The 576,716-nt window shown below is 43.4% G+C and overlaps 2 protein-coding genes and 1 long non-coding RNA gene across 6 annotated transcripts; 1 reads left to right on the top strand and 2 right to left on the bottom strand.

Moving 5' to 3' along the window:
* Nucleotides 1-230,565: 230,565 nt before the first annotated feature.
* On the top strand, nt 230,566-243,032 carry SESN1 (sestrin 1). The gene is made up of 10 exons (XM_073627049.1): nt 230,566-230,822; nt 233,259-233,324; nt 235,883-236,083; nt 236,430-236,612; nt 236,702-236,938; nt 237,571-237,718; nt 238,704-238,813; nt 239,696-239,886; nt 240,429-240,573; nt 241,928-243,032. Exons 1-10 carry the CDS (start codon nt 230,739-230,741, stop codon nt 242,012-242,014), a joined length of 1,452 nt encoding a protein of 483 aa, XP_073483150.1. The 5' UTR covers nt 230,566-230,738; the 3' UTR covers nt 242,015-243,032.
* A 25,853-nt stretch (nt 243,033-268,885) lies between these two features.
* ARMC2 (armadillo repeat containing 2) lies at nt 268,886-540,410 on the bottom strand. 4 transcript variants are annotated; one of them, XM_073627044.1, is made up of 19 exons: nt 540,151-540,399; nt 520,608-520,672; nt 476,369-476,603; nt 441,586-441,658; nt 429,322-429,490; nt 426,757-426,925; nt 383,783-383,859; nt 360,919-361,020; nt 347,287-347,462; nt 345,088-345,190; nt 323,881-324,101; nt 318,708-318,853; nt 316,620-316,719; nt 296,834-297,152; nt 294,324-294,446; nt 290,860-290,973; nt 273,038-273,170; nt 269,389-269,549; nt 268,886-269,126 (listed from the first exon to the last, which is right to left on the bottom strand). In XM_073627044.1, the coding sequence occupies exons 2-19, from the start codon at nt 520,624-520,626 to the stop codon at nt 268,972-268,974; spliced, it is 2,595 nt and encodes an 864-aa protein (XP_073483145.1). In that variant the 5' UTR covers nt 520,627-520,672; nt 540,151-540,399; the 3' UTR covers nt 268,886-268,971. The 4 variants fall into 4 exon arrangements, with proteins under 4 accessions (XP_073483145.1, XP_073483147.1, XP_073483148.1 ...); XM_073627046.1 differs by lacking the exons at nt 520,608-520,672; nt 540,151-540,399 and adding an exon at nt 481,771-481,890; XM_073627048.1 differs by lacking the exons at nt 268,886-269,126; nt 269,389-269,549; nt 273,038-273,170 and adding an exon at nt 288,089-288,252 and having other exon boundaries at nt 540,151-540,402.
* A 2,518-nt stretch (nt 540,411-542,928) lies between these two features.
* On the bottom strand, nt 542,929-567,155 carry LOC141141517 (uncharacterized). The gene is made up of 3 exons (XR_012244112.1): nt 566,891-567,155; nt 551,243-551,487; nt 542,929-543,791 (listed from the first exon to the last, which is right to left on the bottom strand). It is a non-coding gene; the product is annotated as an uncharacterized lncRNA (long non-coding RNA).
* Nucleotides 567,156-576,716: the final 9,561 nt, after the last annotated feature.

Below are 576,716 nucleotides of genomic sequence, written 5' to 3'. Positions count from 1 at the left end.
ATGTAAAAAATCTGCCGACCTGTACCTATATAAGCGTGGCTCCTGGCACTCAGCTGACTGTTGGCTCTCACGCTCCTCTCTCCCCCTCCTCCCCTGCTGACATCAACGTAAGGGCTCGGCCCCGCCCACTGGATCTGTGAGCCGGAAAGAGAAGAGAACTGACAAGTCAGCTGAGCGCTGGGAGCTGAGCTTATATAGATAGAGATCGGCAGTTTTTTTACATTACACAGACACAGGGACACTTATTATTATGGTACAGAGGGGATTACATGATTTTGTAGAAGTGGGTTAAGAACAAAAGGTTGGGGCTGGTTTACACTTGCTTCAAAATGTGGCATTGGACATGATTTTTTAAAGCGCTCTGAATGCCAATCAAAGCACCTGCCATTAAATAAAATGGTTAGCTTACACTCTTGTTTACACATTTCATTGCTTCAAAAATTATACCCCATGTCACTTTCTTGGTGCTTCAAAGCATCTTCAAAGCCTCCATAGAAGTCTGTGCTTGCTTACAGCACCTGCAGCTTTTGAGAGGCTTTTATTTAGCTTTAGCCTCGCTTTGTTTTGTATGTATTGCAGGTATGAGATATCCCAGGATGCACTGGTAAAACACCATGCGAACCAAAAAGATGTAATGAGCCAGTCACTTCCAGTTTATGTGCATATTCTGAGAGTGTCTGGTGCAGACGTCACATCTGGTGTGCAGCATGGAGCAGCAGGAAGCTGAGCGGGGTCTAGACTGGAGCGGAGCAACTAGCAGACAACACACGTGGTGTGCAACATGGGAACGCTATAGCGGAAGGTAAGCAGGGACCAAAGAGAGAGGACTGAGCGGCAGAGGATCAGCAAAGCTGGGCGACCGGAGCAGAAGAAACTAGCAATTTCACACATGGTGAACAGTGTGGGAGCAATATAGTGGCAGGTGAGCGGGGACCAGAGAGGAGGATCAGCAAACCAGAGGATCTGCAGAGCTGGGGGTTACTACTGAGTGGGAGATCAGCAGAGCTGAGGTATCAGCAGAGCAGGGGGTTACTACTGAGCAGGAGATCAGCAGAGTTGGGGGTTACTACTGAGTGGGGCTTCAGCAGTTACTCAGTAGGGTACTACTGAGCAGGGGATCTGCTGAACAGGGGTACTAATAAGCTGGAGATCTGCTGAACAAGGGTACCAGTGAGCTGGGGGTTTGCTGAACAGGGGTACTAATGAGCTGGGGATTTGCTGAGTGGGGGTATTACTGAGCAGGGGTTCTACTTCTCCCTTTAAAACAAATAGAAAATCAACACGCACAGGGCACTTGCCAAGCTTTAGTAAAGCTTCAAAAAAGTATCACCAAAGCATCACCAAGGCATCACAGAAGCAATAAAAACACATCAAAAAAGCATGTTGAGGCAGTAGGCGCTTTAATGTGTGTTAAAGTTGAAGCAAGTATAAATGCTCCCTTAGAGCTCTACATTTCTTACTGTATAGGTAGCCTGACTACGTTAGTTATCATCAAGGACGGTTCCTATGGCATTTAAGGTGCAAAACAATGTGATTTGAATTCGGCATGCGATAGCACAAGAAGGGATTATGTGTCTGGATCCTGGAAGCCTTTGGGAACCATAAGGGTCAGGATAGATATGGTATGACATTTTTCTATATAAAACCATTTCAATTTTAAATGTTTAATAATGACCCTGAGTTCTGTCTACAACTCTTTTGATTCTAGTTGGAATGTTAGTATAGGAAGCCAACAGCTTCAAAATCTTTCATTTGATTTCATCAGTTCCAGTTGTGCTACAGCCAAGCACAGTGGTCATTGAAAGTGAGCAAACAAAACGTTTTCACTGGAAGCTACAGATTCCAAAATCAAAATACAAGGAGAGAGGCGCCTCTAGGTGCAGATGTATAACACGTTTTAATAAACACTTGATACAGGCAACTCACATTTGTGAAGTAAATTCAGGCATGTAAAAATCCCAACAAGGGGAGATGGCATCAGTTGACAATCCAAATCCGGCAAGAGGAGAAGGCGCTGGGCTCGATGAGGTACCCCTGTTCATGATAGAGGCCGGCCGCGGTGAAGACACTTCAGATCAAGGCTTGGAGCACAGCTCCAAGCCTTGATCTGAAGTGTCTTCACCGTCAACTGATGCCATCAACTGATGTCATCTCCCCTTGTTGGGATTTTTACATGCCTGAATTTACTTCACAAATGTGACCTGCCTGTATCAAGTGTTTATTAAAACGTGTTATACATCTGCACCTAGGGGCGCCTCTCTCCTTGTCTTTCCAGTGTATCGGATCACGGTTCTTTGTTCTCATGTGACGGCAGCCCTGCGTGTTGTATTTTTCACCACCTCTCCTTATGGTCATTGGACTTTCTAACATTGTAAATGACCTTGGACTACTGTCATTTAATTTATCTCTTGGCCCTGATTGCTGTGCTGAACTAATGTTCATGCCATATTACACTATGGGATTGGTTGCTCTAATTTAGTTCTTTGCGCCTTCACCTGTATTGGGCCCCTTCCACACGAGGCAGATCCATTGCAGCGGAGTCCGACAGCTCAGCGGGAGATCTCTCCATTGATTTCCGCTGAGCCGGCGGATGACAGGTCCGTCTCTGCTCACTGAGCAGGTAGGGGCCTGTCGAGCGCCACTGATCCCTATGGAGAGATGGGATGAAAACGGACAGCATGTCCGTTTTCATCAGATCTCATCTGATCCAATCCGCCAGGACGGATGGCGAACGTATCGCCATACATCTGATTTTAGCGGAGCGGACATATCACCGCTGACATCCGTTGCTCCATAGACCTGCATGGAGCGTCCATTCAGGTCCGCCTAAACAACTGACAGGCAGACCAAAATCAACTCTTTGTTGGTGTGCTTTTCAGAATTCTTCAGCTTCATGACACCTGAAGTTAGTTGTGATACCAGACTTATGTTCAGAATTGTGTTGTTTGTGCCAGAAGCTTTAATATTTCTACCAAAGGATTCTGTAAGTTTCCAGAAAAAATACTCTGCAGACTGAAGCTGTTACAGCAGTGGTATTTAAGAGTAAATAATGATTTAGTGAGTTATGTTTGACCTTAGCTAGTGAATAACCCAGCATACAGTTTCCCATTTGAGACCTTAGATCTTGCTCTTGGTAGCAGCAGTGTATATATTTGTTGTATATAGTCTCTTGTATTTCAATCAAATAAGTAATTTTGTTGTAATATTTGCTTTCACTTTGGTAACATGGCATGATTTTTTTTGCAAAGAATACATATATAGATTGTGAATCCTTTCTACACCCAAACCACTTACACTATTTTACCAAAAGTATTGGGTACTTTACACATGAACTTTATTGGCATCCCAGTCTTAGTCCATAGGGTTCAATATTGAGTTGGCCAATCCTTTGCAGCTATAATAGCTTCTACTCTTCTGGGAAGGCTATCCACAAGGTTTAGGAGTGTGTCTATGGGAATGTTTGACCATTCTTTCAAAAGCGCATTTGTTAGGTCAGGTCTTCCTTGAAGAGTTGAAGCTGTTATAGCTGCAAAGTGTGGGCCAACTCAATATTGAACCTTACAGACTAAGACTGGGATGCCATTAAAGTTCAAGTGCGTGTAAAGGCAGGTGTTCCAATACTTTTGGTAATATAGGGTATATTAAAAAAAATACTCAATTACTCTTTTTCCCACCATAATTTTTCCCACCATGTTCCTCCCATGGCTTCCAATACCACCTCTACGCCGATGACACCCAGATCTATCTCTCCACTCCTCAACTCACCCCCTCGATCTCCTCACGGATCTCAAACTTACTGAATGACATATCGGTATGGATGTCACACAACTTTCTCAAACTCAATCTTTCTAAAACTGAGCTTGTTATATTTCCTCCTTCCCGGTCCCCCCCCCCATGACTTTACCATTAAGATCAACAGCACAACCATTGGTCCCTCCACACATGCCAGGGTGCTGGGTGTAATCCTTGACTCTGACCTCTCCTTCAGCCCCCATCCAATCACTGGCTAAATCTGCCGCCTTAACCCCCACAACATCTCCAGAATTCGACCCTTCCTGACTAATGACACCACAAAGCAACTTGTTCCCTCCTTGATTATTTCCCGCCTTGATTACTGCAACTCCTTAATGGCCAACCTTATGCAGGCTATCCCCCCTTCAGTCTATTATGAATGCTGCTGCTAGACTAATACACCTCACTAACCGATCTGTGACTGCTGCCCTTCTCTGCCAATCCCTTCACTGGCTTCCCCTAACCCACCGTATAAAATTCAAAATGCTAACCACAACATACAAGGCCATCCACAACATTGCCCCCAGCTACATCACCAACCTCATCTGCAGACATCGCCCAAATCGTCCCCTCTGCTTCTCCCAGGACCTCCTGCTCTCTAGCTCCCTTGTTACCTCCTCTAATGCTCGCCTTCAGGACTGCTCCAGAGCCTCTCCCATCCTATGGAACTCCCTGCCCCGGTATATCCAATCAGCCCCTAACCTGTCCACCTTTAGGAGATCTCTGAAAACTCATTTATTCAGGGAAGCCTATCCCATACCCACCTAACAACTGTCCCCGAGCCACCCCCATCAAACCATTTCTCGCATCTATTACCTTTTGTACCACCACCTCCTCCCTGTAGAATGTAAGCTCTACGAGCAGGGCCCTCCTGTACCTTTTGTATTGAAGTGTACTGTAATTGTGCTGTCCCCCCTATACATTGCAAAGCGCTTCGTAAACTGTTGGCGCTATATAAATCGTGTATAATAATAATAATAATAATGTTTATCCTTTTTTTGTGGCCACACAAATATATGAACTGCCGAGCTTGAAGGGAGGGTAGTAGCAATGTCTACTCATCTTCTTTGAGTAGCTGAAGAAATGTCTTTTCAAATTAACATGTCCACTGCTTAGGATCCCTATGTCTGTTTAAAGAAGACATGTACACATTAGTCCATGCTATCCATACTTTCTGGAGGGGCAAGTTTTATCTGGTCTTCATTGATAACGTCTCATCTCCCACCTGAGTGTGCAGCATGACATAGTATTGTAGTCCAATAGCAATTGTGTGGCTGGAGTTACCATGTTATAGTTTTGTCACCTACCCACATACAAATTTCTCTGTCAAGATCACCAGGTCTATTGGGGAAGTTAAAACAGATAACAGTAATTTACTGAGATTATTAAATGTGTATCATAATATAAAGTATTATATACACACCGGTAACTTTATTAGGTACACTTGTTCAATTGCTTGGTAACACAAATTGTTAATCGGCCAATCACATGGCGGCAACTCAATTTGATTTAGGCATCTAGATGTGGTGAAGACAACTTGCTGAAGTTCAAACCGTGCATCAGAATGGGGAAGAAATGGGAATTTAAGTGACTTTGAATGTGGCGTGGTTGTTGGTGCCAGATGGGCTGGTCTGAGTATTTTAAAAACTGCTCATCTACTGGGATTCTCATGCACAACCATCCCTAGGGTTTACAGAGAATGGTCTGAAAAAGAGAAAATATCCAGTAAACGGCAGTTGTGTGGATGAAAAAGCCTTGAAAATGTCAGAGGTCAGAGGAGAATAGGCAAACTGGTTTGAGATGATAGAAAGGCAACAGTAACTTAAATAACCACTTGTTACAACCAAGGTATGTAAAATAACATCTCCGAACACACAACACATCGAACCTTGAAGCAGATGGGCTACAGCAGCAGAAGACCACACCGGGTGCCACTCCCGTTTACTAAGAACAGGAAACTGAGGCTACAATTTGCACAGGCTCCCCAAAATTGGACAATAGAAGATTGGAAAAATGTTGCCTGAGCGTCATTTAAATGCCACGGCCTACCTGAGTATTGTTACTGACCAAGTCCATCCCTTTATGACTACAGTGTACCCTTCTTCTGATTGCTCCTTCCAGCAGGATAATGCACCATGTTACAAAGCTCAAATCATCTCATACTGATTTCTTGAACATGACAATGAGTTCACTGTATTTCAATGGCCTCCAGTCACCAGATCTCAATCCAATAGACCCACTTTGGGATTTGGTAAAACAGGAGATTCACATCATGGATGTGCAACTGACAAATCTGCAGCAACTGCGTGATGCTAATCATGTCAATATGGACCAAAATCTCTAAAGGAATCCTTGCCACAAAGAATTAAGGCAGTTCTGAAGGCAAAAGGGGGTCCAACCCGGGACTTGCAAGGTGTACCTAATAAAGTGGCTGGTGAGTGTATATTCCACTTAAACAGAACATGCCACTGGGGCCAGTTCTGAACATTCTGCCAGAATTTTTTATAACCAGATCTGCACAAATTCATAGGATTTGGCTGTCAGAATTTGTAAAATAAAGGTGTCTGAAAAAAAGAAAAAAAACCTTTTCCTGCAGCAAGCAGTCACATTCTCCCTTTCATTCTCTAATACTGTTTAAAGAGGAACTTTACCCAAAACAACTTGAAAAAAATGAATGTTCTTTAGCAAGGAACATACATTCCACATTAATAGTTATGTTACCAAAATTAGTGTGTGCTGTATATTGCCTCAAATGTTGCTCCTGTTTCTTCTTCTTGGAGGCTGCCATTTTGCTGAAGCCCAGAGCCCCTGAACAGCAGTAAATCATAAAGCGGAACTAAACCCTTGATTTAACGGTTTCAAAAGACCGTTACATTCCTGGAATGCTGGGATTGCCAACTGTCACATTTGCTTGTGTCCTCAACCAAACTGTCAAACCAACAAATGGCTGGTGTCATAACTGATCACATGAGCAGCACCATGGCAGTTGCAGATCAAGCAGAAGCAGCTTCCATGGCTGTAAAGAATAGGAGGCTTTAATTCCGCTTTAAGGCTGTCAGTAACTCAGCCTCTACAAACTTGGCAGTGCTTAAAAATAGAGAGAACTGAGCATGTACAGAGCAGGGAGAGACAGTGTATTGCTGGATTTTAAACTGTATAGGTACTTATTTTTAATGTTTTACATAGCTATACCTGCAAAAGGAGCCAACCTGAAGTCATTTAGCGGGACTTCATTTTCTGACTAAAGTTCCACTTTAAGAGAATTGAAACACAAAATCTAGTTATCAAGTACAGTTAATGATTTAAGTACTTTCAACCGTAAAATCACTTAGACTGGTTTTAAAAGTAGTGAAATGGAAACACGAGCTATTGCCTCAGGAACAGATTCCAGATGATATCATTCTAGTACAAGTTAGAGGAGAAAAGGAAACCTCTTTTAGGCTACTGAAGACTACACCAGAACATTCTGTTTCTTCTTGCATTTTCCAAAGTATTAAGTGAACAAGATACAGACATGAGCCTGTCAAGCATAGATGAAGGTTTTCATTATATAAAGCCCTTGAGGCCGGTCACAGATGGAGCGATTTTCCTTCCTGCAACCACAGGTTTTTTACTTTAAAGCGGAGTTCCACCCAAAAGTGGAACTTCCACTTATTTGTCTTCTCCCCCCTCCGGTGTCACATTTGGCACCTTTCAGTGGGGGGAGCAGATACCTGTCTTTGACCAGTGCCCTTCCCCACTTCCAAGAGTCTGGGCCATGGCGAATTACGTCAGCAGCTCAGGTCCCTCCTCCTTCCCCCACCGCTGAGCCAGTAGGAGAGCGCAGCGGTGCCTCGCGCATGCACAGTACTGCCGAGTTCCATTACCGGTAATGGCGGTGGCAGCACCTGACAACTGATGGAAACATCAGCTGCGGTGTCGATATCGCTGGACTCCAGTACAGGTAAGTGTCCTATTTGTAAAAGTCAGCAGGTGCAGTATGTGCAGCTGCTGCCTTTTAATTTTTGCAGCGGTGGGCGGACCTCGACTTTAATGCAGAAAATGTAATATGAAAGGTAAAAAAAAAAAAGTTTTACCTTTACAACCACTTTAAATGTGGCTGTGGTAGGCAATTCGCGTTGGAAGGTGTGCCTTAGTACTTGTGTTTATAAACTTACCATACATACCCGAGTATACGCCGAGTTTTTCAGCCCATTTTTTAGGCTGAAACCCCCCCTCGGCTTATACTCAAGTTAGCCATACAGCAGCTGTACCTTTGATTACTAAAACAGCGTCTCCCGCTGTGTTATGCAGTCTGTTCTGCCGTCCATTGTAACAAAGCTCCGCCTCCTCCTCGTTCGTGATAGAGGAACACTGATACAATGCTGGGAAACTGTATCAGTGTTCTGTCTATCATGGACTAGGAGGAGGCAGGGCTTTGTTACAATGGACGGCTAAACAGACTGCATAACACAGTGGGAGACACACGCTGTTTTAGTAATCAAAGGTATTGCTGCAGATGGGCACAGTGAGGCTGCAGATGGGCACAATGAGGCTGCAGATGGGCACAGTGAGGCTGCAGATGGGCACAGTGAGGCTGCAGATGGGCACAATGAAGCTGCAGATGGACACAGTGAGGCTGCAGATGGGCACAGTGAGGCTGCAGATGGGCACAGTGAGGCTGCAGATGGGCACAATGAAGCTGCAGATGGGCACAGTGAGGCTGCAGATGGGCACAATGAAGCTGCAGATGGGCACAGTGAGGCTGCAGATGGGCACAGTGAGGCTGCAGATGGACATTGGCTACCCAGTAGCTGCTGTATTTTCCCACCCTAGGCTTATACTCAAATCAATTTTCCCAGTTTTTTGTGGTAAAATTAGGTGCCTCAGCTTATATTCGGGTCTGCCTATACTCGAGTATCTACAGTATTATATGTTTGTAATTTGGTATATATAAAAAAAGAAAACTGAAAAATGCTAATAAAATAAAAATATATACTGTGTGTTTTACCATTTTTTCACTGGACGTCAGAATGACCTTTTAATAGTGAAATATGAGATTGAGTAGAGGATGGTCCATTTCTGAAACACTGATTGGCCGTGGATCGATGACCAGGACCCACTCTGCCCTCACATTTCACAAACACAAGGCAAACCCTTCTATTTCATAACCAGCAATTGACACAAGCAGATGGAGTTCATATTATAAAGGTCACCTCTGTTCAGTGTTTACAACAAGATCTGAACAATAGAGCTTGATAAAATTTTAACCAGCTTATCCAGAGCTTCTGCAAAGTAGGTTTTAGCCAAGCCCTCTGCAGGATCAGGGACCAGAAGGGTCAATGATTTTGGATATTTTTAACACACGTATACCACAGGTTGTAGAACCCTGCCCCAGTTTTGAGGAAAGTAGAATCATCTAAAAAAAAGAAATCTTCTGCTCAGTTCTTGTTGGAATGTGTAAAACTATTCGATAACAGAGGGCCCCCATTCAGACTAATAGTGGAATTCATAGCGTGTCTAAGACAATCTTTAGAATTCCGACATGCCTCCACACGACAAATATCGGTGTGGGTAACAGATTCATGTACCTGTTGTAGACAGGTACATTACATGAATCTGCGGCACGCACCAAGTGTGGAGGCACCCTGAGATCACTGCATCCATTGAGACATTCGGCCCTTAGTGCAACCGTGCTTATTCCTGTCGCTGCAATTGTCAAACTGCACATCAAGAGGAAGTTCTGTACCAGGGGGGTTACTTCTGGGTATAGCTGCTCCGGCGCTGTGATGACGTACGTGCCGCTTGCTTCAGTTTGCTTCAGTGCACATGTGCCGAAGACGTCGGCACATGCAAATACAGGGGATATCTCCTAAACCGTGCAAGTTTAGGAGATATCCTGGGTAGTTACAGGTAAGCCTTATTATAGGCTTACCTGTAGCAAAAAGTGGTCTGTAAGGGTTTACAACCACTTTAAGGCCCCATTCATTACTTGTCATTAGGGACAGACTACAAAAAATGACCTGATTCCCCCATCCACACATTTGAGAAAGGATGGGTGAATCACTCCTGTTAAGATAATGTATTTTGACAGTGGAGAGACTTCCCCCCTGTCAGAACAAACTGATCATGGCTGCCGGCAGCACCAATCAGATGGCATTTATCCAACAATCGGTAGATCTCCTTCTGTACAATCTGGTGTCCATGGACCAAAATTCAGCAGGTCCCTGCTGAGCCGAACAAATTTTGATCCATGAATAGCCGGCTTCACTCTATCCAAAACTAGACTACAAGTTTTTACCTTGACACAAGCTTTGTTTTTTTTAATTTGATCTTGTAGCACTACTTACCCTCTTCATACTGCAATGCTGCCCTCTGCGTTCTTCATCACTGCTTGTTACCCCTCATTTCTGTATTGAATGTATAGCCCTTTCTGTGAGCCCATGCTGTCATGTACAGGCCAATACAAAAACATTCCCCTGCATACTTATCTGATCTGAGAGGTGGCCCTTTTTACTTTGTTCTGGAGCCATGGGAGTCAATTACCATGCCGATCTGGGCTCGCAATATTCCTATTACTACAGTGCTGTAGTAAGGAGCGCCAACCAGTGGAGAAAAAGGGGAAGGACCCATGATTTTATCAAACTGGTCAGAGGACAACTGGAATCAATTAGGTATTCATCGAGTTTAAAAAATAGGTTTGGGAAGGCAGGGGGTGGGAGGACTGGGTTACCCAAGGCTGGAAATGGGCTTTGAGCTATTTAAATGCTATTTTTCATAATGTAAACAAAAAGATTTCCAGATGAAGATAAATGACATACCTTGAAATGCACTGAGCATTACATTTTAAGATGTGGAGTGACCTTGCTGAATTTTTCATTTATCATACATTACAGAAAAATGTAAGTAGGTGGAGAAACACGTCATGCTATAGTAGGAAAAACAACATGCTACAAGAGAAATAGGGGTTGGTATGCGTACAAGGAAGGCATGTTCTATGTTCACTATTATTGTGCTTATGTATCTCATACTAACAAGATACAGAACAAATTGTTCCTTAGAAGCAAGCCCTTTCTCTTTCATCTCTTAATTATTAGTGACTGCTTTTCCAGAGCTAAAACTGTGGAAGCCCTGATTTGGCTGAAACAAGTATACTGGCAGTGATCACAGAGACTTGTTTTGAAAAGAAGCATTTTAGAATAGCTAATGAAGAGATCATCTAAGGGTAATTGTTTATGCAAAATATTGCTCAAGGTTCCCAAGGAAGTGAAAAAATGTTTGATTCCTTAGCTTGGTAAACATTAACGAATATGTTACCCCAGCATTTCATATTCCTGATATGTCTGTTGTACCATGTATGTTAAAAGTATCCTTTTCTCTTTGCCAATGTTAGGCATGACAGCTAGGGTTGCCACCTCATCCCTTTAAACCCAAACACATATGCATTACACAGGTTCTGAGGCTAATTCAATGCAGATAAGGCACCACATAAGTTTAATTACTACCTTAATCAGCAACAGAACCTGTGTAATTAATATGTGTTTGGTTTTAAAGGGATGAGGTGGCAACCCTAATGACAGCCCATTCATCTCAGTGTGGTCAGTTTTCTGGCTGTACTGGGAGAACAGCCTGCCTGTTCTCCAATTGTCAGACTTGTGCTGACACCCCCCTCCCCTGCACAGCCATTTACTGGGAAAATCAGTGTCCTGCTGTTTCTCCAGCCCCACCTTTATAAGTCCCTTATGCGACTAAGTATAGAAGAAAGTAGTGTCTGTATCATCACAGAGTGGTATTATGGATACAAAATTAATAAGAAAGAGCCGCGTCCTAGTTATACGAGATGCTAAAAAAATGTTTGAATCACCATTCATAATGCTGAGTGGTCCAGGAGCTGTGTAGGTCTTACATGGATGTTCCCCCCATACGGTGACCCTACATGCCGATTTTACCACTAAAGGATATAAATGAAAGCCTCATTTCATCCTCTATATTCCCAACTACCATGAAGGTTTTAAGCTTGGCTATTTTGTCCTTATCCTGAGTTTACCACAATTTGCAATACCCATGAATCACTGACTGGGGCATCTCATGCCCATGCCTTAATTGGATTACCTCAATAATTGGTGATAATCCACTGTATCCTGGATATTTGTCTTTTTTTACATAATCTGTAAATAAAGAAATCCTATCTTGGTTAATACGATAATATATACCTAAGATCCTGAAGAAGCTTCCAGACGCGTAACATGTAGAGCTGAGCCACAGCACGCTACAACCTTTCTACACCAATCTTGTTGCAACTTTATCAATATGCCACACACAATGGTTTTTTGATCCATATACAGATTATTAACAATATTGGTGTATTTGGTGGTGTGCTATTTACCATCTAGGCATCATCGACTGGAAAATGTTTTTAGCAATGTCAACTCTTTTTAAAAAAATGTTTGTAATAAAGAAATCTAATCTTTATATATTTTGTAATTGTGGTGCCTATAAAGTCCAATTTCAATACTCCTCTTTAGCATCTCCTTATGCAGCTAAGAACAGAGGTCATGTGATCACTTGTAAAAAAATAAAAATAATAATAATTAAAAAAAGGTATTTATAATATTTTTTAATATATCTCCACAAATGTTTTCTTTTCATTTCTATTTTAGGCTGAATGAATTGTTTCACAAGATGAGGGTTCTAATATACTTTATCGCTTTCACGCCAACGTAACGCAAATATGCGGCCTTCGGCTTCAAGGGGGTTGAACCGGGGTGGTGCCTGCAGCTGCAGACATCTCCCCGGTACTGTATTTTAGAGCTGATGGTCGGCTTTCTTGTAATAACAACCGATGCGGCTAATCAGCTGCTCAGCTGTTATTACAAGCAAGAGGAGGGGACGTTCCCCCTCCTCTTCCCACCACCTTCAGAGGCTCGCCCAGGCTCTCCTGTTCCACTAGGAGGCCCAAGCGACAAGCTGACACGCCCACCCGCCGGTCGGAGACTCAAACAAAGCCGGAACTGGCTTTGATCGGGTCTTGGATCTAGTAACCCAGAAGCGATGTTATGAGATCACTTCTGGTTAACTGGAGCCTTGAAGGCCAAACTTGGTGTTTTGAATGCTTTTAAGTGCAAAGGAGGAATTTGGTGTCTTATAGACCTCAGATCTCTTTATAAAGAGTACCTGTCACTGCCTATTACTGTCGCAAGGGATGTTTACATTCCTTGTGACAACAATAAAAGTGATAAAAATAAAAACAGTGTAAAAATAAATAAAATAAAATAAATAAGAAAAAATAATAATTTAAAATGCCCCATCCCGCCATGCTTGCGCGGAGAAGCGAACACATACATAAATCACGGCCGGAAATGTAAACAGTGTTTAAACTACACATGTGAGGTATTGCTGCAATCATTAGAGTTAAAGCAATAATAAGCATTAGACCTCCTCTGTAACTCTACACCAGTAACCGTTAAAATCTTTTAAAGCAATGCCTATGGAGATTTTTAAGTACCGTAATTTGTCGCCATTCCACGAGTGTGCACAATTTTAAAGCATGACATGTTAGGTATCTATTTACTCGGCGTAACATCATCTTTCACATTTTACAAAAAAAATCGGGATAACTTTGCTGTTTTTTTTTCTCTTTAATCCATATTTTTCCAAAATAATTGCTGTTGAAAGACTGCTGCTCAATTACAGTGTGACATAAAATATTTCAACAACAGCCACTTTATTCTTTAGGGTCTCTGCTAAAAGATTCAGTGAGGAGGCAGCGGTGGACGGGGCTGAGCTGCACTGTGTGTGTCAATAGACACATACAGCCAGCTTAGGATCGAGCCTGCACATCTGCCCCCATAGCAAGTAGGTTGCTATGGTGGCAGACACAGAAGTGGAGGAGCCGAGAGCACCAGTGGGGATCCCCAGAAGAGGAGGTCAGGACCGCTCTGTGCAATACCAAAAGAAAGCCTTTAGAACCACTTTAACACCTTCCCGTCAGATGTACACGTATACTGTATGCGGCCTCACAGAAGCGGGTCCTCTGTGGGGCCTCATATTTGCAAACCTGTGTTTGTGCTGGGGATGTACTGCAAAGGGCATTTCCAGCACAGGGACCAAACTCTCACTGAGAGCCCCGGGTCCTGTACTAATGTTTCGAGAAACAGGAAGCCTGATTATCGATCACCTGGTCACTGTGATAGCCTCTGATTTGCTATCACAGGGTACAGTAACTGTGCAGCCTGCCCCTGTGTTTTTTTGCCCTCTGATGGAGAGAAAGATGCATTGTATCTTTTTCTCCTTGCTGGAGGAGAAAAATATAAACGAAATGTGTACGAACAAAGAAATTGGATGGCTGCACTCACACAGGATGCAATACGGCTTTATTGAAAATACAAATGTCCATAAAAACAACTCAGCACAGACAAGCAGGGAGATAACAAGGTTGACACAGAATCCGTTCTTTTTTAAAATGAAATGTGTGTGGTAAATATGTGTATTGATAAAAAATAATTAGATCAGGGTTTGTTCTAGGTCAGTGCCAGTGTTAGGGTCAAGGTCAAAGGTCAATGTCAGGGACAATGTATTTTAGGTAGGATTAGAAAAAGCATTTTAAATTGGTATCGGTGTCAGTTAGTGTCAGTATGTTTTAGGTAAGATATAAAAAAAAACAAAAACAAAAAAAAAAAACATGCACTATTGTTTCGGGGCCCTACTATGGGTACTAACAACAAATAACATACATATATATGTGGTATCATTGTGATCCTCAGGAACAGACAGATTTCAATTTATTTTGGGATGTTCTTTGATCTTGGGTTATATTAATAGCAAGAAATATACAGCTACATTTTAAAATGTTTTCCTTTGATAATAAACAAAAATCAGGAGATATCCATTACCATTTACTACCAATTGAAAGCCCAATTTGTCCTGAAAAAAATCAAGGTATAATTCACCTAGTAGTGGCAATGATATGTTCAGTTTTACTAATGCATTGCAAAGTTGTGTTCACGCATTAGGATTTGTTTTACCCTTGTCATGAAGGTGTTATGCCGTGTACACATGAGCGGACTTTTCGACCAGACCGGTCCAACGGACCGAGTCCAGCGGACAATCCGACCGTGTGTGGGCTTCATCGGACTTGCAGCGGACTTTTTCGGTCGAAAATCGGACGGATTTTAGATTTGGAACATGTTTCAAATCTTTACGTCGGAACTCCGCCGGACCCAGTTCCTATCGAAAAGTCCGCTCGTCTGTATGCTAGTCCGACAGACAAAAACCGACGCTAGGGCAGCTATTGGCTACTGGCTATCAACTTCCTTATTTTAGTCCGGTCGTACGTCATCACGTATGAATTCATCGGACTTTGTTGTGATCGTGTGTAGGCAAGTCCATTAATTCGGAAAGTCCGTTGGAAGTCCGTCGAAAGTCCATCGGATAGTCCGTTGGACCGGTCCGGTCGAAAAGTCCGCTCGTGTGTATGCGGCATTAGGTGTCCAAAAAATGTGCTAAAAATGAATGATTACTTTATCTAGAATTGTGAACACAGTGGGTGCCGACGGGCATCAATTAATCAGCAGAAGTGACCCATTGCCGGCAAGCACCTGTGTCTTCTAGGTAGATTTACTGCACAGGTAGGCCACCCTGCAGCAGTAAATCTGCTATGGGGCGGTCCTTAAGTGGTTAATTGACTAAATTGCAGAATTGTATAATCATGGTGATTGATCAAGTCACGTGAAAGCTATCCCATCCCTTGCATACCAGTTCTATTTCAGTTCATGATAAAACTACATGATTACAAAAAATTCTTGTTGAGCAATCGCATAAAAATAAAATGATCTATGTACCCGGAACTTTACTATCAGCTCATAGCTTGCTTTTTAAGTTCACTCTCCCTTTTCTACATTAGTCAGATGTAACTCTTCACCCGTTTAGGAAAATAGTGGCAAATAATGAATTTGTGGTATATGTACAATATTTTATTATTTACTGATTATTTACTGACATCTATATACAGCAAAAACAAGATACAATGAAGTAGGGTGGCCTGCCTCTAGTATGAAACATTAACAGCTTTTCAGACTCTCAGACTCAAAGGTTGCAAAACCAGGGGAAATAAAATGTAAAGTCCCCTTGATAACGAGGAAGTACACAGGGTAAAACACCTGATGTACTCTGTACCTTACATGATAAATTTGCCGCCTAGTGAGTATAAAGTCAGCATATTTTAGGAAATTGATTATTGATCACAATGCAGTATGGATCATCCATATATTACAGAAAGCTCTAGACCAGCCTTTCTCAACCTTTTTAACACAGAGGAACCCTTGAAATAACTTTCCAGTTGCAAGGGACCCCTGCTAAAAATTACTGTATCTACAACTCATGATACATTAGTGTGAAAGGAGTAGAAAGTATGCTCCTTACATGTGTGGTCATTGGGATGAATTCCCACCTTACAGATAGCTAAAAGGATCAATGGTGTCACTGGGAACTTATCTGAGAGAGAGACATTTCTCATTGCTCAAGGAAACCCTACCAACCTCTGGAGGAACCTTAGGGTTCCACAGAACCCTGGTTGAGAAACCCTGCTCTAGATGAAGCACAGGCATAGCTAAATATTTACTTGTATACCTATACATATTGTACTCCAGAATTAGCTTTCTGTTCAAACATTAAATGGGAACATTTATACATGGCCATTGCCCTAATAATGAGTATGTCATTGACAATACACTTACCTTTCATGCATTAAGGGCCCCACTCCATTATTGCTTTTGTCAATTGAGTGTGACAATCAGAAAGGGATTTCAAAAGCAGTCTGCAGCTAAGTGCCTGCTGCTTCCTTTGACAACTGCTGTTGTAAAAATGCCTATAGACTTTAGAGAGTGTTTGCCCTATTAGGCATTTTATGCCAAAGTTCATATGTGTGTAGACTCCTTTATACCCTTGGTCGATGCCTCGAGGTCTAACGCTTTTCTTGAGACAAACCAGTATATGAGCACTTATTCTGACTCCACCATGGGCACAAACATGCAATGTCACCCGCTAAAAACAAACAGATGGGGATCTGTTCCCCATCCATCTGGTGGATTGGATGACGGTCAGATTGAAACAGACAGGCAGTCCGATAGCCCATAGAGGACAGTGGGCTGTGTCTGTGTCCACTCTGCATCAGCGGAGCAGACACAGACCTGTCATCCCCTGGGCGGATCTGCTGACGTACCCTGCCAATGTGAAAGGGGCCTTACTCCTCTTGCAAGAGTTATTGTCTTGATGCTCCTGTAGCATTTTCCAATATAAAAAGAGCTTGCAGGTAGATTGACTCTGGTATCTTGATTATGCTTATACAGCATTTGCTACATACTGTGTATACGTGTATATATACAGTATCTCACAAAAGTGAGTACACCCCTCACAATTTTGTAAATATTTTATTATATCTTTTCACGTGACAACACTGAAGAAATGACACTTTGCTACAATGTAAAGTAGTGAGTGTACAGCCCCCTCAAAATAACTCAACACGCAGTCATTAATGTCTAAACTGCTGGCAACAAAAGTGAGTACACCCTTACGTGTAAATGTCCAAATTGGGCCGAAAGTGGCAATATTTTGTGTGCCCACCATTCTTTTCCAGCACTGCCTTAACCTTCTTGGGCATCAAGTTCAACAGAGCTTCACAGGTTGCCACTGGAGTCCTCTTCCAGTCCTCCATTACGACATCACAGAGCTGGTGGATGTTAGAGACTTTGCGTTTCTCCACTTCCCGTTTGAAGATGCCCCGCAGAGGCTTATTAGGGTTTCGTTCTGGAGACATGCTTGGCCAGTCCATCACCTTTACTCTCAGCTTCTTTACAGCTTCTTTAGCAAGGCAGTGGTCATCTTGGAGATGTGTTTGGGGTCGTTATTATGTTGGAATACTGCCCTGCGGCCCAGTCTCCGAAGGAAGGGGATCATCCTCTGCTTCAGTATGTCACAGTACATGTTGGCATTCATGGTTCCCTCAATGAACTGTAGCTCCCCAGTGGCGGCAGAACTCATGCAGCCCCAGACCATGACACTCCCACCACAATGCTTGACTGTGGACAAGACACACTTGTCTTTGTACTCCTCACCTGGTTGCCACCACACACGCTTGACACCGAACCAAATAAGTTTATTTTGGTCTCATCATATCACAGGACATGGTTCCAGTAATACATGTCCTTAGTCTGCTTGTCTTCAGCAAACTGTTTGCAGTTTGTGCATCATCTTTAGAAGAGGCCTCCTTCTGGTACAACAGCCACGCAGACCAATTTGATGCAGTGTGCGTCGCATGGTCTGAGAACTGCACGGCTGAACCCCCCTTCAACCTCTGCAGCAATGCTGGCAGCACTCATACGTCTAATTCCAAAAGACAACCTCTGGATATGACGCTGAGCACATGCACTCAACTTCTTTTGTTGACCATGGCGAGGCCTGTTCTGAGTGGAACCTGTCCTGTTAAACCGCTGTTGGTCTTGGTCACCGTGCTGCAGCTCAGTTTTAGGGTCTTGGCAATCTTCTATTAGCCTAGGCCATCTTTATGCAGAACAACAATTTTTTTTCAGATCCTCAGAGAGTTCTTTGCCATGAGGTGCCATGAACTTCCAGTGACCAGTATGAGAGAGTGAAAGCGATAACACCAAATTTAACACACCTGCTCCCCATTCACACATGAGACCTTGTAACACTAACGAGTCACATGACACCATGGTGGGAAAATGGTTAATTGGGCCCAATTTGGACATTTTCACTTAGGGGTGTACTCACTTTTGTTGCCAGCAGTTTAGACATTAATGGCTGTGTGCTGAGTTATTTTGAGGGGACAGCAAGTTTACACTGTTATACAAGCTGTACACTCACTACTTTACATTGTAGAAAAGTGTCATTTCTTCAGTGTTGTCACATGAAAAGATAGAATAAAATATTTACAAAAATGTAAGGGGTGTACTCACTTTTGTGAGATACTGGGGGATATTTACTAAAGGCAAATCCACTTTGTACTACAAGTGTACTTGAAAGTGCAGTCGCTGTAGATCTGAGGGGTAGGTTTGAAATGAGGGGAAGCTCTGCTGATTGTATCATCCAATCATGTGCAAGCTAAAATGCTGTTTTTTATTTTCCTTGCATGTCCTCCTCAGATCTACAGCGACTGCACTCCCAAGTGCACTTGTAGTGCAAAATGGATTTGCCTTTAGTAAATCAACCCCACTGTGTGTGTGTGTATATATATATATATATATATATATATATATATATATATATATATATAGTGTATATTAAACTACTTCAACCTGCTGGCATGTACCGTATAAACAACTGAATTTGATTGTTGGTTCAACTGACCAAAGAAGCTGAGAAAGCTGAGAAAACAGCTTGTCAGATCTGCAGCATAATTGATGGTTTGGTTCGTACTACAAGAAAAGTTGAGCGCCAGAAAAAGATTCTAAGAACTGAGGGGTCGACAACAAAAAAAATGGGCTTGGTTGTCTCATGAAGCAGTTCCTAGAAGATTACCATCCCAAGTTTACAAACATCACATGACTGCACAGCACAGGGAGGAGAACAAGGCAGACTTTGAGATGTGATTTACTGTTGGCATTCACAAGGAATCATTGGCAAATAAAGAAATGAAAAATCTCACTAAGGTCAACTAATGTCAGCAGTTTATGCTACATGTAAACAGTTCAACATTTTCTAAGACTTTATTATTCATAATTCACCAACCAGTTAGTTGTTTTGACGAAAAGTTTGTTCTAAGTTTCATTGGCAGAAAGTAAGTCACTATGAACGTCACTCTGACTGTTGTTCAGTGAGAAGTTCTACAAGGTACACAGTGTTACGAGCCTAAAGCTGATGTGATCTACAAATCCAGCGTTCTGTGTCTAGATCTGCAGGCCATAATATGTACAACTGAGTACAAGTCTTCACTGGTTGTTACTTGTTTAAATGCAGCTGCAATATTCAAACTTTATGTGGACGCACTAGTAAACCTTAAAATACAAGACAATTATGCTATACATTAACTTTTGTGATCAGATATTTTATTTGCGCTCAGTTCAGAAAAAAATTACATGTATCTATATATATTTTTTATATCTCTTTTATACGAGCCGGGTAATGTTAAAGTTTATGGGCCCATTACTTTGTTTGCAGGAGATTTTATCTACGTGCTTGTTTTTCTACAGTTTAGCAGGTGTTGAATGTTTGCTTGTTTTCAAATATGAAGAAATCTATGCAAACTAGCTTGCAAGTAGCTTGCATCTGAGTTATCCTGGAGAGTGAGGGTATTGTTCATACCATATTTCTGGTGTCTGCTGTCTCTGCAATTCCAGAATTTAGCTGGACTGCAGGCCATGGTGTTTACCCTACCAGAAACTGCTCACTGCTTAAAGGGTAACTCCACTTTTGTAGGGGAAAAAAATAGCAAAGAAAAAATAATATAGCGCAGCCGTCATTAAATGGCGGCCCACGGTCCGAACACGGACCGAGCAGCGCTCCTGTCTGGATCATCAGGCTGCAAGTGTACAGTGCCACATCCCCACTGCCCTGCTCAGCAGTCATCGGTTGCTGGGACCACGGGCACCCTGCAACCAATGACTTCGCGTGTGCCCCCCGCTGCCTACTATTTTGCGGCTCTCAGTAAGCCATGACGTCACGTGCATGCCCCTGCTGTTTGTTATCGCAGGGGTGATCGCCAAGTGAGAGCCGGGAGCCGCGAGGTATGATGTGCTATGCGCGCCCCTTCAGCAAGACTCGCGCAGCTCTCGTCCCCTGTGGTTTGTTACCTCCTGATACCCGCCTGCCACAAGGTATGTGGGGTGTTTACAGGGGGCACTCTAATGGGCACATTTTCTTATAAGGGGCACACTGATGGGCACATTTAATGTAAGGATCACTCTGATGGGCACAACAAAATGTGCCCATCAGAGTGTGCCCATCTCCTCGCCGATCATGGCGAGGAGAGGCAGAATGGGGAACTGCCTATGTAAACAAGGCAGTTCCCCGTTCTGCCTATTGACATAACAGGGATCTACTGCTCCCAGTGATCTCTGTCATGTTTCAGTAAGCCCATCCCCCCTACAGTTAGAACACGCTGAGGAAACACACTTAACCCCTTGATCGCTCCCTAGTGTTAACCCCTTCCCGGCCAGTGTAATTTTTACATTGATCAGTGCATTTTTATAGCACTGATCAATGTAATAATGTCACTGGTTCCCAAAAAGTGTAATTAGGGGTCAGATTTGTCCGCCGCAATGTCGCAGTCCCGCAAAAAAATCGCAGATCGCCACCATTACCAGTAAAAACTATAATAAAAAAAAAAGTCCCTAAATCTATCCTGTAGTTTGTAGACGTGATAACTTTTCCGCAAACCAATCAATATACGCCTATTGCGTTTTTTTTTTTTACCAAAAAATATGTAGAAGAATATATATTGTCCTAAATTGATGAATAAATTCATTTTTTTATCTTTTTTTTGGATGTGTATTATAGCAGAAAGTAAAAAAAATGTTTTTTTTTCAAAATTTTCTGTCTTTTTTGTTTATAGCGCAAAAAATAAAAACTGCAAAGGTGATCAAATACCACCAAAAGAAAGCTCTATTTGTGGGGAAAAAAACAACAGTTTTGTTTGGGTACAACATTGCATGACCACACAATTGTCAGTTAAAGCGACGCAGTGCCTTATCGCAAATAATGCTCCAGTCATTAAGGGGGCAAATCCTACTGGGGCTGAAGTGGTTAATGTTAAGGGGCACACTGATGGGCACATTTTATGTTAAGGGTTACACTGATGGGCATATTTAATGTTAAGGGGCATGCTGATGAGCATGTTTTGTTGTGCCCATCAGCGTGCCCCTTAACATAAAATATGCTCTTCAGAGTGCCCCTTAACATTAAATATGTCCATCAGATTTCCCCTTAACATAAAATGTGCCCATCAGCGTGCCCATTAACATTAAATATGCCCATCAGAGTGCCCCTTAACATAGAATGTGCCAATCAGCGTGCCCCTTAACATTAAATATGTCCGTCAGAGTTCCCCTTAACATAAAATATTCCCATGAGCATGCCCCTTATTTTATGTTAAGGGGCACACTGATAGGCACATTTTATGTTAAAGGGCACACTAATAGGCATATTTAATGTTAAGGGGCACTCTGATGGGCACATTTTATGTTAAGGGGCACTCTGATGGGCATATTTTATGTTAGGGGGCATGTTGATGGGCACATTTTATGTTAAGGGGCACTCTGATGGGCACAACAAAATGTGCCCATTAGCATGCCCCTTAACATAAATGTACCCATCAGATGCCCCTTAAAATATAATAAGGGGCATGCTGATAAGCACATTTTATGTTAAGGGGGCACTCTGATGGGGACACCTGATGTATAGGGGCACACTGATGGGAACACCTGATGTAAGGTGTCCGAGATTATATTTTTTGTTTTAGGTCCTTCTCCCACTTTTTCTCTCCCCATAAATTCTCGGGGGTCTACAATATAAGGGTGGAGATCTAGATATTGGATATCCCTGTTGAGTGATTATACTCTAGGGCTCTTCAATGCGATGGCGGGCTTATTCTGTTGATGGTGAAGTGCCCAGTTTGGAGTTGCTTTCTTCCCATTCCTAGGATCAACATCTGAATACTGCAATATGTAAGTGTTTCTTAACACAACGTCTCGGATACGTTTAATAATGTTTTGAAAACATGTATTTATACCATGTTTGTACTTTCAGAAAGTTGCTACATGTCCCTGATGAAGAATTTTATGTACTTTCTCGAAACGCGTCGGACTTTGCAACTATGTATCACCTAGAGCTATGTTATTCATCTCTCTGTTGAACTTAGCTGTACTCGCTACTTTCTGACATTTGTTTATGTTATTTTATACATTTTTCACACAATTAACCTGAAGCAACTATTTGGATCTATATGATCATTGTTTTTAGATATTTTTGTATCAATAAAATATATATTTTTTTAAAAAGATCTGTTTACATTACCTTAAAAATCCCAAATAGTTGAGGTATTCTTTTTGTCTGGTATATTAAGGGATGTTGGCAATCACATGCCAGCCCACATGAGTCTAATTTCTTTGTCACCTGATGTAAGGTGGCACTGTGATGGGGACACCTGATGTAAAGAGGCACTCCGATGGGGGCACCTGATGTAAAGGGGCACTCTGATGGGGACACCCAATGTAAAGAAGCACTCTGATGGGCACACCTGATGTGATGGAGACACCTCATGTAAAGGGGCACTCTGATGACGACACATAATGTAAGGGGGCACTCTGATGAGGACAAATAATGTAAGAGGGTAGTGAATAGAAGAAAAGAAACTGCTGCGCCAACTCAATTGTGTAAAGCGGTCAGCACTGACAATTAGACAAATTGTGTGTGGAAATGAAAAATAAAAAGCGCAGCGCTATATTTAAATAAAAAGCACATAAAAATGTGAAGGTGACATGAAGGAGTCTATGCGTGGATCACCTCTATGTAAAGATATGGTTTAGACCAGCACCATTAATCTGTAGGTATCAACAAAGGGTCTTGTGAAAACACCTGAAAATATTTAGGCAATATACTCAATGAAGAAGTGTTATCTCACACATACCATATAACTGCATTATGACAATCCTAAAAAGCATAAACTTATGTCTTACTCCAAAATATCATAAAACATTGTGGTGGAAAAATAACAAATGTGAATAAATAGACTCAAAAAACTCTCTGGGGGTTTAACAGTTCTTTCGAATGTGGGGGTGATCTCAGAACGTATATTCGGATCTCACTCTGCTACATGCATGTTCAAATCAAGGATAAATCTTCTTACATTCAACTGAAGGGGATGTAAGTAAAGTGCCCTTACCAGAAACAGTGGACTCACTGGCCGTGGGCGGTGAGTCATATAGGCTTTTACCGTCTGGACAGTAGAGTTAAAGATGTCTCCAATCCTGAGGTGGGAGCCGAGACAGGCCTCACGACTTTAAATACTCCTGGATGGACGCTGCTCCTCTTGGATGAGTGAACGTATTCCGTTATCAGCTGGGGTCTTCTACCAGGTCTCACTCACTTGTCATCCCCCGTGTATGATCTGTAGAAGTAGAAGGGTGGAGCAGATCATACACGGGGGATGACAAGTGAGTGAGACCTGGTAGAAGACCCCAGGCCTCTCTCACTTGCCTAGCAGCCAGTACGTAGCACGAACAAAAGTCTCTGCCACAGACTCGTTTGGAATAAACCGGTACGATCCTCTGCCATAGGATGTATTGGTTTTTCTGCGATGAACGTCAGTCACAGTGCTTGAACCTTTAAGCCAACCCGGCAACACTATGCTGTATAGTTACTTTCAGGATACGTCCTCCAATTGAGTCACCAGGCCCATCTCCAGACCAGCACACTGCATGATCCTTCAATGACGGTTCCTCCCCTGGGATCTCCTCAGTTGTCCATCTTCCTCCCTTTGGATAGACAGCTCAGGACCATTCCTCGGCTGCTGTGGTAGGCCCCAGACAAGCTTCTGGGCCCACCCCTGCGCTGCAGCGACCGGAACAGAGGACCACGAGATGGCTTCTCTAACGCATACCTGTCGGCCAGGAGGGCCAGCAGGTGGCTGTAAAACGAACCCCACAATATGGCGTCTGTCCCATAAATACCCAGAATGCATCTCGGAGGACCACCTCCACCGAGTTGTCTCCGGGACAGAAGAGCATACATACGCTTCGACACGTTGCATTTCCAGCACTGACCAGTGACAACAGCGACACCCACCGGTCAGCACGGAAACACACACAACGTCAGAACAGAGGCAAACCTAACTTATTTAACGAACAAGTTACTAAATTTACCTAACATATGGTAGATCGCAAATCTACCAGCGCTACATTTACATTCCTTGTGACAGCAATAAAAGTGATAGAAGTTTTTTTTTTTTTAAAGCAAACCTGTAAAAAAAAGTGCCCCCGTCCCCCCATGCTAGCGTGCAAAGGCAAATGCACACGTCGGTCCTGCTCTTAAGGCTTTTAAAATCTGATAGTATGATCATAGTAAAATGTACGTCGTTTGTTGCCGTTAGACAGGCGTGCGCAATTTTAAAGCATGACATGTTTGGTATCTATTTGCTCAGTGTAACGTCATCTTTTATATTTTACAAAAAAATGGATTATATATTGTGTTTTTTGTATTAAAATTCAAATAAGTGTATTTTTTCCCCCAATGATTGGTTTTGAAAAGCCACTGTGTAAAATACTGTGTGACATAAAAAGTTGCAAAACCCACCAATTTATTCTCTAGGACCTCTGCTTTAAAATATATATTATGTTTGGGGGTTCTAAGTCATTTTCTAGCAAAAAAAAACTTGTTACATGTAAACAAAAAGTGCCATAAAAAGCCTGGTCTTCAAGGGGTTACAGCTATACCTGCAAAAGGGGCCAGCATGAAGTGATCTAGCAGGACTTCATTTTCTGACTAAAGTTTCACTTTAAATTTGCAGAAACAGACTGATCACATGACTTGGCTCTCCAACTGGCTTTTTTTATTCCTTCATTGACTGTTGTGACTGGTGCTTAGCTTGCTTTAGATAGAGTAACGTAGAGTAGCGTAATGCACACTTGTAAAGCAGCAGCATGGCCACAGTAAGGCTGGACTACTGCTTTATAACTGGAACCTTGTGTGTTGTCCATAAATTAGGCTCTTCACAATCCTCATAATCTAGTTTTTATCCTTTTTAAAGCAGACCTGGTACCTCCCTATACAATCTATTCTTCATATGCTTGTTTGATTTTGTGTTTGAGTATAAACATACTCACAAGCCCACTGAACCCTGCCTTGTCCTCATCTCACCTGCCAATCTTCTGCTGCAGGTCAGGTCCTATGCCGCCATCTTTGACCATCTGTCTGGAATTTACCTTTACTGAACTGATATACTGTACATTCTGCTTTGTCTTCATATTTATGACAAGTATTTAAAACAGTAGACATGGCCATAGGTCTTGTGAAATTAAAGATTGGGATATGCAAAATGATGCTGCGTAACATAGATTTAGTAGAATAGTTTTGCTGCCATTTATACATTTTTCTTTCCACAACACATGTCATAGTGTGTGCATTGGCAGACACAGACCTATCTTGCAAGAGACACTAAAATTCTTATTACTGTTATAAGCATTTTTAGGTATGAGCTGAGCCTTAAGCAATATGTTTGTTAACAATAATGGGATCACCACTAGGCAGCCAAAGCACTAGAAAAATGTAACTGTGCATATTGGCACCAACAAATCTCTGTTGCATATGCATATATTTCTTGCTTAGCAGGTGACTCCTAATGTGTATTTCACATACATGTGCTTTAATATATTTATGCAAGTTGTACAGTCCCTTAATTTACATAAAGAAACCAGCATTAATAATGCCAGCAGAGAACAAAACAACCTACTTTGACACAGACCAGTATGGGAGCTCTTTCAGTAAGAGGGAATAAAGGTGAGGTCAAAGAATTCCTTTTTTTTTCTTTGGTGGTAGGTGTGGCAATCTATAATATGTGGATTTAACATTGTCAGCTGTGCTGTGTAGGGTCACCATTTCTGTAACCATCTTGGAAAACCTTGGTAACTGAATGAATTATTATACACCCCTCATTGTTATCAGATTTTCATCTAGCCATTGAGTCTCCTGGTCCAGCAGTGGGTGATTTTAGTTTCAACTGTGGGAAGAATCAGTGGTTTCTATGCATACCACTTCATAGTGCACAAGAAGGGCAAAGCGAAGCTTCTCTTGGATCTTAAGGCATTAAATGTTTTTCTGAGACGTTCAGGATGGAATCAGTCCCTTCAATGGTGGTGTCCCTGAATCAGGGGGATTTTCTGGCTCCATCAATATCAGAGGTGCATGCCTTCACATACTAATTTATCGGGGGGCACCAGCAGTTAATGTGCTCCACAGAAAGATAGGAGCATTAACAATTTGCAGCCTTGCCCTTCATCTCATTGCGTGTTAACCAAAACATTGACCCCAGTTATAGCAATCTTGAATTACATTCTATTGAGTGCAGTATTTTACTTGGAACTGAAGTCCAACCTGAGTTTGGTTATAAATCTTTGGTTTAAAATCTCAAAGTCCTCACTGCTTCTGTAACTTCACCTGGTAGAGAGTGACAGGTGTCCTGGGTGCCGCCAATCAAGTCAAAGCCTGCTGTGTGATAGTGAATGTGAAATAGAATAATACTGCGCTGATAAAAAGTGAAATAAAACTAAAGTGAACCAGCTGCTACACAGGAATGTGACAAATATTCAAATACAAAAGGGCAAAAAAATGTAGCGCTAAAACCAATCCTTACAATAGATAAGATTGAACACTCTTAGCAGAATGAATGGACCCGGATGTCAGTGATAGGGAAATCCCAGAACTTAGGGGTTTCCAATAACATTTTGACTGCTGAACCATATTCAAAAAGATGTATTTAATATTGAAGCCTATAGTTTTAGCTATAGGCAGGGAGAACAATACATTAGGTGGCACAGTGGTGTAGTGGGTAGCACTCTCGCCTAGCAGTAAAAAGGGTCGCTGGTTCGAATCCCAACCATGACACTACCTGCCTGAAGTTTGCATGTTCTCCCTGCGCCTGTGTGGGTTTCCTCCGGGTACTCTGGTTTCCTCCCACACTCCAAAGACATGCTGGTAGGTTAATTGGATCCTGTCTAAATTGGCCCTAGTATGTATGAATGTGAGTTAGGGACCTTAGATTGTAAGCTCCTTGAGGGTAGGGACTGATGTGAATGTATAATGTATATGTAAAGCGCTGCGTAAATTGACAGCGCTATATAAGTACCTTAAATAAATAAATAAAATAAAGTACATGGTGACATTCAATATGATTGTTCTGAAATGTCTGAGAGCCTCAGTACAATTTATACATTCTACAGGGGGTGGCACCTTGAATAGGACTCTTTCGAAGTACCATTCAACTCTTTGGTGATATTCATTGATATGCAAATGGTCATTTCACATATACACGTCTCTTCCCAAGTTCTGTGGGAAAGCCAGAGATAGAACTTTTCACAGCTGAAGGTGTGAATGGCATTTGATCCCCAAAACAGCTGTTAACTCATATGACTTCTAAACATTTGTAAAAAGTACCTCTGCTTAATCAGAATACATGTTTTGATAATCATAACTAAATGTTTGATAAATAAATAGTTATTCTATTTACCCTATCATCAGCAACACCGAGTCATGTAAACCTGGATTTCCAGATGAATGGATCCCACGAATGGATAGACAGACCCAAAGTCTCTGATGGTATCTCCACCTGGCTCCAACAACCTCGTAAGTATCAAGCTAGAGGGGCAGATATCCGATAGGGACACCACGACAACTAGCTCTTATTGAAGACTAAGGAGACCTCTGAATGACACTTCAGCTGATGTAGCTATAGGGTGGGGAGATCCATTCATCTGGAAATCCAGGCTTACATGACATGGTGTCGCTGACATCCGAGTCCATTCGTTCCGGTAAGAGTGTTCAATCTTATCTATTGTAAGGATTCACCATTTTCTGATTATATTCTCATGTCGGAAGATCATCACTTCATTGTTGTGGACTTCTGCATTTTTCTTTACAAGATTGGATTTGTGTTTTGGGGCTCACATCAACATTTTCTTTTCCATATATTTATTAATTTAACCATGTTTGACTTTTTTATTCATTTTTCATTTTATGAATATTATAGTGTTCACTATTTGTGTATACACTCATCACTGTATTATTGGTTTTAACGCTACATTTTTTTGCACTTTTGTGATAGTGAATGGCAGTCTCAGCCTGGACCCCCGCCAAGCTACGCCCCCAACACTTTGCACTTTTCGTCCACTGGAGCTTACTCATGGGGATATAACCTCACCTGGATTACATGGGACTGATGTAGGATACTAAGGCCCCCCACCCCCTACAAAAACTACAACTTTATGTTCGTCTACCGCGTTTTCACAGGTGTCCACCATTCCCTTCTCTGTCTCTGGACAGGGAGTTCAAAGTAAATCCTTGGACAAAGTAATCTCTTCCATTCCCCTCTGCTTCGCTAGAAAATAGTAACAATGGATGCCAGTCTGCATGGCTAGGGAAGGAGTACTTGGTTTCCAGTTCACTCAGGATTTTTGGACCCAGGAAAAATCCCTACTTACCATCAATGTGCTGAAACCTTGAATGATCAAATGGGCTCTTCTTCATGGGATCCACGTCATATAGGTGCAGTAAGACAGTACCATAGTAGTGTTGTTTATGTAGCACCCTGATGTTTAGGCAGGGTTGCTATTAAATGTATTTGCCAAGTGATAGTTGCCTTGGCCAATTGTTAGGAGGTCAATTGATTTTGCCCTAATTCTGGAATTGCTGCACTTCTCCCTTCTGTCACTAGAAGGCCAGGTAACTGGTTAGATAAGACAAGGGCATTGCAAGGACAGATTAGGAATGAATGGGGTGTCTCAGCCAATGGGTAAGGATTTTCTTGGGTCCTTCGGCCTGCTGGGAGAACCTATTTATTTGGGTGGAGTCAGGTAATCAGGGTTCTGTGCTATATGGACGGCTGTCTGGGTGGATGTGTGTTGTATTGCCCCAGGCTTCTAGGCCAGAAACCTAAGGCCTATCCTGGGGACATCTGGCTGCTAAGTTGTCTGAGGGCCTATCCAGAAGCAGGAAAGCAGCATAGGGCTGGGATTGCAGGCTTGTAGTCCAACCAGAAGTAATGGTTCCGCCAACTGTGGAACCATTTGTGGTCGGAGGTAGAAGGGAAGCTGTCGCCATTATGGCACCATCCACCTTGCTACCGGAGATCACTGTGAGTAAGCTGAGGCCAGTACCAGAGCAGACTCTCGCCAGCTGGGGGCGGTGAAGAAGTGGGAAAACTTCAGCAAGTGCCAAGTCAACAGGGACCCAGCGGGACAGCAGTGGTGATGCTTGTGCAGTGCCAAGCCAGGGACCTAACGTGTCAGCAGGAGTGAAGCTTGAAGAGTATCTGTGAGTGCCAAGCCAGGCACCCAGCAGTGAAGCAGGGGGTGACGCTTAAGGAAAATACTGAGTGTTACAGTGAAAGAGCTCAGGGGATCCAGTGGCTAGTGGATCTGAAGTCTAGTGAGAGAGACTGAGAGCTCATTGAATGAAGACCCACAGTGAGTGCATGTGGGGTAAAGAGAATTGTTCGTGTTGCAGATAGTTGAATACCTTTACCGTTAGTAACAACGGTAACAACAGCTACAAGATTTTTGTTATGTGTTACTCTTGCGCTACCACTCTGTGTGTGGGGTAAAAAATGTATAGCAAGCCTTCACTTAAATAGTTTATTCTCTACTATTCATAAATAAATTGTTAGAGAGTAGTGAGGCGCTAACAGTCAGGGCAACCATCAGAAATGTTTGGGGCCCTTACACAGCTTTAGGCCTGTCCCCCTCCCCCCCCCCCCGAGCCTGACCTCCAACATTTCCCAGGGCTTGCCCATGGGCCATCCTACCAAATCCACACACCGGCCACCCCACCTGTACACATTCAGCCCCCCTCAATCCTGTATATATGACAGCCCCCCACACACCTGTATATATGCCAGCCCCCCCACACACCTGTATATATGTCAGTCCCCCCGACACACACCTGTATATATGTCAGCCCCCTCACACCTGTATATATGTCAGCCCCCCTTACACCTGTATATATGTCAGTCCCCCCACACACCTGTATATTTGCTAGCCGCCCCCACACACACCTGTATATATGTCAGCCCCCTCACACCTGTATATATGTCAGCCCCCCTTACACCTGTATATATGTCAGTCCCCCCCACATACGTGTATATATGTCAGCCCCCCTCACCCCTGTATATATGTCAGCCCCCCCCACACACCTGTGTAAATACCAGCCCCCCACACACACACACTTAAACATGCAATATAAATAATGATCCAAAACATGTAATAAAAGTGATCCTAGTGCATAAATAATAACTTGTGTCTCAAGGCTGGACACACAAATCTAAACAACAATATAATGGTGCATGTCCAGCGATACAAGTCCTTATATAAAAAGTCCTTTTTGTGGGGTAGTGCACAATATCCCTATACCCTTAGTGGTGATTATTCATAATATAGGTGACAATCTTGCTCCCACATCATCTACGTGCTCGCTAGCCTCTCACCTCAGGTAAGTATTAAATCAGCATAGCCTATGGTTCCTTGGACGGTGTACTGGCGTATAGTCACCTCTTGGGGTCCTCTATAGTTGTTTCCGATGATCTGCTCTCACATATGTTGTGTCTCTGTTTTCTCCCAGGGGGTTCCCTCTCATTTCCTCTCAAAGGGTTATATATAAAGGAAGAAGAGTGCTCTCGTAGTGCAGTAACTTAGAAAGAATTTATTAAAATTATAACATCATACAGTGCACTCACATTAAAAAGCCGAGTAACGGCGTATATCCACGAGCTCCGAGCTCGTTCCACAATCGCGTCACTTCCAGTATGCCTCCACATACGCCCTATGCGTTACATCACAGTCACGTGACTTCATCAGGGGTTATGAATAATCACCACTAAGGGTGTAGGGATATTGTGCACTACCTCACAAAAAGGACTTTTTATATAAGGACTTGTATCGATGGACATGCACCATTATATTGTTGTTTAGATTTGTGTGTTAGGTGTCCAGCCTTGAGACACAAGTTATTATTTATGCACTAGGATCACTTTTATTACATGTTTTGGATCATTATCTATATTGCATGTATATACACCTATTTTCTATTGCTGCTGATTTAACATAGTGTGAGGAGTGTGGCGATTGCTGGATGACTAGGGGCATCACAGAGTGATTGCTTTTAGCGTTGAGGTTACAACCAGTAACGTTCAATTGGTTTATGCACTAAAGTCACTTTATATTTATATTTATTTTGATGGTTATCTATTAGGAGTGATTAACTAGGTTTACCTACCACAAGAGTTTGCGTCACATATTGGTTAGATTGAGTTAACTGTCCGTACCTCACTACTCTCTAACAGCTACAAGATTGTTGCCATAGGAGACAGCGGTCCTACCTATACCGAAGTGGTGTCCAGCTGGAGGCCTTCACCTGTATAGCTGTCTACCTGTAGAAGTCTCGGAGTCTGCTAATTATCTTTGTATCTACCTAAGGGTGTCCTGGCCCTAACCCTCTCTCCCACAGTTCTGCCTATTAGACAAAAAATCTCTTTTTTCATTCTAAAAGTGTCTGGCACCCACCTGTTCATCTGGCATTACACCCACCATGCCTTGTAACCCACTCTACACTGAAGAATGTCAGCTCTCTCTAATTCTGGAGGTAACTATTTGGCCTAAAGAGGACTTTGCTACATTTGGTGCCCAACATGGGGCGAAGACGTTATTCCTGCAGCAGTCACCCCTAGCGACCGGCTACAGCTACATCAGGATTTCGTCTGGCTCCGTGGGAAAGTGGCAAATAACATCATTGCTTTGTTTAGACTGTGTTATTGTGCATTCCAACAATGTGATGAAGAACCAGCATGTCTCATTGCTCATGGGAGAGTATCAGCCTGGTCTTTTGACACTTTATGCCAGTGCTGCAAGGGTTAAAATGGACTCCATTAAAGTTTTGGTGCGCTGCAAAGGAAAAGAAGTGGGCGCTGAAGTTTCCAGAAAGTATCTGCACCACTCCATTGACAGGGGAGGAGCCCCCGCTCTGCAGAGGAGGATAAGGAAGTGCTGCCACGTGTACCTGGTTGTGGGTTGAAGAAGATTGCGCAGTTTGGAAGTACGATGGTGGATTGGAAAATGTTCCGGGTACTGGCTTTGGACTGAGCAAGCCAAAAAGTGTTCTGACTGACACCGGAGTGTGGTGTACACCTAAGGGTAGTCTTGCCCTGTACACGGCTGGAGGCTATGAGTCCTTGGGACTGATCTGCAGGAAGTGTTCCAGTTTGGCCACGCATCTGAGGCCTTTGGATCGTCTGTGGACATTGCGGGAAAGCCCTACTTGGGGTAGTCTCACCAGCCCAACCTCTGCGGATACTGCAAGCAGATTGGAACAAGAATGTCGCCGTCCTGGCTTGGAGCGGCATTGAGAGTCCACCTGCCATCACCCAGCTCGTGAGATAAGCTGCCCCTCTTGCTTATTTGGCTGCTCCAGGACCCAGTGCTCAAGTTGCCCCTCTTGGTTGGTTTGGGTCCACCTACCTTCCTTGACGGCGGAATCTCAGAGGAAAAGGGTACCGGAGTCGGGTAAGCCTGCAAGGGGTGAAAATGATGTGCAGTGGGGGAGGTGATACCTGTGGCCTTTAAAGGAGATAATGTGGCTGTGCCAATTAAAGCCAGCTCTATCTCCCACAACTATCTCCCGGACAAAGAATGCGCCACAATATCCAATTTGGACATCCCCTCTAACGGGATATCTGAACTGTTTTCAGACAATTTGTCATGGACTGGAAAGTGGAGTGATAGTGAGAAGGAGCAGTTGTGTGACTTGGAAGAGGATGAGGTTCCTCCGGGGCCTAATGCAAGTGTCAAGATTGAACTGTCTACTAACACCTCTCCAACTGTGTATATTACTAAGTCCTTTGAGGAGGAACATTGGGAACATTGGATCTCTAAAGCTGTTCCCACTAAACCGATAGCGACAACTAAGTTTGATTGTAAACCCGATATTGTTGCGAGATACCCGGTTCAGCGTGCTGCAGACCCACGGGTCCTGCCCGGGTATGGAGACCCTAAGACACTGCCCAGGCTGTCCAAGGTACAGTGCATTATTATTAAGAAAGTGGCTGAAGAGTATGGATATCTGTATCCTTATATACCGGCCCATCTAGAGGAAGAAATCCAGGATAAAGAAACTCAATGGATAGATGAAGCTGTGCGAAGTTTCCTTCAGATCCCATTGCGGGTGTACTTTCCAAATTTGTCACCCAAGATAGCCTGAGAAGTATATTTCAGCACTGCACACCTGGGGCTATGGTCGCAAAATTAACTTAGACAGCGTGATCATCCGCAGGCCTAACAAGACAGACACTCGACACTACATTACCATGGTAAATGCTAAAGGAGAGGCTTTAAAATTACCAGATCCCAGATCAGATATTACTGGTGAGTGCTTTTAAAATTGTGGATTACAAATGTGTGCTTTGCGGAATTGGGACGATATGCTGGAAGCCACTCCACCTCTTGTAAAAAAATTGTTGCTAGTGGGGAACATTCCTGATGACTGTATTGCTGGGACTGTGCTGGACTGAATGCTGCCAGCAGATACAAGGAGTGGCCATTTGATTCACGCTGGCTAGTGCTTTTAAGTTGCAAGTGTGCCTCTCTCTCTGAAAAGTAACCTGTTGATGTGACTTTCAACATGTTTGTTCTTCAACCAATGAGGAAATCTTTCTCAGTTCCCTGCTGTTATGCAGACAGATTGAGATTACCATTGCAAGGGAACCTGTGTTCAGAAGTGTGGTCCCTTGCACCATGGCCTGGCTGCTTGTTGCCTGATTTCAGCTGTGCCTCCTGTCTCTGGAGTTATCCCTGAGAAGAGGGGAAACAGCTGAGAAATGTTGCTCAAACCCAAGTGAAAACTTGATGGACATTTGGGTGTTTAGCTAGTTAGGCAGAATAAGCTGTGGCAAAGGGGCAAGTTCTAACTTTACAAATTGAATGATGTACCAGGATTGGTCTTCATATGCTGGCCACCAGTCATACCAGCCTGAGTGAGCCCTTGTTCACATTATGTGTTTAACTGATAGAGAATGATTAGAGAGTTTGTAAGATAGCTGTGGAAAGGGGTGGCATCCTCAGATGAAGATGGGGCCCAATTTCACTCATATGTATGTTTAGATATGGAGATCATTGTAGTTAGGCATGTTATAGGGTGTATTTACACTGCTATGCTGCTCTCGGAGAGAGTGATCAACATTTACTCAAAATTCACTTATGTACATATTGCACTGTGTTATCATAGGGATAGGATGCATGGCTCTGCTGTCTGTGTTTTTCTCTTTCAGGTGTTCATGCACCCATTGCGTCTTTCTTGGATAAGAAGAGACAGCGATTTCGACTTGGATAGCACTACTAACCTTTTGTATATATATTTTGTTACTCTTTTTCAATAACTTGTGCTGTAGCGTCTATGCCTGGATAGACACTACAGCAAATAGTGGATGCCCCTTGGTGTCTGTCTCTACAAGACCAGTTCTCAAAAAAGCCCATTTATTACCCTACTTTACAACTCCCACCTTTAGGGCTGGTTTACACAAGTAATGCAGTGGCTGGTGTACGGTGGGATCCAGCTGAGATCAGCACGCAGTGATGATGAGCTGAGATCAGCGGATTGTACTGTTTTTTTTTTTCTCTAAATAAAATTTGTTGAGATATCACACAGACATCTTATAAAGTTCAATTGTCGGCTGTTCAGTGCGAGGCAGTGGATTGCCTTGCACTGTGCCATGCTGAAAAAAATACTGCATGCATCGTGCCTGCACACCACAACTGAACCAGGCACATGGGAGCCACGGTGGGACTGTGGTGGAATAGCTGCCCCCAACGCAGTCCCACCACATCTGGTGTGAACCAGCCTTTATTGGTTTGGCTCTTGAAAGCCAAGTGCTGAGAGAAGAAGGGCTATTGCATAGGGTCATCTGCTACATGCTTAGGGCTCATAAGTCCAGGTCTCCCAAGATTTATTATCATACTTGGAAAACTGAGCAGGTGGATGGCTGGTCTGTTTCCCCTCCGCTTATGCAGAGTGGACACAGACACAGCCCGCTCTCCTCTTTGGGAGGTCAGATATAAACAGACTGCCTGTCTGTTTACACCCAACTGCCATCCGATCCAATCCACCAGGCATGTGGGGAATGGATCCCCATACATCAGTTTTTAGCAGACAGGATTGAATTGGATGTTGGCAGGTGTCAACGGACACATGTCCGTTGACACCCAGCGCTCCATAGAGGAGACTATAGGGTCCAATCGAGTCCTCCTGAAAAACTGACAGGTGGTCCCGATCTGTACGCTAGTGTGAAAGGGGCCTTAAACTGTTTTTTATATTAGTTTTTTTTTTTCTTTACTGCATGTGTACAATATATGTTTTGTAAGAAAACATTTCATATGGGACCAAAGATTCCCAGAACACGATATGTTTTCTCAGGGAACAGTTGGATTGTAGCAGATTGCCTTGAGGGACTTGCCTGATTGAAATGTCTAAAGGATCACTACTATGAGTCATTCATCTGTATGTAAATTGAAGCTTGAGCATTTAAGGTATAAAAACAAGGCTGGAAAAAAAAGAAAAGAAAGCTTAACTTAGAATTCATGCTTTAGTATCACTTTAATTAGTTTGTTTGATTAAAGAACCCAAAAGAACTATTTCCATTAGGGAATGACGTGGCTGATGGATGCACTGTAATGGATTGTGGCAGCATTTGCTACATACAGTAAGCAGAACTGTGTTCTGGCAACAGTATTGGCGACTTTCCGTTTGCTGCCGGAATTAAGGAGAGTCAGGCTAAATGTTTCTCTGCCATTCAGGAGAAACCTTGTATTTTTATCTGTGAATACAAGGCTTCCTCTAATTGGCTGGAAATGGCTGAAAATCAAGATGTCATCATCTCGCCTCTCCTCGGCCAGTCAGAGGATGTTCACTCTTCCCTTTATACTCTTTATCCTTACACCCACCATGGAGGTTCCAGGCATCCAGAATGGACAAGGAAGCCTGGGACTTATGGTGGGGAGAATATTAGATGGGAACAATGACAAATTATCATAGATATGGAAGTGATCAGGTGGCTTTATAGCCACCTGAATCACTTCCACTAGAAAGCTAACAGCTGGCTCTGAAAATGTAAACCGCGGGCTCTTATAATAGCTGGGTCTATTTACAGGTCGGTGCTGCTGCCAATGTAAGCAAAATTAATGTATTATGGTTTTGTACATATTTTAATTTATTGTGGTCAAGACTAAAACAATAAAATGTTTTAATTTTTTTTCATCAAGTAAATATGAAATGGGGGCGTGTCCTGGACATGAAGGAGTGAGTACGTGTCTCACCTCAGCTCCACTGACAGTGCAGCTTACTTCACAGCACACCGGCAGATCCCGGCTCTGAAATGCTCGGATTATGTCCCAGAGGCGACAGAACACAGCCCAACCTTCCGGCACTGACAAATCCCAACAGGGGCAGCTAGATTCCTTCTTTCCGGGGACCCACGGCAGGGGACAGAAAAAATCCAAAATGGCGCCGCCCATCAAGGCAGCTAAACAGCATGAGGCACACCTAGCAAAGGCTGTAAAGGCTGCACAGCTCGTTGCATCTCCTCAACTCTCTCCTGGATCGGTGATTGACACCCAGCCTCCCCTGGCTCCACAGCCTCACGAGACAGAGGCTCAGATATAGCTGACCTCATGGAGAATGGTGATCTGAAGAGACATATTTGGTCTCTCCCCACCAGGGAAGACCTGGAGAAATTTACCATGCGGGTTGAGAAGGTCTTTAAAGAAGATATTGCCCAGCTTAAAGCGTGCACCACACATTTGGAAACTAGGGTGGAGGAATTAGAACAGAGTCTTGATGAAGCTATCCCCACCATATCTAGTCTGCAGATGAGATGTGCTGCACAAGATCAGAAAATGGAAACTTTACTATCCCAGCTGGACGACTTTGAAAACCGCAGCAGGCGTGCGAACATTCGCATTCGCGGCCTGCCAGAAGCCACTGCTTCCAAAGATATCATCCCCACACTGGTGGGTGTATTCAGAGAAATACTGGAACTGCCAGATACTGTTCCCATTGAGACTGACAGGGCCCATAGAGCTCTTAGACCTCCCTCGCAAGATGTGGACAATCCTAGAGATATTATCTGCAAGCTACACAAACACACCCTCAAAGATCATATCATGCAAAAAATGTGTAAACGACAGTTTTTTTGATTTTGACGGTGCTCATCTTTTCTTTTATCAAGACGTTTCTCGACGCACCCTAATGCAACACAGAGCCTTAAAGCCGTTGCTGATAGCCCTACAGGAAGCAGGTCTCCTCTGGGGTTTCCCATTCTACCTTCAGGTAGCCAAAGAAGGCAGACAAGTCATGCTGCGCACCGAAGATGACCTACCGCACTTCCTGTCATCTCTTGACCTGGACCCGGTGGATTTTCCTGATTGGTGGGGCCCTTCGGAGATGGCGAACTACTAGGCCCCCCAGCATTCTCAGCCCTGGCTGCCTGCAAAGTGCCGCAGTCACCGACAAAGTCAACAATGACCTACTTCTGGAGCATCACCCGGTCCCTCTACCACCAGAGACTGATGGGTCTGAACAGTTTACCCTTACCCTGTTTCAGTAATAGCCTGGATGCCTTGGAAGATCCTTGCCACTGCACAGCAGTGGCAGTCACACTTCAGAGACAAGTGATTACGGGGGTTGCGGGTAGGCCTATCCTACGTCCCTAGCCCCTGGGCACCACGTTTGTCATTACGGTCCTGTCGGGACCCATCTGTGTTACTAAAGTCTGCTACGCACCCCACCTGAGGACAACCGGTACATTACATACTTTCAGATGCGGTGTGTGCGGGGCGGACGCCCTACCCCGCTCTTTTATGTTGGCTCACGTTCCCCCAGTAGGCCACCCTTATATGGGTTTATATCCCTGTTGGGACAGCGGGCCTGGGTCTGGGGGTACCCTATGGAATGGGGGCTCCCTTGACACAGCCTGCAGTTATGTTTATCGACTGTTTGGCTGTACCTGATAGTCGGTCATGTTTGTGTTTTCCATGATGTTTATTTATCTATAACTTTTTCCTTTTTTCCCTTCTTTCTATCTCCTTTCCTCCACTTTCCAGGATCCATCGAGCACCTCGTTGCCCATGCCGCCCCCCCACCTACCATGAGCACGCTGGTCCTTCCACACAGACATGGCGACACTTAAGGTAATCTCTTACAATGTTTGAGGTCTCTGCTCCCCCTGTAAATGTAGCAAGCTGTGGTGGGAATTAAAGAAGCTGAGGGCACAGGTCGTCTTCCTACAAGATCCCCATTTAACTCACCTGTCTACCCCTAAATTGCCCACGCACTTGTACGTTTCATCAGTACATCCTCGGTTAGTAAATCTAAGGTACGGCCATTGCGATTCTTAAGATGGGATGGGAACGAGGGACACCTGTTAGCAAAAGTATGTAGGTATAGGACACACCCCCTGCCACACCCCCTTAAAGGAAAATTATACAAAAAAAATATTAGTTAAACCCACAAGTGCTTTTTTTCCCTCTACCATTTCTCTTTTTTTGGCTTCTGAAACTTACAAATGCAGCAATTTAAAAATTGGATGAAAAGGTTTAGCACTGGTAAACACATTTTGAAATAAATGTACATGTTATATACAACTGTATAGATCAGACCAAAATGAGGGACAAATGAGGATAAAAGAGGGACAGAGGGACTTTGTTCCAAATCAGGGGCAGTCCCTCGAAATCAGGGACAGTTGGCAGCTATGCTCTTGTGCTTGCAATCACTTTAATAAAAATAATGCTAAAGGTCCCATTCACTTCTAGTCCCTTCACATTGTTTTCAATCAAGCCACTGATGAAGCGGGCATTTTTGGACCCTCCAATGTGCTGAATACACTTTGGATTGACCCCCTGACTTCCACTGAAATAAAGTTGTATCTGGAGTTCTTAGCAGCGGTGTGGCACTTTCATTTCCCATTTTTGTTCCATATTTTAGCCTGTCATTTTGACAGGCTGCTGGCAGTGGGGCTGGGCACTGCACCTGTGCCTTTCAGCGCCCAAAAATGCCAGTATTTGACACTGCTGGGCTAATCTGCCTGTGCGCTTGAGGCCTGATGGCTTAATTCTGCAGATAAAGCTGAAGAAAATGGAATTGTGTAGTCCTAAATATGTAAAATCTCGCTCTTTTCCCTTAAAAAAGATGTGTGTGTGTCTATACAGTAAATGTTCAATGAAGCCAGGGAAAAATAATTGTTTGTAGGTTACTATATTTACTATTGGATATTTAAAATAATCTACACACTGCTACTGTGTTTCCTGTGAGTGGGGAGTATAGTTTATGCTATGTTTATGACACCAATCATGCTGTGAGAACATGCTGTTCTCACTGACTGGTAGTTATGTAAATATGTACATGTGATTTCAGTTACAGGCTATTATCAGCATGTGTGGTTAACACACTACTTGAGTATTACTTTGTGTGTTTTATGCATTTTTTTTTCTTTTAGTTCTTGAAGATAATTATATAAAAATACCTTTATAGTTATTCATATACATAAATTGGAATTGTAAGCCTGCATCACACTTATGCAGTTTGTTCACGAAATGTGCAAAAAGTGTGTGTCGTGCTTGTGGTGCATAAGTGGAACCCCAAAGGAGGAAAGCAAGGCACGCAACGCAGTTTTGTGTGGGGAAAAATGGTGCGTGAAACGCAGCAAGATGCTTGGTTAAAAGCACTTAAATCTCAATAAGATGCATGAGCAACAACGTGTCAAAAAATGTGCAAAAATGCACATATTGCATAATGCGCTACAGTAGTGTGAATGGGGGCTTTGTGATTGTATTACACCCAGATAAGGCTGTTGCTTAGGCGAATCTGGCAGTTTTCCTACTTCCATAATAGTTTCCATAAAAGCTTTAAAGAGCAAGCATGCATGTAAATGATTATGTATAAAAATAAAAAAAAAAAATTAAGTTGTTGTTCCCACATGTCCTACCACTATTTAGTGCCAATGGATAGTCAAGATATCCCCTGACTATATTCAATGAACCTAGCATTGATATAACAATAACAGAGTTTGAGTTATTAAATTATTGCATCACCTTCAGATTCAGTCACTGTTGACATTTTTTCTATTGTTTGTCTCTGGCTGTTTGCCCCTAGGGCTGATTTTAAACTTTTTTTTCATTCTTTTTATTGACATTTAAAAGGAGAAGTACAGCCAAAGCTTGTTTTCAGCAGACAGTGGGCTGAAGCCCACTGTCAGGTGACGTCACAGAGCTGGTCCAGGCTGGGGAAAGATCATGACAATATGGTCAGGATCCATCCAGAACCCTAAACTGGCACCTAGCTCAGCCTCTCAGTGAGCGCTAGAAGCCTGAGCCGGCCACTCCCGCCGTCTCCACAGCCCAGCGCTCTATTGAGAGAGGGGGGGAGCGGGCAGAGCAGAGAGTCAGCATCTGGCAGTCACCAGCTCTCTGCTCACGGAGTTCTGAGAACAGAGTGATCATCAGTGTTTGATTGCTTGGTTCTCAGTCTTAGTGCCAACAGGGGACAGATGCAGCATTGGACCGATGCTGCAGCCACCCAGGTAAATATGATTCTTGAAAAAAAAAAATGCTGAACTTCTGTTTTAAAGTGTTTAGAGTACAAAACAGAGCATCGGGCATACCCCGACTCAAAGCACTATACAATAAAAAAGAATAAAAAAACTGCTTATGTAAGTATCAAAACTAAGACATGCTCAGGTCAACCAAAGAAAGGTAAGGAGCAGAAGGAAATAGAACATGTTCCAACAGTTCCTTTTTGATTTAATTTGGTAAAAAAACAGAAGAAAAATGCATAAAAAATGTATCCCTTTAAATCCTATGAAAAAAAAAAATGCACAAAAAATACACTTCTTCTTTAAAAGAGGATTTTTTTTTTTAGAAATCATACTTACCAAGGGGGATGCAGCATCGGTCTGATGCTGCACCTGTCCCTCGTCGGCTCTAAGGCTGAGAACCGAGCGATCAAACATCGCTGATCACTCTGTTCTCAGAGCTCCCTGAGTAGAGAGCTGGTGACTGTCAGTCACCGGCTCTCTACTTTACTCCCCCCTCCTCTCCCATGCTCACTGGAGCACTGGGCTGTTTAGGGGGTGGGAGCGACTGGCTCAGGCTTTCAGCGGCTCACTCAGAGGCTGAGTTAGGTGCCATTACAGGGTTGTGGGCAAGATCCTGACCGTATTTTGTCGGGATCTTGCCTGAGCCTGGACTGGCACTGTGACGTCAGCCGACAGTGGGCTTCATCCCACTCTTTGCTGAAAAAGGGTCACAGGAGTGCAGAACGTACTGCACTCCTGTGATCCACAGGAGAAGTACAGCCAAACGAGCTTTGGCTGTACTTATCCTTTAAAGTTAATGTAAAATGCATCAAAAACACACCCGCAGTGTGTTTTTTGAGTCACATGTCCAAGTTTCACAGGTGCATGATTTGTGTCAGGAGTCCAGAAAATGCGGCAAAAATGTGGCAAAAATGCATATGCGTTTTTGCCATGTTTTTTTCAACGGAGCAGTGTGAAGGCCTCTAGTTATTAATGATTACAGTAGATCCCTTGTTATAATGTTTTTTTCTTTTTGCATATTCTAAACATGATAAATGCTCTACCCCTCAAACTGACTTTTTAAGCACAAGCTGGAGTGACTGATAATAAACTCTATTTATGAATTTAAAGCCTGAATATCCTGGCGGTTTCAATGAATGTTTTGAGAGATTACTGTTTTTGTGCTTGTCATGTGTTTGTCATGTGTACATGGACCAGCAGCAGCGTACATGAAGCCTAAAAGACCTGCAGTGGGTTGCGTACCCCAAGGATTTCCAACCATCCAGAAAGTTAAAGAATTTGTAAAAGAAAAAAAAAGTAGACTAAAGCTAATTATAAAAATAAACTAGACAACAGTATTACAAACATGAAGTTGTTGTCTCTAGAAAACAATTCAAATTCTGTGTTTTGTTTTCCTAGCAGATAAAAGATGAAAGATGACTGGCCACTCAACATTTGTGCCTTCCTTTAATTTTCTGTTTGCCGGTTTTTATGAATCACATCAAACCTGGATTGCAAAATCTTTGATTATAACCTCCAAAATAATGAGGATTTTTCTGTATATCATATTCAGCCCTACAGCATAATGCCAACTTGCTTAGCTGTTGCTCCTGCAGCAATTGTGTGACCTGTTTCACTGTATGATATTGCTAAAATATTCTGTGTTTTTCTTTTCTCCAAAAATAGGATCATAATATCATGATTTTGTGATGATTCCTCTAGGAAAAAACAATTTTTACTTTGGTTGGGAACCTTGCTACTGATGTAGAAAACTTGCTTTTCCAAGGACCAGAGAACCAATATTGTATTTCATATTTTTTGTGTAGAGTCCTTATATAAATGCAGTTTTAATACATACAAAACAGGGAAAATGATCCACAACGTAAATTAGATCGCAGTGCGGTGTTAGTTACCGAAGTGTACAGTATATGATATTGTATTGTAATGTGTTGAAAGTATGACAAAAAATGAATGTGAATCTCCTTAACAGGGTCACAGACAGCAATAAAAACTGACAGGGGTTCTAATCCATCCCCACTCCATCCAAAACTAAAAAAAAAAAAAAAAAATAGTTTTGCCCTTAATTACACTTTAAACCGATTGTAAAGGAAATACAAAATAAAATAAAAAATAACAAACATCTCTATACTTATCTGCTCTATGCAATGGGATTGCACAGAGCGTCCCCAAACCTCCTCTTCTTTAATCCCCCAACAGCACTCCTGGCTCCTCCTATCTGTCCAGTGCCCCCACAGGAAGCTGCTTCCCATGGGGGCACCTCTGCTGGCTCACTGCTTCGTCCATTTGTACAAACAGCGGGACTCAGCCTCGCCCCTCGCTACCTTGTCACTGGAGATGATTGACATCGGCTCCCATTCCTATCAATCTGCCCAAAGGGAGGGAGACAGCAGTGGGAGCTGATGCTCACGTGTATGACACTGGATGGGACTAAGGTAAGAATAAAGGGGGGGATCATGCAGCAGAGAAGGTTTTTTACCTTACAGTGGTTGTTAAGCCACTACTATAAAATCCTCCCATCCCCTCTGTAACATAAAACATGTGTCCCTGTGTCTGTTTTATATAAAAAATATGCCGATCTGTACCTATATTAGAGCGGCTCCCGGCGCTCACGTGACTCCTCTGCTCTTTCCTCTGCACTCCCAATGACATCAGGAGAGGAGGAGAGGAGTCATGTGAGCTGCTCTGATATAGGTACCGATCAGCATATTTTTTTATATAACACAGGCACAGGGACACATATTGTTATGTTACAGAGGGGATGGGAGGATTTTATTGTAGTTATGAGAGCAGCAGTAGGGGAGGGGGTGGGCACTGACACGAGCAGACAAGGGGGGGGGAGAAAAGGACAGAGCAGGGCTGCGGATGACAGTGGCACATAAACTGACCACGGTGTCAGGGCTCAGCAGCCATGATATACCATGGTCAGTTTACAGGGGATATCTCCCATGGGACTTTGTTGCAGCAATAGAAATCACACAATTACAAATTGGTGTATAAAAAGTAAAAAAACTTTTACTGAACAAGAGTTTTAAAATTGGCTGGTCTAGACACTTCACGTCCTGTTCTTAAACCAATCCTACAATACATATACTGCAGGGATAGATGAAATTATTAAAATAAATTGCATATCCACCAAGTCAACCCATCAATTTTCAACTTATATAAAGTCTTCATCAGGGGATAAGGAAGTGGAAGCAATCTGTCAGGGACCTGATGCGACAAGACGGAGGTGCGTTCATGCGCACACGGGTACCAGCACAAGCCGGACAACGGCGTGTGCGCGTTGGCGCGCGCGACGTGTCTGTGTTGTCGGAATGCATGTGCACGCGCATTAGATGCTGTTTGGCGCCAATGGGCCTTTAAAAGGACAGCAGTGCCATTTGATCTACAGCTAGTGATTCCTGTAAACCTGTACCTGCCTTCTGATCACCTGTACTGACCCGGCTCTGTTTGCCTTACCTGATTTCTCCAACGCTGACCTTGGCTTGCCTTGACCCTGCTATAAGGAATTCCTGCTGACACCCTGTTACCGACCTCTGCCTGTTCATCTGACTCTGCTTCAGTCTCAGCCCTACCTGCCTGATTTCCTGTGTTTGACCCGGCTTGTCTCACGCTGCTCCAGCCTACTGATCAGTTCTATTTGATTACCTGTGTTTGACCTGGCTTGTCTCACTCTGCTCCAGTCTGTACCTGCCAGCTTCCAGGTCGCTGACCTGCACCTGCCTCCACTGACATCAGCATCCAGACCTGTCTGGTGGCTCATCATCCATCCACCCGTGCCTACACCACAAACAGGCGCTTCTACCTCACTGCGCTCTCGAGTCTACTGTTCCCACTCCAGTGGATCCTGAGCCAGGGCTGTAAGAGAGGTCTCCTTCTACAAAGACAGACTACCACACGGCAGTGTTACAATCAAAAACATGAATGTAACTGGACGTCCAGACTGACAGGTAATGGTGCAGACCACATGGGTCTCAGCCCAACCAGACCTCAAGCTCCACAGAAGATCAATGGCTATCAAGCAGAAGGCAACAGAGGCAACTTGCTTCCATTCACTAATGGAAGGGTAAGAGGCCACAAAATATATGTATAGAGCTGGATGGTAGATAACCGCAGCAAAAGTAGAGAAATCTTCTATAAAACCATCCAGCATGGGTTGACAGCATGGACTCCACTGGTGTGGACTCCATAAGTGAAAGGGACACCAAACTTGGGGAGCACCGAGAGAGGACCCAGGACTACGACATATCTTATTTTGAGGTTGGCCAGCTTGCCTAGGTAATCTACCATGTTGTAGTTCTGGGTCCCCTCAACATGCTCCCAAAGTTTGGTGTCCCTGTCACCTATGGTTCGGGAGCAGTGCCATGTCAAGCTGACCAAGATTTCCCATAGATGCCAATGTTAACCACTTCCCTACCGGCCTATAGTCATATGATTTCCGCAGGAGCACTCTGCCATCCTGGGCGGGAGCATCATATGACCTCCTCTGCTTCTCACCACTCCTGCAGGCTCCCGGGAGCCCGCAGCACAGCAATCGGGGATGAGGCGTGTCCCTCAGGACACAGCCTATCCCAGATGAGTGTAAAGAGCCAATAAAAATTGGCTCTTTATCATGTGACTGGCTGTGTCCAATCACAGCTGGTCACTTGCACTGTCCTTGTGCACGGCGCGCAGATCGGCGATCAGGGACGAGGTTTGTCGCCCTGACACAGCCCATCCCCAATCGCGGTAAAGTGCCAATGAGATTGGCTCTTTACCATGTGACCGGCTGTGTCCATTTACAGCCGGTCACAGAATGTCAACAAACGAGCGGTAACGAGCTGTTAGTGGGTTCTCCTCCTCACACCGATCGTGTGTGAGGAGGAGATTGCGGTAACAGCTCGTTACTGCTTACAGTGCACACCAATCACACTGATTGCCCCCCCTAATAAAGAGGACCTGTCAGCACTCATCAAAGTACCTGTCACCAGCCCATCAGAATACCCAAGTACCTGTAACCAACCCTTCTGAGTACCCGAGTACCTGTCACCAGCCCATCAGATTACCTGCGTACCTGTCACCAGCCCATCAGATTACCCGAGTACCTGTCACCAGCCCATCAGATTACCTGAATACCTGTCACCAGCCCATAAGAGTAACCAAGAACCTGTCACCAGCCCATCAGAGTACCCAAGTACCTATCTGCAGCCCATCAGATTACCCGAGCACCTGTCTCCAGCCCATCAGATTACCTGAATACCTACTTGTCACCAGCCCACCAGAGTACCTGTCACCAGCCCATTAGAGTACCCGAGTACCTGTCACCAGCCCATCAGATACCCAAGTACCTGTCACCAGCACATCAGAGTACCTGAGTACCTGTCACCAGCCCATCAGAGTACCCGAGTACCTGTCACCAGCACATCAGAGTCCCCGAGTACCTGTCACCAGCCCATCAGAGTACCTCTATACCTGTCGCCAGCCCATAAGAGTAACCAAGAACCTGTCACAAGCCCATCAGAGTACCCAAGTACCTATCTGCAGCCCATCAGATTACCCGAGCACCTGTCTCCAGCCCATCAGATTCCCGAATACCTATATGCAGCCCATCAGAGTATTCTAATACCTATCTGCAGCCCATGCCTCATAGAATATATTTTGGGGTGTTTGCTTTCCAAAATGGGGTCATTTTGTGGGTAATTAGACTACCCTGGTGCTCCAGGACATTCAAAAGTGTGATAGGAAGGAATGAAATAGAGGGGATTATTCTCTAAAGGCAAATCCACTTTGCACTACAAGTGCACTTGCAAGTGCACTGAAAGTGCACTTGCAAGTGCAGTCGCTATAGATCTGAGGGGAAGATCTGAAATGAGAGGAAGCTCTGTTGATATTATCATTCAATCATGTGCAAGGTAAAATTCTGTTTTTTATTTTCCTTGCATGTCCCCCTTAGATCTACAGAGACTGCACTTCCAAGTGCACTTTCAGTGCACTTTCAAGTGCACTGGCAGTGCACTTGTAGTGCAAAGTGGATTTCCCTTTAGTAAATAACCCCCTATGTGTGTAATGTATGCTCCTAGAACGCCTGAAGGTACTACTTCAATGTTGGACCTCTCTATGTGGCCAGGCTGTGTAAAAGTCTCACACATGTGGTATCGCCATACAAGGAGTAGCAGAATGTATTTTGGAGAGTAATTTTTGCTATGTACATGCTATGTGTTAAAAATATCATATAAATTGACAACTTTGTGTAAAAAAAAAATACGTTTTTATTTTCTAACCACCTTTTCTGAAGACTTGTGAAAAAAAAATGAACCGTTCAAAAGACTCATAATACCTCATAGAATAAACTTTGGTGTGTTTGCTTTGCAAAATGGGGTCATTTTGAGGGTAATTTTATTGTCCTGGTGCTCCAGGCCCTTCAAAAATGTAATAGGTTATTAGGAAATTTTATGTGTAATTTATGCTCCTAAAATGTCTGATGGTGCTTCCCGCATGTTGGACCTCTCTATGTGGCCAGGCTGTGTAAAAGTCTCATACATGTGGTATCGCCATACTCAGGACGAATTGCAGAATGTATTTTGGGGTGTAAGTTTTGCTATGTACATGCTGTGTGTTAGAAACATCTTATAAATTAACCACTTTGTGTAAAAAAAAAAAAAAAAGCGTTTTCATTTTCTTTCCACGTTTTTCGAAGAAATGAACCGTTCAAAAGACTCATTATGCCTCATAGAATATACGTTGGGGTGTGATAGGTTGTTAGGAAATTGTATGTGCAATTTATGCTCCTAAAACGCCTGACAGTGCTCCCTGCATGTTGGACCTCTCTATGTGGCCAGGTTCTGAAAAAGTCTCACACATGTGGTATCGCCATACTTGGGAGGAGTAGCAGAATGTATTTTGGTGTGTAATTGGAAGTATGCATATGCTGTGTGTGAGAAATAACTTGTTATTATGACAATTTTGTGAAAAAAAAAAAAAAAATAATTTCTTCATTTTCCCAAGAATTGTGGGAAAAAATTACTTAAAAAAACTCACTATGCCTCTTACTAAATACTTTGGACTGTCTACTTTCCAAAAAGGGGTCATTTGGGGAATATTTGTACTCTCCTGACATTTCAGGGCCTCAAGAGATGAGATAGGACGTAATTTATGGCCCGAATTTATGAACAAAAAAATCTTATTTGCAAAATCTTATCATAGAAACAAAAAAAAAGTGTTTTTTTTTTTCAAAATATTCTTTTTTCACTTATTCTTATTCTTTTTACTTAAAAAATAAAAAACCCAGTGGAGATTAAATACCAGCAAAAGAAAGCTCTATTTGTGTGAAAAAATAAATAAAAAAATGATAAAAATTTTGTTCGGGTACATTGTTGCATGACTGAGTAATTGGCATTCAAAGTGCGAGAGCACTGAAAGCTGAAAATTGGTCTGGGCAGGAAGGGTGTATAAGTGCCCTGTATTGAAGTGGTTAAAGGTTAAAACCTGGGAGCAGTGCCGTGTCAAGCTGACCAAGATCTCCCATAGAGCTAGTGTATTTACATGCATTGAGAAGTGGAAAAAGGTATTGCTTCACCTTAAGTACATTTTCGTTTTACATACATGCTCTGGTCCTATTGTGTACTTAACAGTAGGGTATGCCTGTAAGGCCTCATGTACACTGCTGCTGGTAAACGGATGTTTAGGAGCAGTTACGATTTTTCCCCTGAACTGTCCTCTATGTTATCTTATCAGTACATGTACACAGGGTCTTTTATATTAGTTTCTAGGCAGTTGAGTTTAGAAGCATTTTTTGGATGCAAAAAAATGGGTTCAGGATGGATGTAGACTGTAAATGCTGCTAAACACTTAGAAGCCTGTAAATTCTGCTAAACGCGGTAACTCGCATTTAGCAGCGTTTCGTTTACAGACATTTTTCATTTTAACAAAATTTTTTTTTTTTTTTTACAAATGCTTCTAGACGCAAATGCGGCTAAATAAACGCGGCTAAACTGATGTTTTTAGATGCCAGTTTCTAGCTGTCAAGTTAAATCATTCAGGAGAGGTTAAACAACATCTCGTGTACATGAAGCCAAACATCTGTAGCAAGGTCCCAGGCCTCCTTTAGTCTAATGAGAACCTCCAGAGCCAAGGACAGCTGACATCCTTCTGTATAGAGTGGGTTGCAAGGCATAGTGGGTGTAATGTAAGGTAGATTCATGGGCGCCAGAAACTTCTTGAATGCAAAGAGATTTATTTTCTCTTGAACAGAACAGTGGGAGTGAGGGTTTAGGGCCAGGAAACCCTTAGGTAGTTGCAATGTCAATGAGCAGACTCCGAGACTTCTACAGGCAGACAGCCATGCAGGGAAAGGCATCCAGCAAGACACCACATGTGCATGTGTAGGAGCGCTGTCTCCTATGGCAACAGTCTTAGAACAGTTCCTAACACATATTGTAACAAACTCCTTTACTTTTATACAGTCACTTCTTGTAGACTCTCAGTCTCTCTCATTAAACTTGCTGATTCACTGCCATTGAATCCTGTGAGCTCTTCCAATCTTACTTTAGTATCTTCCTCAAGCATCACCCCCACTCCTTGCTGGGTCCCTGGCTTGGCACTCCAGATACTCCTCAAACGTCACCTCACTGGCTGGGTCCCTAGCTTGGCACCTGCTGAAGTTGGTGAGAATACTGCTCTGGTACTTGCTTCAGCTACTCACTGTGGTCCCCCATAACAAGGTGGTTGGTCCATTAGTGGCAACAGCTTCCCCTCTACCTCCGACCACAACAGGTTCTCCGGCTGGTAGAACCGTCACTTCCGGTTGGACTGCAAGCCACAATCCCAACCCGCTGCTCTCTTGCTTTTGGATAGGCCCTCAGACAGCCTAGCAGCCAGATGTGCCCGGGATAGGCCCAAACTCCAGCCTAGCAGCCCGGGCAACACAACACACGTCCACCCAGATAGCCGTCCAGGTGGCACAGAACACCGATCACCTGACCTCACCCAAATAAATAGGCTCTTCCCAGCAGGCCAAGGGACCCAAGAAAATCCCTGCCCATTGACTGAGATACCCTATCTAATCTAATATCTAATATTATTCTGTCCTTGCAATGCCCTTGTCTCATCCAATTTCACCAAATACTCGGCCATCTTGTGACAGAAGAGACAACTGCAGCAATTCCAGACTTAGGGTGAAATCAACTGATCCCTCACAATTGGCCAAGGCAAACTTACCTGGCAGGTAAATTTAGGAGCAACCCAGCCTAGACATCAGGGTGCTACACATGCTTTAAGGGAACAGGATCTGTTTTTTCTTTTTTAGGTTAACAAACACTTTAATGCATAGAATGCATTAAGGTAAAAAACCTTGAGGCTTTAGAACCACTTTAGGGAATTAGAAATGTAATAGTCTATTTACAACTCCCGCATGCTGTGTCTTTATTCTGTGTGGTTGCCCATTAACACCAGAATGGTTCATTGTAGCTCGAAAATATATTTCTAGTTTTCTGCCTGATTTTGCTATTCATTGTGGTTCTTTCTGGTGTACCCTCTCCCTCTTGTTGCAATATGCATTACTAAAGGAATCAGTGTACAGCCTTCAAAGGACATCAAGGTGATATTTGATACGTATCCTCATAGAGATGATAAACAGAGATTAAAGAAATCCTCCTACAAGTTGTACCTATTTATCTGCAATCCTCTTTTCTCTACAGTATCGTAAAACACAGAATTTACACAGAATCTGTCAGCATCTCTCAGCAGCACAAAGCAGGGTGCGGGGGATCAAAATTCATACACGGCACAGCTCACAGAGAAGCACTATCAGGCTCCAACTTACCAGACCGGCGAGTCCTGTCGGGCAGAGGGTAGGCTCCCTTACCCTCCGACTATTGGCCCCCTGGTAGAGTAAACAGGGGGTACAACAGTACGGAGTGGTATGAAGGCCGGTGTGGCTGTTCCTGGAGTTGCCGTCCGGGAGACTCAGGGTTAACTGTAGCAAAGGCTGAGTAGACTGGAACACCTTCACTGAGCAGAGCAGGCTGGTGTGGACACAGGCAGGAAGACTGCAGACAGGCTGACTGGATCCCAGGGAGCAGGCAGATGGATGGTCAGGAGACAGGCCGGGTTTGGCAGCAGGCGGACGGCAAAGGTACAGTGGAACAGGCAGGCGGATGGTCAGACAAGCAAAGGTCGGTGCAGGCAGAGTTCAGAGGATGGTCAGGGGACAAGGCCGGATCAATAGGAATAACAGGAACAACAAGGTACACGGACAGGCTCTGGAACTACGAGCTGTTGATTAGGCAGCACTGGTCACCAGAACTTACCGGCTTAAATAGGGCTTTTGGCGCCAACCGACGTGCACGCGCGCGCCCCGGCACGCCCAGGCACGCGCGCCCGCCAACGCCCGCGCGCGCGCCCCCGCACACCGGCGTGCACAGTGGAACGATCCCGGACACACACACCGGCGCCGCGAGGAGCCCGCACAGCGAGGTCCGCAGAAACGCGCGCGCCAACGCGCGCCGACGCACCCTGACGCACACCACCGCGGGCGCCCTGCCTGCCAAGGTAAGAACCCTGACAGTGCCCCCTCCTCAAGGGCAGCCTCCGGATGCCCAGCTGGGCCAGCCTGTGAGCATGGGAGTTCTTGAAGGTTTGTAGCAATTTGTTGGCATGCAGGTTATCTTCGGGTTCCCAGGAATTATCCTCGGGTCCATACCCCTTCCATTTGATGAGGTACTGGAGCCGGTTCTGCCTTTTCCTACAGTCCAGGATTGCCTCGACTTCGAACTCCTCCTCATTGTTGACCAAAATAGCCTCCGGTGGCTTGGCCTTACGGTCAGGAAAAGGATCGTGGGTAACTGGTTTTAGTAATGAAACGTGGAAGACCGGATGGATTCTAAGGGACTCTGGCAGACTAAGTTCAAAAGCAACATCATTCACCTTTCTCTTCACCCGAAACGGGCCCAGAAATTTAGGCCCCAACTTTTTGGAGGGACAAGCCAACTTTAGATTAGTTGAAGAGAGCCATACTTGGTTGCCAGGTTCAAGGACGAGTTCTCCTCGTCTTTTCTTATCGAACATCCTCTTAAAGGAAGCCTGGGATTGGGCCATGGTTTCCTGCAAGATCTTCCAGTTACTAGAAAAGAACTCCATTGTTTCCGTTACTGCGGGTAGAGAACATTCCGGGATAGAACTGGGAAGGAAGGAAGGATTGAATCCGTAATTTGCAAAGAACGGCGTCTGGTTGATAGCAGAGTGTAGGGAGTTGTTATATGAGAATTCGGCGACTGGTAACAAAGACACCCAGTCGTCTTGAGTAAACACAGAAAAACAACGGAGGTATTGCTCCAGCATCTGGTTAGTTCTCTCTGTCTGGCCGTTCGTCTGAGGGTGGTAGGCCGAGGAGAATGCCAATTCGATTTCCAAAGCGGCACACAGTGCTCTCCAGAACCGGGAGGTAAATTGAACACCTCGGTCAGATACAATATTCGCAGGCACCCCATGTAACCTTACTACTTCTTTGATGAATATCTTCGCCGTTTCTACGGCTGTGGGAGTACCCTTCATAGGGATGAAGTGTGCCATCTTGGATAGCCTGTCAATCACCACAAAGATGGTTGAGAAACCTTCAGAGGGGGGCAACTCCACAATAAAATCCATCGAAAGCATCTTCCAAGGCCTGTCAGGAATCGGTAAGGGTCTCAATAAACCCCAGGCCTTTGAGCGGTTGCATTTATTCCGAGCACAAGTGCAGCAAGAACCCACATACTTCTTACAGTCCTCCAGAAGACGTGGCCACCAAAAGGTGCGTAGCACCAATTCTGAGGTTTTCCGAGCTCCGAAGTGACCCGCCAGCTTGTGGTCATGACATAGTTCCAGTACCAGTACCCTACATCTTTCAGGTACGAAAATCTTGCCTCCATGCCAGAGCAACCCATCATTTAGACTGGTTCCCGTAGGAAGAGGAATTTCAGAGGAGGCTTGTTTAATCCTGGAAATTAAATCTTCCTGGAGAAGTAAGAAACTTCCTGCAGGCAGAATAGTATCAGGAGGAGTACTTTCCTTGGAGTCGTGGAACATCCGTGATAGAGCATCAGGTTTTCCATTCTTGGATCCGGGCCTGTACGTTATGTGAAAGGAGAAGCGGGAAAAAAAAAGTGCCCATCTAGCCTGTCGTGGTCTAAGTCGCTTGGCTGCTCTTAAATATTCCAAGTTCTTGTGGTCGGTAAAGATAAGAACCGGATGTACCGCACCCTCTAATAGATAGCGCCATTCTTCTAAGGCCGCTTTGATGGCCAACAGTTCCCGGTCTCCGACATCATAATTTCTCTCAGATGATGAAAGTTTACGGGAAAAGAATGCTACAGGGAACAAGAGGGCCTTGGGGCCCTGACGTTGGGACAGTACTGCCCCCGCTGCGATCTCCGAAGCATCCACCTCCAGCACAAACGGTAATGCAGGATCCGGGTGTTTGAGAATAGAGGCAGAAGTAAACAGTCCCTTTAATTTCTCGAACGCTGCCTGTGCTTGGGATGACCAACAGAATCGTGTCCCCTGTTTGGTAAGTTCCGTTATTGGCGCAATGATTTTAGAAAAGTCTTTAATGAACTTCCTATAAAAGTTGGAGAATCCTACGAAACGTTGGACTCCTTTCTTGTCTGTAGGAGCCGGCCAGTCCAGGATGGCCGATACTTTTTGTGGGTCCATCTTGATTCCTTCAACAGAAATAATGAGCCCCAAGAACTGAATACTCTGGCGTTCGAACTCACATTTATCTAGTTTAGCGTATAAGCCATGTTGCCTGAGCCGGACAAGAACATTCCTGACATGCCTGCGATGATCCGCCAAAGAAGAGGAGAAGATGAGTATATCATCCAGATAAACGATGACATAGAGATCCAGGATATCTCTAAAGATGTCGTTCACAAAGTGCTGGAACGTAGCCGGGGCATTACAAAGACCAAAGGGCATGACCTGGTACTCGAAGTGCCCGAAACGAGTGCGAAACGCAGTCTTCCACTCGTCACCCTCTCGGATGCGGATTAAGTTATAAGCACCCCGGAGATCCAGTTTAGTAAAGAGTCTGGCGGTGCCCAGCCTTTGGAATAACTCAGGGACCAGAGGGAGCGGGTAGCGATTCTTAATCGTGATTTTGTTCAGTTCGCGGTAATCAATACATGGCCGCAGGGAATGATCCTTCTTTTCCACAAAAAATAAACCCGCGCCTGCCGGAGAGGTGGACGGGCGGATACATTTTTTTTTCAGATTTTCATCTAAGTACTGCTTCAGGGTGCCCAGTTCCTGCTCCGTCAAGGGGAAGATCCGGCCAAAAGGTACCTCGGTTCCAGGAAGCAACTCAATTGGGCAATCGTAGGGCCTGTGTGGTGGAAGTAATTCTGCCCCCTTCTTGCTAAACACATCCGCAAAGTCTTGGTATGGCTCAGGGATAGCTTGCAGCGGATCAACATCTGGATGTAGGCAGAGGAGTTGAGCCATATCACGGCCTGTTCCTTGCAAGCAGTGTTGAAGACAGTATCCAGAGAGGAACTCGACATTTCCTGAAGCCCAGTTGATTTGGGGGTTGTGCGTTTGAAGCCAGGGTATTCCAAGAATAACTGGAAAGAGCGGGGACGAGATGGCGTCCAGACAGAGATATTCATGGTGTTGCGGCCCCATGATGGCTTCTAAAGGGACAGTCTCCTGAGTAATTGGGCCGGAGCGGAGAGCAGAGCCGTCAGCGAGATGAACAGCAAGGCTTTGAGTCTTGGTTTGGAGAGGAATGGCATGTTGAAAGGCAAAGGTCCGGTCAATAAAACAGCTGCAGGCTCCCGAATCAATGATAGCTGGGACTTGGATGGCCTTTCCGGGAAGCTGTAAAGTGACAGAAATGGTTAGGTGCGTGCCCAAGGAAGGTACAAAAGTAGCACAGGTACGAACATCAGAACGACACTTACGCATCTTGTTGGGACAACCGCTGGCGTAGTGCCCCGACTCCCCGCAGTAGAGGCAGAGGTTGTGTGCCCGCCTACGTGCCTTCTCTTCTGGGGTCAAAGAGGGACGGAACAGACCAAGCTGCATTGGTTCAGGTGCATCATAGGGTGAGGCAGGTGGTGGAGCAGGAGATCTACTAGGAGGACAGGGTACTTGTGGAATCATCCAGGTGGGACGAAAGGTACTGGTGGTCCTTTCGGTGCGTCGTTCTCGCAGTCTACGGTCTATTTGGATAGACAGATTGATAAGGTCTTCCAAGGTCTGTGGAACCCCTACTCGTGCCAATTCATCTTTGAGAGGTTCTGACAACCCCATCCTGAACTGATGGCGTAATGCAGCGTCGTTCCAAGCCGTGTCAGAACTCCAGCGTCTGAACTCGACGGCATAATCTTCAGCTGCTCGGCGGCCTTGACGTAGGGCCTGTAAGGAAGTTTCTGCGGTGGCGGTGAGCTGGGGGTCTTCGTATAGTTGGGACATGGCTCCAAAGAAGGCCTCCAGACTATCCAATACGACAGATTTTTGCTCCAGGAGCCGGTGGGCCCATGTTTGTGGTTCACCAGACAGCAAGGAGATAACAAAGCCTACCTTAGTGGCTTCCAGGGAGAACGTGCGTGGCTGAAGAGCGAAGTACAGGTTGCAAGCATTCCGGAAGGCACGGTACTTACTCCGATCTCCGAAAAATCTTTCGGGTACTGGTACTTTGGGCTCGGGAGGTAACATGACCACAGCAGGTGTTGAGGTGGCTGCAGCGGACCCTGGTGGACCGGCAGGTGCGGACAGAGCCTGCACCCGTTCTTCCAAGCTGGAATACCCTTCTTGTAGGCTTTTCACTGCCTGGGTTAGACCCGCCAAGTGTCGGCAAAGTTCATCCATGGGGGAGGCCCCCTGCCCGGACTCAGTCATGGCTGCCTAATACTATCAGGCTCCAACTTACCAGACCGGCGAGTCCTGTCGGGCAGAGGGTAGGCTCCCTTACCCTCCGACTATTGGCCCCCTGGTAGAGTAAACAGGGGGTACAACAGTACGGAGTGGTATGAAGGCCGGTGTGGCTGTTCCTGGAGTTGCCGTCCGGGAGACTCAGGGTTAACTGTAGCAAAGGCTGAGTAGACTGGAACACCTTCACTGAGCAGAGCAGGCTGGTGTGGACACAGGCAGGAAGACTGCAGACAGGCTGACTGGATCCCAGGGAGCAGGCAGATGGATGGTCAGGAGACAGGCCGGGTTTGGCAGCAGGCGGACGGCAAAGGTACAGTGGAACAGGCAGGCGGATGGTCAGACAAGCAAAGGTCGGTGCAGGCAGAGTTCAGAGGATGGTCAGGGGACAAGGCCGGATCAATAGGAATAACAGGAACAACAAGGTACACGGACAGGCTCTGGAACTACGAGCTGTTGATTAGGCAGCACTGGTCACCAGAACTTACCGGCTTAAATAGGGCTTTTGGCGCCAACCGACGTGCACGCGCGCGCCCCGGCACGCCCAGGCACGCGCGCCCGCCAACGCCCGCGCGCGCGCCCCCGCACACCGGCGTGCACAGTGGAACGATCCCGGACACACACACCGGCGCCGCGAGGAGCCCGCACAGCGAGGTCCGCAGAAACGCGCACGCCAACGCGCGCCGACGCACCCTGACGCACACCACCGCGGGCGCCCTGCCTGCCAAGGTAAGAACCCTGACAAGCACTCTGAGCCTGATGGGAGGGAAGGGACACATCCCCCTCTTCACGTTACAAGAAGAACAAGCACAGCTTTGGCTGTCAATCACAGGCTGTGTGCTGGAGATCTCTTTCCCTGTCACCAATTATCACTTGGAGTCGGGAAGTGATAACAGAAAAACAAGGCAGCAAAGAGTAATCACACTCAGAGCTTTGGATAGAGACAAGTACACCGTATAGCAGGATGTGTTTTGTTCAGATTTCATGTCTGAGGTTTACAACCACTTTATTTAATTTTTAATATTCAAAGCAAATCCCTCATGCATCTATGTCTCCATACTTTATTTTTCTGAGAAACCACTTTGAAAAACACCCCCTAGCATTTCTGGCCATGGCCATCTTGAGTTAAGGCAGATGATTTATGTAGTATTTACTTCCTAGAATCCATCTGCCCTTACCTCAGGTATGCAAGCAGGAGGGTGTCCTTAGCTGAGAAAACCCCTACTCCCCTCTTGAAGTCTCCTGGAATGTATGACATCATTTGTCTAGGCCTGGAAACCAGAAGATAATTTCTGAATTGTAAAAAAATAATAAAAGTAAAAGTTTAAAACTAGTAAATACGATATACTGTACTTTCCTATCTATTTACCAATGCTAGCAGAGGATTAAATCCAATGCTAAGGATTAAAAATATTCAACGTTGATTGGGAGAGTGAAATTCCACTTTAAAGGACATATGACAAGGAAAAAGCTTATACAATGATCATTTTTAGGCTGAAATCATACATTTATTGTATTTATTACATTGCAGTTTAAAATCTTATTGCCCGCATTTTCCAGCTACGTTGACATGTGCTGTCATTGACTTTATTATGCCCTTTAATGTCTGTTGATTCTTAAAAAGAAAAAAAACTAACTTTTATTTGTAAGTCTATAGGTACTTTCACACTGAGGCGCTTTTCAGGCATTTGAGCGATAACAATAGCGCCTAAAAAGCACCTCTCAAGCCTCCCCAGTGTGAAAGCCTGAGTCCTTTCACACTGGGGCAGTGTGCTTGCAGGACCAGAAAAAAAGTCCTACAAGCAGTGTCTTTGGGGTGGTGCGGGAGCGGTGTATACACCGCTCCTAAACCGCCCTTGCCATTGAAATGTTAAAATACAGTTTTTATGGTATTAATATCAATATTCTGTAAATTATATTGATGAGGAAAGTTCGAAGAAAATCCGTTCAGTTCTCGTGTAAAAACTGAAAAATATATTTAATAATAAAATAGCAAAATATTACAAGAACAATATCAAAATGTAAAATGTAAAAATAACATCAATACTGTAATTATATTCTTAAGATGAAAATTGAATCAGATGTGTGTCTGTGTGTGTGTGGTTTCCTCGTGGTGTGTCTGAAGCAAATCTGCTCAACTATTTGTTTTCTAGCTTTTAATCCTAAAATCTGCCCCCCCCCCCCACACTTTATCTTTAAAAGGACTGGTTTAAAGCGGAGCGCCGCCGAAATTTTTTTTTTTAAAAGTCAGCAGCTACAAATACTGCAGCTGCTGACTTTTAAAACATGGACACTTACCTGTCCAGGGCGCCCGCGATGTCGGCACCCGAGGCCGAATCGTCTCTCCGTCCTCGGGTGCTGCCGCCTCCATCTTCGGTAAGGGAATCAGGAAGTGAAGCCGTGCGGCTTCACTTCCCGGTTCCCTACTGCGCATTCGCGAGTCGCGCAGCGCAATACGGATGGTCCCTGCTGCCTCTGGGACCCGTGTGTTTCCCAGCAGGCAGCGGGGAGGGAGCAGGAAGTGGCGTAAATAACCGCAGATTCTGCGGCTATCTATGCCGGAAGTGGGTACAGATACCTGTAATATACAGGTATCTGTACCCCCCTCCCCCCTGAAAGGTGCCAACTGTGTCACCAGAGGGGGGGAGGAATCTGATGAGTGGAAGTTCCACTTTTGGGTGGAACTCCACTTTAAGGTTCTCATATGTCTTGCAGTTCTACAGAAAACCGCGGACTTTAACCCCCACTTTTAATGGTGGGAGTTGCTCAGTCTCTATGCATTGCCATTCCTGAGGAGTGGGCAAGAATAATGTGTGAAAACATTAAATCGTATACAATATAACATATGTATCAAATACACACATAAATCAGTATGTATATTATATTCATTGAAAACCCAATGTTCTTATTAATATCCTAATCAAGAAATATTGTAATATAAAGAACTTATATTCTCATATATACACAAACTTTTCATCTTAAGAAAGTGAAACCTTTCTTCTCCCCTATGAGGAAAAGTGAGGGAAACCAACTTAAGATTCCTAATTGTGAAATATATAAATTAAATATATGTGCTCGCGCTAATGGTGTATCCAGAAAATATATATATAACAAAATGCAGCTGCTATACACAAAGTGCTAATCACTTGGGAAACATGAATATAAATATAGTGCTCACAAACACAATAGGTGAAAATACAATAGATGATGAACAAAACAAAGTCCACATAAAGTGACTAAAGGTGCTCCAATCCAAAGTGAAGGAAATATAAGGTGCTTCAGAAATATTCAGGTGTGCAACACCCCCTTTATGTATCCCCACTCACCAGATCAGAACGCCCCCCAGCTTTTCAGTCTGGTGGGTCACTTAAAGCTTGGTAAAGATATTCTGGGATGGCGGATATGGTGTCAAGTCATCAGGTCCAGAATTCCTTTATGAAGTTTCTCAGCCAGAGAACAGGTACCCAGAAGTAAAAAAGAATGGAACTGATAGTGAAGTACCATTAAAAAAGGTTTTATTGTAAAAGGGAGTGGGTACTTACAAAAAGTAAGATCAAACAAGCCTCAAACATGGAGCTGTGAGTGTAAAAACGACATTCCTGGCGTGCGTTCCACGGGACCGGAAGTGACTTCAGTGATACCGGAAATAGCGTCAACGTTTCACTCTCCCACAGGGCATCATCAAGGACCTAATTTCTGGCTAGCTGAGCCATCTTAAATAGAGGACGGAGGAGAAACGCCCCTACAAGGAACCAGTGAAATTTGGCATAGTGGCCATTTTGTTGATGGGATAAAAACGTCGCTCCTAGGGATAGAACACAATCCATAGGAGAGACAAAAACGCCATTTTGTTGGTTTGGTTAAATCAAACAAATACTTCCAAGGAATCGTTAAACGTCAATTCAGGCTAAATAGTGGAACTAATGACAAAAAACCTTTATACAAACATCAAAACATTAAAAATTGCAAGACTAAAAATATGAAAAAAAATATATATTAATAAAAAGAAAAAAAGAGAAAAAAAAGAAAAAAGAAAAAGAGGAACAATAAAAATAAATATAAAAATAATAATAAAAATAAAAAATAAAAATGAGAAGAAAATAAAAATGAAAATAAATAAATGATAAAAAAATAAAAATAAGAATGAAAAAATGCAAAAAAATAAATAAAAATTGAAGACAATTGAATAAATGAAAAGTGAAAAATGTCGCAATAAAAAATGTAAAAATACATACAGACTCTTCTGGAAATTGGACAGGAAGCAATTTAGATCCAATTTGATATTTAACCCCAGGGGGCTCGTCGTTTTGAGACGATGGATCCACTGGGTCTCATTGTGAGAAATGGCTCGCTTGAGATTACCACCTCTCCAGTTACCCTCAATTCTATCTATACCACAGAAGGTAAGGCCACTAGGGTCCCTTCCGTGGAATAGTCTAAAATGGTTGGACAAACTGGTGTTTGTAACCCTTTTTGATCCTAATAACATATTCTCTTAGTCTGACTCCCAATGCTCTGGTGGTCCTCCCCACATATTATAGCTCACATGGGCAGGACAGAAGGTATGTGATGTGGGTGGTGCCACATGTAATGAACTTGTTGATTTTAAAGGATTAACCAGAGGACGGGGCCGTGTTTAGATGTTTTACACATTACACATCTCCCACATAAAAAATGGACCTGATTCAAAAAAGTACATGTCTTTTCGGAGGGTCAACAACATTAGGTGCCAGTTTCAACCATAAGGTAGGGGGTTTGGTATAAATGAACTGAGGTTTGCTGGGTAGAATTTTTGATAGATCATTGTCTTTTAACAAAAGATGCCAATGTTTACAAATGATTTTTTCCACTTGTCTATATTGGCAGGTATAGCCAATCATAAAACCGATACTGAAATCCCTCTCAATGACCACCTTTTTCTTAAACAGATCGTCTCGGTTCAAACTTCTTACTGCTAATAAGGTTTTATTTAACTCACGTGGGGTGTAACCCTTTTCCACAAATCTGTCAAACAATACTTTGGCCTGTATGTCAAAATCCTCGATTCTGGCGCAATTGCGCCTAACTCTCACGAATTGGCTCTTGGGAATAGAGCTGAGCCATCAAGGATGGTAACAACTCCCCAAAGGGATGTAACCATTTCTGTCAACCTCCTTGAAATAGGTTTTGGTAGACAGTTGATGGTTATTTTTAAAGACAACTAAGTCTAAGAAGTTGATACTGTGATAGTCAGAAACTCCTGAGAAGGATATTCCATAACTATTCTCACCAATTTTTGACAAAAACTGTAAAAACGACTCATTTGATCCTGCCCAAATAATAATGAAGTAATCGATATAACGCTTATAAAACTTAAGCTGAGGTATATTTCCACCAAAAATGGCATCTTTTTCCCAGTAACCCATATACAGATTAGCCACTGAAGGGGTGTATTTAGCCCCCATGGCTACCCCTTTTTTCTGCCTGAAGTACTGTTTAACATGCCAGAAATAATTGTAACTCATAGCCAAATCCAGAGCATGAACAAGAAAATCCTTTTGTTTGTTTTTCATTGTAGTATATGCCAATTGTCTCAGTATCTGCATATGAACGAGTGATGACGAGATCTGCATATGAATGAGATGGGACAACCCTGATGTATCTTACATAGCCATGATCCCTGTACTGCATTTACTATGATGTATATTATACTTCTGATCCATGCAGTATATAGACTATGTTGTTCCTTATAATCCTGACCCCTGAACTGTATACCCCATATTTGTACATTATACTCTTAACCCCTGCACTGTATAAGCTATGTTGTACATTATAGTCCTAACCCCTTCACTGTATAAGATATGTTGTACATTATAGTCCTAACCCCTGTACTGTATAAGATATGTTATACATTATAGTCGTAATCCCTTCACTGTATAAGCAATGTTGTACATTACAGTCCTAGCCCCTGCACTGTATAAGCTATGTTGCACATTATAGTCCTAACTCCTGCGCTGTATATGCTATGTTGTACAGTACTCTTTAGTCCTAACCCCTGCAGTGTATATTCTATGTTGTACACTATAGTCCTAACCTCTGCAGTGTATATTCTATATTGTAAACTACAGTCCTAACCCCTACAGTGTATATTCTATGTTGTACACAATAGTCCTAACCTCTGCAGTGTATATTCTATGTTGTACACTATAGTCCTAACCTCTGCAATGTATATTCTATGTTGTACACTATAGTCCTAACCCCTGCAGTGTATATTCTATGTTGTACACAATAGTCCTAACCTCTGCAGTGTATATTCTATGTTGTACACTATAGTCCTAACCCCTGCAGTGTATATTCTATGTTGTACACTATAGTCCTAACCTCTGCAGTGTATATTCTATGTTGTACACTATAGTCCTAACCCCTGCAGTGTATATTCTATGTTGTACACTATAGTCCTAACCCCTGCAGTGTATATTCTATGTTGTACACTATAGTCCTAACCTCTGCAGTGTATATTCTATGTTGTACACAATAGTCCTAACCTCTGCAGTGTATATTCTATGTTGTACACTATAGTCCTAACCCCTGCAGTGTATATTCTATGTTGTACACTATAGTCCTAACCTCTGCAGTGTATATTCTATGTTGTACACTATAGTCCTAACCCCTGCAGTGTATATTCTATGTTGTACACTATAGTCCTAACCCCTGCAGTGTATATTCTATGTTGTACACTATAGTCCTAACCTCTGCAGTGTATATTCTATGTTGTACACTATAGTCCTAACCCCTGCAGTGTATATTCTATGTTGTACACTATAGTCCTAACCCCTGCAGTGTATATTCTATGTTGTACACAATAGTCCTAACGTCTGCAGTGTATATTCTATGTTGTACACTATAGTCCTAACCTCTGCAGTGTATATTCTATGTTGTACACTATAGTCCTAACCCCTGCAGTGTATATTCTATGTTGTACACTATAGTCCTAACTCTGCAGTGTATATTCTGTAGCGCTGGTAGATTTGCAATCTACCGCATGTTAGGTAAATTTAGTAAATTGTTTGTTAGGAAGGTTAAGTTTGCCTCTGTTCCAGCTTGGCTGACGTTGTTTGTGTTTCCGTGCTGACCAGTGGGTGTCGCTGTTATCACTGGTTAGTGTTGGAAAGGCAATGTGTTGAAGCGTATGGATGCTCTTCTGTCCCGGAGACAATTCGGTGGAGGTGGTCCTCCGAGTTGCATTCTGGGCGAGGGTATTTATGGGACAGACACCATATTTTGGGGTTCGTTTTACAGCCACCTGCTGGCCCTCCTGGCCGACAGGTATGCATTAAGGAGCTACCTCGTGGTCCTCCGTCCCGGAGGCCAACAATACTACGGCGCAGGGGTGGGTCCAGAGGCTTGTCTGGGGCCTACCACCGCGGCCGAGGAATGGTCCTGAGCTGTCGGTCCTGTGTGATGAAGCTGGACAACCGAGGAGATCCCAGGGGAGAACCTGTCTTGGAGGGATCACGCAGTGTGCTGGTCTATAGAGGGGCCTGGTGACTCGGTTGGACGACATATCCGAAAGTAACTATACAGCATAGTGTTGCCGGGTTGGCTTAAAGGTTCAAGCACTGTGACTGACATTCATTACAGAAAAATCTGATACATCCTGTGGCAGAGGATCGTACAGGTTTTGTTCCCCAAGCAAGTCTGTGGCAGAGACTTTGATTCATGCTGCGTACTGGCTGCTAGGCTAGTGAGAGAGGCCTATCCAGACGAGCAAAGAGTGTGTCCCACGAGGGGAGCGCATTCCATACAATATCTGAATTCCACCAGGACATTTGTTAAAAGAACCCTACAAGAAGATGTTTGAGTTTCTTCTGCAGTTTCCTTTCCACCTCTTTCCTGCTATTTCCTAAGTCAAGTGTTTAATAAAGCATTGAAAACGTACTCCAGTGTTGGTGCGTGTGTCATCCAGAGGTAAACTCAACGGAACCCTAGACCCGGTGCCGGTGAAACAGAGGGAAGCAGAGTGAAGGTAACAGACCCACTTAAACCAGCAGTTCGGCCGAGAGTTATTGCTACATGTGGGGGCGTCGTCCGGGATTTGTTGACCGTCAACTCTCGCAACCCAGTGGAGTGTTTTACCGGGAGTTTATGAAGAGAGCTGGACTTTGAAAAGAATCTTTCAGGAAGAGAAAAGGTAAAACTGCAGGACTTTATTTATTATTATTATTATTATTATTATTATATGAGATTTATATAGCGCCAACACTTTACGCAGCGCTTTACAATGTATAAGGGGGACAACACAATTACAGTACAGTTCAATACAAAAGGTACAGGAGGGTCCTGCTCGTAGAGCTTACATTCTAAAGGGAGGGGGTGGTGGTACAAAAGGTAATAGCTGCAAAGAATGATTTGATGGGGGTGGCTCAGGGACAGTTATGTGGGTGTGGGATAGGCTTCCCTGACTAAATGAGTTTTCAGGGATCTCCTAAAGGTGGACAGGGTAGGGGCTGATTGGACATACTGGGGCAGGGAATTCCAGAGGATGGGAGAGGCTCTGGAGAAGTCCTGAAGGTGAGCATGGGAGGAGGTAACAAGGGAGCTAGAGAGCAGTAGGTCCTGGGAGGAGCGGAGGGGGCGATTTGGGCGATATCTGCAGATGAGGTTGGTGATGTAGATGGGGGCTATGTTGTGAATGGCCTTGTATGTTATGGTTAGCATTTTGAATTTTACACGGTGGGGTAGGGGAAGCCAGTGAAGGGATTGGCAGAGAGGTGCAGCAGTCACGGATCGATTAGTGAGGTGTATTAGTCTAGCAGCAGCATTCATAATAGACTGAAGGGGGGGGTAGCCTGCTTAAGGGTAGGCCATTAAGGAGAGAGTTGCAGTAGTCGAGGCGGGAAATAATCAAGGAGTGAATAAGTTGCTTTGTGGTGTCATTAGTCAGGAAGGGTCGAATTCTGGAGATGTTGCGGAGGTTAAGGCGTCAGGATTTAGCCAGTGATTGGATATGGGGGCTGAAGGAGAGGTCAGAGTCAAGGATTACACCCAGGACCCTGGCATGTGTGGAGGGACCAATGGTTGTGTTGTTGATATTAATGGTGAAGTCACAGGAGGGGGACCGTGAAGGAGGAAATATAACAAGCTCAGTTTTAGAAAGATTAAGTTTGAGGAAGTGGTGTGACATCCATACCGATATGTCATTCATGCGCTGAGATAGGTAGGAGGAGAACCAGGATAATGCAGAATCATGGAGGCCAAGGGAGTGTAATTTGCTGAGGAGCAGCAGGTGGTCAACTGTGTCAAAGGTAGCAGAGAGGTCTAAAAGTATGAGTATGGAGTAGTGGCCATTGGTTTTGGCAGTTATTAGGTCATTGGTGAGTTTTAGTAGGGCAGTTTCAGTAGAATGTTGTAGGCGGAAGCCAGACTGTAGGGGGTCGAGAAGGTTGCTGTCTGTGAGGTAGCGACTCATTTGGTCATGAACAAGGTGTTCGATGAGCTTGGAGGCAAAGGGGAGAAGGGAGATAGGTCTTAAGTTATACAAACAGGTGGGGTCTAGTGAGGGTTTTTTGAGTATGGGGGTAACCAGTGCATGTTTGAGTGGGGAAGGAAAGGTGCCGGAGGAGAGGGAGAGGTTGAAGATGTGGGTTAGGGAGTTGAGGATAGAGTGGGAAGGTGGTTGCAGTAATTGAGAGGGGACAGGGTCCAGGGGACATGTAGTGAGGTGGGCCATGGAGAGGAGTTTATCAACTTCTTCTGTGGTAACTGGGTAAAAGGAGGAGAGTATTGAGTGTGGTGTTGGACCTGATATGTTGGGTAGGGGAGGAATTTGAATGCTGGATATCTCCTTGCGAATTGTGTTGATTTTGCTATTGAAGTGGTTAGCAATATGTTGAGCGGTAAGCAAGCTTTATTTCTGAGTACGTAGACGGTGGGCGCCAGTAAAAGGCCCGAGAGCTACGTGACTAGAAGAATAAGTGGGAGGAGTTACCCTACTTGCTACCGCGTGGGACACGTGTGTGTGTTTGGCGCCAGAGGAAAAGAGGAGCCTCGTGATCGTGTTGAAAAGATCAGAGTGTGGCTATGTCTTTTCCGGCGATGCAACCGGTTGTGGGACCGAGAAAGTTCCCTACAAGCACCGTGATGAATGCTGTGCTATCCGGAACTCTGCTTACGGATACTGGAGTTCCTTTGAAGTCGCAGGGGAGGTTTGTCCTGTATACCTCAGGAGATGTTGAGGGACTGGGAATGATCTGCCATCAATGCGAAGGATTGGCCGTGCATCTTCATCCATTTGGCCAATGTCCGCAATGTGGAGAGTACTTGTTTGTGGTGGAGCAACCTACTATGTCGCCCTGTGCTTATCGGATGGATTGGGCAACAGGTATCGCCACAGTAGAAGCTGCTACTGCTACAGAGAGAGAGCGACAGGCCGCCACTTTGCCTGTTGTTACTGACAATGTTCCAGAAGGAGACACTGCTGCTGTTGTCTCATCAAGGGACATTACTTTGGTTTCTGCGTCCACTACGCCTACTCAAAGGAAGGTGGGCTATGTAAAGGCTTCCCGTGGCCGTGGTCGAGGCCTACCCCAGAGGTTACCTGAGCCGGAGCTACCAGAGTCCACGTCAGGAATGGGTAAGCCACTGTTGGGGAATGTGTCCGGGACTGTAAATAAATATCTACCAGCGGAAGAGTTGGGAGATTCGGAAATGGAATCCATGCCGGATCTTTCCGGTGATGATGACCTATTTGAGACTATGTCACAAGAGTTATTGTGGTCACAAGGTGAGGATGTTGCCTCCGGTGTGACTTTCCCTGGGTGGACAGCCCTGAGTTCTGGGAAGACGTCGCCCTGTGTGGAGCCACACAGTACTATTGCTGGGACTTTGCTAAAGGTTGCTAGTTCACTACAGACACCGGCTAGGTCTATGGTGAGCAAATCATTGGATTCCTGTGTACCACCTGGTATGGGGAGAGACAGATCTTTGCCCAAACTTGCTCGCTTACAGAGGAAGTTGAACAAGCGTGTAGCTGCCGAGTATGGTTTGGAGTTTTCCTATGTGCCCCAGGATATCGTGCAGGAGATTGAAACTAATCGGGAACTTTGGTGCAGTGAAGCTGTTTGGGACTATTTGTCTGTACCTAAGCCCTTCAGAAAGATTGGATGCTCTGTTAAGATGGATGAACGTTTTAACGGATGCTTTGAACATTGGAATTTCGGTGGGCACATCTATGCTGATAAAGTGGTAATTTTCAGGCCGGGAAAGGACAATGTTGTATATTTTATTACCACTGTGGATAAAGAGGGAAAATCACTGACATTGCCAGATCCCCGGTTCCACTGGTAACTACGGACAAAAGAACTTTGAAGTTATTTAGCTAGTTAGTGTCAGGGTAAAGAGATCTGCGTGGTCAAGATCTACCTATTCTGTTCAGTGTTTAAATCCAAGGACTTCCTTTTGCTTGCTGGATTTTTGTTTCTTGAAAAAAAAAAAGAGAAGAAGAATTTTATATAGGGATGGACTCCTAAAGAGTATTTTTGGTATAGTTTATAGGAAGAGAGTCTCATTTTTAAATGAGACTTTGCTCCTAATGTTGTACAGGATATACAAATGTGTGTTTAACTATGTTTCCTTTTCAGGGATCATCGGATCTTATATTAAGCTGGGAGGCTTTTCAGCTAGTTAGATAGTGAGGTTATGTACAATCATACTGTGGTTTTGTTTGCGGATGTAAACATAATGTTTTATAGATATAAGTCTTATAGTGACTTTATATACTTACTTACTCTCAGGCTTGGGAGTCATTGTCACTGTTTTTTTTTGGACAGACATTGGGGACAACGTCTACTGTAGTGGGGGGAGTATGTAGCGCTGGTAGATTTGCAATCTACCGCATGTTAGGTAAATTTAGTAAATTGTTCGTTAGGAAGGTTAAGTTTGCCTCTGTTCCTGCTTGGCTGACGTTGTGTGTGTTTCCGTGCTGACCAGCGGGTGTCGCTGTTATCACTGGTTAGTGTTGGAAAGGCAATGTGTTGAAGCGTATGGATGCTCTTCTGTCCCGGAGACAATTCGGTGGAGGTGGTCCTCCGAGTTGCATTCTGGGCGAGGATATTTATGGGACAGACGCCATATTTTGGGGTTCGTTTTAAAGCCACCTGCTGGCCCTCCTGGCCGACAGATATGCATTAAGGAGCTACCTCGTGGTCCTCTGTCCCGGAGGCCAACGATACTACGGCGCAGGGGTGGGTCCAGAGGCTTGTCTGGGGCCTACCGCCGTGGCCGAGGAATGGTCCTGAGCTGTCGGTCCTTTGTGACGAAGCTGGACAACCGAGGAGATCCCAGGGGAGGACCCGTCTTGGAGGGATCACGCAGTGTGCTGGTCTATAGAGGGGCCTGGTGACTCGGTTGGAGGACATATCCGAAAGTAACTATACAGCATAGTGTTGCCGGGTTGGCTTAAAGGTTTAAGGAAAGTGACTGACATTCATTACAGAAAAATCTGATACATCCTGTGGCAGAGGATCATACGGGTTTTGTTCACCAAGCAAGTCTGTGGCAGAGACTTTGATTTGTGCTGTGTACTGGCTGCTAGGCTAGTGAGAGAGGCCTATCCAGACGAGCAAAGAGTGTGTCCCACGAGGGGAGTGCATTCCATACAATATCTGAATTCCACCAGGACATTTGTCAAAAGAACCCTACAAGAAGATGTTTGAGTTTCTTCTGCAGTTTCCTTTCCACCTCTTTCCTGCTATTTCCTAAGTCAAGTGTTTAATAAAGCATTGAAAACGTACTCCAGTGTTGGTGCGTGTGTCGTCCAGAGGTAAACTCAACAGAACCCGAGACCCGGTGCCGGTGAAACAGAGGGAAGCAGAGTGAAGGTAACAGACCCGCTTAAACCAGCAGCTCCGCCGAGAGTTATTGCTACAATTCTATGTTGTACACTATAGTCCTAACCCCTGCAGTAAATATTCTATGTTGTACACTATAGTCCTAACCCCTGCAGTGTATATTCTATGTTGTATACTATAGTCCTAACCTCTGCAGTGTATATTCTATGTTGTACACTATAGTCCTAACCCCTGCAGTGTATATTCTATGTTGTACACTATAGTCCTAACCCCTGCAGTGTATATTCTATGTTGTGCACTATAGTCCTAACTCTGCAGTGTATATTCTATGTTGTACACTATAGTCCTAACCCCTGTAGTGTATATTCTATGTTGTACACTATAGTCCTGACCTCTGCAGTGTATATTCTATGTTGTACACTATAGTCCTAACCCATGCAGTGTATATTCTATGTTGTACACTATAGTCCTAACCTCTGCAGTGTATATTCTATGTTATACACTATAGTCCTAACCCCTGCAGTGTATATTCTATGTTGTACACTATAGTCCTAACCCCTGCAGTGTATATTCTATGTTGTACACTATAGTCCTAACCCCTGCAGTGTATATTCTATGTTATACACTATAGTCCTAACCCCTGCAGTGTATATTCTATGTTGTACACTATAGTCCTGACCTCTGCAGTGTATACTCTATGTTGTACACTATAGTCCTAACCCCTGCAGTGTATATTCTATGTTGTACACTATAGTCCTAACCCCTGCAGTGTATATTCTATGTTGTACATTATAATCCTAACCCCTGCACTGTATATGCTATGTTGAGTGTTATACTCCTGACCCCAGCAGTGTGTACACTGTTATACGTGATAGTCCTGACCCCTGCACTGTATGCATTATGTTGAAAGCTATAGTCTTGACCCATACCTAACAGTTGTGAATAGCCAAACAAATACATAAATATTGTTTATTAATGAACTTTGATTTCCTGGCTGTTTCTCTGTCCTTATTATGATAAATCTTCCAGTGCCAGGTGGGATTCTTATCAAGTCTGCTACAAGTATATAGTATCTTTAAACCACACTCATATGGTAATGCCCACTTTTTGCTTTCTACACAGACTTTTTGTCAAGGTCAATTGTTGGAAGGTATTCACTATTCTGTGCAGTGATTTTCCGTTTAGACAAATGATATTGGATACAAAATATTGGAGGATATTAACTCATTACTCTTTCTTCAGGTGTCCATGTCACTGTCTACATGAACAATTCCTATTGCCTGCCCAGTGATGAAGTCCTCTCAGGATCCCAAAGATGAGTGACACCCTCTCAGACGGACAGTAGTGGACTGGCCAGCGATGAACCATATGCAACAATGGATTAGCACCCCCATCTTTAAATGGTGCCAGGGACCTGGAGAGGTAACTTATATTATTATATTATTATAACTTTGCTTCACAAGGAAAAAAAATAAAAAATCTACAGGATGGGTTGTGAGGGGGTAGACATGGGAGGGGGTCATGTTTTGCACGGGGTGGGAAATATATTTGCAATTTCCAGGTCCAGTTTACTCAGGAACACGGTTAGTGTTGCTGTGCGATTCCTGTGTGACTCAATGCGGTGCAACCGTCAGCCCAATCATTTCAGAGGGCTGAAATCACGCAAAAAAAGTAGTGCATGTGCTACTTTTCAAAAACGCACTGCACCAAATCGCATGGTACTGCGGTACTATGCGATCTGGTACGGACAAACGCACTTCGCTTGCGACCTGCATTTGGGGTTTCATTGGAAATATATTGACACCCGCAGCAGATCACATCCAGTGCTTTTTGAACGCGATGTGGGAAGTGCACACAGAAAGTGGGTTTTCTAATGTGAATGAGCCCTCGGAGTGTTCTCAATAAAAAATAAAAAAAAAAACAAAACAAGAAGACAGCTTGCGAGAAGCTCTTATTTTCAAGCAATCATGCTAAATGAGGTAAAGGTGTACAAAAGTCACAATGCTGAGAAACAGGTTCTTTGTTTTTGTCTTTCATAGTCGGTGTTTATTTACCAAGCTTTTTACAATCTCCATGCTTGAGGGGAATAAGACAATACATAGATTTATTGTATGTTATAAATGCTGGTACATGGTAGCATATATTATGTCTGTAAAATGTTTTTTGTTTTCCTGCCTGCAAAAAAAAATATTGGTCTTATGTCTGCAAGACAGCATTACATTTTGGGGTTTATTTACTAAAGTTTGAGAGTGCAAAATCAGGCTCACTTCTGCATAGAAACCAATCAACTTCCAGGTTCTATTGCCAAAGCTTAATTGAAAGCTGAGGTTAGAAGCTGATTGGTTTCTACGCAGAAGTGAGAATGATTTTGCACGCTTTGGCTTTAGTAAATAAACCTCATAGCCTTACAAGAGAAACTGTTCAAAATGGCTTCTCAATTGTGCAGGTGCCCCTTGAGGTAAAAACCGGCCATTTTGGTCACAGTGAATCTCAATAGGCAAAGAATAAAGGTGGTAACATGATTACATTAATAATGGTATTAGCAAATGCGGCCATTATATGACCACATCGGCCATCCAGATTGTGTTGATATTTTCTAGCCCTGGATGTTACCTTTTGGTTGATACGTATTTAAAGTGATTGTAAAGTCTTGTTTTTTTTTTGTTGTTTTTTAAATAACAAATATCTTATGCTTACCTCCTCTGTGCAGCTGGTTTTGCATAGAGCAGCCCAGATCCCCCTCTTCTCGGGTCGCTCTTCTGTGCTCCTGGCCCCTCCCTCCTGTCAAGTGCTATGGGGGAACCCAAGCCGAGGTGCAGCTCCGTGCGCTGCCGTTCATCCCCACCCCCTCTTTCTCCTGATTGCCTAACTGACTTTGATTGACAGCAGCAGGAGCCAGTGGCGACGCTGCTGTGTCTCAGCCAATCAGGAGGGAGAGTCTTGGACAGCTGAGGGGCTCGTGGACATCGCTGGACAGAGATGGGGATCAGGTAAGTATTGGGGGGTGCTTGGGTGGCTGCTGTACACAGAAGGCTTTTAAAAAACCTTCTGCCTTTACAACTCCTTTAACTACTTCCAGCCCAAGGACGTCTAATGACGTCTTTGACTTTGAGTGGGGATATCTGAATGATGCCTGCAGCTACAGGCATCATTCAGATATCCTCCTTTTTTTGGCCGGTGATTCTGTGCACCATAAGAACAATCATAGTGGCAGTTCAGCCGCCTGATTGTTCTTACAGGCCGCCCTCCAGTGCTTCTCTGGGCTCGCCCGTATGATCAGCGAGCCAGAGAACGAATTGGTCGCTGCCGGAAGTAGATCATAGAGATTTGTGGCGACCAAATGATCCCCAGTCATCTCTATGACCCTCGGAGGCTCGGGCAAGACGTTATGAAGTCACATCCGGGCGGGCGGATGTAAACAAGGCCGGGGACTCGGCTGGAAAGGCTGAGACAGTTCTTTTTTTTTTTTCATCTCTGTCTTTCCAGCCCAGAGGAGCGATGTGGGGTCTTATAGACCCCACATCTCTCCATAAAGAGGACCTTTCTTACATTCCTTGTAATAGAAATAAAAGTGATCAAAAAAAAAAAAAATTAAGAGAAAGTGTAAAAAAAAAAAAAAATAAAAGGCAAAATAAACAATAATAAAAAAAAATGTAATCACCCCCATCCCCGCGTGCTTGCACACAAAAGTGAACGCATACGCGAGTTGCGCCCACATATGTAAACGGCGTTCAAAATCTCACATGTGAGGTATCGCCGTGTGCGTTAGAGCAAGAGAAACAATTCTAGCCCAAGACCTCCTCTGTAACTCTAAACTGGTAACCTGTAAAAAAATTTAAAGCGTCGCCTTTGGAGATTTTTAAGTACCAAATTTGCCGCCATTCCACGAGTGTGCGCAATTTTAAAGCGTGACATGCTAGGTATCTATTTACTCGGCATAACATCATGTTTCACATTATACAAAATAATTGGAATAACTTTACTGTTTGTTCTTTTTTTTGTCAGGACTGCGATATTGCGGACAGATTGGACAGTCTTGACACTATTTTGGGACCATTCACATTTATACAGCAAACAGTGCTATAAAAATGCACTGATTGCTATAAATGTCACTGGCAGGGAAGGGGTTAACACTAGGGGGCGATCAAGGGGTTAACTGTGTTACCTATGGAGGTAATATCCTCCCCTGACAGGACTTGGATCTGGGATGGGAAGAGGTTAAAGAGGATGTTGACCCTGTAAACAAAAATGTAAAAGTTAGAAAGCTACAAATACTGTAAAAAACAAACACTTACCTGTCCCAGGATCCAGGGAAGTCCTCACCTGACCCGGCTATTTGCCAGTCTGTGACTTCACAGTTGGCTGCCCACTGCCAATGCATGAGCTACGCAGCACCCTGTGATTGGACCTGTGATGTGTCCCAAGAGGCTGCCGGAAACGAGGGGGGCCCAGCTCCTCCCAACTCCCAACTTGTACAAGCGTTTGGGTATGTTTAGGTGCCCAATGCAATCCAGAAGAATTTTTTTCTGCCTCTAAGGCCTGGTTCACACCTATGCAGGTTGAAGTTGATGCATATTCCAGGTGAATTTTGCATTTTTCAATACACCTTTTTGATCCATTGATTTTTATGGAACCAAAAAATACAACCTGCTGATCCATGACCCTTTCCATAAAATGCACAGATGTGAACATGACCTATAGGGAACCATGTTAAATGGACTGTAGTGTGTTTCTGCAAAACTGAAAAACCACTAAAAAATGTATAGGTGTGAACCAGGCCTAAACACTGAGCTTAAAATATACCTCTAAGCCTAGGCTTACATTGCTGCGGGTTAGAAATTGTGCGAGTTCAGCTGAACTCTCACAATTTCAAACTGGCAATGCAGTCTGACTTCAATATAAAATATGTTGGTGCACTTATCAAACTCTCCCCATCTGTTGGAGTGGTGCTTGTATATAAAATCCTAAGCCATAAAAAATACCCTGATATCACAATCAGTAAAGTGAATAAGTGCAAATAAATATATAAATCAATAAAGTGAATGGATGCAAATAAATGCATCAAAAACCTATAAGGGAACACATATCCCTAGATATATATTGATGAAAGAAATAAAAATAAAAAAACATTAAATAGTGTCTGTTTGTGTTAATCCAGCTGAGGTCTAAATGTCCAATCAAATGCCTTTGATGAACTTGCTTGTATTTCAATTATCACAGATCACAGTTGCATGATGAATTACATTTGCAAGGTGATGATTTACATAAAGATAAAAGAAAAACCATCATTGCACAGTGTTTTTAAATGCTACAAAACTGGGCAATCAATGTAATCCACTCACAGATTAGCAGTAGCTGAATCACTTTTGTTACAATGGTCAGACAGCGTCACCGCTCATACAGCTATCGCTGTGTTTGCCGAACACTATGCGATGACGTCACTGACTCCTCTTCCCCACGCGTATCATTACATGTCACGTGACTTTCTCAAGTCAAGTCCGACTTCAGGGGCGATTTGACGAGTTCCTGCACAGATGTCTATACAAATCCCCCCCCCCCCCCCCGAAGTCGCCAAAAGTACTACAGGAGCAACTTTTGGGATTCAGTGCGGCGCCACAAAGTCGTCGCCTCACTGATTCGGATGGTGCCATTGCCAGCAATAGCCGCCGATTTGGCATGCGATTTGACATGTTAAATCACATGCCAAATCGGACCAAAGTGAATGTGGCTAAATGTCCTATGGTGCATGGACGGACACATTGGATAACATTGAGCTGCTTCTACAGGCAAACCACAAAGCTCTGGTAGAAGCAGCAGTCACCCTAAGGCTACATTTCCACGCCAAGATGTGAACAGAGCCTAATGAAGCCGTCACATCTAAGGAATGGTAAGCTGTAACATTGTACATGTTTTCTTTAAGGTTTAATACCCCTTTAACTTGGAAACAAACTGTCAAAATGGAATGAAAATCCCTGATTTTATTTGTTTACATGTCAATGAGATAATAACTTCAAACCCCATAGCTAATACCTTGCTTAATTATAGTGCATCTGTATTCCTTGAGAAATGCCTTGCTTAATTATAGTGCATCTGTATTCCCTGGGAAACTGTATTTCTTTGTCTACCTAAAACTGTGTGAATGAATAGCAGATTCTTACTGGCACATCTATAAGATAGGAAAGCAATGGCATTTCCTCAACACTTCCTATACACAATATACAATTACTTTTTCAGGCTTCTACAGCCTGCGGATGGTTATAAGGTTAACACACCCAGTGGTGCCTTGAGTGTCACATGTAACTGGCATAGACACCCAGGTTATAATTATATAAGTGTTTTGGAGAGCAGACTCTAAGTGCACATGGAGGTGTGCCAAATGAAATAACTCTAGCTGGAATCCCTTTCTAGTAGATGATACCAGACACCCTTGGCAAATCACTAAATACGCCGTTGAGGTTCCTTCTGTGTTGAACTGTTATGTAATTGTACTGTCTCCCCTTATATTGTAAGGCACTGTGCAAACTGTTGGTACGATATTATAATAATAATATATGTGGACAGTTTTATCTGTAAAATGATGTGTAATTCCATAGCTCCCAACTGTCCCTGATTTAGAGGGACTGTCCCTGATTTGGAGCAAGGTCCCTCTGTCCCTCAGTCCTCCTCATTTGTCCCTCATTTTGGTCTGTTCTATATAGGATGTATATAAAATGCACTTTTTATCTATAAAAAAGTGTTTTCCAGCACTAAACCTTTCATTTGATTTCTAAAATGCTGCATTTGTAAATTCTAAAAGCCAATATAAAGAAATAGTAGTGACAAAAAAAAGTTCTTGTGGGTTGAACCAATCTTTTATTTTTTGTACAATTCTCCTTTAACCACTTCCCGCCCGGCCCATAGCAGATGACGGCTGGGCGGTGGTTCAGTTATCCTGACTGGGCGTCATATGACGTCCAGCAGGATAACATGCCGCCGCGTGCCCGCGGGGGCGCGCATTGCGGCGATCGGTGTGTCAGTCTGACACACCGCTACACCGATCTTGGTAATGAGCCTCCGGCGGAGGCTCTTTACCGCGTGATCAGCCGTGTCCAATTACGGCTGATCACGATGTCAATAGCTCTTCCTCACTCGCGATCGGCAGCTCTCCTGGCAGGGGGGGTCTGTGCTGATTGTTTATCAGCGCAGCCCCCCCTCAGATCACTACACTGGACCACCAGGGATCACCACTAGAACCACCAGGGAAGGGGCAACATGTGGATGGCCAGGTATGTACCCCATGGCCATCCACATGTGCCCAGTGTGCCCAGTCAATGCCCAATCTGTGCCAATCAGTGCCCACAAATGGGCACTGATTGGCACCATTATATAGCACTGATGCCCAGCAATGCCACCCTTAAGGGCATAAGTGCCATCAGTCAGTGTCATCAGTGCCACCCATCAGTGTCCATCGGTGCCACCTGTCAGTGCCCATCCGTGCCCATCAGTGCCCACCTATCAGTGCCCATCAGTGCCGCTTATCAGTGCCCATCATCAGTGCCCGTCAGTGCCACCTCATTGGTGCCACCTCATCGGTGCCCATTAGTGCCGCCGTATCAATGCCCGTCAGTGCAGCCATATCAGTGCCCGTCATTGAAGAAGAAAACGTACTTATTTACAAACATTTTTAACAGAAACAAAGAAAAACTTGGGTTTTTTTTTAAAATTTTCGGTCTTTTTTTATTTGTTGCGCAAAAAAAAAAAAACTGCAGAGGTGATCAAATACCACCAAAAGAAAGCTCTATTTGTGGGAACAAAATGATAAAAAATTTGTTTGGGTACAGTGTTGCATGACCGCGCAATTGTCATTCAAATTTTGACAGCGCTGAAAGCTGAAAATTGGCCTGGGCGGGAAGGTGTCTAAGTGCCTGGTATTAAAGTGGTTAAAGGGGCGTGACAAGGGGTGTGTCCTATGCCTGCATACTTTTGCTTATAGGTATCCCTCATTCCCATCTCAGAAAGTTGGGAGGTATGTAATTCTGGTTCCCAGGCTGCCTTGACAGACAGCACAGCCAGGTTGGTAAACTCACTGTGCTTCAGTTCAGCAATACAGTTTGTTTTTTGACCTGGTTTCAGTTTGCTAATTGGACATTAATCACTTGACTCCTGGAAGATTTTACCCCTTCATGACCAGGCTATGTTTTGCTATTCAGCACTGCGCTACTTTAACTGACAATTAAACACTGTAACCAAATGAAATGTATATATTTTTTTAACACAAATAGAGCTTTCTTTTGGTGGTATTTGATCACCTCTGCGTTTTTTATTTTTTGCACTATAAATGAAAGAAACCCGAAAAGTTTGAACAAAATTAAATAAAATATATGTGTATATATACAGTATCTCACAAAAGTGAGTACACCCCTCACATTTTTGTAAATATTTTATTATATCTTTTCATGTGACAACACTGAAGAAATGACACTTTGCTACAATGTAATGTAGTGAGTGTACAGCTTGTATAACAGTGTAAATTTGCTATCCCCTCAAAATAACTCAACACACAGCCATTAATGTCTAAACCGCTGGCAACAAAAGTGAGTACACCCCTAAGTGAAAATGTCCAAATTGGGCCCAATTAGCCATTTTCCCTCCCCGGTGTCATGTGACTCGCTACAAGGTTACGTGTTACAAGGTCTCAGGTGTGTTAAATTTGGTGTTATTTCTCTCTCTTACTTGTCACTGGAAGTTCAACATGGCACCTCATGGCAAAGAACTCTGAGGATCTGAAAAAAAGAATTGTTGCTCTACATGAAGATGGCCTAGGTGATTGACTCTGCCATTGCAGAATATTCCACTTCTTTTCCTTCAAAAGCTCATGGGTTGCTTTTGCAGTGTGTTTTGGATCATTGCCCATCTGTACTGTGAAATGCCGTCCAATCAACTTTGCTGCATTTGGCTGAATCTGGGCTGACAGTATATCTCTAAACACTGCAGAATTAATCCGGCTGCTTCTGTCTTGTGTCACGTCATCAATAAACACCAATGACCCAGGGCCACTGGAAGCCATGCATGCCCATGCTATCACACTGTCTCCACAATGTTTTACAGATGACTTTGTGTGCTTTGGATCATAGTACAGGTTAAACTTAGTTTCATCCGTCCAAAGAATGCTTTTCCAGAACTGGTCTGGCTTTTTTAGATGTTTTTTGGCAAAGTCTAATCTGGCTTTTTTATTCTTCAGGCTTATGAATGGTTTGTACCTTGTGGTGAACCCTCTGTATTTGCTCTCGTGAAGTCTTCTCTTGATTGTAGACTTTGAAAATGATGCGTCCACCTCCTGGAGAGTGTCCTTCACTTGTCTGGATGTTGTGAATGGGTTTTTCTTTACCATAGAGAGGATCCTGCGATCATCCACCACTGTTATCTTCCGAGTACGTCCAGGCCTTTTTATGTTGCTGAGCTCACCAGTGCATTCTTCTTTCCTCAGAATGTACCAAACTGTTGATTTGGCCACTCCTAATGTTGCTGCTATCCTTCTGGTGACATCAATTTATGACGAAACGAAGTAGGGAAGAGTCGGTGATGTGGCGTTGGTGTATGCTGGGATGTGGCGGCCATCTTGCTGATGGGGATTGCTGGAAATTTTAGAAAAGTGTTTTTTACTCTTGGAGCATGTGAGTTGATCTCCTTTTTTTTTTTACAATAAATGTTACCTGACATACTGCACCATGAGGTTTATTTCTTATACCTGCATGGGATGGATTAATCTGCGGTGATGTATGTTGGAGCGATTTAATAAGAAGTTTTTAATTAAAAATCATTATATCTGTACCCTGGCTTGCTGTCCCTGTCCTGTATGTGTGGAGATTGAGGAGCTTTCCATATCATTCAACTGCTCATGTGGCCTTTGTAATGAGAGCCCACTAAAGAGGGTAAGCGACAGTGTGATCGGGTGCTGGTGGTGGTTTCCTCCTTTTTCACCTTTTGCGACCCACCTCGTGAATTGTGTGGAACACTATTCTTTGGATTTATTTTCTATGGACTTTTACAAGCGCTACACCTTACTTATAATACTTTTTTTATTGTCATTTCTGGAATATTGTGTTAGCTGCTGTTTTATATTAGCTTTTAAGTGCAGTTATAAGCGCAGCAGTTATTTATTTATTTTTATCCTTCTGATGGGTTTGTTTTGTTTTTGAAGCCTTAGGCCCCTTTCACACGAGGCGGACTCCGCTTCCACGGAGTCCGCCTCTGTCCGCCGGCTCAGCGGGAGATTAGTCCGTTGATCTCCGCTGAGCCGGCGGATGACAGGTCCCTCTCTGCTCACTGAGCGGGGAGGGGCTTGTCAGGCGCCGCTGCCGCCTATGGAGGGATCGGATGAAAACGGACAGCATGTCCGTTTTCATCAGATCTTACCCGATCTGCCAGCGACGGACCTGGACGTAGGGCCATCCATCTGCTTTTAGCGGATCGGACCGGGTCGGATGTCAGCGGACATGTCTCTGCTGACATCCGTCGTTCCATAGGCTAACATGGAGCGCCCGTTCAGGTCCGCCATCAAAACTGACAGGCGGACCTGAACGGTCCGATCGTGTGAAAGGGGCCTAACAATGTCCTGTTTCATTTGCATTGACAGCTTTTTTGAATGATGTAGGTTCACAGCAATAGATTTCAAATGCAAATACCACACTTAGGCCTCGTACACACGGTTTGTTTGTTGGATGACCGAACGTCTGATTTTTGTCAAAAGTGCGTATGCAGGATTTTGTCTAGCATACTAACACAAACACGAACGCAGTGACATACTATGAGAGTATAAAGAGGAAGTTAATTTCTCAAGCGCCACCCTTTGGGCCCTTCTGCTAATTTCATGTTAGTAGAAGTTTGGTGAGTGTTTATTCACGATTTTCAGATCATACAAAACAAATGCCTTCTAAAATGTTTAGCATAACTACATCAGTATCACCAGCAAAGCAGCTTCATTATTATCCCATTAAAGAAGATGAGAATGTGAGCTACATTTCATCAGCTGTCGCGTCATGAATGTTAATTCTAGATTACGAACGGTAGTTTACAAGACCGAATTCTTCTCGGTCGTTCCTTGATACCGATCATGCATGTTTGTACATTTCGACTTTTGTGTGACAATTTCTGTACTGACCATCCAAAAACCAGATGTTGAGTTCACGCCTGCCCATTTAAAACAATGGAGCAACACCGCCGGCGTTTTGCAGGCAGATTTGACCCCTTTTCGGCTGCTAGCGGGTGTTACAACCGCCCCACTAGCGGGCAAATAGCGCCGCTGAAACAACGTTAAAGCGGCGCTAAAAGTAGCGTCACTTTACCGCTGACGCCTGGGGTGGCTCAGTGTGAAAGGGGTCTAATTGATGAAGAAATAATGAAGGAGTAGCCCACACCTGGCCATGAAACAGCTTTTTATTCAATTGTCAAATTGCTTTTGGTCCCTTGAAAAAGAGGGATGGCTATTTTAAGAGCTGTAATTCCTAAACCTTTCCTCCGATTTGGATGTACATACTCTCAAATGAAACCTTAGAGTGTGCACTTTCAGCCCATATCCATTACATACCTATAGCTTTATGTTTTTGTAAATGTTGTGAAGGGTAAATCCGCGCAGTGGTTAGACCTTTCCTAGAAAATAGAGCTGCTGCCTACAAATACAATTCCACCTAAGTGGAGTGTATTAGAATTGATGTGGAAAGCAGAAGTAGGTATGGTGCTGCCCTTGAGGGAAAAAAAGAAAGAAAAAAATGTTTTTCTTTTGCTGGTAACACTTATATATTTCGTGAATCTTAAGTGATGTTTGTGCTGAAGAATAATAAAAATTCCTGTGTACCTGAAATGGATGAATGTTGGTCTATTTAATTATGTGCGTGATTTAGTTTCAGACTGTGATGTTATCCCTTTGTGGTGTGGGAGAACCAAGATAAAGTGCTCCAGTCTTCACTTAATAATATAAAAAAACAATATAAAATATATGAAGAATATTATAAACAAATGACAACATGCAATTTAGTGCAACAAAAGTGCTAATTAAAGTGACTTGTGCTAGATTATACAGTAAAGTGACTTGTGTGTATAAAACCAGTATTTGTTGGATAAGAAAATTTCCATTGGTTATGTAAAAAGTTCTTTTTGGAATGGCTCTGAGGGAATTCCCTCTTTGGGAAACGAATTAATATGGGAAGTTTCTTGTCCAGGTGTTGGCTGGTTAGTGGTGCCTCTGCGGCGTGCTCTTATTCTGCTTGCAATCACCGGATAAACTTCCCACTGCAGGGGTGCAGGCAGTCACAGTATTTGCCACTGTGTAGCATTCCTGGATGTCCCCGGTAAGTGCTTTATATGTTGTGCCGTTTACATGTAAAAGGAAGGAGGAATGCCCATAGTGTAAAACCGCATAAAGAGCTTTATTGTGTCTAGTAAATAATGGTACTCACATTTGCAAGGTAAAAATCAAACATAAGAGAGAGCGTATTGACAGCTTGTCTAGAGGTGCTACAAGACATCCAGTAGAAGTCTGATGACGAAACACGCATAGGGCGGGACTCACGGACTTCTTGTAAAGTATATGTAAAATATATAAGTGTTACCAGCAAAAGAAAAAAAAAATTTTCTTTCTTTTTTTCCCATAAGGGCAGCGCCATACCTACTTCTGCTTTCCACACCAATGTTTTGGTAAATACCTGAAAAAAACTAAAATTGTGCCTGTGTCCAAATATATATAGACCTAAATGTATGTATATATATATATATATATATAACATATCCAATAAAAAAAATGTCCTCATAAATTTTGGACAAAAATGTATTCTGCTACATGTCTTTGGGAGAAAAAAAATCACAATAAATGTATATTAATTGATTTGCGTGAGTCTACAAATGATGGTATATATATACTGGTATTTTTTTGTGTATTTATTTTTTTATGCTAGTAATGGCGGCGATCAGCGACTGCGATAGTGCGGTGGGAAATATGACACTAACTGAGACCGTGTGGGAACTGACTAACTGCCACTGACATCTCCAGTGCCACTAATACAGTGATCAGTGCTAATAATATGCACTGTCACTGTACTAATGACACTGGGTAGGAAGGGGTTAACATCTGGGGCAATCAAAGGGCTAACTGTGCCTAGTAATGTGTAAAGTGTTTACTATTTGGTGCTTTTACTAAGGGATGTGACGGTTTTTATTCCCTGCTTTGTAGGGAGACAAAAACCGTCACATCCCTGCTGACAATAGAGATATCTGTGTTGTTTGCCAATACGCATCTCTCTCCTCATTGGCCAGGACCCACTGCCTGAGCCAGTGACAGCACAGACGGATCAGCAGGCGCGCACGTGCTTGCCCCCTACCGGAAGTAAACAATCACGTGTATATATACGTGATTCTGTGCAGCTGGCCCGCACTGTACCACAGTGCGCGGTCAGCAAGTGGTTAAAGAAATATCCCCATGCCGGTGAGGTGTGCTTACTCTGCAATCTTTTCTGATCAGTCGTTCAATATATTCCTGTCATTCACTTTCAGAAAACCTGGAGTAGGGGCGCTGAAGCAGCAAGCAACTGGTTAACTGGTAGTTGCACCAAAGAGAACATATGTCACATATATGCATGTTTAACATATACGTAATCCAAATGCTTATTGAAACAATCACATCACACCACATCAGTGGTGCAATATTTCAAGGCCACGCAGGACTCTTTGGTCAGTTGTGTGATATTTATCCTATCAGCACGCTCCCATTGTTAGAATGACTGCCTCTGCAGTAGAGTACCGATTATATAAAGACAGACTCAGCTACTTGTATCGGCTGCATTTAAAATGACATGCGATGGTTTTTAAAGAATATTTAACTGGATTAAATGATGATCTGTTATACTACCTAGACTAGAGTTTCTTTATATAAGATGGTGCAAAGTACTGTGTACTATCATACCCACAAACTTTTGAACTTGACAAAAAGGGACAGCATGCAAAGAGGAGGAATATGGCACAAGTCGCACTGTGGTGAAAAAAGCACTTCAGAGAAAACAGTGAAAAACCGCACACTGAAAACCCATTTGGAAATTAAAAAAAAAAAAAAAAAAACATCATTTAACCCTGACCTTTCTGCTGAGTACTGTTACACCTGCAGAGCCTACTCGCTGTGTACATAGCAAGCATATGCCACAGTCCTTTTACCCACAATATATGCTTTAATGACTGTGCCACAAGCAAGAGTCTAAAAGACACAAAACTTCAGCGCACTTATTTTTAACCACTTCAGCCCCGGAATATTTTACCCCCTTAATGACCAGGCAATTTTTTTTTATTCGGCACTGCGTCGCTTTAACTGACAAATGCGCGGTCGTGTGACGCTGTACCCAAACACAATTGACGTCCTTTTTTTCCCACAAATAGAACTTTCTTTTGGTGGTATTTGATCACCTCTGCGGTTTTTATTTTTTGCGCTATAAACAAAAAAGACTGACAATTTTCAAAAAAAAAAAAACAATATTTTTTACTTTTTACTATAATAAATATCCCCCAAAAATATATAAAAAAACTAATTTCTTTCTCAGTTTACGCCAAAACCCAAAAAAGTTGCGCAAAAGTTATAGCGTCTACAAAATAGGGGATAGATTTATGGCGTTTTTATTATTCTTTTTTTTTTATATTAGTAATGGCAGTAATCTGTGATTTTTATTGGGACTGCAACATTGCGGCGGACAGATCGGACACTTTTGACACTATTTTGGGACCATTGACATGTATACAGCGATCAGAGCTAAAAATAGGCACTGATTACTGTGTAAATGTCATTGGCAGGGAAGGAGTTAAACACTAGGGGGCAATCAAGGGGTTAAAAGTGTTCCCTCAGAATGTTCTTACTGTAGGGGGGATGGGCTACCTAGGACATGACAGAGATCACTGCTCCTGAATGCTCTTCTATTTATGAACAAGTTAAAATCAAGCTGAATTTCAGTGAGCATTGCAAGTGTTCAGCCTCATTTTTATTTTGATGTTTTTGGTACGCTTGTCAAGACATTTGTTCTTTTTGAGATAATTTTAACAAGGAAATTCTCTTCTTGCATAGAGAAAAGTGCAAGTGTACATGTCTGTATGTTCTTCCTACAGTTTGTGGCTAAACTGCAGGAAACTGATGCAGAGAAAGAGAAGTTCAATACAGGCAGTTACCTAGCAAGTAACCAGTGCTCGGTGTTAACCCTTACCTGACATTCCATTCTGCATCCTTGATCTGGAAAGTACTAATGCTTGTCTAAATATTATGCTTCTTATGTTTGAAGCTTGGCTAATCACATTATATACTCCAATATGTAGCTATTCATTTTTCTAAGTGCTACAACACTTCTGTAACTTCCACCTTTGGAGAATCTTTTCTGAAGACATACAGTATTTTACAAAAATAAGTACACCCCTCACATTTTTGTGAATATTTTATTATATCTTTTCATGTGACAACACTGAAGAAATGACACTTTGCTACAATGTAAAGTAGTGAGTGTACAGCTTGTATAACAATGTAAATTTGCTGTCCCCTCAAAATAACTCAACACACAGCCATTAATGTCTAAACCACTGGCAACAAAAGTGAGTACACCCCAAGTGAAAATGTCCAAATTGGGCCTAAAGTGTCAATATTTTGTGTGGCCACCATTATTTTCCAGCACTGCCTTAACCCTCTTGGGCATGGAGTTCACCAGAGCATCACAGGTTGCCACTGGAGTCCTCTTCCACTCCTCCATGATGACATCATGGAGCTGGTGGATGTTAGAGACCTTGCACTCCCCCACCTTCCGTTTGAAGATGCCCACAGATGCTCAATAGAGTTTAGGTCTGGAGACATGCTTGGCCAGTCCATCACCTTTACCCTCAGCTTCTTTAGCAAGGCAGTGGTCGTCTTGGAGGTGTGTTTGGGGTCGTTACCATATTGGAATACTGCCCTGCGGCCCAATCTCCGAAGGGAGGGGATCATGCTCTGCTTCGGTATGTCACAGTACATGTTGGCATTCATGGTTCCCCCAATGAACCGTAGCTTCCCAGTGCCGGCAGCACTCATGCAGCCCCAGACAATGACACTTCCACCAGCCCCAGACAATGACTTCCACCACCATGCTTGACTGTAGGCAAGACACACTTGTCTTTGTACTCCTCACCTGGTTGCCGCCACACACGCTTGACACCATCCGAACCACATTTATCTTGGTCTCATCAGACCACAGGACATGGTTCCAGTAATCCATGTCCTTAGTCTGCTTGTCTTTAGCAAACTGTTTGCGGGCTTTCTTGTGCATCATCTTTAGAAAAGGCTTCCTTCTGGGGCGATAGCCATGCAGACCAGTTTGATGCAGTATAACGTATGGTCTGAGCACTGACCCCCCACCCCTTCAACCTCTGCAGCAATGCTGGAAGCACTCACACATCTATTTCCTAAAGACAACCTCTGGATATGACGCTGAGCACGTGCACTCAGCTTCTTTGGTCGACCATGACAAGGCCTGTTCTGTTATACCGATGTATGGTCTTGGCCACCGTGCTGCAGCTCAGTTTCAGGGTCTTGGCAATCTTCTTATAGCCTAGGCCATCTTTATGTAGAGCAACAATTCTTTTTTTCAGATCTTTAGAGAGTTCTTTGCCATGAGGTACCATGTTGAACTTCCAGTTACCAGTATGAGAGAGTGAGAGCGATAACACCAAATTTAACACACCTGCTTCCCATTCACACCTGAGACCTTGTAACACTAACGAGTCACATGACACCAGGGAGGGAAAATGGCTAATTTGGACCAATTTGGACATTTTCACTTAGGGGTGTACTCACTGTTGTTGCCAACGGTTTAGACATTAATGGCTGTGTGTTGAGTTATTTTGAGGGGACAGCAAATTTGCACTGTTATACAAGCTGTACGCTCACTACTTTACATTGTAGCAAAGTGTAAAAATTCTTCAGTGTTGTGAGGGTGTACTCACTTTTGTGAGATACTGTACATACAAGAGGTAAATAGCCACCATGACTTTGCTGTGGAATACAAATAGTATGCAATCTGAAATGTAATATAAATAGTATACTAGTGTATATGTTCAATGACCTAGTAAGGGATAGGGCCTTTTTAGCCAAGCTTCAGCATTCATACAAGTCAGTGGTGGCTGGTGTTTTTTTTTTTGGGGGGGGGTGTTGGCTGTGGGTGCATTGTTTGCCGCTGACATCCCTCCTGGTCGGTCGGACACCGCACTTACCCCATCAATGGAGCGGGCAGCACTTCCCTCCGAGCGAAGGCTTCTCCTGTGCCTCTTCCCTCCTCCTGTGAGGCCAATAGGATCGCTTCTCCTTTCGGCCAATTGAGAAACGGGTCTCAAGACCCGCTTCCTGGATGGCCAGGAGGAGAATTAGTGTGAAAATAGTAAGGCCACCCTTTTTTGAAGCCTATTAGAGCCCTTAGGCTCTAATCACGTGCTTCAAAAAAAAAACCCATTGGAATCCATGTGTCCGGCGCCCCACATGTAGATTAGGGGGTCGGACGCACGGATAGGGGCCCTGCATTATGGCCCACCACTGATACAAAACCTGGGCTCTGAGTAGTGAGATTTTGTAATTTTCAAAAGAAAGGCTCCTGGATGTTTAAGGGGTGAAGCCAGTGAACCCTACTTTCCTCTGAAAACTAAAAAAGATTTAGCAGTGTTTATAGTAATTGGACAATTATTGATGATTAAACCAGTTCTGAATTTCTTTAGCAGTTCTTATGGGCAGCAATATTATCATGGTATATAAAAGCATCATGAGGGAACAGTGTTTTAACTTTAGGGTGTATCCGGTCCATTAAAATAGCTTTAAATTCGGTCATACTTACTCCTACTGCAGATGGTCAGGCACTATAGCTAGCTTTTGTGTTCTTCACCTATAGCAGCCCCCTTTCCCATAAGACAAGCAGGCCTATTGGTACTCAGTTGCCCCCAGGATGTATACAAAATGCTATAGTGTCTGGCTACCAGGCACGAACTGAACACAGCAAACAGGTACTTGTGGATGGTAGACAGACAGAGTGGTTCAATGACAGTCCAGGTATAAGGCAGGCAAGGTTCAGAATAGTAAGAGTCAATCCGTAGTCAAAAAGGCAGGCATATTTTAGAGAATAGTCCCAGGACCAATCTGAGGTCATAAAAAAAAGGGTAATGCAAAGAGCAAACAGCAGACAGGGTAGACAAACAGGGAGCTTGGAGCAGGTGTTAAACACAATATGACGCACATGAGACTGCAGGCTTGGCTGGCTTAAATCAGGTTCGGTCTCTACCCAGAGACTGGCTACATCAATCACCTTGCAGGTGCACAGACAGACAGGGAGTATGCATCACAGCCAAACCAGGATGCTGAAATGAGACCAGCAGCTGTGATGGAGCATACGCGCTACACGCTCCTGACATATTCCTTGACCATTGTTTAATCTAGTAGGGCAGTGAACAGGCTTAGTGACATCAACATTAAGGTATTCAGGTAGGAGAGGTTAAATACATCAACCTACTCTATCTCCTTCCTTTAATACAGCACTCTTATGACTGATCCTATTCCCTCAAATGCCACTGCCCATAGTAAGTAGGCAAGTGGCTACCCTGCAGTCCCCTCCAAAAGCCTCTGTCCCATCTGGGTCTATCACAGCGACCATAAAGAAATGTAAACAGTGAAAATTGTAAGGCCCCCTTACATTGGTAGTTACCCTTAAAATGGTGGTCAGTGAAAACATACCACCTAACACTGGTGGTCAGTGTAAATGCACCCCTAACATTGTTGAACAGTGAAAACCTGTGCCCTCTTATTGGTGGTCTGTTGATACATGTCCTCTTATACTGGGAAACAATGGAAAAGTGTCTCCTTACACTGGTGGTTGGTGTAAATTGCCCCTAGTATTGATGGTCAGTGGAGACATGCCCCCTTACCAATGATGGACAGTGGAAATACACCCCCAAACAATGGCAGTGAGGACATGTCCCCTTGAATTTGATCAGTGGAGAAGCACACACTTTCATTTGCTAAACAGCGAAGAAGTCCCCCCCTTTGAATTTGCGAATGGTGGCAAAATGCCCCCTGACATTGGTGGTCAGTGTAGTGCTCCCTTACCTAGATGATCAGTGTAGATGTGCCCCATTACATTGGTGGTCAGTGTAGTGCTCCCTTACCTAGATGATCAGTGTAGATGTGCCCCATTACATTGGTGCCCATTGTAGTGCTCCCTTACCTAGATGATCAGTGATCAGTGTAGACATGCCCCCTTACATTGTTGGTCAGAGAGAAAAGTGTCCTCTTCAGATAGTGGTTAGAGGAAGTGCCCCCTTACATTGGTGGTCATGTTTAATCTTAGTCACCAAAAAAAATGTCTTGTGGAAAGCTACTGAACTTCTAGCTTCTTTACATATCCTCCATATCTTTATATATCCTCCATAAAGATATGTTTAGGAAAATATTTGACAGCACCTAAAGAGGGATTGGCAACGTTTAGGAAAACTGATATGAATTATAATCTTTCCCTTAAGCCTCTCCAAGACACAGATACACTGGATTGCTTTAATGCTTGGAAGACTGTGGAATGTTTAACAACAAGGGCTAAACAAAGAGCTAGATTTTAAAAAAAGAGGACTGAAAGAAAGGCACTGTCTGTTCTATATAATTTATGTGCTAGCATTGTTACAGCTAATGTTTGTTTCTACATGTCCGTGTTATAACTTGCATTAGACATTTTCTTTTCGGCAATCAGAATATATCGAGAATTAAAATTTCTGTGTCATGTTGTGGAACTTCTCTTTCAAAAAATACACTCATTTAACATAAAAATGTTGCAAGTTGTAGTGAATCTTCCATTAACGCCTCAGCGTTTTGTAGCTTGAAGCTCAAAGCTCCAAAAAAAAATTATGCTCTATGGAGATGGTTCACATCTCCAGTACAAGTTGCCTGAAGCTCAAAAAAGTTCTGGAGCTTTTTTTGTAGCTCAAATCGGGCAGATTAGTGCGTTTTTGAAGCAGTATTTGTTCCACAGAAATGCATGGAAATGCTTGGTTTGAGCGTTTTAGCGCGTTTTGTCATGCATTTTTCTGCTCAAATGCGATCATTTAAACAAAATAGTAATTAAGAAATAAATATTAATCTTAAATAAATAAATAATACATAAAAAAATTAATAAAAATAAATAATTAAAATAACCCTAACCACTTCTGGACCGCCCACCGCACATATACTGCAGCAGGGCAGCCCGGCTGTGCAAACCGACGTACCTGTATGTTGGTCCGTGCATGAGATACAGTGGGCACGTCCCCGCAGTCGGACACACGCGCCCGCCGCGCGATCGCAGTAAAGATAGGCAGGACGGGGATATGCCTAGGTAAACAAGGCAGATCCCCGTTCTGAGAGGGGACAACTCAGAGATCTGCTGTCCCTGGTGATCAGGAAGAGTGATCTCTATGTTGTCCCAGTAAGCCTATCCCCCACATAGTTAGAACATACCCAGGGAACACAGTTAACCCCTTGATCGCCCCTAGTGTTAACCCCTTACCTGCCAATGTCATTTATACATTGATAAGTGCATTTTTTTTAGCACAGATCACTCTAATAATGTCACTGGTCCCTGAAAAGTGTCACTTATGCCGTGTACACACAAGCGGACTTTACGGCAGACTTTGCCCGGCGGACTTTTCGACGGACTTTACGACGGACTTTCTGAATGAACGGACTTGCCTACACACAATCCACCAAAGTCCGTCGAATTCGTACGTGATGACGTACGACCGGAATAAAACAAAGAAGTTCATAGCCAGTAGCCAATGGCTGCCCTAGCGTAGCTTTTTGTCCGTCGAACTAGCATACAGACGAGCGGACTTTTCGACCGGACTCGAGTTCGAAGGAAAGATTTAAAACATGTTTCAAATCTAAGTCCGTTCAACTTTTGAGCAAACAAAGTTCGCTGGAGCCCACACACGATCGAATTGTCCGTCGAAATCCCGTCCGCCGGGCAAAGTCTGCCGTAAAGTCCGCTCGTGTGTATGCGGCATTAGGGTCAGATTTGTCCGCCACAATGTTGCAGTCCTGCTAAAAATTGCAGATCACCGCCATTACCAGTAAAAACAATTAAAAAAAAAAAATAAAAGTCCATAAATCTATCCCATAGTTTATAGACGCTAAAACTATTGCGCAAACCAATCAATATACACTTATTGCGAATTTGTTTATTTTACCAAAAATATGTAGAAGAATACATATTGGCTTAAACTAGGAGAATAAATTAGTTTTTTTTAATATTTTTTTTGGATATGTATTATAGCACAAAGTAAAAAATATAGTTTTTTCTTCAAAATTGTCAGTATTTTTTTGTTTATAGCGTAAAAAATAAAAACTGCAGGTTTGTCAAATACCACCAAAGGAAAGCTCTATTTGTGGAAAAAAAAAGACCACACAATTGTCAGTTAAAGCGACGCAGTGCTGTATCACAAAAAATGGCCTGGTCATTCTGGGGCTGAAGTGGTTAACCACTTGCCGACCGCTGCAAACACATATAGTTCGGCAGAATGGCACAGGCAAGCAAATGGGCGTACCTGTACATTCCTTTGAATTTGCCGCCTATCGGGCACGCGCCCGCCGCTGTGCCCCGCGGGAGCGTGCCCATGGGTCCCGCAAACTCGATGTATATCTGTGCCCCATCTCTATCCAGCGATGCCCATGAGTGCCTCATCAGTCCAGGACTCTCCCACCTGATTGGTTGAGGCACGGCAGCAGCACCATTGGCACCCGCTGCTGTCAATCAAATTAATTTAGCCAATCAGGAGAGAGAGGAGGTGGGGCCAGGCCACAGCTCCATGCCTGAATGGACACACAGCAAACTGCTTGCTGTAGAGGCACTCAACAGGAGGGAGGGGCCAGGAACACTGAAGAGGGACCTGAGAAAAGGAGGATCCAGGCTGCCCTGTGCAAATCCACTGCACAGAGGAGGTAAGTATAACATGTTTGTTATTTTAATAGAAAAAAAAACAAGAATTTACAATCACTTTATTCCCTAACCCTAATATTAGCCCCTAATATTAACCCCTAATCCTAACCTCTATTCTAACAAAATAAATACATAAAAAAAATAAGTAAATGCATAATATAAATAAATTAAGCCCCAACCATAACCTTCAACCCCTAACTATTTACAAAAAATGTTTTTTTTTTTTTTTTAATTTATCAGTGTCCTGATTATCAGTGCAGTCACAACAGTGCCCATTACTGTTGCCAATCAGTGCCCACCAGTGCCTCCTCCTCAGTGCCACCCATCAGTGCTGCCTACCAGTTCCCATCAGTGCCGCCTATCAGTGCCCATCAGTGCCACCTATCAGTGCCCATCAATGCAGCCTCATTATCAGTGCCGCCTTATCAGTGCCCATCAGTGCAGCCTTATCAGCCCACATCAGTGAAGGAGAAAAATTACCTGTTTGCAAAATTGTTTAAAAGGTTTGTTTGTTTTTCAAAATCGATTAAATACCACCAAAAGAAAGCTCTATTTGTGTGGAAAAAAAATGTCATGGGTATAGTGTTGCATGGCCGTGCAATTGTCATTCAAAGTGTGACAGTGCTGAAAGCTGAAAATTGGCCTGGGTAAGAAGGGGGTAAAATTGCCCAACACTGTACATAAAAGTGCATACGAATGGCCGAAAAACGCTCAAAAACACGACGCACTTGGCTTTTTTTTTTTATTGAAAAACCATGAGTGCAACCACATTGTGAAAGGCACACATTCAATATATAGAATGTGTGTACACTCTCACTTGATCTCATTGAATGTCAGTTGCTAAGAAAAAGCAAACATACGGGTCTATACATTGCTTTGCTATATACGCCATATAGAGAGTACACAGAAAAACACATATCTGTTTGCTGGGAACGCATATGGGAAAGTCCAACCACCTGTAGAATATGTAGAACACGTACAGCAAAGCTTTACTCTTTTTTCTTAGTACATTCTCCCAAAGATGGCACAGCACTCCTTACTTTTTATACGTTTTGGACCTCTGTCTTTTTTATGAAATAAAAGGTGATTTTTTTTTTGGAGTGCGGCTGTCCAGCATACTTTTTGTTTTCCCCTTACTTTTTGTACTTTATGTGGGAGATGCTAGTTAATACATATTGTGGGTAATTCTTCCACTGATCATGTAGAGCGCACCAGGAAAAACACTAAGTACCCAGATAAAATGCTTCTATGAGAGCTGTTTTACTTGCCAAAGGATTTGTCTTTTTGTCCCTTCATTCCTGAGCTTTCTTTGCACTCTTGTATTAAAGATTTGGCACTCTTTGCAACTTTTTATTTTGCTGACACAGCCACTTTCTTTGTAAGAGCTTTAAGTTGCTGAACGTCCCTTGGGGACGTAAGGAACAGGATGGGATGGAACTGTAGTTGGCACAGGCAGGAAGTTCAAAAGAATGTCACTATATTATCACAGTCATCCTCTAAATGTTGGCTAGCAATTAAACAGCTGTAAGGAAGAATCGGGTGGGGATATGTCCGATTTGGGTGGGATTTTCATCCTGCTTAAACTACGTCTCAAGATAAAACGCAAGACACTCTACTTTGCTGCTTGACAGATTAATCTTGTTATTATTATTCTTCTAATGAATGTCCCATTTTCTGGGTATACTGTATTGTATGCACGCCAATTTCTTTTGTACGTTATATCAGATTTGAAACTTTTGCAGTGGAATATTTTAATATCCGTGAATGTAGTACTTCTGTGTCACTTTTGTCTTAATCATAACATGAAAATACTTGAACATACAGATCACCTCAGCATGCATTGCGATGTCTGTGGAGATGGGAGCGTAACCAAGGCACCTATGGAAATGCAGAAAGCATTTATAATGCCAATTAGACATGTGCAAACCATTTCGTAACAAATCGAAATTCGGACGAATTTTGCACCTTTCGGACATTCGGATGCATCGGCTTCGGTTCGTTGTCCACACAGCATGATGCTGCCACCACCATGCTTCACTGTTGGGACTGCATTGGACAGGTGATGAGCAGTGCCTGGTTTTCTCCACACATACCGCTTAGAATTAAAGCAAAAAAGTTCTATCTTGGTCTCATCAGACCAGAGAATGTTATTTCTCACCATCTTGGAGTCCTTCAGGTGTTTTTTAGCAAACTCCATGCAGGCTTTCATGTGTCTTGCACTGAGAAGAGGCTTCTGTCGGGCCACTCTGCCATAAAGCCTGGACTGGTGGAGGGCTGCAGTGATGGTTGACTTTCTACAACTTTCTTCCATCTCCCGACTGCATCTCTGGATCTCAGCCACAGTGATCTTTGGGTTCTTCTTTACCTCTCTCACCAAGGCACTTTTCCCCCGATAGCTCAGTTTGGCCGGACGGCCAGCTCTAGGAAGGGTTCTGTCGTCCCAAACGTCTTCCATTTAAGGATTATGGAGGCCACTGTGCTCTTAGGAACCTTAAGTGCAGCAGAAATTTTTTAGTAACCTTGGCCAGATCTGTGCCTTGCCACAATTCTGTCTCTGAGCTCTTCAGGCAGTTCCTTTGACCTCATGATTCTCATTTGCTCTGACATGCACTGTGAGCTGTAAGGTCTTATATAGACAGGTGTGTGGCTTTCCTAATCAAGTCCAATCAGTATAATCAAACACAGCTGGACTCAAATGAAGGCATAGAACCATCACAAGGATGATCAGAAGAAATGGACAGCACCTGAGTTAAATATATGAGTGTCACAGCAAGTGGTCTGAATACTTAGGACCATGTGATATTTCAGTTTTTCTTTTTTAATAAATCTGCAAAAATGTCAACAATTCTGTGTTTTTCTGTCAATATGGGGTGCTGTGTGTACATTCATGAGGAAAAAAAAATGAACTTAAATGATTTTAGCAAATGGCTGCAATATAACAAAGAGTGAAAAATTTAAGGGGATCTGAATAGTTTCCGTCCCTACTGTACATGTACAACATATAATCAGATTATACATAATACTGTATATACAGTACTGTGCAAAAGTTGTAGGCAGGTGTGAAAATATACTGTAAATTAAGAATGGTTTCAGAAATAGAAGTGTTAATGATTCTTTTTTATCAATTAACAAAATTGAAAGTAAATCAACAGAATAAAAATCCAAATCAAATCAATATTTGGCGTGACCATGCTTTGCCTTCAAAACAGCATTAATTCTTCTAGCTACACTTGCACACAGTTTTTGAACGAACTCAGTAGGTAGGTTGTTCCACATCTTGGAGAACTAAGCACAGATCTTCTGTCGATGTAGGCTGCCTCAAATCCTTCTGTCTCTTCATGTAATCCCAGACAGTACTTGATGATGTTGAGATCAGTTCTTCCAACTGGCCACACGTGTATGGGAGATGCTATTTTTCCTATTTCTCCCCAATGAATTGGTTTTAGTAGATATTCATTGACATCTGGAAACTATTTTAAGGGTTCTATTACGGGGAAAAAGGTTGGGAAAGCCTAGTTTAACCACTTAAGGATCGAGCCTCTTTCTGAGATTTGTTGTTTACATGTTAAAAACAGTTTTTTTTAGTAGAAAATTACTTAGAACCCCCAAACATTATATATATATTTTTTCTTACACCCTCGAGAATAAAATAGCAGTCACTGCAATACTTTCTGTCACACCGTATTTGTGCAGCAGTCTTACAAGCACACTTTTTTTTGGAAAAAATACACTTTTTTGAATTAAAAAATAAGACAACAGTAAAGTTAGCCCAACCTTTTTTTTTTTCTGTGAAACATAATGTTACGCTGAGTAAATTGATACCCAACATGTGACGCTTCAAAATTGCGCCCGCTTGTGGAATGGCGACAGACTTTTACCCTTAAAAATCTTCAGAGGGGACGTTTAAAAAATTCTACATGTTGCATGATTTGAGTTACAGAGGAGGTCTAGGGCTAGAATTATTGCTCTTGCTCTACCGATTGCGGCGATACCTCACATGTGTGGTTTGAACACCGTTTTCATATGCGGGTGCTACTCACGTATGCGTTCGTTTCTGCACGCAAGCTCCATGAGATGGGGCGCGTTAAAAAAAAACAAAAAACTTTTTTTCTTATTTATTTTACCTTTTATTTTGTATTTTTATACTGTTCTTTAAAAGAAAAAATGTGTCACTTTTATTCCTATTGCAAGGAATGTAAAAAGCATGACAGGACCTCTTAAATATGAGATCTGGGGTAAAAAAACCTCAGATCTCATATTTACACTAAAATGCAATAAAAAAAAAATTTGTCATTTAAAAAAATGGTCCTTTAAGAGCTATGGGCGGAAGTGACGTTTTAACGTTGCTTCCGCCCTGCAATTATATGGAGATGGGTGGGGGCCATCTTCCCCTCACTCGTAAGCAGCGGAGGGGACCGGAGCGCGGCGGAGGTCCCGCCGCCGATAAAAGTGATCTTGCGGCGAATCTGCTGCAGAGACCACTGTTATCTAAAGGTGGACCGCCCGCTGAAGAAGAGCTAGCTGCTGCCATAACAACGATACTCCTCTTCAAAGTACCGACGTAAAACTGTGGTGGGCGGTCTGTTAATGGATGCAAGTCATGTGACTGCTATGATAAATGTCCCCCAATGTGTCTAAAGCATGTCAGCACATCTGGAATAGATGCTCATTAATGCATGCATTTTGGTCTGAATGGGAGCTAACCACAGTGCTTTGCAAATGTGCTGCTCGCTTTGCTTCATTTAAAACCCCAGGGCAAGCAAAGGTCCTGGGTGGGGAGGAACAACGTCACATGACTTTGAATGGTCATATGACAAGGTTTACCACCTATCCCAGGGTGTTCTCTGAAATATTAAATATATTGAAATATAGGTTCCACACCAAAATTTTGTGTGGAAATTGTATCCACTTACCATTAAAAATTGCCCTTAAAGTGGTTGTAAAGGCAGAAGGTTTTTTTTATCTTAATGCATTAAAATAAAAACCTTCTGTGTACAGCAGCCCCCTCAGTCCCCCTAAACTTACCTGAGCCCCATCTCGATCCAGTGATGTTCCACGGGAGACTCGGCTGCCTGGCACTCTCTCTCCTCATTGGCAATCAATGTCAGTGAGCCAATGAGAAGAGAGAGGGGGCGGGGCAGACCGTGGCACTGTGTCTGCATGGACATAGGGAGCTACGGCTCGGCTTGAGTGCCCCCATAGCAAGCTGCTTGCTGTGGGGGCATTCAACAGGGGAGGGGCCAGGAGCGCTGAACAGGAACCTGAGAAGAGGAAGATCTGGGCTGCTCTGTGCAAAACCATTACACAGAGCAGGTAGCTATGACATGTTTATTATTTAACCACTTAATAACCGGCCCATAGCCAAATGATGGCTACAGGGTGGTTTTTTAACTCTGTGAGGGCATACAGTAATGTCCTCCCAGAATTCCGCTCTCGCGCACCCCCTGGGGCGCACACCCGAGAGCATCCGTCACCTCTCGGGTCCTCTGGACCCGGCGCATCACGGATCCCGGTAAATGGTCGCTGATCGCCATTTACCATGTGATCGCTCCGTCAAATGACGGAGCGATCACATGTAAACAAACTGGCGTCATCTCATGACGCCGGTTCCTCTCCTCCCCTCTGTGTACCGATCGGTACACTGTGAGCGGAGAGGGGGAGGGATCGGATGGCACATGCAGCCCACAGCGCTGCCCACTACACATGCAGCCCACAGCGCTGCTCAGTGACATCCAGCCATCCATCCATGCTCAGCCATCCCTCAATGCTCTGCAATACCCTGCAATACTGTGCAATACTCTGCAATAACCCGCAATACTCTGCAATACCCCGAAATACTCTGCAATACCCCGCAATACTCTGCAATACCCCGAAATACTCTGCAATACCCCGCAATACTCTGCAATACCCCACAATACTCTGCAATACCCCGCAATACTCTGCAATACTCTGCAATACTCTGCAATACCCCGAAATACTCTGCAATACTCGGAGATACCCAGCCATACTCAGTCATACTCTGCGATACCCTGCCATACCCAGCCATACCCAGCCATACTTAGCAATGCTTGGCCATGTTCAGCCATACTCAGCTGTACTCAGCCTCTGTATGTGGCCAGGCTGTGGAAGCTTCACACATGTGGTATCGCCGTACTCAGGAGGAGTAGAATAATCTATTTTGGGGTGTCATTTTTGATATGTACATGCTATGTGTTAGAAATATTGTATAAATGGACAACTTTGTGTTAAAAAAAAAGCGTTTTAACCACTTTCTGCCTGCCGGCCGTCATACGACGTTCTTGACTTTGTGCGGGGATATCTGAAATGATCATAGCGGCTGTTCCACTGCTTGATCGTTCTTACGGGAGGCGAGAGGGGACGACCCCCCCTCCTGCCGCCCTCCGGTGCTTCTACCGACTCACCGCTACGATCAAAGCCAAGATTGTTTTTTTTTTTTATTTCAGGCTTCCCAGCCTAGAGGTGAGATGTGGGGTCTTATTGACCCCATATCTTACTGTAAAGAGGACCTGCCATGCCATATTCCTATTACAAGGGATGTTTTCATTCCTTGTAATAGGAATAAAAGTGATCAAAAAAATTTTTTTTGGAAAAAAGCATCAAACTAAAGTAAATAAAGTAAAATGAACAATAAAAAAAAAAAAAAAACAATTTTTAAAGCGCCCCTGTCCCCATGTGCTCGCATGCAGAAGCGAATGCATACGTAAGCCCCGCCCACATATGAAAATGGTGTTCAAACCACACATGTGAGGTATCGCTGCGATCGGTAGAGCGAGAGCAATAATTTTGGCCCTAGACCTCCTCTGTAACTCAAAACATGTAACCAGTACAAAATTTTTAAGTGTCGCCTATGGGGATTTTTAAGTAGCGAAGTTTGGCGCCATTCCACAAGCGTGTGCAATTTTGAAAGGTGACATGTTGGGTATCTATTTACTTGGCGTAACTTCATGTTTCACATTATGCAAAAACATTGGGCTAACTTTACTGTTTTGTTTTTTTTAAAGCATAAAACTGTTTTTTTTCCAAAAAAAATGCGTCCGAAATATTGCTGCGCAAATACCGTGCAAGATAAAAAGTTGCAATGACCGCCATTGTATTCTCTAGGGTCTTTGCTAAAAAAAAAACATATATAATGTTTTGGGGTTCTATGTAATTTTCTAGCAAATAAATGATGATTTTTACATGTAGGAGAGAAATGTCAGAATTGGCCTGGGTGCTCCAGAATGCCTGAAGGTGCTCCGTGCATGTTGGGCCTCTGTATGTGGCCACGCTGTGTAAAAGTCTCACACATGTGGTATTGCCATACTTGGGAGTAATAGCAGAATGTGTTTTGGGGGTGTAATGTGTGGTATGCATATGCTGTGTGTGAGAAATAACCTGCTAATATGACAATTTTGTGAAAAAAAAAAGAAAAAAAAAACTTGATTTTGCAAAGAATTGTGGGAAAAAATTACAACTTCAAAAAACTCACCATGCATCTTTCTAAATACCTTGGAATGTCTTCTTTCCAAAAAGGGGTCATTTGGGGGGTATTTGTACTTTTCTGGCATGTTAGGGTCTCAAGAAATTAGATAGGCCGTCAATACTTCAGGTGTGATCAATTTTCAGAGATTGGCACCATAGCTTGTGGACTCTAAAACTTTCACAAAGACCAAATAATATACACCGATTTGGGTTATTTTTACCAAAGATATGTAGTGGTATAAATTTTGGCCAAAATATATGAAGAAAAATTACTAATTTGCAAAATTTTATAACAGAAACAAAGAAAATGCATTTTTTACATATTTTTCGGGCTTTTTTCTTTTATAGCGCAAAATATAAAAAACCCAGCAGTGATTAAATACCACCAAAAGAAAGCTCTATTTGTGTGAAAAAAAGGACAAAAATTTCATATAGATACAATGTTGCATGACTGAGTAATTGTCATTCAAAATGTGAGAGCACCAAAAGCTGAAAATTGGTCTGGTTATTAAGGGGGTTTAAGTGCCCAGTGGTCAAGTGGTTAAAAAAAAAACAAAAAAAACCCAAAAAAAGTGACTTTAGAATTACTTTAAGGCCCTCATGTACACTGCTGCTGACGCAGTTGAATGCTTTTTTCCAGCTGCCCCTGAACTCATCCAGTGTTATCTTATCAGTACATGTACACAGGTTCGTTTAATGTCGTTTTTAGGCAGTTGAGTTTTGAGGCCTTTTTTGGAAAGCAAAAAAATGAGTCCAGATGCTGAGTTTGAAATGCGTCCGAAAAATTGCTGCGCAAATACCGTGCAAGATAAAAAGTTGCAATGACCGCCATTGTATTCTCTAGGGTCTTTGCTAAAAAAAAAACATATATAATGTTTTGGGGTTCTATGTAATTTTCTAGCAAATAAATGATGATTTTTACATGTAGGAGAAAAATGTCAGAATTGGCCTGGGTGCTCCAGAATGCCTGAAGGTGCTCCGTGCATGTTGGGCCTCTGTATGTGGCCACGCTGTGTAAAAGCAAAAAAATGAGTCCAGATGCTGAGTTCAGATGCTAAATGCAGCTAAATGCAGTAATGCGTTTTGTTTACATGCGTTTTTCATTTTTGGCTGTTTTGTAAAATGCTTCTAAAAACACAAACGCGGCTAAAAGCGGCAAAACGCGGCAAAACGGACGTTTTAAACATGGGTTATTATCTGTCAAGTTAAATCGTTCAGGAGAGGTTGTAAAAATGTCCTGTGTACGTTAAAGCTAAAGTGGTTGTAAACCATTACAAATACCCAGTGAAGTGACTGACCTTAGTTGATACACAGAGATGAAACAAATCCTCCTACATACGTTGTACCTGTTTATCTGCAGTCTCCTCTTCTCTACAGTCTTTCAAAATCCAGAATTTACAAAGCTTCCCTAAGCTGCCAGAAAAAAGGGGGCGGAAAGCTGAAGTTACACTCTGCAGAGCTCAGTGAGGAGAGTTCTGAGAGCTGATTGGAACACAACCGAGGCTGTCAATCAGCTGGAAATCCCTCCCCTTTTTTCTCTCGGTGTCAAGAAAACGTGTCAGGAGTGATTCATGCTGATAGTAGAGGAACAAAGCAGCAGGCAGAAATGACACTTAGTGCTCTTAATTGAGACAAGTACACACTATAGAGCAGTGGTCATCAACCCTGTCCTCAGGGCCCACTAACAGGCCAGGTTTGCAAGATAACTGAAATACATCACAGGTGATATCATTTGCTGCTCAGTGATTGCAGTATTCTAGTCTGCATCTCTCCAAGGTCATACATAAAACCTGGCCTGTTAGTGGGCCCTGAGGACAGGGTTGATGACTACTGCTATAGAGGGATATGCTTTGTTCATATTTCATGTCTGAGGTTTACAACCACTTTAAAAGCCAACACAAATTAAATGCATCTCAGATTCGAGCCATTTTACCCAAGATGAATGTTGTGCCTGAATTTGACATCCATATACACTAATCATTTTATTGACATTAGGGCTACACACTGACCAGAAAAAGGAGACCTTTCAACCAAACCTTAAAATAAAATGTAATTCGTTTATAATCTGTATGCAACGGAGATATGTGAACCAGCTTCATTGAGTGCCGGTCACAGTCTCCTGTCATGCGAATTGGATGCGGAGAAAACCCACATCCAATTCGCAGTGGTGTGAACCCAGCCTTCACTAGGACATACTGGGCCTGGCAGTAGAGCAATGCATGTCAGTCTGCTCAGAAGCTGGTCACGTTGTGATGTCGTTAAAAAGTACCAAGCAGTTGTACGTTTTGTGTAGTCCAAATCACTAGCAATATTTGGAGCATTTCTTCTACCCCTCTATACAGAATTGTCCTTCAGTAAGCAGTCTGCTTGGGCTTGGATAAGACTTTCAGGCTTACCCTCGGTAGCCAGTTCATGATTAAACACGCCATGAGACTCATAGCAGTGATGGCGTCATTACTCTTACTAGTCACGTTAGAAAAGGTGTGTATGAGGCACACATTATTAAAAGAGGAAGACATTTAATCTCTAAATAAGTGCATTCCTCTGTGTACAGCAATTAACACAAATCCGAGTTCAGCTAACCCAATATTAAGGCTGTTTTTCTCAGTTTATTAATAGCTCTTGTTACTAAGGTTGGAAGAGTTGAACTATATGAACTCCTCCTTGTTGGGTGCTACTACCTGTCTTGCTGTTCTTCTATTGGCTCCGTCTGTCTCTAGGCTGATTCTCCTGTCTTCCTCGGGCATTGTTACAAAATTAAGTGTAACCTGTTTCAACTGCCTTCTCAAAGTCATTTTCTTTCAGACAAAAACAACTTCCTTTGTGTGAACTTGTTGTGACTGATTAAAGGGAACGCACACAGTCACGTAGCGGCGTTTTGCTGACAATACAAACTGTGCAATGTGCTGCTACTTGTAAAATGGGGAGAATGATGTGTTTTGTTGTGTGTACATTTTCAACAAAGATATTGTTGTTGTCTTCACACAAAAAAAGGCTAAAATTCTTCCTTTAGGGTTACTTACCTTTAGCAAAGCCTGGCTTATTTAATAATGTGGCTCAGAGTTAGACCAAGCTGAACAACCCTGACAACCAGCCAGAACTTTACTTTACTGATCTGACTACTGTACACTGATCTCATTGGTCGCTGTGGCATAGGTTGCATTGCTGAGAAGTAAATGGATTGGTAGTCTGCACAGTGGATTAGTACTTAGCGCCGCTGCCATGCAGCATTTGGGTCCTGATTCATATTCAGGTCAGAATAGGGTTGCCACCTTATCCCTTTAAACCCGAACACGTATGAATAACCCTGGTTCCGCGGTTAATTTAACCACTTCCGGACCGCCGTTCGCCGATATACGTCCTAAGTTTGATAAGGAATATCGTTGTTATGTCAGCAGCTAGCTGCCATAACCACGGTATCCTCTTCTTCGGCCGGCGGTCCACTTTCCGATAAGAGTGGTCTCTGCGGCAGGTTGGCCACAAGATCATTTTTATCAGCGGCAGGAGAGGCGCACCCCCCCCCCCCCCACCGTGCTCTGGTGCCCTCCGCCGCTTACCAGAGCTGTTTGCAGCGGCGGAGGTGATCAGATGTTACCCCTTGCTGGGTATAGAGACGAGTGAGAGGAAGATGGCCCCCACCCGTCTCCATAAGATTGCAGGGCAGAAGAGATGTCAAAACGTCACTTCCGCCCATAGCTCCTAAAGGGCCATTTTTTTTTTTTTTTTTTTAATTTTAAATGCCAATTTTACATTTTTTTAATTGCATTTTAGTGTAAATATGAGATGTGACGTCTTTTTTGACCCGAGATCTCATATTTAAGAGGTCCTGTCATGCTTTTTTTCTGTTACAAGGGATGTTTCCATTCCTTGTAATAGGAAAGAAAGTGACACAATTTAAAAAAAAAAAAACAGTGTAAAAAAAAAAAAAAAATGTTTTAAACTCGCCCCGTCCTGCCGAGCTCGCATGCAGAAGCATACGTGAGTAGTGCCCGCATATGAAAACGGTGTTCAAACCATACATGTGAGGTATCGCCATGATCGGTAGAGCAAGAGCCATAATTATAGCCCTAGACCTCCTCTGTAACTCAAAACATGCAACCTATAGAATTTTTTAAATGTCACCTATGGAGATTTGTAAGGGTAATAGTTTGTCGCCATTCCACGAGCGGGCGCAATTTTGAAGCGTGACATGTTGGGTATCAATTTACTCAGCGTAACATTATGTTTCACAATATGAAAAAAAAAATTGGCTAACTTTACTGTTGTCTTACTTAAAGTGTTTTTTTTTTTTTTTTAAAGTGCGCTTGTAAGACCGCTGCGCAAATGCGGTGTGACAGAAAGTATTGCATCGACTGCTATTTTATTCTCGAGGGTATTAGAAAAAAAATGTATAATGTTTGGGGTTCTAAGTAATTTTCTAGCAAACGTGTTTTTAACTTTTAAACAAAACATCTCAAAAAGAGGCTCGGTTCTTAAGTGGTAAATGAAGATAACGCACCAAGTGAGTTTTGTTTTTTGTTTTTAACAGAAGGAATGTTTATTGAAGTAGTAAGACATTACACATGGAAATGCTACATTAGTTTGACATAAAGTAGGAAATCAACAGTGCTGTTATAGATCCGTTCTTCATCACCGCAACCAGTCAACATAAACATTTTTCCACATTAGCACTGTAACTAGTGGTGGATTATAAGTTAGGATATGTCATATGTCATATATGGTAATGCTGAATGCAGCATTCTAACTACACACCGTAAAAATGTTTGGGATCCACTAATTTATTCAGTCTTTGTACCTGCGCTTCACGGTCAGGGGGACATGAAGTGTGAGCATGTGCAGAGCAGGAGGTCACATGACTGATGATAATCACATGACTGATCATAGATAGTATATAAGGATTGATGAACCGTCCGTGTAGCCAATCCCATTTGAAGAAGTCTTTTCGACGAAACATGTCTTGGGCATGGATACACGGCATTCCATCGCACTGACATTAGATGCCGCTGTCTGAGGAGGACTACACCGATCGGATGGCTGGGCCTTAGAAGGTTGGGTGAGAGATACACCAGTTTACACTTCAGGTCCGCTGTGACCGCGGTGCACCGTTGGTTCACTGATCCTGTTGCTTGCTGTGGATTTTTTTAAAGGCTTTTATGTTTCAGTTTAAAAGTGAGTGTAACCATTGAAGTGTGTTTGAAATGATTTTAATAAATCTGTCAAAATGGTATCACGCTATGTGGAGCACTTTATTCATTTTTTCACATATGGAGCTGGCTTGATTGGATTCACGGTTCATCACATGCAACCCAGGTGTGGTTCAATTGCTGTTTTGCCGAACACGAGAGTGGGAGGCTATACAATCTGGTGAGTGCGCTTTTCAGAGGGATTGGTGTCACTATCACGGTGGTGCGGTGGAAGAGTAGAAGATTTTTCACACAAGCAGATTGAAAAACAACTGTTGAGCTTGATCATTCATTCCTTGTAATTTATTATTTATAGTGACACTTTTCACTGGGTGTTAAAGAAATTTCTTTTCATGATAAAAATAATATTTTTCATGACACTATTATTATTTTTATGTATAAGTGGAGGGTCATAGGCATTATGCTGCTCTGACCCATTATTTTACACAATTTATATTAGTGACGCTATCTCTATCTGTACACGTGTGAGAGGTATAATTTTGGGATTCTGATCAGTCAACATAAATTAGCTAACAATAATTGCAATACTCAGTGTCAAATTACAATATCTCATCACCAGGGAGAAGTTTTACTTTCAGAACAACATGACTAGTGGAAAGTGCAACACACCTTTGGTGACAATGCATCACTTCAGGGGTTCAGTATGCAAGAGTAGAATCAGGGGGGGAAATGGGGGGGGTAGAGGGGGGGGGGACGCGAAGAGCCACATCCATTTTAGGTCATGGGATATATTCTTGGCATCTAGTAGGTAAAAAGAGGATCTAGCTATACCTGCAGATCCCTCAGGCAGTTATTTAGTACCATTTCTCATTTTCCCCAGTTGTCTATTTCGTGAGGTGCCTAGCCTGTACCCAGGCTGCCCAGATTTTGTCAAACTATATAAGTAAGTTTGTGTAGGAGTAGAAGAGTGTTAATAAGTGCTCTCCCTGCTGAGAGCTGGGGGGATCCGCGAGCTTCCATTTAGACAGAATTGTCTTCCTAGCATAGTAAGCCGTGTAGAATGTCAAGAGTTTAGTGTGCTTGGTGGTTACCAGATTATCAGTGATGCCCAGTAGAAAAACAAGTGGGTCCCTGTCCAGAGAGAGACCTGTAACCCTATTTACATCAGCGACCACTGCCTGCAACAAGGTTTAAATATGGGGGCATTCCCACACCATATGAATGAATGTTCCCACCGACTGCCTGCATTTGGATCAGGTGTCATCCACAGCCAAGTAAATACTGGAAAGTCTGAAGGGAGTGTAGTACACTCGATGCAGAAATGTTAATTGCACAAATCAGCCCTTAGCTGAGATGATAATTGGGATACATTGTTGCAGACCCACAGTCCAATCCTCCTCCGTCAGAGCAGGAATGTCCCGCTGCCACACTCCAAACAACCAAAGCATGTTCGAGGTATCTTTGCAGGTAAGTCTCAGGTATATGGAGGATAGTGTGAGGCTGACGTCGGCAGCAGCAAGAAAGGATTCAACTGAGTGTACCGTAAGAACAACCCCATCAGGGAATTGGGCCCATATGGCATGTCTGAGTTGCATATATCTAAAGTACATCCACAAAGGTAGTTTAAGGTCCTCTAGGGGAAGGAGGTGTCCTCCTGACATGATATGACTAATTTTGGTAATTGTATATCTAGCCCAAACTTGGGGATCTGGTATGGATCTGAGATGAGGTAGAGAGGGATTGTCCCATAGTGGAGTGTGTGGAGATATGGTGCCCGCCTCGCTGAGATGTTGGGTACCCTGCTTTCAGGCCAGAAGTGTTGTCTTCATAGAAGTGGTTACTTGGGAGCTATATTTACAAGATTGTTGAGTTAAAAGTAGGACCCCAGAATGGCCGCTTCCAAATTGACCGCTGGTTTGGAAATGTCTTGAGCAAACCACCACCTCACAGTGACCATTTGTGCAGCCCAATAATACTTCCTGAAGTTTGGCAGGGACAGACTACCTTCAATCAGCGAAAGCTGTAATGTGGTTTTGGCCAAACGGGGGTGGTCGAGCTTGCCCAGATGAATGAGGTGATGGCTTGATCAAGTTTACTAAAGAAAGCAGATGTCCCCAGAAGATGTAGAGGAATTTAGGGAGGTAGGACATTTTTATCATATTTACTCTCCCCACCGGTGTGAGTGGGAGGTTCCTCCATATATTGCAATGGTGGATAATTTGTTGGAGCACAGGGTAAAGTTGTCATCTAAATATCGTAGAAGGTCCCTTTGGACGTGAATGCCTAAATATTTGAAATGGGATACCTGCTGTAGAGGGATCTGTGGGTCGACCAACTGATTCCCCTCTGACAGTGGGAACAGGAGAGATTTGTCCCAATTCACCTTAACTCCTGAAAAGAATCCAAACCGGTCAATAATAGCCAGGGCCGCCTGTAGTGACCGTCGGGCGTCATGCAGGTACAGCAGCGTATCATTTGCGTACAGAGACACCTTTTCAAACGGGGGGGGGGGGACGAGATGCCCTGTACCTCCTCGGAGGTACTCAAGAGCTCCGCCAATGGCTCAATTGCCAATGTGAACAGGGCCGGGGAGAGGGGACAGCCCTGCCTGGTGCCTCTGTGGAGAGGGAAGGAGGCCGAAAGCGTACCATTCATCCGAACTCTGGCCGAGGGGGCCGAATAAAGCATCCTCAGCCAGGAGATAAAGTTAGGCCCTAAACCAAACTTCTGAAGGAAAAGCCATAAATATTCCCACTCCACTGAGTCAAAGGTTTTCTCGGCATCAAGGGAGGCCACCACCCCAGACCCCCCCAGCTGAAACACCGGCCACGACTGTGTGGACCCTTCTTAAGTTGATGTCAGTACCCCGCCCCGGCATAAACCCAGTTTGGTCTCTGTGGACCAAGGATAGAATGACCTTGTTAAGGCAAGTCGCCAGCACCTTCGCAAGGATCTTCGCATCCATGTTAAGCAGCGAAATGGGCCTATATGAGGAGCATAACTCAGGGTCTTTGCCGGGTTTGGGTATCACAACAATAATAGCCGTAGACATCGTGGGGGGGAGGGAAGAGGCCTCAAGGGAGGCTGACAATACTTCCAAAAACCTACTAGCCAGTGCCTCCATATGTGCTTTGTAAAATTCCACCGGGAGACCATCATGTCCCGATGTTTTCCCTGCCTGCATGGAACCAATAGCCTGCTGAATTTCCTTTAGGGTGAGCGGAGCGGCAATTCTCCGGCGAGCCTCCTCAGTCAAAATTGGGAGCTGGATGTCCTCCAGAAAGGCTTGGAGCTCAGGTCCAGTGTATCTCGCCCTGGAGGAGTAGAGGTTTTTGTAGAAGGTGGCAAAGCAGTCATTAATATCTCCAGGGTCAGATACCAGCCATCCATCAGCATCCTTAATGTTTGCAATACCTGTCATAACCGACTGTTCCTTGGACAGCCACGCAAAGAGACGACCGGTTTGCTCACCCTGTTCGAAAACACGTTGCGACTGATGCAACAGTAATTTTTTGGCTGATGCAACCCTCAGCAACATCACCTCACGCAGAGCACACTGTAGGTCCCTGCACGTCACCTCATCTCTAGTAGTAATATATTGTTGTTCTAGTGTACTGGCTTTCTGCTCAGCCTGGGCCAGCTCCAATCCAGATTGGCGTCGGACCTGACTGATTTTCTTCTGGTAGTATCCCCGTACATGGGCTTTAAAGGCATCCCAGCTAGAGGCTGGGTCAGTGGCAGGTGGATTAGTGTCCCAATACCTCTGTACATCTGATTCAGCACCCGGGGCAACCCTGTCATCTGAGATCCAGAACCTTGACAGGCGCCACAGGCATTAGTGGCAGCAGGACAGACATTCAGGTGCAGCAGGATAGGCGTGTGGTCGGATATTCCTCTATGGAGAATAGATATCTCTGTACTTTAGCCAGGACAGGGCCGCTGACATATACAAGATTTTTTATGGACATGGCTGCATAAGTGGTAGACTGACAGGTAAAGCTTCTCTGGAGGGGATTTTTCATGCGCCAAACATCGGTGAGGCCAAAAGTGGAGGCCCAGCGCAAGATCAGGGAGTCCATGACCCCACCCGTTGTCAGCCTGTCCACTGCAGGACAGGGAGGCTTGTTGACATCCTCTGCCAGAACCACATTATCAGCCTAAATATTTGCTATTTACTGGGCAATCTTATTTAAAACTGTCAAAGTTGCCGGTGGGGGAATGTATAGTCCCACCACCGCCACAGGCACATTTGCAATTACCGCGTGTATAATAACAAACTTCCCCCCAGGGTCCAGATGTAAATCCACCAGGGTGAAAGAGAGGGACTTGTGGATAAGCACACTTCCCCCCCTGGCGTAGGAGGAGTAAGTGGCATGGCAGTAGTGACCCACCCAAGGACCTGCCCATCAGGTAGGTTTCCTGAAAAATACATATGTCAGGGCGGTATGTTTTGAGTAAATTAAACACCAAGGAGCGTTTAATCCGGGAGTTTAGGCCTCTGACATTCCATGAGATAATAGTTAAAGGAGCCATGGTTGAGGGTAGAGATAAAATGGGCGGTGCAGCAGGACCAAGTATACAAAAGCATCCGGACCCTGGGAAGAGGCCAGCTCCAGACCCCTCCCCAGCACCCAACCAGAACACCCAATGAGAAAAAACGTTTTGTCAGCAGCTATGCAATTACATAAAATACATTCCTTCGTTTGAACAAGTAACCATCTCAACCCTTTCCAACACCCCCCCAAACCAGGGCACGCCTTTATGCCAAAACTAACCATAGTCTAGAGCAGCCAAATATGTTCAACTGCGAAAACAAAAGAAAAAAAAGGGGGTGTAGGTACACCATGTCCAGAGGAGATGCCGCCAACCAGCGGGAACCAGTAGAGGTGTCTCCTGAATATAATCAGGGGTACGAACTTACATAATAGGACTGTTACGTCATGGAATAGCCAAAATTCAGGGGGGAACACAGTAGGTTCTTCATTCAGTTGTACCTCAAAAGGCAAAAATGGTGTACAGGCAAAGAAACCATGTGAGCAACCCCACCTTGTTGCAGACCGTGCGCTAAACACCCCCTACCGCCCGGGGGTGAAGGAGGTAAAAATGTGAGTCAAATGCAATCAAAAGTCCAACGGAACTCAGTCAACAGCAGCATGCCCCAGTTCTAGGCAGGGCTTTAGTCCCCAAAGCTGCCAGGGCTAATGTAAGCAAGAACAGCCTGCACAGCCGGCATTGCAGGAAAACACCTCCATTAAGAGGAACAGTGCAATTAGGGGGGAGAGGGGCAGGGTAGTACTCACTGATCTGGATAAGTAGGCTCACAGGGATGCGCTGTATCAGCGTGGAGGCAGCGTGTTCAGCCATTGCGATGCCTCACTAAATGAGGTAAAGAATCGGGTGGTTTCCCTGTCTTGCACCCGAAGGCGCGCTGGGAAAAGCATGCTATATTTGATAGCCTTTGCTCTCAGAGATTGCGTCACCATGTCAAATGATTTCCGGAGCTTTTGGGTGTCCACCGAAAAATCAGGGAAGAACATCAGCCGTGCAGCCTCATGGCAGATATCATGCAGCTTACGAGCCTCTCGCAGGATCAGGTCACGGTTTTGGAAGTTGAGCAGCCTGAAGATGAAGCCAGCCGGCCCGTGTTGTGGTGGCATCCTGTTCACTCTTCTCCACACCAAAGAAGGTCGAGAAGGCCGCCTGAGGGAAAAGTGTCTGAAGCAGGCGCTCTGTGTATGCAGGTGGATCCGAGTCTTCCGATCCCTCAGGGAGACCTATGATCCTAAGATTGTTCCGGCGGTTTTCCTTGTCCTCGGCTCTCTCACCTGCAGGGTGTGCATGGAGGCTGAGTGGTTGCGGACCGTATCTTTGATATCCCCCAGCCTGCTCGGTCTCTGTAACCCTGTGGCGGATCTTATTGAAGTCCTGCTGAATGAGGCCGATTTCCAGCTGAACAGTGTCAATCTTGGTGGCGAGAGTTGACAGCGTGGATTGGCAGTCTGTAATCGCCTGCATTAGGGTAGTGAAGTTACTCTGCTCCGTGAGTGCGGGCTCCGGAACTTCCATCTGGGACGTCATGTTGCTCTTACTGGCCACTGGTCTCTCCTCCAGGAGACTTGGGAGATTTAGGGGTCTTTCCCTGCTTTTGAATCTTGGTTCTGTTCTGGGTCCATGCCATTCCCTGCCGGGATGAAGTAGGAAGAGATTCAGCTAGTCTAAGAGATACCCAGGGTATTAGAACAGGATGAATTCCCTGCGGTGGTAGCAGAGCTCTTCAACTAAGCGTCCTACACCACCGCCATCTTGGTCACGCCCACCAAGTGAGTTTAATTACCAACTTAACCAGTCACAGAACCTGTGTAATTAATATGTGTTTGGCTTTTAAGGGATGAGGTGGCAACCCTAGGTCAGCACACTACCTGCATGGAGTTTGTTGTTCTCTTGGTGCTTGTATTTTTTTCCTCCCACACTCCTAAAACAAGTCAGTAGGATAGGTGGCTTATTTCTACGTTGGCTCTAATATGTGTTTATGCATGGGAGGTAGAGATGTAAGGCTGGTCAAAGAAGGATGATTCAGCTGGCTGAACAAAAAAAATAGATGGAATTCCCCATCCACACAATCATAGTCGATAGAGGAATCCCTCTACTGAGACATTGTATTCTGACTTCAGGGACTCTCCTGATCGATAAAAAATTCCAACAAGCCCATTCAACATAAGTCAACTAGATCAACTTTTCTCAAGTGGGAGCAGCCACACGCAGATCAGAATTCAGCCAATTCCTGCTGAACCAGCTGACTTTCGATCCATCTGTGGCCAGCTTTAGATTGAAAGCTCCTTGAGGGCAGGGACTGATGTGAATATACAGAATGTAAAGCACTGTGTAAGTTGTCTGTGCTATATAAATACATAATACAAATAAATAATATTCCAAAAATGGCTTTAGGGACTTTTGGGGGTGTGATCCCATGGGGTTTCCTGTGACATCATTGGTTACTATACCTTATAAGATATTTTACTAATAATATTATTCAGTTTCATGTGAGGTGAAATTAATGACTCATGTAATATTTATTTATTTCAGGTACAGTAAAACCTTGGATTGAGAGTAACTTGGTTTGAGAGTGTTTTGCAAGACAAGAAACATTTTTTCATACATTTTTTTTCATAAATTTTGACTTGATATACAAGTAGTGTCACATCACAACTGAGTATAACAGAGAAGAGAGGCGCCTCTAAGTGTAGCAATATGGTACAAACAAGCACATCTAAGTATGCAGGCAAACGGGTAAAGCTAGGGATAGACTGTCCCCCGCACCACCATCGACGTCATCCCTTCCACACATCGCTCCACAAGAGCTTCAAGTCTCATTTTCAGATCGCTCTACTGCAGGGTAGTCTTCCCGGTCATGATTGCAGACTGACAATGGTGAGAGCCAGTGGTGCAGAGGATGGTCTATGACTCAGGGATATGCAATTAGCGGACCTCCAGCTGTTGCAGAACTACAAGTCCCATGAGGCATAGCAAGACTCTGACAGCCACAAGCATGACACCCAGAGTCAGAGGCATGATGGGACTTGTAGTTTTGCAACAGCTGGAGGTCCGCTAATTGCATATCCCTAGTCTACGTGGGCAGCTTTACCCCAGATGCCTACATACTTAGGTGTGCCTCTTTTAATCATCAACCATGTCAGTTGCTAAATGTTGTACCTTCATTAAATGTAACCATATTGCTACACTTAGAGGAGCCTCTCTTCTCTTTTATACTCTGTAGCTCCTGCTGCATTTTGTTTCTAATCCCCTTGTGGAGGCTGCCATTCATGGATGGAAATGTTATGGTTACATTGCTATAATCTATTTATATGGACTATAACTTGAAGGCCTTATGAATAAATGGTTGTGGAACAAATCATCTGAGTTTCCATTATTTCTTATGGGAAATTTACTTTGATGTATAAGTCCTTTGGATTACAAGCATGGTTTCTGGAACGAATTATGCTTGCAATCCTAGGTATTGCTGTACTTGTATAGCACCATCAATTTACACAGCGCCTTACATTTACATTTACATCAGTCCCTTTCATACATATACATACTAGGGCCAATTTAGACAGGAGACAACCTACCAGCATGTCTTTTGAGTGTGGGAGGAAACCAGAGTACCTGAAGGAAACCACAGGCACAGGGAGAACATGCAAACTCCAGGCAGATAGTGTCCTGATTGGGATTTGAACCAGCAACCCTTTTGCTGCTAGGTGAAAGTGCTAACCACTACACCACTGTGCTGCCCAATATATTGAATTATAAAAAAAATATATAATATCATCCTCACTTATATCCACTTCAGTTAAAAAAAATGCTTGAAATTTAGTGTGACAAAATCATTTGCATGCTTAGATGAGGGGAAGAAAGAACAACTTAAAGTGGAGTTCCATCCACTTTTACAACTCTTCAGCATCCCTCACTAAACTGTGCACTGTAAGCAAATTGGATATTTTTTTTTTTTTTTCTCAGCACTTACTGTATATCTGCTGTATTCATTTTTCACTTCCTCCTCCCTGGCCGCGGCCCATCGCATCATTTCCTGTTTGCAATGCCTTCTGGGAAGGTGCGGCAACTTCCTCTGAAATTGCCGTTGCTATGGAAACCTGACCTGAAACCTATTACACTGCTTGTGCTGTGCTGAGCATGTGCAAGATCTGCAAGGATGAGATCCAGGAAGAAATACAGTCTGGCTTCAGATGCCCACACTTAAGATGTCCACGGCCTGCTGTAAGTTTATAAAATAACAAACTACTGCTATAAACTAACAAAACAGACCTTAGTTTACAAACTAACTTTACTAGAATACATTAAGCTTGTGTATTATAGGGGTATTTTTATTTAAAAAGTATAATTTCATCCGGAACACCACTTTAAAGCACACCGGTTATGAAAGTAATCTGGTATTATACAAGGTACCCAGGTTGCTTGTTATTCCTGGGTATATTTATAGAGAATAATGTTTTTAAAGTACAATCATTCCTTACTATTTATGGATACCTGTATTGTTAAGGGGAATGCTGAGAAACACCCCAACCAATCATATAATCATACTGCCTGTAGTTTTCATTCTCCAGGCTATCAGCATGAGTACTTTGAGACACATAGCAGTTAAATAGTGCTTTACTGGGAATAGCAGTCATATTAACAAACAGCAAATTTACTGAATTTCTTTATTCTCTTGTCTAAAACATTTTCATTTTGTCTCCTGAGACATATTGTGGCTGATGTGAAATAGGTGGGTTCGGCTCACTGGCTTGCCATACAAGCTGCTGTACATCGTCTCCTACTCTTTCCTGTGTGTATCTAAACACCGGCTGTATGTGACATTATTTTGGTAATGCCACTTCCCTTTAAGAATATATTTTTATTTTCAAGTGGAAAAAGTTGTTGCAAAAGCAATGCAGAATCCCCTACTTTTTCCACTTCCTTATAGGTTGTGCAGACAGTATATTAAAACAGATGTTTAACTGTATATTGAGAAATGTCAGCAAAAGATTCTTTCAGTTAAACTAGAGGTGCTACTTTTTTTTTTTTTGGTACTCTGCTGTTTTGGGGGACATTTGTTCATTTTGTCATTTACTTTGTAACACCCAAAATGTTTCTCAGTATCACCCTGTCAAATGATACGATTTCTAATAATCTAGGAAACCCAAAATGTATTGTGGTATTTTATCTGGAATTCTGACCCATACAGAACGGGAAAAAAGTATTTGATCCCCTGCTGATTTTGTACGTTTGCCCACTAACAAAGAAATGATCAGTCTATAATTTTAATGGTAGGTTTATTTTAACAGTGAGAGACAGAATAACAACAAAAATATCCAGAAAAACGCATTTCAAAAAAGTTATGAATTGATTTGCATTTTAATGAGTGAAATAAGTATTTGATCCCCTATCAATCAGCAAGATTTCTGGCTCCCAGGTGTCTAGACAGGTAACATATACAGGTAACAAGCTGAGATTAGGAGTGCTCCTAATCTCAGCTTGTTACCTGTATAAAAGACACCTGTCCACAGAAGCAATCAATCAGATTCCAATTTCTCCATCATGGCCAAGACCAAGGATGTCAGGGACAAGATTGTAGACACACACAAGGCTGGAATGGGCTACAAGACCATCGGCAAGCAACTTGGTGAGGGGGTGACAACAGTTGGTGCGATTATTCACAAATGGATGAAACACAAAATAACTGTCTCCCTGGATCTGGGGCTCCATGCACGATCTCACCTCGTGGAGTTTCAATGATCATGAGAATGGTGAGGAATCACCGGGCAGTGGGCAAATGAACAAAATCAGCAGGGTATCAAATACTTTTTTCCCTCACTGTATTTTGCACATCTAGGAGCTCACTGATAAATCAACGTGAGAGCTGTGCTTCAATCTCTCTATGAACATAACCCACCAAGCCATAAAACGTAAGTTTTATTCATACACAGCTAAAAATAACATATATTGGGAAAAATGTAAAAATTGTGAGCCTGCAGGTGGATGCAAGGGGTAAAAAAAACTAGTAGGGGTATTCAAAAAGAGTTTTTCATAAAGAAAAACTTTCCCTTACTTGTGTCTAGGAGCTGGTCATACTTAGTGCCTCCCATACCAGACCATTTTTCAGTTTTATCCTGCATCCCCGATAATATAAAGTACATCAAAAAGTGAGCACCCCAACCCCAAAGCTCCATATGCTTCAGTCATAAAAGAGCTTTGTCAGATTGAAAAAATTGTCATTAATGTGCTCAGGGGAATTTATTAGTTGAGACATCTAGCAGTTCAACCAAATTTTTAAAGAGGCAGTTAAAGTTTTTTAAACTAAAATAAAAAATGATGTTATACTTATCTGCTCTGTGCAAGGGTATTGCACAGAGCATCCTGGAACCTCCTTTTCTGGGGTCCTCCACTGACACTCTCTGCTTCGCCTCTTCTCCATGTGCCACCATAGGAAGCCACTTCCTATGGGGATACATGTGCAGGCATGCTCCCGAGCCAGGCTGTTGTGTGTCCAAAGACAAACACAGTGCAGCTCAGCCCCACCCCCGCTCCCTCCTCTATGGATTTGACTGACAGCAGGAGGAGCCAGTGGCTCCTGCTGCTATCAGCCAAGCTTGTTGGTGCTGGGAGAGAGGACAAAAGACCTGCAAACGGCACAGTGCTGGATCAATGTTGGACTCAGTTAAGTATTTAGGGAAGGGTGGGGGGGAACAGCAAATGGAAGTATTTCTACCTTAACCACATGCCGACCGGGCCATAGCCGAAAGGCTTATTCTGGGTGGGCATCCATGGACGTCCTCACAGAATCGCGCTCCCGCGCGCCCCCTGGAATATCCGTGACCGCCAGGTCTGGGGGACCCGGCGCATCACGGATCACGGTAAACTGCCGCTGATAGCGGCCGTTTACCACATGATCGCTCCGTCAAATGACGGAGCATCACTTGTAAACAAACCGGTGTCATGTCATGACGCCGGCTCCTCCCTCCCCTCTCTCTACCGATCGGTACAGTGTGAGAGGAGAGAGGGAGAGATAGTTTGCAGCACTGTGGGCACTACAGATCCAGCCCACAGTGCTGCTCAGTGCCCATACTATGGCAATACTCTGCAATACTATGGCAATACTCTGCAATACTCTGCAATACTATGGCAATACTCTGCAATGCTTTGCCAATACTCTGCCAATACTCGCCAATACTCTGCCAATACTCGCCAACACTCTGCAATAAATTTTAACAGAAACAAAGAATTTTTTTTTTCAATACTCTGCAATGCTCTGCCAATACTCGCCAATACTCTGCCAATACTCGCCAATACTCTCCAATAAATTTTAACAGAAACAAAGAATTTTTTTTTTTTACCGAATTTTCATTCTTTTTTGATTTATAGCGCAAAAAATTAAAAACCCAGCAGTGATTAAATACCACCAAAAGATAGCTCTATTTGTGTGAAAAAAAGGACAAACATTTCAAATGGGTGCAGTGTTGCATGACTGAGTAATTGTCATTCAAAGTGTGAGAGCACCGAAAAATTGGTCTGGTTAGGAAGGGGCTTTAAGTGCCCAGTGGTCAAGTGGTTAAAGGAAACATACAGCCAAAGCTTGTGACCCGTTTTCAGCAGACAGCGCGCTGACGTGACAGAGCTAGTTCAGGCTGGGGCAAGATATGGTTGGGATCTGCCCAAACCCTGGACCAGCACCTGGCTCAGCCTCTTAGCGAGCCGCTGGAGAGGGCAGAGCAGAGAATGACAGTCACCGCCTCCCCTGCTCATGGAGCTCTGAGAACCCAGCGATTGGTGGTGTTTGATCGCTCACTTCTCAGCCTTAGAGCCGGTGGGGACAGATGCAGCACCTAGGTAAGTATGATTGTTAAAAGAAAACGGGACTTCTCCTTTAATGCATGAAATGCATCCAAAAATGGAACTTCTGCTTTTAGTACTCGTGACCCCCTGACATGCCACATTTGGCATGTCATTTTTTTTGGGGGGGGGAGCGGGTACCTAGTTTTAAAGCGGGGGTCCACCTATCTATCGTTTTTTTTTTTTTTGGAGTTCATTCACAAACTTTTCTTCTCATGATTATCTACTCACATGTTCTGTGTAATAAGTCCGCCTGTGTCCGATTTCGTTGTAAAGAATAACTTATAAAATTCACTGAAGGCGGTTTCCATCTTCATTGTGGGCATTTGAAGCCCACAAGCATGTATTTCCTGGATGCGGTGAATGCTGTGCTCCCAGCATTCACCGAGATGTTGTGATGACGCTGTTGCACAATGCATGCTGGGAAGCCTGAGACTAGCTCATAGGGGACTGTGGGAGGTCTGGGAGAGGCTAGAAACACGCCTACTCCCATGGGAGGAAAACCAGGAAGTGCTAAGAAGATTAGAAAAAAAAAGGTAATTACGGCGATTTAAATTTTTTTACACAGCATGTCAGCATCTAGGCAAGGAAGAGAATGCATAGAGATAATGTTCAAAATTTGGGTGGAACCCCGCTTTAACAGGTACACAGCTCCCACTTCCTCTCCTGGCGCCTCGTCCCCTCCCTCCCTGCAATCTTCTGGGACAAGTCACAGGTCCCAGAAGATTGCCCGGCCACATTGTCCGGTAGTGCGCACCTGGCTGTGAAGCCACAGCCAGGCGCCCACACTTGACATGCCGACACTGCAGAAATGAGGGGAGAGCAATGAGGCTTCGGGCAGCTGCACCACTAGACCGTTGGACAGGTGAGTGTCTGTTTATTAAAAGGCAACTACACTTTTTGTTGCTGCTGACTTTTAAATGGGTGGAATTCCGCTTTAAGGTAAAATCTTTTTGATTTTAGAACCACAGAAAACCTGTAGTTTGCCGCTTCAGAGCAAAGTAAGAGATTCACTTGATTGCTCCACTACTGATACAGTTCCTTCTCTGTTCTTCCATGCCATCTGGTTCGCCTACAAGAGGCCTGCAAAATACTTAATACGTAATTATGGGGAGGGAATGTTGGTTATTTTCCCCCTCCCTCCATTAAGCACATGTGTGGCCAGTTGCCAGGTCTGAGTACTGTCACGTCCTAGGCCCTGTTAAAGCTCTGACCTGCAGTGAACTGGGTGACAGCGGAGCATGGAGAAGGTAAGTATTGGCAGTAAATGGGTTTAGCTAACCTGTTTCATTGCCATAAATAGGCAAAGTAGATGTTATCTTTAAATATATTTAGGTCTTCATATCAGTACTTGTTCTAGTTTAAGAGTTTAGTTTTGGTATAAATCACACAAATAGGAAACATAAGGGGAATACAAAGACACTGAATTTCAAAAGAGCCAACTTCCCTAAACTACGATCTTTGCTAGAAGATAATAATTGGGATAAAATCTTAGGAACAAAGAACACGGAGGAAAAATGGGCATGCTTTAAGAGCATATTAAATAAGGGCAACGTAAAAATACATATAAAAGCAAAGGAGAAGATCGTCAGAAATATAAGGCTGAGGGATCATCATCAGCATTCCAACTTTACAAAGAATGCAACAAGAAATGTAAGGGTGCAATCAGGGCGGCTAAGATAGAACACGAAAGGCACATAGCGGAGGAGAGTAAAAAAAATCCCAAGAAATTCTTTAGGTACATAAATAGTAAGAAAGGGAGGTCAGAACATATTGATCCCATAAGGAATGATGAAGGGAATCTGGTTACTAAAGATGACGAGATGGCAAAGGTATTGAATTTATTCTTCTCCTCAGTCTTCACGAGGGAATCGGGGGCTTCAGTAACCAAAACTGCAATGTTTATCCTCATGACATGTCACAGGAAGCTCCTCATGGCTAACAGAGGACAGAATTAGAAATAAACTTGAAAAACTTAACATTAATAAGTCACCGGGACTAGATGGCTTGCACCCGAGGGACCTTAAGGAGCTCAGTCAAGTAATTGCCAGACCAGTGTTCCTAATTTTTAGAAACAGTCTACTGACTGGAATGGTACCAATATTTAAAAAAGAGCCAAGATACATCCCTGTGAATTACAGACCAGTTAGCCTAACATCAATTGCATGCAAGCTCTTGAAGGGGATGATAAGGGACTATATACAAGATTTTAGTAATGACAACAGTATCATTAGCAGTAATCAGCATGGATTCATGAAGAATTGTTCTTGCCAAACCAATCTATTAACCTTCTATGAGGAGTTGAGCTGCCATCTAGATAAAGAAAGGCCCACTTCCGGCTGGATGTAGCTGAGGCAGCACACGTTCCACTGCAGCTCCGTCTCCCTGTCATCATCTGTTCTATTGGAGAAACTGCCATCTGACATCGAGTCTTCCATAGGGTAGGTGAACATGCCCTGTTCATAACGATGCCCTCTTCAGCTTCAAAAAAGGCTTATAAAGCCCATACGGACACTCGGAACACCCGATCCACCAGGGACGCTGCAGGAGGCCCCGCCCCCGCCATCTTGTCTTCCTCGCCGAAGGAACAGCGCGCCAAATCAATGGTGGTAAAGATGGCACAGGCGAGGGGGATGGCGGAGAGGGACCAGGAGGGGGATGCGATCCTGGCGGTGGAAGCGGATGCAATTACTGGGCCTATTTTGGAGGCCATTAATGCAAGTAAAGCAGAATTGATGGGACGCATTGATCACCTATCATCTGAGTGCACACTAATAAGACACGATCTGGACAAGATCCGGGGACGCTTGATTACAGTGGAAACAAGGGTCTCAGATGTGGAGGATACTTCACACACCCACGATACCCACCTATCTGAACTCCGGGAGCAGGTTCAGGCTTTGCAGCGCAGAGCAGACGACGCCGAAGACCGGCAAAGAAGGAACAACGTTCGGGTGGTAGGGCTGCCAGAGGGGGCTGAGGGTGACAAACCCACGCAGTTTGCAGAGCTCCTCTTCAAGCAATTACTGTCACTACAAGATCTGCCCCCCACATATGTGGTAGAGCGAGCGCACAGAGTACCCACTGGCAGAAGACCCCCGGGTGCATTTCCGCTGCCCTTTTTAGTTCGTTTTTTAAACTACCAAGACCGGGACATGATCCTAACACAAGCCAAGAAAGTCCAAGAACTGCGCCACGAGAATGCAAAAATAATGCTATTTCCGGATTTCTCGGCTGCAACGCAATACAAACGAAGATCCTTCAATGAAGTCCGTCGCCGCCTGAGGGAGAAAGAAATTACAGTATAGCATGCCGTATCCCAGTGAACTCAGGGTCCAATGCAAAGGTACCGTGAGATTCTTTGAGAACCCAGAGGAAGCAAGCGAATGGATAGACAAAGAATTTTAACAGCTATTCAAGCGTTCACACTTGCGGAAGTAACTAGGTGAGGTGGTGGTCGAGGAAGCCCAAGGGTTAGCTAACGGATGGAACCGAATATGTGTGGCCAGGTATACAGTGCTGTTGGCTTCCTGTGTTAGGCCTTGTTGGTATATGAAGGCTACCATATCCTCTGTTCTACAAATCGGTACATGGGCTCATGTACTGGAATAATTGCAGTTAACTTTTTGTTTCTTTATGCACCTCTATTGTGTTTTATTTTTTTGAGCTGATAACACCTACCCTATACGCTTCAATCGTAGATTGTTTACGGCATGGCGCCAGTTTTCCAATTTTGTTTTTTTTTGTGTTGGAGCAAGACAGTGTGGAACCACGTAGGGATATGCCAGACTTTCAATTGCTGCGGCGGGACTTCCCTGAAAGTATTTTGTTTTTTGGTTAAGGGATTAAGCTATATGCCGGACTGAAAAGTTTTGTTTCTGGTATACAAGCAGGGAAGGGTTTGTTTTTTTCTCGAGTCACAGCTCAATCTAAGGTATTAATTTTCAATAGTATGTACCTAGTGATTAGGCTACTTGGTGCTACTGATGGGGACATCCTCACTAAGAACACATTCTCATTGAATAGGAGGGGTAGGAAAGCTAAAGATGACGGAGGAGGTTAAAATGGTGTCTTGGAACGTTCAAGGCCTCAACCATAAGCTTAAAAGGGCCTCGATGTCTCAATACATTAAACAATTTAAGCCTCATATTGTGCTCCTGCAGGAGACACACCTGGATGGCAGCAGGATTCTCTCTCTCCGCAGACCATGGGTTCAAAGAGCTTTACACTCAACCTACTCCACATTTGCGAGAGGGGTAACTATATTAATCAATAAGACAATTCCCTGCTCAATCCACCAGGTGCTCTCAGACCCAGGGGGCAGATACCTGGCGGTGGTAATGGATGTATGCTTTAAAAAATAGTGGTGGTAAATGTATATGTACCCCCCCCCTTCCAGGTACAAATACTCTATGATTTATTATTGATGATAGCGCCGTACGCCCATCTTCCCGTGGTGGTGATGGGGGACTTCAATGCCGTACTAGATGCGGCGCTGGACTCCTCAAACCTATACAGGGGCGAATCTGCTGGGTTGAAGAGCTGGGTGTCCGTGAATGGCTTTGAGGAACTATGGCGCTGGAAACATCCAAATGTCAGATGTTATTCCCACGTGTCTCCGGCTCATGGTTCCTCAGCGAGGATCGACTTGGCCTTCGGGAATAACCTTATCCTACCATACGTGAAAGATATTACATACTTGGCTGGGGGATTAACGGATCATAACCCTCTTTCTCTCACCTTGTCATTCATGTTGGGGGCAAAGAGAGGGGGGTGGAAACTTCCCCTAGTTGGCTACAGAATGAACAGGTTGTGACCCAGCTAGAAGTCTCAATAAAATCGTATTGGTCGTATAATATAGATACAGCGGACCCCCCGGTAGTATGGGATGCCTTTAAGGCAGTTACTAGGGGGGAATGTATCTCCGCTATTAAGTTGGCGAGAGTACAAGACAATGAAGAGAGCGAGAACTTACAGCGGCGAGAAAGGGATTGCGCGGATGTGTATGCGGGATCCCCTACTAGAGCCTCATATACACCGTTATTAGAGGCGCGTCGCTCCTTGTCTTTACATATCATGGGTCAGGCTCGATCTGAGATGGTGAGGAAGGCCCATACAGTGTTTGCAGAAGGGGACAAAAATGGCAAACTGTTGGTGATGCTGGTGGCAGATTTTCAGCCGATCACCAACATTGCAGTAATTAGGAACTCCGGGGGGGACTTACTTAGAGACCCAATACTCATCATGAAATAATTTGTTAAATTTTTCTCCTCCCTGTATGCTCCCATCCCATTCTATGACAAATCGGAATTAGACTCCTTATTGGAGGATCTGCCAATCCCTAAGTTGTCAGACAAGGATACCAGTCTTATGGATGCTAAAATCACGGTTAAAGAAATACAACAGGCAATTTTTGCTTTTCCTCCGCACAAAGCCCCTGGGCCAGATGGACTTTCTGCGGACTTTTACAAGGTAAATGTTGAGATTCTAGCCCCCAGGATAAATTTGCTTCTAGAATACTGCCTTGAGCATGACACTTTACCGGACTCCATGTTAGAGGCCTATACGGTCCTTTTGCTAAAACCAGGAAAGGACCCCTTGGAATGTGCATCTTACCGACCTATAGCCCTGTTGAATATGGATTTAAAAATTTTAACTAAAATACTGGCTCTCAGACTGGCTACTATTATACCTTCTATAGTTAACATTGACCAGACGGGTTTTATGCTGGGTAAGTCAACTGACACGAATCTTAGGAGACTATTCACCCACTTGCAAATTCAGCCAGAAGATGCCAAGACTAGGGTGGTAGTTTCCATAGATTTTGAGAAGGCATTTGATTCATTCCGTGGACTGGGGGTACTGCTCAAGGTATTGGAGGTTATGGGATTTGTGCCACAGTTCAGGAGGTGGATATCCATGCTGTATAGATCCCCGAAAGTAGCAATCCGGTTGGGCTCCTTGGTGTCAGAGTATTTTGAGGTAGGGAGGGGTACTAGGCAGGGCTGCCCACTTTCTCCCTTCCTGTTTGCCCTCGCCCTGGAGCCCCTTGCGGTGGCGCTCAGGTCGTCGGAGATGATTCAGTCTATCAAGGTAGGCACAATTAAAGAATCGCTGGCACTGTATGCCGATGATATGCTACTATTTCTTAGTGACCCGGGGGACTCTCTTCAAATAGCACTGGGAGTTATAGATCACTTCGCCAGATTCTCAGGGCTAAAAGTAAATTGGAATAAATCTTCAATTTTACCCTTAGATAACGAAGCCAGGGACAAGGCTGACCCAAACCTACCACTTCAGTGGGTTACGTCCATGAAATACCTAGGAGTCAAGATCACAGCTAACATACGGGATTACATGCCCTTAAATTTATTACCATTAATTGCATTATTAAAACAAAAAGTTCAGGCATGGATAAAATTACCGTTGTCTCTCACAGGTAGGATCAGTTTGATAAAAATTAAGATTCTCCCAATAATCCTTTACTTTCTAAGACATGCGCCGATCTGGGTCCCGAAATCATACTTTAAAAAGATAGATAGTATAATCTCCTCCTTTTTATGGGCCCCCAAGCCCCCCAGAATAGGCATTAAAACACTGCAGGAACCGGGTGATCAGGGGGGTCTGGCGTTACCAGATTGGCAAAAATATTATTTAGCGGGCCAAATGGTTTTCGCTAGAAGATGGTTGATAGCGGAAGACGGAGATGCGGCCACAGTATTAGAGGCGGCTCATTTGGGGTCATATGAAAGCCTAAGATTTGCACTGTTTCAGGGATGTAGATCTGATTTACCATTGACTACAACTATGAAGGCCACAATTAAGGCGTGGGAAACAGCGGTTAAATTGGCATGTCCTAGTTATGGGGGAGTTTCGCCCTCGGCTCCTCTATGGATGAACCCAGCTTTACCTCAATTTTACAACTTTCCGGATCCTGTGATATGGGCAGTCAAGGGAGTGAAAGTACTAAGGGACATTACGTGTTTTGGAGAACTACTGACATTTTCCCAATTAAGAACAAGACATGATCTTGCAAATGCATATTTCTTCAGATTTTTGCAGGTTAGACATGCCTTCCAGATGCAGTTTTGTGAGATGACGGTCGAATCCTTGCCCTCGTCTCTGGAAACACTGCTGTCGAGTGAGGGTTTAGTGAAGCCACTGTCGGTTTCATACAAAGAGTTTTTCAAAAATACCCCACAGGCGGTTGTCAGGTGTAGAGAAAAATGGGCAATGGAGATCCCTGATGTACAGGGGGAGGATTAGGACGAGTTATGGACACAACCATTTCAACATCTAGTATCAGCAAGGGATAGGTTGATCCAGTTCAAATTTTTGCATAGGAGCTATTATACTCCGGATAGATTGGCTAGGATATTTCCCAATGTTTCATCAGAGTGTTGGAGGTGTTCTCACTCACCAGCAGATGCTGATCACATTTTTTGGAAATGTCCACAGATTCAAAGATTTTGGACGGATGTCACCTCATGTCTTTCGGAGTTACTGTTGGTGCCTATACCGATGAATGTAAAGGTTTGCTTATTGGGTCTCATGGATGAAGTAGTGCCATCACGTGCTTTGAGGACTATGCTTAACATTACATTATTTTATGGTAGGAAAGCTATTTTAGTACACTGGAAAAAACCTGGGGCGCCGGGAATAGCCTTTTGGAAGGGTCTAATAAATGCTATGTTGCCATACTACAAATCTACATATGAAGCTAGGGGCTGTATGAAAAAATTTGACAAGGTCTGGCACACTTGGTATAATTCCAGTAATACGGTAGGTTAGGAAAGGAATCGTAATCTGTGATTAATGGTATCCAGGGTCAAGGAAGTATTCACATGACGGAGGGGATATATACCCATTTCACTTTCCCTTTGTTTATTTATACAAAAGGGGATATATGCAATCTATCTTCCTTAATATACTACAGTATTGTTCTCACCCCGGCATTACAGAGGTATATTACACTCCATGAAATAGTTGAGGATGGCCTATCTATAATACATATCTAGATATAGCTAATCCAATAATACCAAGCAGATGTTTAAAAAAAATTCTGGAGGTTTACTCCTGTAGAGCTGTGACTCAAGTTGGGTATGAGGGTTAAGGGGAGGGGGGAGGGAAGGAAGGGATGGGGTTTTGTGTGTAGATAGTGGAACTATGTTAGTTGAACCACTATAGGCCATGTTGGCCAAACAACAGACGATGTCCAAATGACACGTCTGAGTGTTATAAGTTGTGTACCTTGTTGTCATTGAAAAAGAAAACCAATAAACAGAATTAAAAAAAAAAAGATAAAGGAAGGCCCGTAGACGTGGTGTATCTGGATTTTGCAAAAGCATTTGATACAGTTCCCCATAAACATTTACTGTACAAAGTAAGGTCCGTTGGCATGGACCATAGGGTGAGAACATGGATTGAAAACTGGCTACAGGGGTAAGTTCAGAGGGTAGTGATAAATGGGGAGTACTCGGAATGGTCCAGGGTAGAAAGTGGGGTCCCCCAGGATTCTGTCCTGGGACCAATCCTATTTAATGTATTCATAATCGACCTGGAGGATGGGGTAAACAACTCAATCTCTGTATTTGCGGATGATACTAAGCTAAGTAGGACAATAACTTCTCAGGATGTGGAAACTTTGCAAGAAGATCTGAACAAATTAATGGAGTGGGCAACTACATGGCAAATGAGGTTTAAAGTGGATGTAAACCTGAAAAGTTTTTTTTTTTTTTTTTTATGTCATAATGTAGAGTATAAGATTTCCTATCATTTTAGCCCAGTCTTGCCACACAGAGTTAATCCAGCTCTGAGCAATCCTCTTTTATTGTTCAGTGAGATAAATCTTGACAAACAGAGAAAAACTTTGTCAAATGCTCCCCCTTGCTGTGAGTGACAGGTGATTTACATATCTTGTGCACTAGCCTAAGACATGCATTATTTTTTAATTCCCACCCCCACTCCTTTCTTAAGCAGCTCTGCAAGGATTGGCTGTTCCACACCTCAGCATGATTTGGCATGCTGAAGTCATGTGGTTACTTTCCTATCTTTTCACTGGATGTTAGAGATCATAGCAGAAATTCAGTGTAAGAAATACACAGGAGAATATGCATATTGACAAGGGGAGTGTAGAGGTGGGCGGGGAGTCTACTGACATCACGACTCCACCCACCGAGCTCCAGACAACAGACCCACCCACAGAATACGCAGTTTTTCAGCTCTCATAACAGACAGAGGGGAGACATTTGACAGGTAAAGATACATGCAGGAGGCATGTATATCCTTATAGATAACCCCTATTGCGGTAGTTTAGAAAAGATTACATTGGGTTTACATCCACTTTAATGTAGAGAAATGTAAAATAATGCATTTGGGTGGCAAAAATATGAATGCAATCTATACACTGGGCGGAGAACCTCTGGGGGAATCTAGGATGGAAAAGGACCTGGGGGTCCTAGTAGATAACAGGCTCAGCAATGACATGCAATGCCAAGCTGCTGCTAACAAAGCAAACAGAATATTGGCATGCATTAAAAAGGGGATTAACTCAATAGATAAAGCGATAATTCTCCCACTCTACAAGACTCTGGTCCGGTCTCACCTGGAGTATGCTGTCCATCTCTGGGCACCAGTCCTCAGGAAGGATATGCTGGAACTGGAGAGAGTCCAGAGAAGGGTAAAAAAAACTAATAAAGGGTCTGGAGGATCTTAGTTATGAGGAAAGGTTATGACCACTGAACTTATTCTCTCTGGAGAAGAGACGCTTGAGAGGAGATATGATTTCAATGTACAAATACCGTACTGTTGACCCCACAATAGTTATAAAGCTTTTCCGCGAAAGGGAATTTAATAAGACACGCAGCCATTCACTAAAATTAGAAGAAAAGCAGTTTAACCTTAAACTGCGTAGAGGGTTCTTTACTCTAAGAGCAGTTAGGATGTGGAATTCTATTCCACAGCCAGTGGTTTCAGCAGGGAGCATTGATGATTTCAAAAAACTATTAGATAAGCACCTGAGCGACCGCAACATACAGGGATATAAAATGTAATACTGACCTATAATCACACATAAGACTTTATGGACTTGTGTCTTTTTTAAACCTCGCCTACTATGTAACTATGTAACGCTCAAGTGCCAGAGCTATATAGTGTATTTAGGTTTGGCTTCTGTACATTTACAGAATAATATTACAAAGCAAATTTATGCATGCATAAATACAGTATAATTATTTGCTTTAGGTTACAATTTTTATTTTTTTCCTGCTTTTTCACTGCCATATTAACATGGGTCCAAAGTTTGTTTCAAAAAAGGGAAGGGTTAGAACCTCAGTTTCAGAAGAACATGTCAAAACATTTTTATTGGCCAGTGAGAAGGGCCATCATAGTGATGGGCCATGTAGGAAGTTTGGAGAGGGCAAGTTTCAACCCTACTAATAAGTGTCAGAATTGGTCAGAACAGCCCAGTATTCTGGCAGAGCCTGGGCAATGAAAGCTTGTTAAAGTAGTGCGATTTGAGCCCATTCATTTAGTATGGCTCAAATCGCACCGTACTGAGACATGCACCTTTTTTTTGCCACACTAGAATCAGATCACCCACGCGATCCAATTCAGCCAATCGCACTGCATTTGCAATCAATTTTGCAAACAGTCCTTTAGTGACTGTACTCTTTAATTTAATCAAGCCTATAAAATATCCAACACATTTTATTTCTTGTCTTATGATACAGTCCTCCTTCAAAGAATCATGGCCTTCAAACAAGTTTGTTATGTAAGCTGTATGTTTAAAAGTTTTTGGAACTCCTTACATAATATTTTGAATATTAAATTAGATACAAACAGAACAGAATAAAGAAGACTACTGTGTGCTTTGAAAAGTTTGCTGAGTGAATTGCCTGTGTGAATTCACTCATTTTTCTATCTTTAGCTCTTCTGCTGGAAATGTATTTACAAAGCAATTCTTCAGCTTCATTTATATTATCATTATTTACCATGCATCTTGATATGATGGAGCAAAAATGTTTGGATCGGCAACATGAAATTGGTAATGCTATATCGCAAAATCTACATTATATAAAGGAAGTGGCAGATAATTATAGCAACTCAGATTGTGATATATTCTTGCTGGTGAGAAGGTTCTTCACTGGCTTAAGGACCCAAATGCTCTGTACACATGATTGCACATTCCGACAACAAAGTCCTTGTTTTTTTTCCAACGGATGTTGGCTCAAACTTGTCTTGCATACACACTGTCACACAAATGTTGTCGGAAATTCCAAACGTCAAGAACGCGGTGACGTACAACACGTACGACGAGCCGAGAAAAATGAAGATCAATAGCCAGTGCGGCTCTTTTGCTTGATTCCGAGCATGCGTGGAACTTTGTGCACTGGAATTATGTACACACGATCGGAATTTACAACAACGGATTTTGCTGTCGGAAAATTTGAGTTCCAGATCTCAAATTTTGTTTGTCGGAAATTCCGACGGTAAATGTCCGATGGAGCCCACACAATTTCCGACAACAAGCTCCCATCGAGCATTTCCCGTCGGAAAATCCGACCGCATGTATTAGAGTTCCAAAAAAATACTATTACACCATAGTGGCTGGTAAACACCTCCATTTCTTTGTCCTTTTCTGTGGTGGGAAGTTAGCTTCTGCAAATTCCAGCACTCACCAGCTGTAGTCCAAGTGTTGCTAAAGCACATGAACTTCTCCATAGGTTAGTGAAGGACCAGGGTCCACTTGCAAGCAGATTCTTAAACTGGTTGGGAAACCTCTTTGTATAGTAGTAAGCACCCAAAGAACTCCTTATTGACCTCTAATATGTGAGAAATGGCCAAGTAATCCCAAGTAATGCTTGAAATTGGTAACATTGCATGTATTTGTAAACATATTTATAACTAGCCTATCTCTGTCAGATGTCACAGTACACACGTGGTCTCATGAGTACAGTGCTTGTATTCTCTTCCCAGCTGGGATTTCTTTACATACAAGATTGGGCAGGTGTCTCACAGGAATGTGTGGTGTTGAAGAGTAGCATTCTAAAGCACACATATTACCCACATATCACCTTCAATTTAGGTTTAAATAGGTGTATTTAAAGAGGAGTTCCAGTCTCCCCCCCCCAAAAAAAAAATGAAAAGCCAGCAGCTACAAATACTGTAGCTACTGATATTTAATGTAAGGACGCTTACCTGTCCAGGTATTCAGTCCTGTCCTCTCCCGAGCGGATTCTTCAATTGGCTTCAGGTCTAGATGCCTGCACCTTAACTAAGGTAAACCGGCTTCACAGCCGGCCTCTAAATCCGCATGCTTTTTGGTACGTGATCTAGCGCAGGTGAGCCACTCTGTTATACGGCCACTAAGTGGTTAATTACTGTGCCACAATGAGGGCCTTACATAGTCAATGTTGATTTTTGCAGGGCTCAGGAGTGCATTACACACAGGGTACAGAGGTCTACAGTGTTCAATGCACAGAGCACAGGGGTCAGGAGTACATAATTCTGACCCCTCCCCCCCATCCCGTGCATTTATTATTGTGCATGCGCGGCTGTTTTGCTTCTTGTGAACATGATCAATACTTGCTGCGCTCTTGCAGGATTTCTTGGCTGATGTGTCCCCCTTTTGGTGAGCAGGCGCCGGTGCGGTTTGGACGTTGCTTGACCTTGCACCGCCTCTTGAGCAGGCCTTTTTTTTTGTTTATCTGTTATCATGGTGCCCTTGCTGTGTCTTGAGCGTGCTTAAGGTTGTGTCTTATACGTTTGTTGTATTATATGTTTGGTTGGTGGACTACCAATTGACACACATCATACGTTGGGAGTTTTTCTGTGTGACTATATATAGTAATTCAGCACAGTATGTGTTTATACTTATTTGTCATCTTTATCCTTTAGCACCTGCATTGGCGTCCATCATGCACTCTGACAACTTTAATTGTTCATATATGGTCATTTTCTAGCCATATTTTCTGGCTTGACTACCGCTTAACAGCCACTTCCTCAACTTATTGGCGTTGTGATCACTATGCGGTGCTAATCAGGAGTTTTTCATCTCTATGTTTTGGATTCCATCTTCATTTCAAGTCAGGTTGTACCCAGCAGTGAAGCTATTTTCTTCTCTTATCAGGTTATATTTTTATACATATCATTTTTTTTTTTTGTGAAGGTGGGGTTAATCTTGCATGTGTTGGTATCATGATTTTCTTGCACTCCCCTGCCCTTAACGATGCTCACTTCATGCATTCTTTTATATGATTCTCAATGTTGATTTATGTTTTATTATAGATGTACATTGTCTTCCACAAGGAACCGCCCCTGAGGAAAGGACAAGTTCCTGAAACACGTCGGGCGTAATTTCCACATAGGAGACAATACTTATTTGTATTTAGTGTATTTGTTGTACATTCTGATGTTGTTCTTAAATAGTCAAATCACAATTTCTATGCAGATATTGGCTTTTTATAATATTTAATAATTACAATTTGTTATAAATCAATACTTGGTTTTGTGCCATTACTCAGTTGCCCTTAAAATCCCAATCCTCTTTGGAGGAACCTTTCTCAAATATGAACACCAATCTCTCTCCTCCCCTAGTCAATCCCCACCCCCCCCACACACAGTTAGAACACACACTAGGGAACACAGTTAACCCCTTGATCGCCCCCTAGTGTTAAGCCCTTCCCTGCCAGTGACATTTATACAGTAATCAGTGCATTTTTATAGCACTGATCGCTGTATAATTGTCAATGGTCCCAAAAATGTGTCAAATGTGTCCAATTTGTCCGCCGCAATATCTCAGTCCCGATAAAAATCGCAGATCACCGCCATTACTAGTAAAAAAAAATAGTAATAAAAATACCATAAATCTATTCCCTATTTTGTAAACGTTATAACTTTTGCGCAAACCAATCAATATACGCTTATTGCGATTTTTTTTTTTTACCAAAAATATGTAGAAGAATACGTATCGGCCTAAACTGAGGAAAAAATGTGTTTTTGTTTTTTTTTTATTTGGGATATTTATTATAGCAAAAGGTTAAAGATATTGTGTTTTTTTTTTCAAAATTGTCTTCTTTTGTTTATAGCGCAAAAAATAAAAACCGCAGAGGTGATCAAATACCACCAAAAGAAAGCTCTATTTGTGGGAAAAAAAGGACATCAATTTTGTTTGGGTACAGCGTCGCACGACTGCACAATTGTCAGTTAAAGCTACGCAGTGCCGTATCGCAAAAAATGGCCTGGTTATTGAGCAAATCTTCCGGGGCTGAAGTGGTTAATACATGCCAATATTCTGTTTGCTTTGTTAGCAGCAGCTCGGCATTGCATGCCATTGCAGAGCCTATCATCTACTAGGACCCCCAGGTCCTTTTCCATCCTAGACTCCCCCAGAAGTTCACCGCCCAGTGTATAGATTGCATTCATATTTTTGCCACCCAAATGCATTATTTTACATTTTTCTACATTGAACCTCATTTGCCATGTAGTTGCCCACCCCATTAATTTGTTCAGATCTTTTTGCAAGGTTTCCACATCCTGCGGAAAAGTTATTGCTCTGCTTTGCTTAGTATCGTCCGCAAATACAGAGATTGAACTGTTTATCCCATCCTCCAGGTCGTTTATGAACAAATTATATAGGATTGATCCCAGCACAGAACCCTGGGGAACCCCACTACCCACCTCTGACCATTCTGAGTACTCCCCATTTATCACCACCCTCTGAACTCACCCTTGTAGCCAGTTTTCAATCCATGTACTCACCCTATGGTCCATGCCAACGCACCTTATTTTGTACAATAAACATTTATGGGAAACTATGTCAAATGCTTTTGCAATATCCAGATACACCACATCTACGGGCCTTCCTTTATCTAGATGGCAACTCACCTCCTCATAGAAGGTTAATAGATTTGTTTGGCAAGAACGATTCTTCATAAATCCATGCTGATTACTGCTAATGATACCGTTCTCATTACTAAAATCATGTACAGTGCCTTGCAAAAGTATTCAACCCCCCTTGGCATTTTTCGTGTTTTGTTGCCTCACAACCTGGAATTAACATGGATTGTTTGAGGATTTGCATCATTTAATTTACAGAACATGCCCACAACTTTGACGATTTTTTTTTTTTTTTATTGTGAAGCAAACAAGAAATAGGACAAAATAACAGAAAAAGTCAATGTGCATAACTATTCACCCCCTAAAATCAATACTTTTTAGAGCCACCTTTTGCAGCTATCACAGCTTCAAGTCGCTTTAGATAAGTCTCTATGAGCTTGCCACATCTTACCACTGTGATTTTTGCTCATTCCTCCTCGCTAAACTGCTCCAGCTTCTTCAAGTTGGATGGTTTGCGCTTGTGAACAGCAATCTTTAGGTCTGACCACAGATTTTCTATTGGATTGAGGTCTGGGTTTTGACTAGGCCATTCCAACACATTTACCACTCAACCACTCAAGTGTTGCTTTAGCAGTGTGTTTGGGGTCATTGTCCTGCTGGAAGGTGAACCTCCCATCCCAGCCTCAAATCACACACAGAGTGGTACAGGTTTTGCTCAAAAATATCCCTGTATTTAGCACCATCCATCTTTCTCTCAACTCTGACCAGTTTCCCAGTCCCGACTGCTGAAAAACATCCCCACACCATGATGCTGCCACCACCATGTTTCACTGTGGGGATGATGTTCTTTGGGTGATGTGATGTGTTGGGTTTGTGCCAGGCATAGCATTTTCTTTGATGGCCAAAAAGTTACATTTTAGTCTCATCAAACCAGAGCACCTTCATCCATACATTTTAAGAGTCTCCCACATGCCTTTTCGCAAACTCAAAATGTGCCATTTTGTTTTTTGCTGAAAGTAATGGCTTTCTTCTGGCCACTCTGCCATAAAGCCCAACTCTATGGAACATAAAGCTTATTGTTGTCCTATGTAAAGATACTCCAGTCTCTGCTGTGGAACTCTGCAGCTCCTCCAGGGTTACCTTAGGTCTCTGTGCTGCCTCTCTGATTAATGCCCTCCCTGCCCGGTCTATGAGTTTTGGTGTACGGCCGTCTCTTGGCAGGTTTGCTGTTGTGCCATGTTTTTTCCATTTGGTTATGATAGATTTGATGGTGCTCCTTGGGATCATCAAAGATTTGGATATTTTTTTATAACCTAACCCTGACTTGTACTTCTCAACAACATTGTCCCTTACTTGTTTGGAGAGTTCCTTGGTCTTCATGGCAGTGTTTGGTTAGTGGTGCCTCTTGCTTAGGTGTTGCAGCCTCTGGGGCCTTTCAAAAAGGTGTGTATATGTAATGTACAATGGTGGAAATACTGCGCCAACCTCAAATGTAAGCAGCCAACACAACAGCCAACACAACAATAATGTGATATATAAACTAAATGTGAAGCGCTGGTGATGTATATAAAACACAGAAGCCTGACTGGAATGGAAATCTGGAGGCAAATTGTGCTATAGATACAATGATATAACACTCAAGGACTCAAGTGTATAAAAAAATTACAGCAACAAGAAAAACACATGAAAGTGTAAATCCAAAAGGCGACTATATAAGTGATGGAGAATCACACATAATCACATAAACTTGTATATAAGTGAGGAAAAATAGTGTTGTAAATCGCAGTACTATGTAGGGAAATTACAAACACTAGAAAAAAGTTACATGTGATAAAAGTGCAACTATAAGCGATTAGACAATCGCACGAAATCGCATAAACAAAAATATGGGAAAGAAGTGAAATAAATATTCCAACCTTAGAACGTGAAGAATATTTACATTATATGAACCTCTAAATGGAAAGAGGTAGCTACAATGTGAAAACAGAAACAATATGAATGTATCTTAAGATGTTACATAAAATGCAATATCAGAAAGTGCATATAATCTAAATATACTGTTGCAAATAATAAGATCAATACTAAAAGTGCACCACATAAAAATAAAATCTCATATAAGAGTCCATGATAGTGTTCATGCAGGCTGATAAAAAGCGGTCATGTATTTCTGTATTAAATTCCCATGCAATGTTTTGAAGTGACACCCAGGGTAGTGCTTCCACCTTCTGAAGAAAAGGGGGGGGGGGGTACTCTTACCCGAAATGGTGGATTTACAGGCCAATGGCAGTGAGTCAATTGAGCATGTACAGGAATATGATAAGTATGGATAAGGTCCAAAAGGCAGGGTATTCCAACTTCTCCTTTGTTGATCCAAAAGCAACACAGAACAAAACTCACCACAAGGGTACATCGGCCACAGATCGGCTTTAGAAGCTGAAGTACTCAATCTTCTCCTCCATCAATTAATCAATGGTGTAGAAAACACAACTCATCAACCGCAATCCTCCGAATAATGGAAGTGGTTTGAAAATATGGAAAAAAGAGAGAAGGCCTCCACATAGTGTAAATCCAAGCGAGGATAAAATGTATTAAAAAAGTGAACGTCCCAAACCCGTCCAATGTCCAACACCCAAGCAAATGGGTGTTAAATGTAAAACGGTTCAATTGAACAGGTAGAAAGGCGCAGTAACAAGTGGCTCAGCAAGTATATTAATCCCATGCGTTTCGTCTGCATAGATTTCAACTGGGGTATATGTAATGACAGATCATGTGACACTTATATTGCACACAGGTGGACATCATTTCACTAATTATGTGACTTCTGAAGGTAATTGGTTGCACCAGAGCTTTTTATGGGCTTCATAGCAAAGGGGGTGAACACATACGCACATGCCAATTATCATTTTTTTATTTCTGAAAAATAGTTTTATGTATATATTTTCCTAATTTTACTTTTACCAACTTAGACTATTGTGTTCTGATCCATCATATATAATTCAGATCAAAAAAACATTGAACTAAAGGCTGTAATGTAACAAAATAGGTAAAAAGCCAAGGGGGTGAATACTTTTGCAAGGCACTGTATATAGTCCCTTATCATCCCCTCCAAGAGCTTGCATACTATTGATGTTAGGCTAACTGGTCTGTAATTCCCAGTGATGTATTTGGGGCCTTTTTTAAATCTTGGTGCTACATTGGCTTTTCTCCAATCAGCTGGTGCCATTCCAGTCAGTAGACTATCTGTAAAAATTAGGAACAATGCTGTGTATGTCATGAGGCTAGAAGGAACGGAGCCCATATACTGTATGTGAAGTCTGCATTACAAAATTGCATATACTGTAAAAATGATTTACCATTACTTACCATTAATAACCTCCTTTACTCGTGTCACATAATGATTCGAAAGCCAGGAGGCTCCTATTGGGCAGACAGTTCCTGAAATGTCCTCTACAATTATCATAAACTGGAAAAGATTCGTTTTTATATTCAAACATTATTCCTTTCTTAACAGAACTTCATTACTACCTTATAAATGAATAGCTCTTGATGATTAAAATGTACAAGGATCACAACATTGCCTTTTTTTTTTTTTTTTTCCATCATAATTGTGTGGGCTGTGGTGCGTTCCTCAAAAATAATGCAATCAATCTTCTCAAGATTTGTGCCACTCCTTGTGTGCTCTAGTTGGACTTTGCTTTCACTTCCATGAACGTATCTTTCGTGGCATAATGAAATCAAGAAATAAATAAACTGTGGTTAACAGCTGCATGATCAGTACATAATGTCCCCGGCGTAGAATAAAAATAAACAAATATGTTTTGTAGCTAAATTAGAGAGTTACGTGAATACTGAATAGCTCCTTTGTCAGTATTATTGCACATGTAATATTTGTGCACGGATGAATGGTTAGGAAATGAGAATGTACCGTACATACTGAGAAGCTCAGGGTTATTTTCAAGCCATTAAACCAGATGAAATTTGTATCAGTTTTCTTGGATCAATTTTGTCCAGTGGACAATTATTTTTTTTAATGTATGTTTATTTACATTGGGACAACATTATACAGGGGCTTAAATTAAAGAATATGTAAACCAAACATTTCATGTTCCTGATATGTGTCTGCTGTACCATGAATTTGTATGAAAAAGTATCCCGATCCACTTGAATTGCTTCCTTTTTGTGAAATCTCGGGCATTCCTGCCAGTCCCTCTGCTTTCCTATTAAAAACTGACCACACTAGGGCATGAGAACATATTATGGTCAGTTCTCTAGCTGCTCCAATGATCCGACTTGTCCTGACCCCCCACCCTCCTGCACAGCCATCACTAAGAAGTGTGCTGGTGTTTCTTCTCCCCCAGCTCTTATGCAGCTGAGAACAGAGGGAATGTGATCACTTATATAAAAAGGGAAAAAGTGTTTATAAGTTCTTTTTTATATCTATACACAAATGTTTTGCCCTTCATTTCTATTTCAAACTGAATGGGTTGTTTTACAAAGTGAGGGTTTAAATACACTTTAAGGTGGTTCTAAAGTCAAAAGGATTTTCTAGCCTTAATGCATTTTATGCAGTAATGTAAAAAAAAAACACGTTCAGTAGCTGTTCCTCTCCCCCCTCTCTAAATACTAAGTCCTGTATTGATCCAGTGCTGTGTCCTTTTACAGCAGTGTTTTCCAAAGGAACCAGTCATATTCTAGCTTCTGTTTGTCTAGTCCTACTAAAAAAATTAAAACAGGGATCTGGTTGGTTACTATGGGTGTCTCCTCTATTTTTCATGTCCTTCAATTTTTAGGCATGCAGTCATAATATTTTTCGTTGTGTTAGTTATGTTTTATTCGGTTGTTGGTCTGAAACGTCAAGAATTGTGGAATTTGATAAAATGTCTTGCGTAGTTTACAATCTGGTGACTCTGGATGAGATCTGACGAGATTCTATCTTGGACTACTTGGATTTAACCAGCCTTTCACATCCTTTTGACCAAGCAGTGTTGATTGTGTGTTAGCACTTGAAGGGATGAGAAGCACAACATGGTGGAACCCCAAGTGTCAGGAACCACACGCTCTTGCAATGGTAGTTTTCATTGTTTTAAGATGTTTGTGTTGATACTAGTAATACAGTGGTATGTTCCCTGAAAAGTTCCTCTGGTCTAGCAACGGTTGCCGCAAATGCCAACATGCTCAGACTTCTTACATGGGATAGCGTTGACCTGCCCCCTGTTTGTATGCTGTCCAATCAGAGTTCCCTTAGGGCCCATCATAATAAAGTCCTACTGTTTACATGTTTCGTTTGCTGTAGATGCACTTTGAGGTGCAATTAACTTTGGAATACAATGAACCTGTACAATGCATTACCTCTTCCTGCAGCGGCTCTTCTTCTGACCCGCTGTTGACTCACCGACAGCTGGTGATGTGGCAGTGACCCAACAAGGTGAGGGACGTGGCGGCAGTAGGTGAGTGAATGCCCGCTAACAGGCGCTACCATGATGGATCTGAAATGACAGGTGCTCTTTAAATGTAAGGACTTATTCTTGCTGGTAGTTAGAATCTTCCATATTTAGAATAATTAGCTGTTAGGTTAGTAAAACAGCAATATCAGAACCGATTCAATCACACAGTTTGTAGTGTACATAGATTTGCAAAACAATGGGATAAAGGAATATTCCTGAACTTTGTTTTATCTCATGGTCAATGTGAAATTGTGTGAATGCATCAATGCAGTGCATGTTATTTCCGCTTGCATTCATTGAATGAGTTTACCAAAAATGTAAATATTGCAGAATATACAGCCTCATGCTACATAACTAAGCTCCATTTCGTGCTGAATAAATTAAATTATTAATGTATCTTAAATAGAAAACTATCTTTAGATAGATTTTTACTCCAAAAGCATTTTATTAAAGTACATTTCATAAAAATCCGATTTAAATTTAAAAAAAAAAACATTTTTTAAACTTTTTTTTAAATCAATGATTTATATCCACCCTGCTACTGTATAAGGTAGGTTAATTTAAGCTGAAAAAAAAAAGTTTTGTGCTTATTTTCCTTATTAAATTGGATTTCAATTCAAATGTATAATAATAATAGTAATATAGTTACTGTTTTAGACTGTAGATATAATCACATCTACTGTATGCAAAACATAGATGTTCACCTAGCATAACATACACCACTGACATCTGTACTGTCTCTGTAGAACATCAGGTTTCATCTGGCCTCATTGACATGTCAATGTTCTGCATATCTCTTAAAGTAGTTCTAAAGGCTCAAGGTTTTTTGCCTTCATGCATTCTATGCATGAAGGTAAAAAAACCTTCTGTGTGCAGCAGCTCCCCCAATGCTTACCTGAGCCTCATTGTGATCCAGTGATGTGCACGAGAGCCTCGGCTCTCTAGGGACTCTCCCTCCTCATTGGCAAGGTGCCATTGGCTCCCGCTGCTGTCAATCACAGGCAGTGAGCCAGTGAGGAGAGAGAGGGGGGACGGGCCGAGCCGCAGCTCAAATGGACATGCAGAGCAGCAGATCGGGAGCTGCTTGCTTTGGGGGCACTCGGCAGCAAGTAGGGGCCAGGAGCGCAGGCAGGGGACCCAAGAAGAGGAGGATCGTGGCTACTCTGTGCAAAACCCCTGCACAGAGCAGGTAAGTTTAAAGCGGAGTCACAGTCATTTGTTTGTTTATTAACCACTTGACATCTGCGCTATGGCCGAATGACGGCCACAGCGTGGACCTGAATTCCCGGGAGGCCGTCATATGTTGAGCGCTCTGTGATCACCGAGTCACTGAGACTTGGGTGATCACCGATCCAAGTAAGGGGCCGGTCCTGGCCCCTTACCATGTGATCAGCTGTCACCCAATGACAGCTGATCACATGATGTAAACAAAAGATCGGTAATTGTTGTTTTTTTTTGGTAGTAGAAAAAAAAGCTGATCACCGGCTCAGATGCGAGGGACATCGGTCCCGAAGTGGAAGAGGCACATCTGCCTCATCTGTGCCCACCTATCAATGCCCACAAGTGCCAGCTATCAATGCCCAGCAGTAGCGCCAATCAGTGCCACCTAGCAGTGCTGCCTATCAGTGTAACTGATCAGTGCCCATTATTGCCACCCATCAGTGCCCATCACTGCCACCCATCAGTGCCCATCACTGCCGCCTATCGGTGCCCATCAGTGCTGCCTCATCAGTGTACATCAATTAAGGAGAAAAAATAACCTGTTTTAAATTTTTTATAACAAAATATAAATTTTTTTTTTTTTAATTCAGGCTTTTTACTTTTTTTAACAAAAAATAAAAACCGCAGAGGTGATCAATTACCATCAAAAGAAAGCTCTATTTGTGGGGAAAAAATGATAAAAATTTCATTTGGGTACAGTGTTGTATGACCGCGCAATTGTCATTCAAAGTGCGTCAGCGCTGAAAGCTGAAAATTGGTCTGGATAGGAGGGGGGTTTAAGTGCCCAGTAAGCAAGTGGTTAAAAGTCAGCAGCTACAAAAAATGTAGCTGCTGACTTCTAATAAACAGACACTCACTTGTCTCATGGTCCATTGGTGTACTCACTGCAGCCGTATTCTCCTAGTGTCCTCCCTCGGCAGTGCTGGCATCTCAACTAATGGCAACCAGCTGTGACAGCTTGCAGCTTCACAGCCAGGTGCCTCCTGCGCATGCGCGAGCGGCACTGCAGTCTGTGACTGGCTCCGAAGTTTTCTAGGACCTGCTCTATGTCCCAGAAGACTTCTGTGGAAGTGGGAGCAAGTACCTATCAAATTCAGGTACCTGTTTCCTCCCCTCCTCCCCAAAAGCTCAGTTTCACAGTTCCACTGAGTTCCATCCACTTTTGAGAGGTGGTCTTAAACAAAAGACCACCTCTCCACCCCTCGGTTTTGGATATTGAAAAAATTTTTTTTCTTCTAACGTACCCTTTAATGAAGTACATAGTGTACTTCCGATCCATCTGGTCCGCGGTGCAGGACGTCATATCCTTTTTGTGCGGCAACCCCCCCCCCGCTGTCTTCTGGGACCTGTGTGTGTCCCAGAAGACAGCTGGCCATTCACAAAGCGCTGCGCGGCTCGCGCATGTGCAGTAGGAAACGGGCAGTGAAGTCACAAGGCTCCACTGCCGGTTTCCCTTAGTTAGAATGACTGCACCCACACCGGATCAGCCTGGGGGATGGGGGGGGGGGGGGGCAACATAGCAGGCTCCCTGCACAGGTAAGTGTTTGTAGCTGCTGACTTTAAAAAAAAAAAATTGCGGGTAGAACACGGCTTTAACTTTGTGAGATGGAAAAGAGGGACATCCTTTATCACAAAATGTGTAGGTAAATGTCGCACCTCTTTCCATGCCCCCAGTTTTGAGGCCCATGAAGAACTAATAAGCAAAAAATGATTGACTAAGCCCAAAAGTGCTTTTTTTCTGTGTTTCCTTTATACTAGAGTTATAAAACAATAATAGTATTGTATTTATTATAAAGGTCGATACATCTGTCCAGAATGAGGGACAACTGAGAAGGAAAGAGAGAGGCATTTGGTCCAAAATGAGGACAACCCTTGCAGATGATCCTTAATTTGCAGGGACGGTCCTCTTTTAGAGGATCACTTGGGAGATATGCTAGCACTACAAGTCCTATTATTATTATTATTATTATTATTATTATACAGGATTTATATAATGCCAACAGGCTTTGCAACTTAAGGGCAGACAGTACAATTTAATACAGTAGGAATCAGAGGGCCCTGCTCATTAGAGCTTACAATCTCATACTTCCCAACTTTTTGAGTTGGGAACGAAGGACAACTGTTAGCAAAACTATTTATAGGACACACCCCCTGTCACGCCCCTTAAAGGAGAATTATACAAAAAATTAGTTAAACCCACCCACAAGTGTTTTTTTTTCCTCTATTTTGGCTTCTGAAATGTATGAATGCAGCAATTCTAAAATTGGATGAAAGGTTTAGCACTTGGAAACACGTTTTGTAAGATAAAAATGTACATTTTATATACAACTGTATAGATCAGACCAAAATGAGGGACAAATGAGAAGGAATGAGGGACAGAGGGACATTGCGCCAAATGAGGGACAGTCCCTCCAAATGAGGGACAGTTTGGAGCTTTGCAATCTGACTCTATGGGGTTGATTTACTAAAAGCAAATAGACAGTGCACTTTGCAAAGTGCATTTGCACTCTGGAAAAACAGTTGCTCCAGAGCTTAGTAAATGAACAGAAGCTCTGCTGACTTCCATCATCCAATCATGTGCAAGCAAAAATGCTGTTTTTTTTAATTTTCCTTGCATGTGATTGGGTATTCTTTGCGAAGTGAAGCTTTACCTCATTTACTAAGTTTTGAAACAACTGCACCTGCCAAGTGTGACTGCACTTTGCAAAGTGCACAGCCTATTTGCTTTTAGTAAATCAACCCCTATGACTTGCATTTCTCATGTTTCTATAGAACTACAAATCCCAGCACTCTTTGCATCGCGTGTCTCCTCTCTTCTTATGCTGGTCACTATAATGTGTTCTGTGAAGGTTATTAGGCAGCACTATTCTTGTTTCCTGCATTACTAGACTTGGTTATGAAATGTATAAAGATTGACATCACAATGTGCTGACTTTTCCTGTCTGGGTTATAATTATTAGCCAAGAATGACTGTGTAAGTGCTCTTCACACTGTGCTTTGCCTTTGCAGTTCCTGATAAAGGATTTGTTTCCCTAATGAACAAGCTCATCTTGTTTTCCTCTATGGTACAGTAATCACAGCAGTGATACCCAATAACAGTCACAGACCAGTCAGTACCTTTCCCATTCTGTTTTGCAGAAAGGAAACTACTTATGTAGCTTCTCAGTAGCTTTCTGTGGAACATTTTTAGTAAATATACTGTAAAATTTCATATGACCATGCATACATTTCATGTTTGGTATACATACCTCCCAACTTTTTGAGATGGAAATGAGGGACACCTATCAGCAAAAGTATGCAGTCATAGGACACACCCCTTGCCACGCCCCCTTAAAGGAGAATTGTACAAAAAAAATCAAGATTGGTTAAGCTCACAAGTGCTTTTTTTTTACCACTACTATTCCTTTATATTGGCTTTTGGAATTTACAAATGCAGCAATTTAGAAATCAGATGAAAGGTTTAACGCTGGGAAACACTTTTTGATAGATAAAAAGTAAATTTTATATACATCCTATATAGATCAGACCAAAATGAGGGACAAATGAGGAGGAATGAGGGACAGAGGGACATTGCTCCAAATCAGGGACAGTTGGGAGCTATGGGTATGTGTTGTATTTTTAACTGTTATTTCTAGGACATCTCTGTCTGGAAATAGAAGCAGCCAACATAACCTTTTGTTGCATACTTATGAGCTGTTTTGGGATGAGGATGGATGACCTATCATGTTATCATTCATGATCTTTTCTGTTGTGTAACACTGGCTCAGGAAGTGCAAGCAACATGTACAAAACATGTTATCTCCGTCTCAGTATTTTAACCTTCAAGACTGTAGTTCGTAATTAATTACTAAAATGAATCGCCTACTTTTCTTTTGCAGTATTATTGTTGACAGCTACAAGTAGGCTGCAACACACCAGACTTTCAATATATTAGTAGATTATGAACATACAGATACATGCATTATATGCATTAGCACAGAATACTTTTCCCCAAAGGGGAAGTAAGTTTACAGGTATTTGTTTAAGTGGTTGTAAAGTCTGCAGCCCCCCTCAGTCCCCCTAATGCCCCGTACACACGGTCAGATTTTCCGATGGAAAATGTCCGATCGGAGCGTGTTGTCGGAAATTCCGACCGTGTGTAGGCTCCATCACACATTTTCCATCGGATTTTCCGACACACAAAGTTGGAGAGCAGGAGATAAAATTTTCCGACAACAAAATCCGTTGTCGGAAATTCCGATCGTGTGTACACAAATCTGACGGACAAAGTGCCACGCATGCTCAGAATAAATAAAGAGATGAAAGCTATTGGCCACTGCCCCGTTTATAGTCCCGACGTACGTGTTTTACGTCACCGCGTTTAGAACGATCGGATTTTCCGACAACTTTGTGCGACCGTGTGTAGACAAAACAAGTTTGAGCCAACATCCGTCGGAAAAAATCCTAGGATTTTGTTGTCGGAATGTCCAAACAAAGTCCGAACATGTGTACGCCCTATAATACTTACCTGAGCCCATCTCGATCCATCGATGCTACAGGAGTGTCTTGGCTGCCCGCTGCCCAGGACTCTCCCTCCCTTCCTATTGGCTGGGACAGCAACATGGCGCCATTGACTCCCGCTGCTGTCAATCAGTCAATGAGCCAATGAGCCAATGAGGAGAGAGAGGGAGCGGGGCCAAAATGCAGCTCTGCTGTGGGGGCAGGAGTGGCGGCGAGGGACCCGAGAAGAGCAGGATCTGGGCTTCTCTGTGCAAAACCACTACACAGAGCAGGCAAGTATAACGTTTGTTATTTTTAAAGAAAAATAACTGAGACTTTAGTATCACTTTAAATTATCATGTGACAATATTACTCAGGAATGTATGTAGTTGCGTCTAATCTTTTTCAGTAACATGTATCAAGGACATGTTTATTTTTTTATTTTTTTATTTCAGGTACTTATATAGCGACATCAATTTACACAGAGCTTTACATATACACTATATTACCAAAGGTATTGGGACACTTGCCTTTACAAGCATATGAACTTTAATGGCATCCCAGTCTTAGTCCGTAGGGTTCAATATTGAGTTGTCCCACCCTTTGTAGATATAACAGCTTCAACACCTTCTTCTGGGAAGGATGTCCACAAGGTTTAGGAGTGTGTCTATAGGAATGTTTGACCATTCTTCCGGAAACGCATTTGTGAGGTCAGGCACTGATGTGGATGAGAAGGTCTGGCTCGCAGTCTCCGCTCTAATTCATCCCAAAGGTGTTCTATCGGGTTGAGGTCAGGACTCTGTGCAGGCCAATCAAATTCATCCACTTCAAACTTGCTCATCCATGTCTTTATGGACCTTGTTTGTGCACTGGTGCGCAGTCATGTAGGAACAGGAAGGGGCCATCCCCAAACTGTTCCCACAAGATTAAGAACATGAAATTGTTTGCTGACGCCTTAACAGTTCCCTTCACTGGAACTAAGGGACCAGGCCCAATCCCTGAAAAACAATCCCACACAATAACCCCCCCCCCACCATATGATTTGGATCAGTGCACAAAGCAAAGTCCATAAAGACATGGATGAGCAAGTTTGGGGTGGAAGAACTTGACTGGCCTGCACAGAGTCCTGACGTCGACCCCATAGGCTTTCACACAGGGTGTGCCAGGTGTGCCTGGGCACACCCTAATCACCCCGTGCTGTCTCCAGAGACATGCCCCAAAATGCTGCATCCAAGAGAGTGTGTGGCCCGCGCTGCCTGTGAAACAGACAGCAGACCGTGAGACTTGCCAGAGCTGTTCAGTGTATGAAACTGTGATATAATGTCACTGCTTTCAGGGAGAGAGACCAGCTGTCAAAAGTCAGCGGTGATGTCGGGGGGTGGGTGGGACCGAACAGCTATCAAACACCAGCCAATGGGATGGGGTCTGAGTGGGCCGCTACATTTATGTGGCTCCGTTCCCTCTCTGAAGCAGCTCAATCATTGGCTGGTGTTGATAGCACTTGGTCCTGCCCACCCCCTACATCGTGGCTGAATTGTAAGTCACAACTCAGCCTCAATGTCGGGTGTTGGCGGGACTAAGCGCCGTCAACACCAGCCAATGATTGAGCTGCTTCAGGGAGGTGGCGGGGCCAGAGAAATGTAGAAGCCCGCCCAGACCCCATCCCATTGGCTGGTGTTTGATAACTGTTTGGTCCCACCCACCCCAACATCACTGCTGACTTTTGACAGCTGATCTCTCTCCCTGAAAGCAGTGACATCATCTGACAGTTTCATACGCTGAACAGCTCTGGCAAGTCTCACTATCTCCTGAATTTGAAACTTCCCCTCTCCCCTATCAGTGCCAATCAGTGCTGCCTATCAGTGCCAGTTCTGCTTATCAGTGCCAACCAATGCTGCTAATCAGTGCCAACCGATGCTGCCAATCAGTGCCAACCAATGCTGCCAATCAATGCTACCTATAAGTGCCCATCAGTGCTGCCTATCAGTGTCCAGTGCTGCCTATCAGTGTCCATCAGTGTTGCCAATCAGTGCCCATCAGTGCTGCCAATCAGAGCCTATCAGTGCCCATAACTGCTGCCAATCAGAGCCCATCACTACTGCATATCAGTGCCCATCAGTGCTGCCCATCAGTGTCCATCAGTGCTGCCCATCAGTGTCCATCAGTGCTGCCCATCAGTGTCCATCAGTGCTGCCAATCAGAGCCTATCAGTGTCCATAAGTGCTGCAAATCAGAGCCCATCAGTACTGCATATCCGTGCCAATCAGTGCTGACAATCAGTGCTGCCTATCAGTGCCCATCAGTGCTGCCAGTCAGTGCCCATCAGTGCTGCCCATCAGTATCCATCAGTGCTGCCCATCAGTGTCAATCAGTGCTGCCTATCAGTGTCAATCAGTGCTGCCTATCAGTGCCAATCAGTGCCCATAAGTGTTGCCAGAGCCTATCAGTGCTGCCTATCAGTGTCCAAAAGTGCTACCAATCAGTGGCCATCAGTGCTTCCAGTCAGAGCCTATCAGTGCCCATAAGTGCTTCCAGAGCCCATCAGTAATGCATATCAGTGCCCATCAGTGCCAATCAGTGCTGACAATCAGTGCCCATCAGTACCAATCAGTGCTGCCAGTCAGTGCCAATCAGTGCTACCTATCAGTGCCCATCAGTGCTGCCCATCAGTGTCCATCAGTGCTGCCAATCAGTGCCCATCAGCGCTGCCAATCAATGCCAATCAGTGCCCATAAGTGCTGCCAGAGCCTATCAGTGCTGCCTATCAGTGCCCATAAGTGCTACCAATCAGAGCCATCAGTGCTGCATATCAGTGCCAATCAGTGCCGCCTATCAGTGCCGCCTATCAGTGCTGCCAGTCAGTGCTGCCAGTCAGTGCTGCCTATCAGTGATCCCTATCAGTGCCACCTATCAGTGCACATCAGTGCTACCAATTAGTGCCCATCAATGCTGCCAATCAGTGTTGTCAATCAGTGCCCATCAGTGCTGCCTTAGCAGGGATGGTGGAAACCCCTCTACAGATAATTGCAATACAAAGTACCTTCAAGTGCAACAACTTTTTAGTTGGGAGGTTCACATCATTATAGCACTTTGGAGTTTTTATTCTTTAGATTGTTACACTTTATTGTATATGTTTTAGTTACGATTATAATGTGAATTATTGCACTTGAAGTTAATTTTCCACCACCCTTGCTAAGTCCATGTCTTTATGGACCTTGCTTTGTGCACTGGTGTGCTGTCATGTTGGAACAGGAAGGGGTCATCCCCAAACTGTTCCCACAAAGTTAGGAGCATGAAATTGTCCAAAATGTCTTGGTATGCTGATGCCTTAATTGTTCCCTTCACTGGAACTAAGGGGCCAAGCCAACCCCTGAAGAACAACCCCACACCATAATCCCCCCTCCACCAAATGATTTGGACCAGTGCACAAAGTAAGGACCATAAAGACATGGATGAGAGAGTTTGGGGTGGAGGAAACTGACTGCCCTGCACAGAGTCCTGACCTCAACCCGATAAAACACCTTTGAGATGAATTAGAGAGGAGACTGCAAGCCAGGCCTTCTCGTCCAACATCAGTGCCTGACCTCACAAATGTGCCTCTGGAAGAATGGTCAAACATTCCCATAGACATACTCCTAAACCTTGTGGACAGCCTTCCCAGAAGAGTTGCAGCTGTTATAGCTGCAAAGGGTGGGCCAACTCAATATTGAACCCTACAGACTAAGACTGGGATGCCCATAAAGCTCATGTGCATGTAAAGGCAGGCATCCCAATACTTTTGGTAATATAGTGTATATTGTACATTCACATTGGTCCCAGCTCCCAAAAGGAGTTTACAATCTAAGGTCCCTAACTCAGATTCATACATATTAGGGACAGTTTTTGACAGGAGTCAATTAACCTACCAGCATGTCTTTGGAATGTGGGAGAAAACCAGAGTATCAAGAGGAAACCCACACAGGCACAGGGAGAACGTGCAAACTCCAAGCAGGTAGTGCCGTGGTTGGGATTCGAAGCGACAACCCTAGTGTTGCTAGGTGAAAGTGCTACTCACTTGGCCACTGTGCTGCCACTGTGCTTGAGAGGGAAAAAGAAGCAGGAGATCTGGGTAGACCAGTGCAACAGGGGAAGAGTGGGAAATTGTGGAGTGGGGATGGACCTTGGGCAGGTTTGGCCCTACAATTTGATCTTGTTCCCTTCCCATGAACATCTTATGCCCCGTACACACGGTCGGATTTTCCGATGGACAATGTCCGATCGGAGCGTGTTGTCGGAAATTCCGACCGTGTGTGGGCGCCATCGGACATTTTCCATCGGATTTTCCGACACACAAAGTTGGACAGCAGGAGATAAAATTTTCCGACAACAAAATCCGATCGCGTCAATTCCGACCGTGTGTGGCCTGTTCCGACGCACAAAGTGCCACGCATGCTCAGAAGAAATTCCGACACGGGACAGCTCGTTCTGGTAAACTTAGCGTTCGGAATGGATACAGCACTTTCGTCACGCTGCAATGTTCAAAATGGTTTAATACAGCGCACTCTCTTCTTCTTTATAATGTGACAAGAATTAAGTAGTTTTGCTGCTCATATTCACACACACTTCTCACAAACTTATTTTGTTACTATTTATCGGGATTCCCTCATATATATATATTTTGATTTCTCACATCTGACAACAAAATTTTTTTTTTTTTTTGGACTTTAATGTAGATTCTTTTTTTGTGTTTCTCTTTTTTATTTTTTATTTTTTTGGTGATTTTGATTTGTACTCCCGAAAATGTTTGTGTTTTTTGTGACAAGTTCCCACAACACCACTAATATGTTGTTCTATTTAATCTGTAGAAGATTGTTTGGTGTTGTTGTCCCTTGTTAATTTCACATTGTACTTTAGAAATGTACCTGAATCGTCACCAACAAACTGTCCTTTTTGGATGAAAACACACACAGGAGAGTAGAATTTACCCAAAAAAATTTTATTAAGGGCTCACAACTAAACAAAGAGGGAGGCAACGCTGGAGAAACTGCAGAAGTGGGCGAAGCCTTGGACCCCCGGGGCAGACATCAACTATTTAAAAGCAAAATTGGTGGCCTGAGGAGTCCATATCATAAGGGAGGGCAGTCTGGTCCAGAAGTCCCAGAGATCCGGAAAGCAGCAGATGACATCTGTGTCCCCAGGCTGTGGTCATACGAGAGACTGCAGCTTCTGTCAGACCAGACTGAACCCAGGGCAATCACTCTTTGGTCTTCCTTCCACGCTTCCTTACAGGCTTTGGCTGTGGTGGTGGAGTTGTGGCAGCAGGAGGAGGAGGAGGAGGAGGATCGTCGATCTCAATGACATCCGTCTTGTGTGTCAGTTCCCCACTCTCCCCCTTACGAAGGACTTTATAAATCAGGTCCTCAGAGATCTTGCGTTGACCCTCCTGCATGCCCTGCAATTTTGTGGCAGCCATGCAGGCAAAGGCCTCTTCAGGACTGGGGAAGGCTCGGAGGGACGCCGAAGCCTCCTGGATCAGCCTGTACGCTGAATCCTGCACGGGACTCGGAGTGGCCTTCCTGGCTCGTTTATATGGCAGGCGGAGGGGAGGGACCTGAGACTCAGTCAGGCTGCGACTTGTCCCAGGCTTCTCTTGGCTGACACTTAGCCCCACCTCCTCCTGGCTGCCACTAATCCCCGCCTCCTCCTGACTGCCACATTCCACAACCTCCTCCTGGCTGAGGTCTTCCTGTGTATGAAAAAGGGACATAGTTTTAGTTTTTTATTCATCAATCACACACAATTTTCACCTCCTGACTGCTGCAAATTGAATGTTAACAAATATAACAGACTATCCTTCTGACCCCAGCAGTTTTCATTCTTTTCCCAATTTTGGGTGCCCACTACTGTCTATTGATATGTAAAGCACTTTTTTTAATCAGCAATTAGTGATCAATAATAACATCTAATAAACATCATTTATTTATTGACCAGAAATCTGTAGAAGAATGCTATACCTGACTCCAGCTGGGCTCCTCCACTTCTTCCTGGCTGGAAGGCCCAGGTTGGACATCGGAAGCCTCAGCTGGGATGGAAGGAAGCGTGGAAGGAAGAGTAGAGAGGGATTCCCTGACTTCAGTGTGGTCTGACAGAAATCGCAGTCTCTCGTAGTACCACAGCCTGGGGACATAAATGTCATCTGCTGCAGCTCCGGACCTCTGGGAATCTGTGACCTTCTTGCGCTCCCTAAGATAAGTGCTCCTCAGGCCACCAATTTTAGCTTTCAAATAAGGGATGGTTGCTGTGGGGACCACCGGCTTCACCAACTCCAGCAGTTTCTCCAGCGCTGCCTGCCTCTTCTGTTTGTGATTATAGTGGGGGTGTCTCACTTGCCACAGACAGGGCAGCTCCCTGTACTTGTCTATGAACAGGGGCAGGAAATTGTGGTCGTTGAACCCATCCATTTTCTCTGTAAGACACAACACAGGACAAAGCCTAATGTCAGGCCAAACTCCCCTAATCTTGTTACAATATAGGCTTCCATTTCGAAGCAGTATAGGCCCAAGTTTAGATCCTACCTTCGTTAGCACGATCGGCGTCTCCGATGCGCCTTACTTCCGCTCACAGATCGTACGTAAGACGCGCGCGTTACGATTTATACACACTGCGCATGCGTATAACTCCGCCCGCCCCTGACGTTCTTTCTAGTCTATTCCCCGCCCCTTTTCGTTCGGCGCAGTGGGGGAAGAGCACATGGCGGATAGACAGCAGGATCATGCTAATTGTAGCAACGAGGAGGAGGAGGAGGAGGAAAGGCCAGAGCCTGAAACGTCCCGATCCAGAAGGAGATTAAAGGACTCAAATATGTCCTTTGGGGAGATGTTGGAGATGGTGGACATCCTGAAGAAGGCCGACTATGATGGAAAGTATGGGCCTTACCCCAACCCCAATGTCCGAAAGGCCAAGATCATGGCGAAAGTGGTCAGGAGTCTGCACCGGAAATTCGGGTACGACGATCGAAAGATCAGCTCAGGAAGCGGTGGTCGGACCTGAAATTACGAGAACATGAGCAGTACAGAAAGATCCGGAGAGTGCTGCAAAAAAGTAAGTAGTTGTGCTGTGTTCCTATTCTTTATTTTTATTACGTTCGTGCTGCTCCATGTGCTTTTAGGAACTGTTGTACAGTTTAAAATGGCAACTTTCATGTTCATGGGCACATTATTCGTTCGGATCACACATTGTTATTTCGGACGATAAAATACCATTGTTTAGGCCATATGCATTTGGCCACCATTTTGACGCCCTATACTTGTCTTCAAAGAATTGGGTTGTGTAGATGGCTTTGTTACTAGAATGAAATGCAAACTAGATTCTGTGTAAGGAGAGGACACTCAGCAGCTGTTTTCACATCTGGACACTGGAGCACTAGTGTGGGACACAAGAACACCATTTTTATTAGGGGGCCACACAGGTGCTCCAGTGTATACTATGGGGGGGCTACATCTGTGAAGCTTTTACCAAACAGGTAAAGTATTGCAGCTTGACAAAGGACACTAAAAAAGCTACATGTTGGAACTCTGCTAAAATAGATAATTGTACCCCACTTCCAAGCAATGTTTCATCTTTATAGTTCTGCCATCAAATATCTGTGTGCTAATTATACCATTTTTGTTTTACATAGGGGAGAAAAGACTCGGAAGACACCCCTCATCCGAGGAGACCAGAGCCCCCCCCCCCCTCTGGAAGAAGGGGAAATCCCCCCAACACAAGATGAGCAGGAGGATGAAGACGTGGTGGAAGTAGTTACCACAACAGGTGAGTGTCTGCGACCACAGGCTCCGATAAGAGATGGATTGCGGCATTTTTTTTAAACCTAATTTATTTTGGGGTTCCTCTCTTTTTAGGTGATCGTGAGGTTGTGGATCCAGATCCTTTCACATCCGAAAGTGCCCAGATCCTGATCGGGGAGATCATGGGGTGTAATTTACAATTGGAAAACATCAAGCAAAACATCAATGATGTTATTCCAAAATATAAAAACATCATTGATGTTTTGGGGCGAGTTTAAAGCCCCTCCAAATCACTTTCTTCTTTTGTGTGCTACAATGTGCGAAATGTTTTTGTGATTTTTCCCAAAGCCAAATTTGGAAGATGCACACAGTGTGTCAACATGTGCTCTCTGCCATCACGGGAGATCAATGGACGCGTTTTGGGGGTGCAACCCCTTCCTCAATAATAAAGTAGCGGTGAGGAAGGGCTTTCTCCCCCAAAACACGTCCCTTGATCCCCCGTGATGGCAGATAGCACATGTTGACATTGTGAAATTTGTGTGCATCTTCCAAATTTGGATTTTACAGGGGTGATTTCCCCCCCATCTGAACGCTATATCAAACACAGTTCCTAAATACTCATGTCTGATATTGCCTTCCAGTTCTACCAAATGTGAACTTTGTAAGATCAAGATTTGTGTCTTTCTTGTGGGTTTTACACAGGCCTGTTTTCTATAAAATGCACATTTTGATTTTGGATAATGACACCACAAAAATTGGTATACAACAAACATGTTGGTTTGTCAGAAAAACCTTTGGTAAATGCACATGTGATTGTGCAGGTATTAAAAAGATTGTTCATCAAGAATGTGTGGATTATTGTCTCACGCTACAACACTTTTGGGGTGATGTAATTGTTGTTTTATGAGAAAATGGGGGTTATTTCCTAAGGGGAAATCCACTTTGCACTACAAGTGCAGTTTCAGTGCAGTTGCAAGTGCACTTGTAGTGAAAAGTGTCTTTGCATTTAGCCAACAGCTAACAGTGCTTTGTATAAGGTTACACAATCACGACATTTTCTGCACTCCACACATTTCTGTCAGGGTCAGCTCAAACAAACACAAGCAGTAAATGTCCACAAAGAAGAGCCTGGGGGGAGATGCCTGTCGAGAACTTGAGGTCCTGCAGGCTTCTCCCTGTGGCCAAATACCGCAAGGTAGCGACCAACCTCTGCTCCGGAGTGATGGCTTGCCTCATGCAGGTATCCTGCCTGCTAATATAAGGGGTCAGCAAAGCCAACAAACGGTGAAACACGGGGTCCGTCATCCTGAGAAAGTTCCTGAAATCATCAGGATTATTCTCACGGATCTCACGGAGCAAAAGCATATGAGAGAACTGGTGACGCTGAAGCAACCAATTCTTGGTCCATGAACTCCTCCCCACCCTGTTCATGGACTGGACTTGTGTCAAGGTCAGGACCCCAACACCAAGCCCCCGCACAGCACGAACTCTACGAGGAGTACGCATACGAAACATGGCTAGAAAACGGTCGGCTGCTCAGAACGAAGTAACAGAACGCACTGAAGAACAGCAAGGCCTGTGAAGAGCGACCTGAAAAACAGCAACAAGCAGGCAAGATCACACAGAAAACTCTGATACGAACTGACTGCACGCACTGAAGAGCAGATACAAACCCACAAGCACAAACTGAACAGCAGAAAACGATCTGAAAGCCACGAGTCTGAAAAAGCGCGAATCGTCTCTCACCAAACTTTTACTAACACGAGATTAGCAAAAGGAGCCCAAAGGGTGCCGCGCTTGGTTCTGAACCGGCCTTTTCTAGTCTCGTCGTACGTGGTGTACGTGACCGCGTGGTTGTCGATCGGAAATTCCGACAACTTTGTGCGACCGTGTGTAAGCAAAACAAGTTTGAGCCAACATCCGTCGGAAAAAAATCCTAGGATTTTGTTGTCGGAATGTCCGAACAAAGTCCGACCGTGTGTACAGGGCATTAGATAGTTAACTATATTTGATCAAAGTCATTGGGCATATAGTGGGTTATCAAGGGTTCCCTGACTCTTTGAAACTTAAAGTGGTTGTAAACTTCAGCCATGGAATCTGAGTAAAAGCTCATATATCTGTAGTGTTTTCTTATCTCTCTCCAAAGCTCTAAGTGTTCTTTCTCTCTCCTCTGTTATCAGTGAGTCACTTCTGAGAAGTTTTTCTGACATATGACATAAAATTTGTTTCGGGCAGGGAGCTCAGCGCAGCGCTTTTCAATTCAGAACGCAGTTCTTCTGCTGTGTGGAGAGGGGTGTGTGCCTTTCCTCCAATCAGCTCTCACACACTGTAACTGCATCTCTCTGCCCCCTCCTCTGTGCTCCTGACAGATGAAGAAAGATTTTAACACTTTTCTGCCCTTTTGAAGGGTTATAGGGAAGGGAAGACTGCAGATAAACAAGCAAAACCTATGTAGGGGGATTTTTTTTCATCTCTGTGTATCATTTAAGGCTGGGTTCACACTGTCGGATGGAGTGGCTCGCAGCTCACAATTTCAGGACCAATTTCAGTCTGAATTTTTGGGCTGAATTCAGACCTGAAATGGACCAGAACATGCACAGGACTCCTGTGCAATTGGCAAATATTTGGGGTACCATGTATAAATGTTATAGTAATTTGTAGTTGCCCTCAGCCGCTGTGAAGTTTATGGGGGAATATGCATTGTGTCCCATAATTGTTTCCAGCCATTTGGTTCTAATTGTTTGTCTAGGTTATTGCTTGCTTTTCAAATAAATGGGAACTCCAACATAGGCGTGCGCAGGGGGTGTGCCTGGGCACACCCAAATCACTCTGTGTGGTGCGATTCCCCCTACTGCCAGGGTTTCCCTCCATGTTGTTCCCCACTGCCCCCATTCCTTTTCTAAATGAACACAGTAAACACACTCACTCACTGTGTTCATTAATTAATGAAGCATAGTAAACTGTTGGATATGCTTCAGTTTGAGAAAGAACAGGAAGCTGCTCAGCACAGAGCACTTCCCATTCATTTACTGTCCAGTGAAGCTGAGGCTGCAGAGAAAGGCATGTGTGTTTGACCTTTGGGGTGCACACCCTAATGCAATAGGCTGCGTACGTCTATAAACTCCAATAAGGACAGGGTAGAATGACCACAGATTCTCAATTGGATTTAGGTCTGGACTTTGATTGGGCCATTATAACACATGAATATACTTTGCTCTAAACCACTCCATTGTAGCTCTGGCTGTATGTTTGGGGTCGTTGTCCTCTTGGAAGGTGAACCTTCGCTCAAGTCTCAAGTCTTTTGCAGACTCTAACAGGTTTTCCTCTAAGATTGCCCTGTATTTGACTCCATCCATCTTCCCATCAACTCTGACCAGCTTCCCTGTCCCTGCTGAAGAAAAGCATCCCCACAACATGATGCTGCCACCACCATGTTTCACGGTGGGGATGGTGTGTTCAGGGTGATGTGCAGTGTTAGTTTTCTGCCACACATAACTTTTTGCTTTTAGGCCAAAAAGTAAAATTTTGGTCTCATCTGACCAGAGCACCTTCTTCCACATGTTTGTGTCCCCCACATGGCTTCTCGGAAACTGCAAATGGGACTTTTTATGGCTTTCTTTCAACGATGGATTTCTTCTTGTCATTCTTCCATAAAGGCCAAATTTGTGGATTACAGTACTAATAGTTGTCCTGTGGACAGATTCTCCCACCTGAGCTGTGGATCTCTGCAGCTCCTCCAGAGTTACCATGGGCCTCTTGGCTGCGTCTCTGATTATTGCTGTCCTTGCCCGGTCTGTCAGTTTAGGTGGACAGCCCTGTCTTGGTAGGTTTGCAGTTGTGCCATACTCTTTCCATTTTCGGACAATGGATTCAACAGTGCTCCGTGAGATGTTCAAAGCTTGGGATATTTTTTTTATAACCTAACCCTGCTTTAAAATTCTCCACAAGTTTATCCCTGACTTGTCTGGTGTGTTCCTTGGCCTTCATGATGCTGTTTGTTCACTAAGGTTCTCTAACAAGCCTCTGAGGGCTTCACAGAACAGCTGTATTTGTACTTAGATTAAATTACACACAGGTGGACACTATTTACTAATCAGGTGATTTCTGAAGGCAATTGGTTCCACTAGATTTTAGTTAGGGGTATCAGAGTAAAGGGGGCTGAATACTAATGCACACCACTCTTTTCACATATTTATTTGTAAAAAATTTTGAAAACCATTTATCATTTTCCTTCCACTTCACAATTATGTGCCACTTTGTGTTGGTCTATCACATAAAATCCCAGTAAAATACATTTACATTTTTGGTTGTAACAAGACAGAATGTGCAAAATTTCAAGGAGTATGAATACTTTTTCAAGGCACTGTAGCTGTAAACTGGCATTGGTAGTGGGGTAACTGTTCAGAACTGTGATCAACCTTAAAGTGGATGTAAACCTGAGAATTTTTTTTTTTTTTTTAATAAAGACTTCTACCTGGTAGAGTAGAGGGTGTCAAGTCATCTGTGCCCAGTCTTGCCTCGAAGAGTTAATCCAGCTCTGAGCAAACCTCTTATCTTTTTTTTTTTTTAATTAAGGTAAAAATGACACACAGATAAATTTGTGTTGCCACTTCCCCCACTGCTGTGACTGACATCTGATTTCCTTATCTCATGAATGAGCATGAGAGCAGAGAGTGTCTATGCTTATGCTTATATTCAGAGACTTGTGAGGGGTGTGATCAATTGCCTCACCATTTTCTCTTTTTCCGTAAAACTGAGCTATTTTCAGGGGTGAGATGAAGCTACTATGCAGAAATCCTCCACTACGGCCAGCACTGAGTGTATGAGATGTGCAGGAAGTAGAGTTGCCCCCTCACCCCTTTAAACCTGAACACATATGAATTACACAGGTTCTGAGGCTAATTTATTGCAGATAAGGAAACAAGTGAGTTTAATTACCACCTTAATCATCCACAGAACCTGTGTAATTAATATGTGTTCGGGTTTAAAGAGATGAGGTGGTGACCCTAGCAGGAAGGAGTGTATATGACAGAGGGTCGTGAGGGCGCTCTTCTTCTGCTGTGCACGTGCACTCCTTCTGCTGTGCGCTTGTTCTCCTTCTCCTTTCACTCTACAGGCGCAAGGTTCAGCCTCGTGTGAAAGAGCCGGCAAAGAGATGGAGTTTTGCGGGGCTCTTACAGATGAAGGGGGTGATATTGCTAAGGTAGGGATACATGCAGGAGGCTTCTATATATGCATAGATTAATACTGTGCCATTAGATGATACAGGGTGAGGGGTTGGTTTACATCCACTTTAAAGGCTCGTGTTGTCAGGTGATGTTCTCATACACTGCTATCTGCGATTGCACGTAGAACTGCCAAAACACTTACAATCAAAAATTGAATACAGCAAAAGTTGAATACCTCCCAATGAGGGACACCTATCAGCAAAAGCATGCAGTCATAGGACACACCCCTTGCCACGCCCCATTAAAGGAGAATTGTACAAAAAAAACAAGATTGGTTAAACCCACAAGAATTTTTTTTTACCACTACTATTCCTTTATATTGGCTTTTGGAATTTACAAATGCAGCAATTTAGAAATCAGATGAAAGGTTTAGTGCTGGAAAACACTTTTTGATACTTAAAAAGTGCATTTTATATACATCTATATGGATCAGACCAAAATGAGGGACAAATGAGGAGGAAAGAGGGACAGAGGGACATTGCTCCAAATCAGGGACAGTCCCTCGAAATCAGGGACAGTTGGGAGCTATGAAAGTTGGTGTATGACCTGTTTTGTCTGAACTACAAACCCCTTTTAGTAGGGCCTGCTGCACCAAAGGAAATGCAGAGCAAGATGAGCAAGGCCTTAGAACAGTCATCCACACTGCTGATGGGGATCTTCTGAACAGTGTTTGTGCATTTCAAATGTACATCAGACACAAGTAAACAACACCCATTTACCTGAACCCAATGAGAACTTGGGGCCCCACACTGCGACCCCTTTCCTGAGAAAGGAAATGATTGTGCTTCTGCACCCTCGCTGGTCAGCACCAGCTATTTTATTAAAAGACTGCTCAGAGAAAGTCTGCAATGACTAAAATGCACTCAGATGCTTTTGTTTTAAATGCCAGAACAGCTTAACCGCTTGCCGATTAGCCGCCGTCATTATACTACGGCAGGTAGTAGGTGTACGTCGGCCGCTTTAAGAGCTCCAAAGGGCGTGCGCGTCCGCGGCGCAACGCCGGAGCCAATGCGCATGGCCGGCGGCCACGATGTCCGGCAGTGACCCGCGATCGCACCTCAGAGCCAGAACGGGGATCTGTCCATGTAAACAGACAGATCCCCATTCTGACAGGGAAATGGAGAGAGATCTGCTGTTCCTAGTGATCAGGAACAGCGATCTCTCTCCTCCTCCAGTCAGTACACTACCCCCACAGTTAGAAACACCTCCTTCGGGAACACTTAACCTCTTGATCGCCTCCTAGTGTTAACCCCTTTCCTGCCAGTGACATTTATACAGTAATCAGTTGCTATTTTTAGCTCTGATCGCTGTATAAATGTCAATGGTCCCAAAAAATCTGTCCGCCGCAATGTCGCAGTCCCGCTAAAAATCACTGATTACCGCCATTACTGGTAAAAAAAAAAAAAATAAATAAAAATGCCATAAATCTATCCCCTATTTTGTAGACACTATAACTTTTGCGCAAACCAATCAATATACGCTTATTGCAGGTTATTTTTACCAAAAATATGTAGAAAAATACATATTGGCCTAAACCAGGGATATGCAATTAGCGGACCTCCGGCTGTTGCAGAACTACAAGTCACATGAGGCATAGCAAGACTTTGACAGCCACAAGCATGACACCCAGAGGCAGAGGCATAATGGGACTTGTAGTTTTGCAACAGCTGGAGGTCCACTAATTTCATATCCCTGGCCTAAACTGATGAAGAAATTAGTTGTTTTTGGTTTTTTTTTTGGATATCTATTATAGCAAAAAGTTAAAAAATATTGTCTTTTTACTTTTTTTAAATTGTCGCCCTTTTTTGTTTATAGCACAAAAAAATAAAAATTGCAGAGGTGATCAAATACCACCAAAAGAAAGCTCTATTTGTGGAGAAAAAAAGGACATAAATTTTGTTTGTGTACAACGTCGCAAGACCGCGCAATTGTCAGTTAAAGTGATGCAGTGCCATATCACAAAAAATGGCCTGGTCATTAAGGGGGCAAATCCTTCCGGTCCTTAAAAGAGAAGTATTTTTTTTTTTTTTTATTTACCCATTATACTTATCTAGACCAATGCTGCATCTGTCTCCCACCACCTCTGCACTGAGAACCGAGCCATCGAACACCTCTGATGGCTCAGTTCTCTCAGCTCCCCAAGCGGAGAGCTGTTGCCTGTCAGTCGGCAGCTCTCCTCTCTGCTCCTCCACACTCATTGTAGCGCTGAGTTGTGGAGGGGCAGGGAGCATTCGTCTCAGTCTTTCAGCGGCTCTCTGAGAGGCTGAGACAGGCATCAGTCCAGGCACCTGGCGGATCCAGACTTTATTTTCGTGATGACATGGACATGGAGGCCTGGACTGATATCCGTGACGTCAGCAGAGAGCGGACTTCAGACCTTTTTGCTGAAAAAGGGTCACAGGAATGCAAAACGAATTGCACTCCTGTGACCCTTAGGAGAAGCCCAGCCAAACAAGCTCAGGCTGGACTTCTCCCTTAAGTGCTTAAAGAAGCTGCAGTTGCATAATTTTATAAAGCTATAAATATCTGTATAGTGGTAAATCATGTTTATGATAGGTTCTTTACAGCTATGTTGTATACTGATATGTAAGGGAAAGTACCTACTACTTATGAACTGTTTTATGAATGCGAATAAATAACTTCTGGGTTAACCAACAGTGAGCCAAGTCAAAGTGCAAGTTGAGCTTTTCACTTTTTTCCTTTACAGATCAGAGTTTTGATAATAACTTGTGAAATTTATCACATGTTGTATGAGGTCTGTGTGAAGGAAAAGTGTCAATAATATTTGCAGAGAAGATTAACATTAACATTTCCTCTGAAAATACAGAATTTATGTGTGAGCTTTGACTTGTAATTACACAGCTTTGTATTGTAAATTTAGGTTGTAGAACATTGCTTTTGTGTTGTTTTCAGATGTTGCACAAGTACATTTTAATTCCTTATTATTTACTAAGGCTTACCCTTTTTATGTTGTGTAGCATTACATTCGTATTTGTTTAGCCACTCTGGATCTAAGGTAAATCCAACAAAACAACAAAAAGGTAGAAAGCAGGAGCTGTTTACAGGAATAGCAAGACCTTTTTATACTCTAAAAAATCTGGGAGTAATTTTCACTTGATTAGTGGATTGTATGTACAATAATCCAGCTGCATTTAGACAATTAGTCTGAAATTCACTAAGCTCCTTACAACAATTAGTTGCACTTTTTAACACTGGAGCATGTGCTTTCCAGCATGCCGACACCCTCTGCCCCCAGAGCAGTGGTGGCACGTTCATTAGGGGCGCCTGGGCACCGCCCCCTCTATCCATGCCACCCCCTATATGTATATTAGATAGATTCATGTGTAGCACCCTGATGTTTAGGCAGGGTTGCTCCTTAGCCAATTGTTGGAGATCAATTGATTTCACCCTAAGTCTGGAATTGCTGCACTTTTCTCTTCTGTCACTAGGTGACCAGGTACTTGGTGGCTTTAGATAAGACAGGGGCAATGCAAGGATAGATTAGGAGTATACAGGGTCTCTCAGCAAATGGGCAGGGGTTTTCTTAAATCCCTTGGCCTGCTGGGAGAGCCTATATATTTGGGCGGAGTCAGGTAAACTCTGTTCTGTGCCACCTGGACGGCTGTCTGGGTGGACGTGTGCTGTACTGTCCCGGGGCTGCTAGGCCAAAGTTTGGGCCTATTCCGGGGACATCTGCCTGCTAGGCTGTCTGAGGGCCTGTCCAGAGGCAAGAGAGCAGCGTGGGGTTGGGATTGCGGCTTGCAGTCCAACCAGAAGTGACGGTTCTGCCGACCAGAAAACCTGTCGTGGTTGGAGGTACAGGGGAAGCTGTCACCACTAAGGGACCATCCACCTTATTACCAGCAAGTACCAGACCAGTATTTTCACCAACTAGGGACGGTGAAGAATTGGGAAACTTCAGCAGGTGTCAAGCCAGGGACCCAGCCAGTGGAGGTAATGTTTGCAGAGCAGCTTTGTGTGCCAAGCCAGGGACCAAGCAGGCCAGTGGGGTGACGCCTGAGAAGTATCCGGAGTGCCAAGCTAGGGACCCAGCAGGGAAGCTGGGGTGACGCTTGAGGAAGATACTGAGTGAGAGGATTGGAAGAGCTCAGGAGATCCAGTGGCAGTGGATCAGCAAGTCTAGTGAGAGAGACTGGGAGCTCAGTTGAGTGAAGATCTGCAAGAGGAGATTGTAGAGGGAGTGAAGGAGTTCATTGTAACCTTTCTTAGGAACTGTTAGGAACTGTTCAAGATTGTTGCCGTAGGAGACATCGTGTCTACACATGCAGATGTGGTGTCCAGCTGGGTGCCTTTCCCTGCATGGCTGTCTGCCTATAGAAGTGGGAGTCTGCTAATTAGCATTGGATCTACTAAAGGGTGTCCTGGCCCTAAACCCTCTCTCCCACAGTTCTGTTCAAGAGAAAATAAATCCCTTTGCATTCAAGAAGTGTCTGGCGCCCATGAATCTATCTTGCATTACACCCACCATACCTTGCAACCAACTATATACAGAAGGATGTCAGCTGTCCCTGACTCTGGAGGTTCTCATTAGACTAAAGGAGGCCTGGGACCTTGCTACACATGCATAGCATGAATCTATCCACGGCCACCACAGCCACCCCTATTTATGTGTCCGGCCCCTTTCAGGATGCCTGGCGCCTGAATTACAGCGGCTGTTGAATCACTGATCCTTAATCCGGCCAATCAGAAGCGGGTGTGAGACCCATTTTCTGATTGGCCCGAAAAGAGAAGACTGCCGATTGGCCGCCGAGGAGGAGGGAGGAAACGGAAGCCACTGCCACTGTGATGACCCGTGGAGAGCTGGGGAACAGGAGGCCATCGCTGCGATGACCCATGGAGAGCAGGGGAATGGGAGGCCTCCACCGAGCAGGGGAAGCCGCTGTGAAGCGATCCGGTAAGTGCTACCAACCGACCGGGGTGGGGGGTTGTTTCGGTGGCATACTGTTTGCCACACCCCCCAAAAAAAAATTACCACGGCCGCCACTACCCCAGAGGTAAAGAATTTGTACAAGGGACCTAGGGGATCATGAAGGTCTAACTCCAGCTATTTTTTTATGTAGTTTTGGATAAAATGTGGAAGAGTAACCATTCATGTCATATTACAATAAAAACAGACAAGGTCATTACAGAAGACAAGGTGATCTCTTGTTTCATCTGGAGGAAAAGAGAATTAATCTCCATGTACGGAAAGGCTTCTTCATAGTAAGAGCTGTGAAAAGTGGAAAGGACTCCCTAAAAACTAGTTCTGTCCATCTCAGTAAATTATTTTGTCAAAAAGCTGGATGCATTTCTAAATCTACAAAGTATTGTAGAATTCAAACATTTATAAACAATACCACTAGTAGAGATTGCTGATCCTGGGAATATCCAATTGCATTCAGGGGATCAGGAAGGATTTTTTTTTTTCCTCGCTGAAACAAATTGGACTATGTGTTATGTTTTTATTTTTACTTTCCATTGGTATAGGGTCCTGCATATATTAGTTTTCCAATGCTTGTCCCAAACAGAATTGACTTTACTTCCTCAAAGGTAACATCCCAGAAAAAAGTATATATAAAAACACCCACCAACAGTGATGGGGCTTTAAATGAACCCAGCAGGAAAGTAGTAATCCAAAATTGCAACATCATATGTACATTACTTTACATTACAAAATAATGTAAATTTAAGTATGCACATATGATGTTGCAATTTTAGATTATGACCTTCCTCCTGAGTTCATTTAAAGTCCCGTTATTGTCTGTGGGTGTTTCTATTTAACATTTCTGTCACAGTTTTGTTTCTGTCTAAGACAACATTTGTGGGATTGTGCTTTGATTTTTTTCAAGAAGTGAGGTGTATCTTTCACCTTTCAGGAAGTAGGGGAAGCTGACAACAATAAAACCGAACAGACGTTCTGATCCTTCCCTGTTGTATCTGTAATGGAATAAAAATATGTGGCTGAAGGAGGTCTGACTGTGGTCCTGGTTGTAATGTGATATGTGCCTTTCATGCTGTCATTTCTTGCCTGTTGGCTAACAGCAGTCAGATGTTCATTGCTGATTAAGAATAAAATGAAATTCAAAAGAGTTCTATTGTTTCCACTGTACATCACCACTGAAATTGGATATTATATAGCAGCAGTGTGTGTGCATAGGTTTGGGCAGCATTATGACTCTTAAGGCGTGCTTGCTGGAATAGCTTGACAACATCTACAAGCTAAAGAATGGGCCAGACCTTCCTCTAAGGCCCCTTTCACACTTGTGCGACTTGTCCTGCGACTTGAGACTGGAAAGTCTCAATGACAAGTCGTTCCCCACGATTTCCAATGATAGCTATTCATATATTGCGACTTTTAAGTCATGCCGACTTCAAAGTAGTCCCTGTACTACTTTGGTTCGACTTTCATGCGAGTTGAGGTCCATAGACCTCAAGTTTACACAGGCTTCTAAAATACAACTCCTGCCTCCATGCTGCCAAACAAGCCTACTTTGTCTCTCTTATTAATACCTTGCCATCCAGTCCCCATCGGCTCTTCTCAACCTTTAACTCTCTGCTTCGTCCCCCACCCCCTCTACCCACTAACTCACTCACTGCCCAAGAGATTGCCAATCACTTCAAAGACAAGATTGATGCAATTCGTGTGATACCTCTACTGTGCGTACATCTTCCCCACCCAACATACAGTGGGGACGGAAAGTATTCAGACCCCCTTAAATTTTCACTCTTTGTTATATTGCAGCCATTTGCTAAAATCATTTAAGTTCATTTTTTTCCTCATTAATGTACACACAGCACCCCATATTGACAGAAAAACACAGAATTGTTGACATTTTTGCAGATTTATCAAAAAAGAAAAACTGAAATATCACATGGTCCTAAGTATTCAGACCCTTTGCTGTGACACTCATATATTTAACTCAGGTGCTGTCCATTTCTTCTGATCATCCTTGAGATTGTTCTACACCTTCATTTGAGTCCAGCTGTGTTTGATTATACTGATTGGACTTGATTAGGAAAGCCACACACCTGTCTATATAAGACCTTACAGCTCACAGTGCATCAAAGGTCAAAGGAACTGCCTGAAGAGCTCAGAGACAGAATTGTGGCAAGGCACAGATCTGGTCAAGGTAACAAAAAAATTTCTGCTGCACTTAAGGTTCCTAAGAGCACAGTGGCCTCCATAATCCTTAAATGAAAGACGTTTGGGATGACCAGAACCCTTTCTAGAGCTGGCCGTCCAGCCAAACTGAGTTATTGGGGGAGAAGAGCCTTGGTGAGAGAGGTAAAAAAGAACACAAAGATCACTGTGGCTGACTTCCAGAGATGCAGTCGGGAAATGGGAGAAAGTTGTAGAAAGTCAACCATCACTGCAGGCCTCCACCGGTCGGGGCTTTATGGCAGAGTGGCCCAACGGAAGCCTCTCCTCAGTGCAAGACACATGAAAGCCCGCATGGAGTTTGCTAAAAAAACACCTGAAGGACTCCAAGATGGTGAAAAATAAGATACTCTGGTCTGATGAGACCAAGATAGAACTTTTTGGCTTTAATTCTAAGCGGTATGTGTGGAGAAAACCAGGCACTGCTCATCACCTGTCCAATACAGTCCCAACAGTGAAGCATGGTGGTGGCAGCATCATACTGTGGGGGTGTTTTTCAGCTGCAGGGACAGGACGACTGGTTGCAATCAAGGGAAAGATAAATGCAGCCAAGTACAGGGATATCCTGGACGAAAACCTTCTCCAGAGTGCTCAGGACCTCAGACTGGGCCGAAAGTTTACCCTCCAACAAGACAATGACCCTAAGCACACAGCTAAAATAACAAAGGAGTGGCTTCACAACAACTCCGTGACTGTTCTTGAATGGCCCAGCCAGAGCCCTGACTTAAACCCAATTGAGCATCTCTGGAGAGACCTAAAAATGGCTGTTCACCAACATTTACCATCAAACCTGACAGAACTGGAGAGGATCTGCTAGGAGGAATGGCAGAGGATCCCCAAATCCAGGTGTAAAAAACTTGTTGCATCTTTCCCAAAAAGACTCATGGCTGTATTAGATCAAAAGGGTGCTTCTACTAAATACTGAGCAAAGGGTCTGAATACTTAGGACCATGTGATATTTCAGTTTTTCTTTTTTAATATATCTGCAAAAATGTCAACAGTTCTGTGTTTTTCTGTAAATATGGGGTGCTGTGTGTACATTAATGAGGAAAAAAATGAACTTAAATGATTTTAGCAAATGGCTGCAATATAACAAAGAGTGAAAAATTTAAGTGGGTCTGAATACTTTCCGTCCCCACTGTACCTTGCCTAACAGTACATTCAACACTCTCCTCTTTTGAATTGGCTACTACTGAAGAGGTTACAAAACTTCTCAGATGCCCACCTAACCAATTGTCCCTTGGATCCTGTTCCCTCACAACTACTACGGTCACCCTCTTCTTCTATCCTATGCTCCCTCCCTCATATCTTCAATCTCTCTTTCTCTAGTGGCACCTTCCCCTCCCCTCTAAAACATGCGCAGATCACTCCCATACTTAAAAAGCCGTCACTGGACCTCACCAATCTGAACAACTTAAGACCAATCTCATTTCTCCCATTCACCTCTGAACTTCTAGAATGCTTAGTCTACAACCATCTTAGCTCCTACCTCAGTGAAAATAACCTTCTTGGCCCCTTACAGTCTGGCTTTCCCTCGCAGCACTCCACGGAAACTGCCTTACTAAAACTCACTAATGATTTACTAACTGCTAAAACCAACAACCAGCACTCCATACTCCTACTACTTGACCTCTGTGCAGCCTTTGATCCTGTTGACCACCCGCTTTTTCTCAATAAACTACATTCCCTTGGCTCCTTCAGTGTTACCTACAACTCTGTCTCCTCCTCTCTATTGCCCCCTTCTGTGGGGCTCCCCCAAGGCTCTGTTCTTGGACCCCTTCTCTATCTACACCTCCTCCCTTGGTCACTTGATAACTGCCCACGGCTTCCAATACCACTTATATGCCGATGACACCAAAATCTATCTGTCTACTCCTCAACTCACTCCTTCAGTCTCCTCTTGCATTACTAACTTACTGACATATCAGCATGGATGTCGCACCACTTCCTTAAACAAAATTTCTCTAAAACTGAGCTATTAATATTCCCCCCTGTCCGCCCGTGCCCCCCTCCATGACTTTTCCATCAAAATCAACAATGCAACTATCAGTCCCTCCCCTCACGCCAGGATACTAGGTGTAATCCTAGACTCCAACTTGTCATTTCAGCCTCAAGTCCAATCGTTGTCAAAAGTTTGTAGACTTCACCTCCGTAACATCTCTAAAATTCGCCCCTTTTTAACCACTTCAGCCCCGGAAGGATTTACCCCCTTCCTGACCAGAGCACTTTTTACAATTTGGCACTGCGTCGCTTTAACTGCTAATTGCGCGGTCATGCAATGCTGTACCCAAATGAAATTTGCGTCCTTTTCTTCCCACAAATAGAGCTTTCTTTTGATGGTATTTGATCACCTCTGCCGTTTTTATTTTTTGCGCTATACACGGAAAAAGACAGAAAATTTTGAAAAAAAATGATATTTTCTAGTTTTTGTTCTAAAAAAAATCCAATAAACTCAATTTTAGTCATACATTTAGGCCAAAATGTACTCAGCCACATGTCTTTGGTAAAAAAAAATGTCAATAAGCGTATATTTATTGGTTTGCGCAAAAGTTATAGCGCATACAAACTTGGGTACATTATCTGGAATTTACATAGCCTTTAATTTATGACTGCCTATGTCGTTTCTTGAGGTGCTAAAATGGCAGGGAAGTACAAAACCCCCACAAATGACCCCATTTTGGAAAGTAGACACCCCAAGGAAATTGCTGAGAGGCATGTTGAGCCCATTGAATATTCATTTTTTTTTGTCCCAAGTGATTGAATAATGACAACAAAAAAAAAAAATTACAAAAAGTTGTCACTAAATGATATATTGCTCACACAGGCCATGGGCATATGTGGAATTGCACCCCAAAATACATTTAGCTGCTTCTCCTGAGTATGGGGATACCACATGTGTGGGACTTTTTGGGAGCCTAGCCGCGTACGGGGCCCCGAAATTCAATCACTGCCTTCAGGATTTCTAAGGGTGTAAATTTTTGATTTCACTCTTCACTGCCTATCACAGTTTCGGAGGCCATGGAATGCCCAGGTGGCACAAAACCCCCCCAAATGACCCCATTTTGGAAAGTAGACACCCCAAGCTATTTGCTGAGAGGCATGGTGAGTATTTTGCAGCTCTCATTTGTTTTTAAAATAAAGAAAGACAAGAAAAAAATTTTTTTTTTTCAATTTTCAAAACTTTGTGACAAAAAGCGAGGTCTGCAAAATACTCACTATACTTCTCAGCAAATAGCTTGGGGTGTCTACTTTCCAAAATGGGGTCATTTGGGGGGGGGGGGGGGGGGTTTGCCACCTGGGCATTCCATGGCCTCCGAAACTGTGATAGGCAGTGAAGAGTGAAATCTAAAATTTACGCCCTTAGAAAGCCTGAAGGCGGTGCTTGGTTTTCGGGGTCCTGTGCGCGACTAGGCTCCCAAAAAGTCCCACACATGTGGTATCCCCATACTCAGGAGAAGCAACAGAATGTATTTTGGGGTGTAATTTCACATATTCCCATGGCATGTTTGAGCAATATATCATTTAGTGACAACTTTGTGCAAAAAAAAAAAAAAAAAATTGTATCTTTCCCGCAACTTGTGTCACAATATAAAATATTCCATGGACTCGACATGCCTCTCAGCAAATAGCTTGGGGTGTCTACTTTCCAAAATGGGGTCATTTGGGGGGGTTTTGAACTGTCCTGGCATTTTATGCACAACATTTAGAAGCTTATGTCACACATCACCCACTCTTCTAACCACTTGAAGACAAAGCCCTTTCTGACACTTTTTGATTACATGAAAAAATTATTTTTTTTTTGCAAGAAAATTACTTTGAACCCCCACAGATTATATATATATTTTTAAAGCAAATGCCCTACAGATTAAAATGGTGGGTGTTTAATTTTTTTTTTTACACAGTATTTGCGCAGCGATTTTTCAAACGCATTTTTTGGGGAAAAAACACACTTTTTAAAATTTTAATGCACTAAAACACACTATATTGCCCAAATGTTTGATGAAATAAAAAAGATGATCTTAGGCCGAGTACATGGATACCAAACATGACATGCTTTAAAATTGCGCACAAACGTGCAGTGGGGACAAACTAAATACATTTTTAAAAGCCTTTAAAAGCCTTTACAGGTTACCACTTTAGATTTACAGAGATGGTCTACTGCTAAAATTACTGCTCTCGATCTGACCTTCGCGGTGATACCTCACATGCATGGTGCAATTGCTGTTTACATTTGACGCCAGACCGACGCTTGCGTTCGCCTTAGCGCGAGAGCAGGGGGGATAGGGGTGCTTTTTTTTTTATTTTTATTTTTTTCTTTATTATTTTTTTGCTTTTTTATCTTATTTTTAAACTGTTCCTTTCATTTTTTTTTAAATCATTTTTATTGTTATCTCAGGGAATGTAAAGTCATAAAATGCTCGTAGCTTCCGGTTTCTTAGGCCATAGAGATGTTTGGAATCACCGGCTGCATTCTCAGGTTCCCTGTTGAGACAGGAGAGCCAGAGAAAAACACGGAAGACGGTGGGGGGGGGGGCATTCCCTCCCACTGCTTGTAAAAGCAGTCTAGGGGCTAATTAGCCGCTAGGATTGCTTTTACATGAAAGCCGACTGCTGGCTGAAAAGAATGATACCAAGATGATACCTAAACCTGCAGGCATCATTCTGGTATAACCACTCAAAGTCGTGAATGGCGTACGTGAAGACAAAAAAATGGTTAACAATAAAGCACAGTAAACGGTAAAGTATAAAAAATTGCATACCTGAAAAGCAAACATGATAAAACATAATAACAATAAAACATTGCAGAATAGAATACAGTAAAAAAGAGCAGAACAATAGAGAGAGAATAGAGAGAGAGAGAGAACAATAAAACGACAACTATTTTTTTTTTATTTTATATTTATGTTTGTGTTTTTATTTTTTTATTTTTACACTTTTTTTTGTAACTGTAACTTTTATAACTGTAACAGGTTCCAGGTTCGGGTCTCTCAAAATGCGATGGCATCTTGAGAGACCCTGTGAAAGTGCGCCTAGTCTGTGGAATGCTGTCCCCTACGCTAATACTCAACTAGTGTATGGTAGCGTTCAAAACATTCACCAATGCAAAGACCAGGATTGTCAGGACAGGAGGGACAATAATAGCGGTTGTCACACCTATATCCGCGCTTGCTGCAGACACGACATCTTTTTTGGGGGGGTTCGTTGGGTAGGGGTACTCGGGAGGACATAAAGAAAATGCCTCTCATGCAGTCGACTGCATTTGGTTGGGGATGTGAATGGGGGAAGTACGGGTGCTGCAGAAGCGGTGTGTTCCCAATTAGGATTGGCGAATGCAGCAGGAAGGGCATTATGGGCACGACAGGCCTGTGTTTGTCTTTTTGGTGGCAGCGGGACACTACTTGTGCTTGCCACCTCACCAGCTTGAACTGCACTTATGGGACTCGCCACGTCACCAAGTGTTACTGCAGTGCTGGTTTGACTACGACCGGGGTGTACTAGGCCGCTGGTGCTTGCCAGTTCACCAAAACACTACAAAAAAAACTGTTAGCGATCGCAGGGATCAGGCCTGACTCTGCGAACGCTGCAGTTATGCGTTTAGTGTTTTGTAAGTGACAGTGATCGATCGATACTGCACTTGGGTGGGCTGGGCCGGGCCAGGCGGAGGGGCAAAACGCAGGTGCTAGCAGGTATCTGGGCTGATCCCGCTAACACTGCGTTTTTGGGAACCCTAAACTGCTGGGGACGCCAGTATAGATCTGATCGGATCAGATATTGATCCGTTCAGATACTTTACCACTAAGGGAGGTGTATGCTGCGTGCATGGGTGTTGGCGGTACTGGCGCTAACCTGACACTGCCTGGGGCAGGTGCTTGCCAGTTCACCAAAACGCTACCAAAAAAACTGTTAGCGATTGCAGGGATCAGGCCTGACTCTGCGAACGCTGCAGTTATGCGTTTAGTGTTCTGCCCACTTGGGTGGGCTGGGCTGGGCCGGGTGGAGGCGCAAAACACAGGTGCTAGCAGGTATCTGGGCTGATCCCGCGAACACTGCATTTTTGGGAACCCTAAACTGCTGGGGATGCCAGTATAGATCTGATCGCATCAGATATTGATCCGTTCAGATACTATACCACTAAGGGAGGTGTACGGTGCGTGCGTGGGTGTTAGCGGTACTGGCGCTAATCTGACGCTGCCTGGGGCTGGTGCTTGCCAGTTCACCAAAACGCTACCAAGAAAACTGTTAGCGATCGCAGGGATCAGGCCTGACTCTGCAAACGCTGCAGTTATGCGTTTAGTGTTTTGTAAGTGACAGTGATCGATCGATACTGCACTTGGGTGGGCTGGGCCAGGCGGAGGGGAAAAACGCAGGTGCTAGCAGGTATCTGGGCTGATCCCGCTAACACTACGTTTTTGGGAACCCTAAACTGCTGGGGACGCTAGTATAGATCTGATCGGATCAGATATTGATGTGTTCAGATACTATACCACTAAGGGAGGCGTATGCTGCGTGCGTGGGTGTTAGCGGTACTGGCGCTAATCTGACGCTGCCTGGGGCGACGCATATCACCGCCGGGCGATCAGGGGGCTAAACCTTTATTCGGTAATAAACGGCGGGTGCCCTGACACTATAAAAAATAAACGAACTAACCAGCATCACCCGTAATGGTTATACGGTGATCAGTGGTGAAAGGGTTAACTAGGGGGCAATCAAGGGGTTAAAACATTTATTAAGTAGTATATGGGGGTCCCTGACGCTATAAAACGCTGACGGCAAACCTAAATATTTACGTCCCTAACTAGCATCACCAGCGACACTAATACAGCGATCAGAAAAATGATCGCTTAGTGACACTGGTGACAGGGGTGATCAAGGGGTTAAAACTTTATTATGGGGGGTTAGGGGGGTATCCTAGACCTACAGGGGGCTAATACTAACTGTCCTAACACTTCTAACTGTCACAAACTGAAACCATGCAGTAATCAGAAAAAAAAAAAATACTGCTTGGTGTCAGCGTGACGGGGGGGGGAGGGGTGATTGGGGGGTGATCGGGGGGCGATCGGGGGTGTAAAGTGTGCCTGGCATGTTCTACTGTGTGTGTGTGTGTTGTGCACTCACATGTCTTCTCTCCTCGGCGCTGGAACGGAAACTGCCGAGCCGAGGAGTGATGACATCACATCCTCTGTGTACTACACAGAGGCAGGGGATGATTGTCATTGGCTGGGAGCGATTGCGAGGGGGGGGGCCACGATCGGATGGCCTCCCCCTCATCTCTAAACGCTCCCAGACCAAAGCCGACCGCCGCTGGCACCAGGGGGTGGGGGGTCTGATTGGACCCCCCGCCCGCGGGAGGCAGATCACGTATGGGTACATGATTCTGCCTGCCCGTGCCATTCTGCCGACGTATATCAGCGTGAGGCGGTCGGCAAGTGGTTAACAAATGAAACCACCAAGCTCCTCATTCACTCCCTTGTTATCTCTCGCCTTGAGTATTGCAACTCCCTTCTCATTGGCCTGCCTCTCATTAGGCTATCCCCTCTTCAGTCTATCATGAATGCTGCTGCCAGACTTATAGACCTTACCAACCATTCAGTGTCTGCCAACCCTCTCCTCAAATCCCTACACTGGCTCCCAATCACCCAGCGAATTAAATTCAAAATACTAACCACAACATACAAAGCCATTCACAACTCTGCCCCGAGCTACATCACCAACCTTGTCTCTAAATATCACCCAAATCGTCCTCTCCGCTCTTCTCAAGACCTCCTACTCTCAAGCTCTCTCATCTCCTCTTCCCACGCTTGTCTCCAGGATTTCTCCAGAGCCTCTCCCATCCTCTGGAACTCGCTACCTCAACCTGTCCAGCTATCCCCTACTCTTGCTACCTTCAGGCGATCCCTGAAAACTCATCCCTTCAGGAAAGCCTATCACGTCTCCAACTAATTTTTTACCACTTCCATCAGCTCATTCCCCACAGTTAAAACCTTTTGTACCACCTGTCTCACCCTATTAGATTGTAAGCTCTTCTGAGCAGGGCCCTCTTAATCCTCTTGTATTTTATTGTATTATAACTGTATTGTCTCCCTTTTATATTGTAAAGCGCTGCGTAAACTGTTAGCGCTATATAAATCCTGTATAATAATAATAATTAAGGAAGTATCACTCTATAGAAGGCACACATCACCTGCTCATGGCTAGTATCTATGATTATTCTGTATATTACTGTTGACCTGTTAGACTAGGTAACTGCAATGCCATGGCTGTCACATTTTTGGAGTATGCATACATCTGTTTCTGTGGTGGCTTGTGACCCTCAGCAAATTAACTTTTTTTCCTGCTACTGGTGTCACATACCATTGGCATTAAAGGGTTAGAACCTTCTTGGTAATTGTTATTACACGTGTGATACTTTTTTAAAACTGCTTTTAGGATCATATACACTGTTTCACCAAAAGATATATTAAATTAAGCTTAATGTAAATTGTTTGTGTAAGGAATAATAAAGAACCAAGTAAGTGTTTTTTTCCTCTTTGCCTTGGAGATCGGAAAACCTTATATGCTAATTTGTCACATTCTTTCCCAGACATTACTTTCCTGTGTAACTCTACTAAATCAGAAATTGTTGATTCTTTTGGTTCCTCATTTTACAAAGCAAGGCTTCTACTTGTTCTACTTATTTAGTTCAAGAAGGAGAGCTCATCTGGTGCTGCATGTAAGATTCATTGGACCAAAGGGCCTGTAGGTGCAAGGTAGCTGTCAGACTGAGCATTGCATGAACCTTTGAAGGAAGGTAATAAAACATATTCTCTTGTCTTCTTATTGGGTTGTTAGTGTAGAAAGCAGCTGACAGCTGCTTCCTTGTGCGCTAGGCTGATCTTTAAGGTCCAATTTAAATCTTAGCATTGCATTGCCTTATCGTACACACAGAAATGTTCTTTGCGTTAAGGCAGCCCACTCATTTTGTAGTTGTACAACAACTGCTTTAGTGTGTTGGGGTGAAAGATAATTTGTAGTTGTACCACAACTGCTGTAGTGGTCAGCCATACATGGATCAAAATGTGGCTAGTTCAGCAGGGATCAGCCAACTGTATGGACAGGCTGGTTGACTTGTGTACAACCAGCCTATTGGGTTTTTCCTGAACGGTCAGTGCCATGGACTATAGCCTGCAACACTGATCATTGTGTTCTGGTGGCCTGGAAGTCTCCCTGCTATCAGAAAACAATACCACAGTGGGAAGGATTCTCCCATCCACATGGAATGTGTGGCTGGGGGAATTGGATAACTTTTTGTTCAGCCTGCTCGTTGAATGAAAAAGATGATCAATGTATGGAATATAGTGGTGGGCAATGCATCTGCACTGCAGAGCTCTACTATGCACCTGCTGGTCATGTTTGGCAACCCATTCAAAATTAAAGGGCTGCTTTTACACAATAAACGTGAACACACTGCAACATAGCATTGAGAGCTGGGCATCATCTCTAATATTATAGGTCAGTAGATGCCTGGCCTGGGAATTATCATGGCCTACTCTTAATATGTTCATTGCCCAGTTGGTGCAGTGATCTCTAAATCCAGTGACTGAGTCTCTGTGTGAAAGCTCTATGTTGAAGTGGCCTATACCCTCCTCTTTCAGGCCCATTTATATTTTGGTGAGATGTGTTGTATTTAATTAGGAATATCATGTAAAGGGATTTTAATGTATAATTGTGAATATATTAGGGCTGTGGTGCCATCGCAGCACGACAAGAGACTGATACATGGAGGTAAGTACAGTGGAGACGGGGGGGGGGGGGGGGGGGGGCGTGGTGTTATTTACCATTTAATTTTTTTCTGAAAAGGTAAACTAGTCCTCTGATATAGGTAATGCTTTAACACATTTTGGTTACTTTACAATGGGTACAATGTAGATTATAGTGGGCGTATGCAATTTTCAATAATCATTTTAAGATACATGTAAAATCCCTGCACAGTGTACAACTTTACACAGGTGAACTTAAAGTTAACCACTTCCAGCCCAAGGACGTCATATGACGTCTTTGACTGAGTGGGGATATCTGAATGATGCCTGCAGGCCTGCTGGCGATTCTGTGCATCGTAAGAACAATCATAGCGGCAGTTCAGCCACTTGATCGTTCTTACATCCCCCCTCCCATGCTGCGCCGTGTGATCGGCAGGCCGGAGGAGAAAGAATCCGCCGCTGCCGCCGCCGGACGTTGATCATAGAGACTTCCGGTGACCAGATGGCCCCCAGTCATCTCTATCACCTTTGGAGGCCCGGGCGCGACGTTATGAAGTCACGTCCAGCCAGCAAAAGTAAACAAAGCCAAGAACTCGGCTGGAAAGAAAGAGATCGTTCATTTTTTTTAAGACCCCAGATCTCTCCATAAAGAGGACTTGTCACGCACCATTCCTATTACAAGGGATGTTTACATTACATGTAATAAGAATAAAAGTGAACAAAAAAATATTTATAATTTAAAAGGGAAAGTGTAAAAATAAAAAAATGAAAGTAACACGCACAGAAGCGAACGCACACGTAAGTCGCGCTTGCATAGTTTAAATCACACATGTAAACGGAGTTTAAATCACACATGTAACCTGTAGAAAAATTGAAAGCATCGCCTATGCAGATTTTTAAGTACCAAAGTTTGGCTTCATTCCACAAGTGTGCACAATTTTAAAGCGTGACATGTTAGGTATCTATTTACTCAGCATAACATCATCTTTCACACAATTTCCTACAAATAAATTAGGCTAACTTTACTGTTTTGTTATTTTTTTTATTACTTCCAAAAAAAAGCATTTAAAAATTGTTGCGCAAATACTGTGTGACATAAAAAAGTTGCAACAACCGCCATTTTATTCCCTAGGGTCCATATATAATGTTTGGGGGTTCTGAGTAATTTTCTTGCAAAAAAATGATGATTTTTACATGTAGGAGAGAAGTGCCAGAATAGGCCCGGTATGGAAGTGGTGCTGGGCCCAGCTTGCTGGAAGATGCTGATTGCATCTGGAGACATCTCACTGCTGAACTAGTAAAACAGTTCATACTTCCTGGTCTATGGTGATTTTATCAGTCTTCTTGATCCCTAGTCCTGGCTCCACACAGAGCCTAGAATATCTGAAGTCTTTTGATACTTTCATTCAGGTAAAGATGAAACCAGGAAGTATATCATATACTTTTATGTAGTCTAAACAGTCAGTTATAATAGCTCCAGGATACTTTTTTACATAAGGAAGGCAATCTATGTGATGAACAGACAGCAACACTAGTATGCAATTATATTAAGCTGAATTGGATATTATTTAAAGGTAAGGTCCTCTTTAAGAGACTGATCATGGTCAGTGATTTCAGTTTAGGAACATATGCCAGTAAAAAAGACTGGGTGCTGATGCCTTTACTGTGTGAGTTTGGTATTTACAGTACATTATATATAGTTATATTTCTGCTAGTAGCATCTACAGTTTAAATAACCTATTTGCTTAGCATTGTGTATCACATTTAGCACAGAAACTTTTAGATGAGGAAAATGCTTTATCTGTAAAGAAAATCAGCATGCAACAGATAAGACTTCATTTTTTTCTTCCTCCACTATAAAGCAATACATAAACAAGGAAGAAAATGCTGAACGCAAAGGGTAATTTCAAGCCCTAGAAGTCTAGATTGCATCAGAAGCTAATCTGCTCACTGCCTGTAAAATCTGATGTGCTTTGCAGTTGGAGAGGTTTAAAATAAACCTGGATGAAGCAAGACATGTGAACGTTCATAGCAGACATCAGCCACTTCAAGAAATGACTCAGGCAATTTTTACGTGAAATTAGGCATGGTAGTGATTCCACTCTCTAACCTTGGTAGGGAAGACTACATGTCTTCCATATACTTGGCAAAGTCCTCCATCTTTTTTATTAGACCTCTGCTTGCATTTTCTATTAGACTTCTGCTTGCATGAGTTGTTTAGGTATTTGGTACTGTGAAGGAATGTGATGTAGATAATAATAATAGTAATCTGAAAATGTCTATTTTCTTATGTGCATACATATTTTTCTCCTTACTCATTATATAAGTATACAGGTTTGCTCTGTTCCTATATTTTCTCAAGATGGCGGGTACCCCCTACATCCCACACATCAGAAGAACGCGGAACTGGAGATAAAACCAAAGAGAGCCAAACCTCGTTATGAAAATTCTCCATCTTCTTTACTATCTTAACCAATGAGATGTACCTATTAGACTAACATAGCAATGACGTATTTGTGTGTATAAAACATTAACACCGCCTTGAATAAATTAGAAGTGTAACAGTAATGCTGATGAGCGTGTCTCAGAGTGTTTACTTTTATATGCATGCATATCAACACTTTTCAAATTAGAGACAGCAGCAGATAACCTTGGGCTCGATTGGAGCTCTTAATCATTTCCATAACAGATGGTGCCGAAACCCGGGACCTCAGGCTACAGTCGAAGTTATACCGCGATAAGCATTTGGGCGTTAATTGATTGATGAGAGTGGGGTCTTTGCGCAGCCCTAACAGTACGGTAAGTTTGATTTATATTCTTACCACTGTACGACTCTCTTATCTTTCGGTTGACGGCTGGATTCTGTCGGTATGCTGAGACTGTCTTAGAGGCAGGTATTTCCTCGCCTGAGGTTGTTTTAACAAACCTGCCAATGGGTTTCTGCTGACTGTATTTGTTCACTGTCTGCCATTCTTTGGGCTGCGAAACTCAGCAGTCTAAGGGTGCTACATGCGTGAATGTGTGGTCTCATCTCCAGATGAGCTGTCGGCCTCTGGAATGAGATTGTTTCCCTTGTGGCAAACGTTTATAGACGGGTGTACTCTGGGTTCGATGAACCTTTGAGGGTTATCTCAGCTGCTGGCTTTGCAGTCTGAAAGTGTTACAGAAGTCTCACCCCAAGACGAGTTGTCGGCCTCTTGGTGTAGAGCGGGGAAAAAAAAAACGTCTATAAACGGGTTTATTTTTGCAGGGTGGTCTGCCCTTGTGGTTATCTTAGCCTGCTGAAATTTTGCAGTTCGAAGAGTGGCAGGTGTAATGTCCTGTCGTGAGTGTATTTGTGGTTTACTGTTCGCTATACATGAGAGGGGGTGGGGACTGGTTAAGGTCGGAGGGGGGGCTGCCCGGGGGATCTGTTGGGTCGCGGGCTGTAGCTCCTCACTACCCCTGATGTGTTTGTTCTTGTTCTGAGATTAACCGTACATTAGTCTTATGAGCCCCCACCGAAGGAATTTGCTGATAAGAACGCTGAGAAAAATATTAACCCCTTGGTTGTACGAGAGAAAAGAAAGTGATATTGCAAAGAAGATGTTGAAATAGTTAACAAAGTTGAAAGAAGTGGCGAAAGTTATGTTGCTGAAGAAAACAGGGAGAAAAATCCTGTGTGATAAAGAAAATTGGATAAAGGAAGTTAAGAAAGATGGCGATTGTATTATGTATGTGTATCACAGAGCTGATGATATGTTGGAACTTTAAACAAAGGAGGGGAGGGACAGCACTGCCCTCCGTCTAACAACCACTCCTTTCTCACCACCCAAGCACAACCCACTGTGACAACTCAGCCCGGCGGCCATCTTAGTGCACCCATGCCTTCACTTTCTACCCAGTCCAGTGCACTTCCTGCCTGCGGCCATCTTGGTACACCCAGTAAGCTTAAACAGCCTGTACCCAGCCCTCCCTGTTTTACACCAAGATGGTTCATACCACACACCTGTCTTCCCCAATACGGGAGCATCACATTCCCAGGCCGGATATGTTAATGATGAAGAAGCATCTGAGTGGGAAGCCCGACAGCAGGCAGCAAGGCCACCCACTGATTTAACCCCCAATCCGGCTCCAGACTCTCAGTTCCCAGAGGATCTCAAACACATGCTGGCAACCGTAAAGAACAGTGCCCCTTGCCAGCCCCTGCCCCAACAACAGTCTCGGTTACCAGAAGGGGCACCAGTGATGTATGTCGCTTTTACTCTATCGCAAGCAGCGGCCTTAGTGACAAGTCTGCCTGACCCAGAGAAGCAGCCAATTCCCTTCTACCACAGGATAGTGCAGATACAAGAAACTTACTCAGCTGCCTGGAGAGACTTGATCAGCCTATGCCATATCAAAGCAGGATATGTCTTTTGGCCAGTCTTGCAGATGGCCTTCAATGATGCCTGCCTGACAAGTGCCACTTCCTACACCTCAAGCGTGGAGTTCTGTGCACAACTCCATGACTGGGCAAAGGAGAAGTTGACGGATCAGAAGACCACAATCCAAGATATTACCCAAGATAAAGGGGAGTCTGTGAAGAAGTATCATGCTAGACTCTTAAAGGCACACACACACACATGTTATCAACTGCTTTTGTTTCAGGGCTCAGAGAGGATATTAGAAAAGGCCTGATGGTGGCCCGCCCTGAATACCATTCAATGAAAATGTCTGATTTATTGTTGGTGACCAGAGGTATAGAAAATCAAAAAGGTAAAAAACCAACGCCCCTCATGGTAACCCATGACGAAGATCCCGCCTACACTAGTCCACCACCACTGCTCAATACCAGGGAAAGGATCACCTGTTACAACTGTGGGAAACGGGGTCACTTCAGAAAAGAATGCAGAGCCCCAAGATGTCCCAGACGAAAAACCTACCACTTTCCTCATTGACAGGGGTGCAGCCAAAAGTGTGTTGAGGGCGGTGAACCTGCCTAATAATTCTTTCCTTTCCACTTCCTGATTTGCTTGCCAGATTTGTGGTGTCCTCTACATGTCCCTTGAATCTACTAGGAGCTGATGTGTTGTCCAGACTACAGGCCTCAATCAGGACACGCCTGAAGGGGGGATGAAGTTACATACTCCCCTATCTTTAGAAGACTAATCTGCTTTGTGTTCTCTGCCTCTCCTGATGACACTTAATGAAAAAAAAAACAAAAACTTCAAGTTCAATACTGCAGGAAGTACTTGACAGAATCCCTGCGTGCCTATGGTCCACAGGACCGGAAGACAACGGTCACTTAAAGGTGCCACCAGTTTCAGTCAAGCTAAAAGAGGGCGCATCATTGCCCCGGAAACCACACAATAACCCCAAGAAGAGAATCCTAAAAAGAGAACCAGGTACCTACTGTGGATGCCTTTGACTGCAAAATACCTCACAGAGGTGGACCTTACAAACGTTTTCTTCAGTGTCCACCCTCACCCCTCCTGCTGGTACCTTTTTGCATTCATCCACGGAAAGAAACGGCAACATACCTAAACAGTTGTGCCACAAGGGGCACAGAACTTTCCAAGCCAGTTTGCAAAAGCTATGGCTATCATCCTTGACACATGACAAGAGGAACACCCGGAAGTGATTCTCTTCCAACATGTTGATGACCTTCTCTTTTGTGCAGCTGACTTACCCCCTGTTGAAGTCACCTCAGAAAGCCTGTTGTGCTATCTTGCCAACCAGGGCTGCAGAACCACAACGCCCAAAATGCAGTGGTGTTCAACACCTGTCATTTTCCTTGGAATAATTTCCTAGTGCAAAGCATGGATTCCAGAAGCCTTCCTACTGATGCTCTGCAATCAGACCCCTTCCAGATGTCTCCTGAAGAAATATCTAAGTTTGAGGCCCTCAAGTGTGCCATCTCAGGCGCTAGGGCTCCCAGACTACGACAAAACGCTCAAGCTCTTTGTATCCGAACGTCTGGGACATGCTGCAGGTGTACTCACCCAATCACACGGCATCAGCCTACGCCCCATAGGATATTATTCCTGTCGGCTGGATGCGGTAGCAAGAGGAGGCCTATTGTGTCTGCGAGCTGGATTTGCTACACAAGCCTTGCTTGACAAAACTTTGAACTTGGTCCTCGGACACTGCCTCATTCTGCTTGCTCCCCATGACGTTGTTGCCATATTCAACCAAGATCCAGCCGAAACACTTGTCCACTACCAGACACTTGAGACTCCTGTGTTCCCTCCTACTGGACAGCATTACTCTATTAAGTTGTCAAACACTGAACCCTACCACCCTTCTTCCACTTCTCGAGGGGGGAAAGGAGGAGGAGTAGAGTCTTGACTTGTTACCCCATGACCACACAGGACACGCGGTCACCACTGAAAACACTGTTCTACAAGCTGAAGCCTTACCACTGGTGATGTCTACACAGGAGGCAGAGCTGTAAGCACTTACTACAGCATGTAAATGGGCAGAGGGAAAAAGAGCCAATATTCATATGGACTCAAGATATGCTTTCAACATTGCCCATGATTATGGTGTTATCTAGAACAGAGGATTCCTGATGGCTGCAGGAACACCTGTGAAAACTTGATTGATGCCTTGCTTCTCACAACCCAAGTGACTATTCTGAGTAAAGCACACGACAAAATGAACTCAAAGGAAGCTTAAGGCAATCATCGAGCCAATACAGCTGCCAAACAGACAGCTGGTGGTCCACGGGAAGTGGACAGCAGGGTGGTAGAAGAAGACCACCCCGTGCTTACCTTACAGACTTTCCCAGTGGACAGAGTTTATCTAAAAGAACTACAGGAAACAACAAGTGCGGATAAGAAGGAAAGCTGGAAACGGAGAGGAACAACTCTCAGAAATGGACTATTCGAGTGCAACAAGAAGCCTTGTCTACCCAGGAGTATGTACCCAGCCGTGGTGCAATGGGCACATGGAGCTGCCCACTTGACAAAGACTTTTATGAACTCTCTTATCAACAAGTGTTGCACCAAGAGTTACTCCACTGACCGACAGCTTCTGCAGATCATGCATTATCTGCACCAAATGTAACCCAGGATGCACAGAAGAAGCACAGAAGAAGCACAGAAGAAGCACCTGGCAAAAGCCCTATACCCCATTCCAGAGGATGCAAATTGATCATTCTCAAGTGCCAAGAAGTGACAGATTTGAAAACGCCCTAGTGGAAGTGGTCACGACTGCCAGGACCACAGCTAAGAAACTACTGAGTGAGATAGTATGTAGATTTGGGGTCCCAGAGGTGATATTGAGAGATCAGGGACCAGCCCTAACAACAACCCTTACAAAAGAGATTTGGGCAGCACTGGGGGTTCAGTTGGCACTACACATCCCATACCACCCCTCAAAGTAGCGGGAAGGTAGAAAGGATGAATGGGACACTAAAAACAGGATGTTAAAGATGGCCCAAGAGACTAACATGAGTTGGCCAGACAGTTAGCCCATTGCCCTGTTCAGTGTCAGACACACACCCCAGGGGAAACATGCCCTATCCCCTTATGAAATTTTGTTTGGTTCAGCTCCCAGACTTGGTTGTTACTTTCCACAACAGTTACAGTTACAGTCTGATGTGTTGACTAATTATGTAACCACATTATCACGAGAATTAACCTGAATGCATGTCCAGGTGTTTTCTTCCATTCCAGATCCTGAATTAGATACAGGAACACACCAACTACTGTCTGGAGATCCTTGAGCCAAGATATGATGGTCCATTCCAAGTTTTGGTGACCACAGCCACCTCAGTCAAGTTGGCCAGGAAGAACACCTGAATGCACGCTTATCACTGCAGGAGAGCGTGTTTTCGGGTGCTGCATATCCTTTTTCTGTTTGATCTAGGGGGGAGGGGCCCAGGAGGTGGCCATCACAAAAATGATAACATAATTACATTTTGGTGTAACTCTTCAGGTACACATGTGACCACCTTTACCTTAGATTACTGTGACATAGTACCTTGTCCGTTTGACCCTTCATGGTGATGCCATTGGTACAGTGATATCCCTGACGGTAAGGACATATATGTATGCCACACAGACAGTTACTGGGGACAGAGTTGTGGTTTCTGTGGGGGCCAGTGGGTTGGAACACAGGGCCAGACTGGGTGACCACAGAGTGCATTAGACAAAAAAGATGAAAATAGAAAGCCCCATATCCTAACCAAAGATACCCCTGATACATACACTGACCCAGCACACAGTCAGAGGAGGAAGCGAACAGCTCTCTCCGGAAGCTTTGATCCTCATGTATACATACATGTCATAGGGGTTACAAGGGGGGTCCCTGATGAGTTTAAAGCCAGGGATCTGGTAAAAGCTGGTTTTGAGTCTTTGATCCCCATAACAACTGTCAGCAAGAATGTAGATTGGATTAACTACATGTCATGGTTATGCAATAGAGTTTGTCGATCAGCATACCTGTCTCCATGTGTTCATCTCTAGAGACCAGCTGACCCTCACCTGACTGCTTTTGTAACCTCTCCTCTAAGCATGGCCCCACCCCAGGCCCTATCAGGGAACCCTATATTAACCTGTGCACTGCAAGCCAGCAGTGCTGATCAACCACTGTGTGTTAGCCTCTGTGTGTACTTGCTGTGTTTCCTACATCTGATTCCGGTTACCGACCTTGGCTTGTACCTTACTTTCCTTGTTGTTCCAGTCTGCTGCCTCCTTCCTCTTCTCCTGTAGTGTGAGCGTGAGCTGTGAGACCCCGGGGGCCGCGACCTGGAGCCAGACTGCAGCGCAGTCCATCCTCACCACTAGAGGCTCTGGTGAACACCTGCTGGCTCTTAGACTCCGCGCCCTGGGGAATCTATGCTCTAGCTCCCAGTGGGATCTGTGTCAGTGATCCAGTAGACCTGATTCCTGAACCTCCCAGGGTACAATCCGCAGCAGTCAGCCATAGGGACCACTACCTTGCGGTGCATTCCTGATCCCAACGGTGTGCATCTGTCACCCAGCCTCTAGGTGACCTGACACTACACATATTATAACCAACAGAGATGTGTAAATTACACTAAAGACGCCCTCCAGGGAATTGCTGACCAGTTAGCCCCCACTTCCTACATGACATTCCAGAACCGGATGGCCTTAGACATGGTGTTAGCCGAGAAGGGGGGTGTTTGTAAAATCATAGGAAAAAACGGGAACCTGTTGTACATACATTCCTGATAATATTGTCCCAAATGGTAAGGTTACTTTAGCTATAAAGAAATTAGAGGATCTGTCACTAGAATTGAAGAAGAACTCAGGTATCACAGACCCATGGGACCAATATTTTATCTGGATGAGTGGGTGGCAGAAGGTGCTCACCCAGATACAGGTAAGGGTATTAATAATCCTGGTTCTTTTAACCCTGATTGTATGCTGTATTCTACCTTTCGTAAAAAGTTAATGAGCAAGGCTGTAGACAATAGCACACCTACATTTCTCCACCAAGAAGAAGAGGACCTCCTTATGATGGAAGATGACAAACCCTTCACTCCCCTACAGTCACTCCCTGTCCATAATCTCACAATCCTATAGGGTTATAGGGATAGATAGCGCCTGACTGCACCTCTCCAGCTGTATCGAGGAGGGAAGTGAACAGTTGCTGCCCAATTCTATATACAGTCTAAAAGAGTTGCTGAGGAGAAGGGCCAGGCCAAAGTGGGACCTTTTAGTATTAGGGACAGAAAAGAGAAAATAGTCATTTTAGGGGGGATTGTGAAGGAATGTGATGTAGATAATAATAATAGTAATCTGAAAATGTCTATTTTCTTATGTGCATACATATTTTTCTCCTTACTCATTATATAAGTATACAGGTTTGCTCTGTTCCTATATTTTCTCAAGATGGCGGGTACCCCCTACATCCCACACATCAGAAGAACGCGGAACTGGAGATAAAACCAAAGAGAGCCAAACCTCGTTATGAAAATTCTCCATCTTCTTTACTATCTTAACCAATGAGATGTACCTATTAGACTAACATAGCAATGACGTATTTGTGTGTATAAAACATTAACACCGCCTTGAATAAATTAGAAGTGTAACAGTAATGCTGCTGAGCGTGTCTCAGAGTGTTTACTTTTATATGCATGCATATCAACACTTTTCAAATTAGAGACAGCAGCAGATAACCTTGGGCTCGATTGGAGCTCTTAATCATTTCCATAACAGTACCTCTGCTGGCCTATAGCATATGACAACAGCCATAGAAAGATAGCAATACGAAGGAGATGTCCTGCTTGTTTATTATAGACTTAAAGAAGTCCTTATATTACTTCTCATACTTTCCTGCATACCAGGAAATGAGTGGAGCCAGCTTGGATGCCAAAGGACAAACCAATGCTTTATTGCACAATGCTGTTAAACACTGGGAACTTGCTTACGGGGAGGCATGGAAATAATCTTCTTAGTGTATAAATTTGAAAAAACAAAAACCGCGCTATGGAAATAAATATGTGATACTGTGAATATGCGATTTGGGCTGCTGCTGTAGTGCAAGGTGAAAACCCCAAGTGATAAAAAGATAAATGTTATACTCAGCGCTGCTCCTGTAAACAATAAACACTAATATAATATCTGATAATAATAATACAGTGCCTACATTGATGGACTGATGGCATGATATTACTTAACAATATAGTATAAAGTGCTCAGTGCAATAGTAGTGCAAACAAATAAAGTGCAATAAAATAAAGTCCATCCAATACAGTGTGCTGGGCTTGTGCAAAAATGCCGTTGATGTGATTCTCAGGTGACACTCCGTGCTTCCCCCCATCAGAGACTGTATAAACACAATGGGTATCCTAGGGGTGCACCAAATTAGTTTTTCGGTGCCGAAACCGATACCGAAAATTATTAATACAATAGGCCGAAAAACAAAACCAATACTGAAAATGACCGATACTGAAAATTACTGTTTTTAAAAAATATTTTTATACAGGCGACGGTCAGAGACTGGGGACATGGTACAGGAGATGGTCAGAGACTGCGGACATGATACAGGAGATGGTCAGAGACTGCAGACATGGTACAGGAGATGGTCAGAGACTGCAGACATACTACAGAGATGGTCAGAGATTGCAGATATAGTACAGGAAATTGTCAGAGACTGCAGACATGGTACAGGAGATGGTCAGAGACTGCAGACATACTACAGGAGATGGTCAGAGATTGCAGACATAGTACAGGAGATGGTCAGAGACTGCAGACATAATACAAGAGATGATCAGAGACTGCAGACATACAACAGGAGATGGTCAGAGATTGCAGACATGATACAGGAGATGGTCAGAGACTGCAGACATGATACAGGAGATGGTCAGAGACTGCAGACATGATACAGGAGATGGTCAGAGACTGCAGACATAGTACAGGAGATGGTCAGAGACTGCAGACATAGTACAGGAGATGGTCAGAGACTGCAGACGTGGTACAGGAGATGGTCAGAGACTGCAGACATGATACAAGAGATGGTCAGAGACTGGGGACATGATACAGAAAATGGTCAGAGACTACAGACATGGTACAGGAGATGGTCAGAGACTGCAGACATGGTACAGGAGATGGTCAGAGACTGCAGACATGGTACAGGAGATGGTCAGAGACTGCGGACATGGTACAGGAGATGGTCAGAGACTACGGACATAGTACAGGAGATGGTCAGAGACTGGGGACATGGCACAGGAGATGGTCAGAGACTGCAGACATGATATAAGAGATCAATGCAGCCTCATAAGTGCCCGTCAGATGCAGCCAGCCTGTGTGTCCCCAGAACAGCCTGCCTGTGTGTCCCCAGTGTAGCCAGCCTGTGTGTCCCCAGTGCAGCCTTGCCTGTGTGTCCCCAGTGCAGCCTTGCCTGTGTGTCCTCAGTGCAGCCTTGCTTATGTGTCCCCAGTGCAGCCTTGCCTGTGTTTCCCCAGTGCAGCCTGCCTGTGCATCCCCAGTGTAGCCTACCTGTGCAGGGGAAGAGAGAGGAGAGCCGCCACCGCTTGGTTGATTAGAGCGCAGGGAACATCACAGCTTTCATTTCAATAGCTGTGTGTTCCCCGCCGTGCCGTCACATACAGCCCCTCTCCCTTTTCTGGGGAACTTAAATAGACAGATTACCCGTCCCAGGATTGGACGGGTGATCTGTCTATCAAAGTGCCTGGACAAGGGGGAGGGGCTGTATGTGACGACGCGGCAGGGAACACACAGCTATTGAAATGAAATCTGTGATGTTCCCGACGCTCTAATCAACCAGGCAGTGGCGGCTCTCCTCTCTCTTTTGCGCTATACGACACAACGTAATGAGCGGCACCAGGGGCAGGGGGCAGAGCCCTACCCTCGCCCAAGCCTTGCCCTATTTTCAGCTCCATTATCGGCCTTTTTTCTCTTTCGGCAAATTGCCTAAAAGGCCATTTTTGGCGGCCGAAATTTCGGTGCATTCCTAGTATCCACCTTACTATGGAGGGGATTTTCGGGACAGATGTCATGGCAGACCCCCATGGAGAGGCCAGAGGGGGAGAGGAGGTTACTGGGGACCACCCAGGGGCCCCAGGAATCACTGGAGACCGAGGGGAGTCTATCCCCCACCACAACACACAGGAGAGGGATACCCACCACAGCATACAGGAGAAGGAAGAATAGAGGTAGCAGAAGAGGCCAGAAAAAGAAAAAGGGAAGTTTAGATGGAGGCATTTTTAATTTAAGTAACATACAATTTAGTACTGAGGAATAGGGATGAGCTTCGAGTTCGAGTCGAACTCATGTTCGACTCGAACATCGGCTGTTCGCAAGTTCGCCGAACAGCGAACAATTTGGGGTGTTCGCGGCAAATTCGAATGCCGCGGGACACCCTTTAAAAGTCTATGGGAGAAATCAAAAGTGCTAATTTTAAAGGCTTATATGCAAGTTATTGTCATAAAAAGTGTTTGGGGACCTGGGTCCTGCCCCAGGGGACATGGATAAATGCAAAAAAAAGTTTTAAAAACGTCAGTTTTTTCAGGAGCAGTGATTTTAATAATGCTTAAAGTCAAACAATAAAAGTGTAATATCCTTTAAATTTCGTAGCTGGGGGGTGTCTATAGTATGCCTGTAAAGGGGCGCATGTTTCCCATGTTTAGAACAGTCTGACAGCAAAATGACATTTCAAAGGAAAAAAAGTCATTTAAAACTACTCGCGGCTATTGCATTGTCGGTCCGACAATACACATAAAAGTTTATTGATAAAAACAACATGGGAATTCCCCACAGGGGAACCCCGAACCAAAATTAAAAAAAAAAAATGACGTGGGGGTCCCCCTAAATTCCATACCAGGCCCTTCAGGTCTGGTATGGATATTAAGGGGAACCCCGGACAAAATTTTTTAAAAAAATGACGTGGGGGTCCCCCTAAATTCCATACCAGGCCCTTCAGGTCTGGTATGGATATTAAGGGGAACCCCGGACAAAATTTTAAAAAAAAATGACGTGGGGGTCCCCCTAAATTCCATACCAGACCCTTCAGGTCTGGTATGGATTTTAAGGGGAACCCCGTGCCAAAATGTAAACAAAAAATGGCGTGGGGTCCCCCCAAAAATCCATACCAGACCCTTATCCGAGCACGCAACCTGGCAGGCCGCAGGAAAAGAGGGAGGGACGAGAGAGCGCCCCCCCTCCTGAACCGTACCAGGCCACATGCCCTCAACATTGGGAGGGTGCTTTGGGGTAGCCCCCCAAAACACCTTGTCCCCATGTTGATGAGGACAAGGGTCTCATCCCCAAAACCCTGGCCGGTGGTTGTGGGGGTCTGCGGGCAGGGGGCTTATCGGAATCTGGAAGCCCCCTTTAACAAGGGGACCCCCACACCCGCCCCCCCTGTGTGAAATGGTAAGGGCCTACCATTTCACTAAAAAACTGTCAAAAATGTTAAAAATGACAAGACACAGTTTTTGACAATTCCTTTATTTAAATGCTTCTTCTTTCTTCTTTTTTTTCTTTTTTAATTTTGGTGCGGGGTTCCCCTTAAAATCCATACCAGACCTGAAGGGTCTGGTATGGAATTTAGGGGGACCCCCACATCATTTTTTTTTTTAATTTTGGCCAGGGTTCCCCTTAATATCAATACAACTTTTGTATACAACTATACAAAACAACTATTTTTGTCATGACAAACAATATTATAAACAAATATAAGGTGTTGCAATGGGAGCTAAATATGCCCCAACGGTGGCTAACATCTTTATGAGCAAGTGGGAGTCAGAGGAAATATATGGTAGAAACATCCCAAGACTGAAAATATATAGAAGGCATATCGATGACATTTTGTTAATTTGGCAAGGCAGTGAGGATACTTTGAAAGAATTCCTACAACATATTAACATTAATGAATATAATATTTCTTTCACAGCAGGTTACAGTAAAGAAAACGTAAATTATTTGGATTTAGAAATTTTCAAACAAGGAAACAATATTTATACCCGTACATTTTTAAAAAATACAGATAGGAATAGTTATATTCCCACCTCAAGTGGTCACCATCCTAGATGGATTTCAGGTATACCTAAAGGTCACTCATGAGGGTGAAAAGAAATTGTGACCTCCAAGAGGATTATGAAGCAAATCCAGCATGTTATTAAATAGATTTGAACAGAAGGGATACAAACGCCCACAACTTATCAAAACACAAAATGAAGTAGGATTAATGGACAGGAAACAATTATTTACCCCAAAAACAAAAAAGGATGAGAAATATGATTTAACCTTCTGCACTGAGTTTAATAGACAACATAAACAAATAGAAAAGATCATTAAAACTCATTGGTCCATTTTGCTCAGAGATCCGATGGAGGACAAAACATTACCTAAATGACCAAAATTAATTTATAGACGCCCACCAATACTTAAGGGCAGAATTGTTAAAAGTATCCCTGACCCCCCCCCCCCCCAAAAAAAAACGGTCACTTTTTTCAACCAGATAGGATTGTTTAAATGTGGCAAATGCCTAACATGCAGAACATGTAAAGGAGGAAAGAAGAAAACAACGCATTTTTAATCTAAAACTACTGGACAAGTTTATGAGATACCCAAGTTTATCACATGTGGCACTACACACGTCACATATCTTTTGGAATTTGAATGTGGTCTCCAGTATGTGGGTAGGACCACCAGAGAACTAAAAGTGAGAACACATCAATAAGATCAAAAAGGGCTTTTGCAAGCATAGTTTGTCATACCGTTTTAGAAGATTCCATAATAGGGACCCTTCCAAATAAATTTTTTGTGGCATTGATAGAGTAGAGAGATACTGGAGGGGCACCAATTTAAAACAGGCTATTTCACAAAATGAAACTCAATGGATATACCAATTACAGTCATTATCACCTAAAGGGTTAAATGTGGACATAGATGTGAATTGCTTCAAAAGCAATTTTTAATTTTTATTTATTTTTCATTTTATATTTTTATTTTTTATTTTATTATTATTTTTTTAATTTTAATTATTTAATTTTGATGTAATTCAGAATGTTGACTAATTTGTATATGTTTACCAATCCACATTAGAATTGTCACTGAAATAATGTATAGTCATTGGAAATTAGTAAGGCATTATATTGTGTTCATTGATTGTATAGTCCCATTGAGGGAATTTCTTTCACACGTTGCTACCTAAAGTAAATTAGATAACATCTGTAGATAAAGCACACGACTGATACACTGTGAAGGTTATTTGCTGAATAAAAATCCCCCCAGATCCCGGCCTCCCCCCATGTGAATGAGTATGGGATACATTGTACCCGTACCCATTCACCAAAAAAAGTAGTGTAGTGTGAAAAGACACAGTAGACAGTGTTTGACAAGTCTTTTATTAAAAATATCTTCTTCTTCGAGGCTTCTTCCTACGGTCTTCCTCCATCTTCTCCCACATCTTCCTACTCCGGTCTTCTCCTTCTTCTGCTCTTCTTCTTTCTCCTGTCTTCTTTGTCTGGTGTTCTTCTTCCTCTGCCGCCACCGACCCTCCTCCGATGCTGCGTCCCGCTCCTGCCGCCGACCCTCCTCCAATGATGCGTCCCGCTGATCTGTCCGCGGTGATGTCAAGCATGTCTTAGATAGCAATGGGGGCGTGGCCCAGCCTCTTTTGACGTCACAGACCCATCATGCCCTGGGCGGTGACCCCCCGATTGTTATCTAAGACATGATCGACATTGGCATGGATAAATCAGTGGGACCCTGCATCGGAGGAGGGTCGTTAGCGGGAGCAGGACAGAGGTTCGAAGGAGGGTTGTCAGTGGCAGAAGAAGAACATCAGACAAAGAAGACAGGAGGAAGAAGAAGCAGCAAGAGAAGGAGAAGCCCGGAGGAGGAAGATGCGGGAAAAGATGGAGGAAGACCGGAGGAAGAAGCGGGGAAGAAGATATTTTTAATAAAAGACTTGTCAAAAACTGTCTACTGTATTTGTTCACAGTACACTACTTTTTTTTGGTGAATGGATAGGGGTACAATATACCCCATACTCATTCACATAGGGGGAAGGATCTGGGGGCCCCCTTGTTAAAGGGGGCTTCAAGATTTCGATAAGCCCCCGTCCGCAGATACCGACAACCACCGAGCAAGGGTTGTCCGGAAGAGGCCCTTGTTCCCATCAACATGGGGGCAAGGTGCTTTGGGGTGGGGGGGCAGAGCCCCCCCGCCCCAAAGCACCCACCCCCCATGTTGAGGGCATGCAGCCTGGTATGGTTCGGGGGGGCGCTCACTCGTCCCCTTCCTTTCCTGACCTGCCAGGCTGCATGCTTGGATAAGGATTTTGGGGGGGACCCCACTCCATTCTTTTTTACATTTTGGCATGGGGGGTCCCCACAGAATCCATACTAGACCCAAGGGCCTGGTATAGACTTGGAGGGGGACCCCACGCTGTTTTTCTTTTCACGTTTTTTTTTTACCCGGCAATTATTTTTTTTTACATTCAGCCGGGAAGCCCGCTGACAGCTGATGACTCATTGGATGTTAAGGATGCGGTGGCTGGCTTCCCGGCCCCCTCCTTAGCAACCAGTTACATACAGTGAATGTACGGCAAAAAAAACCCCACACAAATCGCAAAACGCAAATTGTGGCAAAATTGAGGTTAAAACGCAGTACTTGCATTTTGGATGTGGGTCCATTGAAGTCTATTACATGCAAAACGCTGCATTTCGTGGGAAAAAACGTCCCCGAACTTTTCCAAAAAGGCAGAGGCACAAAAATGCATTGTGAACATGTTCCATAGGAATCCATGTTAAAAATTTTCCCTGCATTTCTGCAAAATGCATCAAAAAACACATTAGTGTGAATCGAGCCTTAAATCAATTAAATTTTTTGGCTTGAGTTTACAGGGGATCAATAAACAGCGTGGCCTGCATGTTATAAAAAAAAGTTGTTGACTTGTCCTGTTTATGCACAGCACTAATTCCACATATGGTAACTGCATAAGACAGGTGCAGTCAGCACATGATTTTGTCCACAAACTGGTTAAAAATACAAAGCACACAGAAGCCCAGTCAAGAACTCTCTATTGAAATTGAAATACTCAGTGCAATTTAAAAGTTATTTTTTCCCATTCCATTTTAACATATTATCAGCTATAAAATGCATCAACATGTTCTTTCGAAAGACAGAGTTATTTCTTAGCAAGTCAGCATGAGGCTTGCCCTGGAAGTTTCACCATGATTGATGGCAGTAGGGAAAGAACACTTTCTTACTTAGAACTTGTTATAAGAGTCCCACAGAACATTAGAGATCCCACACTCTACATGTTCTCAGTAAACATTGAGGGTCTTTGTCCCTTCTTAGACTTCATGTCTTATTAGTGTGCAGCCAACCCTGTGTTTGTACCACAACATAGATGGCATGTCTGGCCTATTTTGAGTGTCATTGTTCTGAACCTCCAACTGAGATAAGCTGTAACTGAAAATAAGGGAAGTCAGAGAACAGTCATATGTCAGCAAGTGGTCCCATGGTTTTCTGGTTCTCTGATTTTACCCAAATCAGCATAGATGGAGGTAAGACCCTCTTAAAGCTTCACCTGAGCTCGTTCCTGCATATCCATTATGCTTTTATCAACATTAAGGTAGAACTAAAGGCAAAACTTTTTTTTTCGGATAGAACAAGGGAGGGTTGTCTGATTTTTTCCCCACCATCTGTGTCCCATTACAAAGCTTTCCCTTCTCTTCCTGTCTCATAGCCAAACATGAAGTGAGACGAAATCCCTGAAAATTAAGGGAATTCTTGGGGGACCCCAGGTCATCATAACTAGTGTCCCATTGGAAGATTTTCCCTCTCACTTTTCTGGGGGAAACACAAAATCTGGGATTTTCTTTACTTTCACTTTCAATGATAATGGTAAACAGGGCAAATGGAGAGGGTAAATCTCCCTAAAAGGGGAACAGATGGCAATAAAAACCTAATAGGCATTCTAATCTATCCCCACTCTGTCCAAGATGAATGCCGTGTACACACGGTCGGACTTTCCGACAGGAAATGTTGGATGTGAGCTTGTTGTCAGAAAGTCCGACCGCGTGTATGCTCCATCGAACATTTGCTGTCGGACTTTCCGCCAACAAATGTTTGAGAGCAAGTTCTCAAATTTTCCACCAACAAAACTTGTTGTCGGAAAGTCAGATCGTGTGTACACAAGTCCGTTGCACAAAAGTTTACACATGCTCTGAATCAAGCAGAAGGAGCCGCACTGGCTATTGAACGTCCTTTTTCTCGGCTCGTCGTACGTCTTGTACGTCACCGGCATACTCACGCTCTGAATTTTTGCCCAACATTTGTGTGACCGTGTGTATGCAAGACAAGTTTGAGCTAACAACTTTCGAACAAAATTCCACGGTTTTGTTGTTGGAAAATCTGATTGTATGTACGCAACATAAGTTTTGCCTTTAATTATATTTTAACTATTTTTGTAACGTAAATGATGTAGCAAGGGCACAAGCAAATATGACAGCATTTCCAGCATGTAAGGAAATTAACTGTTTTTGAGACTGTTAAATCGATGGGTTTAGTTCCACTTTAAAGTTGATAGAATAGGGAACTCCCCCTGCCATTTTTTGCTGTCTGTTCTGTTGTCCCTCTACCTCCTGTACAAAAGACGCAAACAGACATGAGAGGAAACCTTCCTGGGAAAGCTAGGGGAATTCCAATATGACGCAGCTGTAAGATGATTAATCCTCACCTCTTTCTCTTGTAACAACTCTCAAAATGTTGCATTTCCTCATACTTTCTGTCTTGGTGACAATAGTCACCAGGACATACAGAGGGGTGAATCTCCCCAGCGGGGACACAGACAGCAATAACATATTTAATGAGATTTAACTCGTCACCCTCAATTCAAACCAAAAATATTACTTTGACATAAACTTTAAGTTATGTATGCTGGAAATGTTTGAAGTATAGGGTGGACTGAAAATTGGAGTTAGGCTTTGAAAACAGGTTATTGCTTGCTGAAGCCTCATGGAATCCATTTTGAACTGATATAGGACTTTCTGTATAAAGTGCCTAAAGTGCCTAAAGATTAAAGCGTTTGTTACCCCCACACTTCAAATTCCTGATATATTCCTTCTATACCATGTACTTGAATGAGAAAATATCCTGTTTTTGTATTACTTCCTTTATGTGAAATCCCAGGTGTTCCTGCCATTCTCTCTGCTTTCCAACTAAAAACGAAGCAGGAGAGCACAGCGTGGTCAGTTCTCTAGCTGGTTGCCGACCAGCCACCGCAGTTTTACTGCAGCAGAATGGCACGGCTGGGCGAAACAACGTTACCTTACGTTGCTTTGCCTCTTGGCCACCATTGGCGCACGCGCCACCAGAGGTGCGTGCGCCTGGAGCTAATGCGAGTGCCCGGCAGGCGCGATGAACGGCGGGCACCCGCGATCGCTTGTGACAGAGCGAGGTCCGGGAACTGTGTGTGTAAACACACAGATCCCGGTTCTCTCAGGGAAGAGGAGACAGCTCGTGTTTTCATACTGTGTAATGAATGTTCAATGACCACCGCACGTTATATATATATAAAAAGATTAATGGGTGGATCAGAGGGGAAATGATCCACCCAACCATAAACAGCTGGACATAGCTTAGTGTGTGTCTCTCGTGCGGCGCGCCATTGAAGCGTGCGGTGGTCATTGAAGCCACGCCTCTGAAGACATCCGTTGGGATAAAACATGTCAGGCAGGATGACACCAGCACGCTGAATGCTGCAGCCAATTGTCGTTTTGATGCATGCAATTTTGAACTTCAAACTGTAAGTTACTACAATAAATTGTTTTATTACCATTACGGGCTTCACTATGGGTCCTTCATTTCTCTTCCTGGGTATTTGATGACTGCATATTGGAAAGTCCCATCTCTGATGTGATTACTGGGAGTTGTTGATCTGTGAAGGAAGTCATTCGGAGGTTGCTGTCTGTGATGACGAGGGGTTCCAGGGAGGTGGATTTGCTGGATATTATTGAGGAATATCTATATATGCCTATTATTTACAGTCTTCTGGTAAGCAGACTACAGTATCATGTGGTGACGAGTGCCCCTTCACATCTGCACTATATCTGGTGATTGGACTTCTCCCATTCTTCAGACCTTCTTGGACTGTTTTTTAGTTATTGAATTTAGCGCCGCAATACATGTATTATTGGATTTTATGTTTGATATCAACAAACTTTGCTGGCTGCTTGCTTACACATTTTGATTAGCGCAATCTTTTTCCTTATGATCCAAGAATATATATCGGCCTAAACTAAGGAAAAAAATTATTTTTTGGAAAAAAAATGTGGGATATTTATTATAGCAAAAAGTAGAAGATATTGTGTTTTTCTTTCAAAATCGTCACTCTTCTTTTGTTTATAGCGCAAAAAATAAAAACCACAGAGGTGATCAAATACCACCAAAAGAAAGCTTTATTTATGGGGAAAAAAGGACATCAATTTTGTTTGGGTACAGCATCGCACGACCAGTTGTCAGTTAAAGCGATGCAGTGCCATATCTCAAAAATTGGCCTGGTCATTGAGCAGCCAAATCTTCCGGGGCTGAAGCCAAGCCCTCCTCCAATGGTTAGACTTGTCCTGACACTCCTTCCTTGCACAGCTATTCACTGGCAAGCTCAGTGTGCTGCTGCTTCTCCTCCCCCAGCTCTTATGTAACTGAGAACAGAGGGAATGTGATAATTTAAAAAAAGGGAAAAAAGGTATTTATAATGTATGTATATCTGTATGTATGTATAATGTATTTTTTATATCTACAAAAAAAATATTATGCCTTTCATTTATATTTTAAACTGAATGGGTTGTTTTACAATCACTTTAATTTGTCTTACCCTCCTACCAGCCAATACTCCTCTCCTTTTCTAATTGCTAGGGCAAGTTACTATATCCAAGGGAAAGGCTGATTGGTTCCTAGGAGAGAAAGAAACTTTTCTTAAAGTGGTAGTAAACTACACTTTGATTTTTTACTTAAAGGTAAGCTTATAATCAAGCTTCCCTGTAGGTAAAATGAATATCTCCTAAACAGTCACTGTTTAGAAGATATTCTAGCAAGCAGCAGCTGGTAATGTCACCGGCACATGCGTTGCGAAGGAACGGCATACCTGTGCCAGTCCTTTAGAGCTGTGTGCCCTGGCCGAGACTCCCAATGCACATGTGCAGGAGTGACATGATTGCAGCTCGGCCATTCAAGTGGCCCCCGAACCCGGAAGGAAGACTGGGAGAAGATGGAAGCCTTAGCAGTGGTGACAGTGCAACAATGGAGGGCTTTCGTTTCAAGGTAACTCTTTCATAATGTGCTAGTATGAAATGCATACTAGCGCATTATGATAGTGCTTTGCAGGAGGATTTTTTTTTTATTTTTTTTAAGCGTTTACTGACTCTTTAAAGCGGGGGTCCACCTATCTATCGTTTTTTTTTTTTTTTAGTTCATTCACAAACTTTTCTTCTCAGCATTACATACTCACATATTGTGTGTAATATGTCCGCCTGTGTCAGATTTCGTCGGAAAGAATAACTTATATTATTCACTGCAGGCGGTTTCCATCTTTATTGTGGGCATTTGAAGCCCACAAGCATTTATTTCCTGGATGTGGTGAATGCTGTGCTCCCAGCATTCACCGCTCGTTCCCGCACATGCTCAGTGGCATCCTGGGAAGCCTGAGACTAGCTCCCAGGAGTCTGGGAGAGGCTAGAAACACGCCTACTCCCACGGGAGGAGAACCAGGAAGTGCAAAGAAGAATAGAAAAATAAAAGGTAATTACGGCGATTTAAATTTTTTAAAATGGCATGTCAGCATCTAGGCAAGGAAGAGAATACATACAGATATTGTTCAAAATTTGGGTGGAACTCCGCTTTAAGCCAGATACTTTATACTTGAGGCCTATGATTGGTTTCACATGGGTGCTGGATGCAGAAGAGGATATGTGTAGCTTCATGTGCCAGGATGAATGAACTTCTGTGCATGTGCGCTGGAGTTACATCATTCTGCTCCAGCCAATCTAGACAGCTGACGACCCCGTCAAGGGAGCTTGCTGACATTTATAGCTGGAGGGGAGGTATTTGCAGTCTTTACTTTAACTTTAAAATGAAACATAAGTAAAATAACTCTACTACTACCCTTCTCAGTTTGTAGCTTCTCTCACACAAAAAGTCCACAGGTTTTTCCTATGGCTTTTCTAGCTGGGAGAGCACCCTAGCCACAAGCTGGACATGACCTGTAAAAGCACACTGCTGTGGGTGCTGCTCCTTATATACAATGAAGGAGGCCAAAGTCTGCCTTACACCATCCAAAATCTCAGAAAAGTTTTGGCTGGATGTATTATATGTATGGTTTTACTGTATAGATTTAACTGTGTAACAGTTTAAAAAAAAAAAAATTCTCATGACTGCCTAACTTAACCTTATGATACCAATTTCATTCACTGAGACAGTATCTTACTTAGTTATCGCAGTGTGTGCATTTGTGCCAGGTTTGTAATACACACTCCGGCATGCAGGAGACTGATGTAATAGAACTAAGTGATTTCTCATGCTGATGCATTGATCATAACCTTGGACATTGTGTCTTTCTACGGGGAGTGTAGACTATAAACTCATTACATCTGTAATATGGTCTGTTTCACTAAATCATTGACATAATGCTGAAATTGCAAATAGAGTAAGAAAATAAAACTGTTTTTGGAGACACTTCTTTAAAACAACTCATTTGCTGTTAGCAACAGTGGCAGCTACTGTATAGACTTGGCTCCTTTTTTCCTGATAATTCTTTAACTACTTCCTGTCCTTAGGATGTACATATAAGTCCCTGGGCGGAAAAGGGTAATATCTCGGTCATCATTGCAGCTGCAGAGATGATCAAGGTATAATTTTTTAGGGACAGCGATTTACTACAGTGCCTTAAAAAAGTATTCATACCCCTTGAAATTTTCCACATTTTGTCAAGTTACAACCAAAAACGTAAATGTATTTTATTGGGATTTTATGTGGTAGACAAACACAAAGTGGCACATAATTTGTGAAGTGAAGGAAAATAGTAAATGGTTTTCCAAATTTTTTACAAATAAATATCTGAAAAGTGTGGCGTGAATTTGTAGTCAGCCCCCTTAACTCTGATACCCCTAACTAAAAGCTAGTGAAACCAATTGCCTTCAAAGTTGTGGAGAAGTTTAAAGCAGGGTTAGGTTATAAAAAAACATCCCAAGCTTTGAACATCCCACGGAGCACTGTTCAATCCATCATCCGAAAATGGAAAGAGTATGGCACAACTGTAAACCTACCAAGACATGGCTGTCCACCTAAACTGACAGACCGGGCAAGGAGAGCATTAATCAGAGGAGCAGCCAAGAGGACCATGGTAACTCTGGGGGAGCAGCAGAGATCCACAGCTCAGGTGGAAGAATCTGTCCACGGGACAACTATTAATCATGCACTCCACAAATCTGGCCTTTATGGAAGAATGGCGAGAAGAAAGCCATTGTTAAAAAAAAAGCCATAAGAAGTCCCATTTGCAGTTTGCGAGAAGCCATGTGGAGGACACAGCAAACTTGTGGAAGAAGGTGCTGTGGTCAGATGAGACCAAAATTACATTTTTTGGCCTAAAAGCAAAACGCTATATGTGGCAGAAAACTAACTCTTCACATCACTCTGAACACACCATCCCCACTGTGAAACATGGTGGTGGCAGCATGGGATGCTTTTCTTCAGCAGGGACAGGGAAGCTGGTCAGAGTTGAAGATAGATGGAGCCAAATACAGGGCAATCTTAGAAGAAAACCTATTAGAGTCTGCAATTTGAGACTGGGGCGGAGGTTCACCTTTCAGCAGGACAGTGACCCTAAACATACGGCCAGAGCTACAATGGAATGGTTTCGATCAAAGCATATTCCTGTGTTACAATGGTCCAAAGTCCAGACCTAAATCCAACTGAGAATCTGTGTCGAGACTTAAAATTTGCTGTTCCAATCTGAAAGAGCTTGAGCTATTTTGCAAAGAAGAATGAGCAAAAATGTCACTCTAGATGTGCAAAGCTGGTAGAGACATACCCAAAAAGACTTGCAGTTGTAATTGCAGCAAAAGGTGGTTCTATAAAGTATTGACTCAGGGGGGCTGAATACAAATGCACACCACACTTTTCACATATTTCTTTGTAAAAAATGTTGAAAACCATTTATCATTTTCCTTCCACTTCACAATTATGTGCCTCTTTGTGTTGGTCTATCGTATAAAATCCCAATAAAATATATTTAGATTTTTTGTTGTAGTATGCCAAAATGTGGAAAAGGTCAAGGGGTATGAATACGTTTTTAAGGCACTGTACATAGTAAAAGTAATCAGAGTGGCTATACAGCCACTGTGTCACTTTACCGGGCTCTCCTGCCCAATCGGGGGGACACAGTAACGATGCAACCAGCCACACCCAATGCCGAAGACATAGTGAAAGGAACTGACATTGTTCCTTCCCCTCTGTGATGTCAAAAACCTGGAAGTTTCAAGGAATGTCAGAATTGGCCTGGACTGGAAGTGGTTAAACATGTTGCTGGCTATTGTGGTTTTGTTACCTCTATAAACAACAAGACCTACATACAGCACCTTGCATTTGTGGTTGTGAAATGTAGAACCCAGCTCCAGCTCTGTGTCTCTGCTTTTTTCCCAAATTATCAGAACTTGCTGTGAATAACTCAAAACTGACAGTAAATGGCATCAGCCTTGTTTCAATTCGAAAGTAAACTGTCTTTGCCACTTTCTTGCTTTGTGTAGGTAACATTCAGGACCTCCAGTGGAAAGTGCTTTGGTGTTTTCTTGGTGAGCTTTATTGAACATTTGCATTACATATTGAAAGGGGTAAACTCAGACACAGCATTTTTTAGGATGTCAAATACTAAATTGCATATTGTTATAGCTATTCTTTTTTTTTGTTTGGTGAGTGGCAAATAAAAAGAGTATTGTGGGAATCTTACTTAGGTGGATGCAACACTGATCCCAGCTGCAGCTGTCCCCCGCCAGCTCTAAACCAAAACGAAGAGAACAATGAATGCTGATCGCTCAGTTCTTGGTCTTCAGTAAGCAGAGAGTCGCTCACTGGAGCTTTGGGCTGTGCAGGGGGTGGGAGTGGCTGGATCAGTCTCCCAGCAGCTCACTGAGAGGCTGAGCCAGCTGCTGGTCAGGCTTCCGGGCAGATCCCGACAATAAAGTCATGATCTCTCTAAAGCCTGAACTGGCTCTGTGATGTCAGCTGACATTGGCCTTTAGCCTGCTATTGGCTGAAAAACGGTCACAGGAGTGCAGAATGAAAGCGGAGTTCTGCTTAAAAAAAATATTAAAAGTCAGCAGCTACAGTACAAATACTTACCTGTCCCAGGGTCCAGCGATGCGGGGGAACGAAGCCCCGCTCATCTCCCCCTCCTCTCTGCGGCGCCTGTGGGCTTCACAGCTGGGCACCCACGACGGGCTGTGACTGGCCGGGCAATCATCTGGGACCTGTGACATGTCCCAGATGATTGCCGAGAGGGAGGGGGGAAAAGTGAGCTCCCTTCCTGTGCCCCGGGAGGAAGTGGGAGCTGGAACCCTCTAAAAAGAGGGTATCTGCTCCCCCCCAAAAAAATGACATGCCAAATGTGGCATATCAGGAGGTCACCTTCCCTTAAAGCGGAAGTTACATTTTTGGGTGGAACTCCGCTTTAAGTGCACTCCTGTGATCTGCAGGAGAGGTAGGGCCAAAAGAGCTTTGGTCTTACTTCTCCTTATATCCCATTCTATGTTATTTATACTTCTAAGGGATTCCAGTGACACAATATCTCCCAATTCTGCCAAACTGTCCCTTTACAAAGACAAATGATGGTATCACACTACCCTGATGAAGTCTTCAAAATGTTGCATAAACAAAGTATTTAGGAATCCAGACTGACACCTTTTTGTTATGGCGCTTTGGGAAGGGGTAGGGGATGACTGCTTTGGGAACATTTTGCCAGTGTAGTATTTAAAGAGGAACTGCAGTCTGCTCACATAATTTGTAATAAAAACATCTTTGCCATTCTGAAGCTTCCCTCCAATCACTTTGCATATTATTTTATATATACTGTGATTCTGTACTTGCCAAATATGCTGCAGAAATCTCCCTCCACTGAGTCTGGCTGCATCCATTTTAACTGTGGGCAGCTGAAACTGTTGCCTGTTAACTTCCTGGATTTACACAGACACACAGAGGCACAGTTCCAGCTCTGCAGCTCTCATTGGCCCTCTTATGACTCATCCCCCCTCCCTTCCTGGCAAACTCTCAGGAGAGTGAGAGAGAGCTGTGCATGATGTCACAAGCCTAGGCCTTTTTACCAGACAAGAAACAGGAACTGGGCTGTATAAGGTATTTACTGGCAGAAAAAAAATGTTTTATTATCCAAAGTTAAAACAAGGGCAGAAGATTTAATAAATGGAGAGATGAAGAAATTACTGAAGTTCCGCTTTGAGAGTTACAAAAAGGCTAGTTCATGGTTCTCCCCACCAGTGCCTACCTAAAACAGAAATATAAATATAGAGAAGGTACAGATGAATGTCAGCATGTCCCCTTCTCTAATCATAGAATACCTTTCAGAATAGCAGGCTTTCTCTGAATGGAGGAGGTGCTTAGCCAGCAACCTCCTGTGATAGCTGCAGTCAGAACTACAAATCCCAGTGTCGGATGTTTGGCATCAACAAGAGACTGTAGGCTGAAAAAAGGAAACGTTTTAAAGCTGAACCCAAGGCACAAAATCTTTCATTTAGGGCACTTACACACAGTTTTGATGATTGAAGATCAGACATGCTTGGCAAAAAAAAAAAACGTGAGGATGAGCTGTACAGCACTTGCGTGTATTTATGCACATTTACGTGTACGCGCACACGTGCATAAACATTTTCTAGCTATATTTTAATCAAGGGAGTGTGGTGTATGTGTGTATTTGCACGTATATGCGCATACATGTGTGTAGACATGTAAACATACTGACTGGCAACGCAGATTTTTGCATTTTTTTTTTACTGATCTATACGCAGTGCTTGAGCAAGAAGAGGAAATGGGACTTTGGAGGTACATCATGTACAAAGCAACACAATTTATATTATAAAAATACAAAATGTATTTAGAAAGACATTCTAAAAAAGTAAGGAATACAGTTACAATCATAGTCACATACACATATTGCCTATTACTGACAGATGAGAGAACTCTGGTCACATACAAAGTATTTCCACGTCCAATGGTTTCAACATGTTTCGCCTGAACGGCTTCATCAGGAAAAGAGGGACGAGGATATTTAATTAAAATGTAAGAAACTTGATATGCTCAACCTTAGATGTGTAAACAGAAAAGAAAAACAAAAATTAATAAATCACACTTCAAAGAATTTAACAAAGTATAACTTACATAAGCATGGCCACAACATACCCACAAAGCAAAACCCCCCCCCCGAGCAACGCAGTGCTTGTTTAGATGCCTGTATGCACAGGCACATTGAAAAACATGGTCTGCGTTTACATCAGTAAGAAACACCTGTTTGCCAGTTTTAGGCAGGAGTGTGCAAGAGGCCTTAAGCATATTCCTAAACAGCCACAAATGATTTAAATTAGGTTTGTGACTGTCCAACAAATGCGTTTGCATATCCAGATGTTTCTTTGTAAAATAGCACGCCACTGACATCATTACTGTGCTTCACAATGCCTACAAAGAGCAGAGCTGTAGGAGGGAACTAACATAGACCACCCACTACATGCTGCCTGCAGAAAACTACAGAAGGGGGTGGAGACAAGACCAGCCACCCTGCACAAGGAGAGAGGGCAACAGTGACTGGTCTTTATTACAGGAACACCAAGAGGAAAGCTTTCACAAAGGAAAAGTTTCACACTAGATTGCTGCACAGATCGGGAAGAAATAAATGAAGCACGCCAAGATTCAAGTAAGAATACACATGCCTCTTGTATTTAGACAGTATTAAAGTGATTGCAAAGTCTCTCTTTTTTTTTTTTATATATATATATCAAACATGTTATACTTACCTGCTCTATGCAGTTGGTTTTGCACAGAGCAGCCTGGATCCTCCTCTTCTCGGGTCGCTCTTCGGCGCTCCTAGCCCCTCCCTCCTGTTGAGTGCCCCCACAGCAAGCAGCTTGCTATGTGGCACCCGAGCCGAGTCACAGCTTCCTGTGTCTATTCGGACACGGAGCCGTGACCTGACTGATTTTGATTGACAGCAGCGGGAGCCAATCACGCTGCGCTGCTGTCTCAGCCAATGAGGAGAGGAATCCCAGGCAGCTTAGACACTCCTGCAACATCGCTGGATAAAGACAGGCTCAGGTAAGTATTAGGGGGGCTGAAGGGGGCTGCTACACACAGAAGGTTTTTTTTTTATCTTAATGCATAGAATGCATTAAGATAAAAAAAAACCTTCTGCCTTTAAAATCCCTTTAACTTATCCCAGATCTCAGCTTTAACAAATTCTGCAGGGCAAACTTCATTAGAGGTAACCTATTTTACTGTGCAAATGTATTTAACCCAAAAACAAAAAAATATTATATTGCAGCTTACCAATTCTTGATATGGTGGCTGCATTTGTTTTTTTTCTGGCCAATAATTCTGTTATTTGTCAACCATGTTTAACAGACCCAAGCTTTCCAGCAAATGTAGCAGTTAGTGGGTTGAAACAAAAAACTGAACAGTGACAGGGGTGCTTACAATGGCCAGCTTTTATTTATGTAAATCCCTTATTCCCAAAAAAAGCTGTTGCTATAACTGCTTAAAAGCAAAGTGCAGGAATCTAAAAAACAAACATACATATTCACATAGATGGCCGCAGCATTGATCTGATGCTTGAGCTGTCCCCAGCTGGCTATACCCCGAGAACTGAACGATTGAGGACTGCTGATCCCTCAGTTCCCAGTCTTCAGTGAGCAAAGAGCCAGTGGCTGTCAGGCACCAGCTCTCTGATCTGCCCCTTGAGTACTCATTGGAGCGCTGGACTGTGGAGGGGGTGGGAGCAGCTGGCTCAGGCTCTCAACAGCCCAGTGAGAGGGTGAGCCAGCTGTCGGTCAGGCATCTGGGTGGATCCCAACATTATTGTTGAGATCTCTGCAGGCCCTGAACCGGTTCTGTGACATCAGTCGACAGCAGACTTTAGCCCTTTGTTGGCTGAATCAGGGTCACAGGAGTGCAAAATGTGCATTCCTGTAACCCAAAGGGAAGTAAGACTTTGGCCATACTTCTTCTTTAAATAGTGTTAGCTGGCTTTAATTTGTTAGTCAAGTCCATCTAAATCTGCTAGTGCACTGTCCTCTTCACATATAGACAATGCAGCTGTCCAAAAGTATCTTTCTTTCTCCACCAGTGGAGTGAAGACACCCTTAGGCCCCTTTCACACTTATACGACTTCAAAGTCGCGTGATTTTACCGCGATTTCGCGGCCCCGATTTTACTGCAATTTGCAGCGATTTTACCGCGATTTGGGAGCAGTACTACTTTGTACGACTTTGCCATATTTTTGCCATTAACAAATGAAAACATACAGTAGTTGGTATGAATCATAAGGGGGAACTCCACGCCAAGTTTTAAATAAAAAAACTGGCGTGGGTTCCCCCCCAGGGGCATACCAGGCCCTTAGGTCTGGTATGGATTGTAAGGGGAACCCCCTACGCAGAAAAATCGGCGTGGGGGTCCCCCCAAAATCCATACCAGACCCTTATCTGAGCACGCAGCCCGGCCGGTCAGGAATGGGGGTGGGGACGAGCGAGCGCCCCCCCTCCTGGACCATACCAGGCAGCATGCCCTCAACATGGGGGGTGGGTGCTTTGGGGCATGGGGGGCGCCCCAACCACCCCAAAGCACCTTGTTCCCATGTTGATGAGGACAAGGGCCTCTTCCCGACAACCCTGGCCGTTGGTTGTCGGGGTCTGCGGGTGGGGGGCTTATCGGAATCCGGGAGCCCCCTTTAATAAGGGGCCCCCAGATCCCGGCCCCCCACCCTATGTGAATAAGTATGGGGTACATCGTACCCCTACCCATTCATCTAGGGAAAAAAGTGTCAATAAAAAACACAGTACACAGGTTTTTAAAGTAATTTATTAGGCAGCTCCGGGGTCTTCTTCTGACTTCGGGGGTCTCTTCGGCGTCTTCTCCCGGTGTCCGCATCTTCTGCCGGCTCCACCGCTATCTTCTGCCGCTCTTTTGCCAGCGGTGGCCCGGACTTCTGGATCGTCTTCTTCCCTCTTCTCTTCCAGAGATGTTGACACGACGCTCTCTCCAGCTGCAATGGTCTCTGAGTTCTCCGCAATGGACTTATATAGGCAGTGACCCCACCCCTTTATGCCATCACAGTCCCTGGGCATGCTGGGACTGTGACGTTTTAGGGGGCGTGGTCACCGGGTGATGACCACGCCCCCTTATGACGGCACAGTCCCAGCATGCCCCGGGACAGTGACCTCATAAGGGGGTGGGGTCACCGCCTATATAAGTCCATTGCGGAGCGCTCAGAGACCATTGCAGCTGGAGAGAGCGTCATGTCAACATTGGAAGAAAAGAAGAAGGCAGAAGTCCGGGCCACCGCTAGCAATTGAGCTGCAGAAGATAGTGGAGGAGCCGGCAGAAGATCAGGACACCGGGAGGAGATGCCGGAGAGACCCCCGAAGTCGGAAGAGGACCCCCCGAAGTCGGAAGAGGACCCACGAAGTTGGAAGAAGACCCCCGAAGTCGGAAGAAGACCCCGGAGCTGCCTAATAAATTACTTTAAAAACCTGTGTACTATTTTTTATTGACACTTTTTTCCCTAGGTGAATGGGTAGGGGTACAATGTACCCCATACTCATTCACATAGGGTGGGGGGGCCGGGATCTGGGGGCCCCCTTATTAAAGGGGGCTCCCGGATTCCGATACGCCCCCCGCCCGCAGACCCCGACAACCAACGGTCAGGGTTGTCGGGAAGAGGCCCTTGTCCTCATCAACATGGGGACAAGGAGCTTTGGGGTGGGGTGGGGCCCGCAGGGCGCCCCCCCATGCCCCAAAGCACCCACCCCCCCATGTTGAGGGCATGCGGCCTGGTACGGTCCGGGGGGGGGGGGCGCTCGCTCGTCCCCACCCCCATTCCTGACCGGCCGGGCTGCGTGCTCGGATAAGGGTCTGGTTGGATTTTGGGGGGACCCCACACTGATTTTTCGGCGTAGGGGTCCCCCTTAGATCCATATCAGACCTAAGGGCCTGGTATGCCCCTGGGGGGGAACCCACGCCGGTTTTTTCATTTAAAACTTGTCGCGGCGTTCCCCCTCAGGATTCATACCAGACAGCTGTCAGCACTGCCTGTCGCTCATCGCGAAAGGAAAAAAAAGTTTTCCTTTCCTGATCAGCGAGCCAGGCTTGTGCTTACAAAGTCGTACTGAAATTGTGTCTATATTATTCAGGCACGATTTGCATGCTACTTGAGGGTTTAACATTGATGCCGCGTACACACGGTCGGACTTTTCAGCTACAAAAGTCCAACGGACGCTGACGGACTAAAGCTGGCTGGTAATCCGATCGTGTGTGGGCTTCTCCGGACTTTCAACGTACTTTTTTAGCCTCAAATCCGACGTACTTTAGATTTGAAACATGCTTCAAATCTTTACGTCGTAACTACGACGGACCCCGAAGTCCGCTCGTCTGTATGCTAGTCCTACGGACAAAAACCCACGCTAGGGCAGCTATTGGCTACTGGCTATCAACTTACTTATTTTAGTCCGGTGTACGTCATCACGTACGAATCCGTCGGACTTTTGTGTGGTCGTGTGTAGGCAAGTCTGTTCGTTAGAAAGTCTGCTGCAAGTCCGCCGCAAGTCCGCCGAAAGTCCGCCGAAAGTCTGTCGGACAGGCTGTCGGACTTTTGTAGATGAAAAGTCCGACCGTGTGTACGCGGCATTAGGTCTATGAAGTACAAAGTTGGAAGTTGGACCAAAGTAGTGCAGGGACTACTTTCAAGTTGGCACGACTTAAAGTCGTGCCAATATGAATGGTAGTCATTGAAAATCATGGAGAATGACTTGTCATACGATTTTGCAGTACAAAATCGTGGGACAAGTCTTATAAGTGTGAAAGGGGCCTAAGGCAGGAAGTGCATTACTGGCCAGATCACAAGGTTAAAACAAAGGGAAGAAATCCTAAAAAAATAAAACAAATGCATCCACCACAATTAAGGATTGGAAAGCTGCAATAAAGAGTTTTTCTAATCCTTGTTGCAATCACCATTCTTTTGAGATTCTGTGAACTGTTTTCTCTTGATTTGGGTAACTCTCCTTGTGAGTTATACCCCTTTGCTTTGAAAGAGAAAGCACAGTTTTAACTTGATGTCCTAGGAGGTAGGATATCCTCAAATTCTGGTTTAGAACTGTTAGATTAAAGAAAGAATATTTATTAATGGGAGTATTTTTCTATGGCTCTTGGCCTCTCTCAGCTACCCCAGAAATTAAGTCCTTGATGCTAATCAGTGTCACATACTGTGGGACCCCCAGTTTCAGGACTCTATAATGCCATGAGTAGTAAAAGAACTGTTGCCTTTTCTATAGAGAAGGCCTGAGGTTAATCATTAATCTGTGCAATATTTTGACTACTGTGTATGAGTACATAGCCACTAGGGATGAGCTTCGAGTTCGAGTCGAACTCATGTTCGACTCGAACATTGGCTGTTCGTAAGTTCGCCGAACAGCGAACAATTTGGGGTGTTCGCGGCAAATTCGAATGCCGCAGAACACCCTTTAAAAGTCTATGGGAGAAATCAAAAGTGCTAATTTTAAAGGCTTATATGCAAGTTATTGTCATAAAAAGTGTTTGGGGACCCGGGTCCTGCCCCAGGGGACATGGATCAATGCAAAAAAAAGTTTTAAAAACGGCCGTTTTTTCAGGAGCAGTGATTTTAATAATGCTTAAAGTCAAACAATAAAAGTGTAATATCCCTTTAAATTTCGTACCTGGGGGGTGTCTATAGTATGCCTGTAAAGGGGCGCATGTTTCCCGTGTTTAGAACAGTCTGACAGCAAAATGACATTTCGAAGGAAAAAAAACATTTAAAACTACCCGCGGCTATTGCATTGCCGACAATACACATAAAAGTTCATTGATAAAAACGGCATGGGAATTCCCCACAGGGAAACCCCGAACCAAAAAAAAAAAAAAAAAAAATGACGTTGATGGTCCCCCTAAATTCAATACCAGGCCCTTCAGGTCTGGTATGGTTATTAAGGGGAACCCCGGGCAAAATTTAAAAAGAAATGACGTGGGGTTCCCCCTGAATTCCATACCAGACCCTTCAGGTCTGGTATGGATTTTAAGGGGAACCCTGCGCCAAAAAAAAAAAAAAAAACGGCGTGGGGTCCCCCCAAAAATCCATACCAGACCCTTATCCGAGCACGCAACCTGGCAGGCCGCAGAAAAAGAGGGGGGGACGAGAGTGCGCCCCCCCCTGAACCATACCAGGCCACATGCCCTCAACATTGGGAGGGTGCTTTGGGGTAGCCCCACAAAACACCTTGTCCCCACGTTGATGAGGACAAGGGCCTCATCCCCACAACCCTGGCCGGTGGTTGTGGGGGTCTGCGGGCGGGGGGCTTATCGGAATCTGGAAGCCCCCTTTAACAAGGGGACCCCCAGATCCCGGCCCCCCCCCTGTGTGAAATGGTAAGGGGGTACTTACCCCTACCATTTCACTAAAAAACTGTCAAAAATGTTAAAAATGACAAGAGACAGTTTTTGACAATTCCTTTATTTAAATGCTTCTTCTTTCTTCTATCTTCCTTCATCTTCTTCTTCTTCTGGTTCTTCTGGCTCTTCTGGTTCTTCCTCCGGGTTGTGGGGATGAGGCCCTTGTCCTCATCAACATGGGGACAAGGTGTTTTGGGGGGCTACCCCAAAGCACCCTCCCAATGTTGAGGGCATGTGGCCTGGTATGGTTCAGGAGGGGGGGGCGCACTCTCGTCCCTTTTCCTGCGGCCTGCCAGGTTGCATGCTCGGATAAGGGTCTGGTATGGATTTTTGAAGGGACCCCACGCCGTTTTTTTTTTTTTTTTTTTTGGCGCGGGATTCCCCTTAAAATCCATACCAGACCTGAAGGGTCTGGTATGGAATTTAGGGGGAACCCCACGTCATTTTTTTTTTAAATTTTGGCCGGGGTTCCCCTTAACCATACCAGACCTGAAGGGCCTGGTATTGAATTTAGGGGGACCCTCCACGTCATTTTTTTTTTTTTTAATTTTGGTTCGAGGTTTCCCTGTGGGGAATTCCCATGCCGTTTTTATCAATGAACTTTTATGTGTATTGTCGGCAATGCAATAGCCGCGGGTAGTTTTAAATGTTTTTTTTCCTTCGAAATGTCATTTTGCTGTCAGACTGTTCTAAACACGGGAAACATGCGCCCGTTTACAGGCATACTATAGACACCCCCCAGGTACGAAATTTAAAGGGATATTACACTTTTATTGTTTGACTTGAAGCATTATTAAAATCACTGCTCCTGAAAAAACGGCCGTTTTTAAAACTTTTTTTTGCATTGATCCATGTCCCCTGGGGCAGGACCCGGGTCCCCAAACACTTTTTATGACAATAACTTGCATATAAGCCTTTAAAATTAGCACTTTTGATTACTCATGTTCGTGTCCCATAGACTTTAACGGTGTTCACGTGTTCCAGCGAACTTTTTTCCTGTTCGCATGTTCTGGTGCAAACCGAACAGGGGGGTGTTCGGCTCATCCCTAATAGCCACAGTCTACATAACTTTAGCTTTTTACTTTCATTGATTAGTGCATTACACTAACATGCCCCCCATCCCAACTATCCTGGAGTCCACAGGTCTGTCCTGGTTATCAACAGAATTCCACAGTCCTACCGGTCCAGAACATAGACAGGAATGTGCAGCCAGCTGACTAAGCTGTCTGCCATAGACATGGCCAAGGTCCCAGGCCAATCTGGCTGCTATAGAATTAAATGGGCCAGCTAAGTTGTCTGAGGTTTCTGGCACTTGCATGGTTTATCAGTGATGCCAGGGCATTTTGCCTCCCACCTACCACTAACGCCACAGCATTTTTAACTGTGTCTAATTAACTGTGGTCTTTAAGTCAAGCCCAAAATTTAGTGCAACATATCCACGTCTACTACAGTGCACCCTGCATGTCATCTACATGTTAAGATGTCCCTCTTTCTCAAGTTCTTAAATTGGGAGGTACAGTTGTGCTCATAAGTTTACATACCCCAGCAGAATGTATGATTTCTTGGCCATTTTTCAGAGATATAAATGATAACACAAAACTTTTCTTTCACTCATGGTTAGTGTTTGGCTGAATCCATTTATTATCAATCAACTGTGTTTACCCTTTTTAAATCATAGTGGCAACAGAAACTCAGAAACTACCCAAATTACCCTGATCAAAAGTTTACATACCCCAGTTCCTAATACCATGTATTGCCCCCTTTAACATCAATGACAGCTTGAAGTGGTATTTGTGCATGAGGCTCTTTATCTTCTCATATGGTAAAGCTGCCCATTCCTCTTGGCAAAAAGCCTAAAGTTCCTGTAAATTCTTGGGCTGTCTTGCATGAACTGCATGTTCTGAGATCTCCCTAGAGTGGCTCAATAATATTGAGGTCAGGAGACTGAGATGGCCACTCCAGAAACTTCACTTTATTCTGCTGTAGCCAATGACAGGTTGACTTGGCCTTGTGTTTTGGATCATTGTCTTGTTGGAATGTCCAAGTACGTCCCATGCGCAGCTTCCTGGCTGATGAATGCAAATGTTCCTCCAGTATTTTTTGATAACATACTGCATTCATCTTACCATCAATTTTAACCAAATTTCCTGTACCTTTGTAGCTCACACATCCCCAAAACATCAGCGACCCACCTCCTTGTTTCACAGAAGGAATGGTGTACCTTTCATCATAGGCCTTGTTGACTCCTCTCCAAATGTAGTGTTTATGGTTGTGGCCAAAAAGCTAAATTTTGGTCTTATCACTCCAAATGACTTTGTGCCAGAAGGTTTGAGGCTTGTCTCTGTGCTGTTTGATGTATTGTAAGTGGCATATTTTGTGGCATTTGCGTAGTAATGGCTTTCTTCTGGCGACTCAACCATGCAGCCCATCTTTCTTCAAGTGCCTCCTTATTGTGAATCTTGAAACAGCAATACCACATGTTTTCAGAGAGTCCTGTATTTCACCTGAAGTTATTTGTGGGTTTTTCTTTGCATCCCGAACAATTTTCCTGGTAGTTGTGGCTGAAATCTTAGTTGGTCTACTTGACCGTGGTTTGGTTTCAACAGAACCCCTCATTTTCCACTTCTTGATTAGAGTTTGAACACTGCTGATTAACATTCTCAATTCCTTGGATGTCTTTTTATATCCCTTTCCTGTTTTACTGTATACAGTTCAACTACCTTTTCCCGCAGATCCTTTGACAATTCTTTTGCTTTACCCATGACTCAGAATACAGAAACCTCAGTGCAGCACTGGATAAAAAATATGTAAGGGTCTGTCAGGAGTCCAGAAACTCATTGACCTTTTAGAGCCCATTCACACAGGGACGACTTGTCAGGCGACCTAGTCGCCTGACAAGTCGCCTCCCGTTCTGTACAATGGAACCGTTCTAATCGGAGCGACGCAAAAAAAAAAAGGTTCCTGTACGACTTTGGGGGCGACTTGGGGCGCCATTCAAACCCCTTTGTGTCAACTTGTGTGCATGTTATCAGGCCAAAGTCACCAGGGTATGTAAAATTTTGATCAGGGTCATTTGGGTGGTTTCTGTTGTAATTGTGATTTAAAAAAAGTAAACACAGTTGATTGATAATAAATGGCTTCAGCCAAACACTAACCATGAGTGAAAGAAAAGTTTTTGTCTTATCATTCATATTCTCTGAAAAATGGCCAAGAAATCATAAATTCTGCCAGGGTATGTAAACTTATGAGCACAACTGTATGTAATGGCACCAGATGGTCAGACATGAACCAGTTTGTAACAATGGGAGATTCTGCTGTTTTGTTGTGAGGCTTACCAAGGTGAAGTAATACATGTGCAGTTAACATCTTCTTTTGCCCTCTTCTCAATTTTTCGCCAAATCAAACAGAAGTGTCCAACAAATTGTTAAATCTCTATATAATATTGAGAATTTTGTATTCCTTATTGCCTCCTGGGCCCCCTTCAAATGGCCCAATCCTTGCCCAAGCATTACTTTGGCTTGTTAGAATGGGCTTATAGTCAGTCTTACGTTTTTATCCAAGTATTACAAAAGGAAAGGCTGGCTCTGTGGGATTTAAGAAGGATGTAAAACAAAATTCTCTGACAAACACCTTGTAACCAGCACAAGTTTCTGAGTCAGTGTCCTAATGCAGGTGTTGAGTTTTCATTTTCCTTACAGCACATGATGTTTGTTCAATGATGTAATTGTATGCGAACTCACTGGGACAACTTCTGTCTTCCTGCATACCTCATTCACCTGTTCACTTCCACAGTCAAGATCAGGTCACACTTGATAAATATGGGCAAACATTAGGTGATCTCAGTTTTACCTGTAAACAGTTTCTCAGAGCAGATTAATTTTTACAAATTGCTTTAAGCTCATAATACACCCTATATGTAGGTTAAAAAAAAAAATCTTGTATTGTCCATATCAACAAGTACTTCTTTGTGTTATTTCAACTCAACCCTTTAGAGGTGGCCTGATGTAATAAAACTTTAAAAGCAGCTCTGGCTGTAATACCCTCCTCCCCTCTGTTACTGTTCCCTGCAGACTCCACTCTTGCCCAGCGTCATCCAAACGTGAGCCCTGGCAGTCATGGATACCCACCTTGGGGGTATGTCATAATCCTGCCCAAGACTCACAGTACTGGTGGACATCCTGGAGATTTACACGTCATTAAGTGAATGCCATACTATCCAGGTGAGAAGGAGGAAAGTCCACCCAGAGCTACCAAAGAAAAAAGCCCTGTGATGTCGCTGAACCAACCTAAAGACTGCAGGAAAAATGTTGCTAACGATATTCTCACTAAATACATTACACTTTCTGCAACGGCCCCCAAGGACGTAGGATTCAGGAGGTTCCACAGGGACATAGGGAACCATGTAAACACCAGCACAGGTATTTGCAGGCACCACAAGATATATATTTTTTATCTCAAAGAAGTTTATTGAGCAATTGAGGTAAACAGTACAGAGTCCTGAGCATATATATTACACAAAAACAGCACAGATCTACATCTTACATGGAGCGTAATTACACCAGTAAAAATGAGAAATCATCCCCAAAAATGTATAGAAAAGTAACTAGGCATATCAAACAAAGATCCCCCCCCCCCAGGGACAGAGTAAGGAAATAATAGCTAACGTCATGGCTATGGCTTGTTTAGGTATATCCTCGGCAGATGTCACTTTGAATACCCAACAGACATTGTTTGGGGTCTTCACGTACTTGTGCCTGGAAAACCTGGTTAATAGTGGCTATGACCCCCCACCAATAAAGGTGTAGTCTTGGACACCACCACAATAAGTGTATTAAATCCCTATGATTCCTACTGCATTGTGTACAGGTGGGATCCTCTCTCACTCCCATACAAAAAAATAGTCTTGCAGGTGAAGCACCACAAGATATTTATATTTAATACTGTTGTAACATTGGAAACATTTTAGGGCAGGTCATGTTCATTTTAATGGACCATTTTTAAAAAACCTTGTATGTATATATTTGTGCTTGCCAGCTATCAAGTTGACATGGCCAGACTAGAGAATGACTATATCTTTGCACTGTTAATCTAAACAGCCATGTTGTTCTTGTTTGTATTTGCTTAAAGGAAGCTTCTTCTATTTTTCTTGAAGTCATTGAAACCACTGTAATACTTAGCCTAATACCATATCAATGGTGATGGCACTGCCAAGCCAAAGAAATGCTTCGATTTCTGATACACTGTTCTGACATGGGATAGATATCCATTGTACAGATCAGATGGGCCTGGCTAGTCATGAGCAAATCCCCAATCTGTAGATCTGACTGCACTTCAAGTCATGTGAAGCACAGGAAACAAAAAGCATTGCTCCAGGTTTTGCTATGGGTTTGAGCAAGTATTACAGAAGGCCTCTGTGGTGTGCAGGTGCAGCCCCAGCCCTATTAAACTAGCAAAAGATCAATAAAAGTAGACAATTTCTTTTGGCCAAACGCTTCATAAAGGAAAATGCTAACACCACTGAACTTGTTTGACTATCAGTCAAAAAAAGAATGTCTGATTTTGGTAACTTGAAAGATGTAGAGATCGGTAGAGTTTGGTTTTATGTTTGCCAATCAAAATTTGATGTATAAAAAAATAGCCAGAATGCCTATTCCTAATCTGTCTGCTGGTTTAGCAGAGCCTGTTCTTGTACAACTGCAAAATCCAATATGCACAAAAGCTGCTTAACCATGTCCTAATTTTTGTCTTTTGTTTTTAAAATAATGAGAGCTCTAGTTAATAGTTGATATTAACACCTAAATGACATTTATGTAGTTGGTAAAGCCACAGTCATTATAAAAATAGTTCAGTAGCATGTCAAGGACCCCTGGGAATGTAACGTGGTAATGTCTGTTTTTATACACAGAAAAGAGCAATGAAAGAAGCAGCGCGTACATGCAAGTTTACCAGGTACTTACTGAATCCTCAATGACGTCAAGGAAACAAGTGACACTATATGAAAGTTTTGCCCTAACAAGCTTCATTTCAGCACACTTTCACAAATTAACCCAAAAATCCTGCTACAAAAATTTAAACTATACTCATACCTCCCAACTTTTTGAGATGGAAATGAGGGACACCAATCAGCAAAAGTAGGCAGGCGTAGGCATAGGACACACCCCCTACCACGCCCCCTTGAAGTAGAATTGTACAAAAAAACAAGATTGGTTAAACCCACAAGAACTTTTTTTACCACTACTATTCCTTTATATTGGCTTTTGGAATTTACAAATGCAGCAATTTAGAAATCAGATGAAAGATTTAGTGCTGGAAAACACTTTTTTGATAGATAAAAGTGCATTTTATATAGAATTATATAGATCAGACCAAAATGAGGGACAAATGAGGAGGAAAGAGGGACAGAGGGACATTGCTCCAAATCAGGGACAGTCCCTTGAAATCAGGGACAGTTGGGAGCTATGCTAAACTAATATGATGCTATCTGTATTACATGTGTGTACAGTATAATGTTATTTAGCTGGTAGGGCGATATGACCCATTTAACATGGCCTGTTCCCAATTCATAAAAGCCTTGCACCATTCTCAGTACAGTACAATTACTGATACAGGCTCCAGATTCTTGTAGTTCTTACTACCACTGTACTAATGGCCCGTACACACGATTTTAAAAATCGGACGAAAAATACAGATTTCGAAGCGATCGTACGATAATCAGATCGTTAGTACAGAGCTTTCGAAAGCTGATCACGGCATTTCATCTGACATTATCCGATGGGACATGCATGAAAATTTTTATCGTATGATACCAGATCGTATGATTTTTGTTTAATCAGCACAGATGTCGTCCAAAAATACAATACAAATACACTACAACACATGACATCACTTTCGATTTTTATTCTGTCGTACGAGAATTTTCGTAACTTTAGTAAACTTTCCATTTTTGATATGTGACTGGCATGCAAACAAAACGGACGATCTTTCGTCCAATTTTCGGATCGTGTGTACGGGCCATTAGAGTCTGTCACCATAGCTTTCGTCCGATTTTCGTATCGTGTGTACGGGCCATTAGAATCTGTCACTACAGATTCTAAAACAATTACTGTGAGTTGGCAGATAAGCAAACTGGGAACAATGAAGACAACTCAAAGTTGGTGTACAGGGGGAGGGGGTGTTCATTATTTTATTAATATGTTTAAATGTGTTTTACATTTACATCATTGGTTAGGATGAAGGCCGCACGAGTCCTGGCAACCAAGGATGCAAATCACAGTAAACTGACAGTGGAGTGAGCCTAAGGGGGACTCTAAGAACCCTTTTACACTGGGGCTCGGGCCGCGTTAGCGGTAAAGCGCCGCTAGTTTTAGCGGCGCTTTACCGCTGTTATATCGACGCTTTTCGGCCGCTAGCAGACGCTTTTAACCCCACCAGTTGCCGAGGAAAGGGTTAAAACTGCCTGCAAAGCAGTTTGCAGGCATTTCGGCAACGATGCCAATTGATTTCAATGGCAGGGGCGGTTTAGGACCGGTGTATACACCGCTCCCGCACCGCCCCAAAGACGTTGCTTGCAGGACTTTTTTTTTGGTACTGCAAGTGCACTGCCCCAGTGTGAAAGCACTCGGGCTTTCACACTAGGGAGGCGCTTTACAGGCGCTATTTTTAGCGCTGAAACGCCTGAAAAGCGCTTTTCAGTGTGAAAGGGGTCTAAGAGACTAGCTCCCTACCAGCTCCACATTGCCTGTGATTGACAGCGGAGGATGGTGAGCAGATTTCATGGCGACTGTTAATGCGTTTTTTAACCCAACACTAAAAATGTTATATATTACAGCTTACCAATCTTTAGGTGTGGTGGCTGCATCAGTTTTCTTTTCTTTGGCTTTTTCCCCTCTGTTTTCACCTGGTGATCTGGCAGGTAACACACCCCCTGTATTAGTGAGACAGAACTCTGGAGCAATGAACAAAGGAGGCACAGCTGATAGTGGCATTGTCAGTCTGGGGGGGGGGAGGCGAACGGTAAATGTATTAGAAGATTTAGAGCCACTAACAAACTGAAGCCAAACTACAGCTCACACTTTATAATCCATTACAGCAAACAGTTTTTTTTCCTTTTGGGATAAAGGTTTTGCATGAATAAATAAAAGCTGATCATTTGAATCACCTCTGCCAGTGTTAAGTGGTTTGGCTCATCCGTGCAACTGATACATTCTGCTGGAGGGCCAGTTCACACTGGTGTGAAGCCAGACACCGCATGTGATTCACACCGCATTGCTGTGCAGATCACATGCGATGTCTGTGATGCAAATTCAGCCATACAAACTGTATGGCTGAATTTGAATCGCATTTGGACCAAACTCATGCAGGACCCCCTTTTTTTTTTGTCCCCACCAGAATGAGATCACATGGGTGTTCACACTCGTGCGATCCGATTCCTATCCGAATTCACAGTTCGCACTGCGAACTGTGAACTGATCTGGGGGTGTCATTAACTTTGTATTGACACCCTCAGCAGTTCGCAGAGGGCAGTGTGAACCTCCGGCGATTCAGGTGCGATGCGGGAACCTGCACTGGATTTTGCACGGTTTCACCAGTGTGAACCGGCCCGGAGAGTTTTTGCTGTGAAAAACAACAGACATCCTGGCTGGAGTTCCAGAAGAAAGAAAGCCTACAAAAGGAAATTAATACAGACATCACATCTAAGCTGCAATATAATAAATGTTTGCTTTTGGGTTTAATACTGCTTTAAGTCCAATAGTGGATTTGGAATCCACCCAATGCCATTCACTGTCAATCACAGATGAGGTGGACCTGATGGGGAACTAATATCAGAGTTTCCCATCAAGATCCGCTGTGCCTGTTGGGTGGGCAGAGCCTGCTAGGGAAATCTAAGACTAGTTCCCTCTCTGGACCTCCATGCCTGTGATTGACAGTGCACGGAGGTGGGCGGATTCAAAGGCCGCCATTTCGAGTGACTATCTGCTATCGTTCCACCTACTGCTGTGTGTTGTCAATCAAAGTAAAGCGGACCTGACTAGTCTTTTAGTTCTCCATCAGGCTCCGCCCACCCTTAGTGCAAGACTCCTCAACCATGTGCCTGTCAGTGTGATGGGTGCAGTGGCTGGGGAGGGAGGGCGTACAGGCACTGAGGAAGGTATGTCCAGTATGGACACTCCACCCTCAATGCCGGCACCACCAGATTCATATACATGCCTCTGGTACATGAGTTGGGTGCAAGAACTTTCACCTTTGGTGCTGCCCCTGACAGAATTCCCAAGGGTGTCTACCACACCCTTTATGCCTGTGTTATGGGTGCGTACTGAAGGAGCTTTAAGGCCCCTTTCACACTAGTGGAGCCTACCTGCTCGACAGGGAATCTGTCCGCTGATTTCTGCTTATCAGGCGGATGACTGGCCTGTGTCTGCTCCGCTTCTGCAGAGTGGACACAGACACAGCACGCTCTCCACTTTGGGGTTAATAAAGGTGGTTTCGAAAACATAATCTCTAGTTTATCTATTTTTTTTTGTATTACTCCAGAAATAGGAATTTGTCTTGCCCTGCCCCACATATTATATTTAGTCAAATCCAGATGTATTTTGTTAAACTATGCTCCTTTTCATGCCTCAGAAAACACAAGTTTCCCTTCTAGAGACAGAAACTTATTACTTATATATTTTTTTACTCCTAAATACAGGAACTTTTCTTTACAGATATCTATTTGGACTTGCTCAATAAAGTGTTTCTTCCATAATAGCAAGGAGGAGGTATGACAAAAAATAAATACATTTTTTGAATCTCATTCTCAGCATGCCTCACAAGTTTTTTTACCTAAATGTCACTTCTGATCCAGCTACTTATATTTACCTTCCCTACACTTCGCTGCCACCTTGTTAACTTGCACGAACAAGCAGAAGAAGACCCACGTACTTCAAGTCATCATATACAGTATACAGGGCTAGGGGCTCATTCCTCAACCCCTGCAAAAGCAAAATACAGATCACTTTGAAGGTGACATACCTTATTAAATTAACATATTGCTTAACAGTGGGCACCTTAAGGCTACTGGCTATACCTTTTGTAAAAAAGAATTTATCCTCTGAACTCCTTCCCCTAATCCAAGTGCAGACTTCTAAACATATCTCACCAGCCACTCTACAGTCCTTTGAGGACTTTAGAGGCCAGTGGAGAGAAGCCCTACCTGTTACAATATTAGAGGCCAATGGCTCTTAGCTCCATTCCCTCCTAGTCCAGCAAAAACCTGCCCTCATGGTGGGAGTTGTTATCAGAACCTTTTAAGAGAGCTATGCCAGCCATTCACCTTACAGTCACCTCCAAGAGGCTTTTAGGCAAGAGGCTTTTAGGCCAGTTGCTGTAACACATATGCTTTCCAGACTGTGCTCTTCCTGCTGCAGAACAATTGTATGCTCACCTGGTAGAAGACATTTAATGACCAGAATGGTGCCAATTGTGCTTTTGGGTGAATTGGCAACTGCAGCAGTGTACCAGGCACATAAACCATCAGTTTGCAGGATATGGCTGCAGAAAATCCAATGATGTGAATCAGAATCCTGGTTTGATAGCCATCAACCTACACCTTCCTTTTCCTCTTATTTCCTAGAAATACATTTTATCTTTCTTTTACTCATTTCTTATGTAGGTGCACCATCTTCCTTTTTACTACATATCTGTAAACCAACCCCAATGTAACTGTAGTATGAGGTATTTTACTTTACTAAGCCAACGAACAAAGATTTTAGTCTGCCAGTTTCGAATTCAGGGATAATTTCTCTCAATCCTTCTTCCAAGCGTTTGATAGTGTAGTTGGCACTTGCCTGAAGTAAGAAACAGCATTTGAGTGCATTATCATGTTTTGTGAAAAGTTGTGTCCACATTTTCCATGAAGAAACATTATCAGAAATACATACAGTACATGTGAAAATTATATGAACCAGCAGTTGTTGGTGGGCTAAGCCTTAGATGTTTTAGAACAGGGGTCGCTAATCTTTTTATTACTTCAGAGTTCCCTGTTACACCAGGTCCCCATCAGAGTCACATCAAAGTCCCCACTTCAGGGTTCCCATCAAATTCCTCCCTTACATCGGTGCCTCCCTTACAATAGAGGCCCCCCTTACTTCAAGGACCTCTAAGGGCCCTCACTTTTATTGGGGTCCTCAACAGTGTCCCCCCTTACTTCAGGGTACCCATCAGAGTTCCATTTTTTACATTGGAGTCCCCATCAGACTTTCCCCTTGCATCAGAGAACCCATTAAAGTTCCCCCTTACTTCAGAGTTCACTGTTACACCATGTCTCCATTAGAGGGCCCCCCTTACATCAAAGTCCCCATTCACTTCAGGGTTCCCATCAGATTCCCCCTTTAAAATAGAGCCACCCTTTACTTCAGGGTCTTCATCTTCCACTTTTATTGGGGTCCTCATCAGAGTTCCCTCTTCCACCCGGGCCCCAGCAGGATCCCTCCTATATTAGGGTTCATACCAGTGACCCCCTTACATCAGAGTCCCCTTTTACATCAGTGTCCCCATTAGAGAAGCAAAGATTGTGCACATTCACTGTTGGGGAGAAGGGAGAGCATAAACTGTGCACCAAATAAAATCTTATAGTGGGCCACGTGTGCCCCGTTGGCCATAGTTTGGATACCCCTGTTTTACAATGAAATAAATCAACATTTTGCTGTCACAATTTGATTAGAGTAGTTTAAAGTGCAGGGATAATAAGAAATTTGCCTGTGCTGCAAGCACATGTGATACTATTTGGCAAGGAAAGGATACATTGCACACCCTTCCTCTGCTGCTGAAGTAATTGACCTTCCACAAAACTGTAGCATGAATACAGAGCTGAAAGGGAAGCACCTTTGGTCTAGTCAGGATATTGAACCCAAGCAACACTCTAGGAACTCAGCAGTTATATTCAGCTCTCAGCTGGGCCTCTCACTGTACTAAGAATATAAAGTTATAAAATATAAATGTAATCACATTTTCTGCTTATCTATGTTTGTTGACAGCATTAAAGCTACTCATATCTTGAATAAAGCTATGCAAGTGGCAGAAAAACCATATAGCAAGTCTGGATCCAAGCTACGTGTTGCACTAATCTCTGCAAAAACCTGCCTTTAACGTACGGTAAGACATTGCATAGGTGCCTGTCCTTTACTTTACATAGCAACAGTAGGAAAAATGCACCTGCACTATAGCTCAACGTAATGCACAGGTGTGAATACTCTATGCGTTGTGGTGGGTTGCATTGACAAAGAAAATGCAGGTGCACTATTTATTCCACTGACAGCCCATTTAAAGTAAAATGGCTGCACTAATGCAATGCATGCAAAGCCGTGAAAGGGCCCTAATTGATGCCTGGCCATACTTTATTTTTTCAAAACTAAGGATGTCTAAGCTCCCTCGTGTCCCTGATCAATGGTGCAAGGGATTTGGCACAACTCCAACTATAGCATAACTTTAGGTTCTCCTACAATTTCATTAATTTTATCCAAGTCTCATATGTGTTATATTTTCTTGCTTGGCGTCATACACTTCATAATTATTTCCTTGTAGTTATCAGTTTACCTAAAAAAGAAGAACTAATCTAGGTTACTGAGAATGTATCGCGCACTTCCATTTAATGCTGTACACACAGTTTTGAACAAGTAAAGGAGATTTAATGATTCTGAAGAATTGAAAAGTAATGATTAAGTGGAGTTCAGCCATGTCATGTTGTTCTTTGTGTGCCTGATACTTTATAATCACATCAGAAACATTGCACCATATCAAGAGGGCAGAAGAGTTTAGTTACATGCCCTATTAGACCATATTTTATTGTGTCTTATCTATGGCTGCAAACATGTATGCTGAGAATGAGTGTCAGAATTCAATTTTATCTATACTTGTTCCAGGGCAGTGGCTCAGAAAAGCACAGAATGCAAAGTATCACCGTGACAGCTAGGGAATTTACATTTTCAAAAAGAGAGGACAGCAATGACAGCATGCATACTATAATTCTCTAGTGACAAATATGCTTTAAAAACTGATGTATATCAGCTTCTACATTGTCAGCACCACCATTGGCATGGATTTAGTAGCCCATGAAATATGCCCAAAGTTTCAGGTTATAGCAGGGGTGTCAAACTCTATTTCATCGCAGGCCACATTGGCAGTATGGTTGCCTTCAAAAGGCTGGTTGTATCCGGAGTGTGTTACGTACAGAGCGCAGAGTTCCGGGGTGCACTATGTACAGAGTGCAGGGTTCAGTGGTGTCCTGTGTACAGAGAGCACAGTTGAGGGGTGCACTATGCACAGTGTGCAACTTCACCCCGCCCCCTCATCTCGTCTCTAGTGTGGCCCCTGTGGTGTCTCCTCTGTAGTGTGGCCCCTGTGGTGTCTCCTCTGTAGTGGGGGCCCCAGTGCTATCTCCTCTGTAGTGGGGCCCCAGTGGTGTCTGCTCTGTAGTGGGGTCCCTGTGGTGTCTTCTCTATAGTGGGGTCCCTGTGGTGTCTCCTCTGTATTGGGGCTCCTGTGGTGTCTCCTCTGTAGTGGGGCCCCTGTGGTGTCTCCTCTGTAGTAAGGCCCCTGTGGTGTCTTCTCTGTAGTGGGGCCCCTGTGGTGTCTCTTCTGTGTTGTGGCCCCTGTGATCTCCCCTCTCAGGGCCCACATTGAGGAATGTCCCCTCTCTCTACCTTACTTCCTCTGGGACTGGTCAGGTCTCTCACAGATTCCATTTGGTGCCCAGGCAGGGATAAGATGAGGGAGAACCCTCCACCATGCAGCTGCCAATAACACGCTACGGCTCACCAATCATACATCGGTGCCGCTCGGGCTGAAACAATTGCCGCCTGAAGATTCCTCCAATGGGCTCCACCCATTCTCTGACTTCTGACCAATCATAGTGAAGATGCACTTGGACCTCAGCCATACACCAATGAACAGTGATCTCTGCCCAACAGCAGCGCACCTCCTTGGTAGACTCCACCAATGAGCCAGTGATAAGGTTCTGATCAATATGGGTTATAGGGAGACATGAAAACTCCCCCTGGGACTCCCACAGTGCTTGCTAACAAGGAGGCAAGGGCCCCAGAAAGGTGGTATTTGTGTAGCATTGTCAGGAAGCTCCAGCCATACATGGAGAAGGGCTTTGTTAAAGTGCCTGCAGTACAGTATTGGTCTTAGTTTGATTTATGTAATGTTGTTGGGTTTACCATCAAAAGGAATATTTTGTACTAACGTAACAGAGAGCATGATTCTGCCCTTAGGCCTAGGTCTGTATCTTGGCCTAGCCAGGTGAAGAAGATCAACCTAGTTTCTTCAAGGGAACCTGTACTTTTGGAGATATGTCAGCTTTTGCTGGTGACATCCTCCCCTGGCTGTTATAAGGATCAAGTGGAATCAGATGTGAGAAGGAAAGCAGCAAAATACAATAGTCAATGATTAGAATTTATTTTCACTGATTTTATACTTAGCAGATTGTTTCTTCAATTGCTTTGTGGAATGTAAGTAGAATGTAGGCCATTTTCAGTTTGGTGTAGTTTTAGTTTGCTGTGTTTAGTGTGGAAGGGTTACTGTCTGTATCCTTTAACACAGAGGGCAAAAAAAACAAGCCTGACAGAAATACTGTACTCCTACTTTATCCAAAAGCAAACAATAAATGTTTTGGGTGGAGTTTCACTTTAGCCTATTAACACATCATCTTGCTGTATTCGTGTTTATAAGCATATGTAAGTCAGTGTACTAGTTAGGATCAGACTGTGTAACCATTACTCGACAAATACACAGTGCTGACTCACACCTTACCTGCAGGCTGTTTCAACCTATTTCTAGCTACCTAGCTAAAATTCTGCTTTTGTTGCTGTTTCGTTATGACTACCACATACCTCCCAACTTTTTGAGATGGGAATGAGGGACACCTATCAGCAAAAGTATGCAGGCATAGGACATACCCCTTGTCACGCCCCCTTAACCACTTTCCACCCGCCCAAAATCAAATAACGGCTGGGCGGTGCAGAACGATCGCTCTCGCGCCCCCCATGGGCATGCAGCGCGGCTATCGCGGTCGTGCTGTGTTGCTAGGACACGGCACTACCCTGATCTGTGTAGAGAGCCGCGGCTCTTTAACTATGTGATCGGCTGTGTCCAATCACAGCTGGTCACGTGTAAACACGGAGATGCCGGTAATCAGCGCTCCTTGCCTCACACTGACAGAGTGTGAGGAGAGCCAATCAGCGGCATCTCCTCACAGAGGACAGCTAGGTATGTAATCAGGGCACTGATCATCAGTGCCCTTATTACAATGAAGTGCCCACCAGTGCCAGCAATGATTGCCCACCACTGCCAGCAATCAGTGCCAACCAGTGCCCACAATTGCCACCAATCTGTGCCCACAAGTGCCAGCAATCAGTGGCCATTAGTGATGCCAGTCAGTGCTGGCTATCAGTGCTGCCCATCAATGCCTATCCCTGCTGCCCATCAAGGCTCATCACTGCTGCCCATCAATGCCACCCATTAATGTTCATCAGTGACACCCATCAGTGCCGCCTATCCGTGCCGCCTATCCAGGGCTGTCTTTAATATTGATTGGACCCTGGGCAAAAATTTTTTTGCCCAGGGTCCCCAATTTCACTCCCCACTTACTCTCCCTGATTGGTTGCTAGAGACTACCGCACATCATTACTGCTCACTCATTGGCTTTTAGAGCTGTGGGGGGTGTGATCAATGGCAATGGGGGGTGGGGGGGTGGGATTAGTGGTAGTGCTGGATTGATGGGATGAGTTACAGTGCTGGTGGAGGATGGGATCAGTGGCAGTGCTTGGGGGGGATGGGATCAGTGGCAGTGCAGAACCCCCCCCCTCCTTACATCAGAGTCCCCAGAATCATGGTCCCAGAGTCGCCTTTCTTGTATTAAGGTCCCCAGAGCCCCCAAACTTAAATCAGGATTCCCAGAGTTATCCCCTCTATCGAGGTCCCCAGTGCTCCCCTCCTTACATCAGGGTTCCCAGAGACCCCCTTCTCACATCAGGGTCCCCAGAGCCCCCCCTCTTACATCAGTGGCCCCAGGGAGCCCCCCTCCTTACACCAGGGTCCCCAGAGAGCCCCTCTCTTACGTCAGAGTCCCCAGAGAGTCCCCTCCTTACATCAGAGTTCCCAGAGAGTCCCTTCCTTACATCAGGGTCCCCAGATAGCCCCCTCCTTACATCAGGGTCCCTAGAGAGCCCCCTCCTTACATCAGAGTCACCAGAGCCACCCTCCTTACATCAGGGTCACCAGAGCCCCCCTCCTTACATCAGGGTCCCCAGAGAGCCCCCTCCTTACATCAGGGTCCCCAGAAAGCCCCCTCCTTACATCTGGGTCCCCAGAGACCCCCCTCTTTAAATCAGGGTCCCCAGAGAGCCCCCTCTTCAAATCAGGGTCCCCAGAGAGCCCCCTCTTTAAATCAGGGTCCCCAGAGAGCCCCCCCTCCTTACATCAGGGTCCCCAGAGAGCCCCCAGGCCCACCTCCTTACATTAGGGTCCCCAGAGACCCCTCCTTACACCAGAGTTCCCAGAGAGTCCCTTCCTTACATCAGGGTCCCCAGATAGCCCCCTCCTTACATCAGGGTCCCTAGAGAGCCCCCTCCTTACATCAGAGTCACCAGAGCCACCCTCCTTACATCAGGGTCACCAGAGCCCCCCTCCTTACATCAGGGTCCCCAGAGAGCCCCCCTCCTTACATCAGGGTCCCCAGAAAGCCCCCTCCTTACATCTGGGTCCCCAGAGACCCCCCTCTTTAAATCAGGGTCCCCAGAGAGCCCCCTCTTCAAATCAGGGTCCCCAGAGAGCCCCCTCTTTAAATCAGGGTCCCCAGAGAGCCCCCCTCCTTACATCAGGGTCCCCAAAGAGCCCCCAGGCCCACCTCCTTACATTAGGGTCCCCAGAGACCCCTCCTTACACCAGGGTCCCCAGAGAGCCTCCTCTTTACATCAGGGTCCCCAGTGAGCCCCCCTCCTTACATCAGGGTCCCCAGAGAGCCCCCTGCTTACATCAGGGTCCCCAGAGAGCCCCCCTCCTTACTTTAGGTCCCCAGAGAGCCCCCCTCTTTACATCAGGGTCCCCAGAGAGCCCCCCTCCTTACATCAGGGTCACCAGAGAGCCCCCTCCTTACATTAGGGTCTTCAAATCCATCCCCCTTACAACAGGGTGCACACATTTCCCCACTTCACCAGGATCCCCTCCTTCTTATATCAGGAACTCCAGAGCTGCTCCTCCTTTAAAATAAATAAGAGCTTTTCCTTACCTTCCTGGAGTTTACTGAGCTGGCACTGGACTAGCAGCAGCTGCAACAGCCAGGTCTGGAGGATGGACCCCCGTGCTCCTCCACTGAACACAGAGGGGTGGAAGGACATAGTCAGGGAAGCCATGTGGCACTGGCAATAGCCGCAGCAGCCCAGTCTGGAGCAGGAAATCCCGTGCTCATCCATTGAACACGGTGGGCGGGGGCACAGCAAGACAAACCATGTGGTTGGTTGCTAGATGCTGAGTGGTCGCGACCTAAAAACCAACCACCACTGACAGTTGCAGGGGGAGCCTGGAGGTGGGGCAGCAACCAGGACTGCAGGAGAAAGTTCGGACCTCCACTGATTGCGGGGGTGGAGTTGGAGTCAGATTAGCAATGTGGCTGGTTGCTAGACTTTGGGCGATTCTAGCAACTAACCACTATTGTCGGCAGCAGCAGTAGCCAGGAGGTGGGACTTCAGTGGTGTCACTGTGGCAGGAAGAATGCCAGATCTATGGCAACACTGGAGCGGGCTCAAGGGGCTGCTGCTTCGGGCCCCACACAATAACTGGACCCTGGGCAGCTGCCCCTTTTGCCCTGCGTTAAAGACGGCCCTGCGCCTTTCTGTGCCCACCAGTGCTGCCTATCTGTGCCCACCAGTGCCGCCTATCTGTGCCCATCATGCTGCCTATCTGTGCCCAGTGCCACCCACTAGTGTCGCCTATCAGTGCTCATAAGTGCCACATATCAGTGCCACCTATCAGTGCCCATAAGTACGGCATATTCGTGCCTCCTCAGCAGTGCCACCTAATCAGTACCAATCAGTGCCGCCTCATTAGTGCCCATAAGTGCCACCTCATCAGTGCCCATCAGTGCAGCCTATCAGTGCCCATCAGTGAAGGAGAAAAATTACTTATTTACAAAATTTACTGACAGAAACTAAGAAAATGTTTTTTTTTTTTTCAAAATGTTTTTTTTTTTTTAGGAAAAAAAAAAAAAAAAAAACAGGAGTGATTAAATACCACTCAAAGAAAGCTCTATTTGTGTGAAGAAAATGATAAAGAGTTCACATGGGTACAGTGTACCATAACCGCACAATTAAATTCAAATTGTGACAGCACTGAAAGCTGAAAAATGACCTGGGCAGGAAGGGGGTGTAAGTGCCCGGTATTGAGGTGGTTAAAGGAGAATTGTACAAAAAAAAACAAGAATAGTTAAACCCACAAGTGTTTTTTTTTTTTTTTTACTGCTACTATTCCTTTATATTGGCTTTTGGAATTTACAAATGCAGTCATTTAGAAATCGGATGAAAGGTTTAGTACTGGAAAACACTTTTTGATAGATAAAAAGTGCATTTTATATACATCTATATAGATCAGACCAAAATGAGGGACAAATGAGGAGGAATGAGGGACAGGGGTACATTGCTCCAAATCAGGGACAGTCCCTCGAAATCAGGGACAGGTGGGAGCTATGCAACCATGTTACAGGAGACACAGGGCTATCATTTTGAAGAGAGATGCATGTTACAAAAGCATGTTATGTTAAAATCTGCAGCCATATTACACGTGACTGTGAGGTTCAGTTCACACCTAAACCAGCCACGGATCGCACAGCAATGCCGTCCATCCCTGTTCTCCATTTCAGGGATGAATCAGGGCAGAATCTTTGCCTGAATTCGGCCCTGAAACGGAGGCTAAGGTGCACAGCGTTTCTGTGCAGTGCGCTCCGCAGCCACCCCGGAGACATGTGAAAAGGCTCCATAGAGAGCTGGTCATATTCTCCTGCTGTGCGAATTGGATGCAGTGAAATCCGCATCCAATTCGCATAGGTGTGAACCCAACCTTAGAGAGTGTTATCTAGTTACATGAAACTGCAAAGACTCAAATTATAGCAAATGTTTGCCATACTACAACAATTTAGCTGACGGATGTTAGAGCCTAATGCAGTCTTTCTTCCAAGGAAACCTGTCATAAGGCAAACCAGGAGGCTGCCATTGCTAAGGACATTGGACTTTACTTTCCTCATCTGCATACTTTTTCCAGGTCAGTGACTCAGAAAAGTACTTCCAGGTCACTGACTTGGCATTGCGTGGAACCTGCAGTTGCGCAACAACTTAAGGATCGGGCCTATTTTTCAGACTCAGTGTTTACAAGTTAAAATAATTTTTTTTGCTAGAAAATTACTTAGAACTCCCAAACATTATATATATATTTTTCAAACACCCTAGAAAATAAAATGGCGGTCATTGCAATACTTTATGTCTCACCGTATTTGCGCAGCGGTCTTACAAATGCACTTTTTTTGAAAAAAAATAAGACAACAGTAAAGTTAGCCCAATTTTTTTTTATATTGTGAAAGATAATGTTACGCCGAGTAAATTGATACCCAACATGTCACACTTCAATATTGCACCCGCTCATGGAATGGCGACAAATTTTTACCCTTAAAAAATCTCCATAGGCGACGTTTAAAAATTTCTACAGGTTACCTGTTTTGAGTTACAGAGGAGGTCTAGGGCTAGAATTATTGCTCTCGCTCTAACGATCGCGGTGATACCTCACGTGTGGTTTGAACACCGTTTTCATATGCAGGCGAGACTCACGTATGCGTTCGCTTCTGTGCATGAGCAGGGCGGGAAGGGCCGCTTTAAAAAAAAAAAATGTGTTTGTTTTTCTTATTTAATGTACTTTCTATTTTCTATTTTTACACTGTCATTTAAAAAAAAATGTTGGGTCCCTTTTATTCCTATTACAAGAAATGTAAACATTCCTTGTAATATTTTAAGAGGTCCTGTCATGTTTTTTTCTATTACAAGGGATGTTTACATTCCTTGTAATAGGAATAAAAGTGACACAATTTAAAAAAAAAAAAACAGTGTAAAAATAAAAAATAAAAGGTAAAATAAATAAGAAAAAAAAAATTTTAAAAGCACCCCGTCCCGACGAGCTCGCGTGCAGAAGCGAACGCATACGTGAGTAGCGCCCGCATATGAAAACAGTGTTCAAACTAAACATGTCAGGTATCGCCGCGATCGTTAGAGCTAGAGCAATAATTCTAGCCCTAGACCTCCTCTGTAACTAAAACATACAACCTGTAGAATTTTTTAAACGTTGCCTATGGAGATTTTTAAGGGTAAAAGTTTGTCGCCAATCCACGAGCGGGCACAATTTTGAAGCATGACATGTTGGGTATCAATTTACTCGTTTTCTTATTTTTTAATTCAAAAAAGTGTATTTTTTCCAAAAAAAGTGCGTTTGTAAGACCGCTGCGCAAATACAGTGTGACAGAAAGTATTGCAACGACCGCCATTTTATTCTCTAGGGTGTTAGAAAAAAAATGTATAAGGTTTTTGGGTTCTAAGTAATTTTCTGTTGTAAACAACACATCTAAAAAAAGAGGCTTGGTCCTTAAGTGGTTAACTTACAGGGAAAAGTTTTTTTTTGGAAACTTTACTACCGCTTTAAGTGCCGGTTCACACGGGGGCGACAATTCGCCTCCCGTTCTGTACAATGACGTCGCTCCGACTTAGAAAAAGGTTCCTGTACTACTTTGGGGGCGACTTGGGGCGACTTGCATAGACTTCTATACAGAAGTCGTTTTGCAAGTCGCCGTTGCAGTCGTGTGCAGGTCGCCTCGGTGCGGCGACCTGCAAGTCGTGCCGCCCCTAGTGTGAACCGAGCCTTAGGGTTGTAACTTTCAAATCATCAAAAGAGCTGAGGCAGGAGTACCTCATGTATGAAAACAGCTGGAAGTGAAGACTGAATAGGGAGTACTTCATGTTTGACAGTTAGGAGTGAAGGGAGAATCAGGAGTACTTCATGCATGAAACCAGCTAGGAGTGAAGACTTAATTAGGAGTACTTCATGTATGACAGTTAGGGTCGGTTCACACTGAGGCAGCACGACTTACAGCACGACTGCCTCAGGCGACCCAGGACATGACTTAGCGGCGACTTGCAAAACAACTTCTGTATAGAAGTCAATGCAAGTCGCCCCCAAAGTCGTACAGGAACCTTTTTCTAAGTCGGAGCGACGGTTCCATTGCAGAGAACGGGACGCTACTTGTCAGGCGACTAGGTCGCCTGACAAGTCGTCCCAGTGTGAACCGAGGCTTAGGAGTGAAGGCTGAATTTTGAGTACTTCATGTATGACAGGAGTGAAGGCTGAATCAGAAGTACTTCATGTTTGACAGTTAGGAATGAAGGCTGAATCAGGAGTACTTCATGTATGAAACCAGCTAGGAGTGAAGGGAGAATCAGGAGTACTTCATGTATGAAACCAGATAAGGGTGAAGGCTGAATCAGGAGTACTTCATGTATGACAGGAGTGAAGGCTGAATCAGGAGTACTTCATGTATGACAGGAGTGAAGGCTGAATCAGGAGTACTTCATGTTTGACAGTTAGGAGTGAAGGCTGAATCAGGAGTACTTCATGTATGAAACCAGCTAGGAGTGAAGGGAGAATCAGGAGTACTTCATGTATGAAACCAGATAAGGGTGAAGGCTGAATCAGGAGTACTTCATGTATGACAGTTAGGAGTGAAGGCTGAATTTGGAGTACTTCATGTATGACAGGAGTGAAGGCTGAATCAGGAGTACTTCATGTATGAAACCAGCTAGGAGTAAGGACTGAATCAGGAGTACTTCATGTATGACAGTTAGGAGTGAGGGCTGAATCAGGAGTACTTCATGTATGACATGAGTGAGGGCTGAATCAGGAGTACTTCATGTATGACATGAGTGAGGGCTCAATCAGGAGTACTTGATGTATGAAACCAGCTAGGAGTGAATGCTGAATCAGGAGTACTTCACGTATGAAACCAGCTAGGAGTGAAGACTGAATCCGGAGTACTTCATGTATGACAGTTAGGCGTGAAGGCTGAATCAGGAGTACTTCACGTATGACAGTTAGGAGCAAAAGCTGAATCAGGAGTACTTCATGTATGAGAGTTAGGAGTGAGGGCTGAATCAGGAGTACTTCATGTATGACATGAGTGAGGGCTGAATCAGGAGTACTTTATGCATGAAACCAGCTAGGAGTGAAGACTGAATTAGGAGTACTTCATGTATGACAGTTAGGAGTGAAGGCTGAATCAGGAGTACTTCATGTATGACCGGAGTGAGGGCTGAATCAAGAGTGCTTCATGTGTGACAGTTAGGAGTGAGGGCTGAATCAAGAGTGGTTCATGTGTGACAGTTAGGAGTGAGGGCTGAATCGGGAGTACTTCATGTATGACAGTTAGGAGTAAGGGGTGAATCAGGAGTACTTCATGTGTGACAGGAGTGAGGGCTGAATCAGGAGTATTACATGTATAACAGGAGTGAGGGCTGAATCAAGAGTGCTTCATGTGTGACAGTTAGGAGTGAGGGCTGAATCAAGAGTGCGTCATGTGTGACAGTTAGGAGTGAGGGCTGAATCATGAGTACTTCATGTATGACAGTTAGGAGTGAGGGCTGAATCAGGAGTACTTCATGTGTGACAGTTAGGAGTGAGGGCTGAATCAGGAGCACTTCATTTATGACAGTTAGGAGTGAGGGCTGAATCAGGAGTACTTCATGTGTGACAGTTAGGAGTGAGGGCTGAATCAAGAGTGCTTCATGTGTGACAGTTAGGAGTGAGGGCTGAATCAAGAGTGCTTCATGTGTGACAGTTAGGAGTGAGAGCTGAATCAGGAGTACTTCATGTAAGACAGTTAGGAGTGAGGGCTGAATCAGGAGTACTTCATGTTTGACAGTTAGGAGTGAAGGCTGAATCAGGAGTACTTCATGTATGACCGGAGTGAGGGCTGAATCAAGAGTGCTTCATGTGTGACAGTTAGGAGTGAGGGCTGAATCAAGAGTGCTTCATGTGTGACAGTTAGGAGTGAGGGCTGAATCGGGAGTACTTCATGTATGACAGTTAGGAGTAAGGGGTGAATCAGGAGTACTTCATGTGTGACAGGAGTGAGGGCTGAATCAGGAGCATTACATGTATAACAGGAGTGAGGGCTGAATCAAGAGTGCTTCATGTGTGACAGTTAGGAGTGAGGGCTGAATCAAGAGTGCTTCATGTGTGACAGTTAGGAGTGAGGGCTGAATCAAGAGTGTGTCATGTGTGACAGTTAGGAGTGAGGGCTGAATCAAGAGTGCTTCATGTGTGACAGTTAGGAGTGAGAGCTGAATCAGGAGTACTTCATGTAAGACAGTTAGGAGTGAGGGCTGAATCAGGAGTACTTCATGTATGACAGTTAGGAATGAGGGCTGAATCAGGAGTACTTCATGTATGACAGTTAGGAGTAAAGGCTGAATTGGGAATACTTCATGTATAACAGTTAGGAGTGAAGACTGAATCAGGAGTATTTCATGTATGACAGGAGTGAGGGCTGAATCATGAGTACTTCATGTATTGCAAAGCTGATCATTATAAGCACCCCTGTCAGTAGTAAATGTTTTTTCTCATCCCTGTAAACTGATACATCTACAAGAGAGCTTGTTCTTTTGAAAAACAACAAGTTTACTGGCTGGATTACCAGGTGAAAATAAAGAAAGAACACTAATGCAGTCACCACATCGAAGAATTGTTAAACTGCAGTATAATGCAAAGGGACCCTAAATGTGAATAGCACTCAGTACAGTGTTGAGCCCCCACCAGAACTAGTTGTAGCCAGTTGGTTTTGGGTGTTGCACCCATCCTTACCTGGTGCACTAAAATTGGCAGGATGTTCGCTAGGCACCTAGTGTGCAAGGGTCCTATGTGTGTTTCCACACATGTGCATGGAACACATGGAACATTTCACATCATTCCATGCATGTCAATATGTGAAGAAATGTCCTGTAACATGTGAATGAGGCTGAAGAGACCAGGTTGGGTAGAAGTACATCATCCATGTCATTATTCCCCATAACAGTTTGTTGGAAAGTTCTGGAAGGGTTTTGTAGGGAGGTGCTTTGTGCAGCAGAGCCATGACTTGTGATTGTGGTGATAGGAGCAGGCTGTATATGTGGCGCCTGTACTGTACTGGGGTGTACCTACAACAAGCCTGTACTGTACTGGGGTGTACCTACAACAAGCCTGTACTGTACTGGGGTGTACCTACAACAAGACTGTACTGTACTGGGGTGTACCTACAACAAGACTGGGGGCCCCATGTTCTAGGAACACCCAGAATGAGAACTGAGCAGAGCCTGGGCCTACAGAATAATAACAAGGGCGGCTCTCCTCCTTTCTCTGCCTTGTTTTTCTATGCAGTCTCTTTGTTCCATGTATTTTTCCCAATCCTGGGCTGTGAGGAGTGGGGCAGGCCGCAGTGTGGAAGGAGTTAACCCCAGCACAGCACTGTTTGCAGAGCCTGGTGTTTTTCAGAGCATCTTGTTTTTCACAGACTGGAGTTACACCCCCATTACATCAGGGAGACTGATAACCCCGCCCACCCCGCATCAGGCTGTCGCTGAGCCCCAATTGGCCGCCCGGGCCACCCGAGCTGGGCCCTCATTGGTGAAGCCTCCCAGGTAGGCGTGTAGGAAGCGCAGAGCCTGCCTGGCTAGGACTTGTTTATGAAGCAGTGTGCGGGGCATTGGCTGGCTGTGTGCAGAGAGTGCGGGCACTGAGGAGAGCATAGTCCCGGCTACAAGTCACAACAATAGGAGAGCACCTATCCGTCCTCCATTCACTGGAATAAAGAGGCTTCTCTGACTATAGGAAGGATGAGACTGTCACCACGAGCAAGTGTGCCGGTCCCAGAGATCATGTGCAGCCGCTGCAGGGGAGTGTGCAGCAACAAGGCACAGGTGAGCCTACCTACCTCTATCTACCGCAGTGTCTCCATTCATTGCTCGGTCCTGGCTCCGCTTCCTCATTGTACTCTGCTGTATGATACAATGGGAAGCTTTGTGATCGGGGTGCACTCAGATCTCCACTACCTGTGTGTATTCACATCATCATCATTGTACTAGTGTATGGTCCCTGTAATCCGATCTGATCGCATGACCTGTATACTGGGAGAGATAGGACCCCCCCATCACCCCGCCCCCTCTAATGGACATAACATGTATGGACATGTCTGGGCTGCCAGGAAGTGCCCGATCATATGTGTATAAGAGGGGGGGATCTCATAGTGCCAGTGATCTCATAGTTGCCAGTGCATTGATATCAACTTTATACTGTCACTCTCTTCATTTTTATCTGTTCTAGTGCCAATGCATTGTAGCCATTCAGTGTTCCTTGCTTTGCATGCATTTCTGTTAGATAACTTGTTAATATGTGCTTTTAGTCAGTGCAGGAAAGTAGTCCAACGCAACGATCGGTGCAGGAAAGTGGTCCAACGCAACGATCGGTGCAGGAAAGTGGTCCAACGCAACGATCGGTGCAGGAAAGTGGTCCCACGCAACGATCGGTGCAGGAAAGTGGTCCCACGCAACGATCGGTGCAGGAAAGTGGTCCCACGCAACGATCGGTGCAGGAAAGTGGTCCCACGCAACGATCGGTGCAGGAAATTTAGTCCATTCAATGATTTTTATATATACATTGATCTGAATGCCATTGATGCACTTGCAATGTCAATAATAAATTGGCTCAGACAAGGATCCAACAAAAAGCATGCCCCATGTGATCCCCCACTTTGGATTGGGATGTATAGTCTTGGTGATGCATTGCTCTGCAGCGGGCATCATAACAGGAGCTACCTGTTGGGGAACAAAGGCTGTTCCTTCCTTCCAGCATCTGCAGAGGCTTTGTCTTTGTGCGGAGCGTACCTGTGCTCAGCACTTTACATATACCTAAGTCACTTAGGTTGGCTACATATTATATACTTTTTTTTTTTTTTATTTGATTTTCTTTAGCTGTAGTGCAAGGGCTGCCTGATTGCATACTAATTGAAAGTGTTTAGGTTTGACCTTGTATTATATGGTTTTGGTAAATCTAAAGGAAAATTGTTTAATGTATGGCCAGTCTAACTGCTACTGACATCGTTAATGCGCCTGTATCGTCTACCTTTTTTTTTTTTTTTTTGTATCAATGACTGACAGTTCTTTGTGTACGCCAGTGATTTATATATGGATCCCCTGCGGGCTGTGCCTAATTGAATAGAACGTTCACACTCAATGGTGTGATGCCAAGAGTAGTCATATTTATATCTCATATATGCATCTTCTTACAATGTAATGATTGGCCAGTCTAATATCGATCTGTTCCAGTAAAGACCCATTTCTGATTACTGACTTGCAAAAGCCAAATAGATGTGATTACTATTCCAAGTACATGTCTGGGCGATGAGCAGGAAAACCATTTGTTCTTTTTATGAGTTAGCCTGTATAATACAGAGCCAGACAGAACTAGGGATCTGAATGTTTGCTTCTGCAAGTAATCTTCTGTTGCTGCAATCTTTCTTGGGTTTGAGTGTTGGTTACGGCACGCTTGATGAGCATGAAGAATTTTACCTCTTCTAACTACTGGAGCTGAGATCTGCTGCAAATACACATCTAGCTGGGGGAAGGCTGCTGCATCGCAAATGTTTGTTAGCTCGGGGAATAGAGTTCACATGGTACGCAAGTGCCACTTAAATATTAATAGAAAAAAAATCTAGATTTTTTTCATTTTTCGTTTTCATTTAATGGTACTCACCTTTTTAAAAAAAAAAAAAAAAAAAAAAAAAAATTTTTTTTTATTTTTTTAAAAGGGGAGACCTTAATCATTTAGGAGGAATCAGAGGGAACATTGGGCTTGATTAACTAAAACTGGAGAGTGCAACTCTGCATAGAAACCAACTGGCTATCACATTTAGTCCGCTTCATTGACCAAGCTGAAGTTAGAAGCTGATTGGCTACCATGCACAGCTGCTCCAGACTTTGCACTCTCCATTTTTTGGGAAATCAACCCCATTGTGCATTAATCGCTAGGAGAGTGTCCAAGTTTTTTAGCTTTCCCCCTATTACCTTGTTAAGTGTAATCTCTTAGAAATGAAGATTTTAGTGTCTCATGTTCTTGGTTGGAAATGCCCGATGTCATCATAAGAAAAGTGCAACATGCCAGGAAAATAAAGTGAAAGTAGCACACAAAGCATTTCCCAAGTGTATGAATTATCCTATGCATTGGAATTCCAGGTCATAGAGCAAATGGAATTTTTCTAATTTAATTATTTTTTTTATTAATTTTTTTTTTTTCTCATATGTAAGATTAGTGATGTGTGTATTTTACATTGGTGTGAACATGTTGGCTTTTTCTTCTAGGAAATGGGAGTCCGAATCCCTCGCCCCTTAGGACAAGGTCCCAGCAGATTCATCCCTGAAGAAGAGGTTGGTGCCATTTTGTGTCCTTATTCCTTAGCTGGCATCCTTTTCTGTCTAGTTTATACACCTTTGGTATCTTTTGATCACAGTAGAAGATACCTTGGTGTTGAAGAGATGCATTGTTAATGACTTGCATGCATTGATCATCATATATCCAGAACAGCTTTTGCTGGCCAAACGCATATAGATTTTTGGAAAATTCTTTGCACATTCAAAGAATGTCCATTCACTTGCTTTTAACATTCAGTTTTAAAACGACTATCATTTCTGATCGAAAACTGCAAACATTGTTTGAAAATTTGTTTGATCAAGAAAAAAAAACAATCTGTTTTGCTCCTTCGTTTTCCACCACAGTGATGGGAATGTTTGAACTCGATTTGACCCCACTAATGATTAGAAAATGGAATGAATGTTCTTTAAAATGACAATTTTTGAAGGAAAATCTATACGTGTATGGCCAGCATAAGTTTGGTTAGCAATTTGCAGATTTTCTTTTCTAGGCTGGTTAGATCCCACTAATGCAGACATCTTTAATGTAGAATCTTCACATCACCTACTTAGTCACAACCTAGGCACACTGCATTGGTACTTTGTATTCTAGGATGTAGGTCAGCACCCTTTTTGTAGCTGTCTCCTTACATATAGTTATGGTTAAGTCATGTGTTTTCTATTCAGAGCGCGCACACACACACACACACACACACACACACACACACACACACACACACACACACACACACACACACACACACACACACACACACACACACACACACACACACACACACACACACACACACATTCCCTTTTCAGTGATTTGAAAAAAAGACAGTTATTTTGGGCAGGTGCAGAGCGCTAAATCCATATTTTTGGACTGATTTACCTACCAATGGATTTGTCATTTTGAAACAATTTAATGATTTAGAAAGCACTGCCATCGGCAGAGCCAGTTCCGGAGCCTTCATGCAAACTGTAGTGGAGTAGCACAGTCTGGTCTGAGTCCTACCTCAGCCATTGATTTGGACAGTTAAGTAGCTACCAACCCGTTGTGGTGAGGTAATCATTCTGACTCTGCTCTTATTGGGTTTTAAATTTACAGTAGTAAGCAGTGAAGCAGAGCCTGTTTTTGCTCCAAGTGCTGATCCCCCTTATCCCGGTATGAGTGCTGATGGGTATTTAAAGGAAGTTGATGTTAAAGTAGAAGTTCAGCCTAAGCTTGTTTGGCTGGGCTTCTAACTGCACGCCTGTAACCCGGTTTCAGCAGAGAGTGGTCTGAAGTCCGCTCTCTGCTGACGTCACTGGAATCAGTCCAGGCACCGCGTCATCTCAACAGTCTGGATCGGCCAGGTGCCTGGACTGATGTCCGTCCAGTGAGCACGGGGGGGGCCAGAGCGGAGAGCTGTGAGAATCGCTCGGTTCTCAGTGCAGAGGCGCCGGGGGACCGATGCAGCATTCGCCTAGGTAAGTATTAATTCTGGGGGGGGGGGTTGGAGAAACATACTTCTCTTTTAAGACCGATTTTCAGGTTCTTTTTTCCAGCTGTGTGTAAAAATACATGGAGTGGTTTTTCTAAAATTCGTTAGAGAAATAAATGTCATTTTTATTATGTGCCTTGAGTTTAGCTTTTAATGCTGACCATACACGCACAGAATTTTGGCCGAACTTGGTCGTTTTCAGAAAGATCGTTCGACAATCGTGCCGTTAGTAGACCCAACTTTACCAACTATTTCGACTGTGGGCCCGGCTAATGTCGCTGGATCCAAAGCAAAAACTTTTACCGTTTCAACGAAATTGCAATTCAAGTAGTTATGGATGGCAGCCACAACGATCCATACACAAGTCACCCAATTGTGAATATCCACCACCAAATGGGGTATTGCTCTTAATGGAATTTATGGACTTGGATACCGGTGGCACTGAGTCAATTGAGCTGGATCTCCTGGACTTTGATTAAAAGGACGGCTTAGAGGGTCTCGCGTCTTAACCTTGCGGTAGGGTTACCACTCTATCACATCAGAGGTTAAAACGCCTGTCACTATATCCAACAAGAAAAATACATGTAGCACGCAATGGCCTGTATATGACTTTGGTCCGACGCATTTCGTCCGCTAAGACCTTATCTGGGGGAATTTAATGTTGTATTGATATACATTAATCACTTGATATGATGTGTTAGTTTGCGATATGTATTAGTGTTTCCACACTATATTGTTTTTGTAAGCAATAGTGTTTTCACACTAAATTGCTTTTTCTAGCGCTGCACTTTTATAACAGTTTCTTTGCACAATGGTTTGTCAATTGTAATGCTAGCAGCTACAGATCTTCAAATTAGCTTAGCATGGTATTTTCCACAATAGAAACCTAACCAGAAAGTGTACAACACTCTTTAGACTTCATTTATAACTGTAATATCTACTTTTGTGTGGACTTGCTCTTTAATTATCTTATCATAATGTAACAAATACTATAATGTTTACAACTCACTTGCTGCTGACATTAAAGTATATTGGGAACCAGACTTAAGTGCCTATGTGAAAAGCCAATATCTTTTAATATATCCACAGATTCTACAAGTGGGGAATGAAGATGCAAATATGCATTCAGTGTTTGCTGATGTGTTTGCTGACATGGGCCGCCTGGATAACATAACCCTTCTGATGGTGTTCCACCCCCGGTATTTAGAGAGTTTCTTGAAAACACAACATTACTTGTTGCAGATGGATGGTCCCTTACCTGCCTATTATCAGCACTACATAGGGATTATGGTGAGTTTAGTTTTTTGTGTTTACTTGTCTAAGAGTGATTATGGATGGAAGGAATTGAAGCCCCCAATGTTGAGCATTCTTGAACAGTATGAGCCCTTTTTTTTTTTTTTTTTTAAATGTTCTCTTTAAAAGAGCCCAATCAATGTACTGTATGTTCACTGCTGGCCCTCAGACTGTTGGAGGCCAAACAAGTATCCCACCACCTGTTCTCTAAGATCTCTTCTATGGAAGACTGAATATTCTCACGTGCAAAAATTGTGTTGGATGCAGTTCTTACAAGCATAGTCGTTCATTCAAGCCATCAAGAGGCTTACAGTCCATTTCATGTCAAATGTTCTTGTTTCAGGCAGCAGCCAGGCATCAGTGCACCTACCTGGTTAACCTGCACGTCAATGACTTTATCCATAGTGGAGGGGACCAGAAGTGGTTAAATGGCCTTGACAATGCTCCACAGAAGCTACGTAACTTAGGAGAACTAAATAAGCTACTGGCTCACAGACCTTGGCTGATTACAAAAGAACACATTGAGGTAAATTGTGGCTGAGTACTGACATTAGCATTTTGTGATGCAAGATAAAACCGTTTAATAGACTGACTTGTTATAATTTGTATTTCCAGCAACTGCTGAAAACAGGAGAGCACAGCTGGTCCCTGGCAGAGCTGATCCATGCTGTAGTCCTTCTTGCACACTACCACTCCTTGGCTTCTTTTACATTTGGCTGTGGAATAAGTCCAGAAAGTCACAATGATGGAGGCCACACATTCCGTCCCCCTTCCGTCAGTAACTACTGCATCTGTGACATAACAAATGGCAATCATGGAGGGAATGAAAGCCACCAGACATCAGGAAGTATGGTAAGTACATTAGCAAGCTTTATGTATAGGTCCTTTCAGAAGTACCAGATCTCTAAAATCTGATGTCTTGAAAGCCATGTGACCTCATGTGGTTAAAACTGTTGAGAAGTCCTAAGTAATTCAATAGAAAGAAATGGGAAGAGTTTAACATTGCTGGTGGTTAATTTATTCAAATCATGAAGTCCTGAGATTGATCTAGATCAGTGGTTTCAAACTGCGGTCCTGGGGCCGAATGTGGCCCTTTGCTTGCTTCTATCCAGCCCTTGGGGCACTATTCCATCCACAACTAACACTGATGGGGCATCATCTGTAGTGGCTCCCTCTTCCTTCCACAGACACCAATGATGGGGTGCTATTCCCACTGATAACAATAGGGCACTATTTCTTCCACTGATGCCAACAGTGGGGCACTATTACTTTCACTAAAACCACGGATGGGCACTGTTTACTCCCACTGACGCTGGGGTATTTTCTACTCTCACTGGCCAGTCTGACCCCCTCTAAACTCTGAAGGACAGTAAACTGGCCCTTTTTGTTTAGAAAGCTTGAGGACCCCTGATCTAGATTCTGGTAGTGGTAGGCAAATATCTGGACATGAAGTCTGATAGTTTCTGTGTCTCTGACTTGTGCAGGGCTTAGATTCTTCTTGCGAAGTTGAAGTTTTAATGGAGAAGATGAAGCAGCTTCAAGAATGTAAAGATGAAGAGGAGGCAAGCCAGGAAGAAATGGCCACACGCTTTGAGCGAGAGAAGACTGAAAGCATGTTGGCTTTTGCTATAGGTACATTTTAACTTGAAGCTCCACTTATGACCTGGTGTTGTATGCTATGCTCTAAATCCATGAGCCTTACTGGTTAAAACTTGGCACAAAAAATATTAGCAGTTTAACCACTTAAGTACTGGAGCTTTCTTTTGGTAATATTTGGTCACCTCTACAGGTTTTTGTTTATAGCGGAAAAAAAAAACAGACAATTTTGAAACCACCCCCCCCCCCCCCCCTAAGATTTATTACTTTCTGCTATAAAACATACCCAATAGAAAATGTTAAAAGACAAATTTCTTAATCAGTTTAGGCTAATATGTATCCTGCTACATATTTTTGATAAAAATCCCAATAAGCGTATATTTATTGGTTTGAGTAATTTTTTTTTTTTTTCGGGACTGAGACATTGCATTTTTTTTTTTTTACATTATTTTTTTTTTATTTTATTTATTTTTGGGGACCAGTGACATTATTACAGTGATCAGTGCTAAAAATATGCACTGCTGACGCCGGACCCGCTGATTGGCTCCCCGCTGGCCCACACAGGCTAGTTTACATAATGTTATACCGCCCCGTCGTTTCGCGCAGCAGAGCCACCTTGCCGCAGTATAACTGCGGTGGGTTGTCGGCAAGGTTAAAGAATATGTTTGATTTTAAAATGTTTCTTGGAAAAGCTATCAAAATTAGTAAGTTATTGACTAAAAACTAATACTGGTGGGGATAATGTGTAGTATACATTATTCTCACTCATACTAAGGTAACAGTAAAGCTGAGCCCTCTAGCTCTGGGATTATTGTAACAGTTGCAAATTCCCATCTATCTATTGTAATAAAACCTGGACTAACCGGCCTGCTAATTCCTACATCACACAGTATTGTGCAAAGATACCCCTAACCCTTGTATTGCTCGGCTTTCTTGCATGGTATTGTTAGCCTTTCTTATTGGAATCTAATCATTGGTACATGATAAATTGAATTTGTATTGATATGTTTTTTCCAACAAGATGAGGACCCTCCGCCAGCACGTGAAGTCTCTAGACATTTTGAAGACACAAGCTATGGTTACAAGGACTTTTCTCGGCGTGGAATGCATGTTCCCACCTTTCGAGTGCAGGTAGAGGCCTATTTTTTTTTTTTTTTTTTTTTAATTGTACAGAAAAATTGTTCAATTCCCTCTTTAAATTTTGAGTACTCACGTCTAAATCATGGTTTGAATGAATACCAGATCGTTTTTAAACGATGTAAAAGTTTACAATGATGCTGTACATATACTAATATTTCTGCCCACTGGTCTGTCTCAGAGGACTGGGCAAATAGCATTTGTATTATGGAAACTGAACACACCAGAGAAGTAAAAACACTTTAAAATAATAGAGCATATTCCTAGCTTCTTTAACAATTTGTTCATTAGCCATCAAATCCAAACACTTTCTATGTATCTCCTATATGGTATGGGACAATGAAACTCTGGTTTCTTTGTGCAGCAGGGATATATACAAGACACACAAATTCTCTTATTTCTATTGTCTGGAAGCTGTAATGGTGTGGGGCAGGGATTTGAGATCAGGAAATGCCTCCATTTAATGAAAGACTGTTCCTCCTGTGATGTTTAGAGGTGATATCCTTAGACATGAATGTGTAGGGACTACCTCTGTTGGGCTTACATGGCAAAGCAATGCAAGCAAAGATTGAATGGTGTAAACCAGGGGCCTCCAAAATTTCTAAACAATGGGCCAGTTTACTATCCTTCAGGTTTTGGCGAAGCCAGACTGTGGCAGTGGGAATAGAAAATGTCCTGTTGTTGTTAACAGTGCCCCATTGTTGGTGGGATTCGGAGGGATGGTGACCCATTGTTGGTGTGAGTGGGAGGAATGGTGCCCCAAGGGCCACAGTTTTGAGACCACTGCAAATCTTTATTCACGATATGTTACTAAAAAAGCATTTTCTTTACTGCAATTTTGTGTTTTTAAAACCTATTTCAATGATTGTGTTATAGGATTTCAGCTGGGAAGACCATGGTTACTCCTTAGTTAATCGTCTTTATCCAGATGTTGGGCAGCTACTTGATGAGAAATTTCACATTGCGTATAATCTCACATATAACACCATGGCCATGCACAATGATGTAGATACCTCAACGCTAAGACGGGCCATATGGAATTATGTACATTGTATGTTTGGAATAAGGTGAGATCCTAACTGGCACTATTTTTTTTTTTTTTTTTTTTTTTTTTTTTTTTTTTTTTTATTCAGAATGTGATTTTAAACTTTTTGGTTCATATAACAATTTGGAATTGACATACATTGATAATCTTTCCTCTATGAAGTAATAGCTGTCTTGGGCAGGGAGATATATTCACAACTCCTAGTGCATAGTGTAAAGGTACCTGTACAGGTTATGCTTTTATGTAAATGTAAAGTTGAATTCAGACTGGTCAAAGACGGCCGTAACTTTGGTGGGGTTTGGCCCATGTGTAGTCGGCCTTGGACATGCAAAGGGGTCCATTTACTAAAGGACTTGAGACTCTTCACTCAATAAATTGTAGCTGTGTTTGCCTTCAATACCCGATCATGTGCAGATGACATTAACAGGAGTTTGCTTTTCTCATGATTTGATAATTGAAGTGACTCGTCACTCCTTTCTTTAGCTTGTGAAAACTGCATTGAGTTTGATAAAACTATAGCAATAGAATGTTGTTCATTACACCTTGTATTTATTTTTGTTGCAGATATGATGATTATGACTATGGAGAAATAAACCAATTATTGGACCGAAGCTTTAAAGTTTACATTAAAAATGTAGTGTGTAGTCCAGAAAAGACGACAAAACGAATGTATGATAGCTTCTGGAGGCAGTTCAAACATTCTGAGAAGGTGAGTACAATTTAAATCTAGTATAGTGAATATAAATAGTGAATACGTGCTGCAGAATTCAAACAAGTAAACCTGTGGGGATCTTCACAAACTACGTTTACAAACTTTTAAGATTCGATTAATAGGAGTAAGCTAGCAATATGGAAATTAATATTACATTTATTAAATTTACATTTTGGGGGGGGTCTGTGCTGATAATCAGCACATTAATTATCAGCACAGCCCCCATCAAATGTACCCATAAGCTGCCAATCGGGGCCCAGTCAGTGCCCCATCATAACCCCCTGCCAGTGGCCAATAAAGTGCCCATCAGTGTCCCTGTCAGTGCTGCCCGTCCGTGCCATCTGTTAGTGTGCATCATTGCCGCCTGTCTGCATATCAGTGCCGACTCATCAGTGCTGCCTATCCGTGCCCATCAATTCTACATATCAGTGCCTGTCCGTGAAGGAGAAAAACTAATTTTATAACAGAAACAAAGACCAACTTTTTTCTTTTCAAAAAATGTTGGTCTTTTTTAGTTTGTTTAGCAAAAAATAAAAATCACAGAGGTAATCAAATACCACCAAAACAAAAAGCTCTATTTGTGGGAAGAAAATTATAAAAATTTAGTTTGGGTACAGTGTTGTATGACCGTGCAATTGTCATTCAAAGTGCGACAGTACTGAAAGCTGAAAATTGTCCTGGGCAGGAAGGGGTGAAAGTGCCTGGTATTAAAGTGGTTAAAATATGTAAACACTAGGTTCTATATACATTTATTTTACAAAAATGTAATGTGGATTGGCATTCTCTGCCTAAAATGACCACAGCTCTACTACAAACGCCAAAAAGCCTGGACCATAAATATCTCTGTCATGGTTGTAAACCAATACTATTCCAGCATGGGACCAGTTGTACATGATACTCTGACCTGTTATGACTTGTACATATGTCTCATATTCTGTGCATCCTCTCTGAAATCCAGCTCAGGGATAGTAGAAGTAGCAGGGGGAGACCAACATATAGGATACAAAAGTATTTCTGCAGCAAGAAACATGCACTAAAGGAAACCTGTCCTGTGCATACTCCGGGTTGTTGACCAAAGATGCCAGAGCCAGGCAGAACTTTCAGGAAGGTCAACAGTGGAAACATTTTAATCAGTAGTGTGTGTGTTTGGGTTTTTTTTTTTTTTTTTGTGATTTTCTTAGTTTTTAACCAGTAAATGCCTTCATGGTGACCTTTTGCTTGTTTGTACTTAATTTGCTTTATTTTTGTGCTGCTTGCAACTTCACAGAAGCTTTATGATGGTATCTGGCAAAATTTAGCTTTGATTTAAGAAGGGAATTTTGAACTGAAAACTTGTCTTCCTGTATCGCAGGTCCATGTTAATTTGCTTCTTATGGAAGCGAGGATGCAAGCTGAACTACTGTATGCTCTGCGAGCAATCACCTGGTATATGACCTGATTGGTTTATCTGAAGCGATCGCCCGAAACGAATGTTCAACGGGGAAATCTGCTTTCTGCACTGCCGACTTCCCATGCCTTTCTGGTAGTTACCTTTTTCTCAGAAGTCCATTGTGCCATAATTGCCATCATATCAGCTGTTTGGTTTGTGCTCCCGATTTCTCACATTGAACTGACATTTGAATGTCCTAAAAGAGATGATGCCTTGCTATCCTGCTTCGAACACCTGCAAGTCTGGTCTTTGCCATCCAGTGATGTTGCGTGTCTTTGCAGTGATGGACACTTACGAAGTATTGAAGACAAGGGGCCGAGGAAACATGCACTATGATTTCCCATTCAGTCAATAGTAGTGCTGCTGATGTGTTGATGAGACGCGGGCCTCCCAATTAAGCTATATAAATAAATGTACATGAACACTGCTACAACCTGAGCCTTGTTATAACTACACACCGAAAGTGTGCACTCCCATACATTTTGTGCATGTTTTCTGGTTCGTCATCTACAGCAATTTACAAATTGCCAAACATGTTGCTGATTTCAGTTATTGGCTTTATATAGTGCTGGAAAAAAAGCTGTGATTTAATGAGTGTATATTACTGTATATATGCTCAAATTGTCTTCCTGAAAATCTATGTATAAATCCCTTTTTTTTTTTTTTTTTTTATTTTTTTTTTTCCCAGTCTTCAGAAGGTATGTTACCATTCTCTGACAACAGAGAAAGTGAAATACCTCTTTGGTTGTGGGGTGCACACTTAGTTGTATCACACTGCTGTCTGTATAGCAGTGGTTAGGGTGGAGGGATGTGTAGGTAGCTTGTGTGGCTTACCCATTCATAAAGTCATTTGCAGCTGCTGAAATATCACCCGCAGTTTACAGTTTCAAACTTGATCAAGATGTGAATGTTAAGTTAAAAAAAAAAGTTATTGGAAAACTAATGTATGGAAGGGTTTGTATTATGAACGTAAATATCTTTTTTCAGTATTAATGACTTTTTTTAAAATAAAGAACATACATGTTGATTTGTGTGTTTTTATTCTTAATTCAATTATTTATTTTTCTCATTTGAATGAGTTTACTTAAGTGTCATGCTAGATGATGGTTGTGTATAATTTGTTTTGAATGTGGTGGCAGAGAAGAAAAATATTTCAGAATTTAGTAGGAATTTAACATATCAAGAAAAGATATATGAATAAAAAAGTCCACTAGTGTAGTTTAAAAGGAAGTATATGTAAAGTTATCAAATCCATAGACTAAGACCTACTTACCCACAAGTGTACTTCAGATAAAAAAAAAGTTGCCTTGCAAGAGGTTCATCTTTATATTATTATTATTATTCAGGGTTTCTATAGCGCCAACAGTTGGGATCAGAGGGTCCTGATCGTTAGAGCTTACAATCTAGAGGGCAGGGTCAAGTGGAGCAAAGGGTAGTAGCTGTGGGGGATGATCAGATGGGCAAAAAGTAAATTCAGTTAGGTGTGGGTAGGATAGGCTTCAATAGGATGCTTTGGAGCAGGGAACAAAAAGGACAGTGTCCTCATTAAGGTTGAAAGCTGAGAGAACATCTTGGCTAGACAGGAGGTTCTTGGATGTAAGACCACTTTCATCCTTGTGAAGAAGCAGGAACAGACCTTTTTATGAGAGAGTTGCTAACTCAGACAGGTCTGACGTGATAGCCAACGAGAAGGCCACTTCGCAGGAGGGATCACCCAAAGCTGCCTCCCTAATGGATTCAAAGTGTAGTTTCTGCTGGGCACAGAGGACCAAATTGTAATAGAGGTTTTTAAGACACCTTCAATAAAGGCTCGAACAAGGGAAAGCTAAGCCAAATGTTTCTAGAATAGGATCGATAAGGCTGAAACCTGTCCCTTGAGAGTACTTACAGCCAATCTCCCAACTGTAGGAAGATCCGAAGTAGAGGTACAGAGCAATCCCTGGCATTAAAATGCCCGTGTTCACATCTGGGGGAAATAAAACAAAAACCTGTGTTCACACCAGGCGAAATATGATTTCTAGGTATTGTGTGTGTGTGTGTGTGTGTGTGTATGTATGTATATGTATATATATATATATATATATATATATATATATATATATATTACACATACATACATTTTTTAAAGTCACTTTTCTGAGGTAAGTTGGGAATGATAGTTAGAGATGCCCCTGTCCTTTTAAAACCTGGCTTTCAACAGCCATGTTGTTAAAGCCAGTGCCAGGAAAGCAGGAAGGAACAGGGGATCATTGTTCCTGGCCACAAACGGGAGTAACTTGAGGCCAGGATGTCCACATCTGGAGTCCCCCTTTTTCTGACATAGGAGGTCAATGATGTTGGGATAAGAGGACCATTATTCCCCCCCCCATGACTGATATAGGCCACTGCTGTAAAGTTGTCCAATTGCACCCTGATTGGGTGTCCCTAAAGGGGGGAGAACACTACATTTGTTATGTTATAAGCTACAGCATGTTTATGGGGAGCTTTGCCTTCCTTTGGGACCAGCTTTCTTGTACCGTGAGGGATTAGAACATACCTCCCCAGTCTGAGATTACTTTCTCACTGCCAAGGTCAGGTTGCAAATCCACCGAGTTGGGTTCTTGCTTGACTAGAGAGAAGCAAGAGAGGGTATGTGCTGTTCCAGTCCAATAGAATGTTTGTGCTGAAGGGGCCTTGAGTGTAACTGAATAAAAGGACCACTTTGGATGAGGCTACCATAAGGTCCTGACCCTTTAATGGGTAATCCACCTGAGAAATTTTCTTTTGCAGTCCAAGCATAGAGAGGCAAGTTTGTTTGCCAGAAGGAAAACCTTTTGCCTGGACCTTGTATAGGATGAGTACCCTAAGGCCTGAATGCCCAGAGGAGAGTGAGTAGCGGTGCAAGCACCTTTTGTTAATACTCTGGGGGGCCAAGAATAGGCTGAATAGCCGTGGACAAATTGAAAGTGTTTGTCTCCTACTTCAAAGCACAGAATGTGTTTGATGAGGTGGTTAAATGAGAATGCGCAGGTAGGCATCCTGAATGTCTACTGATACAAGATATTCCACTTGGCAATTACTGACCTTGCGGAGGGACTGAAGTGACCATTCCATGGGACAAGAGTTGGTTTAGGGCAGTCTGTAAATCTGAAAAGGAGGGGGGAGTTTCAAGTTTCTATTTTGTGCCTCTTTGAAACCAAAGATTGAATCCATAGGTCTAGGTCCCTCAGTGCAACCTACAGGTCATTCCCCCCCTAACTCTGAAGAGTGAGGGTGTCCCTTCATTGTGAAGAAGGCTTTGGGGCAGATGGGGTAGACTAATGCTGGCCATACACTATACAGAAAATCGGCCGAACCCATTTTCGAAAAAAGAACGTTCGACCGTGACCGCAAACGATCGTGCCATCATATAATGACCGATAAATTGTTCAGTGGACATGAATAAATAATTTTTTGCTCGTTTTTTTACATATACCTAGTGCAGACAGTTCGGACGGGAAACACATTAACCTTGCAATTTATCGTACGCTCGGCAGAAATTTTCCAAACTTCCCGTTCGTTTTTTCCCCACAAAAACGTCACAAACGATTATCGATTTGCCCATTAACTTGCCGAAAAACGAACGAAGTGTCTATACGAACGATTTTTCGGCCGATTTTTCGTATAGTGTATGGCCAGCATTAGTTCCAAGTCTTGCTCTGAAAGGAAGGGCTGAATTTTGAAGCTCTTGGTTTAATGAAAGTAAAAGCACCCGAGGAGATGAGTTTTGATTTTTTTTTTTTTTTATTGTGAAAAAAGAGCTTTTCTTTCTGCGATCTTTTTATAAACTTATCACCAAATAGGCTTCCTCCTACAAAGAGCATATGGGTGAAGCACCTTTTTACAGGCAGCTTCAGCTACCCTTGGTTTTAGCCATAAGATTCTGAGTATATGGACAGAGAGCCATTATGGAAATTTTGTGTGATGACTTTTTTCTAGGGTGGGGGGTCGGCAACTCGTCGATTGCAAGTTACCCAGCGACTGCTGACAGGCAGGACCGGTGCTAGACTATTTTGCACCCTAGGCAAGACCAGATACTTGCGCCCCACCCCAAGAAAAAATAAAAATTCAATAATTCTAGCATCAGAACTCCTGCATAACACTAAACAGATGACCTATAAGGGGCTTTGCGTGTGTGCACCCATGAAGCGCCGAAAAATGTCAGTACTCTATATTTCATAGGCAACGCTTTAAAAGCCCCTGCAGGACTTTAGGTTAGTGTTATGCAGCAGTTCTGTAGCTAGAATTATTGCTCTCGCTCCAGCATGCACGGTGATACATAACGTGTAGGGCAATCACATGCATTTGTGTGTGTGTAGGGGAGGGTGGGCTCTAAAATGTTTTGTATTTTTATGTGTCTCTGTTAAAGATTAGAGCCCCCTATGCGGTAGCATACAGGTGACAGGTACTCTTTTTGTAGACATTCAGCTGATGGAACACAGGTGGGCAGTAAGGGGGGGGGGTTTGCAGCCAGGTAGACTGGAAGGGTGAAGCAGCCAGGTGGAGAGGGGAGGAAGCAGCCAGGTGGACAGGAGAAGGTGGGGGGTTCTTACCTTGAGGGATGTTATCAGTGGCACTTTTTTCCGGCTCCCTCTACGAGTCAGGCAGGGGCAGACAGTGTCACAAGATCAGGAAATGGGCATCTCCGACAGCTCCTCCCTCCCCATGACAGGTCAGCTGATCTCTGGGTTTCGCCCGATGGTAGAGATTCTAGGTGAGCAGGGCGAGCTGCAGGAGCTTAAGCTATCAGGACAAGTGGCAGGGCAGCCCTGCGTGCGCTCTATGTGTTCAAGAAAAATATAGACTCCGCGCCAGATAGGGGGCTGCACATACAGGGGGTTCTTCCAAAGAAGTGGGGTTCTTAAAATAAGTGGCACTTCAGCTCTTGCACCATCCATCTGAACATTTTCTTCTCTCTTCACAGGTAATCTGCGTTTATATTCCCATGTCCTGCAAACTGAAAATTGACTGACTGCTTATATACATTTTTGGTAATCTGCGTTTATATTCCCATTTCCTGCAAACTGAAAATTGACTGACCGCTTATATACATTTTTGGTAAATCTGTTTGTCACCGCTGTCTCAACTACATCTGTAGCCATGCTCACATTATTTCAATGTTTATTTAGCCATTAAATCTTACCTAAATTATGGGTTTCCTTATCTTTACAATTTTGGCCTTTTAGTCCCCTTGCAGTTTGATTGTGGTGGGAAAGTTATGCCCTGCTTGCTGAGGTTCCTAATATGCCCTCCTAATTGATTAATTGCCAGATTTCATCCACACCCAACACAGTATATAACAAGGCCTTCTTTACGGGGGTTCTTCAAATAAGTGGCACTTCTGCTCTTGCACTTCAGCGATTTGCACAAAGCAAACCATAGCAGATTGCAGGTGATCTCATTTTCATATTATCTCACCTTCTCTGAAACATGCACTCTTTACCTCTCCTCCTCTTCACAATTGCAGCCTCTCTCCTCAAGCTCTCTTTTCTACATCCCTCTGCTCCACCACACAATCTGTACATATCACCCTCACTTCTCCCCTCCCCCTATTACTGCACTCATCACCTCTTTCTAAGCCTACTTGCTAACATACCCCCCAGGATACTAAAGCATGTCCCCTCATACAAATCATATTCTCATATTACCTCCCTCACTCTTCTGCTTCTCCTAATCGCTGGAGATATTTCCCCAAACCCTGGGCCTCCCTTATTTAACTGTGCCCAACACACCCATCACCCTACACCCTCTGGCAGTAGTCGCAATCTACACAATTTAGTCTCCATTCCTCTTCTTCCCAACACCAGCCTCCCTCTCTCCTGTGCCCTCTGGAACGCCCGCTCTATCTGCAACAAACTCACTGCTGTTCATGACCTCTTTGTCACTAATTCCTTTAATCTACTTGCTCTCACCGAAACCTGGCTCCACGAATATGACACCCCTTCTCCTGCTTCCCTCTCCCAGGGTGGCCTTCACTGGACTCACTCCCCTAGGCCTAATGGACGCAAGGGAGGTGGAGTGGGATTCCTCCTATCCCCCCCAGAGCACCTTCCAGGTTATTCACCCTCCTCCCTCTTTTTCCCTCTCATCATTCGAAGCCCACTGTATACGTCTATTCTCTCCTACTTCCCTAAGAATTGCTGTGATCTACCGGCCCCCTGGACCATTATCGACTTTCCTTGATGAGTTTTCTGCCTGGCTACCCTACTTTCTCTCTTCGGATATTCCCACAATCCTTCTCGGTGCTTTCAACATCCCAGCTAATACAAACACTCCTGCTACTTCTAAACTTCTTAGTCTAACCTCTTCATTTGACCTGAAGCAATGGGTACAGGCTTCTACTCACTCTGATGGCAACACCCTTGACCTTGTATTCTCCTACCTATGCACTCCATGCAACTTCTCAAACAATCCTTTTCCTCTCTCCGACCATCACCTTATTAGTTTCTCTCTCCCCCTGTCTTCCACCACCTTTCCCTCCAGTCGCCTAACCATCACCCGTAGAAACTTTCCCAACTTCAACTCCTCTCTTCTGCTACTGACCACCTCTATGACAAAATCTCTCCCTTGTCCTGCGCCAACCAAGCCATGTCCATCTACAATAAATCTCTGTCCTCCACCCTGGACAAGCTCCCTCCCCTCACTACACGCAGAATCAGGCCTCGACCCCTACAACCCTGGCAAACAGATGACACTAAAATTCTCAAAAAACGTAGTCGCGCTCTTGAGCGTCTGTGGCACAAGACTAAGTCTCTCGAAGACTTCAACCAATACAAATCTGCCCTCCAAAAATACTATGCTTTCCTCCACACTGCCAAGCAAACCTATTTTACAACTCTTATTAACACCTTCTCATCCAATCCCCGTAAACTCTTCTCTACCTTCAACTCTCTACTTTGTCCTCCACTGCCTCCACCCACTGACTTACTCACTGCCCAGGAAATCGCTAATCACTTCAAAAACAAGATTGATACAATCCGTGATGAAATCTCCATTCTACGGGTATCTCCCCCAGCTAAGACCCCATGTCAACAGGTACAGCTGACACTCCCCCTATTCAAATCTACTACTACAGATGAAGTTGCTAAACTCCTTTCTATCGCCCACCTAACCACCTGTCCCCTGGACCCTATTCCCTCTCAAATGCTACGGTCACCCTCTGACCCCATCCTACACTCTCTAACCCACATCTTCAATCTTTCCCTCACCTCTGGCATCTTCCCCGATGCTCTAAAACATGCACTGGTCACCCCCATACTCAAAAAGCCGTCCTTGGACCCTACCAATCTTAACAACCTACGCCCAATCTCCTTGCTCCCCTTTTCCTCTAAACTCCTTGAACGCCTGGTTTACAACCAACTGAGTGACCACCTCATTAAAAACAACCTTCTTGACTCCCTTCAATCTGGATTTCGCCCTCAACACTCCACAGAAACTGCTCTTTTAAAACTCACAAATGACCTACTAACTGCAAAAACCAACGGACACTATTCTGTACTCCTACTTCTGGATCTTTCAGCTGCCTTTGACACGGCTGACCACCCCCTCCTCCTCAAAAAACTTTACTCCCTCGGTCTCCGTGACTGAGCTCTTCAGTGGCTCTCATCCTACCTATCCCAACGCACCTTCAGTGTCACTTACAATTCTACTTCCTCCACTCCTCTTCCCTTCTCTGTCGGGTCCCCCAAGGTTCTGTTCTTGGACCTCTTTTATTTTCAATCTACACCTCTTCCCTGGGTCAGCTGATAGCCTCTCACAGCTTTCAATATAATTTCTATGCTGATGACACACAAATCTATCTCTCCACCCCTCAACTCACTCCCATCAGTCTCCTCACGCATCACTAACTTACTAACCGACATATCTGTATGGATGTCACACCACTTCCTGAAACTCAACTTGTCCAAAACCGAGCTTATAATATTTCCTCCCCCACGTGCCTCTTCCCCTGACTTCTCTGTCAAGATCAATGGCAAAACCATCCACCCGTCCCCACATGTCAGGGTGCTAGGTGTTATCCTAGATTCTGAACTCTCCTTTCAGCCCCACATCCAATCACTTTCCAAAGCTTGCCGCCTCAACCTCTGCAACATCTCTAAACTACGTCCCTTTCTAACCAATGAAACCACAAAGCTCCTGATTCACTCCCTGGTTATCTCTCGCCTTGACTACTGCAACTCACTCCTCATTGGCTTACCTTTAAACAGACTATCCCCTCTTCAGTCCATCATGAATGCTGCTGCCAGACTCATCCACCTTACAAACCGCTCAGTGTCTGCTACCCCTCTCTGCCAATCCCTCCATTGGCTACCACTCGCCCAACGAATTAAATTCAAAATACTAACAATAAGTTACAAAGCCATCCACAACTCTGCCCCCAGCTACATCGCTAACCTAGTCTCAAAATACCAACCTAATCGCCATCTCCGTTCCTCCCAAGACCTCCTGCTCTCTAGCTCCCTCATCACCTCCTCCCATATCCGCCTCCAGGACTTCTCCCGAGCCTCGCCCATCCTCTGGAATTCCCTACCCCAATCTGTCAGACTGTCTCCAACTTTATCCACTTTTAGGCGATTCCTGAAAACTTTCCTCTTCAGAGAAGCCTATCCTGCCTCCATCTAACAACTGCACTATTTTCTCCATTAGCTCATCCCCCACAGCTATTACCCTTTTGTATAACATGACCCTCCCTCCTAGATTGTAAGCTCTAACGTGCAGGGCCCTCTGATTCCTCCTGTATTGAATTGTATTGTACTTGTACTGTCTGCCCTAATGTTGTAAAGCACTGCATAAACTGTCGGCGCTATATAAATCCTGTATAATAATAATTGTGAGTAAAAAAATATAAGTGAAAAAAGATGTAATAAGCTGCTCCCCGTGTTGAGCAAAAATTGATCAATGTAAATGTTAGTATGTAGGGGGAGCTAGTGGTTTAACAGTGAAAGAAAAAAAACAAGAAAATTGAGACAAAAAGATCTCAGTGTAAAAATCCGATCATGAAACATAAATGGTGGAAAAATAAAAACTTATATCATACATTGACGGAAAAAGTGATAATGATTATAGTCCCAATAGCTGAGTGAACACAATAGTTTGCAATCAAGAGAAGTGATCTTCCAAGATATATTAGTTCCTCTATGCAAACAAATGAGGAATCCTTCACCAAGAGTTAGGTTACACCTTGCAGTGGTAGATGGTATCTGGTAAGCAGAGATCTAATGACTCCTTTACTTAAAAAGAGAGTCATTAGCGCTTTTGCAGGATTGTGCCTGCTCCCATGAGACGGCTGGGTACTGGATGGTATAGGCAGAGGACCCTTCTTGCCTCGGTTGTCAGACATGGGATATGTGAAAGACAATAAAGTCTTCCATAATCAGTTTATTAAAAATTGTAAAAAACAAAAGGTAAAGCCAAATGGGCGCTTACATTAAAAAGTGCCTACCCGGCGCTGGGGCTTCTCGCTCATCTGGGTAAGAATCGCAAAAGGGATGCCATCATACCGCCACAATGGTCGGCGTGCGTTCCACCCGGTGTGTGCAACAACCAGAGATACCGGACGTAGGGGGAGAGCGCGTGACCACGTACCACTCCGACGTAAGTTTCGTATGAAGCTCTATGTGTTCAGTCCGGACATGGGTGGATCCAACCCGGCTGTCTCCGTGCATTATACCGCCCACCCTGCTCCTGTAATAGTTGCACATAGTCCAGGGAGGGAGGCAGGCAGAGAGCTGGCAGGGTGGCTGGACACGGCACAGATCCCAGGCATGGAGGAGAGGAGGAGGCCGATTGAGTGACTTCAAATCTTTTCCTCAGTGAGTGATTATGGCTGCAGAGCCCTGGATGCGCCCTAGTGGAAGCACCGGCCCCGCTGACAGGTGAAGGGTAGCTTGTGAACGCACCCCAGTGTTGCCTACCCGGTCTTCTCTTTAGAGCTTCAGTGCACCGAGGAAGCCCTTCCCCCTTGCATACGTGCAGCTGCAGGGCAGGGAAATGCTCGAGCGGGTTCAGGCTCTTCTCCGAACATGCCCAAGCTCTTACACTTCTGCGGTCATCCGCACCGGCACCAGGACATGTAAGTTTGCAACTGCACCATTCTGCATTAAAAACAACTTCTGTGCTCTCCTGACAACCCAACCCTGAAACTAGTCAAGAAAATCAGCATGCAGGGGGGGGGGGGGGGGGGAGAGAACAACAGAGGACACACAGACACAGGAGAGCAGAGCTGCGGATGATGGAGGCATGTACTCTGACAACACGGTGTCAGGGCTCAGCAGCCCTGATATATTGTGGTCAGCATACAGGGGGGAGGGTATAGCCAGGCAGGATCAGCCAGGTTTTTTTTCGGTAATTTCTATAGTCCAAGTAGGTGCAGTTTGACAAATAGAAATTGCAGTAATAGCCGGTTGCAGTTCTTTTTACTTTTCTCCATTTCTACTGCTTTTAAACCAAAGCAGATTCACTTTTGATTCAGAGAAGGTGCTTGCCACTTTTAACTGTGGACAAGAATGCCTGTATTTGAGCTGGTAACTAACTGTCTGAGAAAGTCTGAAATTCTTCCTTGATCAGATAGGCCGCTTGTTGTATGGAAGTGGCGGTGGTAGTATACAAAAAATAAGTGCGCAGCCAATACAAATATATTATATATATATATATATATATATATATATATATATTATATATATATATATATATATAGTGTCAAAAGGAGAAAAAAAAAAAGGTCCATAAGGGCTCTAATTGTGAATTCAGTAACATCCGTGCTTTAAATGGTGCTCTCTCCCACAAGAAAGGAATTATGCGCCTCTTACCAGAAGGAATGGATCCCAGATGATAGGGATCTCACACACTTTGTTACAATTATAAACCAGCTGCGATGTTCCACTTCAAAACTCTGGTAAGAACGTTCCCTCTTAAGGCCCATACACACAATACAAAAATTGGATGGAAAAATTCATACGACAAGCTGCCGATTTTCGGATCAATAGTACGGTGATTTCGACAGCCGATTTAGCTTTTTCGTCAGACAAAAGCTGGATGCGCAGACTATAAAATTTTAGTCGGATGTGAACTCAACGTCCGATTTTCATTTCATTACTGCGGTTTTCGTACGAAACAAAAGTTGAATAAATACAAAAAGAAGACTTGATTCCCATACAGATAGTGTATACCGTGAAAAAACATGTTGAATATGTATCAAAATGAGGATTTTATTGGTTCATACAAAAACATGCAGGTAAAAGGATAAAAACCCAATACTGGACTAATCCTGGTACAGATTGACGACTAACCAAATGGGCTAGTCGATCGCAACCACAGAAAAGGGGGAACAAGACAACATGTAACAAGTAACATAAAACAGCGTCCGGACGCAAAGAAAATTGGTGTCAGCTTTGCCATCCACCTGTGGGATAGTCCAGCAGGATGCTGGGTATGGCCACAAAGCTAACACCAATCCCCCGGGTGGGGGGGCTCGACCTCAGGAAGGGAGAGGGGGCAGGGAAAAGGTAGGATGGTGATTAAGCAGTGGTGTGTCCTTGGCGCTCAGTATAAAAAAAGTCTAAATAAATAAGGTGTCCATCTATCACCTTCAGCCTGCTTAAACGAAATTAATCGTAAGAGCAAGTCTATGCATGCTCAGAAAGGAAAGAATACATACAAAACTATTCAACACATCACGTCACTTCTGACATATTCGGTCGTACGAAAATTTTCATATTGTGAGTAACCTCTTCACTTTCGACGAGACTAGCATGCCACAAAAAATGGGCATTCGTGAGTTATGGATTTCGCCTGGATATGAAATTGTCTCATACACTCCTGGTTCCACCGATCACTCTACTACAAGTGCTTTCCGGCACAGAGAGATTTCAAGAAGGGAGAAACGTCATGGTTTAGTATGTAAAAACTGACATATTATATAAAATATGATATTGTACTTACAAGAAATTAGACTTAAGAAGGCAGATGAATCAAACACAACTGCGGACCTCGTTTTGCAGCCTGGTGACGTCACAGAATACAGCTCCACCCAACGCGTTTCCCCATAAGAGGCAACGACTTGGAACGGATGCCATTTTTTTCTCCTTTTGACACTTTTAGGCCTCTTTCTCACGATTGGCCCGCAAAGATCTGCCTGTCCATTTTTCAGGCGGATCTGAGCAGGCTACCTATTGACTTGTATGGGCAGGCGGATTTAAGCTGAGATGTCTGCTGACACCAGCCTGCCATCCGATCCGACAAGATTTGCTGAAAACAGACGGATGGCAATACGTTCGCCATCTGTCCAGCAGATCGAAATGGATGAAATTGGACATTCTGTCCGTTTTCATCTGATCTTCCCATAGTGAATAGCGGGGCTCTGACAGGTCCGTCCCTGCACAGTGAGCAGAGACGGACCTGTCATCCGCCTACTCAGCAGGGATCAACGGATCGGCCCCATGTGAAAGGGGCCTTAGATGTGGACTTTCTTTTGATGAGCACTTTATATAGCAATATATATATATATATTTATTGGCTGCACACTTATTTTTTGTATAGGTGTTTGGGTTGAGGATTTAGACCTTATATGAGTTGCGGCACCTCTATATATATATATTTAATAGGTTGATTGGATCTGTGGGTAAGCGCAAGATATTTATTTTTTACAATAGTGTAACCTGTGCTGTGATGTAACACCTAGTCATCCACCTGAGATTAAGCTCTGCATGCTGAAATGTTTACCACCAAGTTCGCACACATTCCCAGTTTCCTCATAGTTTTGCACAAAATTAATACTATTCACGGGACACCTAGTTAGGTGTACAGCAAGTAATAGAGACACTGAGTCTCACACCTGCTGTAAAGCTACGGTATTGGTCCGATAACCAGGACTAACATGTCTTACCTTTTCATGTCGCTGGCCCCTTTTGGGGTCAAGGCTTCATCTGTCATGCTGGACATACCCCAGAGGAATCTTCAGGGTCTGGAAACCATAGGAATGGAGCACAACCCTGGACCTGTATAGAACCCTGCGGCTATTCACGCCTTTCACTCAGTGCCAAGGTGAGCAACCCAAGCAGAGTGTGTCTGAAGGTACATTAAAGGCCAACCACAGCATAGTCCAGGTCCGGCTACAGATCCCAAGTTAATACCAAGGTTACACCGATCTGGATTGCAATGCTTATTTTGCTATAGTAGAAGGCAGTAGAGTGAAGAATCTGAAATAGGAAGTAATTGACAAATTCAAAATAAAGAAACAGGCATAGAAAAACTTCTCCATAATGGAGGAGAGGTCCATCAACCAAGGACACTAGCAAATAAACTGAGGTCTCATGGAGTAGGGTAGGCTTATAGAAAGGGGGGGGGTCCAGGAAAGATTTGCCAAGGTTCAATCACCTGAAGGTAGTAGCCTATAACTTGTGGTCTATAAATATCCAGCCTGTGTCCTATACTGTATAATTAAAATCCAGTATACCTGCTCTTTCCAGGTATGGTGGCACTTGTGACTCTCTTCAGGTGACAGCTCTGGGCCAAGCACCAATGCTATCACAAAGCCCTGTGTAGGTTGAAAAAAAAAAAGAAAGTGTAACTATAGGCAAAACAAAAACATTACATCTGATCAGGGCCACCATCGGGGGGGGGGGGCGGGGGGTGGACGACAGCCCATATACATGTATGGGGCCCGAGCAGGGGTGTAATGACCTTCAGGGCCCCATGAGAGGCTCCTGAGAGGTGCTTGGAGCCCCCACAACCAGCGGTCTTCACTTGGCTGTATTTGGCAGCTGGGTGCTTTAAACAAGCAGCCGGACACAATCTGGAGTCAGACTCGAGTTACAGAGCTGCAGAGATCCCCATCCCATGGGGGGCAGAGGACCAATCGTAAGCCGGGATTGTCCAGGGTGGGGGAAGAGACACAGAGCGCCTACAGTCCAAAGCCTGCAAAGACACACAAGAGGAGCTGGCTCGTAGATCTTCGCAGCTATATTCAGTGTGCCTGTTGACAGTGGTAAGCCCAAGTGTTGTAAACCGAGTCCCTGGCTCCCTTTGACACAGATTACAAGCAGGCAGCAGTTTACACACAGTGCCCGTCTTCGGCTCTGGCTCCAAATGCCTAAGTCAGTGAGGTGACCATCCCTGGCATCATGCAGTGTGGAGTCCACAATAATAAGATTCTCCAGTCCCCATTTGGGGTGAAGACCCTCTTTGGCCAGGTATACGATAGGATTATCAATGATCATTTTGTCTGTGATCACAGGCCCATGCCCACCCGATCACACCTTCCTACTAGAAGGCCAGCCCTGGAAACCCACTGCATGGGTTGACTGGTTGTTTTGTCCAGGGGTGAACAGAGAGCCTATACTCACCCAGTCCTTTGATCCTCCTGAAAACAGTGCAGCCCCATGTCCAATGGTGGACTGTTCCTGCCATATTCATATCCAGAGCTGGTCTAAAAGCATGATGGCATCAGGAACAGTCCACCACACAAGACTGGTAAACTGTAGGGGGCAGGAGTGCCAGGGACTGGGCTTGCGCTGGGAGAATGGGCGGATTAGGTAAGTCTACTCTCCACTCTTATTACCCCTACACAAAAATGATCAGTTAACCCAAGCAATGCAGGCACAGCCCCACTGCATGGGATAAAAACATTTTGCCCAGAGTTCTGCTTTAACTCCAAACTTTCTGGTTCCATGGCTGGTCTTGTGGTAGGAAGGTGTGATGGGCCTGTGATCGCAGACAAAATGATAATTGATTGTGAGGGTTTTGTATTAAAACAAACATTGTGCTTTTTCCTATTTCAGAATATTTTATTAGGAAATTCCTAATAAAATGTTCTGAAATACAAAGTGTACATAATAGGTCTGAGCTGGTTGGAGCAGCCTCTTCTTCCACTTACATCATATCTGGACTCTGGAGACAAGTAAGAACAGGTGGACTGGGATACAAAATTCTACTTAAAAATTCTCCAACTAAATGTGAACAAATGTTATTGTTGTCTGTTGCAAACTTTGACCAAAGTTGAATAATGTTGAATAGTGTCCCTGCTATAGATGTAGGGCAATTTATGTACCTCATGCAGCCCGATTGGAAAACTTCTAGGACATGGCTAAGGACAATTCTAAGAGACACCTAGTTGTTACTGTTCTTCACCACCACAGGGGTGAGCTCTCAGACGCTAAGTTCAGAGCTACAGCATCAGGAGAGAGAAAGTGCATGTGAGAGGTTTGAATCAGAATAAGAGTGCCCTCCTGTGATGGTGAAGGTGAGCAGTAACAACTAGGCGTCTCTTAGCAACGTCCTGGGAGTGTTCCAGTCAGGCTTCATGAGGTACAGTATATGTACAATAAACAAACAAAAAAGGGTGCACCAGCCTAGTGCATTATCCCACAGTATTAATTTACCAAGAAGGAAGTTCATAGCCAGTAGCCAATAGCTGCTCTAGCGTCAGTTTTAGTCCGTCGGACTAGCATACAGACGAGCGGACTTTTCGACCAGACTCAAGTCCGTCGGACAGATTTGAAACAGGTTTTATTTCTTTGTCCGCCGGGCTAATCCCGTCGGGCCTAGCCCGCCGTAAAGTCCGCTCGTGTGTACGCGGCATTATCTGCACAGGCAGTTTTATGGTAAAGGTGAACTATGCCTTATACTCTGGACTCTGGGGAATGTTGGTGATTAGGCTGGGGGGGCTCAGGCCTAAAGCTGTGTAAGGGACCCCAAAATTTCTGATGGCTGCCCTGCATACGATGCAGTCTGTTATTAGCATTAACACTGCAGTGTTTGTTCTTTTGAGGTCCTCTCGAACATAGCAGAAAGATAAAAAAAAAAAACATTTTTTTTCAAAATGGTCACTCCTTTTTTTATTTATAGCGCAAAAAATAAAAACCACAGAGGTGATTAAATACCACCAAAAGAAAGCTCTACTTGTGGGGGGGGGGGGACATCAAGTTTGTTTGGGTATAACGTTGCACAACCACGCAATTGTCAGTTAACCACTTAAAGCGGAGGTCCACCGACAATTCAATTTTTAAAATAATATTAATAACCTTACATATTGTCTATGTTATACTAACTTGTTTGGTAAAATATATCCCCCGATGTCCGGTTTCGTACGAAAAATGTTGTTTTAAAATGTGGGGATAGCAGGTTTCATCTTACTTGTGGGCATGTGAAGCCCACAAGCATAAACTTCCTGGACGCAGTGAATGCCGAGCTACCAGCATTCACCACTTGCTCCCACGCATGCTCAGTTTGTATGGCGCAGAGCGCCTTAAACTTCCATGTTGCCATCACAACGCGCGGCGGCGTCGGAAGTTCCTGCCCCGTTGTGATGGCAACGAATATAACACAAAACACACAGACGAAGGAAAGCCGAAACGTGACTGTCGTCATCGCGTCACTTCCGGTTTCCAAATCTCGCGAGAATTAGCGGCGGGCATCCGCACTGACTCCTGGGAATAATGAAGTGCTCCCAGGAGACAGTGCGCTGCCAGATATGACGGCCATACCCGCGGGGGTCAGAGACAGGTAACAACCAAGAAAACACGGATATACAGGTACCCCCCTCTGGGGAAAAAAAAACATTTTTCCATTTGACAATGTATGCAATGCAAGAATGCAATAGAGGTTAACTTAAAAATTTGTGTGGACCTCCGCTTTAAGGACCGGAAGGATTTGCCCCTTTAATGACGAGGCCATTTTTAGCGATACAGCACTGCGTTGCTATAACTGGCAATTGCGTGGTCGTCCGACGCTGTACCCAAACAAAATGTATTTTCTTTTTTTCCCCACAGAGCTTTCTTTTGGTGGTATTTGATCACCTCTGCGGTTTTTATTTTTTGCACTATAAAGAAAAAAAGAGCGACAATTTTGAAAAAAAAAAATTTTGTTTTTACTTTTTGCTATAATAAATATCCCCCAAAAAATAAAAAAAATTATTTCTTTCTCAGTTTAGGCTGATATGTATTCTTCTACATATTTTTGGTAAAAAAATAAATAAATAAAAAATCGCAATAAGCATATATTGATTGGTTTGCACAAAAGTTATAGCGTCTACAAAATAGGGGAAAGATTTATGGCATTTTTATTATTAATTTTTTTATTACTAGTAATGGCGATCTGCGATTTTTGGCAGGACTGCGACATTCCGGCAGAGAGATTGGACACTTGTGACACTTTTTTGGGACCATTGACATTTATGCAGCGATCAGAGCTAAAAATAGCCACTGATTACTGTGTAAATGTCATTGGGGGAAGGGGTTTGCACTAGGGGACGATCAAGGGGTTAAATGTGTGTCCTAGGGAGTGCGGGACTGCCTGGGAGGAGGAGACTGATTGCTGTTTATAATCAGTATGAACAGCAGATCGGTCACTTCTCTCCTGACGGAGATTGTTTACATTGACAGATCTCCATTCTGTCTCTCTCAGGAGTAATCGCGGGTGCCCGGCGGATGCCGCGATGTCCGCCGGGCACGTGCATCGGCTCCGTCATCTCGCCTCCAGCGGTGCACACATGCCCCCTAGTGGTCTAAAAGTGGCCGACGCACAGCTACGGCGATTTGCCCAGGGGAGCCAACCTACTGCAGTATAACTGCGGCAGCTGGTCCTTAACTGGTTAAAGCGATGCAGTGTCGTATCGCAAAAAATGGCCTGGTCATTAAGGGGGCTAAATTAAGGGGGCAAATCCTTCCAGGGCTGAAGTACTTAAATATACTTTAAGTGAATTGCAGGTTACATATGATGGTTTGTCCTTCTCACAACAGCTGAATGGCAGGCTGCAAAGGAAGGGTAAGTGTGCTGTTGTTGAGCAAGGGCTAAACTAAACCTTGTCCTTTTCTCTATATGGGCACAGCACAGGTTCATTAAAAAAAAAAAAAAAAAAAACCTGTAGTGACAGACATGGGAAGGATGTTATTGCCCTCTTCCTGCTACCTACTCACAAAATAAGCAAGCAACAATCAAAGTATATAAGCTCCTATTCTGCACATTTGTTTCAGGCCAGTGACTCAGCAAAACTGAAGCTAGTGAACTAAATTATTGCTAGGAAATTGGCATTTCTATTTTATTCATTGATGGACATGGCTTTCTCTGGTCTTCATGGTTGGGTTGTATTGCCACGTGTAGCATTAGGGCACTAAGCACAAAACAAAAGCTCAGTCTAGGGGTGGCCCTGCTGGTGGCCAAAGCCCCTTCCCGAAGAGTAAAGTTTTTGACATAGTGTAAAGGAGTTAGGACCTAATTTTCCCTTCTGTCCTTTAGTTCCATGTTTTTTCTATTTTGTTCCTCAGAAGAGATCCATTTTATTGAGCTCTTCCACTGAAGGTGATCTATCAAGCTGCTGGTTGACAGGCTGGATAATATCCTTGTAGTCTCTCAAGTTTCAGTCATCAAGCTCATGCAGTTCTTTGCTACATGTGAGATCGGCTGCGACAATCTTTAGAGTTTTTGCTCCTGAGGACCATAATGACTAGTCGATCTAAGGCTTTTCTGCCAAAGTGTTTCCCCGAGGTGAGCAGTGCCTCAATCATGGTTTGTGGTGTCCTGTTTCTCCTGCCAGCAGAACCTCAGGATCCTAATCTGGCCAGCATAGTGGGTCTCCCTCACAGTTTTCTCCTACCTTGTATGTGGTGTATGGTGCTTCTCGCCTCTCCTCCCCCACACTGTGGTGGTCCAATGTTGGCTGTGTAGGGACTATGCTTACTTGTATAACTTTCAGAGGACTTGTCACTGTTGCTGCGATTTAGGGGAACTTGGGAGGAGTTCTTGGCTGCAGCCTGCCTGGGGACACTGTAGGTGTTCCTTGCTTCTAAAGCCTTTGGGAACTATGGACCATTGCCGTATTTGTTATGGACACTATACCCTTTTTTTGTACTGTTTTCCTAGCTTCTGCTCTCTACAAATGCTCTGCAAATCTCTGTGGCTGCAGGAAATGGCTCTCCCCCTTCCTGCTAAACTGCTGGGTAGTTCCAGGTTTTCGTCCCCTCTGCTGTAGTGCTCTGCGCTTTTTGTCTGCAATGTTGTGAGCAACATATCTAACATGGCACATAAGGGAAATAGTTCCTCTGATTTGGAACTGTTTGACGGGTTCTACTGCCCTTGTGCAGACTGTGAGGGTCTCTGGAGGGGGGTGGGGGTGGGGGGGTGGTCCTATGTGTTTAGATTGTAAAGCCCTTGTTTAGATAGTAAAGCCCTTTATTCTCTCCTCTGGCTCTTCTGACTAATAGCATCATCCCCATCCTTGGAATGTTTACTGTCCCAAAGAAGGAAAGGGCAGCAAACGTCTTAGTGAGATTTTGCATACTCAAGATGAGACTCTGTTCAATCAGTGATAGCCTTCTACCATCAGGGGGACCTGTGTACAATGGAGAGGACCATTACCAATGTATGGCCCTTCTTTTTGGCTTAGTGTCTTCCTGGTAAGGTATTGGTCCCTGTTCTGGCCTTACTGAAACTATGAGAGATCTCGATAGTCGGGTACCTGTAGAACCTGGTGCTTTAAGCAGAGTCTTGTTTTGGCCTGGCAATCCAATCTCTCCCTGTCCATCTGGATTCTGGAGCAATCTGGGTTCACTTTTAAACCGAAAACTTTTGTATACTCAATCCCATATCTACAGGTTGATCCAGAGGAAGGCAAAAAAAAAACAATTGAAGCATGGTCCAATTTGTGTCTGTGGAAGCAGGGCACAAGGATGGCATGATGATGTCAGAGAAGGCATGGCAACATGTTTCAGAGTGAAACAAGAAAAAAACTGCGCTATAATAAGTGTGCGAATACATAAAAATAAGTTAGTGTATAAAAAACGAAAAAAAAAAAAGGATCAGTAGGTGAGTGACCATAAAAATCATCAATGAAGACAGAGAGAGTCCCAATAAAAAATACATGAATCACTCAGTAATTCCCAGTGAAGGCTATGTAGAAAACACCACTCTCTGTGATCCACCACCACACAGATTTTGCACTTACCAGAAGGCAAGCTAAGTAAGCCTGTGTGTAAACTGAAGGTCCAGATGTCAAACCAATGGCACTACTTCTCCGTGCTCAGTGTGGACTTGGAGGTACAGCAGATGATAGCCCATACATCAACCCAGGCTCGGGATCATAAAGGTAAAAGAAAACTGGCCATAGTGTAAATCCACTTATAAAGTTTATTTAAAAAGGAATTGCACTTACAAGGATGTGTAGTATAAAAACAGTTCACTGGCCGGTGTTGTATGCACCCGCTCACATCAAAGGTCGCAATGACGTCAGAGTCTCAACCTCCCAAGTGTTTCAGAGTATTCCTGCCTCTTTCTCTGGCTTCAGAACATGGTACCATGCCTTCTCTGTCATCATAACACCAATCTTGTGCCCTGCTTCTGCCCTGATGATCAACATGTGTCCCACAGCGGCCTTTCTGGCTCCTGACCAGAGGCTATCTGCATGAGAAAGTGCCTGGGCTAGGAAAAGGCTGTCATTTAGTGGGATACTTTGTGGCATTTGCGTAGTAATGGCTTTCTTCTGGCGACTCGACCATGCAGCCCATCTTTCTTTAAGTACCTCCTTGGTGTGCATCTTGAAACAGCTACACCACATGTTTTCAGAGTCCTGTATTTCACCTGAAGTTATTTGTGGGTTTTTCTTTGCATTCCACACAATTTCCTGGCAGTTGTGGCTGAGATTTTACTTGAAACCAAACCACGGTCAGGTAGACCAACAGAACCCCTAATTTTGCACTTCTTGATTAGAGTTTGAACACTGCTGATTGGCCTTCTCAATTCCTTGGATATCTTTTTATATCCCTTTCCTGTTTTATGCAATTCAACTATCTTTTCCCACAGATCCTTTGACAATTCTTTTGCTTTCCTCATGATTCAGAATCCAGAAACATCAGTGCAGCACTGGATGAAAGATGCAAGGGTCTGTCAGGAGTCCAGAAACTCATTGACCTTTTATACATACACACTAATTACAAGCAAACGGATCACAGGTGAGGATGGTTACCTTTAATAGCCATTCAAACCCCTTTTGTGCGCATGTTAACGTGTGCATGTCATCAGGCCAAAATCACCAGGGTATGTAAACTTTTGATCAGGGTCATTTGGGTAGTTTCTGTAGCCATTATGATTTAAAAAGAGTAAACACAGTTGATTGATAATAAATGGCTTCAGCCAAACACTAACCATGAGTGAAAGAAATTTTTGTGTCATCATTCATATTCTCTGAAAAAAAGGCCAAGAAATCATAAATTCTGCCAGGGTATGTAAACTTATGAGCACAACTGTACTTCAGATAACAATACATCAGCATTGAACAAAATAAAGTTTTATTTCCTAACACCACCAGAAAATAACGCATTTAATTTAAATTAGTTATTAAAGCGGAACTTTACCCATAACAACACGATAAAAAAAAATATATAACGTTCTTTAGCAAGGAACATACATTTCACATTAATAATTATGCTACCAAAATTAGTGTGTGCTGTAAATTGTCTCCAGCATTGCTCCCGTTTCTTCTTGCTGGAGGCTGCAATTTTGCTGAAGCCCAGAGCACCTGAACAGCAGTAAGGCCCCTTTCACACTGGGGCGGTGGGGGCGTCGGCGGTACAACAGCGCTATTTTTAGCGCTGCTGTACCGTCGTTCTTGCAGCTGTATTCGCCCGCTAGCGGTGCGGTTTTAACCCCCGCTGGCGGCCGAAAAAGGGTTAAAATCACTCGTACAGCGCGGCTATAGCCGCGGTATTGCCGCGGTATAGCCGCGCTGTCCCATTGATTTCAATGGGCAGGAGCGAATTAGGAGCGGTGAATACACCGCTCCTTCACCGCTCCAAAGAAACGGTTTGCAGGACTTTTTTCACCGTCCTGCCAGCGCACCGCTTCAGTGTGAAAGCCCTTGGGCTTTCACACTGAACAAACAGCGGAGGCTGTTTAGGGGCGGTTTGCAGGCGGTAATTTTAGCGCAATACCGCCTGTAAACCGCCTCAGTGTGAAAGGGGCCTAAATCGTAAAGTGGAACTAAACCCATTAATTTAATGGTTTCAAAAAACAGTTACATTCCTGAAATGCCTGGTTTGCTAACTGTCATATTTGCTTGTGTCCTTAACCAAACTATCAAGCCATCAAATGGCTGGTATCATGTGATCACACGTGCAGTACCATGGCAGTTGCAGATCAAACAAAAGCAGCTTCCTTCAGTAGCGTAGCGTGGGTTGTCAGCACCCGGGGCAAGGCAAGTAATTTGCGCCCCCTAACCTGTGGACTTTTAGCACCTAAGAAGGATGGCTCAGGGACTGCTCTGCTGCTGCTTATGTGCTGTGGCTGTCGAAACACAAAGGGTTTCCCCACTCACAGCCTGAGCCTCTGATTGGCTGCCTAATAATAACCCAGATTTAAGGGTTGTGCATAATATTTAGTGCTAGACATGATACAGGAGATGGTCAGAGACTGCAGACATGATACAGGAGATGGTCAGACTGCAGACATAGTACAGGAGATGATCAGAGACTGCAGACATAGTACAGGAGATGATCAGAGACTGCAGACATAATACAGGAGATGATCAGAGACTGCAGACATACAACAGGAGATGATCAGAGACTCCAGACATGATACAGGAGATGGTCAGAGACTGCAGACATGATACAGGAGATGGTCAGAGACTGCAGACATGATACAGGAGATGGTCAGAGACTGCAGACATGATACAGGAGATGGTCAGAGACTGCAGACATGATACAAGAGATGGTCAGAGACTGCAGACATGATACAAGAGATGGTCAGAGACTGCAGGAGATACAGTGAAAGACTGCAGACATACTATATGCAGGGCTATTTTCCTCAGATAATAGGTGCAGGAACTTAACCATGCCGCAACCACCACCTAACAGTGGGAGAGTCTTAATGGGGCATTGTTAAATACCACTTATGCATTCTGCACAGAGTGAAGAGTTCAGGAGTTTGCTACATACAGAATGCAAAGATCAGGAGTGTGCTATATACAAAATGCAAAGCTCAAGATTGTACTACGTGCAGAGTGCAGAGTTCATGATTGTGCTACGTACAGATTGCAGGGATCAGGAATGCATATATCACAGGACAGTTTATAACCCCCCTTCCAGTACAGAGCTCTCCTTCCACTCCCAAATCATCTCTTCCCCACCAAAAACAACTACAACTTACAGTATAGGAGTGCAATGTTAAGTGGAGAGAGGGGTCATTAGTGCAAAGAGAGGGGATAGGGGATGACATTGGTGCTAAGTTAATGGGGCATTGGTGCTAAATGGGGGGGGGGCAATGTGCTAATTTCTAACTTGGGGAGAGTGTGAACATTGTTGCTAAGTGGGGGGAAATGAGGGACATTTGGAATAAGTGGGAGAAGCGGAACATTGGGGATGCGTAAACAAGGAAGGGGGACATTGGGGATAAGTGGGGTATATATGGGAGGAGAGGAGGGACATTTGGGATAAGTGGGGGAAAGGAGGGACATTGGGGATAAGTGGGGGGAAAGGAGGGACATTGGGGATAAGTGGGGGGAAAGGAGGGACATTGGGGATAAGTGGGGGGAAAGGAGGGACATTGGGGATAAGTGGGGGGAAAGGAGGGACATCGGGGATAAGTGGGGGGAAAGGAGGGACATCGGGGATAAGTGTGGGGAGAGGAGGGACATTGGGGATAAGTGTGGGGGAGAGGAGGGACATTGGGGATAAGTGGGGGGAGAGGAGGGACATTTGGGATAAGTGGGGGGAGAGGAGGGAGATATAAGTATATAAGAATAAGTGGGGAAGAGGGTGATGATCTGTGTATGTGTGTAGTACTGTGTAGACTGTGAGTGTAGCTTGTCCTATGTGACTGTTATACATGCTGAGTGTCACATACCACAGTGAGTGACCCAGAGATGTCCATGTCATTACATATTGGGTACAGCAGCACACATTTCCATGGAACAGCAGAGGAGCTCTGAGCAGTATGCTGCATGGACTCATTGGACTGGAAGCAGCTCAGTGTCCCGAGTCTCACAGCCAATAGGAAGCCAGGAAAGTATACATGCACTTCTTGAGAGGAGAGACGCAGAACTCACAGTGCTGGCTTTACCTTGGAGAGGATGATTAGTTGCAGTAACGGCTGCTCCCTCGTCTCACCTGCTTTTTTTTTTTTGCTCACCATCGATCTGACCTCTGTCTGCCACACTCACTGGCTGTCTGCCACAACCAACGGGGAATGATTCAAGTCATAGATGCTGCGGTCAGGAGGAGGAGGAAAAGAAGATAGCAGACACGGGACTCCAGGAGCATTAAGGACAGGTCAGCTCCACGCCTCACATGACCCCCTTCACCCAATCACAGGGCGCCGGCCGCCCAGAACGCAGGGGACACAGTAAATAGAAATTAGGATGACGGAGCCAGAGTGACACACACTGACATGGGATTGCGCCCCCCCAAATGTTGCGCCCGGGGCCTCCGCCCCCCTCGCTACACCACTGGCTTCCTTGGCTTTAACCACTTCCCTACCCGCCCATAGTCATATGACGTCCACAGATGGGATCTCCCATCATGGGTGGACGTCATATGACGTCCTGGGATTCCCAGCCGTCTAGGGGGCGCGCGCGTGCCGTCGGGAGCGCGCGCGCCCGCCGCGTTCCTCGGGACCCGGTGCGTGTGCCCGGCGGCTGCGATGTCCGCCGGGCACCCGCGATTGCCCGTTAACCGGGCCAGCATGTGGATCTGTGTGTGTAAACACACAGATCCACAGCCTGTCAGCTCTGAGGAGAGCGATCTGTGTTCCCAGAACGGAGGAACACAGATCGGTCTCCTCCCCTAGTGCGTCCCCTCCCCCTTCAGTTAGAATCATTCCCTAGGAAACATATTAACCCCTCCCCGCCCCCTAGTGGTTAACCCCTTCACTGCCTGTCACATTTACACAGTAATCAATGCAATTTTATAGCATCGATCGCTGTATAAATGTGATTGGTCCCAAAAATGTGTCAAAAGTGTCCGATGTGTCCGCCATAATGTCGCAGTCACCAAAAAAAAATCGCGATCGCCGCTAAAAAAAATAAAAAAAATATATTTTTTAAAAAAATGCCATAAATCTATCCCGTATTTTGTAGACGCTATAACTTTTGCGCAAACCAATCAATATACGGTTATTGCGATTTTTTTACCAAAAATATGTAGAAGAATACGTATCGGCCAAAACTGAGGAAAAAATGTGTTTTTAAAAAAAAAAATTGGGATATTTATTATAGCAAAAAGTAAAAAATATTGTGTTTTTTTTCAAAATTGTCGCTCTTCTTTTGTTTATAGCGCAAAAAATAAAAACCGCAGAGGCGATGGAATACCACCAAAAAAAAGCTCTATTTGTGGTGAAAAAAAGGACGTCAATTTCTTTTGGGTACAACGTCGCACGACCGCGCAATTGACGTTCAAAGTGCGACAGTGCTGAAAACTAAAAATTGGCCTGGGAAGGAAGGGGGTGAAATTGCCCAGTATTGAACCGGTTAAAGAATAGAAGGATTTAATTCCACTTTATAGTGATTGTAAACTCTTACAATCCACTTTTTTCCATAGGTAAGCCTATAATAAGGCTTACCTGTAGCTGCCCTGGATATCTCCTTAACCTGCACGGTTTAGGAGATATCCCCTGTATCAGCATGTGCCGACCTCATCGGCACATGCGCACTGAAGCAATGGCACGTTCAGCTAGTGTGCCGTTACCGGCGGCTCCCGCACGCATGCGCGTGAGTGATGTCATCATGGCTCCAGCCAATCACAGTGCCAGAGCCCGCGATACCTGGAAGTAACTATGGGAGCGCTGTCACCGGCCGGAGCTGTGTACTGGGGCCGCTGCGGAGACTTCAATATAAGAAGAGTATTTCATAATGAGCCTTTTGTTGTGCAGGTTTTTAATAGAAAGCAACTAAGCACGTGCAGAGCGGGGTGAGACAGTGCATTACTGGATTTTAAAGCGGTTGTAAACTGCTGGGTGTTTTTTTTTTATTTTCGGACCTGCAAGGTAAAGGCATAATGTGCTAGTATGCATCACTTACTAGCACATTATGTAAAACTTGCCTAAAAACAAAGCCCTCCCGCGATGCAATGTAATCGCTGGAGGCAGCGTCCATCTTCACCCGTCTTCCTTTTGGGTTCGTGGACTCCGGCAGTGTGACTGGCCAGAGCCACGAAAACATCACTCCCAAGCATGCGGGAGTGAGCTGTCATTCACGGCACAGGTATCTGAAGGAAGAGCACGGGTGGCCGTTCCTTCAGAGTGCATGCGCCGATGACGTCATCGGCTGCATGCAATGTAAATGTCTCCTAAACTGTGCACGTTTAGGAGATATTTACAGTACCTTTAGGTAAGCCTTATTATAGGCTTACATATAGATACATATTATGCCTTTGAGTTTACTTCCACTTTAAACAGTATATTATTTTTAATGTTTTACATCGCTATACCTGCAAAGGGGGCCAGCCTGAATTGATCTAGCATGATTCAATTTTCTGACTATAGATCCACTTTAAATAGTAACTTCTCTATTTAGATTGTATGAAAAAAAAAGTGCAGACTTCCAGAATTTTTTTTTCAGTAAAACAGCAGCTAATATCACTCTGAAAATTTTACGCTGGGTTAACACTATTGCAAATTGGATGCGGGTTTCTCCACATCCAATTCGCATAGCAGGAGATTGTGACCAACTCTCTATGGAGCCAATTCACACATCTCTGCAGCGGCTCCAGTGTGAATTGCACAGGAGCTCTGTGCGTCTTTTTGTCCATTTTAGGTCCGAAGTCAGCCCAAAATTCGGGTTGAAATCGGACCTGAAATGGAGAATGGAGACGCACCGGACTCCTGCTGTGAGCTGCTGTGTTCTCAAGTGTGGACCCAGCCTTGATGTTGAAAAGACTGAGCATGTACTGCAGAGTCAGTTCATTTTATTAGAATTTTTAAAAAAAATCAACACTAATATTTCCAGTACACATGTGCAATCAGCAAAAAGTCTAGAAAGGCTCAGGCAGAGGTTCCAGATAGGAATGATGATGGTGGATTTTGTCCAGGAGCTTTATGGCCACAGGTTTAAATTCTACTTCCCAGTATGTTCTCTGATATTCCAGTAAATCTACATTCCAGCAGCAATGCTCAGTGATTTGTTCATCTTAAAAAAACAAAACAAAATACATACATATATAAATTCTACTTTAAATGTAATTTCAACTAAAAAATATGACAGAACTAATTTTACAATTCATGTAAGTATTTAAAACAATTTCTACTTAATTACATGCCTGATAATGCATTTATCCTTTAATGTGATTGTTAGATTGGGGTCAGGTTTCTATTATTGCAGAAAAAAATCATTTGGTTTCTGCAACACTACCTTGTTAGACCACAGAGCATATAAATGTTGCTTTACTCACCAAGAAAAGAAGCCAAGAGGTCCAAAAGTGTATTGGTTTCTTCATTACCAATAACCGTTTCTGCCTCATTTACGTCCTCATTGAAGTTCCATAAAGCTTTGCATACCACTGTGGCCAGCTGCCAGTCTGAGGGCCCAAAGTCTCGTAAACATTCCACCAACCTTTATGAAGTACATTAAAGTGGACATATCATTACAATTCACACTTCATACATCTGAATCAATAGGGCAAATAAGTATTCTCACATTCATTCTTTCCTGCCATGAATTAAAACAGGTTACTTCCTTGTGTGACCTGCCACTTACGGAGACCCTGTAAGGACTTTATAACTGTAAAAGCTTTATTCCCCTGCAATAGAAAACAACATATACTCACCCCTATAGTTGCCAGTTTTTTCTACCCAGGCTGTAGCCTTGGAAAGCCTCTTCATCATTCAATATTTTCCAGAGCATAGGATGCATGTGTTCCCTGCTACAAGTTGGTCCCTTTCACTAACCATCCATAAGGGTCAAAGGACACTGTATTCTCACCTCTCTGCCGGTCTGGGCCCCCTGACCTCTACATCTGTTTCAGTGCTTCAGCCTGCGCAAATCAGTTTGCACATTCTGCACTTCTGGAAGCATCAGATGTTTGTGCACCTGTGATCCATCCTGCACCTGAGTTTGCCTGGAGTGGTGTGCTTCTCTCTGTTCTTCATCTCCTACTCTAGCCATCTAGAGCAATCCCTGAAAACCCATCTTTTCAGAGAGGCCTATCCTGTCTCTTAACTAATATTAGTATACTTTTACTTTCTCCATGAGTTCATCCCCCACAGTTATTACTGGTTGTATTACTTTTGTCTGTTTGGAATGAGCAGTGAATGTTTGTTGTGGCCATGTACACTGCTCTATGCACACTTCACATCCCATAATCTATAGTTGTTGTCCATCTCAGGAGATGGGAGCAAGAGAGGGGCTACATATGGATGGAGAAAAAACATTGCCACCCTCCAAGTTGAATCACAGAAGCAAAAAACAAAAAAACAAAAACAAAAAAAACACACATATATTTGGAGGGTGATGAGAACAATTTAACAAAAAGATTGATTGAACATTTTTGTTCAAACTAGAGTTTAGCATCACTTTAATGGGATGACAGAATAAAATTTAAGTTTCAAAATGAAAACAATGCAATGTAAGCAATGAAAGCAGACAACAAAATTCTGTAAATCCACTGAACAGTCCACCTAGAGAGAAAAATCCAATAAACACACTGGCTTTACATCTACTCATCTGAACATTATTCTCTACATTTAATGTCTGACCCTTAGTGCTAGAAGGATGGGGGGAGGGGGTTGTTTATGTTGATTTTGGCATTTTGTGAAAACGTGGTTTTAAGTAAATAAGCCAATGTGTTCTCTCTTATATTTAGACAGCGGAAGAACATATGGAGCATGCATACAAATATGTGTTTCTTAACATAGCTACTGAGGTAAATAAATGAGGAAGCTTTAATACTAAAAGGAGAAAATGGCAACAGAGAAATTGGTACTTTGAAGAAAATAATGGATTCTACGTTTTAGAAAACTAACAGCAGCAAACACGGTTTTACCTTGGAAAAAAACAGGATGACTTAATTGACAATGAAATGTGTTTTTATTAGGGCCAGTGCACACCTGAATCAGACAGGACCATGGCTCGCGTTCCTGTGCGACTCAGTGCGGTGCAGCAACTATGTGCTGCCAGCAGCAATCACCATAGGTAATTGCTTAGACAGCTGTGAATACCTGCAGCCAGCGATGAACTGTCATAGTTAAGGGGGCTGGCGGCCGTACCAAGCCGCTCAGAGCCGCAGCAGAAATCAGAAGATTCTTGTGCGTCAATTCGCACCGGCCTAAATCGCAGGCGTGAATGTAGCCTAAGAGAGCCTTAACCACCTCAAGACCAGACACTTCCCTCTTCCTACCCAGACCATTTTTCAGTGTTCAGCGCTGTTACACTTTGAATGAAAAGTACTCAGGCATGCAACACTGTACCCAAATTTAATTTTTATCATTTTGCTACCGAATTGTTAACACAATGGTTCCCTATCTCCTTAATAGGCAAAATTAATGTAATCAAGATGGCTATTTTACCCAAATTCTTATACCTTTTTAGAGTCTTGCCCATTTCAGTTTCATCCAATTTCTTACGACTTATTCAGTGTAGAATTATCTCCTTTATCTGGGGCACAGCTAAACCCTGTACCTCTAAATCCACTCTATCTTCCACAACAATGTGGAGGCTTAGGTCTCCCCAATATTTCTGCCTATCATCATGCAGCTCACCTTGCACATTTACCTAAATATCCTGCAGTAAAGGAAGTTCCGCTATAGGTAGTAATTGAATCTCCTTCAGCACCTCCGTAGCGCCAGCAAACACTGGGAACATGCGGGAGGAAATAGTGCAAAGTGGTAGGCACTCTGCACTATTTCTTTTTTTTTCAGGATCTTGTAACCTGTCTCCTGGATCCTTGTGGCTATGGAGGACTTCTGGGAGAAATGAAGGCTCTTCTCTTTCTGCGAGTCAGTAAACTGGGTGCCCAGATCTGACTCCCATTTGGCTAGAAAGGGTGGGATATCTCTCTCCGCTGGTCGAATCAGAGCTGTATATAGTACTGAGAGGCCATGGCGGACTGGTTCCTCCCGGAAGCACAGTTCCAATTCCGTGAGTTGGCGAGAAGCGCCTTGTGTCCAAAGACACCTACGCAGAAAGTTGCGTAGCTGGAAGCCGCTCCAAAAGTCCAGCGGGGATCTGTGGCGGACGCCCCTGCCAAGGGGGTGATTTGGCCATTGGAACCCACAAAGTCGCATAAGCGTAGACGTCCACTCGTGACTAACCGCTGGAAATGTGGATTCTGAAGGCCTGGCGGGAACTCCGGTTTGCCCAATACTGTACCATAGGAGAGGGCAGTGGTGACACCAACATATGTCTGAATGTATCTCTGGCCACCAGAAGAGTGCTACCCAGTGTAGGGTGATCAGGGAGGTTCTTTGGGAGTGGTTATGGAATCCACGGCCAGCTCTTTGCTGTGCCGCCAGAGTCCTCCATCTCCATAACCACCCAATGTTTCGCTGCTGAGTGACAGTGCCAGTCCACCAGCCTGGTGAGGTGTGTAGCTCTGTAATAAGCTTTCACATCTGGGAGGCCAACTCCTCTGCTACGTTTTGCAAGGTGAAGGAGTTGTAGCCTGATACAAGATTTATGGTGGGACCAGATGAAATCTCTAAACATTGAGTTCACCCTCTTGAAGAACACTGGGGGAAGGCGAATGGGAAGTGCCTGCAACAAGTACAGCACCCTGGGAAGCAATGTCATCTTGAGGGCATTGCAGCGACCAAACCATGTTAACGTAAGCAAATGCCAATGGAGGAGATCTGCTTTGAGGTGGGTAAGTAAGGGTATGAAGTTCGCCGTGTAGACTAAATCTTTAACACTGACAATTACAGACTATAACTATGGACTCTTGGGCCACAATACAGGGACAAACACAGATCCACATTCCACCACTACAAATGCCACAAGCCCTCCACTTGCTCACTGCTATTAAAGTCTCCAGTCTGATATCTAGAAAAGCTAATAGCTTCCAAAATAGAATGCAGATAGGAGTATTGTTGTACAAATTTCCTTACCTGGTAATTGTCCCTTCTTCTTTCAGTAGGATTCTACCAATGCGTTCGGAGGTCAAATTAGTCAGTACCCCACAGGCAAAGTAGCAGACATTTTGGTGTCTAGAGTCCAGTAACGTAACTAGGAATTTATACACTAGGATAGGAAATAAAAAAATTTTTTTTTCCAGTTTAAACACTTTCAGGAATCGCATTAAAAATGATGTTTTAGTGATGTCCTCCCATCATCAACTGACTACAGTGATGCAGTGCTTGGGAGGGGGAACTAATACATTAAAAAAAGCAGCATAAACTATATATTCATATGAAAAAAAAAGGCAGTAGTAATACTACACAGAGTCATATTATTTATTTAGTCAATTTGATATTCCAATCGCACACATTCCCGGTAAAATGGAACAAAAATTAATAGGTGCTGTAGTGATCACCAGTTGAGTTCTGGAAGTATCAGACAAACGAACATCATCTCCAGCACACCATGGATCAGCAAAAAGAGGTTGTCCAAAAAAGGCAGGGGTCTGACGAAGGGGTCCTGCGCGGTCCCGAAACGTTGCAACTCTTTTGTGATGTAACTCTTTTCCATTATCAACCTTTTTTGGACAACCTCTTTTTTTTGTAAAATCTTTATTTAGAAACAATTTAGCTTGCGACAACATACAGAATCCAATATTCTTAGGTTCATATCAAAATATGCGAAATCTATGGAAACATACATATAAGCATAAACTATCTGAAGGATAGAGAAGAAGAGAAAAGAAACATGACAGTAAATTTAGACATTGCTTCATTATGCAGGTCGGTGAGAATAACTCTTCCTCGGACTTAGAATTTCAGCGTGTTACATGGTCCCTTATCCCATTATAATGTGTGGTATCCCCCAAGGGGGCAGAAGCCCGCATATAGCCGACTTCGCCCCCGCTGGGGTACTCCTGCACCCCAGAGGAACATGGTGCAACCTGGTGGCAATATCGCCAGGGAAGGGGGGCCAAAACAGCCTCCAACTACCTCTCCCGGCTCACCGCACAAGACAGGGATGCCTGTAATGCTGTACTAGCTCTGAGAGGAAAAAGCCGAAGCCAACCCCGTCAGAGGAGACCTCACCACTTTTCAGTTGGCCTCTGACCACAAGTCCGGTTAGCCGGAAAGAAAAATTTAGCGTCAGAAGACCTGGACCATACAACAAGAATACTGTGGATTATAGAAAAACAACAGAATAATAGGAGAGGGAAAAAAAAGGAATGAGAAGATGGAGAAGGGAAGAGAAGGGAGGTGAGGGAAGGGCGAAGCATACCTGTGGTGGATGATAGGGTCTTCAGTTCTGCACCAGGCGAGTTCTTCCAAAATCGAGATGCCTCCATAGAGGATAAAAGAAGGAAGGGATTTTCACGGGGCCTCTGTGACCTTATTTAAACGAGATCTAAGGGACGGCTCCACCAGCTCCAGCAGCGCAAGTCTAGGCTAGAAGATATCTGTCATGGATCGGCCACATAGTCCATCCAGGGTCCCCATGTAATGTTAGAGCATTCTACAGTGCCTCTGCAAGTCGCTATCCAGTGTTCGGCGTCTCTAACGTCATTCACTTTTTTTATCCATTCTGCCCTTGAGGGAATTCGGGACCGTTTTCAGTAAACTGGGAGCAGTCGCTTGGCTGCATTCAAAAGATGTGGCAGTGTGCTTTTCTTATATCTGCCGATCGGGGTATGTGGAACATGCAGAAGGTAGTGGGTCGGCAATAAAGGAATATCTAGTTCTAAGATTTCTTTTATTTGGGATTTAATGTCCCAATATGGCAATCCGGGGGCATTCCCACCAAATGTGTAAGAGTGTGCCTTTGTGACCGCATTCCCGCCAGCATTGGTCAGATACCCGAGGGGTATATACGCGCCAGATCAGCTGGCACCCTGTACCAACGTGACAGAACTTTATAGTTATTTTCCTGGGTTTTGGACTCAATAGAGCTGGAGTGAGTGAGCTGGTAAAGGTGTGTAAGCTGCGCCTCAGAGTAATCCAATTTCAGGTCTCTCCCAATTGAGGTTAGCATGCGCTGTCCCATTCCCTGGGCCTCAAGCACCGCCTTCAGGTATGACCAATCTACACGGTCAAAAGCCTTCTCGGCATCAGTTGACAGAATTATATAAGGCTTTTGGGCAGGGTCAGTGCGGGCCCAGTAAATGAGTTGAATGGCTCTTATGGAGTTGTCCCTTGCCTCCCTCCCAGTGATAAACCCAGTTTGATCGGGGTGAATGATATGGGGGATAAGCCACCCAAGCCTTTTCGCCAGGGTTTTCGCTAAAATCTTAACATCGATGTTAAGGAGGGATATGGGGCGGTAACTTTGGGGAAGCATTGGGTCTTTACCTTCTTTTGGCAGAACAGTGATATGGGCTAGCAGCGCCTCAGAGGGGATGAGAGCCCCCTCCGCAATGGAGTTGAAATAGTTACACATATGGGGCATTAGAAGGGGTAAGAAGGTCTTATAGTAAGCTCCCGTATAACCGTCTGGTCCAGGGCTCTTCTCACTTGGTAGGGATTTTATTGTCATTTCTATCTCACTGGGAGTGAGCGGTGATTCCAGATCCGCGCACTGTGCTGCCGTCAAGGTTGGGACACCGGCCGACGCTAAATAGTCTTGGATGGCTACTGACTTGGGTGTCTGGGTGTCAAGGGGCCCGTCAAGCGCTAAGTTATAGAGTTGGGTATAGTATTCCTGAAACCATGAGGCAATTCTAGAGGACTGAACCATAATGTCACCTGATGAGGAGCAAAGCTTTTGTATATATGTCTGAGCATGCTTCTTACGATGGGCCCTTGCAAGCATGCGGCCACATTTATTGCCATGCTCATAGTACTTGTGAGACATATCTGGCCTGCCTAAGCGTCTGCCGATCCAAACAACGCAAAAACAGTTCCCTTAGGTCAGTCAGCTTCTTCAGTGCCTCAGGGCCCCCACTTTGCTTATGTTTAAGTTTTGCTTCCTGGAGGGGTTCCAGTACTCTTACAAAGTCTGCTTGACGCATTCTTTTGAGATTGGAGCCTAATGATATCAACTCACCTCTGATTACCGACTTGTGCCCCTCCCACACCATTCCTGCACTAATGTCATCTGCAATGTTTTCTTTGAAATAGTTAGTGATGGTCTCCGACACCCTGGCCGCCGCTGCAGTATTGTCCAGCAGGTTCTCGTTCAACCGCCACGTCCAGGCCTTATGAGTGCTGGACAGAAGTTTAAGAACCACCCCAACTGGTGCGTGGTCAGACAAGGTAATGCTCCCTATGGACGCAGACTGCAGAAGCCCCAGCGTGGGTTGGTCAACATAAATATGGTCTATGCGGGTATAAATATCATGGCTGAATAGTAACTGTAGTCTCTACCCGTAGGGTGCAGAGTCCTCCAGCTATCCATTAAGAGGTGTTCCTGAAGGGACTTACGGAAATGTTTAAAGGAAAGCGTAGGAGCTCGAGGGTTGGGAGCTAGAGGTGTCGAGTACCGGATCTGGGCTTACGTTGAGGTCTCCTGCCAGGATCACAGAGCCTTCTTTAAATTCTGCTAGCAGTTCAAGGGTAGCATCTATGAAAGTTATCTGGTTAGAATTAGGAGCATAGATTGTAGCGAAAGTATACTTCTGACCGGCGATAGTACCCTTCAAGAAAACGTAGCGGCCCTGTGAATCTATTTTACTGCCCGTGGTCTGGAGAGGACAAGTTTTGTGAATCACAATCGAAGTACCTTTAGACTTAGAGATAGGGGAGACACTGTGGAACCATTGGTTATATAAATGGGTAGGCAATTTAGGTAGGGAGTGATGAGTAAAATGGGTTTCCTGTAATAGGACCACCTGTGCTCCTAACTTTTTAAGTTCCCACCATAATTTGTTTCGTTTCCCCGGGGAGCAAAGGCCTCTTACGTTATAGGATATTACCTTGAGCATAGTCATGGAGGATCCTGAAGGTGGAGGGAGCGTCCAATTTTCCAACTCGCCCGGTGCAGACTATGAAGCAGGGTGATACTGCTGGGAGGGTGGATAAGAAGAAGAGAAGGGGAAGAGATGAGAAAAAAGAGAAGGAAGAACAAACAAAGAATTAGCTGTCACTGTAAAAAAGACACAATAAAGTAGTGTAAACCATATTAGTAAACCAAACATCTGTAAGCCGGGCGTGGGGACCTCCCACTCTAAGGGGGGGACCTCAGACCACGGCCTAGTGTCCCTGTAAGGGACTGTTCCCAAAAAAGGGGGGCCTACGTGGGGTACATGTGCCAACATGGGGGAAGGTATGAAGTCCCATCCCCATCCACCGCATCTTAAAAAGTGTGAAGACAAGGTGAGGGGGTTAGGTAAATTTGAGCACGTGCTCACGGAGTCTTGGTGAAGGCCTGGGTGGTAAGAATAAGATGCCTCTTCTGTGTTCCTGATGGGAGGCATCAGAGTTCGGCTGTCAAGGAACCAGAAAAGGTATCCATATGGGCCCATAAAGCCTTAGGTCCCATCCGGGGCATATCTAAAGGGCCGATTCAACTAGCAAGTCACTTGGTGTAATCTAATAAGGGATTTGGTATATGAGGGCAAATTCTCCCATAGCAACCTATCCAGGGCGATTACCACCCTATTATCTCAGAATGAGGGACGCCAACATCAGTCTGGGGTGGTGGATGGAACCGTAGAAGGATCATGGTTCGGGTGCGGTCTGTCTGTCCTTCGGTTTTTGCATGTAGCTGTCGACCAAACTTGAAGGAGTTGTATCCCCGGTGCGTTAGGTGGTCCCCTCCAATCTGGGAAGTCCACGGGTTTCTATCCAAGAGATGAGAGAAAGTGAGGAAGATCGTCTTTATTGCGTAGGGTGACTTGTCGGCCATCTTTAGTCACCTGTAAGAAGAAGGGGAAGCCCCAGTGGTATGGCAATCCTGCTTCCTGTATCACAGTTAAGAGAGGGCGAAGAGCCCTGCACTGCATAAGGGTGCGCCTGGATATATCCCGGAAGAAAAATAAACGTGCACCATCGAAGTCATAAAAGGGCCTGTTGCACATTTTCTGCATAATGCGGTCCTTAAAGGTATATTTATGGAGATTGCAAATTATGTCTCTGGGGTTGTCTGCATCCTGAGACGGGGGTCTCAGCGCTCTATGCGCCCGGTCAATCTCTATGGGAGCAGAAGTCGTCAAGTCCAGTATGTCTCTGAAAATATCTGTCAATACCTTCACTCACTAAGCTCTGCAACCTTTGGGCACTGGACTTCGCTTATGACACTTCCCCAAATTTAGTATACAGCGGGGACGGAAAGTATTCAGACCCCCTTAAATTTTTCACTCTGTTATATTGCAGCCATTTGCTAAAATCATTTAAGTTATTTTTTTTTCCTTATTAATGTACACACCCCATATTGACAGAAAAACACAGAATTGTTGACATTTTTGCAGATTTATTAAAAAAGAAAAACTGAAATATCACATGGTCCTTTGCTCAGTATTTAGTACAAGCACCCATTTGATCTAATACAGCCATGAGTCTTTTTGGGAAAGATGCAAAAAGTTTTTCTCACCTGGATTTGGGGATCCTCTGCCATTCCTCCTTGCAGATCCTCTCCAGTTCTGTCAGGTTGGATGGTAAACGTTGGTGGACAGCCATTTTTAGGTCTCTCCAGAGATGCTTAATTGGGTTTAAGTCAGGGCTCTGGCTGGGCCATTCAAGAACAGTCACGGAGTTGTTGTGAAGTCACTCCTTTGTTATTTTAGCTGTGTGCTTAGGGTCATTGTCTTGTTGGAAGGTAAACCTTTGGCCCAGTCTGAGGTCCTGAGCACTCTGGAGAAGGTTTTCGTCCAGGATATCCCTGTGCTTGGCCGCATTCATCTGTCCCTCAATTGCAACCAGTCGTCCTGTCCCTGCAGCTGAAAAACATCCCCACAGCATGATACTGCCACCACCATGCTTCACTGTTGGGACTGTATTGGACAGGTGATGAGCAGTGCCTGGTTTTCTCCACACATACCGCTTAGAATTAAAGCCAAAAAGTTCTTTCTTGGTCTCATCAGACCAGAGAATCTTATTTCTCACCATCTTGGAGTCCTTCAGGTGTTTTTTTTTTTTTTTTAGCAAACTCCATGCAGGCTTTCATGTGTCTTGCACTGAGGAGAGGCTTCCGTCGGGCCACTCTGCCATAAAGCCTGGACTGGTGGAGGGCTGCAGTGATGGTTGACTTTCTACAACTTTCTCCCATCTCCCAACTGCATCTCTGGAGCTCAGCCACAGTGATCTTTGGGTTCTTCTTTACCTCTCTAACCAAGGCTCTTCTCCCCCGATAGCTCAGTTTGGCCGGATGGCCAGCTCTAGGAAGGGTTCTGGTCGTCCCAAACGTCTTCCATTTAAGGATTATGAAGGCCAATGTGCTCTCAGGAACCTTAAGTGCAGCAGAAATTTTTTTGTAACCTTGGCCAGATATGTGCCTTGCCACAATTCTGTCTCTGAGCTCTTCAGGCAGTTCCTTTGACCTTATGATTCTCATTTGCTCTGACATGCACTGTGAGCTGTAAGGTCTTATATAGACAGGTGTGTGGCTTTCCTAATCAAGTCTAATCAGTATAATCGAACACAGCTGGACTCAAATGAAGGTGTAGAACCATTTCAAGGATGATCAGAAGAAATGGACAGCACCTTAGTTAAATATATGAGTGTCACAGCAAAGGGTCTGAATACTTAGGACCATGTGATATTTCAGTTTTTCTTTTTTGATAAATCAGCAAAAATGTCAACAATTCTGTGTTTTTCTGTCAATATGGGGTGCTGTGCGTACATTAATGAGGAAAAAAATTACCTTAAATGATTTTAGCAAATGGCTGCAATATAACAAAGAGTGAAAATTTTAAGGGGGTCTGAATACTTTCCGTCCCCACTGTACTGTTTTAACTACAAAGAAATTTCCAGGTTTAGAGCCAAGTCATAGCCTGCAGTGTGCCCAGTCTCTAAGAACTAAAACAGTGAGTATAGGTAGGTCAGACTGAAGCACTGGAAGCTACTTCGCAGTTGCAGACTTTAAAAATGTTTCCACCACAGTGGTTCTCACGGTTAAGGCTAAGGGAAAGGAGCACTGAGGTCAACTACAAGGTAGAGTGTTAAGCATGTGCAGTTTACATGCTTTCTCCCACCTTTGCGCTTAGAGGTGCACTGTCCTGTTGTGGCTCCAGCTTCTCTGATATCCAGTCTCTAATTTGGCTCCACTTCCTGCCTACAGTGACCTGGGCACCTCGGGCCACCTGCAACCCTCATCAACACCAGCTGTTAGGAATAGTCACAACTCCAGGTAATGCCTCATTTTGGGCCTAGTTGTTCCCTGCTACTTGTGGGAAAAAATAGGATTTTTTAAAACAGCTTACCTGTAAAATCCTTTTTTTTCGAAGGACATCACGGGACACAGAGCCACAGTAATTACTGATGGGTTATATAGGTATCACTGGTGATTGGACACTGGCACACCCTATCAGGAAGTTCAACCCCCTATATAATCCCTCCCCCTTGCAGGGATACCTCAGTTTTGTAGCCAAGCAATATAGTGTATTAGAAGAGGGGCGGGACCTCTGTGTCCCGTGATGTCCTTCGAAAGAAAAGGATTTTACAGGTAAGCTGTTTTAAAAAATCCTATTTTCTTTCTCGAACATCACGGGACACAGAGCCACAGTAATTACTGATGGGATGTCCCAGAGCAATGCTACCTGAGGGGGGGGAACCACGACCAAGTAGGGTGCAATCAGACCTGAGGACCCTGTACCGCTGCCTGCAGCACACTACGCCCAAAGGCGATATTCTCATGCCTTCTCACATCCACCTGATAGAATCTGGTGAATGTATGAACTGAAGACCAGGTTGCGGCCTTGCAGATTTGAGCCATAGAGGCCCGGTGATGCACTGCCCAAGAAGCACCAATAGCCCTTGTGGAATGTGCCCTGATCTGAAACGGAGGAATCTTCTGTTTCAAACCGTAAGCTTGAATGATCAACTGTCGAATCCATTTAGAAATGGTAGCTTTTGACGCTGCCTGTCCTCTATTGGGACCCTCTGGCAGCACAAACAAAACATCCGTCTTGCGGATCTGAGTAGTTGCCCCTAGATAGGCCTTAACTGCTCTTACTACATACAACGAATGTAGAGATCTCTCTTCCGGAGAACAGGGATAGGAAAGAGCTGCTAATTCCGATACTCTTCTAGCAGAAGAGATGGCCACCAGAAAAATTAATTTCCTTGTCAACAAGACCAAAGGAATCTGACTTATTGGTTCAAAAGGTTGTTTCTGTAACACAGCCAGGACCAAATTCAAGTCCCAGGGGTTTAGGGGCGCTTTAACCGGAGGATTAAGACGCATCACCTCCTGCATGAAGTTTCGGACCAAAGAATGCGAAGCAAGTGGCCGCTGAAATAATACTGATAAAGCAGAAACCTGGCCCTTGATGGTACTCAAGGCCAGCTTCATCTCTAATCCCATCTGTAGAAAATCAAGGATTCTACCTATGACATATTTCCTGGGATGCCAACCTCTGGATTCACACCAGGTTATATAAGCCTTCCAGACTCTATGATAAATCATCCTGGAAGCTGGCTTCCTTGCATTAATCAAGGTAGATATGACAGGACCTGAGAGCCCACGACTCTTCAGAACGTGGGTCTCAATAGCCAAACCGTCAAATTTAGCGTTTGTAAGGCAGGATGGAACACTGGACCCTGAGATAACAGGTCTGGGCGTACCGGTAGGGTCCACGGGGAACCCACCGTCATCCTTACTATTTCTGCATACCAAGTCCTTCTGGGCCAAGCGGGGGCCACCAGAAGTACCGACTTCCTTTCCTGCCTGATCCTGCGAAGGAGTCGTGGTAGTAGCAGAATAGGCGGGAATGCATAAATCAGTGAGAACCGATGCCACGGAATCACCAACGCATCCGTCCCGCATGCAAGAGGATCTTTTGTCCTTGCCACAAATACTGCTTATCTTTTTGTTGAATCGGGATGCAAAGAGATCTACATCTGGAACCCCCCATCTTTGGCATATGGCCCAAAAGACGTCGGGATGCAGAGACCATTCCCCTGGAAGTAACTGCTGGCGACTTAGATAGTCCGCCTGCCAATTCTCTATTCCCGGGATGAAAACTGCCGATATGCATGGCACATGCATCTCTGCCCAGACTAAGATCTGGTTCACCTCTTTTTGAGCAGCTCGGCTCCGGGTGCCTCCCTGATGATTGACATAAGCCACTGCTGTGGCATTGTCGGACTGGATCCTGACCGGACAACCCTGTAGCCTGATAGTCCAGGCTTTTAGAGCTAGATGTATCGCCCGGATCTCCAGAATGTTGATGGGTAAGGTCCTCTCTGTCTTGGACCATACCCCTTGGACCGCAGCCTGTTCCAGAACTGCTCCCCAACCTGACAGACTGGCATCTGTTGTTACCACCATCCAGGTAACCGGTAGAAAGGATTTCCCCTTCTGCAGGTTTTCGGGTATGAGCCACCAATTGAGGCTCTGACGCACCGCATGCGACAGGTGCATCGGAAAGTCTAATGCCTGAACCTTCTTGTTCCAGGTCGACAGAATACTGTGTTGCAGCATTCTTGAGTGAAACTGAGCATAGGGAACTGCTTCGAATGAAGACACCATCTTCCCTAGTAGCCTCATACAAAGGCGGACTGAGGGACCCTTCTTGGTCCTTACTGTCAGAATCAGCTCTCTCAAAGCAGTGATCTTTGCCTGGGGTAGAAATATTTTCTCCTGGCTTGTATCTATAATCAGACCTAAATACTCCAGTCTTCTTACTGGTTTTAGGAAAGACTTTTCTAAGTTGAGGATCCAACCCAGGTGTTCTAGATACCTGACCGTGGTCCTCAAGTTTCCATTCAAAGAGGCTACCGACCGGTCTATCAAGAGCAGGTCGTCTAGGTATGCTATGACAGCTATACCCTGAGCCCTTAATCTGGCCAGAGGAGGAGCCAAGATCTTTGTGAACACTCGAGGTGCAGTGGCTATCCCGAAAGGCAGAGCCACAAACTGGAAATGGCGCCCTCCTACCTCGAAGCGCAGAAACTTCTGATGAGCAGGAAAAATGGGCACATGCAGATATGCATCTCTGATGTCTATTGATGCCAGAAATTCTCCTCCCTGCAGGGTGGGAACTACTGTTCGAATTGATTCCATGCGGAAGGATTGAATCCTTAGGAATCGGTTCAGATCCCTTAAGTCCAAAATGGGCCTGACATCCCCATTTGGCTTTTGGACCGTAAAAAGGTTGGAATAGAAGCCCAATCCCTGGTCCTTTGCGGGAACTATCATAATGACCTCCTGCGACAAAAGTCGCTCTAACGCTAGAAGGAGCGACTGCTTCTTCTCTGGGTCTCTGGGAACATTTGATCTGAGGAACCGAGGAGAAGGGAATTCCTGAAACTCCAGCTTGTACCCTAAGGTTACCGTGGAGACTACCCATCTGTCCTGGAAGTCCTCGTGCCAGAGCTCTGAGAACTGTCGCAGTCTTCCCCCCACTCGAGTGAGCGGGGGCGCCCCCTCATGCAGAGGTCTTAGTGTTTTGCCTAGTAGGCTTCTTTCCCCAGGACTTCTTTTGTCCCTGGGGTTGACTCTTGTCTCTGGACCCCGATGGAGGCGGCCGTCGAGACTGCCTGGAGGCTGAAGCCCCCGGCGCTGGGGAAAGAGTCCGTTTGAAAGAGGGAACGCTTACTATTCTTCTTGACAGGTAAGAGAGTGCTTTTCCCACAAGAGATTCTCTTGATATAGTTATCCAAGTCCTCTCCAAACAACCTTGCACCACGAAATGGAAACCCAGCCAGTAGCTTCTTACATGGTGCTTCGGCTGACCAATTTTTCAACCATAGGATTCTATGTATATGCACCAACCCCAGTGAAAGACGGGAGGTTTGCACGATAGAATCTCTAATGGCATCAACCACAAAGCATAAGGCTGCTGGAAGGTTAGCAAACCCCTGGGCCTGCTGTTCAGGTAATACTTTGATGACCTGCTTAACATGGTCTCTTAAGTATTGACAGACTCCAATCGCTGCTACTGCAGGTTGGGCCACTGATCCTGCTAAGGAGAAAACATCCTTCAATAGGGATTCCATCCTTTTATCTACAGGATCCCTGAGCATCTGAGCATTGTCTACAGGACAAGTCAGGCTATTATTTACGGAGGAAATGGCGGCATCAATAGCCGGTATTCCCCACATTTTAATAAACTTTTCTTCCATCGGACAAAGTGTTGAAAACTTTCCCGGCGGAAAAAAACGTTTGTCTGGGTGATCCCACTCAGAATAAATAAGCTTTTCAAGTAAAGTATGAACAGGAAAAGCATGTGCTGCTTGGAAAGGTTTCAGTGACCCCAAAGCAGAAGAGGATTCTTTAGCAGTTTCAGGTATGGGCAACTTAAATGTGGAGCGGACCAATCCAGTGAGGATCTGCACTAAGACTTTCTCCTCTTGGGAAGTCGCAGAGGGTCCCTCTCCACCTGAATCCTCCGAAGAGGAATCATCCATCCCATCCTGATCCTCTGAAAGGGATTCATCTCCTTTATCCCAGAGCTCCTCTGTCTGAGGGTCTTGGGGAACAGAGGAAAGCCTAGTGCGTTTTCTTCCACTGAGTGAAGACGTAATCACGGCCATTAATCTTTCCTCTAGACCATTAATGGTTGAGGAAAAAACCTCTTGTGTAATATATACAGGGGCTGAAGTGCCAGAAGCAGGTGTAGCCCCTGACCCCGATGGCTCTCCCTGGCTAGCCGTCCCTGGCCCATCTTTAGGGGGGGGAGGATGCTGCCGACAGGGGGCCCTCAGAACCTGAACGAGATCCCCTAGTGTCTCTGGTTCCTGGGGTGCTTGAACCCATAGTGCAAAGCAACAAGGTGTGAGGTATACAAATGAACACTGCCCGCTGAGCGATGTAGTCTGGCTAAAAGCCTTGCTACACAATGCTCAGTCTGGTGTTACTTCAGTAAATGCTGCCTAGGAGAATGCCTGTGTCCCACCTTACATGCGACCGTCAGCTCTGTGTCTCTCAGAAGGCTGAGTGCACCTGTACAGAGTGCCTCTAATAGCCTGCAGCCTGCACTCTGTGCTGACGTCCCGCCCCCTCCTCTACCGCCCCCCCCCCCCCTCGAGTTTTGAAAAAAACTAGCGCTTCCCGCACTGCCGACTCTCCTGTCATGCTTCTGGAGAAAAGGCTGGGGATGTGGGGGGGGGGGGGGGAGGAGGGAGACTGGTAACAAGATCTGCCTGAACGGCTATCTTAAGAGATGGTGGCCATTAGGCCGCAGAGCCCGGGTGGTATAACCACTTTCTAGACCCCTGTGGCCCCTCTCTAGCCTGGGGGGAACATTCAAACATGAGAAATCCCCCTTGCCACCTTACCTGCTTGCAGCCTGCTTTGAGATGCTGGGACATAATCAGCACTGAACACCTGAGACAGTCAGTCAGCATGTGTAGGTTTGTGCTCTTGGCAGCCCCCGGTGGTCACAATAGGCATAGCATGCATTTACCTTAAAGGAGAAAAGCCACTAGAACTCAAAAAATCTGTGGAATCTCCTCTTACCTTATCCAGCCGCAGGGTGCTGTTTACACAGACCCAATCTTCACCTCTCACGGTGGGCTCCGTTTGAAAAAACCGTCAGAGACTGGGGCCCCCATCAGTAGGGGGATCCAACAGTTCTGGGACCGTAAAGCACCTCGCCAGAAATTAGGAAGTTTAAAGCCATTTTCTGATCTGCGGGGTCCAGCTCTCTAAAAAGAGAAGCATTACGGGTAAAACCTCGTTTCTTCGGACACGAGGCCCGGGTACCATTCAATTCGGCCATGAAAAGACACTTTGAATGGATCCGGTTCGCCTGGCTTGCCCCAGTATAGGATCTTAGGATATTCCCTTTGGAGCTCAGCACAGGACATCTTTACACGTCCATCACCTAAGACACTGGCATAAAAACTGAGGTATCCCTGCAAGGGGGAGGGATTATATAGGGGGTTGAACTTCCTGATAGGGTGTGCCAGTGTCCAATCACCAGTGATACCTATATAACCCATCAGTAATTACTGTGGCTCTGTGTCCCGTGATGTTCGAGAAAGAAACAAAGACGCACTGAGGACAGTTCCGCTGCAATGGGTGACCTCAGCCCATATCCCTCGATTGCTAAAAGCAGCCCCTTTATGGTTTTCCTAGAAGGGACCATCACCTACAACAAATTTCCTTGGACCCCAATTATTATTATACAGGATTTATATTATTATACAGTGCCAACAGTTTATGCAGCGCTTTACAATATACTATAGGATTGTCCTCTCTGGGGTCTCTTTCAGTTCCGCAGTGTGAACCTCAGTCCAGACATACATCCACAAGACCTTTAACAATCTCCCGCCCGCCATATAGTAAAATGACGGGTGCAAGGTGGCTCTCTTGTTCTGGGACAACATCATATGATGTCCTCCCACTCTTGCAGGGGTGCGCAGAGAGTGAAGGCAATAAAGAGGCTCTTTACCCGATAAAGAGGCAATGACGAGGCTCTTTACCCATGTGATCAGCTGTGCCCAATCACAGCTAATCACATGTAAACAAGGAAATGCTGGTTATCGGCTTTCCTCTCCTAACACTGACAGCATGTGAGGAGAGGAGAGCTGATCGGTGGCATTTCCTCACAGGGGAGACACAGATAATGAGGGCACTGATGATCAGTATCCTGATCATCAGTGCAGCCCCATCAGTGATACCAGTCAGTGCCCATCAGTGCTGAATATTAGAGCCTCCTCATCAGTGCCCTACAGTGCTGCCTCAACAGCGCACATCAGTGAAGGAGAAAAATTACTTCTTGTTGAGGAGAGCAACAATCAAGCCAATATAAAGGTGTTATGCCGAGATCCCGCAGAGAACAGCTGCTGATATCAGTGTGAGAGAGGTAGCTTGTCAAGTCCAAAACCACGGGTTGAAGGAGATATAGGAAGTTCTGAGACCTCTGTGGGTATAGGGCAGAAGTGATGTCAGTTTGGGGGCGGACTGCCTATGAATCATCTCCAGCCCTGTGAGCACCACAAGCAGCTGTGATTTTGGATTTGACATGTAAGATATATTATGTACTTTTAACATGCGAGTTGTGATAACATTTTTTAAAAAACTATTTGTTTGCCCATTGCTGCATTTCTTGGCGCTTCCTTGTCTCTATTGGGATCACACAGGACTGGTGGAGGAAACCGTATGCAGACAGGAAATCGCACCACATTCTTGTTCAAATCGTATGCGATTCTTTGCAGTGCCATTTGAGCCCATTCATTTTGTATGGGCTCAAATCGTACTGCAAGGGTACCGGTTTCAGAAACGTTTGCATAAGTACGAGTACTCGTGTAAGTACTCGGTATTGGCGCATCCCTACAAAGCAGTATTAAATCCAAAAGGTAATATTTATTATATTGAAGCTTACCAATTCTTAGATGTGATTGGTGCATTAATTTACCTTTTAAGGCTTTCTTTCTTCTAACCAGCAAGTCTCTTTTTCAAAAGCAGAAGCTCTCCAGCAAAATGTATCAGTTACAGAGATGAGACATACCATTTAACATTGGCAGGGGTACTTAAAACGATCAGCTTTTTTTATTCATGTAAAACCTTTATCCCAAAAGGAAAAAAATGGTTTGCTGTAACTGATTATAAAGTGCGATATGTAGTTTGGCTTAAACTTGTTAAGTGTATTTACATCTGCTAATACATTATACATTAATACACTACCCTCCCTCCCAGACTGACAATGCTGCTGCCTGCTGTGCTACTATACTCATTTATCCAGAATGGGGGGCACTCTAATACAGAAGGTGTGTTAGTGGCCAGATCAACAGGTGAAAACAGGGGGGAAAAAAAGACTGGAAAAAGAAAACGAATGCAGCCATCTCATCTAGTAATTGGTAAGCTGCAATATATTACATTTTTGATTTTGGGTTTAATAGCATTTCAAGTCTTTGCTACAGGCTGTTCCAGGCCAATGTTTTTTGCCTAAATGTTGCAGTCGAGACTCAGTTTTCATCTTCTCAAAGCTCCTTACAATATTCTGATGCGTTTGTGTCTTCGTGTGATCTGCACTAATTTTTGTGTTATTTTCTTTATGACTCAGCATTACAAGAAATGATTGATCCTCTGATTGATGCAGTGTGTTCTCTCTTGCAATTACGAGATCAGTCTGTTGTTCCAAGCACTGGATCCTATAGACCTGAAGCTGCAAAGATTCACAATAAATTATTTGTAAAAATATCCTGTATGAAGACTGGGATCAACCTGTGGAGTACTAGCCTCCTACTGACCAGTACTAGCTTCCTACTAGCTTTCCCTTTGAATCCCTTTGGGTTCTGTTGTAAGGTGTCCTTTTGCATTATCTGGTGCAAATCTGGCCATACTTTGTTATTTTATTTTTCGTTCAGCCAGTGGGTTGAATGACAGATTCTGCCATCCACACAAACGAGGTGGATGGAGGAATCCCCCCTGCCAGGACATTTTATTCTTACAGTTACTTCTGGTGGGGGGAGGGGGGGGGGAGGAAGAGAAAGGGGCCTTATTCATTACTATTTTGCCATTATTATCCATTTTTCCCATTACTGCTAATTCTCATTCTCCCCGTTCAACAGTACAAATTTCACTTGGCTTATCCTTTACTCTATTCTATTTTTATATTCCACATTTTTGTTCCATAATTCATATCACATTTGTAATGGTATACCCAGTGCTTTGCCATCAAGTACTGTCATGTGTTTGCTTCTTGGTTTTGCCTATACTGCTGCCACTTGTAGTCCCACTCAATTTCCAATATAAATACAGTTCTCCCTGAGTATTAATTAGGTTCAAGGAGGAGGATGACTCCTCTAAATGCATAGCCACTCCCCCTTGAGTGTCCCACTATGTGTAATGTCACTTCTAACATGCTTGGGGTCCTCGGATCTCCGGCCTCCCACTTCCTGGTTCCTTAGACACTTACTGATCCCTGGATGTTTTGACCTTGACTATAATAAGCAGACCAAACACCAGCATCATTATACTACAAACATGCTTTACACCACCTTCTGAGTGAGTTGCCAATTGTTTTGTACTGTTTACATTACCTATATTGCTGCACTTAAACTGGCCATACATTATACAATTTTCTGGTTCAAGTTCCTTTAAATTTACCTTCAATTATGTAGTGAAAGGGTCTGCCTGATTGCTTACAAATTGAAAGTGTTGAGGTTTGACCTATTATATGATTCTGGTAAATCTAAAGGAAAATTGTACAAGAGAATTGTATAATGTATGGCCAGCCTAAGATTGGCACGCTCTGATGTCTCCTTAGCTATTCCAGGTTTTGACCATCTGCCTAGCCTGTGTGTCTGCCTAGACTGCATCCTGGTACCTTGCCTTTCTGAAGAGCCCCAGCCATGTTTGACAAGCACATTTTAAATGTCTCCATGTGAATTGCTACCTGTACTTTTTTTTAAATGAATGCTCTATATCTACTATACTTAGATTGTTTTTATTTACCATGACTATCACTTTCCTAAAACAATTTTGTGTGTGAATCACAAGAATTCCTTTACATCCTTCTGCTTCTCCTGACTTTGTTGGCCTTTTGACGTTTGACAATTTATCCTCACCCCTGCCCACCCTCCTGCATAGCTGCTGTTTATCACCCTACCCTCTCATTTTAAAGGATTGTAGCCAATACCCTTCTTTTCTCCATTCCTTCATTTTAATTTACCTGTCTGGGATCTCTCAAACCAATTCCTCTTTTAGAGATTAGTTTACAGCCTAGGTAAATCCCTTATGTTATGGACCTCACTCTCCCTGAAGCCAAGGGTTAGAATGTGCCCTATCCTAAGCCTTTAACTGTTAACTGATCCAAATTGTTTCCTATTTGGTTTGTCATTTTGTTTTTTCTTTAAGGTGGGTGATTGGTTGTCTACCACATTGTTAGTTGAGGCTCACCATTCCTACAAGTACCAGTGTCCCCTTCTAAGCTGAATTTGGTGTAATTTCCTTGGCAATATCCTTTTCCATATTTGGCCATCAAGCATTGATTTAAGTAATCTTTCACATCTGTTGGTTTTCTTAATTGCTTTTGCCCATCCTTCAGTTGGACTGCTTTTGGAAGTTTTTTTTTCTGAGCCAAAGAAAAAAGCTAAACAAGATCAAATATGAACTGGGCAAAGAATCTATCCTCAGTAAGGTATGGTAAAGGTTAATTTTTTTCTTGCAAGTTGAGGGGTTATGGGTTCAGCTTCCACCAGGGGTTCTATGGGCATGGATCAGAGATCAGATAAGGTAAACCTGGTGAGTTTGGCATGGAAATATTTCGGATTCTCCTAAACATGTGCTGAGATCACACAACTGATAAACCCTGACTGCCTGCATTTGTACTGGTGGATACTTGGAGAATTACACAATCTAAAAAAAAATGCAAAATGCATGTTTCAGCAGAGAAATGTCACATATAAAAATGTCACCAGATAAATGTCATAACATAAGGGATTTTCATATGAAACGTAGCTGGTATAGCTGAGAGGGCCAATAGTGTATGTAAACTACAAGGAGGGGAGCAGGAAAGTAGTACACAAAAAGGTTTACTGTAGAATGAAAAAAAAGAAAACAAAGGTTTTAGGTTCAACTCAAGCTAACACAATAGGACAAAGATTATTTTCCAAAAAGTACGTTTTCAGCTTAGTCAAATCAGAACTGTTCTTCTGTTAAAGCTTTGTGAATCAATCCTATTGTATGGTATTCATCTCCTGGTAAAACAAGGCAAAATGACATAACATATTTTATGTTGATAGTGGGTAATGCATGGCATTAGACATACCTCTGTTATCAACAAGGAAGTCCCGAACATCTTGGTAGTGAGAGAGATTGGCAAATACTCGGGCTGCTTCAAGAATTCCCTCCATGTTATTTGAAAGCAGCAGTTTGAACATCACTGTTGATTAAAGAAAAATGTTTCTTTGCGTGTTCCCAAATTTTCAGGATATAAAATATATAGTTTGGTTCTATGCCATTTCAGTATACTGTATGTCAGAGAAAGTAATTTTTTTAGCCTTATCCAGCACACATTTCACAGTGGAACACATACAGCATAGTTGTCATTTCATATATCTGCCTCTGGTATAGGCTGCCCCTGCTCCAGTCAGGAGGAGGGTAGGGAGATGCCTATGCAAGAGCCCCTGCTAAGATATGGCCAAGCACTAGCATAGTCTTCCCCCATACAGTGACCCTGCCTCTTCGGGGTGGGCTGCAATATGAGCCCTATGCCAAAAATAAGCCCTAGTTTAAAGTGGTTGTAAGATCCTAAAATGCACTGTACTACAGTATTATATAATGTAAACTGTATGTTTCTGTAATATATTTGTGATAAATACCTTTGTTACAGCACCGCTCAGCGCTCAGCTGATCCCCTGCTGCTCTTCTCCTCTTTTGCCAGCTGTCAGCAGGGGATCTTGGGGCCCCCCTCCCTCTGCAGTGCTTGGAGTGGGGAAGACAAATCAGGTGGGTCATGGAAGCGCCGAGCTGCGCTATAAGAAGGTATATTACAGAAACATGCACAGTTTACATTATATAATACTGTAATACAGTGCATTTTAGGATTTTACAAGCACTTTTACTCAGTTTCACTGGTGATTCCTGACAGATAGGGAGGGAGATGGGGAGAGAAGATAGCACATGACAAGCCCTACCCCGAAAATAAGCCCTACTGGGTCTTTTGTTACCCAAATTAATATAAGACCCAGGCTTATTTTCAGGGAAACACGGTACTAACCTGAGCTTGATCTCAATCCAGTGATGTGCACGGAAGCAGCAGCTCTCTCCCTCCTCACTGGCTCAGAGACAGCAGCGGGAGCCACTGGCTATTGTTACTGACTGCCTGTGAGGAGGCACAGCCGGGCCATGCTCTACAGACACACAGAGCCAGCACGAGAGCAGGCCAGCACAATTGTCCCATAGCGAGCTACTTGTTATGGTGAGCGGTCGTTCGTGGGGGGGGGGCTTAGGGGCAGAGGAGGATTGGGGCTGCTCTGTGCAAAACCACTGCACAAAGCAGGTAAGTAGAACATGTGACATACTGTTAAAAAATAATAAGCATTTACAATTACTTTAAGTGTCACCAGCTTTAGTTTACATTTCATATAGGATAGAGGGTTTGCAGAGTCTCTCACATAATTGTGTTGTTTGATGTTTGACACTTCATTTAGTTCTGCATGCCAGGGTGTGCCCTCTGTTGTAAGTCAGGCAACCAAAATCAGTACTTTACTGCTGGAGGTACACGATGCCTAATGCATAAGGGTCTAAAAGGAAGAACTGTGTGTATTGCCCAGACAATATACGGTATAACTGATATATTACCTATAAACAGATACAGTATCTCACAAACGTGAGTACACCCCCCTCACATTTTTTGTACATTTTTTTTTTTATATCTTTCCATGTGACACACACACTGAAGAAATGACACTTTGCTACAATGTAAAGCAGTGAGTGTACAGCTTGTATAACAGTGTAAATTTGCTGCCCCTTCAAAATAACTCAACACACGGCCATTAATGTCTAAACTGCTGGCAACAAAAGTGAGTACACCCCTAAATGAAAATGTCCAAATTGGGCACAAAGTATCAATATGTTGTGTGGCAACCATGATTTTCCAGCACTGCCTTAACCCTATTGAGCACGGTGTTCACCAGAGCTTCACAGGTTGCCACTGGAGTCCTCTTCCACTCCTCCATGATGACATCACGGAGCTGGTGGATGTTAGAGACCTTGTGCTCCTCCACCTTCCATTTGAGGATGCCTCACAGATGCTCAATAGGGCTTAGGTCTGGAGACATCACCTTTATCGTCAGCTACTTTAGCAAGGCAGTGGTCATCTTGGAGGTGTGTTTGGGGTTGTTATGTTGAAATACTGCCCTGCGGCCCATTCTCCAAAGGGAGGGGATCATGCTCTGCTCAGTATATCACAGTACATGTTGGAATTCATGGTTACCTCAATGAACTGTAGCTCCCCAGTGCCGGCAGACCATGACACTCCCACCACTATGCTTGACTGTAGGCAAGACACCCTTGTCTTTGTACTCCTCACCTGGTTGCCGCCACACACGATTGACATCATCTGAACCAAATAAGTTAAACTTGGTCTCATCAGACCACGAGACATGATTCCAGTAATCAATATCCTTAGTCTGCTTGTCTTCAGCAAACTGTTTGCGGGCTTTCTTGTAAATCATCTTTAGAAGAGGCTTCCTTCTGGGACGACAGCCATGCAGACCAATTTGATGTAGTGTGCGGCGTATGGTCTGAGCACTGACAGGCTAACACCCCCCCCCCACTTCATCCTCTGCAGCAATCATAAGTCCATTTCCCAAAGACAACCTCTGGATATGACGCTGAGCACGGGCACTCAACTTCTTTGGTCGACCATGGCGAGGCCTGTTCTGAGTGGAACCTGTCCTGTTAAACCGCTGTACGATCTTGGCCACTGTGCTGCAGCTCAGTTTCAGGGTCTTGGCAATCACCTTATAGCCTAGGCCAGTGATGGCGAACCTTGGCACCACAGATGTTTTGGAACTACATTTCCCATTATACTCATGCACTCTTCAGTGTGGTTGAGCATCATGGGAAATGTAGTTCCAAAACATCTGGGGTGCCAAGGTTCGCCATCACTGGCCTAGTGCATCTTTATGTAGAGAAAAAATTCTTTTTTTCAGATACCCAGAGAGTTCTTTACCATGGTGTGCAATGTTGAACTTCCAGTGACCAGTATGAGAGAGTGAGAGCGATAACACCAAATTTAACACACCTGCTCCCTATTCACCCTTGTAACACTAACCAGTCACATGACACCGGGGAGGGAAAATGGCTAATTGGGCCTAATTTAAACATTTTCTCTTAGGGGTCTACTCACTTTTGTTGCCAGTGGTTTAGACATTAATGGCTGTGTGTGTAGTTATTTTGAGGGGACAGCAAATTTACATTGTTATACAAGCTGTACACTCACACTACTTTACACTGTAGCAAAGTGCCATTTCTTCAGTGTTGTCACATGAAAAGATATAATAAAATATTTATAAAAATGGCAGGGGTTTACTCACTTTTGTGAGATACTGTATGTCTTGTGTTTCTAGAGCACAAAAGGGACAATGTTATGGGCTGCTATGGGAGGCACAGCCAGTTCTTTAGTTTATTTTATGAGGTCCATTGTGACAGGTCTACTTTTTCTCTAGATTGGAATATTTAAAACTACACTGTACATTACACATCACCGTACAAAGGAAGACTCACATTTGGAAATCTCAAGTCTCCTCCTGGTAATAGCAGAGCTGTCATTTTCATAGCAAGATAAATTACTGAGCGCTGCTACAGTATTGATCACCAGTTCCTCACATTCATCAATCGATTTGTACTCTAATTGTAAAAGACAGCCAAGAGCAATGTAAAATGTGAGATCATTATAAACACAGAATATAATCCAAGGTTAAATAATAAAATAACAAAATCAAAACAAATATGCAGAATCTGGCCCCAGCTGAGAAAAAGAACCTGAAGCATTTACAGAAATAAGCCATGTGATCAGCACAAGCTTTAGATTTATCGGGGTTTTCAAATCAGCAAAAAAGCATGTTGTGTATTATCAACTTACTGCACATCACAAAGCTTCCTGTATTTCATTTATTTAAAAGTAGAAGTATAGGAATAAAAAACAAAAAAAAAAAAAAAAAAAAACACAGCTGATCACCTCTATGGCTGCAGCAGTTCCCCGATCACACATGACTGCTGATAGTTCAGTTCTCAATGCATTCTAAGAAGAGAGCAGTGACTGTCGGTCACCGCTCTCTGCTCTGCCCCTCCAGCACTCACTGGAGTGCTGGGTTGATAAAGGGGCAGGAGAGGCTGGCTCAGCTTCTCAGCAGCATGCTGAGAGGTTGAGCAAGCTGACGATCAGGCTTCTGGGTGGATCTTCACATTATTGGCGAGATCCTTTTAGAGCCTGGAGAGGCTCTGATGTCAGCTGACAGTGGGCTATAATACTAATACCAGCATGAATTATAAAGGTCTGATGTCTAGAAAAAAATAGGACTATTAATATAAAGACATAATTAAAGTCTAAGTTAAGCTAAAGTTTTTTTTGTTGTTTTTTTTTTTACTTGGCTAGAGTAGGGACAGGTTAACATTTCTATTAAGGCTTTTACTTCTACCTGTGACTCCAATAGGAAGATTTTCCCTCTCTTCCTGTTTCAGTTACAGCTTTACAAGAAATGGGCTGGGTTTTATTTTTGTCATCACTGGAGAGCTATCCCATCATTTCATGCCCAGCAAGACACAAAGTGATAGGAAAATTGCTGCAACAGGAACAGAGACTTTGATAAATAAAATCTGACTGCGGTTCCAACCCTTTCTTGTTCTTTCTAAAATAAATAAAAGTTCTAGCTGAAATTGAGCTTTATGTAGCATATAGTATTTTTGTATTCTTTGTTTGTGTGGGTAAAGGTTATGTAATAAACTATTAATTACGGTTATTTTTATTCAAATGGCTCTTTTGTTCTGGTTTGTATATTTGAAAATTCCCCATAGCCTTCTGTGCAAGTATGAGATGAGGTACGGAGTTGTAGAGCTGAAAGCTTGCGGGGGAACTTCAGAATGAGAAGGGACAGAGCAAAAGTTGCAACCATGTCGTCCTAGGGCACAGCACCAGGTGGAAAAAAGGTTTTATGGAGAGGACCTTTAGGCCAAATTTGCATATGGGAAATTTTTAGCTTTTTTCAGTTGTATGTTATCCCCATAAACTTGAGAAGAGGTGACCCACAGACTGTTAGGCCAGCCATAGATGGTTAGAATCCGCAGGAACTGACCAAGATTCGAACCGTGTATGGGCAGGATGAATGTACCAAGTTGATTGTTCGATCAACTTGGGTACAACCAGCCTGCTGGATTCACTTGCAGTTATCATTAGCGGCTGCTATAGCCACTAGCAATAATCATTGTCTTCTCCCAGCGGGGACGGCTTTTCCTGCCCGCCCCCCCGCTGGGAGCAGACAATAGTTTAGCAGGAGAAATTCCCCAGTAAGCAACGACTGTGTTGATGGGGGAATCATGCAAATTTCTTTGGTTGAAGGAAATAACATTGCACGCAATATGGCCTGACTTATTCAATCAGGACTTTCATTGCTCAGTATAAATAGACAAGCTCATTATCTGCTGGGATTAACCTACATATGGCTTTTTTTTAATGGGTTCCGTGTAAAAGGTCCACTGATTTAATCAGATATTATCAGGAACTACTTTTTCACCTGTAGAGGGCATTGTAGAAGCTGCTAAAGAGCTTTAGCAGCCTCATTGCCACCCCTGGCTACATATTTACTGCAGTTAATAAGAAAAAAGTGTTTGCATTAGCAGCAGTGCTTGAGTCTCTGGCTGTGTACTTATAGCACCAAGGGGTATAAATCTTCCCCTTACTTAAAGGGTCATGTTTAGCCAGACAATAGATTATTCCAACTGTGAGTTAAAATGACTATTTGTACATAATGCTTTAAGTCATCCAATTGTTAATTCAAACTTGCACTTGAGCATTTTTTTTTGTTGAGGAGCAGAAACAGAGGTTAGCACAACTAAATCATACACTGTCTTAGAAAGGAAGTGCTCCCTTAGACATGTTAAGAGCTCTTCCTTCTATGAAGCAAAAGGAGGTATAAAAGGAACAGGTTTACAAGTGATGGAAATATAAAAGGTGGAAAAAAATTAATTATATAAAAGTAAAAATATTAACATTTACTGAGAATTTACACAGAACTCACCTAGAATCTGAATTAAATGAGAAATACAGTCTTGATCAGCAGCCAAATATTTGCCAACGTTTGGATGGACAGACAGGTTGGCCAACAGGTTTACTAATTTTATCAAAATATCCTCAACTTCAGAAGGTTTTTTCTGTTTTTTAGGGTTCTCTTTCTGAATAGATTTAGTTGGTTGTATCTTTACATCAAGTTCACAGTAAAAATGTACTAAACGTACAAGTGTTGTAATGCTTCCTTTTACTTTATAGAAATCTTCACGTGCTGTACTTGTCTTGGCAGTTAAGTTACTAAGCGTAAATGCTATCCGAACAACAAGGTCCTAAAAAGAATGGAAATACATTTTAAATATTACATATTACTTTCAGGAAAAGAGCTTTAAGATAGGGTCCTTGTGGTTTAGCACGCACCCCAGTTGATTTAAATCCCATGTTCCCGTTCCCATCCCGGATACATGATGGAGGTGCACAGAGGGCATTGGATCCTACCTCCACATATGGTGGGGTTGTCACCCGATATCACCATTTTGGAAGAAAGTTCATATTTCATGCAATTCAATGTGCATCTCCGATATTCAGGCCTCTCCTGAAATCACATTTCTGTCAAGGATTCCTGGGTTTATTTCCAAAATAAAAAAGGCATCCTGAGGCACTCCCTGTTGGCAGCCATCTCACACCACTGGAACCCCCCCCTCCTGGAGAGGGGCCAGATTCTCAACGACATCATGGTGATGGAGATGGTGGCGGAATATAGTGTAGAACCTGAAAAAAAAATCTCTACCAGGTGAACCTGTTGGCGGGCCTTCAGTGATATAGCGGACTTTCAAGCCCTTATTACACAATAACCGATTCAGCTTATCTGCTCTCCGTCAGTCTCTGAGTGCCTCTGGAATCCTTTTAACTCCTGTCATTCTTCAAATCTCCGTTATCTTGGGTGGACCATGTACAGTGGGGACGGAAAGTATTCAGACCACTTTTCACTCTTCGTTATATTGCAGCCATTTGCTAAAATCATTTAAGTATTTGTTTTCCTCATGAATGTACACACAGCACCCCATATTGACAGAAAAACACAGAATTGTTGACATTTTTGCAGATTTATAAAAAAAGAAAAACTGAAATATCACATGGTCCTAAGTATTCAGACCCTTTGCTCAGTATTTAGTAGAAGCACCCTTTTGATCTAATACAGCCATGAGTCTTTTTGGGAAAGATGCAACAAGTTTTTCACACCTGGATTTGGGGATCCTCTGCCATTCCTCCTTGCAGGTCCTCTCCAGTTCTGTCAGTTTCTGCCAGTCGTCCTGTCCCTGCAGCTGAAAAACACCCCCACAGCATGATGCTGCCACCACCATGCTTCACTGTTGGGACTGTATTGGACAGGTGATGAGCAGTGCCTGGTTTTCTCCACACATACCGCTTAGAGTTAAGGCCAAAAAGTTCCATCTTGGTCTCACCAGACCAAAGAATCTTATTTCTCACCATCTTGGAGTCCTTCAGGTGTTTTTTTTTTAGCAAACTCCATGCAGGCTTTCATGTGTCTTGCACTGAGGAGAGGCTTCCGTCGGGCCACTCTGCCATAAAGCCCCGACTGGTGGAGGGCTGCGGTGATGGTTGACTTTCTACAACTTTCTCCAATCTCCCAACTGCATCTCTGGAGCTCAGCCACAGTGATCTTTGGGTTCTTCTTTACCTCTCTCACCAAGGCGCTTCTCCCCCGATAGCTCAGTTTGGCCGGACGGCCATCTCTAGGAAGGGTTCTGGTCATCCCAAACGTCTTCCATTTAAGGATTATGGAGGCCACTGTTCTCTTAGAACCCTAAGTGCAGCAGAATTTTTTTAGTAACATTGGCCAGATCTGTGCCTTGCCACAATTCTGTCTCTGAGCTCTTCAGGCAGTTCCTTTGACCTCATGATTCTCATTTGCTCTGACATGCACTGTGAGCTGTAAGGTCTTATATAGACAGGTTTGTGGCTTTCCTAATCAAGTCCAATCAGTATAATCAAACACAGCTGGACTCAAATGAAGGTGTAGAACCATCTCAAGGATGATCAGAAGAAATGGACAGCACCTGAGTTAAATATATGAGTGTCACAGCAAAGGGTCTGAATACTTAGGACCATGTGATATTTCAGTTTTTCTTTTTTAATAAATCTGCACAAATGTCAACAATTCTGTGTTTTTATTGTCAATATGGGGTGCTGTGTGTACATTAATGAGGAAAAAAAAATGAACTGAAATTATTTTAGCAAATGGCTGCAATATAACAAAGAGTGAAAAATTTAAGGGGGTCTGAATACTTTCCGTCCCCACTGTATGTGCCTCCCATATATTTCCCCTCTCATGTCATTTACATTGTTACTTTCTCTTGTTCCTTTTTTTTTTTTTTTAATTATGGTCCCCCCAGGTTCTTAAGTGCCCTTCAAATACTTAGTTCAGACATACTTCATGCATTTTCAAATGTCTGAACTTCCTCAGTTATGCAATGGAACCATTTGCGTATTGCTCATTTTCTGCATTATGTCTGTTGACAGTATTTATTGTACATCTGTAATTTTCTTTCTGAACTACTTGAATAAAAAGTTATTTGACTAAAAAAATATATTATATAAAAAAAAGTATAATTATATTATATTCAAAAATAAAGGACTATTATGCAATGACAAATTGATTATACAACTCACAAACTGAATATTAAATTTGAACAATGGAAACATATTTAAGTGAAGCATGGAATTTATTCTCACACTGAAAACAGACTTGTCTGTTAACTAAAGATAATGAACAGGCTACAATTCTAAAATACAGGTGCCTAGGGATGACTGCACATACTTGCAGATGCATTTATCAACAGGCTCTGTAATATTTAAGTGTCATCTGCTCCTTTTGCAAAAGAGTAACCAAGTTGATGGATCATAAATAAACAATGTTTATTAAAAGTAGCAATTGCTCAGCTTACACTAAGGTCTTAGAACACAGCTGGAGAGGTGAGGACAATTTACACAGGGAGTAGCAGCACGAACGGTAAAAGGCAAAGAGCTGGATAGTGGTGAGGTGGACCGTGACAAGAAATGCAAGCCGCCTGTCAGACTGTGTGAGGTAGTGTTTGCCTCCTGAGGGGAAACCCGAGCCGCAACAGCGGTGGACCGCACTGGCACGGGGGGCTCGAGGCAGGACTTGCTGGGCAACAACACGATGATAGGATGCTGTCAGACAGCAATGAGACCAAACCTCAAACTGCATCCGTGGTATGTCCTCAAGCACACTGTGTGGACTCTGTGTGTGGAATTGTAGTGGGTTGGCGTACACGTTTCAGGGCACCACCCCTTTGTCAATGTCATCCCATTGCAGTGGGTTGATAGGAGGAATCTTGTGTTTGGAGGAATAATCCCTTTGCCAGACACCTGGTTTATTTTGGAAGATATATAGATGATTGTTATCATCTGGGATGGTTCCCTGAAGGAGGTTGAGGCCTTTTCCCAGCACTGCAACGACAACCAAATGGGTTTGACCTTCAGCCATGTTTATGATTGGGATACCATTACATTTTCGGATGCTGAGTTAAGTCATCAGGACCACAAAATTATATTCAGAACACACTTCAAACTCACAGCCAGAAATCCCTATCTTCAAATGGCTGCCACCATCCAAAATGGATTTAAAACATTACGAAGGGGCAAAACACTAGTTTGAGGAGAAACTGTACTTTTGATACAGACTACACCATTCAAGGAGCCATACTTAGAACCAGATTTTTAGAAAAAGGTTATGAGGAGGACTCAAGCTGTATGTCTAGCTGGCCCAGCTTCCAACAGAGATTAAAAAATAGTGCAACCCTTCCACAATGATCTGAAGTTCATCACCAGTTTTCACTATAAGTACAGGCAGATGGAAATTATAATATTGAAATACTGGAACATCCTAACTAAAGATCCTAAACTCAAAATCAGTAATATTGGTTCGATCTTGTATACAAAAAAGCTCCCAGTATAAAAAACACCATAGCCCCCAGTAAACTTAAGGAGGAAATCAAACAGTACCATCTCCTGGCAACATTTTTCTAACTCACAGGGATATACCATGTTAAAAAGCCCTGTAAAATGCGATCACATGTGCATCACTGTCAAAAAACATTTACAAACTCTAATGGTAAAGAATATCCCCCTGCTAAATTTTTCACATGTAGCACCAAATTTGTTGTTTATGGTCTCAAGTGCCCTTGAGGCCTCTTTTATGTGGGTTGCACGATTCGCACAGTAAAGACCAGATTCAGGGGGGCCATTATTACATCTGATGTGAACATATTCAGTGATAAGATATTTACGAGAGATAGACTTTTTTTTTTTTTTTTTGGCTCTAGAGAAAAAGGAAAACAAAAACATTCAAGTAGAGAAAGACTGAAGCTGGACCTCAGAGTGGTGACTCAGAAAAAGGGACCACATCTAAGAACAGCTGAGTATTGCAGAGCTGTTTGTACACAACTACTGTTTTTTAATGATACTAGAATCAGGCTTTAATGTTTCACACAATTCATAGGCAAAAAAAGTAAAAAATATGCCTTTACAGTTTGACAAGTAATCATTCTAAACCTTAGATATAAAGCATATATTTTATTCTGAAAGCTGTGCTGTTTGATCATGACACCAAGCAGTACAAAGAGGTTAAGTTATTGACAAGAGAAATTAAGTTTTTTTTTGTTGTTTTTTTTTTACTTTCTTCCTATTGTCATTAAATATTAAAGACATGTATGAAAACTTTATCTATGAATGTAAACTGAAACTCCAAATGAGGTGTCCAAATAAAAAAAATGCCTAATGGGTCTCACACGGATGGTTTTAGAGGACTGGTATTCAGGTAAGGATGGCCATTCAACAGCTCCTTTTTTTTAACCTGTTTTTTGGCCAGACACAAAGTGACCAAAACTAAATTACCTCTCAGAGGTGACACATTTGAATTTTTACAGCAAAAGGCCAACTTAGCACATAAGCTATTGACATTTTATGACATCACAGAGCAAATATTTTATTAAATGCACTACATGTCTCATGTTTTTAGTTTGGGGATGCTTTAAGTTATATAATACACCATGTTTAAGTTATATACTAAATCAATAGTGTATTACTGCCTATTTGTTCTGGCTAACAATTTTTTTTCTCCCTTTTAGCAAATTAGAACAAGCACGGATGAGCACCGGTTTTCCACAAAGTGCAAAGAAACGCCAGCAGAAGGTATGCAGTACATAATATTTTCCTTGTACACGCTTCCAATAACAAACTGCAGATATTCTTGGACTCTGAAGATATAAATGATTAACATCTGCCCTGACCACAAGTGTCAGTGCGCCCAGGAAAATGTTGCGGTAAGATGGGATGAACCAAAACGAGTTGCCTAAGCTTATTTAACCTATAACATTCCAGGATGTTAGGAAACATTTATATCGTTTTCTATTTAACACGTAATGATACATATTTTATGTCTCATGTAAACACTTCTACTATTTCAACTTTCTCAGTCATTCCTTTTAAGTGATGGTCACAAACTTCCTTAAGAACATAAAACAACCACAAATGCAAATGGTTCCAATAGGATGGAAGTTTTAAAATTTACACCAGAACTAAAGTTTTTTTTTTTAATGCAAACACTAAAATTGTAAGTTTAAATGTTTTAAGAGGCAGAAGGGCTTTTTTATTTTAATGCATTCTATGCAGTAAGATAAAAAGCCTTCTGTGTGCAGCAGCCCCCCTAATACTTACCTGAGCCCATCTCAATCCAGCAATGCTGTCCGAGAGATTGGGCAGTCTGGGATTCTTCCTCATTGGCTGAGACAGCAGCAACGCGCCATTGGCTCCCGCAGCTGTCAAAGTCAGTGAGCCAATGAGGAGAGAGAGGGGGGTGGGGCTAGGCCGCTGCTCCATTTCTGAATAGACACATGAAGCTGCAGCTTGGCTCAGGTGTCCCCATAGCAAGCTGCTTGCTGTGGGCGCACTCAACAGGATGGAGGAGCCAGGAGCGCCAAAGAGGGACCCGAGAAAAGGAGAAACAGGGCTGCTCTGTGCAAAACCACTGCACAGAAGCAGGTAAGTATAACATATTTGTTATTTTTAACAAAAAAATACAAGACTTTAGTATCACTTTAAAACTAGTGCATGTATGCCAAATTACAAAACTGTGCTTTTTGTGGCATTCTCAGTTGTTTTTTTTGGCTGCAGTGCAGGCATAGCATCAGGTCTTTAGGCTGGCCATAGATCTTTAAATTTTTTTTTTGAACAGCCAGCGGGATGATCAAAAAAAAAAAAAAAAACAGAACAAAAACGGATTCCCACATCCTCACATGTGAGGTAGATGGAAGAATGCTCACTGCTGTGCCATTGTATCCTGACAGACTCTTCTGCTATCAGAATACACTGATCAGTGGCTGCAGTAAAGCAGCAAAAGTTTCCAAACAGTCCCATTCAACAGAAGTCAGTCATTTGACAGACTTATCAGCAGGAATGGCCATAGATGATTGAAATTCACCGGCTCCCTACTGAATTTCAATCCATCTATGGGCAGCCCAAAGCGGAGTTCCACTCGTTTTTCAGTTTATTAAGAGTCAGCAGCTGCAAAAAGTATAGCTGCTGACTTTTAACCACTTAAGGACCAGCCTCGTTTTGGATTTTTAGGTGTTTACATGTTAAAAACAGTTTTTTTTTGCTAGAAGATTACTTAGAGCCCCCAAACATTATATATGTTTTTTTTTCTAACACCCTAGAGAATAAAATGGCGGTCCTTGCAACACTTTTTTTTGCACTGTATTTGCGCAGCGGTCTTATAAGCGCACTTTTTTTGGAAAAAATTCACTTTTTTGAATAAAAAAATAAGACAACAGTAAAGTTAGCCCAATTTTTTTTTTATATTGTGGAATATAATGTTACGCCAAGTAAATTGACACCCAACATGTCACGCTTCAAAATTGCGCCCGCTCGTGGAATGGCGTCAAACTTTTACCCTCAAAAATCTCCATAGGCGACGTTTAAAAAATTCTACAGGTTGCATGTTTTGAGTTACAGAGGAGGTCTAGGGCTAAAATTATTGCTCTCGCTCACATGTGTGGTTTGACCACCGTTTTCATATGCGGGCGCTACTCGAGTATGCGTTCGCTTCTGCGCGTGAGCTCGTCAGGACGAGGGCTTTAAAAAACATTTTTTTAATTAATTATTTTACATTATTTTATTTATTTTTACACTGTTTAAAAAAAAAAAAATTGTGTCACTTTTATTCCTATTACAATGAATGTAAACATCCCTTGTAATAGAAAAAAGCATGACAGGACCTCTTAAATATGAGATCTGGGGTCAAAAAGACCTCAGATCTCATATTTACACTAAAATGCAATAAAAAAAAAAAAAAGCCATTGAAAAAATATGCCTTTAAGAGGCGTGGGCGGAAGTGACGTTTTGACGTCGCTTCCGCCCATCAGTGTCATGGAGACGAGTGGGCGCCATCTTAGCCTCACTCGTCTCCAGGCACAGGAGGGAGACGGATGCGATCGCCTCCGCCACTACCGACGGCTCCAGTAAGCGGCGGAGGGCACCGGATTGCGGCGGGAGGGGGGCCCCTCTCCCGCCACCGATAAAAGTGATCTCGCAGCGAATCCGGTTATGACAGCACATCCAAACTTCAAAGTTTGGACGTACATTGGCGTGCGGCGGTCCGGAAGTGGTTAATAAACACACACTCACCTGTTCCATGGTCCAGCGATGCGTCCGCCCGAAGCCTCATTCCTCTCCCCCACGCTGGCATCACTACTGTGGGCACCCGGCTGTGACAGCTTGTGGCTTCACAGCCGGGTGCGCACTGTGCATGTGCAAGTTGCGCTGCGCTATTCTGAATGTCCGAGTAATCTTCTGGGACCTGTGTCCCAGAAGACTGCAGGGAAGGAGGGGAGAGGAGGAGTCGCCTAGGGGGAGATGAGGAGTCGCCTAGGCCGTGCCGGCAGAAGTGGAAGCTGGGTACCTGTCAAAACTAGGTACCCACTCCCCCCCCCCTAAAAAAAAAAAATGACATGCCAAATGTAGCATGTCAGGGGGTTAGGACACCTTAAAGCTGGAGTTCACTTTAAGATTCTCTACGACCTCTGGTTTACACTGGCATCAATGACTACAACTGGTATTTGAACTAAAACATCCTAACTAAATTTTCTGAAAGCAGAGGTATGGTCTATGACACGTATCAAACACAAGGTCCACGGGGGAATCCATTTCATGTGGCCCTCGCAACCAGGGTTTTTTTTTCAGCTGAAACGTGGCAGAATTCTGCTCCATCGCTTCCGGCTCTCGTCTTCCACTCTCCGTTTACCACTGTTAACAAAGTGTTTACAATGTTTATACTGTGTTTACAAGGACAGCCCTCCTCTTGGCAGAACTCACAGATCCCTACCTGCCCTGCACTTGTTAAAGGGACAAGGGAGATGTAGATGTATTTGATTTTGAGAACAAGGCCTTACCTTAGCCCTTGATGTATTTGTTAGAAAGCTTCAGAGACTCCCTGGTATAGATTTGAGACAGGGAACCAGTAAGACACAGGAAGCAGTTTACCAGCTGACCTCATTAAACACACACCCTTCGCCCATCAACTACGTTTTCACAGCACCCCCGGCATTTCTCCATGCATGCATTTGCTTGGCTTCCCCGGCGTCCCTTTAGATGGGCTCAGGCCGAATGATAAACTCCCTGGGGCCACATGAAGCCCATGGGACACCCCTGATGTAGTCTAAGGCCCTGCTGATTGGATAGATGGTGTGTGCATGGCCACATTTATACACCCAAAATTACCTAATGGCACTTTCAGGGTCATTCATTGTTAACAGCACACCAAACACAGAAGCAACACACATTTTGCCACATGAAAAAAAAAAAAACAATGTACACCAGGTTGTACCACTCCAAAATGTACCATGAGCTACTTTGCAAAGTGTAACTCAGCCCATTGATTACATGTTAAAGGCACCCCAAGTGTGGCAAACGCACCAAGAACTGCGGTAACGTACCATGCTCTGCTTCAAAAAAGGTTCTGGAGCTTCTCTGGGGTGCTTGTTGCATGTAGGGCAGCCCAGTCACGTGAATGGGCTGCCCTATGCGTGATGAGTGAAAACGCTCCAAAACACCCAAAACAAACCGAAGCAGGAATGTGAGTTTTCACTACGTGGAGATATGAACGGGGCCTGACAACTAAGTGTCTCTGTCCAGTCCCACCTATGTACTTTTATAAAGATGGCCAGACACTATGCAAGCTGATTGTACAATTTCCTTTATATTTACCAGAACTATTAAATCGGAGGACCCACCTGAACAATCCAATTTGTATCAAATCAGGTAGGTCCTTGTACTACATAGCTGATGGGAGATCTAAAGGAGAAAATCGAGTATAATAATAATAATAATAATAATAATTGTAATGAGGGAGGTGTGGTCCAGAGTGGTGAAGACACCCTATCACACCCTCTTCTATGATGCAACAAGGAAGTGAAGGAGTGAAGGCTTCTCAGAGATGGACTACAGGAAGTGAATGCTCAGACAATCTACAAGAAGTGATGAAATCTGAAAACCATTTTAAAAATTCAAATAAACGGACAAGCAGGGGCGTTGCTAGGTCTACAAAAGATCTGGGGCTAGAGCCCATAGCGGTCCCCAGTGATCCTCCCACTTAAAATCAGGGTCCCCAGAGAGCCCCCCCACTTACATCAGGGTCCCCAGAGAGCTGCCCCACTTACATCAGGGTCCCCAGAGAGCCTCCCCTACTCTTGGGGACCCCTGCAGAGACTCGGGGCTATGGGCCCCAGATTCGGGGCTATAGCCCCAAAAGCCACCCCCTAGCGACGCCCCTGCGGACAAGAAAAACCTCCCGTGGATAAGGTATGTAAAAGATAAGCACCTTGGGATAGCTGGGCCAGAAATTGCACTGCAAAACACTTTTTCAATATCTTTATAGTTTTTTTTTTTAAATGACAAGTAAATATCCAAGTATAAAAATACATCACTTAACATCCACCAAATACTAGTTACCTCTATTAATCCCCCCCCCCCTCCCCAATGGCAGTATTTCCAGCCCCTCCAATCTCACAAGCACTTTGTAGATCCTTGAGATCCCCCTCTTTGTTCCTTCTGTCATACATATCCGCTCAAACGATCATAAATCCTCCTCGGATCTTACTGGCTGGGGTAGTGATGTTATGAAATGTTTCAGCTGGGAGTACTGCCATTCGTCTATTACCATTAACTAATTTTTTTGTTTTAACGTCTGTAACTTGTATATTTTATCTCTCCTCGTGATATCTTTTAGTTGTGCGTCTTTTTAATCCATTCCCCAATCTCCCTTTCCCCAGTGGAAAAAAGTTAGTTTCTTTTAATGGTATCAAGGGTGAATTAAATTCCCTTTTTTCCTTCATGTGAATCAAGTTCCAAATTACCAAAATTTTCTTTGTGATAACGTGTGCATTTTCGCTCATTTCTCTGTACTCAGGTGGTATCCATATTATTTTCCCCAGTGCAACATTGCTAATAGTGTTTTCCAATTCAACCCATCTTTTTTCCTTGTTCGTTTTTACCCATTCTAACACCCATGATAGTAATATTGCATTATTGTATTGTTTTAATATCCGGCACCCCCAGCCCCCCTTGCTTTTTGTCTTTGTTCAGTACCACGAGGCTTATCCTTGGCTTCTTTTTCTGCCATATAAACCTGAGTAATAACATTTTTAATGTATTAAAAAAAAGTATGCTTGTGGGAGGGGGATTAGAAGTATCTGCATTTTATATGTAATCTTAGGCAAAAGTTTTATTAATTTCCGTTTTTATTTCATTCAGGAGCAGAATAAAATTTACTTGGTATATTGTCTCTTCAGATGGTGTTATTTTTACTCCCAAGTATTTTAATTCCTTTTCTCGCCATATATAAATGGGAACCCTTGTTGGAATATCTGCACGTCCTTTTTCTTTACCATTAAATAGGAGGACCCACCTAAACAATCCATTCAATTTGTATCAAATCAGGTAGGTCCTTGTACTACATAGCTGATGGGAGATCTAAAGGAGATTGTACAATCAGAATGTATAGGAAGTGAGTGGAAGGTGGTATTGTAATGACGGAGGTGTGGTCCAGAGTGGTGAAGACACCCTATCACACCCTCTTCTATGATGCAACAAGGAGGTGAAGGCTTCTCAGAGATGGCCTACAGGAAGTGAATGCTCAGACAATCTACAATAAGTGATGGAATCTGAAAACCATTTTAAGAATTCAAATAAACTGACAAGATTATAAACCTCCTGTGGAAAAGGTAAGTAAAAGATAAGCACATTGGGATAGCTGGGCCAGAAATGGCACTGGAAAACACTTCTATTTCTTACGAAAAGTGAAATTCTGCCCGAAAAGGTCAAATTATCCTTTACATCTTGGGATTCTCGCCTGTCTGCAGCAAAATGGTAAGAATAACCACTGCTGTGCAGAAAAGGTAGACAGTGCTTGTGATTTGCTCCTTGTGAATTTCAGTATGTGATAATCAGACATTGTAAAGGTTGATCTTAGCAACAACCAAATGCATGAAAAAAAAAAATATCCTGGTGTAAGAAAAACTGGAAACATTTTGATTTCATTCAGCTCTACTTTATGAAATTAAATAAACCATGTAACTTGAATACATGTTTGTTATACCCGTCACAGCAGAATTTACTGGTTAAGATTTTATTCTAAATAGATCACACAAGCACTCAATAATAAAGCCCCACTCCCTGTCATTCTTGAGGGTATCAATAAAGCTCAACTCCTGGAAGCAACAAATGTCTCTTTCCATATACAACAGTTATGCCAGTCTCTCCTCCTTGCCATCAGCCTACACAGTATGTGATAAATTAAACTTACTTCCAACTACATCCCACACAATGTTAAATGTCAGCTGCATGTGTTTCTCTGCACCTGTGACACACATAAATACCATATATCTAAAAAATAATATGCATATAATTACTTTAACTGTCGATGTTCATTATTTGATGAAAGAATACTTGTTGTTATGTCATGTTATAAGGGAACTGAAATACTGCTAATGCCACACCATTAAAGGACAGAAAGATCATTAAAGCTGTTAACTTTTAGCAGTAATACAATACACTGCCAACATTTCTTCAATTTCTAGGAAATGTTTGTGTCTGTCTCCAGTGCTAGCAACTTTTTACACTATGGTTTTTCTTCTGCGGGAGATCCCATCTCGACTTTATTAAATGCTAGCAGATGTATTGCTTCCCATAATTCTGTTGATGTTGTTTTTGTTGGGGCGCTCAGAGACTAAGAGGCAGGGTGTGGAATTCAGCATGAATTTAAATCTACTTGTAAACATATTTTGTACAAATGTCTTTTCGAAAAATATTCTGCATTCCATGCATAAAATCATAAATATGGCTTCATGCACATGGCATAACAGCATGCAGAGCCTGTGCAATCACTCTCCTAGGACCTGCTGCATACGTCTGCCCATGAGATGAATTACGCACCAAGAGTGGTGTAAGGCACCCACATGGATGTATGCTCTGAACATGTATCATCTGTGCTAAGCGCATATGTCCGTTTATGTGCTTTTACAACCCCGGGTGCATAATCACGTACAGCTGCAGCTTCTAATCCATTACAACAGAGGTAGCCCTGTGTCCCGGGAAAGTAAATATGCAGGCTTTGCATGCTGTGCAGCTCCTGTATGGCCATGTTTATGAGACCTATAAATCATGATTTCCTACATGAAAGCAAATTACTTTTGACATTTACAAAACTCAAGCTAAAATTAGCCTAGTGTATACTACTTACACACTGAAAAAAACACTGCGCATGTGCAGCTCAATGTACATTCTGCAAAGTATTGCAAACAGGCAGATAAGTGTATTTTATTGCAGAAGAATTATTGCATGTCTCTTCTGCAATAAAAAGCATGCCTGTGCACAATTATTAACTTTAGTTCTGCTTTAAGCGTTTAAAGCAGAACTAAAAACACAAAAGGTTTTTTCATTGTGGACAGGGAGGATTACTTGTGAATGTCTTGCGATCCAGACTCCCTTGACAGACAGCACAGTCAAGTTCTGTACTACAGAAACTCACTGGTCTGTGGTTGTAGGGGTACACTAAAGGATTACATGGGACCAGGGCCGATCCCAGGGTCACAGACGCCTGGGTGCAGAAACATTTCTGGCACCCCCACATGGGCGTGGCCATCTTACCAACTCCTCCCCTTTACAAATGTTTCTATGGCAAAAACTCAAACACAGAGATGTTCCCCTAAGAACTCTTCATTACCCTGGGATCCTCCCATGATCTTGTAACAATAAAGAAAATACAGGAAGACTGTCTACACTAATGAGACCTGAAGCGGAGTCTCTCTGATGCACACAGAGAGGGCTTCTGTTAGAGAGTCTGTTAGAAAGAGCCCCCAGATATAGTACAGGAGATGGTCAGAGACTGCAGACATAATACAGAAGAAGGTCAGGGACTGCAGACATGTTACAAGAGATGGTCAGAGACTGCAGACATGTTACAAGAGATGGTCAGAGACTGCAGACATGATACAAGAGATGGTCAGAGACTGCAGACATACTACAGGAGACAGTCAGAGACTGGAGATATAATACAGGAGATGGTCAGAGACTGGAGATATAATACAGGAGATGGTCAGAGACTGCAGACATAGTACAGGAGATAGTCAGACTGCAGATATGATACAAGAGATGGTCAGAGACTGCAGACATGATACAAGAGATGGTCAGAGACTGCAGACATGATACAAGAGATGGTCAGAGACTGCAGACATGATACAAGAGATGGTCAGAGACTGCAGACATGATACAAGAGATGGTCAGAGACTGCAGACATGATACAAGAGATGGTCAGAGACTGCAGACATGATACAAGAGATGGTCAGAGACTGCAGACATGCTACAAGAGATGGTCAGAGACTGCAGTTCCTATGATCAGGAGTCAGCTCACTCTGAATTGCCCGTGGTGACTCCGCTGGGTAGAGCCCAGATCTGTATTCTGGCAATGACTCCATTCCTTTCTCCACCAGGGATGGCGCCAGGCTGTGTGGCTTTCCTTCATGTGGTGCAGGTCAGCGGGGTTCTCTCTCTGATGGTGTTCCCTCAGCACTGTCCTCTCCCTCTGGAGTCCTGGGTGCACTTCCCTGAAAGCTTTCCTGGGCTCTCTCTCTCCCATTCAGCTGAGCATGCTGTGTGGGCTGCAGTTTCTGTGTTACAGTGGGGCTGCCAGTCCTTGGGACTACATGTCCCACAATCCTCTTTGCTCCTTTTTTTTTTTCTTCCCTGGCTGGTATGAATGCGGGGGAAGAAACATAGTGCGCCGCTCACTAGTACAGCAGCGCGCACGAGGAGAGGGAGAGGGGAAACAAGAGCCCGCAGCTGCAGTGGCGTCACTAGGGTTGGTGTCACCCGGTGCGGTAAAACATGATATCACCCCCTCCACCAACTATAGTCGCCCCTCAGTACAGACCCCCCCTCCACTAAGTATAGACCCCCCTCCGTCAGTGCAGACCCCCCACTAAGTATAAACCCCTGCCTCAGTATAGACCCCCAGGACAAAACACCCCCCTCCATTAGTACAGACCCCCCTCAGGACAAACCACACCCCCCATTAGTACAGAACCCCCCCTCCATTAGTACAGAACCCCCAGAACAAACCACCCCCCCTCCATTAGTACAGACCCCCCCAGAACAAACCACCCCTCCCTCCATTAGCACAGACCCCCAGAACAAACCACCCCCCTCCATTAGTACAGACTCCCCCAGGACAGACCACCCCCTCCATGACAAACCACCCCCCTCCATTAGTACAGACTCCCCCAGGACAGACCACCCCCTCCATGACAAACCACCCCCCTACATTAGTACAGACCCCCCTCAGGACAAACCACCCCTCTCCATTAGTACAGACCCCCAGAACAAACCACCCCCCCTCCATTAGTACAGACCCCCCAGAACAAACCACCCCCCTCCATTAGTACAGACCCCCCCAGGAAAAACCACCTGCCCCCTTCCATTAGTACAGACCCCCCCAGACAGACCACCCCCCCCATTAGTACAGACCCCCCAGGACAAACCACCCCCCTCCATTAGTACAGACCCCCGCGACAAACCACCTGCCCCCTTCCATTAGTACAGACCCCCCAGGACAAACCACCCCCCTCGATAAGTACAGACCCCCCCAGGACAAACCACCTCCCTCCATTAGTACAGACCCCCCAGGACAAACCACCTTCCTCCATTAGTACAGACCCCCCAGGACAAACCACCCCCCCCCATTAGTACAGACCCCCCAGGACAAACCATCCTCCTCCATTAGTACAGACCCCCAGGAAAAACCACCCCCCCTCCATTAGTACAGACCCCCCCAGGACAAACCACCCCCCTCCATTAGTACAGACCCCCCAGGACAAACCACCCCCCTCCATTAGTACAGACCCCCCCAGGACAAACCACCCCCCTCCATTAGTTTAGACCCTCAGGACAAATCCCCCCCCCTCCATTAGTATAGACCCCCCAGGACAAATCACCCCCTCTACATTAGTATAGATCCCCCAGGACAAACCACCCCCCTACATTAGTACAGACCCCCCAGGACAAATCACCCCCCACATTAGTTTAGACCCCCAGGACAAATCACCCCCCCTACATTAGTTTAGACCCCCCTCAGGACAAACCACCCCCTCCATTAGTACAGAACCACCCCCCTCCATTAGTACAGACTCCCCCCGGACAAACCCCCCCATTAGTTTAAACCCCCCAGGACAATTCACCCCCCCACATTAGTACAGACCTCCCCAGGACAAATCACCTCCCCCTACATTAGTTCAGTCCCCCCAGGACAAATCACCCCCCCTACATTAGTTTAGACCCCCCCTCAGGAAAAACCACCCACTCCATTAGTACAGAACCACCCCCCTCCATTAGTACAGACCCCCCCAGGACAAACCACCCCCCCATTAGTTCAGACCCCCCCAGGACAAATCACCCCCTCTACATTAGTATAGACCCCCCAGGACAAATCCCCCCTACATTAGTATAGACCCCCCAGGACAAATCCCCCCCTACATTAGTACAGACCCCCCACGACAAATCACCCCCCTACATTAGTATAGACCCCCCAGGACAAACCACCCCCCCACATTAGTACAGACCCCCAGGACAAATCACCCCCCTACATTAATTTAGACCCCCCAGGACAAATCACCGCCCCTACATTAGTATAGACCCCCCAGGACGAACCACCCCCCTACATTAGTACAGACCCGCCAGGACAAACCACACCCCCTACATTAGTACAGACCCCCAGGACAAATCACCCGCCTACATTAGTTTAGACCCCCCAGGACAAACCACCCCCCTACATTAGTACAGACCCCCCAGGACAAATCACCCCTCTACATTAGTATAGACCCCCCAGGACAAACAACCCCCCCCTACATTAGTTTAGACCCCCAGGACAAACCACCCCTACATTAGTTTAGACCCCCCAGGACAAACCACCCCCTATACATTAGTTTAGACCCCCCAGGACAAACCACCCCCCCTACATTAGTACAGACCCCCTAGACAAATCCCCCCCCCCACATTAGTATAGCCCCCCCAGGACAAATCACCCCCTCTACATTCGTACAGACCCCCAGGACAAACCACCCCCCCTACATTAGTACAGACCCCCTAGACAAATCCCCCCCCCCACATTAGTATAGCCCCCCCAGGACAAATCACCCCCTCTACATTCGTACAGACCCCCAGGACAAACCACCCCCCTACATTAGTACAGACCCCCCAGGACAAGTCACCCCCCCACATTAGTACAAACCCCCCCAGGACAAATCACCTCCCCCCTACATTAGTTTAGTCCCCCCTACATTAGTTTAGTCCCCCCAGGACAAATAGACCCCCCCAGGACAAACCACCCCCCCACATTAGTACAGACCCCCCAGGACAAATCACCTCCCCCCTACATTAGTATAGACCCTCCAGGACAAACCACCCCTCCACATTAGTACAGACCCCCAGGACAAATCGCCCCCCCCATTAGTTTAGACCCCCAGGACAAATCACCACCCTACATTAGTATAGACTCCCCAGGACAAACCACCCCCCCACATTAGTACAGACCCCCAGGACAAATCACCTCTCCCCTACATTAGTTTAGACCCCCAGGACAAACCACCCCCCTACATTAGTACAGACCCCCCTCAGGACAAACCACCCCCCTCCATTAGTACAGACCCCCCAGAACAAACCCCCCTACATTAGTACAGACCCCCCAGAACAAACCCCCCTACATTAGTACAGACCCCCCAGAACAAACCACCCCCCCTCCATTAGTACAGACCCCCCCAGGACAAACCACCCCCCTCCATTAGTACAGACCCCCCCAATTAGTACAGACCCCTGCGACAAACCACCTGCCCCCTTCCATTAGTACAGACCCCCCAGGACAAACCACCCCCCTCGATTAGTACAGACCCCCCCAGGACAAACCACCTCCCTCCATTAGTACAGACCCCCCCAGGACAAACCACCTCCCTCCATTAGTACAGACCCCCCAGGACAAACCACCCCCCCATTAGTACAGACCCCCCCAGGACAAACCACCCCCCTCCATTAGTACAGACCCCCAGGACAAACCACCCCCCCTCCATTAGTACAGACCCCCCAGGACAAACCACCCCCCTCCATTAGTACAGACCCCCCAGGACAAACCACCCCCCTCCATTAGTTTAGACCCTCAGGACAAATCACCCCCCCTCCATTAGTACAGACCCCCAGGACAAATCACCCCCTCTACATTAGTATAGACCCCCCCAGGACAAATCACCCCCCTACATTAGTTTAGACCCCCCTCAGGACAAACCACCCCCTCCATTAGTACAGAACCACACCCCTCCATTAGTACAGACTCCCCCTGGACAAACCCCCCCATTAGTTTAAACCCCCCAGGACAATTCACCCCCCCCACATTAGTACAGACCCCCCCAGGACAAATCACCTCCCCCCTACATTAGTTCAGTCCCCCCTGGACAAATCAACCCCCCTACATTAGTTTAGACCCCCCTCAGGACAAACCACCCACTCCATTAGTACAGAACCACCCCCCTCCATTAGTACAGACCCCCCAGGACAAACCACCCCCCCATTAGTTCAGACCCCCCCAGGACAAATCACCCCCCTACATTAGTATAGACCCCCAGGACAAATCACCCCCTCTACATTAGTATAGACCCCCCCCCAGGACAAACTACCCCCCTACATTAGTACAGACCCCCCAGGACAAATCCCCCCCTACATTAGTACAGACCCCCCCACGACAAATCACCCCCCCTACATTAGTATAGACCCCCCAGGACAAACCCCCCCCCACATTAGTACAGACCCCAGGACAAAATCACTCCCCTACATTAATTTAGACCCCCCAGGACAAATCACCACCCCTACATTAGTATAGACCCCCCCAGGACATTAGTATAGACCCCCCAGGACAAACCACCCCCCTACATTAGTACAGACCCCCCAGGACAAATCACCTCCCCTACATTAGTATAGACCCCCCCAGGACAAACCACCCCCCCACATTAGTACAGACCCCCCAGGACAAATCACCTCCCCCCTACATTAGTATAGACCCTCCAGGACAAACCACCCCTCCACATTAGTACAGACCCCCAGGACAAATCACCCCCCCACATTAGTTTAGACCCCCAGGACAAATCACCACCCTACATTAGTATAGACCCCCCCCCAGGACAAACCACCCCCCCACATTAGTACAAACCCCCCCCAGGACAAATCACCTCCCCCTACATTAGTTTAGACCCCCAGGACAAACCCCCCTACATTAGTACAGACCCCCCTCCATTAGGCTAATTAAAAACACCCGGGCGGCAGCGGGAGAGGACGGTGTGGAGCCGCGCCGCCCGGTGAACAGAGCGTGTCAGGCTTGGGCAGCAGGCAGGAGTTACACACAGGAGGAGAAGTGGAACACGTCGGGCTTGGGCTGGGACCGCCCCTCCAGTGACGTCACTGCGCGGCCGCGGCTGGTCTCTCTCTGCACACAGAGACAGCCGCTCCGGTCTCCAGCTGTTTCGCTCTTCTCCTCTGACAGGAGGAGGGAGGGGGATGGGCACAGCGGCGTCGGTGACCGGCGGAGAGACGCCTACGGACAAGGAGAGGAGGAGGAGGAGGGAGGGGAGCACTCTGGCGCTTCAGCGCCCCCACCTCTGTGGCACCCGGGTGCACTGCACCCCATGCACCCCGCCCAGGATCGGCCCTGCATGGGACCACCTGTGGCTGCTGTCCTTAGAGTTGTAACCAGCTCTGTATAAACCAAGGAAAGAAGCAGAAAAGAAAGGAAGCGCCAGCTAAGTGTAGTATCCTGGTTACTAGTAAAGTACTAGTTCTTCAGCTATCGACTGCAATGTACAAAGCTGGTGAACCCTGATTAGCTCAGAGTGCTGCCCCTTGCTCTCTGTGCAGGGCATTACAAGAGGCTGATATCAAGAAGAAGGTTTCAACACTGATGTTAGTTTTAGGTGAAAATGCATTTTGTGCTTTTTTAAAATACATAAATACCTTGATTATATAGTGTTTTTAAAATAGGTTTGCAGTTCAGCTTTAACATGAATATAACTGCAGAAAATATAATAGAGTGAATTGTTTAGCACTGCCATCTTATGAGGAAAGAACAGAACAGGACATCTTAAATCGATATACAGAAAATCTAGACTTACCTGCTTCTTTGGATGTTTATTTAGTACAGCTAAGGACACTGAGTAAAACTTGGAACAATCTGCTAGAGCTGTGCAGCAATCATTGTATGTAGAAAGTTTGCTGAAATAGCAACATTAAAAGTTAACGCAAACATCAAAGTTAATTTTATCTATGTTTATATAAGTAATCGATTTTACCTGCAAAAAGATTTGTAATTCTGTTCACTCAGTCTTGTGATTCACAACGGAAAGTGGAGATACTGGCGCACAGAGTATATATATAGTCCAGCCACCAGTAAGTCTCTAAAAATACCAATGATCAGGGTAGAGAGTAATCCATAAAATGTAACTGGTCTGTGGTTGTAGGGGTACACTAAAGGAATACATGGGACCACCTGTGGCTGCGGTCCTTTGAGTTGTAACCAGCTCTGTATAATCCAAGAGGAAAGAAGCAGAAAAGGAAGGAAGCGCCAGCTAAGCATAGTATCCCAGTTAAAAGGTAGTATCCCAGCAAAAGTTTAATAACACTCACAAGAGGTGAAATATAAAGTGCTCATCTGGTATCAAAGTCTTTGGATGTGGATCCTCCAAAAACTGTTCTGCAGGACCGCTGTCATCTGTTCCAGCTGTTGGGAAGAGAGATGGCTGGCTCAGGAGCCTGGAGGAGCCCCAGAAAGACACGCTAACCAGCGTGGAAAGCACGGCGGAAGTGACGTCACTGGAAGGATAGGAGAAGCAAGGCTACACGCTCGTAGCATTTGGCTCCATCTACAAAAGAAGCAGCAAGGCTACGCGCTCTGAGCATTTGGCTCCTTCTACAGGTCTGTAGAAGAAGCCAAATGCTCTGAGCACATAGCCTTGCTTCTCTTCTCATCTGTTACCTCCTATCCTTACGGTGACATCACTTCCGCCGTACATTCTATGCTGGGTAGTGTGGCATCCTGGGGCCCCACCAGGCTCCCAAGCCAACCATCTCTCTGCTGAGCAGCTGGAATAGATGACAGCGGTCCTGCAGGACAGTTTTAGGAGGATCCACATCCAAAGACTAATACCAGATGAGCACTTTTATATTTCACCTCTTGTAAGTGTTATTAAACCTTTGCTATTAAAACCTTTTAAACTTGGATACTACACTTAGCTGTCGCTTTCTTTTCTGCTTCTTTCCATGTGATTCACAACACAGTTGTGGCTGTGTAGTATTACACTACACAGCCAGGCTAAACATTTTTTTTTTTACTTTTTTTGGTTTGCAAATCCTTTTTGTCATTTCTTCACATCCAGCCTGCTTCCTGGACAATTAAACAAGATTACTATATTTCTCCAATGAGCAGACTAGCTACAAAAGAGACTGTAAAGCTGAATTATGGAAAGTGCAGAGTAATCTTTCTGACAATGCAGTGTTGCAGAAGTGTGCCAATTACAAAATCATAAATAACAGAATTACGCATCTTTTGATAGGTAGAACAGTTCACATATCTGTATTTCAACTGGATATTTAACCTTGGGTTTTATACCTCTTTGTTACTCTAGAAGTCATATTAAGAGTCATGTTAATTTTTTGCAAGGCATACTTTTAAGTCATGTATTTAGATTTAAGCTTAAAGAAGTATAGTAAAGGTTGTTTGGCTATACTTCTCCTATTGATAACAGGTTCGTTCTGCCCGTACATCACTCAGCCGGTCCAGGCTCAGCCTCTCAGCGGTCCACCTAGAGCCTGAGCCATCCCCTCCTGCCCCCTCCACAGCTCAGCGCTCCAGTGGCTGACAGTGATGGCTCTCTGCTCAGAGAGGAGGGGGAGAATTGCGCGATCAGTGGTTTTTGATGGCTCAGTTCTCAATGCAGAGCCGATGGATGAATGCTGCATCCACCAAGGTAAGTATAAAGGTTTTTCGTTTTTTTTTTTAATCCTGAACTTCTATTTTAAGATCATTCCACTCTATAAATTATACATGTAACATATTTGTTTTACTTACACAAAAACATAGACACATTGTTTTTTAAAGAGCAACCATCAATTGCTTGCATTCAAAAGTCTCACTCATGTCCAGTATAAACGCACATATCCTTTAGTTCAAATAGGCTCTTACTAGAGAATGTATTGTTACTCACCTGAGTATCCGTGAAACATTTGTACAGATGTCCTTATCATTAATGTATATCTCCATAAGAATACATAAATCAAGTAAGGCATTGCATGCAAGGAACTTTAGCCTTGACTGTGAAAGATCAGCAAGATTCCGTAATGTTGCAGTCAGCTGTATAAAATATGTATCAATATGTCAACACCATTATAGAAGATAAAACGCAATAAGGTTTGGCGATACTGTCTAAGTAATAGGAATCTTTGCTCAAAAAGCATTGTATGTTTGAAAGTGGTAAAATAATATTTGTCTGTCAAAATTCACAAACCATAGGGTTGGATATTTAAAAAAAAACATACATTTGCTGTTTGCTTTTTAATGAATACATACATTTATTTGAGGAAGTGTTTGTATTGAAAAAGGCAGAAATATTGTTAGTACTGTGATATTCTTTGTAGAATTTATATCTGGCCGACTCGATTCTTAAAGAACGTGTACATTAATGTACCACCAGTAACCTCACATACATAAGGTTAAAACATAACACTTATCTAGCAATTACAGACATCGAGTGGCTTTTCTTTTTATCTAGGTGAAGGACAACCTGCTGCTTTTAACAAGTGAGAACTGGTAAATTAAAGTATAGCTAAAGCCAGTGGTTTTCCTTTTGGCTAGCAATGAAAGGAATAAACCTCTGCCATGTTTTTTGCCACCTGTGTCCCCATTTGCAAAATTTTAAAGCGGGGGTCCACCTATCTATCGTTTTTTTTTTTTTTAGTTCATTCACAAACTTTTCTTCTCAGCATTACATACTCACATATTGTGTGTAATATGTCCGCCTGTGTCAGATTTTGTCGGAAAGAATAACTTATATTATTCACTGCAGGCGGTTTCCATCTTCATTGTGGGCATTTGAAGCCCACAAGCCATTTATTTCCTGGATGTGGTGAATGCTGTGCTCCCAGCATTCACTGCTCGTTCCCGCACATGCTCAGTGGCATCCTGGGAAGCCTGAGACTAGCTCCCAGGAGTCTGGGAGAGGCTAGAAACATGCCTACTCCCACGGGAGGAGAACCAGGAAGTGCAAAGAAGAATAGAAAAATAAAAGGTAATTACGGCGATTTAAATTTTTTTAAACGGCATGTCAGCATCTAGGCAAGGAAGAGAATACATACAGATATTGTTCAAAATTTGGGTGGAACCCCGCTTTAACTTCCGGTTCTGTAGACAAACTAAGTAGTGAGAGAAAATCCTTTTAACATGAGAAATGCCCATTTAGATTTCCTCTCTATACCTGTTTTGATGACAACAAAGATTTTGGAATTTTGGCTTTTCCCTGCTTTAAGTCCCAGAGACAATGGCCAACTAGAAAAAGGTTTCCAAAAAGAGATGATAAATCATTAAATCTTTTAAAGGATAAGTTTATCTTTGTACAAAAAATAATAAATGCACATATTTTTGAAGGTAGAGGAGCCTGTAGAGCATTGCATCAGCGATCAAGAGATTGCAGATGCCATGCAGGTCTCCTGCACGCTGTCAGTATATCTGCTTACCCGTAAACCCCTACACGTAAGCTGATATTCACTGACAGGAAGACTCAATGAACTACCATAGCGCCGTAGTAGTTCATTAAGAACTACAAGCTGACAGCCACTAAGGCTGTCAGGACTGGTAGTTCCAGTCATACACAGGGCTCTGTGTATTATCGACACGCCCGTGTGGGCGGAGCCCCGCATGGCCACACTCTTTCACAAGCTGATGGCTAGTACGGGGAACTTCTCCTCCCCATACTGCTGTCATAGGGAGGAGGGGCAGCGGGCAGTGGCTGCAGCACATGAAACACGTTACATGTTCCACCCTAACATTGGGTTTAACATGTAAAGTGTTCCCAAAGGTGAACTTAACCTTTAAATACAACTTTTATTTAAGTAATACCTAAACCCCAATTGAATGTTCAGTTTAAATTAGCTAAAATTAATTCCAAGTTTATCAAAACAGTAGGTGTAAAAAGTCCTAAAGAGGAAGTAAACCGCCTATACCTTTAGGTAAGCCTATAATAAGGCTTACCTATAGGTACTGTAAAAATCTCCTAAACTTGCACTGTTTAGGAGATATTTACTGTAGACTGCGCCAACTATGTCTTCAGCGTATTCGCTCTGAAGGAACGGCCACTGGTGCCGCTTCTTCGGAGCCCTGTGCCGTGACTGACAGCTCCCGCACGCATGCGCGGGAGTGACGTCATGTGGCTCTGGCCAGTCGCAGAGCCAGAGAACACAAACCCGGAAGGAAAACAGGCAAAGATGGATGCAGAATTTATATCTGGCCGACTCGATTCTTAAAGAATGTGTACATTAACGTGTACATTTACGCTCTGCATAAATCCAACATGACCTGTGTTGAGTCAGACCTAGAACTCTCTAATGAGCTTTGATGATTGCAAAGGTCTGACTCCTTAGGAGCAATGAGACCACTGCTTCTTTAGTGGCGTTTCAGATGGCTGTCAGGAAGGGGGTGGGGTCAGCTGTACTGCTCACCCGAACTGTCCCAATGCAGCTAGATGGGGCTGTACAGATGCTGCAGCCATGGTACTTTGCACCCATGGGATTTTTAACTTTGGGTGCAGAGTTTATGGGGCCACTCAGCAACTGCTTGCAACATAAGCAATTGTGGCGTGGTAGTGCAGCATTATAGGGGTTAAAATCAGGCAGAGAGAAGGTGTTATACATTTTTCGCACCGCCTGTCAAATGCCCACCAAAATGTGATTCTAACACAGATCACTCTTCAGAGGGCACTGTGCGCCACAGCAAGTCTGAAAGAGTCCTTACAAATAGCAAGAGTGCCACTCTGCATCTGCTAGCATTGAGCACCTTTTGTTTTTAAACACCTGGCATGTATTTACCACTACAATGGTTTTCATTTTCAGTCAAGTGTTCAGATTCCCTTTTAACACAAACTTTCATTTTGAAGAAACCTCTGTTCCTGCCTGATCAAGATGTACACCCATATTCATACAAATTAGTTTCCAAAGGTATGCTTCAGCTTCTATATTATATACCAATATAACTACATACAGTATCTCACAAAAGTTAGTATACCCCTCACATTTTTGTAAATATTTTTATTAAATCTTTTCATGTGACAATACTGAAAAAAATTACACTTTGCTACAATGTAAAGTAGTGAGTGTACAGCTTGTATAACAGTGTAAATTTGCTGTCCCCTCAAAATGACTCAACACACAGTCAATGTCTAAACTGCTAGCAACAAAAGTGAGTACACCCCTAATTGAAAATGTCCAACTTGGGCCCAAAGTGTCAATATTTTGTGTGGCCACCATTATTTTCCAGCACTGCCTTAACCTTCTTGGGCATGGAGTTCACCAGAGCTTCACAGGTTACCACCGGGGTCCTCTTCCACCCTCCATGACATCACAGAGCTAGTGGATGTTAGAGACCTTGCACTCCTCCACCTTCCGTTTGAGGATGCCCCATGGACGCTTAATAGGATTTAGGTCTGGAGACATGCTTTCCCAGTCCATCACCTTTACCCTCAGCTTCTTTAGCAAGGCAGTGGTCCTCTTGGAGGTGTGTTTGGGGGTCATTATGGAATACTGCCCTGCGGCCCAGTCTCCGAAGGGAGGGGATCATGCTCTGCCTTAGTGTGTCACAATACATGTTGGCATTCATGGTTCCTTCAATGAACTGTAGTTCCCCGGTGCCAGCAGCACTCATGCAGCCCCAGGCCATGACACTCCCACCACTGTGCTTGACTGTAGGCAAGACACACTTGTCTTTGTACTCCTCACCTGGTTGTCTCCACACACGCTTAACACCATCTGAACCAAATAAGTTTATCTTGGTCTCATCAGACCACAGGACATGGTTCCAGTATTCTACGTCCTTAGTCTGCTTGTCTCCAGCAAACTGCGGGCTTTCTTGTGCATCATCTTTAGAAAAGGCTTCTTTCTGGGATGACAGCCATGCAGACCAATTTGATGCAGTGTGCAGCGTATGGTCTGAGCACTGACAGGCTGACCCCCCACTCCTTCAACCTCTGCAGCAATGCTGGCAACACTCATACGTCTATTTCCCAAAGACAACCTCTGGATATGACGTTGAGCATGTGCATTCAACTTCTTTGGTTGACCATGGCGAGGCCTGTTCTGAGTGGAACCTGTCCTGTTAAACCGCTGTATGGTCTTGGCCACCATGCTGCAGCTCAGTTTCAGGGTCTTGGCAATCTTCTTATAGCCTAGGCCATCTTTATGTAGAGCAACAATTCTTTTTTTCAGATCCTCAGAGTTTTGCCATGAGGTGCCATGTTGAACTTCCAGTGACCAGTATGAGAGAGTGAGTGATAACACCAAATTTAACACACCTGCTCCGCATTCACATCTGAGACCTTGTAACACTAACGAGTCACATGAGACCGGGGTGGGAAAATGGCTAATTGGGCCCAATTTGGTCATTTTCACTTAGGGGTGTACTCACTTTTGTTACCAGCGGTTTAGACATTAATGGCTGTGTGTTGAGTTATTTTGAGGGGAAAGCAAATTTACACTGTTATACAAGCTGCACACTCACTACTTTAAATTGTAGCAAAGTGTAATTTCTTCAGTGTTTTCACATGAAAAGATATAATAAAATATTTCCAAAAATGTGAGGGGTGTACTCACTTTTGTGAGTTACTGTATATGTACATCATATAAGCTGAACCTAAACATAGACACAAAGAAGCACTGCAATGAGAACAGGTAATATATTCTTTAAACGTAAACAGAGTTAAAATTCATCTTTTTTTCCCTCGCACTGTCTCCATTGTGCTTGAAAGTAGATCACACAGACTTCTGCAAAGACAAGATTCTACTTTGCATTTACTTTCTGTGGTCTGGTGAACCCCTAAACTCAAAAAATGTGAATAAACACTAAAATCTGTGTGGGGGGCTCTTTATCCAATTTTATTATTGAATTTTGAACTTTCCAGGTAAAACACGGGTTTATTGAGTCATTTGTGCAAAGAAAAATACCTTAAATTGGTCTTGTCAGAAGTGTATTTTTATTTGCAATTTACAGATCGCCAGCAGCAAAACAAGATAACAATTGTGTATAATCTAGCAAGAGACCATTTCCTTTGCCAGAAAAAAAGGAAAGGCCTACCAAAAGCAAACAAGATAAGGAAATAGCTATGAGAAAGAACAGACCTGTACTACCAGATGGCTCATATCAGAAACCATTTCTGGGCTGCTGTTGAAATGGATGATCTGCTTCATTAACTCCAATAGAATTTCCACTGTTCGTTTTCGAAGTAACTCGCTACGGAGAGCTGTATTCCCAGACAGAAATTTGATAGTTCCCAAACAGTAAAGGAAGGCTTCACTGTTAGCCTGGACATCTTCATTCTGTAGGACCTCTAGTAATACACCTGAGGAAAGCAGAAGATTAGATATCAAAACAAAGTATGCAAGAAGCTTGTGTAATGACCAGACTCTTTATATTACATCTAGCAAGAGAAGGGTTTTTTTTTTCCTTTTTAAAAGAAGATTTATTTGAGTTTTCAAGAAACCAAACATTAGACAAATCAACATGTGATTGAACAGTACATGTTGTATCACTGGAAGGGTAAAGATCAACCTGAAGATGTCTAAAGTGGAGGGGGTGGTGGAGGAGGGGTGGGAGTGAACCCAAGCAGAGTTTACATAACCAGAGCTATCAGAGAGCTCGGACCATCTAATGGATGAGCATAAACATAAAAAAAATGATGCTTTAAACATTGAACATAATCCCTATTAGCCTCCTGAAACAATCCACTGTTCCTGTGCTAGTGTTGCCTGGACTTAAAATGTAATGAATAGTAGCTACATAGCCTCCATTCCATAGTTCCATAGGGAAAGGGGCCATGAATGGTTAGGATAAAGCAAAGATGTGGCCTTGACATTGGTCCTAAAAGGTTATTGTGGTGGATCCGAAAGCTTCCTAGGTGTGCGGTAGATCAGTAAGGCTGAGTCGTACAGATGTTGGTAGTGCTTTGCCAATAAATGAGAACCATTTGTGATGAAAACAAATTGATTTCCTTTGACCCGAGCAGATCAGGTCTAGTTTCTCTATCCTGAGGAGACTTAGCAGGTCCAATTTCAAATCTTTAATAGTGGGAGGGAGGGAAGATGTCCACTTTGAGGATTGCTCTCCTAGCAGCCATGTAACAGGTAGATAGCCATCCTTTTTGGTATTGTATGATCTTGGCCCGTGACCTAGGCAGCTCTAGGTTAGGATCTTCTAGGGATCCAAATAGTAGGGGGTAAATGTTCTTGTAAAGGTGAAGCCCGAGGACTGCTGCAGCGAAAAGCTCAACTTGATTCCAGAAACGCGAGATGAGAGGGCAAGACCAAAGCCTGCGGAGCAGGGAAGGTCTGCGTTTGTTGCATAAAGGGCAGTTAGAGACCTGGATGGTCTTTGGAAGTTGGGGGTGGGATGTATGCTTGGTGAAGGATTTTGTATTGTTGTTCATGCCAAAACTGGTTTGTTACAAAAGCATAGGTGGTATTGTAGCCTTCCAAGATGAGTGTAATGCCCTGTGCACATGAGCGGAATGTCCGACAGAAAAAGTCAGACGGAAGCTTTTCATCGTCTATTCCGATCATGTGTAGGCCTCATCGGACTTCTTTTTTTGAAAATTCTGACAAACCTAGAAATTAAACATGCTTTAAATATTTCCGACGGAACCAATTCCTATCGGGAAAACCGATCGTCTGTATGCTGTTCCAACGGACCAAAAACGACGCATGCTGTGAAGCAAGTACGAGACGGAAGCTATTGGCTACTGGCTATTGAACTTCCTTTTTCTAGTCCCGTCGTAAGTGTTGTACGTCACCGCGTTCTGGACAGTTGGACTTTGGGTTGACCGTGTGTAGGCCAGACCGCTTGAATGGAATTCCGTCGGAGTTACCTTCGGAGTTAATTCCGACGGCAAAACCGGTCGTGTGTACGCGGAATTGGTGCCTCTGGAGATTGCAAATCCTTGTTCCAGGAGATGGAAGTGGTAGAGTGGACTGGTTTTGTAAAGAGAGAGTTCAGATGTTTCTATAGATCAGCCATTTTATGACGGTGCAGATCCAGGAAGGTGTCCAGGAGTGAAGTTTTGAAGCGCAAGTTTCTAGGAGGGCATATACTGCCCACAAAACTTTTTGCCTGGTGGATGTAAAGTATGTGATGAGATGGTATCTTGAACAGATGTAGAATTTGTGAAGGAGGAAGGTGTTTCCCTGAGGAGGCATCAAATAGTTGAGCAAAACTGGACAGGCCATGTGAGGTCCATGTGGAGAACACTGCATGTCGCTGTGCCTGAGGAAATGGAGGGTGACTGCAAATAGGAAGATGGCAAGACGTGTGTGTGTGTGTGTGTGTGTGTGTGTGTGTGTGTGTGTGTGTGTGTGTGTGTGTGTGTGTGTGTGTGTGTGTGTGTGTGTGTGTGTGTGAGATTTCAAGTTTTTTCCCCATCTCTCTCTCCAGGTCACAACTGTGTCCCAAAAAAAATTGGATTTTTTCTACAGCTTACCTGTAAAATCCTTTTCTTGGAGTACATCACAGGACACAGAGCCGGTTATTATAATAATAACTACTTGGTGAATGGACACTGGTAGATCAATCAAACAGGAAGTCCTCCTCTGTATGACCCCTCCTACCAGGAAGCACATCAGTTTTGTAGCAAGCAATAAATTCCCAAAAAGAGGGGAGGGACCTCTATGTCCTGTGATATACGCCAAGAAAAGGATTTTACAGGTAAGCTGTAGAAAAAAAATCCTATTTTCTTTAATGTACATCACAGGACACAAAGCCGGTTATTATAATAACTACTTGGGACATCCCAAAGCAATATCCTTGAGGGGAGGGAAACACCATCATAGAAACTGCCATCAGAGAAGGACCTACTCTGCTATTTATAATATGCTAAGGCCAAAGGCAGTATCTTCTACGTTATTGACATCGACCTAGTAAAAAATCCTGTAGATGTATAAACCAAAAGATCAAAATGTGGTCTTGTACACCTGGGCCACCAACACCTGATGACGGATGGCCCAAGATACTCCCCCACACCTGGTAGAGAATCTCTCCCCAGAAAAAAAAAAATGGGTTTTTGCCATTTAAACCATAGACATCATTGATTAACTGGCAGATCCAATGCTAAATATTCAACCTGGATGCCGCCTGCTCTTCCTGGGCTCTTCTGGCAGCACAAATCAGGATTCCTGACATGTGCCGACAACTCAAGTAGACCCTCAGCATCTGAACTACCTCTAGAGTAGGTAGCGATCTTTCGTCTGCCGACTGTGGATTAGGAGAAAAATAAAAAGCAAGACACTGTCCTGATTCAAGTGAAAACTATAAACCACTTTAGGCAATAAAAATGGATAAGGACAAAACATCACCTTATGATGCGAGATCAAGAACGACTCCTTGTATAAAAGAGCCACCAACTCTGACAGTCCACTTAGTGAAGTGATAGCAACCAAAGAAGCCACCTTCTGAGATAAAAGGACTAACAGAATCCCCCGCTTGGTTCAAAAAGTGGCCTCTGCAAGGACAGTCAAGATCAAATTCAAGTCCCAAGGACACAGGAATGGCCAGACAGGGGGGACTGTCCAAGTTACATGCTGTATGAGGTATGAAACAAGGAGTGAGAAACAACGGCATCTGGAAAAAAATGGATAGGGACGAACTCTGACCCTTAACGGTACTTAAGGCCAACTCCTTTCCTCTACTGATTGGAGAAAGAAAAAGAAAATCTCCCACTCACATATTTCTGCGGGTGCCACTTCCTGGCTTCACCCCAGGCAAAAAAATATTTTTAAGTCCTGTAATTGAAGTTCCCCGAAGCTGGCTTCCAGGGGCTCAACAGTGCTGAGATACAGGACTCAAGACCATCAGGTTCCACTGGACTGAAAGTGTCCAAGGAGCAACCCCCGCAAGACTCGCTATGTCAGTGTACCAAGCCCTCCTGGGCTAATTCGGCCAACACTAAAATCATTGTTACCACCTCACGGATTCTTCGCAAAAGATGTGGCAGAATCCGAAACAGGGAAAAAATGTCAAATAAGGGAGAACCGGACCTTAAGGTGTTACCAGTACATCTACCCCTATTGGCAGTCCCAGACACACCTGTGCCAAACTGTTGAAGAACTTGTAATCTAGTAGATTCCCCTGCAGAGTTCCCCCTGTCACTATTCTATCCCTGGAATATGTATTGGCGATAGAGACAGCACTTTTACTGACCCAGACAGAATGTGGTTTACCTCCCTGAGTCGCATGGCCTCTGGTGCCGCCCTGGTGGTTGATATATATGCCCGCAGAGACATTTGCAAATTCAACCTACAACTGGTTTGCCCCATAATCCAGAGCAAGGCATACTGGTCAAAAATTCCAGGCTATTGATGGACAGTATTCTCTCCTGTGGATATCAAGCCCACTGAACTGTAGCCAGCTTCAAATCAACTTAGAGAGACTGGCATCAGTGGTTATTTTCCAAATTCCTGAAAAGGAAGAACAACCACCACCAATTTTTGCTGTGCAACACCCCGGAAACAGAGCCTTCCAACAATCCAATGCCTGGATCTTCAAGTTCCAGACAGAGAGAATGAACCTCTACCAAGACCTGGAGTAGGGCTGTATGTAGGGAACATGCTTTGACCTAAACACAGCTTCCTCCTGTAGAAATACATCGAAGGAACCCCTGGAATCGACTGCTGAGCAAAGATTATTGAGGTAATGAGTATTGAGGTGTCTTCAGCAAGCCCAGCACTGGGGCTAGATTCTTTGTGAACCCTTCGGAGCTGTGGCCAACCCAAAGGGAAGATTCACAAAAAAAAACCCAGCTTTCCACTGCAATTACAGAAATCTTTGATGAGCCTGGAGACAAACCGCCACATGAAGATGTGCGTTTACAGATGATTATGGACCCCAAAATCTACTTCTTTCAGAGAGGTCATCACTGAACAGATCTAGCCTATCTGAACACAGAAGGATGTTCAGCGGCTTGAGATTTTAAGATATGTCCCTATTTGGTTTTGGAACTGCTACCATTTAATTGTCTCACAATAATGAGCCCATAACTTCTGCTCCAAGAGCAAATGCAAGGCAAAAGACTGACTACTCTGTAGCAGATCTAGGCAGTCCCAAGAGGTGCACTTAACCTACCATGTTTCTGCTGGCTAAAGATGGAACAAACCACCTCAGAGACTGCTCTAAGATCCTCCCAAAACAAAGCCGCCTCAGGATGCCTCCCTCACCCAGATGGGGAAAGCTTACAGTATCTGGTATTCCTGGGCAGTCTTCCATCTATATACTAACCAGGCTTGATCCTGCTTAAGCTTCAATCAACCGAGATCAGGCATGATCAAGGTGATGCAGCCGCAGTCTGACAAAAAATGAATGCGACAGGAAACACTGCAATGCCGAACACCACAGTGGCTCAGATGCACCCAACACCATTGTTCATCGGGAGATGTGGACACCGCCAGATCCCTGAACCTGAGAGCGGTGCCCCTGCCTCCCCCAGCTGCCTCTCTTTTCTGGAACCATTTAACTGGTATAACAGGTAAATAACGCAGCAACTATATTAGCCAACCGAATATACAGTCCTCCAAGGAAGCAGGCCCAAAACAATGTTGGTTTACCTCTATGCAACCCCTTAGGTCTGCAAGTACCCAGTTATGCAAGTGCCTAGGTATGCAAACATGCAGGTATACAAGTATTCTTGCCAATCATGCATTTATGTATGCAGTACAAGGCCAATAAGCACACACACACACGTACCCCCAGGCAAACAAGCATATATGCATGTAGTCCTAGGCAAATAAGCACATATTTATGTAGTCCTAGGCAAATAAGCACATATGTAAGTAGTCCTAGGCAAATAAGCACATTTGTATGTAGTCCCAGGAAAACAAGTACATATGTATACAGCTTAATGTAAATAAACATACATATGCAGTACAAATGAAAACATGCCAGCATGTGTTTAAGCAATATGCATCTAGGGAAGCATGCATTTATGGAAGCGTGTGCTTATGCAACTATGCAGCCAAGCACATATGCATCCAATTTAGCCTCTATACTGTTTCAGAACAGTGAAAAAAATAAGCTTCTGCAGACCAAACGCAAACTATACTGGAGATACAACCAAACATGTATAATTAAACATGCATTTAAGCAACAAGTTTGCAAGCATGTATACTACGCTGCACCTGCCTACCGAACAACACTTTAACCACTTCAGCCCCGGAAGGATTTACCCCCTTCCTGACCAGAGCACTTTTTACAATTTGGCACTGCGTCGCTTTAACTGCTAATTGCGTGGTCATGCAATGCTGTACCCAAACGAAATTTGCGTCCTTTTCTTCCCACAAATAGAGATTTCTTTTGATGGTATTTGATCACCTCTGCGGTTTTTATTTTTTGCGCTATAAGTGGAAAAAGACCGAAAATTTTGAAAAAAAATGATATTTTCTACTTTTTGTTATTAAAAAAATCCAATAAACTCAATTTTAGTCATACATTTAGGCCAAAATGTATTCGGCCACATGTCTTTGGTAGAAAAAATGTCAATAAGCGTATATTTATTGGTTTGCGCAAAAGTTATAGCGTCTACAAACTAGGGTACATTTTCTGGAATTTACACAGCTTTTAGTTTATGACTGCCTATCTAATTTCTTGAGGTGCTAAAATGGCAGGGCAGTGCAACCCCCCCCCCCCCCCCAAAATGACCCTATTTTGGAAAGTAGACACCCCAAGGAAATTGCTGAGAGGCATGTTGAGCCCATTGAATATTATTTTTTTTGTCCCAAGTGATTAAATAATGACAAAAAAAAAAAAAATTTACAAAAAGTTGTCACTAAATGATATATTGCTCACACAGGCCATGGGCATATGTGGAATTGCACCCCAAAATACATTTAGCTGCTTCTCCTGAGTATGAGGATACCACATGTGTGGGACTTTTTGGGAGCCTAGCCGCGTACGGGGCCCCGAAAATCAATCACCACCTTCAGGATTTCTAAGGGTGTAAATTTTTGATTTCACTCCTCACTACCCATCACAGTTTTGAAGGCCATAAAATGCCAAGATAACACAACCCCCCCCCCCCAAATGACCCCATTTTGGAAAGTAGACACCCCAAGCTATTTGCTGAGAGGCATGGTGAGTATTTTGCAGCTCTCATTTGTTTTTGAAAATGAAGAAAGACAAGAAAAAAAATGTTTTTTTTAATTTTTTAAAATTTCAGAACTTTGTGACAAAAAGTGAGGTCTGCAAAATACTCACTATACCTCTCAGCAAATATCTTGGGGTGTCTACTTTCCAAAATAGGGTCATTTGGGGGGTTTTGGGCCACCTGGGCATTCCATGGCCTCTGAAACTGAAGAGTGAAATAAAAAATGTACGCCCTTAGAAAGCCTGAAAGCGGTGCTTGGTTTTCGGGGTCCCGTATGCGGCTAGGCTCCCAAAAAGTCTCACACATGTGGTATCCCCGTTCTCAGGAGAAGCAACAGAATGTATTTTGAGGTGTAATTTCACATAGTCCCATGGCATGTTTGAGCAATATATCATTTAGTGACAACTTTGTGCAAAAAAAAAAAAAAACAAACAAAACAAAATTTGTCTTTTTCTCACAACTTGTGTCACAATATAAAATATTCAATGGACTCGACATGCCTCTCAGCAAATAGCTTGGGGTGTCTACTTTCCAAAATGGGGGGTTTTGAACTGTCCTGGCATTTTATGCACAACATTTAGAAGCTTATGTCACACATCACCCACTCTTCTAACCACCTGAAGACAATGCTCTTTCTGACACTTTTTGTTTACATGAAAAAATTATTTTTTTTGCAAGAAAATTACTTTGAACCCAAACATATATTTTTTTAAAGCAAATGCCCTACAGATTAAAATGGTGGGTGTTTCATTTTTTTTTTCACACAGTATTTGCGCAGCGATTTTTCAAACACATTTTTTGGGGAAAAAACACACTTTTTTAAATTTGAATGCACTAAAACACACTATATTGCCCAAATGTTTGTTAAAATTAAAAAGATGATCTTAGGCCGAGTACATGGATACCAAACATGACATGCTTTAAAATTGCGCACAAACGTGCAGTGGCGACAAACTAAATACATTTTTAAAAGCCTTTACAGGTGACCACTTTAGATTTAGATTTACAGAGGAGGTCTACTGCTAAAATTACTGCCCTCGATCTGACCTTCACGGTGATACTTCACATGTATGGTGCAATTGCTGTTTACATTTAATGCCAGACCGACGCTTGCGTTCGCCTTTACGCACGAGCAGGAGGGGACAGGGTTTTTTGTTTTTTTTTCTTTCTTTTTTATCTTATTTTTAAAACTGTTCATTTCATTTTCTTTTTTTTTTTTAATCATTTTTATTGTTATCTCAGGGAATGTAAATATCCCCTATGATAGCAATAGGTAGTGACAGGTACTCTTTTTTGAAAAAATTGGGGTCTATTAGACCCTAGATCTCTCCTCTGCCCTCAAAGCGTCTGACCACACCAAGATCGGTGTGATAAAATGCTTTCCCAATTTCTCAATGGCGTTGTTTACATCCGGCGAAATCTAAGTCATGAAATGCTTGTAGCTTCTGGTTTCTTAGGCCATAGAGATGTTTGGAGCCACTCTGGTCTCTGATCAGCTCTATAGTGAGCTGGCTGAATCACCGGCTGCATTCTCAGGTTCCCTGTTGCGACAGGAGAGCCAGAGAAAAACATGGAAGACGGTGGGGGGGGGGGGGGGCATTCCCTCCCACTGCTTGTAAAAGCAGTCTAGAGGCTAATTAGCCACTAGGATGGCTTTTACATGAAAGCCGACCGCTGGCTGAAAAGAATGATACCAAGATGATACCTATACCTGCAGTCATCATTCTGGTATAACCACTCAAAGTCCAGTAACATACTGTTGGACATATATTGTAATCTTTTTTTTTCATGCAGCCTGTGGGCTGAACGAAAAAAAGAGATTGATCGGTGGGTATGCCCACCATTAGAATGCCTCCCTTCATCCACCCACTTCTAATGATGGGCATACATGCACCATTTATATATGCCGAAGCATGGGGCATCCGCCCCAAAAGTTAGGAGCAAATCGCTCCTCCGCCCCTGCTGCCCCCATGCTTTGGCATATATCACCTCCGCTGGAGTCACTGCTTTATATATTGTGGGAGCAAACGCTGTTGCTGTCAAGATAAATAAATACGCGCTGCAGCTGAATGGTGTACCTGAAGACAAAAAAATGGTTAAACAATAAAACACAGTAAACAGTAAAGTATAAAAAATTGCATACCTGAAAAGCAAACATGATAAAATATAACAATAAAACATTGCAGAATAGAATACAGTAAAAAAGAGCAGAACAATAGAGAGAGAATAGAGAGAGAGAGAGAACAATAAAACAACTATTTTTTTTTAATTTTATTATTTTTTTGTGTTTTTTTTTTTATTTTTTTTTATTTTTTTACACTTTTTTTTGTAACTGTAACTTTTATAACTGTAACCGGTTCCAGGTTCGGGTCTCTCAAAATGCGATGGCATCTTGGGAGACCCTGTGAAAGAGTGCCTAGTCTGTACAATGCTGTACCCTACGCTAACACTCAACTAGTGTATGGTAGCGTTTAAAACATTCACCAATGCAAAGACCAGGATTGTCAGGACAAGAGGGACAATAATAGCGGGTGTCACGCCTATATCCGCGCTTGCTGCAGACACATCTTTTTTGGGGGGGTTCGTTGAGTAGGGGTACTCCGGAGGACATAAAGAAAATGCCTCTCATGCAGCCGACTGCATTTGGTTGGGGATGTGAATGGGGGAAGTACGGATGCTGCAGAAGTGGTGGGTTCCCAATTAGGATTGGTGAATGCAGCAGGAAGGGCATTATAGGCACGATGGGCCTGTGTTTGTCTTCTTCTTGGTGGCAGCGGGACACTACTTGTGCTTGCCACCTCACCAGCTTGAACTGCACTTATGGGACTCGCCACGTCACCAAGTGTTACTGCAGTGCTGGTTTGACTATGACCGGGTTGTACTAGGCCACTGGTGCTTGCCAGTTCACCAAAACGCTACCAAAAAAACTGTTAGCGATCGCAGGGATCAGGTCTGACTCTGCGAAAGCTGCAGTTATGCGTTTAGTGTTTTGTAAGTGACAGTGATCAATCGATACTGCACTTGGGTGGGCTTGGCTGGGCGGAGTGGCAAAACGCAGGTGATAGCAGGTATCTGAGATGATCCCGCTAACACTGCGTTTTTGGGAACCCTAAACTATTGGGGACGCTAGTATAGATCTGATCAGATATTGATCCGTTCAGATACCATACCACTAAGGGAGGTGTACGGTGCGTGCGTGGGTGTTAGCGCTACTGGCACTAATCTGACGCTGCCTGGGGCCGGTGCTTGCCAATTCACCAAAACGCTACCAAAAACAACTGTTAGCGATCGCAGGGATCAGGCCTGACTCTGCGAACGCTGCAGTTATGTGTGTTTAGTGTTTTGTAAGTGACAGTGATCAATCGATACTGCACTTGGGTGGGTTGGGCTGAGCTGGGCGGAGGGGCAAAACGCAGGTGCTAGCAGGTATCTGGGCTGATCCCGCTAACACTGCGTTTTTGGGAACCCTAAACTGCTGGGGATGCCAGTATAGATCTGATCAGATCAGATATTGATCCGTTCAGATACTATACCACTAAGAGAGGTGTATGCTGCGTGCGTGGGTGTTAGCGGTACTGGCGCTAACCCGACGCTGCCTGGGGCGACGCAGACCCTAAAACCTAAGTTATATCACGGGCAATCAGGGGGCTAAACCTTTATTGGGTAATAAACGGCGGGTGCCTTGACACTATAAAAATTAAACTAACCAGCGTCACCCGTAACACTTATACGGTGATCACTGGTGAAAGGGTTAACTAGGGGGAAATCAAGGGGTTAAAACCGTTATTATTAGGTAGTATATGGGGATCCCAGACGCTATAAAACGCTGACTGCGAACCTATATATTTACCTCCCTAACTAGCGTCACCAGTGACACTAATACAGCGATCAGAAAAACGATCTCTTAGTGACACTGGTGATGGGGGGTGATCAAGGGGTTAAAACTTTATTAGGGGGGGTTAGGGGGGTATCCTAGACCTAAAGGGGGCTAACACTAACTGCCCTACCACACAAACTGACACCAATGCAGTAATCAGAAAAAAAAAAAAACTGCTTGGTGTTACTGTGACGGGGGGGGGGGGGGGGGGGGGATTACTGTGCAGAGGAAGATTGCCATTAGCTGGGAGCGATCGGGAGGGGCTGGTCACGAATGGATGGCCTCCCCCTCAGCACGGATCGCTCAGGGACAGAAGCCGACTGCCTCGGGCACCGGGGGGGCAGGGTCCGATTGGACCCCCCTCCCACGGGAGGCAAGCAACGTACCCATACGTTACTTTGCCTGCCCGTGCCATTTTGCTGCAGTATATCTGCGTGAGGCGGTCGGCAAGTGGTTAAAGTGACCTGCTAACCATCCAGGGGTGTATCGACTTACAGCTGTACAGTCCCCCAGATAAGCAGTAAATATGCAGCATATAATCATGACTTGTCTGTCACACAGTTCTCCCATAGTAAGTACTCACACTTTGTTTGTATCCATGGGCTGCTGCTATGTCTTCAGAGACCCTGCTGAACCTGTTGCCACATGGCATCATGGCCGCCCTTCCACTTCCTGCCTATATAAAAATAGGCCATACTGAGCGAGCCTGCACCCTCTAGTGGCTGGAGGAGAAACCGCAGCTCACATGACTAAGAAGTGCATAGCATGATTAAACAGCACACTGCTCCCAGTGGCCACCGGGAGAACAGACAGTCACCCATCACGACGAGCTTCGTCATAAAAGACCTTCAGAGACTGGGTCTCCCTTAATCTAGGGACCACTCCCCTGGACCTGTATAGCACCCTGCAGGAAAACACCTTGGTCAGAACAAACAGTGCATAGGGTTCCATTATGCAGGGTCCAGCGCCGTAGGGCTGCATTACAGTCAAACCTCGAGGATTCTTCTCTCCTTCCAATAAGGCTCGGGTACCATCCATCTTTGGCTGACAGCTTTTTCGAATGGATTCGATTGAAGTCCACGATTCTTAATAGAACCGTCCAGACCTCCAAGTATGCTCCAAGAGCACATGTATTACATCAGTGACCACCACCTTACAGACACTGGCGAAAAAAACTGATGTGCTTCCTGTGTAGGAGGGGTTATATAGGGGAGGACTTCCTGTTTGATTGCTCTACCAGTGTCCAGTCACCTATAGGTAGCGTATAACCCAAGTAGTTACTATAATAACCGGCTCCATGTCCTGTGATGTACGATAAAGAAAGGAGATTGTGTTTCAGTGGAGAAAGGGTCAATCTGGTTACACAGTGCAGCAACATGGGTAAACCACAGGAGCCTGTCATCTGAGATTCTAGCTTGTAATTAGAATAACTGGAGGCTTGTGTTATCCAGTCTAACCCCACTCTCAAAAGACAGGATAGGTTGTAAAGCCGTATGTTGGGAAGATTGGCTCCCCCTTCATGTTTAGGAAAGAAGAGCTTTTGTAGGAAAATTTGAGGTCTACGACCCTGCCACAGAAAGATGGATAGGGCTTACTGTAATTTCTGAAGATCTTTGTGCTTTAATAATAGAGGGATCATCTGAAGAGGGTAAAGGAGTTTAGGGAAGCTGACCATCTTGAATAGGTGAAATCTGCCCTGGGGGCTGGTTTTAACTGAGCTGTGGATTTTTGGGTAGCTATAAACAGGGATATATCTAGCTATGAACGAGGGGTGGGGAAAAAAACTGCTCTGTACTGCATCATCTTTCAACTTTCACCATATGTTGGCCGATGTGCAACAATGGAACATACATGGTAATGCTATTTTGTTCTACCATAAACCAGAGCATTATAAACTCCAGGCATTTTTTCCTCCTAGCGACCACATTTTTTCCTTTCTCTGATCTGACGATGGACATTTTTATCCCCAAGTACCCCAGGCATTTTTTCTTCCCCGTCTACCAGCACTAGGCATATTTTCCTCCTATTGATCCCACTGACCACTGAGCCTGGGGCATTCACCATTCATTCTACAATGACTAAAGGTTTATGTACACCACCAATTCCAAAAACGTTGGGATGCTGTGACTGGTAGCTCGAGACTAGGAAGTGACGTGGCCAGAATGCGCCTCGATGTATGTTTCATTTTACAACGTTATCAGGAATCTTCTGGATGGCGTTGTAAAACGAAACGTATGTCGAGGCACATTCCGGTCACGTCACTTCTGAGTTCCGAACTTCCGGTTTATCTCCACACGGCAGTGGAATGCACGTCGACCCACAAGCATAAGCCAGGCAGCTTATGGTTCCTGCCTAGTGTCATATGCGGGCTATCCTCAGTGCCGGGAGAAGGCACTTTTGAATGTAAGCAGGCATTTTGTTACATATTTTTATGGCATTTTAATAAACAATTTTACGCTAGGGTACCTCCCTTCTCTTATTTTTAATGGGATATCATGGTGGAGAGGAGGATACATACCTAAAGGTATCCTGATACATCTCCATTGACATTCAAGCAAGTTCAAAGATCCACAAACGAAGCTTGTATGACCTACTTTTTAATTAAAGAGGTAATTTTCTTCTGGCGAGTAGGAAATCTTAATCAAATACATCGGGTGTAATCTGCAGAGACTACTGCCTTATGGTGATGGTGTTACCATTTGGCAATTTATCACTGAAGAATTTACAGACTGTTAAAAGGACTGTTATTGTCATACTGTAATTACATTTTATTGAGCACTTTGCACTTTTCAAAATGTTTATCAAGTTGAATATTTATTTTTTCTACACGTTAAAGTTGGTTACAATTATGTTTATAGCACTTTATCACTAGCGCCCCTACCACGGTTTACAATTACTCAAGTTAGCATGTCTATACTTTGAGGGGAGAGGCTGTAAACAATACATTTATTTACACATATAGTCTATAGCACAGGGTTTCATTTATTCTTCCTCGTTAGTACCACTTAGTTTGCCAGCTTTTTGTTGCCCAACTTTTTTGAGATGTGCTGCTGTCATAAATTGTTAAAATTACCTTATTTTTTTTCTTAAAATGGTACATTTTTCCATTAACTATTGTGAATAAAATATGGGTTTATGAGATTTTGCAAATCATTGCATTGGGTTATGTTGATTTTACATAGTGTTCTAACCTTCTGGAATTGGAGTTGAGTCTCTCACAGCACAGTAATATATTTTGTGAGTACAAGGATTGCAGACTGTGTGCAATGTAGATGCGCGTGCCTGGTGGCAGCAGTGTCCTCCGGGCACCCCCGACTGCTGGTAATACATGAGCAGGGACGTGGATCCGTGTGTGTAAACACACAGATCCACGAACTGTAAGGGGAGAGGAGACCGATCATGTGTTCTCAGTACAGAGGAACACTGATCAGTCTCCTCCCCTTGTGAGTCCCCTTCCCCTACAGAATCACTCCCTAGGTAACACATTTAACCCCTAGATCGCACCCTAGTGTTAACCCCTTCCCTGCCAGTGACATTTATACAGTAATCAGTGCATTTTTATAGCACTGATCGCAGAATAAATGTGGATGGTCCCAAAATTGTGTCAAAAGTGTCCAATATGTCCGCTGCAATGTCACAGTCACGAAAAAAAAAAATTTGCAGATCGCCAGTATTACTAGTAAAAAAAGAAAAATGCCATAAATCTATCCCCTATTTTGTAGACACTATAACTTTTGCGCAAACCAGTCAATATACACTTATTGCGATTTTTTTACCAAAAATATGTAGAAGAATACATATAGGCATAAACTGAGGATTTTTTTTTTTTTAAATTGGGATATTTATTATAGCAAAAAGTAAAAATATTGTGTTTTTTTCAAACTTGTCACTCTTCTTCTGTTTATAGCGCAAGAAATAAAAACCGCAGAGGTGATCAAATACCACCAAAAGAAAGCTCTATTTGTGGGGAAAAGAAATTATAAAAATTTCATTTGGGTACAGTGTTGCATGACCGCACAATTGTCATTCAAAGTGCGAAAGAGCTGAAAACTGAAAATTGGCTTGGGCAGGAAGGGGGTGAAAATGACCTGTATTAAAGTGGTTAACGCCCAACTTTAAAAATATAAGAAATCCCCCTTGCAGTGGGGCCACTTGCACTGCAAGGGTTAATTACTTGTTTAGTCTAAAGGCAGAGAATTCTCCTTTAAGGGGGCATAGCAGGGGGTGTGTCCTATGCCTACATACTATTGCTAATAGGTGTCCCTCATTCCCATTACTCATTCAAAAGTTGGGAAGTATGCAATATGCTTCACCCAGGCCTTGAGATCTTTAACCCTAGGACAGAGTGCACACATTAAGTTTATAATTGATAATGAGATATGCCAGCACAGTACGTATAGGATTAATTACGCCAAACATTGTTCCACGGCCGCCTTATAAATATTACATAGAAAGGGCAAGCTAAGTAGGATTTTTAAGCAAGTAAAAAGGTAACCAGCAATTTTTACATATATTTTTTATGTTCTGCTATATGAATGAGAACATGTAACAAATATAAGGTAGATACTATAATTGGGGGAAAAAGGGGGAAGTTGAGACTTTAAATTAGGCCATGGTCTGGTAAGGTCATGTGCCTCCATCCCTGCCAATATGAGGAGGGAGCAAGGGTGTGGGACTTTAAATGAAGCACGTGTTAGCAATTGAATAGAGTGGTGGGTAAAAAATTATTATTCCATAAACACATATTTACATACGTTTAATAACCATATACATAGAAATGCACACCTGCGTATCATCAATTTCTAAAACAGTGGTAACTGATAATAACATGATTAAAAAATTAATCGCATGATGAGGTTTGAGGATTCCACCAAATTTCATGATTGGATATACATATATTGTACGATAGCCCCTGCATGGTCTATGATTTTTTTAATCCCTGTCACAATATATAAGGGTAAATGTGTATTGGCACAGTGATCTGATATACATGTAACTATATAGAACACAGCATCTGGTAGTTCAACACGTTTCGCAACTTTTAGTCGCTCTTTGGGAACAAGCATGTGATGTATCTGAAAATGGAAAATATGTTGTCTAGGTAAGCTAACTTGTATCAATAATGGGGTCTTATGATATCTTTTCCCAGCTTATCTTTACTAAGTTTCCACCATTTGTTATCTACCATTTAATCCAATTTGGCCAACTACCTTTGCATAATTGTTAGGCATATTCCAATGCTTTAACGGAGCACATGGTGGCGTATGTCTTGGCTGTGATGCCGCCCGGATTTCATCTAGTTCGGGAGTTGTAATGAGCACCGTGGGCGTCCTTCCCTCCCTCGCCTCCACCACGCTGGGGGGGGAGGGGTGGATGCACTGCGCATCACGTCCTACACACCAGATGTATGGCGCCCTTGTGACGCTGTTGTACTGGTGGGGTTCACCATCTCCACTAGGTAAAGAGTGAGGTTGTGATGACGCCGATTGCTGGGCCAGTTGCCACCCCAGTTTTGCGCCTCCCCCTCGTTCTGCTCGTGTGTGTGACGTGGTCGGGCTGGTCTTTGGCGGTGCACACATATGGGCGAACACTCTGGCTGGGACGAATCACTCAGGGCCCTCCTGTACACTTGACTTCATGCCTCCCTTTGGTGAGGTCTGTCTCACCCCCCTCCTACAGCACCAGGTAACTATTTGATCCTTCCAGTCACTCCTATCTCCCCCATTCCCCCACTCACCTCTGTTTTCAGGTGTTCTGGTGGTAACCTCTCACCATGGTTTTCCACCTCCACCCCTGTCCAGTCACATTATCACTAGTTTTTATTTTTATTTATGCACACTCCACCTTTATTATTTAGTTTTACTAACAATCACCTAATTACTCACATAGTTTTCACATTAGGTTACTTGGTTTCTTTACTGATCACAATACCTCCCACGTTTAAACCAGCAGTGCTCTGTGTGCCTGTGGTTCCCGCCGCTGAACATGCCGCCTCAGCTCCCGATACCTTCAGGTGGCCTACAGTCCCTGACATCGCGCCATCTATTGTACAGATACTTGTAAGTGATTTTTTAAGGGGGGGGGGTTGTTGACCTATCCTCCCCATTACTGATGCAAGTTAGCTTACCTAGACAACATATTTTCCATTTTCAGATACAACACGTGCTTGCTCCTGAAGGGCGACAAAAAGTTGTGAAACGCGTCGAGCTACCAGATGCCGTGTACTATATAAATTACACGTATATCAGATCACTGTGCCAATACACATTTACCCATATGTATTGTGACAGGGATTATGTCATGTATCAAGTGTGACCAGAGCTGTGTGGACTGCAACCGAGTAACCCAAATGTATGTAGGTGAAAAAGTAATTTATTACGATAAGTGAACAATATATAAATGCAACCACCTCCAATATCACACAGTGCATGACAAACCAATACCAAACAAGACAAGACTCACAAATAATAATAATCAGAGAAGTATATACAGCAAAAGGGAATACCAGAATCTTAATCTTTAGCCAGGGCCAGGGTCATAAACAGGAGATCAGCAGATGGGAGCAAGGAGTAAGACAGACAGGGAGAAGGTGGAAGGGATCAGGCTGCAGGGCAGGGATACAGGAATACAGGATAGACAGGAACAGGTACAAATACAGGTCCAGGGTACAGGGATCAGGTTCAGAGCTTTCAGGGCAGGGCACAAGGACGACACCAAGGCAAGGTGTGTGTGTGAGCTTGCCAGGTATTTATACCCTTTCCTACAATCAGGCTCAGGTGATGCCTGACTGCAGGAGGTGATATGGGCTCCAAACTGCCAGGAGACACCTGCTGGTGGACATTAGTACTGTGCGCCAGATGTCACATAGTGTCATCAGCGTGTGGAACCTTTCCTGACAGATTAGAAAGATCATGCAGGGGATATCGTACAATATATGTATATCCAATCATGAAATTTGGTGGAATCCTCAAACCTCATCATGCGATTCATTTTTTAATCATTTTATTATCAGTTACCACTGTTTTAGAAACTGACAATATGCCAGTGTGCATTTCAATGTATATGGTTATAAAAAAACGTATGTAAATATGTGTTTATGGAATAATAAATAATTTTATACCCACCACTCTATTCAATTGCTAACACATGCTTTAAATATAAGGTAGGTCTTATACTGATTTGGCTGTAAAAGTCAAAATACACTTTAAAAAGTAAATTTGTATCTTGGTAATAAAAGTAGAAAGCTGTGAATGTTGCAATGATTTACATTTTGCTCTGTCATTATAAAAGGGCAAAAAAGAAGAAATTAGTCTGAATGCCAACAATCTGTTTCAGAAACGCAGTTCACTTTATGCCTTTACAAAACCAAGAAAAAAAACTGTAGCACTGACCAGTATGCCACCAGATAATTATCATCTATCTTTGTAAATATGTTGAACAAATTTTGAACAAATGGTTGCTATGGGCCTCCATACAAACTGATCCTACTAGGGGCAACAATGCATTTATTCAATGCTATATAGCCATGACCATTTTTTTTTTACACCACACAACACCCACCACAAGGTTTCTTCAATCAAGGTGTCCCTCTTTCCCAAACTGTGTGATATGTGTAATGTTCCATCTAAGCCTTGAGATCTTTAACTCTTCGTTAGTACAGTGTGTGCACATCTAGCTTGCAACTAATGAGATATGCCAGCACAGTTTGGGTAGGGTTAATTATGGCAAGCATAGCTGCCTAGCCTCCTTCCAAACATTACATAGATAGGGCACGCTAAGCGGGATTATTTAAGTTAAAAAAGGTACCCAGCAATTTATTTTTTTACGGCATGTTATGGAACATGTAACAAATATAAGGTAGATGTTATCCCAGTTTGGCTGCAAAAGTCAAAATAAACTTTAAAAAGGTCAGTTAGTATCCTGTTAATGAAAGCAGTAAGCTGTAAACAGTGCAATGTACATTTTGCTCTGTCGTAATAAAGGGCAAAAAAAAAAAAAAATTAGTCTGGATGCCAACAAACTGTTTCAGAAACTTGGTTCACTTTATGCCTTTTCAAAACAAAGACAACAGTAACCTGGAGTGGATTTGCAATCAGGGCAGACTCTAACAATGACCAGTTTGACACCAGATAATTATCACGCATTTTTGTAAATATGTTTAAAAAATGGTTGCTAATAGTTAAGTAATGGGCCTCTACTAGGGGCACTGATGCATTCATTCAGTGCTTGCCACTTTACATAAAACGTAAAAATTGATAGTGTTGGCGACTATGAATAACGGCTTACAGGTAAGGCATACGTTTAATAATTTTTACATAAACAAGATCAACTTAAAGTGGAATTCCAGTCTGCCCTTGTTTAGTATATTTACAAATTAATACTTTTCTATTATGCATTTTATTAATTGCTGACTGTCTAGATTAGAAACAACAGTGTAACCTAGACAATCAGCAATCTCTTGAGATTTGCTGACAATGGTATGGCTGTGCAGGCGAATGTGGCTGCTCACCAGCACTTCCTTAAACTGTTGTCAACTTCTGTTTAAACATTGAAGCATAGCTCCGAGTAGCCCCGGCTCTGGTCCACTCAGCCCATCTCCACCCCTGCCCCGCTAGCATTCTTTGTGAATGCCCGCTGGCTAGCTATGTCACTTCCGGAAAGGACTTAGCTAGCCCGCAAGAGACACGCCCAGGACCTAAAAGCAACAGAATAACCAGAGCGGAAAAAGGTCAAGTGACAGGCAAAATTTTAACTAATTTTTAATACTGCAGATCTTATAAAATAGTGGACTAAGGTTGATTGGTGCTTTTTGATGGTAATGTCTTTCCTTCACTTTAAGCTCCAAGTATTCTTATGCTTGTTTTATTGTACGATTTGGCATCATATAAAAAAACAAGGCAGCTATGTTTTCTCATGTTATACAGCAAGAGCCCTTTCACATTAAGCCGCGTTTACCGTAGTTTTAGCGGCGCTATTCGGCTGCTAGCAGGGCACTTTTAACCCCTGCTAGCGGCCAAAGAGCTTTGCAGGTGCTTCGGCATCGGTGCCCATTCATTTCAATGGGCAGGGGGGTATACCCCGCTCCTCCACTGCCCCAAAGACGCTGCTTGCAGGTCTTTGGGGCAGTGCAGTCCTGCCAGCGCAGCGCCCCAATGTGAAAGCACTCGGGCTTTCACACTGGGGATGCATGGGAGACGTTTTTCAGGCGCTTTACGGGTGCTATTTTTTAGCGCTATAGCGCCTGAAAAACATCATCAGTGTGAAAGGGGTCTTATTGTTATTTCTATGCGTTAGTTTTAGAACTTCTCACAATATAAGTCTATGACCTAGCAGACTCACTTAAAACAATGCACTCTCTGCCTGACTCATCCAAGCAGAAGTAAAGTGAAGGTAGTGGCAAGTCTGGAAACCTTTACAAGAGCAGTTTTACCCACCAAAGTGTTTGTATTTCTGTCCATCCAGGCATACTATTCACACAGCTCTGTCACACATTGCAGGGGACCTGATCTCTCTCTGCTGCAGTTTTACTACAAGTCCCCTCTCCACCCCCAACCTATGGCTGGACAGTGAAATGAGAATCACACTTATAAGCTCATTTTCATCACTCTGTTCTCTTATCCTATCAGCATGCTCCTTATGCTGCAGCTCACCTCTCTGTCTCTCCCCTTCCCAACAAATTGCATTCAAAAATACATTTAATTTTTACAGAGCTGCATTTGTCCTTTTTCTTTGCCTAGAGTTCAGCTTTAATACAAAATTAAATATATGGAATGTACAATATCCCTTTAATGTCACTCTTATATTTGTTGCAACATGGATTTACAAATATGAGAAATCGCTGAGGTGCAGAAACTATTCCCCAGACTTAGGCCTCATTCACATAGACACTGAGGTTCGTAGTCTGTGAAAGGCCATGCGCTTGGCATTTGGGCAGCTTGGGCCGCCAGGTGTAAGTATATAGGAAGCATGGTCACACAGACACAGCAGGTCATCCCAATTTGACAAGTGTGACAGTGCGCAGCCTTGAACACATACTATCTGCCTACACGCAGCACATGGCGTCTCAAGCCACAAACATACGGCCCATTCAAAACCTGTGGGCCTTAGTGCCCGTGTGAATCGGGCCTAACCTTTATTCAGAAATGCAAAAATGGTTTAATGTCTAATAAGGGTAAAGTTTACAGTTAAAACACTTTGTAAGCTCTACTAAAAAAACATGTGACAAATGATAATGTTGAGATGTGTTAAAAACTGCTGACCTAGTCTAGCGAGCAAAATAAGGAAGAATAAAAGCAGGCGTTGCATTAAAAGAGGAATAAATTATCTCACCCAACAGGTCATCGTTTTGGAAAAGACGATCATTGTTTTCGCTTCTGCTTATTTTGAATATAAGCTTGCAGATGTTCAAGAGGTTCTTGCCACTCACTTTCAGCTGAAGATGAAGGAACAAATGTACATATTGTGCAAGTCAAATCACTGAAAGGCTTTTATGTGTGCAGAGTTCTTTATTATGGCAGAGCAAGCAGCTATAATGGTGTATAGGGTTTGGTCACCCACAGTAAGCACATTTAATCTTTTACTGTGCTTGAGTAATCATCACAATTTAAGATCATTTTACGGGTCAGTTGGCATAGGCTCCTGCAATGGATATACTCACAGATCTGATAACTTACATGTGAACGATATTTAAGGGTACTTATATCAAACATTCCTGTGTATGCACAAAAAAAACTATTTTTTCCTATAAAGAAGCGGTTCAATGGGATAAATAATTTTCAGCATATGTGCATAAGAAAAAAAAAGTCCTGAATGGGAGAGTGAGCTGCTGCTGCATGGCTGCACAGGATGGATATGTCATGAGCACAAACAAATGTAAGGTTTTGGGGGGGGGGCATGCTGGGGTGAGTAAATTAAAAAATAATGGGCAGCACCGTGGCTAAGTGGTTAGCACTTCCATCTAGCAGCACTAGGGTCATTGGATCAAATCCCAACCACAGGATTACCTGCCTGGAAATTGCATGTTTTACCTGTGCCTGTATGGGTTTTCGCCCCTCACGCCAAAGACATGCTGGTAGGTTGATTGGCCCTAATATGTGTATGAATGCGAGTTAGGGACCTTAGCTTGTAAGTTCTTTGAGGGCAGGGACTAATGTGAATGTAGAATATATATGTAAAAGCACTGCGTAAATTGATGGTGTTATGTAAGTACCTGTAGTAAATAAATACCTGTATAAAAGTGCAGGGCAGTCTTTTATTTCTGCTTCGTGTACAAAAGTGCAGCTAACCTTTAAGCTGTCCTGGACTTGGGGCATAGTAGATACTCCCTATGAAACTTCAACTGGGGTTTAGTTTCCTATCCCCTGTTCCTTATCCCATGCCACTGCTCCTCACCGCTATTACCTGTTCAGTATAACTGGAGTGGCTGCAGCGGCTCCTGTATAAATGTACCCCAGTGTTGCGGTGTGCAAGGTTTCTTTGGGTGCAGAACATCTTATTAAGGTGCATTCGAACTGCAAACAAAATTGAAGTGCAGCCTTTTCTTATGAAACACTGCATTTTCCATTTGAGCGTGGCTGCATGCATTCAAATAGAAAACGAGTTCAATTAGGATACCCATCGATATGAACTCTTAGTCTGTCTCCTTTATTGGGGTGACTTATGATCTTCATATGATGTTAATAAAAAAAAAAAAAATGTATACAGTTGTGCTCATAACTTTACATACCCTGGCAGAATTTATGATTTCTTGGCTATTTTTCAGAGAATATAAATGAGAACACAAAAACCTTTTTCACTCATGGTTAGTGTTTGGCTGAAGCCATTTATTATCAACTGTGTTTACTCTTTTTAAATCATAATGGCAACAGAAACTACCCAAATTACCCTGATCAAAAGCTTACATACCCTGGTGATTTTGGCCTGATAACATGCACACAAGTTGACACAAAGGGGTTTGAATGGCAATTAAAGGTAACCATCCTCATCTGTGATCTGTTTGCGTGTAGTGTGTGTGTGTGTGTGTGTGTGTGTGTGTGTGTGTGTGTGTGTGTGTGTGTGTGTGTGTGTGTGTGTGTGTATATATAAAAAGGTCAATGGGTTTCTGGACTCCTGACAGACCCTTGTATATATAAATAAATAAAAATTAATTATAGTGGGATTCCAGCTATCAATGATGAGGGGAGACGGTAGCAGGTAAGTGGCCTTGGAAATGCTGCTGGTTTAACTTCTCTCTGGGAAGAACAACGCCATGCAGGGTTTTCCAAACTTTCCATTTAATGTTCTGACAATGGCAAGGGAGCTTGGCCACTTCACAGACATGAGATAATCAACTGAACCAAAAACAGGGAATTTTTAACTTTTCCATTTATACTGCTATCAAGGGAAGAACTTTATCTATGGCTCTTTACAATTACCTCCTGACAACTAAGTTAGAAAGACCCACTGCCAAATCCACCCAGCGCGCTTTAAAAAAAAAAAAAGTACAAAGTTTGACTTTTAAAGGCTACTTTGTATTCCTAAAAAGCTTACCGCTAAAATTAGCTTGGCCAAGTTAAGACAGAGTCTATCAGAACCAATGTCTATAAGCTTGTACATCGTCTTCAGAATTATAGATCGCCATTTGCATTGCTTGCCCAACATATTGCCATCTTCCAAGGTCTTCTGCAATTTGACACATAGACTGCAGAGGTCTTCAACATTTTTATCTGCCAAAAAAAAGTGCAAACTTGTTACATCTGTACGATTCCTGTTTTTTTTTGGTATATATGGTCTTTTATTTTAAAAAAATACTTTAAATTAGCCGGTAAGTCACATTTAACTGGATTTTTTCAGGTCAAATGGGTCGAATGTAACCTACTAGCTATACCATGACCAAGTGAAAACCTCTAAATAAGATTTCAATTTATATCCCTTATATCTGTCACTGGAATATTGAGTCAAATAACGTTTAACTGAGCTTTACAATATGTTTTACAATAATAGTGTTAGTTGGGGTTTGATTTTATTCTGCCCTGTTCCTATCAAAACAAATAAAAAATAATAGGGAAGGCTGAAAAGAACCTTAAAAATAGCATATACATTATATAGTATTGAAATAAAATTGAACAGAAAATTATAAAACCAAGAAGTTCACCATTCCAACCAGATAAGATTTCTCAACCTCAGTCCAAAATAAGAGTCTAATAATGGGAGTCTTTCTTCAAAGATTGGAGAAGCTACAGCTTTGTAAGGATAGTTGTTCAATCGCATTCCTAAAAAAATAAACTCTTGACCTGTTCATCGTTCAAAGCAAACATACACTAATTAGCCATAATATTTTGATGATCCACCTAATATTGAGTAGGCCCCCCTTTTGCGGTCAGAACAGCCCGGACTCGTTGCAGCATGGATGCAAGTAAACCTCTAAAGGTATGCTGTGGTATTGGACACCAAGCCATTAGTAGCAGATCATTTAAGTCCTGTAAGTTATGAGGTGGGGCCTCCATAGATTGGCCCTGTCTTTCCAGCACGTCCCACAGATACTTGATTGCACTGAGATCTGGAGAATTTAGAGGCCAAGTCTGCACCTCAAACTCAATGTTGTTTACTGCAACTGCCACCAGGGAATACCGTTTCCATGAAGGGGGGTATTTGGTCAGAAACAATGTTTAGGTAGGTGGTTCTTGTCAAAGTAACACCCACATTAACTGCAGAACCAAAGTTTCCCCGCAACTTGTCAGTTTGCAGGATAAGCTGGAGGATGCCGAGAATAGGGCCCGTAGAGATAACCTTGGCATCCGTGGGGTCCCTGAGGCCATCACTGATTTGCAGAGTACTGCTACTGCTCTTTTTCAGGAACTGGCACCAGAGATACCCATTGAACGTTTGGAGTTTGATCGAATACACAGGTCCCTTGCCCCCAAACCTACTGACGGCCCCCTAAGGGATATCATTATGAAGTTTCATTACTTATGCACCAAAGAGCGTCTCCTGTATGCTGCAAGGGATCGCCAGGATCTCTCCTTCCAGGGCAATTCTCTGCAACTCTTTGCTGATCTTTTCCCGGTTACCATCGCTAAACGGAGGAACCTGAAACCTTATCTGCAGGTTCTGCAAACAAATGGGATCAGGCACAGGTGGGGATTCCCCTTTAAGCTCTCATTCTCCCAACTAGGCCGCCAGTTTCATGCCTCTTCCCCCTTCTGACCCGCGGCGTCATTTTCAGGACCTACAGTTTACCCTGCCCCCCTCACAAAAAGAGATGCCATCCTCTTCTGCTCGCCTGAGACCTACTCAACCCTCCCACAAGTCTTCTCAGCGGTCTCACCAAGGATCCCAGGCACTTCGTTCCCTTCAAGAACAGCTATTCCAGGACGTGCCCACGGGATGACTACACTCGTGTAGTGTATTGCTTTTTACTCCACCCGGAGGCTGACATTTCCTCCAACTCACCTGCCATTAATGCCTATTGAGGACCTTGATTCACATTTTGTTGCCAGTCCTATGGAGCCCCAGTCCAGTAGTATGGCCCCCATTAATACTGTGTCTTTTACCTGCCAGTTGGTCCCTTAATGGAACTGGATACTCCTTACCTTCCCTGGGGGGTACTCCTGTATATTGGTCCTTAACCCTGGCCTGCCCAAGAGAGATGGCAGTGCAGGGCTGTAGCAACCTGACGATTTATTATCAACACTGCTTCGGCCCCCCTTTTTATTTATTTTTTTAGGGCTGGCGGTAGGAACAGTCAGTCGCTTGCAACTTGGACCTACCTGGTGTTGCTTGGGTGGTCTTCACCTGGTTGTACGAGACTGCTTGCTGACCAGGGGCTCCTGGCTGAGTTTTTCTGCCTCAATAGCACCAACTAACAGACCTGGGCTGTGCGGTTTAATGTTACCCTGAACCACGAAGTTTTGTGCCATGTTGTGGCCGCATTGCAAGATTATAATTACTGATGTAGCTTTGTTACGTTTATGCCCCGTACACACGGTCGGATTTTCCGATGGAAAATGTCCGATCGGAGCGCGTTGTCGGAAATTCCGACCGTGTGTGGGCTCCATCGGACATTTTCCATCGGATTTTCCGACACACAAAGTTGGAGAGCAGGAGATAAAATTTTCCGACAACAAAATCCGTTGTCGAAAATTCCGATCGTGTGTACACAAATCCGACGGACAAAGTGCCACGCATGCTCAGAATAAATAAAGAGATGAAAGCTATTGGCCACTGCCCCGTTTATAGTCCCGACGTACATGTTTTACGTCACCGCGTTTAAAACGATCGGATTTTCCGACAACTTTGTGTGACCGTGTGTATGCAAGACAAGTTTGAGCCAACATCCGTCGGAAAAAATCCATGGATTTTGTTGTCGGAATGTCCAAACAAAGTCCGACCATGTGTACGCCCTATTATAGTGGCTCTCCGCCTTGGGTTCCCATGCTTATAGGAGAAGAGCCTTGGGCTTTGGTAGTTTTAGTAATTTTAGTTGAACCCCTATCCTACTATGCCCTGAGCCAATGTCCCTTTTTTTCTAAATGTTATGCCTTTATATAATTGTTTACATGTGTTATGTGCCTTTCTTTCTACTGTACATTTGACTGTATTGGATGCCGGGTGGTTCAGACGGACTACTGCCCCCCCCAGGTGTGTCGAAACTTGGCAAGGACGTATGTCCTGGTCAACCTCCATCCCTCCAGTGGGCCCTTCGCCCCACTAATAGTGACAACTATGTTAAATGGATTTACTCTGTTCTGAGTTTTACTCGGTCTTTCTGCGTCGTTACATACTTTTCTTTTGTCCTTTTCTGGCCTCCCTTTCCCTTTCTTTTCTTCTCTCCCTTCTGATGCCCACGGGAGTTGTGTCCGATGGAATTGGTCTATCACTTCACCTCACTATGACGCTAAATTGGTTGTCCCTGATTGTTCGGGGCATGAATTCTCCTCAAAAGCGGGTGAAAGTTTTTAAATATCTCAAGAGACAGCAGATAGATATAGCTTGTTTGCAGGAAACACATTTTTCAGCTGCCACCTGTCCTAAATATTTTGATGCTCAATACCCCCAGGTTTTTACGGCTACGGGCCCGACCAAAACAAAGGGGGGTACTCATCACCTTTCGCAAGTCAGTCCCTTTTAGTTGCAGCAAACAGCGGATCCAGAAGGTAGGTATCTTACTTCCAGGAGTCAGAAATTAAGATTATGACTTACGCCCCTAACTCTACCCCAGAACCTTTTTTGACCCATGTCTGCAGCCTTCTGTCATCCCACTATAGGGGTACTCTCCTTGTAGCGGCAAACTCAAACCTAGCCTTACATCCCTCCTTGGACAAATACCCTTCAGAACGCACTACCCCAACCCCTGACGCTAAAAAGTTTGCTCGCTCCTTACAGTCTCACGATCTGGTTGATCTCTGGAGGGTGCTCCACCCCCTGGGTAGGGATTACACGTATTATTCCCACCCCCCATCATTCCCACTAGAGAATAGACCACATGTTTATATTGAGAAAGCACCTTCCCTTAGTGGTATCTTCTTCTATTCTAGCCGCCCCATGGTCAGATCATGATCCTATCTTGGTCGTGTGCCGATCCATTTTTGACAAGCCTCAACACTCACCCTGGGTCTTGAATAATTCATTATTGTCCCTCAAGAGGTTCAAGTTGTTATCTTAAAAGCTTCTGTGGAATACTTCAGCACTAATGCAGGCTCAGTATCATCTCCCGTAACCCTCTGGGAGGCGTACAATGCAGTTCTTAGGGGCTGTATTATACAGTTAGCTTCAAAGCGTAAACGAGAGCGCCTCCTAAAACAACGGGACTTGGAGGCCCGTTTGGAGGTACTCTCCACTGCTTTCAAGCAGGCTCCTACGCCCGCCAATCGCAAGCTTTTGGATCAAACTCGCTCTGAGTTGGATCTTTGTCTCACGGACGGGGCTGAGTGCATTTGCGCTTGTCCCGCCAGAAATGGTATTCTAAGGCGAATAAGCCGAATCGGATTATGGCAAACAGGGTACGCACTTTCTCCCCTAAATTCACCCCCATTACTCTAATGCCTGGAATTTGTTCGGACATTCCGACAACAAAATCCTAGGATTTTTTTCAGACAGATGTTGGCTCAAACTTGTCTTGCATACACACGGTCACACAAAGTTGTCGGAAAATCCGATCGTTATAAATGCGGTGACGTAAAACACGTACGCCGGGACTATAAACGGGGCAGTGGCCAATAGCTTTCATCTCTTTATTTATTCTGAGCATGCGTGGCACTTTGTCCGTCGGATTTGTGTACACACGATCGGAATTTCCGACAACGGATTTTGTTGTCGGAAAATTTTATAGCCTGCTCTCAAACTTTGTGTGTCGGAAAATCCGATGGAAAATGTCCGATGGAGCCCACACACGGTCGGAATTTCCGACAACACGCTCCGATCGGACATTTTCCATCGGAAAATCCGACCGTGTGTACGGGGCATAAGATCTCGGTATAATGTGCTCACTGGTAATCCAGTGCCTTGCCACATTATATGAAGCTTCATCCAAAATGCCTGGCCCAGACGGCTTTACAGTACTATATTATAGGAAGATGGCTGCCGTTATAGCCCCACATTTGACAGCTATGTACAATTCTGTTAAAAATAGCCAAAGATTCACATCAGACCTTTTAACCGCTAACATAGTGATGCTCCCTAAGCCTGACCGTGACCACTCTTCATGGGCTAACTTCAGGCCAATTTCCCTGATCAACGTGGATATGAAAATACTGACAAAAATCCTGGCCAATCGCTTGAACTCTTTCCTTCCCCGTTTAGTTAAGAAAGACAAAGTGGGTTTTATCCCGCAAAGACAAGCAGGGGACGCTATTCGATGCATACTGCAGCATGTAGCCCATAGTCGCTCTTTGGAATCGATGCTTCGGTCTCTGGATGTGAAAGGCATTTGATACTGTCTTGGCCATATCTTATGTCTGTACTGCGCCACTATGGTTTTGGAGCATCATTTTTGCAATGGATGACAGAGCTTTATGACTCTCCTAGGGCCAAGATTAAATACTACGGATTTGAGTCATCTGTCTTTAATATTAGGAGGGGTACCCGTCAAGGTTGTCCACTCTCCCCACTTTTTTTTGTTTTGGCCTTAGAACCCTTGGTGGAAGCAGCCCGTTAGCGGAGGCCTCTTGGTTCCTAATCTACAGGCCTATTATACCGCTGCGAACATAGCACCACTGTCTCATCTCCATGAAACACATCTACCGCAATGGGCCACTATTGACCTAGCCGACTCTGATCCCATCCCGGTGTCCTCCCTATCCTGGCTCCTCCCAGGTCATCGTCCTGTAGTTGGGCCATGCTTACCACATTCTTTAAAATTATGGGACTCAGTTAAATATTCTGCGGTTCTGATCTTCCCTCAGCTCCCTCTTTTAAGACTTCTTTATTGCCCATTATTCCCTCCGGGTTGTGATAACCCGGCCCAATTTTTCTGGTGGACCGCGAATGGCTTCACAGATAACCATTCCCTGTTTACTCCTACTAGGATCCTACCTTTTGATGCCCTACGCTCTTCTCACAATATCCCTTTGCGAGAACATTACAGCTATCTTCAACTTAGGCACTTTCTTCAGCAGCTTATTAAATCTCGCCCTACTCCATATACTCCGACTCCTTTTGAGAGAATATGTAGAGCTAGACCCCACTTCCCGGGCATTATAACCCCGGTATACCCCTCTATAATTTTGGCGAGAAACCCCCCGTTGAGGCCATACCAACTCCAATGGGAAAAAGAACTAGGGAGGCAATTAGACCTAGCGTATTGGCAAATAATGACTATAAATCTTTCAAAGTGTTCCCACAACGTCCTTATCTTAGAGAATGCCTATAAAGTACTATATAGATGGCACTACACACCGGCTAGATTGGCCCAGTTTATCCCATCCTACTCTCCTCTCTGCTTTCGGGGGTGTTCACAAGAAATGACAATGGCACATATTTGGTCTTGCCCAAGGGCATGCAGGCTGTAGGTCAGAACCTATGCTCTTCTACGCAATCTATTTCATGTTGACCTCAAAAGAGATCCCTATGAAGCCCTACTAGGCAAGCCAATTGTTGAACTACTTTGCCCGGAAAGGCAACTGGTCCAACATCTGTTTGCTGCGACTAAATTGACAATTGCTAGGGCATGGAAGACTCCTGCGCTTAGCTTTGAGGTTGTTAAAAACCGCATGAATGACATTATGGTAAATCAGAAACTAACGGCCATTCTCTTGGATACGCACAATAAATTTCTCAAAGTTCGGCAACCGTGGATCACATATTTTCATCCCTCCCGCTTCGACAGTACACTCCTCTCAATTTAGCACTCCCTCGACACATTCCCCGTGGACTCTTCTCTCTCCCCTTTTCTTTCTTCTCATCTTTCAATTTCTTATCTTTCCTTAATTTCTTCTTCTTCGCCTTTTCTGTTCAATATGCTTTATGCATTCAGTTAATGTGGATATCGGACCGACAGGGATTACCCTAGTTCAGGTGGTTATTTTGATTATATTGTTTTTTATGTTACCATTGTACCTTTTTTTTTCCCTGCTGTGGGGCACAGGACTATGCATGCCTTCGTTCAGATATAGGGCATGAAAATGTTATTCATTATACCCTGAAAGGCGGTTTTTGGACTCTTCCTTACATTCTTATTCACCTGGGCCATTATGTTTGTGACTTATGTAAGCTTATTGTCTATGTTCTCCCCCTTTTTTTTTTTTTTTTTTGTTTGTTAAATTTTATTTTTTTTACCTTATGTCTGAATCTAATTTGTAACCATCTCAATGTTGTCCGTAAATGTTGGTTTATTAATAAAACTTTTGTAAAAGAAAAATGTGAATGGCTTCCCTAACCTGAACACAGCAGAATTATGATTTTAAATTTTAACTGCAATTTTGTATCACCTACCCCAACGTACCCCAAGGTGGGTTATAAAAATTGAATGGGAATCTGTCACTTTTTTGCAATGTAAATATTCAAAGCCTAACTCCAGACTGGTGAACGCTCTTCTCCAAGCCCACTCCAGCCCCTGGAATGTAAGCTGGCCCTCAACTTCCTTACGTACAATGCAGGATCACTGGTCTTGCATAGTAGAGTATAATGTTGGTGAGGGAGCAGCCACATAACCAGAGAAAAAGAAGTGGCGAGTGGTTTTGTGGGAAAAAAGTCACCCATCCCAAAGCTGGCAGAGAAGTATTCATTTGTGTTAAACTTCCACCACCTAGACCAAATGAGCACCGAACCCATATTATACAAGGGGGGACTTGCACCTAAAGATTTTATAAGTTGACTACAGTAATGCTTTAAATATAATAATTCCATTAAAAAAACCAGATCACATGAATGTCACGTGTACTGTGCCCTTTAGAATGGTGTACTTGGGACAATTTTTTGGCTCAATATGAAGAATTTAATTTCCAGATGTAAAATTTGACATGAAAAATCTTAGCATTTGTAAAACAATAAGCTGTACTTGACATCGTATATTGCTTCTTTTTACATCTACAGTATGTCTGTGTACAGGTATGGGGTTAGCCTGTCACGTGCACAGGTTTTATTTCAGATAACAATTGAAAGCAGTTCATAGAACTGAAAATTCCTAGAACTACAATAGAAGTTAGATTCAGGCCTAAGAAGAACATTAGCAGAACATTAACAAAAGGTAATAAAGCAAAGGAACATTCCCATTTCCTAGATCTGATAATCATCTAAATACTTAACAATATAATAAAAAGAACAACTTACATTCTGGTTAAAAACAAGCTAAACTCGATTTTTGAAATAACAATGGCTGTACTTTACAAACTCATATAATTTATAAGGAACTTTAGAAAAGAGACAGCTGCCAAATGGAACTGTCCTCAAACAGCAATAAACCTACATTCAAGAAACTGGCTCTTTGCCAGCCATCACGTGCAGTAAAATGTTTGGTGGCACAGGGCTAAGAAAATACAGATACCGCTATCTTTGATTTTAAGTGTATTGCAAGCAAAATGCGTGTTTATGCATAATAAAAGGCTTTCTTTTTTTTATATGACATTCAGTGCATCAGCAGTTTCAGTTTGCAGCACAATTTAAAACTCCAAGCAATGGTGTTGAGTGAGTAAAATGTTCATTATAGTCAAAAGTGCTTTAATTACGTGTGCACATAAGCTTAGTTATTTCATTGTGCAAAGGCAGTAAGCTATACGCTGCCTAGTTTAGGCATTGTTTACATGTCCAAACATGCTGTCAAGTCTGTATATCTAAGCTAGTTATCTACAGTGCTTTCTTTGAGAACTATAAGTCACAATTATAATTGTACATTGGACTGGAAAATGCATTATTTGCACTTTTTTTTTATGCACCTTATTAGTAGATCTTAAAGTGGAGTTCCACCCACATTTTCATCTACACACCATCAGCTTCATACATGCCTAAAAAAACAGCTTTGGGCATTTAAACATTTTTTTTCCCCCTTTCTTGTTTTTCCATTGCGAGTTTGTGTAGAGGCAGCCATCTTGGAAGAGGCAGGGATTTGCATCATCCTTTCTCCACAAAAGGAGAACAGTGAGCAGCGCAGCAGTGACACCAATACATTTAACTGCAAACCTTCTGAGACTAGCAGAGGCGGCAGTGACTTTGATATCTCACTGCAGATAAACAGCTATAAGGCTATAGGCACCAAAGTGCCTAGGCACCCATATATACCAGGAAGTGAACTGCTATTTTCCAGGGGAAATTTAAGACAAAAATAATGTTTTTTTGGAGTACCACCTAAGCACATTTCTAAAATGTTCTCTATAACATAGCACTTTTTTTTTTGTAATTTGGGTACACTTTACCCATTCATCCACCAGCACCTGTTTGCTGGTCTCCCCTCTGGGGAATGAATATGGAAGCAACATGTATCATGTCCCTACTGGGTTCAGCGTTGTCATTCTCTGGCTGCTGTAACCAAAGAAGCAGCTAACAGAGCATGATCTGTGCTCTAGTAGTTGCAAAGGAGACATCAGGGGTATCTTACACCCACCACTGTTTCCATAAAGAGAACCTGTGATAGTGTACCATCACATAGGTGCTATTGGCCTCCATATGATAGCAATAAAGTGTAAATAATATAAAAAACAAAACAAATAGCGTAACATATAATAAAAAAAGACAAAAAAGTCCCCCCACATGCGCTCAAACGTACCTTTAACGTTTTTTTAAAAGCATCACATATTAGACAATTTTGTCACTGTTTCACAGGTATGCACAATTTTAAAGCTTGGCATGTTTAGTATTTATTTACTCATCACAACCTCATCTTTTTTGTTTAACCCAAAAAGTTGGTTATTATAATGTGTTTGTGTGCACTAAAATTAACTTTTGCAATTTGAAAAACATGTGCGCTAATATAAAAAAAATTATTTTTAAATTATTAAAATATTAAAAAAAGCAACTAGCCTAATGCACATTAGTGTACTAGCGGGCTGAACGAAAAAAAAAAATGATGAAGCGCTGCTGTACTAACTATACAATGTTAGTCCAGCGATCTCCCCTGCTTAGCTATTGTGTTCTGACAGGGGGACAGCCCTCAGGCCCCGGCCCCCCCCCCCAGGGTACTCAAAGCCAGCTGCTGATCCAGACCTCACTGGAGAAAAGCCAGGATACATCACACAGAGTATCACAAGGAATTATCGAGAATGGCACAGGTAGGGATACAGCTGAGCTACAACATAATCATACATGTTAATGTGCTGTGGGGGTGTAGGATTATACTAAAACTTATTATTAACCAACTTATTTCTGGTTTAGTTGCTGGTGCCCTACACAGCTCCTGACAGAGGCATCTGCTTCCTGGCTAACCACACTGGGTGTATGACATGCTGTTATCCTTATGCAACATATGAGTTGCCATTTGTTGTTTTTAAGGTCTTTTCCTACATACTGCACTTAGATGAAGCCCTCTGCTGTTTCCTTTATTTCCCAGAGTATCATCTAGATAACATTTTTACTGATAGCACCATGCAAAGTATTCCCTCCAGATGCAATGGTATATTTTGCAAGAAGTTGACTTCCTAGTATGGAGAAGTGTTGGGATAACCAAATCCAAAAAAACTTCTGTCCCCAGGCCATAAAAGCCAGTGACCGAGAAGCAGGATGGTAGATCGGACCTTGAAACAAAGTCTGGAAGAGGCCAAGGGGTGTCTGCCAGAAGCCAGAGTATTCCCGAGCACCAAACCTCTCTGGGCCAGTTAGGTGCCATCACTGGAATAAGGAGCAGTGGATAGGCCAAATGGCAGGGCCACAAATTGAAAATGACAGTCCCCCCAAGCAATACGTGGAAAACGCTGCTACAGGAAAAAAATGGGAATGTGCAAATAGGCTTACTTGATGTCCACCTATGCCAGAAGATCTCCCTGTTGCAGGGATGCAGTGACTGACCTGGCTGGTTCCATATCAAACTTGGTAACCTCTCCCCTGTAGACATGGAAACAATTAACCACAAGATGAGCAATTGCCGATGAGCAGCATACAGATCTTTCAGCGTTGGCAGAATTGAAGGCATGAATTGAGGTGGAAGGAGAGAGCGAAATTTGAGAGGACATCCCTGAAGCCGAGAGCCAAAATGTCTCGTATCCAAATGACCGAGAAAGCCAACAGGCATCCCCCTACTTGAAGTGGGGGCGCCCTGTCACTGAGGGGGGCTTAGGTGGCTTGGGTGTCCAAGGGTGTGCTTGGCTAAGACTTGGCGGAAGAAGCCTCGGTGGGACAAAAACTTTTCTGAAACCAGAAGAGAAGGATTTGTTTGCGAGAGCCTTAGTTTTATTTTAGCTAGGCAAAAAGCATGCTCTTTCACAGGTCACTATCTTAATAAAGAGTCTAGATGTTTGCCAAAGACGTTGACCAGCAAAGGACATACCCTCTCCAAGCGTTTACGGTCTGGTTCAGCAGACCAGTATTTAAGCCCAAGAATCTGGTGCATCTGAACAGACCGAAAAGTCTGGACATCTGCTGGATAGAATCCGAAAATACCTTTAATGCAATACCGTATAGCATTTGGAATAAATTCTAAGACCCCTTTTATACAGAGGCAGTTTTCAGGCGTTTTAGCGCTGGAAATAGCGCCTGAAAACTGCCTCCCATTCATTGCAATGTGTGCTTTCACACCCGGGCAGTGCGCTTGCAGGATGTTAGAAAAAGTCCCGAAAGCAGCATCTTTGGGGCTGTTTGGGAGCACCGTGTACAGAGTTTTTAACCCCTTCTTTGGGGTTGAAAGCGCCCCACTAGCGACCGAAAAGCGCTGCAAAAGCAGTTTAACAGCGGTAAAGCACCGCTAAAACAAGCGTCGCTTTACCGATAACGGCTGGCGCTTTCAGTGTGAAAGCAGCCTAAGTGCTAAGTACAGAAAGATCTGCGCGAATAGAACCCAGATCACAAGCCATACTTTTGGACCAGACCGCAAAATTCTCACAGATATCCATAGAGGCAATGACAGGCTGCATGTCAGGTCCTACTAGAGCAAAATAAGCCTTAAACAGGGATTTAAGTTTTTTGTCCACGTGTCCTTAACCACTTTACAAACACCTAACACACGTGCAGTGGAAAAAGGGTGGGCTTTAATGCCCTCACACTGTCCATATGCATTTTTGGGCCATCATTGCTTACGTGCTCATTGTATGCTCCCAGCACAAAGACAGCTCTCGGTCTGGACTAAGGATTGGTAGCTGATGGGCAGGACCGATCCTAGCCGGGGTGCGAAGGATGCTTTGCACCCGGGCGCCTGCAGAGGTGGGGGCACCGAAGAGCCAGAGTTCTCCCCTCCCTCCTTCTGAGTGTCCGTCCAGAACACCAGTGTGAGCGTAGGGCAGCCCGTCCAGCCTGGCAGTGCTCGGGGGAGGGGCGCTCCTCTTCCTAAAGAGGGTTCTAGTCAGTGCCTGCTGAGTGCTGATGTGCAAGGAACGAATTCCTCACACTGGGACCCCGCACTGTCTCTACCAACCCCAGTTGGAATGCCTCCCCCTCCCATCTCTATCTCGGGCTGCAAGGAGAGAGAACCAAGGTGAGTCAGTGTTCAGTGTGCTGTGTGTAGGAATGGCATCCCCAGCACATCTGTACATGTGCTCTAGACTGCCCCTGCTAGGAGATGTTTTATGGCATAATAGATTACATAGGATACACAGGTCCTGTCCCTTCCTGCACCTCAGTAGTCATTAGTAATCTCCTGTACTATGTTTGCAGTCTCTGATCATCTCCTGTGCTATGTCTGCAGTCTCTGACCATCTCCTGTACTATGTCTGCAGTCTCTGACCATCTCCTGTACTATGTCTGCAGTCTCTGACCATCTCCTGTACTATGTCTGCAGTCTCTGACCATCTCCTGTACTATGTCTGCAGTCTCTGACCATCTCCTGTACTATGTCTGCGGTCTCTGACCATCTCCTGTACTATGTCTGCAGTCTCTGACCATCTCCTGTACTATGTCTGCGGTCTCTGACCATCTCCTGTACTATGTCTGCGGTCTCTGACCATCTCCTGTACTATGTCTGCGGTCTCTGACCATCTCCTGTACTATGTCTGCAGTCTCTGATCATCTAGTGTACTATGCCTGTAGTCTCTGACCATTCTCTGTACTATGTCTGCAGTTTCCGATCATCTCCTGTACCATGTCTGCAGTCTCTGACCATCTCCTGTAGTATGTCTGCAGTCTCTGACCATCTCCTGTATCATGTCTGTCGTATTTCTGGGGGCTCTTTCTAACAGACTCTCTAACAGAAGCACTCTCTGTCTCCATCAGAGAGCCCCCCCTCCAGGTCCCAAAAAAGGACTCTTGCTTCTCTTCCTGTATTTTGTTTATTGTACCTGTAAGGATCCCAGGGTAATGAGGACTTCGTGGTGGAGCATCTTTGTGGTTGAGTCGTTGCCATAGAAGTATTTGTAAAGGGGAGAAGTTGGTAAGATGACCACGCCCATGTGGGGGCACCAGAAATATTTCTGCACCCAGGCGCCTGTGACCCTAGGATCGGCCCTGCTGATGGGACACTGTGGCACACCACTGACAGGTGCTTAAAAGTAGTGACATTAAACAAAGATTCTTGAACCTGAAGCCAGGTCTATAAAAAGAGTTAGAAATGATGATAGAAATGATGTTCTTTTGTCAGGCAGAATACTGGAGAAGTGAAGGAAACATTCCTACCTTGCTCTGCTGCCTCCAGGTCTTTAAGAATTGCTGATATGTTATCATTCCAGTAATCTGTCTCCCATTCTGTCTCAGTTTCGTTACTCAAAGGTTCAGCTTCTAGGTAGTCAATAGAAACAGAAAGTATGTGAGAAAAACAAAAACAGGTAACTCATTTTAGTGCATTATTAGGCTTACTCTGTACATGTGCCTTACGCTAACTGAAGTGTTACATTTTTATAATTTATATGGAGGCTTCAAGACCTGCATGGGACCAAACACACAATGCACCATGGATTTGTCCTGTACTATTTTCTGGTACATTCTATATTTAGGCCCACACACAAGTGTACTATGTGGACCCAATGCAAATACCAAAGGGAACTCTATAAATGCAGTTATGGTGTTGTCACTGTATGGCAAATGACCTGACAAAATACAATTACTTTGCAGCAGATGTCAATTTTCCAACCACATAATGAATACTAGAAGTGAAACAAGCCCCTTTGATAGCGTGGTGCACCAGGAACTTCCCTTATTGCTGCGTAGCAGAAGCCGCCCACTGAACCTATGCAGAGACATCAGATGTCACATTTTTTTTTATAGGCAAACCCAGATCTGTGGACAGGCCAAGGCCTATTATAGAAATAAAAAGGTAGCATGATGGCTTTCGTGTTTTTATCTCTTGCTATGTAAATGTCAAGGGAAGACATTTTGTGAGGATTTGCATAATTGAAGTAGGTGCACATTCTACCCTACATCCTGTGATTATGGATAGCCACAACCCAGATCTTATCCATCTTTGAGGCTTGGGTAATGGGCATTATTGAATGTCAATCTCACCACTTCTCAATGTTTCACTTCATGTACTTAAATACTGTAGCTAACTTGAAATTCAAACCTACATTCAAGCAATAGAGTCTAGATCTCAGACTTTACAGAAGCGATTGTAATCCTTTTGTACTTGGTCTTCCTTGAAGCACCTGCCTTCTTTGCAGCTGGTGAGAATACCTAGTACTTTTGGTTTGGGTGAGCATGTGACCTACTCTCCTATGAAGGTTCCTAGCCTAGCCCTAGCAGCCAATAGCTAGATATGGGCAATGTCTTCGCAGGACGGGAGAAGTTACATCTTCATGCCAATATATCGCCAAAACAGCCAATTTCAGTGATAAATGCAGAGCAGCAAGGAGATTAAAGCATACAGTTAAGGTGAGTATAGAAGTTTGGTAGGTGCCCTAGCAGCCAATCGCTAGGTAAAGGTAATGTCACATGACAGGGGAAGTTACATCATCGCTCTCATAGAGATTGTCAAAACATCCAGTTTCAGTGTCGACTGCAGAGGAGTAAGATGCTGCAAACACATAGGTAGAGTATAGGGGGTGGTGGATGCCCTTTGAAAAGACACTGTATGGGCAGGATTACAGTGTCTCTATCACCCGTTGCTGATATTAATCAAGCAACGGGTCCAGTTGATTTAGAAAGTGAGGAAGGTCTGTTTTGTCCCAAGGAGATGCAGTCTTTCCCTCTTTATGTGCAATAAAGTGAAAAGGGAATCCCTAGGAATAGTAAACTCCTTCAGGGCAAAGGACCTGTAAAAGACGATGAAGGGTTCTAAACCTAATCTGTATCCTCCTAGACAGGTCAAAGAAAAGAAGCAACATTCTGCCATCAAAGTCCTCTTGTGGTTCGGTTCTCATTGCTAGCATAATGACTTCTCTAGTTGTATGTTCATGTCATTTACATACTGTATAACATTCCTCGTTCTCGTTATATCCTGTTTAGAAGGCATTAAGGTTCTGTGTACCCTATAAAAACCAAAGTGGCTTGATGCATTTTCACCCAGTGTAAAGGCCCTCCTTCCAGGGTTGGTATTAGATTCTAATGTGCAATAGCCTCTGATAAGCCCCAAATTCTAATATTTTAGCAGTATCATGGTTTTCATAATCATCTAGTTTGTAAGTGTTTCTATCATGAGGTCCCGTTGTGGGGACTTCTCTTTCAGGTGCTCTACATTTTGCAATTGTTCATGTGGTTGCTTTTGAGTGTCTCAATTGTATTGCCAACATGTGTGGTTTTCTCTTTGAGGTTGACAATTTCTTGTTTAAACATACCTACAACCTCAGAGTTTTAGAATATCAGCCTTAGTGGGAAAAAACCTAATGTGTTCTCCATTCTACATTTCAGTCCTGATCCAGGTCCTCAGATTTCAAAGGCTGCGTAAATATTACTCAGAGATTTATGAGAACAAGTAGGCTTACTTTCCCATACTGGGGATCCTATAGGGAAGAAGAAACCTACCCTTTGATATCAGAGTAGTAGAGGTCTGAATTGGCCCTATGTTGCCCGTGGTCTGGGTGTAGATGGCAAGGTTCTTAAAGAAGTAAGTGAACACTCTGCAACGGGTTTGAGGTGTTTGACTTGTTTGGGAAGAAGATCTGTATTTCTCGAGCATGCCACCAGCTGTAAGGTCTGTTCACACTTGCAGTTAAAAGCATAGAACCCTTGTAATGGCAGGAGTTTGCCAGCTCCATGTCCAGACCACATCCTGATTTAAATATATATTTACATACCTGACGCGGTTATGATACCAGCCTCCTGTCCGTTCTCATACAGAGGATAGGAAGAATAATACTAGGTGCCAACCAGACTCTGCTGTACACACATTTGCTGAAAGGAAACATGCTAACACAAGTAAAAAGCCGAATGAACAGAGTGAATATGCTGCTGCTCCTTAATTGTCCAATCAGCGAACTTGGGGAAGGGAGGTGACACCAATATTTATTAACTCTAACAGCCAAAATGTTCTTTCTGGCAGTGGTGTATGAACTGGCTGGACAGAATTATACTTCCTTAGGCAGATAAGAAAGTCCATATATCAGTGTATATTTTGATTGTGTTAGCTGTTTGCCTAGAGTTCTGCTTTAATGAGGAACCGCAAAACAAAAAAGGTTTTATTTTGATGTGGGCAGATTGAGGAAAGGTTAATATCTCTGTCAGGTTTTTAAGGACATCCTTGTCCCCAATGAGGAGAATTTTCCCTTATGGTCTGGTTAGTCACTGAACAGGAAATTGGCTTATTTTTTAAAATTTTTTTTTTTAATAGGGACATTTCCTGAAATAAAGTTACTTAAAGAGGGAGAGAAGGGTGGAAACTTCAGTCAAGTTTTTACTGCAGTTTGTATTCCTGCTGGAGGGATGCTGCTCACTTTCAACATGTTCACTGGGACAGAAAGGGAAAATTCCCCAAAGTTAACAGATGGCAATAAAGATATGACTAAGTCTAAAATGAAACATTTTTGAAATTCAATAACATATTTTACAGTACTGTAGATATCCATCCTAGTGTAGATTATCCATAAAATAGGTGTTATATTTCAAAATCCTCATTTCATTAGTCTAAAAAAATAGATGAACATAGGGCAGCCATATTTTAACTTCTCACATATGCAGGCTCTGAATCCTGCCCAGCAGTAACATGGTTTCTCTGCCTAAGTGCAAGCCATTGTGCAATAAACTATATAATGCTTCTCAACCATTGTAAAGCAGGCTTGCTAATCACATTTGCTACTATACAGAGGACACGAAAACAATGATAAACAGTGGCGCTAGACTGATGTATATAGATAAATAGCAATATGGATGAATTCAGTTAAAAAAAAACGATTAAAAACTCATATAGGTGGGGGAGTGGCCTGACTCTGCATGGCGTAGGACGCATCTAACCGGAGCTCCGACGAGTGATCCTGAACATCGTTTAATCCTGTGACTCTACGGCGAGATTTTGCTCCCAGACTGACCCGGAAGGCACCCGCTATATCCTGTGATCATGTCTCCCCAAAAAGCCAAAAATCAGCAAAACGGCGAAGCTAGCACAATACCGCCGACAAGAAGGTGAGGAGGGAGAGGATGATGGCGGCGCCGGGAAGGCGGGAGGAGAGCGGGGGACAGGAGACACAGATAGGTTACTGGAAGCTATCACACTGTGCCGCACTTCCCTCACTGCACAGATCAAGGAAGTAAAAATGGACATTTCATTAATAAGACAAGACTTCCAGAAACTTTGCGATCGGGTCAGGCAGACTGAGACCTGCATAAGTACAGTGGAGGATGCCCTCCCGCCATTACAAGCTGGATCAGAACACGCGCAAAGACAGATTAACCAGCTCCTTGCCAAACAGGATGACATGGAGAACCGCCTAAGAAGATGCAACATCCGTCTCATCGGTCTCCCAGAGGGGGCAGAGGGTAGAGACCCGACAACATTCTTGGAGCAGTTACTGATCAACACTTATGGTCGCAATGCCTTCTCCCCCCATGCTGGTGTTTGAGCGAGCACATCGTATACCCGCGAGACCCCCGCCGCAGGGAGCTCCCCCCCGCACCTTTATTGCAAAACTACTAAATTACAAGGATAGAGATGCTGCCCTACGAATGGCGAGAGAGAGGGGAAACATCCCCATTGGAAATGTTAAAGTCGCAATTTTCCCCGGCTTCTCCGCGGGGATACAGAAACGGCGCCAGGGATTCATGGAGGCTAAGCGACTACTGCGCACCCACCACCTGAAATACTCCATGTTGTTCCCAGCGCGCCTGCGAGTAGAGAGAGGGTACTATTCTTTGAAGATCCACGAGAGGTCATTACCTGGCTGGAACGCAGAGCGGCCCCTGACAGAATTGAGTAATGGAGCGCCAGAACAGTCATGCGGTGAGATAATATCTCCCCCCTTTCTTTCCTTTGCCGCCGTACTGTTCATTTACATTCCATGGCGCAATGTTTAAAAAGAGGGGGAGAGGGAAAGAGGATTTCAAAATGTTTCTTTTTATTTTTTCCTTTTTTCTCTTATTATTATTTTCTTCTCCCCTTCAATGCAAGAATACCATGCAGACCTATATTAGGTCACCATTGGTCATAGACGGAATCCTATGAGACAGCAATTGCAAGGACAATTTCAACCTAAACAGTTATGAAGCCAGGAAACTTTTCAAATGACGGCTAGGAAACTGACTAATCCTGCGAAATGTGAGTCAAATCTAATGTACTTTCCATCCCCTTCAAGGGGGTTTTTCTTTCCTACACTCCTGTGTTTGTACTTTTCCGGGGTTATGGGAGCATGTTGGTTCTACAGACCGCGTGCACAGTGCAGTGAGAGTCTGCCCCATTATCCACTGGGAACCATCACCATGCAAACAGAAGGGGAAACTGGGACTGTTCACCATTGTGTACTAACACCTCCTTAAGACAGGCCTCTCGGCACACTTTAGTACAGAGGGACCTGGCCCAACAAATCTGCTCAACTCGACGGATGAAACTGATCTACGTGTTTTTGTTTTTTCTTATTATTTTTCTCCCGGTCCACTGATACTGACTTTCCCAGTTGGAGGTTTTCAGTTGTTCAGGGACTATACCCACACCAGTTGGGGAGTGTGCATGGTAGGGAGGGGGGAATGTTACTATGGTTAAATTTGGACACAGGCTTATTCTCGAAAATGTTTAATTTTGAACAGGTACATGCATATTATGTCATATACACAATTGGTAATGCTATTTATGAGTAGGAAGGTCTCAGTGAGCTGGTTCACAAGAAGATTAGGCTCCACTTTACCTGACATGTATAATAATACAGACAATCTTATATGGCGTCGGTAAAATTTCTTACTTGGAACGTGAGGGGCCTGCGTGAGGGGATAAAGCGTACGGCAGCCTTCACGTTCTTAAGAAACAAAGAGCTGATGTGGTGGTGCTGGTGGAAACACATGTGGAGGGCAGACTACAGATGGCCCTTCGGCGTCCATGGATTGGATGGGCGTTCCACTCGGTGCACACATCCCATTCTAGGGGAGTAACTGTGCTCATAGCAAAATCAGTGCAATTTGAACTCTGTGAGGCCTGCACCGACCCACAAGGTAGATATGTATTTTTATCCACTAAATTATATGGAGAACCATTTCTTATTATGGCCTTCTATGTACCCCCTCCGTTCTCCATATCACTCATTATGGAAGGGCTCTCATTTATGGCCAGACACCCCACAATACAGGCTGTCTGGCTAGGAGATTTTAACACCACACTAAATACCTCCCTTGATAGACTTAGACCCCCATCATTGGCCACAGGACAGACTGGAAGTACCAAATTCTCTAAACTCATCTCTTCTATTCATTTATTAGATACCTGGAGACATAAATTCCCACAAGTACGTGAGTACTCTTGCTTTTCTACCACGCACAACTCCATGTCCCTCATTGATTTTATTCTTATATCCCAACAACCCACACCCAGACTATTAGAAGCGAAGTTTGGCCCCAGACTGTTGACGGACCAGAGCTCATATTCAATAGTAATTAGCATACCCCTTAATAGACCTCCATGGACCTGGCGCCTAAATCCATTCTGGTTATCTTTGCTGCTGGAGGAGGATACACTTGCCGTTGAATGGGAACGGTTCATTATGGAAAATGACCACTCTGCCTCTGTTCCGGCAGTGTGGGACTCATTTAAGCTACACGTCCGTACAACCTTAACTTCACGCATAAACCAGATAAAGGCAGATTCCACAGAAGCCTTTGACAAGGCGGTAACGGAGCTCTCCTCCTCAGAATGAGCTTATGTAATCGATCCCTCTCTATCGAACGCTAATGTGCTTAAGCTACAGGAGAGAGTAGTGTCCCAATTGCAATATGAAAAAGCCAGACAGAAATTATTTTTCACTAAACAGTAACAATTCGAGCATGGGGAAAAGGCTGGTAGACTTCTTGCATACCTAGCGCATAGTGAAGACAGACCCCCAGTTGTCATTACTTTACATGGCCACGGAGGACAACAGACCACAGACCCCCCCCACTGTAACCTCCAGATTCCGAGACTTCTTTAAAGATCTATACACCTCTACAATCTCGGTGGATACAACGCCCATGGATCAATTTCTTGAAAGTATCTCACTCCCCCAACTCTCAGAGGATCAGATTGATCTCCTTGAAGCACCTCTTACCTCTGAGGAAATAGCCACTGCTATTGCAGGTTTTGCCAGGTCCAAATCCCCAGGCTCGGATGGATTACCCATCGAATTTTATTCACACTTTAGTGAGTTACTCATACCGAAACTACTTACCCTATACAATGATCTTTTTGAAACCCTATTATTACCACCTTCTATGAGAGAAGCCACAATAGTCTTGATACCTAAACCAGGCAAAGATCCAGGACATCCAGAATCCTATCACCCTATATCCTTATTGCAAGTAGATATAAAAATACTAGCCAAAATACTTTCTATGCGCTTAAATCAATACTCTCTCTGATACATACAGATCAGGCGGGGTTCATGCCAGGCCGAAATACCTCCTTCAACCTTAGAAAATTATTTATCAATCTACAGGCTACACATGACAATGTGGGAACACGAGTGGTGGTGACACTAGACACAGCCAAAGCGTTTGATTCGGTAGAATGGAGATATCTCTGGAGATGCCTGGAGGGATACGGCTTTGGGCCTAAGTTCATTAGATGGGTTCAATTACTATATCAACACCCAACAGCTAGGGCAGTGGCGAATGGATGGCCGTCTCAGATGTTTGACCTCAACAGAGGCACGAGACAGGGCTGCCCACTTTCCCCACTCCTATATGCACTGGCTGCGGAACCCCTTGCTGTGTCCATCCGCGCAAATCCGGAGACCTGAGGGCTGAGGGCTGACAGTCGGGCATTTAATGGAAAAAATCAGTCTTTATGCTGCTGACACTTTGCTTTATTTAGCTGACTCTGGCCCCTCCCTACACACCGCCCTCCAAACGATTGAACAATTTGGGACATTTTCCGGTCTGAAGATCAATTGGGAAAAGTCTCAGATCTTGCCGATCGACAGTTTTCCACCCACAGAGGCTCAGACCAATTTACCACTTCAGCGAGTCGCTATAATCAAATACCTGGGTATTCATATATCCAGAACCCCGACAGACTACATTGCCCTTAATATCGAACCACTGTTTTCCCTAGTCAAATCTAAAATACACACTTGGTTCCGCCTACCCCTGGGAGTGTGGGGTCGCATTAACTTAATAAAGATGATACTTTTACCCAAAGTGCTGTATGTTCTATGGCATTCTCCAGTTTACATACCACTCAAATATTTTAAATTGCTGGAAACTCTCCTTAACCACTTAAGGACTAGCCTCGTTTTGGATTTTAAGTGTTTACATGTTTAAAACAGTTTTTTTTGCTAGAAAATTACTTAGAACCCCCAAACATTATATATGTTTTTTCTTCTAACACCCTAGAGAATAAAATGGCAGTCATTGCAATACTTTTTTTTGCACCGTATTTGCGCAGCGGTCTTAAAAGCGCACTTTTTTAAAAAAAATTCACTTTTTTGAATAAAAAAATAAGACAACAGTAAAGTTAGCCCAATTTTTTTTATATTGTGAAATATAATGTTGCGCCAAGTAAATTGATATCCAACATGTCACGCTTCAAAATTGCGTCGCTCGTGGAATGGCGTCAAACTTTTACCCTTGAATGGAGGAGAAGATTTGGATGCCGCACACCGGATGTAGTCAAAAAATATTCACTTTATTGAAAAAATGGGATCATCAAAATGACAAGACTGTCATGCAGAAAGTACAGGTAAGCTGACGCGTTTCGCACTCAGGACTGAGTGCTTACTTAGAGCTATGAGTAAGCACTCAGTCCTGAGTGCGAAACGCGTCAGCTTACCTGTACTTTCTGCATGACAGTCTTGTCATTTTGATGATCCCATTTTTTCAATAAAGTGAATATTTTTTGACTACATCCGGTGTGCGGCATTCAAATCTTCTCCTCCATTCAAGCCTGCTTTGTCTAGCATTCAGCCAGCACCTGGAGCTCTTCTGCTCTGAAACTTCCACTTACACCTGGGTCAGTGTCAGCCTGAGCGGTGGAAACACTTTCTTTGCTTGTCTGCATCTAAGGATACAAACTTTTACCCTCCAAAATCTCCATTGGCAATGTTTAAAAAATTCTACAGGTTGCATATTTTGCGGTACAGAGGAGGTCTAGGGCTAGAATTATTGCTCTCGCTCTACCGGTCGCGTCGATACCTCACATGTGTGGTTTGACCACCGTTTTCATATGCGGGCGCTACACGTATGAACGCGTATGCGTTCATTTCTGCGCACAAGCTCGTCGGGACGGGGGTTTTTTAAATTTTTTTTTTTTTTATTTTTATTATTTATTTTACATTATTTTATTTATTTTTACACTGGGATGTAAACATTGTAATAGAAAAAAGCATGACAGGACCTCTTAAATATGAGATCTGGGGTCAAAAAGACCTCAGATCTCATATTTACACTAAAATGCAATAAAAAAAAAAAAAGAAAAAAATTAAGTCATTTAAAAAAATGACATTGAAAAAAACATTCCTTTAAGAGGTGTGGACGGAAGTGACGTTTTGACGTCGCTTCCGCCCAGCAGTGTCATGGAGACGAGTGGGCGCCATCTTAGCCTCACTTGTCTCCAGGCACACCACAGAGGAGGACGCGATCGCCTCCGCCGCTACCGATGGCTCCGGTAAGCGGCGGAGGGCACCGAATCTCGGCGGGAGGGGGGGGGGGGCTCTCCCGCCACCGATAAAAGTGATCTTGCGGCGAATCCGCCGCAGGGACCACTTTTATCTGAAAGCCGGTAGCCGCACGAAAACGGGGATACCGGGGTTATGGCAGCTAGCTGCTGCCATAACAATGATATCCCGGTTCAAAGTTTGGACGTACATCGTCGTGCAGCAGTCGGTACGTGGTTAAACCCTTTGTATGGGGAAATAATAGACACAAACTTTCATGGTAGGCACTTAAAAACCCGACCGACATGGGGGGCACTGCCCTCCCGGACTTTAATAACTATTATATTGCATCACAACTATCCCAGCTTTTCCATATTGACAAGTCAGATAAAGATCGCTTCCTTGCCCTCTTATGCCCTCGCTGGGCACAACGCACCCGGGACCCTATAACTGCCATATCAGTGGGTGAAGGGAACATGGTATCAAGGGAACACAGACAGTAGTCCCTACTCTTTCATTATAGGCGTATATGGGACATAGCATCAACCAAATTAGATATACCACCACATAATGACTATGCACCACTCTGGCACAACAAACATCTACAGGAATTTCACCATATTCAGAATACAGAACTCTGGGCCTCGAGGGGTATATTTTACCTACACCACCTGATCACTCACTGGACTTTTAAAACCTTTGAGGTACTTAAGGAAGAATTTACGCTTCAAGACCACGTGTTCTATAGCTTCCTCCAGATTTGCGATGCGGCACGAACACAGTTTTCACAATCTTTTCCACAATCCACCCCCAATCCCATTATAGCAATAATTAAAAACACAGACCCCAAAAAGCTTATATCATGCTTCTATAATATGCTTTCCACACCTGTCTCGTCAAAAATAGCCTATGCTCTAAAACCCCGATGGGAGGGAGATGTGGGAACGATGGAGGATGAGGAATGGGAAGAGGCCTTAGAAACTTGCAAGACAGTGTCCCCCAAGCTCTCAGACAGACTGTCCCAAATATGCATGCTTCACCGAGCATACTTCACCCCTCTCAGGATAGCCAGATACAAAAGGAACCAGCCCACTACATGCCCAATGTGTAATATTGCAACAGGGACATTCTTCCACCTTATATGGTCCTGTCCCAAACTGCAGGAATTTTGGAAACAAATAGTGACCTTCCTACATGATGTCATGGGATCTCCCCTAGGGCTTGACCCAAAGTCGTGCCTACTTGGGATATTTCCTGATGTTATCGAAAAATTCACAAAAATATTCCTACAAGAAACTCTGTTCTCGGCCAGAAAACTCATAGCTAGGAAATGGAGGAGATCTGAACCCCCAAATGTGATAGAATGAAAAGGGACATAAACACGACCTTGCCATATAAAAAATTCCTATACATTAATAGAGGCTGTCCAGCTAAATATAACAGAATTTGGGACCGATGGCTACAAGAATCCGAAACCTTTACATAAGGGATGTAAAAATAGACATAAATGTAATACTATATGTAAATATTGCATATCCTTATGTACAAATTGCTGCACATTCCCACATAACCAAGTGCCTACCAAGTATGTGATGATTTGCACATGTATTGTATCTGATGTATATGTTGTGTTACAAACATTTTTTTCTATTTCTCTCTTACCTGTGATATGTACACCTGTGTCTAATAAAACCTTTACGAAACAAAAAGAAAAAACTCATATAGGTTATAATAGTCCATAGAATAATAAGTCCACGATAAGTGTGCGATCAGCACTTGGAGACAGCACCCATAGAGCGAAGCAGTGGACTCTGAAGGTAAAAAATCAGGAACAAAGGGGCGCCAGACTAAGAGCAGTATTAAAATCGATGATTTAATAGATTAAAAACAGAATGGCAACTCACAAAGTAGACGAATAATATGGGCATATCAAATGGTAATCGTCACTCCCGGAATCTCTCCAAGCCCTCTTGATTGGGACAGACGATTACCATGTGATATGCCCATATTATTCGACTACTTTGTGAGTTGCCATTCTGTTTTTAATCTATTAAACCAACGATTTTAATACTGCACTTAGTCTGGCGCACATATTAGCCTCATTTAAAATCCCAATCTCCCAATCCCCCCCCTTCATTATAACTGCTTGCTACTATACAGATGACCAAAGTCACATCAAAAGATTACCTATGGGTCCTAGCATATCATGTTAGCTTGCAGCTGGTAGGGCATGCATGTCACTTGTAAGTCCTCAACAACTGGTGGATCAGCTATGACTGCTCAGACATGATATACTAACCAATATACAAGCAAGCTCATCTTCCTGTTTCAAACCAAATTTTTAATTAAAGTGGACCTTCAGTCATTTTTTTCATCGTTCCATCTTCTGCCCTTGTTGTTTTAACATTGGATAGTAAAACATTTTTTTTTCTGTCAGTAAATACCTTATAAAGCCTACTTCCTGTTTCTTGTCTGTTAAAAAGCCTAGGCTTATGGCATCATGCACAGCGCTCTCTCTCACTTTTCTGAGAGTTTGCCAGGAAGGGGGGGGGGGGGGGGGGGGGTGAGTCATAAGAGGGCCAATGAGAGCTGCAGAGCTGAAGGTGTGCCTCTGTTATGTGTGTCTGTGTAAATCCAGGAAGTAAACAGGCAGTAGCTTCAGCTGTCCACAGTTAAAATGGATGCAGCCAGACTTAGTGGAGGGAGATTTCTGCAGCATATTTGGTATACAGCATAAGTACAGAATCACAGTATATATAAAATAATATGCAAAGTGGCTAGAAAGAAGCTTCAGAATGACAAAGATGTTTTTATTACAGATTACGTGAGCAGACTGCAGTTCCTCTTTAATATCTGGGCAGTTTTCAAATATATCAAGAATGAGTGCAAACATCTCATTATGTTTATGAGCAAGTTATCTTTTTTTTTGCTGTTTCTTTATTTCAACCACGTGAATAATCTCGAGACAAGTGGTTTTGCATCTATCACTTTGGGTTTCAGATAATGAACAGGAAGCTTAAAAAAAAAACAAATGAGAGCTGAAGATTGTGAGTTACTGCGGTCTTCGTGGTGTACTTACAACACACATAACTCCCTTGACTGGTCATAAAAAACACTACCAAGTCTTTTGCCGATTGGCTACTGTTTTTAGAAGCAAGGTTCAGGAGCCTTAGCAACACTGTAGCAAGTTGAAGTCTCTCCCACAAATACTAAAAAACACATCCTTCTGCCTGTCGGTCTTCTGTACTTAATACTTGTACATGTACTTAATATACATGTATACACACATATATTTCCTAAATCAGCTTTGTGGAGATGTGTGTGTATAATATATATATTACACACTGAGCAAAAATTATAAAAAACACTTTTGTGTTTGCCCCCATTTATCATGGAGCTGAATGCAAAGATCTACGACTTTTTCTATGTACACAAAAGGCCTATTTCTCTCAAATATTGTTCACAAAATCTGCCTAAATCTGTGTTAGTGAGCACTTCTCCTTTGCCGAGATAATCCATGCACCTCACAGGTGTAGCATATCAAGATGCTGATTAGACAGCATGATTATTGCACAGGTGTGCCTTAGGCTGGCCACAATAAAAAGGCCCTCCAAAAATGTCCAGTTTTACTGTATTTGGGGGGGCAGGGTCCGAAAACCAGTCAGTATCTGGTGTGATCACCATTTGCCTCACGCATTGCAGCACATTTTCTTCGCATAGTTGATCAGGTTGTTGATCAGGTTGTTGATTGTGGTCTGTGGAATGTTGGTTCATACCTTTTCAATGGCTGTGCGAAGTTGCTGGAGATTGGCAGGAACTGGAACATGCTGTCGTATACGCCGATCCAGAGCATCCCAAACATGCTCAATGGGTGACATGTCCAGTAAGTATGCTGCCTATGCAAGAACTGGGATGTTTTCAGCTTCCAGGAATTATGTACAGATCCTTGCAACATGGGGCCGTGCATTATCAACGTGATGGTTGTGGATGAATGGCACAACAATGGGCCTCAGGATCTCGTCACGGTATCTCTTTGGATTCAAAATGGTATCAATAAAGTGCACTTGTGTTAGTTGTCCATAGCATACGCCTGCCCATACCATAACCCCACCGCCACTATGGGCCACTCGATCCACAATGTTGACATCAACAAACCCACACAACGCTGTCTGCCATCTGCCCTGTACAATGAAAACCGGGATTCATCTGTGAAGAGAACACCTGTCCAAAGTGCCAGACGCCATCAAATGTGAGCATTTGCCCACTCAAGTCGGTTACGACGACGAACTGCAGTCAGGTCGAGACCCCAATGAGCTTCCCTGAGGCAGTTTCTGATAGTTTGTGCAGAAATTCTTTGGTTATGCAAACTAATTGTTGCAACAGCTTTCCGAGTGGCTGGTCTCAGATGATCTTGGAGGTGAAAATGCTGGATGTGGAGGTCCTGGGCTGGTGTGGTTACACGTGGTCTGCGGTTGTGAGGCCAGTTGGATGTACTGCCAAATTCTCTGAAACGCCTTTGGAGATGGCTTACGGTAGAGAAATGAATATTCAATTCAAGGGCAACCACTCTGGTGGACATTCCTGCAGTCAGCATGCCAATTGCACGCTCCCCAAAAACTTGCGACATCTGTGGCATTGTGCTGTGTGATAAAACTGCACATTTTAGAGTGGCCTTTAATTGTGGCCAGCCTAAGGCACACCTGTGCAATAATCATGCTGTCTAATCAGCATCTTGATATGGCACACCTGTGAGGTGGATGGCTTATCTCGGCAAAGGAGAAGTGCTCACCAACACAGATTAAGACAGTTTTGTGAACAATATTTGAGAAAAATAGGCCTTTTGTGTACATAGAAAAAGTCATAGATCTTTGAGTTAAGCTCATGATAAATAGAGGCAAACACAAAAGTTTATAATTTTGCTCAGTATATTATATATATATATATATATATATATATATATATATATATATATATATATATATATATATATATATATATATATATCTCATTCATAAAGTATTCAGACCCCCTTCACTTTTTTACATTTTGCCTGATACTACAGTTGTTTACATTCTCATGAACTCATCACAATGCACCGCGCCTCGGAAGTTTGGTCCCCCCTCCTCCGCTGACGGGCCAGTTAAAAAGTGCAGCGTGCTTCGCACATATGCATTAGGGAACCGGCTGTGAAGCCGAAAGGCTTCACTGTTGGTTTCCCTTACTATAAATGGTGGCGGCAGCACCCTAGAGCCGATCCGTAAATCGGCTGGGGTGCGGACATCGCGGGAACCCAGGACAGGTGTCCCAATATTAAAAGTCAGCAGCTACTGTATTTGTAGCTGCTGACTTAATTTTTCCGTGGGGTGGTGGAACTCCTCTAAGTATTCAGACCCTTTATTCAGTACTTTGTTGAAGCACCTTTGGCAATAATTACAGCCACAAGTTTTTTTGGATATTATGCTACAAGTTTGGCACACCTGGATTGGGATATTTACTGTCATTCTTCTTTGCAAATCCTCTAAAGCTCAGTCAGGTTGAATGGGGACTGTCTGTGTACAGCCATTTTCAGGTCTCTCCAGAGAGGTTTAACAGGGTTCAAGCCAGGGCTCTAGCTGGGCCACTCTAGGACATTCACAGAGTTGTCCCTAAGCCACTCCTGTGTTGGCTGTGTGTTTAGGATCATTGTCATGTTGGAAGGTGAATCATCGGCCCAGTCTGAGGTCATGAGCACTGTGGAACAGGTTATCATTGAGGATATCTCTGTACTTTGCTCCATTCAGCTTTCTCTCAACCCTGACCAGTCTCCCAGTCCCTGCTGCTGAAAAAAACCCGAGCAGTGCCTGGTTTCCTCCAGACATAATTGTTTAGAATTGTGGCCAAACAGTTCAATTTTTTTTTTTTCATCAGACCAGAGAATCTTGTTCCTCACAGTCCTTCAGGTGCTTCTTTGCAAACGTCAAGCAGGCTTTCGTTTGTTTTACACTGAGGAGAGGTTTATGTCTAGCAACTTTGCCATCAAGCCCAGATCAGAGGAGGGCTGCAGTGATGGTTGTCCTATCTCCACATAGGATTTCTGGCGCTCAGAGTGACCATTGGGTCCTTGGTCACATTTCCTACTAAAGGTCCTTCTACCTCGATTGCTCAGTTGTAGCCTTCCCCAGATTTGTGCCTTCCAATAATCCTTAATAATAATCTGCAGCATGATGGGGTGGTGACGTCACAAGAGGGCGGGGCCTCCAGATGTCACCAGGTGGCCCCGTGGCTAAGTAATGGCACACGGCGGCCCTAGCATTACAGCTGGAGAGAGCGTCGAGAGAACATCGGAGGAAAAACAGAGAGAGAAGACAGTGGAGAGAGGGGAAGCAGCAGAGGGAAAAGACAGGGAGAGAGAGAGGGAAACCGGCAGTGGGAAAAGACAGGGAGAGAGGGAAATTGGCAGAAGGAGAAGACAGTGGAGAGAGGAGAACCACCAGCGGAAGAAGACATTAGCGGAAGGAGAAGAAAATCGGAAGGAGAAGAGACGCTGGAGCTGCTTCAATAAATTACTTTGTCAAAGACCTGTGTACTGTTTATTTTTGACACTTTTTTTTGGGTGAATGGGTAGGGGTACAATGTACACCATACTCATTCACATAGGGTGGGAGGGCTGGGATCTGGGGAGCCCCCTTGCTAAAGGGGGCTTCCAGATTCCGATAAGCCCCTCGCCTGCAGACGCAAACAACCAAGGGCCAGGGTTGTCGGGAAGAGGCCACTGTCAACATGGGGACAAGATGCTTTGGGGTGGGGGTGCCCCTGCCCCAGAGCACCCAGCCCTCCATGTTGAGGGCATGTGGCCTGGTATGGTCCAGGAGGGTCGCTTGATCGCCCCACCCTCCCCTTTCCTGACCTGCCGGACTGCGTGCTTGGATAAGGGTCTGGTATGGATTGTGGGGGGTTCCTGCTAAAATCCATACCAGACCGAAGGGGAACCCCATGCCAGCTATTTTTTTTTTCATTTTGGCAGGGTTCTCCTTCAGTATCCTCAGCGCACATGCCACACCGCAAGTCGGATCATCATGATCCGACTTCTTGTGCGACTTCTATTCAAATCAATGGGCTCTCAAAGCTACTAAAAGCACGTTTTTACAGACGCTTTTTCCTGGCGTTGGTAGTGGCTTTGGAGCTCGTTTTTTCTAATGCCCTGTGTGCATGAGGACCTACTTTGAGTTCTGCAGGCAGTTCCTTTGACCTAATGGCTTTTGCAGTATGCATTTTCAGCTGTGAAGCCTTTTTAGAGAGGTGTGTGCTTTTCTAAATCATTTCTGATCAAGAGAAATGGGAGGAACCTGAGCTAAATTTCATGTTGTTGCAAAGGGCCCGAATACTTATGCCAACGTGATATTTACAGTATCTGACAAAAGTGAGTACACCCCTCACATTTTTGTAAATATTTTAATATATCTTTTCATGTGACAACAGAAATGACACTCTATTAGGGGCACAGGGTGACCGAGAACCCCAGTCTGAGCTGTACTAATCGGACTCACTGTACAACCACACTGGAATGTTTGTGTGTGTGTGTGTGTATATATATATATATATATATATATATATATATATATATATATATATATATATATGTATGTATGTGTGTATGTATGTACGTACAGTATCTCACAAAAGTGAGTACACCACTCACATTTTTGTAAATATTTTATTACATCTTTTCGTGTGACAACACTGAAGAAATGACAGTTTGCTACAATGTAAATTAGTGAGTATAACAGTGTAAATTTGCTGTCCCCTCAAAATATTGCATTACACAGCCATTAATGTCTAAGACCCCTTTCACACTGGGGAGCTTTGCAGGCGCTACAGCACTAAAAATAGCGCCTGCAAAGCGCCCTGAAAGAGCCACTGCTGTGTCTCCAGTGTGAAAGCCCTGAGGCCTTTCTCACTGGAGCGGTGCGCTGGCAGGACGGTAAAAAAAAAAGTCCTGCTAGCAGCATCTTTGGAGCGGTGAAGGAGCGGTGTTATACACCGTTCCTTCACTGCTCTTGCTCATTGAAATGAATGGGGCAGAGTGGCTATACCGCGGGCATAGCGCTGCTTTTAACCCTTTCTCGGCTGCTAGCAGGGGGGTAAAACAGCCCCGCTAGCAGCCGAATACCAGCGCTAAAACGACTGAAAAAATAGCGCCACTTTACCGCCGGCGCCCGCAGCGCCCCAGTGTGAAAGGGCTCTAACCCGCTGGCAACAGTGAGTACACCCCTAAGTGAAAATGTCCAAATTGGGCCCAAAGTGTCAATATTTTGTGTGGCCACCATTATTTTCTAGCACTGCCTTAACCCTCTTGGGCATGGAGTTCACCAGAGCTTCACAGGTTGCCACTGGAGTGCTCTTCCACTCCTCCATGACGACATAACGGAGCAGGTGGATGTTAGAGACTTTGCGCTCCTCCACCTTTGAGGATGCCCCACAGATGCTCAATAGTGTTCAGGTCTTTGAGACATGCTTGGCCAGTCCATCACCTTTACCCTCAGCTTCTCTAGCAAGGCAGTGGTCGTATTGGAGGTGTGTTCAGGGACATTATGTTGGAATACTGCTCTGCAGCCCAGTCTCAGAAGGGAGGGGATCATGCTCTGCTTCAGTATGTTAAAGTACATGTTGGCATTCATAGTTCCCTCAATGAACTGTAGCTCCCCAGTGCTGGCAGCACTCATGCAGCCCCAGACCATGACACTCCCACCACCATGTACTCCTCACCTGGTTGACACCACACACGCTTGACACCATCTGAACCAAATAAGTTTATCTTGGTCTTATCAGTACACAGGACATGTTTCCAGTAATCCATGTCCTTAGTCTGCTTGTCTTCAGCAAACTGTTTGCGGGCTTTCTTGTGCATCCTCTTTAGAAGCGGCTTCCTTCTGGGACAACAGCCATGTGGAGTTTGCGGCGTATGGTCTGAGCACTGACAGGCTGACCCCCCACCCCTTCAACCTCTGCAGCAATGTGCGCTCAACTTCTTTGGTCAACCATGGCGATTCCTGTTCTGAGTGGAACCTGTCCTGTTAAACCGCTGTATGGTCTTGGGCACCACGCTGCAGCTCAGTTTCATGGTCTTGGCAATCTTTTTATAGCCTAGGCCATCTTTATGTTGAGCAATAATTCTTTTTCAGATCCTCAGAGAGTTCTTTGCCATGAGGTGCCATATTGAACTTCCAGTGACCAGTATGAGAGAGTGAGAGTGATAACACCAAATTTAAACACACATGAGACCTTGTAACACTAATGAGTCACATGACACCAGGGAGGGAAAATGGCTAATTGGGCCCAATTTGGACATTTTCACTTGGGAGTGTACTCACTTTTGTTGCCAGCGGTTTAGACACTATCAACTCACTACTTTACATTGTAGCAAAGTGTCATTTCTTCAGTGTTGTCACATGAAAAGATAATAAAATATTTACAAAAATGTGAGGGGTATACTCACTTTTGTGAGATACTGTAAGTTTTTCCATTTTAATAAATTCACAGACACTTCTAAAATTCTGTTTTCACATTATGGGGTAGTGAAGAAAAAAAAAATCAAATTTAAACAACTGTAGCATCAGGCTTGTGTGTGTAGTGTTTGCATATATATACATACACATACACACACACACACACACACACACACACACACACACACACACACACACACAATGGATTCCACAGGCAAAGTAACCTTAAAGGAAGCCTGTAGTGCAACTGATATTTTCCCCACTACTGGCTTACAATGCTTTGTTCTGTACCATGTCTGTTTTAGGGTAGACATTTTGGTAAAGTACAGGGCTTTGCTTCCTCATGTTCAGAGCTGCGCCCCTGATAACAGATAAGAGATAAGACAACAAGAAACAGCGATAGAGGTGGAGGTACAGATCCACAAAATGATGGATGAAGAAGCAGGGAGATGCATGCAGTGCAGGTCCTCAGGTACAGGTCCCGTTGCAACAATGAGATCAGTGAGCAGCACAATACAGACTTCCCCAAATCTCACTCCAAATCTCGTTAGACTAGCATTTAGAGACAACTGCCTGCTACAGAACAGGAGTGCTTATACACCCTAAACTGAAAATTCCGCTTTAAAGAATCCTCCCCCCTCCTCTCACAAAATTGGAGGCTAATTTTTTTGGTGGGGGAGCTGGTACCTAGTTTTGGCAGGTATCCGCTCACACTTTTTCTGGAATCCCCTAGGCGATTCCACTGGAATTTGTCCCCCCTCCCTGCCCATAACCTCTTGGGACATGTAACAGGTCAAACCTATTTGGATATTGTCGCAGCAATCTTACCCGAAAGTGGGAGCAGGTACCTGTCAAAACCAGGTAAATGCTCCCGCCCAAAAAGTGCCAAAATGTGGCAGTGGAGGGGGGAGGATGAGAACAAGCAGAGGTTCCCCTTTTGGGTGGAGCTCTGCTTCAATGTGAGGTTGTTTTTGCACCCATTTGACAACCCCCTTCATTCCCCCTTGCATAAACTTACAATTGCCCATTCAGAGGCAAAAAAAAAAAAAAAAATTAGAATGCCTGGCTCAATTTCCTATAATAGAAAAAAAATCCTTCCTGATCCCCCAAGGCAACTGGATAACTTTCCTAGAACCTCCTGAGTCTGTACACCATTTGTGTGGCCATCACGAGGGACTCCCACACTCAATTCTAGATATAATGTAAGCTAATGTGGATGGATCATCATAAAACCTGAGCACCTCATCCCTAGATTTATTGGAAGAAAGAACAAATTGGATGGGACTAGATCGGTGCAATATGAAAGCCAAACCAAAGAATAAGGTTAAAATCTTCAATATTTATTAACAAAGTTCTAAAACATCATATTTATAAAACCATTTGCTTATAACTCATATATTATGGTCTATATTTTTTATAGTGGTATAGACGTGGATCCTGACATGTTTCGCCCTATTATTGGCTTCCTTGGGGTCTCAGCCTTCACAAGTTTCTGAAATATCACTTAGATGTGTAGTTGCAAGTGTATCGAGTAAGTATAAAGTGCTATATCCACTGCAGGGCTGCAGGTGGCCACAGGAGGCAGACAATGACCAGATAGGGTTAAAGCTGTATAAAGGAATGACACTGGGGCAGAGTACACAACACAGACTGCTCACACACGGAGCTTGTTTCTGATGGTCTGCGTGTGTCCCCGGAGACACACCCAGACCGTCAGAAACTAGCTCAGTGTGTGAGGGTTTTGTACTGTGGACTCTGCCCCTGGTGTCATTTCTTTATACAGCTTAACCCTATCTGGTCCTTGTCTGCCTCATGCGGCCACCTGCAGCTCTGCAGTGGATATACAGTGAGGGAAAAAAGTATTTGATCCCCTGCTGATTTTGTACGTTTGCCCACTGACAAAAAAATTATCAGTCTATAATTTTAATCGTAGGTTTATTTACAAAAAAATCCATAAAAACGCATTTCAAAAAAGTCATAAATTGATTTGCATTTTAAAGCGTGAAATAAGTATTTCACCCACTTGCAAAACATGACTTATTACTTGGTGGCAAGACCCTTGGCAAACACAGAGGCCCGAGGTTTCTTGTAGTTGGCCACCAGGTTTGCACACATCCCAGGAGGGATTTTGTCTTACTCCTCTGCAGATCCTCTCCAAGTCATTAAGGTTTTGAGGCCGACGTTTGGTAACTGGAACCTTCAGCTCCCTCCACATATTTTCTACGGGATGAAGGTCTAAAGGCTGGCTAGGCCACTCCAGGATCTTAATGTGCTTTTTCTTGAGCCACTCTGCTGCTTTGGCCTTGTGTTTTTTTGTCATTGTCATGCTGGAATACCCATCCACGACCCATTTTCAATGCCCTGGCTGAGGGAAGGAGGTTCTCACCAGATTTGACGGTACATGGCCCCGTCCATCCTCCCTTTAATGCGGTGAAGTTGTCCTGTCCCCTTAGCAGAAAAGCACCCCCAAAGCATAATGTTTCCAACTAAAGGTTTGATGGTGGGGATGGTGTTCTTGGAGTCAAAGGCAGCATTCCTCCTCTTCCAAACATGGTGAGTTGAGTTAATGCCAAAGAGCTTGCTATTAGTGCTTTCTTGAGCAGGGGGGACCTTGCAGGCGCTGCAGGATTTCAGTCCTTCATCGCGTAGTGTGTTACCAATTGTTTTCTTGGTGACTATGGTCCCAGCTGCCTTGAGATCATTGACAAGATTCTCCCGTGTAGTTCTGGCCCGATTCCTCATCACTCTCATGATCATTGAAACTCCACGAGGAGAGATCTTGCATGGAGCACTAGACCGAGGGAGATTGACAGTTATTTTGTGTTTCTTCCATTGGCACCTACTGTTGTCACCTTCTCACCAAGCTGCTTGGCAATGGTCTTGTAGCCCAATCCAGCCTTGTATAGGTCTACAATCTTGTCCCTGACATCCTTGGACAGCTCTTTGGTCTTGGCCATTGTGGAGAGATTGGAATCTGATTGATTGCTTCTGTGGACAGGTGTCTTTTATAGAGGTAACAAGCTGAGACTAGGAGCACTCCCTTTTAAGAGAGTGCTCCTAATCTCAGCGTATTACCTGTATAGAAGACACCTGGGAGCCAGAAATCTTGCTGATTGATAGGGATCAAATACCTTTTTTACTCATTAAAATGCAAATCAATTTATAACTTTTTTGAAATGCGTTTTTCTGGATTTTTATGTTGTTATTCTGTCTCTCACTGTTAAAAAAAAACTATCAAAATTTATAGACTGATCATTTCTTTGTCAGTGGGCAAACGTACAAAATTAGCAGGGGATTGAATACTTTTCTCCCTCACTGTAGCACTTTATACTTACTGAATAAACCTGCAAGTGATATTTCAAAAACTCAGGAAGACCGAGACCCCAAGCGGATAGCATCCACTGAGGATGCCCAATAATAGGGCGAAACATGTCAGAAAACACGTTTATACCTCGATAAAAAATATGGACTATAATATATGGGTTATAAGCATATGGGTTTTATGAATATGATGTTTTAGACCTTTATTAATAAATATTGAAGATTTTAACTTTATACTTTCATTTGGATTTCGTATTGCACTGATATAGTCCCATCCAATTTGTTCTCTCTTTCAATTCTAGATATGTTTTACATTGTTGAGAATGCAATAGGAAAGGTTGAATCTTCAGACAGACAATACATTGCAGAATTTTGTCAGGAAAATCCTACTGTTGGGAGTATCCATAACATATGAGAAGACAGGAGCGGTCTCAGTTCCCAAGACTACAGTTATAACTTACATATACAATATATTCCTTTTGGGTCAACCAACCTTTTAATTTTAATACACAAAAAAGGATGTCATGTGTGAAACATTTGTACCTGCGTTATAATTTCTTTCAGTGTCTTCAGATTTCGTTGTGCATTGCAAGCTTCTGCTCATGCTTCCAATGTCCCCCCTTTCAATTCAACAAAAGAAAAAAAGGTAAAGCATATTTAGATGAACATACACAAAAAGGTCTTTTTTTTATTTTATTTGATTTGATGCATTTTTTAAGCGTATTTCAACTTTTGCAGGCAAACTGTAATAATATTTACTTTATATTTGTTACATGTTCCCATTTACAAATTATACCTTGCAAAAAAAATAAATAAATAAATAAAATGTAGCTTACCCTTAATAGATGCCCTTTTTTAAATTCTCCAGCAAGGAAAAAAACAACTTAGTTTTCTGTTTTCAAGGGGGCTGGACAGCTGTTTTTGCCATACTGTGCAAGCAGATCTTCATGATTTGTAACTAGATCTAAACACTTTTGTTCTAAAAAGAAAATTCGCGCTAGGTGTGCAAACAATTACTAAGTGAATAACAACCTGTGAAGGAATATCCTGCAGCTGAACACTATAACCTTTGATAAAGGGCACAACTAAATAAATATAACAAGAAGTGCAGCGCTGGATATATACAAAACCCAAAATTAGTGATAATTGATAAATGAAATGACTAATAAATGTGAAAAATAAAATGTGAAAAATAAAACATAAAACAAGTGAGTGCTTCACTGTAGCGATATGTGCGTGGTCAATACCACCACATCCACTTATTTTGATAAAGTCCAAGATACATAAAATAAATATAGAAAAAGTGTCCAAAAGAAATTGATTTGAAGTGACTTTGTTATATGAATAAATCCGTGACTGTCACCGTGATGAGCGCCCGTCACCTGGTATAGATTAAAGGCTTACCAGACAGCCTCTGATCAGAGGCATAGTAACATCAGCTTGGGGTGTTTGTCTCCACAGCGACTGGATCTTTATCTGGGATGGTAGATGTGTATCAGCAGACGGTCACCATAAGCTTCCAGACAGCAGTCCAATCAGGAAAGATCACTCACACCTTGGTCTGCTGGAGGTGCGAGTGTGATGAAGCTTCTGCAATTTTCACCTGCAGAGAGAAGAGAGTGGGAACACCAGCGGCCGGGTGCCCTAGGCGCTCTATGGTATAATAAATGGGGTTTGCTGCCTTCAGGCAGCAAACCCCATTTATTATACCATAGAGCACAACCCATGTGTGTGCAGGACTGGTGCTACCCCTAGGCAGACGCCTAGGGCACCCGGCCGCTGGTGTTCCCACTCTCTTCTCTGCAGGTGAAAATTGCAGAAGCTTCATCACACTCACACCTCCAGCAGACCGAGGTGGGAGTGATCTTTCCTGATTGGACTGCTGTCTGGAAGCTTATGGTGACCGTCTGCTGATACACATCTACCATCCCAGATAAAGATCCAGTCGCTGTGGAATCAAACACCCCAAGCTGATGTTACTATGCCTCTGATCAGAGGCTGTCTGGTAAGCCTTTAATCTATACCAGGTGATGGGCGCTCATCACGGTGACAGTCACGGATTTATTCATATAACAAAGTCACCTCAAATCAATTTTTCTTTTGGACACTTTTTCTATATTTATTTTATGTATCTTGGACTTTATCAAAATAAGTGGATGAGGTGGTATTGACCACGCACATATACCTACAGTGAAGCACTCACTTGTTTTATGTTTTATTTTTCACATTTTATTTTTCACATTTATTAGTCATTTCATTTATCAATTATCACTAATTTTGGGTTTTGTATATATCCAGCGCTGCACTTCTTGTTATATTTATTTAGATCTAAACACTGTCTGTCCTAAGAAGGGGTTAAAGGTTTAGAGGCTAGGCTTCTTGCCTTGTGTTAATGAGGACAGACTTAAAGCAGAACTCTGGGATTCTGCGAGTTTAGCTTTTTCAGATCCACTCCCAAGGCTCTATAAAAAAAAAATGTAAGGTTTAAATTAAGAGGTCTTACTTCTCTTGTAATCCTCGCATTTCAACCCCACCCCCTACGTGACATCATCTTGCCATAGCGTCATATCTCTGTTCCACACTTTGGGGGGGAGGGGGGGGGAGGGAGTATAAAGAACTACATTTCCCTGCATGCAATGGGAAATGCAGGAAGTAATGGGCAAGCGGGTGGGCGGAGATGGGGCTAAACTTCACACAGAGATTCAGTGCGAGGTGGGCAAAACTGAGCTTGAGCTGCAGGTAGGGCTGGGCAGTGATGTTTACCAGTGGGTGGTTCAGACTGGTAATCTGAATATCTGTTGACTGCCCACTACAACGAGCCGAGACATAATTACGTCTTCGCTCATTTAAGTAAGAACTGCAGCAGGGAGGTTACAAGACCGGTTGCTGCGGGTAAAGAGGGCACATTTTTTGATATGTGTACTCTGTGGGAAATGCATATTAAACTAATGAATGAGCTGGTGAAGTAAACTGTTTGCGGATGATGAAAAAAGCAAATAAAATGGGTGCACATTTTGCTTTTTACTCCTTAAAAGTTAACATGCACACAGGACATAGCAACAGGTCAACTTTTTCTCTCCTCCTATTGTATAAATAAGAGATATTAAGTTAGCACAACCTTTGGTCTCTGTTTGATACGATGCTATATGTTTAAATACTCCAGCCTTTTTGCTGTTAGTATAGAGTATCGTTACTTTGATATGCGATATGGTCTGAGCGACTCCTCCCCTGGCGTTGCGTCTCCACTTCCCCCTACATAGGTTTTGCCTTTCAGTGCTCTCCCTTCCTGGAATTATCTAGGAGGGGATCGCAGGGGTAAGCAGGCTCAATAGAGAGCCACTTTAGTTAATTGCTGCTTTTACTTTTTTTTTTTTTTTTTCTCTTTCTTTCTTCTCTGTTCCCCCTCTGCTGGTGCACATGTTCCTGATCTCGGATCCCATTATGACTAATATACACTGTTTATCTTTAAATGTCAATGGGTTGAATATACCGGAGAAGCGTACAACGGCTTTAGGTGAACTTTGGCATATGCAGACACAAGTCGCATTTATACAAGAAAGCCATTTTCAATTTGAGAAGATACCAAAATTTCATAATGATCATTACCCATTTGTATTTCATAGTACAGCCCCTGATTCTAAGACGAGGGGGTGAGTATCTTGCTTTCTAGGACGATTCCATGGTCTTTGGTTGACCAGAGGAGTGACCAAGATGGACGCCATTTGTTTCTCAAGGGAGATCTGTCCGGCCACAGAATTACTTTAGCTCCCATCTACCTAACCATGCACAGTTGAGCTGTCTAGATGAAATTCCCAATACTCTACAAGGTTTTATGGGGGGGGGGAGGGTTGATACTGGGCGGAGATCTTAATGTGGCTCTTGATCCACTGTTAGATGCCTCCAAGTCCTCCTCACATCTGTCTTATCCATATCTTAGACATATAAAAAAAGCCCTTCAAACTGTACGGTTGGTAGACATTTGGCGAGTCCAGCACCCAAGCGAACGGGATTATACTTTCTATTCGGTACCGCATGACAGCTACTTTAGAATTGATTATGTAATCGTATCTCAGACTCTATTACCAGCGGTAGTGAGCTCTTCAATAGGTATACAGACTGTGTCTGACCATGCTCCATCTCTCATTGATCTTCAGTTGGATAAGTCCGGAACTAGATCATGGACGTGGAAACTTAACGAATATCGGGTACAAGAAGGTCCACTGCGAAAGGATCTTTCTTTGGCACTGACCAGAACCTTTATTGATAACAATACAGAGGATATTTCTCCATTTACAGTATGGGAAACACATAAATGTGTTATGCGTGGTTTGCTGATTCAAAAGGTGACTGAACTGCAGAAAAATAGGCAAGCTGTCCTCAAAACCCAATTAAACCTGGTGGCAAACCTAGAATCTTAGCATAAAAAAAAAAAAAAAATCACTTACTTATTCTGTAGCAGTAGACCTTAGGGTGGAGCGAGAAAAACTGGCACCTTTGCTTGGGCACGACACTAAAATTCAGATTATAAGGGCCAGAAATTTACAGTATAAACGTGGCAATAAATCGGGTAAATTGCTTGCCCATTCACTTAGGGAAATCTCCCACAGAAACTATGTCCCACATATCAATCCTGATAGAGGGAAATGTCACTTTATATCTAGGGAAGTTGCAGAGGTCTTTTGAGAGTATTATCTATCCCTTTATAACTTATCAACAGATTTATCTACTGACCAGTTGGTACAAAAGTGAAAATTAATTTGGGAGTATCTTTCCTCCTCAGGCCTATTGTCAATACCAGACGACGCCTTACGAATCAATGAATGTACCAATCTCATGTGATGAATATATGAGGGCAATTAAGATGCTTAAGCCTCATAAAGCCCCGGGGCCAGACGGGGTACACGTTAGCCTACTATAAGGCCTTTGCTCCAATTTTAGCTCCCAGATTTATAAAGGCATTTAACTCTCTTTTGGAAGATCGGTCTATACCGATAGACACCCTAAGGACACATATGACAGTGATCCCCAAGGAAGGTAAGGATCATGTCCACTGTATGAATTATCGACCCATTTCCCTATTAAACGTAGATTTAAAAATGTTTACACGTATATTAGCATCAAGACTACAACCTCACTTTCAAGATGTCATCCAACCTGACCAAGCCGGGTTTATGCCTATTAAGGAGGCAAAGGATAATACTACTAGAGCCTTAAATATTATATATTTGGCTCATCGTCATAAAATACCCTTATGTTTGTTATCCTAAGACGCAGAAAAGGTCTTTGATAGGGTGGATTGGACATTCTTAAAGGATACGTTAACCTATTAACGTCTCCTTTAATAGTCGTTTAGTAAATGGATAGAGGCTATATACTCGGCTCCATCTGCAGCAGTTAGAATTAATGAGGTGACCTCCCCATATTTTTATTTGAGTAACGGCACAAGACAAGGATGTCCTCTATCCCCATTGATCTTTATCCCTTTTATGACTAAGCCTATTTTTGAAATTTGGCGTTTACAAGTTAAAATCCGTATTTTTTGCTAGAAAATTAATTAGAGCCCCCAAACATTATATATATATTTTTTAGCAGAGAATCTAGAGAATAAAATGGCGATTGTTGCAATATTTTATGTCACACTGTATTTGTGCAGCTGTGTTTTAAACGCAACTTTTTGGGAAAAGGGACACTTTCATGAATGTTAAAAAAACCAAACAGTAAAGTTACCCCAATTTTTTTGTATAATGTGAAAGATGATGTTACGCCGAGCAAATAAATACCAAACATGTCACACTTTATAATTGCACGCACTCGTGGAATGGCAACAAACTACGGTACCTAAAAATCTCCATAGGCGACGCTTTCAATTTTTTTTACGGTTAAGAGGTTAGAGTTACAGAGGGGGTCTAGTGCTAGAATTATTGCTCTCGCTCTGACGATCACGGCAATACCACACATGTGTGATTTGAACACCGTTTAACTTCCGCATGCGTTTTCTTTGCTGCGCGAACTCGCGGGGATGGAGGCGCTTTAAAAAATTTTTTTTTCTTATTTATTTTTATATTAATAAATTGTGTTTTTAATAAAAAAAAAAAATTTTGATCACTTTTATTGCTGTCACAAGGAATGTAAACATCCCTTGTGACAGGTACTCTTTATGGAGGGATCGGGGGTCTAAAAGACCCCCGATCCCTCCTTTGCACTTCAAAGTATTCAGATCGCCGTTTTCGGTGATTCTGAATACTGTATATTTTTTTTTAAACCAGCATTATGACGTCGCTTCCGTGTTTACTATTAGGAGGATGGAAAGAAGCCACTCACGGCTTCTTCCCAGTCTGTCCCTAGCCGCTGGAGGCGGCGGATTGGTCATCGGGCCTCCCGATGGAACGGGAGGCCCGGTAAGAGTGGCGGGAGGCGGCAGGAGGGGGGACGTTCCCTCCCGCTCCTTCGGTATAACAGCCGAGCGGCTTTTAGCCGCATCGGTTGTTATACCAGGAAAGCCGATCGCCGGCTCTAAAAAAACCGTACCGGGATGATGCCTGCAGCTGCGGGCATCATCCTGGTATAACCCCCGAAAGCCGAGTACGCACATCTGCGTATGCTCGGCGGGAAGGGGTTATACTAACCTTGGAACCATTCCTGCGATATGTCCGAGGAAGTACTGATATTCAGGGTTTCTTAATAGGCAAGTCGGACCATAAAACAGCGGATTTTGCAGATGATATAGTTTTTTTATTACATCTCCGGAAACCACGTTGCCAAATTTATTAACCGAGTTTATTCGGTATACTGTACTTTCAAATTTTAAAATCAATATCCAAAAATCAGAATGGCTCAATATTACGCTGTCCCCTGTTCGTGTGCAAGCTCTTCAATCTTCATTCTCTTTTTCATGGGCAGCCTCAAACCTGACATACCTAGGGGTCAAATAGACTCCCTCAGTAGAAAAAAATTTTCTAGCTAATTTTCCACCTATTCTGCGGGAACTTTCTTCTGAATTGGAGAGATGGAATAAAGGTCCCTTTACATGGATGGGTAGGAATGCTATTCTTAAAATGAATATCTTGCCAAGGCTATTGTATCTTTTTCAGACTCTACCAATAGTCATTCTGGGTCTTTTCTGAAATCACTACGCAGTGTTTTTATCAGATTTATCTGGGCAAAAAAGCATCCATGCTTATCCTACCAGCCCCTGGCTGTGCCTAAAATCCAGGTAGGTATGGCTTTTCCAGACCCGATTCGATATTATCAGGCAGTGCACCTTGCTAGGGTACTAGATTGGTGTAGAGATGGGAGACAGAAAGCCTGGGTAGCAACTGAACAATCTTGTACCCTGATTCCACTTCAGTGTGTGCCATGGTTAAGGTTAAGATCACTTGGAACCCTACGACATCACCCTCTTATAGGGACAACTCAGAGTGGTACAACAAAGCCACCTCTTCTCTAAGACAGAAGGGGAAATTACCCAGCTTTACCCAATATTGGGAAATCCGGCATTTCCCCCAGGCCATACAGACAGCTGTTTTAAACAAACTTTGAAACAAGGTAAATTTCGCCTAGGCGATTACCTTGAAGAATCCAGGCTAAAGACCAGGGTGGAAATACAGTCGATCTTTAATCCACCACTGGATCCGTGGCGGATGCAGCAACTTACCCAATTTCTTAGTTCTCTTCTTCGTGGAGAATGATCAGACCTTTCAAATAAGTCTTTATAAAATCTATATTTGGTAGAAGCACCTTCTGCCCACGGGGTATCCAAGATATACAAACTGCTAATATACTCGTCTGAGGGCTTTGTTCCAGGATTACTCCAGAAATGGGAAAGAGATTTGGACATTATACTCTCTGAAGAGCAGAGTATTCTATATTTTGCCCATTACGGTGGTTCAGCGTTCCATCACTGTTACATAAAATCTATCCAGAAAAGACAAATACGTGCTGGCGCTGTGGAGAGGCAGGGGGGTAATATGCTCCATATTTTTTGGTCCTGTCAGAAACTGGAGGAATTCTGGTCTAAAGTGCGAGATATCTTAGGTCAACTTACTGATCGTGATCTGGGTTCTGATCCTGTCAGATACCTTCTTCATCTCTCAGATCTTTCAAAGCGTAAATATAGGAATTTAATGAACATTCATTTTCTAAATGCAGCTAAAGGCATGTGTTCCAGCCCTATGGAAGCAAGAATCATCTCCCTTGATCTCGTTGTGGGTTAAAAAAATAGCCGACATATATGCTATGGAAAAAGGTATTGCAATTGCGCAAGGTAGAGAGAAAAAATATGTCTGTTTCAGGGAACATGGCTGTGTGCTAGTGGAGGGGGAATAGGGGGCTTTTGCTTTTTTTTCTTTTTTTTGTTGTTGTTGTTGTGAATAGCTAGGACGACAGAGGTTAAAGTCTATACTTTTATTAGAAATATATAAAAAAAAAAAAAAAAAAAAAAAAGAAGAATGGTGACTTCAAAGATTTTGTATACCTACTTAAAATAGAATCAAATTGTGTTATGTTGTATTTTATGATGCGCATGCAATTGAATTATGTTTGTATAATATTGCTTAAAATAAAATATAGAATTAAAAAAAAAAAAAAGATTTAAACCATGATTCCTCAGTAGCACATACTCAACTTCCCTTCACTCTCCTCGCCTTTTGTTCAGCCTCAAAAAAAAAAAAAAAAAAAAAAACCCTATGCAGATGCTATTAGGTTATCCAGTGAGGTTGGCTTAAACAGGGGGATTGTCTCTCTGCTCTTATGTGACAATCACCAAGCACCACATTTTATGGATCGAGTCAAAAGCCCTGCTATATCTAGAATGTATTTTCCTTACTCTGATGAAAGAACAGAGCAGAAGGGGTTCAAAGGAATGGTGAGTATATTCTGGTGGAGACTGGATTTAAAAGCAAACCCACTGCTTTACCATTCGTGGGTCAAAACATAGGTTTGCTTTAAAGCGTAACGCCACTTTTGTTGAGAAAAGAACATTTCCCCCTGGGTGATATATGTACATTGCAAGGATTTTAACAAACTGTTTCAGATTCCTACCTTTTGTTATTCTGAAGAAATCCCTGTGTGTTTCTCTGTATCCATGTGGGAAAGTGCATCTAATGGGAGTGGTTTCATAATTATCAATCAGCTGTGTACCTGGAGACACTAATGAGGAAAGCTGCTGGGCCTGCATCTCTTTAGACGTGTTCCTATTGAAGTATCTCACCAAAAATGAAAATTTTGTTCCAGGGGATGCCTGCAATCTGACTTGTATCTTAGTGTAGACTTCTGGGAAAATCAGTGAGCCAATCACACAAGCAGGAAATTAGGTTTCTGGGGGCATTCTGTACACATTCTGTGTACAGAACACCTGCAGGCAGCCATATTGCACTGCATTTTCAGAAAATTACAGTGGCTGCAGATTGAAAAGGACATTTTTAATAACATTCAATTACAATATGAATTGTGTCGCAATTGTATACACTATATTATGTATTTGCTATATTTCTTCCCCACAAAAGTAAGCTCTGAAAAGAGCTTGAGATCTAACCCAGATCATGATTTGTGGATAGCCAAAATGTGTAAATGTCAGCTATTCTGACAGGCCTGGCACATCATGTATATGGGCTGTTATACCCATAGTAAGTTGGTTGTGAGTTTATAGGACAAATGCGGTGTGGATACCTCCCTGTAAATACTTTAACACTGAACAAGTGCTAGGAAAAGGAAACACAAACAGAACACACCCACTCATATCACTGTCCAAATAGGCAGGAAGACTATGGGCCTGATTTACTGAACCTGGAGAGTGCAAAATCTGGTGTAGCTCTGGAAAGAAGCCAATCAGCTTCCAGGTTTTTTGTCTAAGTCTAATTGAACAGGTTGGAATTTTCAAGCTGATTGGCTACCATACACAGCTGCTTCAGATTTTGCACTCTTCAGTTTTAGTAAATCAACCCCTATGTGTTACATGCAATTTATCTGCCAGGTTCCACCAATTAGACCATTTATTAAAAGGGAATTAAATTGGATCTTTACCTAAATGTTAATGTGGAACTAAACATACTGATGAAACTTTTCCCAAAAGAAAGCTCAGGTTAAAAATGTTCAATAAAAAAAAACGCAGATAGGAGGATAGAAGGGTTTAGTTCCGCTTTAAGTGCTGCCAATTTAGCTGCAACTAATACAAAAAAAAAAAAAATTAAAAAGAGCTAAAATACTACTCTCCTTTAGGGTGGGTAACAGTGCTAAAAGCTTTAGCCTTTGGTCTCATGAACTGTGTTTAAAGTAAGGATCATACAATTAAACTTCCATCTCTCCCCTTCAAAAGAAATCTCAATACCAAATACATGCACATCTCTCCTGAGGTTTATGCCTTCTGTAGTGATTAACCATGCCTGAGCAACAGTTACAACTAAGGTGATTTCAGAAGCCATTTTGTTTGCCAAGTATCAACAAATCACCCACTACACCCAGCACAATATCCAAAAGTGGGTATATTAGAGTGGGTTAGGAATAGGTTTGAAAATGTAAAGTACAGGATGTATTAATTCTGTGACAATCACTATCTTGCCCAAACTTTTATATTACTTTCATACTCTACCGATGCGAGTTCCATCAAATTTTCTCTGGTTGCTCCAAAACAGAATCTTCCAATTTATCTGGGCCAATAAACGCCCCAGGATATTCAGAACGACCCTTTTGACACACAGGGTACAGGAGGGGTCTGGGGGTTCTCAATATCGCAAAATACTACCTGGCAACCCAGACTGCCCAATTATCCCTGCTTCATGCTACATTTCATACTCCTCTGTGGGTTCTCTTGGAATTACCCAACTGTGCTCCCATCGCCATGCCAACCCTCCTTTGGATACCCCATAACCTCTGCCCATCAACTTTGAGCCCACTTATGCATCATAGCTTACAAGTCTGGGACTCTGTGTGGTACTCCGCTTGGCTCATGTCACCCTTTCTGCCTTTGCTCCCAATCTCTAATAATTCTCTCTTTCCCCCAGGTCTGGACCAACCCCGGGCATTCTCTTGGTGAGTCACTAATGGGTTCTCACATGTTCGACACTTCCTAACCACCAGACCACTTCCAGCGTGGGCTTCGCTTTGAGAGACTCATGATGCACCAGAAGAGGAGCTCTTCTGTGACCTCCAACTTCAGCATTGGCTCACCTCACTGCGCACGACTGCTACGTACCCATTCCAGAAAACCACGTTCAAACACATCTGCCTGCACTCCCGGGATCCCCAGGCCTCATCTCAGCTCTTTATGCTTCTCTGAATAATTGTTCATCTGATACCTCTCTCACATATGTAGCTTAGTAGAAACAAGATTTGGCAACCCGAAATAGACTTGGCAGACTGGAGCGGGGCCTGGTCTTCTGTGGCCAAATGCTCGTTTGATACAGCCACCTTGGAGGCGGCATATAAGGTGCTCCTACGCTGGTATTGGGTCCCTGCTCGCATTGCCTATGCCAATCCATCCTACAGTCCCCTTTCAGGGGGTGAAAGATTGTGTAACGAAATGTCCCACACTCTGCTTGAATGCTTTCATCATACACCACTTCCTTACAGTCTGAATATAGATATCAGATCTTCCAACCGCTTGCAACCACAAACTAGGCTGTACTTGTTTTGGCTGCTGACCATATACGGTTTATTGAAACACAGGTACACAGAGGTAACACTTGGGACAATTCCCCCCCCCTTTGCATTCAGGGCGGGGTAGACTGTCCAATCAGCAGGGAGAGCTGTTGGAGGAATTCCCCCCTCCCTCCTCATAGCAAATAAACATCCCATAATACCCAAGGCAGACAGACACAATAGAGCAATGTAATACAGCCACACCCCAAACAACCCAGTAAAGAGTCCCGAACAGTAAAAGATAGAGGGGCTTTTAAACTAGGCGACGGGGGGGTCCAGAGGTAGAGATAGTCAGCGCGGAACACATTCCAGAGGGTAGTACTGGGTGCATTAGTGGTAGGTTGGCTAAAGCACATAAACCCGAGGTAAGTATAAGAAGTCCTATTTGCAACCTTGGAACACCCAATAAGAGGACAGTATGCGACCGGTCTAATCTACGTGGCATGTTCACCAATGCCAGGAGCCTGGAGAACAAGATGGGAGAACTAGAGATACTGCTGTACGAGGAGGATTTCGATTTTGTGGGAATTTCAGAGACTTAGTTCAACAGCTCTCATGATTGGCTGGCAACCAGTCAAGGGTATTCCCATTATCACAGGGATAGAGAGGGTAAAAAGGGGGAAGGGTATGCCTGTATATCAAGAATAATGTACAAGTGAATGTGAGAGATGACATCACTAAGGGAGCTGGGGAGGAGGTGGAATCCTTATGGGTAGAGCTCCAAAGGGATGAAACTAAAGGGAAATGAATACTGGAAGTATGCCTTAGGCCCCCTAACCTGAGGGAGGAGGGGGAGATGGACCTCCTATCACAATTTGGATTTGCAGCAAGGATAGGAAGTGTCATCATAATGGGGGGAATTAATTATCCAAACATAGACTGGGCGGAAGGAACTGCACATTCGTCTAAGGCTCGCCAGTTCCTAAATGTCTTGCAGGACAATTTTATGGGTCAGATGGTAGATGCACCAACTAGAAATCAAGCGTTACTAGACCTACTAAAATCTTAGGAACAGGGAACACGGAGGAGAGATTTTTACTGACAGTCTACTGACTGAAATGGGACCAGTCGATTGGAGAAAAGCCAATGTAGCACCAATATGTAAAAAAGGGCCAAAATACATCCCTGGGAATTACAGACCAGTTAGCCTAACATCAATAGTATGCAAGTTCTTGGAGGGGATCACAAGGGACTATATATACACAAGATTTTAGTAATGAAATGATTTTAGTAATGAAAACTATCATTAGCAGTAATCAGTCATGCCAAACCAATCTATTAACCTTCTATGAGGAGGTGAGCTGCCATCTAGATAAAGGAAGGCCCGTAGATGTGGTGTATCTGGATTTTGCACAAGCATTTGACACAGTTCCCCATAAACGTTCACTGTACAAAGTAAGGTCCGTTGGCATGGACCATAGGGCGAGTACATGGATTGAAAACTGGCTACAAGGGCGAGTTCAGAGGGTGGTGATAAATGGGGAGTACTCGGAATGGTCAGGGGTAAAAAGTGGGGTCCCCAGGGTTCTGTGCTGGGACCAATCCTATTTAATTTGTTCACAAATGACCTGGAGGATGGGGTAAACAGTTCAATCTCTGTATTTGTGAACAATACTAAGCTAAGCAGAAACACACATTTACAACATTCCAGTGTGGTTGTACAGTGAGTTTGATTAGTGCAGATCAGACTCGGGTTCTCGGTCACCCTGTGCCCCTAATAGACACAGGGTGATTTACACATAGGAGGGGCCGGGGGAGCTGGACAAGGAGCTTCCAGTGCTCTCCATAGTAAGCTGGGTTCCACAAGCCCCCCCACGAAAAGTGACTCCTGTCACAGAACGCATGACCGCGTTGATGCTTAACGAACAGACGTCGAGAATCCGCGGGGACACTCATGCAAGGTTCCTCAAAATTTGGGAACCATGGCTGTCATATGCCTCTCTCACCCTCCCCCCAGCTAGCTTCAATTATATTCAATTTCTGAAGTGATTGGACCACACATATGGACTTGAAATAAAAGGCAAACAAGACACAGAACAAGACGTCAAAACGGTGAGCTGTATCAGCCCCCCTACAAATAGAAGGGGAAATCTTTTCAGAGGTTATACCACTTTTGTTTCCTTGACTGTTGTCACCTTCACATTAATCCATTTGTGATCCAAATCTACATATATGATAAATATACAGTGTTTCTTTGCCAAACATTTCATGATTGGACTTCCTTCTCCCTTTGCTTCCCGTCTTTACCCCTCATCTCTGGCTAAATCATATAAAGCATTTGCTTTCTCAAAATGGAAATAACGAACTATCAATATTAAGAAACGGTGTCTATATAGGCTTATGATCTTTTTTACTTTTTTCACTCTATAGAAACCAGCAAAGTATGTACATACACTTTTTTTCTGGCTAAATTAAGCCTTTAATTAATACACCCCCCCTTTTGAGAAGACTCGTTTGTTTTGGATGGATGTGTTGTATGTATGGCTGACTGTGGTGGACACCGGTCTCTCATTAAGACTCTGTCTTAATTTTAATTATCTGTGTTGGAGGAGGTTATATATTTTTACAATAATGTTTTCTATCTAATTAATATATGTTGGATTTTCAAGATTATTAGTCTCTAAACCGGTGTATCCTCTTTAAAGAATATCTCTGGGACCCTTTCCCGATTTTTTTGTATATATGCCCCCATATTCAGAGGATAAAAATCCTGGAGCTTCTATTTTTTATTATTTCCAGGTGACGGTATTTATCGATGATATGGGTTATCATATCCAGTGATGTATACTATTACATACATCTCTGACACCTGTCTTATTAGAACTATCCTTGGATGAGCATTAGTTTCCCTTTCTTCCCCTCGTTTTTTCATACAGCTAGCTTGGGCCGCCTGTGAAGGATGGTCCAGATGTTCCAGAGCCCTTCCCTTTTCCCCATCACCTGGTCCCCATCTTTCTGGCCTCCCTTTCTTTCCTAAACTCCCCTATCCCTTCTCTAGCTCCCTACTCGGTAGTTAAGCGACCCCCTTCTCTTTAGCTTCACCTCTGCCTAACTTTCTTCTGTTTTCTGCTCCTCTATCCTAGGGGGTGCCATGTAGTTATGGGAAGCCTCTCTGGGACCCCTGGATCCTGATATTATTCACACTTAAATTTACTACTGTTGTGTTAGCTCTCATTTATTTTTTTGTTTGTGTAGCTTTATTTTTGCCCTTCTTATGAGCTATAATACCTGTTCCAACTTCAATGCTAGCGTCTGTGTGGGCAGAACTTTTGCATATTAACCACTTGTTAAAAACGGAATAAAAAACTATTGAAACAGAAAATGTAAAAGGTACATCAAGTCATAACTTATTTTTTTCCCCATTTTGAACAGAGTAGGAAATGATGAAAACCGTTCTGTGTGCTTTTTCAATAGTTTTTTCTTCACTTTCTATGCTATAAAACACAATAGGAAATGAGAGCAAATCTCTCCAAAGTGAAGTAAATTCCCTCTTAGAACCAGAACAAGTATTCCCATTGGATGGATTTTCCTTCTAGTTCTGCTTTCCCTCACTTTCAGTCCCAGGGACAGTGGTCACTGGGGAGGGGGGGGGGGGGGGGAGAGGGAGAGAGAAAGAGAGAAAGAGAGAGAAAGAGAGAAAGAGAGAAAGAGAGAGAAAGAGAGAAAGAGAGAAAGAGAGAGAGAGAGAAAGAGAGAGAGAGAGAGAGAGAGAGAGAGAGAGAGAGAGAGAGAGAGAGAGAGAGAGAGAATCTCTTTAGCAGTGATGCAAACCACCATAAAAACCTGAGCTGTGATGTTTAACAATATACTTAAAAAAAATATTTAAGAATAAAGAAAATATGTCATAGTTAGCAAGAATGTTAACCAGTTAAATTTGTTTTTTAAAACCTAACTCTACCAGTTTCACAAACCTTATGAGATCAGAGCTATTTTCATGTTCTCCATTGTTCCTATAGGCATATGACATTCTTAGGATAGATGTGTCAGTTGCCTTACAAAACAACATTAACTAGTTCTGTCAAGACTAGATAAGACTGTTGGCCTACCAATCTGGAGAAAAAGTAACAAATACTGTATCTCTATAATTATGTGATAAATACGAGTACATTAAGATTTCCAAGTATGGATCATTTTTCAAGCGAAAACTTAATGCCTCTTGCCACTAGAGGGAGGTCTGTCTTGCCAGTTGATAAAGTTAGGACCAGGAAAAATTAGTCTGCACAATTCTCCTAATTTTTTTTAAGGTTAAATTACTATCACCTCTCTAATTATTATTTATTATTTCAGATACTTATATAGCGCTGTCAATTCACGCAGAGCTTTACATATATATTGTACATCCTGCCCTCAAGGAACTTACAACCTAAGGTCCCCAACACATATTCATACATACTAGGGCCAATTTAGACAGGATCCAATTAACCTATCAGCGTGTCTTTAGAGTGTGGGAGGAAACCGGAGTACCCGGAGGAAACTCACGCAGGCACAGGGAGAACATGCAAACTCCAGGTAGATGGTGTCGTGGTCGGTATTCGAACCAGTGACCCTTTATGCTGCTAGGTAAAAGTGCTAACCCCTACACCACTGTGCTGCCTAATGTTATTTAGTGCTTATCATTTTGCCTTATTTTAACAGATGCTGGCAGGTATGTCTTCAAATAATAATCATGGGAAGAATGTATGACATAATGCACATTTTGTTTTCATAGGGTCTATTTTTTCTTAATCCTTAAAACCTGGCGTTTAATTCACTTTTTTTTTTTTAAAGTTATTTTTATTGTAATTTCAAGGTAAATACAAAACAATACAGAGCCTATTGGGCACACCCAGGCTCGGTCACTACAACTACAAAACTAAGAAGAAGAAAAAAAGAAAAAAAAAAAAAATTATATATAAAGATAGATAGATAGATAGATAGATAGATAGATAGATAGATAGATAGATAGATAGATAGATAGATAGATAGATAGATAGAGCTAACTAAACCACTGTACGTTCAACCACCTATGTAGAACATCCAAAGCAATCCTCCAATTCTACATATAACCTACAAAGCTTAATTTAATTTTTTTATGAAATAAAGTGTAAATTACAATTACATATTCACATTCCCCCCCTCCTCATAACTATTGACCGAGCAACCCAGGGGCGTTTATGAGATCAGAGATGCCACTTGGGCCATTCTCAGTACTTAATAGAGCATTACTAATCATCCATCGAGTCTGCATTAGTGGACAGGGAATCCATCCAAATATCCCATATTTTGTGGAATTTTTTGGCACAGCCACCTGACAGGTAGGTAGCATTGTACATATGATAGAGCCGTGTTCACTAACCTCTTCCAAAAATTTATTGAGGGTGCGGATGAGGCCCTACATCTGAGTACTACCGACTTACGGGTATAGTAAAGTAATAATCCTAGCAGAGTTCTGATTCCCCGGCGTGGGGCCAGTGGTTCTACAAGTCCCAGCAGACAGACAGTGGCGACAGTCAAAATAAAATTGGTTACCTCAACCCAAAAAATTTCAATCTGAGGACAGCTCCAAAAAATGTGAATGAATTCCGCTGAGGATGAGTTGCATCTCCAGCAAGAGGCAGGAATAGATGGATAGATTTTGTGTAGGCACACGGGCGTGTAATACACCTTATGTACTATTTTAAATTGCAATAAATTTATCTCTAGCTGATACTAGCTGTGAAAAGGGACACTCCCACATTTCTTCCCAATCTTCCGTGTCTAGTGTAGGGAAATCGAGCACCCACTTTGCCTTAAGGTTTTCTAGTCCTGTGTGTACATTAGGGAGTAAAGCTTTATATATGGTGGATAAGGGCTTAGGTAGAGCTTCGTCCCTGAGCAGAGTCTCCAGATTTGAGGTGTAAAAGGCCACTTGAGCATTTTCAAACTGAGTGTTAAAGGCATGCCCAAGCTGCAGAAATCTAAACAAGTGTGAGTTATGCCGCGTACACACGAGCGGAATGTCCGTCAGAAAAATTCCTATGGGAGCTTTTCATCGTATATTCCGACTGTGTGTATGCCCCATCGGACTTTTACCGTCGAAAATTCAGACGGACTTAGATAGAGAACATGTTCTAAACTTTTCCAACGGAACTAATTACTATTGGAAAAAACGCTCGTCTGTGTGCTGTTCTAACGCACCAAAAACGACGCATGCTCTGAAGCAAGTACGAGACAGAAGCTATTGGCTACTGGCTATTGAACTTCTGTTTTCTAGTCCCGTCGTACGTGTTGTATGTCACAGCATTCTGGACGGTCGGAATTTGGTGTGACCATGTGTATGCAAGACAGCTTGAGCAGAATTCCGTCAGAAAAACCTTCAGAGTTTATTCCAATGGGAAAACCGGTCGTGTGTACAGGGCATTAGGTAAATTATATTGTTGTTTCAACCTGTCAAAAGTCTGTAGTCGGCCTTCAAAACAGATCTGATTTATATATTTGATGCCCTTGCATGCCCATACGCTAGGGTCGGGAATGGACTCAAATTCTGACAATTGTGGGTTAAACCAAAGGGGGCTATATGGGGATATGTGTCCAGAAGGTATGGGGTGCATGGAATTTGCCGACCACACCCGTATGACCGCTCTCATTGCCGTTGTAAGAGGGAAGGGAGCTCTGGGACCACGGTAAGTAGGTTCCGTAGCGCCTCATAAGACCCCAGACGTGCTGCTTCCAGGACCACTGCTGCGTTGGACTCATCAGAGACCAGCCAGTTGTGGATGTGGGATAACAGAGCCGCCACAAAATAGGAATGGAGGTCAGGGCAAGCCAGGCCTCCCTCGCCCCAAGGTCTCTGTAGCACCGTCAACCTAAATCTCGGGTGACCGGTTACCCAGAGGAAAGTTAATAAAATGGTGTTTATCAGGCAAAATACTTTTTGGGGATTCAGACAGGGGCATGTCTGAGAGCATAGAGAAAGGCAGGCAGAAGCTTCATCTTAAATAAATGAATCCTCCTGATTAAAGAGAGGGGAGATGTGCCCGTGCCTTCAGTCTTGTCCTCGTCATTTGTATCAGTGGTTCTAAGTTAAGAATATAGTAGTCAGAGGTAGGTGTGGAGATGGGAATTCCTAGGTATTTAATTTTGTCTGTCCATAGTAAGGGAAGGTTGGGATCTGCTACGTCCTTTGCGGCTTTATCCATCAGTAAAATTCGCGATTTATACCAGTTTAAATTGAGTGCCGAGCAACTAGTGAAATTTGAAAGAATGGTCAGCGTCTCTCGAAGGGACTGGTCAGGGTCACTCAAGAAAAGAATAAGATCATCTGCGTATAAAAAAACTTTCTCATGTATGGATCCCACCTGTATGCCCCTAACCCCATCCTCTTGTCTGAGGGCCGATGCAAGTGGTTCCATCACCAAAGCAAATAGAGCCGGGGACAGTGGACAACCTTGCCTCGTACTTCTTTCAGGAGAAAAGGGTGCTGACAGAGCACCATTAAGTTTTATCTGCGCTGTCGTGTCCTTATATAAAATATCAATCCACCTACGGAATACTTCTTCAAAACCCATAACCTCTAGAACCGAAGACATAAAAGGCCATGCCACCGAATCAAACGCCTTTTCAATGTCTAGTGTAACCATTGCCCTCGTGGAGGACTCAGTGGAAGGTAGCTGAAGATGTGTAAACACTCTACATAAATTTTTATCGGTCGAGTTCCCTGGCATGAAACCAGTCTGGTCTATATTAAACAGGGATGCTAGAATCATCCACACCCTGGTCGCTAATATTTTGGTCAAGATCTTGAGGTCATAGTTTAGCAAGGAGATTGGCCTATAGGTAGTACAGAGGGATAGGTCTTTGCCGGGCTTAGGGATGAGGACTATGTGCGCCTGATACATAGACGGGGCAAGGACAGCTGTTTTTTACTTTCAGAGAAGACCTTTAACTGTTTTGGTGCAATTAATGAGGCATACATTCTGTACCATACACCAGGTAGGCTATCTGGTCCCAGTGTTTTACCACTGGCGAATGAGCAAATCTCTGCCTCTATTTGTTCAATAAGATGGCCACTCCCCGTGCACTGTAGTACGTCGCATGAAATGATTGCCGTACCCAGGTTCTAGGTAGCACCGGAATCTTATTCCCCAGAAGATGAGTCTCCTGCAGGAACAAGAGATGGGGTCTGTGACTATTTAGGTATTTGAACATTAATGCCCTTTTTACCTTGTCATTAAGACCCCGTACATTCCATGATACCAGTTTTAACTCCATGAAGGCAATGACAAATTATGATACAGCATAATGGATACCTACGCGTGGGGGATAAGCCTCCTTGGGACCAAGGGAGAATGCAAAGAGGAAAACAAATTTTGCAATGGGCATGGTGAGCATTGACAGAACACATGATATATAAGCATCAGTCAGTGGATATAGAGCGTACATAAAAAGCAGGGAAAAAAAACAGTGACCTGTAAACTCCCTACTGACCATGGAGCATGGAGTACCCCTAAAAGAGAAAAAAGAAAAAACAGAAAACAAAAACTATGGCCAGTTTAATACCCAAAACCTGAACTCAAACTCTTAGAACATCAAACTTCTTTGAAAAGTTCCAAATTGGCGTAAAAAACAAAAAACAAAAACTGGGGGTTAGATACTTCAGTGAGTTAATGTCCAACAAGGTAGCTACGGGGTAGAAGAATGTAGAAGAAATGCACGTCTAATCTAGAACTAGAAGGATCTCCAGTGATCAATGGCTCTAGCAAGAGAAAAACCACAGTCAGGGAGGGTCAAGTTAACCACTTGACCACTGGGCACTTAAACCCCCTTCCTAACCAGACCAATTTTCAGCTTTCGGTGCTCTCACATTTTGAATGACAATTACTCAGTCGTACAACACTCTACCCATATGAAATTTTTGTCCTTTTTTCACACAAATAGAGCTTTCTTTTGGTGGTATTTAATCACCGTTGGGTTTTTTATTTTTTGTGCTATAAAAGTAAAAAAAGACTGAAAATTCTCTAAAAAAAAAAAAATGAATTTTTCTTTGTTTCTGTTATAAAATTTAGCAAATTAGTAATTTTTCTTCATAAATTTTGGCCAAAATTTATACTGCTACATATCTTTGGTAAAAATAAGTACAAACTGGTGTATATTATTTGATCTTTGTGAAAGTTATAGAGTCCACAAGCTATAGTGCCAATATCTGAAAATTGATCACACCTGAAGTACTGACGGTCTAATTTCTTGAGACCCTAACATGCCAGAAAAGTACAAATACCCCCCAAATGAACCCTTTTTGGAAAGAAGACATTCCAAGGTATTTAGAAAGATGCATGGTGAGTTTTTTGAAGTTGTCATTTTTTCCCACAATTCTTTGCAAAATCAAGTTTTTTTTTTTTTTCACAAAATTGTACCCATTCTGTTATTACTCCCGAGTATCGCGATACCACATGTATGAGACTTTTACACAGCGTGGCCACATACAGAGGCCCAACATGCAGGGAGCACCTTCAGGCGTTCTGGAGCACCCAGGCCAATTCTGACATTTCTCTCCTACATGTAAAAATCATAATTTATTTGCTAGAAAATGAATAGAACCCCAACACATTATATATGTGTTTTTTTTAGCAAAGATGGTGGTCGTTGCAACTTTTTATCTTGTACGGTATTTGCGCAGCAATTTTTTGAACGCTTTTTTTTTTTTAAAAAACAGTTTTGTGCTTTAAAAACAAAACAGTAGTTAGCCCAATGTTTTTGCATAATGTGAAAGATGAAGTTACGCTGAGTAAATAGATACCTAACATGTCCCCCTTCAAAATTGCACACGTTCTTGGAATGGCGCCAAACTTCGCTACTTAAAAATCCCCATAGGTGAAACTATAAAATTTTTTACTGGTTACATGTTTTGAGTTACAGAGGTTAGGGCCAAAATTATTGCTCTAACGTTCGCAGCGATAGCTCACATGTGTGGTTTGAACACCATTTTCATACGTGGGCAGGACTTACGTATACGTTTGCTTCTGCATGCGAGCACACGGGGACAGGGGCGCTTTAAATTTTTTTTTTTTCTTTATTGTTCATTTTACTTTATTTTAGTTTGACACTATTTTCCCTTGTTATAGGAATATGGCATGACAGGTCCTCTTTACAGTGAGATATGGGGTAAATAAGACCCCACATCTCACCTCTAGGCTGGGAAGCCTGAAATTAAAAAAAAAAAAAAAAAAAAAAACAATCCTGGCTTCGACCGTAGCGGTGAGTCGGTAGAAGCACCGGAGGGCGGCGGGAGGGGGACATCCCCTCTCGCCCCCCCGTAAGAACGATCAAGCAGCAGAACAGCCGCTATGATCGTTTCTATGGTGTAGGGAATCGCCGGCTTAAAAAGCTGATATCTGAAGGATGCCTGTAGCTGCAGGCATCATTAGGATATCCCCACACAAAGTAAAGGACGTCATATGACGGCGGGCGGGAAGTGGTTAAAATGCTTTTTTTTTTTTTTTTTTAACACAAAGTCCATTTATACAATATTTCTAACACATAGCATGTACATACCAAAAATGACACCCCAAAATAGAGTCTCCTACTCCTCCTGAGTACAGCGATACCACATGTGTGAGACTTCTACAGCCTGGCCACATACAGCAGCCGAGCATGGCAGGGTATCGCCGAGTATGACTGGGTATCACCGAGCATGACTGGGTATCACCGAGCATGGCTGGGTATCACCGAGCATGGCTGGGTATCACCGAGCATGGCTGGGTATGGCAGAGCATGGCTGGGTATGGCAGAGCATGGCTGGGTATCGCAGAGCATGGCTGGGTATCGCAGAGCATGACTGGGTATCGCAGAGCATGACTGGGTATCGCAGAGCATGACTGGGTATCGCAGAGCATGACTGGGTATCGCAGAGCATGGCTGGGTATCACCGAGCATGGCTGGGTATCACCGAGCATGGCTGGGTATGGCAGAGTATGGCTGGGTATGGCAGAGTATGGCTGGGTATGGCAGAGTATGGCTGGGTATGGCAGAGTATAGCTGGGTATGGCAGAGTATGGCTGGGTATGGCACAGTATTGCGGGGTATTGCAGAGTACTGCAGGGTATTGTAGAGTATGGCTGAGCATGGAGGGATGGCTGAGCATGGATGGATGGATGGCTGAATGTGACTGCAATTGTCACAGAGCAGCGCTGTGGGCACTACAGATCCAGCCCACAGCGCTGCTGCCATCTGATCTCTCCCCCTCTTCTCTCACACTGTACCGATCGGTACACAGAGAGGAGAGAGGAACCAGTTTGTTTACAAGTGATCGCTCCGTCATTTGACTGCGCGATCATGTGGTAAACAGCCGCTACCAGCGGCCATTTACCGTGATCCGTGATGCGCCAGGTCCTCTGGACCCGGTGGTCACGGATGTGCTCGGGTGCGCGCCCCAGGGGGCGCGCAAGAGCGGGATTCTGGGAGGTCCTCACTGTACACCCTCCCAGAGTTATGCAACCACCCTGTACCCACCATTCGGCTATGAGCCAGTTGGCAAGTGGTTAAACATACTAGCTTCCGGGGGTAGATTGATCTCCCACTCAAAATAACGTTAATTCGTGTGTGAGGGGCTCAGGCGTCAACTAGCAACAACGTTAGGTGATGAGACCCAAGGAGCTATACAACAGAACTTATGACTGGATAAACAACCCCTCAGAGCATGGATCCGGAAGGAAGATAGAATTTTTATGGTAACTTTCAGGAAGCAACTTGTAGTGAGGGATAGCATCTGGTGCTCACCGCAGGCCATTCAGCCAGTCGTCTGCATCAGCCGGAGAGGTGAAGAACTTGAACGAGCCATTGTGAGGGACCCGGAGACGGCTGGGATACAACATGCTGTATTTAATGCCCTTTTCACGTAGGTGCTTACGGACGTCATTGAAGGACTTACTCTTGTGCTGTAGGTCGGCTGAGAAATCCGGAAACAGTAGGACTGAGGAGTTGCCGTACGGAAGCAAGGGGTGTTTGTGAGCTGTGGAAAGGATCCTGTCGCAGTCCCTGAGGCTCAGGAAGCGGACCAAGAAGGGTTGGGGATTCGCACCAGGGATAATGTGTACCGTGGGTACATGGTGGGCACACTCAATGACATAGGTCGGGGAGATATTCGCAAGGCCCAGTAATTTTTTGAAGAATTCTTCTGCGAACTCTGCCGGTCGGTCACCTTCCTCCCCCTCCGGGAGACCCAGGACTTGTACGTTGTTGCGTCTCGCCCTGTTTTCTGCGTCATTTAGCGACAAGCAGTTGTACCGTGCGTTGCAAGTCCGCTATGGTGTTGGTGTGGGTAGCTGTAAGAGCTTCAGTGGCAGAAATTTTGGATTCTGATTCAATCAGCCTGCCCCTGATCTTATCCAGGATGTTTCTAATGAGATTACATTCTTCAGCAAGGCGGTCTATTCTCACCAGCATGGATGAGTTTTTGGGCCGGTGCTTAGAGAGTCTATGAATCTGGGGGCAAGGGGTTGATAAGATGGAGCAGATGAATAGTCATCCTTCAGCTTATAGTCAACTATGAGATAGGAGAGGACCCCTCACATCCACATAACAGCCAGTCGCAGTTATAGTGGTCCCCACCGGGATACCCACCAGGGCAGCGATGCAGCACAGGCCTCTGGATCACGGCCTCAACAGAGGGCAGTTCTCAAAGGCCCAGGTCAGCGGTCTGGAAGGTGCTAGGAGTAGACGGCAGGTATTGAGTCCCTGGAGGTCGCAGCCCGGAGAGGTGGGCAGTAGTCACCAGCAGCCCCCCGTTAAACCCACAGGTAGTGACAGTTTAGTGAGAAGGGCCGGCCGGGGGCACCATGCAGGAAAGGCCCAGGGGGCCGGGACGGAGGCAGAAGGGTGATAAGGATGCTGGGCCCTAGGACTCCTTAGCCAGTCCACACAGGCAGTCTCCAACGGATGACTTGGCAGTTTTCAGCAGGAAGGTGGAGGGATATGGTGGTTTATATCGGCAGCGTCCGCGCTCCCGATTCCAGGTCAGGCCGGCCACGGCGCTCCTCCGCCGGCCGGCAACGTAGGAAAGTGCAGTGGGCGGCAAGCTTCACTAGGTCGGACTAGGCCGCGGCTGCGACGGGCGGTTACAGCGGCCCCACGGACCACCAGGCTCTGCCAGGCACTTGTTTGAATGCGGTGCAGGATATGCGCACGGATTGCATCATTTCCCACGCCGTGAACATAAACAATTTTCAGAATGTAACAATTTTACACTAAATCATGGGATATATTCCCCTCTTTCCCAGACCAGAGTAAAAGTTCTCCCAGCTATCAAAATAAAAACTACTATTATGGGTGTGACCTCACTTCTCTCTAGATATAAGAAATATATTTTCTATATATTTAGGTCACTTGAAATACTTCCAAATTAACAGGAATTTAATCAATCTAAATAATTTAATTTCCCTTTTTTCTAAAGTGTAGATTTGTTTGTTTGTTTTTTTACAAACTGTTATGTATTTATTAGTTACACTGCATACTGATAAAGCATTTAGTAATATTTTACTGTCACTAGCTACAAAGTAGGGACAAGTTGTATTGCAGAGAAACCAGATGCACATAGAGTGCACAGAGTGCACATGACATCCTTTATAACAGTGGTCATCAACCCTGTCCTCAGGGCCCACTAACAGGCCAGGTTTGCAAGATAAACTAAACTAAAGGAAGGGGAAAATGGGAACAAGAGACACCTGGGAATGGTCAAATACTTAAAGTGGGGTTCCATTCAAATTTTTAACTTAATCTTACCCCCTTCATTTAATTGCATAGATGTTCAAATGCCGCACGAAAAAATTTTTTATCGCTGTAATTACCTTTATATTGTACTTTATTGTGGCACTTCCTGTCTATTGCCTTTCCCCGGCGCCGCACTGTCTCCTGGGAGCTTAGTATCAGGCTTCCCAAGATTCAGTGCGGGAACAACGATCATGCTTGTGAACAAGCTGTGAATGAACAGCATTCACCGCATCCAGGAAATCAATGCTTGTGGGCTTCACATGCCCACAAGTAAGATGGAAACAGCCAGCATCACATTTTTAAAGTTATTCTTCAGTACGAAAACAGACAGAGGCGGAAATATTACACCCAAACTGTGAGTGTTATTTTGGGATTAGCAAAGTGTCTCAATGACCTAAAAAAAAAAAAAAAAAAAAAAGGGATTGGTCGCCGGACTCGGACTCCCACTTTAAATGACCAATGGGTAGTAAGTTCATGTATAAACTGATGCTGTAACCATAATTGCACAAAAGGAAGGGAAACACCCAGTACTAGTGTCCGGGTAAGGGGTTACTCTAGCAACACTTATTGAATATTTGTCTAAAATTACTAGCTGTATTGCCAAAAAATTGAATAAATCACTTTATTAAATGGTTTAAAATACATTGAGCATGTTAGGCAACAAACTTAAATTAGAATAAAAATAGATTGAATATAACTGGGTCCAATAGGGCCCAATTACTGCGTATATAGTTGGGTAATAGGCCAGACAGAACAAACAAAAAACAGTACATTAAACAAAAACAAATAAACAACGTAGAGCAACGTCCGGACGCTTAAGGATCTTGCTAATTGTTGGCTGGTAATAGGGTAATAGTAATAATTGGTAATTTTAATTTTTAATTGGTTGATGAGATATCAATGTCCTATACAAGCCAAAAAATACCTGTCAGCAGCAAGAAAGATCCTTAGGGGATGGATGGGGATGGATGGTGGGGGGAGGGTTGAGTGGTACTAACTACTGCTAATTGGTAGGAACCCTGTACTGGGCTGCAAATTCCGGTAGAAGTCCACAAGATGATGACCTGTCCCATAGAGTAATATCAGATAAATTGGGGATATTAATAAGCAAGGTGCAGTTGAAAGGTGATTGTCCACATAGACGATTTTGATGAAAGTCACTGGTGATGAAATGGTAAATATAAGGTGTATACTTAAATGAGTAAAAGTGAGAAACTTTACCATTTGTTGCACCGATTTATCCTCCGGGTCCTGATCTGGATTGATCATACATCAAGCTGCCCTCTTCATGAGGAGGAGATGTGGTGGTAAGTGCAGCTCCGAATCCGATGTCAACGGCTGGAGGGACGGCGGGACTTGAAATAGTACACCGCGAACTCGACCTCCTTGTCAGATCGATGCTGTGGAAGCCGCCTGCTAACGTAGGTCGCCCGGCTTCAAGTATTCCGCCTATAGGGCTTGGATCCATGGCCAATTGATAGGGGCGATCAGTCCTTACGGATGCCGGGTCGGATGGATGGAATGGGCTAGCTTGTATTACCAAACACCAACAGCTGCCTCCTCATCATCTCTCACACCCAGAGCATAGCGCCCGTGACGTGTCAGCGTTGATTACGTCAACGCGTTTCACTATTGCCCATAGCGTAGCTTCATCTCGGACGATGGTTTGCAAGATAACAAATACATCACAAGTGATATAATTTGCTGCTCAGTGATTGCAGTATTCTAGTCTGCATCTCCCCAAGGTAATACATAAAACCTGGCCTGTTAGTGGGACCCGAGGACAGAGTTGATGACTACTGCTTGATAACCACTATTACCATGGAAAAGAAAAAATGTTACACAATAATGTCTGGACATCTAGGTTAGGGAAAGTGTTGGTGTAACAAAAAAATAATTCCCCAATGGTTTGCAATACTAAAGTATGCAAGACTTCAAATAAAACAAATATTTTTGCATACTGAAATATTTATATAGTAACATAGTTTAGAAGGTTGGAAAAAAAAAAAAAAAAAAAAAAGACACAGGTCCATCCAGTTCAATGTGTGTGTGTTATTTTTATTCTCTAATAATTCCCAGGGCCCTGTATATTCTGTTCCTGAGGAAAACATCTAAATGTTTTTGGAGTTGGCACTCTGAGCTAGTTCCAGTACCTGGTGGAGGGCGTTCACCATATTACTGCTCTAATAGTAAAGAACCCTTTCTGCAATCCAAGGTGAAATCTCCTTTCTTTAAACTTCAAATCATGGCTGTGTGTCCTCTTCAGGGACCTTAGAGTAAACAGTTTTTTTTTTAGAGTTACTGGAGTCATCTTAAATATACATATTTCAATAATGTAATTACATCCCCTCTTAAGTACCTCTTCTCCAAAATGAATAACTCGGGGCTTAACAATTTTGCTTTGAATCTAGGAGCCAGCTAAAAAAGTTAGGAGCCAGTTTTTTTTAACTAACAAAGATCGCTGACCTATGTACAGAACCCTCTGTGTTTGTAAACACAGGGTTCTGTGCTGTGATTGGCTACAGCAGATTAGCAGGTCTCAGCCATAAATTATTGGTTGGGACCTTCTCACAAAAGTCAGAAGGTCCCGACAACTGTAGGCAGTAGTCTGTGTCGGCGCGGATCAGCAGGGAGCGCGCGCGCACACATACACACACGCGTGCATGAACCCGGAACAGGCTGGATGATGTTCATGTACCTTATCCAGGCTGCTCGTGCCACCCGTCCACAGTACAGGAAGCAGTTAATATAATTATAAGGGAGAAGTTGCGTTGCTTTTTTAACACTTTTAGTTTAACTACTTCCCGCCCAAGGTACGTCATATGACGTCCTTGACTTTCAGTGTTGATATTTGAATGATGCCTACAGCTACATGCATCCAGATATCATCTTTTAGAGCCGGCGATTCTGTGCACCGTAAGAATGATCATAGTGGCAGTTCTGCCACTTGATCATTCTTACAGGCGACGGGAGGTAATGTGTCCCCCCCGCCCCTCCACACCCTCCGGTGCTTCTCCAGCTTTCCCTTGCCATCGGGGACCCGGAGAAAGGATCTGCCACCGCCGGATGATGAGCATAGAGATGACTGGTGACCAGATGGTCACCAGTCATCTCTATGACCTTCAGAGGCCCGGGCGCGATACTATGACGTCACGTCCAGGCCGCGGTTGTAAACAAAGCCGTGATCACGGCTGGAAAGCATGGGATCGTCCATTTTTTTTTTTTTGATCTCATGCTTTCCAGCCTGGAGGAGAGATTAACCACTTGCTGTCCGCGCTATAGACAGCTACAGCGCGGACCTAATTTGCCGGGAGGGCGTCCCTGGATGTCCTCCCATGCTTGAGCGGCCTGCACAGCATACTCTGTGATCAGCGAGTCTATGAGACTCACCTGATCACAAATCGTAGGAAGGAGACGATCCCGAAACACAGGGTGTCCCAAACACAGAGGATACCCACCTACCAGTGCCCACAGTGTCACCTATCAGTGCCATCAGTGCCACCTATAAATTAATCAGTGCGTCATTACCAGTGCTGCTTATCAATGCCACCTACCAGTGCCCATCAGTGCCACCTACCAGTGCCCATCAGTGTCGCCTTATCTGTGCCCATCAGTGCAGCCCATCAGTGTCGCCTCATCAGCGAATATCAATGAAGGAGAAAAATTACCCGTTTGCAAAATTTTATAACAAACTATGAAACATGTTTTTTTTTTTTTTTTTTTAATTCTGTCTTTTTTTGTTGGTTTAGCAAAAAATAAAAACCCAAACGGTGATTAAATACCTCCAAAAGAAAGCTCCATTTGTGTGAAAAAAAATGATAAAAATTTAATTTGAGCACAGTGTAGCATGACCGCGCAATTGTCATTCAAAGTGTGACATTGCTGAAAGCTAAAAATTGGTCTGGGCAGGAGGGGGGTTTAAGTGCCCAGTAAGCAAGAGGTTAAGAGGACCTGTCGCACACCATTCCTATTACAAGGGATGTTTACATTCCATGTAATAGGAATAAAATTGATCAAAAAAAAAAAAAAAATTAAGAGAAAGTGTAAAAATAAACATGCACACGCAAGTCCCGCCCACATATGTAAACGCCGTTCAAACCACACATGTGAGGTATTGCCGCATGCATTAGAGCAAAGGTCTTCAAACTATGGCCCTCCAGTTGTTCAAGAACTACAATTCCCATCATGCCTAGCCATGTCTGTGAATGTCAGAGTTTTACAATGCCTCATGGGATGTGTAGTTCCGCAACAGCTGGAGGGCCGTAGTTTGAGGATCCCTGCATTAGAGCAAGAGCAACAATTCTAGCACTAGACCTCTTCTAACTCTAAACTGGTAGCCTGTAAAAAAAATTCCAAGCATCGCCTATGGAGATTTTTAAGTACCGAAGTTTGGTGCCATTCCATGAGTGTGCGCAATTATAAAGTGTGACATGCTGGGTATCTATTTACTCAGCGTAACATCATCTTTCACATTATACAAAAAATTGGGCTAACTTTACTGTTTTGTTATTTTTTAAATCATGAAACTTTTTTTTTTTTTAACTTAAAAACGCATTTTAAAAATTGTTGCGCAACAACCACCATTTTATTTCCTAGGGTGTCTGCTAAAAAAAACATATATAATGTTTGGGGGTTTTGAGTAATTTCCTAGCAAAAAAAATAATGATTTTTACATGTAGGAGAGGAGTGCCAGAATAGGCCTGGATGGGAAGTGGTTTAGGTGTGGAAACACACGTTATATAAGTGAACCTCCCTTAAAGACCAACCGTTACTCTCAAAGTGGGGGGGGGGGGGGCACTGATATAAACACCAGTGTCCTAAATCACTACTAGAACAGAATCATCCTCCCCCAGAGACATGGGCTGCTTCCAGGACACACTGCTGCTGCCTGCTCTGACCCCCCCCCCCAGCCTGCTCTGACCCAAGATTGAGCAAGTAAAGGAGAGCCTGGCCCTTCCATCCCACACCCTCCTGTCCAGCCTACCAAGTAGGACATACGCACACAGGGGAGCCAGCAGGAACTACAGTAGGATGGAGAAGGATGGGGAGGAGGAAGGACGGAGAGTAGCTCTGATAGCTCAAAAATGAAATTGAAGAGTGGGAGGAATCCAATCACCAAATATATTGTGCAGATGTAGAAAGAGTCACTCGTCACCACGTGGTAATGTAGTCTGCTTACCAGAAGGTGTTAAGGATTAGGCATAGATGATAAATTCTCAATAGCATCCAGCAAATCCAGCCCACTGGAACCCCTCATCAGACCACAACATCCATGGGATTTCCTTCACATATAAACATCTCCCAATGGTCACTTCAGAATTAGGCATTCAGGCATGTAGTCATCATATATCCGAGAAAAGAAAATGAAGGACCCATAGTGAAGCCCGTAATGATAGATAAAAAAACTTTTATTGTAGTAACTTACAGTTGAAGCTTAAAACAGCATGCATCAATGATAGGAACAAACGGCTGCAGCAATCAGCGTACGGATGTCAGCCTGCCTGACATGTTTCATCGTAACAGATGTCTTCAGTTGCTAACCAGGTTTATCCTGTTAGCACCAGGGCGCTCTGCACAAGACACACATCCTACCCAGCTGTTAGTGATGAGTTTGATTATATCCCCTCTGATCCACCCACTAACCATACCATATATATAGCGTGCGGTTGTAGCTGTAGCCATGCCTCTGAAGACATCTGTTACGATGAAACATGTCAGGCAGGCTGACATCCGTACGCTGATTGCTGCAGCCATTTGTTCCTATCATTGATGCATGCTGTTTTAAGCTTCAACTGTAAGTTACTACAATAAAAGTTTTTTTATCTATCATTACGGGCTTCACTATGGGTCCTTCATTTTCTTTTCTCGGATATATGATGACTACATGCCTGAATGCCTAATTCTGAAGTGACCATTGGGAGATGTTTATATGTGAAGGAAATCCCACGGATGTTGTGGTCTGATGAAGGTTTCCAGTGGGCTGGATTTGCTGGATGCTATTGAGAATTTATCATCTATGCCTAATCCTTAACACCTTCTGGTAAGCAGACTACATTACCACGTGGTGACGAGTGACTCTTTCTACATCTGCACAATATATTTGGTGATTGGATTCCTCCCACTCTTCAATTTCATTTTTGAACTTTTCAGCGCCGCAATAATTTTTATGCATGTGACTTTTTGTTTGTTATCTACGAACTTTGCTGGCCGCTTGCTTTTTTCAGTTCAGCAAAAATTTTTACTTGTTTTAAGCTCTGATAGCTGCCCAGGCCAGGCGTCACTCCTCACTGCATTAGCAGTGAGGAGCCTGGGGGAGTTGGGGGGGGGGGTCAGATGAGAGGGAACGCTTGGTGGAGACGACACCAAGCTACACCAACCACACCATCCTTCTGGCACATGGTCCCCTCCACAGGATGGCGCCTTTCACACAGTTCTACGTCCGAGGCCCGGGAAGACACAACCACCACCACAGGCGATTACAACAACAACCGAGGACAGCCACAACAATCCACAGACGGGGCTCCGAGTAGGCATGTGCATTTCGTTTCGTTCCGAATCGAAATTCGGACGAATTTTTCATTATTTGGAAATTCGGATGCATCCGAATTTCCGAATGACAAAAGTAAAGAATTTAAACGAATCCAAAAAAAACCGAACGAATTCGAATCGAATTCGAAAACATAATCAAATTAAAAAAAAATAGAAAACGTTTTTCTAAAAAAAACAATAAGGTAGAATATAAAATAAAGCAATAGAATATGTGTGTATATATATATATATATATATATATATATATATATATTTATGCTTATCTTTTCTATTATTTTATATTCTATAATAGTATTTTCAATTCAAATTCATTCTATACGAAATTCGAATTTCGGAACATGGCTTCTGAACTTTGAATTTCGTATAGAATGAATTCGAATTTGAATAGAAAAGATTAGAACAGAAAATAATAGAAAAGTATAGACTATAAAAACAATAGAACAGAATAGAAGAAAATATTATATATTATATTTTCTTCTATTCTGTTCTATTGTTTTTCTAGTCTATTCTTTTACATTCAAATTTGTTTTCGGTCTATATGAAATTCGAATTTTGGAAGATGATAGATATATATATATATATATATATATATATATATATATATATATATATATATATATATATATATCTATCATCTTCCAAAATTCGAATTTCATATAGAATGAATTCAAATTCGAATAGAAAAGTATAGAATAGAAAAGAATAGCATAGAAAAACAATATATATATATATATATATATATATATATATATATATATATATATATATATATATATATATATATATATATATATATTGTTTTTCTATGCTATTCTTTTCTATTCTATACTTTTCTATTCGAATTTGAATTCATTCTATATGAAATTCGAATTTCGGAAGATGGCTTCTGAAAGTGGAATTTCGTATAGAATGAATTCGAATTTGAATAGAAAAGATTAGAATAGAAAATAATAGACTAGACAAACAATAGAACAGAACAGAATAAAATATAATATATATAATTTATTCTATTCTGTTCTATTGTTTTTCTAGTCTTTTCTCTTCTACTCTATTCTAATCTTTTCTATTCAAATTCGAATTCATATTATAAGAAATTCAAATTTCGGAAGATGGTTATATATTATATATATATATATATATATATATAATATTTATATATATATATATATATTATATGTGTGTGTATATGTATAATATATATATATATATATATATATATATATATATATATATATATATATATATATATATATATATATAAAACCATCTTCCGAAATTTGAATTTCTTATAAAATGAATTCGAATAGAAAAGATTAGAACAGAGTAAAAGAGAAAAGACTAGAAAAACAATAGAACAGAATACAAAAAATTATATATATTATATTTTATTCTGTTCTATTGTTTGTCTAGTCTATTATTTTCTATTCTAATCTTTTCTATTCAAATTCGAAATTCCACTTTCAGAAGCCATCTTCCGAAATTCGAATTTCGTATAGAATGAATTCAAAATTCGAATAGAAAAGTTTAGAATAGAATAGAAAAACAATGAAACAAAATAGAAAATTATATATATATATATATATATATATATATATATATATATATATATATATATATATATATATATATATATATATAAAAAAAACATCTTCCAAAATTCGAATTTCATATAGACCGAAATCAAATTTGAATATAAAAGATTAGAATAGAATAGAAAATAATAGAAAAGAATAGACTAGAAAAACAATAGAACAGAATTGAAGAAAATATAATATATAATATATATATATATATATTATATTTTCTTCTATTCTGTTCTATTGTTTTTCTAGTCTATTCTTTTCTATTATTTTCTGTTCTAATTCGAATTCATTCTATAAGAAATTCAAACTTCAGAAGCCATGTTCCGAAATTCAAATTTCGTATAGAATGAATTTGAATTGAAAAGACTATTATAGAATATAAAATAATAGAAAAGAAAAGCATAAAAAAAAATAGAAGAGAATAATACAAAAAAATTACCGTATTTATCGGCGTATAACACGCACCCCAAGTTTAGGAGGGAATTTTAAGGAAAAAAAAACTTTTAGGAGGGAAGTTTAAGGGAAAAAAACTTACATTTAAATGCCCATCATTGCAGCCTTCTCAGTGCAGCCTTGTCAGTGCAGCCTTGTCAGTGCAGCCTTCCCAGTGTCCATTGCAGCCTCATCCCAGTGCAGCCTTGCCCCAGTGCAGCCTTGCAGCTCGCAGTTTGAAAATCCTGTGATCCCCTGCGATCCTGAGCTTCAAAATCGCCGACCGCGATTTGAAAATGGTGCCGCCGGCGCCAAAATACACAGAGCCGGTCCTCGGCTCTTCTCGGCGGCTCTCGTTCACTTTCGGCTCCACTCGTAGTCCCGCCCGGGATGGGCGTGACTGTGAGCGGAGCTATCCGAACCTAGCCGAGTACACTCGGCTAGGTTCGGGCGGCACTCGAGTGAAGCCGAAAGTGGCCGAGAAGAGCCGAGGACCGGCTCTGTGTATTTCGGCGCCATTTTCAAATCGCGGTCGGCGATTTTGAAGATCTGTCAGCTCAGGATCGCAAGGGATCGGCGTATAACATGCACCCATGATTTTCCCCTGATTTTAAGGGGAAAAAAGTGCGTGTTATATGCCGATAAATACGGTATATATATTTATATATATTTTTTTTATTTTTATTTTTTTTCTATGCTGGTCTATTGTTTTTCTATTTTATTCGAATCTTTTCTATTTGAATGCGAAATCATTCTATACGAAATTTGAATTTCCGAAAATGGTTATACAGAAACAGAATGAAATCGAATTCTAATAGAAAAGACTAGAACAGAAAAAAAAAAAAATAATAATATATTATATATATATATATATATATATATATATATATATATATATATATATATATATATATATATATACATACACATACACACATCCTCCGAAATTGGAATTTGGTACAGAATGAATTCAAATAGAAAAGATTAGAATAGAACAGAAAATAATATAAAAGAATAGCATAGAAAAACAATAGAACAGAATAGAAAAAAATATAAAATATTCTATTCTAATCTTTTCTATTCTAATTCATTCTGTACCAAATTCCAATTTCGGAAGATGGTTTTATTTATTTATATATATATATATATAATATATATATATATATATATATATATATATATATATATATATATATATATATATATATATATATATATATATATATATATATATATATATATATATAAAATATTTCTTTCTATTCTGTTCTATTGTTTTTCTATTCTATTCTTTTCTATTAGAATTTGATTTCATTCTATTTCTATATAACTATTTTCTGAAATTCGAATTTTGCATAGAATGAATTTGAATTCAAATAGAAAAGATCAGAATATAATAGAAAATAATAGAAAAACAATAGAACAGAATAGAAAAATGTTATATATATATATATATCCATCCATCTTCCAAAATTCGAATTTCATATAAAATTAATTTGAATAGAAAAGATTAAAATAGAGTAGAAAGAATAGACTAGAAAAACAATAGAACAGAATAGAATAAGATATAATATATATATTATATTTTATTCTGTTCTATTGTTTTTCTAGTCTATTCTTTTCTATTCAAATTCAAATTCATTCTATACGAAATTCGAATTTCAGAAGCCATCTTCCGAATTCGAATTTCATATAGAATGAATTCAAATTCGAATAGAAATGTTTAGAATAGAATAAAAAAGAATAGCATAGAAAAACAATGAAACAGAATAGAAAAAAATATATATATTATATTTTATTCTCTTCTGTTCTATTGTTTTTCTAGTCTATTCTATTTCTATTCTAATCTTTTCTATTCAAATTCGAATTCATTCTATACGAAATTCTAATTTTAGAAGCCATCTTCCGAAATTCGAATTTCGCATAGAATTAATTCAAATTCGAATAGAAAAGTTTAGAATAGAATAGAAAAGAATAGCATAGAAAAACAATGGAACAGAATAGAAAAAAAATATAATATATATATTTAACCATATTCCAAAATTGGAATTTGGTACAGAATGAATTCGAATTCAAATAGAAAAGCTTAGAATACAATATATTATATTTTTTTCTATTCTGATCTATTGTTTTTCTATGCTATTCTTTTATACTTTCTATTCTATCCTAATCTTTTCTATTGGAATTCGATTTCATTCTATACGAATTTCAAATTTCGCAAAATGGTTATATATAGTTTACTTTTTCAAATTCAGTTATTGTTTTTTTCAAATTTTATAGTTTTTTTCGAATGTGGTAGAATTTTTTCGAATTTGACAGTTTTTTTCGAATGTGGTAGAATTTTTTTGGAATTTGATAGTTTTTTTCGAATGCGGTCGAATTTTTTTGGAATTTGATAGTTTTTTCGAATGTGGTAGAATTTTTTTGGAATTTGACAGTTTTTTTCGAATGTGGTAGAATTTTTTTGGAATTTGATAGTTTTTTTCGAATGCGGTCGAATTTTTTCGAATGCGGTCGAATTTTTTCGAATTCGAATACGAAACTAAACGAATTCCGAAAACGAATGTAATGAATGCAACGAATTTAACTAAACGAATTAAGTTAAATAACGAAACGAAACGAAACTAAACGAATTTTTTCATCCTGCACATGTCTAGCTCCGAGCTATCCGTATGGACCAGTCACACCCTGCCAAGCCAAAAAGTAGATGCAGGGAGAGACGCGGGTAGTCCAGTCACCTGACACCTTGCCTGACTGACAGCTGCCAAGACCAATATCAGGTAGGAATCCTGCAGCCCGTCTAATCAGCGCTTGGAATACAGGAGCGGGCATTGCTTGCGAGAGAAAATGCTCACACCTGCTGCCAACAGCGAATGGGCTGACAAAAACCCAGGCGCCAGGACGCAATTTCCAGTCGCAATGGTGACTTGGTGCCTTGAAATTTGTCAAACCCTGCAATAACTAATCTATTTTTGTTTTTATACTACCACTGGCGGCGATCAACGACTTATAATGGGAGTGCAATAGTGTGGAGGGCGATCTGACACTGACGCTGGGTGGAACTGACTAACCGCCACAGACATCACCAGCGACATTAGTACAGTGATCAGTAATAATACTATACGCTGTCACTGTATTAATGACACTGGCTGAGAAGGGGTTAACATCTAGGGCGATCCAGGGGTTAAATATGTGCCTATGTGTAACGTATGTAAAGTGTGCTGCTTTGCAGGCATAAGAAACAAAGATCGTTCCCTGTGTACAGAGCTCTGTGTTGAATGTCAACATAGGGCTCTGGGCTGTGAATGTACACAGCTGATCAACATGTCCTGATGAATCATTGGCCAGGACTTACTGATAGGCTGGCAGGGAACACTCATGTATGCCCCCAAAACCCAGAAGTAGGCAGCGAAATACAGGTATGTCGCTTTGCCCACAGAAGCCACTCGTCTGCAGTACATTGTGGGTGGGCAGTCGCTAAGTGGTTAATGTATGAGTATTTTCCTAGCTTTGTTATTTGAAGCTTGGCTTGCATGCTATTGTCAAGTGTCTGGTCTACATGCAACCCCAGATCCTTTTCCATCACCAATTCTCCCAAGGTTGTCCCTCCTAATGTGTATTTTTGCATTTGTATCTTTGGCGCCCAAGTACATAACTTTACATTTCTCCATATGGAGCCTCTTCTGCCATATAGCCGCCCAACCCCCTATTTTTATCAAGGACTTCCTGTAATGGTGTTACATCCTTTGCCGAATGTATTTCCCTGCATAATTTGGTACCATCAAGGAAAACTGAAACTAAGCTCTTAATTACAACTTTTTATATCATTTATTAAACAAATTGAACAGCAGTGGCTCCGATATAGAACCTTGGGGCACACCACACACAACTTCAGGCCATTTCGAGAATGAATCATTTATCAGTACTATCTGGACCAGTTAATTTCCGCTCATGTACATACAGACCTAAATTTTTTTAGATGAAACATTTATGAGGCACAGTAATAAATGGTTTGGCAAAACCTAGATAAACCACGTTCACAGGACTTCTACCATTCAGTCTTCCCACTTACTTCCTCATAGAATAACAGGATGGTCCAACAAGAACGGTCTTTCATAAATCCAAGCTGGTTGTCACTCGTGATAAATTTATTGCGCACACATTTCTAAGTAGATTCCCTTTCCATTCCCTTAAATACAATACATACTATTGATATTAGGCTGAGTGGTCTGTAATTTCCTGGTAAACACCTTGATCCTTTTTTGAAAAAAAAAAAAACAAAAACGGTACCACATTTGCCACACGCCAATCAGTTGGTACTGTTAGTAAGGGCCTTTAAAAATTAGAAATAGCGGCTTGGCTATAACTGAGCTAAGTTCACAAGGGACTCGTGGGTGTAAGAAATCTGGACCTTGTGACTTATTCCTTTTAAAGTGGAATCATAGCCGAGCACCACCAACTGAAAATGCCATTTCATGCAGTTTTAATATTCAAAGCAAATTCACCCATCCTTCAACATTTCCATGTTTAGGTATAGAATGACCCATGCACTTGTTTAATTGTTCTTGAAGGCCCCATGCACACTGGGCATTTAGCATGAGGCTCCTGCATTTATGTGCTGGCAGAGGGCGCAGGTGCACCATCCAGCCCCGCTGCTGGCAGCCTGTCAAACACTACGAGAGGCATACAGCTGCTATGGCTAGTAGTAATATTTAGGGCAGTATGCACCCATGGATAAATGCCCAGAATGCAAGCAGCCCCTCAGAGTTTAACAGACTGCCACCAACGTGGCTGTACCCTCCGCCCCCACACAAATGCCAGAGCCTTATGCACCAGGGCTAAATGCCTAGTGTGGATGAGGCCTAAAACATTCCCACTTGCCTTGTGTGCTCTTTGTTGCAAATATCTGGTTCGAGTGTCAGACAGTAAGGATCATAGCTTATTGAAGTTTTTTTTAATTTAGAGCTTGTCATACCAACATACCTCTTTTCTGTAACTTATAGCAAATCTGACTACACCATGATCACTATTACCTAAGTTGTCTCTAACTTGCACATATGTAATGAGCTACAGTGCCTTGAAAAAGTAATCACAACCCTTGAAATGTTCCACATTTTGTCATGTTACAACCAAAAACGCAAATGTATTTTATTGGGATTTTATGTCATAGACCAACACAAAGTGGCACAGAATTGTGAAGTGGAAGCAAAATGATAAATGGTTTTCCAAATTTTTTACAAATAAATATCTGAAAAGTGTGGCGTGCATTTGTATTCAGCACTCCTTACTCTGATACTCCAGCCCACACAGTCCACCTGTGTGTCATGCAATCTAAGTATAAATATAACTGTTCTGTGAAGTCCTCAGAGGTTTATCAGAGAACCTTAGTGAACAAACAGCATCATGAAGGCCAAGGAACACACCAGACAGGTCAGGGATAAAGTTGTGGAAAAGTTAAAAGCAGGGTTAGTTTATAAAAAAAAAAAAAAAAAAAAAAAACACTATCCCAAGCTTTTAAGATCTCACAGAGCACTGTTCTATCCATCATTCGAAAACGGAAAGAGTATGGCACAACTGCAAACCTACCAGGACATGGCCCTCCACCTAAACTGACAGGCAGGGCAAGAAGAGCATTTATCAGAGAAGCTGCCAAGAGGCCCAATGGCAAGAAGAAAGCCATTGTTGAAATAAAGTCATAAGAAGTCCCATTTGCGATAAGCCATGTGGGGGACACAGTAAACATGTGGAATAAGGAGCTCTGGTTAGATGAAGCCAAAATTGAACTTTTTGGCCTAAAAGCAAAACGCTTTATGTGGTGGAAAACTAACACTGCACATCACCCTGAACACACCATCCCCACTGTGAAACATAGTGGTGGCAGCATCATGTTGCGGGGATGCTTTTCTTCAGCAGCGACAGGGTAGCTGGTTATAGTTGATGGGAAGATGGATGGAGCCAAATACAGGGCAATCTTAGAAGAAACCCTGTTATGCCGCATACACACGATTGGATGGACTTTCCGGCGGAATTCCGCTCAAGCTTGGCTTGCATACACACGGTCACACAAAAGTTCTCTGCACTTTTGAATATCAAAAATGCGGTGACGTACAACACTACGACGAGCCGAGAAAATGAAGTTCAAGGCATCAGAGCATGCGTCGAATTGTTTCCGAGCATGCGTAGGAATTTTGCTGAGTCGGAATTGGTACAGACGAACCTGCTCTCAATCTTTTGCTGGCGGGAATTCCGCCAGCAAAAGTCCGATGGAGCATGCACACGGTCGGAATTTCCGACCAAAAGCTCACATCGGACTTTTGCTGGCGGAAAATCCGATCCCGTGTACGCGGCATTAGAGTCTGCAAAAGACTTGACTGGGGCGGAGGTTCACCTTCCAGGAGGACAATGACCCTAAACATACAGCCAGAGATACAATGGAACGGTTTAGATCAAAGCATATTCATGTGTTAGAATGGCCCAGTCAAATGCAGACCTGAATCCAATTGAGCATCTGTGGCAAGACTTGAAATTTGCTGTTCAGACGCTCTCCATCCAATCTGACAGAGCTTGAGCTATTTTGCAAACAAGAATGGGCAAAAATGTCACTCTCTATATGTGCAAAGCTGGTAGAGACATCCCCAAAAAGACTTGCGGCTGTAATTGCAGTGAAAGGTGGTTCTGCAAAGTATTTTCCTTCCACTTCACAATTCTGTGCCACTTTGTGTTGGTCTATCTATAAAATCCCAATAAAATACATTTACGTTTTTGGTTGTAACATGACCAAAAACCACATGACATCTGTATGTGTTGTTTGAAATGAATAGATCCAACAGAGCATTTTTCCTTGTTAGGGCTGCCACTGTCTGTTCCATGAAATTATCCTGTAGTAAATGTAAGAAATGATAAAGCTTTGTAGAGAATGTGCAGTTCCATTGGCCCATTCTATATTACGACAAATACAATCACCCATAATAATTTTGCCCTGCTTCCCAGTCATTTCAACCTCTGAAAGGAGCCAAGACGCTTCCTCATGTTTTATGTTAGGATGCCTATAACATCCCAGTAATTTACTATTTGTTGAACTCTTATGGACCTCCAGCCATAACGACTCTGCAACATCGCAGTTCTCCTTATTGATATCTCTCAAATTCACTTTTAGATCGTTCTTCACAAACATGCATACCCTTCCACCTCTGTCAATTCTGTCCTTCCAAAATGGAGTGTACTCCCCAATATTAGTAGCCCAGTCATGTAAGCTGTCTAATCGGGTTTCCAATATCCCCATGGAGTCAAATTGCTCCTTGAATAACAGAAGTTCTAGTTCATTTATTTTGATTGCTAAGCTTTTTGCATTTGTAAACATATCTTTTAGTGCCAGTTCACACTACAGCAACTTGGGATCCGACTTGTCAGACCTCAAGTTGCCCCAAGTCGCGGGACATAAGAAATTCCATTGAAGTGAATGAGACCTGTCTTAATGTACACTACTGAAGTTGCTCCGACTTCAGAAAAGGTTCCTGTACTACTTCAAGGCGACTTCTAGGCAACTTGTACCCATAGATTTCAATGGAAGTTGCCTCCAAGTCGGATCTCCATCTATAGTGAAGCAACTTTACAGGAAAAGAAATTAGTTTACCCAGGCAAACCCCTCCCTTCCAGAGAGCTGATTATTCTGTGATTGGCCACAGCCAAAGTCACCTGTCCTGGAGGCAACTTTAAGTTGCGTTGCAAGTTGCTTAAAGTCGCGCTGAAGTCACCTCCAAATCGCCTTACAAAGTCGCGCTGTAAGTCGGGTTGCCCCTGTGTGAACCGAGCCTTCGTTTTCTATTAGCGTTTAATATTCTAATATTGCTCATTTGTCAGCTATAACTTGATTCTACTACTCTTTTTTGTATTGGATGTAGACGATGCAATTTCTCTGCTCCCCCCACTATTCCAACGACCGCTATATCCCATTCCAATGTAGACACATGCTCTCCACATGGCATATACTTTTTTGTTCCCCTCTACCAGATCCTAGTTTAAAAGCTCCTCCAGCCTTCTAACCATTTTCTTCCCCAACAGAGCAGCACCCTGCTCATTTAGATGCAGTATGTCCCTACAGTAGAGCGAGTAACCGATCAAAAAGGCAGTCCAGTTCTCCAGGAACCCAAATCCCTCATTCTTACACTAGTCTCTAGCCACTTGTTCAACTCTCTAAGCTCCCGCTGCCTCTCTGTTGTGGCTCGCGGCACGGGAAATATTTTGAAATATACTACCGTGGGAGGGTCTTTTCCTTAACTTAATACACAAGTCTCTGAAAAGTTTTTTTTGGATGCTCCATCTTGCTGTAATTTTGTCAATTGTACCAATGCGCAGCATGACAGCTGGGTCTTCCCAAGCTCCACCCAACAATCTGTCAACCTGATTCAAAACACACTGAACGCCAGCACTCGATAAGCAGCAGAGACTTGCAAAAGCAATGTAAAAAAGTGGTTCTAAAGTCAAGACATTTTTTACCTTAATGCATTCCCTGCATTAAAGGGTTACTAAACCCACAACAGTAAATTCAGTTTGTATATGCAGTAAAGCATGCTTGTTATACTCACTGTGGAACCTAAGGGGTTAATCCTCTGCATTGTGTAAAAAGGCTGTTTGATCCTATCTTCTCTGATCCTCCCCATCTTGCACTGTCCCCAATCTATCTCCTGATAAGAAAGAGCCTCGGGACATGCTCCGTTTGGTGTGAATTGCTAGAGGTTATTTTTTTTTTTTTTTTTGGGAGGGTGCATGTGATCAGCACAGGGCCGATCAGCACTGTCCAGACAAAGGGTCAGGGGTCTTGCAGCCCCATAGGCCAGTCAGAGGAGAATGAAAACTCATCTTACAAGCTTTAACCAGACACTGATAGAAGTCACAAGACTTCCGATGAGAAAAAGTATTTAGCAGTTTATATTTACTAAAATAATTGCATTTCCATGCACTGTGTACTGTGGGAGACCAGATATAGTGAATGCAGGGCCCTGGGTTTAGTAACACTTTAAGGTAAAAATGTTCCAGTAGCTGCATCTCCCCTCCACCTCCCTAAAAACGTACAAGTACTCTCTTGAGCTACCGCTGTGTCTGCCTGCAGCAACACTCTCCCCTCTTCCTCCTCTCGCAGGACACAGAGGCGGCAGCAGCAGGAACCATTGGCTTCTGCTGCTGTTAATCAAATCCTGGGAGGAGAATGCAGGGGGCGGGACCAAGCCATGTTGTGTGCGTCTATGGATGCACACAGCCCAACCTGGTAATATGCCCATACGAGTGTCCCAATAGAATCCAGCTTGCAAAGGGGGAACTTTCAGAAGAGGAGGAGAATGCCGACAGGGGATCCCAGATAAGGAGGTAAGGGACCATTCTGTCCAATGCCATTGCAACCAGTATAAATGTTTTAATTTTAGGAAAAAATAACCTTTATGACCACTTTAAATATAGAGAGACTGCATAAGAATAATGCATAAAAAAAAAAAAAAAAAAAAAAAAGGAAAATTTAACTTTTTTCTAGTGAAAGCAAGGCAGTGTAAGTACACAGTACCATCGTATAACAAACATGTATGAAACAGAGAAGTGTATACAAACCGTTTTTTCCTAGTGTGGTAAAGGCTTGGTATCTCTGGCGATCTGTGATGGTCTGGTGTAACATTAAGATTTTGAAGAAGTTGGATTGAGGGGATATTTGTGGATAAGGAAGTTGAGCCCTCCTCAGAGGTGCAATCTGTACTGAGCCTTTTGTTTTCAGAAATCTTTGCTGTAATACAAATAAGAACACTTAAGTATGTGGTATCCACATCTCTAAAAAGCAAACCAGAAAAGTTCCTGCATCTTGTGGGCATCCGGGAAGCCCCAAAATGCAAATTTTCTGAAATGCTCAACTTTTCTCCAACTTGGTGCATCAGCCCAGGCTTGCCAACATCCCATAGTGGAATACATGAGCCTTTTCACCCCATTTATCGGTATGAGCAAGGGGGCATAGCTAGAAACCAGAAAAAGGGGTGCAAGTAAAAACTCATCTGAAAAATAAGAAAAAGCCCATAGCAACCATATTACAGAATTACATTTTCCCTACTATTAAACTTGTTTTAACCTTTTAATATTTCCTTTAGACAATATCAGACCTATTGAATAAGACAATAGCTACAATACACTGCTTTGCTTGTAGATACCAAACTAAGAAAAATCTTAGTGGGCGCTGGTTGACTGACTACTATACTGATGAATATTTTATGATATACCGTATATAGTACAATAGGCATACAGTTCTTTCTCATATTTTGAACAAACCTAAGATCTTGCATTCTGTTGCCAATAAATATGATAGTTTCTTTTTGTGACATATTTCAGTTACCACTCACAGACATTGCTACATCCATTCTAATAAAAGGCAAATGTACTACACATTCATATCCTTTGACAAAAATATCCCCCTTGGCTTTTAAAGTACGTCAATTTAGGGGGGGGGGGGTGCTTTAGGGGCCAAGTTTAAATTCAACAAGAGGCAGTGTAAGAACCCACATTATGAAACAAATACCTTTAAATAATCAGTTAAACATTTTTTTAATTTCTTGCATAGAGCAGGAAGGTTTATGACCTCTGCTGTAATTTTCTTGCGGTCCATGACCTACTTCTTGCATGGCCAGCAGACAAAAAGAACCCTGCAATAAAATTGTTATAGGGCCCAACCCTTTATCCACACCAGCTTAAGTAACTTCATAAAAGGGAATTTGTTTTTGATGTTGCATCGTTTGAGGTTGTCCTTATTCTTTGTTTGACTACCTTCAGCGTTATGCCTAGTACACACAATGAGAAAATCTGACGAGAAATACCAATTTCGTATCGATATCCGATAATCTGGTCATTAGTACACAGCTCTTGAGAGCCAATCCCAACAGTTCATGCAAAATTATCCGAAGGGACAAGCACGAAAAAAAAATTTGTACAATAATACAAGGAATGATTTTGTGTAATTAATATAATATTTGTACAAAAAAAACACTCATGCTCGGAAAAAAAAAGAATATAGTAAAATACAGCACATTACACTACTTCCACACGACAGATGTATTCTGTCGTCCGAGAATTTTTGGAACTTTAGTAGTCTATTGCTTTATAATATGATACTAGCAATATCGCTCAATATTCTTATTGTATGTACTAGGCATTACTGTTGGGACACCTCATATACACATACTTATTCCAGGTCAGTGGCTCACTAAAGAAGAAAGAATCACAATGGCAACTTAAATATTTGTAACCTACAGGTTCAATTTGAAAACTCATCTAGAACACCTGATATACACTAGCATAGAGTTGTATGCATTTTGAAATAACTACTATCACTGAGAGGCCTTCTCTGCTTTTTCCATTTTCTCATAGATGGGGGGGGGAATAAAAACTACTCATGCAGTATTTTTCTACTCTTAATTTGGATTTTGACAACAGAAGCATTTCTGATTTTGTTAATGAACATTGACCATGTGTATGTTTCCTTGCTTTCAGGTTAAGGCATTAAGTGCCTCAATCGGCTTATGCATTATACTAAAGCTAGGACTGAACAAGAAAAATCACTTGATTTCCCCATCCAAGTTAAATAGCATAGATGGAAAAATTTCCCCTGCCAGGTATTATACACAGACAGTCAGCCTGCAACCAAGCAACCAAGGCTGTTTGAATACCTTGACAGTGACTGTATTTGATAGGATGTGGTCACTAGTCGGCTGACAAAGCTTGACTGAAAAATCAAAAGGAGCAAGGTGGTGCTGACAGGGCCACCCATAACTCGAATTTTGGCCGATTTACATTACACTGGTGGCAGCAACGTAAGGCTTAAGGCAGGGGTAGGAAACCTCGGCCCTCCGGCTGTGGGGAAACTACAAATCCCATCATGCCTCTGCCTCTAGGAGTCATGCCTGTGATCGTCGGGGTCTTGCAAACTGCAAGGTCTCATGGGACTTGTAGTTTCAAAACAGCTGGAGGGCCAAGGTTGCCTACCCCTAGCTTAAGGGCTTCAAGCAAGCAGATTAAAGCTTTCTAAATGCTTGCTGAATTTTAAACAATAATGAAATAATGCCCACATAGCTCCAATTAGAGTCTATTCAATACTTCCGGGTGTGGGTGAGCACGTGACAAAATAAACTATGTACACACCTTCCACTTGAGGAATTTCAGAGTCAGTCAACAGATTTCCCTGAGATGTAGCTCTAAACAAGCGCGCACGGGTTATACTGGGCTTCTGTACTGGGCTATGTGAAGGTGGTTGAGGAATAGTTTGTATAATATCATCATCTGTGACTGAAGACAGCGGAAGCTTGGGTTTCTGGAAAATCAAACAAATAAAATTTTATCATACATAGTCAAATGTATCATTTTACTGTATATAAACTGGGATAAAACAAGATTACTAATTCACACAAAATTTGTTTGCCATTAACTAGACATTAAATAGGCTTTTTTTGCCAGTAATTTTAAGTATTATTTTAGATCACCCACTGAGCACTGCTGCATTTCCAAAACTCTAGCTGTCTCAAGAATATGTAAAATAACTGGTACACAGCTATACTGCACATTTTAAATCTATGTAAACCCTAAGACCTCTTTCACACTGGGGCCCTTTTTATCAGGGGATCCGCACTCCTGGACCCGTAAAACACCCCGCCAGAAAAAACTTAAGGCTGAAAAAAACAAACGTACTGGATCCCGGGGTCTAGCTCTCTAGAATGAGAAGTGTTACGGGCTAAACCTCGTTTCTTCCGGCACGAGGCTCGGGTACCATTCAATTCGGCCTAAAAAGACACTTTGAATGGATCCGGTCGCATGGAGCACGGATTGCTCCAGCGGAGCTCAGCACAGCACATATTTACTCGTGACCAACACCTAAGACACTGGCGAAAAAAAACTGAGGTACTCCCAGTAGTGGGAGGGGTTATATAAGGAGTGGACTTCCTGTCTTAGGGTGTGCCAGTGTCCATCACCTGAAGGTGGCCTATAACCCACATAGTAATTACTAAGGCACTGTGTCCCGTGATGTAGGGATTAAGAAATCCTTTTTTCTTAATCGTACATCACGGGACACAGAGCCATAGTAATTACTACATGGGATGTCCCAAAGCAATGCCATTTGAGGGGAGGGAGACACAGAAAAAAACAGGCTGCCCTCAGACATGAGGATCTATACTGCTGCCCGCAGAACACTGCGCCCGAAGGCGGCATCCTCATGCCCTTTTATATCCACCTGATAAAATTTGGTGAATGAATGGACTGAAGACCAAGTTGCAGCCTTGCAGATTTGAGGCATGGATGCTTGGTGAGGCACTGCCCAGGAAGCACTTACTGCTCTGGTAGAGTGCACTCTTACTTGAAAAGGTGGAAGCCTCCTTTTCAAACCATAAGCCTGGATAATAACTTGCCAAATCCACTCAGAAATAGTGGACTCCGACGCTGCTTGCCCCTTCCCGGGACGGAAAACATCAGTTTTCCATAACTGAGCTGTCGCTTTCAGATAGACAGACTGCTCTCACTACATCAAGCGAGTGCAAAGACTTCTGCGCAGAACTAGGTTCTGGAAAAAAAGAAGGCAAGATAACATCTCGATTCAGATGAAATCCTGATACCACCTTAGGTAGAAAGGATGGGTGAGGTCACAACACCACCTTGTCCTTATGAACAATCAAATATGGCTCCTTACAAGAAAAAGCAGCCAACTCTGATACTCTTCTAGCTGAAGAGATAGCCACCAGAAAAAAACAATTTCCTTGTCAAAAGGACTAATGGAATATGACGTATCGGCTCAAAAAGCTGATTTTGTAATACCGATAAAACCAGATTCAAATCCCATGCGCACAACAGGGATCTAACTGGCGGATTTATACGCCTTACCCCTTGTATAAAGGCCAAGATTAGGGAATGAGAAGCAAGTGGTCTTTGAAAGAACACTGATGAGTACTATCAAGGGTCAAATCTCGGCCTTAAGGCCAGTTTCATGTCTACCCCCAGCTGTAGAAAAGCAAGAATTCTACCCATGACATACTTCCGGGGATGCCATCTCTTGGATTCACACCAAGAGACATAGGATTTCCAGACCCTATAGTAAATGATTCTGGAGGCTGGCTTCCTAGCATTAGAGTAGAAATCACTGAACCTGAAAGCCCCCGATTCTTTCGAATATGGGCTTCAATAGCCAAACCATTAAATTTAGCGTTTGTAAGGTAGGATGGAATACTGGTCCATGCAAAAGCAGGTCTGGGCACAGTGGAAGAGACCATGTGTCCCCTACTGCCATCTTTACGATCGGTGTATACCAGGATCTTCTGGGCCACGCCGGGGCTACCAGAATTACTGGCTTCCCCTCCTGCTTGATTCTGCGAAGAAGTCGCGGTATCAACTGTACTGGAGGGAACGCATAAATCAGTGAAAACTGATCCCACAGGGCCACTAACACATCCGTTCTGCATGTGAGGGGGTCCCTTGTCTTTGACACAAAGTTGATCTTCTTGTTGAATCTGGATGCTAATAGGTCCACATCCGGGGTGCCCCATTTTTGGCAAATCGCCTGAAAGATATCGGGGTGTAGAGACCATTCCCCTGGAAACAGCTGCTGGCGGCTTAAGAAATCTGCCTGCCAATTCTCTACGCCCAGAATGAAAACTGCAGATAGACAAGGAACATGCTTCTCTGCCCAAACCAGAAAATGGTTCACTTCCCTCTGGGGTGCGTGACTTCTGGTGCCCCCTTAGTGATTGATGTAGGCTACTGCTGTAGCATTTTCGGATTGAATCCTGACGGGCCAATTCTGTAACCTGGACGTCCAGGCCCATAGAGCCAGTCATGCTGCCCGAATCTCTAGGATGTTGATGGGCAAGGTCTTCTCGACCTTGGACCATTTACCTTGGACCGTAGCCTCCTCTAGGACTGCTCCCCAGCCTGATAGACTGGCATCCGTGGTCGCAATCTTCCAAGTAACCGGCACAAAGAATTTTCCCTTCTGCAAATGTTTGGCTATCAACCACCAACTGAGGTTCTGATGAACTTCTGGGGTCAGATAGATCGGTAAGTCCAAGGCTTAGATTTTCTTGTTCCAAGCCGACAAGATCCTGTTTTGCAACAGTCTTGAATTAAATTGGGCATACGGGTCTGCTTCGAATGAAGCCACCATCTTCCCCAATAATCTCATACATAGGCGGATAGAAGGATTCTTCCTCGCCTTGATCAGCTGGACCAAGCTCTTTTATAGCAGCAACTTTTGGTTGGGGTAAAAACTCCTCTGGGCTGTATCTTTGACCAAGCCCAGGCACTCCAGCCTTTTTAATGGCTGTAAGGCCGATTTCTCGAAGTTGAGGATCCACCCTAAGTGTTCCAGATACTTGACCGTGGTGGAAACGCTCTGATTTAGGCGAGCTACCGACTGATCTAACAGCAGATCGTCTAGATATGCCATCACCATTATACCCTGGATCATTAGCCTTGCCAGGAGCAGGGCTAGCACCTTTGTAAGCACCCGAGTTGCAGTAGCCAACCCGAAGGGTAGGGCCACAAGCTAGTTGCCATAACCCCAGTATCCTCGTCTTCAGTGAGCGGTCCAGTTTAAGATAAAAGTGGTCTCTGTGGCAGATTCGCTGCAAGATCACTTTTATCGGCGTTGGGAGATGGGGGGCCCCCCTCCCGCCACGACCTGGTGGCCTCCGCAGCTTACCGGAGCCGTCGGCAGCGGCGGAGGCGATCGCGTCTGTCCCCTGCCTGGGTATGGAGACGAGTGAGGGGAAGATGGCCCCAACCATCTCCATATCACTGCAGGGCGGGAGCGACGTCAAAACATCACTTCCGCCCATAGCTCTTAAAGGGCCATTTTTTTTCATATGACAATTTCTTTTTTTTTTAAATTTGAGATCTGAGGTCTTTTTGGCCTCTTTTTGGGATGTTTACATTCCTTGTAATAGGAATAAAAGTGACAATTTTTTTTAAAACTTAAATGTAAAAAAAAAAAAAAAAAAAAAAAAAAAAAGTAACATAAATAAGAAAAAAAAAATAGGATTTTTATAACAGCTTACCTGTAAAATCCTTTTCTTTTGATGGGTTATAGGGTATCATTAGGTGATTAGACACTGGTCACACCCTAGACAGGAAGTTCAACCCCCTATATAACCCCTCCCCTTCCTGGGGATACCTCAGTTTTGTAACAAAGCAATATAAGTGTATTAGAAGAGGGGCGGGACCTCTGTGTCCTGTGATGTACCTCAAAAGAAAAGGATTTTACAGGTAAGCCGTTATAAAAATCCTATTTTCTTTCTCGTACATCACGGGACACAGAGCCTCAGTAATTACTGATGGGATGTCCCAGAGCAATGCTATTTGAGGGGAGGGGACCACACAAAGTAGGGTGTAATCAGACCTGAGGACCTCGTACCGCTGCCTGCAGCACACTACACCCAAAGGCAATATCCTCATGCCTTCCCACATCCACCTGATAAAATCTGGAGAATGTATGGACTGAAGACCAGGTTGCGGCCTTACAGATTTGAGTCATAGAGGCCCGGTGATGCACCGCCCAAGAAGCACTAATAGCTCTTGTGGAGTGTGCCTTGATTTGAAAAAGGTGGAATTTTCTGTTTCAAACCGTAAGCTTAAATAATCATTTGTCGAATCAATCTTGAAATGGTAGACTTTGGCGCTGCCTGTCCTCTATTGGGACCTTCTGGCAGTACGAACAAAACATCCGTTTTGCAAATTTGAGCAGTTGCTTTCAGATAGGCCTTGACGGCTCTTACTACATCCAAAGAATGTAGTGACCCTTCTTCCGTAGAACAGGGATCTGGAAAAAAGGAAGGTAGAACAATATCTTGGTTTAGATGAAAATCTGAAACCACTTTCGATAGAAAGCTATGATGAGGGCGCAATACCACTCTATCCTTGTGTATGATTAAATGCTAATTCTGATACTCTTCTAGTAGAAGAAATGGCTACCAGAAAAAATTAACTTTGTCAACAAGACCAAGGGAATTTGACGTATTCGTTCAAAAGGCTGTTTCTGTAAAAAACTGACAGAACCAAATTCAAGTCCCAGGGGTTTAGGGGCGCCCTAACCGGAGGATTAAGATGCGTTACCCCCTGTATAAAGCTTCGGACTAAAGAATTGCGAAGCAAAGCGGCCGTTGAAATAATACTGCAAGGCCGAGACCTGGCCCTTGATGGTACTCAAGGCCAGCTTCATTTCTAATCCCATTTGTAGAAAGTCAAGAATTCTACTTATGACATATTTTCTGGCATGCTAAGCCCTGGATACACACCAGGAGATCTAAGCTTTCCAGACTCTTATGAGAAATCATTCTGGAAGTTGGCTTTCTTGCTTTGATTAAGGTACAAATCACAGGACCTGAAAGCCCACAACTTTTCAGAACGTGGGTTTCAATAGCCAGACCCTCAAATCTAGCGTTTGTAAGGCAGGATGGAACACTGGACTTTGGGATAGCAGGTCTGGACGTGACGGTAGGGTCCACGGGGGACCTACTGCCATCTTTACTATTTCTGCATACCAAGCTCTTCTGGTCCATGCTGGGCCAGCAGAAGTACCGACTTCCTTTCCTGCCTGATTCTGCGAAGAAGTCGTGGCAGTAGCAGAATAGGAGGAAATGTAAAAATCAGGGAGAATTGATGCCATGGAGTCACCAACGCATCTGTCCCGCATGCAAGAGGATCCCTTGTTCTAGACACAAAGTTATCAATCTTGTTGTTGAACCTGGATGCAAAGAGGTCTACATCCGGAACCACCCATCTTTGGCATATGTCCAAGAAGACATGTCGGGGTAAAGAGACCATTCCCCTGGGAATAACTGCCGGCGACTCAAGTAGTCCGCCTGCCAGTTCTCTACTCCCGGAATGAAGATTGCTGATATGCACGGCACATGCTTCTGCCCAGATTAAGATCTGGTTTACTTCTCCTTGGGCTGCACGACTCCTGGTGCCTCCCTGGTGATTGATATAAGGCACTGCTGTGGCATTGTCGGACTGGATCCTGACAGGGCAACCCTGTAACCTGAGTGTCCAGGCCTTTAGGGCTAGATACGCCGCACGGATCTCTAGAATGTTGACGGGTAAGGTCCTCTCTGTCTGGACCATCTCCCTTGGACAGTCGACTGTTCCAGAACTGCTCCCCAACCCAAAAGACTGGCATTTGTTGCCATCACTGTCCAGGCAACTGGAAAAAAGGGTTTTCCCTTTTGCTGATTTTCGGGTTTTAACCACCAACTGAGGCTCTGATGTACTGTAGGAGACAGACGCATCGGGAAATCAAATGCCTGAACCTCCTTGTTCCAGGCAGACAGGATACTGTTTTGCAGCAGTCTCGAATGAAACTGAGCATAGGGAATTGCTTCGAATGAAGCCACCATCTTCCCCAGTAGCCTCATACAAAGGCGAATAGGAGGATCTTTCTTTGCCCTGACTACCTGAATCAGTTCTTTTATGGTACTGATCTTTGCCTGGGGTAAAATACCCTCTTCTGGGCTGTATCTATGACCAGACCGAAATACTCTAGTCTTCTTACTGGTTTCAAAGAAGACTTCTCTGAGTTGAGGAGCCAACCTAGATATTTCCAGGTAGTTGACTGTGGTGACCAAGCTTTGGTCCAAGCAGGCTACCGAGAGGTCTATCAAGAGCAGGTCGTCTAGGTATGCTATTACCATTATACCTTGGGCCCTTAATCTGGCCAGTGGAGGGGCCAAGATTTTTATAAAACAGCCGAGGTGCAGTAGCTAGCCCGAAAGGCAGAGCTATAAACTGAAAGTGGCGTTTTCCTACTTTGAAATGCAGGTACTTTTGATGAGCAGGGAAAATAGGTATATGTAGGAATGCGTCCTTGATGTCTATTGACGCCAGAAATTCTCCTTCTTGTAGGATGGAGACTACTGATCAGATCGATTCCATGTGAAAGGATCGTATCTTTAGGAATCGGTTTAGATCCTTGAGATCTAAAATGGGTCTGACATCTCCATTCGGTTTTGGAACCGTGAAAAGGTTGAATAAAACCCCAATCCCTGCTCTTGCGTGGGAACAACCACGATAACTTTTTGCGACAATAGTCGCTCCAATGCTAGAATAGAGACTTCTTTTTCTCTGGGTCTCTGGGAACATTTGATCTGAGGAAACGAGGAGGGGGAATTCTCGAAACCCTAGTTTGTAACCTAGAGTTAATGTGGACATCACCCATCTGTCCTGGAAATCCCCCTACCAGAGCCTTGAGAACTGTAGCAGTCTTCCCCCCACCCGAACGAGCGGGGGCACTCCTTCATAAAGAGGCATTAGCGTCTTGTCTAGTAGGCTTCCTCTCACAGGACTTCTTTTGTCCCAGGGTCGACTCTGAAATTTATTTCTTGAGCCTGACGGAGGAGGCCGTCGCGACGGCCTGGAGGCTGATGCTCCTGGCACTGAGGACAGAGCCTGTTTAAAAGAGGGATGTATACCAAATCCTCTCCGAACAGCCTTGCACCAGGAAGGGGAAACCCAGCCTGAAGCTTCTTACATGATGATTCGGCTGAAATTTTTCAACCATAAGATTGTACGCATATGAACCAACCCAAGCGCAAGGCGAAAGGTTTGGATGATAGAATCTCTGATTGTGTCAACAGCAACACAAAGCCGCTGGTAGGTTGGCAAACCCCCGGGCTTGCTGTTCAGGTAAAACTTTGAGGACCTGTTTAACATGGTCTCTCAAGCATTGACAGACTGATTGCTGATACTGCCACTGAACCTGCAAAGAAAAAAAAACACTTTTCAATAGGAATTCCAATTTCTTATCAGTTGGATCCCTAGGTATCTGAGAGTTGTCGACAAGACAAGCCAGACTTATATACGGAGGAATGGCGGCGTCAACTGCCGGTATACCCCCCATCTTAGTAAATTTTTCCTCCATAGGATAAAGTGTTGCAAACTTTTTAGGCGGAAAAAAATGTTTATCTGGGTGATCCCACTCAGAATAAATAAGCTTTTTTCAGTAACCATAAACAGAAAAGCATGTGTAGTTTGAGGAGGCTTCAGTGAACCCAAACCAAAGGAGGGTCATTAACTGACTCAGATACGGGTAACCTGAACCAATCCAGCCAAAATTTGCACTAACACCTTCTCATCCTGAGAAGCTGAAGAGGGCCCTTCTCCACTTGATTCCTCAGAAGAGGAATCGTGAATCTCATCCCGATCCTCTGAGACGGAATTCCTCTCCTTTTTCCCCAGAGTTCCTCTGTTTGAGGGTCCTGGGTGGCAGAGGGGGACCTAGTGCGTTTTCTTTCACAGAGTGAAGATGCGATTAAGGCCACCAGTCTTTTCTCTTATCCATTAATGGTTGAGGAAAGAACCTCCTGTGTACTGTATACAGCGGTTGAAGTGCCAGAAGCAGCTGCAGCCCCTGACCCCGACGGCTCACCCTGGCCAGCTTCCCCCGGTCCTTCAGGGGGGAAGGTGCTGCAGAAGGGGGGTCCTCAGAGCCTGAGGAAGTCCCTTAGAGCCCCTATTTTACGGGGTATATGTACCTCTTTTGCCCCTAATGCAAAACACAAAAAGCAGAGGCACTACCAGAATGCACTGACTGCTGAGCAATGTAGTTCAGCAACTGCCGCTGCTATCAAGTCTCAGTCTGGTGCTCAAGTAAATGCTTGCCTGGGAATGCCTGTGTCTCCCACCTCACATGCGCTCGTCTGCTCTGTGTCCCTCCATAGGCCGTGTGCATTTGAAAAGAGTGCACCTTATAGCCTGTATGCAGCCTGAATTGTGAGCGTTTCACCACGCCGACGTTGCCGCTCCACTCCCCCCCTGCCACTCCTCCCATCCCCCCCTCGTCCTTTTTTAAAAAAGACTGTTTAATGCGCGAGCCGAGGCTCTAGATCCTCGGATAGCATGGAGGGGAGGGCCGGTGTGGAGGAGAGAGGATGGCCGGTAGATGGGAAGTCGCTGTAATGGCGGCGGTGGCGTGCGGTGCGGCATACTACCACTTCCCTGTGCCTTTACCTAGGCCGTGGGGGGAGAATCCCTGTAGGAAAAACCCCCCTTCCCACATCCTACCTGGAGCATGGCTTGGAGGAACGTACAACGTGGACACCGAGACAAGACAGATCAAGCATGCAAAGGTATGTGCTCTTGACAGCCCCTGGTGGTGACTATAGACATAGCATACATTTACTTAAAGTGGAGTTCCACCCAAATGTGGAACTTCCACTCATCAGATTCCTCCCCCCCTCCGGTGACACAGTTGGTACCTTTCAGGGGGGAGGGGAGTACAGATACCTGTATATTACAGGTATCTGTACTCACTTCCGGCATAGATAGCCGCAGAATCTGCGGTTATTTACGCCACTTCCTGCTCCCTCCCCGCTGCCCGCTGGGAAACACACGGGTCCCAGAGGCAGCAGGGACCATCCGTATTGCGCTGCGCGACTCGCGCATGCGCAGTAGGGAACCGGGAAGTGAAGCCGCAGAAGATGGAGGCGGCAGCACCCGAGGACGGAGAGACGGTTCGGCCTCGGGTGCCGACATCGCGGGCGCCCTGGACAGGTAAGTGTCCATGTTTTAAAAGTCAGCAGCTGCAGTATTTGTAGCTGCTGACTTTTAAAAAAAAAAAATTTTCAGTGGCGCTCCGCTTTAAATGAGAAACCTTATAAGAACTGGAAAAATTCTTAAGGAGTCTCCCTTACCTTATCCAGCTGCAGGGTTCTGTTGCAACAGACCCAATTTTCACCTCTCACGGTGGGCTCCGTTTAGAGAAAAACCTGCAGAGACTGGGGCCCCCTATGTATAGGGGGATTCACAGTTCTGGCCCCGTAAAGCACCCCGCCAGGGATATGGCTGAAAAAAAACAAATACTGGATCCCGGGGTCCAGCTCTCTAAAAAGAGAAGTGTTACAGGTAAAACCTCGTTTCTTCGGACACGAGGCCCAGGTACCATCCAATTCAGCCTGGAAAAGACACTTTGAATGGATCCGGCTCATTGGCTTGCCCCAGTATAGGATATTCCTTTGGAGCTCAGCACAGCACATCTTATTCATGACCAACACCTAAGACACTGGCGAAAAAACTGAGGTATCCCCAGGAAGGGGAGGGGTTATATAGGGGGTTGAACTTCCTGTCTAGGGTGTGACCAGTGTCCAATCACCTAATGATACCCTATAACCCATCAGTAATTACTGAGGCTCTGTGTCCCGTGATGTACGAGAAATAAAAACAGTTTTAAAATGCGCCCCGTCCCGACGAGCTCGCGTGTTCAAACCACACATGTGAGGTATCGCTGCGATCGGTAGAGAGCAATAATTCTAGCCCTAGACCTCCTCTGTAACTTAAAACATGCAACCTGTAGAATTTTTTAAACATCGCCTATGGAGATTTTTAAGAGTAAAAGTTTGTCGCCATTCCATGAGCAGGCGCAATTTTGAAGCATGAGATGTTGGGTATCAATTTACTCGGCATAACATTTTCTTTCACAATATTAAAAAAATTGGGCTAACTTTACTGTTGTCTTATTTTTTTAATTCAAAAAGGTGTATTTTTTCCAAAAAAAAGTGCGCTTGTATCGCTATGAGTAAGCACTTAGTATAAATGCGTCAGTTCTTTCCTGTATCACTCTGCTGTGGTTTGTACTTTGTGGTCCTGGTTTACAATAAAAAGGCATAAAGAAACTTTTCTCGGAGTTCGGCTGTCCAGAGTTTTTCTGCCCATTTCTATCTGCATATGCATTAGCCAGCACCTGGGGATCTTCTTTCTCTGGGAGGCAAAGGATTCATCTTGGTGGATCTACCTGGAGCGGTGGTGTCTTTCTTGTCAGAAATCAAGGTTGTCCGCTTTTTTCTTTTAATTCGGAGCCAAAAATACACTGTGCGGTCATGTAAGGGGGTGGTTTCAATGGGAATTAGGTATACATACATGTTTTTGCCATGGTTTTATAAAAAAAATAAAAAATTCTTACTGAGGGGACATGGCTATTTTCTTTTTTAGATAATTTCTGATATAGTATCCCATAGTCACTTTAATATTTTTTTATTAAATCCATAGCAGTCCATTAAAACATTAAAAGCAGTGTTTGCTTGTGGTGTCTGGTTTCAATAGGTCTACTAGGACGCAAGACAGACACACACGGGCCCAATATTGGCTGGTTCAACGTTCTGTCAAATGGGCATTCTGGGAAACCTGCATCTGATCAGCACTGGCTGCCGGAGCTGACCAGGGTGTTTTGGTGGGGGGTGCAGTCCCATCCCTGTGAGAATAGAATAGCTCAGTGGGTAGATCGCTGTACTAACATTGGATAGTTAGTACAGCGAGCTCCTCCTAAGCTCCTTATTTTTTTTTTGCACTCAGCTGCGGGGTTAAACGGAAAAAAAAAAAAAAAAACGGATAGCGAGTACCAGACATTATAGGGGTTGTTTTTTTTATGCCTTTAAACCTGGGGGAAAATATACGAGATTAACACTTTCACTGCCATGAACATCATGAGCCACGAGAATGATCTGTGATCTCCAATACAGGTGGGGTGGTCAACATTTTTACTGTCATGACCATCAACAGAGGGGGGTGATGGGGGTGTTACCTTTCACTGGCACTGATCTCCAATGTGCATTAATGTTAAAGAATAATTTCACGTAAAAGGAGAAGTTCCGCTTTTTCTCCTCTACTACCTTTGAATGTGTGGGAGTGGGTACCTATTTCTGGCAGGTACCCGCTCCCACTTCCACTCAGCTACACTAGGTGAGCCCCCCCCTTCTCAACCTCCTGGGAGACATTACATGCAGGTCCAGTGAGAAAACGCAGCACTGTGAGATGCCAACATCTCTGATGAAGTCCCACCTGGTGACGAAACACATCAGATGATGTTCGTCAGAATGTGAGGAAATAAGGTGTTTAGTGTACTGAACGTGGCATACTTATGGAAGCCTTATATACAAGTAATGTCTTCTGGCTCTAAATGCATCTGATCTCTTTATGTATACGAGATCTCATCTTCTGGTGAGCAGTTCTTTTGCACAGTTTGTGGAGGTAGAGGTGCACAGGGTGGATTGCAAACTTTGGAGGAAGACAATTTTTTGGAATATCTAAAAAAAAAATTATATATATATATATATATATATATATATATATATATATATATATATATATATATATATATATATATATATACATACATACATACACACACATACTTAAATTTTATGACTAACACTGAAAAAAATGTTAGATGAAATGTGGAGGTTAATAGAATGCCAACAATTTTATTTTCTCTGATTTGTATAAGGAACATTAACATTCATCTTATAAAGACAATAAATAACCGGGGAATATAAGCAATAAGTCTGCCAATTGTCATATTTTGCCTTGGTACAGCAGCAACCTGTTTACTGTCTGGCTCAATGACATGGTAAAGAATCATACTGAAAGCACTCAACTCACATGTGGCAAGGGACTCAAACGTGTTCCAGACACAGGTCTTGAGTCAGAGGAATCAAAGTTGGAGGCATGTAAGCTAGAGGGGGAAAAAAACATTGTGAGTGAAGACAAATTTACTGTAGGTAGGACAAGATAACATTAGTGAGGGCTCTGAAAATGCTTCCATTGCTGGATTAAAAAAATCTACAGAACCAAAATTATGACGAAACCAATGAACTATCTCAATATACTTCTGTTTATCAACCACTAAAAGAGTTTTAGAAGGGCAGACCATCCAAAGCTTAAAATTTCAGTTTTGTAATTTTTTTCCTGTCTTTTATCCCTAATAGACTGCAGTTGCAAGATCTCTGTGCTAGAGTTCTCAACATAGAAACACAATTGTTTTCTTTGTGTCCCAGTTGTGACTTTCATTTATTCATTGTGGGAAAGCGCCAGTCACCACACTTTGCATAAATAAGACCGTAAAATAAGTTATGAAATTTGAATAATTTAGAATAAATTAGATTAAAACTGGTGATCCTGCCACACTTCCAGTCCTAACGTGACCATGCTAATCTCCTGAACTGTATCCATAGAGGTACAGGATTGTCACACTAGTATACAACTACACTACAAACTCCACGCTTTTCTCCATAGCATAGGGAGTAGGCTGAGCAGGACTGATAAGTCTGCTTGGGGTAGAATACAGGGAAGATTCCACAGGACACAGTTAAGCACTAAATTTCTAGCAGGACAAAAAAAAAAAAAATTCACTGGTCAAAAGACAAAGCACTTTCCATTCACAGGAGCATGGCTCGGGAACAAGCCTGCTCGAGTGCCCCATAGCAAGACTTGCTATTAGGGGCACTCAACAGAGGGGGAGGAGCCAGGACCTCCAGCGGGGGACCCAAAAAGAAGAGGATCAGGGCTCCATGCAGACCATTTCACAGAGCAGTCAAGTACATTTTTTTTTTTTAATAACAGAAGACAAGCTTTAGAATTGCTTTAACAGGAAAAGGGAGCAAATAAGAAAAGTTCATTGTTAGGGTTTACATGTAGCATATTTTAACCTTAAACTATACAGTTTAAAGCTTTTCAAAAAGTATCTTACATGGGAAAACAAGAGCATGTGTGAATTAAGTAATACCACAAATTACTCAACTGAAACCATATGCTTTTGTGAAATAAAAACAGATCTCCAAGATGCTTTTTGTGGTTGGCATAAGCTTTCTGCATTTGCGCTTGCTGGATGTAACCTAAATTCACTGTGAATTTTTGATGTTTCTAAAAGTTAACTGTGAATGATTAATATGATCTCTCAAATAAATGTTAAATAACTGCATAAAGTTCCAGCTGTAAAGTACAGGGTCATGGGCCACCAACACATACAGTATATACTGAATTAAACAAAGCTCACACACTCACTGCTATTTCTTGTTTTCTAAAAAGGTAGTTATTTTTTAGTCAACATCCAATGAGGTTTAAATGATTACAGTCACGGATTAAAATAAAGTTCCTTACCCTTAACAAGAGCCTATTACAGGATCCCCTTACTCTGGCAGATGTTGTCAAAGAATTAGCCCTTTATTTTAAATGCAGCTCTGGACTGTGACCCGCTACGTTTTTGGGAAGCTCATAAGAACATTATACAGGGCATCCTCATTAAGCATTGCACCAGACTAAAACGTGCAACGGAAGCTGGAATGGGTAAAATCTTACATGACATCCGGCATCTGGAACTCTGGAACATAAGGCTAAACAAGACGTCTCCATCATAATGGATCTGGTCTAGCACCACAATCACCTCAATGCGCTGTATACCCACAAGGCTACAGCTGCTCTTATGCGAGGTTGCAAATTCTTCTATGCCAATGGAGACTAATGCCCTAAGAGACCAATGCCTCTTCTCATTCTCCCCTTCATTAAGGCTCCCCAAGGCACTAAAGTTAATCACCCCAAGGACATTACTAATTCATTTAGGCCCTTTTACTCCTCCATGTACAACTTATATTCCAAAGATCCTCTCAGAACTTCCCACTCTCGGATAAACAAGATTGCCATCTCAATCATGTCCACTCTGGATCCTGCTATTCGAAGTGAACTAGACACCCCCATTTCCCAGGATGAGATCCAGACTGCCATCAACTGTTTGCCTTCTGCCAAGACCCCTGTTCCAGATGGACCCTACTCTCGTATATTCTCCTCCATTTGACCAAAGCTCTCAATTTGCCTATATAGGGCTTCCAGGTCTCCAGAGACTCCATAATGGCCCACATAGCAGTGATATTCAAAGTGGGAAAAAAAAAAAACTTCCCTCTGTGCCCATCTCCATCCTAAACTTAGATTTAAATCTCCTCACCAAAATCCTGGCCAACTGGCTTTTTTTTATCAAACAAGGTTTTATTAAATAATTGGTGCATACATAAAATGGTTACGTTAGTATATTGTCATTGTAACAGTATAACAATTATCCCTTTCATGACTAAGCCTATTTTTGAAATTTGGTGTTTACAAGTTAAAATCCGTATTTTTTGCTAGAAAATTACTTAGAGTTCCAAAACATTATAAATATTTTTTTAGCAGAGAATCTAGAGAATAAAATGGCGATTGTTGCAATATTTTTTATCACACGGTATTTGTGCAGCGGTGTTTTAAAACGCAAATTTTTGGAAAAGGGACACTTTCATGAATTTTAAAAAATCCAAACAGTAAAGTTACCCCAATTTTTTTATATAATGTGAAAGATGATGTTACGCCGAATAAATAGATACCAAACATGTCACCCTTTATAATTGCACGCACTCGTGGAATGGCGACAAACTACGGTACCTATGAATTTCCATAGGCGACGGTTTAAAATTTTACGGTTACCAGGTTTGTGTTACAGAGGAGGTCTAGGGCTAGAATTATTGCTCTCGCTCTGACGATCGCGGCGATACCTCACATGTGTGGTTTGAACACCGTTTACATATGCGGGCGCGACTTCCGTATGCGTTTTCTTCGCTGCGCGAGCTCGCGGGGACAGGGGCACTTTAAAAAAATATATATATATTTTTTTTTATTTTATTACTTTATAAATTTTTTAAAAAAAAATTTTGTTTTTTTTTTACTTTTATTGCTGTCACAAGGAATGTAAACATCCCTTGTGACAGTAATAGGTGGTGACAGGTACTCTTTATGGAGGGATGGGGGGTCTAAAAGACCCCCCATCCCTCCTTTACACTTCAAAGTATTCAGATCGCCGAAAACGGCGATTCTGAATACTGTGTACTTTTTTAAATTCGGCGCCATTGGCAGCCGAGTAAACGGGAAGTGACGTCATGACGTCGCTTCCGCGTTTACAACAAGAAGGCTGGAACGAAGCCGCTCACAGCTTCGTTCCAGCCCGCCCCCAGCCACCGAAGGTACCCGATTGGACACCGGGCCTCCCGATCGCACGGGAGGCCAGGTAACAGCGGCGGGAGGTGGCGTAAGGGGGTTGTCCCCTCCCGCTCCTCCGGTATAACAACCGAGCGGCTTTTAGCTGCATCGGTTGTTATACACGGGTAGCCGATCGCCCGCTGTAAACAACGGTACCGGAATGATGCCTGCAGCTGCGGGCATCATCCCGGTATAACCCCGGAAAGCCGAGTACGCATATCTGCGTACGGTCGGCGGGAAGGGGTTATCATAACTTGAATAAAAAAAATGACATTAAGTACAAATATATCTGACGTGTAATGCTATTCAAGGTGTACATATTTGGTTTATATGGACCATCCATCCATAATTATATCTATTAAATCACTCTGTAATCCTATGGTTACATTAGACACAGGTAGAAGATTCTTGAAGCCATCTATTCCAGATCTTGTTGTATTTGGCTGGGCAACCTCTGTTAATATATATACATTTCTTATACGGTAATGTATTATTTATCTCCACCTTCCATTCCACTATTTTAGGAGACTCCTGCCTCATCCATTTTTTGGCTATAGCCTTTCTTGCTGCAAAGAGTATTTTGTGTAAAAAGGTTTTTGTGTATTTGTCAGTTCTGTCTGGAACTATACCCAAGAGGCACTGTATAGGGTCTAAAGCTAGAGGCGAGCCCATTGTGTCGTGTAAAAATGCCACAATTTGTTCCCAGAATCCTTTTATCTTAGGTCATGTCCAGAGTAGATGAAAGAAAGTACCTGTCTCTCCTTTACACATCTGACATGTGGTGGTTTGTGTGTGCTTATATCTTGTCACTCTGAGGGGTGTTAGATATGTCCTGTGAAGAATATAGAGCTGCGTCAATCTGAGAGTTTAGGAGACACAGTTTTGCAGGCCTCCAGTACCTCTCCCCACTCCTCGTCCTCCATCGGTCCCACCTCTCTCTCCCATCTTGGCTTAAGGTCATATGCTATTTTAGTAGCTACAGGGGTTAAAAGCAAGTTAGAGAATGCTGAAATCAATTTTTGAGAGTCTGTGCTCTTAATTATGGCTATAAGAACATTAGGTGCAGGGCTAGGGCAAGAGTCGGGGAATTGTGATTGTAGCGCATGACGGATTTGTAAGAATCTGAAAAACATCTGGTCCTGGATTGTAAATTCTTCTTTAAGTAAGTCAAATGTTTTAAGCTGTCCATCTTTTAATATGTGGTGTAGGTAAAATACTGCCTGTATGGACCATATGAATGTGTCTTGTATTTTAGTAAACTCCTGAAGATTTCTGTTATGCCATAAAGGCGTGTAGTCGTTAAACTGTGGAATGTCGAGCCTAGAAGCTGCTAAGTTCCATATTTTCCTATAGTGGTATAGCATGGTGTGTCTTCTTTCGCCTAGTTCTATCCCGCCCGAGTCCGCTACTATTGCGTATATCGGGTCTTTGGTGTACTGCGCCCACTTCGGACATAGAAGCGTGAGAAATCTCTCACTGTCAGTTTTGTCTAGACGAAAAAGCTGGGACAGCTGTGCTGCGATGTAGTATAGATTAAAATCGGGTAGGGCAGTGCCACCTAGATCAGTTGGATTTTTGAGAGCTTGCCACGCCAATTTGTGCCTATTATTACCCCACACAAATGACTTTAGGAGGGACTCTACAGATTTAAAGTGTTTCAAGGGTAAGTAAACGGGAGTATGCCATAGAACATAAAGTATTTTGGGCAGTAGGATTATTTTGATTAAATTTATACGACCCCAGACTCCTAGTGGTAATTTAGACCAGACCCGTATTTTAATTTTTAACTATGGAAATGAGAGGATCTATATTTAGGGATACATAGTCCGCAGGGGATCTGGTAATGTGGATCCCTAGATATTTAATGACATCTACTCTCTGGAGTGGTAGCCTGGTTTGGGATTCTGGGGATGGAAAACTATCAATTGGTAGGATTTGGGATTTATCCCAGTTAATTTTCAGTCCTGAAAATATTCCAAATTGTTCTATCGTGTGGAGTGCATTGCATAATGATGGGCCTGAGTCTGCCAGGTATAATAGCGTGACATGCTAATTTTTTCTGTCAGAGAGCCCATTTTAAGTCCCCTGATCTCTGGATTTGCTCGGATGGATATTGCTAGGGGTTCTGCTGCCAGGGCATATAACAGTGGGGACAAGGGGCAGCCCTGTCTCGTGCCTCTACTGAGGTCAAATAGCTGAGACGACCATCCATTAGCCACCACTCTGGCCTTAGGTGCCTGGTATAATAATTGGACCCATTTAAGGCCAACTGGCTTTTACCACATGTTACAATTTGAATTACCCTTGTAACTGGAGTTCCTACCCAACGGGGAGGTTAGAGATAACGTAAATGTGCTTAACCTCATCCACGCTCCTCCCTATTCTAAGACTCCCTGCCTTTTCCAATCAACTGACACCGCAGAGATATTTGATAGGGTCACCTTACAATTTCTGTTTACAACATTAAAACACATTGGGCTAGGCTCCAACTTTATCAAAGTGATCCATGCCATATACTCCACTCCCTCGGCTGCAGTCAAGGTGAACTTGAACTTATCAGACTCGTTTCCTATTACAAACAGGACAAGACAGGGGTGCCTTCTGCCTCCCCTCCTATTCATCCTATTTCTAGAACTTTTCCTTTTTAGAGTATGAGCAAATCCAAAACATGTAGTGTATACCTGTAGGAAATAAGCAATGTATTGTATATGCAGATGACCTCCTTTTCCCCATTATTTCCCCACATATGCCTCTTCCCAATCTCATGAGGAACTGCAAACTTATGGTGATCTTACCTGCACCAAGATCAACTTTCAAAAATCAGAGGACATGGGCGTAGCCTTCTCGCCCTCTCAAAATCTAGTTTCAAATTCCACTGGGCTCCTAAAGTCTTGAAATATTTTGGAACCCACACCCCAGTCAACCTGAAATATACCTTTGAGACTTGAACTCCCCCCCTACCTCTGCTCCACAAAACTTGTCAGCTCCTGCAGAAATTGAACTGTTTTTGTTTTTTTCTAAATTTGGCCGTTGTAACATTCTCAAGATGACAATGCTCCCGAAATTTATACACCTACTTATGCCACTTCCCATCCTTGTCCCCCTGCCTTCTTTTAATTAGTAAATTCCACTTTCTCCAAATTCTTGTGGGCCCAGAGATCATTTATTTTCTTATCTCTCAGCCTCTCGATAACTGCCCACGTTTTTTGGCGAAATGGGAAAACATTTTCAACTTAAAGCGGGGTTCCCATTTAAAAAAAATTTTAAAAGTCAGCAGCTACAAATACTGCAGCTGCTGACTTTTAATCGGACACTTACCTGTCCCAGGGTCCAACGATGCGGGGGCTCATCCCCCCGCCGCTTGGCGGCACCAGCATTTTAACTGTGGGTACCCGGCTATGGCTTCACAGCTGGGCACCCACTGCACATGCGCGAGCCGCACCGCATCACTGGCCCCGCAATCATCTGAGACTGGTCACATGTCCCAGATGATTGACAAGAGGGAGGGTGGAGAGGAAATCTCCCTTCCTGCGCCGAGGGAAGTGACGTCAGGAGCCCAGGCACCGAAGGAGGCAGACTACGAGGGACCCCCTAGCAACAGGCATTTAGAGGTGAGTAAAAAAAAAAAAAAAAAATTTCTCCAAATTTTTTTTTTTTAAAACACATTACTCTTTTTTTTTTTGGGGTGGAACTCCACTAACTTTTTCTTCACAGATTCTTCCAAGTTGCACAAAAATCATCTGCACACAAACTTTAAAAAAAAATAACTTTAAAAAGAAAGGTGTTAGAAAGGTTCCTAACACCACAGATTTGTGTTGGAGGTGTAAAGAGTCCAAAGGCTCCGCTTTCACAGCCCTTCTGGAAAGAGGGCAGAACGATATTCCAGAAATTCACAGATTTTATTGTCCCCGATTGCCCGTCATTCTTTTTGCTGCATAATTCCTCAGTCCTACTTAAAGCAGAACTCTGGGATCACCAAAAAGAACCCATTAGCACCACACACACACACACACACACACACACACACACACACACACACACACCCCCCTAACCAGTTATCACATTTGTGAAATTCCTTACCATTGAAGAGAAAAGTTGAATTTAATTTTCAGGAAGTCAGCTCTGTAGTTAAAAATATGCATCTATTCTGCCAGGGAGGATCTGTTAGAACAGTGATTCATATCCTCTCCCCTCTCTTTACACTATCATTAAACTACTTTTCCCTTAAAGCAGATCTGAGATTTTCAAAAAATCAGCTCTGTGATTCAAAAAATGCATCATCTTTTCTTATGATTGCATCATATCCTCTTCTCTCTAACTGTAATCAGCCTACATTTCCCATGAATCCTTGGGATGGGAGTGAATGTGGCAGGTACACTAGGCTTGTACATGTAAACGTGAACTCACCCACTTCAAGATAACACACACCCCTCATTCTGCAGCCAGCAAGCCATACATAACACACGGTATGATAGGTTACAGCCTTATAAATACCAAGCATTTTAACATAAATGCAAACCAGTGCTGAACGTCAGGGACCACCATTGCGGAATGTCAGGGGCCACCATTGCCAAAATGTCAGGAACCACCAGAGCCAAAATGTCAGGAACCACCAGAGCCAAAATGTCAGGAACCACCAGAGCCAAATGGTAAGGGCCACCAGAGCCAAATGGTAAGGGCCACCAGTTCAGATTATCAGTGCCCATCAGTGCGGTGTTACCAGTGCAGATTATCAGTGCAGTGACACCAGTGCCCATCAGTGCGGTGTCACCAGTGCCTTATCAGAGCCCATCAGTGCAGTGACACCAGTGCCCATCAGTGCAGTGACACCAGTGCCCATCAGTGCAGTGACACCAGTGCCCATCAGTGCAGTGACACCAGTGCCCATCAGTGCAGTGACACCAGTGCCCATCAGTGCAGTGACACCAGTGCCCATCAGTGCAGTGACATCAGTGCCCATCAGTGCGGAGCGGGGATAGTTACAGATCACCGGGATGACAGAGCGCATCTTGGGCTGACATGTCTGTACAGTATATGAAAGCACCACTTGTGGTACAGTCCCGCCTCCCTGCACCGGAATTGTGATAGACAGCGCAAAGCACACTGTTCCAATGTGCAGGGAGGCGGGGCTGTACCATGAGCAGTGTTCTCACATACAGACCTATCAGCCCGAGATGTGTTCTCTCATCCCGATGATCTGTAACTCTCCCCACACTGGAGACAGATGGTGGGATGGCAGGCGGTGGCGGTGGGGAGGACGGGGGCGGTGCTCGCAGGGAGGAGAAGGAGGGAGCAGAGGACACCACCTCTATGTGCAGCACAGACCAGGGGCTGCGAGACCCCCTCCACCCACTACAGCGAGCCAGGCGGAAACAGAACGCCCTGCTTGCTTTCAAAGGACTACAAGGGGGTGTGTCAGACCGCTGGCTGAGGTTACTGGAGGGATAGCAGCCAGCGGTCTTACAAACAGGAAATCACCAGGCAAGAATGGTTTTTCAAGTACAGCAGGCTATTGCAGAGGAACTACAGAGCTCACAAGAACATGGCTGACATCAGTGGCGGTGCATCCATTAGGGGCGCTTGGGCACCGCCCCCTCTCTCCAGCCACCCCTGTGTACTATGGATTGCATGACTATCCATGGCTGATGTAGACAACCCCTACTCAGACGTCCAGCCCCTTTTCGGGCACCGGGCATCTGAATTAAAGCGCGGGGGGGGGGGTGTTTTTGAAGCACCTGATTAGAGCAATACCCTCTAATAGGCGTCGAAAAAAGGTGACCTGCAAGTGCAATCCGTTGCACTCGCAGTGCACCCAGGTGTGTTAGCAAAGCAAATGAATATTTGCTTTGCTAACACTGAACCGCCTCTCAGCCAATCAGGAGGCCTGGATGTAATACCAGGTACCTGATTGGCTGAAGGCACAGGTGCTCCCATTGGCACCAAGGAATATAGGAAGAAGACACGCACGGAGGAGACATTCCCATGCTACCGTTCCACAGATCACCGCCTTTCCCGCTGCCTGACCCACCACCACGATGGGGTAAGGGTCGGGCAGACAGAGGGCGGGCACAGTTGGCTGCATATGATGCTTTTATTTCAGAATTTCAGTTCGTTTGCTCCCCCCCAAAAAATTCTGAGCACCAGCCACCACTGGCTGACATAGTTAGTAAAGGTAGGAGAACAGCAACAAGAACATGGAAAAAAGTTTTTGCCCGGAGTTCTGCTTTAATGCTTTGCAAATTGCAATGAATGTGGGAGGGTACACTAAGCCTGTACATTTAAAATGTGAACAAGCCCACTTCAACATAAATCACACCCCTCACTACTGAGCACAACACAGACAGTGAGGGTAAATTCTTATAACTGTAAAGCATGCATGTGCCCTCACTCTCCAGCCACAGCAGCAGATAAACATATTGCCCTTACATCCTTTATGTAATCATTACTGAACTTTAGACACAATCCATAATGATATAATATACACATTAGGGCTGAAACAACTAATCGATTAATCGACAACTAATCGATTATGAAAATAATCGATTACTATTTTCATAATCGATTAATCGGCCAGTAACATAATGGGGTTAAAAAAATTAAATTGAGCCTTTTATAGTACAAAAAAGAGCAAATAATCGCTACTGTAAATGTTACTATCACCGTTCTACAGTAAAAAAAAATGAACCCCTTACAATAGAGATTATTTGCTTTTTTTGTACTATAAAGGGCTAATTTTAGGTTTTTTTTTTAACCCCATTATGTTACTAAACGTCTTAGACCTGGTTCACATCTATGTGTTTTTTGGTGCTTTTTGCAGAAACGGACTGCAGTTCATTTACATGGTTTCCTATGGGACACATTCACATCTATGCTTTTTTCCAGCCGCTGCGTATTTGGAAAGGGTCAGGGACTTTTTTTTATGCAAAACTGTGCTTTTTTGGTTCAATACACTTCAATGGAAAAGCTGCAGAAAAGCATGTAATGCGTTTTTGTAGCAATTTGTGTTTTTTAATCTGCCCAACAACAAATTGGCCATAAAATGCAAAAAAATGCAAATTGCAGCAAAATCACGTGAGCAAAAATCAAAATGCACAGCAAAAAGCACTACAGAAACATATCAAAAGCAAACTGCATAGGTGTGTACCGAGCCTTATGCTGGCCACAGGGATCAATTTTCAGACAAGAATATTCAGACGAAAAATCTTTGTACATTTGCTGAATGAAAGAATGTTTGAAATTTTTACTTGTTTTTAACATTGTTTTTAAAATGAACGAAAACCACATACACCGTCTGAAAATTCCTTTGACCAAGAAGTTTTCTAACATTTCCAAATTGTCACTGTGGTTGAAAATGAACGTCAATTTGACCCCACTAACGATTAGAAAATCGAACAAACGTTCTTAAAATGCCATTTTTTTTTTTGAAGGAAGACATTGTTTAAAAAAAAAAAAAATTGATCTCTGAGTCTGATGATATTTACCAGATTCACCCCTTTTTTAATAGTATATATCCTCTAATAGCATATACAGTATATCTCTCCTCTAATAGTATATACAGTATATCTCTTCTGTCTGTTATTCTCAGAGTGGATTAGATATGTTGCTCCCTAACCATATAGTTATTTATATTTACCACTGCAAAGAGATATTTAAGAATACATTGCCTTTTTTTTTAAAACTTTACAAATTAACTAAATTATGCACAACACTTTTTTTTTTTAAGCTTATCAACCGATTAATCGATTAATCGAAACAATAATCGGCCAACTAATCGATTATGAAAATAATCATTAGTTGCAGCCCTAATACACATTGTACTCTGCTGTAATTCAGTATTAGAAATATTCTACCTCATGCAGCTTTGAGATCTTTCTAACAGCAATCAGTGCTGGTATGGTATATGAGAACATCCCTAGCCACAATACAGAAAGAAAGAGCCGGGCCATGATGCTTTACATCAGCCTGTGGCTCAAGTAAATGTCGGCATGAGGAAAAAAAAAAAAAAGTGCAGCGCTAACTTACTAATCAATAAACACAATACTGGTGGAACCCTCTAATGTATGGAGATCTCAATAAGCTTCAAAATTACCACAATACCGGTCTATGTGATGTGCATTATATGTGACATAACATAGACTGAAAATAAGAGGATATTAAAAAAATGACTGCAAACTTTGCATGGATGGTGGAAACCCCTTCTACAGATATTTGGCAGTGGACGGTGTCCACTGCTTATCAATGCAGCCTCATCAGTGCCCATATGTAAAGCCTCATCAGTGCAGCTTTTCAGTGCCCATAAGTGCAGCCTTATTGCAGTTTATCAGTGCCCATAAATGTGGTCTCATCAGTGCAGCTTATCAGTGCTCATCATCATCGGTGCAGTTTATCAGTGCCCACCAGTACAGCTTATGAGTGTCCATCAGTGCTGCTTATCAGTGCTCATCATCATCGGTGCAGTTTATCAGTGCCCACCAGTACAGCTTATGAGTGTCCATCAGTGCTGTCTCATCAGTGCAGCTTATCAGTGCTCATCAGTTCAGCCTCATCGGTGCAGTTTATCAGTGCCCATAAGTGTGGTCTCATCTGTACACACCAGTGCAGCTCATCAGTGCAGCTTATGAGTGCCCACCAGTGCTGCCTCATCAGTGCTCATCACAACCCATCAGTGCAGCCTATCAGTGCTCATCGTCAGTTCAGCCTTATCAGTGTTCAGCCTTATCAGTGCAGCTTATCAGTGTACATAAGTGCGGTCTCACCAGTGCAGCTAATCAGTGCCCATCAGTGCGGGCTCACCAGAGCACCTTATCAGTGTGGGCCCACCAGTGCAGCGGATTTTGGGCTGACAGGTGTTGTATGTGAAAACACCGCTCGCCATACAGCCCCATCTCCCTGTACCGTCACTGTGATAGACAGCACATAGCACACTGTTACAATACAGGGAGTCTGGGCTTTACGGCGAGCTGTGTTTTCACATAAAAAAACCTGTTGGCCCAAAATCCGCTCTGTCATCCGGATGATCTCTGCTAACCCCGCTCTGCACTGGAGAGAGATGGCGGGCAGAGGAGGGGGGAGCAGAGGAGGAGAAGACCACCTTTATGGGCGGCACAGACCAGGGGTTGTGAGACCCCCTCCACCCACTACAGCGAGCAGGGCGGAAATACAGAGAACTACAGGTGGGCAGTGACAAGACCGCTGGCTGAGGATACAGGTGGAATAGCAGCCAGCGGTCTTACAAACAGGAAACCACAGGGTAATAACGTTTTTTCAGCAAGATCAGCAGGGTATTGCAGAGGAACTACAGAGCTCAGAAGAACATGGATGGCATAGTCGGTGAAAGTAGGAGGAGATCAGCAACAAGGACATGGAAAAAAGTATTTTCCCAGAGTTCTGTTTTAAAGTAGTTGTAAAGGCTCAAGGTTTTTTTACCTCCACGCATTGTATGCATGAAGGTAAAAACCTTGTGTGTTCATAGTAAGCGGTTTCCTGTGGGGGCACTTGGCAGGAGGGAGGAGCCAGGAGAGCCAATGGGGGACCTGAGAAAAGGAGGATCAGGCTGCTCTGTGCAAAACCATTACACAGAGCAGGCAAGTATAACATCTTTGTTATTTTTTGAAAAACCTTTAATATCACTTTAAGACATGCAAGAAATTCGTACTTTGTGACCTCTTGAAGACAGCCAAGGCCTGTATCACCCTGAAATGGAAAGACCCTAATCCCCCATCAATCACACTTTGGTTGCGCAAAGTCAAAGACATAAACCGAATGGATGACCTTGAAGAAAAGGCATGTTTAGTTGGAGACCCTTACAATCTCACTCACTCTAGACTGCCTGCCCGCGAGGGAAAGTTTCCCCGCCCCATAACCGCCCTCCTTTTCACAGCATTCCCTCTTCTCCCCCTCCCCATTTCTGTTTTCTTTCAGACTAACCCTAGATTATAAAGAAATACAAAAGAGAGCAACAACAGTAAATTGCTAAGGTAACATACACAGCAGTATTGGTATACATAAGACCATAGGGAACAAAATTAAACTGCTCGACAGTTTGGTTAAAGGTCCAGGTAGTTATTGTGTGCGGACTCACAGCAGTTCCATGATGTGAAGGATACTAATTGGGAGGAAAATAGTGCCCTTCCAAGTAGGAAACATAAAAGCCTTTAAAACCTAGGACATCATTAAAGCTGAACATCAATGAAAACTCTATACAATAACAATACTTTCATTCTATATCTAGTACCCTCCCAGGGCCAGGTCCAGGCATCTGTTTAACCATGCATTTGGGTCCATGGACCCCTCTTACCAATACAGGAGGGCCATATAAATATAAAATGAAAATAAGAAATCCAAGAGAAGAGAAGTACTGAGGGAGTATAGAAAAAAAAAATATATATATATATGAATAGTAGGTCTAAGAAGGAGAGAAAGAAAGAAAAGAAAGTGGTTCCGCCTAGGGGATCAGGCTCCCCCCGAGCCTGGGGGGGGGTCAACTCCTTGTGTCTGGTACCTGGCCCTCTTTTACTTTTAGAATAAAAAAAAAAATAACAAAAAATGAAGTTTTATTACTCAGATAGGTACATTATCTATATCAGTGATCATTAACTTGTGATCTGCCTGACTTTTTCTGCTCATCAGCTATCATTGTTAGAAGTCCAGCCTGAACTTTTTAGGCTGGGCTTCTCCTCTGGGTCACAGGAGTGCAATCTGTTTTGCACTCCTGTGACCCGTTTTCAGCGGAGAGCAGTCTGAAGTCCGCTCTCCGCTGACATCACTGCCATCAGTCGAGGCAGCGCGTCATCCCGACTTCCCAAGTCTGGATCCGCCAGCTGCCTTGATTGATGGCAGTCTCAGCAGGCCGCTGAGATGGCCGCTCCCCGCCCCTCCACAGCTCATCGCTCCAAGGAGCGTGGACGATAAGAGCAAGAGAGACACTGACTGACAGCGTCTCTCCCGTACACACGGGCTGAATGTTGGAAGACAAAGGCTGTTCAAAAAAAAAAAAAAAACACCCCACCGACAAACCCGTGTGTATGTCAGTCTGTCCGACAAAAGCTTGGCGTTCGGCCGGCTTCTGTCAGACATGCATGCTGGAAAACCAGCAGCCGACCACTATAGTGTGTACCCGGCTTTAATATATTTTATGTGTGGCCAAAGACAAATCCTCTTCTTCCAATGTGGCCTGGGAAGGTCAAAAAGGTTGGACAACCCTGCTTTACATTATATGTACGGTACATATACTGTGTTTTGGAGACAACACCACATTCCTTATTATTATTATTATTATACAGGATTTATATAGCGCCGACAGTTTATGCAGCGCTTTACAACATTAGGGCAGACAGTACAAGTACAATACAATTCAATACAGGAGGAATCAGAGGGCCCTGCTCGTTAGAGCTTACAATCTAGGAGGGAGGGTCAAGTTATACAAAAGGGTAATAGCTGTGGGGGGTGAGCTAATGGAGAATATAGTGCAGTTGTTAGATGGAGGCAGGATAGGCTTCTCTGAAGAGGAAAGTTTTCAGGGATCGCCTAAAAGTGGATAAATTTGGAGACAATCTGACAGATTGGGGTAAGGAATTCCAGAGGATGGGCAAGGCTCTTGGAGAAGTCCTGGAGGCGGATATGGGAGGAGGTGATGAGGGAGCTAGAGAGCAGGAGATCTTCGGAGGAACGGAGATGGCGATTAGGTTGGTATTTTGAGACTAGGTTAGTGATGTAGCTGGGGGCACAGTTGTGAATGGCTTTGTAACTTATTGTTAGTATTTTGAATTTAATTTGTTGGGCGAGTGGTAGCCAATGGAGGGATTGGCAGAGAGGGGTAGCGGACACTGAGCGGGAGTCTGGCAGCTGCATTCATGATGGACTGAAGGGGGGATAGTCTATTTAAAAGGTAAGCCAATGAGGAGTGAGTTGCAGTAGTCAAGGCGAGAGATAACCAGGGAGTGAATCAGGAGCTTTGTGGTTTCACTGGTTAGAAAGGGACGTAGTTTAGAGATGTTGCGGAGGTTGAGGCGGCAAGCTTTGGAAAGTGATTGGATGTGGGGCTGAAAGGAGGAGGAGTTTAGAATCTAGGATAACACCTAGCACCCTGACATGTGGGGACGGGTGGATGGTTTTGCCATTGCTCTTCACAGAGAAGTCAGGGGAAGAGGCACGTGGGGGATGAAATATTAAAAGCTCAGTTTTGGACAAGTTGAGTTTGAGGAAGTGGTGTGACATCCATACAGATATGTCGGATAGTAAGTTAGTGATGCGTGAGGAGACTGATGGAGTGAGTTGAGGGGTGGAGAGATAGATTTGTGTGTCATCATAGAATTTATATTGAAAGCCGTGAGAGGCTATCAGCTGACCCAGGGAAGAGGTGTAGATTGAAAATAAAAGAGGTCCAAGAACAGAACCTTGGGGGACCTCGACAGAGAAGGGAAGAGGAGTGGAGGAAGTAGAATTGTAAGTGACACTGAAGGTGCGTTGGGATAGGTAGGATGAGAGCCACTAAAGAGCACAGTCACGGAGACCGAGGGAGTAAAGTTTTTTTTTTGAGGAGGGGGTGGTCAACTGTGTCAAAAGGCAGCTGAAAGATCCATAAGTAGGAGTACAGAATAGTGTCCGTTGGTTTTTGCAGTTAGTAGGTCATTTCTGAGTTTTAAAAGAGCAGTTTCTGTGGAGTGTTGAGGGCGAAATCCAGATTGAAGCGGATCAAGAAGGTTGTTTTTAATGAGGTGGTCACTCAGTTGGTTGTAAACCAGGCGTTCAAGGAGTTTAGAGGAAAAGGGGAGCAAGGAGATAGGGCGTAGGTTGTTAAGATTGGTAGGGTCCAAGGACGGCTTTTTGAGTATGGGAGTGACCAGTGCATGTTTTAGAGCATCGGGGAAGATGCCAGAGGTGAGGGAGAGATTGAAGATGTGGGTTAGAAAGTGTAGGATGGGGTCAGAGGGTGACCGTAGCATTTGAGAGGGAATAGGGTCCAGAGGACAGGTGGTTAGGTGGGCAATAGAAAGGAGTTTAGCAACTTCGTCTGGAGTAGCATATTTCAATAGGGGGAGTGTCAGTTGTACCTGTTGACATGGGGTCTTAGCTGGGGGAGACACCTGTAGAGTGGAGATTTCATCACGGATTGTATCAATCTTGTTTTTGAAGTGATTAGCAATTTCCTGGGCAGTGAGTAAGTCAGCGGGGGAGGCGGTGGAGGACAAAGTAGAGAGTTGAAGGTAGAGAAGAGTTTACGGGGATTGGATGAGAAGGTGTTAATAAGAGTTGTAAAATAGGTTTGCTTGGCAGTGTGGAGGAAAGAATAGTATTTTTGGAGGGCAGATTTGTATTGGTTGAAGTCTTTGAGAGACTTAGTCTTGTGCCACAGACGCTCAAGAGCGCGACTACGTTTTTTGAGAATTTTAGTGTCATCTGTGTGCCAGGGTTGTAGGGGTCGAGGCCTGATTCTGCGTGTAGTGAGGGGAGTGAGCTTGTCCAGGGTGGAGGACAGAGATTTATTGTAGATGGACATGGCTTGGTTGGGGCAGGACAGGGGAGAGATTTTGTCAGAGGTGGTCAGTAGCAGAATAGAGGAGAGAGGAGTTGAAGTTGCGAACGTTTCTACGGGTGATGGTTAGGCAATTGGAAGGAAAGGTGGTGGAAGACAGGGGGAGAGAGAAACTAATAAGGTGGTGGTCAGAGAGAGGAAAAGAATTGTTTGAGAGGTTGCATGGAGTGCATAGGTAAGAGAATACAAGGTCAAGGGTGTTGCCATCAGAGTGAGTAGAAGCCTGTACCCATTGCTTCAGGTCAAATGAAGAGGTTAGACTAAGAAGTTTAGAAGTAGCAGGAGTGTTTGTATTAGCAGGGATGTTGAAATCACAGAGAAGGATTGTGGGAATATCCGAAGAGAGAAAGTAGGGTAGCCAGGCAGAAAACTCATCAAGGAAAGTCGATAATGGTCCAGGGGGCTGGTAGATCACAGCAATTCTTAGGGAAGTAGGAGAGAATAGACGTATACAGTGGGCTTCGAATGATGAGAGTGAAAAAGAGGGAGGAGGGTGAATAACCTGGAAGGTGCTCTGGGGGGGATAGGAGGAATCCCACTCCACCTCCCTTGCGTCCATTAGGCCTGGGGGAGTGAGTCCAGTGAAGGCCACCCTGGGAGAGGGAAGCAGGAGAAGAGGTGTCATATTTGTGGAGCCAGGTTTCTGTGAGAGCAAGTAGATTAAAGGAATTAGTGACAAAGAGGTCATGAACAGCAGTGAGTTTGTTGTAGACAGAACGGGCGTTCCAGAGGGCGCAGGAGAGAGGGAGGCTGGTGTTGGCAAGAAGAGGAATGGAGACTAAATTGTGACTACTGCCAGAGGGTGTAGGGTGATGGGTGTGTTGGGCACAGTTAAATAAGGGGGGCCCAGGGTTGTATACATTATATTATTATTACATTATGTATATATTATATACATTCAGACCTTTTTATTGTTTTGTACAAACATGAAATAAAGAATTTCCAAAAAGATCCTCATCTTTTTGTTCAAGCTCTGTGAACTGAGCCTACAGTCTGTACATAAAAGTGAGCTCAACTATGTTCCCTATATTATAGATCATCTTTATGGCACCACCCATTGTGTCCAGCATTTTAATTAGCTGATGAAAATAAGGTGCAATGTAAGAAAAGTAGGGGATGTTTATTCTCTAGGTATACTGTTGTATAGTGTTGAAATGTCCAGGCTGGCCAGCAGCCATCCTTTCTCAAGAATGGCTTTCGAACAGTGACAGAATACTGTTTGTACAGACACATTATTACCTAGCAGCCATCCTTTCTCAAGAATGGCTTTCGAACAGTGACAGAATACTGTTTGTACAGACACATTATTACCTACCAGTTTCAAAAAGATTATGAACAAACATTCCTACATCCTTAGAAGAAGTGATAGTTATTTCTGTATTAAAGTAAAGAAGCCACCACAAGCAAATATACGTATCAAAAACTTCAAGTACCTAGTAATTAGGGTCAAAAAGAGGCAGATATAATATAGGACCTAAGAAAGAAAGGAGTTGTTTTAAATGCTAAAGCAAGCAAAAAAAAAAAAAAAAAGGAAGAAGGGGGAACAGCAGCTAAATGTCCTTGGAAGTGTAAAAAAACAAAATGGGAAATGCTGCCAAGTGTAAATATACACCGATCATCCATAACATTATGACCACTGCATTATGACCACTGATAAGTAAAGTGAATAACATTGATTATCTCCTTACTATGGAACCTGAAAGTGAGGCGAATAAACAGTACTCAGCATAAATGAGTACACCCCTTTTCAAAAGATTTTAATCAAGATCTCCATGAACACAAAAACAATTTCCAAAATTTTGACAAAACTGGAGTTTTATAGAACATTTATTTAGCTCATTACATGAAAGTAAGATTAATAATATAACTTAGATTATAAAATCTTCAGTCTTACTCAAATTAGTTGATACAAAAATGAATACACAACAACATTTTCATCTATTATTTTGTATGACTGCCTTGATTTGTAAGGACAGCACCAACTCTTCTAGGCATGGGATGAATGAACAAGTTGGTGACATATTACAACATCAATCTTTTTCCATTCCTCAAGAACGACTTCTTTAAGAGCCTGGATGCTGGATGGAGAGTGATGCTCCCCATAGTTGTTCCCCGATTGGGTTCAGATCAAGAGACATACTTGGCCACTGATTCGCTTTCACCCTGTTCTTCAGAAATGCAACAGTGGCCTTGGATGCCTGTGTGTTTTGGATCATTATCATGTTGGAAAAGTGCACAACAACCAGGGGCACTAAGTGATGATAGCATCTACTCTTTCAATACAGAGCAGTACATTTGTGAATTCATGATACCATCAATGAAATGCAGCTCCCCGACACCAGCAGCACACATGCTGCCCCACAGAAGGACATTGCCACCACCATGTTACACTGTAGGCACCATGCATTTTTCTTTGTACTCCTCATCTTTGCAACGCCATACAGTTTTGAAGCCATCAGTTCCAAAAACATTTATCTTGGTCTCATCAATCCAGAGAACAGAGTCCCAGTAGTCTTCTTTTTCTGAATGAGCCCTGGCAATATCTAGGCAGGCTTTTTTGTGCATGGGCATTAGGAAAGGCTTCCTTCATGGACAACACCCATGCATGCCATTCCTCTGCAGCGTACGCCATATTGTGTCACGGGAAACAATCACCCCAGTTTGGCTTTCTACTTCTTTAGCTAACTGCAGTGAACTTGCATGGTGATTTTTTTAACCCTTCTCATCAGAAGACGCTCCTGTCGAGTTAACTTGGTGGACGGCCTGGACGTCTCTTTGTTAAATGTTTGTATCACCCAATGTATTCGAACGCGCAGCATCTCAAAGGCCTTTAAACTCAACAAGGGGAGTGAGCTCCCCACAAACCAACAAAATCGGAAGAGGAATGGATCCGCATGTGATTCGATTACAACACAACCCCTAAACGTTATCAACCTATCCTCATATTCCATCACAAAAGCAGAGACTCGCCTCTTATCAAAGGGTCTGAGCTTCTGCCCCCAGCAAAACTTTGATTTGTATGAATTAGTTACGAATCTGCATCTATTTGCCCGAAAATTACTGCTAAAGTGCCAATACGAGCAAACACCAAAATGAAATTGAAACAAGTGACTGGTCGAAATATACAAAGAGAGTTCAAGGCCCTACGGGACTTGAATTTATTATTTCAGGAAAGCAACTCGGACGATCCGACAGATCAATTAGATCTTGATAAATTATTCGAAGAGGTGACTAAATCCACCCTAAATCCAGTGACTCTTTAAAAAACCATCCACCAAATTTCCATCATTACAAACAAGTCCAAGTGTAGCTACCTTCATTAAACAGACACTTAAGGACATCGCTAAAATACCCTGCAGTGCCCATATTCCACAAAACTTATCGGCTGAAGAAAGTAAAGCATTGGAATCTTTACATACGGTGGCTTGCGAAAGTATTCGGCCCCCTTGAACTTTTCAACCTTTTGCCACATTTCAGGCTTCAAAACATAAAGATATAAAATGTTAATTTTTTGTGAGGAATCACCAACAAGTGGGACACAATTGTGAAGTGGAACGAAATCTATTGGATATTTTAAACTTTTTTAGCAATTAAAAAACTGAAAAGTGGTGCGTGCAAAATTATTCTGCCCCTTTACTTTCAGTGCAGCAAACTCACTCCAGAAGTTCAGCGAGGATCTCTGAATGATCCAATGTTGTCCTAAATGACTGATGGTGATAAATAGAATCCACCTGTGTGTAATCAAGTCTCTGTATAAATGCACCTGCTCTGTGATAGTCTCAGGGTTCTGTTGAAAGCGCAGAGAGCATCATGAAGACCAAGGAACACACCAGGCAGGTCCGTAATACTGTTGTGGAGAAGTTTAAAGCCGGATTTGGATACAAAAAGATTTCCCAAGCTTTAAACATCCCAAGGAGCACTGTGCAAGCGATCATTTTGAAATGGAAGGAGTATCAGACCACTGCAAATCTACCAAGACCTGGCTGTCCCTCTAAACTTTCAGCTCAGACAAGGAGAAGACTGATCAGAGATATGCAGCCAAGAGGCCCATGATCACTCTGGATGAACTGCAGAGAACTACAGCTGAGGTGGGAGAGTCTGTCCATAGGACAACAATCAGTCGTACACTGCACAAATCTGGCCTTTATGGAAGAGTGGCAAGAAGAAAGCCATTTCTCAAAGATATCCATAAAAAGTCTCGTCTAACGTTTGCCACAAGCCACCTGGGAGACACACCAAACCTGTGGAAGAAGGTGCTCTGGTCCGATGAAACCAAAATCGAACTTTTTGGCCACAATGCAAAACGATATGTTTGGCGTAAAAGCAACACAGCTCATCACACTCAACACACCATCCCCACTGTCAAACATGGTGGTGGCAGCATCATGGTTTGGGCCTGCTTTTCTTCAGCAGGGACAGGGAAGATGGTTAAAATTGAGGGGAAGATGGATGCAGCCAAATACAGGACCATTCTGGATGAAAACCTGTTGGAGTCTGCAAAAGACCTGAAACTGGGACGGAGATTTATCTTCCAACAAGACAATGATCCCAAACATACAGCAAAATCTACAAAGGAATGGTTCACAAATAAACGTATCCAGGTGTTAGAATGGCCAAGTCAAAGTCCAGACCTGAATCCAATCGAGAATCTGTGGAAAGAGCTGAAAACTGCTGTTCACAAACCCTCTCCATCCAACCTCACTGAGCTCGAGCTGTTTTGCAAGGAAGAATGGGCAAGAATTTCAGTTTCTCGATGTGCAAAACTGATAGAGACATACCCCAAGCGACTTGCAGCTGTAATCGTAGGTGGCTCTACAAAGTATTAAACGCAAGGGGGCCAAATAATTTTGCACGCCCCACTTTTAATTTCTTTATTAGTTAAAACAGTTTCAAAAATCCAAAAGATTTCGTTCCACTTCACAATTGTGTCCCACTTGTTGGTGATTCTTCACAAAAAATAAAAATTTTATATCTTTATGTTTGAAGCCTGAAATGTGGCAAAAGGTTGAAAAGTTCAAGGGGGCCGAATACTTTCGCAAGCCACTGTAACAATCATTCAATTATTATAAAGCCATCGGACAAAGGGGGCAATGTTGTCTAATGGACAACAAAATGTACAGAACAATGTGTCGTAACATCTTGAATAACAAAGAATAGCATAAGACCATCCATACTAGACACATTACAAAATCAAAATCAAACCTTCTACAATTTAATCGATCAGGCATACCGTGATGGCACAATTAATAAAGACTTATACGATTTCATTAAAGTGGATGTATACCCAAAATTTTTTTTTTTTTTTTTTTTATTATATCATACTGTAGAGTATAAGATTTGCTATCATTTGAGACCAGTCTTGCCACACAGAGTGAGTTAATACATCTCTGAGCAATCCCCTTTCATTGTTCAGTGAGACAATTCTTGACAAACCGAGAAAAACTTTGTCAAATCCTCCCCCTTGCTGTGAGTAACATGCGATTTACATATCCTGTGCACTAGCCTAAGACATGCATTATTTTTTAATTCCCACCCCCACTCCTTTCTTCAGCAGCTCTGCAAGGATTGGCTGTTCCACACCTCAGCATGATTTGGCATGCTGAAGTCATGTGGTTACTTTCCTGTCTTTTCACTGGATGTTAGAGATCATAGCAGAAGTTCAGTGTTAGAAATACACAGAGAAAATGAATATTGACAAGGGGAGTGTAGAGGTGGGCGGGGAGTCTACTGACATCACAACTCCACCCACCGAGCTCCAGACAACAGACCCACCCACAGAATATGCAGTTTTTCGGGTCTAATAACAGACAGAGGGGAGACATTTGACAGGTAAAGATACATGCAGGAGGCATGTATATCCTTATAGATAACCCCTATTGCAGTAGTTTAAAAAGGATGACATTGGGTTTACATCCACTTTAAAGACCAAACATCCCCGTACACCTACTTTTTACAGTCTCCCAAAAATCCACAAAAGTACCATTTAAATTACAGGGCGACCAACCATCTCAGGTAACGGTGGGATCTCTGAAAACCTAAGTAGGGTAACTGACTCGTACCTTCAGCAGCAGCATTACCTTCGTTCACGAAGGATACTATCCATTTTTGGCAAATGATAAACGAACTTAAACTTTCTGAAAACTCAATTTTGGTCACAATAGATGTCGAAGCCCTGTATTGTTCACTCCCACATGGGAAAGGACTTCAGGCCATTCACAAGGTACTACAACAAGGATCACGGTATGATAGGGCCTTGAATGATTTCATTCTGAAAGGTCTGTATCACATTCTAAATAACAACTACTTTTATTTTGACGGCTCCCACTACCTCCAGGTGCAGGGCGTAGCGATGGGGACATGTTGTGCCCCATCCTACACCAATCTGTACCTGGGGGAGTGGGAGCGGCCACTTTTCAGCGATGAGGATCTCGCCATGTACCTGAGCCACGTCACCATGTGGCTCAGGTACATTGATGATATCTTCGTCATCTGGGAACGGTCGGAGGAAATGCTGAATCAGTTTTTCAATCACACGAACATAAACTGGAACCTGAAATTCACTATGAATTTTGATGTCAGATCTGTAACATTTATAGACGTGAAAGTTGAGTGTGATATACAAGGGAACATAACCAGTACATTATATAGAAAAAACACAACGGGAAATACCATGTTGCATGCGGAAAGTTTCCACCCGACTCCCCTAAAGAATTCGATTCCATACGGACAGTATCTCCGGTTGAGGAGAAACTGTTCAAATGATACACTTTTCAAAATCGAAGCTGGAAGGCTTCAAAACCGACTACTAGATAGGAGGTTATAGCCGACGGTGCCTAAGAAAAGCATATAATCGAGCTATTGTACAGGCCAGGGAAGCCTTGCTGTTCAGACCACAAGCCAGAAAAAATAAGGAAGCAGACCCCTCACGTATCATCATACGATACTCACGACAACATCAGCAAATTCGCAATATTATTGCTAGACATTGGTCCATCCTCACAGACGACGATAAAGTCAAGTACTTTGTCTCCCCGGTCCCCTCTGCATCCTTAAAAGATAATTTGGTGAAAAGCGAATATCGCAAAACCAATAAGAAGCACTGCTCCACATACGGAACTTTTCCATGTGGATACTGTAGTCACGGTCAATGGATAAGAATAAATGCAGCGCTAAGTGACATATAACATGTAAAAGGGGATATATCACCCTACATACATAAGTGATGTGTGTACTTATCAAACAAGTGTATAGTGATATTTAAGAATCACGATAAATCTCATAAACCATAAATAATGTCCACGGGTGTAATGAAAAATCATTGACAGCAACACTGTGTTGTATATGGCGAGGAGGAAATCCAATATATGTTGCTACATCGGGTGGGTAATCCTCATACATTCAGACTCCATGTAGAAATGAAGGGGTAAATGCGCTTACCAGAAGGGGTGGACACTCTCACCATACGGCGGGGTGTCATACGAGCTTATGGATCCACTGATCCTAGGGGTGTTCACTGGAGACTTGCTGGGAGGTGCCGATGATGGATACCAGTGAGCGCATCCGGAACAGCCTCAGGAGCGGGATGGTCTGTGAATCTTCAGACGGATGGATGGATGGATGGATTCCCCTCTTGCAGTACACAGCTGACTAAAAGATGTAGCTCTCACTACGTCAGATAGAATCCATATGAGGAAAAAAAGGGAATCTCCACATGGTGCATGAACCAATAAAAGCAGGTTTATTCAAAACCATCAAAAACAGAGTGGATGCTTCGCAAACATCAGGTAAAATGTATAAAACAAGTGATCACAAGTCCAATGGAGAGATAGTTTGCGTGGTAATAGGGTAACAGCATTCAGCAACCCAATGCATCACGCCTCCCACGGCCCCTCCCTCTGAGGGATGGGCTGGAGTGATCCAAAACACCTGTTAGCAATTACCTCTTCACGCAGGAAATATAATTAGAGATGCTCCTTGCTGGAATCACTCAGTTGATCCGCAATGAGAGCATGACAACACACAAACTTGTGAGGTAAGGAGACATAACAATAGGCTGCAGGATTACAAACCTATTTTACAAAAACTTCCTCTTTTTTATCTATAGGACTTCTCTTCCATGTATAGGTCCTTTTTGTGATCAAATGGTATGAACCTTTTTGTTTGGAGGTTGCATATGTCCAACCTTTTTAATCAGGTAATAAGCTCTGTGGTATCTTTTCACAGCTTTGCAGTACCTCAACCATAGGCGTGCGCACAGGGTGTGCCAGGTGTGCCTGGGCACACCCTAATCACCCTGTGTGGTGAAGATTCCTGGGGTTTAGACCCCTGATAATTCACTAAAGCCTCCTAATGGGGCTCCTAAAAAGAATTGTAAAAAAATAAAAATAATAAAATTGTAAAAAATAGTAAAAAATAAATAAGTGCTGACATCGTCTCTGTCTCTGCTTACTGACACTGTCCACTGTTCTACAGACACCGTCAGTATATATACACATGTACATACATGCATATGTGTTTGAGCTTTGGGGTGCACACCCTAATGCAATAGGCTGTGCACACCTATGACCTCAACACTGTTTGATAGTTTTACAAAGTTTCCCATACTTCACCCATTTTTCAGCACTCTAAATTTTTAGGGTTCACTCCCATCTACCCTTCATCACTATCACCATTATTGTTTTCTTGGCCTTCTGATACTTTTGTTGGCCGGATATACTTACCAAGGTAATCATATATCCTTCACTAGCACATTATCCCTTCACTTTCAATGCACTTTTTTGCTTCTTACCTCTCAGGGATGTATGTACATGGTTCTTTTATAACCTAATTTGAGGAGTCACTACACAGGATTTTTTTGTTCACAGCGCATGCTTGCACTAATTTAAAAAAATTCTTCCCCTCGTTTTCTCACCCTGCACCCTCACCGTTATCACATTTTATATCTTTGCTAATATAAATATTGAGTAAAAAAATATTGATATTGATTATTCTGCCCTAAATGTAAATCTAGTCACAATACAAGGGGATACTTACCCCCTGTATATATACACCCCTTGAGGGTTCCCCTTCGGGGCATAGACGAAAACCAGATTAATAGAAAAGTATTGGTAGATTAATACTAACATCATTTAAGATAAATATTTGTTAAATAAATTAAAACACCTTGTATACCATCATGACACCGTATATGGACATTTTCTAATTTATACTATTAGACCCCCTTCACACCGAGGGCGTTTTGCAGGCGCTATAGCGTTAAAAATAGCGCCTGCAATCCGCCCTCAAACAGCTGCAGCATTGTCTCCAGTGTGAAAGCCCGAGGGCTTTCACACCGGAGCGCTGCGCTGGCAGGACGGGAAAAAAAGTCCTGCCAGCAGCTTCTTTCGAGCGGTGAGTTTACTGCTCCTCCACCGCTGCTCCCCATTGAAATCAACGGGGCAGCGCTGGGATACCACCGGCAAAACGCCGATATTGCGGCGCATTGCGGGCGGTTTTAACCCTTTCTCGGCCGCTAGCGGGGGGTAAGAGCGCCCCGCTAGCGGACGAAATGCGCCGCTAATCCGACGGTAAAACGCAGCTAAAAATAGCGCCGTTTTACCGCCGACGATATGGGCGGCCCGGTGTGAAAGGGCTCTTATGACCATTTCAGGTGTCCCTGTTCTCTATTTAAGATAAATATTTTTTAAATAAATATAAAAACACCTTGTATACCATCATGACACCGTATATGGACATTTTCTAATTTATACTATTATGACCACTTTCAGGTGTCCCTGTTCTCCATTTTCCTCCCGTTTGTAGGTCGGCCCTGCTTTCCCTTTGATCTGTGAGTAGGGACGGCGTTCTAGCGGAGTCCAGTATCATAAGTGGAAACCTTTTGTCTTTTGTTTGTTCTCTTTTTAAAAGAAATCTCCGGATAAACCAGTGCATGACATAGTGTTTTAAATAGTTACCCTCTATCTCCAGTTTCCTATAGAAGACATAATTTACAGTACTAATACTCTGATCCTTTCTCTCTGATGTAATTGTAGAGTTATTATGAACCCCCTGAGGAAGACCATGACCCAGTAAGGTTGAAATGCATTGGGGTTTTGTCTGTCATCGGATAGTATAACTTCAATCAATGTTATAAGGTGGCATCGCTGTATGCATAACCCTCATAATTTTCACACGTCATCAAATCTACTGTCTGATCTGTTACCTCAGTTTACTGTGTTATGCATTATGTAAACCGGAGCTCATGTTTTTAAACTTATGTCTTGTATAGTCTATGTCCAGAGCCTTTTTTCAAATAAAATTAATCATTTTTGAATACAAACTTTATTTGATTTATAATTGCTGCTTAAAAACCCCACGGGGAATTTCCATTTTTCTTTTCACACCCATGCAATGCCATTCCTCTGCGGTGTACGTCGTATTGTGTCACGGGAAACAATCACCCAAAGTTTGGCTTTCTACTTCTTTAGCTAACTGCAGTGAACTTGCATGGTGATTTTCTTCAACCCTTCTCATCAGAAGACGCTCCTGTCGAGTTAACTTGGTGGACAGCCTGGACGTCTCTTTGTTAAATGTTTATCACTTTTGCTATAGTATTCTGACTAATAAGTAAAGCTTTGCTGATCTTCTTGTAGCCTTCACCTTGATTGTGTAAAGAAATTATTTTCTTTCTCAGGCCTTGTGACATTTCTCTTCTATTTTTGAAAGCATGAAATAGGAAGGGGTTTTCTTTACACAACAGCCTTTTATATTCAACTGTCCTGTGGACGCCTGTTTAATGAATAATTAGACTCATCTGTAGTTGAACTCTTGTTAATTAGGATTTTGTTGACTAAAATTTAGGTTTGCTCCAGACTTTCATTGGGGTGTATTTATTTTTGCAACATGGTCTTGAATTAATTTGTTAGGAAAAATAATATTTTGCGTGTGCAAATGAACAATTTTTGGTTGCAATCAATGGCCCGCATTTTTGGGAGTATTTTGTAATATAGTGTCCCATAGAAAATGTTGATTCTGAAAGGAAAGTAAAGTTTTTCTGACAAATCTGTTGGGGTAAATGAGTACCATTTATGCTGAGCACTGGATTAGGTAGAAAGTGAACATGTTGTCCAAGAAGTTGATGTGTTGAAAGCAGAAAAAAAAAAAATGAACATTGCAGCTTGTTGTGTATGGGACTGCACAGCCACAGACCACTAAGGATATCCATGCTGACCTGTGGCCAGGTAAAAGTGCCTACAATGGGCACATGAACATCAGAAATAGAACACAAAGCAATGGAAGAAGGTGGCCTAGTCTGATAAATAAACTTTCCTTTTACATCATGTGGATGGTCAGGTGTGTGTGTGTGTGTTGCTTACCAGGGAAAGAGTTGCAGTATAGGAAGAAGGCAAGCAGGCGGAGGCAGTGCGATACTTTGGGCAATATTCTGCCGGCAAACCTTGGGTCCTGCCATTCATGTGCATGTTACTTTGACAAGTGATGATAGAACACAGTACCATCTAGTGCACGTGAAATATGTGACAATATCTTAAATATAAAAAAGGATAAAAATTGGATCAATCACATAAAGTGTCAATAAAAAAAAATTACAATGTGAATCTATTGTGACAAAATCCAAATGTGCTACTCTCCTTTGCAATACCTATTCACCTTCCGACACACTAGGCAAAAACAGTCTTTAGGATTTCTGGCATACACCTGCCAATCAAACTGGCTTCAAATTGGCTTCAAACTCTGATGGAGTCAGGCAGACTTTAGAAACCCTTTTGGGTATCCTTACTCCTCCACACAAAAACGGTCCTGTCACCATGGATGCTGGTTCCCAAAAAAGAAATAACCAATAGCTCGATATTGCTTGAAACAACTGGGCTATGTATGCTATATATAATGCACTCACATGTACCCAGATGGATCGGGCGTGTTGGTAACAGTCAGGCTCTCTGATTTACTCCTCCTTACAACCCTTCCGTGTATCGTACACACTAGGGTAACGTCACTGGCTCCTCCTCCCGACACGTTGCATCACAGGTCACGTGACTTTTTCAAGGGAATCATTGGGTCTTTGATAACGCCCTGTAGGTTGGCGAAACATGTCGACGTATTTCCGGTGGCACTGACGTCATTCCCTGCTCCTTGGAACGCACTTCCTGGTTTCTGGAACGCACGCCGTGAGCAGCGTCCGGATCCATCTAATCCCTTTATATGCCTGTTTTTATCAAATATTTTGTAAGTACCCATTTGTATATAGAATAAATCCCTTTTCAAACGGTACTTTTCACTATTAGTTCCATTTTTATATCCTTTTTTTGGTGCCTGGTGATTCTGCTGAGAAATTCCAACAAGAAATCCTTTGATCTGATGTGCACAACACCACTCCTGAGCTTCTCTGGATACCATCACATAAGCCTGAAGTGACCCCCAGACTGCAAAGCTGGGGGTCATCGCCATTCGGTGAGTGGGAACACATGTGGGGGTGGCATTTCTGCACCTGAAAAGTCCTGGAGCGTCTATGGTCCATTGCACTTCAAAAGTTTTTTTTTCTTGTTTTTTTTCCATTGCGGATCAGAACATTCAGCACATTTATTTGGACTTTATTTATATGTTTTTTGCTTTGTATATTCACATCTGAACTCATCTACACTTGGTCACACATGTTTAATAACATTTGCGAGCGTCACGTTTCCATAATTTTACATTTCTAGTGAGTAGCACTTTGTGTGTGGCAGCTGCTTTTGTTTTCTTTTTCACCGTTTGTTCACCATTCAGCGCGAGTTTAAATTTTGTATTATTCATGCCCATTTTTTGGCGATGCGCCCCACATTCTTCCTTTTTTGCTATGTCACGCCTACAAACGCATGCCCCGCCCCCTAATTATAAGACTCCACCTACAGCCAAAAAAGTGTCCCTATGAATTTTTTTTTTACAATGTTGGTAACTATGATTGGGATGTACAGGTGTCCTGTGCATCCCTGTGAAGGCAGTCCCATTCATGTCAACTGGGATGCAGTGGCTGCAAGGACACTTCTACACAATCTGACAGGTGGGTGCAAGTGCACAGACCAAAACAAACAATGTGAGTTCAGGGACATGCACCCAAACGGATGTCAAATTGAGAGTGTTGGCTGTGTCCATTCAGCAGCTGCATCCCAACTGTCATGACTAGAACTGCCTGCATGTGAATGCACGGAACACCTGTACATCCCCGTGCAGGTAAACATGGCCCTCACATGAGTGAACACTGTAGTATGCCCTGTGTGAACAAGGCCTCACTAAGTTTCTTCATTTATTTTTATAATGTTATTTTTAATATATTTTATTTTTTTCCAGTGAAACATCAGGGGTCTAAAAAGATTTTTTGAGACAGAGAAAGGGTCTGAGGACATAGAGCCCCATTTCTTTTCTGTGCAGCCTCAGCTGCACTGCAGCTAAATGAATAGATGCTCTGTACAGAGACTCCTATTCATTCACAAACTGAAGCATAGTAAACTTAGTTTACTATGCTCCAGTGATAAATGGACACAGGGGTGATCAGTACTGATTGCTCCTGTGTCCATTTAGGAAGGGGCTACTAAACATGAACACTGCACAGATCATCGATCTCATCCCAGCAGCAGCTGCAGGGATGGGGAGGAGGGGAAACCGGCCAGCAGTGCTGCATAAAGGGGCACCAGGGAATCCCTGAGGCGGTCGAGCAGTGGGGGAGGGGGGGGGGGGGACTGTTTTTACACTTAAATCCCACTGTAGCTTCCCTGCAGCTCCACTCCCACTGCTACTTCTCATCGCACTGAGCGGGCAGACACAGGGCACAGCGTGCTGCGCCGAGCTCACAGAATGGAGAGGCGAGGGAGGCGCAGCGTACCGAATGACTGATTGGGGGTAGGCTTCGCTGAGTGGATAAAAATTCTCACCTCTGGAGCTTCTCCAGCTGTGTTCAACGCTTTTTTCCCTGCAAATCCCTGAGTGTATCATCATCCTGGTGATCACCCCAGTCTTTTCTCTACCAGGAGCCTCACGGTGGTCAAATTCATGGCTGTGTGAGCTGCGCAGCCTTTACTTTGACAGGCTGTCACTCAAACTAGCCCACCGAGCCATTGGCCCACCTGAAAACTCCCAGTTTTCCCGATGGCCAGTACATGCCTGATTAAGTCCTCCCAATATATTGTTATGGTGGGTGAGCATAATGTTATTGCTGATTGGTGTATATTGCAAGTTTGAAATAGATGTTGAACATGGGTGAAGAGCAAGGGAAGTCAAATGCAACTATGATTTCTTCTGACAAGTCAACGCTTAAATGTTTGATTTTCATATTTTCACATTTGTCACTAAACTTACAAAATTAGTTTGACACCAATATGTTTATCTGAGTAAAGGAAAATGAAATCATGCTTTTACACAGTTAACAGTTCTAAAAAATAAATACTACTGCGCTCCTTTCATTCAAGTTCACCAGAAGGTGAGCCAATCGCAGACAGCGTAATATGTCCTCATGTACTGAATTGTAAAACTGACTGATTTTTCCTGAAAGCAAAACCTTTTCTAGATAGTAACAGCTTATTCCTCTGGGAGGTTCAGCTGAGATAGCACCTAGGAGTCTCGGCAATTAACAGGCTTGTGGTGCCATCATTCAAAGAAAAAAAATAGCACATGGAAATGGAGATAAATCCCCACACGATAAAACAAATATATATATATACACATACATACATTTATTTAATTTGAACTGTAATGGCAAGTGACAAGACAGGTTTCACATTAGAATGCCTGGGTCACATGTGATGTTTTCAGACAGTATACCGATTGAAAAAAAAATAGGGCTTGTGAAACATGTGAAAGGGTAGCAGAGCAGATGTCATCTCACCAATTATGTACAACATATTGGTGCATGCCACTTTGGTAGCACTACCTGAATATTCCAAACTCAAATTAAAATGGAAAGGTAAACCTTTCTTTTAACAGAGCAGAAACAGGCTAATGTGAGCTCTTAGGCCCTTTACAACCAAGCATCAAAGTGGGAAAATTAATGCACATTCCTAATGCTCACTGAGCACTCCCAAAGCAGAAAAAATGGCCAATTTATCACAGAGTAGCTACTACTATCTTTACATCCTGACTTGAAAATCTCCCATGCACTGAAGGGCATGTGCAGTAACTCCTTATAAACTTATATGGGACCACATCCCGAGGCCAGAGTTTAGGAGATAGTCCCACAGAAGCTTTTGTGAATCTACTGTGCAGACGTGTCCATAATTTTTTTTGGGATGTGGACGCTTGATCAAGGCAAGTATACACCTGGGGGCAAGGCGTTGCAAAAACCACCTTACCACGGGACACAGCAAGGGACACAGGCATCTTCACTGCTGGAAGTGTCAAAATACTGAAAAGTCAAGGGCCAGACAGCTGCCAAGGGCCTTACCTCTCCAGCAGCTGTTCGTTACCTACTGTAGTGGGGGGGGGGGGGGGGGGGGGTAGTGTGGTGTGTGACCCAGCACATCACACATAGCTCTCCTTTTTTTGTAAAAGCTTTATTTAACTAATGGGTGTTCAATCTGTGGCCTTCCAGCATGCCCCTGCCTTTGGGAGTCATACTTGTAACTGTCAGCGGCTTGCAATGCCTCATGGGACTTTTAGCTTTGCAACAGCTGGAGGGCCACAGGTTGAGTACCCATGATTTAAAGTGTACAAAAGTACACTTCATTCGTGTCGCTGTACAGCAGCATGATGCACTGTGCTGTTGTACGGTGCCATGTGACTCTCTAAAGTGTGCTCCAATAAAATGCAGCATGTCTGCATTTTATCTCAGAACACTGCAGAGAAGCTCTGTACTGAATTGCGGTGTAAATGGGCATTTTACAATGCAGTAAAACCGCGGTCATCACACTATGTGTAAATTCACCCTCAGTATAGCCAAAGCTTTTTTGGCTATATTCCTTTCTCCTGTGGGTCACAGCTGTGACCCAGTTTCAGCCGACAGCAGGGGTCACAGAGCTGGTCCAGGCTCTGAAAAGATCCTGAAATCATGGTCAGGATCCGCCCAGAAGCCTGGACCGGCAGCTTCCTCAACAGCCCAGTGCTTCAATGAGCGCTGGAGGGGCATAGCAGAGAGTGGTTGACTGACAGTCACCAGCTCTCTGCAGGCTCAGGACAGAGAGCAGACCGATCAGTGGGGTTTGATCGCTCAGTTCTGAGTCTTAGAGGCAGTGGGGGGCAGCTGCGGATGAGATTGGTGATAAAGCCATCTAGGAATGATTTTTTTTTTATTCCCATACTTTCATTTAATAGAAGCTGGATAGCTGGGAATAAAGCAAAAGTAAGCAAACATGGGCCTTGAAGAGATGCAGAGGACTTTTTATCTACATGATTAACCGCTTCAACATTAGGCACTTTCACCCCCTTCCTGCCCAGACCAATTTTCAGCTTTCAGTGCTGTCGCACTTTGAATGACAATTGCGCGGTCATGCAACGCTGCACCCAAATTAATACTTTATCATTTTTTGAGTAAAATAAAAATAATAATTTTTTCTCCTTAATCGATGTGCACTGATGGGCACCGATGAGACGGCACCAATATGCAGCACTGATAGGTACTGAAAGGCAGCACTGATTGGCATAACTGCTGGGCACTGGCTGTCATCACTGCTGGGGCTGCACTGATCATCAGTACTCCGATTATCTGTGCAGGTCTCCCCTGTGAGAAAACGCAGCTGATCGGTTCTCCTCTCCTCACACTCTGTCAGTTTAAGGAGAGGAAAGACGATAACCAGCATCTCCTTGTTTACATGTAATCAGCTGTGATTGGACACGACTGATCACATGGGTAAAGAGCCACGTCATCGGCTCTTTACCGAGATCGGGATGTGTTGTGTCCCAGGGACACAGCGTGCCGCCGATCGCCGGAGAGTAGGACGATGTCATGACGTCATCCCAGAACAAGGGGGCCAGCCCGCTGGCATCATTTGTCTATATGGCAGGAGGTGGTTAAGCAAATGACAGGGTATCCTTAAAATCATTTGGGATGTGATTTTTACATGTTTGCTGTCACCCATTTTTTTTGTTATTGTATTAAATGTAGAGATAAGATAACTTCCACGGAGTGAGTGCACCGTTTTTAATTTAGGCAGAGAAAGTGTAGGAAGTAACCTCCACCGCCTCTAATGACTAGTAAACATATTTCTACATTTTATAGAAAAAATTATTTTTTTGTGCTTGACGTAGACACTTCCTATTGGCTGTTCAGCAGTGGGGTCCTCTCAGGATCCAGAAGAGGAGCGATGTCCGCGGAGGGGATTATAAGGGACCAGTGTACTCACTGTAAACCTAAACCAACTTTAGGGTCTCAGCTCCGGCATCTATGTCCTCTATTCAGTGTATTCCACTGAGGGTACAGGTCAGGCTAAGAGTCTGCCCTGACTCCATGTAATCAACAGAACAAGGAGAGACAAATCTCAGCCAATGCGCACCATACAAGTCCAGCGTGTAATAGGTGACAACAGCCTCAGCTTAACTCCATCCAGGCCACGCTCCCAACAGGTTTCGTCCCATCTAGGCGTGGCCTGGATGGAGTTAAGTGGAGGCTGTTACCACCTATTACACACTGGCCATGTATGGTGTGCGGTGGCTGAGATTTTTCTCTCATTGACCAGTGGACTCATTTCATTGCTGGATTAACGCGCCCCCCCCGCACCCTAAAACAGCAGCAACAAGGAACCTGTATGGAAGGTGCGTAGATAGTTCTTCACCAGATAAGGTTGCTTCCACACTGTCAGGCAAGTCCTATGGCTTCAGAAGTTTCTGGATCAGCAATGACCATAATAATCACATAAAAAGGGAAGTTCTGCTTTTCATTTTCACAACACCTACCTAAATGCAGAAGGAGGTCTGCTGTCTGGTGTCCTTTGTGAAAGTGGTCCAAAGAGTTTCCTCTGGTCCTCTCTGGGTGTAAAAGGCCTTTGTGTTCTTAGTGTCCTCAAAGAATTCCTGGCTTCATTTATTATTTCAGCACTTGTTTTTTGCACTGAAGCAGGAGGTTTGTAAAAAGGGTCTGTTTTTCGATCACGTGATGAATTCATGGTCTTCTTGCTAGAACTGGAATTACCTGAAAGTTAAAGACAGGCCTGGATCAATCTAATCTTACCTAGAACTAGCACCAGTACTAAGCAACATGCATAGGACTACATAGGTAGCTGAAAATATATAGCGTGGTATTAAACCCAAAAACAAAAAATTAAAAATTGCAGCTTGCCAATTCAAACACTGCATTTACACCTGAGCAGAATGATTTTCAGTTTTCAGACATTTTTGAGTATTTTAGAAGCAAATGTTCACATGTGTATTCAAACTTCAGGCATTTTTGTTTTAGCCAATGGAAAACCACTATGGGGAGGAGACAGTTCTTAAAGTGATACTAAAGTTACTATTTTGTGTTTAAAAATAATACACTTGTTATATTTACCTGCTCTCTGCAGTTGTTTTGCACAGAACAGCCCAGATCCTCCTTTTGGGTCCCTCTTTGGCGCTCCTGGCCCCTCCCTCCTGTTGAGTGCTCCCATAGCAAGCAGCTTGCTATGGGGGCACCCGAGCCGCAGCTCCACGTGTCCATTCCGACTCTAGCTGCGGCTAGCTTGCTCACTGACTTTGATTGACAGCACCTGGAACCAATTGCACACCACTGCTGTCTCAGCCAATCAGGAAGAAGAGTCCAGAGCAGCCGAGTCTCTCCTGCAACATCGCTGAATAGAGCTGTTGCACACAGAAAGTTTTTTATTAATGCACAGAATGTATTAAATATACAAAAAAAAAAAAAACCTTCAGCCTTTTCAACCACTTTAATCCCTTCGCACCGAGCACATGCAAATATGTAGCCTCTCGGCAGGTGCGTATTTGCGTGCAGTAGTGCAGATAGAGCTGTGTCAAGACCATGCACTCTGCGTGCTCGCGGCAGCTAACGGAAAGCTCCTGTTCGCTGCTTGCGATCGGCAGCTTTCCACCATGACAGCCAATTACATGACCATAAGCCCCCCCCCCCCCCCAGCATTCTAAACTCCTTAAAGGGCTGGCAGGCACCGGCTCTAAGGGGTTAAAGCATTTGTTAACCCAAAAAAAAAAAAAATAAAAAAAAAAAAGGATCATGCTCCTTTAAAGCATGTTATATGACACAGTGCTTGTCCTGTCTCATTTGGCCCCCAGTAACACCTAAAAGACCGAGCTGGTCCTGCCAGTTTCTCTTCACCCCTCTGTAAACTGACCACGGTGTATCATGGCTGCTGAGACCAGACACCGTGGTCAGTTTACGTGCCTCTATCATCAGCAGCCTGCTATCTGCTCTCCTCCTCCCTCCCCTCTCCTCTCTTCTCCCCTCTCTGTCTGTGTGTGACCCCCTCCTGCTGCTCTCATAACACTAACCTGTATACACCATTAGCATACACCATTAGCACTGCCTCCTACTGCAGTGTCCCCCTATGTAAATGATTTATAAATACTGTAAATACCTCATTTAAGAGCCGAGATTGAGATCACATAACCAGCCAGCTCTCTCCTCCTCCTTCCCTCCAGACTAACATCAGCAGGGAATTCTCAGCCCCGCCCATTGCATCTCTCAGAGGAGAAAAGGAGAAAGCTGGCCGGTCATATGATTGCAATCTCGGCAGTGAAATTAGGTATTTGCAGCATTTATAAATCACACACAGAGGGGAATACTACAGTAGGAGGCAGTGCTGATGGTGTATACAGGTTAGAGTGGCTTAACAACCACTTTAAGCCTAGTAGACACAGGCCGAATGTCGGCCGGTTTAACAGAAACTGGCCGACATTCGGCCCACGTGTACTGAAGTCGGACCAGCTTCTGTCGAAGGGGCATGACTGAAAAAGGTCTTCTGATCAGCTCACAATCAGTGCTTTCAGCCAATGGCTGAGAGCGCTGACCAGAGTGTTCTGGCGGGGGGGGGGGCTGTCCCCGTCAGAACACAATAGCACAGCAGGGGAGATTGCTGTACTAACGTTGAATAGTTAGTACAGCGGCTCCTCCTGAGCTGTCAGGGTTTTTTTCCCCATTTAGCCCTGCTGGGTTGAGCAAAAAAAGTAAAAAGTGTGTACTTAGCTGTATGGGACTGAGTGCCAGTGTACATGAGCCCTAAGCCAAATTGCCTTGTCCACAACCCAGATAGCAAGGATAACTTGCCAAAAATTTGTGGCAGTGTTGAATTTTAAGTCTTAACTTGCTGCACATTTTCATTGGCAAGTTGTACACTTGCAGAGCACTTGAAGCAAAAGTTCTAGCTGACACTTTTCCATTTTGTATCAAGTTTGTGTGGCAAGCCTCTAAGAGCAAAGTTGCAGTGGTGAGTATACAGCAAGAGCTCCGCAAGTCTACAGCATGAACATTCAGTCACAGTGACCCCTGTGGTGGGATGACTATTGCACAACATAACTAAACCAGAATTTGCAGCAGACTTGCAGAATGTTTGCAAAGAAAGTTTATCTGGAGTCATGCAATGTAGACTTGCTGCAATTGTGCAACAAACTTGTGAAGCCTGGCAAGTCTAGCAAAAGCTTAGCAAGTCAATATGAAACTTGCAGAACAATTGCTTGCCATCTGGGATGTTGGAGCTGCCCAATAGGGCTAATGTCCAGCTCTATCCAATGCTGCTATCCACACGTTGACCCATTGCGGTGCCATTTATTTTTATATGCTGCAATGCGCCAGAATGCAAAAATATTGTAACATCCAATGATTAGCCACTTGCTGACCAGCCTCTGCAGTTGTACTGCGGCAGGTTGGCTCGGCTGCACGAATCGCCGCCATCGTACACATCGATCTGTGGGCGCGTGCCCATTCGCTAGCGGGGGAGCCAACCAGTGGGTCCGGTGGACTCCATGTCCGTCGGCCACCCGCGATCGCTCCAAAGAGAGGCAGAACGGGGACCTGCCAGTGTAAACAAACACATCCCCATTCTGTCAGGGGAGTAGAGTGAGATTGTCTGTTCCTAGCGATTAGTGACTCCAGTCAGCCCAGCCCCCATACCTCCCAGGCAACACATTTAACCCCCTGATCCCCACTAGAGTTAACCCCTTACCTGCCAGTGCCATTTATACAGTATGCATAAAAAACCTATAAACCATGCGCTTACTCCAAAAAAGTCATAGATGTAAGCAGCTAACACAACAAATAGAAAATTTGTAATAAATCATATATAACCAAGTGTAGCGCTAAAAAATGAGAAAGAAAATATTGCTATACCACATATAATAGCAAAATGAATTGTGAAAAGATAGTGTTTTGTATACTTTGTGAACATTCATACATATAGAACACTTATGTTATAAAGCCTTAGGGTCACCAAAAGTGATAACAGGATGTAAAAATGGCAATAAAGTCCAAAACTGAATGTGCAGATACGGTGAACATAAATTTCGCAATGGTGATAAATTCCAAAACATATACTCGTGAGAGATTTCTGTATGTAATCCAACATGTGCTGACAGACCCTTGTGCGAAACCGCCACCTAGGATGACTGGAGGCTTACCAGAAAGTTGGGACCCACCTAGCATACGCTATATGGGTCAAACAGGCTTGGATTGCTCACTGGCAATGAAGGTAGGGAACCAAGGGCTGGTGAATGGTGAAGTTGTAACGTTGCTATCCCAAAGAGGTCTTCTTCATATGGAAGCTCGGACACCAACGGACATTACCCACATGTAATGAAGAAGGGGCTCATAGCGTAATTCCGTAAACCATAAAAAATTTATTAAAAGGAAAAACACTTACATTTCAGAATAAAAAGCGCTTGCAAGTAAAATTGCGGCAGTGGAGTCCTCCCGACGCGTTTCGTCATACAGACTTCCCCAGACTGTTTGACCCATATAGCGTATGCTAGGTGGGTCCCAACTTTCTGGTAAGCCTCCAGTCATCCTAGGTGGCGGTTTCGCACAAGGGTCTGTCAGCACATGTTGGATTACATACAGAAATCTCTCACGAGTATATGTTTTGGAATTTATCACCATTGCGAAATTTATGTTCACCGTATCTGCACATTCAGTTTTGGACTTTATTGCCATTTTTACATCCTGTTATCACTTTTGGTGACCCTAAGGCTTTATAACATAAGTGTTCTATATGTATGAATGTTCACAAAGTATACAAAACACTATCTTTTCACAATTCATTTTGCTATTATATGTGGTATAGCAATATTTTCTCTCTCATTTTTTAGCGCTACACTTGGTTATATACCATTTATACAGTAATCAGTTCATTTTTATAGGACGGATCGCTGTATAAATGTCACTGGTCCCAAAAAAAGTGTCCGATCTGTCTGCTGCAATGTCGCAGTCCTGCAAAAAAAAAAAAAATATATATCACAGATCACTGCCATTACTAGTAAGAAAAAAATATATTTGTATTATTATTATTATATTATTATTATAAAAATGCCATAAATGTATCCCCTATTTTGTAGTCGCGATAACTTTTGCGCAAACCAATCAATATACGTTAATTGGTTTTTTTTTTGGTTTTTTTTACCAAAATTATGTAGCAGAATACATATTGGCCTAAACTGAGGAAGAAATTTGTTCTTCTTACATTTTGTGGGGGATATTTATTATAGCAAAAAGTAAAAAAATCATTTTTATGTCAAAGTTATCGCTCTTTTTTTGTTTATAGCACAAAAGAATAAAAACCAGAGGTGATCAAAATACCACCAAAAGAAAGCTTTATTTGTGGGGGGAATAAAAAAAAAAAATGGGAGGTCAATTTTGTTTGTGTACATCGCACGACCGCGCAATTGTCAGTTAAAGCGACGCAGTGCCATATCTCAAAAATGGCCTGGTCATTAAGGGGGCAAATCCTTCCGGAGCCGAAGTGGTTAGGATGTTTTGGTGTGTCACAGGCCTTTTGATTGCAGCGGTCAGCCGTAATCTAACAAACATGCAATACCACACTGCACAAATGTAAAGGAGCCCAAATGTTTCCACTTGTTACTTGCAGGATGAAAAAAGTCATTTTATTGGTGCACCTGAGTGAAAGAGAAGCACACGAGAGCCCAGGGAAACACTGCACAATGCTAATACAGGAGGAGGTTTGCACAGCAACAGTAACATGAGTGGAGCTGAGCGGCGTGAGCGGTCACCATGGTAACGCCTGCCCACCTCTCACTAGATCCCACGTGTTTCAGCGAGCACTGCTCTGCTTATTACTGCACTCTCCCTGTGTGTACAGTGGGACCACAGGGACCGACTCACCCATACCTCCACACTAACTCACCAGTGCCGGTCACATTCACGTTCCTCGGTGTGCCTAAGAACACCGACACCGAACAGCCCTCCTCGTCAGAGCCCGGCCTCTGTGAGCATGCGCAGTGCTTGGGGCGGGTCCGGTGGTGTTTCTGCTGTTACCTATGTGACTGGGATCTAATAATGGGACTAGTGTTACCTAAAGGCGTGACTGAGGCATGAAACCTGAAGCTACCCAAACACAAAGCCGAATTTGTATGTTTGCTTGATTTAAAAATGTGTCTGACAGGCAAATAGCATTCTTGGTTTGTATCTGCCAGGATACAAAGGGGAAATACGTCATTTATAGGGTATATATATCAATTCTATAACACAAGTCATGTGTTGTTGCAGCAGCTGCACCAAATCACCTTATGGGCTCATTCGCATGGGCAGAAAAAATGCTCCTCGTTCACATTGCGGTTTTGAAATTGTGCGACTTCCATCTGAAATCACTCGATCTCAAAGCTGCGTGTCACTTCAGGCGCAACGTGGAGGACATCTGTGCGGCTTCATGCACAGATGTCTATGCAAGTCGCACCCTAAATCACCAAAAGTCGTGCAGGAACTACTTTTAAAAAAATCGTTGTGACGCCGCAAAGTTGGCGTTGCACCGATTTGAACAGTACGATTGCTGGTGTTCCGTCAAAATAGCCAATTCATCAAGATCTCCAATTATGTCACTTCCGGTTACTGTAAACCGTCAGTAATGGGAGATTTTGACGACTTGCTGTTTTGACACAATACCAGCAACCGTATAACTCCGGTACATGGCATTATGAGCGGATATTGTTAGTTCGCTCTGATATTAAACAACAATATGGCCGCCTCCGTGGCGGCAACAACTTTTTCCTTGTTCGTAACTTGCTCAAAACAACAAAGTCTTTGTGTACCGGAGTGTTCACGCTTGCCAGTGTTGTGTCAAAACGGCAAGTCATTGAAATCTCCAGTTAATTATGTTTTACAGTAAGGATGACCTCAGGCGTGTTCGCAACCCAACGTGCTCACGCCCGCCAGGAAGTTGACACTCTGCAGCGCTAATCACAGGCAGTGAGATATTTTCCGATCCGCGGCTACACAGATTGGGAAATGTCTCACTACCTGTAATTAGCGCTGCAGAGTGTTGATCTATCGCAAAAAATCACAATAAAATGCATTTTTTTTTTGGTTGTAACATGACAAAATGTGGAAAATTTCATGGGGTATGAATACTTTTTCAACGCAATATATTAAGCTTATGATCTACCAAAACCTCCAGATCCTTCTGCACTATGGACCTCCCCACATAACCAGGAAGGAATCATATGGCCCCTATGATAGGCTCATAGTGATCTTCAACCAGGACATAACCAGGAAGGGATCACATGGCCCCTTTGGTTACAGCATTTGTTCACACCTGGCCAAAACTTTTGCACAGTACTGTAGAGGGAACATTATATATACAGGTATGATGGGAAGGGGGGTAACACTTACCAGGTGAGGCAGTCATCTTGTGAGATTGCGTTGGATGGGAATCAAACCCGGGTCAACTGCTTGGAAAGCAGCTATGCTCACCACTGCACCACCAACGCGAGGTAGAATCTCTTTGAAGTGTTGGAGGAAACCGGAGTACCCGGAGGAAACCAATCCAAATACAGGGAGAACATGCAAACTCCATGCAGATAGTGTCCTGGTCAGGATTTGAACCATGGACCCCAGTGCTAAAAGGCTAACCACTAAGCCTCTGTGCTGCCCATATGCGGCCTCTGGTCTCTAAAGCCTGCCCCCGCTGAGTGGGGCAGATCAGTTATGTCCACTCACAGCGCCTTCAGAAGAAATCCAAGCTTATCCTAAATTACAATATATATAGTTGTGCTCATGAGTTTACATACCCTGGCAAATGTATGATTTCTTGGCCATTTTTCAGCACATATGAATGATAATACAAAAACTTTTCTTTCACTCATGGTTAGTGTTTGGCTGAAGCCATTTATTATCAATCAACTGTGTCTACTCTTTTTAAATCATAATGACAACAGAAACTACCCAAATGACCCTGATCAAAAGTTTACATACCCAAGCTCTTAATACCGTGTATTGCCCCCTTTAACATCAATGACAGCTTGAAGTCCTTTGTGGTATTTGTGGATGAGGCTCTTTATCTTCTCAGATGGTAAAGCTGCCCAGTCCTCTTGGCAAAAAGCCTCCAGTTCCTGTAAATTCTTGGGCTGTCTTGCTTGAACTGCACGTTTGAGATCTCCCTAGAGTGGCTCAATGATATTGGGTCAGAAGACTGAGATGGCCACTCCAGAACCTTCACTTTTTTCTGCTGTAGCCAATGACAGGTCGACTTGGCCTTGTGTTTTGGTTTATTGTCATGTTGGAATGTCCAAGTACGTCCCATGCGCAGCTTCCTGGCTGATGAATGCAAATGTTCCTCCAGTATTTTTTGATAACATACTGCATTCATTTTACCATCACTTTTGACCAAATTTCCTGTGCCTTTGTAGCTCACACATCCCCAAAACATCAGCGATCCACAGTAGGAATGGTGTACCTTTCGTCATAGGTCTTGTTGATTCCTCTCCAAATGTAGCATTTATGGTTGTGGTCAAAAAGCTAAATTTTGGTCTCATCACTCCAAATGACTTTGTGGTAGAAGGTTTGAGGCTTGTCTCTGTGCTGTTTGGCGTATTGTAAGTGGGATACTTTGTGGCATTTGCGTAGTAATAGCTTTCTTCTGGCGACTCGTCCATGCAGCCCATCTTTCTTCAAGTGCCTCCTTATTGTGCATCTCAAAACAGCCACACCACATGTTTTCAGAGTCCTGTATTTCAGCTGAAGTTATTTGTGGGTTTTTCTTTGCATCCCAAACAATCCTGACAGTTGTGACTGAAATTTTAGTTGGTCTACCTGACTGTGGTTTGGTTTTAACAGAACCCTTCATTTTCCACTTCTTGATTAGAGTTTGAACACTGCTGATTGGCATTCTCAATTCCTTGGATATCTTTTTATATCCCTTTCCTGTTTTATACAGTTCAACTACCTTTTCCTGTAGATCCTTTGACAATTCTTTTGCTTTCCCCATGACTCAGAATCCAAAAACGCCAGTGCAGCACTGGATGAAAGATGCAAGGGTTGTCAGGAGTCCATAAACTCATTGACCTTTTATACACACACACACACACACTCATTACAAGGAAACAGATCACAGATCACAGATGAGGATGGTTACCTTTAATAGCCATTTAACCCCCTTTGTGTTAACTTGTGTGCATGTTATCAGGCCAAAATCACCAGGTTATGTAAACCTTTGATCAGGTAGTTTCTGTTTGATAACAAATGGCTTCAGCCAAACACTAACCATGAGTAAAAGAAATGTTTTTGTGTTATCATTCATATTCTCTGAAAAATGGCCAATAAAACATAAATTGTGCCAGGTTATGTAAACTTATGAGCACAACTGTATATATCAGGGGTAAATCAGTAATGTACACTCAAAACACTTAGGAGGTGAAGCAGCCATCTTGGACGCACTGAATGAAGTCTTTTAACCTACCAGCATGTCTTTAGCTGTAGGAGGAAACCCACACAAGCACAGGGAGAACATGCAGACTACATGCAGACAGTCTCCTGGTCAGGATATAAACCAAACACCCCAGTGCTGCAAGGCAGAAGTGCTAACTATGAAGTATCTGTGCTGCCCGATCTTAAAGAAGAACTTCACCTATAAAGGGAAGTTCCGCTTTTCCTCCTCTTCCTCCTTCGGCTTTAAATTTCCTAAAAGACCTGGAGATACAAGTCCATATTGTAGCGTTATGAATCTTTCACATTCTGTCCTATAGGTGGAGACTCTGAATGGTTCTCATTCTGTCCACCCTACCAATTAAGCCGTTCATATTTTCCCTTGTTTTACAATAGTCTTAACCGATTCCCGACCGGCACACGCCGATGTACGTCGGCAGAATGGCACGGCTGGGCAAATGGGCGTACCTGTACGTCCATTTGAATTGCCCGCCGTGCCATCGCGCGCCGGCCGGGAGCTCCGTGAGTCGGGTCGCGGGTCCCGCAGACTCGATCGCCGCGGGGATACCCGCGATCGCCTCACGGAGAAGACGAACGGGGAGATGCCGTTGTAAACAGCATCTCCCCGTTCTGCCTAGTGACAAGTGTCACTCGATCTCTGTTCCCTGTCATCGGAGCAGAGATCAGTGACGTCACACACACAGCCCATCCCCCTACAGTTAGTAATCACTCCCTAGGACACACTTAACCCCTCCCCGCCCCCTAGTGGTTAACCCCTTTACTGCCAGTGCCATTTACACAGTAATCAGTGCATTTTTAATTGCACTGATCGCTGTATAAATGACAATGGTCCCAAAAATGTGTCAAAAATGTCCGACATGTCCGCCATCACGTCGCAGTCACAATAAAAATCGCTGATCGCCGCCATTACTAGTAAAAAAAAAATTATTAATAAAAATGCCATAAAACTATCCCCTATTTAGTCAACGCTATAATGTTTGCGCAAACACTTAAACACTTATTGCGATTTTTTTTTTACCAAAAATATGTAGAAGAATACGATCGGCCTAAACTGAGGAAAAAAAATGTTTTTTTATATATTTTTGGGGGATATTTATTATAGCAAAATGTAAAAAATAATGCGTTTTTTTCAAAATTGTCGCTCTTATTTTGTTTATAGCGCAAAAAATAAAAATCGCAGAGGTGATCAAATACCACCAAAAGAAAGCACTATTTGTGGGAAAAAAAGGACGTCAATTTTGTTTGGGAGCCACGTTGCACGACCGCGCAATTGTCAGTTAAAACGACACCGTGCCGAATCGCAAAAAACGCTCTGGTCAGGAAGGGGGTAAAATCTTCCGGGGCTGAAGTGGTTAAGTGACCTGGAAATGCAGATCCTTTTTGTAGAGTGACCTGGAGCTACAGAGTTCTTCAGCTTTTGTAGGCCTCAGTGATCACTTCACCAATATTGGTGATGTCCTTCATGTCGAATGGGACAAATACATGTCCTCTGGTCTGTATAGTGTCTCTATTCCATGGATAGGCTCTGTCTTATATAAGAGGACATGGTGTAACCTGAAATGTTGACCGGCAGGGACAGGACAACTCACTTCAATGTGGAAGCCTGGCTCTTCATAGATGGTAGATGGTCCATTCCCAGTATGGTGGATTGGGCAACAAGGATGCCCTGATAGTCCATCATCATTGTCTATGATTGTTTGTTGAGCTGCTACCAGCTCCACCTACCATGCCCAGGTCTGCTGGCCAGCCTCTGCTGTTTTTATGGGCGTCTGAATGGTGACCACTTGAATGGGGCACCAGCGCTACTTCTTTGACGCTCACTTAAAAGGTATTTCCACTTTTGCAGCCGTATTGGCATAACACCTACTTTACATATGTTACATGTTCTCATTCAGATTGTAAAGTTTGCTGCTCACCTTTAAAGAGGGAATCACATGCGAAAAGAACCCCAGCCGAGCATGCAGCCCGGCAGGCCAGGAAAGGGGGGATGACCGTGCACCCCCTCCATGCCTGAGCCATACCAGGCCACATACCCTCAACATGGGGAGTGGACCTTGCAAAGGGGAACCCCCTCCTCCTGACAAGGCAGCTCCCCATGTCGAAGGCATGTGGCTTGGTGGTGGCGAGGAGAGGAGGGCAGTGCATGCTCACCCCCCCTTTCCTGGCCTGCCAGGATGTGTGCTTAAGAGGGGTCTGGATTTTGGGTGGCCATGTTTTTGTTTTTTTCCTTTTTTTCATGGGGTTCCACCTTTAATGATGAGTAGCAATTTTTACAATTTTCTTAAAGCTATGCTATGTGAATGGTCACACGTAACAAATATAAAGTAAGTATAAAAAATGTGGCTGAAAAATTGGAAATACCTTTTAGGTGAGCTCAGTAAATGAAGCATTGGTGCAGAGACCTGTCTTGGTACAGCCGTACTTGGTCCCTGGGAGGGCTGATTACTATTTCCTAAAGATAGCTGAGATGGCAGATGCCAATAGGTCATAGATGTTTCTTCAAGCTGCACCTGGTCCCTGGGAGGGCTGATGGGAAGACCATATCTTTACTGGATAGGCAGCCACCACCAGTGTGGGGACCTGTGTTGGTACAGAGGTACCAGAGGTACCAGGTCCCTGGGAGGGCTGATGGGAACGTCAGTTGCTGGAGTGGCAGCTGCCATCAGTGTAGCAACCTGTGTTGTTACAATCATATCGGTCCCCTGAGGGGACTGATTAGAAGACCCTCCGGTTACTGCAGTGGCCGCCGCCACCAATGTAGGATCCTGTGTTGGTACAGACGTACTGGGTTCCTGGGAGAACTGATTAGAAGACCCTCCAGTTACTGCAGTGGCAGCCACCACCAGTGTAGCAACCTGGGTTGTTTAAGCCATATCAGGCCCCTGGGAGGACTGATTAGAAGACCATTTGGTTACCGCAGTAGCTGCTGCCACCAGTGTGGGGACCTCTGTTGGTACAGCTGTACCTTGTCCCTGGGAGGGCTGATGGAATGACCCTCCTGTTGTTGGAGTGGCATCCGCCACCACTATGAGGACCTGTATTAGTACATCTGTACCTGGTTCCTTGGAGGGCTTGTTAGACTTTCCATTGAGTTTTCTTCTAGGAATAGCCACTTGTCTTGTTTGCCCCGATACATTTGCAGTTGGTGATCCAGAAGCTCCAAAAAAAGAAAATGGAAGGCTGATGGGAAGACCCTCTGGTTACTGAAGTGGCAGCCACCACCAGTGTGGGGGCCTGTGTTGGTACAGCTGTACCTGGTCCCTGGGAGGGTTTCTCAGGCTTTCCACTTAGTCTGCTTGTAGGAACAACCATTCGTCTAATTTTTACAGATTCATTCACAGTTTGTGATTCAGAAGCTGCAGAAAGGGAAGTAGAGGGCTGATAGGAAAACCCTCCAGTTACTGGAGTGGCAGCCATCACCAGTGTAGGAACTTGTGTTGTTACAGCTGTACCTGGTCCCTGGGAGGATTCCTCAGACTTTCCACTAAGTCTTGTAACACTCTATCCCCATACACAAAACTTTAAGAAAATATACTGTGGCACTCCTGTTGGTGAAGAAAGCTGGTGGTACTGCTCTCTTGAAGACAGGTGCTGATAAGAATCTTTCAAGAGAGTGATGACATAGTAGACTACAGTGATGATGGCTTGACTTGAAGATCTTCATCTCATGTTCACTAGCAAATCATCCTCTGATCCCTCCTCCTCATTTCCTAGTTTAAAATTTCTTCCAATGTTTTGCCCATCTTCACTCCCAAAAAAGCTGCACCCCTCCCATTTAAGTGCAACCAGTCACTGCTATAAAGATGGTAACCAACTGAAAAGTCAGCCCAGTTCGCCATGAAGCCAAACCCCTCCTCCCTGCACCAGTTCCTCAGCCACTTGTTAAGCTTCCTAAGCTCCCGCTGCCTCTCTGGTGTGGCTTGAGGTACAGGCAGTATTTCTGAAAATACTGCCTTGGAGGTCCATTTCTTCAATATAACCCCTTAGTCCCTGAAATCTTTTTTTAGGGCACCCCATCTTCCTCTAATTTTGTTGTTAGTACCAATATGTATCATGACAGCTGGGTTCTCCCCAGCCTCATCCAACAATTTGTCCATCTGATGTGCAATGTCTCGAACATGAGCACCCGGTAAAAAACATACTATTCGATAATAACAGTCTTTGTGAGAGATTTCCCTCTCTGTCCTTGTAATGATTGAGTCCCCTATAACAAGTATCTTCCTGCCCCCATCTTCACTGGAGACGTTCCCCTGGCATTTTGGTGGAGTATCAACGTGAACATCACATTCTGGTGGATTATCCATGTGAACATGCTGGTGGATGCTCCATGTGAATGTCACATGCTGGTGGATTCTCTATGGGAACCTCACATGCTGGTAGTGTCTCCGTGTGAACGTCACATGCTGGTGAAATCTCCGTGTGAACATCCCATGCTGGTGAAGTCTCAGTGTGAACGTCACATGCTGGTGGAGGCTCCATATGAACGTCACATGCTGGTGGAGTCTCCATGTGAACGTCACATGCTGGTGGAGTCTCCATGTGAATGTAACATGCTGGAGTCTCCATGTGACTGTAACATACTGGTGAAATCTCCGTGTGAACGTCACATGCTGGTGGAGTCCTCATGTGAACTTCACATACTGATGGAATCTCTGTGTGAACGTCACATGTTGATGGAGCCCTTGTGTTAACATGAATTTGTGGTGGAATCTCCATGTGAACGTCACATGTTGGTGGAGTCTCCATGTGAATGTCACATGCTGGTGGCGTTTTTGTGTGAACTTCACATGCTGGTGAAGTCTCCGAGTAAATGTCACATGCTGGTGGAGTCTCCATGTGAACGTCACATTCTGGTGGAGTCTCAATGTGAACGTCACATTCTGGTGGAGTCTCTGTGTGAACGTCACATTCTGGTGGAGTCTCCGTGTGAATGTTACATGCTGGTGGAGTCTCCGTGTTAAGGTCACATGCTGGTGGAGCCTCCATGTGAATGTCACATGCTGGTGGAATCTCTGTGTGAACGTCATATGCTGATGGAGCCCTTGTGTTAACATCAATTTCTGGTGGAATCTCTGTGTGAACGTCACATGCTGGTGGAGTCTCCGAATGAACGTCACATGCTGGTGGAGTCTCCGTGTGAACGTCACATTCTGGTGGAGTCTCCGTGTGAATGTCACATGCTGGTGGAGTCTCCGTGTTAATGTCACATGCCGGTGGAGTCTTTATGTGAATGCCAGACGCTGGTGGCATTTCCGTGTGAACGTCACATGCTGGTGAAGTCTCCAATTGAATGTCACATGCTGGTGGAGTCTCCGTGTGAATGTCACATGCTGGTGGAGTACTCGTGTGAATGTCATATGCTGGTGGAGTCTCCATGTGAACGTCACATGCTGGTGGAGTCTCCGCGTGAACGTCACATGCTGGTGGAGTCTCCGCATGAACGTCACATGCTGGTGGAGTCTCCGCGTGAACCTCACATGCTGGTGAAGTCTCCGCGTGAACGTCAAATGCTGGTGGAGTCTCCGCGTGAATGTCACATGCTGGTGGAGTCTCCGTGTGAATGTCACATGCTGGTGGAGTCTCCGTGTAAATGTCACTTGCTGGTGGAATGTCCATGTGAATATCACATGCTGGTGGAGTCTCCATGTGAACATCAAATGCTGATGGAGTCTCAATGTAGGTTTCACATTCTGTCTCGCTCACTGGGGCAGACCTGCCTTGTGAGCTGTGTCTGCAGAAAATACCATGTACATCTGCAATAAAAAATAAGAATCAGATTTAGCTCCTTCACCTACATTTCATATATTTTTTTATACAGTATCAAATTATAGAGAGAAAAGTTCAAAATTCCAGTGCCAGGGACAATAAATAAACCCGACATGACAGGGACACAGGGATGACTAATGTTGGCCTTCATATAAAAATTATCCAATGGGGACACTAGTTCCAGTGACACCCAGGGATTATGTCACGTTGGGGGATTTCTCTCACTTCTTTTTTGGCTATGGGAAAGAAAGTGAAGGGAAATCCCCTGAATGGGGACACAGATGGCAAAGAAAGTGGTTATAGTCCTCCCTTACTCTATTGTAAATGAAAAAAAAATGTTTGTCTTCAGTTTTATTTTATCTTTTAGCTGGTATGCGGGGAATGGTGGGGACTCAAGTCTCCGTGTGAACGTCATATTCTGGTGGAGTCTCCGTGTGAATGTTACATGTTGGTGGAGTCTCCGTGTTAAGGTCACATGCTGGTGGAGCCTCCATGTGAATGTCACATGCTGGTGGAATCTCTGTGTGAACGTCATATGCTGATGGAGCCCTTGTGTTAACATCAATTTCTGGTGGAATCTCTATGTGAACGTCACATGCAGGTGGAGTCTCCGAATGAACGTCACATGCTGGTGGAGTCTCCGTGTGAACGTCACATTCTGGTGGAGTCTCCGTGTGAATGTCACATGCTGGTGGAGTCTCCGTGTTAATGTCACATGCCGGTGGAGTCTTTATGTGAATGTCAGACGCTGGTGGCATTTCCGTGTGAACGTCACATGCTGGTGAAGTCTCCAATTGAATGTCACATGCTGGTGGAGTCTCCGTGTGAATGTCACATGCTGGTGGAGTACTCGTGTAAATGTCATATGCTGGTGGAGTCTCCGTGTGAACGTCACATGCTGGTGGAGTCTCCGCGTGAACGTCACATGCTGGTGGAGTCTCCGCATGAACGTCACATGCTGGTGGAGTCTCCGCGTGAACCTCACATGCTGGTGAAGTCTCCGCGTGAATGTCAAATGCTGGTGGAGTCTCCGCGTGAATGTCACATTCTGGTGGAGTCTCCGTGTGAATGTCACATGCTGGTGGAGTCTCCGTGTTAATGTCACATGCCGGTGGAGTCTTTATGTGAATGTCAGACGCTGGTGGCATTTCCGTGTGAACGTCACATGCTGGTGAAGTCTCCAATTGAATGTCACATGCTGGTGGAGTCTCCGTGTGAATGTCACATGCTGGTGGAGTACTCGTGTGAATGTCATATGCTGGTGGAGTCTCCGTGTGAACGTCACATGCTGGTGGAGTCTCCGCGTGAACGTCACATGCTGGTGGAGTCTCCGCATGAACGTCACATGCTGGTGGAGTCTCCGCGTGAACCTTACATGCTGGTAAAGTCTCCGCGTGAACGTCAAATGCTGGTGGAGTCTCCGCGTGAATGTCACATGCTGGTGGAGTCTCCGTGTGAATGTCACATGCTGGTGGAGTCTCCGTGTAAATGTCACTTGCTGGTGGAATGTCCATGTGAATATCACATGCTGGTGGAGTCTCCATGTGAACATCAAATGCTGATGGAGTCTCAATGTAGGTTTCACATTCTGTCTCGCTCACTGGGGCAGACCTGCCTTGTGAGCTGTGTCTGCAGAAAATACCATGTACATCTGCAATAAAAAATAAGAATCAGATTTAGCTCCTTCACCTACATTTCATATATTTTTTTATACAGTATCAAATTATAGAGAGAAAAGTTCAAAATTCCAGTGCCAGGGACAATAAATAAACCCGACATGACAGGGACACAGGGATGACTAATGTTGGCCTTCATATAAAAATTATCCAATGGGGACACTAGTTCCAGTGACACCCAGGGATTATGTCACTTTGGGGGATTTCTCTCACTTCTTTTTTGGCTATGGGAAAGAAAGTGAAGGGAAATCCCCTGAACGGGGACACAGATGGCAAAGAAAGTGGTTATAGTCCTCCCTTACTCTGGTAAGCTGGTATGCGGGGAATGGTGGGGACTCAGTCTAGAAGACATTTTACCAGGGGTGTGTAGACTTTTTATATACACTGTAATCCCTGGGTGTCACCAGAACTAGTGTTCCCATTGGAAGATTTACCCTCTAATTCCTGTTCTGGTGACAACCAAAATCTAGAATTTTTTCCCTTTTGGTGGTAATGGTAAACATGAAAAACAGAGAGGGTGACTCTCCCTAAAGGGGGCGCAGACAGCAATAAAAACCTGACAGGGGTTCTAATCCCTCTCCACTCCATCCAACACGAACAATAAACTCTATTGTAAATGAAAAAAAATGTTTGTCTTTAGTTCTATTTTATCTTTCAGCTGGTATGCGGGGGATGGTGGGGACTCAGTCTAAATAAGGGTGCAGCATATTACACATGGGGCTATTGGGGGGGTGTAGTTTCTGCAGACACAAGCAACTGCCACTGCCAGATGGGGGGAGGGGTGAGCGCTCAGATAGTCATTTTGAGGGTCATTTGAACCTTTTCACTGTTGGACATTTTTGCAAATGTGCTAATTACTAATTTCTGCTCTCCAAGCATTTGTGAAATGATGAAGGCCCCAGTCACATCTCTGACATACACCTGGATGGCAAATACCCAACAAGCATAGAGCAGCATAGAGCAGCCCATTGATTTCAGTGCACTGCCCTATGCGCTACAAGCATGGCAAAGTATGTTTCCATGTTTGTATGGAAACATGCATTTCTGTGCACAGTACCGGAATGTGTCGTTGTGAATGGAGACTGATATGGTGGATAATTGTGACAGCGCCATGCAGTGTTCCGCCATATTTCCATTTTGTATCAGTTACCACCATACAAAACTTGTGCTGGGCTTTTTTTTTAAAGCAGGTAGACATGTGTAAAGTGCGCATGTTTTCTTTGGATGGAAATGTTGGAGGAAAGTTCTTTATCTCCTTTAGAGTAGCTGTAAAATGTGGTGTGAATGTGAGCAGACAGGGAATGTCTATGGCTCTGATCAATGAATACTGGACCTGATACAGATGAGTCCCCGGAAACAGCAAAGCTTCCTAAAGCTGCAGAAGATGGAAGGAAAATGGCTGAGATTGCTACTTGTTTGTCAGGGAGAGGGGCACATTTTTTTAGAGGTGGCTCCCCACAGTTTCTGGGTTATGGGGGGTCTCTGGCACACTTTCTGCTCACTGTGGTTATGGAGATAAAGGGTCTCGCAGTGTAATTGGTGTATCTGTTCTTTAGCTCCACAGAGGGCCATATAAGCCCAGAGGACCCCTGCCACCAACAAACCTGTCCAGGAGATTGGCAGAAAACCTGCAGGTATCAGCAACAGAGAAGAGGAGTCTGCAGAGCCAATCCAATAGGTAGGTATGATTCACCTGGACAGTCCAGGTTTGGAATTGTATCCGGGTTTCAGTCTGCCTGAAACCTGGACACATTATTCAGACTGGGCTGTGGCTCCCCAAGTAACTGAGATAGTCACACAAAAATCTGTTACCATTCAGGATCTGCGGGCTGCTGTCTGGGGGCAGGTTTGGCATCAATGTGCCACTGGGGGGGGTGCGATGTCGGCAAGAAGCCCAAAGAAAACCCAAAGATGCCCCAGGTCTTTTATAATCCTACAGTGTATACTATGAAAAAATGTGCCCTGTGCCGCTTAAGTGTTCGGTTTGGCTTGAAGAAAAGGTGGCAACCCTAGGCTACTGGCAAGTCCCAGTACAGGACGAAGATCGAGAGCTATTGTGTTCCGACAGGGAGACCACCCCCCCTCACCAAAACACACCATTTAGTGCTCACAGCCATTGGTTGAGAGTGCTGATTGGATGCCAAGCGGTGTACACAGGTGCTGAATGTTGGCCGGTTTCTACTGTATTGGCTGATTTTGGCCAGTGTGTAGGGTCCCCTGATTCCAGTTGACAATGACCCTTCTAGCAATACCACACCCTCTGACACAAAAAAATAAGTTTTATTTTGGGAAATATGCCCCACAAAGCAACATATGAAAGGGCAATAGCAACAAACAATGTCAGATAACAAATTTGCACAACATCACAAACAGAGGACCTTTAAAAGTGCCTTTGCAACTAAACCCTGAATCTAGGGAGATCTTGTCTAAAGGGGTTTAACTGAAAGCTAAAAGGTCCTTCACTCCCCCAAAACTCCTCCAGTTGGCCAGTATACTATTAGGCTTGATTCACATCTATGCATGTGGCATTTGAGTGTTTCTGCAGTGCTTTTTGCAGGTTTTTTTTACCACGATTTTGCAGTGATTTGCATTTTTTAAGCTTTTTTTTTTTTTGAAAATTTGCTGGCCAGATTTAAAAACGCAAATTGTGGCAAAATCGCAGTAATAACGCACTACATGCTTTTCTGCAGCTTCTCTATTGAAGTCTATTGAACCAAAAAAAGCACCGTTTTGCATTTAAATAAAGTCCCTGACCCTTTCCAAAAACGCAGAGGCACAATAATGCAGTGAACGTGTTCCATAGGAACCCATGCTAAAAAAATGTCCTGTGTTTCTGCAAAAAGCATGAAAAAATGCATTGGTGTGAATGGAGCCTTAAAGTGGAACTAAACTCTACTGTCCTTCGCAGCCATAGAAGATAACATTTTAGCGGCCCAGAGCTTGGGAGGCAGAGTCTTGACGTCACTGGACTTTCCTCCCAGCTATACATGCTTCCAGATATCACCCAAGAGCAGCTTAGCAGCACGCACGGCACTCCCCGCTGTCAATCAAAGGAGAGGGGGCGTGGCAACAACTTTTTTTTTGCAAGTGTCTTTTTTTATTTTAGATGCAAAGCGGGAAGAATTACAAATGACAGGCTGCTCATTTCTCTGCCAGACCGCACAAATGAGTTGTGTTGCCTTGCTAAAATGTTGTTTACTTTTTGTTACCTGTGTTTACAACCGTGTAGAGGAAAGATTGCAAACAATGACTGCTGAGCTTGGGCAATGACATCACCCGTAGGCTTAATATGGGGCATCTGTTGTCGGCTGTCCCTCCTCTACACTGAAGCCGGTGCTGGGACCCCATCATGTGACCAGACCAGAACAACTTCAGAATAGGTAAATATTGACATGTTTCTCTTTACAGGGTAGATAGAATAGGCTTAGAATGGAGGTGGGAGTAGATTTAAACCACCACCGGCCAACCGACAAACCGGGGGTTGTGGTTGTTTGCCACCCCCCCAAAAACAAACCTACCAGCTGCCACTGCTCACAAGTTCTCTTTCTCAGTGGGAGAGCAGACCCAGACAGCAACAGGTATGCATTTGCTAGTTCCCCACATTGCACTCCCAGATTTCCTGTAAATTGCTTGAGAAAAGTTTTTCCTCCTGCACACATAGACACCACTGCAGACAGCCTCCAGCAGGGGGCTCACAGTGGCGGGAGAAGGGAAGAAGGGGAGACAAGCAGGCTGAGACACACAGCCTGCAGCACAGGGATACACAGCCTGCTGCTCATACACAGCTGGCGGCACCAGCTACATTTGTTTACTAAATAAATGGCAAGGTCAAATAACTTCTTTTCATACAGTTTGTTAGAACAATCATGTAAGACCCCTTTCACAAGTGTGGACCGTATATCCGTATTTCATCCATCCGTTTTTGGATGAAATACGGACATATATGCATCCCTATGGGATAGCGGGCGTCAGTGGATGAACATCCGCTGACACCCGATATCATCCGTCCCCGCTATGGTCCGATTCTGCAGATGGAGGAGAATCCTATTTTTCTATCTGTCTGCAGAGCGGACTGGATGAACACCGACAGACGGTTCGTGTTCATACGATCCCCCATAGGGGAGAGCGGAGATCTGACAGGGCGGTCCCTGCACAGTGTGCAGGGACCGCCCTGTCATCCGCTGGCTTAGCGGGGATCAACGGTGCGATCCCCGCTGAGCAAGCGGATGTTCACGGGGCGGATCATCACGGATCCGTCCCGTGTGAAACGGGCATAACAGTGCAACAGGCATTAGATGAACAACGATCCACTTTACCATTGGCAAAACCTTTAGGGCTATGCTGCGGTGTCTCATGCCTTTTCAGTTTATGCAAAGTAGACAGTAACACATGTAAAAGAGGAACGTGTAATTATTTAAGTACCCACTAGAACAGAACAGCATCAAAACAGGAAAATGTGACATTCCAATGAAGAGTAGCACATACAGGAAAATGCATTAAAATTTCACATACTTAAAGCGGCATTAAACCCAAAACCAACCATGTAATATATTGCAGCTTATCATTCCTTAGATGTGGTGAATACATTAGTTTTCTGTTTTTAGGCTTTTCTCTCTCTGTTTTCACCTGGTGATCTGGCCATAAATACACCTCCTGTATCACAGTGTCCCCACCCTGGATGAAGGAGCACAGGGACACCCTTGAACAGCAGCATTGTCATTTAGGGGGGGGAGGGAGTGTTAGATGTACTAGCAGATTTAGATGCACTAACAAATTGAAGCCAAACTTCAGCTCACACTGCTGTTACACAAGCAGTTACACAAATGTTTTTTTGGGGATAAAGGCTTAACATGAATAAATAAAAGCTGCCTATTGTAAGCAACCCTGTAAGTGATAAATAGTTTGTCTCAACACTGTAAATATATACATAAATATATAATTTACATGTATGTATAATACATATAATACACATAAATGTTCACTTTTAAGTTTAATACAGCTTAAAGTATAATAAGCAGGATCAGACAGGCCCAATTCCCAGCTGTCTGTATCCAGTTTGAAGAATAAATGGATTCACGTTGGGGCAAACCAACTTGACATGGTCCATAAATATATGCCGCCCCAAGTTCACTTCTTGGTAAACTTTTATAAAGCCCCTTGTGGTGGTATCTCCCACAAGTGTCTGGAACAGCTGTGGGACAGCCAGATACTCCCAGATGACTCTGACAATTCCTATATTTCAGGTACATTGTAAAACGTATACCCATAATGTAATTTAGGAATTCAGTTGAAGTACCATTGCAGCTGGTCAAAACATGTAAGTTTCTTCCCATAAGCTCCTTTCTAGAGGCAGGTAAGAGTCGGAAACTCTGCAGAAATTGTTATGCCGGTGCAACAGGAACTTTCGACTGAGACAAGATGGTTTAAACCCAAACCTGCAGTTACAGAGATAGTTACAAGTGTCCCCACTCCACTACTGGGCAACTGCTGGGGTAGTCCCCCAAAACCACCAGCACTTCGTCACTGCAGTCTGTGGGTGTAAGTTGCTCAGCCTAGTCTCCAAATGTGAACGACAGCAAGGGTGAAGTGAACAGCTCAGAGGGTCCGACTCCACATCTTGGGTTGCTAACTCCTGCATTGAGGTTACGCAGGCAGAGACAGTTACAACCTCTCTTGCCAGCATGAAGTCCAGTTCCGCAGTGAACTGGAACTGGGCAAGAGTGGATTCCAGCTCAATAAGGTTCACATAAGCTCCACAGAGGGTTCCGGCAGAGCTCTAGTTTTGGTGGATCCCCCATACACAAAATCAACCCGTGCAGCTTGGGGTAATCAGCCCACAGCCTCCCTGATCCACTCCAATTGGGGCCAGAAGGATCAGAGGCTGAGGTTTCTGATAACTGCCCCTTGATGCCCTTCGAGTTGCCTGTTACGATGGATTCTGGAGAAGCCTTGGCATTCGCTTCCCCTTTAAGACACAGAGGTTCCTACACAAGGTCCATGGCCTGAAATAGGAATGTTCTGCAACCGGTATCCTGTGACAAGGCATGCACCTGCTTACACACCCTCTGGCATTTTTGGCATGAAGGGAGCATCAGCTCTAACATGTTGTTATGTTGCCATGGTTAAGATTATTTTTTCCCCCCAAAAGGCTTCCTTCCATGATTATGGTTTTATGCTTACTGCTTGCTACTCTTGATTTTACTCTTTTTTTTTTTTTTTTGTTCCTGCATTATATCTGGTATGCAGATTGGTTACTCAGGCACCCAATACAGAATTGTAGGAAACAGGGGAGAGCATGCGTCCCTGTACCCAAAAGCACCATGTTTTTTCTTGGGATTTGGTAGAATAACAGTGTTGCAGGGAAAGTTGGTACAAGCATGAGACGATTTCTGCTATCTGCAAACATCTTGCTTTGTCAATGGGCCAAAATAGGTTCACTTAAAGCAGAACACCGGGATTTTAAAAAAATCCCCCATTAGTACAACCCCCCCCATACACACACACACACACACACACACACACACACACACACACACACAAAACACTAAACAGTTATCACATTTGTCAAATTTCTTACCGTTTAAGAGATATGTCTGATTGAATTTTCAGGAAGTCAGCTTTGTGATTCAAAAAAAGCAGCCTGTATTCTGGCAGGTAGGAGGTGTTAGAACGGTGATTGCATCATATCCTCTTCTCTCTCTCTAACTGTAATCAGACTACATTTCCCATGAAAACTTGGGATGGGAGTGAATGTGGGAGGTACACTATGCTTGCACATGTAAATGTGAACTGACCCACTTTAACATAAATCACACCCCTCATTCTGCAGCCAGCAAGCCATACATAACATGATAAGTTACAGCCTTATAAATGCAATGCATATTAATATAATATTTAATGCATTTAATATAAATGCAAACCAGTGCAGCTTATCAGCGACCACCAGTGCTCAATGTCAGGGACCACAAGTGCCAAATGTCAGGGACCACATGTGCCAAATGTCATGGACCACTAGTGCCAAATGACAGGGACCACAAGTGCCGAATGTCAGGGACCACCAGTGCCACATGTCAGGGACCACCAGTGCCGCATGTCAGGGACCACCAGTGCCGAATGTCAGGGACCACCAGTGTGGAATGTCAGGGACCACAAGTGCCGAATGTCAGGGACCACCAGAGCCGCATGTCAGGGACCACTAGTGCAGATTATCAGTGCCCATCAATGCGGTGACACCAGTGCAGATTATCAGTGCCCATCAATGCGGTGTCACCAGTGCAGATTATCAGTGCCCATCAGTTGCGGTGTCACCAATGCAGATCATCAATGCCCATCAGTGCGGCGACACCAATGCCTTATCTGTGCCCATCATTGCGGTGTCACCAGTGCCTTATCTATGCCATCAGTGCGGTGTCACCAGGCAATAACGTTTTTTCAGCAAGTTCAGCAGACTATTGCAGAGGAGCTACAGAGCTCAGAAGAACATGGCTGACATAATTGGTGAAGGTAGGAGATCAACAACGAGAACATGGAAAAAAAGTTTTTGCCTGGAGTTCTGGTTTAAGGCTGGGTTCACACTGCCGTGTGGAGTGGCTCACAGCAGAGGTCCAGTGCATCCCTGTTCACTGCTTCAGGTCCAATTTTGGCCCCATTTTTTGGCTGAATTCAGACCTGAAACGGACCAGAAGATGCACATGACTCTTCTACAAACCGTTCCGAAGCCATCCCGGAGCTGTGTGAACCATCTCCATTGAGAGATAATCACAGTCTCCTGACAAGTGAATCGGATTCAGGGAGTATACCGCATCCAATTCGCATGAACCTAGCCTAAAAAAAAAATGCGGTCCAATGACTAGGCGGGCGAATCTGACTTCACCGCCCCATTACTGTAGGGTGTGTCACCTCCGCTCTCTCTTGATGCTGCGTTCGTTGAGGTATCAAACACTACAAGTTTGGTGAGCACTCATACCTATATAATTTTCTACAAATGTTAATAAAATAAATTGTTGTCGGTATTAATGGTATCTCTTTATAATCTACACAATGTTATAGATGCATGCCGAGCTGCCCTGAAGAAGCCGATAAGAAGTCTGTGAAACATATCGGCTTTCTGCATATACAAGCATCTGTTGTATCCTGTGTATTGAGTATCAATCATGGTCGAATAGTTATGACCTAATGTTATGTCTCCAGGAAACCTTTCTCTCTCTCGAGGTTCAGAAAGGAGAATTCATATTGTCATTTGATTTGTATATTGTGTTGCTGCATTATTAAGCCATAAATTATGTTTGTTCCAGGTTAGCTGTACGCATGCGCCACCTACTGGCCAAACATTAATATCATTTGTAATAATACCTTTAACCGTTAAAGGATGTGACATAAAAAACATCACATCCTCTTTAGTCAGGAAGTGAAACAGCATTATGCCAGCTGCCTAGATGTAATCTCTTCCCATCCATGGCATTAATGGTAAGCAGCCTTCCCCTTCCTCCTCCATAGGCTATTAGGGAAAGCAGATTACTATTGTATGGTAATGTTATATTATTCTTGTTATTTTCAGTTTTACCGCATATAACGTGTGTCGTTCACACTTGTATTAAAATCTGCAATGTGCCAATAAAGACACAGACAAGAAACAGCAGTCTATTATTGTGTATGCAGAAAAAGGTTATCTGCCTGGATAGCTACCCATAGACTCTGGGAGTACGGGGGGCGAGGCCAGGACAGTAAAACTCTGTCCAAGAACACAACAGAAGGGGAAGAGGTTTGGCCACATGGAAGACCTACAGTCTGCAATCGACTATACAGCCACTTTCATACAGCCAAGCAGCACACAGGGACTGCAGCCCTACATGCTTACTGCTCCCACAGGCCACTACTCAGTCAAGCAGCTATGTCACGCAGTAGCTCATCCTCACTCAAAACCAGATCACAAGTTTACGGTTCCAGCAAGTCGGTGACAGCCAGTGTTGCAGCCGCCATCGCCCGTGGGAAAGCCGAAGCGGAAAAGATGTGAGCTACCTTTGCCGAACAAGAAATGCAGTTGAAGTTAGAAAAGGCCTCACTGGAAGCCTCCATAAAGCTTGAACAAACGCGTCTGGATGTCGCATTAGAGAAGCTCACTACAGAAAGGGAGGCTCCAACTGCCATAGCTGAAGCAGAAGCCCTAGAAGCAGCCGTGAGCCTCAGGGGTGAACGTAGCAATGTGCTTGGCTCCGAACAAGGAGAGCCGAATCCCTCGCAATGCACTTCAGAGTACTTGCACCGACACTTCAAATCAACCTACGATACCTCTCCTCTACAGGGAATAGACGGTGTCCTAGGAGAAACAGACCAAACACTGCAGGTAACAGAGCATGAGAGCAACCAAACTCCTCAGAGCTGCAAGCAGCAGAACTCTCACCAGCACATTACAGATCAAGCCTACGTCTCTGCATGCCACGACCCTCAACCTCCAAACCAGCATCAGAATAATCCTTCTACTACACCAAGGTACGAGACAAGAGGACCTAAAACAAAAACTTCTGACAGGTATGGTCACACACCACACTCCCACTACAGTAGTGAATCGCCAACATGCTCTAACAACAACCAAGTTATAACAGACTTTGCCAAGTTCTTCGTCAGACGAGATTTAATCACAAAAGGACTTGTAAAGTTTAACAATCGACCAGAAAATTACAAAGCCTGGTGATCGACCTTTCAAATTACCATAAAAGGTCTAGACCTGTCTCACTCCAACGAAATAGACCTCCTAGGCTTGGGAAAGACTCTGCTGAACATGCCAATAGAATCAGGAACATTAACATAAAACAACCAGAGACTGGTCTTAAAAAGATTTGGAGCAGATTAGAAGAGTGCTATGGCTCGACAGAGACTATAGAACATGCACTTTTTAAAAGGATTGAGGACTTTCCCAGAATACCTAGCAAGGGTTATCACAAACTACGAGAATTAGCTGACTTGCTAGAGGAACTACTTCTTGCTAAAGAGGAGGGAGACCTGCCGGGTCTCGCTTCCCTGGATGCGGCCAGAGGGAATAAACCTTTAATTCTGAAGCTTCCTTACGACCTACAACAAAGATGGGTCACATATGGTTCTAAACATAAGGAAAGATTCCAGGTACCATTTCCACCATTCAACGTTTTCGTAGACTTTGTTTCAAAGCAAGCTAAGTTCTTGAATGATCCCAGCTTTGACTTTATACTGCCATCAGCCACACCCCCTAGCTTCAAACAGCACAGGATGCCAGTGACAGTGAACAAGTCTCATGTTTCTCCTACAGATTTTTCCTATAGGTCTTCCAACAGTGTTCACCCAAAGTCAGAGACCCTAGCAAGCAGTGCCCTCTATACAGGAAGCCGCACCCTCTACCAAAATGCAGGACCTTCAGGGAAAAGTCTCTAGAAGATTGCAAAGCCTTCCTAAGAGAGAACCACATATGCTTCAGGTGCTGTTCATCCACATCACACTTTGCCAAGGACTGCAAGGTTAGTGTATCATGCACAGAGTGTGACAACACAGACCACAACTCAGCACTACATCCAGGCCCTGCTCCTTGGACCACCCAGCGAGCTGGCAATACCAACGAGCATAGCGGGGAGCAAGAGAACATTGGTTCAAACATCTCAGTGGTTACCTCACAGTGTACAGAGGTATGCAAAGATCCTGCAGGCGGTAGGTCTTGTTCAAAGATCTGTCTTATTAGAGCTTATCCAATGGGTCACAGAAACAAAGCTGTCAAGATGTATGCGCTCTTAGATGACCAAAGCAACCACTCTATGGCTAAATCCACATTCTTTGACACCTTCGGTGTTAGGGGTCCAAGCTCCCCTTACTCTCTAAAGACTTGTGTGGGTACTGTTGAGACGGCAGGGAGAAGAGCCACTGCCTTTTGTGTAGAGTCCATAGACGGTCGGACTCACCTACCTTTACCCACCATACTCGAGTGCATTCAGATTCCAGACAACCGGTCAGAAATCCCTACACCAGATGCAGCAATTCACCAGCCTCATCTAAAACGCATGGCCCATCTCCTACCAGAATATGACGAGCAGGCTCAGTTAATGCTGCTCCTGGGAAGAGACATTCTGCAGGTTCATAAAGTAAGGGAACAGATTAATGGTCCCCGCAATGCTCCCTTTGCCCAAAGACTTGACCTGGGGTGGGTCATCGTAGGGGACGTCTGCCTAAAGACTGTGCACAGACCCACCACGGTCAGTAGCATGTTCACTAATGTACTTGACAAAGGACGCCCTTGCTCCTTGCAACCATGTCACAACAGCTTCATCACAAAAGAGCTTCCAGGTAGTACTCACATACCTTGTTCCTCTGTGGACCCAGACTCAGATGACCACGCTTGTGACAGTGACCCAGACCACCTAGGGTGTACGGTCTTTCACAGAACAAAGGAAGACCAGCAGGTAGCAATGTCCTTTGAGGATAGACTTTTCTTGCAAATAATGGGAAAGGAGACAGCCAAGGAAGAGTCAAGCAATTGGGTCACACCTCTCCCATTTAGACCTCATAGACAGCGTCTACCTAACAACAAGGAACAAGTCCTTAAACACTTTGACTCTCTACCAACGCAACGTAGCCTTGGACTACTCTGGGACTTAAAGTCAGACACCTTCACCTTCCAGGTTAATCGGGAAGAAAAGCCCTTTACACGCAGAGGCGTTCTGTCAACCATAAACTGTCTGTATGACCCTCTTGGGTTTGTAGCTCCAGTCACCATTGAGGGTAAAGCACTTCTCAGAGACCTGATTCAAGAGACAGTGAACTGGGATGATCTACTTCCCCCCGAGAAAAGAGATCAGTGGACAGAGTGGAAAAATTCCCTGACAGCCTTGTCTTACTTAAAGGTCCCTCGACCATATGCTCCTGTACCATCTACAGAAGTCCAAGACCAAAGACTTTGTGTTTTCTGCGATGCTTCTGTCAAAGCAATCGCTGCTATAGCTTACCTCAGGACCAAGGACATGAAAGGACAGTGCCATAAAGGTTTTGTCATGGGAAAAGCAAAACTTGCCCCACTCCCAGAACACACAATACCTAGACTGGAACTTTGTGCTGCAGTGTTAGCTGTGGAGTTAGCCGACACGATTGCTAGAGAGATGAACCTAGAAATCAAAGACACTGAGTTCTACACTGACGGTTAGTTGTCCTGGGGTACATCTACAACAAAACCAGGCGCTTTTACGTCTACGTCAGCAGAGATGGACTGGCCATCGGGACTACCGGGAGATTCCCGGAGGGCCGATGGCTCAGTCTGAGCCAGTTTTACTTCCAGCCACATCTGCGGTGTGCGGCGATCTACCCGTCAACCGCCGACAGCTGGCGCCTGACGGGTAGATCGAGATTAGCCAGCATGCAGAGTAGCGCAGGGAGCTTCTGTAGTAGTAAGTTCTCTCTCGTGTCATCACGCTGTTCCCCGGCGGCCCCTCATCTCTTCTTGTCTATACCAATTGGCTTGTAAGATCATCTGGTATAGACAAGAAAAGAGGAGGGGCCGCCGGGGAACAGCGTGATGACACGAGAGAGAACTTACTACTACAGAAGCTCCCTGCGCTACTCTGCATGCTGGCTGGTAAGATCCCACAATGTGCCATGTGCCCCACAATGTACCCTGATGATGTGTCCCGATGTGCTATGTGCCCCATCATGTGCCCCGATGTGCTATGTGCCCCATCATGTGCCCCGATGTGCTATGTGCCCCATCATGTGCCCTGATGTGCCCGTGCCCTGATGTGCCATGTGCCACGTGCCCTAATGTGCCATGTAGCCTGATGTGCCCTAATGTGCTATGTGCCCTGATGTCCCCCGTGCCCTGATGTGCCATGTGCCACGTGCCCTAATGTGCCATGTAGCCTGATGTGCCCTAATGTGCTATGTGCCCTGATGTGCCCCATAATGTGCCCTGATGTGCCCCATCATGTGCCCTGATGTGCCATAATGTGCCCTGATGTGCCATGTGCCCCGTGCCCTAATGTGCCACGTGGCCTGATGTGCCCCTATGTGCCCTGATGTGCCCCATGCCCTGATGTGTGATGTGCCCCATAATGTGCCATGTGCCCCATCATGTGCCCTGATGTCCCCCGTGCCCTGATGTGCCATGTGCCACGTGCCCTAATGTGCCATGTAGCCTGATGTGCCCTAATGTGCTATGTGCCCTGATGTGCCCCATAATGTGCCCTGATGTGCCCCATCATGTGTCCTGATGTGCCATAATGTGCCCTAATGTGCCATGTGCCCCGTGCCCTAATGTGCCCATGCCCTGATGTGCCCCTATGTGCCCTGATGTGCCCCATAATGTGCCATGTGCCCCATCATGTGCCCTGATGTGCCCGTTCCCTGATGTGCCATGTGGCCTGATGTGCCCTGTGCCCTGATGTGCCATGTGGCCTGATGTGCCCCGTGCCCTGATGTGCCCCGTGCCCTGATGTGCCCCGTGGCCTGATGTGCCCGTTCCCTGATGTGCCATGTGCCATGATGTGCTATGTGCCCCGATGTGCCCTGATGTGCCACATGCCCTGATGTGCCACATGCCCTGATGTGCTATGTGCCCTGATGCGCCCTGATGTGCCCTGATGTGCTATGTGCCCTGATGTGCCCCGTGCCCTGATGTGCTGTGCCCCGATGTCCTATGCCCTGATGTGCCTTGTGCCCCGATGTCCTGTGCCCTGATGTGCCCCGGTGTGCTGTGCCTCAATGTCGTGTGCCCTGATGTTCTGTGCCCTGATTTTCTGTGCCCTGATGTGCTGTGTCCTGATGTGCTATACCCTGATGTGCTGTGCCCTGTACCCTGATGTGATGTACCCTGATGTGCTGTGCCCTGTACCCTGATGTGATGTACCCTGATGTACTGTGCCCTGACATGCCCTGATGTGTTGTGCCCTATTAGCTGATGTGCTGGGCTCTGTACCCTGATGTGCTGTGCACTGTACCCTGATATGTTGTGCCCTGTACGCTGATGTACTGGGCACTGTACCCTGATATGTTGTGCCCTGTACGCTGATGTACTGGGCACTGTACCCTGATATGTTGTACCCTGTACGCTGATGTGCTGGGCACTGTACCCTGATATGTTGTGCCCTGTATGCTGATGTACTGGGCACTGTACCCTGAGATGTTGTGCCCTGTACGCTGATGTACTGGGACTGTACCCTGATATGTTGTGCCCTGTACGCTGATGTACTGGGCTCTGTACCCTGATGTGCTGTGCCCTGTACCCTGATGTGGCCTGGTGTGCTGTACCCTGATGTGCTGTGCCCTGATGTGCTGGGCTCTGTACCCTGATGTGGCCTGATGTGTTGTGCCCTGATGTGCTTTGTGCCCTGATGTGCTGGGCTCTGTACCCTGATGTGGCCTGATGTACCGTGCCCTGATGTGTTGTGCCCTGGGCCGGTCTGGATGAAGTCCAGGGCCACATTTTTGTCCCAGTCCAGCCCTGTACGTCAGTAATAGAGTGTTGAGGATTAGGAGATCCACACATCCAAAACAGTGGCACTTCGTTCCAACTAAACACAATCCAGCAGACCTAGCGACTAGAGCTGTCCCAGCCAACATGGTTTATAGGTCTTGCATTCCTGTACAATTCAGAACACAACACTTCTGAATCAGAGACCTTTAGCTTGATAGATGCAGTCAAGGATGCAGAAGTTCGTCCACAAGTGTCTGCATTAGTCACTGTGACTTCACAAAACCAGCTCAAATCTCATCGGTCTCCAGGTTTTCCACATGGAAATCACTTATTAGCGCTATTACTTCCTTATCCCACATAGCCCATTGCTTTGGGAAAAGGACTAACTGCAAAGGCTGGCACCGCTGTAAAAATACATACTCAGTGACTGACCTAGAGCAATCAAAACATCTGATCATTTACACTGTGCAACAAGAGACTTTTGCTAGAGAGATTGACTGTATTAACAACAAAAGGCCAATCCCTAAAGACAGTGTCCTAAAGAAACTCGATCCATTCCTCGACAGCAGTAACCTGTTGAGAATAGGAGGTCGCCTCAAAGAAGCTACCTTGGAGTACGACGAGAAGCATCCTCTCATTCTCCCAGCTCAGTACCATGTCACTGCCCTGCTTGTACAACACTATCACAGTCAAGTTAAACACCAAGGCCGGCTATTCACCGAAGGAGCTTTGAGGGTTGCTGGACTGTGGATAATAGGAGCAAATAGGAGCAAAAAGATGTGTGAGCAAGTGTATCTTTAATTGCGTTACCTGCCGCAAACTCCGTGGACTTACAAACCCAAAAAAATGGCTGACCTTCCACCTGACAGACTTAACTCAGATCCTCCCTTTACAAGTGTGGGCCTTGATGTATTCGGTCCTTGGTCCGTTACCACTCACCAAACCAGGGGAGGCCACTCCAGCAGCAAACGCTGGGCAGTTATTTTTACTTGTATGACTGTTCGAGCTGTTCATATAGAGTTGATTGAATCAATGGACACTTCCAGCTTTATCAACGCTCTCAGGCGCTTCATTGCCATTAGAGGCCCTGTTAAGCACATCTGCTCTGATAGGGGCACCAACTTTGTTGGAGCGGCCAAGGAACTTCAGATCCTTTCCAATCTAGACAACAACAGTGTGAAAAGGTATCTCAACCAACAAGGATGTACCTGGACATTTAACCCTCCTCATTCTTCTCATATGGGTGGTGCGTGGGAAAGAATGATAGGCGTAGCCCGCAAGATTTTGGATTCTATTTTCCTTCAAATGGGGAATGCCAGACTCACGCATTAATGTCTTTCTACCTTCATGGCCGAGGTCTCAGCCATCATAAATGCTAGACCTCTGATTCCAGTTACTAACGATCCAGAGGAACCCATGTTGCTGACACCTGCAACTCTACTCACCCAAAAAACCAACACAGTCAGTGCTCCAATTGGAGAGTTTACTGATAAAGACCTTTTCAGACGTCAATGGAGACAGGTACAATGCCTAGCCAACACTTTCTGGAACAGATGGAGGAGATTTTACATCCAAACCCTACAACTCAGAAATAAGTGGCAAGTTAACAAACCAGACCTGAAGTCAGGAGATGTGGTGCTCGTCAAGGACTGCCAAGCACACAGGAATGACTGGCCTTTGGGACTTATCACACAGACATTCCCAAGCAAAGATGGACATGTCAGGAAGGTCAAAGTTAAAAACTTCCAAGCAGGGTGAAGTAAAGTCATTTCTCAGACCCATATCGGACTTGATTTTACTTGTGTCTAATAACGCTGTTAGTGGCGTTGGTTAACGACAGACGGGGAGTGTTATGTCTCCAGGAGACCTTTCTCTCTCTCTCGAGGTTCAGAAAGGAGAATTCATACTGTCATTTGATTTGTATATTGTGTTGCTGCATTATTAAGCCATAAATTATGTTTGTTCCAGGTTAGCTGTAGGCATGCGCCACCTACTGGCCAAACATTAATATCATTTGTAATAATACCTTTAACCTTTAAAGGATGTGACATAAAAATCATCACATCCTCTTTAGTCAGGAAGTGAAACCCCTTAGGGAACAGCATTGTCAAGATCATGCCAGCTGCCTAGGTGTAATCTCTTCCCATCCATGGCATCGGAGGTAAGCAATCTTCCCCTTCCTCCTCCACAGGCTATTAGGGAAAGCAGATAGTCATTTCAGTTGTTATTTTATATGATGTTTACTATTGTATGGTAATGTTATATTATTCTTGTTATTTTCAGTTTTACCGCATATAACGTGTGTCATTCATACTTGTATAAAAATCTGCAATGTGCCAATAAAGACACAGACAAGAAACAGCAGTCTATTATTGTGTATGCAGAAAAAGGTTATCTGCCTGGATAGCTACCCATAGACGGGGGGCGAGGCCAGGACACCTAATGTTATTGCCATTTTGATTATTGGTCTACCCTATGACCAAATATCAATTTTGTAAAGTTTTAAGCTGATGAATTTTTATAATAAATGTAATATTTTTATGAATATTAGTTTTCTGTTGTGCTTACCTTGATGACAGTTCTGTACACATCCTTCAAAATCCCACCACTTTATGAGAGAGTGGTGTGCTCTCTCTAGTTTCTTTTTTAAAAAAAGATTATATACTTATGTTATATATTATAACTTAATTTTTAAGCTGTTCACAACCATACATTTATTTTACCAACTGTGAATATAGTTTAGTTTCCCTTAAAAGTAGTAAGGACTTTATTATGTTTTATTTTGCCTTTTGATACATACATTACAAGCATGCCATAGTAAACCAGATCAATCTATATTGCCTCATAAAGTTGTACTGTATCATCAGCTGGTCCTTCAGGTCTAACACAAGTTATTTTAACTTAACGAGATTATTCTTATGTGTTCCCGGAAACATGAAAACAGAATTAGCTTATTTCTTATGTGTAACAGTGGGTGGCTGTGGGTTAGGCATAAACATGGAAGGCCTAAACTGCCTGGTGATTAGTGGATATATTAGTCATATCAGTAATGTGTATTTGAATTAGTGGTAATGAGCTGGGTTGAAGGTAAAACTGGAAATGAAAACAAAAGGCACATGGGTAGCATATCCAGACATTTCAGTATCTAGCCCACTCCGCTTCATTTTGTTGGCGTTGGGCGAGCGGCTGTCTGCCATGTTCTTTTTCCTTTCCTGCTTCTTCTCTTTTCCTACTCTATTTCTTTTTTATTAATTTTTCTATCTGGAAGATTTTCTATGTGTTATTGCCCTGTTGAGGAAAAAAGAGGGTTCTTGTTTTATATTTATGCTTCTACACAATGTCAACTGCTTTGAGGAGCATTCTAGGTTCCGGTGGCTGAACGCTGGATACTATTGAGTTGCTGTGTTTTTTCAGTGGATAACCCCCTCAGGTTTACTTACCCTCCTCTTCTTATGGCTCTTCTGTTCCTTGATACAGATTTTTTGTTGCAGGAACTTCATCTGAGGATCATATTCCATCTTTGAGCCACTCTGAATATACTCTGTTTCACCATTTTATGTGATAACTTTTATGTTGTACCCCTATCCATGTTCATCTACTGGGTTACATTGTGTACACTGGTTACTTACCTGTACTTTTGTATTTATCTGTAAAAAAAATATATATTGAAAAGAAAATATCTGAAAAAATTGAATTACATACAACATGTTGTGGAAATTTTATTATATGGACTTATGTGGACATTTTATTCTAGGATGTGTGCTTTATCGATTGTCATCTGTCTTCCTCTGTCTGATTTAAACAAGGAGCGCTCTAGCAGAGGGCACTTGGGTTCAATCGGGACCAGCGGTAAAACTGTCAGTATGAAAACCTTCTCATGGGCTTGGAGACGTGTTCTCTGTGTGTGTGGGCATTTGCCGGTTTGTAAGTATCAAGCACAATGCGCTGGGCTTCTTGCCTTCAAATGTCTATGCACATTAGAGAAGCGAAGTCACATAATGAGAGAAACATATTATATCTCTGTTGTGGATACATATCTGGTTTTATAAGAGGACATTGATATCTGCCCTGTTGGTATACTCGTACCGTATATTGACAACAGCAGTAGCAATGTCCCCGCAGACCTTCTCAACCCTGTAAGAAGAAGTGAAGAATGATCTTACTAGATATTGGTTACTCTGAGCAGTATTATTGAATAGGCTTCATGCTGACCAAAATGGTGGATGTGCATGCATGTGGCTGGGCGGGGGGGAGTACATGCCTCAAGTGGGTGGGACATGTGCACCCCCCACTCCTGTGGATGTCCTCCCCTTTACTGTTGTCATTTCCTGTGATGTAATTTTGCATGGAAGAAGCGATTGGCTGATGAGGCCATGACTTCCTGTTTGTGATTCCTTTTATGGCTGATAAATAAAAGGTGCCTGGGCTTGTGTGAGCAGACGGTCGAGCTGAGGAGCTAAGAATGTAAGAATAGTGGTCATGTCTGTGTTACTTGGGAAGATACGGGACACAGGATCGTTCTAAGATGCATTATACCAAAAGGCTGAAAGTGACATGGATTACGATAGCGAAATTTACACCCCAGCTGGCGGGCTAGGATATTATGGAGCGAACAGAACCTCCTTCACACCGGAAGAGGAGGAGGGAGTGCAGGGCCCAGTCCAGTCAAACCGTTTGAAATACTTTGTTTTCCTGAGGCAAGGGGTTTGTTTTGTCTCTCCGATGTGTTAGGTAGGTTCTGCTTTGCAGAAGAACTAATTTTTCATCTTTTGGTATAGTGCCGGGATTTTAATTGTATGTTTGTTATTGTAGATTAGGTCTATTGTTTGGAATACTTACTGTACCTCCTCTATAGGACCCATTTAATACAACCTAAAATGTTTGTGTAAGTAACTGTATGTTGTGTAATAAGTTTGTGATGTATATGAGAAATAGAAATGTATGAATTGTGATTATTACCTATGTATGGGACCAAGCCAGTTGTGTATATTGTTTAACTCATGCAAGACACATGCCCCTATAAATGTAATAATATTTTCACCTACAAATGATTTAGTGAACTTTGTGTTTGAAGTTGCTTTGAAAATGCATTGAATACTTTGAAATGCTTTGTCAGCAAATGCATTATTAACCCCCAGCACTGGTGTCAGTAAACGCATTATTAACCCAGCATTGGTGTCAGCAAACACATTATTAACCCCCAGCATTACCCCCCACGCTGCACAATCACCCTCCACACTGCATAAAATACCCACCACACTGCACAAATTTCTACCCCAGTCACCCCACTAAAGACTTTGCCTCAGTGTGATGGCTCACTCACCTCGCCTGGCAGTCAGGATCATCTGTCTCCCGAGTCCTCTCCTCCTGGCTTCCACACAGGCCTAGTGACAGGGGACCCAGAGAACACAATCTCCCGCCCTGAGGTGGCAGAAGGACCCTGGATCGGGGCTCTGGTCAATCGTCAATGCCTAGGTTGGTGGATCAATGAGCGGATCCTTCCTCCGCTCCTTCCTCTGCTCTGTTCTCTCTCTGGGCTGCAGCAGCGTGCAGCGGCAAGGACAGAGGAGATGGAGAGGTAAAGCTCTTTGGCGCCTCCCCCTCTGCGGTGCCTGGGTGCAGTTCAAAAAGACGTCCTGGATAGAGGTCGACCGATATGGGTTTTTCTCTGGCCGATACCGATTTTTAAAAAATCGGGGAAGCCGATGGCTGATATATGATGCCGATTTTTGTGGCCGATATTTTAGGCCGATTTAAAAAAAAAAAAACCTCACCCACTCCACTCCTCCCTGCTTGCTCCTGTCACTCTACCACACACTTGATGTCCTCAGTACAGATGGCACTGGTGGGCTTAGGCAGGTGGCACTGGCAGGTGGCACTGGCTGTCACTGGCAGGTGGCACGTGGCACTGATTGGCAGGTGGCACTGATTGGCACTGACAGATGGCACTGGCAGGTGGCACTGATTGGCAGTGGCACTGGTTGGCACTGGAATGTGGCACTGGCAGGCATTGGCAAGTGGTACTGGTTTGGAACTGGCAGGTGGCACTTGTTTGGAACTGGCAGGTGGCACTGATTGGCATGGCACTGGCAGGTGGTACTGATTGGCGTGGCACTGGTTGGAGGTGGCAGGTGGCACTGGCAGGTGGCACTGATTGGCAGTGGCACTAGTTGGCGGTGGCACTGGCAGGCACTGGTTGGCAATGGCAGGTGGCACTGATTGGCAGGTGGCACTGATTGATGGTGGCACTGGCAGGTGGCACTGATTGGCGGTGGTACTGGCAGGTGGCACTGGTTGGCACTGGCAGGTGGCACTGACAGATGGCACTGACAGATGGCACTGATTGGCACTGACAGTTTCACACTGAGTGGAGTGTAACTGTGTGAAACTGACAAGTAACAGAGGAGCTGTCCACACTCAGCGCTTGATGCTTGTGTGAAACTGACACTTAACACAGAGGAGAGAGACAGAGGGATCTGTCAGAATTGAGGTTGATGTCGGGGTGGGCGGGACCCATCAGCTATCCAACACCAGCCGATGATTGGGCTGCTTAAGAAAAGGGGCGGACCACATACACGTAGCGGCCTGCCCAGATCCCATTGGCTGGTGTTTGATATTGGCCAGGTCCCACCCACCCTGGCCGGGTCCCGCCCACCCCGACATCAACTTAAATTCTGACAGATCCCTCTGTCTCTCTCCTCTGTGTTAAGTGTCAGTTTCACACAAGCATCAAGCGCTGTGTGTGGAGAAGGGAGGAGGAACGGCGGCCAGTGTTATATATCAGCCTAATGGCCAAATATCGGTCGACCTCTAGACCTGTATCGGCCCTGCCTGTGGGCCATTTTTAACCAGTCCGCGGGTTGCAAATGGCCCGCGGGCCGGTACTTTGAGACCCCTGCTATATATGATGTTCATATTGGTATGAGGAATTTTGAAAAAACTAGTAAAAAACTCCCAACAGTCACTTGTCAATAGAACCTAATAAATTTCTAGAGGGTAAAATTAGTTATAGTTTTAACAATAGCTCTGGTTCTTGCCAGTTTGGGTATCGGGACAACTAGGTAGCCCACATGTGTGCTTCAACTTTAGTTTGGTATTCATGCGGGTCTACAGCTAATAAGGTAATTCCCCCCTAATGCAAGAGGTTCATGTGTCCTGGTGAAACCCATCCCAGCATCTTATGTCGTGGCCGATCGTGAGGATCTATTGGCGCGAGAGAAGGTAAGAATGGCAGGGACAGCTAGAAGGGAATTGTTCACCAACCCCGACCAGGTTTGGGCATGGTTTCCTGCTTGTACACGGTGGGGGCCTGAGCTTATGAAACGATTGAACAATTTCTCATCCATTGTTGATGGGATGTTCAATCAAACTGTTGAAGCCACAGGCAAGATCTCACAGGAACAACGGCAGATCAAGATCCTTCTATTAAAAGATTAAAAGATTATCTGTTGGCATCCAAGGGGGGTTTCTGTGAATTAATAGGTAAAGATTGTTGTACCTGGATCAGGGATACTAGTGACAAAGTTCAGGCCCATATGGATAAGGTTAGATCCCTGCAAGGCAAAGCCAGCGCTAAAGGGTCTGGGAATCTTTGGGGATTTATTTTTATTTTTCAGCGGATCGTGGTTGAAGGAAGTAGGGGGAAAAAAACTCATGTTGTTTTTGTTTCTATTCCTTCTATATGTCGTGATGAGGTGCTACTGTTGCCTGATTGAACAGAGCCTGAGCAAATGGCCAAATCTTCCTCGCTGAGATGAGACGCCCCGAAGCCCAACCCACGTACAAGACACAGAGGATCCCAGACCGACTGGCTTTCATGTCCTCCTCTAAGTCATCCTTCCTGAAGAACAGAGTCTACAAGTCAAGCCGTGTGTTCTTTTTTATGGACTGTAAGGACTGATTCATTTCCAGGTGTAAGAAGAAGATCAAGATTCATCGAGGGACACATAGGAGCATATGACAAAAAGGAGGAACTGTTGTGGAAATGTTATTATATGGACTCATGTGGACATTTTTATCTAGGATGTGTACTTTACAGATTGTCATCTGTCTCCCTGTGTCTGATTTAACCGAGGAGCGCTCTTTTGTGGATACATATCTGCTTTTATAAGAGGACATTGATATCTGCCTTGTTGGTATACTCGTACCGTATATTCACAACAGCAGTAGCAATGTCCCCGCAGATCTTCTCAAGCCTGTAAGAACAAGTAGAATGATCTTACTACATGCTGGTTACTCTGAGCAGTATTGAATAGGCTCCATGCTGACCAAAATGGTGGATGTGCATGCATGTGGCTGGGCGGGGGCCAGTGTACATGCCTCAAGTGGGCGGGACATGTGCACTCCCCCCCCCACTCCTGTGGATGCCCTCCCCTTTACTGTTGTCATTTCCTGTGTTGTCATATCCAGTGATGTCATATTGAATGGAGGAAGCAAGGGCCATGACTTCCTGTTTGTGATTCCTTTTGTTGCCAATAAATAAAAGGTTAGGAAAAGGATTCTTCAAAGAGGAACACCCAAATAATGCAAAAATATTAAATAGAATTCTTTATTAGAAAAAACAAAAATTCCACCCACAGTAAAAATAATTAAATACCGCAATACCTCCACCACCCAGTTAAAATAATGACAACTAGTTCCTTACATCTCTACTACTGTGGGCCCTCTCCCGTCTCTATTCTCTCCTTCTATTAAGTAAACTCTCTTCTGCCTCTATTTATCTACCTAATATTATTTTTTTCTACTAGCAAGTATGTTTCTTGTTGTATAATTCCTGCTCTATCCTTATATTGGTATATTGTGGGCATAACTGGAGGGAGTTATCTAATGATCACAGCTATTTGTTCTGAAATTTATTCCATACTCCCCTTTATTCTGCGGGACCATCTTGGTATGGTCTGAGAGGCATCCTACTCTAATTTAGCGTTTAATCCACTTGCTTCCCTAGACCTACCATTTATTAATAATTAATAATTAAATATGAATTATCTACTGGATTTTTTCCAAGCTAGCAGTCTGTACTCTCCTTACTCTTTACCCCTTTTCTTCTTTCCATGTATGTATTCATCCATTTCTACTACTACTTCCATCACCTTTATTTACCTATCTCATTATTCTATTTTTAATTTTTTATTTTTTACTCCTTACCTGGTGAACTTGGTTTGGGTTTCCCCTGTCTATGCCATGGGTTAAAGCATACTAGATCCCTATGCCTGGAAATTGAGCGTCTCCACAGCGCTAATGAATGTTTGGGGTAAATGATAAATGTGGGCAGTCTGAATGGAATATGTTGTAGCCAATTAGATTAATTAACTATTTAGTGGACCGGAACCCAACACATATCTAACTCTGATGAAATTTGCTTGCCGAATGACATGCGTCAGCTAGACGCCCCTGTCTTCACAGTGCCCACCACAGACTTGTCACCCCTTCATTTCCCACTACCCCTGCCCTGGGAACAATCGATCTAAGATGAACACGGACGGCCGCACTGATCCTCATTAATGACTGCAGCTTAACAGCCAGTATTCTCCACGGATGAGTTAATTTTCCACTCCTGTGAATGAACCTGCTCTGGGCTCAGAGATCCTGATGGAGACCTGGAAACCTGAATGGGACCATTAAGCTTTCACACACCTGGGGATCAGCGTGCCGCTGATGTGAACTAGGCTTCCGCCTTGAGCCCTATCACACGGGCTTCGATTCCAGCTTTGTAAGGCCGGGGTGTGTGTCTCTGCCTGTGAGCTGAGCAGTCCGAACCTGGTGAAGCCAGTGAATACCCCTACTTGGACCAGTAAGTTTTTAATGTTGATACTGTCTGGATATACCTGGTCGGTATTTCTAAAGGGATATCTGTCTGCGAATGTTAATCATACCACTTATCTATACCTGCAGGTGAGTGTACAAGCCAGCCAATGAAGTGAACCTCCACTGACACCCATTCATACGGACTTGGGTAAGAGAAGTGAACCCACTTTTCCATTCATTTGCTTTCCTCACTAAAGCTGACCTAGTGTATGGTGCTGCTGCAGTATGCTCCTCTACTTTTCATAACTGCCATTATCAGGAGATTTTTTCTACTATTTAAGACTGCTCCTGTAGCCCTCCGTGTGTTTTTTCGTCTGCACCCCCCTCGTTCACTGTATCAGGGCAGACACCAACTGGTGCACAAATCAAGGCTGCTCTCAATAACTGAAGATTTCTCACTTATGCCCTGTACACACAGTCGGACATTGATCGGAAATTCCGACAACAAAATCCATGGATTTTTTCCGACGGATGTTGGCTCAAACTTGTCTTGTATACACTCGATCACACAAAGTTGTCCGATCGTTCTGAACGTGGTGACAGAAAAAAAAACATACGTCGGGACTATAAACGTGTCAGTAGCCAATAGCTTTTGTCTCTTAATTTATTCTGAGCATGCGTGGCACTTCGTACGTCGGATTTGTGTACAGACGATCGGAATTTCCGACAACGGATTTTGTTGTCGGAAAATTTTATAGCAAGCTCTCAAACTTTCGGAAAATTCCTATAGAAAATGTGTGATGGAGCCTACACACGGTCGGAATTTCCGACAACAAAGTCCTATCACACATTTTCCATCGGAAAATCCTATCGTGTGTACAGGGCATTAGTATACTGAAATGTGTAATAGCTAATTACTTGCATTAATTTTCTTCAGACTTTATTGTTAGCTAGCAATTAGTGGGTGAATGTCTGTATGATTGAGGGGTGTTGTTCGTGGTGATCACTTGTTATATGATAACGTTATCATTAATTTTAACTGTGTGGTGGAGGTATTGCGGTATTTAATTATTTTTACTGTGGGTGGAATTTTTGTTTTTTCTAATAAAGAATTCTATTTAATATTTTTGCATTATTTGGGTGTTCCTCTTTGAAGAATCCTTTTCCTAGCCCCTCGGGGGTTCCTTTCCTACTCTCTCCCCGTTCCCTGCCTGTTTTTTTTCATAGTCTTGATCTGATTCAGAGGAACTTGCCTTATTAGCCTTACTATTTATTTAATTTGGGCTATAGGCATAAGACCTATAGTAGTGTTAATACAACAATTACTTTTGTTTAGATATTGTTACACTCCCCTCCTTGGTGACTACTTTTACAGACGGTGTCCCCCTGACTACTCAAACAGTTTTTTCGATAAATAAAAGGTGCCTGAGCTTGTGAGAGCAGACGGTCAAGCTGTGGAGCTAAGGATGTAAGAATGGTGGTCATGTCTGTGTTACATGGGAAGATACGGGAAACAGGGTTGTACTAAGATGCATTATACCAAAAGGCTGAAAGACATGGATTATGATACTGAAATTTCCATGTCAAACAAGAAAAATGGAATTGCATATAACAATCAATTATCTTTTGCCTTAAATGTTTGTAGCATGGCTATAGTGATGCTCACAATTTTAAGCATTGTTTGCAATGATCGTGGTCTTTGAGACCTCTTGGAGGTTGGAGGTGCTTGCAGTCACAAAGGGAGATTTTCTAATTTGTTACTGCATCTTTCCACAGGTATTGAGCAAAGGGAGAGATCTAAGTACTGCCTTTGTTACCGTAGATAAGAAACTGCAGTAAATCCCAGGACTTTAAAGTGGTTGTAAACCCATAGCTTGTACTTGTACCTATAGGTAAGCCTATACTAAGGCTTACCGCTAGGGACTGTAAATATCTTTACTATGCAGAGATATTTACTATATATGCAGCCGATGTCATCATCGGCGCATGTGCTCTGTAGGAACGGTCCCCCAGACCGTTTCTTCAGAATCCTGTGCCGTAAATGATGGCTCCTTCGCACATGTGTGGGAATGACTTCATCACGGCTCCAGCAAGTCACACAGCCGGAGTCTGCGGACCCGGAAAGGAAGACGTGCGAAGATGGAAGCGGCCACCAGTGATGAGTTTGCATTGCTGGAATGCTTCATTTTCAGGTAAGTTTCACATAATGTGCTAGTATGCAACGCATACTAGATACTAGCTACTTCTAGATACTGCATACTAGATACTTCTAGATGCTGCTAAAAGCTGCTAAATGCTCCTAAACATTAGTGCTTTAGCATTGATTAAATTCAATAGCCAGAATAAATGATTTATTCTGGCCAGTGAAATGAATTAACACCCAAGAGCTTGATGCCTGTAAAAGCTCCTAAAAGCTTGTAAAAACGTTTAGACACTTTTGCAAGAGTCAGGCATTTTTTCTGCAAAAGAGGAGAGTTAAATAAATGTCCTGTGTGCATGCGGCCTAAAAGTCATGGCTTTGTCCCATTCTGACTTGTATGGTGTGATGCCAATCTCCCTCCCTGGTGTGATGCCATTTGTTGATACAATTAGGGAGCTGTGAGTGATAGTGTGGTCATGTCTTCTTTTTTTGAAAAGTATTTTTTTCAAGTTCAGTATATGGTCCTGTGATGGATTCAAGGGCATTAGGGAGTTTAAAGAGCATCATAGCTGTAAATGTTTCACCAACACAGTTGTCTTAGAAGGACGAAAGGGTAGGTATTGTGTAATCATGGTCATTTGCCATACTGAAGTACTTGGTTGATTTTGGTACCATTTTTTCTGTTCCACATTAGAAAGTGGGGACTAATGTAGGACAGGTTGAAAAGCATTATTTCCGAACAGAATGGTCACAGGACTGGGTCTTGTTTTTCCTAATTTGATCATTTCATTCTTTCCTACTACTTTTTATATGCTTCTGACAGCTTTATTATCTACTATATTGAAGACCTCAAAGAGTTTGATATCTATTGAAGACCTCATAAAGTGAGATGAATTCAAACAAAAACTCACAATTATGTTGTCCAACAGTCACTAGGTGCTGGGTCTGCTCGTCTTTGCCAATAATAACACTGTCCTACACCTATAATAGCCCAAAGTTTCATGGAGGATTACTTTTTCATTAAAGCAGTGCATTTTAAAACAACAAGCAGACACCAACACTTCACCTAGCGTATTTATTATTGAATATATCGTGTTTCACATTAAGTTGCCTTCTAAAGCTTACTAATGGATTCCCATTTATAAGTGAACCTTAGATTGGGAAGAATTTTCCTAATGACATATGTAAACTTCTCCATATCACACCTACATATAACTCATTGGTATAGCTGTGACTAGAAAGAACAGGATACCAAGGCAAGTGTAATTATGTGTACATAACTATAATTATATAGCTGTAATTATACGATGATGTATATCTATTCCACGGACAGTATAACCTACACAAATTAGATGGCATTCCATAGTCCACCCAAAATGTGTTTTTAATTATGGGTGGATTTAGCCTTAAAATAACGTTTTCTATCTTTTGATGTTCTCCCAAATGTTGTATGTGATGTGATTACTTTCACTAGACCACTGCAGTAAACTGTCACATCCTGCAGAAAAATGTTCATGGCCTCATCATCTCTCATTAGAAAGCAGAGTATACATTACCTACAGCATACTTTTTCATCCCCCGGTATTTCGTTTATTTTCACAGATCCAAAAGGCACTTCGGTCTGTTAATTTAAAATTGAACATTTTAGCAAATAAAATAATGTAAAAGGTGTGTCAGAGCAAAATTAAAAACAAAATATTCAGTACATCTCTGCAATACATGCACATTTCTACATACAGTGGGGATGGAAAGTATTCAGACCCCCTTAAATGTTTCACTCTTTGTTATATTGCAGCCATTTGCTAAAATCATTTAAGTTCATTTTTTTTCCTCATTAATGTACACGCAGCACCCCATATTGACAGAAAAACACAGAATTATTGACATTTTTGCAGATTTATTAAAAAAGAAAAACTGAAATATCACATGGTCCTAAGTATTCAGACCCTTTGCTGTGACACTCATATATTTAACTAAGGTGCTGTCCATTTCTTATGATCATCCTTAAGATGGTTCTACACCTTCATTTGAGTCCAGCTGTGTTTGATTATACTGATTGGACTTGATTAGGAAAGCCACACCTGTCTATATAAGACCTTACAGCTCACAGTGCATGTCAGAGCAAATGAGAATCAAGAGGTCAAAGGAACTGCCTGAAGAGCTCAAAGACAGAATTGTGGCAAGGCACAGATCTGGCTAAGGTTACAAAAAGATTTCTGCTGCACTTAAGGTTCCTAAGAGCACAGTTGCCTCCATAATCCCTAAATGGAAGACATTTGGGACAACCAGAACCCTTCCTAGAGCTGGCCGTCCAGCCAAACTGAGCTATCGGGGGAGAAGAGCCTTGGTGAGAGAGGTAAAGAAGAACCCAAAGATCACTGTTGCTGAGCTCCAGAGATGCAGTCGGGAGATGGGAGAAAGTTGTAGAAAGTCAACCATCACTGCAGCCCTCCACCAGTCGGGGCTTTATGGCAGAGTGGCCCGACGGAAGCCTCTCCTCAGTGCAAGACACATGAAAGCCTGCATGGAGTTTGCTAAAAAACACCTGAAGGACTCCAAGATGGTGAGAAATAAGATTCAATGAATTGAAGCATGGTGGTGGCAGCATCATGCTGTGGGGGTGTTTTTCAGCTGCAGGGACAGGACGACTGGTTGCAACTGAGGGAAAGATGAATGTGGCCAAGTACAGGGATATCCTGGACGAAAACCTTCTCCAGAGTGCTCAGGACCTCAGACTGGGCCGAAGGTTTACCTTCCAACAAGACAATGACCCTAAGCACATAGCTAAAATAGCAAAGGAGTAGCTTCACAACAACTCATTGACTGTTCTTGAATGTCCCAGCCAGAGCCCTGACTTAAACCCAATTGAGCAACTCTGGAGAGACCTAAAAATGGCTGTCCATCAACGTTTACCATCCAACCTGACAGAACTGGAGAGGATCTGCAAGGAGGAATGGCAGAGGATCCCCAAATCCAGGTATGAAAAACTTGTTGCATCTTTCCCAAAAAGACTCATGGTTGTATTAGATCAAAACGGTGCTTCTACAAAATACTGAGCAAGGGTCTGAATACTTAGGACCATGTGATATTTCAGTTTTTCTTTTTTAATAAATCTGCAAAAATGTCAACAATTCTGTGTTTTTCTGTCAATATGGGGTGCTGTGTGTACATTAATGAGGGAAAAAAATGAACTTAAATGATTTTAGCAAATGGCTGCAATTTAACAAAGAGTGAAAAATTTAAGGGGGTCTGAATACTTTCCGTCCTCGCTGTATTTTATTAGTTTAAAGACAATGCAAGTACAGAAAAATACTTGCTGACATTCCAGACATGCACTCAGCCTCCAATTTCCTATTGTGAGCTGATAACTCACAGCATTTTTATGGACTTAATGGTGTCAGCCCTGCCCAGTTGTCTTTGGTAAACTACTGATCCTCCATTCTTTTCAGCTCCATAATATGGGGAATAATTGTTTTGTAGTCCAAGATCAGAACTGAAAGGGTTAGTTAGGCTACTGGGGGGGGGGGGGGGGGGGCGCTGCAAACTGCTTTCAAAATGTATTTACTGCTTAACTTTACCTAAAAGAATTTGTAAATATTTGAATGTCTATAGCCTGACCACAGTTGAACTTAAAAGTATACCCAGGGACATACATACATGGGTTGAAGGGGTCACAATTGCGACCCAGCCCCATGCTCTTTGGGGCCCATGAGGCCCCCTGTATAACTAGATAGGAGGGGCGGCCCCTTTCAGTGGTTGCAGGAGTAAAATGGAGGGGATCGGTCCTCTAAATGCTGCCACACAGCCCCTCCTATCCACCTCCCCGTCCCCCCATCCCCTGTAGTTGCTGTGGGGATCTGTCAGGATAGGGAGCGGGGAAGGGGCCAGTAAATGAGTAATTTACTAGCCCCTTACTTTTTAAGTGAATAGAGTCAGTGATCCTTATGTCAGGGCTGGGCTCAGCCCTTTCTTCTCTGAGCTGGCCGCTCAGCTGTCAGTTAATTGCTATCCCCTATCTCTCCACTGTGACTCACCTGTTGTTGATATCCTGCTCGTCAGTCCTGCCTACTTAAGCTGTCCAGGCCAGATGAACTCTGCCTTCGCCTTGGTCACATCTCTAGAGACGCTCTCCTGTGTTCCTGTTAAAGACTTGCTTGGCTGACATTCCTTCTGGCTCCAGATCCTGCTTGCTGTTCTACTACGCTCATCTCTGGCTCCCTGATGTTTTGATGTTCTAGTTACGTCTCTGCTGTACTTCTAAATTGCAGCTCTTTTAATTGGTCTAGGGTACCTCTGCCTCTTTTATCCATGTGCTTTAAAAATTGTCATCTCTTTGCAATCTAGTGTAAACATAGCATTGGTTATACATTTAAAGATGCTTGTCTTCCTTAACTGTATAAAAAGAGTTGTCTTATATATAATTTACATTTATTTACTAACAATAAGAAATACTAAACAAGTCCAGTTGGATGGGTAAGAAAAAGAGGCAGCTGCCTTGGGTGCTTAAGTGAGGTGTGGGACAGCACAAGAGATATGCTTACCTTTTCTCCCTGCCTGCTGCTTTTGTAAGGAAGCCTACCTTACCTTCATTACCTGCAATGAAGTATGTTCTGCATTGTGCAGGCAGCTGGATCCTGGAGAAATGCGGGAATGCCACACAGTTTTGGGTCTTCAGGCAGAACAGCAGTGCAGATGGTCCAACGAGGACTCACTGCTTCCTACCTCCTCCACTGAAAAAAGTTATTTTATTCATTAGAGAGCCATTAACATTATCTGTGAATAGGGGAGAGTCAGGTGAATCACAAGGTTCTCTCCCCTATTCCTAGATTATGTTACAGGCAGTATACTCAATGAAAGAACTTTTCTTAACGGAGGAGAAGAAAGGAGGGGCCACGGACTGTCTTTACTGCTGTTCTGCCTGACCCGAGTCTGTTATCAATTGCAACACCAGAAGTTCAGAACCAGGAAGAGGACAGGTATCCCTATAGTGAAGATTTCTCCAGAATCCACATGCCTGCACAACTTATATATATTTAATAATGGGTAAGTGATGTGACTAAAGCTGAAGATTTTTTTTTTTTATCTAAACGCCAGCTTTAAAAACTTTTTATTTACAGGAAATGTTAAGCCTCGTACACACGGTACGATTGTTGGCCAACCAAACGTCTGATTTTTTGTCAAAAGGGCGTGTGTCAGGATCTTGTCTTGCATACTAACGTTACACAATTGTCGTGTAACAAACATGAACATAGTGACGTACTACGAGGAATTTCAGCTCTTAAGCACCACCCTTTGGGCCCCTTCTGCTAATTCCGTGTTTGGTGGGCATTGATTCCGAGCATGCGTGTTTGTACTTTCGACTTTTGTGTGACAGATTTGTGTACTGACCATACGAAAATCTCAAGTCAAACCGTTGTCCGCTGAAAATTTACTACCCTGCTATCCAAGCGTACTAATGGTAAGATTTTAGGACAACAGTCTGTCAACGGACAATCCTCTGCCAACAATCATACCGTGTGTACGAGGCTTTAGTTTGTATCTCTAAATTAATTCATTTTCAGCACAATTAGCCACAGGGAACTGATGATTTGCATTATTATCTGTCAGTGTGAAAAAACCCTTAAGCCTCTTACACACCACTACCCACTGGGTTGAAGGAAAAAAAAAGCTCAGGTCATAGCCACTGTACTAACAATCCGATGCTAGTACAGCGTTCTTCCCTCCTGTTCTATTGTGTTCTGAAAAGAGGACGACCCCCCCCCGCCAAAACACTCTGGTGGCTGAGAGCGCTGACTGGGAGTCAGCCGGGAGACCTTTTTCGGTCACGAGCCTTCGACAGGCTTCTGTCAGTTCAGCTGTCATACACATGGGTATAAATGAGCTCTGAAAGCCCAGCTACAAATTTGGTTGTTTGTATCTCTGTACTATAGTTCCTGTTTCCACCCAACTTGAAATTGTCAGTGTTCTGGTTCAACAATGGATGTTCCCACATTTATTTATGCATGCTGCTTGATGACAAATAGACGAAGAATCCAAAAGAGAGTGTGGGACCACTTATAATAGCCACGAGAGGTGAGCAGACCTAGGAAGTCAAAGACAAATTTCTAACCACCAGAGAGATAAAGCAGATGTAAGCCCTAACTGGTTGTATTTTAGTTTGCAAAGGCACTGTGCATAATAAACAATCACCATATGTTTCTTTCTTTTAGAAAATACTGTTTTCATCTTTTTTTTTCATTTCAGTGTTGCTGGTCTCCTAAAGCCTCTTTGCAGCCACTTCTTGTCAACATGCATGCACTCCAGTGTCAGAACATCAACAATGCTACTTATAAGGGTTGATTTACTAAAGGCAAATAGACTGTGCTTAGACTGTGCTCTCTGTAAAGTGCAGTTGCACCCTGCGGGAGCAGTTGCTCCAGAGTTTGGTAAATGAGCAAAAGCTCTGCTGACTTCCATCGTCCAATCATATGCAAGCAAAAATGCTATTTCTTTCAATTTTCCTTGCATGTGATTGGGTTATCTTTGCAAAATGAAGCTTTACCTAATTTACTAAGCTCTGAAGCAACAGCACTCACAGAGTACAACTGCACTTTGTCTATTTGCCTTTAGTAAATCTACTCCCCGAGTCCCCACCAGAAGTGTATGTGGCATGGTAGCAATACAGTAGCGCTTCTGGGAGGCAGAAATAGTGCTACTTTGGATATGACACTAATCATGTTAATTATTATATGAGATTTGAGTGATTGGGTCCAACACCACAAATTTAAGGACAATGGGAGGTAGCTGTAAAATGTTACTAAACCCAGGACCCTGTATTCACTATATCTGGTCTTCCACAGTACACAGACATGGAAATGCAATCATTTTAGTAAATATAAATAGCTAAATCCATTTTTTTCATCAGTAGTATATCGCAATCTTGTGACTTGTATGAGTGTCTGGTTAAAGCTTGTAGAAGGAGTTTTCATGTTCCCCTGATTGTCCCATGAGGCTGCAGGACCCCTGACTCTCTGCCTGGATAGTGCTGATTGGCCCTGTGCTGATCACATGCACTCTCCCAAGAAAAAAAAAGCTGTAACAATACACACCAAACCGAGCATGTGCAGCTTGTCCCCTAATGCTCTGTTTTATCAGAAGATGGTGTGAAGGAATGTGATGTAAATAATAATAATAATAATCTGAAAATGTCTATTTTCTTATGTGCATACATATTTTTCTCCTTACTCATTATATAAGTATACAGGTTTGCTCTGTTCCTATATTTTTCTCAAAATGGCGGGTACCCCCTACATCCCACACATCAGAAGAACGCGGAACTGAAGATAAAACCAAGGACAGCCAAACCTCGTTATGAAGATTCTCCATCTTCTTTTTTTATCTTAACCAATGAGATGTACCTATTAGACTAACATAGCAATGACGTATTTTTGTGTATAAAACATTAGCACCGCCTTGAATAAATTAGAAGTGTAAGAAGTAACGGAGCTGAGCGTGTCTCAGAGTGTTTACTTTTATATGCATGCATATCCACACTTTTCAATTAGAGACAGCAGCAGATAACCTTGGGCTCGATTGGAGCTCTTAATCATTTCCATAACAGCTGGTGCCGAAACCCGGGACCTCAGGCTACAGTCGAAGCCGTACCGCGATAAGCATTTGGGCGTTAACTCATTGATGAGACAGGGGTTTGCGCAGCCCTAACAGTACCGCTAAGTCTTATTTATATTCTTACCACTGTACGACTTTCTTATCTTTCGGTTGACGGCTGGATTCTGTCGGTATGCTGAGACTGTCTTAGAGGCAGGTATTTCCTCGCCTGAGGTTGTTTTAACGAACCTGTCAATGGGTTTCTGCTGACTGTATTTGTTCACTGTCTGCCATTCTTTGGGCTACGAAACTCAGCAGTCTAAAAGTGCTACATGTGTGTTCTCATCTCCAGATGAGCTGTCGGCCTCTGGAGTGAGATGGGTTATTGTGGCAGTCGGTTATGGGACGGGTTACTCTGGGTTTGTCGAATCTTTGAGGGTTATCTCAGCTGCTGGCGTTGCAGTCTGAAAGCATTACAGATGTATCACCCCCAGATGAGCTGTCGGCCTCTGGGAGTAACTGTAATGACGGCCTTTAACTGGGTTTAAGGGGAGTTGTCTGCCCCTAGGGTTATCTTAGCCTGCTGAAATTTTGCAGTTCGAAGAGTGGCAGGTGTAATGTCCTGTCGTGAGTGTATTTGTGGTTTACTGTTTGCTATACACGAGAGGGGTTGGGGACTGGTTAGGGTCGGAGGGGGGGCTGCCCGGGGGATCTGTTGGGTCACGGGCCGTTGCTCCTCACTACCCCTGACGTGTTTGTTCTTGTTCTGAGATTAACCGTACATTACAGGGTTATAGCAAACAGTAGAAGCTAGGAGCGCAGTTTTATGTGCTCCCACCCAAGGAATTTGTTGATAAGAACACTGAGAAAGAATATTAACCCCTTGGTTGTATGTATTCTCCTCTCAAGCCGTTAGCCGAGAAACAGAGAGAGAAAAGAATGTGATAGTGAAGAGGAGATAAGATGTTGAAATAGTTAACAAAGTTGAAAGAAGTGGCGAAAGTTATGTTGCTGAAGAAACAGGGAGAAAAATCCTGTGTGATAAAGAAAATTGGATAAAGGAAGTTAAGAAAGATGGCGATTGTATTATGTATGTGTATCACAGAGCTGATGATATGTTGGAACTTGAAACAAAGGAGGGGAGGGACAGCACTGCCCTCCGTCTAACAACCACTCCTTTCTCACCACCCAAGCACAACCCACTGTGACAACTCAGCCCGGCGGCCATCTTAGTGCACCCATGCCTTCACTTTCTACCCAGTCCAGTGCACTTCCTGCCGGCGGCCATCTTGGTACACCCAGTAAGCTTAAACAGCCTGTACCCAGCCCTCCCTGTTTTAAACCAAGATGGTTCATACCACACACCTGTCTTCCCCAATACGGGAGCATCACATTCCCAGGCCGGATATGTTAATGATGAAGAAGCATCTGAGTGGGAAGCCCAACAGCAGGCAGCAAAGCCACCCACTGATTTAACCCCCAATCTGGCTCCAGACTCTCAGTTCCGAGAGGATCTCAAACACATGCTGGCAACCGTAAGGAACAGTGCCTCTTGCCAGCCCCCGCCCCAACAACAGTCTCGGTTACCAGAAGGGGCACCAGTGATGTATGTCGCTTTTACTCTATCACAAGCAGCGGCCTTAGTGACAAGTCTGCCTGACCCAGAGAAGCAGCCAATTCCCTTCTACCACAGGATAGTGCAGATACAAGAAACTTACTCAGCTGCCTGGAGAGACTTGATCAGCCTATGCCGAATCAAAGCAGGACATGTCTTTTGGCCAGTCATGCAGACGGCCTTCAATGATGCCAGCTTGACAAGTGCCACTTCCTACACCTCAGGCGTGGAGTTCTGTGCACAACTCCACGACTGGGCAAAGGAGAAGTTGACGGATCAGAAGACCACAATCCAAGATATTACCCAAGATAAAGGGGAGTCTGAAGAAGTATCATACTAAACTCGTACAGGCCTTTGATGATCTGAGTTTCTCCCACTATGAAAAGAGACACACACGTTTCCTGCGTGGAAGTGGATGGGGTGCTCCGCTCCAGTCCATTTGTAGAGCCACTCCAAGTGGGGACATTTCCCGATTTGCTTGCCAGATTTGTGGTGTCCTCTACATGTCCCTTGAATCTACTAGGAGCTGATGTGTTGTCCGGACTACAGGCCTCAATCAGGACACACCTGAAGGGGGGGGGATGAAGTTACATACTCCCCTATCTTTAGAAGACTAATCTGCTTTGTGTTCTCTGCCTCTCCTGATGACACTTAATGAAGCAAAAACTTCAAGTTCAATACTGCAGGAAGTACTTGACAGAATCCCTGCGTGCCTATGGTCCACAGGACCGGAAGACAACGGTCACTTAAAGGTGCCACCAGTTTCAGTCAAGCTAAAAGAGGGCGCTTCATTGCCCCGGAAACCACAATAACCCCAAGAAGAGAATCCTAAAGAAGAACCAGGTACCTGCTGTGGATGCCTTTGACTGCAAAATACCTCACAGAGGTGGACCTTACAAACGCTTTCTTCAGTGTCCACCCTCACCCCTCCTGCTGGTACCTTTTTGCATTCATCCACGGAAAGAAACAGCAACATACCTAAACAGTTGTGCCACAAGGGGCACAGAACTTTCCAAGCCAGTTTGCAAAAGCTATGGCTATCATCCTTGACACATGACAGGAGGAACACCCGGAAGTGATTCTCTTCCAACATGTTGATGACCTTCTCCTTTGTGCAGCTGACTTACCCCCTGTTGAAGTCACCTCAGAAAGCCTGTTTTGCTATCTTGCCAACCAGGGCTGCAGAGCCTCAAAGCCCAAATTGCAGTGGTGCTCAACACCTGTCATTTTCTTTGGACTAATTTCCTAGTGCAGAGCATGGATTCCAGAAGCCTTCCTACTGATGCTCTGCAATCAGACCCTTCCAGATGTCTCCTGAAGAAATATCTAAGTTTGAGGCCCTCAAGTGTGCCATCTCAGGCGCTAGGGCTCCCAGACTACGACAAAACGCTCAAGCTCTTTGTATCCGAACGTCTGGGACATGCTGCAGGTGTACTCACCCAATCACACGGCATCAGCCTACGCCCCGTAGGATATTATTCCTGTCGGCTGGATGCGGTAGCAAGAGGAGGCCTATTGTGTCTGCGAGCTGGCTTTGCTATACAAGCCTTGCTTGACAAAACTTTGAACTTGGTCCTCGGACACTGCCTCGTTCTGCTTGCTCCCCATGATGTTGTTGCCATATTCAACCAAGATCCAGCCGAAACACTTGTCCACTACCAGACACTTGAGACTCCTGTGTTCCCTCCTACTGGACAGCATTACTCTATTAAGTTGTCAAACACTGAACCCTACCACCCTTCTTCCACTTCTCGAGGGGGGAAAGGAGGAGGAGGAGTAGAGTCTTGACTTGTCACCCCATGACCACACAGGACACGCGGTCACCACTGAAAACACTGTTCTACAAGCTGAAGCCTTACCACCGGTGATTTCTGCACAGGAGGCAGAGCTGTAAGCACTTACTACAGCATGTAAATGGGCAGAGGGAAAAAGAGCCAACATTCATATGGACTCAAGATATGCTTTCAGCATTGCCCATGATTATGGTGTTATCTAGGACAGAGGATTCCTGATGGCTGCAGGAACACCTGTGAAAACTTGATTGATGCCTTGCTTCTCACAACCCAAGTGACTATTATGAGTAAAAGCACACGACAAACTGAACTCAAAGGAAGCTTAAGGCAATCATCTAGCCAATTCAGCTGCCAAACAGACAGCTGGTGGTCCACGGGAAGTGGACAGTAGGGTGGTAGAAGAAGACCACCCCGTGCTTACCTTACAGACTTTCCCAGTGGACAGAGTTTATCTAAAAGAACTACAGGAAACAACAAGTCCGGATAAGAAGGAAAGCTGGAAACGGAGAGGAGCAACCCTCAGGAATGGACTATTCGAGTGCAACAAGAAGTCTTGTCTACCCATGAGTATGTACCCAGCCGTGGTGCAATGGGCACATGGAGCTGCCCACTTGACAAAGACTTTTATGAACTCTCTTATCAACAAGTGTTGCACCAAGAGTTACTCCACTGACCGACAACTTCTGCAGATCATGCATTATCTGCACCAAATGTAACCCAGGACGCACAGAAAAAACACAGAAGAAGCACCTGGCAAAAGCCCTATACCCCATTCCAGAGGATGCAAATTGATCATTCTCAAGTGCCAAGAAGTGGCAGATTCGAATACGCTCTAGTGGAAGTGGTCACGACTGCCAGGACCACAGCTAAGAAACTACTAAGTGAGATAGTATGTAAATTTGGGGTCCCAGAGGTGATATTGAGAGATCAGGGACCAGCCTTAACAGCAACCCTTACTAAAGAGAGTTGGGCAGCACTGGGGGTTCAGTTGGCACTACACACCCCATACCACCCTCAAAGTAGCGGGAAGGTAGAAAGGATGAATGGGACACTAAAAACAGGATGTTAAAGATGGCCCAAGAGACTAACATGAGTAGGCCAGACAGTTAGCCCATTGCCCTGTTCAGTGTCAGACACACCCCCAGGGGAAACATGCCCTATCCCCTTATGAAATTTTGTTTGGTTCAGCTCCCAGACTTGGTTGTTACTTTCCACAACAGTTACAGTTACAGTCTGATGTGTTGACTAATTATGTAACCACATTATCACGAGAATTAACCTGAATGCATGTCCAGGTGTTTTCTTCCATTCCAGATCCTGAATTAGATACAGGAACACACCAACTACTGTCTGGAGATACTTGAGCCAAGTTATGATGGTCCATTCCAAGTTTTGCTGACCACAGCCACCTCAGTCAAGTTGGCCAGGAAGAACACCTGAATGCATGCTTATCACTGCAGGAGAGCGTGTTTTCGGGCGCTGCATATCCTTTTTCTGTTTGATCTAGGGAGGGGGGGCCCAGGAGGTGGCCATCACAAAAATGATAACATAATTACGTTTTGGTGTAACTCTTCAGGTACACATGTGACCTCTTTTACCTTAGATTACTGTGACATAGTACCTTGTCCGTTTGACCCTTCATGGTGATGCCATTGGTACAGTGATATCCCTGACGGTAAGGACATATATGTATTCCACACAGACAGTTACTGGGGACAGAGTTGTGGTTTCTGTGGGGGCCAGTGGGTTGGAACACAGGGCCAGACTGGGCGACCACAGAGTGCATTAGACAAAAAAAAAGATGAAAATAGAAAGCCCCATATCCTAACCAAAGATACCCCTGATACATACACTGACCCAGCACACAGTCAGAGGAGGAAGCGAGCAGCTCTCTCCGGAAGCTTTGATCCTCGTGTATACATACATGTCATAGGGGTTACAAGGGGGGTCCCTGATGAGTTTAAAGCCAGGGATCAGGTAAAAGCTGGTTTTGAGTCTTTGATCCCCATAACAACTGTCAGCAAGAATGTAGATTGGATTAACTACATGTCATGGTTATGCAATAGAGTTTGTCGATCAGCATACCTGTCTCCATGTGTTCATCTCTAGAGACCAGCTGACCCTCACCTGACTGCTTTTGTAACCTCTCCTCTAAGCATGGCCCCACCCCAGGCCCTATCAGGGAACCCTATATTAACCTGTGCACCGCAAGCCAGCAGTGCTGATCAACCATTGTGTGTTAGCCTCTATGTGTACTTGCTGTGTTTCCTACATCTGATTCCTGTTACCGACTTTGGCCTGTTCCCGACCATCCCTGTTTGCCTGTGACCCTGATGTTCCAGCCTGCTGCCTCCTTCCTCTTCTCCTGTAGTCTACGGTGAGCGTGAGCTGTGAGACCCTGGGGGCCGCGACCTGGAGCCAGACTGCAGCGCAGTCCATCCTTACCATTAAAGGCTCTGGTGAACACCTGCTGGCTCTTAGACTCCGCGCCCTGGGGAAACTATGCTCTAGCTCCCAGTGGGATCTGTGTCAGTGATCCAGTAGACCTGCTTCCCGAATCTCCCAGGGTTCAATCCGCAGCAGTCACCCGTAGGGTCCACTACCTTGCGGTGCACTCCTGATCCCAACGGTGTGCATCTGTCACCCAGCCTCTAGGTGACCTGACACTACACATATTATAACCAACAGAGATTTGTAAATTACACTAAAGATGCCCTCCAGGGAATTGCTGACCAGTTAGCCCCCACTTCCTACATGACATTCCAGGACCTGATGGCCTTAGACATGGTGCTAGCTGGGAAAGGAGGTGTTTTGTAAAATCATAGGAAAAAACGGGAACCTGTTGTACATACATTCCTGATAATACTGGCCCAAATGGTAAGGTTACTCTAGCTATAAAGAAATTAGAAGATCTGTCACTGGAGTTGAAGAAGAACTCAGGTATCACAGACCCATGGGATCAATACTTTAGCTGGATGAGTGGGTGGCAGAAGGTGCTCGCCCAGATACGGGTAACGGTATTAATAATCCTGGTTCTTTTAGCCCTGATTGTATGCTGTATTCTACCTTTCGTAAAAAGTTAATGAGCAAGGCTGTAGAGAATAGCACACCTACATTTCTCCAACAAGAAGAAGAGGACCTCCTTATGATGGAAGATGACAAACCCTTCACTCCTCTACAGTCACTCCCTGTCCATAATCTCACAATCCTATAGGGTTATAGGGATAGATAGCGCCTGACTGCACCTCTCCAGCTGTATCGAGGAGGGAAGTGAACAGTTGCTGCCCAATTCTATATACAGCCTAAAAGAGTTGCTGAGGAGAAGGGCCAGGCCAAAGTGGGACCTTTAGTATTAGGGACAGAAAAGAGAAAATAGTCATTTTAGGGGGGATTGTGAAGGAATGTGATGTAAATAATAATAATAATAATCTGAAAATGTCTATTTTCTTATGTGCATACATATTTTTCTCCTTACTCATTATATAAGTATACAGGTTTGCTCTGTTCCTATATTTTTCTCAAAATGGCGGGTACCCCCTACATCTCACACATCAGAAGAACGCGGAACTGAAGATAAAACCAAGGACAGCCAAACCTCGTTATGAAGATTCTCCATCTTCTTTTTTTATCTTAACCAATGAGATGTACCTATTAGACTAATATAGCAATGACGTATTTTTGTGTATAAAACATTAGCACCGCCTTGAATAAATTAGAAGTGTAAGAAGTAACGGAGCTGAGCGTGTCTCAGAGTGTTTACTTTTATATGCATGCATATCCACACTTTTCAATTAGAGACAGCAGCAGATAACCTTAGGCTCAATTGGAGCTCTTAATCATTTCCATAACAATGGATTGGAGTCAGTGGAAGAGGAGGATCTGAGAGACAGGGTCACACAGCCTCTTAGGTTCCACAGTGAGTATAACAAGCATGCTTTACTGCATATACAGACTGATTTTACTGTTGTGGGTTTAGTAACACTTTAAGTACACATACCTCTGTGCTGTTCTTTTCAAGTAAAGCAGCCTATCGATGACTTGATTTTATTTCCTTCCACCTGACTCCCGCGGTGCTATTGTGTTCTGCCGGTAGGGGGCGCAGGGAACCTTTCTGGCCGGGAGAACACAATGATTACTGCTAGTGGCTATAGCCGTCTGCAGTAATCGAATGTAAAAAATCTGACAGGCTGGTTGTACCCAAGTTGATTGATAGTTCACTTGGGTACAATCAGCCTGCCCACACATGGATCGCATCTTGGCCAGTACCTGCTGAGCCGGCCAAATTTTAACCCATGTATGGCCAGCTTTACAGTTCTCCAAAAATCATGCATAGTGTGATCTCTGAGAGGTTTCCTTACTCTACTCTTGTATTTGCCCTCCCAACCAAACAGAACTAAAACCTATTAAAAGTTTAGAAAAAAAATCAACCCAACATTTTCTGATAAAGCAGGAGTCAGCAGCACAAGGGACCACAGGACGCATCTCCTTTATATTAAGTAACGTCCCTTGTGCTTATTCTTGTTTGTATAAACTTAAGCCTCATACTCATGATTAGATTTTCCGCAGACAAAACCTTGGACTTTTGTCTGTAGGCGTATGCCTGGATTTTGTCTTGCATACACACGGCAAGGAATTGTCGGCCAACAAACACGAACGTAGTGACGTACTATGTTGTTTTTCAGCTCTTTAGCACCACCCTTTGTGCTCCTTCTGCTAATTTCGTGTTAGTAGAAGTTTGGGGAGTGTTGATTTGCGCTTTTCATTTCGCGCTTTTCATTTAGCGCTTTTCAGTTCACGCTTTTCATTTCGTGCTTTTCAGACTGTTTCTGAACGGTCTGTTCATCAACCAGACATGTTGCGGAATCGGAGGCGATAACGTGTTATTTATTATTAGCCTTGGAGTTATTGCTTTGACCCAAGTTCAGCCCAGGAACAGGAGGAGGAGGATTTCTTGGACCAAAAATTGGTTGCTTTAATAATTGTGACCAATTATGTCATATGCCTTTGCTGCGGGAGCTCCAGGAGAATAATCCAGATGATTTACGGAATTATCTCCGGATGACGGACCCCTGCTTTCACCAACTCTTGGCATTGATGACCCCCTAAATTAAGAAGTAGGACACATGCATGAGGCTTTTATTTAATTTTTTGGTTAAATAATAATGATTAGATTTGTTATATTTTCTATATTTTTGGATGCATGGAATGCACTTGTTGGTTAAGTTCTATTGGCAGATAGCATGTCTAATTAAATTTTTTTCTATTTTTAATGCACAATAAAAAAATTGTGTAGAATAATACTTGGCTATGTGTTTTACTTCAAATGACAGTTTGGTAGTAGGCAGTTACATTTTAAAAATACAATGTAAAATTAACAAGGGACACCAACATTGATCTTAAAAACCACAGGATAATGGTGCTGGGGTAATTTGCCCCCCCCCCCCCCCCACAATAAATAAATAAATAAGCATATTAGTATTATTCTTGATATCACTAGAAAAAAAACTAGTCTTGTGTACACATGCTCGGAAAATCCAACAACAGACATTTGTCCGTGGAAAATCCTGTTCTTTATAACAGGAAGCTCCTGCACAGAGGCAAAGTTTCATACTGGAATACTACACAGATAAAGAACAAATTTGTAAAGCACACCAAGAACACACATGCCTTTTGTACATAGACAAAATTTGCTTATGAACAAACAACATCTTGTTCATAAACATATTGGTCTAATAATCGGCACATTCAAATAAAGTTCTCCCAGTGTCTAAATTATATATAATTACTGTGCTTCATTGTCTCCATTCTAGCATTTAGTAACTCTATTCTGCTTACATTCTGCCAGAGTAGTTCCATGCTGAATCTGTTCCTTGACTTCCAGGTCCAGACCTTGTGATGCCTAAATTAATTACTATATTAGTTTCTCTGTTTTATTAAAATATCCAACTAAAGTGATATTTTAGTTATAGGTGGAGTCTGGTGGAATGAGCCAGCCCCTGTCTTCTTATATGTCTCAGATATGATAGCAGCCAGATCTCACTACAGTTCCTGTTTCTTTTATGTCCACCTAGGAGTTATGCTTTGCATTTCCTAATAATGTTGCATTAAAAAAAAATCTAACCACTAGAATAGGACCCTCATAACAGCATAAACAGGTCACAGAAATCCCAAGAGGTATAATAAGCTGTCTTGTAATTTAACTATCTAGCAAATAACAAAAAGCAAAATATCAGTTTCAGGTGGACTGACTCTTTGGGGTTGATTAACTAAAACCGGAGCACTCAGAATCTGGTGCAGCTGTGCATGGTAGTCAATCAGCTTCTAACTTCAGCTTGTTCAATTAGGCTTTGACAAAAAAAAAATGGAAGCTGATTGGTTTCTATGCAGAGCTGCTCCAGTTTTAGTAAATAACCCCCTTTGATTCTGGCATATTGATTTTTTTCTTAAATCGTAGTAAACATTTATTTTTAATGAAATATAAGACTGTATATAAATGTTTAGCATGTCATTATTGGCAATAATGCAAGTATTAATATTTCGATCTTGACTTCGCATTTAGGACACAAGGACATTTAATACTACATCTTTCAACCTGCTGTGATCTCAGGACACGTCTGTCTGTCCCCAAATCTCAAGTCACGCAAGGATCAACAGGAGCAGGTTTCTGTTCATGTAATATTTGGGTCAATGAAGAAATATGCTTGGTTACTTTCGTTCAGTACTTGAATAGTTCAGAATGACATGATTTCACTCTTAGTTTGTATTATTGCTAACCTTTTTACTACTTTTTTTTTTTTTTTTTGCAGCAGACAACACTGCTTGCATCATTTGGCTGAGATTTAAATAGCTATACATAACATGCTTCTCCTAGATACACAGCACCCAGTCGGTCAACACGTCAGCTGCTCCCTACCTATCATTTCGGTTAAGCCACAGTGTCTCAGCCAGTAGCAGAAGAGGCCTGAAATCAGACACAGACCAATGGCTTTGCTGTCACTAAGGGAGGGAAATACAGAGAGCTATTGAAGGTCTGTGGTATGTGTCAGAGCATTTTATTGTAGAACTGTGAATTTGCTTTTTGTGCTGATTTCACAAAAGAATACCAAGAGCTGGATTTTAAAACTCCTGCGTGCTCACCACAAAAAGAGAGCAGATCTCTGCTACGCTAATTCAAAATAACACGTTAATCACATGTATTTTAATCATATTTATATTGAAAACACGTATGTGTTTCTGCTCCATTAACTGTTTTGAAAGGAACAGTCGTGTCGGGAATCATGCTTGAGTTAATAGATTTAGGCGATTCTTACTTCTGAAGTGTTTTTTTTACAAATTTCAAACAAATAAAAATATAATCACATTTACATACATCTATTTCAGCAACTGTAAAATTGTCTATGGTTTACAAGCTGAGCTGGCAGGCATCAAGATATATGCACTCATGTTAACATATTCTTTGTGTACATCTCTAGTAAAATTAAAAAAGAAACATACAAATACGTAAAATGTAATAAAGCAAAACTGATATCCTGGTGTTTGAAACAGCTGTAGAAATATCAAACTATATAAAGGAGTTAAAAAATGTATATTTATCACATGTTAAACTACAGGGTTAATATTCATTCTAGGCTGTGGTCAGTTTAACCATCTAGTTGAGATGTGGGGAACAAATAGTCATTTTAGGTTAATTTGTCTAGATACGCAAATCAAGCACTACTAGGTCCCAGATATCAATTATATAGGGCAAACAAACAAGATGGACAATGACAACTATATCTTCTAAATCAACACACTCAGAGAACCCAAATATTGCATTCAAATAGTTACCAATATATACTAAGTCATGCATATATCTGTAAAGTGGTTAATAGTCCCATTTATAGGCAAACAGGTGACACCATTATGCAACTGCCTACCTGTAGCTGTAAGAATGGTTACTGATGGGGAAAGGATTGATGGAAAGAGTAAGGGGCTTTATTTGTGGTATGATGAGGCTCATAGGAAAAGAAAGAAATTACGGTCCCAGTATGTGCAGGGGTGCTCTGTGTGGGATATTTGCAATCACCTGGAAAGGTCCCACTATGAGAACAGGTAGGCATGCTCCTTGGGGGAAGAGTTGCAGCTTCTGCATACAGTTTTTAAGAGGTAGCCTGGTCCCACAATTCTTAATCAAAGGAAACTGCAGTCTGGTTTGGGAGAAGAATACCTTCTATACCCAGATAAGAATAGTTTTATTCACAATTTGCAACACAATTTGTCCTGTAGTTACTGTACATCACTTCTGTGAACTCTACTACCTGCTACATTCTTTAGCCCTTAAAGGAATTTGAAGCTTGGCAAATTATTGCAATTCTGTGTCCACGTTCTGTTGTCTTTCTATAGCATAGTGTATGTGTACTCACCTGGAAAGGTCCCACGATGTGAACAGGTAGGACTTTCTTAAATGTGTTTGGCCATGAAACTGGACACCTATTAGGATCAGCTTCAAACTTCTGCCTGCAGTGATCAAATGTTTCATGGCACTAATACTACTAATGTTATAGTTACAGTGGAATAAACCAGGTTTAGATTCATTACTTTGACAGTATTATGCAACTCAGACCAGTTGTAATATTCAAAACTTGCTACACTCAGTTGATCAGAATAAAATTCAAGTAACATTTCTCCATCCTTTATAGTATTATCCTTTATTGACAACAAATATAAGCAGAGAATTGCTTAGCCTAAAGCCTAAAGAAGCACCTCCAGTCTGTACAACTCCATTTTGATCGAAGCAATAGACTGTATACAACTGATGGTCTGCAAGTTTAACATGCCCACACTTGAAGCCCCACCACTGCGCCAAAAGGAAAAATTAGAGAATTTGTTAAAGCTGCCACTTTAAATAAATCAAACTAAACACTGTAGGTAGAGGGTAAATACAGTGTTTAGAAGCAATAGACTAACATGTAAACTGGGTCATCTTTACGCACTTGGATGCTTGGAATGATAGGCTTAAGCAAGCATATGCATACGGTAGCAGCTTTCTGTAATTGCTTATTGTAAGTTACAAAAGTAATAAAAAAAATTGTAGGACATTGATGCTCCAGCTTGCTGATCTGTGCCTGTGTGCTATTTTCCTTCCACATCCAGGAGACCAATTGTGTTGAGAAACAGGCCAAAAAGTTCTTATATAATGTCATCAAAGAAGAGTCCATTTTAAAATACAGACTTGATAAAACACCAGTTTGGACCAAAGTACAAAAATGCATCTAGTAACTACTGACATTTATATCACATATTTTATACCATCGCTAATAAATAAAGGGCAGATGAGAGAAAAGCTTTTTGGAATCTTTTAGAAGACATTATGTTCTCTCATAAAATATAAAAATAGAGTGTGTATGAATAGTAATGGTTTAAAATTACACACTATCAGTCTAAATACATGATAAATAATAACTTAAAAAAATAAAGGCAAGTGTGAAAAACAGTTAAATGTAGAATATGCCAGCTGTTTTATTCAGAAATAAAAAGCAATAATATCAGTAGGATTACTGGGAAGAGCAAAAAGGGGATGTTGGACTAAAGCAGCCTTCATTTCTGACATGTACGTAGCTAAATCTCAAAAATAAGAACTTCAACATATATAGTTATTAACAACACAAAAACATTAAACAATCTGCAAAACCCCTCATGAATCTCATTATCAAATAGAATATTCATTAAGGAGTAAACTATTTAAAATTAAAATGAGGAAAGTGATTAATATTATATTTATGCAATGCTATTTAAAAATGTATTCACTTTTATGAAAAGACAGACAGGTACATATTTCCTAGATCTACCCAAATATATAAGGCATTTTCTTTTACCTTTTTTAATTACATTTCTATTGATTATCTGATTGACAAATATCCTAATGGGATAAGGCGTATTTACTTAGAGAACGATGGATTGATTTAACTGTTTTAAGAACATGAATTTATAGAAAACACAAATATTCACTGTTGGCAAACAGTTCTCTCTTAAGATTTAAGTCTTCAAAGATAATTAACAGAAACACAACAATTCAGGATGTTAAACTAAAAGACAGCAATGCTCTCATTCTCAGATAATACTTACGGGCTTTTCAGTTTGTCAAGGAGCAGTACTCTGCCAGGGAGATACAGTACTTGTTCTGCAAAATGGATATGCACTTTTGGAAAATGCAACCAATGTCCTCAGCGATTCAGACAGAAAAGACAAGGCATATAATACGTGGAATGGGTAAGAATGAAAGGCACAGTATTTAGTATTGTGGGTTATGCAACTTATCGTATTGCTTAGCAACATCTCTCTTGTATGCATTCCTGTATATTATCTTCTTACTTGCTCCAGTGCTGTCCTTAGCCATCGTATAGTAAAAACTGTAATCATAGGTTGAGAGTCCAAAGAAGAAATGCAGACTGAGGTGATGTCCAGAAAAAAAAAATACAATAAATGAAGTCTAAGCAGCCACAGACTGCAGAACTTTATGTTAATCTTTGTTATGCTCCAAATTATTCTAGATTGTATTGTATGTACAGCTACGGGTTTTTTTTTTTTTGTTTTTTTAGGAAATGTGAATATAAACATTATTTACTATATTTTCTTCCTCTATGTTTTATAAACTTAAAAGAAAGAAAAAGCAAATTGCAACGCCTTAATGTATTTAGCCTGTTGGCCCACATGAACAATATCACATATACAGTATATTCTTTGCATTTTACTTCTTTTTTTCAAATTGCAACATGCTACAGCTTTTATTCTGCTGCTTTTCAACTTTCTTTTATTATGTTGTCAGTGGGAATCTAATGAAAAGTGCAGGTTCCATTTTGATAATATTTTTAGTCAGTCTTTTGTATAATGACATATGTACATAATGAGTTGCTGCACATCATTCATCTGTTTTGTTTTTAATAACTGAAGTTGTGTAATGCAGCATGTCATATAGCACAATGTACAGTATTTGTCAGGGATTTAATGCACAACTTTTATTTAGTTAAATGTCAACCAAAGCATAAAGAAATAAACAAGAGCAGATAGAGTGTACTAAATGCAGTATTGAAAGCCTGATAAACTCTATTAAACATATACCAACAACCCATAAGTGACCAAAGAGACGAAAACTGACCGTACATTTAGGGGTTCATTTAAAAAATGGTGAAAAGTCAGTGATAAGCGTTAATAAAATGTTTCACAGCTCATCACGGTGATAAGGGCTTAGCGTGGGTTTTCATAAATGGTTATAAGTCAGGTAGAAACTAAAAATCAGTGGATTTTTTTCACCGTGAATTCTTGGTGATAAGAACAAAGAGAGTAAAAGGAATGGACCTGTTTAATAACAATGAAAGGCACAAAAATGTCTTATCACCATGAAAAATATGGAGTTAAGTCCTGTAGATTTATCAGCAAGTCAGACTTGATAAAGGCTTTTTTTGGTAAGAAAAATGAGAAAGGGGCCAGAAAGTGACCATTTTAATGTTAATCGGGCACAACTGCAGGATTGCTCGTGCTGTAAAATCTCACAAAAAATGAATACACTCCTCACATTTTTGTAAATATTTTATTATATGTTTTCATGTGGCAACACTGAAGAAATGACACTTTGCTACAATGTAAAGTAGTGAGTTTACGGCTTATATAACAATGTAAATTTGCTGTCCCCTCAAAATAACTCAACACACAGCCATTAATGTGTAAGCAGCTGGAAACAAAAGTGAGTACACCCCTAACTGAAAATGTCAAAATTGGGCCTAAAGTGTCAATGGGCATGTTCACCAGAACATTACAGGTTGCCGCTGGAGTCCTCTTCCACTCCTCCATGACGACATCACGGAACTGTTGGATGTTAGAGACCTTGCACTCCTCCACCTTCTATTTGAAGATACCCCACAGATGCTCAATACGGTTTAGGTATGGAGTCATGCTTGGCCAGTCCATCGCCTTTACCCTCAGCTTCTTTAGCAAGGCAGTGGTCGTCTTGGAGGTGTGTTTGGGGTTGTTATCATGTTGGAATACTGCCCTGCTGCCCAGTCTCTGAAGGGAGGGGTTCATACTCTGCTTCAGTTTGTCACAGTACATGTTGACATTCATGGTTCCTTCAATGAATTGTAGCTCCCCAGTGCTCCCCAGTGCCAGCAGCACTCATGCAGCCCCAGACCATGACACTCCCACCACCATGCTTGACTGTAGGCAAGACACACTTGTTTTTGTACTCCTTACCTGGTTGCCACCACACACGTTTGACACCATCTGAACCAAATACGTTTATCTTGGTCTCATCTGACCACAGGACATGGTTCCAGTAATCCATGTCCTTAGTCTGCTTGTCTTCAGCAAACTGTTTTGCGGGCTTTCTTGTGTATCATCTTTAGAAGAGGCTTCCTTCTGGGATGACAGTGAGGCCTGTCAGAAAAGAGGCTAGCTGACAAGCTGCACATGCTCAGTTTGGTGTGTATTGCTAGAGAGTTTTTTTTTCTTGGGAGGGTGCTTGTGATCAACACAGGGCCAGCACTGTCCAGCTGATTGTACCCAGGTTGATCAATAGATCGACTTGGATACAATCAGCCTGCCCATAAATGGTTTGAATCTCTGTCAGTCCCTGCTGAGCCAGGCCATCTATGGCTGGCTTTACACTTCCTACCATGGGGTAACCACATTTGCTCACAGCACTGTATCTATGTTAACAAGGTTTCTCTGTGGTATAAGCAAGGAAGCTGAGATTTTTGCAGTGTGTAAATTGTGCTTTTACTATACAAAGATGCTGTACATACAAAAACTATTACAATATTAGGAATACAATACAAGACTGACAGATATCTATAACAAGCAAAATGCCTAGCAAACAAACAGCCTATGGTCTATGATAGTACAAATACACTTAAAGGTTACTTATCTTCTGTTACTGTATGTTCGTGATCTCCATTGGCAACGATTTTTCTGGAGCGTCAGGCACCGTTCTTCTATCATGGGTGGCTTCTGATGTTATAGCATGATGGTGTGTGTGTGTCTGTGTCCCTACTCACTCCCTTTTATGTGTCAGGCTGTTTGCCATAGCTACCAAACAACAGAAAACATGCCTGTTTACTGTAGCTGTAGAAACAATGGACTGTTGAAAACTGCATCTACGCACCCATTGTCTAATCAGGCCAACACCTGACAGTAATCTAACAGTCATTCTTTCAGTTTGAGAGCTGAGAGGACCTCAAACAACTAAATCTCTTTCTTGTGTACTGTATCAATAGAGACAATAGCCTGTTGAAAACTGTAACAATACCAATACAACAATGATATTTACCCCCATTGTATAAAACAGCATTTGTTTGAGAAATCTACTCAAGACAAAAACTGACAATATCTCTATGACCAACCACTATTGTGTAATGTTATGTCCAATGTATCGTAAGTCTGATTAATTAAAAAAAAATCATATTGTAACAAACGCAACACATTCCGCCCTAGATTTTTTTCTCAGACTACACACAAAATCTCTTCATTACTAAACTCATTCTAAACATTAATTTTCCTTGAATGCAACACCTCCCATTTCTGTCACTGAAAGTTGTTTCAGTCTTTAACTAAAAAAGTTCATTAGAAAGTCCATTCTAAAGTTCTTTAGAAACAAGTCCAGGCTTGTAATACATCAAAGGCCTTGCTCTCCACAGCTCTTGCGATCTTCCGTCATTCTTTCCATCATGTAACCACTTTTCTCTGGTCTTCCTAAGGATCAAACTGGAGACAGCCTGTGGAGTGGAAAACAAAGCAGATTATCTGTTCCTTCTAATAGTACATAAACAGTAGATCCAGGCCCTTCAGCTAAAATCTCTCCTCTAAATGGCTTCTTGCCTGGATATCTGACTAACACTTTGCCCCCTGCCTGTACCCACTTCTGACCCTCCCAAAGAACATCAATAGGGAGGAGAGAAAATATACTGATATATCCCAGAAGATCACTGCTGTTTATTTTGGAAGGTTTGCTGTTATGTAGCCTCACTTTCCACTCTTGCTGGGAAGTATCCACTAACCAGTCAGAGTCCCAGCCACTGTCTTGAATCTCATCTGTCAATGCAAATGTAACTTCAAACCTTCCTGCCAGATTCCCTCTCATTCCTAGATAGGCTTCAGCTACGTCACTCTTGGTTTCTATGTCATGGGAAGCAGTAACATGGTATCTGTTAAGCCCTGTTCTTTCAGGAACCTTACATAAATACTGAACTCTGCACTCCAGCTGTGGAATCTGTGCCCCAGCCCCTACCATCCTCTCATATGGTGTGATTTTGAATATTGGCCTAGAATTTAAGAACATGACTGCCTGTGTGAGGACCCGATCCCACCCCCTTAGTGTATGTGTGGGTGTAAGTTTGCGTATCTGGTCCTTCAATAGCCCCTTGTATCTTTCAATCAAACCAGCTGCCTGTGGATGGTATGGGATGTGGCACAACCAGTACACTCCAGAATCTTTGGCCCACTGCTGTACTGTTGATCCGGTGAAATGTGAGCCATTATCACTTTGGACTTGTTTGGGACAACCATAAGCAATGACAAGTTTCTGGAGCAGTTAAAGCATTGCGGCTTGATCTGCACATTTGCAAGGATGAACCAGCATAAGTCCTGAATAGGTGTCCACTGCAGTGCAACAATATCTCAGTCCATTGTTTCCCCAGGGCAGGAGACCGATGATGTCAATCTGCCAGATCTCTGCAGGCCTCTCACCCCTCTTAATCGACCCGGTGGAGTACTTTTGCAATGGCCATTGTCGAACTTCTCCAGACACTGTACAGTTCCCTATTACAGTCTTTATCATGTCCATGGATATAGGCAATCCTCTCTGCTGTGACCATTCATATGTTGCTTTCTGCCCCAAATGTCCAGATTGCTTGTGGGCCCAGTTGGCCAAGTTCATCAAGACAGGATCAATTGGCACAACTGCCTTCACTTTGGCGATTTCATCTGCAACTCTGTTATAGTTATCAAAGTCTGAGACTAGGGGCACATGTGCATCAACATGCCCCACTTTTATGGTGCGGGAGTGAGCTTCCTTCCAGATGTAGTCCCAGACTTCCTTGCCTCCCCACACCACCTTTCCATGAATCATCCATTCATTGGACTTCCACGTGGGCATCCAAGTTGTCAGTCCTTTAAAAACCGCCCAGCTGTCAGTGTAGATAGTGATATGGGAAGAAGGATACTCCTTAAGAGTCATCACTACCGCTTTCAACTCTGCATACTGACTGGACCCTTCAATTCCGGTCTCCTGCAGGACTGTGTCTGTACTTGGGTTGTAGGCTGCTGCTGTCCATTTACGTCCAGACGAGGTGACTATGGCTGAACCATCAGTGAACCATGCTGACTCCTTCATGTCTTCTGACAGAGACTCAAAGGGTGGAGCCTCTTGAATGGGGGATGACTGCAGCACAAGAATTTCTTCTTCTGGCCGGGTGCTGGTAAAAGTGATAAGCCCAGCCAACTGTTTTGAAATGTCTAACATCCCCAGCTGCAATACCCCCTCTTTCTTGAAGGTACCACTTCCATTTCATCAGTGTCTGGTTCTGGGCTACAGCTGCCTTAGTGGTCAGTCCATTATCTCTCACCCATCCTGCTATTGGCAATGCAGTATGGATGGTGACTGTGTCCTTTCCTGTAATGGTCTCTACATGTTGAAGTTCTGTGTAGGCCCCAAACAGGTACTTCTCTAGGGGCGTGTATCTCTTCTGTGCCCCTGTCAGTTGTTTGAATCAAAATCCAATGGGTATTGCTCTCAGTCCTTTCTTTTCATTTGGCTGCCATAGACTCCAAGATATGGTACCATTCTGCTCCACTACATCCTGCTGAAATGGTACTCCTTGTCTCACGGGTCCTAATCCCTGATGCTGCAAAATAGCTTCTTTAGCAGCCAGGAATGCAGTCCGCTGCTCTGAACCCCATGAGAACTCAGTCTTTTTTCTGGTGACATTATATATAGGCCTCAGAATCAGTCCAAGATGTGGGATGAACGATCTCCAGAACCCCACAACTCCAATGAACTTCTGTTCCCTTCTTTTTGGTAATAGGAGGCGACAGAGCCTGGATAGTTTGCACAACTGACTCTGGAATTTTCCTCTGCGACCCAGTCCACATCATTCCCAGGAATTTCACTTCTGTGGCAGGTCCTTGGACTTTGTCTCTGTTGATAGCCCACCCTAGTGATCCCAGAGATCATGATGTCATCAATGTAGTGAAACACAGCGACTTTCAAATTCAGGGTACTTAAATCTCGGGCAATCAGTCCATGACAAATGCTTGGAGAATGAACATAGTCTTCAGGAAGCACAGTGAAAGTGTACTGGCGGCCGTCCCACACTATAGCAAACTGGTCTTGACACTCTGGGGCTATCAAAATCGAAAAGAAAGCATTAGCCAGGTCTATCACAGCACAATATTCTCCTGCATCTTTAGCAATTTTCTCAACAATTGAGATCATATCTGGTACAGCTGACTTCAATGGAGGTGCCACTTTGTTTAGACCTCTGTAATCCACAGTCATTCTATATGTCCCATCAGGTTTCTTTACTGGAAACACCCGAGAGGAGAAAGGACTTACAGCAGGTCTAAGGATCCCTACTCTCAACAGTTCTTGAATAGTCTCCCCAATTTCTTTGTGGCCTCCAAGAGTTTGTACTGCTTGAGACAGACTGGCTTCTCTGGTGGAGGAATGTAGACAGGGGTCCATTTCACATGACCTCTGACCACAGCCTTCACCGCCCTAACCAGATACGCTTTATCAGGATACCCCAATGTGAATGTACCTCTTTCAGTCTGAATTGACTGACCTTGAAGTACATCCATCCCAAGAATATTTTCGGGTAACTCTGATACCAAAACATTTGTCATAAATCCTGATCCCTTGCCAATAGCCAATTTCACCCGTATCTTAACAGCTGGTGTAGTTTGCCCTCTCAAAATTTCTACATAAATCAATTCTCCTTTGTGATGGGAAGGATTTCCTTGCAAAAGTGTAACTTCGGTTCTATCAACTAAAGCCATTACATGTGTAGGAGAAGATGACTTCCCCCACCATACAGTGACAGGTGCATATGGGCGTCGGTTTCCTGCTGTCACTGCCCTCACGGCTATTACAGGAGACTCACCTTTCCTTCATAAAGGATAAGGAACCTCCCAAACCCCTTTTCTGATTCTCTCTAACTCCTCCCCAGGATAAAGGGATTTGGGTTCATGTTCAGTTTTGGGAATTGGTTTGGGGCTAACAGGAGGGGTCTGTTCTGTTTTCTCTAAGTCCAGGCTGCTGTTATCTTCACTAGGAGTAGTGTTTCTAACCCTGACAGTTTTCCCTACTAAATGTTTCCACCTCTTCAGCATTTCTGCAGTAGAAATCCCATCTATCTCATCTTTAGGTACTCCTGCCTTTAATAGGTCCACCCACATTTCTTTCCTAGAAATAACTAGCCTGGTTTTCTCTTCACCTCCTGTCTTCTCTACCCCATTCCCTTTCTTCTCTGTTCTTTTCTGCTTGTATTCTTCCTGTCTGGCCTTGACCTTATCTACTGCCCTGACAGGTTTTGTTTTAGTCTCTTCTAGCTCCCCCAACTGGCTTAAAAGGGTTGTGGCTTCATGAATCTTGCTGTTTAATCCCAGGCCTCCCAACAAGGACAATAATGGAGCCCTGAGATTAAATGGTACAGACTTCATCAGCTTAGAGCGCAGAGCAGACGTAAAGGGTTCCATATCTGGACCCATCCATTCTGGAAACATATTTAATCCAGTTATACAACCCATCTCACGTATCCTGGAAATACCCTCTCCTATTGCTCTCCATGAGTAGGTATTTTCCAGGTCAGTAGGACTAGCGTATACTCGGACTATTCCATCTCTCACGAGGTCTAACAGTGAAAAATTTATGCTAAACTCTCTGGCTTTTTGCATTGCCTGACGCAATTGTGGATCATGGGTTAACACTCCCATAGTCACTGCTTCCTTACCTGACAAAACAACACTGTCCGCCCCTTCATCCCATAAGCGTAGGAGCCAGGTCAATAGGGGCTCCCCAGACCTTTGTTTGTATTGTTTTGCCAGCTCATGGAGTTCAGTTTGTGTAAACTCCCGTACTTCTTCAAATTCAACATCTCTGGGGTTGCGATAATGCACCTCCCCATGTGCCATATCCTCTCTATCATGTTGCTGTTTCCTATGCTTAGTAATGAGAGGTCTGGTATACTTTTTCTTTTGCACTAGCAGATCATCATGCGAAATATCAAACTCTATCTCCTCATCCTCACTATCATTTGAGGAGAGCACATCCTCACAATCCCAATTTTGGGATGTGACAATGGCATGTACCCTGGCTTTACTAACAGGTTTACGGCCCTTTCTTTTCCTTAAGGCATTAATTGATTTGGTCATGAGGGCTGCGCACCGCTCTTGCAAATCATCAGCCCGAATAGCAGTTGAACGCACACACTCTGAAGCAACTGCTAGCTGGTCTTTTAATACCTTAACTTCTGCCTCTACCTTCTCCCTTCTCTGTGATTCAGTGTAAATAGCATTAAGGAAATACCAGCCCACTGTGGACACTGTCCCCTTCTCTTTTTTACTTAAATCCAGCCCCTTAAGGCTAAAATCTACAAAATGATCTGAGACTTTATCACCCCAACAACAACAATGATATTTACCCCCATTGTTTAAAACAGCATTTGTTTGAGAAATCTACTCAAGACAAAAACTGACAATATCTCTACGACCAACCACTATTGTGTAATGTTATGTCCCATGTATCATAAGTCTGATTAATAAAAAAAAAAAATCATATTGTAACAAACGAAACACACTATGGAGGAGCAGTGTTATCATCCTAGGTTGCTTGCTTCTGATGTGGACTAGAGGACACTGCTTCCCTCTCCTCATATACATAACATAAGGGAGATGTTGTGTAGTAAAGAAGTGAACTTAGGAGGGCTAATAAAACTGCTTGAGATTATAGTGCAGCATAGGCATCGAAAGCTACAAGCTTACTGGATTTCTGCAAGATCAACAGGTATTTTTTTGCACATATTAATAGTAAAACAAAACACTTTTAATGTAAAGTATATTTAACAGACCAAAAATAAAATAGTAGTAAACAAGTAAAGAATAAATAGTAGAGGATAAGTTCAGTAAAGTTAAGAGTTAACTCAGCGTTAAGGGGTTAGGGCAACATTTTAGGGGATTAAGGTAAAAGCTAAGCATTTAGGAGTTAATGTTTAGGGTTGAGTTAAAGCGGAACTACACTGCATCTGAGCACCACAAACCAAAAACTCTATTGAAATTCACTTTTTTTATTCAAAACAAATTCACCCATCCATCAATGTCTCCATGCTTTATTTTGCTGAGAAATAGCTTTGAAAAACACCCCCTAGCATTTCTGGCTGTGGCCATTTTGAGTAAGGTCAGATGATTCATGTATCATTTACTTCCAGGAATCTATATGCCCATAGCTCAGGTATACAGGCAGGAGGGTGTGCTTAGAGGAGAAAACCCCTCCTGAAGACTCCTGGGATGTATGACATAATTTGCCTTGGCCAAGAAGTAACTGAAGAAATGTAAAATAAAACGTTTAAAACAAGTAAAAGTGATATACTCTCCTATCTATTTACTAATGCTAACAGCATAAGGATTAAAAATAGTCAATGTTGATTGCAAGACTGAATTCCAATTTAAAGTTAGGGTGAAGCTAAGTGTAATGCCCTGTACACACGGTCGGACTTTCTGATGGAATAAGTGCGATCGGAGCTTGTTGTCGGAAATTCCGACCGTGTGTGGGCTCCATCTGACTTTTTCCATCGGAATTTCCGACACACAAAGTTTGAGAACAGGCTATAAAATTTTCTGACAACAAAATCTGTTCGCGTAAATTCTGACCATGTGTGGACAATTCCAACGCACAAAGTGCACATGCTCAGAATAAATTAAGAGATGAAAGCTATTGGCTACTGCCCCGTTTATAGTCCCAACGTATGTGTTTTACGTCACCGCGTTCAGAACGATGGGATTTTCCGACAACTTTGTGCCACCGTGTGTATGCAAAACAAGTTTGAGCCAACATCCGTCGAAAAAAATCCATGGATTTTGTTGTCGGAATGTCCGATCAATATCCGATCTTGTGTACAGGGCTTTAGTGTCAATTCTGCTCAGTTCCTGGACAATCAGTGGTAATTCTGTATCAGAGCTCTGGAAGCATTCAATGCACACAAAAGAGTTGTTTCAAAGAAAGCTTAGCTTTAATGGTAGGATGGGCTATCCCTTTATACAGGATAAAGACAAAGAATATTGCACAACTTAAAGAGAAGGGAGGGAGGAAAGTTCATCACATAAGACATAACATCTCAGAAATAATTTAAACTAGTAATGTTGACGGTTGATTTTTTCTGAAAACATCATTTCAAAACCAGTTTTTAACAGACCTTATCTAACCTGTGGTCATTGCAACAAACAAGACACTAAAACAAAGATATTTGTCTATCAGCAATTTATGGAATGTTTCAGTCTTGTTAACTCTCTCTCACCCTTCAACTCCCTCTTAAATCACAAAGTGATTTCACCACGATCACTTAATATTCCCTGTGTTGGATCCTTTTGTTGCGTTGTATAATTACAGATACATTGAATAAGCTTGAACAATATATATATATATATATATATATATATATATATATATATATATATATATATATATATATATATAACAAGGATAAAAACCAGGCACGTTAAAATTAACATTCCTGCCTGTCGGAACCAAGAGAAAATGAAACCAAAAAATCACCGAAACTTTCTAGTCCCTTAAAGGGGTTCCACCCATCTTTGGCAATATCTCTGGCTTCAGCTTGGAGGTTTGACACCTCCTCCCGTTACTTCACAGAGTCCAGTCAGGGCAGCACTTATGGATTCAATGGCTACTTCGTGCATATCTTTTGATCTTTATTTAAGGAATTTTCTACGTTAAAACACCAATCTGGAGAGTGGCTTCTACCAATTATCGGGAAGGAAATTGTGTTATCCGCATATATGGCCTTTAGGGCGCCAAGTGCTCAGGGTGATGAATACAGTTAGTGATGATCCATATGGGCAGAAACACCATCAGTGCTAGCATACAGAGCAGGCACAAGGCTTTCCCAGAAGTCTATGGTGAGAGAAGTGAGGTCATCTTTTTCAGAGTCTTTATCACCTGTTCCACTCGCTCTTCGAGGATTTGCATCACCTGCTTCACCTCATTTATCTGTGTCTTGCTTCTGGGTCCTTTGTGGTACTTTCTTTATCCTCTCGGCATGGATCCAGGCTCCAGATTGTTCCATGAGGACAGCGGATCTGGTCACTGCGACTATGCTAGTGGGCGGGCCGAAAGGGTAATATTGCTTCTTGATCCGGTTCAGCTGGCAAATTATGACCACATCTCAACTTGTGTGTTGGATCCTGTGAGGGAAATGGAAAATACGAGAATACTTTACCGTAGATGCCATTTAGCTTCATAATCAAGTTTCTACTATATTCTTCCTGTATCAAACTCAGATCTCCCTGCTCTATTACCAAGGGTTTCTTAATCCAGAGCGTGGGAAATGGTCAACCAATCAGGATCTCAAAAGAGGACAAGTGATTGGTCTTGGAAGGGGTCATTCTTATTTCTGCTAAAACCGCAGACAGCTTCCTTATATTATCTTTAAGCGTTCAGTTCATTCTTTCAACTATACTTGAACTTTGTGGGTGATACAGAATGTGGAATTTCCACTCTATTTGCAAAGTTTTGTGTTAACATTTCAACTGTAGCTTTCCATCCTTTATGTTCTATGCCATGGTACTGTGAGATAAATAAAGGTGCACTTGCTTTTGGTATGCCTGGTTTGCCCTCTTTGGCAATGAGTCCAGTCTCAGGACTCATTGTCAGACCCTGTTTATGCCAATAGCCCAGATCTTCTGGTGAAGCCATAGCCTGTAGGTCCTGCAAAACCTGTTCCCAGGGCAAAGTTGGGGGTGTAAGGGGGCACATTTGAATAAAAGCTGGGACCATCAAAGCAGCTTGTTTGGCAGTGGCGTCGTCCAGTGCATTTCCCTTTGAAATGTCATCAGTACTGTGTGTGTGCGCTTTACAGCGAAAGATTGCTATCTTACTAGGTAGTGTAATAGCATCAAGGAGATTGGTGACTAGGGACGAATGGGAGACGGATTTTCCAGTGGCAGTAATGTAACCACGTTTCTGCAAATTACTCCGAAAGTCGTGTACGACTCTAAAAGCATATTTGGATTCTTTGTAAATGTTCACTTCTTGTCCTGTAAAAAGCTGACACACTCTAGTGAGGGCAATAATCTCTGCTGCTTGAGCTGATTGATAAGGGATGGGTTGTGCCTCTATCACTTTGTCAGGTAGTTTTACCACTGCATAGCCTGCCTAATAGGTGTGATCATCGGGGCGAAAGCAACCTTACAAGAGTGTAATAGATCCGATGAAGCTTAACCTGGATCAGCTTATTACGTAATAAAATTACAACCGTAGGACCTTGTTCTAGGCTATCTTCCCAGTCCTCTCTGTCTAGGGAGGGAATGTCCTCCTTCCAGTATTCCCACGGCTTTTTCATTCTAGGTATATCAGTACAAAGGAGAGCACTATAAAGTGCCGACAGTGGTTTGTCTAGGTCCCCAGGAGCAAAAAGGTCCTCAATAGAATCAGCTTTGAGGATGGTGTTCTGAGGGAACTGGGCCGCAGCAGCATGTCGCAGCTGAAAATATCGGAACAGCATCTAGCCCGGCAGATTGAACCTCTGAGACAATTGTGAGAAGTTTAAGAGGGCACCCAGGGGCATATAATCCCCAATGAGAAGAGGTGTCTGGATCCGGCAGCACTGTCTGTGACACCATGTTGGGCCTCCACACGTGCGGGAGGAGAGGGAGTCCGTGTCTCCTCAAGTGGTGGGAATTGGAGCCTTTTACCCCTACTAGCTGCTGCCCTGGAAGAGCGGCATCCCCAGTCACTGATGTATGGAAAGCCCAGAAGAAGGATAAAAGCTGTGCTTGCCAGCAGAGCTCAGCAATAAGCAGCTGTTCAGGTTGCCATCTTGGACACGCCTCGATGTAGTCATTGCTACAGCCATGGCACAAGAGGCCAAAGCCCTCAGACACGCCAGCATGCCTTGTACCGGAACTGGGACTACTCTAGAAAAAAGGCTACAGGTCTCAGCTTTCCTCCATGCTCTTGTGCAAGAACCCCAGCCATGGTTTTACAGTGGTCCCTTGCAAACAAATGAAACACTTTACAATATTCAGGTAATCCCAAACCAGGAGCTGTTACCATAGCAGTTTTAAGATACACAAAAGCAATAACCATTTCATCATTTAATTTCACAAGGTCAGGACTGTCAGGTAGAGCAGCTTGTCTCAGCAAGTTATCATAGTAGGAGCAATCATCCATTGGCAACAGTAACCAATCATACCTAAGAAGGTTACCACTTCCTTCTTGGTATGTGGGCGAGGCAGACCCACAACAGCCGCAGCTCTCCTGTGACTGATTCTCCTTTCACCATGGAACAGAGTAAAACCAAGACACATAACAGTTTCCTGACACCACTGCAGCTTTTTCTTAGACACTTTGCGACCTGTCTGTGCTAGATGTTCTAACAGTAAAACAGAATCTTTCTAACAGGCTTCCTGGGAGGGACTACATAACAGTAGGTCATTGACGTACTGAAGAAGGACGGAACCATGGCTAGTGCCCAAGACTGTAAGGTAGCCTGGAGAGCTATTGAGTAGACTGCAGGTGAGTCTATGTAACCTTATGGCAAGCGATTCCAGGTTATCTGATGCCCTCTATAGGAAAAAGCTAGTAGTAGTGTCTCTTCATCACCAGGGATGGAAAAAAAAGCATTACTTAAATCAATAACTGAAAAACACACTGCTGAGGCAGGTATGGAGGTAAGGAGAGATGGCACATCAGGTACAATAGGGGCAATTGTAATCACAAGGTTATTTATGGTTCTGAGATCCTGCACAAATCTATATAATCCATCACTCTTTTTGACTGGGTTTATGGGAGTGATATAAGGCGATATGATGGGTCTTAAAATTCATTGTTTCATGAATTGCTCAATAATGGGTGTGATGCCTTCCTCCTTCTCTTTGGAGAGATGGCTGCTTGTGGTAAACTAGGGATACTCATTGTTTTAGTCTGGCCTTGTAAGGGGTACATGAAATGTATCCTACATCAAGACTGTTTTTAGCCCAGAGGGGGTGGCCCTGTGGAAATGGAGGATGGACTTCATGTCCCACTCAGGGTCTCCTGTGTACCATGGGAAAGCTTTCTTATCCCCCAGAGTCCCCTGACCATATCAATATGGATTTGGTCATTTGCGCCTGTGCACAGGAAGGGCGAGCTACTGTACATACTTTCAGTCCATCCGGCCAGATCGTCTATGAAAGGATTTATCAAAAAATAATCTGTTCCACATACTCTGGCCACATAGTCTTTACATGTCTCTCCTGGTTTAGGTGGGTATTCTTTACTTCCTCCTCTACTCATTCTTAGTTTGGTTACAAACAACTTATACAAACTTACCGAGGGTCGTTGTCAGACCTCACAAGACCCTTTTGCAATGTACATCAATGACATAGGCTCTAAACAATATTCTTTTACTCTATACAACCATAGAAGGAGAAGCAAAAGGTTGGTAGAATCCCCCTGATTGTCCGTCTGCCTCTTTCCTTAAGAGCCTCTATTTTACTATTTTCAAATCAGTCTCCCAAGGACTATTACTTTAATGTGCTTCCCAAAAGCACGGCAGTCTACAATTAACCTCTCTACAATTTTGCACTATACAAGGATGCGGTATTGTCAGAGCCAAGGCAAGAAGAACAGCGTCAACAAAGCAGACATATTCCACTTACCTCAGATGATCACTGCATTCCAACCGCTGCCACTAATGCTGACGGTTGATTTTGTCTGAAAACATCATTTCAAAACCAGTTCTTACCAGACCTTATCTATCCTGTGGTCATTGTGACAAACAAGACACTAAAACAAAGATATTTGTCTGTCAGCAATTTATAGAATGTTTCAGTCTTGTTAACTCTTTCTCAGCCTTTACTAAGTATTCAACGTAAGCCCTAGTTCACATTGATGCGATTTGACATGTCAAATTGCATGCCAAATAGGCGGCAGCGTCCCAATTGCCGCCGCACCGATTCCTCAAAAGTAGTTTCTGTACTACTTTTGGCGATTTGGGGGTGCGATTTCCATTGACATCTGTGCAGAAACCTGCACAAATGTCCCCGAAATCTCCGCCGAAGTCAGGACTGACATGCGGTAATGAAATTGTGCCAGTTCAGCTGAACTGGAATGATTTAATTCCCGTAGTCAGTGTGAACCTAGGCTTAAAGTCGAGGCTGAACTCAAAGGTAGACGATTACTTGTGCCTAACTCTGGAAACTTCAGGTCAACAATGATACTAATTTTCAGCAGAGTTTAGAGTCAAGTTGTGTAGGTGTGCCCATTAATACTAGATTATATTTCATTAGAAGCAGCCTGTATTAAATTACATTTATGAAAATAGTGTTTATTACTGAATGCATGAACATATAAAAAAACAGATGAAGACAGAAGAATAATTAGTAACATATCGCAAGCTAATTACAAAGAGCCCAGCATTTGCTTTGAATACTAACTAACTCCGGACAAATAGCCAATTGCATAATGATAGCTTTAGTTACTGAAAATTTCAAGGGCATGGAGGTTTAATGATGAGATGTGTAAAGGGCATTTCAAAGACTGTCAGTACAAAATATGTTTGTCATAACTTTGTAATTCCTGTTATAAATTATGCACAAAAAAATCAGAGTAATTGGATTTAAAAAAAAAAATAAAAAAAAGCGGTGCAGAATTATTTGTATATTTCCTCCAGTAAAGAGATTATTAGACTTTCACTCCAGTAATATTGTCCATGGCCTCAAGCCTTTTGCAGTGGTTGTAGTAGATTTGGTGGTCTCCCCGTTAATATACAGAGGTGTTTATGACTATAATACTTTGTTTATTGTTAATCCTGTTAATCTCCTCTTTGGTACAATTATAATCACAGTGTTCAAAGTATTAATTTGAAGCTAAGTTGCTAACCAGTTATGGGATAAGAGACTGGCCTTTGGCTATTGCAATGGCATTAGCACACACTAAACTACAAAGGCACTGCAAATATAACAGCTGCAAATCTTCTGATTGGTTATTTTGACAGGAGTTTCTGTTATCAGGCAGGAGTGAAAAGAAGCATATACAATGTCTCTGTAGCATCTGCAACCACTTTGAACCCAATTCCTGTGCTATTGCTTGAATTCCTTGATGCTCATTGAAAAGGTCAAGCCATCAAATCCCACATATCAGCTTTTGGTAGTTGCAGATTAACTACATTATCCAACATTTTATGTCTCAAAAAGACCCCTGTGGTGAAATCTCTACATTTCTATTTCTGCTGTGAGAGTTATGAGGGGGGGGGGGGTCCAAACCATGCCTTAGAATTCTTAATGGTATATATAAGGGAGACATGAAAGAAACAGTCACAGTGTGCAGAAACATAGCCAAAAACTGCTAGGACAGTAGATGAATCCAACCACCACAGTGTACCTATACAGTGCATCCAGAAGGTATTCTTTTTCCACATTTTGTTATGTTACAGCCTTATTCAAAAATTGATTAAATTTATTATTTTCCTCAAAATTCTACAAACACTACCCTATAATGACAACATGAAAAAAGATTGTTTGAAATCTTTGCAAATGTATTAAAAAATAAAAAAAACAAATAAAATCACATATACATAAATGTCACGGAACGTCCCACACTCCGCTTGAGTGCTTCCGTCAGTATACTGCTTCCTAAGTTCTGGAACACGAGTCCAATGGATCTGGCTATAGGAACCCCCAAGAACTAGACAACACCAGTCTTGGAGTACATCAGGACTAACTCTTTATTTGAGATCTCACACAAATTTATACAAGCAGGATGACTCAAAGCTAACCTAATTAACATGAGCTAATTTACTAAATAATTTACCCAGACCAGATGACTCAGAGACATGACCTGTAGGACACAGACTTGTGGGCACCGAGCTTCACACAGTAGTATAAACACAATAGCAGGAGCTAATTACAATTAACAATACAAACAACAATCTTCTCCCTCCTCAGCCTAGTCATCAACAGTTCGTCTCCTAGCCAGTCCTGGAGGCTAATGTGATCAGCTCACTCAATTAACAGGTTGAGTTCAGAATCAAACAAACCAATAATAGTCTCTACATACATCCTGGGAGATATTGTGGACAAATATTACTGTCCCATTTTAAGTAGTCCAAGATATATTTTCTCACTCACTCTGTGCCAGGATAGCACAGGGGGACTTAGACATAAGAGGTGTATGGGGAGGTGAAACAAGGACATCCCCTACTTTCCAAGGGATTCTGAGTTCCAGGGGCCCTCCCGTCACACATAGGTATTCACAGCCTTTGCTCAATACTTTGTTGACAAACTTTTGGCACCAATTACAGCCTCAAGTCTTTTCGAGTAACATGCTCAAACTCCCATTCAGTGGAAAATTTTTTGAATTGTAGGCTTGCAAAATGAGGGCCATTGTCAGAGATCACTGTATCTGGTTGGCCATGACGTGCAAACTGAGCCTTGCACCTCTTAATTGTAGCTTCAGTGGATAAGTCGGGAAGAAGGTCTATTTCCCAGAAGTCTGAATAATGATGGACTAATAGCAGGTATTCCTTGCCTGCGTAGTTGAATAAGTCCATGCTGATAATCTGCCACGGACATGTAGGTATCTAATGTGACATCATGGTTTCTTTTTGTTGTAAATGGGCATATTCATTGCAGGTGGAACAATTACTGACAGAGTCTTCTATTTTTCTTTTTTTTTTTTTTTGAAAAAACTTTTTTTATTTTACTGACAAAGTCTTTGATTTCACTAAGCATGTTGGGCCAGTAAAGAGTATTACGAGCTTGTCTGTAGCATGCTTCATCACGAATATGGCTGGAGTGTATGAGTAATAACATCTTTGCTCTCAGTGACTTTGGCACGATGACCCTTGGACCTTTGTACAAGATACAATTTTGTATGATGATCTCATCTCTAAAGGACCAGTATTACCTTACAATTCCAGGTACTGCCTCTTTTTCATCTGGCCACCCATTTAAAACAATAGACTTCAAAGCTTGTAAAGTTGCATCACTGTCCGTGTGCTGTATGAGTTGATGTAGTCGCTGATCTGTGACATTAAGATAGTCCGCTTGATTGATATCGGCAAATACATTTTGTTCCTGTTGCAGCAGACAAATTGTATGATGCTCATGCTCAACTCCAGGTGCCACATTATCTGACGTAGCTCTGCTCAGGGTATCGCTGATTGACATTTCAGATCCTGGCTTGTAGGCAACATTGAGGTTGTAATGCTGCAATGTAAGCATCATGCTCTGCAAACGTTTGGGAGCACACAAAAGGGGCTTTTTGAATATGGCTATCAGAGGTTTGTGATCAGTTTCAGCTGTAATTGAATCCCGTCCATAAACATAATGATGGAAATGCTGGCAAGCAAATACAATGCTTAAACATTACTTCTCAATTTGAGCATAATTTTTGGTCAGCTGATGAAAGAGCTCTGGACGCATATGCAACTGGCTGACCTTGCTGCAAAAAAAACAACGACTCCATTTTTACTGGAGTCACTTTGTATCGTAACAGGCTTTGCGACATCATAGTATTTCAACACTGGGGTAGAGGTGAACAAGTGTTTTATATCCTCTACTGCCCAGTCATGCTTGGGAAGCCAGTGCCAAACTGCATCTTTGTCCAGAAGTCGCCTTAATGGCTCACACACCTCAGATAAGTGTGGCAGGAATTTTGCTAGGTATATAACAAAGCCAATAAATCTCTGTTCCACTTTGGCATCAGCAAGCTGTGGCATGTCCACAATGGCTTTGATCTTATCCGGGTCAGCTTTTAAGCCTTGTGAAGACAGGATATGTCCATGGAAACAGACTTCTTCCACCTTGAACTACAATTTCTTTACACTAAGCCTCAGCATCACCTGCCTACAATGATCCAGTAGCGCTATTAACTTTTTTTTTTTGTCTGCTGTGATCCTTTGAATTTTGATGTGTATTTTTTAATAAACAAGGCTATTATTTGAGTGCGGCTGTCCAGAATCCATTCATGCCTATTGCAATCAGCATTAAGCCAGCACCTGTGACCTCCTAACCGAGATTGATCTACTTTTGGCCTATTAAGAGTTCCTAGAGCGTGTTCATTTCTTCCTATTAACTTTTCATAATGGTCATGCTCAGCCTCCTCATCTGTATTACCGCAGCCAACTATAAGAATGTCATCAGCTATTGGCTCAATTCCATGAAGACCACCTAATAGTTCACGCTGCTTTCGCTGGTATACCTCAGGTGCTACAGAGACTCCAAATGGTAGTTTGAGCCATCTCTGTCTGCCCCAAGGAGTCAAGAAAGTGGTCATGTAGCTATTCTTTTCATGCAGTTTGCACCGTAAAAAAGGCATCTCTAGCATCAACAAGTGTGAAGACAGGTGCTTTAGGTAGTTTGTGCAAAATATCATCGAGTCTTGGCATTAAGTAGTGTGACCGTTTCAGGGCCATATTCAGAAACTTGGGATCAATGCACATTCTGATCTTCCCAGGCTTTCTGATAACAACCATGTTACTGATCCAATCTGTAGGCTCTGATACTGAAGTTAAATGTCCTTCAGCTTCATATTTATCTATTTGAGCTTTAACCTGTGGCTTAATGGCTATAGGCACATTGCGTGGGGCACATTGTACAGGTTGAATGGTAGGATCAAGTTCAAAACAAACCTCTCCTGGAACAAAGACAATCAGCCCTCAAACACTTCACTGTAGGCGTGAAGAATTTGCTGTTTTGTCAGTGGCCTAGTCAGAGATTTTGCAGGCTGATTATCAACATTTAATAAAAATATGTGAATCAATAGACAGGTTTGTCACACTTTGCAAGAGTGTGTCTCTCCAGTAAAATGGAAGTAAGGAAGCTGCACACAATTATGCAAATGTCAGATCCGGAGGATGCACACCTGCTTAGCACTGCTATGGTTTACTCCTCAGAATGCATTGGTGCTGTAAACACAAAGGGCAAAAAATGGTTTGTAAACCTCAGATTAAACAATATAATCCAACCCTGCCAGCTGGACTCGGGTGCAACGTATGATGTCATAGGTATAAAGCACAAAATGAAAGTGGCACCCAGAGCACCCCCTAGTAGCACCAAACTAAAGTTGTATTCAGGGGAACTAATGGAATCATTAGCTCAGCAGGAATGGTGAACTGCATCAGTCCAAGGCGCTCACATGTTAAACCCTATAATAGTGGTTTCTGATCGGCGTCAACAATCTCAAAGTTCAGTTTGTGTATACAATCACGTATGCTGCATTCTGTTTGTAATAGACCAATGATTCCATTAGTTCCCCTGAATACAACTTTAGTTTGGTGCTACTAGGGGGTGCTCTGGGTGCCAGTTTCATTTTGTCCTTTATACTTATGACATCACACGTTGCACCCGAGTCCAGCTGGCAGGGTTGGATTATATTGTTTAATCTGAGGTTTACAAACCATTTTTTGCCCTTTGTGTTTACAGCACCAATGCATTCTGAGGAGTAAACCATAGCAGTGCTAAGCAGGTGTGCGTCCTCCGGATCTAACATTTGCATAATTGTGTGCAGCTTCCTAACTTCCATTTTACTGGAGAGACACACTCTTGCAAAGTGTGACAAACCTGTCTATTGATTCACAGTCTTCTTGCTTACAGCAGCCATATATATATCTTTCCTATATGACATTTTTGGAGGGCCTGAAGAAAGCTTCTAATGCGTCTAGAATGGTTTTGGTGTCACTTTTGCTCCTCTGTGAGGTTCAGATTATGCTTGCCCCAATATATGAATGTGAGTTAGGGACCTTAGATTGTAAGCTCCTTAACCACTTGCCGACCGCCTCACGCCAATATATGTCGGCAGAATGGCAGGCAGAGTAACGTACCGGTGCCCGAGGCGGTTGGCTTCATTCCAGGAGCGATCCGTCCTGAGGGGGAGAGAGCCCTTCTGTTTCCAGACGGTGCTTCACCTCACCATCCCAATCCAAATGCAGTAAGCCAGCTGCATGAGAGGCATTTTCTGTATGTCCTCCCGAGTACCCCTACCCAATGAGCCCCCCAAGGAAGATGTCGTGTCTGTAGCAAGCGTGGATATAGGCGTGACACTCACTATTATTGTCCCTCCTTTCCTGACAATCCTGGTCTTTGCATTGGTGAATATTTTGAACGCTACCATACACTAGTGGAGTTTTAGCGTAGGGTACAGCACTGCACGGAATAGGACACACTTTCACAGGGTCTCCCAAGATGCCATCGCATTTTGAGAGACCCAAACCTGGAACCGAACCATTACAGTTACAGTTACAAATAAAAGTGTAAAAAAAAAAAAAACACAAAAATATATAAAATAAAAAAAAACAAAAATAGTTGTCGTTTTATTGTTCTCTCTCTCTCTCTTGTTCTGCTCTTTTTTACTGTATTCTATTCTGCGATGTTTTATTGTTATTATGCTTTATCATGTTTGCTTTTCAGGTATGTCATTTTTTATACTTGACTGTTTACTCAGTTTTATTGTTAACCATTTTTTTGTTCTCATGTACGCCATTCAGCTGCAGCGCAGATTTATTTATCTTGACGATACATAAAGCTGTGACTCCAGCGCTGTATGAGGTGATTTCACCACCACAGTTAAAAAAAGAGCATATATGCCGAAGCATGGGGGCAGCAGGGGTGGAGAAGCGATTTTCTCCTAACTTTTGGGGCGGATGCCCCCATGCTTTGGCATATATATATTTTAGGCACAGATTGCGTCAAAAAATGTTTTATTTTTTACTATTTCTTTTGTATTTGCTTTGCAGTTATGGTATGTCTTACTGTTATACTGTAATGTTACTTTGATTTATTGTGAACCATCCTTTGCTTAGCAGGTACGCCATTCAGTTGCAGCGCTGATTTATTTATCTTGACAGCAACAGCGTTTGCTCCCACGATACATAAACTCCAGCGCTGTAGGAGGTGATTTCACCACCACAGTTAAAATCAAAATGGTGCATGTATGCCCATCATTAGAAGTGGGTGGATGAAGGGAGGTATTCTAATGGTGGGCATACCCACCGATCAATCTGCATTAAAAAAAAATTACAATATATGCCCAACAAGGACCAACAACGTACTGGTATGTTGCTGGACTTTGAGTGGTTATACCAGAATGATGCCTGCGGGTTTAGGTATCATCTTGGTATCATTCTTTTCAGCCAGCGGTCGGCTTTCATGTAAAAGCAATCCTAGTGGCTAATTAGCCTCTAGACTGCTTTTACAAGCATTGGGAGGGAACGTTCCCCCCCCCCACGGTCTTCCATGGTTTTCTCTGGCTCTCCTGTCGCAACAGGGAACCTGAGAATGCAGCCAGTGGTTCCGCCAGCTAACCATAGAGCTGATCAGAGACCAGAATGGCTCCAATCATCTCTATGGCCTAAGAAACTGGAAGCTACGAGCATTTCATGACTTAGATTTTGCCAGATATAAACAGCTCCATTGGGAAATTGGGAAAGCATTTTATCACACCGATCTTGGTGTGGTCAGATGCTTTGAGGGCAGAGGAGAGATCTAGGGTCTAATAGTACCTGTCACTACCTATTGCTATCATATGGGATATTTACATTCCCTGAGATAGCAATAAAAATGATTTAAAAAAAAAATGAAATGAACAGTTTAAAAATAAAATAAAAAAGCAAAATAAGTAATTAAAAAAAAAGCACCCCTGTCCCCCCCCTGCTCTCGCACAAAGGTGAACGCAAGTGTTGGTCTGGCGTCATATGTAAACAGCAATTGCACCATGCATGTGAAGTATCACCGCGAAGGTCAGAACGAGGGCAGTAGTTTTAGCAGTAGATCTCCTCTGTAAATCTAAAGTGGTAACCTGTAAAGGCTTTTAAAAATGTATGTACTTTGTTGTCGCTGCACGTTTGTGCGCAACTTTAAAGCATGTCGTATTTGGTATCCATGTACTCGGTCTATGTTCATCTTTTTTATTTCATCAAACATTTGTGCAATATAGTGTGTTTAATGCATTAAAATTAAAAAAAGTGTGTTTATTTTTTTTTTTAAATGCGTTTGAAAAATCACAGCGCAAATACTGTGTAAATGGACACCCACCATTTTAATCTGTAGGGCCTTTGCTTTAAAAAAAATATATAATGTTTGGGGGTTCAAAGTAATTTTATTGCCAAAAAATTAATTTTTTTCATGTAAACAAAAAGTGTCAGAAAGGGCTTTGTGTTCAAGTGGTTAGAAGAGTGGGTAATGTGTGACATAAGCTTCTAAATGTTGTGCATAAAATGCCAGAAGAGTTCAAATGACCCCATTTTGGAAAGTAGACACCTCAAGCTATTTGCTGAGAGGCATGTCGAGTCCATGGAATATTTTATATTTTGACACAAGTTACGGGAAAAAGACATTTTTTTTTTGCACAAAATTGTCACTAAATGATGTATTGCTCAAACATGCCATGGGCATGTGTGGAATTACACCCCAAAATACATTCTGCTGCTTCTCATGAGTACGGGGATACCACATTTGTGAGACTTCCTTACCTATCACAGTTACGGAGGCCATGAAATGTCAAGCTAGCACAACAACCCCCCCCCCCAATGACCCAATTTTGGAAAGAAGACACTTCAAGCTATTTGCTGAGAGGTATGTTGGGTCCATGGAATATTTTATATTTTGCCACAAGTTTCAGGAAAAAAAATTCTTTTTTTTTTTTTTTTTTTTAACAGAAAGTTGTCACTAAATGATATATTGTTCAAACATGCCATGGGCATATGTGAAATTTCACCCCAAAATACATTCTGTTGCTTCTCCTGAGTACGGGGATACCACATGTGTGAGACTTTTTGGGAGCTTAGCCGCGTACAGGACCCTGAAAACCAAGCACCGCCTTCAGGCTTTCTAAGGGTGTAAATTTTTGATTTCACTCCTCACTGCCTATCACAGTTTCGGAGGTCATGGAATGCCCAGATGGCACAAAACCCCCCTAAATGACCCCATTTTGGAAAGTAGACACCCCAAGCTATTTGCTGAGAGGTATGGTGAGTATTTTTCAGATCTCGCTTTTTGTCACAAAGTTTTGAAAATTGAAAAAAGAAAAAAAAATACATTTTTCTTTTCTTTCATTTTCAAAAACAAATGAGAGCTGCAAAATACTCACCATGCCTCTCAGCAAATAGCTTGGGGTGTCTACTTTCCAAAATGGGGTCATTTGGGGGGTTCTGTGCTATCTTTATGGCCTTCGAAACTGTAATAGGTAGTGAGGAGTGAAATCAAAAATTTACGCCCTTAGAAAGCCTGAAGGCGGTGATTGGTTTTCGGGGCCCCGTACGTGGCTAGGCTCCCAAAAAGTCCCACATATGTGATATCCCCGTACTCAGGAGAAGCAGCAGAATGTATTTTGGGGTGTAATTCCACATATGCCCATGGTATGTTTGAGCAATATATCATTTAGTGACAACTTAAAAAAAAAAAAAAGTTTGTAATTTTCCCGCAACTTGTGGCAAAATATAAAATATTCCATGGACTCAACATGTCTCTCAGCAAATAGCTTGGGGTGTCTACTTTCCAAAATGGGGTAATTTGAGGGGGGGGGGGTTGTGCTATCTGGGCATTTTATGGCCTTCAAAACTGTGATAGGTAGTAATAGGTAGTGAGGAGTGAAATCAAAAATTTACACCCTTAGAAATCCTGAAGGCGGTGCTTGGTTTTTGGGGTCCCGTACGTGGCTAGACTCCCAAAAAGTCTCACACATGTGGTATCCCCGAACTCAGGAGAAGCAGCAGAATGTATTTTGGAGTGTAATTCCACATATAACCATGGCATGTGTGAGCAATATATCATTTAGTGACAACTTTTTGTAAAAAATGTTTTTTTTTTGTCATTTTTCAATCACTTGGGACAAAAAAATTAAATATTCAATGGGCTCAACATGCCTCTCAGCAATTTCTTTGGGGTGTCTACTTTCCAAAATGGAGTCATTTGTGGGCGTTTTGTACTGTCCTGCCATTTTAGCACCTCAAGAAATGAGATAGGCAGTCATAAACTAAAAGCTGTGTAAATTCCAGAAAATGTACCCTAGTTTGTAGAAGCTATAACTTTTGCGCAAACCAACAAATATATGCTTATTGACATTTTTTTACCAAAGACATGTGGCTGAATACATTTTGGCCTAAATGTATGACTAAAAATGCGTTTATTGGATTTTTCTTATAACAAAAAATAGAAAATATAATTTTCAGTCTTTTTCCGTTTATAATGCGATCACTTATAAAAAAGGGGGAAATAGGTATTTATAATGTTTTTTTATATCTATACACAAATGTTTGCCTTTCATTTCAATTTTAAACTGAATGGGTTGTTTTACAAGTTGATTGTTCACTTTAAGCTTTGGTGCAAATTCCCTTGCAAAAGGAATTTGCCTTTAGTAAATCAATCCCATCAAGTCTTCTGACCCACAGACTTGCATTGCGCTAAGAAGCACAAAAGTACAACCAGCATGTAGCACTGAAAAGCAGGCAACACGTAATGAGAAAATGTGGAGCCACCACGGACATTTATAAGTATTACAATCCTTTAAAGTATTACATGATTTACTACCATTTGTTCCCCAATACTAATCACATGGAGTGCGGTTTTGTAATTAACGCATTTATGCAATCACATGAAAAGGACTGTGATTTTGTATACTGAGTGTCTCTGTATAACATTATTTTTGGCACCTAAGCAAATGGGTAATTAATTATTGTTTCTGATATGTAATATTATGCATAGTTATGAATTATCCATGATGAACCATGAATTTACACATAGGTGTACGAGGTGTGTCTATTAAATAACGAGACTGTGATCCCACCTAGTAAACAAAGCAGTCAGAACTGGTTATAACTGCATGCGTGTTGACCTTGAACATGTTTGAACCTGCATGACAAGCAGCAACACTCTATGACGTTCATTTGACTGGGAGTTGCCATTCAGTTTGGTTGTGTTTTCTGTAGTGTGCAGAAAAAATGCTAAGTTTAAAAGTTGAACAACGTGTCAATTTAATTTTTTAGTAAAATTGCACAAAACACCAACGGAATGTTTTCAAATGCTTACTACAGCTTATGGGAATGACGGGCTGTCTGCATGCACGTGTGTTTGAGTGGCACAAAAGATTCAGCAAGGGTTGTGAGAATGAATTCCCAAAAGTTAATCAGTGCTTAAAGGGACACGTTTTGAGTCAGTTGATGCTGTAAAGAAGAAAATGGTGGATGTGTTGAAACAGCTGACAGAAATTGATTTTCTCCATGTCTTTGACCAGTAGAAAACAAGACTGCAGAAATGTATTAGTACAAATGGGGAATATATTGAAAGGGAAAGCATAAAATTTGTAATACATATAAATAAAGGTGAGTTATTTAATCAGTCTCGTTATTTAATAGACACACCTCGTATATTACTCTGGTGAATCCAGGCCCGTTTATTGGTGTTGGTTTACGACATTTGCTACACATTTCTGGATATTTGCTCAACTATATTCTAGCAGATGTTCCACTTGGTAAATATTGGTAAATGTGCAAGTATTTTTCGCTTAGAGAGAGTATGGATTTTTGGAAAAAAAAAATACAAAGTTGTGGCAGAGGTTGATTTTATAGAAACCAACTCATACAAAAGCTAACCAGACAAAGAAAGCACTTACCGACTAATCAGTCCTTCACCACCATTCCTTGTTGGAACTTGTTGTAGAAGGCTGACTGATATTGTAGAAAGAAGTCATGGAGAATCCTGGAAAAGCGCAAATGGGAATAAAATACCACATGTTGAGTTCAAAATGCTTCCTAGTTTGTACATTTTCTCACTGTGGTAAGGTGGTTTTAGTATAATCTGAGAGCAGTCTTTGGCACCCAGGTAATAACTTCCCTAGCAGGTGGAAGTCCTGCTTCAGTATTCTTCTATTTGAAACTAACCTTCAATAGCTACTTTAGAATTCAGGAGAAGCTGTTCTGGCTTCTACCATTCATGCAGTGAAAGGCTGGAACTTGGCATTCCGCTTGAAATGCAAATCTGCAAGCAGCTTGTACACATCACAGAAACTTCCAGCATCAAGGTACTAGCTCTGATAGATCCCAATGCATGACTGTTAGGTTTCAATGCTGACAAGGTAGTAAAGTTAAACGAGGTTAACTTAGTGTTAGGCTGAAGTTTTTAAGTTAAATTATGGTTAAAATTAAAGTGTTAAAACCCACAACAGTAAAATCAGTGTGTATATGCAGTAAAGAATGCTTGTTATACTCACTGTGGAACCTAAGGGGTTAAAACTCCACATTGTGTAAAAAGGCTGTTTGATTCTGTCTTCTCTGATCCTCCCCTTCTTCCTCAGTCCCCAAACCATCTCGTGATAGAACAGAGCCTTGGGGACAGGCTGCACATGCTCAGTTTGGTGTGTATTGCTAGAGTTTTTCTTTTTCTTGGGAAAGTGCATGTGATCAGCACATGGTCAATCAGCACTGTCCAGACAGAGGGTCAGGGGCCCTGCAGCCCCATAGGACAGTCAGAGGAGAATGAAAACTACTCCTACAAGCTTTTACCAGTGCTCTGCTGGACACTGAAAGAAGTCACAAGACTGCTCTAGCTGCTGGTGAGAAAAGGTATTTAGCAGTTTATGTGTACTAAAACGATTGCATTTCCATGCTCTGTGTACTATGGAAGACCAGATATAGTGAATGCAGGGTCCTGGGTTTAGTAACACTTTAGGGTTAGAGTTTACAATTTAAATGCTAGGTTAAGTTTCAGGGAGGTAGCGTAAAGGGTTTCACTACCATTAATTTAATAATGGTTAATTTTAAAAGAGAAGTATGGGTTTTTTGCCCATTCATACTTACCTAGGTGGATGCAGCATTGGTCCGATGCTGCATATGTCCCCCGGCACCTCTGCACTAAGAACCAAGCGATCAAACATCGCAGGTGGCTCGGTTCTCACAGATCCCCGAGCAGAGCTGCTGACTGTCAATCAGCAGCTCTCCTCATTGCTCCCTCACACTCACTGGAGCACTGAGCTGTGGAGGGGCGGGGAGTGGCTGTCTCAGGCTCTTAGCAGCTCGCTGAGAGGCTGAGACGGGCATCAATCCAAGCACCTGGGGGATCCAGACTTTATTGTCATGATGATACGGTGCCTGGACTGATTCCAGTGACGTCATAAGAGTGCGGACTTCAGTCCACACTCTGCTGAAAACGGGTCACAGGAGTGCAAAACGAAGTGCACTCCTGTGACCCATAGGAGAAGCCCAGCCAAACGAGCTCAGACCGGACTTCTCCTTTAAGTGTTAGGTTAGGGGTAAACTTTTAACTACTTTGGTTAAAGTGATATTAAAGGTTTAGTTTATATATTTCTTAAATAATGAACATGTTGTATTTACCTGCTCTGTGTAATGGCTTTGCACAGAGCAGCCCTGATCCTCCTCCTCCCCCCTCCCCCCTCCCCCATCGGTGCTCCTGGCTCCAGCATGGGGAGGGGGTACTCGAAGGAGGTACCCATGAACAGAGCTGGACCAAGATAGGGGCAGAAAAAAAACTTCACTGCCAATAGGTCTATGAGCAGAAAAATGCTTCACTTGTGTAAAAGCTAGGTGTGTCAAGCTCTTGAGTGTTAATTCATTTCAATGGCAGAATAAATTAATATTCTGGCCAAATAAATGAATTAACGGTCAAGAGCTTGACGTGCCTAGCACTTTTACACTTGCAAACACACCTAAATGCATCTAGATGCACTTACATTTACACACGTCAAGTGTGCCAAAATGCTGCTACCAGGAGGAAAGGCATTTAGGAGAACTGCGAAAATGCCCTTTATGCATGAGACCTAATAAACAATTATTCATATTTATCTGAATAAAATTGAATACATTTAAAAAATATATATTTATATACAAAACAACTATACATTTCCTTAAAAGCTAATGTATTTTCTTGTACATCTCAGGCAAATCTCCAATGCTTGCCACCTGTAACTCTAGATCCCTCGTGACAAGGTCAAAAAGTTCTTGGTTCACAGGATGAGAGGTCTACATTATCTCCTCATCAGACAGCTCATCCAGAGGATAAGTAAAAATTCTGAATAGATGAAGCTGTCTAACACAACAAAAATGTAAAACCCTCTGCCTTGAGATGCTGATTTCATCTGCAACCAGGATCAGCAGCAAATCCCCATTTCAAACCAAAGCCAATTTTGGGCAACAATTTGCCGAATGGGCAGCACTGCACATGAGTGGACAACATCTTTATGGAAAAAAGTTCTTGCACTTGCAGACCTTTAAAACACCTTTAATAACAGAGATCTGCCAGGTCAGAGTGTAAGAAACAGTTTTGAGACTCCTTTTCGATCTCATTTCTAAATTCTTACACCAAATTTGGAAGGATAAACCCCTTCCGCTCCAATTTGCAAATTTTGAGATCTGGTGTGAACAAGCTATGGAACAAAAAGGAGGAATTTCTGTGATTTACTCGTGCCTAATTCACCCTACAGCTAAATCCTCCTATATGGAGGCCTGGGAAAATGATCTTCTATTCAGTTGGGACTTAGAAACCTGGCATACTGCCTACTCAAATTTTTTCAGGGGAATTCTTAATGTTTCCCTGATGGAAGCTAACATTAAGGTTATAACCAGGTGGTATTTAACCCCCACCAGGCTTGCAACCATATATCCAACTGCAGATCCAACTTGCTTCAGAGGTTGCCAACTATTGGGAACCATGGTTCATACTTGGTGGGGATGTCCTAGGATCCGACCATTTTGGAACAATGTTTTTAATATGATATTTAAGGTGACTGGTCATTAGATTCCTATGTCCATTCTTATAGCTCTTCTAAATGCCCACATACCTCTCATTCCCAAGCACACACAAAAATGAATTCACTTCATACTCACAGGAGTCAAGCTTATAATAGCAAAAGCTTGGATGAAACCTAGGCCCTTCTTATCAGAGGTCAGAAGAAAAGTTTCCTGGATAATGACCCAAGAAAAGTTAGCTAGCATTTTAACCGGCAGGATCCCACAGTATGAAAAAATCTGTGATCCTTGGCCTAAATATATAGGGACTTATATTTTGCATGGTGTCACACCGTCTCTCTCTCCTTCCAAGCATTAGGATAGACCCGCATCCCCTTTCTTTCTCTTCTTTTCCTTCCTTCTTCTGTCCTTTTATCTATATGTTTTGAGGACACCTGGAAATGACATTTGAAGATTCTTATCTCCAATTTTCATTTATGAAATCAACATTTATAGATAAGTTCATTTTATCTTCCTTCATATTGTACTGGATATGCCTGTCAAAACATTTTTTTGACCGGGGGGTGGGGTCATTGGGGGGTGGAGGGTTTGCTTCTTTAGCACAGTACGATCCCGTTAGGGGTGCCGGGGGTTGGGAATAGCTCTATTTCCTTAGTGCTCTCCATCAGACCGGGTTACCTAATAAGTTGGCATCTCAGGATTGGAATATTCACTATTATTTATTTATATCCACTTTTATTTTATTCCCAATTGTTAATAGCTTACTGTTGTGAACTCGTCATTTTCCAGGATCTAATGTTATGAAATGTTGATGAACATTTAAAACGTTTATTAAATGTATCGAACTGTATTCTATGTATTTTAAAAATAAAAATATTTTAAAAGAAAAAAAAATAAACAGTTTTGAGTGAATGTGCAGCAAATGTGGCATGCTGAGTTTAAAACCACTTAAGGACCAGGCTTTTTCTGGCACTTTTTGTTTACATGTAACAATCATTTTTTTTTTTTGCTAGAAAATGACTTAAAACATTGTATATTTTTTTCTAAGCAAAGGCCACAGAGAATAAATTGGTGGGTTTTGCAGTTTTTTATGTCACACGGTATTTGCGCAGAGGTTTTTCCAAACACAATTTTTTTGGGGAAAATACACTTTTTTGAATTGTAATGCATAACCCATTTTTTTTTGTGAAAAATGTAAAGGATGATGTTACGCCAAGTAAATAGATACCAAACATATCATGCTTTAAAATTGTGCATGCCCATGCAGTACATCCCCATATGTCCTCCTACATTGGCCACTTGTGTGCACAGGGATCAGTGACCTGCTGTGTCCACTGTGACCAATCACAGTGAGCCCATGAACAGTAGTAAAAATGATGTCATTGTTTACTACTGTGTGAGCTCTGTGATTGGTCACAGTGGCCCTGTACTATGTGATAGTTGTGGCCAATCATGAATGAAACATTTACACCTTTGTTAAAAAAATATATATTTTTCAAAAAACTGTGACAAAAATTTAAACTTAAAAAAAACTCACCATGCCTCTTATTAAATACATTGGACTGTCTGCTTTCCAAAAAGGGGTCATTTGGGGGGTATCGGTACTGTCCTTGCATTATAGGGCCTTAAGAGATGAGATAGGCAGTCAGTAACATCAGGACGTATCATTTTTTTAACTATATACTGTCTGCCATAGTTTGTAGACTCTATAACTTTTACACAGACTAAATGAGATACACTGATTTGGGTTATTTTTTACCAAAGAAATGTATCAGAATATATTTTGGCCTAAATTTAGGAAAAAAAAAAGATTATTTATCTGCAAAATTTTATAACAGAGACTAAGAATTTTTATTTTATTTTTTTAAATTTACGGTATTTTTATGTTTATATAGCAAAAAAAAAAAAAAAACAAGGGTTTTTAAATACCACCAAAAGAAAGCTCTATCTGTCTCATCTGGGTACAGTGTTGCATGCTGAGTAATTGTCATTCAAAGTGTGACAGTGCTGATAGCTGAAAATTGGCCTGGACTCAAAGTGCACGGACTTGAGGTGGTTCATTTCTTTTTTTTTTTTTGCATTCTTCATTTACGTTTTTTTCCTTCCAGATTTTTCAGTCTGGATATGGTGAAATTTTTTTTAACACCTCTGCTAAGTTTTTATTGCTGTCTGTGTCTGTTGAAAAAACACAATGACTACTGAGATGTGTAGATCCTGGAAAACACATATGTAACTGCAGCTTTGTAAGTAAAAGGCAAGTAGTTGTTTATATGCTGCAGATCAGCAGTTTACATACTGCAAGTGACACTAAACTCTCAACCTTCAAAAAACAAAAAACAAAACAAAAAAAAACAAAAGCAACCCAGCATACGATAGTTCATTGTAAACTAGATTTAGTGACACCTTAAGTTTTGTGTTAAACTTAGACTAAAGCTTCATACCATCATGTTATTTACTATACAGGTACAGTCAACAGTTATATGGTACACACAATGACAGCTGTGACATTGTTGTCCTACTGCATTGGGTCTAATGACCAGGCTATGTTTCCCACCAATAGCCCATAGTTCTGCCATCTTAGTGCAGGTACAAGTACAGTGTTGTTTTTCGTAGCTCATGCATGGTTGTAAAACTGTTAAAGTGTTCCAATATTTCTCATATTTACAGATTGGTACCTTAATGAGGGTATGGGATATGTGTGTGCGTGTGTCTCTGTAGACATACACATTACTCTCTATACATACAGAGTGTCAGCATTAAATATGCTGTGGCCTTTGTATTTTTGATGTGATTGTAGCCATTTGCCTTTGTATTTTATAACTCTCACCTATAGATGGCAGTGAATTGCCAGTGTATATGTTGAGATTTCCATCTTACTGCATATACCAGTAGGAGACAGGCATTTAGAATGGAATGAACGTGAATATTTTCCAGTTCTATTTTACTGAAGAAGGTTCATGAAACACTGATAGTAGAAATATATTTGCATTTAAATCAACATATACAAGATAATGGTAATGGGTCTCTACTACTGTGTAAAAAGCCTATGTATGTCTGATACACATATACAGATTGTAATCTTATCATAAAAGCCATAGGTGGTATTTTGATACTTTGCTTATCTTTTTAAAGTGTCCTACGATAATTTGGTAACAACAAATTTTCCTCCAACATTTATGTAGGGTTACCCCCGCAAGGGCCGCTGTAATATACGGGTCTTCTGTCCCACACCAGTGATGGCTCACCCTCACCTGGATCCAAGTAACACCAAAACACCGTTTAAACTTTTAGCTGGGCTTTATTAAAACTAGCAATAAGCCCTGAAAATAGATAAACTGATTAACAGAATACCAATATTAAATGCAATGATATAATACAACTGCTCGGTAAAGAAAAACAGGATTTGTGTTCGTTCACTTTAACTGCCAGTGGGAGGCCTTGCCTGAAATGCACTGAATGAGTGGTGAACGAAACTGTACAATACAATACAAAAATAATGTTCAACAATTTCCCAAAAGTGATATTACTGACTATAAGATCCTACCTAGGTCTTGTAGGTTCTAGCTAACCACTGGCCAGTGGGAATTCTATTCACACAAACACACACAGAGTCTGCCAGCGTTGGGGCCCTTTAAATCCTGTGTTTGAATACTCAGACTTTTGTGAAGTAATATTTGTAATCCACAAAATGGAAAGGGGTATCTTCGCAAAGTGTCACAAAAATTAACAGATGTGGTGATCCACCTTCAGATAGAGCTGAATTAGCAGTAAATAGGACCTAGCAGAAATAAGCAAGATCCACTTACACAAAGGATGGCAGAATATTTCTCACCATTAGATGCACTTGATATATCTTCCTTCCAGCAATTGGTAGATTGATCGCTATCTCAGTCAAATGGATGGCGATGGGAGCAACACATGATGATGATTGCTGCAGTACTGAAATTCGTCTCTAGATTTCTCTGCACTGTTAGCACATCTTCAGTAATCAGGCAGAATAACACACTGCAAACTGAGCTCTCAAGTGTGCACCTTCCTTTAGGAGAGTCACAGGCTCTGGAAGTGCTCAGGAGATAAACACATGAGATACTTTTTCTGTCTGCCTGCCACAATGCCAGTCTGTCTCTCTTCCTGTGTCCTCCTTTCTCTCCCCCAATCACAGCTCTCTTGGGCTGCTATCCAATCCCGTCCTTCCTTGTTTTTGTTGTTAGGGGTGGGCTTCCTTCTTAGCTACAGCAGAACCCAATCTGCCTTCAATCCTGTAGGTGTACCCAATAGAGTCTCTCCTCCTGCTATCAGTTTAGCCAGAAAATGCAATGCAATGTTTCAGAGAGCAATACTCTGCATATATTACAGAGGCAATACTAAACCGGTGCTACATTCACCACCTTCTAAAAAAATCTTTGGTCCCCAAAGAGAGAAATGAGTGCAGTTAATAATAACATACCATTTGTACAGTAACCTTACACATGGACCAACAACTTAGGCCTATGATCTTAGGCTGATTTTATGACATTTCCTAACAAATGCATTAGGTAATGGGACCTGCCACCAAAGTGTGTTGGGAGATGTGTTGGGGACATCAGTCACTGGTACCACCATAGAATGTGCCTGAGAATCAGGAAGTCCGCGAACAGTGGGAATAGCTACTTCTGAGCTTGTTCCAGGGGTGTTATATGTTAATCTGAGTGGGGGGGTCTCACTGTTCTCTTAAACCACAAAAACTATGCGCTTAGGACATAAAGCAGAAATAGGGGAAAGGGGGGGGGGGGGGGAGAAGATAAGATAGAGGGGGGGAGGGGGGAGAGATGGGAGAAAAGAAAAAGAATAGAAGGTATGCTGCCTCCCCAAGTTAAGCCCTCAAAGAGAACTAACATGTAATGAATAGTTAATGGGGGTATGGCGCTCCCTTGTGGGCTGTGCAAAATTCAATGACATAAACAGTGACTATGTTGAATAAATAAATAGTGATCCAAACCCAAATGGTGAGAGCTGTGAAATTCTTAATGGGTGAAACTCATATTAAATCATAAAAACTTTGTGGAAGTATAGGTATACGTGTTGGCAAACCTTAGCTTATTGCACATACCTCCATATTAAGATAATGAGAAAAAATGGAAAAAAAGAAAACTACTAAAGTGCTGCTGCTAAGCAGCTAATTAAAATACCAACTTCTATATATACAAAATTCGTGGCATGTGTATGTATACCAGTGCAAAAACGAGCATATGACAGTGCAATATATGTAATATGACAGTGCAATACTGCACCTACATATATATTTGACCGTGCACTCCAACTTATAAATCTGCAATACAGTGCAGTATAGTGCAATCGAGTCCAACAAGACTCTAAATGGCCAGTGCAAAGACAAGTGTATAACAATGCAATATATGACAGTGCAATCCCACACATACGTGTATATGTAACCAACAATCCAACTTATAAATATTCAATAAAGTACAATATAGTGCAGTCAAGTCCAGCAAGACTCTAGATGACGTAAAAATTTCAAATTAGGCAAAAAAAGGGAGAAAGAGTCTGTCTCAAATAGTGCATTCCAATTTTGAATGGCAGCAAAAAAGTTCCAACAGCTTAGTGACTTTTGGTGCCCACAGAGGTAAGTCCGTGACTTCTGTGCTCCCCTTTGGCTCCCCACTCACCAGCTTCCACTACCCCTGCAGGGGTGATAGACAATCTAGGATCCCAGAACCGTCCTCTTATTCGGTGTCCCGTGGTTGCTGCGGTGGAATGGCCTCTCTCCCAGGAGTCCCAGATTACCACTTCATACGATATCCAGGATGGGGGTCAGCAACTAAGCCCAGTATATGAGCCTAGGAGAATATAAATGACAGTGTTGGATGGGCGACCAGCTGTATTATTACCAGATTGTGTCCACTCAGCTGGGCAGTCTCCTGCTCCACAAATTGTTTGATTTGGAGCATCAATTCCCAGCAGGATCAAGTCAGATGCAACAAGCTTCCATCCTGCATCAAGTTCTCCTCAGCACTGATAGCAAAACAGCCATTTCCTGTGGCAGGAAATGGCTGTTTTGCTATCAGTGCTGAGGAGAACTTGATGCAGGATGGAAGCTTGTTGCATCTGACTTGATCCTGCTGGGAATTGATGCTCCAAATCAAACAATTTGTGGAGCAGGAGACTGCCCAGCTGAGTGGACACAATCTGGTAATAATACAGCTGGTCGCCCATCCAACACTGTCATTTATATTCTCCTAGGCTCATATACTGGGCTTAGTTGCTGACCCCCATCCTGGATATCGTATGAAGTGGTAATCTGGGACTCCTGGGAGAGAGGCCATTCCACCGCAGCAACCACGGGACACCGAATAAGAGGACGGTTCTGGGATCCTAGATTGTCTATCACCCCTGCAGGGGTAGTGGAAGCTGGTGAGTGGGGAGCCAAAGGGGAGCACAGAAGTCACGGACTTACCTCTGTGGGCACCAAAAGTCACTAAGCTGTTGGAACTTTTTTGCTGCCATTCAAAATTGGAATGCACTATTTGAGACAGACTCTTTCTCCCTTTTTTTGCCTAATTTGAAATTTTTACGTCATCTAGAGTCTTGCTGGACTTGACTACACTATATTGTACTTTATTGAATATTTATAAGTTGGATTGTTGGTTACATATACACGTATGTGTGGGATTGCACTGTCATATATTGCATTGTTATACACTTGTCTTTGCACTGGCCATTTAGAGTCTTGTTGGACTCGAT

This window comes from Aquarana catesbeiana, linkage group LG04 (genome assembly GCF_042186555.1).
Source record: "Aquarana catesbeiana isolate 2022-GZ linkage group LG04, ASM4218655v1, whole genome shotgun sequence".
Classification (NCBI taxonomy): Eukaryota; Metazoa; Chordata; class Amphibia; order Anura; family Ranidae; genus Aquarana; species Aquarana catesbeiana.
The sequence above is the reverse complement of the archived record's forward strand: the minus strand, read 5'-3'. Positions and strand labels throughout refer to the sequence as shown.

Bases quoted from the DNA above. Each gene is read 5' to 3' on its own strand.
- SESN1 (XM_073627049.1), top strand. From the start codon at position 230,739: ATGAGACTGTCACCACGAGCAAGTGTGCCGGTCCCAGAGATCATGTGC. The intron at 233,325-235,882 runs GTTGGTGCCATT...ATATATCCACAG, and splicing joins GATTCATCCCTGAAGAAGAG to ATTCTACAAGTGGGGAATGA. The intron at 236,613-236,701 runs GTAAATTGTGGC...TTGTATTTCCAG, and splicing joins TTACAAAAGAACACATTGAG to CAACTGCTGAAAACAGGAGA.
- ARMC2 (XM_073627044.1), bottom strand. The intron at 316,720-318,707 runs GTGAGTAACAAT...TTGCTATTTCAG, and splicing joins AATGTTTCACGGATACTCAG to CAAACTTTCTACATACAATG. The intron at 290,974-294,323 runs GTGAGTCTTCCT...TTTAATCAACAG, and splicing joins GAGACTTGAGATTTCCAAAT to TGATGTTCAAACTGCTGCTT.